A 576,716-nucleotide genomic window follows, 5' to 3' on the forward strand; every position below is an offset into this window, starting at 1 on the left:
TATTTTTTACTGTAAAGATATTTTACAGAATGGTTACAGTTTCATGAGTAAGGTAAAGAGTACATTTCCTATAGAGCATTGTAACCCCCTCCTTTGTTTTTCCCCTACTATCCCTTTCCTCCCCATCTCCCCAACTCCCCCCCACCCCAAAGTTGTAAAGTTCAATTTCAACATAGTGTCTTATATACCTCATTGTTTAAGCATGTGCAACTTTGCATTGGAATCTTTTCTAGATAAATGCCTTAAAATAATGTCTGGAGGAGAGACATGATGGTGCATGTCTATAACCTCATCTATATAGGAGATGGAGATGAGAGGACTCTGGTTCAAAGTGAGAGAGAGAAAAAGATATTTGTGATATTCTATCTACACAAACAAGCTGGATATGGTAGTGTGCACCTATAATTCTAGCCTGGCTACAGTCATAAATAAGAGGATTGCATTCTGACTTTGGTTCTAGGCAAAAACCAATACCACCACCAACATAAAAAACCAACGTCAGACCCTAATGAGTAAGGAACTGAAACATAATCGACTGTGTTAAAATACAAGTCCAACTCATGCCACTAAGGGACAGCTGCTGCTCACTGCCTTCTCTTGGAGGGGACCAAATTCCAGCTTTTTACCCCTATTGTCTATGCCCTTTTACAGCAGGAAAAAGGCTGGAATGTAAGGTCTGCTCTTGGATGGTGAGCAGACTCCACCCTCCTTGCAGCAAAGTCTCCACCCAGCACCTGCATTACCTAGGCAACTGGGACACCTGGAAGAGGTCACATCTGCATCTACTGAGGTCACCTCTGAATTTGATGTGGCCACACCTTTCTCTGCCCATACCCTAGATAAGGCCTAGCCCAGGCCCAGACACCCTTTCTCTGCTCTTTTCTAGCTCTCTCTGCTCTCTGCTCTCTCTGTTCTTTTCTAGCTCTTCTCTCTCTCTTTCCCAGCTCTCCCAGCTCTCTTTCCCAGGCCTTTCCCCACCGCATGGAGGACCAAGATGGCCTGGTGCCAGCCGGAACAATGAATAAACCTACCCCTTACCTGAAAAAAAAAACAAAAAAAAAAAGTCCAAGGCCTTGAGTTCAAACAAAAATGGAAAGAAAAAGAAATGAAAAAGAAAAAAGAACCTGAGTGCAAGGCAGAGTTTGGAGGATTATCAATCATTTCCCTGAAGGGACATAAGGAAAGCATAACATTCAGAAACTAGCAGCATTTGTGTTTTTTTCCACTCAATCAGTATTGGAAGAGTTTAAACAATAATTGCATAATCTAAAAGAGACATATTGACTGAATTTCTCAGCAGTAAAATATAACTGAATTTCTTAATTTATAACAATATAAGCTAATTACTTGCTATATTCAAAATACTTGCATAATCTAAGAGACATATTGACTGAATTTCTCAGCAGTAAAATATAACTGAATTTCTTAATTTATAACAATATAAGCTAATTACTTGCTATATTCAAAACTATTGAGGACACCATTGAATAGATACTGTGTAGCCAGGACACTGAAGATTGTAGCTGTATCGCCATATCATTACCAAAAGCTTTTAGACCTTGACTAGGCTTTATTTATCTTCAACTAATACATCTAGTTACTACTGTTTGTCTGCAAACAGCATTAAAAGAGCACAATAAATTTAGAATTCTGTATCATGCACATAGATACAAATACATACATCTACACATTCATGCATACAAATACATGAAATGTATAGAACATACATACACAATACATAGATACACATGAATACATGAATTTATAAGTAAAATCTGTTTACCAAAACCATCACCAACAACTGCAAGGAAATCCATATTACTGATGGTTTTTAAATTAATCTATGACTCTTCAGTTTGCAAAAGAAGTAATAGTAACCTTAAAGTAGAGTTTACTTTTCCAGTCTTCAAAGTTTTCTATTCTCTGATACAAGTCTTTTGTTATAAACAGATCCATCTCACTGCTGATGCATTGAGATTTGACTTCAGCCTCCACACACGCTGTTTGTAATACTACATGATTCATTCATAATAGCAAAATTTAGAAGCCATACTGAAAGTAGAAATCATTTTTATAATAACAAAACTCAATAATATAGAAAAACCCAATACTTATAAATTCTAGACTGAAATCTTCTTATCCTTTTACTTGAAGTACCCTTTGATATTTCTTTGCCATAACCACATCATGTAGGTTTATATACAAGTGATAATTTCCATAAATGTAAATGTTCTTTTCTCATATTTTTAGTACTTTATATATCTTTGGATCATTCATTGATTCAGAACATTTTCAGAGTGCCCTGATACGTGTTAGCAATACCATGGTAACTTTAATGATGTTGTAAGCAATGACACCTCACATAGCAAAAGGGACTTTGCATATATGTGACTAGGAAAGACTTTGATGTGGGAGACTATTCTGATATATTTAATAGTTTTTCAATGCTATTCCCAAACCACCTCAAATCATCTAGTTATAAAGTCAAAATGTTTATTTTAGCTGACAACGTTAGGCCTTCCATTATATCATGGATTTAATGTGTAGCTTTGGGCCTATGGTAAGGAAGCCCATCATGATGAGAGAGAATGACAGCACAAAACATCTAACCTCATGGTAAAGGGGGGGAAAAAGAACAAGAAGGGGTCAATGACCTGGAAACATTCTGCCAGGCTTCATCTCTTAAAGATCCCCCAACCCTAGATAGGGTTACTCTGAGGACCAATGTTTGAACTCATAGAGACACTAAGGATTCAAGCTGTGTCAGCACGTTGCTTATCTATGTGGCTTATTACAGGAATCCTCTTCACAGAAGAACTTTTCTCAACTGTGTTCAAAGAAATCTGTGATGACTTAGGGAAGCTCAGAGAAAAACAAATTGCCTGGCTTTGAAGATAGAGGAAGGGGATCACAAGCAATGAAATGAGGGCCTCTGAGTGTGCTGAAAATAGCTAGGAAAGTCTCCTTGGAAACAAAGGAATGCGTGTGATACAGATGTCACTGTCATTCTAATCCAGTGAGACTAATGTCAGGTTTCAGACCTTCACTGATAAAGTTAATATCATTATGTTGCTTTTAGCCATACAGTTGCAATGATTTGTTATAATAGCAAGAATACTTATTGTATATGCCTTATCACTTTAAAACAGTGCTTTGTTTTTAAAAGGAGTAGTCTGAAGGTAGAAATCTTATATTTCCTTGCATCATCCAGAATTGTCTTATTTCCATGTTTTTTTATTTAATACTTATTAAAGGAAGTCATGATTATAACAATTGATATAATAAGAAAATTATTTTTTAATACACAATTTGCCCTGATTTGGTTCTGGGGAGACTCTTCTGCTCCCAGTGGCAGAAAGCCCTGCCTTAACTGCTCTGTGAAAGTAACATTTCACAACAGGCTGTTTATTCAAATATTTAGGAGAAAACCCCCAAACTACACTTGATGTGGCAGGAAGATTAGCAAACAATGGCACTATTTTGAAAGACAGAGGTCTGTATCTCTGAAAAGGGAAGTTGCAAAACTGACTTTTCCTTTATCTCTTCAGATTCCTTAGAAAGGAGGATTTTACAACTCGTATTATCCTAGCTAGAGGCTTTTATATGTCTGGCACTCCTCCAGCCCAAGTTTATCTGATACTCTAAAGCTTTCCAGAGGCTCCTCTGGGATATGAATTCAAAATTCTTGTGCAAAATGTAACAGAAAATTGATGTCAAGGAGGGGAGGGGAAACCCCAAATAATTTATTTAAAAGGAGCAGGAAAGTGGTTATAAGAATTGGATAAACTCTTCACATACAGATGGGTTTTAAACCCATCTAGGACCACAGCTCTAGGATCTGTTGGTATAAAATAGGCAATTGAAAGTATTTACTTTTCCTGTTTCCTTACCTGATTGGCCCACTTACTACGCCTCTGAAGCCTTGTTGTGTTTGCACATCTTATTACAAACATAAATCACCTGTTAAAACCCACTCTAACTTTTGCACCTGCCAGGAAATGACACTAATAAGCACTGAGAACCCAATGTACTAATAGATATAAAGTCACTCAAAGAAATAGGAGCCATAGTTCCTCCAAGCTTCCTAGGTGGGCAATATCTCCTCCTTGGTGGACTCTGTAAACCTGAATATAAGGAGTGAATAGCTTAAGTTCTTATGAATTAGGAAAATTCAGTTTATATTTTAGCATTAAAACACTGAGTCAATGAGAATCTTTCTTTTGGACAAAGCAAGTGATATTTAATATCTTCATTGTTGACTAAATGGAACAAAACACAAACATTATTAGTTTGTATATACTGAAGCCACTTTGGGAAAATTATTGTCAGCTCTTTTTACTTCAGCTTTTCACACAACTGTCCTTTTCCTTTTCTCTTAGTTTTTTCTCTTTCTTTTTTTTTGCTTTTCTTTTCATTTACTTTTTACTTTCATCTTCTTTTCTCTTTTTCTTTTCCCATTCTTTATATAATTCAACACAAACAAGGAATTATCTTCTGACAATAATACCCAAACAAAAGTTATAAGAGATTAAGACTATAGAATAAAAATAAGTATATAGAGTTAAACATAATTTATTTTTATGTTCAGTTTTGCATTTCTATTGTATTTCTTGTGATTTTTTTAAAGTGCTGAGCAAGTAGAACTCAATTTATTTATCTTCCTTTCTCCCTTATTTATCCTATTAGTTAAGCTTTCATATGACTATTCAGTATTTATCCTTTTTCATTTACTTAAATTTGAGTTTCCATACTGATTTTGCTATAATTTAAATGAGTTATCTTTGAACCATATTAATATTTTTTGAAATTTCCATTCTAAGTGCATTTTATATCATATGATTTAAACATATATTTTAAAACCTGCATGACAAACATATAGATAGGTACTATTTGTATCCCCACTTAACAGATGAGTACTGAGTTTCGCCACATATAGAGAATATACCTCAAATCTAAGATTGGAACTCAAACCTCCTATTTCTGGGGCCTAAGCTTCTAACCCCTAAAAGAAAAATAATAAGGGTAGCACAACAGCAAGGAGTGGAACACAAACGTTTTCTTCTGCTGTGAACTTTACTCAATGCAGGAAATGGAGAGAATCCATGGATGGGTAATAAATTGGATTTCTCTCCATCAGCTAAGTCATTACTTAGGACTTCCCTACTGTCAGCATACTTCTGTGTCACTTTCTATTTCTTAAACCTCTGTTAATACTTACAATTTCCTTGGATATGGAAATAAAACATTCATGACAGATTCCTGGCTTACCTATTGCCACTAACTACACCTTCAACTAATAGCCAACCACCATCTCTTAATTCTGCAAACACAAGAAATCCATCATTTTTATATCTGTTGTGGAGCTGTTTTAGTTAAAGAAATTATCCCTCACAGGATCTGAAATCTATCACCTTATAATTGCCCTAATATCCTTACTTATTTTTCCTCCCAGAACCAAATAAAAAAAAAAAAACTATTCCCCTCTCTAATGAATGAAGGTGAATACATCTTCATGCAATGCACCTACTGCAGTCTTTATCCATTTGCAGCCCTCACTTGAGTTCAGATGTCTTCTGAAACTACCAGTTCTAGAAGAAAATATGAACACCATAAACATGAATCAGTCCACTAAGGATGGAGTTCTGCTTACTTGTGATGAAAACCAAATAGATATTATTTGGACTCAACCCTTATGATACAGAACTTGCCATCTTTTGACACGCTATTATGTATCCAGAACTGAGAAAGAACTTTATGTAACACCAGATCATTTAATCCACATAACAGGCCCCTGAGGTTGGTACTGTGGAGAGTAAGGTGTACTGTTTCTATCCAGATGCAAGGCTTCCTTCTCTCCATTTTGCTCACTGCGGTCTCTCAGTGACCACTCAATGTCACTTCTTCAGCAGCCTTGTGGAACTCCTTTTTTATACTTCATGGATATTTAAATGCAGTAAAATATAAAATGTGTATAAATGTATTTTATAGCAGTATTAAAGTGATGTAGTAAAACCATTCCCACATAATAAATCCTCATAAATGCAATAATTTTAAAGTATTATTTTCCCTTGTAATCTTTTCTTTAACTCAGGCTTATAAAGTCATGTCAGCTCATATATTTATATCTTATTTGACTATGTAATATTAACAGGTAAACCTTTAATCATAGACATTTTAGCTCTTTTCCCAAAGTGAACTCTAAAATAATACAGAAAAGATACATATCATTATGAGAGAGTTGCTTGGAACGTGAAAACAAAGACAACTATAAAAGAGTACCTATAAATCATAGAGGAAGCCTTTGAAAGTTTGTAAAACAGACATCCTTGTTTTTCATCTGGAATAAAAATTAATTATAATACCATTATGATCAAGAATGACTGTCTAATAATGTGTTTTAAATTAACTAAGTGACACCTTACACTCTCTTCATATGTATTCCAGGAACCCTGATCCTCACAGTTCACAAAAATATAAACACACTTGTCAGACTTCACTAAATTTATTAAGATTTGGCAGAATGCCTAGGCAAAAAAAAATACGATTCACAAAGAAGTTTAAAATGAGTTAGAAAAATAACCTCTTGAAGTCAAGCAGCAGAGCAAAGCAGAGTTACAGTGACTGGTGCAATCATGAGTTCATTCAGCATTTATCAACCATATATCTACCAATTTCACTTTTAACCAAAATCAAAGTTCCCAAACAGACTTTCAGCATCCTGCATTTAGTTCATTCTGGCAGAAACAACCATAAGTCTCACTGAGCTAAAACTGTGTCATTAAAATAAGGGAGAAAGATGAACAGTTTATTAAAAGATGAGGACTCCCTTCCACAGATGCTCCAAATTCAGATCCACCTGTATCTTGGTTTTGTTTTTTCTTTGCTAGAGATCAAATCCAGAGCCGCGTGCGTGCCAGGCATGCTATGTTACCACTGAGCTTTACCCCTAGACTTTACCTGTATCTTGATTTTATGTAATACCTCATAAATCCTCCTCCTAGTATATTGCTTTAGCTAATATTAAACATAAAATATTGGACCATGGTCATGTCCAAATAAATAATAAAGCAAGAGGTAAGAAGTATTTTATAATATTTATGGAAGCATGTGTGCTTCAATCAAGATTTTCAGTTTTCTAATTCTTATGTGCTGTGATTTCATTTACCTATAACACAGTGAGAGAATAGTAATAAAAATGACTTATAAATATACTTTTATGTATTCAAATGTTTAGAAAAATTACAAAAATCCCTTAAAATATAGTTGATAGTTCACTATAATTATCACTAAAGACTCATCTTTCCAAAATTGCAGACTTCGAATTAAAAAGATTTTCAAAAACAAAAATGAAAACTAAAAAATAAAATGGCTGGGTGCTGGTGGCTTGCTCCTGTACTCCTAGCTACTCAGGAGGTTGAGATCTGAGGATTGTAGTTCCCAGCCAGCACTGGCAGGAAAGTCCAGTTCACCCAAGATTAACCTCTAATTAACCACTACCTGAGCGGAGCTGTAATTCAAAGAGCTAGAGTGAGGTTATCCTTGAGTAAAAGACTCAGTGACAGCACCCAGACCCTGAGTTCAAGCCCCACAATTGGAAAGAAAAAAGAAAAAAAAAACTATTTCTGGCAGATTAATATATATCAAAGACAAATGTCTTAAAATGTAATGCCTCAATACATTTGACATAAGAATGAGAAACAGCCCACTCACATACATAATCCTAACTATTCAGTAGGCTGAAATCTGAGGATCTCCAGCAGATCGCAGAATCTCTTTTGAAACCAGCCTGGTTAGCTAAGTCTAAGACAATTTTATCTTTATTTAACCTGCAAAAGAATCTGGAAGTGGTGGTGTGCCTCCAGTGTTAAGATTACCAACCTTGAGTGAAAAAGCCGATCAAGAGTATGAGGACACAATTTCAATCCCTAGTCTCAGAAAAAAAATGCATTTTTTTCTTTCTTTAAAAATAATTTTTTGCTGAAAAATACAAAGTTTATTATATTTTAGCAATTTACATATTTTAAGGTTTTTTTTCTTTTTTCTTTTTTATTGTGAAAATACTGTACAGAGGGGTTACAATTACATGGGCAAGATAATGAGTACATTTCTTATCAAGCATTGTAGCCTCCTCCTTTGTTTACCCTTCCCATCCCTTCCCAGCCTCCCCCCCCACCATCCCACCCATCCTCCCCCTCCCCCACCAAAGTTGTAAAGTTCTTTTTCGACATGACAACTTGTACTTTTCATTGTTGCAATATCTAGTATATGTATGAATCAAGCAGAAAAGGTCAGATAAGGTGATGTTAGGAAAATGAACCCTAAGATATGTATTTAAATGTTTTTTTCATGTATTTGTTTCTAACTCATTTATAAGATTATTTCTTTGTTGCTTTGTATGTCCCTCCCCGACAGTATAACCCCTGCTTTCACTGTATTTGATGTTGGTATAATTTGTGGAGGGGTAGGAGAAAAACAAAATAAAATTAAATAAAAATAATTTTTATTGAGATTAAGTGATCACATAAATTCCACAAATTTCACAGTGTTGTGAGACAGTGATCTTAAAGTCACAAACATAGTTTTTCAATAAAATACAAATTACCCCAAAGTCTTGCCAATATGGTCCATTAGTTGTGTGTGTAATTAACCTACCATCCGATACTAAGGTTAAAAATGTAAAAATGCTATGTGGTTTCTTGTTTTTGTGTGTGTGTTCTTCCCCTTATGGTATATTCCCTGTTGTCACTGTATTTGATTTTGACACCCTGGTATTGTATATACATTTATTTGAATTAGGGAAGGGAACCGGAACAGAACGGTGAGACAAAGGACAAAGGGAGAACCAAAGCAACAGCGATATTCACAAGACAATATGTTGGAAACTATCTGTACAACCTGGGTCAGGGGAGGGAAAGTAGGAGAAAATTGAGGGAAGGGGTAACTAGTTTGACAAGAAATGTACTTATTACCATACTTATGTAACTGTAGCCTTTCTGTACATCAACTTGACAATAAAAAAATTAAAATATGAAAAAATGTAAAAATAGCCATATATTCTAGTCTTGAACTAGGTATGAAATATCTCGGGTAAACTAAGGACACTAGACACTATGTTGAAAATGAATTATACAACTTGTGTGAGGGGATAAATGGGGTGGGAAGGAAAGACTGGGAGAAAATGAGGGAAGGAGTGAAACTGTTCAAAAAGAAGCGTTTTCATTACCTGAGTTATGTAACTGTAACCCCTCTTACGTCACCTTTACAATAACAATAAAGAGAAATGATGTATGTATTATCCTGTAAAAATAATAAAATACAATAAGCAAGGATTATAATGACAATAAATTACTTTAAATAGGCTTTTTCTAATGACTTCTGAACACAATAGTTATGAATTCCCTATTTAACTGTAATTCTTACCATAAAACCAAAAGGAAGCTAAGTTTTTATCTCCCATTGAATATATCCTAAACATAAAATCATTCTACATACACAAAATGGTAATCAAATTTAGAGGCTAAACTACTATATACATAGTTATCTCAAGACTTACAGATTGTTTCACTAAATATAATTTTATTTTCTGGCAAAATAAATATTGTATTTATTCTCACTAAGCCTCTAGCTATGGAACTAACTTTAATGTTGCCATTACTTTAAATATAGCCACTAATTTCAGAAGAAAATCATCAAATAGAATAGACAATATAACTGAGAATTGTTGCTCATACCTGTAATCCTAGTTTCTTGGTAGGAAGATATAGTAAGAGAGATCTAGGCCTGCTCAGACACAAAGTTCAAGAGACCATCATCTCAACCAATCAAAGCAGGGTATGATGGTTTGTGCTTACCATCCCAACTACAAGAGAAGCATGAATAGCTGGATCAGAATCCATCATGGACCAAGCAAAGAATGAAACCTTATCCCCCTCAAAATCTTTAGCAAATAAGGATTGGAAGTGTGGCTTAAGTGATAAACTATAAGCATAGCAAATGGCAGACCCTGAGTTCAAATCTCAATATGGCAATAAATAAGCTTATTTATTTACTAATAAGCCAAATAAGTGTGTTATAATGTAGAGAAATATAACTCCACTTACATGTTCATATGTACTTATGTCATCATATATTTTTCTGTTCTTGTATATCTCATACCACATTAATATGATATAAAAAGATATAATTTGTATTTAAATACTTCAAAATGGAAATGTTTCAAAGATATTTGAGACAACAGCTGAGAAGGCCTCCCTGAATTTTTTTAGTTTCTTAGTTGTTTTTGCATAAGAATAAAAGGCAAAATTAGAATTACCAACTTAGCACCTTAGTAAGAACTATGTTTTTGTTTTTGTTTTAAAATTTATTCTCTAGAGTTAATAAATGGCTGATTTTTTTTTAGCTCTACACTGCTAACATTCATCATGAAGCAGATTTTTCAGTTAGGCTCCATACACTATACTATGGTGCTTTGCGGTGTACTTTCCTATCATTCATCTGGTCATTTTTGTCCCACACTTAGTATTTTAGAGTACTCTCTAGAGATTGGTCTTTTTATTCTTTGGCGCACATACACCTTTTCTCTGAACATAAATCTTTACAAGGTAAAGCTGCTTAATGGTTAATGATATGTTTCAGTAAGTTGTGAATGGCTAGTATTTAGTATTAGAGAACTAATATATATATATATATATAGTCATATATATGACATATATATAGTCATATATATATATATGACAATTGGATATATACAGTCATTCTTTTCCTTTTTTCTATAAGCATTCCTTTATACAAGATAATATAGTAGGGCTAGGCATTAGACAAGTAAATAAAGAGAGAAGAAAGAACAAGATATTTAAGAGAAGAATGTCAAAAAGAATGCTGAAAAATCTAGGACAAGTAATTTCAGGCAGAAGTACCAACAAATAGGATTTGAAATGAATTATCAAATAAGCCTGTTACCTGACTGTCTTCTTGATTTCCTTTGATCCCCTGTGATCATATCAATAAATATTTGATCTCAATGCAGAGTTTAACCTATTATACTAACTTCTTTTTTAAACTTGTTTACCCTTAGTACTTTGTAACATTTTGGGTGGCATTAACAGTAGGTTCTGAATTGTGAATTAGCTGAAACACTGTTCCTTTTTATACTCTCTATCTCTCTCTCACAGACACACAAATATACATGTACATAATTAGTCAATATTCTTTTGACTTATAGAGGATGCCTCTTGTTTCTTTTCACTTCCTTAGATGTGTCAACTTAGACCAATTGCATGACTTCCTTGAAACTTATTTTCTCATTTGAAAAAAGATATCATGTCTACAAGTAAGATTAGTATCTGTAGAAATACCATAAAATAGATATTGAATTTGTGTTATTAATATAGGAAAATAAAATAAATATTGAACAAGGAAAACAGATTAAAAATTTGTCCTGCTACTAATGATCTATGAACTTTAATCTCAGTTTCTGTGACTTGGAAAAGGAAATCTATAAAGCAAAAACTGTATCTTTGTTTTATAAGACTTTTGTAAAGAATGGAGAGGACATACAAAAAGAATCTAATATAAATATTTAATGAAATGAGAATTCAGTAATAACTCTTGTCCATTCTGATTATGGAAGTAAAGACATTCACATATAGGAAAGCAGTTTACTGATAAAGTCAATTATTTCATTACACACTTTTTTTCTTTTTCTTTTCCATATATTCTCATAATTATCACTTGAGTCAATGTGGTAACTTGAATTGACTTTTCCTACTTGATTTTGTTCTTAAAATTTTGAGTGCTGTTAAGATTTGAATATGTCCTTACACAAAATCTGTATACCTAAAGCACAATTCCCAAAGAGGCTGTTTTCAAAGATAGATCTTCAGAGATGGTCATGATCCTGACACTTTTCTGAAGAGGAAGCCTTTTAAAAGAGACCCTGGAGATAATACCCTCATACACACCAGCACTGGTCACACAGAAGGAAAGAGGCCTCTGGATCCAGGAAGCAGGCCCTCATCTCACACCAGACCTGCCATCATTACATCTGAAGAGTTCCAGAAGTATAAAAACTAATTTTTCCTTGTGTATAAACCACTCATTTAAATGCATTTTTTATAACACCCCAAATGGACTAAGCCAATTCCTAAAGGAAGAATTCAGATTCTTTTTTTTCTCATATTGAGTATAATGAAATTGGGACATGAAGGTTTCCGGCCTCATAGTTTTGCCTAGAATAGGTTCTAAGGGCAGTAACTGAGAATACAATCTTGATAGTTGCAGTATTGATTCTTTTCCAATGAACAATCCTTGGGCGATAAATAGCTGAGTCCAATGTCAAGTAGAAGTAAAGCTCCAATCACCCTGCATTGGAAGGAAATGATAATTAAACTGTGGTCTCCTGGTGGTCAAAGCCAGGCCTCTTTTTCCTCAATATCACCAGGTCTTAGCAAACCCTGGAACAGCATACATGCTGTGTGTGTGTGTGTGTGTGTGTGTGTGTGTGTGTATGTGTGTGTGTGTGTGTGTGTGTTCATTTTCACAAAATTCTGATATAGTCCTGAGTAAATTTCCAAGTTAAAGAGGACTATCACTGAATGGGAAACTACCAAAACCACATTACTCTGCCCATGACTGAGTTTCTAAAGGTGCAGAGGTTTACACAGAGAAATCTGTCACCCCTGACACCCAATTGCTTGAATGGCTGGTTCTTCTGAAAAGACTGCCATCATTGAAGCCAATTGGGAGTGGAGTCCTCATCCTGGTCCTGTGTACCCCATACCACCCAGGGTCAGGATACTGGCAGCTTCTTTTATAGACTCTGCCAATAGAGTAGATATAATATCATACAGCAGGTCATAGTCCTCAACCATCACAAAAGGTCTCTTGCATACGATCATTCTCTGTAATGGAAATGCCAGCAGAAAGGGATTTTTGCATCAGCTGCTTTATTTATTTTATTTCTTGAGGTGCTTTTGTAGTTTGTTTTGTTTTTGCTTTTTGCATTTTGTTTTGTTTTCAACCAAGTTCAAGGCCAGAGAAGTTTATCACCCATAAAGTAACCCTAGTACTTCATGCCAGAGGAATTTCTGACAAAATGAATGGTTTCAAATGCAACAGCTTTCTGACCAAGTTCCCAGCATGCAATCTGCCTGGAATCCGTGTCTTGGATTAAACTTCTGCAAAAAACTTCTTGTTCTGATGTCTCTGCCATCCTTGTTGTCTACTCAAATCCTATGAACCCTTTACCCAGGGAGAGCTAATTTGTATGACTAGATGTGTGGTCACACTAAAAAGAAACTATTTTGTTCGATTTCTTCCAAATATACTTTTCTTTTTGAGGAATGTAAGAAGAAAGTAGCAATGCTTCTTTAAAAGCCCAAATTCAAAACACAGCAGAAGGGAACACAGGAAGTTTTACTGAGTAATTGAAGTGATTACATGCAAAGCACTTTCCCATAATCAGTGCTTTTCAAAGGAGGGTAGAAGGTGATTGGCAGTGTTGGCCACCCTTGAAACTACCTCCTGATTGGAGGGAATAATTGCAAACAGTGAGAAAGAGACCCAGTACTCTACATCGCTTTTATTTTCAGATTTCATCTGGGAAAAGATTACAGTAGAAAATAAATTTTGGAAAGCTTAGAAATCTCCAATTTGAAGAACGAAATTCAGTTACGGAGCCCCTTTTCTACTCATTATTATGAGAAGGATCAAAGGATGTGATGTTATGGGAACAAATTATGTGAATATAAACCGATAAACAGTCACTAGGAATACCGACTTTTCAAAATTAATGAAGGCAAAATAGCAAGCTATGATTCCAGATCAAGCATGCTGCCTGTCTCTTGGCCTGTACATCTCCAAACTTACGTGCCACACAGAGTAACGCAGCCATTACAGCAGAAGCAGAGGAGTCACTTAACTCCAAGAATTCCAGAGCTACAAGAAAGCATTGGAAATTGTCTGGACCAACCAAAAGAAAACTGTCATGAACACGATTTTGCTGTTTGTGCTCAGGTCCTTCAGAAAAAGTTGGCTATTTTTATTTGAGATGCTTTTACCTACTGTACTATATTTTGTTCTTCCTCTTCAGTGTCCCTACTTGCAATGCTTGAACCTCTTCACCTTCTTTGAAAGAAGCAAACAAAACCAAAAACCTACCAAATTTCCTGAAAATACCCTATTTCACACTTATCTTTTGATCCTCCTCCCCAGTTGACTCTAGCAATTCCTAAAAATGTACTCCTTAGTCGCATAACACTATTGTGTCACTCATTCTAACATCCTGAGAAACTCATGAGATCAAGAGCCACAATTTTGGGGTGCTATTACAAGAGTTGAAACCCTAGAGCCAGATTTCAAGACAAGACAGGTAGAGAAGCTACTATCATATGTATACTTCATTCTCTGTGACAATAAATTAGCAGATACCCATAGTGTTTGTTTTAAGAGTTAAAGAAAATAATGTAACAAGCACATACTAAGGACTCAATAAATTTCAGCTTAGACTGTTACTATTATCAGCATTATAATTATTTTCTCAGGAGTATCTTACAAAGTGGAAAAGTTAGAATAGGTTTATATTCCACATTCTTTCCCAATAAGAAAAATGGAAAGTTTCCAGAATGTCCACCCATTCTTAAGAATGCATTGCCATAGCCAAATTGAAGGGAACTGGAAAATTCTGAATGGAACTGGCTATGAAGAGAGTATATCAGACTAAACAACATACTGGGTGACACAGGCAAAAAAGGCATTGCTATTAACAGCATTTGTCTTTGAACTTTCTGGTCATCTCTGGTCACGTTGGATGAGCAGAAAGTGATAGGGTCCAGCTGCCTTCCTCCCATCACTCCTCTTCTGGTCCTAAGCGTTTTCACACAATGGTCTTCAGATCAACAGTATTTAGCCTTACCCATAGGACTACTTTTCATTTCTAAGTCAAATCATTTTAGAGGACTTTATTGATAAGTTAGCTGGCAGAATTTAATTGGTCTCAAAACAAGTGCAGCATTTGATTGTTTTTAGGGATTGAAATTGGATTGGACTGGATTACTAGTTTCTTTGTGCGCATTATTATGGTAACAGAGTGATGATGAACTGTGAAACTTCAGGTTGCTACCAAACAGAAAACATTGTGACATTTAGCAAACAAAATACTTCATAGACAGTATGTACACAACATTTGGTCACGTTTAGGTAACTTTTTAATCTTGTATTTTTTTCATTATTCACTAGACTCACCAATGTTGATAACTTAAATGAAAATGTTGACCATAGTCCACACAATATTTTATGTGTGAATATCACTGCTTTTAAAATAAGTGATCTATAATTATTTATCCTCTGTGCAAGATCTGCTATAAGAAAAATATAGAAACAACATTTTGGAATAGGTAATATAATCTACTGGGCTTATTTGTTACCTCAAAAGTGAATAAATTGCCGGGTGCCAGTGGCTCACACCTGTAATCCTGGCTACTCAGGAGGCTGAGATCTCAGGATCATGGTTCAAAGCCAGCCCGGGCAAGAAAGTTCATGAAACTCTTATCTCCAATAAACCACAAGGTGCTGTAGCTGAAGTGGTAGAGCGCTAGCCTTGAGTTGAAGAGTTGAAGGAAAGCGCTCAGGCCCAGAGTTCAAGCCCCACTACTCACACACACACACAAAAAAAGGTGAATAAATTTTCCCAGGCTCAGTATTTACTAAGCAGCAGAACAGAAAAGAAAATTAGATTGTTTTCAGTTAACTTTACTATTCTTAAAAGAAAAAAGGTATTTCTTTTCTTCTGAGCTTGGACAATTGATATATATCTCAGGAGAAAAAAATTGAATAATTATTATGGTGATTGTTCTCAGTTCTTAAACTACTATTGTATTAGTAGTATATTAGAAAAGTGTTGAATTTAAAACTTGATAATTATACATAGTTTGTTAAAAATTATTATTTTTATGATAGGCTCAGCCAACCAGGGTAGAAATATTTCAAAGATTCCCCAGCTCAGCCTTAACTTTTTTTTCTTCATTGTACCAAAATATTTGCCAGGAAGCAAAGCAAATGTTATTTTGTTCACATAACTAATTGAAAAACTGAAGCAGGAAAAAATCTAAGACATTTTGCACATTCCATTGTGCAGGACTTAGAAGAGATCAAAATCCAAATCTTTTATTTCTCTCTAGAAATTCATTCAACAATTGAGTACTACCTGTACACATTAAATATTGTCTAGCATTCTAGAAATAAACCATACTTTTTTTTTGCTGTTCTTGGGGCTTAAACTCTGGGCCTGGATGCTGTCCCTCAGCTCTTCAGTTCAAGGCTAGCACTCTACCACTTTAGCCACAGCGCCACTTCTGGCTTTTTCTGCTTATGTGGTGCTGAGGAATTGAACCCAGGACCTCATGCATACAAGGCACTACCACTGAGCCACCTTAAATAAACCAGCCCCAATAAATCATACTTTACTCCTGGGTTTTAGTGGATGATGATGGGTCTGTTTTCCTCAGTGACCATTCTATCTACCATGTGATTATACTTTCAGTGTCCAGAATCTGTGAATGAATCTTTTGGTGAACTGGGAAGGACCTGGGAATTTGTGTTCTCAGGCAATACAGAGGAGCCAGTTCCCTGACGTACAACATAACATAACTCTCTGCTGGCCCTTGCCTGTCATGGGTACTTTGCTTGGTTCATTCTCCTTCCTTCACTTGATCCTTATGTATTTTGTGTAATAAACCTTTCACGCTGTATTCTATTACAGTTTGGTACAAAGACATATGCCTCTCATTTTATTATTATTGTTGTTGTTGTTGTTGTTGATGATGATGATGATGATATTGCTGTTACAATTGCTCTCTCTGCAATGCCATTAATTACCACTACAGTACTCTCTTACCTTAAGTAACACTTAGAGCTCTGAGTAGATTTATGTTGTTAACTACACAGCACCATCACATGGAGGTTTTGATAGTCCTCAAAGGTTCAGGAAAATTCATTATCTTTTTTACACTGCCTCTCTTTATCTACTTTTGTAGTCAGCATTTCCTTTTATAATTTTTATTTTTAAATTTCTTGCAGTATTGGGGTTTAAACTCAGGGGCACATGCTAGGAAAGTGCTCTATCACTTAGTCTTTTTGCTTTGTTTTTCATATAAAGCCTTGTAATTTTGCCTGGATTGGCCTCAGATTAGGAACCTCTCATTGCCTGCCTTATCCTAGTATCATAGTCATATATTACACTCAGCTTATTGACTGATAGAGGGTCTGGCTAATGTTTTGCCTAGGCTAGCCTAGACCCGTGATCTTTACCTCCTAAGTAATACTTGAGTATACAGGTGTGACGCATTGGACCAGCCCCAACAGAGATTTCCTTATAACCACCAGTTACAACTTTTTCCCTTTTTTCTGCCTTTATATATAAAATGAATCACTAGTACTTTTTGATAAGTTTTTGTTTTACAAATAATTACTGCCTTTTATTACTACACTACTGCTTTAGTTTACATTCTTGTTGGTTCACATGCTACTGAGAGTCTGAATTTTTCTTCTATTCATTATATATCTCCAAGCTTATCCTCTAGGAGAATGATCTTGAAAAATAACTTAATTCTTTGCATGAGGAATTCTCATGGCTTTTCACCATCCGAGACACAACCCCATTCCCAATCCAGCCTTAATCAAAATCTCTAGCTTCATTTCAGGACAAACTTCTCCACTCAAGAAACTTGAGATCTTCATGAGGGCACCTTACACCTACAGTATATGTTCATGGAATGTCACTGTGTCAGGAATTTCTTCTCCCCTTTGAACAATTAATATGTACTAAATGAAAAGAGAGGAGTGAAAGAAATGTATTTATCTTTATAAGAGTATCATTTTTCACTACATCTCAGTTTCATATAATTATATGATCACATATACAGTACAGATAAATGCAGAAATGACTATGTGCATTTTTGTGGGTTTTTTTCAATGCTGAGGGTCAAACCTAGGGCCTATACATGGTAAGAGAGTCCTCTACCACTGAGCTATATCCTGAGCTCTATAAATATTACATATGTATGTACTTAAGTATATATATATATTGCATATTACATATGTATGTATGTAAGTATGCTTATATTGTGCATATGCATGCATATATGTGCATATATTTACATGTGTTAGTGTGTGTATATAAACCCACACAAATACCTTCATAAAATCAAAATACATAAAAGCAATTAAAATTTGTGGACTTACATGCATACATGTTGACAGAAAAAAATTTCTTTTAATAAAATTCTTTAATAGATTTTTGATCTTGAAGAATTCCATGTCTTTGTTACTTAGAAATTAAAAAAACAAAAACCCAAAATTTTCAAATATAATGAAGAATATTCAGTTAAGTTCATAATATTATACAAAGGAAAAGAAATTTTATTTATTACTTTCAATGGGAAGGTAGATAATCAAACACAACAGTAAATAATTTTCCCTTAGAAAATTATGTTTATAATTCTGGAGTTAGTAAAAACAAGTGATAGTCATTTGCTTCCTTGTGTTATAACTTTCTTTTGAAAAGGCTAATAACAGATTTCCATTTATCAGTTGGGATTAAATAAAATCAGCATGCAGAATTTTAAATATATTAAACCAAATTTGCTTAAGACCTTTCCCCTGTAGCAAAACCTGAAACCAACATGTAAATAAAAGATCAAAGTCTTTACACAGCTGCTCAGGGTGGCCCCTCAGTTCACACCAGGCCTCCTGGAGCCGTTAGCAAAACCAGTTTAATAGCTATGCTGAGTGTCAATGTCACCCTGCACAGGGAGTGGATTTGGAGATACAGAGGGGGCATAAAAAGGAGAACAGCTAAAACTGCCAGCAAGATCTCAAGGAACTATTTGCCCAACAGCAAAGAGAAAAAAAAATGACTTTGGCTTTAACATCTACTTCACTCCTGCTTAGTATATCGATTTGCACAAATATTGATTTTCATAAATTAATGCATATTTTGTTTTTTAACAAAATCATGGGACCTTTGAAGTCACTTTAAATAAGATTTGACCCACTATGCACATTAATTCCTCTCTTTCGATCAGGCATGCAAATTTTAAGACACTTGCTAGGGATCAAGAGTGAGTTATGTCTTGCTTATACAAAATTACTTTATGCATGGAATCTTTCTTCATGGAATCATTTCAAAGAATATGATGATAAATATGAATTGAATTCTTCTCGAATGAGATTATTATTCAGAGCAACAGAGGGTGGATCCCATAATTTGAGAAAGAGGTCATCCAACCCCCTCCTTCTCTTTATAATGCTCTTTAAAGTCTGTCTATAATACATCTGGTGTTTGTTCTCCTAGACTGAAAATAACTAGTAGACCACCAGTAATTTAAATTGTACCCTGTTCCAAGGATATTTGACATGTGGTCCCTTTGGAAGAACTAATGCAAAAAGCTGGCTCTAACCCTGAAAATAAGGTTACTATAGGCGAACAGAAGGTTGCAATTAACTAATATCAAGAAGGTTAACCTGCAAATTTCTCTCTCAAATACATACTAATCTCATTTGTAAACCATTTTGTGCAGTTACCCTAGAATGGAATAATAACAGTTATAACATTTAATTTTGTATTTAACTTCTTCCTTACAAAATGAAAAATAAAAATAGGAAATGTCACATTATGTTAATAGTTACCAGTCTACCAAGGAACACACACATGCTGGCTCTATTTAGTGCTTAAGCTATATAGATTGATGATATAGAGTGAAACACATATACATACATAGATAGATAGATTCCTTCTGAAGCCCCAAAATTAAATGAAATTTTATATTTAAGGTTTTTATGATTTCATTTCCCTAGTAGAGTAGGAAAATGATAGATTAAGAAAAATATTAGATGATGAAGGGAGGGCTGGAGAGTATGCTCCTTTTATAACTAAAATATCACTAAACTTGACACACTATGCACAGACAGTTACTCTCAAATGTGAGCTAGCAATCTGGTTTTCTGATTCAAAATCCAGAACATTAAAAAAAATACTGTACTGTCTCCCCCATAAACTAGTATCTATCTCTATAGCTGATAAATCAGGGAATATTTAACTAAGATGTTAAAATAACAGTATATGAAACACCATAACATTTTTCCTTCCTATCAAAGGGTTCCATTTTGGAATACTTTTTTTTTCCTGTCAGTTGTGGGGCTTGAACTGTGGACCTGGGTGCTGTCCCTGAGCTCTTTAGCTCAAAGCTAGCACTCTATCACTTGAGCCACACCATCACTTCCGACTTTCCTGCTGGGGCTGGCTTTGAACTGCAATCCTCAGATCTCAGCTTCCTGAGTAAGCTAGGATTACAAGCGTGAGCCACAGATGCCCGGCTCATTTTGGAATACTTTTAAGTGGAGGAAAGAAGAAAAGAATGGATGCACTAATAAAAAAAAAAGTAATGTTTTCATTTGAAAATAGCAGATCTAATCATGAAGCATTCAACATTTTCCTATTGCATAAATGGTTTAGTATAGCATATTATTAATATTAACAGTTTCCAATTGACAATTTCAATGAAAATGCATAAAACTAGAACAGGAAGGGACATATTATTGTAGATCCTGTAAATTATAGTAATGTACATCATCATATGACCAGACCAATAGAAACAATTGAGACATTTTCTTTTTGGCCTCTGCTACTTGAGACAACAGCAAGTTAAGAAAGCAGTATAAATATTGAACTTGACCTACAGTATTAACTTATGTGACAATAAAAGAAGTAATTTATAAAATAAGAGAGATGAAAATATAATAATACTTAGAATAAGAATAGGGTAATACACTAGTCTGCTGTGACTAGGTTTACTCAAATATCATCTTATTCTGGTTAGCTCTTGAGGGTAGAAAATCATTTATCTTTGGAAAAGTGGACTCTTTATTTATTTTCTTCATATAAATGATAGTAAGACACATTCATATCATTATCAACTCCTAAGACAGTAAGTGCTATTGTATTTAGGTCATGTTTAAATTTTATGTATTCAAAATAAAAATTAACCAAAAAATTGACACACATATATGACGATATGTGTGCAGATCTTTGAAATGGAGGGCAATGAACATTCAAAGGATGTAAAAATTGTCACTAATGATGAAGTTAAGAACCTGCATAAATAAACAGGATCATAAATAATATTCTTAAGAAGGAAAATATTAGAAAAATATAATCAGATAATCTTGAAATACTTGTACAAGTATCAATACTGGAAAATTGTTCTTGACAGGTATCAAAAATCAGGAGGTGGGTAAGCATGGAGGATTGGGTGGGGGGTGGGCGGAGGATGGGAAGGGATGGGAAGGGAAACAAAGGAGGAGGCTACAATGCTTGATAAGAAATGTACTCATTATCTTGCCCATGTAATTGTAACCCCTCTGTACAGTATTTTCACAATAAAAAAAAATAAAAAGCCGGGCGCTGGTGGCTCACGCCTGTAATCCCAGCTACTCAGGAAGCTGAGATCTGAGAATAGTGGTTCAAAGCCAGCCCGGGCAAGAGAGACCGTGAGACTCCTATCTCCAATAAACCACCAGAAAACCGGAAGTGGCGCTGTAGCTGAAGTGGTAGAGAACTAGCCTTGAGCTGAAGAGCTGAGGGACAGCGCCCAGGCCCAGAGTTCAAGCCCCACGACCGACCAAAAAAATAATAAAAATAATAAATAAATAAAATAAAAAAATAAAAAAAATCAGGAGAGAGATGCATTGTACTCATCAATATGCTGAATTGAAACTTTTGTATAACTGCTTAAAGATAGTTAATTAATAAATTAAATATCAAGAGAGAAAATAAGAGTAAAAATGATATCGAGCAATTCATTAATTCATGACAACTTCAGTTTCAATTATAGATCTTGGCTACTGAGGTTTTGGACACAAAGGTCCTGTAAGTGAAATATACCAAAGGATAGCAAGTTTTCTCTTTAAGGTTGGAGCAAAAGTCTCCCAGAAGAAGTAAGGAAGTAGCAATAAAACTAGAGGATGACTTTAAGCATCAACTTCTTGAGCCACACTTTTCTCATCTCAAAAATATGGGAATCAATACATACCTTTCAGAATTATATTGGAGTTTCACAAATGATATATGTAAAATCTGGCATAGAATAATTGATACCTAACATTAATATAACTAAAGGAAACAAGCTCAACAGAATGAGAGACTTAGAGTAAAAAGAAATGAGATATCACAATTTCACTAAGCTTGGCTCATAACATCAACTTGGCAAAAAGAAATGGTTTGTACAATCCATCATTTTTTATGCAAGTCCAAATGTATGATTTATGCACTTTTAAGTATATCTGGCTTTACACATGGTTGGTTATACAAAATAGGATTTTTCCATGGGACTTCTGATCACTGTCTATGTACATAAAGCAAATGATCCAATGGTCACAAAAAACTAAAAAAACAGGAATTTTGGAAATGATATAAGGAAGAGTCTAAAAATCACTGAAGAGTAATTTTCTTAAAGACAGTACCAAAGCTCTAGGTCATACTTTGCTTCTTAAATGGTGCTAATCTACTACAACTATAGTCATTGCATAAGAATATTATTCAAGCAGATGCATAGTGAAAAATGAATATAAAACAGAACCTATAGGTAATGGGTTATTATTTAAAGGTCAATCCCCAAAGCATCGGTGAACATATTTCAAGTTCATTTTTTCAAGTATTTATCTACTACTACCAGCAGCAACATTGATATTAACCCATACTTTTAACTAAGAGTTAATTGTACTTGTAATTTTCTTCATTTCATTTTACTTGTACTTCATTTATTTCATTAACATAAAATCCTTTCCAAGGATGGGGATGGCTTACTCACATGCCTGCTATTTAAGAATGATAAAACTCCATCTTTTCTGATTGAAGCACAGATGGTAACCTGTCAATCTTCCAAAATCCACATTGTTCTACACATCTCATTGCTAATGGTTTTGTGTACCATAATCCGAGTTTGCAATTAACTAGTTTGAAATTTGTATTTTGGCAGTAAAAAAATTCTGATCTGATGGTTCTTTTATGACAATTACTCAAATTTCATTAAGAATATATCTGTCCCTTTAATTATGGAAAAATATATACTAATTCTCCCAATTCACTTATAAATATTTGTTGTGAATATTACAAATCTAAAAATGTTGAACAGCATGAAATTAATAATACTGAGTTTTTAAGCAGCAAAATCTGTTTGAATTACATAGCAGCTGAACTCAGTCTTTAACTTCTCAACTTCAGTCTTAAATATTTAAAGAACATAATGATCTCTACATCACATAAACTCAAAAAAGTGTTCATAATATTTTCAAAATTCACATTCTATTCTGTAGCTTTAATTCCTTGGGATGTAAATTTCAGGAATGAGTTCATATATGAATTTTGTTTAATATTCAAATGCATTGATGATTCTGCATTTTGTTTTTTTGAAAATAAGTGATTTTGAAATAAATCATGAAATATTGTAGAATTTTACACTTGCAATAATAAATAAATGCTTTGGCTACTGAATGTCAATGCAAGATTATTTTACTTTTTTGTTGTTGTTCTTGGACATGGGTCTTGAACTCTGGGTCTGGGCTCTGTCCCTCAACTCTTCAGCTCAAGGCTAGCACTTCTACCACTTGAGCCACAGCAACACTTCCAGTTTTCTGAGCGGTTTATTGGAGATAAGATTTTCACAGACTTTCCTGTCAGGGCTGGCGTTGAACCATGATCCTCAGATCTCAGACTAGTCAGTAGCTAGAATTACAGGTGTGAGCCACCAGTGCCTGGCTGCAAGATCATTTTAAAGGGAACTAAATTTTCATATATAAAACAATAATTCTACCTGACAATTTTACTTCATTTACTAGTGCTGTTGTGGCAATTAGGTTTCATGGGAATCCATTTACTTTTCCAATACTGCTTTGGAATGTTCAATACCATGGGGGAAGGAGATAGTTACCTTGATGGCTTCAGCCAATTATCAAATTTTGGCCAAATCAAATTTGGTGCATCCTAAATATATTTAACATTTATGGGTTCCTTCTTGTTTCCTATATATCTCCTAGTTATAGTTTTTCTTTTATTTGTTTAGTCGACATGATTATCTTTCAGTCTAATGAGTTATCAAGTTAGACTTTGTGTCCTAACCAGGACCTGCTTCCTGTATGTGCAACCTGTGATGTTTTCCAGGCCCTGTTTAGAAGTCTTGGTTTAATATCCTTTTGCAATCACCTTGAAATTTCTAATAATCATTAGACAGTTGGTTCCTTATATCACAGGAGATGCACATTGTGGGTTTGTTCCTTTTCTAAGAATTCTCTATCTTACTGAACCAATTTTATTTTATTCTTCTTATTTTATACCTTCTTCTCTGATTTTGGCATTGCTTCTTTCTGCAACTCTTCACTAATCTTTGTTTCCCTACCAAGATGATGTACCTACATATAAATAGGAGAACAACAAAGGAAGGGGTAACAATGCTGGACAAGAAGTTACTCATTACCTTTCTCATGTAACTGTAACCCCTCTGTACAGCATCTTCACAATAAAATAAAATTTATAAAAGAAATAGTCAGAGAATGAATTATATTTTCATTGTGGTGTCTCTTTCCACATCCTCTGACTCATTGGAGGGGGGTTCTTCATGCCAAAAAAAATCTCATAATTACATATGTATGCATATTATTTTTGTTTTTGTTGTTGTTGTTTTTGGGGTTTTTTTGGTTGTGGGATTTGAACTCTGGGCCTGGGCACTGTCCCTGAGCTCTTCAGCTCAAGGCTAGTGCTCTACCACTTGAGCCACAGCACCACTATGCATATTATTACCTATGTGTATGTCATGCATAAAAACATACATAGATACACACACATATAATTTTTTCAGGAAGGGACAGAAAATTGTAATCCTCTCATAGATCTGAACTTGAGAGATGATTTTTTAAAATTTTGCTCATTTTTTATGAAACTCAGAGTAATAAGCACAACAGAAATTGGAATATAGGAAATGCATATGTTTCTTTAGTTTCTTACCTTGACCACTCATATAATTTTATTATCATAGCCCTGAAAAAATATAAATGACACAAGGTTTAGTGATATCTCTTCTCTTCTTGGTTGTAATTCTGGGCTGAAAGCATTTCAAGAATGTCAAATTATCTGCCTGATCTTATAAAATGAGGATTTAAAAAAAAATTACACATCAAGTTTTCACATCTAGGGAGAGGGACTAGCAGAGTATTTGGGCTTTAGCAACAATAGCCTTTTTGCTTTTTATGTCTCAACATCTGAGTTTCTATAAAAACTTATCAGCAGGACCAGACTTATTTTTTAATGTAAGCAAAATAAAAATTAGGTTATCCTATCTAGGCCAGAAAGGAATATTTATTAAAATTTCCCCCCAAAAGCTGTCTAAACTCTTTTAAAAATTGTTTTCTTTCTCTAAAATGATACTTCTCTTCAATCTTATTTATTAGCTTTTACTTATGAACTTGGATTTAGAGATCATTTAATATGCTTTTATTTTTCTGAGAAACAGCTGTATGTTGCAAGCTTATGCATGTACTGTAAAACATATTGAAGATCTCCATAGAAGGAAGAAGGTGAGGAAAACATTAGATCTTAGTAACCTCACTGACTATGTGACTGATCTTGGTACATTTTAGACAGAATATAATTGCAAGTGAGTGCAGCAACCTTGTGAGGAATAATCAACTCAAATACATGCACACCACAAGCCCTGGATAAATGTCAGGTAAGACAGCTTCTTTCCCTGTTGCTGCTGCCTTTATTAGGCACTGATCTTGTTTGGATCAATTGTACAGAAACCCACCATCCCTTTCTTCACAACCCACTAATTTCCCTTTAGGGAATTACCATTCCCACTTTGCCTAGCAATGGTGGGGTTGTAAATTCAGATGTCTGCTTTTCCACTAGGAAAGGTAGTCATTAGATCCCTGGAAGTGCGGGGAAATCAGAGCCTTCCTCTCACAGCTGAGACTACTTGGGTCCTCTGAGCCCAGCCCACCAATCTGAGAAGTGTAAATTCTGGATATCATGTGAACAGGACCCAGAAAATGTAACTGCAACCCTTCTTTACATCACTTTTGTAATAATAATAATAATAATAGTAATTTAAAAATCCCACATTTTGTTGTTACTCCCAATGGAGTAGCTCTTCTATCTTTTCCTCTCTAAAAGTGAATTTTTTCCTTGCTCTTCCAGTGAGAAGGGACAAAGTCTCATTCTTAGTTGAACTGTTTCCTTTCCTTCTGAAAAAGTCTGTCTGCTGCAAGGAATTGTATTTCCCTCTGATTTAGTTTGGTGTTCCCTCTCCCCTCAGCATAGTTTTCTCAGCCGTATTTTTCTTAGATTTCATGAAGTCTGTATTGGACTGAGGGACAAGAGTGGAGGGGTAGATAATGATGACAAGGGAAGGAAAACAGATCAGTTTCTCAAGTGACTGCCACAGTGAATACTTAACTACAGAAGCCAAGGATTGTAATCAACCCAGTAGCATTAGAGTGCTCATTCCTGAGAGAGACCATCAAACTCTCCTCTATTGAGGCACAAGTCACCTTGATAGAGTTGTAGTGACATAGGCAGCAGGAAATTGAGAGACATGGTGCAGTGCTGTTACCTGGAAAAGGCTGTCATTTATCCCAGCTGAGACTAAAATAACCTGGCTTCTTTTGGATTCACCTGTCTCTTTGACGTATTTGATTCTGTGAGTGATTCCCTTCCTACATTTGCAACACCATGGCTCAAGTTACTCTGAGGTATTTTCTCTTGTTTGAAACTGAAGAGTCTGTGGATCCACTATTTATGGTGTTACTTATGACATACTTCCTGGAAAATTCAGGTAGATTTATTTCCCTAGCATTCTATCACATAAGGTTATTTATTTAATTTTTTTCCCTTCTGCAATTTCTATTTATTTCTTTTGTCTTTTATATTATAAAGTTAAATGTGATTTCTTGGTGACTTGCATAGCTAGTTCCAAGCCAGGATATGGAAGGAAAACAATACACTTCCATAGTAAGTATGCACTTTTTTTTTTAACCATTTCAGTTTTTGCTTCCATATTTGTCTTTTATCCCAAGTTGCTTCCTTTTTGTTGAAATAGATGAATAAAAATCTGAAACTTCAAAAAGCAGAGAAAATAAAAGATAAAAAGAGTTGGTGTACTTTTATTTCAGAGCATTAAATTATTGCTCTATTTTCATTTACTTTTCTGCATGGACTCAAAAGAATTAACAGTGAAAGCATGCAGTTATATTCAATGTAATAAATTAGTTTTAAAATTTCTTGTGTCAGATTTCTTCTAAACCTGATAGATGTATATATTATAGGTATGGAACTTTAATGTCAGTAAGCCAGATTATGAGGAAAATTTACACTTTTTTTTAAACCCTCTGATTTAGCATCATTGGACTCTCCTCTTTATATTTAAAGTCTTCAGTGACACTCACTAATGATTAATGGCCCACTGACTCATGCTGCCTTATAACATGAAAGTTACCGAAATGCCTTTTCCCTGGAGAGTAATTATCCTATGGAACAATATCCCCTACCTGGTACATTGAAGTCCCAAAGGTTGGCTGTTAAACTTGCAGTTGTAATTCCTGAAAAAGTCCAGAATGCCAAGTATTGAACTGTTGGGGATTTTATGCACAGTTTCATTTTACTAGAAACAATTCACTTCTTTTCTTAAGTTTTCTCTTGCAAATGCTTTGAATAAGAAGCAGCTAGGGCTAAACATAGTATTTTCTTTTTTAACTCCAAAGACACTAAACTGGAAGGTCTTTGATTTGTGAAATTACACTGCTAACATGAAAAAAATAATGCAGGGATTCAATTGGTGTGTAATATATTCAGATGTTAATCTATGTTGATGTTTCAGTAAGATAATACACTTAGAAGGAGAGTCCAGGGGCTGGGAAGGTGGCTCAGTGGTAGAGTGCTTGCCTTGCATGCATAAGGCCCTGGGTTCGATTGCTCAGCAACACATAAGAAAAAAGAAAAAAGCCAGAAGTGGTGCTGTGGCTCAAGTGGTAGAGCGCTAGCCTTGAGCTGAAGAGCTGAGGGACAGCACCCAAGCCCAGAGTTCAGGCCCCATGACCTGACCCCCCCGCCAAAAAAAAGGAGAGTCCAGCACAAACTCCAGACCTACATTTTGAAATAGGACCAAATTTTGAGAAACCATTCTCCAACTACATCTGTACTCTTGAAGTAAGGGCTTTTCTATTCATATACATCCCTTGTTTGCAATTTATTCAGAATAATTAGCTCAGAATAAGTATTCATGTAAAGTTAAACTTATCAAACGTTTCTGATTTCTAAAGACTGCAGTAATCTTGAGGAATTTTATACTAAGGAAGGCCTAGCAAACTTTTTTTAATATGTTTATAGAAATGATAATGCCTACTTAGTGAAGCACTCAATTTAAAAAAAATGAACTTTTTGTGCTCACCGCAGTTTTGATCTTACACAATAAGAATTTCTAGTCTTTTTGGTAAGATAAGCATTCATGAGGGCCACAAGGAAGAAGCAGAGCTCTTAATCCTGATGAAAATCACTTGACTTCTGAAAATGGAGAAATCATTAAGAACATGCTCACTCATAGAATGTGGTTGATAACACTTCTCAGCTGGTTCTTAGATCACTCTGAATATCTTTTTAAAGAAAGGAAGGAAGGAAGAAAATATACATTCAAAGCCACGTTTTGAAGAGGAAATGCAGTAACTTTTGTAGGAGAAGGGGTGGCAAATGGTCTCCCCTGAGCCTAGATTGAATACGGGAATATCTTAAGAAGGAGACTAGATTAGAAAGACCCAGACATGCCAGAAGAAGTGTTTGGACTGGCTGGTGGCTCTAAAATTGACAGGACCCTGATGTAGGGCCAGAGTGGAGTATGATGGAGTGTAGGCAAGGGAGCCATCCTGAAGGCTCTCTCCGTAATTTAAGTCGGAGGTGATGAAAGCCTGGAGTAGTGAGGTAGATGTGGGAATGCAGCAGGGGAAAGAGGGAGATGAAGGAATGATAAGTCTTGGAGACAGAACATAATTAGAAGATGAAGGAGTGGAAAGAATAAAAGATGACTCAAATGTTCTAGTCTCATTCATATGACTAAAAGAATAATAGTATGTATGAGAGAGATGATGCAGTTAGACTTGTTAAAAATTTAATGTGATAGAAGGAAGGTTCAGTGGCAGTACCATACAAGCAGCTATAAATTTGACTTAGACATCTGTTGAAAGATCAAGCTGTACCCATACACATGTGCATCTATGTATCAGACAATCACCTAACACATATTTTGTGCACATATGAAATTTACAAACTTCAGAGAAAGAAGTAAACAAGATAGCAGAAGCCCAAAACTAATTTCAATTTTTACCTCAGCAAAATTAAAATACCATCACCAGAAATCTCATGAATTCAAATTGTTATTTTTTTATTTTTTATTGTGAAAATACTGTACAGAGGGGTTACAATTACATGGGCAAGATAATGAGTACATTGCTTATCAAGCATTGTAGCCTCCTCCTTTGTTTCCCCTTCCCATCCCTTCCCATCCTCCCCCCACCCCCCTCAAATTTTTAATATACATCTGAGGAGCCACTTATATGTTTCACAGCCATTTCAGCTATAAGTGGCAATGGTAAGTTTAGCCCTTCTCAACTCAAAGCAAAGTATCAAGACTTAAAAAAAATATAGTTGGAAGTGGTGCTGTGGCTCAAGTGGTAGAGCACTAGTCTTGAGCTGAAGAGCTCAGGAACAGTACCCAGACCTGAATTCAAGCCCCACAGTCAAAACAACAACAACAACAACAATAATAATAATAATATTTGATGTTATAGAAACAATGCATGGCCACTAAATCCACCAATAATGTTTTTAAAGCACAGCATTCTTTTTGTATTTCCATGTTTCAATTATCTCTTAAAAAATAAAGATGATTATATAGCTAAACTTGGCAGTGTCCAAATAACACATACGTTTTCACTTGTTACTTATTGCCAGCAAACTCGAGCCAGCTCTGGGGTCTTCCATCTGTGTTGGTGTAGAATATATCACTAGCCGATTTCTTAACCCATGGACGTCTAATATATTTGTCTTGTCTTGCTTCTTCCCCTTTGGAGGCATTTTACTGGGAGCAGTAGAACATGGTGGCATAGTCAGACTTGTGAGCTCAGACAGGACTGAAAGCAGTACCACAGTACCATCTGGCCATTAGCAGTACCCTCAAATCTGCTACTACAGTGTAGAAGTGAAAAGAAAAAAAGGCAGTTAAGGAGAATAAATCATGGGGATTGGAGAAAGCAGGGACATATCCTTTCATTTTTCATCCTTAAGGAACATTCAAAAGTCCTTCTTTATCATGTCAGCCTGTTATCCTATAGTTTAGCTTTTCATCTCTGCTCCTTGAATCCTATTTTATTTCTTGGATCCTCTATGTAAAAATTTGCTTCAAATAATATTCAGGCAGAGTGCTGAAGAAAGATCCACTAGTCTAGAGAAATTTCTGAACTACTTTGTAAATAAAAGGTAACCAGCATGTAACAGAAAGATAAGAAAGGAGAGGAGGTTTTCTTCTTCTTACCTATGAAATGGACTGCCTGAAAACTGAATGTCATTGTTACAAAGGAATTGATGTCATCAAAATTTTGAACACTTAATTTCCATTTCTTCACTTTTATTATGCCTTGTATGTTACAAAAAACCTTCTAGCATCTTAAAACTTAGAAATTCTACTGTCTTTGTTGTCTCTTGCATAATGTACTTATTATATATTTTAATAATTAGGCTAAGTCCAAGTATTGATATTTTCTGTTTTGTTGAATTTTTTTTCAACTCACTACTTTAAATCCTCTCCTAATTCTGTGTAGAAGAACATTCTGAGCTAAAATAAAAAAATAAAAGTTTATTAATGTGTTAGCTATGCCACAGTGGCCTCAGGCAACCATGCTAATTTTTGATGTTGTGTGTTTTCATGTGTGTGTGTGTGTTTGTGTGTAAATACACATGCACCAATACCAAAACTTGAACACAAGACTTCAAACTCTCTTGGTATGCTTGCTCCTTGCTGACTACCATGCCTCCAGCCTTGTTTGTTTATTTATTTATTTATTTATTTATTTGCTGGTTAGGTTAGTGGGATGTTGAGTCTCCAGGACTGCTCTGTAGGGACTGGCTTAGATCGAGCCTTCTGTGTAGTTAGATTACAGGTGTGAACCATTATCACTCAGCTTTTTTTACCTCTTCAAATACATGCCATCTCTGAATTTCAGTTCCTTCAATGGAAACTATGGAGAATAGTATTTATCTTACTGTATATAATATTTTCCTGCTTCCTTTTTGTGACCATTACCTTGGTCAGTGTGCTCAGAATGCATGGCAACTATTATCATTAGATGACAGTTTTAAAATTTTATCATGATGACATTTAAATAAGAGTCCAAGTGTTTTTGGATATCGAATGCATTAGATAAAACAATGAATTTAAGAAATGTGCCACATTATAAATTGACTATTTTCTCCAGTCCAGAACTCTTCATTTTTCATAGTTAACATTTTTGATAAGACAAAAGTATTTTTAAGATAAACTATAAGTTAAGATACAAAGTAATAAATGTCTAGAGCCTCATACAGACAGACAGGCGTTTCCATCTTTTTGAAGGTGAGGTGGTAATGCCACCACCATCACTATCCTGACACACTGTGTGTGGTCCAAAGGCAGAAATTTCCATTCCTGGTTGCCACATACTGTGCATTTAAACAGTAGCCTAGCCTTATCATTCAGATTGCACCAGGAACCCAGATGCAAATAAGACAATACCTGAGCTCCAGGTTTGTGGATAACTGGATGACTTTTATCACTACAAATAATTGATAACTATTTTTAATAAATTTAACTCTAGTTTTGGTTGATCAATAAAATCACATAGTGATTCACATCTGTAATCCCAATACTCAGGAAGACAAGGCAGGAGAAAGATCACTAATTCAAGGCTAATCTGGGCTTACATAGACCCTTATTCAAATTAAAATTGAAATTTAAAACCTTCAGCTTATAACTTCAGTTTATAAAAAAATCTTTATACTGGAATGTTTTCAAAGAATTACATCTCACATTCATTGATAGATAGATAGATAGATAGATAGATAGATAGATAGATAGATAGATAGATAATTTCTCTTTCTTGTCTATATTTGAGAAATTGTGTCGTACAAAACATAGTTTTGGAACTTGGAGTTTGAAGACAGGTATATGTGTGACAAGCACACATCCACACATACACATAAGTACACAAACAGTCACTGTGACTACCACCACCACCATCATAAACCTTCCATTCCTTTCTTAATGATGAAGCAGGCAAAGGCACTTTCCAAAAAGACATTCATAATTTCCTATAATTCAACCAGAGTTCACTAATATAAACAAAGAGCAGAAGGATGCAAACATCACTAGAATTTAATACATTTTCTCTTTGGACCCCCAAGAGTACTGCACCACTCACAACTCAAGCTGCAAGGCAGGGGCAAAGTTGACTCTCTATGGTTGGCAGCAGAGTATGCCCAGGCATTGTCTCAGATTCCTATCAGCTGTTTTATAACAACCTCCACTCGTGTCTCATTTAGAAGAGAGCACAGATCCAAGGCAAAGTCATTCTATTTGGGACACTTCCCAAAACATATTAAACTGAACATTAGAGAGTTTTTAAAAAGAAATGAAGCTGTAGAAAGCCAGCTTGAATACCTCTGTGCTTTGCTGCTCTGGGGTTTTTGGCAGCCTGCCGGAAGGTACCTTTATACTCACGGGAGAGGCCTTCTTAGACTTTTTAAAAATAGTTTCATCTAGAACTGGAACGAGACAAGACAGGGGTGAAAGTTGACTCCCTCAAAGCATGGATTGGAGGGAAGTGTAGCTTCATATGTTGTCACACTAGAAAATACTGAAGTTAATTTAGGGAACTTAGCATGAGTTCATGACAAAAATATATTTATACTGGCATCATCTTTACATTTTGGTATTTTGTGAAGTTGGTTTTGCCATGCAGAAAATTGTGTAGTCTTAACTAAAACCAGAGAAATGTTTCTTTTTTTCTGGCTTTGTTTTCTTTTCCAGATGAAAGAAGAAGTAAGTGATACTTGACTTAGACTCTTGGATATGGAGGGTGATGTTGTGGTGTGACACGTGTCTGCATGGTCATTGCAAGATGCTGAACTTCACCCAAACAGTCTCCCCAGATCATGTGATCCACCCAGATCCTTGCATCAACACAAGGGTAAGCTTGCTGATGTTGCAGAATTATTTTTAAAAACTATTGAATGGTGTGAATGCCTTGGTGGAACAAATAAAATAGGGAATGATTCTTTTTACCATAAGTATGGCCAGATTTTTCTACAAGTTTCTGAGCAAGTCAACAAGAACACATGCAACAAACCCTCCAGAACACAGTTCCATGCACTTGACTTCCCTGGATTATGCAAGGATAACTTGTAGTCATCAAACTTTTATGTAGGAGAGGTGAAGTGCAAACACATTAATACAGATTAAAGTAAACTCTGGATAAGCCAAAATGATATCAATTTACAACTAGAAATACAGTTCTATTGAACACCAAAAACATTGCCCATGTGAGTGTCAACAACTCATTTGCTTTCTGCTGGATATTGTCATGGAGATCCAGACAGTAATATAAAGTCACAAAGTTAAAAAAGCGAAAATAACCTCCTCAAAATGGCTATCTGAATACTAGGGAGATTGTCAGCCCAATGGCTCATCCAACTGTGCCTGCTGATTCTCTGTACCTGCAGACTCTCAATGGAACATGGAAACTGTATTTTTAAAGCACCCAGACAAACTTCCAATACCATTTTGTATTTATAAATGATTGAAAAAAATTACCCAGTGGACTTGTATCACTAAAGAACAAAGAAATGGGTTCATCTACATATTAAGGTTAGAGTAGCCTCCTGATTTAACTGCTCATATCCATATGTCCCATTCCCGTGCTTCAGTCAATGGAGACTAACAGTGGAATTCATTTTACATGGTTGAGATACTTTTTGTCATAATTTGAACAAATGTCCTTCAAAATACAGAAGCCTTGATCAACAGCCTAAGTGGCTATTAGGAAATGGCAGAACCTTCAGGAAGTAGTGTCTAAGAGGAAATAAAACACTGGGAGTATTATCTTAAAGGAGATACTGAAATTCTGCTGCCTCCTTCTTTATATGCATTCTGGCCATCAGGAAGTAAGCTTGCAGTCTTCCATGACATATGAGCCTTGCCACAGGCCCAAAGTGATCATGGAATGAAACTTCTAAATTGTGAGCTAAAATGAATTTCTTATAAGTTAATTATATTTTCCCTTTTTTGAGGGGGGGGTCCGGTTGTGGGGCCTGAACTCTGGGCCTGGGCACTGTCCCTCAGCTCTTCAGCTCAAGGCTAGCATTCTACCAGTTGAGCCACAGCGCCACTTCCGGCTTTTTTCTTTTTGCTTATGTGGTGCCGAGGAATTGAACCCAGGGCCTCATGCATGCAAGGTAAGCACTCTACCATTGAGCCACCTTCCCAGCCCTGTTTTCCCTTTTGGTATTTCTTTACAGTGACCAAAAACTGACTAACACACATTTTTTTCTAATGTATACTATATTGTTTTTCTATTTTTATGTATGCATGTTTATATGTATGTATGTATGTATGTATGTGTATATATATATTATAATATGACTTATGGAATACCTACTTATTATAAGATTCCAAGGCAAAGGGGTTAATGTCAATTTTCTTCATTTAATCCTGAGTAACTATTTTTATTTTACTAATTAAGTTACAAATTTCAATGACATTAATTGATTTACCCTTTCAAACTGAGAATAAAACAATGAAACAGGAAATCATTTGGGTAATTTTAGTCCCAGTTCTGTAAGTTACAATTTGCAAGGCATATCGCTTTTAATGTTGCTTATAATATTCAAGCCACTTTCTTACAAAAGACATCTAATTCTAAAGACTGGTATGGCCTTCTAGTTTCTCTGTGTCTTCATATACTACCTGTCTAAAGACTTTAAAACACTGATTGCCTAACTCTGCATTTTTCACGTCCAATCAAAGAATTACAAATTTTATTAATTAAATAACGATATTGAAAAAAATGCACAACAATTTTTTTAATTGTGAAAATACCGTACAGAGGGGTTACAATTACATGGGCAAGATCATGAGTACATTTCTTATCAAGCATTGTTGCCTCCTCCTTTGTTTCCCCTTCCCATCACTTCCCATCCTCCCCTTGCCCCCCCCTACCAGATCCCCATCCTCTCCCCCTTCCCCACCAAAGTTGAAAAGTTCGTTTTTGGACATAATGGTTTGTACATCTCATTGCACAACAATTTTTATTAGGACAATATAGATATATGTATGGCAAAACATAAAATTGCATATATTTTGGGAAAATATGCTTTCATCTCATCATAGAGTTCTTTAAATCTTGAAATGTTAGAAATTATTATTTCATTTTTTTGTTCCTTTCCTTTGCTACTCACAGAGGAAATGTAGAATTAGAACTGTCTTTGGGAAGAGCAGGACAATATTTGTTAAGACCAAAGTTTATTTCGCTTTATGATGCTCCAGCAGGAAACATAAAAAAAATTAAAATCTCCTTCCAATGAAAATTAAACCACATACTTGCTGATGGAGAATATTTCCTTCAGTTCCCATTGTTACAAGGACACTTGCTCTAAGGGCCAAATCACAAATTAGGAAACTTGGAAGAGAACTGGAAATAGTTAAGGAAGTCATGGAAAGTAGAAAGAAGACAGTAAGAGACTATAATCAAAAATCTTCAGAGCACTGAGGGATGATTCTAGCTACATTAAAATTTAATTCAGTGGAAAAAGGAAAGAATGTTTGGTACTATTTGATGAACTCTAGATTGCATTATTCTTTGTCATCTAAAATAATCGTTTTCTTTCAAGAAGAAGACTATATTTAAATGTCGTGAAGGATGCTGAAGATATAACTAAGAGACTGGTTTATTTTATCCATGTTTTCTTATAGCATCTAGTAAAACAATGAAAGTAGTATCACTATCCCTCAAAATTTGTCAGATCCATACCTCTTAGCTTTATTTATAAAAAGCATTAGTGGTGCATGGCAAATGATCCACACATTAGTTCTACCTCCTTCCTAATTTCCCACTTGATTTTTATGCTTCTTAATTTGTTTTGAAAATTGCTTATTTTATTTACTCCACATATTGTATTGAATAACAGTTGTGACTCACAGTTACGGCACCCTGATTAAGATTTTTGTCACTTGATAAGTTTATAATTTTAACTCAAGATCTCTACTCCTGTTTTCATATTTTAATAACTTGGCTCCAAATTAAAAATCGATTTTGTATTTTAAAATACAGGCAATGGTTTATGTATCATTCCTTCCTTTATCTTCTTATACTTGTAGAATATTCAACACCACTTCCTTGTGGTCATCCAAGTTTCTATACCAAAGCTACATAATTGTTTTGAAATACTCTAATGAATATACTATCTTTTTCTGGGGGGGGGGGGGTCGGTTGTGAGGCTTGAACTCTGGGCTTGGCCGCTATCCCTGAGCTCTTCAGCTCAAGGCGATCACTCTACCACTTGAGCCACAGCGCCACTTCCGGTTTTCTAGTGGTTTTTATTAGAGGTAAGAGTCTCACGGACTTTCCTGCCGGGCTGGCTTTGAACTGTGATCCTCAGATCTCAGCCTCCTGAGTAGCCAGGATTACAGACATGTACCACCGGAGCCCGGCTGACTATCTTATTTTTGTAACTAACTTCTAGCAAGTTACTTTTCTCATTTTATTCTATGTGATTCAGGTAGAACACACCTCATCTCTCTCTTTTTTGGGCGGAGAAGGGGAGTGTCCCCTATTTAGACTTGAACTTGGGACCTCTCATTATCACTTTGCTCTTACTCTCAAATCAGGTACTGTACCATTTGAAGCACTTTTTGCTGAAGTGCTGCTTCAATTTCCTGCATTTTGCTGGTTAACTGGAGATAAGAATCTTTTGGACTTATCTGCCCAGCTGCCTTTGAACTGCAATCCTCAGATCTGTCTGTCTCCGGAGAAGCTAGGATTACAGATGTGAGTCACTAGTGCCAGGCTTAACCCTCTGTCTGAAAGACAAACAATCCAGATCAAGCACATGCATGATACCTAATTTCTCTAGCTATAAAGAGTAACTCCAAAAGGGCAAATGCTACCAGTGGTAAAAATATTTTATTTTGTAACTGATATGAATATTTGAAACTAAAGGTTCTTTTTTCTGAGATCTCAATTATAAAATATCATGTAAATTTATGGGTCATTTTTATCACTGTTCATGGTACACATGACTCAGAGTGGAGTCATTCAAGGCTAAAGAACAACTTAGAAATCAATAGGTAGAAAATGAGTCCTAAAATATTACTTGAATCTAGCTGTTACTGAAATAATTTGTTTTTAGACATTTTAGATATTCATGCTAATGGATATTATTCTTATTGAGGTAGTTTAAAGACTGAGCTTTCATCATTTGCAACCAGAAGGTCTGGATTCAAACATCATGTTTGTCTCTGTTACTACACTGTGACAAGTGTGTCACTGAAGCAATCTGTCTCTTCTACATAAAAAATAAATCCTTTGTGACAGGACTTTGAGCAAAACGGATAGTCTATTTTATAATTAATGATAGAATGAATGAACATTTGTGTGAATAAATGAATTGATAAATAAATTCAGGAATATTTGGTGGAAAAAAAATGTATGTTTCCTGTAGACCCAGTAAATCAACATTTCAGTGCTCCTTTTTCCAAAGAAATTGTAATCTCTTATGAAGCAAATTATGTAATCATTTTATACTAGACAATACTACACAGAGTAGTTTATGATGCCTCCAAAAAACCATAAGATAACTTTCTTGGTTTGGATGCACTTAGAAAATATCTCAGGAGAGTCAATTTCTTCATTTACATTTTAAAGACCATGTTATATTCTTCAGGTACTAAAGGTATTTTAAACGGCACCCGAGATGGAAGCATTGTCTGGTCCCCCTGGATTTACTTTCATGGACTAATCAGACTCACCCTTAACAATCTTCCCTTGGACAGAACTGAACTAATATAGTGTGATGAGAGAGTGTTGGCCAGTGGCTCAAGCAGCTCTGCAAGTCTGCACATGTGGATTCTATTTTCAAACCTATGATTGATTTACTTTCTAACTATGGTAAACCCACCATTCTGCCACATGATGCTTATCAACAAATGGTGTCTGCTCAACTCATTTATTTAGAAAGGGTAACCATATTTCAGAGATTGAGAATTATTTCCCATGAAAATTTACACACACATACACACACACACACACACACACACACACACACACATGCCTGTATATGTGCACTATACCATAGTAGATCTGAATGTGATCTACAACTAGATCAACATAGTTATGCTGAAGCAGTTATTTAACAGTTTGAGATTCAATAGTCACTATGAGTAAAGATATTGATTTAATTTGATAATTTGATACTTGTCTTATCTCTATTCCTAGTACTTAGAATAATCCTTAATTTTCCAGGTTAATTTTATACTTCTTTTATCTCTATTCCTATTACTTAGAATAATCCTTATTTTCTAGGATGTGTTGCTGTTAAACATCGTCTATTTTTTTCCTATGAATTGTTCATTGTTCAGACAAGGAGAGGGGAATATTAAATGATGATTGATTTTACTTACTGACACTTAAATTTAATACAATACCATCAATTTTTCACATCCACAGAGAGACATATGTTATATATAGTAACATATGTGGATATATGCATAATACTGGCATGTGTTTGTGAATAATCTTCAAATACAAACTATAGAAGAAGAGAGTATTCATTTGAAATTCATTTTTAATGGTATACTACTGTGTTACTTTATAGTAGGAAAATATGGCATGTACCATGTAAACAGTTAAGTGTTTCTAAATTATTACTTTCACTTGCAAGTCAAGAGGTAGGACAGATGAACTTCAGGAACACGTTTGAAAGAATTTTCAATATTTATCATGTAAACATTATTTTATAATTTAATAATTACTTTATTAGTTATTCTTATTAAGGTATAATTGCCATCATTAAGTAAAAACTGATATTAGATCATACAAGAAATTATAAAAGACATGATTATCCATAAGTTCTCTTAAATTTCAAATTTGCCTGTTGATAAGATGTTTGAAGTATTACTATGATTGGGACACATGAAATAATGTCTAAATGTTCTTTCCTTCAGGACTTGAAAACGAAAAGTTACCTGGCCAATCATTTAGTCTGGCATTTTACAAAGCATTTTAATGCAATAAACTATGGCCAATTACATTCATGGCCAAAACTTCATTGTTTCTCTTTATATAAAAAATATTCAATTAGATACTTTGCATTTCTTCTAACTTTGAGTAATCACTTGCATTTTTCCAAAACACCAAAATTATTTTCCAAAACACCAAAATTATTTTAACATATATTTTTATTGTAAAGATACTGTACAGAGGGTTACAGTTACATGATCAAGATAATTATATTAACAAGAGAATAATACTCCATTTTAAGCTTATAACTTAATAAAGTTTTGCTGCTTAATAGACATTTTTGCAAAATAGTATAAATGTTTAGCTAGTGACATGGTTTTACTCATAAATGTATCTATATAGTTAATTGCAGAATATGATTATATCTTTTTGTCTACTTGATTTTTCTTGAGATATAAGACTTCTTTAATGATTTGTGAGATTCTGTACTTCTTGCTTCATTTATTTATTTATTTATTTATTTTTATTTTTATTTTTTTTTTGTCGGTCGTGGGGCTTGAACTCTGGGCTGGGGTGCTGTCCCTCAGCTCTTCAGCTCAAGGCGAGTGCTCTACCACTTGAGCTACAGTGCCACTTCCTCTTGCTTCATTTTTTTGGTTATTTCTATATATTTCATACATAAGGTCTCATTAATAAGAATTTATCCATTCATACATAATGATTCTTTCTCTAAGAATATTAGTTTTTGTGAGATGTATATGAATTCTATGCTCAGTACCTGTCTTTTCCACCATTATTTTCATTTTCAGATACACATAATAATCACTTTCCCCCAATAATCACTTATTAATTCTGTAATGAGATGATTTCAGTTCTTAACTGTTTCCTTACTTCTACAGTCTTTGTATTACTCTTGTTCTATAATTTTATCATTGTTTCATTTTCTGATTGTTTCATTGATTTGGTGTGTATTTCTTAGGCATGAAAATGCATTTGAAAGAAATTGTTAAGAATAAGTTTTTTGCCACCATCAGAAAGAACATCACAAATATATTTTATGCTCTTCAAATTGTGATATCAGTTTTCTTCATGGTTGTTGGGAACTTTTGTCTTTCTCAAAGGTAAAGTGGAATGTTACCTCTGGATATCTGACCAAACATATACTTCATGTAAATTCTCACTTTCATTTATCCTATTGGAGATTCATTTGTGTCCTCAGAGAATCATGTCATTTAGGGCACATATTGCTGGCTTGTATTCTACCTGTGTTTTTGTGAGGGCAATAGATAAAAGCATGAGTTCTCTAATAGTCAGTTGAATGTTCAAATAAACTGGTAGACTTGCTCTCTGATTAAACAACAACAACAACAGCACTTTATGTCAAGTTACAGCTTTCTCCTAGTAATACCTTTATATATAATATCAAGCTCAGTTCGAGAAACCTTCATCTCCTATGGTTACAGTCTAATTTTTTTAATCTTTCCTTAACAGCACTGTTCTCCTGAGTTGCCAGAAAACAGACAAATAGGCAAAGTTTGTAGAGTTCAGACACAAATTTTTGGAAGTCCCTTATTGCACATTTCCACAACCACAAAATTTCTGCATAACATTTTCTCATGTATGTTTCTAACACACAATTTCATCTTTATTGTGTTCTATTCTCTATTGTTTTCTCTCTTTATCATTAATAATGCTTAGGATGGTAATGTTTCCCTCGTGATCTGCTTACACATAGAATTAATTACCTTAGAAGTGATGTATGCCAATTATTTAGCCTGAAACAATCTCATTTTTCCACAACTCAATCAAAATCCTGGGAGGTAAAACTTTTGAAACAAATTTGCAATGATGAAACTGCCAGACTATTCATTTTCATCTGGAAATGCCTATTTCACCTTGCTTTGTTCAAGATGATGATGACACATTCAGATAATACTTTACTTTTCTTATTTTAAAGTGTCTATGGGGTATGATGTCTTCAGAGCTATATGCAGGGCCATTTCTTTAGCTTTTTTTCCATACTAATTTGTCCTGGTCAAGCCCAAATATCATTTCAGTTCATGTGGTATTTAATTGTGAACAGCAATAGCTGGAGGATTTGAAGGGTCACCAGGTCCAGATGTTTGGTCATTAGTCACCACCATATAACCCTCCTTCAATATAATAAATATGGATAAAATAAGGAAACACTTCAGCCGTCAACAAGATTAGTGTCCAAGACTAATCGGAGCCTGATTTCTGCTTTTCACCTTTGTTAACATTTAACCCTTTGAGGGCAGAGGATTTCACTTGAAGTAAATCTCTCCTTAAACACTCTGCTCTTGTTTTCTGAAGTTTATATACTTCATTAATGGCATGTCAATTCACCAAAGAAGTGCAGGCAGGCTTTTAAGTATTTTAATACTTTACATAACACTTCATATCTTTTGCTTAACAACATATTGGAATGTTTAAGAAGGTGTTTTTGTTGGACAGTCAAGTAATTGTCTGATACAGTGACCAATGTCTGTCATTATAGAACAGCCTATTTAAAAGAACACATTGAACTATTGGGCTGGTTTGTAGTCCCTAAACCGTCCACAGATTATTTTTTTAAATTCTTTATGTGTACTTAAATTTTCTACATTTTTGGGTATTTATGTAGAAACAAAAGCAAATTCTCCCAAACCTTTTATCTTTCATGTAGTATTCCTTACCTCAGACAATAAAAATAAGATCTGCAACCATATACTGTAGCTATACCAAGAATCCATAATATAGAAACTAACTACTGAAGTTTTCTGGATTTAATGAGATTATGTGAGCAGTTAGTTGACTAACTTTATTGTCTTAGTTGCATAGATGTTAAACAATACTTTGACATTTTTTTGAAATTAAGTTTGTACTTGAAAATTTAAGTGTATACTTTATATTGAGTTAACACTGTTCAAAAAGAAATGTACTAATTACCTTACTAATATACCTGTACATCCCACTTACAATAAAATAATATTTAAAAACAAAAATTATTCATTTTTATCAATGAACATGTGTATAATTTTAGCAGGAAAACTCATACACATGTCATAAAAATTTATAACAAGTATCCTATAGGAAAAAAGACCTCAGTAAACTGACTTTAGCACTTATCTATGAAATTAGACAAAGTAAAAATTGTGAATACATGACAAAGGACAAAACAAAAAAGACAAAGGAGCCCCATTGGGCTAATGTAGTCATTTGGGTGGAGAAATGACTTGGAAGAGCAGGTTTAGATTAGTATTGCTTTTACCTTTCATTTCTTGCTCTTGATAAGAATGTGACCTTTCTCCTGACATAGGGGTAGCTGCTTTCTTATGGAAGACAGCTCCAGCTTTTAAGAAGAAAGAACAAGTATCGACATAATCTACACAATGCTCAATCAGATTTTTTCATAAAATTATTACATATTCAAACTTAACCTAAATTACTTGTTATTTGCTTACTTATTTAAAACTTCTATTTTGCAAGGCACCTGTGGCTCATCCCTGTAATCCTAGATAGTCAGGAAGCTGAGATTTGAGGAGCACAGGTCAAAACCAGCACAGGTGGAAAAGTCTGTAAGACTCTTATCTCCAATTAACCACCAGGAAATAAAAAATGGTGCTGTAACTCAAGGTGACAGAGCTCTAGCCAAAAACCCCAATTCTTTATTTTCAAAGTCATTTCTCAATAATATATTCAAAATGGTGATGTTTCATGTATGTCCATCTATATAAATACACATATAGGTATGGATCTAATGTTTGTACCATGTATACATTTATGCACATAACTACACAAATTAATATCCAGTCATATTCTTTTGTATGAATGTGAATGTATTCAGAAAAATGCTTGCTAATACCCATATTTATCCTTGTTAAAGCTAGAAATACTGTTGCAGTTATGAAGTTCACTACTTCAAGTATAAGGAGAATACATCTTTTGTTTGATTCAATGCCAACCAAATATGGTTTAAATTTTTATTTCCTCCATCCTTTCTTGCACCCTTTTTGTTAAACTATTAGTATAGTTGTCCAAAATATCAGATTTAAAACCTTCACATGTTTCCTGGGCCCCAAAATGCCCCAGGAGCAAATAGGTATACTACCTATTTCCCTATTACACTCTTTTTTTTTTTTTTTTTTTTTTTTGTCGGTCGTGGGGCTTGAACTCTGGGCCTGGGCGCTGTCCCTCAGCTCTTCAGCTCAAGGCGAGCGCTCTACCACTTGAGCTACAGCGCCACTTCCGGTTTTCTGGTGGTTTATTGGAGATAGAAGTCTCACGGTCTCTCCTGCCCGGGCTGGCTTTGAACCGCGATCCTCAGATCTCAGCCTCCTGAGTAGCTAGGATTACAGGCGTGAGCCACCAGCGCCCGGCTCCCTATTACACTCTTAAAGTAAGATGAACATCCTTTCAATAAAAAGAATATTTTATTTCTCAGAATGTTCATAGAGTTTAAAGGAAGGTCATAACTTTGTGTTATCTCTATGAAAGAGATAGAAATTGATTATTTCACAAAAATGTCATACCATTTCAATGAACAAAAGGTGGTCAATGAAATAATTAAATAAGGCAAGCTTCTATCTAATAAAATGAATTCATGAATGAGGAGAGGTTGAATGATGAAAATAATTGCTGTATCAGTTTCATACAGTAGAAGCATCAACTTAGGTACAGTTCTGTGCTTGGAATATTTGACTGATATTAGCAAACTTGAGCACATACAGTGTTATCCAGCTTTATGTGAGCACACAGATCACTCAGAGCAATATTTATTAATTAAGCAGCAGTGAGGTACAGTGAAATCTGAGACAATCCTCAATCCCTTAAGAAAAGTGTAATGCTTCATCTGTTGCTTTTTACCACATGAGATTTAGAGATTAATTATTTTCTTTAAACTGTGTGATGAATATGTGGGCTTAGAATTGGAAACCACAATTCTAATTAAAATTAAAAGTATGCCAAGAGTTATTGAGGTCTAGTATTAACTCATGAAGAGAATTAAACAAAATATAAATACTTGTATTACATATCTATAATTGTGGGAAGAAGAGACTACATCTGAATGTAAGTTTGTGTTTTGTCTTATAAACATCTTCCTATATTACAAATACCCTTTCCATAATTAAATAAAAGCTTCTATAGATTGGAATCTAGCTTCTGACTTAGTTTATTCAGGTACATGTTGAGCTAATTACACTCAAATAATAATAGTTTCTGTGCAGTGAAAATCAAGAAATTTCACATAAATGACATTTACACAAATTTCACTTTATTTTTAATAACAACATATACATTTAGCTGTGTGCTGATCGCTCATGTCCACTACTACTGCTGAGATCTGAGGATCACAGTTCAAAAACACTCCTGACAATCTGTGAGACTCTTACCTACAGTTCATCACCAGATAACCAGAAATAGCACCACAGCTCAAATAGTAGAACACTAGCCTTGAGCAGAAGAGCTCATGGGCAGTTCCTATTGCCCTGCTGGGGCAACGGTACACATTTGCAATTTCAGGGCTCAGAAGTCTGAGTCAAGAGTATGATGAGTTCTAGGTCAGCCTAGGCTACACAACAAGACTTTGGTTCAATAAAATGTAACAAGAGGCAAAAGTAACTAAAGTAATACTTATATGTGTACATATTTATTATTTGATGGAAATAGCTTGGAAGTCATTCATAGTCAAAAAGAAAAAAAATAGGTGAACAAAATGTGCACTTCTTAGTTCAGACAAAGTACTGAAGTCAGAAGTTAAACTGCTGCCCTAGAAAATGGGAAGATAGGAAGATTCAGATCATCATAGATTACCTGAGCAGAATCATCCATCTCGATTCTCTACCATTAGGAACATATTAAACTGTAATTTATAAATTAGTGATGACAAAATATAAACAAGTCTGAGAGTTAAAAACTCCAAACTGGGCCAATCTTCAAGGAGACATACATTTCTGTAATTTTACTTTCAGGTGCTTGGTCAGAATTACTTTTTGTTTCCATGGAGCAAAACCATACTGAAATATGTCCCAACACCTGATCCCAGGGAAATTATTTTAACACAAGCTAAGTGACTGGGATTTAACCAGACTCTCATCAATATGGAAAATAAAGTATCTAACCCAGGCTCACTAAAATCCTGAGATAGTCCTTGTCATAGGACTATAGAACTCCCAGCTTACCACCATTATCATAGTAATCCTATGGATTCACAGTCATGCAGCTTAAAGAACTATAACATCCAAGCTCTATTTAAGTAGTTTTTAGGAAAGCCTAAAGTCACAGGAGGCAAAAATATGGACACTAAAGGAGATGTTTGGCTCTGTCACCATAGCTGCAACAAACAAATGTAGCCTAGGCCTCAGACAGCAAAATATAACATTACATTGGAAGCATGTCTCTATCAGTTCCTCTTTCCTCATTGTTCTGTCTGAGTGTCAACTAAGTAAATGTCAAAGAAAAAAGAAAAAACCCACACTCTTATTAGGCAGAACAGGCATCAGCACCAAACCAGATATAGCAAAGACTTTAGAATGATCATACTGGGAATTTAATATAACTATGACTGATTGGCTAACACTCTGAGGACAATACAAAAGTAATAAGAAAAAACAGGACTCTGAAAAGAATCAAAACTCATATAAGAAACCCCACTTTTTTAACATTTCACAAAATTTTTATTTTTTATACAGAGGGGTTACAATTACATGGGCTAAGTAATGAGTACATTTCTTATCAAGCATTGTTGCCTCCTCCTTTGTTTCCTGTTCCCATCCTTCCTCCCCCCCCACCAAAGTTGTAAAGCTCATTTTTTGACATAATGTCTTGTACATCTCATTGTTGTAATGGGTCCACCTGTTTCCTTATTTAAACAATTTGTTTTTTCCCTTCCCCTCCACAAAGTATACCAACATCAAATACAGTGAAAGCAGGGGTTATACCATGGGGGAGGGACATACAAAGCAACAAAGAAATTATCTTATAAATATATTAAAAACAATCACAAGAAAGAAAAAAAAATTTGAATCCTTATCTTGGGGTTCATTTCGCCTAACATCAACTATATGACCATTTCTATTTGTCTCAGCCATATACTAGTTATTGCAAATAAGGGAAACTATGGGACCTATGTTTCTTTGGGCCTGGCTTACTTCACTTAATATAATTTTTTCCAAGTCTTTCCATTAGAAACCCCACTTTTTGAAGATTGAAACATGCCTTTGATAGATTCATCAATAGACTGGACACAGTTATGGCATCAGTGAGTGAGCTTGAATAGATGTTGATATAACCTCTAAAATTACAATGCAGAGAGGAAAAAAATGGCAAGAAAGAACAGAACAGCTAATAGCTATGATTGCAGATGAATTTACATTCATAGTCATTTCCAAATGAGAATGCTATAGGAGAGAGAAAAGTGGAGGATTTATTTATTTATTTATTCTGGCAGTACTAAGGTTGAACTTAGGCCTTTGCATATTTTTAGGCATATTACCGCTTGAGCCAATTCCCTAGTTTTTTGTCCGTTTGTTTTGGTTTTGTTTTGTTTTTTTTGGTTATTTTGTTTTTTGGTCAATGGGCTTGACCTCTGGGCCTTGACTCTGTCCCGGTGTTCTCTGGCTCAATGCCAGAGCTCTACCACTTGAACCACAGTGCCACTTCCGGTTTTTTTGAGCAGCTTATTGGAGATAAAAGTCTCAAGGACTTTCCTGTCTGGGCTGGCCTTGTATGAGATCCTCAGATCTCAGCTCAGGTGTGAGCCACTAGTTCCTAGGCTCCTCAGTATTTTAGTTATTTATTTATTTTTGCATTCACACCACTACAAGGCTAATACTTTTATTTTTATTTATTTTTTATTGTGAAAATACTGCACAGAGGGGTTACAATTACATGGGCAAGATAATGAGTACATTTCATATCAAACATTGTAGCCTCCTCCTTTGTTTCCCCTTCCCATCCCATCCTACCCCCACCCCCCTCCCACCCAACCCTCCTCCCTGCCCCCTACCAAAGTTCTAAAGTTCGTTTTCTACATAACGACTTGTACATCTCATTGTTGCAATGGGTCCACCTGTATCCCTATTTAAACGATTTGTTTTTTTCCCTTCCCCTCACAAATTATAACAACATCAAATACAGTGAAAGCAGGGGTTATACCATGGGGAGGGACATACAAAACAACAAAGAAATCATCTTATAAATGTGTTAGAAACAATCACATGAAAGAAAAAAAAATTTGAATACATATCTTAGGGTTCATTTCCCTAACATCAACTTAACTGACCTTTTCTGCTTGACTCAGACATATACTAGTTATTGCAAATAAGGGAAACTATGGGAGCTATGTTTCTTTGAGCCTGGCTTACTTCACTTAGTATAATTTTTTCCAAGTCTTTCCATTTCCTAACAAATGGGGCAATGTCATTCTGTCTGATGAAGGCATAGAATTCCATTGTGTATATATACCACACTTTCTTGATCCATTCATCTACTGAGAGGCATCTGGGTTGGGAGGCTGGTACTTTTAAACCCTTCTGTCAACTTCTGCCAGAAATACAGTGTGCTTCCTATTTGTCAGTTATCTTTGAAAGAAGAATTGAGAAACAAACCCAAAACTGAAGAGTCAAAAATGCAGAGAAAAGGGGCTGGGAAAGTGGCTCAGTGGTAGAGCGCTTGCCTTGCATGCATGAGGCCCTGGGTTCGATTCCTCAGCACTACATAAGCAAAAAGCCAGAAATGGTGCTGTGGCTCACATGGTAGAGCACTAGCCTTGAACTGAAGAGCTGAGGGACAGCACCCAGGCCCAGAGTTCAGGCCCCACGACTGGACCCAAAACAAACAAACAAACAAAAAAGAGTCTCATGGACTTTCCTGTCTGGGCTGGCTTTGAACTGCAGCACATTCAAACTATGAATCCACCAAAGTATAGCCCATTCCTGAAGTGAGAACATTCATGATCAAGTCATATCTCAATGGATGGATTAAACAGCTGGGGATCAAGTTTTCAACGCATAAGCCTTGTTAAGGATACCCTACATCCAAACTGGAACACAGAGTCCACAGTTTGGATAAAATTTGAAGATCCCCAGAGCAAAAGTCTTATGTGTGTTGTAGCAGTCCCTTCTTAACAAGCCACTCTCCAATGTACAATACTTCTTGTCAGTTCCTATTGCATTCAGGGATCTGAAGCAGCCCAGTTGACACTTGTCATTTTTGTCTAGTGTTTCTTTGATTTCTGAATTTTTCTTTCTTTTTTCCTGATCTTTTCTTCTTTTTGTTTTTAAATTTGCGTACCCTCTTTCTCTCACTCCTGTTCTGATTCTTACTCTCACTCTCACTTTTTTTTCTAATTTGGAGTCGGCTTTACTTCTTTGAGTTAAATGCCTGGCACTTACATAATTGGTTTTGCTCCTACATTATATGTAATCATGAATTCATAAAACTTTATGTCCAAAACTAAGTGAAATGCAGTGTATTTTAGACCACCCTCATGGATCTTCATGCTCTAGTCCTATGTACAGATAACTGGATTACATTTTTGGCACCAAAAATAAGTTTATATTGAATTCTTATTCAAGTGAAATTCTCAAGGCTAAAGCTCTGCTCTCCACACAGCTGGAATTCCTTAAAAATTACCTGCAGACTCAACATCTTTCTACAGCCTAGTGGAATATTTGGTGCTTTAGCTAACTGTGAGACTAAACATAAGTCACCCCTGGAGTGACCTGTAGCTATGTTCTAATAACTCATATTTTACCTTCAAAAATTCTTGCTTGAATCTGTATTATGATGATTGGGCCTCTACCTACTTACCTGAGCCAAAGTCCCTCCTTGGTAATTTGCAGTTACAGAACTTGTGCCCTGGTCCTAAGCCGTAGCAGAAAACCTGATGGTATTACTGGGTTTAAACAGCAAGTTCCAGGATTTCAAAGTAAGTTTTGCTGTTGGAATTATCTATTACTCTAACATTGCCTTTGTTAGTGATTGTTCTATTTAATGGATTTGCTAATCCAGCACTGGTATCCCAATGGCACTAGTCCTTTTATTCTCTTGTTATTCTAACACTAATTTTTAATGGTTAGAAAATAGCTAAGAAGTAAATATGATTATGACTTTTAATACTTCAGTTAAAATGCTTTCATCAGTAAAGTCCAAATAGTCCATATAGAAAAGATAAGGCTCTAGTATAAAAGTACCTTTCAATATTTGGGTTACTGATAACTTCATACTATTCTATAAAGTTTCTTGTTTAATTCCATGGGGGCGAAGATAAATGTAAAATGTTTTCAAATCATATAATAAATTCCAATTAAAATTAAGGATCAGAAAATTGTGACACTCACCACAATATTTATTTTCTTCTACAATATAAAATCTAAGATATAAATGATGGATGCAATAATAATTACCTATATATTATTGTTTGTCTAGAGGATTGGGGAAAATGTAGATAATAATATTAAAATGATTGAAAGAATACAGGACATTTTTTTTTTTTTCTGTCAGTTGTGGGGCTTGAACTCTGGGCCTGGGCGCTGTCCCTCAGCTCTTCAGCTCAAGGCAAGCACTCTACCATTTCAGCTACAATGCCACCATCAGTTTTCTAGTGGTTTATTGGATATAAGAGTCTCATAGATTTTCCTGCCCAGGCTAGCTTTGAACTGTGATCCTCAGATCTCAGCCTCCTGAGTAGCTAGGATTACAGGTGTGAGCCACCGGCATCCGGCAGGACATTTTCTAAAAGCAAGACTTTTAAATTAATTTTTAACTTATTTAATCCCAAGAACATTAATCATCAAGAGGTAAAATTGTCGTATTCATATTAATAATAAAAGTGGAAAAGAAGGAAGAAGAGAAAGAAGAAAGGAGGAAGAGGAAGAAGAAGAAAGGCTAGTCCTTTGGGGCTTTACTTTGTTTTGCCATCTATTAGTGTTTCTTTAAGATGGGTGCAGCTGTGCACTCAGGAGATCTGTTTTCTTTGAACCTGTTATTTTCCTTTACTCACCGAGATACCTTATAAAAGTTCAAATGATTTGAAGTTGTTAGAGTAGTTTTATTGCTTTTAACCAAAGAACTAAAATCTGATATACAGAAGATCAAAAGAAGAAAAGACTGATAACAATAAACAAAATAAAAAGGAAAGCCCATGAACAATTGGGATTTATTGTTTCTGAATGAGGAGAATTAATAATTAAATACTCAGGTTTTCTCCCAACATAATAATTTCATGAGAATATATGGTATTACATGAGCTTTATTTCACGATGAGTCTTGAAATGCAATGGTCTTTATTTCTTCAAACTGAATGCCCTTAACTTGTTACCAAAGGGATTTACATTAACTGGGCTTACATTTGATCTTCATTTCACATTGCTTCTTATATTTTATGATTTTCCTTATTTGCATATTATTTTTCTTTATTTCTACATTATAATTCTTATAAATTCAATCATTTTTCTTATTTCCATCACTAGATTCTAAGCAATGTAGGTGGCTATTACAACACTGCAAATTCTTTTCTAAACAGTGTGTTCTTCATATCTACCTTAACAGTTTCAACTTATTGAAGATATGTTGATTTATTATTTTTCATATGTATAGCATATTAATTGAACAATGAAAGAAGTTTCATTGTGTCTTCCATTATGAAAATTACTTACTTGGTTATATTTATGTTCTCTGTTATTCTTAAATATTCTCCTCCTCTTTTGAAATTTTTTTTGCAATTTTTTTTGTCAGTCATGGGGCTTGAACTCTGGGCTTAGTTACTGTCCCTCAGCTCTTCAACTAAGTCTAGCTCTCTACCACTTGAGCCACAGTGCCACTTCCTTTTTTGCAATTTTAAAAATACATTTTATTATGTCCTCCATGTACTTTAGTCATATTTCTCCCTCCACTTATCTGCTCCCACCTCTCACTAATTCTCCCACAAATAGTCTCCTAATTATGTTAGTGTCCATTTTCTTTCTTTAGATTTACCTTTAGTGTATGAGAGAAAACATGGTGTTTTCTTTTTGAATCTGGCTTATTTTCTCTTAGCATGATGGTCTTCAGTTCTATCCATTATCCTATATGGATATGACGAAAGTTCATTATCCTTCTAAGCTATATAGCATTCACTTAGATCAACATTGTGTAATACATACATATATATGCATATATATCACATTTTCTTATCCATTCATTTGTTAAGGGACATCTAGGTTTATTCCTTATTGTGACTATTATGAATAGTGTCAGGATAATTATGGTTAGATAGGGGAATATTTTGTGTAATAGTACATTCCTTGGGTGTATGCCTAAGAGTGGTATACCTTTGGTTTATACTATAGTTTTATTTTTAGTTTTCAGAGTACATCCACAGCTATTCCCTTAGTGGCTGTACCAATTTACAGAAATTTATTTCATGAGGCCCAATATAAACTTCAGTTTGCTAAAATACTGACTCCATTGGGGGAAAAAACTTTTGAAAAGTATAAAATTTACAAATTGGAAACCAACTTTGTAAAATCTTTTAGTAAAATTAGTAGAATATTTTTCTGAAAAATTATTAGATAAATTTTTCTCAGGTTCCAAATATTACTTAAAATTGAAAAATATGATTGCTTTATGCTATGGTTTGGATATGAACTAACCCCAAAAGGTGAGGCACGGGTCATGGGTGGTGGCTCATGTTTATAATCTAGTTACTAAGGAGGCTAAGATCTGACGACCATGATTTGAAGCCAGCTGGGGGAGGAGAGTCCATGAGACACTTATCTCCAATTAACAACCAGATAACCAGAAGTAGAGCTGTGGCTCAGAGTGGTAGAGTGCTAGACTTGAGCAAAAGAGCACAGAGACAGTGCTCAGTTCTTGAGTTCAAGCCCCAAGACTGATAATAAAAACATGGAGGGAATCACAGGTATTAAAGGCTTGCTGTCAAGCAATAGTAACTGGGAAGTAATTGAATCTTGAGGGATCTGACCTAATCAATTAACTAGTTTGCTGATGGATTTGTAATACATTGACATTATTGGGAAAGTGTGCCCTAGATGGAGAAAATAGATCACTTCGAGTGTACCCTATACACATATATCTTGTCCTGGCCACTCTTTATCCTGCTCTGCTTTCTTTCTATTATGAGTTCAGTAGCTTTGCTGTAATACACCTTTTTGCCATGCAGCTCTGTCTCACCCTAGGCCTACATCCAATAAAGCCAGTAGACTGTGGACTTAAACCTTTGAAATCATGAAGCATAACAAATCCTGCTTCCTTATATCGTTGAAGAACACAGCACGTATCTAACTTGAATAGAATTTGATTTTAAGGAGTTCATGTATCTTTACTGATTTCTTGAAACTTCCCAAGTAAATAAGACTTGCAATTATAGAAAGTGGTTGGTTGAATTTTCCCGGTTGGTATTCCACTCAAACAGAAGTATCATTACATAGAGCAGAAGAGCAAAGCTGACCAACTGAAAGATTTTAGTCAAAACTGTTAGGAAGAAAAAAACCATTTGAATACATATCTTAGGGTTCATTTCCCTGACATCACCTTATCTGACCTTTTCTGCTTGACTCAGACATATACTAGTTATTGCAAATAAGGGAAACCATGGGACCTATGTTTCTTTGGGCCTGGCTTACTTCACTTAATATAATTTTTTCCAAGTGTTTCCATTTCCTAACAAATGGAGCAATGTCATTCTTTCTGATGGAGGCATAGACTTCCGTTGTGTATATACACCACATTTTCTTGATCCATTCATCTACTGAGGGGCATCTGGGTTGGTTTCATATCTTAGGTATAGTAAATAATGCTGTAATAAACATAGTTGTGCTGGTAGCTTTAGTGTGGTCTTGTTTATGAACATTTGGGTAAATGCCCAAAAGTGGGATTGCTGGGTCATAGGGGAGCTCTATGTGGAGCTCTATGGAGGAATCTCCATACTGCTTTCCAAAGTGGTTGAACAAGTTTACACTCCCATCAACAATGCAATAAGGTTCCTTATGTCCACATTCCCTCCAGCATCTGTTGTTAATTTTTTTTCTTTTATGCGATTGTTTCTAACACATTTATAAGATTATTTCTTTGTTGCTTTGTATGTCCCTCCCCCACGGTATAACCCCTGTTTTCACTGTATTTGATGTCTGTATAATTTGTGGAGGGGAAAGGAAAAAACAAATCGTTTAAATAGGGATACAGGTGGACCCATTGCAACAATGAGATGTACAAGTTGTTATGTAGAAAACCAACTTTACAGCTTTGGTGGGGGGGGGGTGAGGATGGGAAGGGATGGGAAGGGGAAACAAAGGAAGAGGCTACAATGCTTGATAAAAAAATGTACTCATTATCTTGCCCATGTAATTGTAATCCTTCTGTACAGTATTTTCACAATAAAAAAAACTGTTAGGAAATCAGTTACAAAGCAGCACTGAAAGCATTTTCAGATATGTGTATGTTTTCACCATGAGTACTTCCATAAAGTAGGATCACCTACAATTTCAAATGTGTTTTTTAATGCTTATGTTCTTAGTTAATTGTGAATATGTTCTTTAAATTAAGCTTTTTACCTACAGAAAAATGCAGTAAAAAATCCAAGCTATTTAATCTGTAAAATCCAAGCTATTTAATCTGTAAAAGTGATTCACTTGTACAGCTTGTACAACTTTACAAAGTTAATTATCAATGCATAAGTAATTTTTCTATTTCAAAATTGTTTCAGTAGCTATAGTCAGGTGGTCTTCCTATCCCGCCCGATGTTTTGTTATTACATTTTAAAATAAGGGCCATATTATCTCTTCAACAGATCTAGTGTGGGTTTGATGACATGTTAGCCATGTACAAATACTCATAGTTTAATAACACTTTTAGGTAAATTAAAAAGATGATATTGCTGTATTGTTTTTGCAAAATATGGCAGTTTTTTTTCTTGATTTGATGAATCCTTTGCATTCTCTGGGGAATATTTCTTATTTCTCAGAAAGGCAGTTAAGTAATAATGAAGATAAAATACATTAAAATATGGAAGGTATAAGTTAAACTTTAAGTTCAACAACATTGTCATGTTTTAATTCTTGCATCGTTTTTTGAATTTTATTTTATTGTAAAGATGCTGTACAGAGGGGTTACAGTTACATGAGTAAGGCAATGAGTACATTTCTTGTCTAGCATTGTTACCTGCTCCCTTGTTGTTCTCCCACTATCCCTTCCTTCCCCCACCTTTCTCACCCCCACCCCCCACAAGTTGTAAAGTTCATTTCCAATATACTGTCTTGTGGGTATCATTGTTGCAATGGGTCATCCTGTGTCTTTGTTCTTGCATCTTTTAAAATGTATTCTAGCTTTCGTTCCTTCTCCTTCAGACTAAGTACAATCTCCTCTTAGTTCATCAGATATTGCTCATTTATGTATCCACTTATGTGGCTTAATGAAGAATTTCTTTTTGAGTATTTAACTTCCCAAGTCCATTCTTTCCCACTCCAGATAGAGCACAGTAAGACTCACCATGAGAAATAGAGAGTAACATGAAACATCCATTGCAATCAACAGCAGTGGCTCCCAATACTTATATTTTATCATTTCCACTACTGCTACCAGGGAAACTAGTTAAAAATCAGTTTCCATATGTGTCAAGTTGGCACAGTAATAACATCTCTTTGTGAAAAAGCTTAATATGTAAACTACGGTGTTTAGTAAACTCTATGTATGATATGTAAGTTACTTTTTAATAATATAGAAGTTCAACTCCTCTTTAGACAGCTATTTTTTAAGTCTTAAATAATCTTTAACAGTACCTATATGATAGGAGTCCTTACCTCTTTATCTTTTCTGTGTTAGCTAGAGTGGTCAAATTATATGTAAACCAAATGCTCGTAAACGTTCAAAATAAGAGGATATTTGAGATTTATATGTCTTTCAGACTAATTTGGATTCTTGATGTTTAGTTTCCGCTTTCATTCTGCCTGCAACAAGATGATAACTAAAATGAGATATAAGACATGTTTACAATTTAGTTTATCCTCTCATGTTCTTCATTAACTTGGTGTGGGTGTTATTCTTTCAAAGGTCAAGGTTCATGGCTCTGTTTTTTAATTGGAAATCACTTTTTCTGATTTCTTCCAGGAGCATCAGCTTTATCATTGCTGGTGAGATTTACAGCGCTTCCTTCCATCGTCAGCTTGCTAATAGGCAGTTGTTGAAGTCCCCTGAGTCTCTGCTAGGAAATATGAGCAGTATGTAATTGCTACAGCTGGAGTTGCATTCCACTTCAGAAGCCTCTTAACAGCATTCTCAGATGTGTGAATATCCATTAGTGACCCAAGGGGATTACTCCCTGGCACCGAGTTTACCTTCAGGACCAGCCTGGATGATGAGACCACTCCTCTCCCATAAGCAGAAAGCAAGACAAGGGATTTGGAGTCTGGTGAATTCAAAAAGAAAATGTGTGGGAACCGAGAGAGTTCTTAAAAGAGAAAATTTCAATAAGAAAAAAAAAGCATAAAATTTGGCCTTGGGGTACATAAGTTTAGTATTTATATTGGGTAAATAGCTCACATATTTATCAAAACATCCAAGGGTAATAAGGCTAAGCAACATGATTTGATCTTCCTGTGTTTGTTTATGTGGAGGGTAATTGACAGTAAGCAATACTGAACTTTCACTTCCTGTTCACTGAATCTAGGACAAGACAATATAAGGAGGATGACTCAGTTGCTCCGGCAGCAATTGCCCTTTGAGGAAAAAGGCCTCCTGATTGCACCATGGCTCTTTTAAAATATTTCTACTCTTCCTGCCCACCACCAACTTCTCTTCAGCTTCTCTTTTTGCAGCCATCTCTCTGGCCACTGTCTTCTCAGTGTTGCAATTGCCAAGGCACCCTGCAGCTTTCAGACAAGGAAGAAATGCTTTTATAGCATGCATCTTTTTTTATAGAGGAGGGTCAGAGATTCTCTTTGTATGCCCCATGCCTGCATCTCTGCATTTATACCAGCAGTAGGAAACACTACTCCATGTTAAAGCAAGAGAGAATGAGTCAAATGTATGCTTAAACCATAAGTATTATCTAAATGACGAGCAGGTCAACCAGAAACTGGGACATATCAGCTTCTGAATGTAGCATCCATAATGGCTAGAAGAACTCTTTTGTTTCTATAAACAATATATACAATCTAATATCAATACAGAATATCTAAGATTAAATAATATGTCTTTAAATTACTGTTTTATTAATGACCAGATGAACAAATGAGTATGAGAACCATGTAATTAGAATCAGAAATATCACAGATCAAAAGCAGTGGTTTGTATGGCTCATCAGTAGATGTGTGTTCAGATTTCATCCATTGAATCGTGTTTCACCACCTTGGAAGCACATCAGAATCACCTGGGGAGCTTTAAAAACTGTTGCCTGAGCCCCACCTCCACAGAAGCTGATTTAATTAGACTGTGGTGAGCTTGGATAAAGGTTCTTACTAAAAGCTACCCAGATACTTTTAATAACTAGCCAAGGTCAAGAATCACCACAGTATCATCCTATTGGTAGTTCTTAGAATGACTTACACAATTTACAGGAGTCAATATCTCCTTCTGATCAAGTAGAAAGAAGGTACTATAAAACAGTGGGAAGGAAAAGAAATATGTTTGGATTATAGCACAGTTGGTTATATGTCTTGAATTTTTAGTAGAGGTTACATACTCTTTTGTGTATTGATGTTATAAGTATTGAGCAGCAGACTACTTGAAGAATATAGTCAACTGAGAGGTAATAGGTGTTAATTGAATAAAACAGAAATGCCTATGAATGTATAACTTTGACATCAGCCAGGATATAAAGTTTTATAGGAATTAGGCTCTGTTATATTCCTTAGGATACATGGACTTCCCAGTGAAGTGTTACTTGAACTGACATCCTAATTTTAAGCATGGACAAGAGAGTAAAAAGACATGTCAGAAGAGTGTGTACTAAAGATCAGACCCTTTATGTACTATTTATTGAAAGAAAGTCATCAAGGTTGTTTTACAGAAGTCTAAGGAAAGATTAGCTTGATAGGTACCTAGAGAAATAGCTGAAAGTCAGTTCATGCTGTTGGCCATGTATTACTGGTTTGTGACATACATTTAGGCTTTTCATTATCATTCCAAAAGAGGAAGAAATCAATAAAGGATTTTTAAGTACATTTGGGTGTTATCAGCCTGGATCTGTAATTACCACCTAGTGAAAAGTATTGGGAAGAGATAAGACTAGATAAGAGACACTAATGTGTGAACAATCCCATTATAAGAAGATAGATAAATCTGGCTTAGAGATGAAGTTCAAGTGGAGAGACGTTGGAATCTAATGGGAATATGAAAATGGTAAAGAAGAGGCACATATTTGTAGAGAAGACCATAAATGTTTCTTTTGAGACATTTTGTTACATTTTGAATAACAGTTCATTTTATAACATCCAACTGGAAATAGCAAGCAAACTGTGGGTTTTGTTGGCTCTGCACTCAATGCAGCACTTTTAAACAGCAAATATAAATTTAGAAGCCATTTCAAAGAGTTAATGAATGTCATTGGATGGAATTTTCTTTAAATAAACGTACAAAATTTGAAGAGAAGAGATTCGAGGACCTGATCTCTGAAAAGAGCTCTGATTTTAGCCAGAATAAAACTAATAGAACATGGTCTACCTGCTCTTGAATCTCTTCTGTGCTTTATTTTCCTGTATTCTCAGCATATAGAAATTTCTATGAAGTTGGAATCTGATAAACCATAACATTGTTTCTAAGGTCTCTGCTATTTAATTTCTCAATTCTTAATAATTTGGGAGATAAAAGGTAGATAATAGAGGAAAAACAAAGGAGGGGGTAAATATACTCAATAGGAAACATATTCATTACCTTACTCACATAATTGTAACCCCTCTGTACGGTATATTTACAATTAAAAAAGAAGAAAGATTAATCTGTGGCTAAGGGGTAAGTAAGAATTTAAAATGAAATTGTAAGAATTAGATCCAGAAACCTTCACTGGCCCTCCAGGTGATGAATCTGAGAACGTCACATCTCGGTAATACTATTATGAACTTTTTTAGAGGTACTTGCTAATTTTTAAAGAATTTTCTTCTTAGTTGTTATTCTCATAGCCTTAATTTTAACAAAACCGTAAAACTAACTTTTAGGAATATCAATCTGGTAGCTTTGCTAGATTCAACAAGCAGAAACTGAAGATTTGAAATGATTTGAGATTCTGATTTATGGTGCTAACTGAATGAAGAAAGGCCTAGTCCCATGATAGGAACTGTAGCAACGACAACTTATTGAAAATAAAAGCTAACATACAAGAAAAGATTCAAAATGTTAGATGGTGAAACAATGGCTTCAAAAATCTATTCAGTTTGTTGTTGGGTGTACCTTCTTTTGAATGTACTTACAGCTTAATAAATAGATACCATTTTTATTTGGAGGTTCAGAGCTTTTTCAAACTTATATCCCCTAAAAATTCAGGAAAGTATCTTTGACATAGTAGATAATTCTATTCAATGAAATGAGAAATCTATGTATAGGAATCATCTTAGAAAAATAATAATTAAATCAACATTTACCTTAGCCTGTCAAAACAAAAGAAACACAAGATAAAAATATAAAGAACATGATTATGGAAGTTATTTTTTAACATATTAAGAAAATTTTATATAATAAGAAAGTTTTCTAATCGTTTCAAGATAAATAAGTGTATGCAGGTTTAAATATATTTATTCCACTTAAAATCTAATTTGGAAAATATTATTGGTTAACTTTTTATTGGATTGTTACTGATCTTGCAAACTTTTGTAACTGATTGTGAAGGAGAATGTTTGATTTCTAAAGGATTTTCTTCAGAAGGGAGTATTGTACTTCAACATTACTTTTGAAAGGGACTTCAATAACTGATGTGTTTTAAATTGACTTATTTTTTAAATGTCCTATTGGAGCCTAATATTTTTGGCATTATTTAACAAATACATGACTTCCTGACAAGCAGTTATTGGTAATCAAATATAGATTTGGAGTAAATACGAAGAGTGTAAAGTTGTAGTGCTTTCTTAAATAATTTTCATACATAATGCATCTCAGAAAACCTAGAACATATCAATGTTACTCAAAATGAACAAAATAAAGCTCCTTCACTGGATTCAAAGTATATTATTATTATTGTTGCTGTGATAGTGGTTTAACTCAGTGATCATTTAATGAAAAGAACATAATTTTCTAGTTCATGAATGATGAAATACAAAACTTCTTTCCATTATCCTTAGAAGAATTTATACTAACCCAATATCCAATTCTGATAATCAGAATATTGAAAAGGATATATATATATATATATATATATATACATATATATATATATATTATATGTGGGTAAGCATGTTCTTTAACCTGAATTCATTAATATTTGTGGAAAATTTTGTGGCATTCTTTCTACTCAGTTATTTTTATATAAGCTGATTTATTTGCAAAAATAGTTTCAAGAAACCACTGTCATCATGTTTTATTAATCTCAAATTATTAGTTTATGATACAAAATTTAACATTCACAGCTATTTCTGTCATATGTTAAAGCTAATGATTTATGAAAGTAAATAATATTTCAAGATTAGGTCTGTAGGAAGAAACGGCTTTGGGTTTTACAATTTGCCATTGATTTGCTTCTCAAACACACAGAAGTACCTCATCAGCCCACATGGAATCATTATAGGCCGTTACTTGCCATTAGTGATAACCCCTGACTTTTGTCATACTGTCAAATGGTAGGCTGAGAAAACAAGTAGCCTTTGATTCTGATATGATCACATCCTCTTTTCAGCTGGATTGAGACAGTGTTAGTGTTGAGTTACATCCCATTCATCATGATGACATGAATACAAGTAGAATAGGATCCAACTTCTGAACTTACTGTCATTCTCCTTCCCATGAATACTTTTTGATCTGTACTTTGAATGGAAGGATAACTTCCATTCAAAGCTGAAAGGCTAAACAATCCTGAGAATATTATATACTCAATATCTCAATATTTGTTTTTATGAATCCAAATATTAAATTAAATATTGCACTTATCAGGTTCCATGTGATTCATCCCAATTTTTTTTCCTTTGCATACCAGAATCCACTTTAGTAGAAGCAAGCTGGAAAAAGAAGGAAGAATTGGCAGAAGCCAGCTCTTTTTTTTTTTTTTTTTTTTTAATTTTATTTTATTTTATTTGAGAACATACTGTACAGAGGGGCTACAATTACATGGGCAGGATAATGCGTACATTTCTTACCAAGCATTGCAGCCTCCTCCTTTGTTTACCCTTCACTTCCCTTCCCCGCCTCCCCCCTCCCCCCACCCAATTTTACCCCCCTCCCCCCCCCCACACCGACATTGTAAAGTTGGTTTTGACATGACATTTTGTAAGAAGCCAGCTCTTTATCCTGATTTCATTGTGTGGAAATGTTAAAGGAAATGCAATACAACTGTTTTTATTGAATATAAGCCCCATCAAATTTGGAAGACTTAGCTTCCAAATATTTGCTTCCTACTTGAAAGAAGGCACTGTGAGCACATGATACATCCACTTATGAATTCTAAGTAAACTGGCAAACACAGGGAGGGAAAGAGGGGAAGGAAAAGAGGCGAGGGAGAGAAACACAAGGATTTTTCCTCTTTACTCTTCCATGATTTTATACCTAAAAGACCTAATTTCATTAGGTCTTGAAGAAAACATTGTTGCCATTGATGCAAAATAAAATGTTACTATGAAGTATGCTTTAAAATTTTATTCATACCTGCATCGATATGAGCACACTGAAGAGTCCAGAGGTGTGTTCAATTACCAAAATGCCACTCATAATAGAATTGTCACACGCTTTTCAAAACAATTACCAAAAGCTTTGACTTCTAAATCAGTGTGACAGGGAAATATATTCAATAGCTAGTTCAAGACTCTCATTAGTAATGAGAGTCTTCATATTACTGGAGTTTGTTAAATATTGTTAATTTAGTCCAAGGACTAAATGATATTCACTTTTGATATCTCTTATGACTTATAAGGCAATACATATTGCACTTTTTCATAAACTTTGGAATTTTTCTCCCACCTAGATGATGGATGTTTGGTTAGCTCCTTCCCAAGATGCTTTATAAAATGATTCCATACTTGATTATTTTTTTAATCAAGAATTTAAGAAGGACAGGACTAAGAATCAAATCAAGCTATTTCTTTGCTTCAAAATTGTATAAGAGGGAGAAAAATTAGGGAGGGGTAACAAGTTCAACAAGAAATGTACTCACTACCTTACTTATGTAACTGTAACCCCTTTGTACATCACCTTGATAATAAAATTAAAATAAATAAAAAATAAAAAAATTGCATTGGAGATAATTTTTAGAGCAAAGATTATAAAAGGCCATGTAGTTCTATTGGTAATATGTTATCATTTCTATATTTCTATATTGTGAATTTCTATATTGTCATTTCTATATTGTGGATCCCAGATTTATAGCCCCAAAACATATACCTTCATCTTATCCTGAGAACAAATGAATTTGAATTTACTTTAGAAAATGAAAAAACAAGAGCCTTTATAGCTTTCTTAACTTATCTAAGATGAAAATCTCAAAACCTTCTAGATTACTAAAGTAAGTCCTGAAGATGGTATCAATATGCTTATAGAAAAAGAGAGTATTCAAGTAAAAAGACAGAAATAGACCAGTGAAGCAATGTCAGAAAGGAGAGTCTTGCTGCCATAAACCAAGCACAGCTTGGAACCTCCAGATGCTCTAGATATAAGAAGGATTCTCTTTTAGAGATTAGAGACTGTGAAGGAACTTAGATTTGCCAGCATCTGAATTTCTGACTTCTTGGCTCCAAAACTACAGTCATAAATTATGAAAGCTACCAGCTTTATGGCCAGTTACATAGCAGCTTAGGGAAATAAAATGTGTCTTGTTGCACAAATGAGAAGGGAGACACCTTTTAGTTGTGACCATACACCAGTGGTGAGGCACAAACAAGAGCCTTACTTATTTTGGACAGTATCAAAGACTAAGGCCAGGCTAATAGAAGTTGCCTCGACATATATTGATAAATGGCATACGTCCTTTTTGAAGTGAAAAATCTAAAGGATAGAAAGAAAAGCAAATATTCCATATCTTCTTACATTTAAATGTTATCTTTTTTTAAATTTAATTTTATTTTATTTGTGAACATACTGTACAGAGGAGTTACAATTACATGGGCAGGATAATGCGTACATTTCTTACCAAGCATTGCAGCCTCCTCCTTTGTTTACCCTTCACATCCCTTCCCAGCCTCCCCCCTCCCCCCCAATCCCAATCCTCCTTCCCCCCCTTCCCGCCCCCCCCCCCCCCCGCACCGACGTTGTAAAGCTCGTTTTGGACATGACAACTTGTACTTCTCATTGTTGCAACAGGTCCACCTGTATCCTTAAACAACTGGTTTTTCCCCATCTCCTCCACAAGTTATACTGACATCAAATATAGTGAAAGCAGGGGTTATACTGTGGGGGAGGGACATACAAAGCAACAAAGAGATAATCTTATAAATGCGTTAGAAACACATGCATGAAAGAAAAAAACATTAAAATACACATCTAAGGGTTCATTTTCCTGACATCATAAAATGTTATCTTAACTATGATGATAAAGCAAATTTTCAGTGACTATAATGTTTGAAGTTTCCTGAAAATGTGGAAGCCAACAAACTTGAAAGAGGAACTCAGGTCTACATGTCCAATAAGCATAATTTTGCAATATGTTTATTTTCATGAAAGGAATCTAAATGACCTGAATTTTTTTTTATCACTTGTTTTTGCCATGAAGCAGAAATGAAGTAGTATGACTTTTAAATTGCTTTTGCATGCTATGGCATAAACACAAGGAAAAATTAAACAATTTCTTCTCTATTCTGAAGTGCAGTTGAAGGGCAATCATGAAGCCCCCTTCCATTTATTAAAGAAGGAGAATGTTAAAAATAAGATTGCGATGATCTATGTGGTATTTTTTCCTCTGCATGACCACTCTAACTTGATCAGACTTCTCATACTGAAAAACCAAAATAAAACACAAACCTTCATGTCCTAAAATAGCTATATATTATCTCAGGGTTTATGAGTTCTCTGCCTCATCCAAAAATTAAAGGCTCATAAAGAATGTGCTTGTTAGTACTGCCACTGTATTAATTTATAGCTTCCATGTTCTATACAATATTGGCACTTCGTCCTTGGTAGCTCTCTCTAACTCTTTTGTGGGCCAACACTTGAAATAATTTCAGTTTCCAACTAGAGGTCTTGCCAGCTTCTCTCCTTCTCAGTCTTTCCATCATCTTAGCCTTAGCTTCTTGAAGTGGCTTCAGTTGCCTTTAGTATTACAACTCTGAACTTGGAGTATATGAACCCTTATGATTAGGGCAGCTCTCTGGAAATTTTCAATTGTCTCATTGCTCCTGCTCCTGCTGCATCTGGAAGCCCCAAGGAGCTAGTTTGTTCTTTGTGCTACCAGCTCAAACTACTCCACCTGTAATATAGATGACAAACTTAAGAGAAATTTTGGTGGGCCTAGCATTGCAACACCAGAGGTAGGAAATAGGAGAGAACCCTCTCAGACTAACTTGATAATACTGAGAAATCACCTGTACATATAGCTAGGAAAGGCAGCATAGCAAACTTCCACTCCGCTTGTAATTTGACCGAACACATTCCTGCCTGTTCAGTGCTTATTGTTCCAAATATCACAAGTCTTACTTTAAACAAATCACAAGCCTCACATTACACTGAGAGCCATTGTGGGGGTAGAGGGTGCTTCTCCTCTTGTATGGAATGAGAAATCTGTGGGGTTAGTATGGTCCTCTGGAGTTCATTGATCCTGGTCTTTCCCAGAGGGAAGTCTTATAAATCCAGGGCAACTTGCTTGGAAGGGTAGTGACTGGATCAAGCCTTGCTAAAGCAGGAGTCAGAGATTCAGTGGCAGCCATAGTTGCAGTGATCCTGGAGAGAAATTTACTTGGAGTGATCCTGAGTATTCAACACAACCAGATGTCAGTGTAATTGCCAAAGAAGGGCTACCCATCTACCTTCTCCCTGTTCAAGGTAACCTTGTACAAGGCTCAGGTTCAACTGCTCTCATTTAAGGGGGTTGAACTGTCCTCTCTGAACAGTCTAGGTTATTTAAGGAAAGGGAGAAAAAAAACCCAAAACTAAAATATGCTTACAATTAAGATTTATTATGGAATTAACTTTGTCAACAGTACTTAACAGTGGTTAACCTCTAACCAAATACCCTTAGGGAGAGCTGAATCCCTCCGATCTGTCTCAAAATACACCCAGCATGCCCATTGTACCCTGAGCCAATTAAGTAACAGATACACAGATCAGACAAAGGTCCATATTTTCTCTATTTCTATTAGAATTACATGAATTTTGATTGGCAGAAAAAACTGTGGCTTTCTAGTCCTTCTTCTACAAATGAATTTACCTAATAGAAGGGACAAATGAGAAATAGTAGAGCATACCAGGAAAAACTGATCATAGAAAGAGGAAGCAGGGAAGAAAATATAAGATTTGTGAAAATCACTCCATTCATACAGGAGCACAGACTCTGACCTTACTAATTGTACTTTAGATTATTTTGAGACATGTAACTAATGGACATTTAAAAAGTTAAGTACAAAGTACATCTACAACTTAAATAAATATTTTTTTAGAAAACTTAAAGATCAATGCCTTTACATGACTATCAGATGACTTTAATATAGTAAATTGTTTGTGAAATATTTTAAAGTAAACCATGATAATCTACCAAAGCTTTAATTTCAGATGTGATATTCATTTTTTATTTTTATTTTATTTTTTTTTATTCATTGTGAGGCTTGAACTCTGGGCCTTCAGTTCAACCACTTCTGGTTTTCTGAGTGGTTTATTGGAGATAAGAGTCTCCTGAACATTCCTTCCAGGGAATGAACTGAATCCTCAGATCTCAGCCTCCTGAGTAGCTAGGATTATAGGAGTGAGACTCTGGTGTCAAGCATGATATTCATATATTAAAAGAGGTTTTAGGCAGATGTCGGTGGCTCATGTGTATACTCCTTACTACTCAAAATGATGAGATCTGAGGATCGTGGTTCAAAGTTATCCTGGGTGAGAAAGTCTATGAGAGCCTTATCTCTAATTAATCACTAGAAAAGAAAACCAAACGTGGAGTTGTGGCTCAAGTGGTAGAGCACTAGCCTTGAGCTAAAAAGGAAAGCACCCTGATTCTGAATATAAATCTTAGGACAGGAAAAGAGAGAGAGAGAGACAGAGAAAGACAAAGACAGACAGAGAGAGAGAGAGATTTTTAAAGGTGGCAGAGATTTTTTCTTTTTAATTATGCTCTTTATATTTTGTTTCAAATATTGCCAATGTGTTTTTACATGTGCTGCTTTTACAAATTAGGAAAGTAAATAAATAAAAGTGTTTTAAACCACCTGTTTCTGTCCGCATTCCAGCTGCAATGACCTCTCAACTTTATTCTGATAAACTATATCTGTTTATCTGCTTTTAGTCTTTTATCTTCCTGAATTGTAATTATGTCTTGCCTCAGGCTCTCACAGTCAACATTCTTATTATTTTTCATATCCCACTGAAATAATATTGTACTTTGTGTGATTATAGCCCTGTGGAAGAAAACAGAAACCGATTCTGAAAAACATCTACTTAAAACAAATTAGAATGTTACAAAAATATACCTCAAAATCATGCTGAGAAGTTCTGCTCTTTTGACAGATGTGGCAAAAAAAATCATGTTGATGAAGTGATAAGAATGCAGCCAAAGTAAGAAGGAAAAGAAGCAAGGAAGATCATAAACCATAAGGTGAAAAACCAAGAAGCTGAGATAAATCCAGAATTTCTGGATTCTTTCAATATAAGATAGGTTTTATCTTTGTTTCATGAAAAGTTATAATCTAACAAGCAGTTTCTCTAGACTCATAAAGAAGAACGTTGGTAATATTTTCAAGCATGCACAGTGGGATATAAGGCATAACTAATATCTGGCAAGATTTCCCACAAATTAACTTGACATTCAAGAAAGACATATTGTGATTTAAAAACCCTAGCAGAAGCCTTGTAAATGTTCTTTTCCATCTATAAGGCCATATTCAAGGCAACATTCTTCTCTAAGAGAATGACAAAGGTTAACACATCGTTAATATCTTCAATACTGCAAGCTGTATAATTCCTCTCTCATCTATCAGGAAATAGATTCAGAGTGATGACAGTATACTTTCATAAAGATACTCAGGATCTGGAGCTAATCCCAGCTGTTCTCCTTGATACAATTGGGGAAAATCAGTCCTATATAGCTATTTTAAAAACTCTATCTTCGAATTCTCAACAGTAAAGTTAAGTGAAAACAGTTGATCTATACTGGGAAAGTAGGAGTTACATACATATCATGACATGGTGTCCTTGCAATCACTGAGCAAGATGTTTATTGGTCCTGTGCACTATAATGTGGCATATAAAAAGGTTGACAAAAACCCAAGCTAAGAAAGAAACATATGCTTCTGACTTTTATAAGAATAAGCAAATTATTCCTATTTACCTCTGTTAATGGGCCTTCATCTTTAAATTGATCTGCTTAAAGGTATGTGAACCAATTAATTAAGAATGAATAGATTCTAAGAGTAGGGAATGTCTTGGACAATTGTGATTATTCTCCTACTTCCTTCTTCTTTTTCCACTTTGCATTCTCAGAAGTTTCCCTCCTCAGTGGCTACCTTCAGTCATTCTCTCTGTCTCTGTCTCTGTCTCTCTCTGTCTCACTATCTCTGTTCATCTGTCTGTCTGTCTGTCTGTCTGTCTCTGTCTCTGTCTCTGTCTCTGTCTCTGTCTCTGTCTCTGTCTCTGTCTCTGTCTCTCTCTCTCTCTCTCTCTCTCTCTGTCCTTCAAATTCAGCTAATGAAAGGCCCAGTCAGTAATCATACAATCCAAGAAGAAAGCTACCAAGGTGTTTAATGCCCTTTACTCCTATTGAATTATAATTAGGACCTCTGTCTTTCTATTTTTAATTATAAACTCTATTCTATATACTTTCCCTAGTAAAAATTAGAGTTCTTTACATTCAGGTAATACTTTTATGCATACAGTATAAGGATGATAATATTGATAACTTCCAGGTTACCTTACCATCCTATAGTGTTTCCTTCAGTATGTCCATACTTTTAAACATCCATATTTAATCTCTTTAAATACTTGTTTGAGGTACCAATCATTTTCTGCTACAGTACTAGCAAGCAGAGAAGAAAGAAGAACATTTTGCAAACATATTTCAATGAAAAAGAAAGCCAATGCTAGAAGTACATTGGGAAAGTAAGTTCATAACAAATGTTATGACCGTTGTAAGAGGAAAACATACTACCTTAGTGGAAAAAGTACCATGGAAAAAAATTTGACTACATTGGTGGAATAAGCAAGTCCTAAGAAATAAAGCTGGACAGACTGGTTATGTCACCTCTTCTGTCACTAAAGGTTGCTACTGAATTTTGGGGATTTGCTCTATATAATATGATAATATTCGGGGGTGGTTAAATTCAAAAGTGAAGTTGTTTGATAGTACTGTGTTAAAGTAAACAAGAGAGTCAAGTGGATGAGACAGTTGCAATGAGTTTGCCCTAGTTTAGGCTAAAGATGATCAGAGCTTGGATCCAAATCATATTTGATGAAGGTAACAGATTTTGTAGGTAAAGCCAATAATAATTGCTTCTAGATAGGATAAGTTGGTAGGGTAATGAACGGATTTTTACCATCATTTGAGTTGACCTTTGAATTATTCATATGTGATATATTATTTTATTATTATTTTATAGAAGTTTTACAAATGGCAAAATGACATTTTAAGAGTCCATTTTTTTAATTCTATGAGTTTTTAAACTTTATTTCAGGATATATTATGAGAAGCTATATGGTTGATGAACACTACTCAGTCTTTAGAAAAAAAAAGAAACATTTACAGGATTGGACATGCCAACATGGGTTCTTTTTTGAAGAGCTTAAGAAGAAAATACTATGTGTGGTTAAGTTACTGACGTCAAAACAATAATGTGTCTCACGAGAACAGATGCAAGCTTTCAAATATTTCATAATTTAAACACATTGTTTTCTTAGAATTGTTTCAGATTCTAGTAATTAGATCCCGATGTTCTTTGTAAGCACAATCTGAAACTATTGGTATAAATGGTATTGCAATTTCTCTGTGGTAAAATTAAATATTATCAATGGATTGTGAAGATATTATTTAAAGCTACTTTCTTAAAAGTTAATTGTGAATTCACAAAGAGAACTTTATGAAGTATCTCTGCAGGGACAATGGATCATTAAGTAAATATGATTTTAAAAACACTCCCATTCTCTACACCTGAATGCATAAGTTAAAATCATGAAGTTTGAAAATGCTACCTTTAGGACAGTGGTGTGGCTCAAGTGGTAGAGTCCCAGCCTAGCGAGCACAAAGCTCTGAGTTCAAACTCCAGTGTCATCTTCAAAAAAGCCCATAAACAAAGAAAGCCATGCCTTATGTACCTTTTTATTCATGCTTAGTTTTAGCCCTTTCTGGTTATTATTCCCTTAGAAACATATGTAATGATAGCCAGCTAAGAGACTAATATTTTCTTATAATTCTTTTAGATTGACAAAAGTTGATGAGTGCATGAATGCACAGTGAAAATTACAATGTACATTTCATAATAATGTATAAGATTTAACAAGGGCTTTAGAATATTATTGAAGTTTCATTGAAATGTATCAATTTATATACTCCTTACAATAACTCTATGGAGGCTAATTTAATATGGTTGGTACATTATGACTCAGATTATGAAAATTAATCCTTTAAATCCGTCCCACTTCTTAAATCTTTCTTTATCATACACATTGCTTTCTAACACTGTATAACAATAGCCTTTACCCTGGCCTTATATTGTCTAGCCTCAAATTACTCTGATTCTTAATACTACAAAGTGTTTCTAAAATCTAAACACATTGGCTTAAGCCTCCTCAAGGGTTCCCCTTGCTTCAAAGAAGAAAATCTGATGAGCTTAGTAAAGCTGAAAAATCTTTCATTTCTGGGTTCTGTTATCTTTGCTTCCCATTTACCCTATTCTCTGTAACTCTCCTCCAAGACCTTAAACAATAGAGAATGGGCAACAGTTAATCCTACCATTTAAGATGGTTCAAATCTCTCTAATTCACTGTTAATGTTCTCCCAACACAATGGCCATATCAAAGAAGCCATAGAGATAACAAAAATCAGGTAGGTTTACTTCGTACGTGATCTGACACCCATTACTTTGTTAAACATCACGCCCTTCTTCTGTCCTCCATAGAGATGTTGCAGTTTTCTAAGTGGCAGATCTCTGCTCAGGAACCTTGTATGTATATTTCTCCTTCATCTTCATCTTAATTACTTGCATAACTATCTCTCCTCTTTTGGTCTTGTTCAAGAAATAATATAAAGATTAGCTGTCCTGGACACCTTATCTAAAATATCAGCTCCACAGATATGTCATCACTATCTTCTATGTTGTCTGTGTTCTGACACTGATTTACACATTGATGTATTTATTGATTCCCCCAGCTAGAAATATAAGTTACATGACAGCAAAGAATTCTCTTAGAAATTCTTCAGAGCAGGCACTTGAAGAGGACCTCTCCATGAACAAATATTGAATAACTATTTCTGGAAAAAAAGGAGAAAAATATATTTTAAAGCTTAATATTAAAAAACTATCTTGGTTCCATTTTAAATCAATTGAAAAACTCACTGCAATTGCCATGCACTCAATAGAACTAAACACACAGTTATTGGTCTTTTGATTAGTATAAAAAAGCAGATGGATCAAATGTGAGATTGGTGGTGTATAAATAATCTTGTCAAAATTAGATTTTAATGTATGGTGAAGATACTTTTTATGCTTGAAATTACAATAGTATTCTTCATTATAGACACAGGATGTTTATTAGATCTTCTCCCCATTGTTTACATTTTAACTAAGTTGCCTTTGTGATATTTACTACATAAATATTTGTTGAGAATTGACCATTGCAAGCATCAAGGACAAACCAGAACCCCAGCTGAGTCAATAATGATATTTCATTCTTCCAGCCTTGGTGGCTCAAGTGTTAGTGAGTGAGTGTTCTAATATGGCTTGGGCAGAATCTACTGGAAAGATTTTTAAATAGTAATATTTTTTTTTTCTCTTTAGCTTCAATGGTGGGGAGTTATTGAGTAGAGAACTACAGATGGTTATATCACCCACCATGTGGAGTCCATCTGTGGCCAAAGATAATGTATGTGACTCATACCCAGAGAAAAATAGAATTTGTGATAGACAAAATCCTACAGGCATTTGCTGTGGCAATTTGAAATACTGTGATTTAGGCCCATTCTTCTCTTAGTCCACAGCACTACCTCATTGTATGTTTAATCCATTGTGTGAAATTCTCTTAAAAGCTAAATTTCTCTCTCCAACTAAAAGGGTTCTGACTCATCTAAGGGTATTCATAATACATCTTCTTAACAGAATGCTGCATTTGAAACCCATGGATTTTTATGGGGATAAATTAATGCATTGGAATTTACCTTAATACATCAAAGGAATTAAGTAACTAAGATCACAAGCTACTTTTAGGTTGAGAGGAAGCTATTTATAATACCTCGTACAGGTTTTTGTTGGTTTTAATGAACATTTAATAAGCTTATTGTTTTATTTTAAGTTCAATACAAAACATAATTTTATTGAAACAATAATTCTATTGCTTGAGCACACAAACTAATTACCACTATAGGAGAGGCTGTGGATGACTCATATTTCCAATTGGAGGAGGATCCCCTTAGTCTTAGAATTCAAGCTAATTGGTGTTATCAGATCTCTTTCAGAATAAGATGGAAGGAATCACCTTTCAGTTCAATTGCTTCCCCACAGCAATTCTTCTCCTAATTCTCCTAATGGTAGAGATCCTCACCAAGAAGAGGAACTTAAGTATTCTTATGTCCTTACTTTCTATCACAACATGCATTTGTGCGAAGTCATGTGAGTCCCTCGGGAACACAGGATTTTCAATAAAGTTAGGAATTTCTTGGTATGTTTGTAAATCTAGTCCTTCATATCTTCAGACATCAGTTTCATCCATATAGGGATGCTCTGGAGACAGAACAGAGCTGACTGGGGCAAATCATTCTCTAGATCATGATAGTGATGAGCTGGCAGCAAACACATAGCCCTTAGTTCTTTGGGATAATGTCTCAAACACAAAATCCTTCTGCTTTGGCCCCTGAGTGCTCGTCTTACAGGCATATACAACCACATCAGACTGTATGAATCTATCTATCTATCTATCTATCTATCTATCTATCTATCTATCTATCTATCTATCTATCTATCTATCATCTTTATTTTTGGTGATACTGGGGATTAAACTCAGAACCTCAAACTTGTGAGACAAGCACTCTACTACCAGAGTCATGCTTTAAGTCCTATGTTTTTCAATTAAACAAGAAATACATTTTGCTTAGCATCATCTTATATGGTTATATGTACATATTTATTAAGCTATTCTTAACTCCAAGAAATGCACACAAAAGGTTTTTCTTTGTTGTTGTTGTTGATTTAATGTACTATGTGATTTTTGCTTCTTTTGTATGTTCTTCCCCCTATAATATATCCCCATTTGTCTCTGTATTTGATTTTGGTACTCCGATTTTGTATATACATTTATTTGAATTAGTGAAGGAATGGAAGGAGAATAACAGAATGGTGAGAAAAGGACAAAGTGAAGGAACAATGCAACAGTGATATACACAAGATAATATGTTGGAAATGATCTGTAAAATTGGGGGGGGGGTTGGAGGGAGGGAAAGTAGGAGAAGAATGAGGGAAGGGGTAACAAATCAACAAGAAATGTACTTATTTCCTCATTTATGTAAATGTAATCCCTTGATAATAAAAATATAGCAATTAAAAACCCCACAAAGGTTTACAGTTACAAAAAAGAGAAAAACAGAACTATTTAAAAATTTAAAAAATCAAAGAAGCAAATAATACTGTTTTTTTTTTAATTATAGCAACATAGCAAAAAGAATAAGGACAAGGCTTCATCTGAACTGGTAAATCACGTATGTGTGTATTTGTTAGAAAAAATGTCTTCAAACTGGAGGAGATTGGCAATCTCATTTGAGTTTTTCAGTTTTTTTTCAGAGTTTTTGAGTTTTTGCTATAGACTTCCACACAGAAAACAACTTCAGAGTGGTGAGATGCAATACTAAGGACAAGCCCTTGGTGACCCAAGTTATTTTTACTTATTATGATTATGATTATGATTATGATTACTGTAGGAATCTAGCAACAAGAAACAGGAAGTTTATTGTCAAAAGAAAAGGAACACTAAATCTTCAATTAAAGAGATGAAATGCAAGTTCATACATGGTTTATTTCCCATGAAGGTAAATTTTCACTGGATATTCTTTTTGTTGTTGTCATTGTCTTTTATTTATTTAAAAATGTATAACCTTTAAGTAGTTGTACAAAATGGTTTCAATACAACATGTCAGTTTGTGAGTACAATACATGTTGGTCAATATCTTCTTTGAACAATATTATAGGCAGAAAGCAGGGCTATCAGTTCACCTGCTTTGTGGTTCATCACAACTGAAAACTGGTATTACAGAATTTGATTAGAGTATTAAGTTTAGTCTTAAGGAACTGTGATGCAACTTTCTGACTATCGAATGAGTCTCATGTATAACTCATGATACTTTTCATCATGTCATGCATGATGAAATAGGTGTTGCTTGAACCAATTCCTGATTACATGGTGTCACTTTTACCAAATGAGAAGAAAGTATCATAGGAGCAAGGAACAGGAAGTTCTGAGACATTCTGATATGGGTTTGAGAAGCTGATGGTGCCTCCTATTAAGCTTTAGGACTGAGGCTCAATTTTTCATTTGTTTTATACATGCTTACATAATAAGAGTAGACAATTAATGTGTACCATACATAGTTCTGCTAAATTTAATTGTGAGATATCTGTCACCTAGTAATGTCAGTGGTATGATGATCATTACTTTTTATCCAGTTCAGTCACACTGGAAGATGAGAAATGATGTCAGAATGAGGGCAGAGTGCCTTTCAGCATTTTGTTAGGAACAAAATGAACAAAATTGCTATGAACAATTGGTATGAAGAATTAATTTAAGCTAGACAAGAGAGAAAAATTTATCATTGTTATTATAAGCTGTTTTAAGAGCAGTGTTTACTAAGAATATTAAAGTGACCTCCCTGACAATTCTAGTAGCATTGCAATGGCATCTTTATGGTCACAGTAAAAATTAGCATAAAAAGATCTTGAAATTTCCAAGATGATGTCTCTGAAGGAATTACCTGGAACAGGAAGGCTAAAATACCCATAAATGACCAATTATATATGGTCTTTAAGAATGTACTTAAAGCTTAATTTTCTTATTTTCCTATGTATAAGTTTTTCAGTAACTACCATTAGCTTTTAAGGCTTTTATGAGGATTAAGAATTCCTTTGAGAATGAATTTTTAAGATTAAGGTAATTTACTATTGCTGCAATAGTAAAACTATAAAAGAAATGTTTCTTGGAGAATCAGGAAATTGGACCTCTGACTTCTTTCATGTATTAGCCATAACATAAACCTAACTACATGGGCTGTGTGAATTTCCAACAGTGTCTTATGCATACATAAATAGCACAGCCACCAAAGTATAATTTCCTTGAAGGTCTAGGTCAGGGTATAGTGTCAGTGTTGTAATAGTAACTACTAAAAGACGGGTGAATAGATGACAGGCCTTTAAAAGAAAAATAGAGAAATGAATAAATTTTGTTTTTATTGAAAAATAAGGATAAAATATAAAATGACATAAAAACAATAAGATAATAAGTAAAAATAAGACAAAAGCTGTTTCATTGCTGAAAAAAGAGAAAAAAAGATTAGAATGTTGATAATGAATATATTGGAGTGATAGCATTAGAATGATTATTAATTTCTTCTATAGAATTTCCTGTACAAATTTATAAGGGCATTCATAGAATTTTTATGAACCTTTTTAAAAGTCACATGTTCCTGATTCCAATAAATATTAAAGAAAATAATAAATATATGTATACATGGCAGAGTGACTTGATATGTAATTTCCATATATGTAAAGATGAATGCATACTTTTTGTCTTTTTGTTTCAATTCATATTATATTTTATCACAAAATAAATCTAGACAAAAGAGCTGAGGAAAATTTTTCCATAAATAGCTATCAAATAAACAATAAGTAATTGGCTTATGGGGCTTGGTTATAAGAGAGTTCACTAAAGGAACTCAAATACATGGTACATATTTTTCTTTGATTCTCAAGTATGGCATAATCTTTTTATGAAAATGAAATGTTTGATACTTTGTATGCTTAATGTTAGTACAGATGGAGTAGTATTTAAATATGTAAAACAACATTCAAGAGCCACAGGCAGGGTAGTGTTTCCTGTAATGGAAATGGCACAGAGGAACTCACATGCTATCTTCCTCAAGAACATCCACTTGTCCTCCTGGCTAAAACTGTATTTCTCCAATTTGAAACATGTTAGTGTGACCATCATTGACAGAACAAAACTATGACACTGCCAACCAGCATTAAAATCTTCTCTGTTGTGTTTAAAATATCTTCTCATGCTCATAAATTTCATTGAACCATCTGCATATACACTAACCAGACCCTCTGTTCACAGAACAGGAAGAATTTCCTGTTTATCCATTTATCAGCAAATTGTACCAATAGGACATTTAAATTGTATTTGAAAAGGAAATCACTGCTATCATTTTATACTTGAACATATACCATAATACATGATAAAAAAAAACAAGTGACAGATATGATAGAAAATTTACCATTAATAGCTTACATTAAAAATAAGGGAAAGAAAAGTCTGGGAAGGTAGAGTGTTTACCTAATAAACTAAAGCCCATATTTGAATAATGAGAGAAGACAGTTATGTGTGTGTGTGTATGTGTGTGTGTGTTCTGTGTTTGCATGTGTTTTCTACTCTCATAATGTACAAGTGTACTTCTGATATTGATATCTAATTTATTTAATCTACAAGTTAATGAAGACAAAAAACTAGGGAATATGTATTTTATTACAAAGCTATAATGAATTATTTAGGGAGATTTTAACCACAGAAAAGGAGAAAAATGAATAGTATCAGAGATAGGAATAAAATGAAAAGTATAAAAGTGACCCATCTCTCAAGCTGATATTAATATAATTCACCTGTTTAAAAATTTAAACAGAAAAACATCATGGTCTTCCATACAGTTTATATTCTATTCCTTTCTAAGACTAAGTATAGTGAAAAGTAATAGTTATTCCTCCTCAGGTGTCATAAATACATTTTTCATAAGCATCCTAAAGAGTTGAAGGGAATTATCAGTATATGGCACAATGGGTACTTAATATTTGTTATTATTCTTATTCATTTAAAATATTTATATCAGTTAGAATGGAAAGTCCTATGTGACAAATAATGATGTCAAATTCACCTGCCAAGTCAAACATGAACAAACGTGTTTTAAACAAGAGTGTTTGGAACAGGCAGTGATGTTTTAAGTGTTCTATTCAGCTCTGAAGATTGTCTTTCATGTGGAATTTATAGGTCTTGCACTGTTCTAGTAATGTCATTATGGCTGTCCTCATTTCACTTTCTCCCTAGGTTGAAAGGAAATGTTTACTGCTCTATCTCAACCACAGATATTTCCTTTGCCTTTGGCCATTTTGTGAATTCTTCATCATTACAACTTGCACACAGATGGAGGTTATTGTTTTGTTTTGTTTTGTTTTTTGACAATTTATGCCAATACCAGTGCCTAAAAATAGAAAAATATGGGGTATAATTGATTACTGAAACAATTCCCTCTATTAAAAATCTCCAGATTTATTAAATTAGTAACTATCAGTGCAGCAAAAAGAGGACATGCTTTCCAGCCCCATCATCTTGCAGAAGCTTCCTATGTTCTGCAGCTGTTTTCATAGGTGATTCTACATGCAATTCCACATAGAAAGGTTTCTTTTCTGATTCCAACCATCTATTTCACGTGGCCAAATCTATTGATAGGAAAGCTTATACTGTTGAATCCATCGATCTGATGCTGTGGCTTATCTATAGCTTTGCTCATTCAGACATATCACCCTGTTTATCTTGCAGAAATAACGATTTTAACAGCACAAAATATAGTCCTCATGGCCTCTGATGAGGTAGATATGGTCATGCTTTCTCTGGTTGCCCTCAGGAAGCTTTTCTAGAGTTAGATTTTATGATGTGATTCTTTAGATTTTGTACAGGATTATTTATAGCCATAAGTTTTTTTTTCTGAAATGTCTTCTGTTGTTTATGTCACAAGGAGTTCATGCTAGAATGTAATGTAAACATCCCTGTCCACACAGTATTTACAGCCATGTACATTCATTAGGTTGCCTTTCCAGCTGATATTTTTCAGTGCTCTGTATCATCTTGGCATGCTGGTTCATATAGATATTCCACAGATTCGAGTGTCCTCACTATCATAGTCATGGCTTTCTAAAGCCAGTCCAGAGAAGAGGTCAACAAATATAAAACACAGGTTTGTTTTTGTTTTTGTTTTCACTTCTACAAAGTATATTCAATATTTCAGGCAAAGCTTTGGATAGATTAATAAATATTTTCTTAATAAATAATGTATTCCTGCTTAATTTATAAAAAAGTGGAAATGTAGAAATATTAAGAAATGAGTATAAAAACTGAACTCCAAAAGAAGGGATAACACTGTCATATTTGGCTAGTCTGACTTGCTTTAAAAGACTCTGGACATGATTTTTGAGCTTTTCAACTCAACTGATAGGATTATTCTATGTAGATACTAATCATTGCAAATAAGGGAAACCAAGGGACCTAAATTTCTTTGGGACTGGGTAACTTCACTTCATATGATTTTTTCCAATTCTTTCCATTTCTTAACAAATTGAGCAGTGTTCTTTCTGTTGACCATATAAGCTGATGCTAAGTGAAATGAACCCAAGATATGGACACAAGAGAGCTGTCTTTATTGTTACTGTTTTAAATGTACCATGTGGTTTTATTTTATTTTTTTGTTTCCTTTGTATGTTCTTTCTTCTATGGCATATCCCCTGTTGTCACTGTACTCGATTTTGATACCCTGAATCTTGTATATACATATGTCTAATCTGGGGAGAGGAAGGGGAATAACAAAACACTGAAACAAGGACCTAGGATCCATTGCAACGAGGATACCTACTGGACAGTATATTGGAAATCAGGGACTTTACAACTTAGGGCGGCGAAGCTGGCGAAGGGAGGATAGGAGTATGTGAGCTGAGGAAGGAAAGGGATAGTGGGCAACAACAAGGAAGGGAAGGGGTAACAATGATGGACAAGTAATGTACTCATTGCCTTACTCATGTAACTGAAACCCCTCCGTACAACATCTTAACAATAAGATATTTTTTAAGTCTCTATTTAGTTGTTTTTTCGACATAGCATCTTGTACATCTCATTGTTGCAATGGGTCCACCTGTATCCCTATTTAAACAATTTGTTTTCTCCCCTTCCCCTCCACAAATTATACCAACATCAAATACAGTGAAAACAGGGGTTATACCATGGGAGAGGGACATACAAAGCAACAAAAAATCATCTTATAAATATGTTAGAAACAACTTTGGCGCGGGGGGGGGGGGGATCGGTTGGAAGGGGTTGCTGGGGGGAGGAGGGAGATGGGAAGGGATGGTAAGGGGAAACAAAGGAGGAGGTAATAATGCTTGATAAGGAATGTACTCATTACCTTGCTCATGTAATTGTAACCCCTCTGTACAGTATTTTCACAATAAAAATAAAAAAAGGAAAAAAGGAAAGAAAAAGAAAAAAGTCTCTGTTTGTCTCTATCAATACATCCATAATAACTACGGGAGAGTTTTTCTTTTGTAGCTGATCTCCTGTCTGAGGGTAATGTATCCTAGCACAACTCCCAGCTGAATCTGAATCGAACCTCTCAGTCTTTCTCAAAGGCAGTTGAAACATGGCACAATAGTTTCTAGAGCTGGTAGCTAGTCAAACAGAAAATCAATTTTAGTCTTCAAATTAGGGTGATCGCTCTCATTGAGTTCATCTGTATCCTTGTGGCGTAGCCATAGAATGGGACTTTGGATTAAAACAATTCTAAAATCTTTCCTACACTATAATTTTTTGACGATTACAAATATACATATGACCAGAGAATACCTCCTATAGAAATTTCCAAAATGCATTTGAATTATAATGTGCTTACAATATGAAAGTAGTGTTACTCAGGAACGTACAGTCATGTTGTAACCTTCAAATATTTTTTTTCCTCAGGATGGAAATTTCTCATGCTTGATCAGAGGCTAAAGATAATTTTGTCTTGAAAATCATACATGCCATAACTTTATTCATCTACAAGTCCTGTGTATGAGAAAATGGTGTGGGGGTAGGAATAAAAGAAGAGCCACACACAGTTGAAATAGTCCATGTGTTTGGTCTTTACTGACAAAGATCCCCCTGAGAATTACCGTTTGAAATATGTTTTACAATTTGTATTTTTAATGGAATGTATGTTGTATGAGGTCAGAAGAAATTCTTTGGTTATTTCTTTGAAGTCTAATGTTTTAAAAAATAATGCCAATTCTGATTTAGGAATCTTTCAAAATTACATAACTGTGGTTTAGTTTTGCTTTTTAACCTAGAGGTATAACATTTTTTCCTTCTTTTGAAAGACCCCAGCAAAGCTACACTCTGAGAAATCTCTCTTTCCCCTCTTCTTTCTTTTTATGCCAGATAGGTTCACATGTGTCTAGAGCTGAAAAAGTCTCAGCCATCTCATGGAGTCTTTATGCCTTCAGCCTGCAACCCAGGAAATTACTATGAGTGTGGCAGACCTTATCATGAATATCCATTCAGCTTAATAGAACTGAGGACACAGTATCAGCAACAATAACAGCAACAAGATAGAAAGGAAAAAGAACATCTTATTTCCACCAAAATATTGTTTTTATGTAAGTATAGCTAGAGTTACCAGGAAGAGAAGAGAGATGACATACTTCCTTAAAATGAGAAAAACAAAATCAACCAAAAAATTGAACAATATCATTAATGACATTTACCAATATTTTACAGTAATGAGATTACTAATATGTTTGCTAAGTGGCAAGTCTAAACTAGAATTTACTCATAAAATCATTGCCTCAACCCTATTTGGTTGTATATTATCTATACAGATAAAAAATCTGAGATAGAGAAAAATTTAATAAACTTCTAGAATTCTAGAGATGAATGAATGAATCAGCCTGAGATTTGACTCCTAAAGCAGAGCCTGGTTCATGAACTGCACTCCTGGATAGTGCTGTCTTATTTTAAGGTAGATTTTTGTATAACACGTATTTTCCCAGGGTCTTTATAGCATCATGAACATTATGTGTTGTAATTATTTTTAGTTTTTAGGGCAAGGACATGGCATGCAGGGAAGTCTATGATCTGAGGACTCCTCAGTTCTGCACAGCCATTAGCCCAAAGCAATACTATTTTTAGAACTCCCCTAAATCATTCTTTCTGTGGCAGTCCATGGCTCTCTGTTTCATAATTCAATTGGGTTAGATATGACTAAATTTGCCTCTTACATTGTGTCACCCTTGTGTGTCTAATGAAATGATTTACTATAGTGGATGGTAGGGCAGTGATATGAAATCTGGAATGTCTCTTTCTTAAGTACCCTGCAGTGCCTGAATTATCTGAATGAATACATTGGAAGACACGTTTCCAGGAGAACGAGAGTTGCAGACAGACAAATGCCACTTTGTCACTGAGTGTCATTATTAGTGTTGTCCTCAGAAAACATTCCCTTCCGATTCAGTGTTTTGTTAGATACAAAAATAATAATGGAGGAATGGGAATGTGGCATTATTGAGTGATCCAAACTGACATTTATATATGATCAAGGACACGGTGTAATACTCACAAATACAATATTACCACAGTTCTCAAGGTCAGCGCTTAAAATTTTCATTTCAGTCAAATGTCTGCACTATCACCACTTAACAGTAGTTTCAGAGATGTTTAAAAGTAAATTTGTCTCTCTCAGTAATCTTCAGAATCCCCCCCCCCACTTTTCTAAACATGGAAGATAAAGATGAAGATGTAAGCAATAATACAGGGTACTGAGGGAGAGGGGACACCCATAAGACAGAATTGGAATGTGATCATCCATAATTAGTGCTTATAAATGCTGAGATTAAGGTATTGGCATATCAGAAATAAAGAAAAGGTTAATATATCAAAATTACGGGTTTTAAATGATATGGAATATAATTTAATCCTAAACCAATTTCTATATGAGCAGTGTAAATTGAATTAAGTCTTTTAAAGAAAAAAAAATCTTCTGGCTAGATTCCTTGCAGCTAATCTATATGGGTATGCCATGTGGTTGGGAACAGGAAACACCTGTCTCCCTGCTTGCTCACACTCACTTAACATGATCCCTGGCAAAAGGTTTTTCTGCTCCAGTCCAATTCACCAGAGGTCATTTCAATATGGACTATTTCAACTTGTATTACAAACCGTCAATGTTTAACAGTTTCAAGCACTTTGTGAATATGAATCATTATATGGTCACAAGAGGTTTGAAAACTATTGTCCTGAGATCTTCTGAAAGAGATCGTTTGCAAATTTCAAATTCATTGGGATTGCAATACATAAAATACCTTATTTTTGCATTTTTATTGTCATAGCGAGAATATATCTCACCTTGCAAAATGGAATATGTATTTCTACTTCTTTGTTTTTAAAAGGCATAATAAATAAGATCTATTGTAAGAGTTTTAAATGTCAGTGCAATATATTTGCCTTAAGGCTTTTAGTTTTTTTAACCTTTTATAGTTCTTGAAAACAGAATCCGCATATTTAATATCCTACTCGGGCTTTGAATTTTGCCATGAAAAGTTTGAGAGTTATCAGAAACACAGATGCTCCAGATATGCTAACAAATGCAACTCTGGGGATGAGTATTTAGATATCTTTTTCCATTGTCATAAAATTTGACAGTTTGCTTAAATTAAACAAGGACACAATGAACTTGGACAATTGCTTTCCCATTCTCTTGTTGTGAATAAGCTCATTTCTTAAAGAAGGGGAAAGAAAAATAGACCAGACTTTCTTTTGGAAGGGTTAGGAGGCAAATAATGACTTACAATAGTGAATTGAGGAGTACCTATCACTATATGTAAAGTAATCCACAATGATTATACCACATAATTATTCTGAAGGATGAATTGATTGCTTAAGAAACCACTTTTTACTCCTAATTTTACTGTGCACTAAACAAAATATCTGATATTCCAAATAGGCATACTTTCTTAGTTATTATGACACAAAGTACCTTATTCTTTAAATCATAAACTTCCTGGTTTCAGGTTTTATAACTTGCTCAATTAAAAAGTCATCTTTAAAAACAGCAATATAAAAACATTTACATTGATTAGAGTAAAATATATTTTCACACAGACTGATATTTGGCACTCTACCTGTAATTAATTTGCAGCCCACCATTTTTTGCCTTTGTGAAGGGGTATAGAACTATTACATGTAGATTGAACAGACAGACTATAAAGTAGAGACAAGATTAACATAAAATTAGGGAGGTGAATTTAGACATTTTTACTCCTACTTGCCTCTCTAATGCCAGCTAATGCTGAGACAATTTCCTTATCAACCAAAAATTTACCAGTCACTACTTGGAAATATCTGAGCTAAAGCGAATCATTGAACTATGCTACTCTCCTTGTACATGAAATGAGAAAATGTTCTTGTATATTAAATTTTAATTTTAGAAATATAAGAATAGACAAGTCATTAGGATGACACAATTAGAATTCTTGTAAAATTAGATTTCACTCCTTTTTCTCCAGCCATAGCTTACAAAATGTAGATCTTCTCTTTCAGGAGAGGTTTTGTGACTCTTGTGTTACTGAGCATTCTTCAATCATAGGATGGTTATAAAAGTCACAAATGCAATTACTCTAATAAATAAGTATAAATGTACATATAGCATAAATGTAAAATATGAAACAGGTATACAACATGTATAAAATACATATAAACATATATAAAATAAACACACACATACACACAAACATTAAAGTATGGTGTATGCAGGAGAGGATTTCAGTCGTATAACTCTTTTGAACAACTTACAATCTAGCAAAATGAATACCAAACCCTAGAACTTGAAGTGTCAGGGGGCATAGGGGTCAAGGAGAGGGTGTAGACCATTGAAAGCAACAGGGAGAGTGAATGTAGTCATAATATTCAATGTGTGAAAGCAGACTGAGAAAACTGCAGACATTGTGAGAGTTGGGGGGAGACTGATGAAAGGAATGACTTTGATCAAGAAGCATTGTATTTTTAAGCTGACACGATAACTTGAAACTCTTATACAACTATTGAAAGATAATAAAGAAAAAGAACCAGAAGCGAGTATATACAGTACAACCATTTTCCACAGGATTTAGAGGTGTTTGAGGGTGCAATGCTACTGGCTTACACTACTTTCTAAATAGGAAGTATTGAGGATATTACTTAAAAATGTCCAATTAGAAATTCACCCTCTGACACTTATTTTTTAATTCTATTTTCTTGTAAAGATGCTGTACAGATTATAGTTACGTGAGTAAGGTGATGAGTGCATTTCTTGTCGAACATTGTGACCCCCTCCTTTGTTTTTCTCCTACTATCCAGTCACTTATCTTCTCTAACAATTTCCAATCAAAGTTCACCAGAACTGGAACTTTCTTTAAATAAATACCTGATTTTAATTTTTACTTCACTAAGTACAGTGTTATTAAATATTAGAAATAAACTCAAATCATAATCTGGTTGCTTTTGTAAGAAAAACGAAGAAAGAACATTTCCCCAATGGTTTCCCTAAGGAAAACTGGCAAGATAAACATGCAAATAATTTCAGTGCTTCATATAGTGATTTGATTTGAGATGAAGAACCAAGTCTGCATGGTGACACAGTAGGTACTAGAACTACTGTAGAAAATAGAAGAGTATATTAAATTATATGTTCTGGTCTTTACCTTTAGTATTTAAGGAAGAGATACCAAGACAGACGCATAGGAAAAAACAACACTATAAAGAGAAATAATGCTAGTGTTGTGGTGTGCTCTTGTAATCATAACTATGCAGAGATAGGCTATAAAATCACATATCTGAGACAAGCCTGGTTCAATTTTTGGATATATAGTTTGAACAACATAGATACTTTGTGGTGAATATTTCTGTTAGCCATACATAGAGTTTCTTGAAATATCTAGCGTGTTCTGAAAATCTTCTGAAGAGGAGGAGATTGAAAGATAGGCAGAATATGAACTTTGCCATGTGAGAATACATCTGCATAGGAAGTGGAATGGAATTTCTACCTCAGATTTGCCACAGGCAGGATTCTCAAGTCACGTGGGAAGACTGATGCCCTCATATAAAGATGACTGCTGCTCACAAAATCCTAAAAGTAAAGTGAATTTCTCTTGTACTTGCTTATTACAGAAAGCAGCAATACTGCACACCTTGCCAAAGATGATGTCAGCCAAAAGAAAAGACTGGACATGATTTCAAAGAAATGTCTAGAGAATTCTATGTATCCTTGATGTAAGCCATTCTTATCTGTTGAAGTGGCTGCACAAATTCTATTTATCTGTGTGGTAATGCATACTTTTTTGAGTCTGGTTTCTCTTCCGTCTGATGTCAAATAGAACCCTGGTCAAAATTAATTATCAATAATAACATATCTGTTGTGATGTGAAAGGCTCATCGACAAACTTTTTTTATTTAGGTCTGCAAGAGTCTTTATATTGAAATTTATATTGAGCAGAATTAAACTAACTTTACTTTGCACACCTTGACTTTGCTCTATTCTTAGGTAAAATGACAAAACATTTATAATAATTATATGTTAATTATATTTGTATATATTTATACATTTCATATTATTTTATACATATATTATATATAATATAACACATTATATATTATATTTATATTGTATATTAATATATTAATGTATAATATATAACATATATATTACATTATTATAATATTAATGATATAATCATTATATTAATATATTAAGGCATATTAATTACATAATTATAATTAATACAATATAATTAATATAATATAACTTTAATATAATTATAATTATAATAATAATGAAGGGCAAATTTTGAAATAATTCTGGATCTCTGTTCTTCAAAAACAATAAAATTTTAATGCAGCACAAAGTTTTAAGTATAAAGAAATTTTTAGAGAATTTTTTTTAACGATATTGGTCTGCTGCTTTCTTACTAATCTTCCTGGATGACTTTCCATTTTGGAAAGGGTGTTTTTAAGTTCCTTACTATTTTCATATTCTTTCCCATTGCTTTCTCTATTTCTGGTAACATGTGCTTCATATATTCAGCTGTACCAATGTTTGATGAAGAAATATTTATAAATATTATATCACCGTAGTGAGCTGATCCTTTATAATTACATTTTATCCTTTTAGGCACTTGTGATAGATTTTGTCTGAGAAGCTATTTAGCTTTACATAAATAGAGTCACATCTCAATTTCTTTACTATCTTCATGGAATATCTCAGCCTTTTACCTATAACTTTTATAGAGAAAGCAACATTCTTACAGGCAGTACATTTTTTTATCTTGAAGTTTTTATTTGTTCAACTATTGTATGTAATTTAAATCATTCATTCACAGTCAAAGTAATTTTTGATAGGTGAAAACTATTGTGTTTTTGTCAATTGCTTTCTTCTGTCAATTTTGTTCTTTTTTCCTCTCTTAGTGACACCAGCATGGAAAAAAAATAGTGACAATGAAGTTAAAATAGGTATTCAAGATTGAGGAAAACTGCATGCATACTGTAACAAAGCTATTTTAGACTATACAGTAAAACCATCTTTTCATTTGACTTTGCATGTTGTTTTTATATTTTAGTTGAAAAATATGACTTTCTTAAAATATATCATAAAATAAGCTTAATGATAAATTAACTGTGTTACTCAGAGTGTAAAATGAATGACTTCTCCTAAAAGGAAAATGGATCCACACAATACTCTTGCTTTGTTAATTGAAACATTTTTGAGGTAATTTTTCAAACTGTTGCAGTGACCTGGAGCCAGATTCTGTGCTCCAAGTGAACAAAAACCTATCCATTCTAAACGAACACTATGGACTGGCAGTTTACTTAGAGAACAGAAATGTTTAAAGTATTTTCTTAGCTCTATCAATAATTGGATAAAAATAAAATATAAAAGAACCCTTTTGTGAAGAGTAAGCTTTTCCTCACCCCTCTGTTAAAATAAATGCAGTTCAAATTCAGAGAAAAACAAAAATTTAAGCTAAATTATAGTACCATGTCACATCAGTCTAAAAAGGCTTACTTAGGATTCAACCATATGGTTTAACATCAGAAAAAAATAATGTCAACTAGATGTATGTTTTCAGCAAGAGAAAAAATAACATATATGTTTTTATTTTCTGGCTTAATATATTGCTGTTCTAATGTCTTTTCCTCCAAAGCTCATGAATATCCCATACATCTTAAATAATACCAGTGAATTATTAAATTGTAAATGACTCAGTGCTTGAATACATTAATAGTAAATCGCAAAATATGGAATAAATCCACATAGTACATACTATAGAGTTAACTCTTTACTGCCTAATGTTTTTATAACGATTACAAGGGTTATTTTCTAATGAAAATGTTATACTAGGGTACCAAAATTAGGATTCAAATAAAGTATTTATCACATTAGGTATCTGTGGCTCAAGATTGTAGTTTTAGCTACACAGGAGTCTGAAGCCTGAAGGATCTAGGTTTGGAGCTAGCCCAGGCAGTAGAGATTTTGAGATTTGTGAGATTCCATCCTCCAAACAGGTATTGAAAAGCAAATCTCGGTATCTGGGGGCATGGTTCAGGAAGTAGAACATCACCAGAGCAAGCAAACAAAACAAGACCTTTGGCTCAAACCCCAGCACCAGCACGCATGCGCGGGCACGCGCACGCACGCACGCACGCACGCACGCACGCACGCACGCACGCACGCTCGCGCACACATACACACTAACATCAAGTTTACTAGAGGTAGAGATGGTATTAAGTTTAGGAAGGTAGGAAACTGATTATATCTGTAAAATAGCAAACATTAAAAGCTGTTGTAGTTAAATAGAATGGATGGTATTACCCTTGTTTGTTTTAGAAACGTTGAGAAAGAAATGCTCTATTTGGAAATCTAATGAATGGAAGGAATTAGTCAAAGTAGGACTAGGCTTTGGCTCATGAAAAAGAATGAATTGAGAGTATAGACCAAAGAAGCATTCTATTCTGTTACAAGAAAGTGTAATGCTGTATCTGTGTGAGTTGAGGAAATAAAGAAGTTGAACATAGAAGCTACATATTTGAAATGAATGTCACAGGCTCACTTTATTCCTGGATTCTTAAAAGGGAGTTAGAAAAGTCAAGCGTCAAAAAGTAACCCACATTTCCACTTGTAATGATTCTGTGATGGAATTATTTCTAGTGAATATCGTCATGCAGAAAATAATTACTGTAGAACAAATATTCAATTTTTTTCAATAATCTCCCATTTCTCTCTTACTGTTCTTTCCTACACAACCAAATTATTGTTGGATATTTTATTTATAAACATTAAAGTTAACTTGTTTAACACTTTCAACAATACATTAGTATTTTTGTGTATATTAACTTAAAATTTTATAACAGCTATCTTATTTTCTTTACAAGTAGTTTTTCATTTTTTGTTTCTTAGTATCATTTAAAATTTTTGTTTTCCTATTTCCAAATAATTTTTCCTAGGTATTTCATCTTTTTAAAATCCTTCATATTATCATTCATTGATTTTGATAATTTACTACAAACCATAATCTCCAGGGTTTAACTGGTACCATGTCATCAACAAATAATTTTCCCTTCTCCTTCCCAATTGTTATCCTTCTTTTCTTTTTCCTGTTCTCAATGCACTATTTATATCACATCAGTCAAAGTCATCCTTGAAGGAAGTGTCACAATAACTGTGTTCAATCATTCTTGTCGTTTTTGTGAAAGAGGTAACTTGGGAATGCTTTGGGTCTCGGAGAGCGTAATAAATTAAAGCATAACTATGAATCGGGATAGTTTGAGAGAGCGCTCTGATGGAATGCCAATGACTTCTGTGTGCACTAAGTACTCAAAGGAATGATCTGTTAACTGATTTTTATTGATGGAGTGACCAAGCCAGGCATAACATTGGACTTTTTCTTTTTTTTTTTCCCCCTCAAACATTATTTGGTTTTCTGTTTCTTCCTAACAAGTTTCTGATGTTGAAGTCTGTAATTAAGTTGCTCTGGCCATCAACTCCTACTATTCCACCATCTTCCCTTATTAGTAAGGTTCAAATGTACTCGTCTTCATTAACATACTAACAGTTTAGTATCCACTGTCCGATTGGGTGCCCTTGTCACTCACATTAATCTGGAGTGATGGCTCTCTCTATTCTATAAGATTTTATTATCACTGTAGCTCAGATTTCAGAGCAGGAGTGAGTTCCAACTCAATATCTTCTGAAAAGCCAGCTTAAGGGCTAAACTTTCAAATGGCTAATGTATTCACTACTTCCCATATTCAACTATATATTAAAATTATATGATGAAATATGAAAATTAAACATTGTTTCAACCCAACATGCTTGATTTCATCATTCTAGTATCTGTTCCTGAAAACCACAGATCTTACATGAATCAATGTATCATCTGTCCCTTTACTTGCTTTATCTTCTGGCTGACCTTCTACTCAGACACTTAAGGATGACTGGCTCAAATTACTGTGTTCATCTATTACTATTTATTACTGTGCTATTCTATCTATCTATTGCTCACCTGGTAGATGATCTACTATTACTACTTATTCGAATATTCAACTACCTTCATTAGGTATGCCTGTTTCAGCCTCTTCCACTCTACTAATTTTTACTTTTTGCTTTACCCTAATCGGAGCTGAAAGGAGTAAGGATAATTTACACTTTAGTTACTGGCATGTGACAAAGTGATAAAGACAAGGCCAGAAACCAGGTGCATTGACTTCTAGACATCTGTTCTTTGCATTTTGTCTGACTACTTTTACTTCATTCATTATTTACTTGGCTATATCCTAGAGTTTCCTCCTCTGCCTTTGTGCCTAGTATATTCACTAAATATAGATTTGTGATTATTTATTTATTTTTCCTTTTTTCTCCCTTTGTACCCATATCTCATTTTAGGCCAATGGTGAAAAGCTGATGATTCATTATTCCATGTAGAAGCTCACATCTGGAGTCAATTAAAATTAGACTAATTCATATACCACATGGTATAGAAGCTGGATGATATTTTATTGAAGCAAGACATTGGTAATGTAATATGGAACATATACACACTCTTTATCACATTTCATTTCATAGATCTTGGGACCTTGGTGATATAAGACATGGTCAGATGATGCAATTTTTTTCTTTATATTTAAAAAATAACTATTTTTATTTATGTTCTAAAATTATGTTTTAAGATGAGTCACAAGTTACACAGTATTTCCCATATTTTAAAACAGAAAGGATTTTAAAATAAAAATGTTGTTTGTTAAATTTTCTTATAAGTCATAGTTTAATAAAAAAATTTCCCCCTCATTTTCTCTAAGCAATCACATTATAAGCAGGAGACTTTTCAACCTGTTTGTTGATACTAAAGATTTTCAATTTTAGAAACTATTTACTTAATTAGGAAGGAAGGCTAGTCCAAATGCAAGGGCTTAAGATAATTTCTAAAGATTATATTTTTATAGATTAAGGTAATTAAAAAGATATGTACTTGAAATATTTTAGCTTAAGAGTTTGATCACTCAAAAATCATAAAATAAAATCACATATTTGTCTTGGAACAGATAATTCAAATATGGTAACATTTTGTGTTGTTTTACCTAATATAGATGCACTAGAATATAAACAGTTTTATTATATTATTTATGCCTTAATCTTTAGAAAGTCACACTTTATTGGCATTATAAATGAATCCCAGAGATAGCTTTAGATTTTAAATTAAAAGCAGAGCTTTATTTAATATTAACTAAACTTTTAATTCCACCCTTTCATAGACAATAGCAGTTGTCTGAATTGTAGAAAACAGAATTTTGCTCACTCATGTAATTCAGCAATGGAGTAGAGATCACTGGGATAGAATAAACCTAACAGAAAAATTTCTTCTGGAATGAATTCCTTATAGAATACTGAAATGTTTTTAGAATCCCTTTAGTCTATATACTCAGCCTCTTTTTATATTTACTATGGTGACTGTGTGGTTGCATATTTAATCTGTTTTCTATCACTCATCTTTGAACAACCAAGAGACAATAGCACCATGTCTGGGCACGGCCCTTTGTACATATCATGTGTTCAAGAGCATAGATGCAATTCTGTAGATTCTTGGCTATCAACAATATGGTAAAAACCAGAAAATTCAAGTTGGTGCAAAGGGATGGTGCTTATGGCACCAGTCTAGTGCTGAACATTCACAGTGGAGAGGACAAAGGGAGTCAGTAGTTGAGGTAATAGAAGTATAGTTGAGAGCAAATTAGGAGATGGCTGAGTTTTAGAGCACTTAATTTACACAAATATTAAGGTGAAGTTCAAGTTGACAGGGAGAGGATAACCAAGTTCTCTTTCATTTTCTTCAATGAAAGTAATGGTCATAAGTACATTCTGAGTATATAGTTATATATGCAAGTGAGACAACAGTCAATATCTTGGGCTAGATATTGGAGTCTCTCAAAGGCAGATATTATTTCCTAAGACAGCGCACTCTTAGTTGCTTCTTATTGTTACTCCTTCCTTTTACCAATGAAAGAAGCAAAAGAAGAGAAGAATCCCAAGTATCCACGCTTTAAATCTGAACAACCTGGGAGACCGGGGTTGTTCCAGTACTTATCCTTTATCACCTGGTGCTAATTGACCTGAAAACAGTTTCAGTTAGGAAGATTATAATTGCAAAGAAGCTCATTGTAATTGGTTCCATTTTGGAAATGCAATCATTTAAATAAAGTATGTTAAGCTCGCTCGGTTCATTGCCTTGCTATAGTCTCATATTTGAGGTTATTCTGATAATGTGAAAATTATTATAATCAGCATTAATTTATCATTAACATCCTATCAAGTTGATATCAATAGAATTCAAACTATTTCTAACGTTCAATCATTCATTTTATTCTTGAAAATAAAAGAAGAAAATGTCTTATCCCTACCTTTTAAGCCTTGATAGTTTGGGAGAATTATACACTAAACCCAGTTAAACTTTAGAAACATTAGGGGTTTTTTGTTTGTTTTTGTTTTCTTCATTTATTTCACTTTGCTATCCCTCAATCATAAAATCATATCCTTTTTTCCTATTCTGAATATTTAAAACTTGTTCTATCTTTTTATGCTGTTTTATGACAGTCATATTGATAAGACCTAGTGTGTTTTACTTATTTTCTTGGCTGTAGTGTTTTCCAACTGGCAGGCCATATTTCACCTTGAGTGGTTTTATTGAAATCCAAATATTCGTGGTCCTTTGTCCCTCCAGCTTCCTGCTACCATCCTCTGTCAACTCTCCAGTAGGATTGAGCTCACATGCAGTTTCTTCCGGTACCTTGCATGCATCTCTTACCTTTGACTTGGCTCAACTGTTTGGAACTGTACTTGCTCAACTTAAATTATCGGACTCTTCTCTGCAGAGTTGTCACTTAGCTTCTATTTATTTCCTGCATCATAACACTTCCCTCAACAAGTAATTCTATAAGGAACTGTCCTATTTCCATGTCGTCTAATACTCTACTTCCAACACTTAAGTCAAATGACTCATGTATTAAATGGCAAATTAATAGTGCAGGTAGTTCGAATATTTAGAAAATGATTAGGATGAGAATAAAAAAGATTATGATCATAAAATGCAAAATAATGTGCTGATGCAGTCCTGAGTCTATACCAAGAACATTAATTATATGACATAAATATCATGCTGACTATGTTATAGTTAGTTATTCTATATGGGGTAGAAAATCAAGGTTTGCAAACATAATCTTACTTGCTCATGGTATATAGTGAGTGCAGAAGTCATGATATCAACCTCAACAGTTCATTCTAGTTATTGCTTGGATATACTGCCATACCAATGAATTTTAATTTTAAGATAGTAGCTGATAAATTAGGAATTTTATAGAGTGGTGTAATTGTCAAATGAAAAATGATGGGGAGAGCCAGATATTGGTAGGGTCATGCCTATAATCATAGCTTCTCAGGAGGAGGCTGGGATCTGAGGCTCATCATGCACAGGCAGCCTGAGCAATTAATCATAAAAAGAGAGGGGGGGGAGAAAGGAAGAGAGAAAGAGAGGGAGGAAGGAAGGAAAGAAGAAAAATAGAAAGGACGGAAGGAAGGAAGGAAAGAAAGAAAGAAAGAAAGAAAGAAAGAAAGAAAGAAAGAAAGAAAGAAAGAAAGAAAGAAAGAAAGAAAGAAAGAAAGAAAGAGAAATCTAGAAGTGGAGCTGTGACTCAGTTGGTAGGGCACTAGCCTTGAGCACAAAAGAAAGTTGAGGAATACCACCTAGCACTGAGTTCAAACCCCTTATCAGTGAGCATGTGTGCACACACACCCCCACACACACAAATAAATAAATAGGATGAGGGAAGCAAAGATAATAGCAATGTTTATTAACACTTTTCCTGTTTGAAATAGTTGTTTTCAACTGTATAATATGTTTACAAAGGAGGGTCTTTTGGTAATCAATTTTATTCCAGTCCCTAGATTGTCTCCATATCACTGTGTTGCTGAGTTGATGTCCATCCAAAATGACTGTCATAAAGGAAGTTGGCAAGTGTCAGTCCATCTGGGTTCCCAGTTAAGTTTTAAAAAGGAGCTAATGGCTGTGGAGAATAGTTTCCTTTGGCTGCTTCCTGTAAAATGTAGTTTACATCACAGGGGACCTATGGCTTAGAATCTCTTAACTTTAGAGTTTATGTTGAACAATTTTTTCGTGTTTTTCAGTATAATGAGAAAGTTATTTTTCCCAACCGCATAAGGTTCATGATGAACTTGTTTATATTTTCAATGTTCAATGTTTTTTTAAAAGAAACTAAGAAAATATTTCAAGTGCCCCAGCCCAATGAATTATGATTAATAATTCTGGAGAAAAATCTCCATACCAGAGACAACTCAGAAAATGCTCTACAAGTATAAAGATATATATATATATATACACATATATATATGTACTTAAAATATCTACACACGTATTTTAACCTACTTACTATAATTTATAATCACATATGAGTCAATGTTCACACTTTAAAAGTAGTAGCAAAAAAACTATACTTATTCTTTGGTAAATGCATTGAAAAAGTGTTTTGTTAAGTGTGTTACATTTGACAACCTCAATGATTTTATTGAACTCATTGTAATAACTATGAGCCTACTTTAATGCAACATTAAGTATGACCAGTTACATTGAGTAATTATGACAATAATATTACACTGCCTAAAAATGTTAAAATAGGGCTCATTTAAATAATTTCAAATAAACAATATTGAGTTGTATACTAGTTTGTGTAGATACTTCTCTTTGGGGTGTAGCATTTCCATGACTCAGACATCCCAGACATTCAACTTATTTGGACTTCATACCAGTAATTAGAAACTTTTAGTAACAGTGTCAAATTATACATCACAGGTAATGGGGCTTACATTTGTGAAATTTTAAGTTCCTCTTAACTATACTTCAAAGAGAAAAGACTACTAAAATGTGTCTCTGGATGTATGCATGAATATTCCAATGACAGGTTTATAAATTTAGGATGTGATAGTGGCTAGTGGGCAGTGGTGTATGTTTGCTTGTTCTGTTTGGTTTAAGTATAGATATTCTGAATTAGTTTGCAGGTAGAGGGAACAAAATGGCTACAGACATGTAAGACTGAATGTGCCTGATAAAGATACATCCATAAAGCAAGGCCCCAGGGATTAAGATGATTGATAGAGGAAATGAAGGTCCCAGGGTAGTGGATTGATTGAGGAGATACATTACTTTAGAATGAAGCCAGATGTTCTCAAAACAAAGCTTATCTACCTTGTACATTTAACTAGGGATTTTCCTGTTAACATGCCTTGATCAGACATAGGCCACATTTTCCAGTATTCATCACCATTGATACCTACAGGCTACATTCCATCCATATGGGGATATTTTGCTCTTATCGTGTAGGATTTTCCAGAATGGAAAAACCAAGTAGAGAAATATTTAAATTTGTTATACTAGATTGCACACAACATCAGGCTTAGTACTGAGTGAGCATAAGGAGGAAGATGGTAGCCGGTGTAATTATACAAAGAACCTTACTCGGGACTTCTTTTAGTAGTCTTTACATTTTATATATACTAATGGCTTCCTTTGGGACACATTTCCCAAGATCTTTAAAAAAAATGAAGGTATTATTTCTGCATAGGAAACTTTTAGATAGACTTCTTAATAAATCAAAGTCTGATTTATTAAATTCTTAAAGGCCTTGGTGCAGAGGAAGAAGTTGCAAGTGCTTGTATTTGTGAATTGAGCTTGGTTTTACTAACACATTTTATTTCCACAATCAAAAGTTCTCTCCAGCAGGATTATTCCCATAAAACACATTTCTCAAAGACTTTTCTGCCCCTTTCAACTGGATCATTAAAAAGCCAACAACCCAAACTGCTTGGTGATTTTAAATGATAAACTTTTATTCTGAATATACTGTTTTTGCACAAGATTTAACACAACATTTTCTGGGATTATAAATATTTTTATAACAGTATTATACAAATTTTTACAAAATGTTGTAATCAGGCTAGTAATGTCCACAAAAGGGTCAAGAGAACAATAATAAAGGGGAAAAAAGAGCTCTGGTTCACAAAAGCCACAGGGCTTTTTGCACAGATGAACATTGAGTATTTATTTCATCAGAAGTAATCCTAGAAGCAAGATCTAACAATTGCACAGCGTAACAGAAAGGATGGCATAGCCAGGTCACACTATAAACTCAACTGGCATCTATGTAAGACAGTAGTATCCCATGCGTCTCCGTGGAAATTTCTTTGAGATTATTTCTTTTATGAACTAAAAAGAAGCTAGGTGACCCTACAGGCAAGGGCTATTCAATTCTTCAAAATTCTGAATTTTTGTTTTTCACGCCCAATACTGGTTTTTGTTAGTGACTTGGTCTTTACAATAAATGTTCACTAAATAATAACATTCTGCTATGGCAAATAATGCAAGTTCTAGATAGTATAATATGTGGAATTTGCAAAGTGTGAAAAAAGTCACAAATATCTTTGTCTTGCTAGTTTCAACTGCATTCTGTTAGATATTTGAATCTCCACTAACAAGATCAATGAAACAGCTTCAAAGGTTTAAACTAAGATGTGGAATTTAAACTTTGGTGAAGATAGGACAAATATTTAAATGAGACGTAAAAGACAAGAGAGCATCAAATAAGCAAGTAACACTTGGGTTGCAAAGGTCACTTAAAAGGGATACTGCCTATTTGAACCCCATAAGGCCAGTTTTAAAGTTCATAAAAGGAATATCATATATAGGAAAACTTACAAATGGCAGCAACACTGTTTTTTTTTTAAATTATTTCCTCAAGGTAAGCATTAATGCTTTAAGCTTTAGAAACATGAAATAAAGATCATACTAAAATCTTATAGGCCCAGGACCTAAAAATCTCTTCAATCAAACTTGCTAACTATGTCATGTTAAAAACCTGTTACAAATATGGACCACGACTGGTGTTTGGCAGTAATGCTGGTTGTTCAAATGAAGAAAAGATGAGGCCATTTATGAAAAATTCGTTCTTGCTACTCAAAACCAGTGTAAGATTTATTTTGACTCTATGTGACAAACTGCATTAAGCCACATGAGTATAGCAAAAATTAAATAAGTAAAAACAGGTAAATGCTTTCCAATTGATCTTTTGCACTATCCAGTCTTTAGAAATCAATGTTAATATAACTTAATGTCTTGGTAACACAATTCACAGAACAACAGTAAATTTAACAATTTGATTGGATGACTGTTGTTCTGTTTTAAAACAATATGCTAAAAGCATGAAGATTGGTATTCATCACACAATTTCTACTTGGAGAGCATGGTTTATCAGTTTGTCATCCCATGTGTGGCTGTCGTAAAATACAACTAAAATCAAACAGGGCTTTGCCAGGAGATGCCAAGTTTCACTGTGATAAACACAATAATGTAGTTGTTGAAAACATACTATGTAAATAACATCACCCATGAAATAAAATATCTTAAACACAACCTTAAGGTAGTCTGTTGTATGCTAGAAGCAATTTGATTGTTGTATTGTGTATCATTTATATACACACACTATTGGTCATACATTTGAAGATCTCCTTTCTAACACTTTTATGATTTAAAATAGAATAGGAAAAAGGTTAACAGTAAATTTTAAATCTTTAAACAACATACAACATGATTTTAACATATCATCACTATTTTGCAATCACTTTGGTGTTTTCTAAAATGTCAATACCAGTTATGAATGGACTACAAAATCACAACACATTAGACATGGTACTGATGTCAACTTTTAGAAGAACAGTTGGCAAAGTGATTTCAGTTTCCCTTTCCCCCAATTTAAATTAAAAAAATTCTTAAATTAAGGAAATGTACAGGATTTATTGACAATAGGGAAAAATTACAAATATACGCAAGGCTAAAAAACAATAATTATGCCAAAGAATTGATTATATCTTTGATATGTGAGCATGTTAAAGCATGCTGGATAATATAAATAACTTTGATTTGAAAATGATATATAAGAATATTTCCAGCATATACACACACCATTACTTGGCATGTTTGAAAAAAGAAAAAAATCATTTAACCATAAAAAATATCTGCAACCTTTTAGCTTTTAACATAATTCTTCATTATTCTTACCCTTTCTTCAAATACTGTTTATTCCTGAAAATAAGTTTTCAAAACATAAATAACATTTTCTATCATATTAATCTATAATGAAATACCTGCTTTCCTACACTAATCATTTTCACCAATGAGGCTGTATAAAAACAAATTTTTATTATTCACAATCAAGTGTTCATGTGCATACATATAGATTCAAGGTTTCCTGTTTGTTCTGATTGTTGTAAAACCCTCACCCAATTGTATAGAAATGTTGGCCAAATGATCACACCATTTAAAGTAGAGGGACAAAAGCCACAGCAGCCATTTGTGGATTGTCCATGCTACTGTCAAGATGAACAAAGAGGAAACCAAGGATGAATCTTTATTGAAAACATATATGTACTTTTCAAAAAATAAATGTGTTAGATCTGATTTATGTACTTAAAATATCTGTACATAGGTTTTCCAGGCAAAAGCACAAATCTGTATAAAATCCATTAATTCTCATTTCACCATTTACCTAACCCAGTCATTCAGTATTTATATTGCACAGTATATTCAGAGTAGTTTAACCACATTTTAAAAGATGATTCAAGTGCGTTTACACTGCAAAGTTCAGATTCTTACATGACAATAATGTCACTCATTTAACTTTTCAATGGACTACACTCTACAGTAAGAGAGAAACAAACCAAAAAGTTAAAATAGCAGCAGCATCATGCACAATACCCTTGGTAACCCAAGTTCAATATCACAAGAAAATCACTTCCCTCCCCCCAACAAGCTTTTCTTAGAACATTTTTAAATATCTGGCTAGCACTACATAACTGCACTGGGAACAAAAGAAACATTACATCCAAGCATTTAAGGGCTTACATTTATGAGGAAATATGCCACACATTCAGATTTCACCCTCAAGCACCTTAAGTTTAATAATATCTTGGTGATTATTTTCAAACCATCAATTCATTACCTCACTGAAATTTAATGGTCGATTGTGTTTTATTTTTGGCAGAGAAGTCATTCGTTGTAAGGCATTTTATTCATGGCAATTTCGTTTTTCTGTTAAAAATTAGCCATTAATATTTTAATAGGATTCTTTTCTCCCTTCTTGCTTTCTCTATCTCTCTATTCAGGAAAGATGTTCCAGGTAGGGATTACTTTTGAACAGAAGAGTTAATGAAGGCAAAAGATAACATTCCCCACCTTAGTAGAACTGCAGCAAGTTGAAATTCCAGATCCAAATCAAGACCTTTCTTACGATTCATAATAATTGTATGGGGAGCCCTTGTACATATAATCACCAATGCAACAGCAAACTCCCAACATTTCCAACAGAGCACATATAGAGTTTTGCTTTGATGTTATACATAAATGATGCAGCATTCACACAATTTGGAGGATCTGACATCCTGACATGCAGCCAGTGGGTGCTTATGGATCTGTTCCTTAGAGTTACACCATGGTATAGGTCCAACTAAGGTACTGCTGATTCCACGATTGACCCTAATGTCATCGAGGGCTCATATTTTGTCAGAGTCTGGAGTTGATGCAGATCTGGGGTTTGGGAGGTCACAATAGGAACCATCTGCTGCCAGATACCAGCCAAAGTAGTAGGAACTGGAGTCCAATGAGAGACCACAGGGATGGATTTAACCCAGAAACACCACCACAGTCGGTATAATCTTCCTGTTAGAAAAGAAGGGGGAAGAAAAAAACCTAATGACAAACATTGCGTGAGGCTCCTTTCAGAGGACTCCATATTCTATCCACTTAAAAACTTACCTTAGAAAATTCTTTTGACTAGAATCCAACTAACACTCACCTAGATTTTACTGTTCAGTAATTTGGGTTAAAACCATTTCTTTAGCACCACTTGACAAACTCTTTGACATTTTAGATATAAGTTGATGATTTTGAAATACGAAATAAGAAATGCTAATTTGGGTAATATGCCAATTACTTTCATGGCACTAGAAATCCTATATATTTACAAGCATAAGAAATATAAATAGTATCTAATATTTATTAATTCCCAGTAATTATATTTTTAGCTCCTAAGGAAAAAAAAAGCAATACAATTAAATTTGTTTCTTTTACCCAACATATAGGAGCCTAGGTAGAACATATGCTGCACCTGGATTTTCATAAAGTATTACAGTGTATTGAAAAATCACATCTTTAAAGAGTTAGCAATGAAAGGATATCCTGCAAACACAGATCCAGAGGAAAAACAAAAAACTAAACTAAACTAGAAAGAGAGGTTTGTCTTACTTAGAAATCTATAAAATATTAGCATTAAGTAAATCCACTATGTCCCCCAGGGTGCAGAGCTAGCTCAATTGCCTCCCTACTAATCCAGAGCTATTCTATACCTTTCATCCCTAGGTTCCATATTCTCTTACGTTTTCTATATCCTTTCCTGTCTTTTAATGTAATAGAATCTGTTTTGTAAATTTCCTGACTAATCATTCCTAAAAACATCTTTCACAACTTTACTAATCCTAGGTTCATATTCTCAGAATCAAAACAATCAATTATATAAATGAACAAATGTTTTCTCCCAAGATAATTTTGTAGAATAAGAACATTTCCTCTTTTTTCCTGTTTTTCACCAGAGTTTAAAACAGTGTCTGCCACTTAGATAATAGACAATATTTCTCTCTTAAATTGTTTCTGAAGAGCCTCACTCTTTTCTAGTCGTTCATTGAAGAGAGGATGAACATTAAAAAAAAATCTATAAAGGAAAACTTTAGTAGTCAAAACTACCTCTCAAAGACAAACAGAATTAAAAAAAAAATCTCCCTTATCATATTTGACTTTCCAGGAGCATTTGACAAGCAATGTATAACAGGCTTGTGTTGAAATATTTTTTCCCTAGTCTTTGGCCAACACACTCTTGGTTTCCCTTGATACTCTGTCTGTGGTTAGTCTTACTCTCCTTTAGTTTGACCTTCCTTTCATGTCCTGCAGATGTTAATTTTTTCTAGGTGTGAGTTCTCTCTCCTCATTTCTTCTATATGTATACTTTGTTTGGAGGTGATCTTGTACAGTCCTGTGGCTTTTGAATTTCACCTGCTTTCTGTCAGCCTGAATTCTCCTATAACTTTCACAATGACAGCTCTCCTCTCACAGGTGTTCCTGAGGTGTTCTGTGTTCCTGAGCATGGCACTTCTAGAGTACAAAAAAGTATCATCTGAGGTGCCTCTCTTTCTCTCAAAGGGCATCCATCAGCATGTCCCCTTAATTCTAGCTTCTAAACATATCCTTAAACCACCATTCTTACTGTCTTAGGTACAACTCACTTGAAAAAAGTGCCTCATTTGTCTTCTTAGGTGGCTCCTACCATACTCCTTTGCTATCTCTTTTCCAACAAGCAGTCTTAAAACCATATATCAATTCCTCTGACATCTTGTTTGAAGTATCTCTTCCTTCTCCAAACAAAATCCACATTTGTTACTAAAGCCTACAAAGTCTCATGTATTCTTGAGCTTGGCTGTCTCTCCACTTTCATCTTCCCACATTCCTGTCCTATCTCCCATTACATACTTTGCTACACCAATGCTATTTCTGTGTGAGAGGCCATGTGCTCGCTGAAGATCTTTATACCTTGTATAACCTTGGTTCAGATACTTCGCCCTTCAAGTATGGTAACCAGATAAAAACAGAGCACAGGTTACATTCAAATTTCAGATTAAAAAGCATCATTTAGTGTGCATATATTTATCCCAGATATCTCACAGATACAAGAGAGGTATGATCCACAATGTGTGTATAGCGAGTATTTAATGAATGAATAGCAAATGCTTAACTGAGAAGCACACATGTTAATTGGCTAGAAAGATTACAAGCATAAAGTAATAAGTAAAATGACTAGGCGCTGGGAAGGTGGCTCAGAGGTAGAGTGCTTGCCTTGCATGCATGAGGCCCTGGGTTCAAGTCCTCAGCATCACATAAGCAGAAAAAGCCAGAAATAGCACTGTGGCTCAAGTGGTAGAGAGCTAGCCTTGAGCAGAAGAGAGCTGAGGGACAGCGCCCAGGCCCAGAGTTCAGGCCCCACAACCAGCAAAAACAAGAAAAGAAAAGAAAATGACTAAATATCAGTCAGGAGTATACCCACATTCAGGCTAAGTATCAATATGATGGAATAAAAACCTATGCAGATACAATTCATTCAGGTAATAAAGAATGCATTTTTCAAGGAAATTCTTGTTAATGTGAAATAAGTCTTAATATTGTAGAAACTTATTGTGAAAAGAAAAAAAAATATTCTCTGGCTCTTCATTGTTTTAATGTATTCCCATCACCTCCATGTGATAATGGGATTTGTCTGTTTTAGTCTGGGAGATGGAAATTTAGATAAGTTATTTGGAGTTCCCATGGTTTGTATGTTGATTCACATTGAAAGATCCACCCATCCAGTTTCCTGATCATATTTTCTCACATGTCTCTCACATGGTGAAATCACAGATAATAAAATAGAAATTATGCTGGGAAAGTACATTGTGAGATATACTTTGAACATTTTCAAATTCACAAATGCACAGGTTAGGGGAGAAATCTCAGTATTTTCTGTCTTCCCACTGACTCCATGATCAAACAAGAGTCTGATAATTTTAATGTTTATCAGAGTAGAAAAACAATGGATTATTCCCTCACATTAAAACTGGTAAAGGATGTGATGCTAATATGTTATATATTTAATTTTTAAATACAATTGACTAATTTTACTAGAATTCTTTAAAGCTTTCTCAAAAGATTGTTAATAAAAACATCATTTGAAAATTCTCTATTTCCTTTTCTTCTTTAAAACTTATTAAAGAAAAAGAAACCTAAATTATAGTTCAATTAATTTGGCTTACTCTAAGGTTTACCTTTATGTATAAGTTAAAAACCTCTTCAATTTATTGTTGCTAAATAAGCATTGAAGCCTTCTTTGTCTTTCTTTCAGCAACCAGTACCTGGGAAAACTAATTGCCCAAAGGATACAGTAATTAAAATAACATATAATTTTAGAAACCAATTTTGCCAAATTAAATTCAGCTAGGGAAAGTGTGCCCTATTGTTTCTGAAAATAGTTCATTAATTCCCTTTAAGGAGCAAATCACTCATGAATATTCTTCAAAAATAATTATTAGATATTAGGTTTCGACAAAGCTATATTAAACTCACTCTGGCAGTGCAGCAAAGAAAACCTACATCTATCTATCTATCTATCTATCTTTCTATCTATCTATCTATCTATCTATGAACCCCAAAGATACTTTTATAAATTGGATTTACATAAAATAATGAACTTTTTCAATGAGCACATAGGCTTGCTTTGCTTTCTAGGATTAATTAAAAACCTCTGGCATTTTGTCATCTTTTGGTTTTCCTTTACCACATAAGTATCCATGAAATCCTCATCAAAAGGTATGATTTCAACACCTTTTGTGTTTTAAGATGTTTGTATGGTACTTCATAAACAAATACCTACAATCTATATCCTTTATGGACTTCACAGTATACCTAGCCCTTGCTTTCTATGTTTAAGACTTACATACATATATAGACGGGATTTGTTTGTACACGGCTGCTGCATACTTTAGCTGCATATACAGAGTACAGTCATTCTGCTTGGAAGGCAAGTACATCAAGACACCAAGCAGAGATCAACAATTCATATTGTAGTCATTGAAATTCAGCAATGACATCTCATTTTTATTTTTTATTTTTTCTGGTTATGTAATTTATGCAGAAAAACAGAAACATGCATTATTTTACAAAAGTAGAAAATAAAATCAAAGCCACCATTTCATTAGTAATAAGCTCTCTTAGAACTATGGCTGCATTACAATATATAAAATTAACAAATATGTGTATTTTAATAAGGATGTATGATTTAATTCAGTTTCTTGTGCATCTTATATTATGCTTTTGGGGGGATATTTATAATGCTATATTTTCATAGTTAAAATATGCTCATTAAACTGTGGCAAATTATAAAACAATATTTAGAAATTTATATCTAATTGATAACCTCTAAATATTTTCTAAAATTTGTGTGATGGAGAAGAGTAGTCATTAGAATCAGGTGAAAATATGAGACAGATGCTGGTGGCTCACACCTGTAATCCTAGCTACTGAGGAGGCTGAGATCTGAGGATTGGGGTTCGAAGCCAGTCCAGAAAGGAAAGTCTATGTGACTCTTATCTCCAAATAATCACTAGAAACCTGTAAGGGGAGCTGGTGCTGAAAGTGGTAGAGTGGTAGTGCTAGCCTTGAGCAAAAAGCCTTAGGGACAACGCCCTGGCATTGAGCTCAATCTCCATGACTGACCAAAAAAGAAAAAAGAGAAGATATGTGAATATGTATAGAATAAAATATATTATTAATTTGGTACCCTTGAACTATAGTTGTCTCATTTCTATGATGATCAGATATGATCAGATGATCAGATATGATCAGATGATCAGGGATAATATAGAATCATACAATTCTGTTGTTTTTCCTTATTTAAAAGTTTATTACATATCTCTATATATCCCTCTGCATAATTTACTTAAGGTTTGGATGAAGCTGCATTTTAAACAGCAGCTCATATGCCAATATTAAGGTCCGTATGGAGAGAGATCATGTAATTTTGAGCTTACATTTAGCCACTAAAACTGTCTAGGTTCCTTTTATTTGAAACTTTTTGCTACAAAAACCATTATTTTGTTATTTCAGAAGAAAATTACTTTCTGAAACTTGCTCTGCTACTGTCTCTTCTGGCATCCCCTAGCCCGCTAAATTGGGCACAATGAATACTTGGGAACCAGTAAAGAAAGAGCACAATAACAGTTTCCCTAATAACACAATCATGATGATTCTCAAGCATCAGAAATTAAATTTCAGAACAATAGATCACTGAACACAAATGTCAGGCCCATATCTATTCGGTAATATTGTTTTTTTTTCTTCACATTTGACATCTACTCCTTAAATTTTTTGCTTGAACTAGGAATGAGAAACAGAAATGAGAAACACATACTATGTCAATAACAATGTAAGGTATTTGGGAAATTTACTCCATAATGTTTGATAAAAACATTAATTTTGTCAGCAACTTTGGAAAATTATGCTCCTGACTAGTTCTAGTAGTTGTTACTAAGCATTATCATTAAGAGCTTATAATTATTTTTTTCACACTCATTTAAAGTTTCTATAAACATCCTATGAGAAAATAGTGATTTTTTTTAAAGAAACAAAGAAATGTAATGTATTCGGAATGAGAAACTATCCTTTGAAATCAGTGATTTGCAAAACAATAACAGTACTGGAATTTTAGTAACATTTTTTCTCGGACATTAACTATTATAGAATTAGGGATATGGATTTTCTAAAATATATCAAGCCAAAAAACCAAAAGAAAGAAAAATTAGAGAAAAGTGACTGACCATCCACACCACATGAAAACTTGCAGTAAAATGAAGATAGGAGCTGACATCATGGAACAGGCACGACTCGGTGTGCATATAAGTTGATCCTATTAATAACGGGCAAAGTAGCAAGCACAGGAAAAGGAAAGAAAACACAGAGAAGAAGACATACAAGATGAGATTTCATGCAGTTTGCTGGCAATTAGCAGTTAATGTGAGCCTTCATCCACAGCAGATTCAACAGTGACCATTGCAAATGAGCATTACCAAAGTACTCCACTGCTAAAGAAAACACGACACATTATTAGCACATACAAGCTACTGAGCAAGACCTGTACTTTCACACACAACTTGATATTCAGTTTACAGAAACTCCAATCATTGACAACTTTTGTTCTAGTCTAATATTTTAAATACCTTGAATAACAGCTATAACTTTCTAGGCTGAGAATATTTGAAGTCTAGTTTATTTTAACCATCTTTTGAACTTTCATTTATGAAAGGCAGTAATCGTTAATAAGTAAAGTTCCTCTAATGAATGAAAGTATAAATTGGGCTTAGAGAAAGAAAAAAAAAGCTTTAATTACAATATGTATCTACTTACCCTATAACAAAGGAAAGCACTTTTCACAGAGAAAACTGGGGTTGAGCAGCTAAAAATATTCACAATTTTAGTTCTATTCTCTAATACTGATTTGACTTCTTTGCTTCATTTTTATTACCTAATTTCATAATAAGTATCTATAGCACTACAATGTATTAATTTTGCTGGAATAAAATAGGCAAACCTATTCTAAATAAGAACCTCTAAAATACATATTAATTGGTAGATTTTTGGCTATGTTTCTAAAATAATTTATTATAATGTTCTAGGTTTGGATCTCACTTGTATGTACAAGTCACTTAATAAAAAATAACACTGAAAAACTATAGAGTAGAATAATAATCTATTTTAAGTCAGTTGAAATTGGGACAGATTTCATCAGAAAATATCCTTAATCTTTAGGTAACATTCAATAAGTATTCTTTGTAATATTCAATCAAATTAACATTAAGTAATTAACCTGGCCTGATTTTAAATAACAGAAAGCCAAATTAGCACAATTAAGAGGAATAGTACAAGCTAATATATGACTGAAACAGAACCCATGTAGAAAAAAAACATAGAACCATAATATAGAATAGCTATAGAATAAAATAAGAAGAAACAGAATAAAATGCTAAAAGAAAAGGACTAATATAAGTTTTATAGTAAAAGCAACATACCAGTTTTGAGGACTTGAATTTAACTATTTTAGAATTGGATTATATGTGAATAGACAATAAACATACCTTTAAGTAATATTTACTCCAAGCTACTATTCATTAGAAAGTCTGTGAATTATATTAGTGACCCTAGAGTATCAGCAAATCGATTAGAGTTGTGTTTGAAAGTACAAGGTCTGGGAGAAAGACAAAAGCATCAACTACTCAAGTTTATTCTAATCATAAATACTGAAGTAAAAACAAAAACAAAAACAAAAACTCTACCAGCAAGTACATCAAGTCCACGAGAAGAACTGTGGTTAAGACATTATATTTGAATTAAAATTTCAACTTATCTCCTTAACTTCTTAGAGAAAATGGTCATTAATTTATAGGATTTAATTCCAGAAAAAGAGTAGCCTTACCAGGATGTTGTTGTCAAAGCAGACATCAGGCCCTTTTCGGTATCTGGGCTGCTTAACCATATCGCAAGGGTCTGGACCATCAGCTAAAGAGACTTGTTAAGGAGAACGAAGTTGTTTTCGATATGATCACAGAAATTACAATGAAATACGTCTGATACCAAAAGAGAGCGGGGGATAGCCATATCATCACTCTCCCTGAACATAATCAATTTAAGAACTTGGAGATGTAAGAAATCATAAATTATTCCTTCTCCTCATAATGAACATGTAGCATAATCAGTTTTGACATGCACGCCAAATTTGGGGTGTAAGATCTATTTCTGGCTCTGTGGGGCTGACTCCAGTAATGTAATATTCTTCTCTTTATGAACAGGAATAAAATGACAAGTTTAAAATTCCTTTAGGATGGCTTTCTGTTCCAAACATCTCTAACACCAAAGGATACATGTCTGTTCAGCTTGCATGAGTAGCCGTGTGTCACAGGGACAAGTTCCTTTGCTCTCTACCATTATAAATATTAAGTTGGTATTCATAAGCTTTTCTACATGAAAGATTCTGCAAAATAAATGTTAGTGTATGAGATAAATATTATTTCAGGGAAAGATAAAATATTGCAAAAATCCTCACATATTACAAAAGAATTAATATGAACTACTGGAAAAAAACCATCACCATCATAAATAAAACAGAATGAGATTTTAAGAGAGCATTTTATTAGACAGGTTTCATTTAGAATAGATTTTTTTTGGGGGGGTCCGGTCGTGGGGCCTGAACTCTGGGCCTGGGCGTTGTCCCTCAGCTCTTCAGCTCAAGGCTAGCACTCTACCACTTGAGCCACAGCGCCACTTCTGGCTTTTTTTCTTTTTGCTTATGTGGTGCTGAGGAATCGAACCCAGAGCCTCATACATGCAAGGTAAGCGCTCTACCACTGAGCCACCTTCCCAGCCTAGAATAGATTTTATTAGCATGAACATGTTAAATCTTTTAAATGAACATTAAATTCAAAGGTAATACCTAAAACATCTCATATTGGAAGTTTTGAAGTACTAGTTCTTATCACACAATAATTTAGTTTTTGAAACTTACAAAAAAATATTCATGTCACATGTTCAAAGAAATTTTGACCTTTAAACACTAAAATTATATTAAAATTGCCTTATTTTTACCGATATGAAAGCTAAGACCAGAAAAGTGGCTGAGTATCTTGCCTAAGCTAAGGGCAGAATATAGATTATATCAATGGTGCTCAAAAAACTCTCTGAAAAGATTTGTGCAATATAATAAACATTATTCACATAGTGCCCTTGAGCACAGGTAATAGGACAAGTGTGATTGAGGCCCAAATTTTTAATTGAGTTAATTTCACTGTTAATTTACATAGGCATCTGTGGTTGCTAACTCTTGCAGTGGCTAGCACTGGTAAAGATAAAATCAAGCACTTTAAACTCCATCCTCAGTTTAACTACTTCCGTCTTCCTTTGTGAACCAGGATAAAATGTAAATATATAACTAAAATTTTTCTGTTAGACATTTTTTTAACAAAGGACTTTACTTCCTTTCCTCGCAAATGCAATGAAAGCAAGATGTCATGTAATATCATGGCTATATTTATCTTTACCTTACAGATTAATTTGCCTCTTTACAGACAGCTATCCCTGGAACTCAATTATTGTAAGATCAAAGGATTCTGAAATCATGAATGTATCTAACAAATATGCTCCAATCCCATATGTGGAACCCAGTCTGTTGTGCTCATCTCCAAATGAGAGGGTCTATTTTCTGAGACCATGTTTGACTTCTTCCCTTTCTTCCTGACTTGGACCACCTCGTTGGACATAGTACTTTGTAAAAGTAAATGACAAAATATACTTACTATGTCTATTAAATATTCATGACAGTTTTGGCTAACCATTTTTGTTGGAAAAAAAATGTTTTAACGATTATAGACTACTTTTCCAAATCCCCTAGCAACTGATTATTCCAGCATTTTCATGAGCTCGGATTATCTCACCTGCTCATATTTCTTCTTCTCACTGTTAACATTTTTTCTGGAATAACCTGCCCTGTGTCACTAATACCAGTGTCCAACTCTTCCTAAGCTGCGGTATGCTGTTTGCTTCCCTGATAGCCTGTTACTTAGAGTATCATTCTCTTCTCGAACTTTTGAACATCTCCTTTCTCATTGCCTTTCTTTTTTACCCCATTACAACCAATTAAATTTCCATCTCTTCCAAAATGCTAGAATTAATCCTGATTTTAGGAAAGGATAAATTTTCACAATTTCATCTCAAAATGACATTCAATTTTCCATGTTAGTCAAGAAGTAAAAATAAACAAAGCCACCTTCTTTAGCTATTAGTTTGTAAGTGTTAGAATTAATATAATTTTTAACTTTCTCAGAAAGGATTGTTATTTGTTTGTTTGTTTTCCAAAACTGAGATTTGGATTCTGGGCCTCATGTTGTTGCTTAGCTTTTTCACTCAAGCCTGGACCATCTACTCTTGAGCTACACCTCCAATTCTGGCTTTATGCTGATTGAGTGGATCAATAAGAGTCTCACAGACTTTTCTTTCTGGACTGATATCAAACCATAATATAGCAGACATAAGCCATTAACACTTAAGTAGAAAAATCTTACTATGGTTTATTTTAGTTGAAAGTGCATTAAAATATAACCAAATTTCTCTACATTCTGGCTAAAAAAAAGGGAAGCTCTGACTCCTTTGTCTATCTCCATGATTGTCAGTGATGATTATAGCATAGCAACGAATGCAATTTCCTAGTGACCTAAGACTAATCCAGACAGAAAGGAGAAAAGTACCTGGAGCAGTTTCCACAGTCTAATACACCACTAAGTGATTTGCTGTCATTGTCAAAGAAATACTGTGTTTGTTCAGTAATGCAGCTCTGCTTTGACAGCGAGGCAGAGAAGTCATCATCTTCCATCTCCACTGTGGAAAGAAAGCAAAGGTCACCATCATGAGTACTGTGGTCTGTTACTCTCCCCACCCCATCGTTCACTGGAGCAACTGGCTTGTTTACTGGGTAAATACCTTCACAGACCCTTGTTGATGTCCAATAAGTACCCAAAAGAATAAATTACAAGCCAGTACAAATGAGAAAAGCTTATGAAAAATTAGAACATAGCTGACAAAAATTTCAGCCTACCAGTGTTAGACAGATGATCTCTATCTCTTTGTCTCTCTTTCTAGGTACTCACACACAGGTTCTTTATGTGTAGAATATTCCCAAAGAAAGTGTTCATTGTTATTATGAAAATTAAAATATCTAAATATTTACCTACCTGCTTCAAGGAGCCGTGGAAAGGTCAAACTCAAGAGCAACTGCTGGAGAATAGACCTGAATGTTTAAAATGAGTAATTCATATAAATCTAGGAGTTTTTCTATATATATATATACATTATAATAAAATGAGTTGTTTCACAGAAACATGCCTCTAGAATCACAAGTTTTCTTTCCAACATTTTGGGAAAAATTAAAAGTTTACTAACAGAAAGTTTAGGAGCTGTGTGTGTGTGTGTGTGTGTGTGTGTGTGTGTGTGTGTGTGTGTGTGTGTGTGTGTGTGTGTGTGTGTGTGTGTGTTTGCACGTACAAGGGATTTTACAGTTTAATTTTCAGCTGGCTCTGTGCCATTTAAGCCATGCATCTAGTTTTGGCTTTTTGCAGGTTTATTGGAAATACAAATTTCTCAGACTTGTCTGCCTGAGGTAGCTTTGAAATCTTAATTCTCAGATCTCAACCTCTGAGTAGCTAGAATTATAGATGTGAGTCACAGGCTTCATACTAGGAACATTTTTATACATTATTTCCTAAATTATACAAAACAGTATAATTTTGTTTTAATCTGTAAAACAGTTAAGAAGTAAAAAGTATTTGGGACCAAAGGAGGGACTCCTTTCCCTATTACTAACAAAAGTAAAATGCTAACTTACCAGGCAGCTGCAGTGGCCCACCAGCCAATTTGTAATATGTCTGCTATGGATGGCTGCAAAATATAATAGGAAAGTCAGTCCAGTATATTAGCTATGCTAGAATGTGCTTTTGAGAGGAACTGATGCATCAGGGATTTTACTCACCACATATGCTGAGCGATGGCCTGCTCCTTGCTTTGGTGTAGTAACAGGATTACACACTGACTGATAATCATAAGATTTGTTAAAAGCATAAATTGATATATTAACTAGGTGTCTCATCAAGCTTGGATCAATTTCTCCAAAAAAGCGTCCAATCTGGTCAAAATAAATAAATAAATATATAAATTATGAGAGTTTCAAATTGAAAAAAAATACTAAGAAACCAAGAACCAAAAATAAAAATCATTAGAGCTCAAAAATAAAAGCAAATGATGTACCCTTATATGACAATATGAGAAATGAAAATGGCTCAGGTCTCTATCCTAGCCACTTTGGTTGTAGCATGGCCAGGGAAGATTTCAGCTAAGCCAAAGTTCTCATGACTCCTTCTTAACCAATAGGTCCCATCCCAGGAACATAGATAGTATAATGATGAGGATCATGAAAAAAGGAAAATACTATTCAAAACATAGTGAAAGAAAAATGAGCTGGAGGTGTGGTTCAGGTAATGAAGAACCTGCCTAGCAACTGCAAGGCCTAGAGTTCAATCAATCAAATAAAAATTAGAGCAGATACTCTCATTATTCCTTATGGTATTTGTTTATGAAAGAAATGGACCCAGATCAAGGAGTCACAATAAAATGTGTGTTACATAAGTAGAAAAGGGTTGATTGGCAAATGAAGAGACATAATACAGAAGGTAGCAAGTTGCAGGTATATAATATGATTATGCCTAGGAAATAAGATGGTTAATTCTACTGTACTGCATATTAGAAATTTGTAGAGAGTTCATTGCATGTACTCCTATAAATATAAGAATGAAAATCAAAAGCAAACACAAAAAGCCAAACTATTTTCCAGAATCTGAAACTATCTCCAAACAGGAGAGTGGGTTGAATTAAGTAGAAAAATGAATGAGTATATTATGATGAACTGGAAGAATTTCACTTTAACAAGAAACCAGTACCTATTTCAGTTCTAGCCATAAAAAAACAATATTTATTCAAAAGAAAGCCAGTGTTGAAACCTCTATGATTTTTTTTTAAAGAGAAGTCGGAACTGTAGATCCAAAAATGAACTTAGTTGGCAGCTAAGTTGAAATTTAGTTAAAATCCTGTTGATCACAATATCTTATGTACTGGAACCAGAAACTCAACCAGTCATACATTAAGTTAGATATTATATACTGAAAGATCTTTAATTTGCTATAATTTTATAAACATTTGAAGGAATGAAAATAACCTCATATCATGTTAAAATCCTTGGCTTAACTATTTATATCCAAAAGTAAAATCAAGTAACAAACACAAATAAAAGATTTAACATGCTTTTCTTAGTGGCTTACATTATATACAGCATTTTAAAATTTATTTTGTCATAGAAATAAAGTAACCCATCAACTTCTAAGACGTTTGAAGAGATTTTGTTTTAATGTACATCAGGGTTATATAACTTGGAAAACATACTTCTTGAATGACATTGCCCCATTTGTTAGGAAATGGAAAGACTTGGAAAAAATTATACTAAGTGAAGTAAGCCAGGCCCAAAGAAACATAGGTCCCATGGTTTCCCTTATTTGTAATAACTAGTATATGTCTAAGACAAGCAGAAAAGGTCAGATATGTTGATGTTAGGTGAAATGAACCCCAAGATAAGTATTCAAATGTTTTTTACTTTCATTCAATTGTTTCTAACATATTTATAAGATTATTTTTTTGTTGCTTTGTATGTCCCTCCCCCATGATATAACCCCTGCTTTCACTGTATTTGATGTTGGTATAATTTGTGGAGGGGAAGGGAAAAAACAAATCGTTTAAATAGGGATACAGGTGGACCCATTGCAACAATGAGATGTAAAAGATGCTATGTCGAAAACAAACTTTACAACTTTGGCTGTGGGGGGAGAGGGGAGATGGTTGGATGGGTGGGGTGGGATATGGGAAGGGTTAGGAAGGGGAAACAAAGGAGGAAGCAATGATACTTGATAAGAAATGTACTCATTATCTTGCCCATGTAATTGTAACTCCTCTGTACAGTATTTTCATAATAAAAAAATACTTCTTTCCTCCTTCAGTTACATACCTGATTAGTATAATCATCATGATTTGCCATCAAAAGAAACCCACCATCATCTAGAATCACACAATCCATTACCTGTTAAAATAAAAGTAGATTTTTAGGAAGAATATGGTATCTCATTATGATTAGGTTATCTATCTATCTATTCATATAAGGTATATGTTTAGGGAATTGTTATGAAATAAATTAAGGGCAAGTATCAATGTCAAAACTCCTTATCTTAATAATCTACCAATAGTCATATACTTAGGTTTTCCAATCAGTATGAATAAATCAGCAATAATCTTTTTTACAAGTTCTAAGTAATCTAAATGATCCAGAAAAATAGATAAACCAAAATGTTCAATAATTTACAATTATTTTAATGTTGAACATATGGTTATCATCCAAAACATATAAACATGTTAGTTACCATATTTGATATACTAGAAGAAAAAACAGCATAAAATTAATAACTTCTATATTTATGTATTTGAAACACACTGTTGAATGATAGGCAATTAAAGGCCAAAAAGTAAAACAAAATATGATCTGAAATCTAGAAAAACAAATCACACCCCATTTAAAATATATTACATGTTGGAAGCCAATTCAGTAACTGTTACCAAATAAAATTAAAATTTAAAGCACGCCATTCAAAGTTGGGAACATAATACACTATTTTCCTAAGTTGGAAGTAGTTTGCTTAAACCTTTGCTCTAAAGACAGCTGCCACCTTGCCTATGTAAGATAAGCAAGATATAAAAATTGTACAGGCAACTGGCTTATAATTTTGCCGAAGTGGAAGTAGTAGATGTGACCTGAGTCCATGACCTTCTTTGGAAGTAGCATACAGACACATAAATGGGCTTGAGTAGCTAATTGCATCACACTTTTTCAGTTAATTTATCCAACATTATTGTGATGATGATGCTAAGAATATCTTCAGTTTGTTTAATTTTGAACAAAGTTGGACCACATTTTTTGTTTCCATTTTCTTTTCCAATTTCATAAGCAAAAATAATCTTGTGTGTGTGTATGTGTGTGTGTGTGTGTGTGTGTGTGTGTGTGTGTGTGTGTGTGTGTGTGTGTGTGTGTGTGTGTGTGCACGAGCACGCTAGTACTGGAGCTTGAACTTGGGTACCTGGGAACCTTTCTGAGCATTTTTGCTCAAGGCTAGCATTCTACACTAAGCCACAGCTCCACTTGTGGCCTTTTGGAATTTAATTAAACATGAGTCTCAGATTTTTCCTGCCCAAGCTAGATTCAAACTGCAATCCTCAGATCTCAGACTCCTGAGTAGCTAGGATTACAGGTGTGATCAACCAGTGCCCAGCTCCAAGACAAGGTGATACTCAATACTTTCAAATGAAACTTTGTAATAAACTATGTTATATAAGGGCTCAGTTAAAATTATTTTCCAAAGCTATAGGGTAAACAACTTCAGAGAAAGTGTGAAACAACATAAAGGTAATTTTCACTGGAGACCAATCGGATGCTTTGTTAGAAAGTTCCCATTCAGAAATGGAGTTGGAGATAAATAAAAGAACAAAAGAACTTACTGTGATTGGAACTAAAGACAACATCATTTACATGAATATGACTATTTTTTTACCTTATCAAATGATGACTTATATTTTTTAAAAAGCTATTTGTTTTAGGACTTCAAATTAGATTAACCTCAAATCTATTAATTGGTTTACTTTTCCCTTATTTGAAGTTATAATTCTTAAATCTTTCTAATCATTGAAGGGATTTACCAAGGGATAATAACAAAAGAAAATATTGTAGTTTAATGTGTTTTAAAAGATTTTTCTTACATCACTGTTTCTTTTGCAGTCACATACTGGGCCAGCACACTGAAAAAAATATTATTTCAAAATTAAAGCATGCTAAATTTCAACTCTATTATATTAATTAGTAATACAGTATTCTAAAGCATTTGAAATAATTTATCAAACGTAACAGTGTCTAAGAAAAAAAGATACCAGTTTTGTGTTTAATATAAAAACTATCAACCAATATGTATCTAAACTAGATTGCTCATTTTCAAGTTAAAAATGTAAAATATTCTTCTATGCATTTATTGAATTAATGTTTAAAATAGAAACTTACATTTCAATGTATTAGCATTGCACATTTACCTTTCCAGTGTATAACACCCTTACCTTTTCACTAATTTTGAAGCTACTATGAATAGCATAAGAATTTCAAATATTATCTTACCGGATCCCTGATAGCAGTTTTGGTGAAATTCTCTATCCAGGAATTTACATCAATTTTAATTCCCACAACTAAAAAAAAAATGCAAATTAATTCAAAATCTTATTTTTTGAAATATCATATTTGCTATTAACAGCTTAAGTAATTTACAGAATTGAAAATAAATGTTGGATTGAATTTTTTTTTACAGAAATGTACTGGGGTAGTATTCTTTAAGAAATAATGCAAGTGGGGGGGGGGCGGGGAGGTTGGGTGGGGGGGTGGGGGGAGGATGGAAAGGGATGGGAAGGGGAAACAAAGGAGGAGGCTACAATGCTTGATAAGAAATGTACTCATTATCTTGCCCATGTAATTGTAACCCCTCTGTACAGTATTTTCACAACAAAAAAGATTGATATTAAAAAAATAATGCTAGTAGTACTTAAATTATTATCTAGCCAATTAATTTAAAAAATAGGAATTGATGGAAAAAACAAGGGATATATAATCTGAGTTCATTCTAATTGAGCTTTTAAAGAATTGGGCCAGTGAATCCAGTAAGTGATTAAAAAATGTATATTGAAAGAATAAATAGATCAGTGTGTTAGTTGGTAGGAGATGGGGGCAGATAGGTGCAGACCTGAGAAATAACAGATTAGGTAAATAAGAAATGAGTGATTGAGGGAGTGAAGGCACAAGTGAAAGATGAAGTCAATTCCATGTGTTAGACCACTGCCTTCCAAGGAAACAATCTCTATCTCCTCTTCCATCTGGCTTTCCTAATGACACACTCTTTTCTAAGCTATAAACAATACTGGATTGTATCCTGAAAAAAAATGCCTCATTTCTATCATTTGATTGTGATTGTATTCTCCCACTTTAGCACATATCCAATTCTCATCAATGAATGCTTATATTTTGTTCTGATTTGCTTGATTGATTTATTTTACCAACATTTTCCCCATGTTCTAAATAGCACATTTTTAATGCAACACTACCTAGTTCCCTTTGACACCATTGTGCCTAGTGTATAGATACAACATAATTAACCTTTTCTCTCTGTGATAGAAACTTACCTTTTATGTTAAATTATTACTTTTAGGTTTTCCCTTGGCCCATACTTTTGTGCATATATCTTTGAAAGGGGAAGAGACTTCTAGAGCAGAATGGCTAAGTCAATCCAAGATTTAATTTTTTATATTTAAATATTAAATATTACAGCAAATTGGTGTATATATTTTATCAAGCACATATACACATATACACTTCTTCGAAAAGTCATTAACTTTATAGTATCATTTTGATTTTAGTCCCAATTTCATTGGTAACTCATAATGTTATGTTCTTTTTGCAGACTTGTAAGTCTTTCAAGTTTATTTTGTTCGGAGTATTCTCATAAACTTTCTCATAAAAATGTATAGTCACATTTAATTTTAGTCACAGGTATGATAGCTATGCTTACCTGCAGGTTTAAGAAGCTTGCCTTGGATAGATATTTCTACAGCTTTGCTTACCATAATGCCTGACTCAAAGGGACCAGGCCCGCTTGCTAAAATAAAGAAACACAGATCAAGATCTATCATATTGTTGAACTTCTTTCTTTAGAGATGGTGTTCTGTTCATAAAGAGATGTGTGGCCTCTTCTTTGTCATTTCTTCCTTGTTTTACTAGTCTATTAGAAATGTCTCAGAAATGGTTTTGATTAATTTATTTGTGGGCATGAATTAAACATCATGGTTGCATCTAGTTCCACAATAAAATGTCTGTACATCAAATCTCAGCTCTGTAACCTTTGCTAACACATGGGGGAGGCTGCTAAAGAGAAAAGGGAAGGATGATCTTGGCTTCCTAAAGCTATCTTTACCTTGTATGTCCACAAACAAAGCTCTGAAATTCTCTGAGTTTCAGTTTCTTTATTTGCAAAAAGGAAAAGGAAAAATACCTATGCTCAAGCATGTTGAAAAAGCAAATTGGAAAGTTTAGAGAAAGAAACAGATAATATATTTTAAAATGTTTTTTTAATTTTCATAAATACCAAATTACTGAATTAATACTGAAAAATTCAGTTAATCAATTTGCTATACCTTATTTAATTCATTAAACAATTTTTTAATTTATTAGTTGTGATATGAGGAATTAACTACATATGTTTCTATTTATTATGCATGCCTGTTAGATATGCTAGCTATCCTTGTTGGATGACTTCTGGCTGTGTAACCATTTTAACCTCTTGAACTAAATAAATGTCTTTCCTGTTTTCCTGATATTTTGCATCTACCATATGATTTATAATGAATGACACTTGTGAGCAGTGAACATTAAATGTATTGATTTGGGGAGAGCAAGCAGTAGCAATGATTTGTTTTAAAAAGGAACTGAGAAAATGACTTCTACAGAATGAATACTTACTGTTAAAGATAGGAGCAGTGAACACATAGTTATCATTATCTAAGCTCCTTTTGTAGAAGCTTTCTTCATATGTTTCTGGGTTTTCTTGCCAATTTTCTCCAGCCCTAAGGAGGAAATAGCTCATAATTTGTATTCTTTAAACTATAAGATAACCTACTTTTCTCTTTGTGGACACATTGAGGTTGAGAAATGTGTCTACAACTCCAGTATGTCTAATGGAGTTAATGTTGATTGATAGTGTAAGTGACATGTATTCCTAAGCAATATATCAACATAACATTATATTAAGTATCAGAAAAACCTGACTCCTAGATTTACTGGTATTTTCTAGTCAGAAAATCATGGATAAGTCAGTTAAAAGGCTAATTAATAAAAAATAACCTTTGATGACTACTCTCCTCATTGCAAAGACAGTTCTTACGATAAACATAGAGAAGATGCATGAATAAACAGAGAAAATGGTAAGTGCCTCATTAACATTGTTGTAGATTACAAGCATGCTCACTGAACTCATTTAATTGTGTTTTTGGAGAAGTCATTTAAAACTCTTAAACTTTATAACAAATATATGACTGGCAACATTACCATTGAAAATGTTATTATATCCTGTGGCAAAAAGTGGAATATTGAGCTAATATAAACATTTCAAATGGATTTAATCTATCGACAATGATTGGCTTCTCTGAAGATGGCTTCCTTACATAACAATGTACCGATCCCTCGTACAAATCATTCCTGTGTCCTTTCTTTAATTTCTACATGTACTTTGAACTTACTCTTTGGGATAAACTCTGGTAACCCCACCATCCGTCACTACAAAGCGTGCTTTCACTCCCTTGCTGAAACAGAATACAGAAAGAAATTTTTGCTTGTTTTTTTAAATTAAACTTACGTTACATTACGTTAGGTGCTGGTGATATACCCTCCGTACCTCCCCCCCAAAAAATAAGTTTTTAGAATAATCAAGATAGAAATGCAAACTCATGTACTCAGAGTAAGTACTCAGAGGGAGTGTTCTAAAGGAATGTTATGTCATAGAAAATAAGGAGCTTCATTTTGAAAATCAAGTAGGAGTTAGCAGGAACCACAATGCAAACAAGACATCATTATCTATAGAGTAAAACATATTTATAGGGAGATTAGGGAAGAATACTGGTGTTAGGTGAAAGGAATACACAAGGCATAAGGGGAGAAAGAGGAGAATTTGCCAGGTGCTGGTGGCTCACGCCTATAATCCTAGCAACTCAGGAGGCTGAGATCTGAGGATCATGGGTCAAAGCCAGCCTGGGCAGAAAAGTCTGTGAGACTCTTATCTCCAGTTAACCAGCAGAAAAGCTTGAATTGGCAATGTGTTTCAAGTGGTAGAGTGCTCTCCTTGAGCTGAATAACTGAGGGACAGTGCCCAGGCCCAGAGCTCCACACTGGCCTCTCTTCCTCCCCCCCCCCCCAAAAAAAAGAGGAGAATTTCAAGTTTCAAATACAAGTTTCTAAAGAATGGCCCATTTATGATTGTTGACTTGGAAATCCACACTAGAGTCAGGGTCTAATTATGTAGTCTGCGCTGGCCTGAAATTCAGGATGCTCCTGACAGGGCTCCAAGTGCTAGTACCACACTTAGCTGAGGGTACCATCACTATCTTAAAATGAGTTATGCATTAGAAGATTGTGGCAGGTATGCTTCGCACAGAGAACAGACTGGAAGCAATAAAAACGTAATTACCCTTTTCTGTGATTTCTTAAAATGGGATTTTCAGGTGAAGATTATGAATAAGAAAACATTGTAAGGAGAAATAGCATTTAGTGACTGACTGGAAGAGGGATGGAGAAGAAGATGTCTTCTTAAGAATATGTATGCAAGATGCTACTATAAATCCAAGTAAATATTCAGAGTTTAATTTACTCCCTGTGATGTATAAAGTTGAGTAATGACAGATATTAGTACTGAAATATACTCTTAATTGAAAATGAAAATTGTCAACAATTGTGAAGTCATTTTCCTGAGAAATTATTATTAAAGGGAAATCACAAATTTTACATTTTGAAGCTTATTATCAAAAATTTCCCACAGAACAGCTAAAATGAAATGTACAGCACATATTTTTTAATTAATAGGAACACATACTCACATGTTTTTCTGCTTACTCCAATAATTCTGGACAAGTTCATTTGTAAAGCCTGCATCCAGCAAGACTCTATTAATCAGGTCTGTATTACCTAATACAGAAAGGGGGATATTTCCAGTTTATACTCACATATTTCAAAAATTCGAACAATAATGAAATAAATATCATTGCTGTTTTTAAAAATTAAGGTAGTAGATTACTTTAAACTTTAGTGAGAATTGTAATTTACCAATGGATTGAATACAATTTCTTTTGCAAACCAAAACAAACATGACTGTACTCCTTAAAGTATTTAGATCACAGATTTTATTCAACAATGCCTAGTTTCTACATAGTTTCAAATATTATTTGATTTTAAAAGATAAAAAATAATATGGCAAGAAATCTATAATATTTACCAGTGTCCAAAGCATATAAATGCCTTTTTTTTTTTTTACAGATGTGGGCTGTTTACTACAATTTCTAGTTCTTCACATGACTACATAGTCATCTCAACTGTTTCCTACTAAGTTTAAGGAGAAGCAAAGCACATGGTGAATGAAGGAACAAAACAGGTAAGTATGGATTTGACCTAAAGCACCTTGTTTAAACATATCTACACTTTTTTTAGGAACAAGAGACAGTGTGAAATTGATTGCAATTTCCAATATGTTCTGTAGTTTTATTTTATATGTCATGAGAAATAATTAGGATAAACTTATCTTGGAAAGGAGAATAAAGTTATTTCATAATTTTTATATCCAATTTAATGGAATAGCTAACAAATGGAATAGTTAAACAATTTTATTATTTCATTTGTAATGTTCTTACTTGATTTGCTTCTTTGATTGCAATTTTAAGATACAAAGTTCATTGTGATCAAAGTAGTTCAAACATAAAGATGATTGAATGATATTATGTTTGTTGTCTTTTGCATTACATCCATATAAAACTCATACAAATTGGAAGATATAAATACATTTATAAGATGTATCTGTTTTCTTCTATTTAACTGGAGCAATGTAATAAAAAAATCTTGAAAAGATCATTTAAAATTCAGTTTCCTAAATTTGAGAAGAGCTCTGGTGAGAATATTCTATTTGCATTTAACTTCATTCAAATATTGATTAATTCAAACTTTGAATCTCAATTAAGAATAAATGACATCTTTAAAACATAAAATCAAGGATCAGATGGTTTGAATATTAAAAATGATCAATTGGTTACATCTTACAATTATAATTCACAAAATAAACAAACCAACATACTAGTTTACTAATATGAAAATCATATAATATGAGAAGATCATATGAACAAAGACTTAATGGGTATGGATACAGCCATACAGAGGAAATTATTAAAAATTAACGCATACTTACATGATGGGTTGTTTGGTGTTTTTCTATCAATAAACTCATTGAAATTTAAAAGAAATTCAGTGTTATTGTCTGATAGTTTAAGATCACTGCAGTATTCTCTGGAAAAGAAAAACATATTTTATGAGGTTAGGATGTTTCCAGGGAATGTAGAATATAAGAAGCACTTTTTTTTTGGTTATACATGACCTTGCATGAACTTCTTGCTTATATGAATTTCTTTATCTCTATTAAAGCAGAATAACACTGGGTGCTGGTGGCTCATACCTGTAATCTTAGCTACTCAGGAAGCTGAGATCTGAGGATCACGGTTCAAAGCCAGCCTGGGCAGAAAAGTCTGTGAGACCCTTATCTCTAATTAACCACAAGAAAAACAGAGCTGGCGCTTCTCAAGTGGTAGAGTACTCTCCTTGAGCTGAAGAACTGAGGGACAGAGCCCAGGCCCAGAGTTCAAGCCCCACAACCAATCCCTGACTCCCTTCTCCCTCCCCCCACCCCCCCCCGCCAAAAAAAAAGCAGAATAACATGTCAGGAGTAGGTGAGGTAATTATAGGTAATCTATACTAAATGCCTAACAGCAGGACAGTTAGTGCTCAATACATATTAGGTTGTCTCATACACTTATCAATTATAAAGATTTCATAGTTTCATAAAGAAATTGAAATAAATGTAAAATATTCACTAGAATTTTTTACCCATTATATGTTAACATATTTTATTTTACTGAGATTTCTTTTTACTGGTACCTGGGAGGAGTCCTTTATGACACTGCCACACATGTATGTAATGCAGTCTATTAATCTCATCCCCATCTGTCTCCTTCATCCTCCTTCTCAGAACAGTTAAGCATGTCTCCACGTTCTACTTTCACCCAGACATATAAAGTATATACTCACATATTCTTCTTGAGAATTAGTATGTTTATAACTTGTGGGAGAATGTGGCATAGTTTTACATATTTGCAAAAAGTTTTCATTCCTGACTTGTACAAAATACAGATGAGTTATTCTCTGTATTCAGAGAACTATTTTGTTTTGGGACATTTAGAAAATATGAATCAGAATTCAGAAATTTGCTTATACAGAAATAAGAGTTACTCAGAATTTTATAAGTTCTCCTTAGGTTCTGAACAATGTGAAAAAAACACAAAAGCTTTCAGAAAATAATTTAGCTTAGATAAACAAGAATTACGTTCATTTTAAAACAGACTGACATGTGTTTGGGTCAAATGTTGATGAAATAAATAAAAATAAAGAACACTGAAGTTCTGAAGACTTTCAAATAATTTTAAGAACATGGAAATACGTTAAATACCTGGGCGCTCGTGGCTCACAGCTATAATCCTAGCTACTCAGTAGGCTGAGATTTGATAATCACAGTTCAAAACCAGCCCAGGCAAGACAGTCCCTGAGACTCCTATCTCCAATTAACCACCAGAAAACTGGACATGGCACTGTGGTTCAAATGGTAGAGAGCTTGCCTTGAGCTGAAGAGCTCAGGGATAATGCCCAGGCCCAGAGTTCAAGTACTACGACTAACAAAAAAAAAAAAAAAACAAAAAGGAAATAAGCTAAATATTATATTATCAGTGGAGAAAGGAGATTAAGTGGGAGAAGAATATAACCGAGTAAAAAGATGGTTAATATGTAAAATTTTATGAGACAACAAATTATATTACAATGCATTTTCCACCCAGTGCCACTGGCTCATGCCTGTCATCATAGCTACTCAGGAGTCTGAGCTTTGACAACTGTGGTACAAAGCCAGTCTGGGCAGGAAAGCCTGTGAGACTGTTTTCTTCAATAAACCAACAAAAAAGCTGGAAGTAGAGCTATGGATCAAATGGTGGCCTTAAGCAAAAAAATCTCAGGGAATGTCTCCAGGCCCTGAAATCCAGCCCCAGGACTGGCATAAAAATATCATAAAATAAAATCTATTTTTTCAGAAGGCTAATCTCATTATGAGATTAAACATCAAACATTAATTATGGGATTAAACATTATGAAACCAAATATTCCAGACATCTGTATAAATACACATATGCATACATATATATGATGATACATACTTATCTATGTATACCTGCTTGTACATAGAATATACATATATACATTATATAAGGTACATTTGAATGTGTGTTCACACACAATCAATTGTAAATATAAAAATGTCCTGTATATGTGTGTGCCACAGAAATCAAAGCCTACATCTGTCTTATTTATCATTGCAAAAATGACTTAGCATATTATCTGGAACACAGAGCTCAGCAAATATTAAGATGAATATACAGCCCACTTGTCCTGTTTTAAATTCATCTTCACTTCAATTTTATACTCTGACATAGAACTAGTCAAGGACAGCCTTATCTGAATTGAGAACTTTTTTTGAAAGCTTTACCCAGCAATTCAAGTTTCAACAAAGAACAACAAAATCAAACCAACCTTGGTGCTAAAAATGTGTAGCCAGATTCTTCAAAATTATCTGGCTTCAGGGTTTCTGAGTCTGTGAAGACAATGTTACAGTATTAGATAATCAATACAGAATATATCATCTAAGAGAGAGTCTATGACAATGTGAAAACATTAGAAAGAGTACCTAGTAAGAAAAATTAAAACTAGACTACTTACATCCTAAAGTTGAAACAAACAAACAAACAACAACAACAACAAAAGAACTGTAAAGGTCCTCAATGCTTCCCAATATAATAATAAAATTATACTAAAGATTAACTTCATTATTACAACAGATATAGCTGATAAAACATTTTCCATTTACTAGCCCTACAAATAATTGTTTAGAAAAAGAGATTAATATCTACAAAACATGAGGCATTACATCTAAAATATCCATAGAAAAGAGTATACTAGAATTATAAAGAACATGATTTTAATAAACTTTTGATTGCACTTAATGAATTAATAACATTCTTTATATTAGATTGATAGAATCTTCAATGTGAATTGAGTTGCATATGAAAATACAAGTATATTTTTCCCTCATTTTTGCTGCTTATGTTTGAGTGCTCATGGAGGAAAACCCAGCAAATGAGAAGCACAGAGGGTAAGATCCAATAGGAATGGAAATATCAGTGGAAATGTCAAATGTACTAAACAGAAAGAAATTGAGCAACAAGAAAATACTTGCCCTTCATTTTTCCCTTTTTTGCTGTAAATCCATCAGAAAGAGAAAGCAGGGAAACAAAAAAAAGAGGGTAAAGCGAAGGGGGGTCACAAACAATATTTTATTCAATGCCTTTCTTGAATAAAAATATTGTGCATAGATCAAAGGTTCATTTATGTACAGTTGTAGTCTGGAAAGAAAGACACATAGTTTTGAAGGCTGGGAGGTATGTCTGTCGATTTTACTAGAATACCCTCACTACTAAAGTTATTTCAAATGTCTGTTTGGCAAAGCAGCTAAGGCAGCTAAAATACTAAGGACGTCAACCTATGAACTAACAGAATAACGTACCAATCACCAGAGACTCACTACTCATCCCCTCCTTTACCAAGTAAAGTATTAGCTCATGCAAAATTGCAGCTTGTTAAAGGACCATCATATCTGTTATATGAAAGTACAAATTTAAGTGTATAGCTTATATTGTGATAGGTACAGTAGGTCTGCAAAACAACGACAACAAAAATCCTGACAGAAATGAAGGAAACTAAATTTACTTTGAAGTCGGATATAAAAAAATATCAGATATGGATTTTTAATTTAGTCCTAACAGAAAAATTTTAGACTGTTAATTTTAATATCCTTTTGTTCAAAGGATATGATGGTCATTTTACTTTACTAAATCTAGGTCCCCCAAAACAAAATAAGTATTAACAGCTTGAAATATGCACTAGTGTTTTAATAATTACTCCACATTCCACATGATGCTTAAAAAGAAACTAATCCATTTGAGTTACTGAGACATTAATTTGATTATGGAAAGAAGTTAATTGCCAAGCACAATATCATTCTGGCCAAATGCACAAAGGAAAAAAAAAGAAGAAAAGGAAAGATAAGAAAAGGAAAAGCTTTACTTGCACAGTGCCATGAATAGAAACCATGTTGATAATTAGCATTTAAAACATTTCACACCAGTTAGCACACCCTTAAGATGACAGTGACAGAGGACACAGCATTGCAATGATTCTACAAGCACATCGCAAGGCAGGGAAGGGTGATGGGGACTGCCAGTGAGACTGGAGTACCTGCTTATATTCTATCCATATAGAATATTTCTTGTTCCTTGCATGTTTGGAATGGGTTAGAATCATTGCTGTATATTTGTTAACAGCAGCACCTACTAAAATGTGTAAGCCTTGAGTATTCTAGAATGTAGACGTATTTAAACATCTGAGACTAAGAGATAACAAAGAGACCCTCAAGTTGCTTTCACAGTACTTACATCTGGCCTGAGTTATTGTCTCTTCTATTTTGGCTTTTATATAGTAAAAACTGTAGGTTGGTAATACCAAGGCCAAACTGCAATAGAAACAAGAGAAGCATAAACACAAACAAACAAAAATGAAACATAACTTAAAAAAAAAAAAGACACATCAAGATCATGGGAAAATCCAAAGGTCTTCCTCATAGGAAGGAAAGTAGATACTTCTTTGGCAAGAAAATGCATTCCGCAAATAGAGTACTTAATTAGGTTCTTGCCATGTAGTCATATAGCCCTCTAAAGGGTAGAGGATCAAGAAACATGGAAAATAAGCTACCTACTGCAGTCATAAGTTATCTAAGGAAAGCTTTTGATTCCCTACTATCCTCCTGAATGCTTTACACTATTAATATTGTCAAAAAAGAATACCATTAGCTATACATATATATTTAAGCAAACATGTCATACCACTTTGGATACTCTCTCATTAATATATGGTCTATATTTTTCAAAGAAAAATCATAAATGGAGAAGTATTATTGTTAGTATTTCACTGTTGCATACAGACATTGGGAATGTATTCTTTTGAGGGATTAAATGCCTACTATTTTAAAACTCTGATTCTTAGTCAAGTTCCCTCCTGTCTTCTGACAGGCAAATTCAGATATTTTATAGCATTAGTGTAGGGATTATCTCTGTGTTTCATTGCCTCTTACACAATTGCAAGAATAGTTGTACAAATGATTTAGTGTGCATATCCCATACGATTAAGTAGATTTATTATATACAACAGGAAATATATCTTCAGCTTCATAGTTTACAAAGCCCATGGGGTTAATCTATCTCCAGCTAGATGTCCTAAATAGAAGAGCATTTGAGTGCAAATCTTAGAACAAACTCAGAACAGGTTAGAAAACAAAGATTTCTAAGCATGCCTGTCATTATATCTAACACCTTAATAATTGGTTAAAATAAAAAGCTGCAAAGCAGATAACCTTACTTATTATGAAATGTCTAATTAATAAGACTTGTGATGTTTAGAACTGTTAAACAATCCAGTAGTCCCCTGATAATCCAACTCTATGCTAACCATATGTAATATGTAACATATAAAATGTAATCTTTCACAATGGCTAAAACTCAAAGGAGACACAACTAATGATCCTATATCCTCATTTGCAGTTGCAAATGACCTTTCCTACCCCAAAATTAGAAGAAAGCTACCGTGAAAAAAAAGCTACTGTGTGAAAAATATGACCATAGTTCTAAGATATCCAATGCAATTTCTTACAAAAAGATTCTTGACATTGCCAATTGTGTCACTGGACATTCACTTTCACGATTTCCCGCAAATAGTATTGGCTTGGGGGGAAAGATGTGCATTTGTAGGCATTTTGTTGTTCTAAGACATTTTGTAAATCATTTAGCTCATTCAAACCTCTGTATTCCAAGCTTCGAGGAGAGAAATCTAACATAGAGTCTTATTATATGCTATATAGACATGGACAATATAAACTAAGATAGATTATACATGTTCAGATTTTCCTTTTTAGGACTATAAATGGTAAATGAAAATATAATGATAAGAAAGGCAAGGTTTACTTGTTAAAATTTAATTATGCAGAAAAGATAGCAAAATGAGTCAAGGCTTGTTACCTCCAATTCCCAAAACTTTTACAATCATTAAGTAATTCATAGACTTTCCTTATGGGAAAAGGTCAGGGAAATAAAATGTTATGTAGAGTTAATGAAAATTTCTGCAATTTTTTATCGATAACTTCAAGTGGAAGCAGAAGGAAGAATTAAAATAAGCAATGCAATCAGTCTGAAAGCAAGATGACCTTTCACAATTCACTTGCCATTTATAAAATGGAGAGCAGAATTACTGAGCATTTGAAGACTGTCTCCTACAAATTTCTCTAGGGAAATTAGGGCATTTTTATTGCTCCATTGCCATTTATTGCTAAGAGAAACTTATAGTTAAAACTGATAACATTCTATTGTGTGAATGAGACACTGTCACTATGTGGGTTACATCTCATGGATCACACACACAAAGAAGTTTGGAAGCCCATGAGGAATACAATAGAAGCATTAAGACTGGGATATCAAAATCACATTGTACTGGCCTATATGACTGATGTTATTCATTGCCACAACCATTCAAAAGAAAAACGGCTATACTTATTTTTCAACGAAAGCCTACATTTGTTTCTTTCATATATTACCAAGTAGGACACAGTCTCAGCATATGAAATATTGTCTTTTCTTTCCATATAAAATTAATATATGAAGACTGATTTATTTCCTATTAGAGGCAAGTGTAATAAAGTGGATGGTTAGATGGTTGAGCCCATACAAGGTTTCTGTGACTCACGTAAGTATAGTCAATTAGGTTAAATGGACATAGTCTAATTTTCAACTCCATTATTTATTTCCATCAAAGTAAGCTCTTCATTAAAAGAGAGAAAATATTGAATCAAATGATTTGTTATGGTATTTAAAAATACAGTACCCAAGATTGATCAAGGTTTTAGATGACAGAAACCAGTTGTCTGAAATTTGATATCACCTTCAGTCCAAATGTATTTTTTCCTTGAGGTTAAATATTAAATTTTGTTCCAATTACTATTTGCGAATTTATTTGTGAAGATATTCAAGGAAATAATTATAATGGGACTAGAACTAGTTTAAGGATTTCAAAGCTAGAAACTTGGGAAGGGAAGGTGTGAGGAAAATATATGATGTGAGAAAGGTGAATCTCTTCAGAAAACAGTGAAATATGCATTGACAGAAATACCAGATCTGACAGGGCAGACAGGCGAGGCTAGGAATGTGTGATGTACATATCAGCTTTGGAAGTACTAATTTAATGTCTGCTAATAAGAAGCAATATTAAACTTGAAAAGCCACAACAATCTTGGCAACACTGTGGATATCATTTTGTGCATAAGGTAAAGAGTTTGATAATGTAAATTTTAAGACAATAAAAACACAATAAAATATAATGGAGTAGTTTAAACAGCTCCCAGACAGCCTTATGATGTCAAAAGAATCACCTCACACCTTCCTCATTTTCAAGGTCAAATAATGAAGTGTTTCTAATGCAGATTTTATTTATCTAAGCAACTAAGGCAAGTGCACATATCCACATTGTGCACACAATACTTTTTCTTTGAATTATCAAATCTTTAAAGGCCAAAGGTTTTCAGACTTTCTCTTTTTTCATATGTCATGACAGGTGTATCCAAAAACTGAAAGGTGACAATAATAAAAAAAATACATAAAGGAAGGAGAATAAGACATCCACAAAGATTGCAGAAATATATAGAAATACCTATGTAAAAGTTAGAGCTAGGAATTAATAGATGTTGAATATTTAAAATAGTCCTTCTGGCATTTCTAACTAAATTCTGGAGCTGAAGGAAGTGAAGAACTATCATGTAGAGTAGCATGATGTCAAGACTTTACCATCTCCTCTTGGAGACAAGTTCTGGCATTTCTAATTAAATCCTGGACCTGAAGGAAGTGAAGAACTATTATGTAGAATAGCATGATGTCAAGTCTTTACCATCTCCTCTTGGAGACAAGTCCTGTGGTAACAACAAAGTGCAGGTGTCCCCAACTTTCTAGTCTTCCCCTCTCCCACACCACTACTAAGTTATATGTGTCCAACAGAGTCAGGAGGAAGGAGCAAAAGAAAAAGAACCTATCCATTTCAATAATAGTCATCACATGTAAGCCTAAAACATCTCGGTTCATTGTTGCTGCCAAAGTTTTGGACATCATTGTATAATTTGACAAGATCAAGAAGATTAGAAACTCATTCAATATAAAAATTCTCAAATTCTTCAAATTAAACACTTTCAATTCTATATAGTTTTATATTGATCCTATTGTATGTTAGAAGTTAGTAATTCTTAGAAGCTGGTAATGAAGACATGAATGAAGTAGGGAACATCCCCTGCTCTATTAATAAAAAAAAAAAAGGTAAATAATAGAAATAAATCTCTAAATAGGTGAAGTGTGTTGTGGATAAGGTAAAATGACAAATCGTGGTAGGTGTTATAGAAAATACAAAGTAGAGGAGAGAGACAGGGAATATAGTGAGGTACTTACTATTTGAATGAAATGATTAGAAAAGGCCTTTATAAGGTGACAAAAAGAAGCCAAGCACCCATGGCTCATGCCTGTAATCCTAGATAGTCAGGAGGCTGAAAGCTGAGGATCATGGTTCAAAGCCAGCCCAGGCAGAAAAGTCTGTGAGACTCTTATCTCCAATAAACCACTCAGAAAACCGGAAGTGGCGCTGTGGCTCAAGTGGTAGAGTGGTAGCCTTAAGCTGAAGAGCTGAAGGACGGTGCCCAGGCTCAGAGTTCAAGTCCCACGACTGACCCTTCCCCACTACCCCCCCCCAAAAAAAAGAAAACAAAAAGCACATAAAAGCATGAAAAAGATGAGGATATGAGTATTGGAAATTCATTATAGAGAGAAATGACTTCAGGTTCAGAGATCCTGAGGCTGAGTAGTAGCAGTGTTTATAAAGACTGGAAAAGAGCATGATATAGTTAACCAGAAGGTATCCGTGAAAGATTTGAGGGGCAAAAGTATGAACAACATTGATCAATGTGAATGTAGGAGACTGCAGGGAGAGGGGGAAAAGAGGGAGGAAGAGAAGGAAGACGAGAAGGAAGGAGAGAGAGAGAGAGAGGAGACAGATACAGAGACCATACAAAGACAGCTTATATTCATATGAATCTCAGAGTTTTGAAAAGTCAGAACCACAGGGAAAGCAGTGAGCTTTCTTTATACTCAAGAAAGTAAAGGAGAAGCTCAACAAATTTGAAGAAACAATATTTTGAAGAAAGATTATTGAATATTAGGGCTGTCCAGTTTTCCAAGGCCCAGCCAACGAGAGGGATCAGGACGTCACTGAACAGCTATTTTGTGTGGGTAAATAAATGAGAGCAACTATACATTTTATGTCAAATACCATGTCAAGAAAATACACTTTAACTTTTTGTCAATTTGCAACTCAAATGTAATGTAAGGGAAATGAGTTAAAAGTGACTTAAGCTTAAAAATTTAGTCAGAGGAAGTAGTAAGTTCAAACTATTATAAAGATTTTACAAAATTTTATTACTTAGATAATCATTCAAAGTATGTGGATTTATGTCACATATATTTCTGTTTCTAAATTTTATATTGTTATCTTTTTTTCCCCATCTTTATGTCCTATAAATAACACTCCAGTAATTTTTGAACTCTTGGCCTGGATTGTGCCCCTGAGCTTCTTTGGTTCAAGGCTAGGGCTCTACATTTTGAGCCACAGCAACACTTCAGGTTTTTTGGTAACTAATTTGAGATAAGAGTTTCACAGTCTGTTCTATCCAGGCTGATTTTAACCTCGACCCCCAAGCTCAGCCCCTGAGTAGGATTACAGGCATGAGTCACCAGTACCCCACTAATGTTCTCTAATGAGCATTATATTGAAAACAGGTTATGAAAATACAAAGACAACATCTAACCGTTAAAAATTGTCTACTGAGGATAAGAAGCCAATAAGCTCGTTAATATCATTAATTACCTGTAGTCTGTGCCATTGACTGGTGTCCATGTGTATGTCCTGTTTCCTTTGTCAATATATCTCTAGAAAAAAATAGTTTGGCATAGTTATTAGCACCTTCACATGTATTCATATTTATCTGCATAATTTTCTATGAAGAGTAGAGCTATTTTATAACAGATTATTATTAACAATTTTGTTTCTGGTACAGGGATTTGAACTCAGGGCCCTACACCTTGGCATTTTTGCTCATGTTGGTGCTCTACCACTTAAGCCACACCTCTAGTCTGTAATAACATCTTATAAATCTTGTGATCCATCAGTACTTATACACTACTTATACACAAATAAATGATATATTCTATATACTTATTGTGTTACATATATATATGAAATAAAATTGTAGAACACACTAAGTACACAAATGATGACACTTTCACCCATATTTTCATTTTAATAGCATGACTTAGTTGTAAAGAGGAGTTTCATTTTGTTACATCCATATATGCATACAATGCTCCTTAAACAGACTTGTCCCTCCATCATTCTCCCTTTCCTCCCTTCTGTAAGCAGTTTCAACATGCTTCATCGTTCTATTTTCACAGGTGTGCCTAAAATATTTTGGCTACAATTATCTCCCTTCTCCTTCTCCATTTGTCTCCTCTTTCTACTAATATTCTGCACTCTGACAAGACCTGCTTTATATATGAATCATTCATTTTTTTTGTACACACTAATTGTTCAAAGAAATTTTGATAGTATTCACAAATACATATATAATGTTTGTGAAAGATACACAACTCATCAGGATAAAATCTTAATATTCATTCCAAAAGCTTGAAAGCAACATTTCCTGAAAACATTAATAATGAAATAAGACTATAAAATATGGGACAAGGCTCAAATATTTCCATATTTGCATATATGTAAAAGCAAATGATTATAGCAGCAAATGATTATGATTGGCATATTACTGTTAAACCACTATTGACATTCTGATGACAATTATAACAAGCTAGTTAGTGTCACTGATGGTTAGACAAACATTAGATCTCCTAGGAAAAAGAAGCCCAGAGTTAAAGAACTTCATGAATATAGAACCTTTCTTCTATTTGATAGCAAATAAGATTTTTTTTACATTATCCATATTATCACCCTCACCACTATAACATTACAGAAGTGTTACTCAGAATTAGTCACTTTGTTCAGTACCTTACTGTTATGTCTTATTTATTACAACAGCTAGAGTAGATATTATTTCCCATAACTTGCTGACAAAGAAATAAGCCTTAAAGTAGAGGTAAGGTACTTAAATTTGCAAGGTAAAGAAAAACATACCAAATACACAGAATTTGTTGTTGTTTTGCTTTGGCTTTATGATTTTTATTTGTTGTTGTTGTTTAGACAATGCTGAGGATCAAGTTTTGGGGTTCACAAACACTGGGCAATTACTCTGTTAATAATCCACAATCCAGTTCATTAAATCGATTTTTATGACATAATTTTGCTCCTGTACAACAAATACCTGTATGGCCATGTATGTGATTATGTGCATGCATTTGGGTAAGTGTGTGTTTCTGTGCTGAATTGAAAGGATATAGGCAAATTGATTAAGAGGTTTATGATCTAATAAACAATAAAATTTAAAAGACAATGTTTGTATATTTACTACTATTCATAATAAAACATGACAAACTAGTGTTGTCCAACAGGTTAAAAATACTAAATTTAGAAATAAAATATTAAATAATTTTCTCAATTTTTGTAACAGAAATCATAATCTTTTTTCTGTTTGAGTCATAAGAAAGCAAATAAATAAGTAATTTTAAACATATTTTATACTTAGTTTCTTAAATCCAGAAATTTATTTTTCCATTCTTAGTAAATTTGACAAGATGGCTTTCTGAGGAAATTTTAAATCACAAGCAATTACAGTGCTTTTGTTTTTGTTTTTGGTGCCAGTCTTGGGGCTTGAACTCAGGGCCTGGATGGGGTCTCTAAGTATTTTTGGTTCAAGGCTAGCACTCTATTGCTTAACCACAGATTCATTTCCATCTTTTTTTTTGCGGGGGTAGTTTATTGGAGACAAGAGTTTTGGGGCTGGGAAGGTGGCTCTGGGGCTGGGAAGGTGGCTCAGTGGTAGAGCGCTTGCCTTGAATGCATGAGGCCCTGGGTTTGACTCCTCAGCACCACATAAGCAGAAAAAAAAAAAAAGCCAGAAGTGGCACTGTGGCTCAAGTGGTAGAGTGCTAGCCTTGAGCTGAAGAGCTGAGGGACAGAGGCCAGGCCCAGAGTTCACGCCCCACGACAGGAAACCACCCCCCCCCCCGGAAAAAAAAAAAGTTTCATGGACTTTCCTGCTTGCATTGGCTTCAAACTGTGATTCTTAGATCTCAGCCTCCTCAGTTGTTAAGATTATTGTCATGAGCTAACATTGTGAGGTAGAGGCGATATTTTAATAAAATAATTATGTACATGTTTTTTGTTTTCTGGAAATAGCAGAGGTTATGTTTCCTAGGCCCATCTTAGAGAATGATCTTCTAAAGAGTTAGAGAGGAAAATATATGTCTAAAAAAGTAAAGGATGTTGCTGGGCATTTGTGTCTCACATCTATAATTCTAGCTGCTTAGGAGGCTGGTAATGGGAGGAATGAGTTTGAGGCCAGTCTAGGCCGTAAAGTTCATCAGACTCCTTCTCAATGTGTAGTTGGGCTCAGGGCAAGCACTTGTCTTCCCAGGATGCATGGAATGCTGAGACTGTGTGGATAAAGACTGCAGGCTAGCCCAGGCAGAAAGATCACAAAACTCCATCTCTGTGATCCCAATGATGAAGCAAAGCCTAAAAGTAGGCAGATCATGGCTCAAGTACATGCTGATGAAAAGCAATTCCTACCTCAAAATAATCAATTAACATACACACACACACACACACACACACACACACACACACACACATAGTGGCTCAAGTAGTACAGTTTCAGCTTAAGTAAACATAATACCCTGAGTTCAAATATTTTTACTGCTCTCCACCACAGAAAAAGATTTTAAGACAAAATATATGAATTATGTATAAAAACTTGAACTTCCAGGCACAAAAGTTTGTGAGTTTTCTAGAGTTTTGGACCATTTCAAATAAGCAAATATCTGTTTTGATTTTCTATATGACTGAAGATGGACAGGTATCTGCTCATTTATAAGTATCTCTGGAGTATTGAGCAATGGAAGTTTATTATAGACCTCAGTGGTTATTCAGAGTATGGTTTGGTTGTTCATGAATTTCAGATTTACTAGTAGAATAATACGGTACATTGCTGGATGCTGGTGGCTCATGGCTGTAATCCTAGCTACTTAGAAGGCTGAGATCTGAGGATTGTGATTCAAAGCCAGCCCAGCAGGAAAGTCCCTGAGACTCTAATCTCCAATTAGCCACCAGAAAACTGGAAGTGGTGCTGTGGTTCACGTAGTAGGGTGCTAGCCTTGAGCTGAAGAGTTGAGAGATAGCACCCAGGCCCAGAGTTCAAGAACCACAACCAACAAAAAGAAAAGAAAAGAAAAGAAAAGTAAGGCACATAAACAGTGAAAAGAGATAAATCAAGCCAGAAAAATTAAAACAAAAACCTAAAATGTGGACTATAATAATTAGAATATCTACACATGTGATTCAGCTTAATACAGGTATTAAATGTAACCTTAAATTTTTCATTATTTTGATTGTAATCCAGTCTCTTTTGCATGCTAGACAAGGCACATTTCACTAAGCCACATTCTCAACCCAATGTCTTAAATATGGTTTATAGTCATAAACCATCTAGCTAGGCATAAAACACAGCTTTCAGATATGGTTTTTAAAGAGCATATTGTTAATGCTATAGGAATACATTGAAATGCCTAAACAACTTTATTTCAAAAATGTAAATAGTTAAAAATATCTTGGCCACATATTGATGGCTTATGGGAATAATTCTAACTACTCAGGAGGCTGTGATGCAGAGGATCAAGGTTCAAAGCCAACCACAAAAGAAAAGTCCTTGAAACTTCATCTCCCAAATAAGAAGAAGCAGAGCTGGAAGGCATGGCTCAAATATTAAAAGGTCAGCCAAGGTAGCATCTGACCCAGAGTTAGAGCACAATACCAGAAAATAAAAATCCAAATGAAATCCTCCAGTTAAAGAAGTACCTTGAGAAATAAGGGAATTGTGTTATTAAAGACATCCCTATTTATAAGAAAAGGCTAGAGTAATAGAAAGTTAGATTACCAACATCAACCATTTTTTATACACAATTACAAGAATAAGCCTGAATTAATTCTTACCTCATCTTGAGATTTAACCAGAGTTCTGAAGGTTTTTTCTCCACTCTCCCCATCTATCATCTTATTTCGAATCTAAAGGAGAATGAGTAATTAGTTTAATTCACTAATTTGAAACATTACTATCAAAAGAGTAATCACTTGTCATTTGGCTGGCAATATTTAAGTGAAAGTAGCCACAAAATTGTAACCCCCCTTCTACAGCCAATCAAAATCCAGAAAAATACTCACTGAATTAGAAATAATATGTATTTACAAAACTAACAATATGGCATAGCTCATATGTCTATTTCACTCAAATAACCAAGTTCATGTGAGAAAGTATAATTATTTCTCATTATTTTTACTTATTATAACTAGTACCTCCTAAAAGTATAGGAGACAGAATTTTGAAGACCTATGAAGATTTAATTGATTACAATTCAATTTACTTAGGGCAGTCTCCCAAAACCTTAAAAATGATCAAGTCACATACATTCACAGAATATCCCAGTCCTACTGGGAAATTCTCAGAATTTCCTTTAACTTCTTTTTCATTTTGTATAACATTAATGTTTCATATTGGAGGTTTTGGAGTATACATAAGTGAAAAAATGGTGTGATGAAAGACATCATTTACATTTGAAGAATATTTGATGAATCTACCTTGGTTAAAATATTTCACATCTGAAAGTGAAGAGCAGATAATAAAAGTTCCTTGTGTAAGTTGAATGTCCATTCTGAGTTGCTCAAAAACAACAGAATTTTTTACAAACCAGGCCCTTTTCTAAATTCTTAATGTTATTTTATTCAGTCAATATGTTGCTTGACAGTTGAAAAATGAGACTAGAGGTGCTATTTGGATTATGATGATGACTCAATGGTAGTAAAAGGAAAGACACCAATCTCTTTACCATGGGACTTGATCTCACATCATTATGCCAAATATTTTACAACAAATATTCTTTAATCAACTAAAACACTCCAGTACTCTGCTGATAAAAAAATTAACTCATCTGGCTGTATGATGAAGTAAATGTATAAATCAAGTATAAATGTAAATATGCTGTAATGAGTTATAATAAAAGAAATATGAAGCTGAGTGCCTGTGGCTTATGTAAATAATCCTAGCAACTCAGGAGAATAAGATCTGAGGGCAGTAGCTAGAAGCCAGCCTGGGCAGTAAAGTGCCTGGGAGTCTTATCTTGAATAACCAACCAAAGTTGGAACTGTGGCTCCTAGGGTACTAGCCTTAAGCAACCTAAGGAACGGTACCTAGGCCCTAAGTTCAAGCCTAATAGTGGCACAGAAGAAGAGAAAGCAAAGAAATAGAAATAGGGTAATCTACAAAGGTAAAAGAAACAAATAATCCAGCAGAACAATACTAAAAGTCTGTGATCTAGAAAGTAAAGGCCTGGCTCTGCTGCTTACTCTCTGAGTAGGTATAGATTATTTATCTTCTTTGTGTTTCAAACATGGCCTTTGGACAACCAACATAATATTAATAATGATAATAACATTTCATAGGCCCTTGACATCCATTTAATAAGTTATCTTCATTATTAAAATAATTATTTTTATGATAACTAAAGGTCCTCAGAGGAGATGACATGTAACTATGTCTTCAAAATATAGTAGACATTTGCTTTCAAAGTGTCCTCAGGCATTACAGCTTCTTTCCCAGTTTACTCTCCTGTCACTTGATTGGATGGTTAGATCCCCTCAAACTCCTCTCAAATTCACAGCATCATTAAGCTCTACTTTTTTTTTTATTAAAATGTATTTTTTTGCATTGAAAGAGTTACGCTCTATCTAAAACAGTTAATTTTTATCTTTAAGTAGTTTTCTACAAAGGTTTCAATTCAACATTTCAGTCTGTGAGTAAAAACAAGCGTTACCACTTCCAGCATGTTCTTACATTTCTCCCAACCTAATTGCCCCTCAAGTGACCTTGTTCCATATTCACGTATGTACATGGAATATTATGACTGCATTTGCCTACCCTGCCTCTCTCCATTCATTTCTCTTTCCTCTTCACCTCATCTACCCTTGACAAAACATGTTAAATGAGAAGGAAAAAAAAAAAAAACTAAGGCCACACTCAAATATTCTTTTCTTCTCATGGGGATAATTTTGGGGATGAGGACAGTGGTGCAGGATTTCCATGCTATAGCTATGATCAGGAACTTGTAAAAGGAAGACTCCAGTGTCAGAGTTGAGGTCATATTTCATCCTGAATGCACTCACCTCAACTTTAATATCATTTTCTAACTCTGCATCAAGGAAATCCAGTGTGACTGGCTCCTGAGATTTGGGGTTCTACAGAGAAGACAATAATACTTAAGTAAATATAATATTATAAATTATGCTACCGACAGAGTAATTCAATGAATATTTAAATACAAAATTAATTCTGTTAAAATACTTACCTAAAAGACATTAATAATTATATGAACTTTTCTTCTTTCATATGTATATGTATATAAGTAGCCAAAGATAGAAGTTAGTTTTAAGTGCAGCAGACAAACTGCTAAACATTATCAACTGAAATCTGCTATTTCAACTGAAGCCCAACTAGAAATAAATTCTAGGCTCACTGAGCATATTTTCTACTTTAACATCTACCACCTTTTCCTGGTATATCAATGTTCACTGTGGAAAAAATCAGATTACACACTTGTATAATTGCATCAAATAATACTGCAACCTTGATTCATTTATCTAATATGATATTATCACTTTTAAAATACAAAAATGAGATTATTTGACTATTTAATATGCAAACTGTATGAATCCTCATTGCAATACTTGTTATATAACATGGTGTACTAGAATTTCCAAAGTACTCTAAATAACAAAACCTTAATAGATGCATACAAATTTTATAATTTCAAATTTTAGAAACTGTTACAATAACTATTTTCCATATAGTTAACAATAACTATTTTCCATATAGTTAACAGTTAACTATAAGCCAGCAACAAATGTAGACCTCAAATAGTGTAAAGATACCTGAAATTTTAAGTTTCAGATTTGAAATTTGCTTTAAACACAATTCTAGTATGATAGGCCTCCCAAACAATATCAATAGGTTAAAAATATACTTAAACAAAGGATATCCAATTTAGATATGGAATGACAGAGTACATGAGATAAGATTGTTTCTTCATGATGATAAAATAATTCCTTTAAGAAGTAATTCCAACCAATCAATGTTTGATCTTATGGTTTATGATATATAAAAATTTTGCAAAGTAAAAGTATAATCGTTGGTGTCTTTTGTAATATAAGAAATATTGACTGCTTAGACTAAATCTATTAATAATCAGTGGGTTGTGGAAGTCAAAAAATACATATTTGATTTTTTTTCCAAAGGTGAAAATAGTAAACATTGTTTGGATGGATTGTTTTTGTTTTAAAGCAAATATTCACTTGAAATGTAGCAGAAAACACTAATACTGAAAATACCTCAGTTTGTTTATAAAATTAAATCCTACAATCTTAAATCCTTTTTAACCTTTGGTTATAAAAGTAAATTTACAAAGTCCCTAACAATGGAGATTCTCAATCTAATGTTTTAGAGACACCTCTTTTGTGCCCTGTGAAGTAAACATATTCACACAAACACCATAGCTTTGGAATCAAAATTTCAATAAACTCAATGCAAAACAAAGTAAACATAATGCAAATGATGAAATGAAAACAGAATCTGAATGTTTATCTTACATGCAATGGATAATGCATAGCACAGGCAGACCCACACAGCATGCAGGAAGGAGGCATAATCAGGAGTTGACAATATGCAGGTCATGTCCCAGTCCAACATAGAAAGACACAGAGAGAAATCAAATCATGAAAAAAAAAGATCAAGGCATACTTGTGTTTGGACATGGCAATCTGGCAACCACTTACTTTTCTTAAGACTCATCATAGGCATTGGAAGTGGAAAATTCAAAAGGACTATCTTCTACTATGAAGACATCAAGACATTGAAGAAAGGACCCTTTTAGGTCCTTTGGTCCCTTTATGACCAATATGTTATGTATTTAAAATATGTAATATTTCTCATTTGTGAAATTGGAATAATGACTATACCACTTGTGGATATGAAATAAAAGGTAGGATGCAACAACAAAAATAGGAACTCGAAATAATTAGTAATCAATATTCCTAAATATTATAACACTTAACTATTTCTCTCATCAAGAATTATTATTCTTTTAATTTTTTTTTTTAATCTTTCAGGGGGCTTGAACTCAGGGCATGGGTGCTGTATCTGAGCTTTCTCACTCAAGGCTAGCACTCTAACACTTTGAGCCACAGCACTATTTCCAATTTTATGGTGGTTAATTGGAGATAAGTCTTACCCACTTTCCAGCCTGGACTGGCTTCAATCTGTATTTCTCAGATCTTACCATCCTGAGTAACCAGGCCTGAGCTACAGGTACCCTGCCAATGAGAACTCTTACATGGTTGCTAGTTTCCCATTAGGCTTTTCTTTGCATACAAAGAAAAATAATACAAACCATCATCCGGTTTGTTTATTTTTTAAATTTTACTATAATAGTTGCATGCAGAAGTTGCTACAGAAACAAAAAAAAACTGCTAAAATGTACATCACTGAAAAAAAGTATAACTTAGAATACTATATAAAAGGAAACATGCAAGGAGTATAAATAAACAGAACTTCAAGGACGGTGTACATATACTTTAATCTCTGTGAATAGTAAAACAATTTGAGGACTTTTGTATAGTATCAGTTGAGATTCAGCTAAAAGGGAACTAAATCTTTGATTAGCCCAACATTCCTGAACTTCAGAACAACTTGAGGGCTTTAAAACTACTTAGAGGCAAGTTAAGACAACTCCCTGGAGTTGGGACCTGCCATTAATGCACTTATTTAATTCTGTAGGTAGAATACAGAACAATTATTAGATCAATGCTCTCTTTTTTAGGTTAATGACACTCAAGTCCTCCAGATACTGTTGAAGGATACACAATACACATGACAAAAGTAGAACCAAATTAGGTATCACGTTCTACCTACTCAAATTCTCTTTAGGATATAGGGGCTCACATAGAACATCTACAAGATCAAACTTCTGTTGAAATTCTCTCATTACACTATAAAAATATTCTTTCAGATAATTACTTATATGTAGATATACAGATAGATATTATCCTTTAGTTGTACAAAGGAGTTGTCATTCAACACAGCAATTTATGAGTACAGCATCTCTTGCTCACTTTTAATCTGTCTACAGAAATATGCATACTTTTTTGTTGGTCATAGAGATAAGACTTTGCAATGAGTCTGTGAAGCAATAAAAACTCACACTATTTATTTGCCATTAGGAGTATTTTTAATTAGCTAAAGGGAAATTTCTCTGACTTCTATTGCAAATAATTTTAAGAAACATCTTAAAGTCATTACATAGGAGTTGCATTTTATTCACACTTAAAAATCAGTTTTACAAGCAAATTCTGAAGATCGCCTCAGATTAATATTAATCTCCCAATATCTGATAACAAAATTTCTTGGAAGCCATCCCATTATGATTGCTGATTATTATAATTAAACCATTTGCTTAGCAATTTTTAGTTAGCCAGTGCATCCCCTCTACCATAATAAAGAATAGTTATTGACAAATGCGGCCCATGTCCATCTCATGCTCTGGAAGCTTGATGTCAGGAAAGGCCACTTCCATCATAAGCTTGAAGAGCAGAAGCTCGATCTCAACTCTGATTTAGCAAATTGGAAAGCACCACTAAGACTACCTACAACACAGTTACCTGAACATTGGGTCTTCTCTTTCGTAAATTAATTGTTGGTTTGCCTACACCAATAGGCTGAAGCAACAGAAAAACGGTAATGCATCATCCTATATAGCAATATAAATAAGAGCTCTAACTTGAAATCAAGCTAAGCCAGATATTTCCCTAGTCAGAGACAGGACTATGAACATAATCTGAATTTAAAGTATGTGACATGTACCATGTGATGAGTCAATAAAAAAGGAGAAGGCTGAAAAAGTTTTTACTGATTAAAGATTGCTATTTTAGTAAAAATCAGTTTGAAGCTAATGGGCTTATTTTTAATATTTTCTTGGTTTAAGTAAAAGGGTATAATTTAAAATACACTAGATAGCCAAGTGCCGGTGGCTCATGCCTGTAATCCTAGCTACTCAGGAGGCTGAGATCTGAGGATCATGGTTCAATGCCAGCCTGAGCAAGGAAAGTCCAGGCGACTCTTATCTCCAATAAACCACTAGAAAACAGGAAGTGGCGCTGTGGCTCAAGCAGTACAGCGCTCGCTAAAGAGCTGAGGGATAGTGCCCAAGCCAGAGTTCAAGCCCCACGACCGACCAAAACAAAAAACAAAAAACAAAAAAACAAAAAAATCTACTAGATAGGCATCCCATAATGGTATTGCAAAAATCTCCAACTGCTTAAAGATTTAAAAACTAAAAATTTTAACAATCTCAAAACTTATAGGGATGAGTGTATTAAAAATGTTTTAACATAACATAAAAAGGAAGTATGATAGTTTAATAATATAAAGGAATCTATGATTCTTTCATAAATAATCAGCAGCTGCTTAATATTTGCATCATGATAGATTTTGCATGAAAACAGTTTCAAAATGAGAATTAAAATCATTATGATGTGTAATACTATTTAACAAGCCAAAATAATTTATTATATCTAATGTTTTTTTTACTTAATATCAATGACTATTATTGATTTAAAACATATCTAACAGCTTCATATATATGTGTATATGTAAACACTTGTGTTTCTAATATGTCACTAAAAATAAATATCTATACCTAGGTAAAAGGATATAGTTTCCATAAACCGTCACCATCTAAAGTATGTTCAGAGTTATGTTCAAAGTTAAACAGTATCTTAAAGATACAAAATTGCAATTGTGTAAGATTTTTCTCTAATTTTACTTGTAAATAAATATTTTGAATTTAACACCTCTTTTACGAATTACAAAAGTTGAATGGAGTTAAATGAGATATTTTTAAAATATAGTTTTTATCTTGGTTAAAAAGTTATCAAAGTTAAAAATAAAATAGTTGATTTAAAATATTTTATGATCTAAAAATATTTTCTGTTTCTGAAGGATTGTATCCATTTTCCTTTTTTTATTTACTATCTTTACAAACTTGCCCAAAAGTGAAAACGAATTGTCTGGGAAGTGGAGAGCAGAAGTAACTACCAGAAGAGAAGGCAATGGAAAACATGGCATGGACAGAAATGTAAATTACACTTGTCAAGATCACACCATGCCTGGAACAACCTTTCCTTATAGCCTGAATTAAAGTCATAATTGAGATGTATTAAAATAAGGGCTAAGCAATGACAATGGCTGACTTTGACAGAACGGTATCAGGTGCTTTTTAAATGCTCTTAAAAACATTAATTGTTAATTTTCTGAAACAGTAATCACTCTAAACAAAATACACACATACCTTTGGCTGAAGATTTGGATGTAGTAAAACATAACCATTAGGATCAATTGCAAAATAATAACCATTGGGGCACAGCTGAAAAATAGCAGGATAGGTTAGAAATGTCCGCATCTCAATCTAAACTCTAATTTATTTATTAAGTGCCCATTGTATAGTATACTAAAGAATCACACAATATCTCTACATCTTATTTTAAAGATGCTTTTTAACATTTAGTTCCTTTGTTAAGCTGGCTGTATATAATTTTTGAGAAGTATGTAAGTGCTTTATAGACAAACTAAATTAGTACATAGTTCTAAGATAGGAAAGGTTAAAAAAGAATAAATTTCATCTTACTGTGAAGCGTGGAGTAAGCCTTTTAATGTCTTCCAGAGACACATCAACTCCCATCACACCAAGAATCAGCTGGTTCTATAACAAGACGGAATAAAATGAGTGAGCTTTATACTAGATATTTATATATTTCTACACAAGCACTATACCTCCTTATCTACTTGCTGTGATAATTAATTTTATATTAGCTTAAAGGTACATAATTGTGTGTTTGTGTGTGTGTGCATGCACATGCGTGCACGTTTGTGTGTTTCAACTCAGCATATTGCACTTGCTAGGTGGACACCCTATTTCATTCTTCATAACCTAACTCTACTGGTTATGGAGAATGTAATAGAATAAATGCTCTAGGATGAATTACTTTGGGTTTCAAATTGCATGGGTTTTCATACTTTTTGAATGTTAACAAAATCCTATTACCTAACTTAAGTGAAATCTTGATTTTAGACTAAGTCTAAAATATGGAAGACATACAAAATTTTACTTGACTTCTGGCATTCTTTTTTCCTGATGTTTCCTTATATAGTCAGCAGAGGAAAACATTTGTGTGTGTCTATGTGTTTGTGTGTGTGTATGTATGGGTGTATGCTGACTTTGTTGTATATTACAGGTGTCACATCAATGTCCAGCTTAACGATGGGCCATATAGTAAAAGTAAATAATGGATTTTGAGGAAGGTATTACCTCTGTTTATCATTTTTCAAGTATTTGATGTTATTCTTAATAAAATCCTCAATACATATTTGCTAATTCCTGTTAATAGCTTGTAATCATATCTAAATAACAAGCATTATGGTTTTAGTTTCAAGCCGAGGATGCCATGTGGTGAATTATTATCATCATCACCCACAAGAAACAGAGATGGACAGTGTGCAGAAAATGTGTCTTAAAGGTAAGCGTTTTTACAAAATGCATAAAGTCATTTTCCTGTATCTGAGAAAAATGGAAGGAAGGTCTCTAAATCCAATCCTTAAGTTAGGACTGAAAAATAACTACTTTGAAATTGGAAGAATAAAGACTTAATACACGTATGTATACTTGATACAAACATAACCATGATTTGAGGTTAGATGTCTTATTCTGAAATGCACAAAAACTCAAACATATTTGTAAATGCTCAAATGCGCATAAACATTTTCCATTCCTCATATAATGACTCCCAGTGTACAGCTTCATGTTCTCATCAGGTCAGAGTTAGGTTGAATCTTGACTTTAGGCAACAGAGAGTTTGACCTGTACTTCCTTTTTCCCAGGTGGTTATCACACAGCTGCTGTAGTCACTGACCTCAGTATTCACAAGAGAATCTCACTGTACGTATTCCCTTATCCCAATATCTTATCCACACGGAGCTTTAACGTCACACTGTACCATTTATTATTAAGAACTTTATCAATTAACTTTTAACCTTTAAGTTTGTCTTATTTTCAAACTGGCCAGTTATGTTGAAGACCGGAAGAGTTCCAGTAATGACAAGTCCCAGTTCCTAAAAATAGATGGAGAGAAAAGGCAAATGAACGCAATGATTTAAACTTTGTCTTACTAAATTAGACTTTGATATCTGAGACTTTATTTTATAATTCCTTTACAAAGAGCCACTAAAGTAAGTAACTACTCTTGCAAAGTTAAAAAGCGGGGATATGGGGGTGGGGAGAGAAAGCTGTTCAGGCAACCACTGAAGCTTGTAACATCTAATCGTTGAGATGAGTACTGCAATAATGTTAGTCAAAAAATAAAAAAAAAATCAAGCAACTTAAATTAATGATCCACCTTAAAGGAATGATACTTCACAATTCTTCCCACTCCTATTGTTTTGAATAACTGAACATCAAGTATCAGGAGTCTCCATTAGAACATCAAGTGTCAGGAGTCTCCATTAAATCAAAAGATTATTTTGAATTATTTACTTAAAATAATTTCTGTAGCTTTCGTTAATTTTTTATGCCAAAGCCCTTATCCTATATAAGAAATAGTAGCTGAATGACATGATAGAGTAAACATTCTGCTGATATGGAACTTCCTACATATTCTATTCTAAATAATAACATGCTGACCAAAAGAAGTAATATTACTCCTAAACACCCTTCAAAATAAAACAATATGGAACGACAAAAAGCAAACAGTAAACCAGGAAACACAAAAATTCTATGTCAGGAAGCAATCATTTGGTTTGGCAAAAATAGTGCCATCCCATTAATCAATATGTAGAGAATTTAACATATTAATAAATCCATGAAGATCAGCTCCAGATTCTTTTTTTTTAATTACTGACATTTGAAGGTGTGTGTGTTTGAGTGTATGTGTGTGTGTGTGTGTGTGTGTGTGTGTGTGTCTGTGTGTGTTATGGATTATAAAGTATTCTCATGTGTTTGGGGGGGGGCCTAGATTCTGTTACTGTTTGGGGAGGTCTTGAAAACTTTGAGAAGTGGGGTCTATCTGAAAGAAAAGGTCAGAAAACATAAGTGACAAATACTTGAGAAAACAAAACAAGATTTCTGACTACTGGAATTTAGTTTTTTTTTCTGGAATTCAAAACTTTTTCATCTTTGTTTTGTTTATGTTTTTTGTTTCTCCTAAATTTTATTTTGTTTTTTCTAAATTTTATTATAAAGGTAATATACAGAGAGATTACACTTACAAAATTCCGGTAATAAGTACATTTCTGTTTGAATGTCACACTCTCCCTCATTTTTGCACCCAATTTTCCCCCTACTGACCCCCCACTCACCAAGGTGTATATTTCATTTCAACATAATGTCTAGTGAGTATCACTGCTGAATTGGTTCATCCTTTGTCCTACCATTTCTGTGATTCCCCTTCTCTCTCCAAATCAGATAGACTGATATTCAGATAGACAATATAAGACAATTCAGATAGACAATATAAGACAAAGGGTACAGAAAGGAAAAACAGTGACAATAGGAAATAAACCAAAGGAGTGGAGAGAACTGCAGACTGTACAATAAAACACCTCTTGTTTCCATTTCAAGTTCATTTCAATAAAGATTATTTTATATAATCATATGCATATAGCTTTTGAGTCCCTGTGATATTCTCATAAGAATATCCTCCTTTGTTCTCACTTTGTGAATGCTTAAGGTATTAATTAATCATGCCCAAGTGTAATTATTTCTCTTTTACTACCCATTGGGTTTACTTGTAGATTTATGGGTGCATTCTAATTATTACAAATGAGGGAAACCATGGAGCCTATGTTTCTTTGGTCATGTCTTTTTAAATATTGTTACCTTATGTCCCAAATAAAACAATCCTTCTATAATAGTGTATTACTCTCCTTGCTGTCCTTATTATGTCCAATAATCTCCAAAGTTGTCCATAGTATTGTCTATTTTTTGCTTTTTTTGTTTTTTTAATATAGCCAGTACTTCCAAACTTCATACCCTCTCGTTGTTGCGTGGTTTCATTCTTTTCTACCCATTAGCAAGACCTGACTTATACTCAGGCTCATCTAAAAGGTCACCAATTTTAAGTATGCTCCCTTGTAGCAGCAAATTTATGATTTCTTTCCTTTGAAATGTCAGAGGTCTCCTATATTACCATTATTACATTTGGTCTTGAGATTTTACATCTTTTCCTTCTTCATGAAACTGAGTATTTGACCAGTATATATTCTGAATCTTCAGCATTTAGTGTCTGTATTTGTTTATGTATAAACAAATGGCCAGAAATGCATGATGGATTACTTATTCTTAAGCCATTACAGAAAAAAAAAGTTCTCCACTGATGTCCCAGGGTTTCTTTTCTTTTACATTTACTTTCATCTTTCAAAACAGCATTTTAGAATCAACATTTATTCTAATGTCATGTTCACTATCAGTAAGAATATTACCAGCAATGCAGACTTTCTGGTTAATGAACTTCTGGTCATAGGAAATACAGCAGCATAATTATTGGCCCCTCCTATCACACACTGTCCTGTAATGGAGTTAGAAAAGCAAAATACTTTGGCTCTAACTTTAGATGACCATGTGACCTTCAGTAAATAAGCGATGTCAAGAAGGAACATTGGACAGTAATGTTAGCTAGAACTTGAAGTAAGCAAACTTCATTTTATCTTCCTTAACATGCAAAGCTGCTGCTAATCATGCGGATTTTTCTTCTGACTTCCTGTATTTGTTTATTCTGCAAGACGCAAATGATAACTAGTTTTAAATGGATAGTGTTCTGCCCTTTCGGTTCATCATTGCATTTAGGAAAGTAAGAACATACTATAATTGGATTCCAAGTAGGGAAAAGGGCATTCCTGAATCAGCATCTACTTTTCACAAGTCTCTCCAATATGTTATTTCAGTAAATTAGCAATGCCTGCAATATTAAGCTTTGAATAAACTGATGGTGTTATGATTATTTGTAACTATCATGTTAGCAAAGTAAAAATAACACAAAATTTTTCATTTTTAGTCCTACTGATAATTTAGGCTAGTTATTTTTGCTGTCTTGATGCACTACAGATAGTATTTGTCACTCACTTCCCCAAGATATAAGAAATCAAAAATGTCTGTAGACATTTCAAAGTGACTTATGAAGGCAAAACCATCCACAGTGAAGAACTAATGTTTCAACATAAGATGAAATACTTAGAACATAAGATGGAATACTTCTAAATGGTAACTATGCCATGGACACTTCAACACATGTATTTTATTTCCTAGAAAACTTGATCACCCCTGGGTGTTATTTGTTTTAAAGAAATGTCTCTACTTGAACTTTAAGAAAGAAATTGCATACAAAGAGGATAATAAGTTTGTGATGGTTTCAGTGTAGGATAAGAGTATGGTCTGTCTAAGTGAATGTAGTTCTGAGGTTTGGTGAGTTTGGCTACAATCTTGGAGATTTAATATCTTTCTACCAGCTGACATCTAATTTAAGGATATTTTTATTCAAAATCTGAAGAAATTAATTTTCCATTCATATGACATTCATCAATTTTTATACTAAACATTCAAAATCTTATGAAAATACCCATAACTCCAACATTCTAGGTTAGTAATTTTATATCCTTGGCAGATCAACTAGAACGTAATACTCTACATATGTGGTTCTCTATTACATCCAAATGTACAAATGTAGGATTTTATTTGTACTATCTAGAGCTTAGCCAAGGCATTTGGGATAAAAGGAGTTTTATAAGGGACTTAATGAAGAGGAAAGAAGAAATGTCACCTAGGAAGAACAAAAATCAGCTGAATGCTTTTATTATGATAATTTGGTTGAACATTCTACCCTCTTACCAGTGCATCTAAGTACACGTTTGTCCACTGGACTTGCTTAGCTTTGTCTCCTGCTAAGACCATTGGTCTTCCCAGAACGTCCAGATATTCCTGTTTATATAAAAAAAGTGTGGATGAAAATTAGGATTGTTATCTTTAGGAAAACTCAATCTATATAGGGTAAGGAGAATCTACAGCTGAAAGTACATATGGACTCCATTTCTTCAGACAGAGTGTATACATATTTAATGTCCATCAGTGACACTCCACATTGCCTATCTAACCTAATCTCTGTTATGTGTTTTGAATCAGCCATATTTACCTTATTTGTACAATATATTTCCCCAGTTTTTTTTCTAGTAACTCTCAGACGCTGTTTCTCAAGGTACAGCAAATGATAAGTGAAATACGTTCCTTGTGAATTGTTTCATGTTGATCTAAACTATTTAAGGCTCTATGATTCACTGAGTGGAATTGTACAAATTTGAAGTAATAGAGCAGTCACATACTTGCTTTCATATCATAGATTGTTTGGCTGACATTCAAAAATACATTTAAGCATATCAAAAAATAAATGATACTGTGGCAAATGTAGACATGAGACTCACATGCACTTGCTGTTTTGTTTCAACATTCAATGTGTTAAGTATTCACTTCTGCAAAGGCTAAATTTTTACTTAGTCTGTGTTGCAGATTTTCATTTATGTTTAAAATTGAGTAATTATTTTGAATAATAATGTCTGAACATTTAAAAAGAACATTTAAGGTGGGTGCTAGAGGCTCACACCAGTAATCCTAGCCACTAAGATACTTGATAATCAGGGTTGGAAGCCAACCAGGGCAGAAAAGTCCCCAGAAGACTCAAAATCCAGAAGTAGAGCTGTGGCTTAAAGTGGTAGAGCACTAGTCTTGAGCAAAGAGTTCAGGGACAGTGCTTGGGCCCTGAATTCAATCACTAGGACCAATAAATAAATAAATAGACAGAGAAGTAAAAATAAAATAAACCAAAAAACAAAGAATAAGAACATTTAACTTAGTTGCTTAATTTTACTAAAAGACAAGTTTTGGGGTTGGGGTAAAAGATTGCTCTCTATATCTTTATCTTGAACAGGAAAATAGATAGGCAGAAGTTTTTTGGGAAGTATGGAAGTTCTATCTAGTGCCTGTATATTTTTAAAACCCCAAATAATTGTTTAGTATTCTATGTGTCTCAGAAACTTACGTATATGCTTTGTAATAAGATTACTTCAAATTTAATGCAATACAACTATGAAAAAAATCTGATTTTATTCATTTGGGATGTTTTCAGTATAAAAGAATAACAGCATATTCCTATTTAGGTTAAATTTGATATGAGTTTTAAATGTTTGACAATAGTTGAAACTTTCATGCAATAAAGACCAAGATTTCTGTGACACTCAGTATTTTAATACAAATACCATACTATTGATATTTGTTACTTTTCTTTCTATCTATTTTCCCCATACTGAATATATATAAGCCAGAAAATATTCTTAAACTTCAAAGGAATAATTCATACAAGTTTTAAATAGCCATACCTGAGTATTAATCCTTATAGCTCCAATGGAGGGGATTTCATAATAATAACCTGAAACATACATATTTATACATGAATAAGTAAAGTAATAAAGTGCCACAAAATTAGTTGGTGTCTTTGTTAGACTAAAAAAAGATATTTTTTCTTTTAAAACTGAGAAAACACTTAAATACAAGTGATATATCAGAAAATGTTTAATGGATTTTCACAATAAATATATAGACTGTGAAACTTTTATTAAGTTTATTCGATATTTTGAAGCAATTTTTCTTGAAGCAGCAGGAAACTTGGAATTATTAAAATATATATTTCACTGGATAAATTATTGAAGATACAGATAAATATATGATTATTATTTGTATGAAAGTTAAATGCTAAATTTGATTTTCATAATATATTAAAATTCTATTTGTTGCTATGGTTTCACAGCTTGTTTTCCAAATAAAATCATTTTTCTTGAGCACCAAGGAAGTATCTATTCTCTATATGAACTCTGGATTAATCAGGAAGGTGCAAGACATTTTGCAAACAAATGATAATTTAGGTACTTAGAGGGGAAAAAAATCCACATATATATTGCATATAATTAAATGTCACTCACCATAATGTATCATTTTACTAATTGACGATAGTACATGAGCAGATATCTAAATATTTTAAAATGTAATATTAATGTCACAATGCATTGTGTGTTTTGTTCTGAAAAAAAAAGAAACTTATCCTTCCTTCAGGTTCTATCCAAGCTTGTTATATATAACTTATATGTAAGATAATGTAGATATGACAGCAATTACCAGAACACTTCTGTTTTTGTTGTTTTTTTTTTTAGTTAGACACAGATCTGTTACCTTTATTTGCACAAGCCATCCACTGAATAGGTCCTCTGTCATAATTATGTTGACCAACTGAAAAGGTGAATACACGTACCTGCATGGATCACAAAACAGGTTGTCTTTAGAGTAAGTATAATTGAATTGAATTCAAAATAAGATAGCTAAAGCAAAGACATTTCAGAAGTAGTGGGACAAGGATTGAATAAACGCAGCAGTGACGTTTACTAGACACTAGGTTGAAAATAAACTATAAAACTTGTTGGAGATGGGGGTCAGGAGGGGAAAAATAAAGACGAAAAACCTACAGATATTTTATTATGATAAGAAAAATTGAAGCCAGTAAAAATTTAGGAAGACATCATAGGGAAAACACATAGTCTACTCTCAACATAGACCCCACTGACAGCGGTTGCATGTAAATAGCAGTAGATTGCTCTACACCACAGTCTAGTTCTCAATCTAGAATATGACTGAGGTTTCATTTGTAAGAAGAAAAAATGCATGTTTCAGGCCAAATTCAATCTCACCTCTCCTGTCTTCTTAAAACATGTCACCTACATGTGCAGTTAAAGCAAAAAAAAAAAACAAAAAACCCAAAAACTTCTTTACATGATAGGTATGTTGTGAGGTGTTTTAAGCAAGTAAGCTTAGTAATGTTTTGCTATTTTCACACCATGGGAATACTTACAATACACACATTAGATTGCAATCCTAGTATGGCTGACATAAATATGTATTTTAGGCTACAAGATTTTTCCTTAGTTCACATGGGTTGAGTATTTAAAGAACCTTATCTAATTAGTTAATGTTTTATATTTTGCACATTACTCTAGGATACAAGGCTCAGAAGATTTCTCAATCTATTTATTTTAATGGTTGGGGACACACAAATCATATTGTTCCTAAAAAAATGCTAGAATTTGCTTATTCACTTGTAACACTTATCTAAGCCACTATTGAGTTATTCAGGTTTTACTTAGCTAGAAAAGTAAAAAGACATTTGGTTGATACACATGAATGTTTTGGGTTTATTTCCTGGTTTTTGTTTGTTTGTTTGTTGTGGTTTTTTTGTATTGGTAGTTAGAGAGATTTAGTATTTTTCCCCTCCCCTTCTCTCTGCTCCCTTTCCATCGCTTCTGTCCTCTCCCCTCTCTTTCTCTTCTTTTTCCTTTTCTGGTAGAACATTAATTACTATGTACCCCCAGACCAGTCTCAAACTTGACTGAGATGTGGTTACAATCCTATATCCCCATGGCAACCCTACCCTCTTCCTCTCATTCTGTCTCCGAATTCTCCCTCAAAATGGAATGGTTGCATTTTCTTGATTTTGGTAATTAGATTATTGGGGAACTGTCTGAATATTTCACAGTCACATAGTGACATAGTTGAACATACTTTGGAAGGGAAATATTTTTCTAAGCAGGTTAACCACCCTAACTGATAATTTAATTTAACTGCACTAATCACCGCAAGTGAACTATCAGATGATCCAGAAAGCACCAGTGCCTAGGACCTTCACAGCAAGTGTCAAAAGGCATGCCAGATAGGTTGATCCTAAAACAGAGCTGGCTCCAGTTTTTCCTGTTACTATATGAGTGTTGTAGTAAAGTATTTTCTATAAGATACTTTTCAATGTAAAGGAGCAAGTGAGCAAGACTAAGTGAATTATTGTCTCTATGTCTATACAAGGCAAGCATTCCTCATAATATAGACTACACACTATTGTGTGATTGTTTTGACTGATCTTATCATTTCAATAGTTCAAATAAGCTAACTTAAACTAAAATTTTAAAAAAGCACAGCAATGGTACAAAGGCTCATTGCCTTAATTGTTTTAATACAGAAACTGTACCTAGGTCTGGGAAGGTGGCTCAATGGTAGAGCGCTTGCCTTGCATGCCTGAGGCCCTGGGTTCGATTCCTCAGCACCACATAAGCAAAAAGAAACTGTACCTAACTTCCTTCTGGTTGCTTCCATGAAGCCTTTACTAATCATCAAAATTTAAGAATTTGGGATCAGAACTGAGGGTACAGTGTACATTGTGTCACATTTAATTAGTTTTTAAATCATGCTGTGATTTCCCTCTTGTTACTTTTCGAACATAGATGCTTGGCTATCAAAAATCAAGTTATGTTAACAATGAATTATTTGGATATTATAAATGTTGAATTTGTACCGCTTTTCCCAATTTTTATTTGCCTTGATGCAAATTTTCTTCCAAGTAGTTACAACAATCTTAATTACAAAAACCTTCTTTTCATTATGTTTATAAAATCGAATATACCTAAGATACGTTAAATATCTCAGGTTGTCACATAATCACATAAATGACAAGGACTACTTAGAACTTTCTAAAATTATTTTATGAATCTACACTTATTTGAGAAAAAGTTTAAGTCCCTCAAAACTGAGCTTCTAATGCCTACATTGTTTATATAACACTGAAAAATGAACACAAAAATATTTCATCCGGAGGTACCTAATTCATTTGTCTTTGTTTTATATCTTTGACCTAACTACATAACAATTTTAATTAGATGTAATAGACATTAGCACTATTCACTTTATAGTATTGTTGAAATTTAAGGGTCTGTATGCAGTAATGCAAATTTCATTCTCCTTTTCTTCACTGTATTACTGCCACCCTGTGGATGCCCAATGAACTCTGTCTAAAATGTCAGGTTCCCAAAGTCCACAGAAGTGATTGCTCTTCCCACTCTCTGATAGTTTCTATGTCTTTAAGTTCGTGATTCTTTAACTATGATTTCAGAGAAATGGAAATTCTTGAAATACATTTCTGGAAATACCATAATTTCCAACTCAGAGATGCATATTTTAGTACCATTTTTAGTAGTACATTATCAAATGAAAACAACATTTCAAAACAAGACTACTTAGAAATCATGCACCTGAGTTGAGGGACAATTGTTCTAAATAGTTATGTAACTGAAATTCTTGGTGTGAACTCCTAAGCTTATCACTTAATCCAGACAATGTCAATTTCATGGAATTTTAAATTCCGGTGAAGGAAAACATTTTACTTGTCATATACTCTGGCACCTTTTTAGCAATGTGGTTGATTTATGTAATGAATGCACACTGAAATTTTTCTGTTTGAAACATTCTAAGGACATTAATTATTAACAATTAAGTGAACCATTGTTCCTCAACTAATGTGTGTTTTTAAGTAGGGACTTATTTCAAAATGCTTTTATCTGTAAAAGTTCCATTATAAAGTCATAAGACACACAATCATTAATGGCAGTAACAAATCTTTTTCACAATGTTTGAGTGCAGGTTTTCAATACAAAGAACATGGGACAACAGTGTGAAATAAATATTGGATTTGGGTTTATTCTGTTACAAGATTTGAGAACAGAATGTGCTTAAGTAATTCTATATATTTGTTAAGTGAGTAAAAATGTCATTGTTCTCTGGTCTCCAGTTTTGCTGAATATAAATTGACCCATGAAAATACATGGAGAGAATGTAACCCAAAATAGGACTTGAAGTCACTTTGTACTTTACAATGTGACACCAATGCACTGTATTCATATCTGTATTCATAAACTGCTTCAGTGTATGGCAACTCCTTTGCATAACTACTTAAAGATAGTAAGATTATTTTTAAAATGAAGGATATTTCATAAATTTGTACCACTTATGGGTTGTATTACTCCTAGTGAATACAGAAAAGTTTGTGAAATTCTTGAGTAATGCTTACTTGTTTCAGCATATCCAATAGAATAATAGTGATTCAGAGAGCAGATTTAATAAAAATTAGGCACGAATTAAAACCATTCTATAATTAGCTGTAAAGTTACACAATTTGCCTTCAGTTGTTTTAATATCTATGTTTCTCTTACAAGGATAGTATTATAAACATAATAATTCAGAGTTATATAAGCCTGATCCACTTTTGATTCAAGAAAACGTATTTAACAGCAAATTTTGTTCTTTAAAATATATTTTGTTCTTTATACAATTCTGATTATAAATTGATCATACAGACTGACTTCTGGTAATTTTTGTTTTGTTTTGTCTTGTTTGTAGAATCAGCTTAGAGTCTTCCAAATCCACAGAGTCAACCTTTTAGAAACCATAGAAATGTGTTTCCCAGCAGAACACAGTTACTGGAAACTGTCACCTCTGCAATTATCAGTTATCCAGAGGTCAAGTTTAATTTACAATAGGCAAATCTCCAAAGAGTAATGGAAATGATTCAATGAAGAAAGGAAGCCAATAAAACTAAAAAAAGTAAAAATAAAAACAAACTTCAGCTATCGAAATATATTAAAACAACTGATGCCAGGGATGGGTTTTATTCATCTTCTCTGTGTACTAAGATTTTTGGTATTAAGCCTATCAAAATACAAGTGGACTGAATGTCTTAGGAGAAAATTTTACAGCGTTTTCCATTCATCACAAACATACTTGAATGCAGAATATTTGAACAAATAAAACTTTGTTTTATTTATAGCATTATACAATAGGTGGGTATTAATGGAAGGGAGAGAGTAAATAAGGAGAGTGAAGGAGGGTGAGTATGGTTAAAATACTTCATGTACATTTGTGAAAATGTATCAAAGAAGCTTGTTGAGATTGGTTGGGGAAGGGAAGAGAGGGATGGAGAGTGGTAGAATCATGGAACGTGACTCTGACGAGCCTATATTGAATGTACTTTTACACCGGAGTCCCACTGTACAGAAAAACAATATTTTTGAGTAATCTTTCAAATGAAGTAGAAGCTATTGATTTTATATCATTTATGAATGTCTTATAGTTAACGTTAAGCATATATTTATTACCGGTTTGTTGATATGCTTTACATATGAGCAAACACTTTAAATTTATAATATTTATGGCATCCTGACTCCAAGGAGCTTATGAGAAGAAGGTAGATCCTAGGTAAAATGTCAAGAAATAATCAAAAATGATCATCTGATGGGAGGAATGAGAGGATGGAAGATGTTCTGTGTTAACAGAGAATAAAAGAGGAGATATTTGGCAAAAAGAAAAACCTGAGAAAGGCTCAGCAGGACACACCCCTCTGAGGAACTCTATGCAGTCTTTAATCAGAGAAGGCAGCCACAGAAGCAGCAGGGAAGGCAGTGTTTTATCATAATCTGACAATGCTGAGTCTAAGTAGCACAACTCTGCTTAAATAGATGCTACAATTCTCCCCTAAAATGATTTCGAGTATGCTTTCTCTACTCTTAAAGTTTCTCATATAAAGCATATTGTACTTTCTCCATAATGCAGTCATTGTATTTTTCATGAGATTGTTTTTAGATTTTAGTACTCTGTAAATGCATTCATGAGATTGTTTTTAGAATTTAGTACTCTGTAAATGCATGCATGATGGTAATGTGTGTGTGTGTGTGTGTGTGTGTGTGTGTGTGTGTGTGTGTGTATTTAGAAGACTACTTAGAATAGAGAACATGGTTTCAACATTAATCTTATTCAATGAGAAGTAAATGCTTTCAGAAAGAAGGACCCATGCACGCGCGTGCACGCACACACACACACAGAATATACCTTATAAATTCATAATCTCTTTGTAAGGAAGGGCAGTAATGAATGGCTTGCAACTATCCAGTAGCGCCAGCAGAGACAAATGGTAGTTTTTAATGAATAAAGTGTTTTCTCTTATTCTAAAGCTGAAAATATTAGACACTGCTGAAAGGATAAAAATGTCTGAAAGGTCTTAGAAGCAATGTAATTGCTAAATAGTACTAAATATTTGATAAGTTAAAAGTCCCCCAATATCATGTGTTTAAGCATGCCCTGCAGAGGCAGAGAGATGGAAGGGCTGGCATTGATTCACTGCTGTTGTATTGTTTTTCTTGCTATCTGTTGATGTAAAAGACAATGTACACTTTACCTACAGAAAACACAAATGACAGTCATTTGTAACCTTGTTTACATTTTATAAACCATAGAATACTTCTCTCTACTTGAGATCTGACAGGACTCTAGAGAATACTTTGTGGTTGTGCAAGGCTAATTCTTTAAAATTAGATGGATTACCATAATCCATATTGCCAAATGCTTAAAACATTAGTTGTGCACTCTTTATTTAAAAATTATTCCACACTTATTAAATTCTTATGTCCTTTAGTTTTATGCTCTCAACACACTAGGCATTTTGAAACTTCCTTTTAGTACTTTTGATTGTTTCCCCAATTACTTCTGAAAATTAAGCAGCGTCAGTGACTTCTTAGCAGAGGTGGGAAACTTCAATGTATACTGCTAAGTAATCTGTTCACTATCCTATAGGAAATCAAATATAGTTAACTTTTCTAGTACTGGGAATTATCTTTCAACTGTGTGTCTGGTTTTACTTTCCTTTCTTCATTTGTTTGGACCTTTTGCCGGAGTTTATTTTCATTTTGGCACCAAGTTTGAGGAGGTCTCCTACACGTGGGTGAGCCCTGGGGGAATGGCCCTGGTACAGGTGAGGATGTGAAAGTAAATGTGCTTTAATTTGGAACAGCTGTGCCGGGAGATTAACCTGGATTTGGTTTTTAAGGCCCTACCTATCTACAATCAGGTAGATGAATTGCAGAGAGCAGTACTTTCCTGAAAATAGCCCCAAAGTTTTGTTCTAATGCTCTGCCTTTCAGGCTTCAGCACATCTACCCAGCTGAGGCTGACTCGATTTTCATTGATGTAGAGGAAGAATGCATGCCAGTGAGACACATGACAGACTAGAAGTTGGAAGGAAAAGCATCGTTCACAGAGGAGCTTGGAGATTATTATTTTTAAAGTTATCAAAACTTTGACATGGGAATCTTTTTATAAATTTAACTTTACTGTTATTATAGAGGTGATATACAGTGGGGTTACATTTACGTATGCCAGGCAATTCTTTGCCTTCAGTAGGGTATATTACATGCATATCTGTAGGAGGGTGGGGTGAGGGTGCAAAATCCGAGGAAAAACGGTGGAAAAGGCAGCAGCGGAGCACACTGGACATTGGTAAAAGTGAACCAGGCAACTCGTGGGTGGAGATGGGAGGGAAAGAATGATAGAGAATGAGGAACAGATGATAGTGTATGAAAGGAAATGTACCAATCAACACATAGATTTTTCAATCCTATTTTATGATGTTAAAAATACTTACCAGGAGATCTCCCCTCTTAATGTACTAAGTATACGATGATTATTTTTTACTGCAATTCCAGTAAAAATATACAGGTCTCTGAAGTTTACTCATTTGCTTAAGTGAGACTTTAGGCACACTGATTTGAAGATTCCCAGAACCCTCTCCTCTGACCCCAGCAACTACTACTTCACTCTGATCTAAGAATTGGACTATTTTAGATACCTCGTGAATGTGGTAATTTTTGTCTTTTTGTGAATAGAATAATTCACTTAGCAATAACAATGAGGTTTTTCTATGTGGCTACACATTGCAGAATTTAACACTTGGCTAGGGCTATTATTTCATTGTAAGTACCATATTTGTTGTTGTATATGTCTTTGATAGCAAATATATAAAATTACATATCTCTAATTATCTGTAGTATAGTAACTTTTCTGGAGTACTTAGAAAATTTAAATATTATTCTAAACTTCAACAATTAAATGACACAATAAAACTTTATCCAAGGAAAGCTTAAACTATTCTACATTTCCACTGGCTTCTGTGTTTGCTCTTTATGATCTCTTGTCACTCAGAATATATCCACAGAGTCTAATACTATCATGAGTCTAAACTATTTTATTAATGAAAAATATACTGTATGATATACATTTTATATATAGTATAGTGATATATAACATATGAGTTGCAAAATATTTGGGTAACTCACACAAATATTATATTTCATAATCCATAATTCATGACTTTTGAATTGAGACAAGTTTTTTATTTAAAAAATTCACACTCACTATGATTATGTCTTTAAATCACCTAGTCTTTAAAATTAAAGTATTATAAAATTATACTTACTTTTTTGTCTTTGTTGTACTTGGTAAATATCTCCTGGGCTCTCTCTTCTCCTCCATCAGTGAATAACATGATAATTTTATTGCAGTTGGCTCTGGAAACATTATACTGTTAAAAAAAAAAAAAACAGCTCACTGTATATCAGTCACAGCCAAAGACAAGGAAGAGAATCAAGGAAGAACGTGTGTGGCTTTCAAGTACTGAGTGAAAGAAATGTCTTCTTGGTAGTCTAAGAAGAGCTCCCCGATCAAGCCAGGCCCACCCCTCACTGCCCAGGCAGCCAACATCTGGCTATGTCACTTCTCTCAGACCTCTGATCACAAGCCTTTCTATCTGTGACACCTTCCCTTGACACTGTGCTGTACATTGTAATCTCCCTTCCACATTGCATTTTCCCTCATAGTATTTTTCACTACTCTGTTCCATAGTATCCTGGTAGAAGAGTGGCGAGCACAGAATAGTGTTTATTTACTCATCGGTAATTCATAAGTACAGATTAGTAAAGTCATTTTTGAATGACTAAATGGCTGCGTGGATTTCATGCCTCTCTGATTTTACAGCACAAATTTAAAAATATCATTTTAAAATGTGTATTCTTAGCCGGGCGCTGGTGGCTCACGCCTGTAATCCTAGCTACTCAGGAGGCTGAGATCTGAGGATCGCGGTTCAAAGCCAGCCCGGGCAGGAGAGACCGTGAGACTCCTATCTCCAATAAACCACCAGAAAACCGGAAGTGGCGCTGTAGCTCAAGTGGTAGAGCGCTCGCCTTGAGCTGAAGAGCTGAAGGACAGCGCCCAGGCCCAGAGTTCAAGCCCCACGACCGACAAAAAAAAAAAAAAAAATGTGTATTCTTCATGTAACTTTTCAATCCATTTCCAAATAACTCTGTCTTCCTTCTCTCCTAGGTCATTTTATTCTCTTTATCTTAGGTTTCTACAATGACAGACTCTGAAATGACAGTCCCCTGTACACCGCTCGGCACTTCTTTTGTAAGTGGCGCAATCCTCTGAATACTACAGTGGGAAAGTGTAAAGCAGAAATGAGAAAACATTTACACAGTATGGGAGGTGAGGATCATACTTTCAACTCTACTGCTTCTGGAGACGCACAAACCCAAGTATGGCTCCCATTCTAAGTGGTTCAAAATAAAATGGAAGATATGGGCATCTGAAGAGATGGGTGCACCGTGTGAGAAGTTCCATCACTTGAGGCCCTAGGTTAGCATGCATGCTCACTGAGGACTTCTGGGTGATTCAGGTGAATCCCCATGGAGAAGGCATGCCCACTCTGGGACTTGTCTTTACATTCACTATCATAACTACCCCCTGGAACATTTTTGAACATTTAGGAACAACAAATTTAAAGGACACTAAGTAGACATCTACAATTAAGACACTAAAAGTGACTATCAGCAGGAGAGGAAATGGTGAGTGTAGAGGGTGAGGGTGAATATGGTCAAAGTACTTGACATATCTGAAAAGAAAACAATGGAACCCGTTTGAAATTGTTTTGAGAATCAGGGAAAGGGTAAGGAAGAGTGATAGAAGGGAAGAGATTAATGGTGTACACTATACGCATATATGAAAATGTCATAATGATCCCTCTTATACAAATAATGTATGCTATAAGAATATTAGTAAGGGCTGGGAATGTGGCTCAGTGATAGAGTGCTTGCCTAGCATACACAAAGCCTGGGTTCAATTCCTCAGTACCACATAAACAGTAAAAGCTGGAAGTGGTGCTGTGGCTCAAGTGGTTAGAGCCCTAGCCTTGAGCAAAAAAAACTCAGAGAAAGTGCCCAGGCCCTGAGTTTAAGCCCAAAGACCAGCAAAAGAAAAGAAAAAAAAGAACATTAGTAAAATATTAAAACATTTCTAGTAACCATTTGATGATTGCAAACATATATTGATACAAAAAATTGATTTTCTACCTAGCCATGAATTTTTTCATGTATTATTTAAAATGAAAGCAAAAGCAGGCTTTAAATTATTTCTTCAAGGTATGATAGGAAGAAAATGGGGGAAGGTATCTTCCCTGTGTATTCTTTCTACGTTTGAATTTCAAAATACAAAGAAGTCACAGATTTCTACCAGCTAGACACATCTGTAGCATGAATATATCTGGAATACCGTGTGTGTATGTGTGTGTGTGTGTGTGTGTGTGTGTGTGTGTGTGTGTGTGTGTGTGTGTGTGTGTGTGTGTGTGTGTGTGTGTGTGTGTGTGTGTGTGTGTGTGTTGGTTCCAGGTCTTAAACTCAGGGCCTAGGCTAAGTTCCTAGCTTCTAATTTAAGGCTGGCTCTCACCACTTGAACCACAGCTGTACTTTTGGAAGGCTTTAAATCAAGATCCTCAGATCTCCTATGCAGCTAGGATTACAAGCCTAAATCACTGGCACCTGGTTTATATCTGCTTGCTAAATCAGCACTGAACCTAACCCAGAGAACAGTCACTCACAGAATACAGAAATTAAGACACAACAAATCAATGATAAAAGAAGAAAAGACATATAGCAATGATGCTCACATTAAGAAGTTGTTCAAAGGCAAAACTAAAGCCTTTCTTATAGTCAGTGATTCCCTTGGCTGTGATGTTGTTCACTGCATCCTTCAATACCTTCTTATTTCTCACATTTGCTTGGACGAGGTGTTGGAAGCAGCTCACGTCCTGAGCATTGCTGTTAAACTGCAAAAGAGAAAAGAAAGAAAGAAAAAAATGTAAATGAATATCAAAGCCAATTCTACAATTTCCACGAAACCTGTGTTTTATACATCACAATCCCTTTGCATTGCTTCTTCTTTTGAAAGGAAAAGTGAACATTTATGCTACACGCAAGCACTAAAGAGTCAGCAGCTGTCTCCCTCTAACCCTATCATCCATGCTGAAATCCAGGCCATTCTCCATCCTAGCTCCTGCTTTACTGCCTTGTAAATTGGGATTTGAGATTCACAAGGTCCCTTCTATTTCTCAAATTTGGTAAGTGTATATATATATATATATATATATATATATATATATATATAAGTGTATATATATATATATATAGAGAGAGAGAGAGAGAGAGAGAGAGAGAGAGAGAAACAAAAATGACTGAAAGTGAAATGTGTTCAGATTTCGAAAAGTATATGCCTGCACAGGAAGCAGAGGGGGAGCATTTAAAATGACATGCCATCGGGAAAGGCTAGAGAGCAAGGGCATTGGATGAAAACAACAAATGTTTAAATTTAATGGTGGAGTCTTCTTATGGAGATAAAACCAAAAAGTAATCTTATAAAATTAAGAACAACTTGTATCCTTTCAGAAATACCACCATATGGATTAGATGGAAGAACACAGGTGAATCTTGCAGGAAAGGTGAAGGGCGGGCAGGTGACTCCTGTACACACCATTGATGCGCTAAGCCCAAGTACAGTTGTGGATGTGAGCAATAAGGCTATGTAAGGATAAGAATATTAGCTCCAGGGATACCTGCTCAGAACTGAGTCCTCTGACTTGAAACTCCTTTGTACAATAAAGATAGTAAATTAATGAACAAATAATAAAGGTAAAACATAAAAGAACTGAGCACTCTGTAAAATGCATTCATGCATTTTATTTCCGAAAGGATCTGAGCAAGATAAATACTGTGAGATAGATCTGCCATTCATTAATAAGTTTTGTAAGTTGAGAAAACTCTTCAGACCACAGGGGCTCTAAGTATAACACACATATGAAACAGGAATAAAAACAAACAAATAAAAAACGTACTTACTAGCAGACAGTTGATTGGGGAGATAAAAATGTGAAGGATACTCTGATCAATAATGTATAATGCATCCATCTGCAGTGGCTCAAACCCATAATCCCAGCTATTTGGTAGGCAGTGATCAGGGGATTAAGGTTCAATGATAGAGTCTCCCATTGAAAAATTAGCCAATAACCAGAGAAAATATTCATTCCTCAATTACATTGCAAGCACTTGGCACATTCAGGGTATTTTATAAGTAGTAAGTGAAAAAAAAAAAACATTCTGAGGATGTGCTATTATGTTCTTTGTTCTTGTAAAATAAATATGGTACAAAATTGTGGGGTAAGGCCATTTTGATGCAAAAATGTAGATTTCTAAAATCAGACATTATTGAACTTATTTATAAAAGTTAACTATAATACACAACATGTAATAAACTCTTATTAGATAATTAGCTTAAATTAATGAACAAAAATAGTAAATTTATAAATCAAATTGTACTAACAGATGCTATGGCACATATCTACCACCAGATGGCAGTGCAGGAGAATAAAAGGAAAGTTTTAACTCGTAAAAATCTTGATTATATTTAAGTTGTTATACATGGATCTCTATTAAAACAAAATTTTAAATCTTTTTTTGAATTTTTATAATTTTGATAGGACACCTGACAGTAGACATTATATTAAAAACAAAATAAGTATCCTAAACCCCAGAGAAAGTAGCTGATAGTCTCTATCCATACAACTATGGCTATTTTCAAGAAACTAACATCACATCTGACCACCTTTACTAAAAACCATGAACTGCCTAGCAGTACTTTTAATTATATGTTTAGGACCTGTGTTAAAAAGGAAGAAAAAAAGTACATAAATATATGAATATCTGAGTCACATTTACAAGAAATGAGATGGGAAACGAATGAATAATTCTACCACGAATGAAAAACAAACAAGATGAACTCAAGCACTTCATTGGGGAATGCAGTTTTAACCTGATAGAGATCTAGTTGGTAGAACTCGAGTCTCCCATTCTGTTATTTCTGTTTTAAAAAAATCAAACTTATAAACCTATTCCTGTATTATTTGTTAATTTTTTTAACTTAGCAAAAATGCATCAATCAAATACTCATAACCTCTACTAATGTTTCACGCTGTTTGGATCTTGTTGCTGTGTTTTCAGGTTTGAAATTGAGCTTTGTGCTTACTAGACAATTCGTCTAGCCCTTGGGTCACATCCACTTGCTTAAGTTGGATGGCATATAGTTAATGTTTTTGTCTAGGCTGGGTCAGACAAACTGTGATCCTCCTAACTATGTCCTGTGTAGCTTGGATTAAACATACATACCACCGTGATTATCTTATTGGTTGAGAGTGGGTCTCCCAAATGTGTCTCCCAATCCCCATTTTCTCTGGGCTAGCTTCCAAACATTGTCCATGTGGTCTCTTATCTTTGAAGTAGCATGAATTATAGTATTGCACCATCACATGCCCTATTTTACATTTTGATCTTGGTGGAATTCATTTTCCTAAAAACTATGATATGACAAGCTGTTTTGTTCATATAGCAAATCTCAACTTTTATTAAATAGCTCATAACCTACGGTTCTTTGTAATAACTTGGGACTGTGTATATCTTTTATAACATTAAGTCCTTTATGCCTTCAAATGTCTCATGAACATTCAACTCTTTTAATATTAACAATAAACATTTTAGCTAACAAGATTGACAATCCCAGGAGAACCAGGCTACACACCAGACAAGCATCAGCTAGCTCACTAACCCTTGTCTAACTTTCTGTTATTTTTGAGATGGACCTTAAAAAATGGTTTGAGGAGAAAAATAACTGCTATCGAGCTACATAGAGCAGACCATACATCCCCCATGAGTCAGAACTCAATGATCAACACTCGTGCTGAGCATATCACCAGTGCTGAGCATGGTACCATTGCTGATATATATATTTTATTCATTCCAAAAGAACAAGCCACCCTGCCATGTCATGCTACTTTTCTACATCTGTGTTTCCACTGAAGTTTAGAAGTGTTTTGGCAGATTAAAACTGCATTGACAAGTGGATGCGACAGGCTGTCATTTCCAAAGAACTAACCAGGCATCCCATATTTCAACATTTCTACATATGTCTGATATATTCATGTATTCCTTCTTCTAGTTTCAAGACAGGTCATAAATTCAGCAAATATTGCTAGGCCAGTTAGGACTTTTAGGAATTTTACTGAGATGCGCCATTGTTAGTTTTGTTCCTAGTGTTTATAGAAAGAACACCAGAAGCTGTGGCTTGCGTCCAGTGAAGACACCCTGAGGATCTTCATTAATGTCACTTGCTGCCATCTTCGCTCTGATGTCAGGCCTGTTCCTAATGATAGCTTCCAGCCTGTGGTCTCCATGACCCATTGTGCAAAAGCAGAAACACAGTGATGTAGACTTTTCCACTCTTTAATTTGATTTTTAAAAAGGCAGATCCAGTCTACCCATGCCTTGAATAAGCATCCCAGATACAACTGACTCTCAATTATCTCCTTAGAGCTTTAATTTCCTCCTTTCTGAAATGCTGGACTGGACTAGATCACATGGATAGGCCTTCAATTTCCTACACCTGACAGTTTAACAATCAGAAGAAAATTACATACAGGAGCAATAATAAATCACATATCTATCGATAAACAAAACAGAATCAGCTTGTTATGATTAAAATGTATTTGTTAGATATTACGAATATAAGGACAAATTCATGATTGACTATAAATGCGATCATGCATCCAACATTTTGATATTTCTCTCTTAAAACAAATATTCCATTCAACTTGACTCAAACATACTCAACATTCAGTCTGCTCACCTTTGTTAAAATGTTGAATGGGTTTCTAATAGTTGCAAATATCATTCTTATGTACTGTATTTATATCTGGATATAGAAGTAATCCACAGTTGCTGAATTAATTTAGAAGGTTTTGGAGCAATTGAGATTGTGCTTTTCTTCTAGTTAAGGAACAATGTCTATTTCACTTTGTCACCCATCTCTCCAGGACATCTGAATCCCCACAGTGCACCTGCTGTTTCCCAAGGCCCTGTCCCCTCTGCTGCAGAACTCCAGAGCTACAATCACCTTAACATTACCTATACTACAAATAATGTTTTCCTCAGCGAATTTGAATGTCAGCTCTTGAAGACAAACCTTAATGAAATATGAAAATAACCATACATGCTTTGATCATCACATGGAGGAGCAGCCTTGGTCAATATATTCAGCATTCCTATGATTCCTAAGCTTATTACTTAGAAATTGTTCTCTAGTTGAAAATAACCAGCTAAGCTGGGAGCTGGTGAGTCATGTCTGCAGCTGCTCAGAAGGGCTGAGATGTGAAGACCTCAGTTTGCAACCAGCCCTGGCAAGAAAGTCTACAGGAATTTTATCTCCAATTAACCACTAAAAACTGCAAGTTGAGCTGCAGGTCAAGAGGTAAAGTGCCAACCTTGAGCAAAAAAGCTGAGGGACAGCAACAAGGCTCTGAGTTCAAGCACTACTCCTTACACACACACACACACACACACACACACACACACACACACACACACACACACACACACTATTTATACATGCATGCACACACACATAAACAAAAAAATGGCAAAAAGTTAGAGTGTTCCTGGCTGAGCTTCCACAGAGAATGATAAAAGCTCATGGAATGTGTTCACAAAGCAGAGAGGCAGCCATATTGATGATATGATTGAATGTGTGTGTATAAAGCTATATATATATATATATATATATATATATATATATATAACTATATATAGTTATATATATAGTTATATATATATAATTAATATCAGTAATGGGAATTTGCTAGAAAAGTTTGATATCTACATAGTACATTCTTTTCGGCACACTTATGATTGACAAGGTAATATTGAGAAGGTCATAGGCAAAAGTGAGTCTCAGTGTCAGTGACAGCCTTGTCAACCCCTGCCCTCCCTGCCTGGCTAGTGACAGACAAGATACTAAGAGGCAGACAATAAACTGGCAGCTTCCTTCTCTGTGTGTCTTTAGCATGTCTGTGACATGTGCTGTCACTCTTGGCTCTGTGAACCCCCTTCTTGGAGCTTTTGGGTCCATATCTGCAGAAATCTTGCACAAGTCTGAATAGAGGTCAAAGACCCCATTAACATGCGATTAACTCTGTGGCTTTCCCTATGTGTCACCTTGCAAATAGCAATCTAGTTTAAGATTAGACCTTCTTAGGTAGTCTCATCCCTTAGCCAACCACAGCCCAAGTCATTTTCCTTTCTAACACTCCAAAATAATTAAATGAGTAGAACCTAGAAAAAAAAACACAGGAAAAAAATTCATGGAGTTTTTAGTTTGCAAAGTCCCATGAAATAATCCACTAACTTTTATATTAAAAATAACAAATAATTTCAAGATAAAAGTATGCTTTCTGCCTCACCTTGACTATTAGATTGCTATGTACAACTAATTTCCAAGTACCAAAATCTTGTCCTGTCATATTATTAATAGGAAAATGTTAATGCCTTTCAACACATTTTTATAAACTTTCCTTATATTTATAAAGCAAGTATGCTAGCTTCTGTCATTTCCCTTTTTAAAAAGTATTAAATAACCTTTATTAGTTTATCTAGTTACAATAATCCCTAAATTTGTCCTTGTCTTCAGTTTATTTTTCACAGTGCATACTTTTTTCATATGTCTTTTAAATGAAGATAGTTCTTGAAAGAACCCACTTTTTGTCTTGAAAGCTAAGTATGTAAAAAGAAAGAACATTGACTTACTTTCTTCCTAGTTTTTAAATTTTCTACCCAATAGGCATAGCTGCAAAATAAAAGTGTCCATTATACTAAGGTTTTTTTTGTCTTGTTTGTTGTTTTTGCTTTGGTTTAACTTGTGCTGCTAGAGAACAAACCCAGAGCCCTTAACAAAAATGTAAGTCATGGTATTAGGAAATCCATGAGTTGTAAGATCTTAAAGTCTCAATCAGTGAAAATATGTGCTTCCTATCCCATCAGTCAATATCCCTCCTTAATTTACACAGATTTCCCTGTCCATAATGGACATGAAACTTTACTGAGGTTGCATTTCATTGAAACACTGCATGGGAATGACTCGGCAGGTATGTGTTTAGGGATTGGGAGTGGGTGCTACAGGCTGCTTTTGCTCCTTACATCTGGGATGGAGATTTCTAGCCATTTCTCAATTGAGCCACACCTTCACTTCTGGCTGATTAACTGGAGATTGGCATCTCACGGGCTTTTCTGACCAAGCTGGCTTCAAACTTTGACCATCAGATCTCAGCCTACTGAATAACTAGGATTTCCGGCATGGGTCACTAAGCCACACTTGTCTGTGTGGGCTTCTATTAAGGCTGTTATCAGTCCACTTATTTCCCATTGAAGACATTATTTAAATTAATCTTCCATGCAAATCTCTTATATTTCAGGTAATTTTTTTTTTTTGGCCAGTCCTCAGTCTTGAACTCAGGCCTTGAACCCAGGGCCTGGGCTCTATCCCTAAGCCTCTCTGTGTTCAAGGCTAGCGCTCTACCACTTGAGCCAAAGCAATCTCTTACATTCCAATATTCCAAATTTCAAGCAAACTGCTTTGAATGCTGACACATGAATAAATGTGACAGATTTATGAAGAAATGTCTCCAAGGTTGGTAGAGATTTGAACTGGCAGAACATGAAAGCAAGAATAATAATAATGATTAAAATGCACCTTACATGTGACATTTTCTTTGGTGTTCAGTATTATTCTACTGAGGTAAATATGATCTAGTCCATTTTAAGAGGAGAGAAGTGCAATTGATAACCACAAGTAACTTGTGAAGGTCATACAGTGGTAGTCTCAAAGGTTGTGCCTTACCCATCATCCCTATACAATTCTAACAATCAGGAGAGCAAAGGCCTGTGGTCCGCAGGGGCCATTTCCCCAGAGCCTTCCTAACAACGTTCGTGCAGGAATGACTCAAGGGGTCTGGCCATCGTTTTGCTCTTCACTCACTGAAGACTGACATATACTAGTTCTCTTTTTAAGAATGAAACTTATTGCTGATTTTAAGGTCTTCTATTCAGAGTTTCGGTTTTTGATTTGTTTACTTGGAAACAAAAGCATGGGTTCTTCTTGCTGCCTGGATCCTGGGATCGATGGCCACCTTCTCTTCCCCGTCTCTCGCTTGTCTGTGGCTGCTAACTCTCCTTTTGCACCTGCATTTTGCAGACTTTCATTGATTGGTCTAAGGGAGAGCCTAGCTCTAAAATAAACATCTCTTAGGACTAGAAATCTTGAGGCGATTGATAGGGCTGGGAGAAAAGAGGGAAAATGATGGAAGGGGTGACACTGACCAAAATGCATTGCACTCAGGTTGAATTGAAACTTTTTAGTACAACTACTTAAAGATAACAAAAAGACATAAACAGAAGCAGTGAAGTTTTTCTTAATTAAATAAAATATGTCTCCTACAAACAATATCACATATAAAAGGTATAATGTATAGATAATATTTTTCTGGAAAGAAATTAAATATATAGCATTTTATATAACGAGTACAAATGAGAATTGCTTCCAAGACTAAAACTGGCTCCAAGAACTTTAAGAGTTAGAATGCCTAACATTTACACGAAAGAGCTGAAAAGCTTCCATTGTTAACTTTGGACATGTTATAGTAAACCATCAGCCTAAGTTTGCCTTTTATCTTACATTGGCTTGTAGCATTTTCTCCCATACATTCATAAACAAGTTCCTCCTTGCTGTGTCAACGCTGGAAACTTGGGCCATAAATCAGACCATGCTGTGATTGAATTTCTGTTCCTATCCTCCACCAGTTCTTTTATCAGAGCTCATAACTAGATTAGTGGGAAAGCAGCTACACAGCACTTGCATTTACACTTTGCCTAACAGCCAGGTTCCTTTCTGCAACAAAGAACATCACTGGAGACAGTGGAAGCACTCCAAAACCACACAGCATTAGCCTTGATATCATATACCTGATTTAGGCATAAAAATGACTATTAGTTTTTTTAAAAAAAGAAACCAAGCCATGTAAAACTAAACTTAGAGGCTGCTTGCTTTTTTCCATCTGGTAGGAACTTCCCAGGAACCTTAGGAAAATGTAGGTATATATGGTATGTCTCAGGTCCTGACCACAAGGCTTTAGGAAAAACACCTGTTAAGGTCCCCTAGAGAAACCCTCTCCATGTTCCTACAAGTCTTCTTTATATGTACTGCTAAAGTCACATAAGCAGAAAGATCAATGAAATTTTTCTAGGTTTGCAAAAAATATATACTAGAGAGCAAACGAGGACATACAAATCCACGTACAAATGTGTGCACACACATAGATACCATATGACACTATAAGGGCATCTTGAAGTTTTCTCTTCCCTGAGAATGTCCATGGTATTAAATTATTAAAGTTATATTTGATGAGAAGAGCCATTCTGGTATAAACAAAAAATATAACTTTATTTTTTCTTAGCAAAATGTTACAGAGACAATATCTTTTTAAATTCATCTGTTTCACACAGTTTATACCCCCCCCCCCCAAAAAAAAAACATAAGGCAAATAAGAAGGAAGGATTTCTTAGAAATTGTGAATGCAGGTCATACCAAATATGGGATAAATACAAATATATATAGAGAGATACATATATATCATCCTACCTAGGCAAAACCTGCACTTTATAGTGCTTGCATAATTATCCTCAAGAATAACAATAATCCAACTCAATTATGATTGTTCTTTTGTTTTGGAACTGGGACATGAACTCAAGGTCAGGGCACTGTCCTTTTTTGCATTTTTGTTCAAGGTTGGCACTCTACTGTTAAGTCACAACTCTACTTCCAGATTTTTGAGTTAATTGAAGATAAGTGGGTTATGAAGTTTTCTACTCAAGTTGGCCAGAATCTTGATCCCACATCTCAGTCTCCCGAATAACCAGGATCTCTGTTGTGAGAACTGGTGCTCAATTTTTCAAATATACTTTTGGCTTTTGTTAACCAAAATAACAGAGTTCCTTAAACATTCCTACATAACTCAGAAATCACACTTTTTAATCTAAAATAAAATTATAGTTTTAAATTATTCATCTATTAATTATTTTATAATATTTTATATTATTTTAGAATTTATTGTATCAACTATAACTGTAAAATAAGCATATTTATTTTATATTTCCTTTATAACATTTTCTTTAATGTTAGATAAGTAGGTGAAGATAACTATTCTATAACACTGTTTTCTTCTTTGAAAGTTTCTAGAACTCTATTCCTTATTCATAAAATTAACTTTAGTACTATCATCTACCACACAGATTGTTGTAAAGACTAAGTTATGATGAAATAAAAATATTTTCTGCCAAAATATCAGTCATACACACACAGTATCCCTATTATATAGTTACATGTATTTATATTTGTATGAATAAACATACAGTATATATGCATGTATGTTTGTATGTGTATCTTAAGATATGTGTCTATATACATATTCCATATTTACAATCATCTATCATTTAATTGAAGACAATTACAGTATCTTAACAATAATAATGAAAGTAAAGCAATGACTATCTATGTCGTTCAGATCTCATTTGTACTAACTTTTAAAGGGCAAGTATATGTCTAGAATAATGAGATCACTTAAAATACTTTAGAAAGCTTTCAACCAAAAACACGTAATATTGATTATTCTTAAGTAGTAAAATAAAGGGCAGGGTTAAGAAAGGAATTAAGACTATGCTTGAAAAAATATCCTTCTACTTGTGGTAAGAATTATAAACAACAAAAAAAGCAAAAAATAAAAATAACCAGGACTAAGAAAGCCTGAGAAGAGGTAGGAGCTGAGATGCAAAGACAGGTAATAAATTTCTACAGAAGTAGAGCTAGAAATCACTATGATTTCATCTTTCAAATGTCAACCTGAAATATTTATCTCACAAATTTTATCTTAAAATGACTTGTGCACATTTCAATCACTTTTATTCCCTCTTTTTGAATATACACCTAAGAAATATTCATGATTTTTAACTTGGGGTGTTCAGATGCATTACTTCCTGATGAAATACATCCACAGTACTTTCCGGTGATAATTGGGCCTCATGCTTTCTACTCAGGCTCTTGGCCCCTTTAGCCATGTCAGTAGCTTATCCCCAATTTTTTTCTACAAGCATCACATTCCATTTTCTCATGTGCTTTGATGTCATATAATCAAGCCACACTAGATGAGGACACCCAAGTTAAGATTTACAAAGAGGTGTACATGTATCTGTAAAGTCTGTAGTAAGATGATTCAGAGAAACTGTATGAAACTCTTTAATAGTCATACTCCCTACTAATGATGCTTTTAAGAAGTTATTGAACAATTTTCTTTAAAGAAATACACAGTAAAATGGATTTTTTAGGAGAAGTAATAGCCTTTAAAATTAATCAAACAGTAAGAATCACATGTTCATAACATAAAAGTTCTGTAACTAGGAAGGAACCATTAGTTGCTCATCAAAGGATGAAAGTGCAAAATTTGTCCAAAGGCCACTTAATCAAAAATTCTCTTAAAACATATTTATGAATAGCCTTGCTGAGTTTCTAACTACAGCAAATACTAGCAGTCCTTATTTGCTTTCACTCCAGTGTAACTCATAACTCTCCAAGACTGAAGTCTTGGAGAGCAGCCTCTGTTCTTTCACACTACGTGCTGGGAAGACCCAGGAACTGATGTCTTTTGGCAGCATTCATTAATTTTATATATCCCAGCTCATATTCTCCTTGAAACTATGAGATGTTGTGCATTCCCATTAATGCACTCTAATCTGGTACTCAGATTGAAACTATGAGATGTTGTGCATTCCCATTCATGCACTTTAATCTGGTATTCAGAATCACCCCGGGATAAACTCTACTCACTAAGAACAGCAAATTGCTTAACTATTTATTCATTATTTTCCTCATTTCAAATCCAACATTCCTCTAACAGCATTTCTTACAGTTACTTTCCAAATAAACCATATGGACATAAATTATGCAAGCACTTCTATGTTTGGTGGTAAGTATGAAAGAAGAATTGTAGAGCTATTGTTTAAATAGACACACACACACACACACACACACACACACACACACACACACACACACACACACACACACACACACACACACACACAAATGGATTCTAGGCCTCTGGGCGGAATGGGGTTATTTTCACCAAGCAATCTACCAGTAAGAGTTGATCAAGAGTTGCAGGGGACCTATATTTCTTTCTAGGTCTCATGGTTTTCCTTATTTGCAATAACTAGTATATGTCTAGGACAAGCAGAGAAGGTCAAAAGCTGTGTACATATGCCCATATAAGATGATGCTAAGTGAAATGAACCCCACGATAGGGATACAAGTGGTTTTATCTTTCTTGTTTTTAATGTATTTATAATGTACTATGTGATGTTGTTGTTGTACGTTCTTCCCCCATGGTATATAACTCCTGTTTTCACTGTATTTGATTCCGGTGCCCTACATCTTGTGTGTGTGTGTGTGTGTGTGTGTGTGTGTGTGTGTGTGTGTGTGTGTGTGTGTGTACATATATATATATACACACACACACACTATATATATATATATGTTTTTTTATTTGGGGAGGGGAAGGGAAATAACAAAATGCTTGAATAAGGATACAGGTTGACCCATTGCAACAATGAGATGTACAAGATACTAAGTTGAAAATGAACTTTACAACCTGAGGGCAAGGAGGGAGGGAGGAGTTGGGGAAGTGGGAAGGGAAGGGATGGTAGGAGAAAAAAACAAAGGAGGAAGTATCAATGCTCAACAAGAAATGTACTTATTACCTTACTTATGTAACCTCTGTACAGTAGCTTTACAAAAAATATTAAAGAAAGAGTGAGAGGGGAATGTAGAAATAGTATAAGATAGAAAAGAAAAAAATAAATTATTTTGACTTTAAAAGATTATCCTGAATATGTTGTTTCCTTGTTTGTTAAAAAGTGTGTAATCTCCACTTTTTAAAAAGCTGATTGGATAGACACTCACCACTCCACAGCTAGCATCTACAATGGTTTGTTTCAGTATGCCCTCTTGTAACGAGAGGCTGGGCTGCCTATACCAAGGAAACGATGGCACCCAGTCACCCAGGGTCTTTGGTTTTGAGTAAGGATAATTCTGAAATGATTGTGCTATATTGCTTCCAGTATATCTCATCCATCTTGAGTCCCTTATATTAAATTAAGATTCATTACTTGGCTTTCTCTTTTCTTCTGCCTCGATCCTCTTAATTAGAAACATCTCTTGTGATCACCTCCAAAATTAACTACTTATTTCTGAACCCACAACTGAGGTTTATTTCTGAAGAAGCCACAGAAAGACAGTAGCCATATTTAGTATCTGCTGGCTTTAAATAGACCCTTATAAATCTGCCAAGTTTGTATTTATGTAAAGTGTTTGAGCTCTTCTTGTTCGCTATAACAAAATATTTTAACAGTGACTCCAATGTTCTTTAAGTTAATATAATTATGCACAAATCAAGCTAAATAAGTATCTTCTCTGATCATCATTGCATTTCACTTGTTTGGGTCTAAGTAAGCAGCAAACAAAAAATATAAAATGAGCCTATAAATTCAGACTGACCCAAACCAGAGTCTTTATACAATATCAAGTATTACTAAATAATGTGAAGATCACAGACAGATTAAAAAATGTCTATGGTTCACAGGAAGCAGGGTTCAGAATGAGGAAGAAGCAAAGCGCCCCAGTTCTTTTATTTTCATTTCATCACATTCCTCTGGCCTCTATGAAATCTCACAAAGAGTTCCACTTGACTGCTTGTAAATTTATTTAAATCTTGTGAAGGAAATTATATGGTGTGCAAAACATTATCTAGGGAATATTTTCTATAGGTACATTATGTCCAGGCACATTCTACTAACAGCATCTTAGGGATAAACTCTCTTTCTCTTAATAAATATCATGAATCTTTAGTTGATGTTGGATTGCTCCAGGTTTCCTGCCTCTTCTGCCATGGATAACATCTTTCCATGGGTGTTGCAGATTAACTACTTTGACTTTTTTCTTCCCCAAGTGGTTTGAGAGCCAGATCCAATATGATTCATTCATTTCAAAATGATCTCACCACCAATTCCTGTTTTCCTGCCCATGTCCCCGGAATATGAAATATTTTGTCCAAATTCTATAAATTCGAATGTCACATGGTAACAACCATTTGTGTTTTCTCATTTGCTTCAGATTTCAGTAGTTTTAAAGAATCCTTGAAATATGTATAAAAGACTTGATGGTTCCAAATTATCTGTTTCAATTATCTGTTGGCTGTTGTGTTGGTAAAAGAAATAAACTTGATAAAAATCATGCACTTTGGACATTTGTCCAAGGCAAAAGCAAGCATCACACAGAAGAGAAAATTGCCATCTATTTTTATGTCCAGTATGCTACCTCCTAAAGGGGCTCAAGTTACCATTTTACAATCCTCTGAGTGAAGGAGACTAGGAGGAATGCTATTCACTCAAATTCATTTTATCAGCTGCATCTCTCACAGGTAATTGCTTAGGAAACAAAAAGGGGGGCGAGCATGAAGTATAGGAGAACCAGTGTCTAAGCAAGAACAGATCAGTTAGGAAGCTGGTAGAGCGAGAGGCATACCTCACTTAGCTTAATAGGCAACTAAAGTCACAGCATACTAGGATTTGCAGATACAATTCAGGAAAATGGAGTCATCTCATACTTACGGAAGCCACATTCACAAAATCATCATCTGAGAGAGTTTCTAGCATTTCCGAGACAGATGTTCGTATCAGTTTAAGGGTCAGCCCACTAACACTTCCACTCCTGTGAACACACAAAGGGCTCCGTGTTACTCACCAGCTATGGAAGCAGCAGCACTGTAAGGAAATATACTCTATCTCCATCATGTACTTAATACTCAAGCAATGTGTTTCTTTATAAAATATCAGAAGGAAAACAGATGTTATAGAAATTATAAAGTCTTCCTTTTTTCCTACTAATGTTAGTAGGAATGTATTTTTCATAAAAACTACCCGAATTGCCTATTAAATGATGATTGGAAAAAAAAAAACAACCAAAACCATTTGTTCAGTGAGAGTACAATCACTCATCCAGGAAATATATATGAAACACCATTTCTGTAAGCTGAGTTAGAACTACAGTCCACAGGAGTAAAGAGGCACAGTCGCAGTCAAGGGGCTCTTTGGCTCCCTTAAACCCACCATCATTATTAAGCTTGTAACAGCAGCACTAGTAGATATGTGAACAAAACGTCTTGTTTTCTACCATAAAGCAGATTTTATCTATGATTTAGTCTTTGTAATTTTTCATCTCTACATAGTCTATGATCTTTTGATAACCTCTCTTGTTTGCTAGAGACTGATTCCCACTTGTACATCCCACAGGAAGAATCTGAGATATTTTGCTATGAAACAATGTAACAAGTAAAATGGATATTATATTAACACCTGCATATTTCTCTTGAATATTAATCACATTCCTTTTAAAAGTCTTAGAAATCATTGTACTTATTATAGTTAATATTCTCCTATTTTGTAGCTAAATCCTTAAAAGTTGATCACTTAATGACTAAATGGAAAAAACGATTCCATTTTTTCTGTTCTCATGTGTGCATTTTACTATTGTTCAAAATATTAAAATTAAATATCTAAGCATGAAAACATTTACTGAAAAAATTGTAAACAAATAACAAATTATCCTCCTCAGATTTCAGGACCATGCCATAATCATCCATTTTTAATACAGACATAGAAGATACCACTTTAATTTTTCAATTAAAAAATTAATGTTTGTCTACTGAGGGGCATCTGGGTTGGTTCCATATCTTAGCTATGGTAAATAATGCTGCAATAAACATAGTTGTGCTGGTAGCTTTAGTGTGGTCTTGTTTGTAAACATTTGGGTAAATGCCCAAAAGTGGGATTGCTGGGTCATAGGGGAGTTCTATGTGAAGTCTTTTGTTAGGAAATGGAAAAACTTGGAAAAAATTATATTAAGTGAAGTAAGCCAGGCCCAAAGAAACATAGGTCCCATGGTTTCCCTTATTTGTAATATCTAGTATATGTATGAGTCAAGCGGAAAAGGTCAGATAATGTGATGTCAGGAAAATGAACCCTTAGATGTGTATTTTAATGTTTTTTTCTTTCATGCATGTGTTTCTAACGCATTTATAAGATTATCTCTTTGTTGCTTTGTATGTCCCTCCCCCACAGTATAACCCCTGCTTTCACTATATTTGATGTCAGTATAACTTGTGGAGGAGATGGGGAAAAACCAGTTGTTTAAGGATACAGGTGGACCTGTTGCAACAATGAGAAGTACAAGTTGTCATGTCCAAAACGAGCTTTACAATGTCGGTGCGGGGGGGGGGGGGAAGGGGGGGGAAGGAGAAGGATTGGGATTGGGGGGGAGGGGGGAGGCTGGGAAGGGATGTGAAGGGTAAACAAAGGAGGAGGCTGCAATGCTTGGTAAGAAATGTACGCATTATCCTGCCCATGTAATTGTAACTCCTCTGTACAGTATGTTCACAAATAAAATTAAATTAAATTAAAAAAAAGTAACGTTTGTTATTTTGGTTGTTGCCTCCACATGGCTTCTCTGTGTGGCTATTGATTCTTTTATTTTTTTTTACCTTACTTTTAATTTCTTAAGCTTAGTATATTACTGTGAGCTTCAAACACTCCCACATTTCAGAATATAAGTCTGTAATACTTAATACTCACACATCAACCAGAATTAGCATGTCTTTAGGAGATGCAGCCCCTTGGATATACCTGAAACAAAGAAAACATGATTTTATTTTCCTCTTGTGGCACATCCAACATTGGTATTTGTTGTATGTAAATGGTGGATCTCAAATGTTTAATTTCTGAAAATCACCAAATGAATCAGTTCCAAATGACAATTCCCTAATTTAACCATATCCCTAGGGAACCAAAAACTCTGGGAAAGATTTGTTCAGGGGGCTCCAACATTCAAAAAGCTGAGATGGGCAGGGAGCAGCAAGCTTTCTTCCTCCAAATGGAGAGCTGAACCTGGACTCAACTTTAACTTATCACTGAGGCCCTTGCCCATTACTTTATCAACATTTACCTTCTCAGAACCCTGCCAGATAATGGATCAATTTGTTTTCAGACAACATGCTGCAAAGATGCTGTCTACCCAGGGCTGTGTTGAAAGAGCAGTTAAGAGTTTAGAACCTGTATCAGGATTATATCCTATACAAAGAACACATGGCAGCTTGGTTTGCCTGTAAAAGTAAATATTCCTATAATAAATAATAATATTTCACAGCTAGCATCTTAACACTATTGGCTCTATTGTATTTGTCAATGGGAACAAGAAAGAACACGATAGTATCTGCTTTTCATGATTGGCAGCCTAGCTTCTAAGATTTCTCCTGATACAACCCATTCCTAAACTCAAACTATGTGATAGAACAACCTATGCCTCCATTAAATAATTTGGGGCTCTACAGAGACAGACTGGGGTAATACTGTCAGTAATAATTTTGTGTCTGTTAGTATTAAACTGAGTTGGTGTTTATATAAATTGCTACTGAATACTTAACAGAATATAACAGCTTTAGCCCATAAAAGCTTCAGACATTTTTTGAGTTAACAATTATGCTGCTTTTAGGATTTGTGGGAACCATAGTAAAAGTTAGAAATAAACTAAATAGCCAATAATAGAGGATAACTTAATTACCAAATAGTCTTCTGAATTATCTTAAATTCCCCTATTCATGAATATGTATTCAAAGACATTAATGTGTAAAAGTAGGGAACATCATACAAATATATGTGAACTCATTTAAGAAAAATGTATCTCATCATGTATATTTTAAAAATTCAAATGAAACACAATTAGATTTTTAATTGTTAGTTACTTTCCAGTGAATCTAATGTTATCCGATTATTGATGGTTTTTCAGTTTTTTATTAGGAGAATGAGTTAGTTTTGAGGAACAAATACAGCTTTTCTCAGGAATATAACCTATGCTATGTGAATGTAGCTAGTGGCATTGCATACCTTGAGGCCAATGCTCATTAGTGAACTGCCAGAGGCAAACTATCCCTACACTATGTCATCTCTCTGTTAAAAAATTTCTACTCCAAGCAAATGGAGAAGGTTTCAGTAACAATCCTCACTACCTGAAACAGATCTGGAGTGGAAATTAAACATAAAACTTAAATCAGTCTATTTTAAATGAATTTAATTAATCATCTCAACACTATATTCACTCTCCAATTGAACTAATCACTTTTATTAACTTTTAATTATTTATTTTAAAAACCATCACACTACTTTAGACAAAGAGATACTGTTACTACTCATAATGGAAGACTCTTGTCTTCAATATTCATCTTTAATATATATAATATATATATAATATAATAAACATGTGTTTATATATATATATATGTATATTCTTTTTACTATGTCAATTTAAAGGCTTTTTAAAAATTCATACCATGGTCTTCTGCGAACATCATAAAGGTCAATCTTGTTTGGAGTTCTACTATTATCAACCCATGGTGATGCTTGAAAAAAAGGAAGTAGAAAAAAAAGAAATTAAGCCAAAATATTAGATATGTTCTACAAATATAATGTAAAATTTGAGGGGAAAATGCAATCATAAAATTCAATGCATATCTTACAAATAAGAAAATGAGGGAAAAGGTAGGGTTGAGAGTGATGGAGAGAATAATGTTGGGAAAAGTGACATAAATCAAGATACATTGTATTCATAAATTGTGTCATTGAGTGAGAAATCCTTTGAACAACTACTTAAAGATTTTTTTAAAAACTCACAAAATGCCATAGATACAACAGTCAGATTATTATTAAGACTGTACTTTCAGGAATCATTTCTATAGTTCTTTACAATAGTCTGATTATTGACAAAAATATTCAAATAGGAAGCATGATCTTCGTGCCCTTGATATTTTCCTTATTTAGAGTAGAAAACAACACAGAATATACAAAAGAATATCGGTGCAAGTCAATTCTCTTTCTTCACATTATTCCAGAGGTCTTCTGGTACCAACTTCCATGTATTCCCAATAGACCTTAATACATTTTCTTTCCACTCTTTAAACATAGAATCCACCTTAGTTAAAATTTTATTTGCCCTTAATGGAAATTCTGGTTTCAATTATTTGATCATGACATTTCCATTCAGTGCAATCCTATCTTGTTCTATATAAAACTGTTTCTCTTAGATTACCTTAAGATAGTATAGTTTTTAACTGGCATGTTCATGTTCCGGACAATGGTCAATCAATGTTATAATTATAATTAAAAGATTAAATTATAAGTAAAATAACTCTCCCAAATTTACTTAAATGTCCTAAAGAAATCCAAATAGAGTCAATAATCTTGAGTTAGTTTCACACTTTTTAAAACCATTTTTCAGTCATCAGAAAAAAACCCATCGAATTGTATTCATTTTCAAATGCAATTAATTTACAATTGTCTAATTAAATCTGAACTTACTTTAATTAAAATGTTCTTCAAAGCTCTACTTTGATGTACACCAGACCTCATGGAGGAAAAAAGTGCTGATGAATTGGATGATAATTTGGTAATGGAGAAGTCCTCTCCTTGAACATGTTCAGACATATGACTCTTGAAAAACATATCCTCACTCTACTCACTAAACATTATATTGAAAATGAACTATACAACTTGTGGGTTGGACCAGGAAGGAAAAACTGTGAGATAGTGGGAAGGGGTAACATTGTTCAAAAACTAATGTACTCTATCGGACTCACGTAACTCTAAACCCTGTGAACATAACCTTTACAAACAAGACCATACTAAAGCTACCAGCACAACTACATTTATTGCAGCATTATTTACCATAGCTAAAATATGGAACCAACCCAGATGCCCTTCAGTAGATGAATGGATCAAGAAAATGTGGTATATATACACAATGGAATTCTATGCCTCCATCAGAAAGAATGGCATTGTCCCATTTGTTAGGAAATGGAAAGACTTGGAAAAAATTATATTAAGTGAAGTAAGCCAGGCCCAAAGAAACATAGGTCCCATGGTTTCCCTTATTTGCAATAACTAGTATATGTATGAGTCAAGCAGAAAAGGTCAGATAAGATAGTGTTAAGTGAAATGATGCCCAAGATAAGGACACAAGTGGTTTTTTTTTTTCTTTCTTGCTATTGTTTCTAACATATTTATAAGATACCAGGTGATTTTTTCGTTGCTCTGTATGTACCTCCCGACAGGATAACCCCTGGTTTCACTGTATTTGTTGGTACAATTTGGGGAGCGGAAGGGAGAAACAAATTATTTAAATAGGGATACAGGCTGACCCATTAAAACAATGAGATATACAAGATGCTACGTAAAAAACAAACTTTACATTTAGGCAGGAAGGCAGAGAGTAGGGGAGAATGTAGTTGGGGAGATGGGAGGGAAGGGATGGTAGGGGGAAAACAAAGGAGGTGGCAAAATGCTTGATGAAAAATGTACCCATTACCTTGCTCATGTGATTGTAACCCCTCTGTACAGTATTTTCACAATAAAAAACTTATTTAAAAAACAATAAATAATTTTTAAAAATCCTCACTCATCTGATGTGTGTGTGTGCCATAATCTAATTTTCATTTTCTTTATTGAACAATGATGGAACTTATGGGGAAGTATATTAAGTCAGTTTTATTAGCCAACTAAAATAATTTTGCCCATTAGAATATGCCAAAAATACATAGAACTAAGTCTCTTCTTCACTTACAAATTTTTTTCATTATAAAATCATTTACTCATTTGTAAAGACTAATCATATTTACACAAAAGTGTGAATTCCAACATAGAACTCCCCAAGAACCACTTACTGACACAGTCACTGAAAATGATCTGTTAGACTTACTATTTGTTTAATTAATTAAATTTTCATTTGCAGAAACTGTGTCAGTGATACAAAATACCATTTTGGTAGCCCTAGCATTAACTAGCAGAAGTGCTGGTAGATATACCATTTCATTTTCAGATCTCTTTCTGTAATAGCTGACTCTCCAGGTTAGTGTCCTGGTAATAACGAAAAGTTTAGAGAGACTATCCTAATTTTTTGTGCCATGTTTTCTGAGTCTATATTTGTAGTGCTCCTAAACTCCAAATGCAACTTTTGGTTTGCTCAACAAAAATGGATCTGGGTCTTTTCAATACTTTTCTTTTAGCAGTTGACATGATATGATGCGTCATCAGCAGACAATGTGAAACAACGAATGAATCAAGGCCCTGGGCCTCCAGCTTTTGGTTTGCGATTTCACAGGCTCTAGTGAGAACTGCATGCAGCTTCTCTGGTGCTGATTGGCTCAAAACTGATACTGATTAATGTACAAGCTGCCACAGTGTATACCACAGCAATAGCCATGAATTGAAAGAAGTCAGCTCTGACTTTAAAATTATTTCAGGACATTGTAATATGAAAGTTTTTTTTTAAGTTAGAGCACTAATTTCTTTACAGAGCATATTCATTTAGGATTTGTTTCCACTACTAAGTGAAATTAACTGATATAAATTACTGCCTTCTGTAAAATTTATACATTCTTTAAAGACAGAAAAATTAAAAAGCTATGATTTACATTATGAGCTAGACCATTAAACTTTAATATCATTTATGATCTTAACTGGTTTCTATTTAAAAATATTAATAATCAGATATTAGATGTTTGCTTTTAAGTAATAGCTGTGATTAGACTAAATTAGGATATTTATATTATAGTGATATTGAACAATATAATTTCTTCTTGTGATATTATTAAGACATAAAATCCTATTGTGGTATGTGGTAGAACATTATTTATATAAGCTCAAAAGTATGGAAGATCAAATACTAAGAGAAATAGTGAGCATATATATATATATGTATATATATACATATATATATACATATATATGTATACGTAAAATTTCCCTGAAAAAAAATAGGTTTCATAGTCAATGAAAAAGAAGCTACAAGCCGGGTGCCTGTGGCTCACGCCTGTAATCCTAGCTACTCAGGAGGCTGAGATCTGAGGAACGCAGTTCAAAGCCAGCCCAGGCAGGAAAGTCCGTGAGACTCTTATCTCCAATAAACCACTAGAAAACCGGAAGTGGTGTTGTGTCTCAAGTGGCAGAGTGCTTGCCTTGAGCTGAAGAGTGCAGGGACAGCATCCAAGCCCAGAGTTCAAGCCCCCCGACCGACCAAAAACAAAGAAGCTACATGTCCTGTAAGGAAATCAGAGCAAAAAGAAACGGAAACATTGCTCATTTTATATTTCTTCTAAGGTATCTCATAAGATTTTAGAATGACAGGAGAGAGACAAAAACATCCCATAATGATCATTGATAAGAATAATTTTGACTTGAGGAAAACACTGAACCATGGACGTGCCTTTGGCTAAGTCTACTGGAACATTAACCTATTTCACATGATATAGAAGGTGGGCGAGCAAACCAGTGAGTTATGCAGATGTTTGCCTGTAACTGACTTCATTCTGAAATGTGTGGTAGACCACTATTTTTAAGAAATTGTTGGTTTCAAAGCCATCTTATAATTAATGTAGTTTCAAGATAATAGGAACATTTCTTTCTTTTTAGGTGCTAGGAAATGATAAAGCAAATAGCAATGCATTGAGGACTGATTCTCTTGATAGAAACCCCACTTTAAATGACAGCTAATTGCATTTCCATTTAATAAGTTCAAGTGCCCTTTTCTAACTCTAAGAAGAGGAGGAGGAGGGGGAAGGGGATGGGGGGCAGGGGGAGGAGGAGGAGGAGGGGAGGAGGGGGAGAGGGAAGGGGAGGAGAAGGGAGGGGGAGGAGGCAGTGGCAGTGGCAGTGGCGTCAGAGAAGATTTAATAAGAATGCCCTGAAATATTTCCCCTGGTCCACTTGCCTGGATCTAATTGGTGTATTATAACTCTAGGCATCTCTGAATGACAGGGCCAACAAACTCAATAGATTTTGCTTTCAAGTAAAAATCAATTCATTGATAAATACACTAGATAGCTCACCAAATTTCCAGTAATAGAAAGTGCTGCTACTCATAACTACCATTCCAGGACAGAGTCTCCACAGTTCCTAATAGCTTCCACACCAAGGTCCAGGGTGAATTAGGTTGCTTAAATGACTGTGAATTATGTACTCACATTCGAGGAAAACAAATAACTGACATCTTCAGAATGTATCTTGGACAAGATAAAGAAAGCTTTTTCTGTAGCCACTGGGGTGCCACAAAATGCCTTAAAGTTCAATCTCAGATATTCATGTTTTAGCAATAAAGTTAATTCTCACTCATGTGACTGCTTCGCCAAGCAATTACCAGATATGTAAAGCTGAGGATCGCTTTCACCTTCTTCAGCTTTCATACAAGCAGTGGAAATGGAAGATTCCATAGGAAGGCATGCCCAAATCCTCCCAGACTCGACCTTGAAGCAACACATACTAATTCACTCATCTTCTATTTGGAAAGTATTTCCTATGGTTCTACACAGACACAAAGGGGTCTGGCCAATAAATAGATTGCAAAGCAGTCATTTTCAAAAGAATGTTTACCATGAAATGGGAGGACTGAACTTAACAGTAGCTGACAACCTCCACTCTGTGTTATAGTTTGGATCTACAGTGTCCACTCAAAAGGCCTAGATGTGTGCATCGTTGAGATGTGACTGAGTCCCGAGGGATATGATCTAATCAATAGATTGATCCACTAATGAACTGATCATTAAATAGCATTATTGAGAGGTGGTAAAAATCTTCAGATTTTTGTCCCAGGTCTTCATGTCACAGGGCCATCTTCTTCACCGTGAATCAGATTCTCCATGCTTCTCACCGCAACGTTCTGCCTCTTCATACTTGGGCACTTTAGCAAAGGAATCAAGTGACCACGAGGCTAGACAAACTCTTCTTTCTTTAAGTTTTCTTCTTATGTGTTATATCAAAGTAACAAATTGGCAAGGTGCCCGTGGCTCAGACCTTCAACACTAGCTACTCATGCATGGCTGAGCTCTAAGGGGAATAGTTCAAAGACAGCCAGTGCAGGAAAGTTCATGAGATTTTTATCTCCAGTTAACCAGTTAAAAAAAAAAACAAACTGGAAGTGGAGCTTTGGTTCAAGTGGTCGAGTGCCAGCCTTAATCAAAAAAGCTCAAAGACAGTGTCCAGGCCCTAAGTTCAGGATCTAGGACCAGCCAACGCGCGCGCGCGCGCGCGCGCGCGCACACACACACACACACACACACACACACACACACACACACACACACACACACAGAGTAATAAAACTGGGTAAAATTCAAGAGGAGATGAAATCAAATATCTAGTAATGTCCACCATTGGTTAATTTTGATTAGTTTTCTTTTCTCAGCAGTATCTTCAAAGAAGCCACCTCTGACATGAGAAATGTGAATGGGCTAAATTCTAAGCCTAGTTAATACCTAGAAGATGTCAGACTTAACAATTACTTAAATAAAATTTAGAACTGAGATTACTGACAGAAGAAATTCACTGCAAGAAAATAATAGTAGGAGTTAACCTGGCCTTGATGTTATACTGTGTGTATTAGTAATGAATCCTTAGCTAAATCTGTAGAAGCAATATAACTGTTTGAACCCTAAATCAACTTCAAGCTTTTAGACCTGAACTAGAAACCAATAATCTAAGAAAGCTGCTTAGCCCCAAGCATGCCCCAGCACTTGTGCCCTGAAGGGATTCAGGGACTGTCACAGCGTGATCCCCACAGAACGTACAAGGAACAGTCAGATGGGGTGAAGAACCTGCTTTATGTAAATAAAGACATTTTTATATTTCTTCCCTGACAGAACAGAGGGATCTGTATTTGACATTCCTTACTCTTTCCAACTCTTTGAATTGAAGCTATTCAACAGATTCAGGCATATTTGGGCAGCAACTGGGATGAATATGGTAGAGAAAATATTCAGTATTCTGTCAAAGTAAAAAAATTCATAGTAGGTGCTGAGACTGTTACATATAATCAACAGAGCTTGGATACTGAGTTGTTCATTTTGTTGTGGGGACTTTGGACTATTTTAGGGAATACTTGAGTGTGGTTCACAGGGGGGAAAATATGTAAAGGCACTTGACATGCTAGAGAAAATGAATTATCTGAATTTTCACCATAACACTGAATTATACGTTTCCGGCCTACAATTTTACTTGGATGTTCGGCTTAATTTAATTAATGCCCGTCATGTTGTATATATAGGGCTCTATATCTAGTTACCTTGTAGCCCTCAAGATACAATAAATCACATCCCATACTTACATAAATTGTGATGATTTGAGAAAAAAAAGGTATACTCTAAACAACTTCTGAAAGAAGACAAAATTGGCCATCTGTTGTAACACACACAAAATCAAAGAACAAGAGAATAAGATTGCTCTTGGAAAGCTTCCCCGTAGAAGTAAGTCTAACTGGATAACACAAATAATTAAATACCACAAATAATTAAAGACCAGTGTGTCTTTTAGAACAGTTTTTTGCTACCTACTGGAAAAAAATAAAAACTGGTGATTTTAGGGTTAAGGTAGTTTGTTTTCATAGCGTCAGGGAGGAGAGTCTAGAAGGGCTTTCTGTGTCATCTCATTTCTCTGAAATGTTCTTAATTAGGCCTCTGCCTCACATCCCAGACACCATTATTTGTGGTCTTTCTCAAAAGACAAAGACATGTGCCCTCCTCTATTCCAGGAGAACTTCCCCACAGCCACACAGGACATTTCTTACCTGACATGGGGGAGAATTTACACACCGTGTGGTAACAGATTTTATTTTTAATATGGTCTGAAACCTGGCTGAAAACATATACTGTACTAGCTACAAAGGAGAGATGCTGGGGACAATAACCATCTCTCTGCTTCAGCTATCCAATGACAACTTGTATTTTATAATTTTTTTCTGCCTTCATGAAAATTTTAATCAAAGTATCAGAACTTATATATTGCTGGATCTCAGTTACAATACGGATGAGTAACTGATTAAGTCCACATACATTAGACAGACTGAAGTGATAGATTTCTGATAAAAATTGTGAAAAAGAAGTAGTCATGGACTACAGTCATGGAAGAAGTTTATAAACTATGGATTAAGAATGAAGTGACTGAAGCCAGGCTTACCCCTGTAATCTCAGGAGGCTGAGCTCTGAGGATCAGGAAAGTCTGTGAGACTCTTATCTTCAACTAACCACAAGAAAACTGGAAGTGGCATTGTGGCTCAAGTGGTAGAGCACTAGTCTTGAGGTGAAGAACTGAGGGACAGCGCCAAGGCCCAGAGTTCAAGCCCCATGACCACCACTAACAACAACAAAAACAAAAGAATGAAGTGACTGAAGAAAAAAAAAAGGGCAAAACCTTCCTATGGAAAAAGGAAGTCACAGAGCAAAAGACAAGGCATGAACAGTACTGCAGGAGGCGAGGGACCAGTAATCAGTAATAATGACTTCCAATAGCAAAAGAAATAAGTAAGGCCCACTCAAAAGATGACTTCCATTTTATTCATTTTTTGTTGTTGTTTTGTTTTCATTTTGGGATAAGTCTCTCCATGACCTCAAACTTGAGGCTCTCCTGCCTTAGCCTTTCAAATGTTGGGATTACAGATACAGTTCTACATATCTGGCTTCCAAAGGTTTATGAATGACAGATTATGTGGCTCTGAATAGGAGAATGGTTTGGGATTTATTATATGGATACATCAATACTAACATTGTAGACAATGAAATGCTAGGGTAAGGCAGTGTCTTTCTTATTGGAAGGAGAAAGAGAAACTTGACCACAAGGCATTACTTGGAAAATGGTCAGATATAGAGTTTTAAAACATGAATCAAGGAATAACTATGAATTAAAAAATAAATATTCCATGGAAAATATAAAGATATTAGAGGCTTTACAAAAGAAAAGGGAAAGTGAGTGAAGGAAGAGAAAGAAACCATACCTTTGAAAAAAATATATATTAGTGTTGGTCAGCTAGTTCCAACAGTGGAGAAGTTCATAATACCAACAGACATTTCACAGAAAGTCTTTTCAGTAGATTATGAGGGTGTACGACTTTTTCATGTTTCATTTTTCTTTTAGAAGTTATTCCTGATTTCATCTAAAAACCTTTTATAATAATAAAGAACACTGAGATTTTTAATTTTAATTTTTAGTTTAAAAAGCATAGTCATGTTCATTGAATATGTGTGATCACTGAGAAGCCCTTAGAATTCAACCTGACACAAACACAGAAAGCTATATTTTCCTTTCACTTTAAAATTGTACATGAAAATGGTTATCAGACTTTATGTAATTTCAAGGGATATCATGTCAGGTTTATTATGTGTGCGAAAAGGGTTGCTTTTATTTCATCTTACTTCTTGACATACTTATCTTAACAAATCCAAGTTTGCTCATTCACTGATAAAAGAGAAATAAATTCTTCCATTATAAATTTTTCACATACACCTGGATTCTGCAGAAAACTCTTTCGGGTCAGTTGTAAAGTCTTACCATCTAGTACACTTGAGGGCTTGCTCCATGTTCTTTAGGCAGACCGCATCGTAGCACTGCTCGGGTACCCGCATCAAAACCTTGCTCATGGTTCACCATAACATGGCTTTATCCAAGGAGCAGCCACTTACTACTAAGGTGTTTCAGTGTAATGTGACTTTGACCAAGTTAGCGTTATGGGATGAGGGATATATTGTCATTATAAAAACAGTGTGGCCCAATATCCAAATTGCAAAGTTGGTTAAAAAAAAGGAAGAAAAGAAAAACATAAAGCTTGTACTTCCAATTCCTGTTGATGATTACTGAGTCAGTAAGCACTCACCTGGATAGTAACGAGCCAGGCCGGTGGCACTGCCAAACACCTGCCAGAGCAATGTGGGGTCCTCATCGCGATTTTTTTTGAAAACGTCATCTAAGGCACTGGTCCAATTGAGCTCATTTAACACAATTGTTGCTGAAAAGAAAGGGAGAAAAAAAAGTCAATTCACTCATACTCATATTTTAAAAAATAAGTCTAAACTTACTTACAAAGTAATATACATTTTCATTGCTCTTCATGGTAGTGGCTCAATTAATTTTTCAGCAGACAAAATTCGTAGCTGTCTGATGCCTGTTGAATGTATCTCTAAACATCAAAAATTACATAGCATAGTACCTTTCCCCAGTGGTGCCAGGCAAAATTATATCATGTCTCAGCTTCAAACTACCAAGAGCTATCCAGAGACACAAAACTGAAGGAAGGTGGGGTAATAATCTCCCACTGATTTCTTTGGTCTTGCTGAAGAAACCCACAGATATGCTAGGGTGGAGTCTAAAAATCACTCTTCAACTCTTGAGAATTCGAAACATTTGTAATTGAGCACAGCTTACAAATGGCATATATATTTATGTATATGTGTGTATGAGTATGTGTGTATGTTTAGTCTGAATAAGAACAACCTCATTCAAAGGGTTGAAGATGGGGCTGGGAAGGTGGCTCAGTGGTAGAGCACTTGCCTTGCATGCCTGAGGCCCTGGGTTCGATCCCTCAGCACCACATAAGCAAAAAGAAAAAAGCCGGAAGTGGTGCTGTGGCTCAAGTGGTAGAGCGCTAGCCTTGAGCTGAAGAGCTGAGGGACAGTGCCCAAGCCCAGAGTTCAAGCCTCACGACCTGACTCCCCCCCCCCCGCAAAAAAAGGTTGAAGATAACACTGTTAGAAAAATAGGAACTAGTTAATACGTTAAATATCTCATCAATGAATAAGAGTCTTCATATCTGTTTGTGCTCCCTTGGTTACTTAATTAATATTTAAAATATAGTTCTAATTGGAACAAGGTGATTGATTTTGATATCTATTTGTAACTATTAACAGATTTGGATAAGTATTCTAGATACTTATCTAGAAGTTAAAAAATTGTGATATATTTCTGATATGAGAAAAGATTATATATACTTTATAATTATGAGCCTCCATTTAGCATCCTAACTCTAATGCATTATAAATCAACCTGTTACAGAATACAGTACCCTCTATATTCAATATATAGAGATAATTTCAGGGCATTTTTTTGCATGTAAAGTAATCATCAAGCTTCCAATAGCTGAAAAGATTATTACTAAACTCTGCTTTTGAGACTCTGCTCAAGCCTAATCACCAGAAATGTGCTTTGGATATTGATTGTAGAGACAGTCTTATTTCCCTCTTTTCTCTGACCATAGGGAACAAACCAAACATATCAACCATGATTAAATCACACACAAGCTTTTATAAAGGTAAACAGAAAAGAGTTTCAGTCTAGAAAGATACAAAGCATCTTTTTATTTTTTTCCCTTAGTTGGTATCATTTACAAAAAAATGAAAACAATAGGATTGTTAAAATTGTTCAGGGACAAGCAGCCTGATGCAGTTCTCATTATTGAAGACTAACAAGATTTTCATCTTTATGGATGTGATTACTTTCAGAAAGATCAGTTGTGTGTGCGCGCGCGTGTGTATCTGAATATTCATGAGCTGGGCTAGATCCATAGTGCATCTGAGATACTGGAGAATTCATATTCAAAAGCATGATCCAATGAACTCCAAGTGGTGAGATATATGAAAATTTATATTCAAATAGATAACCTGAACTGATACTCACCATTCATGAATATTTATATTATACATACAGAACATCACAGGAAAAGAGGGACATTGTATTTTTGTTAAACATTCATGGCCTTTATAGTAATACTCATAAATAATGATGTTTATTTATGATCTAGTTACATACAGTTCATTAATACACAATCTCTTCTATCTCTTCAATTTCCTTGACTCTTTAATTCACATCAAGCAACTACTGACATCTAATTATTTTTAATGAACTGTTATTACTTTTCAAGGCTGCTAATTTTTTCTTAATTTTATTTGATACCTTAACTATTACTAGTATAAACTGATAAACCATGAATTATATGATCTTGTACTGGGTTAAAAAAATGAGGTCTGAAGTATTTCTGTAATCAAAGCAGTATAGGTTTTAAATTCTTAGTTTATATGGTAGAAAATTCAAATTTAGATAAGCCATTACTTAGATAAAGTTTTAGAGTATTATTCTCAAAATGCTTTAATCTACAAATAAATAAATTATGAAAAGAAAAAAATAAAAGTACAACCTGGGTGATTGAATTGATTTTTAAGTTAACTCAGCATGCATGTGTGCATGCATCTTATATATATGTATATATTTCATATTAACAAGGCCTAAACATAATAGCAGCAGGTAGCAAAGGGCGAGGATCGAGGATATGGTCACTACATCTGTTATTTATAAGGACTTACTAATGTAATCATTATTTTAGTCTCACTCTTTATTTGAATGTCTAAACCCAGAAATGAAAATACAAGGGATCTGCCCTAGGAATACAGACCTGATACAGCCGCTTTACAAGACAGCTTGACTGAATGTATTAAAAGAGTTCACTGTATTTATCAATTGCTCACTTTGTAATCAGAGAATTTTCAGCACAAGAGCCATGCATTTGATTATGCCACTCAACTTTCCTTTAAAACATTAAAACTAGAGCAAGCCATATAAAATACTGCACTACAATTTTTTCTCAAATTATATTTAAAAGGAGATATATAAAGCCTCAAAGCAAGAAGGTAAGCAAACATGAATATTATTTTAGAATCTTTTCATTTACCTATATTTTATAAACCAAGTTATGAATTATTGTATGAATATATAAGTATATATCATTTTAACAACCTGAAATGAATAGTTTTTTCAATCACAGAAAAGTAAACACTCATTCAGAATTACTAATACCCAACATTTGTCATCTTTAGACTATTAGCATACTCAGGATAAATAAAACTGAAATAATTGGGTACTTTGCAGACAATGTAGTAATAAAATTAAAGCACAATACTAGCCATGCTAAAGGAAGATTGCCCTGGTGAGTTGTACTCCTATCTTTTTATTGTTTTAGCATTTTTATAAACTAAATTCTTGTCACTCTCATTACATTTATTCACATACAATCTTTCTCCCTTTCTCCCTACCTCTTTCTACACCTCATACACTTTTGTGGGTTGAAGTTACATATTTAGAATGATTGTTTGAAGGAATTATGTGGTTACACCAGGGTCAAACATCAAGTATACTAGAAAAGCTGAAAGTTGCTTCTTAGATCCTTAGTTTTATATTACAATAAGTTCAGATAGTTATGGCTTTGCTCTAACCTTAACAAGTATCATTTATTTTCATTTTTTTTGGTTATCTTTAAGTTGCATAAAGGGATTTCAATTCAACAAACCAATATACATGTACAATGCATCCTGATCAATGTCATGCCCCAAATAAGTATCTTTAATCACTCCTATTTTTCTGACATTCTAACCTGTAAAAACTGTGACACAAATTTCTTACATGAAAAAAAAACAAATTTAAAAACAATTCCCTAGAAAATTTCTTATATTCAAAGAATATTACTTTCAATTAAGAAACTACATTATTCACTCAAACAATGACTCTATACTGAAATAACCTGAAGAAACTTGACTTGTTAATGTTTCTTCATTTATAAAGATTTTAAGATGTAATTAATGTTATTCATTAAATCACAGTCTTCACTGGAATATCTAGTATATCAAAATCAAATAATTTTAGCTGAAGAAACATCAACACAAATTGATATTTAAATATTTCAATACCATGTAAGAAAGTAAAACTGTTTTTGTAAAAGAACTTCAAATATGTCAGTCAATAAGAACTTTTATCCCTAGTTGAACAAATATACTTTATTATTGTTAATTACATGTTATATATTTATATGTATCACCTAATATAAATTTAAGTATATATAAATACATAACATGTAATATTATTATATTTTGACCTGCTTTTCATAAATTGTTTAGTATTATTTAAAATTATATAAATATAGCGGGGTGCTGGTGGCTCACGCCTATAATCCTAGCTAGTTAGGAGCCTGAGATCTGAGGATCGCTGTTCAAAGCCAGCCCAGGCAGGAAAATCCATGAAACTCTTATCTCCAATTAACCTCCAGAAAAACTAGAAGTGACACTGTGGCTCAAGAGCCACTCGCCTTGAGCTGAAGAGCTGAGGGACAGCACTCAGGCCCAGAGTTCAAGCCCCACGACCAACCAAAAGAAATCAAAAATAAAAAAATATATATCTATATATACATATAATATATTATATTTACAGATGTCCTCCCCTTCCTCTCAACCCCAAAGAAATAATGTTTTACATACAGACAAATTTCCAATTTGTTGCTTGTATTGACATTAGAAGGATAGGATGTACATTGTCAAAATAAAGACTGACTAATCAATGTCAATCAAGCTTTAAATCCACTGGCAGTTACTACGTATATTAAGTATAGCTAAGTATCTCACTGCTATACTTTAAGAACATAACTAGTTCTCATTTTCTATCTACTTTTATACAACAAAGATCTGTATCTGTTAGAAAATTATATTTTGAAAAAATAGTAATTCTTTTATAGATGTCCAAGGTAAGCCTGCTAAAAGCAGTGAATATGCTGAGAGAAAACCTTGACTCCAGGGCTTTTATTCTGAATGTTATAACCGGATTCAGTGATAATTGATTCAAAATGCTAAGCATACATCTCTATTCTTTATGTACTTAGTTTTCAGAAACATGGCCTTGGTGTTCAGCAATTTTCTCTTTAAGAGTATGCTATTGTTCACTCTGGCTTCTCAAGGGAAGAGAAAAAAATCCAATTTTTAACAGTACAAAAGATGCACCTTACATTTGCTTTAATTCTTTTAAAAATGTGACTATTCTATCCACTTTGGGTTCAAGACATGGGGAATATGGGATCAGTGGCAAGCTCTGAATTCAATTTTTTTCTAAAAACTTCAACCAGAAAATGATGCTCTACTGTGCCCCATTTTAAGTTTTAATTAAGTTTGCATTAAAATCAAATTCTGTTGACTTATTCAGAGTCATGAATAGAGTAAAGGCACTATGTGAATATTTGAGAAACTTCAGCATAATACCAATTACAGCTTTCTAGTTTTGACAGCTTTATTGAGAAATCACAGATATATAAGAATTATATATTAAACTGCAAAATGTTGTTTTGATATATATATATATATATATATATATACAACAAGGTGAAATAATTGCTAGTGAAGTTAATTAATTTATCTATAAACTCTACACTGCTACCAATGTTGAATTGTGCATGTGTGTACGTATGAATATATAGAGACTAAAATTTTTTATTTAGATGTGACAAATATACAGAACAATATTGTTAACTATCCTTACCATGTAATACTTTGGATCTTGAGAAATAGTATTTTGTATAACAAACCCTGTTTTCCTTTAAGAGCCATAGCATTCAAATGAAGCAGATACACACTAGAGAAAGGAGAAGACATGCTTATGACTTACTTAATTTAAAAATACCGTATTAAGTTTTTTACTAGAAATGTACTATAAAAGTTATATAAGGGACTAGATTGCAAAAGTGATTTTTTTTTGCTTAACAGTATTAAATATCATGTGGTAAAATAAGTAAAACATGGGAACTGGCTTTAGTGCTCACTATACTACTTCCACTGTATACTATTTCCACTTAAATAAGAATACCATTCCATTATAATCTTCCACTGAGATTGAAATAGAAATATGTTAAATTATTGTCATTAATAACAAATAGTAATAATTAAGTGCTTACAGAATTCTTATAGTGAAAATTCTATTTTCTGTTCATTATCACATTTCATTTTCAGTGAACTTTTCAATATAATACTAATATTATCTTTCTTTCTAGAGGGCAAAATAAACCCAAAAATCCTATATAAAACCCACACGGTGAAAATTATAGAGTCCCTGATTAAACAAGTATAATTTAGATTAGGAAATTTGTATTCATTGTGGTCTGTTATTTCTAGACATGTATTTTACATGTAAGCTTAGATTACCCAGAAAATAAAATCTGAAACGCTATACTGCCTGTTCCTCTTAGACACCATGTTTCTCAATTGACAGCAATATTTACTCCCAGGGAAGATGTAGCAATGTCTAGAGACATTTTTCATGGCCATAACTAATAGGATACAATGGACACTTAGCTGAGAGGCCAGGCATGTACGAGATTAGACTCTCAAACAAAGTATTAATTATACAGCCTGAACTGTCAGGAGAGCTCAGACTATGAAGCTGCTCAAATACAACTACACATATGAGAAAATTAATTGACTTTGAAAACAAAGTATTATTGCCGAAGAACAGTGTGAATAAAACTTCTATAAAGTGGGACAAACTTCCTAAATAATTTATTTCATATGATTAAATTATCTATTTCAGACTACAAGCTGGCAACTTTTGGGTTGGACAAATTTAGATTTCAAAAGTACTGTGTTCAGCCTGGGTAAGAAAGTTTGTGAGACTCTCATCTACAATTAAGCATCTGAAAACTAGAGATGGACCTGTGGCTCCAATTTGTAGAGTGCTAGCCTTGAGCAAAAAGAAACTCAAAGTTAACAACCAGGCCCTGAATTCAGGCCCCATGACAGACAAAACAAAAAACAAAAAACAAAAAAAAAAAAACAAACACAAAAAACAGTACTACTTTATGCTAATAAAAATGTCATCCCATCCATCACTCTTATTTCTGGAAAACAACAGCGTATCAGAGGATTTTAGGGATTCTGTATTTTAGATCCATCACTAACTGTGTGTATTTTTAACGTGGTCTCATAATATTATCATGCAGAAAATGACCAGTGGATACTTTAGTAAATAAGATAGTCATTAAAAATGTTGCCTTTAAAAAGATGAGCCTAGGTAGAAGTCATTAATGTTATTCATCACCCTTAATCTCTAAAAAGAAAAAAAATGTTAATAAGGAGAATCTCACTGATCCAATTAAGTGCACCAGCAAAAAGAATCCATTTTAAGGACTAGACAGTATGCATAAATATTAAAATGAATGAATCTTTTCAGTGGATTTGGCTAATGGAATCTCATCTAATCCCAGTGTAAATGAAAGATTAATAAGGCACAGGGAGATGGGAATAACAAATCTAATCTCTCTAATCATGTCTTAGGCACGGGAATCCACCTCTCACTGCGGAGGGAAGAACAGAAGGCTCCTGGGCACAGAAGGACCATGATGAGGAGATAAAGCCTTATTCCTACAGTTAATTTGGTCCAAATATTAAAAGGCTCTTGTCCTTGTCAATTCTCTAACCCTTGCATCACTGGGATTTCTGGCTGTGCACTCTATTTCTTTAGCTTCCTGTAGATGGAGCATCTGGCCATAGCTCAGAACCCAGCTGTTCTGCTTTAATGAAATCTGCTAAATTGTGGAGCACAAAAGAGGAGCTCAGAAAGTATCCACTTCATGATTAAAAGCGAGAAGAATAAAGCAAGGGAAATGGAAGACTTTAGGGTCTAAGACCATGTCTATTAATTGAAGGATTTACTACCTATTTAAATAAAATAAAAATTCTCTGTAAGATTTGAGTGAGGAGTGGGGTTTTGTAGAGATTTGTGTACTAATTCCAAAGATTTGGAGACAACGTAAAGACACTGTTTTACCTGTAAGTCTAAAATTTTGTGTTCCTCATGTGAAAAGCAAATACATGATCACTCACCTAGGTTACAGACAGTATGAACCACTGGCATAAGCTGTCCATTAAAACAAATCACTTAAAGAAACTCAAAGAAACTCATTAACACACTAAGAATGCTAGATAGCATATGTGATTGTTATGGGGGTCAAATAAATTTCCGAGTGAAATTTAAACTATTGAACCAATTTTACTGAAGCCCTTCTTTCAGCTGGTTAAAAAACAAAAAGAAAATAAAACAACAACAACAATAAACTATTAAGGTGCATATCCTTTAAATCTCTTGCATTTATTAATGCTTTTTTATTTACCTTTCAGCTATTATTTTCCTGTTGTCAGTTTTATTTTCCTTGACCAAATATACAACTCTTTAATGTTGAGAGATTAGAAAGCAATGCTGTTCATTTTATATAAAATCTCCTTCTTTCCTTCTGTCCCTCTCTTTAAAGTTTTCATGCATGGCATATTCTTCATTAGAATCACATAACTGAAGTAGTTTCATCTCACATTTGGAATCATTAAATAATTAAATAATTTTCATATACATCATAAACTTCAGAGAAATTACCTAAATGACACACAGGACACTTTCTTCCATTGATATTAGTCCTTAAAATGTATTTCACTGGGAAGTTGAATACTGATTAAAAATATAAATTAATCTTCAATCTTTATTTCGGTATATTAGAACAATATTTCAGCAAACACAAGCCTGCCCAATTCTAGGTAAATGAAAATATCTTAAAAGTTCTAAAGATGTTTTATTCAAACTTAAAAAGGGAAATAAAAATATATGAGTTAAAAAGAAATCACCAACTCTGACAGCACAGAAATGAAGTTGGAAGCTAAAAAGGAATGAATATGCAATAGGTAGCAAATTAAAGGACTCCAAATGGAGGGTTTTTTATTTTTATTTTTTACATAGTTTTTTTTTTTTTTTTGCTATTGGTGGTGGTGGTGAAATATTTTTTTCTGTGAATATGTGGTGTTTTCAAAATGAGCATATCAATATATGCAGTGTGAGAAAAGACTATTCTCACTAACTGCTCATTCTCTCCCACACCGCACATACTTCTAGGCCTTTGGAAGCCCTTTGACCCTGGAAAACAGTGTCACCTTCTACAGTTCAGTTTTCTTCTCAGCAGGGTTAGGATAGGTAGAGAGAGAAGAAGAAGCAGTCTGCCTCACAAAGCTGTGTCCAAGATTACACATCATTATCCAATGTATATCCTACAAAATTAAGAAGAGTGAAGGAAGGGGTTGGGAGGGATGGGGGAGAGTATACAAAGGGGTGACACTGATCAAGATACATTGTATTCATAAACTGCCTTGTTAAATGCCAACTCTTTTGTACAACTATATGAAGATAATAAAAATGCTAAAAAAAGATTGCACATTCTTAAAATATAGTTAGACCCTTAGTAACTATGTTGATTTAGTGGTAGTTTCCTATCACTTTCATTCTTCTAAAATCCAATATGTATAAATATAGTAGTAATCTGGCGATAGGATTTGTTGTATATAACTTTTGGAGAGAGGTAATTTTTAATAAGATATTCCCAGAGCTCTGGAAACCTAGTACATTGGTATTCAATATAGCACTCACTAGCTAAATGCCTTGATTGTTATTATTTTCTCTAATTCTTTTCGGATTTATTTTCTGTGGTATTGGGATTTGTACTCAGAGCTGTATGTTTGTTACCCAGGCATTCCACTACTTGAGCCACAGCACCGGATCTTTCTGCTTAGGTGATTTTTCTGATAGAGTATCATGTTTGTGCTCTAATCAGCCTAGTCTTCAACTCTATTTATGTATCCCAGGCAGCTAAGAATGGCAGCTGACAACCAGTAAACCAAATTTTATTTACAGAGACTGAAATCGTGTACATTTTTCACAGGTATTGTCCTCAAAGTTAGATCCTGACTTCAGTCAGCCTTCTGTGTAGCTAGGATAATGTGCATAAACCACTGTGCTCAGCTTATTTTTTATCTCTTTTTTAATCATACATTTTTTATATATCTGTAAGTAGCTGTACAAAGGGGAGAAGATGGTAACAGTAGAGAATCATTGGTGAATGCTGCCATGATATATAGTGCCATATAAAGCTTTAGAGAAACTCTGGCTGAGAAATACTGACTAAATTAGAAATGGAAAATCTCCTGCCTTTGCTCAGAGTCGACCCAATGGCATGAAGAATCAAGTGATCCATATAACTCTAGACTGCTGTGTTCACAAAGAAAGATCAGAAAGAATTTAGAACATGCTAATGAGATAGTTTGAAGAAAGAATAAGAAGGCTCCTGGGGACAAGGGTTATGTTGTCAATGATGCACACATTGCTTCTACTTAAGGGTTTGTGTGAACCAGTTTCAGAAAAAAAGACCTGCCTAGTGATTCTAAGATGGAAAGATCATATGCACTGAAGCATGATTAATAGAAGTCAGCTCTAATCAAGACCAGTAATACTTTAGTTTAAACATGATGTTCAACTTCAGAGTAAGGGAGGGAAAAGTGAAGCACTTTATTTCATAAAATACACATTATTGCATACCTCAGCAAATATCTTAATAATATCAATATAGTGTTCTATCTATTCTAATAAATCTGTATTTAAGAAATTTCAACAATAGTAAATATATTACCAAACTGGAAGCTGAAGTTTTTCAAACATTAAACATAATTTTAAAATATACAAGAAAATTAACACCTAGTTAAAGCAAGTACTCATAACATTTTTTCAGATGCCTTGATGTTATGAAATATAATAAATGTTTCTTTTTTCAGAAAGGTTATGTAATTTCTTGCTTGTATCTGTGTCCGGTTGTCTGTGCATGTGTGTGCTTGTGTATGTGCACACGCGCGCCTCCTCTTTTCCTGCTCCACAAACATACTTGCATAGGTCTTCTGCTATAATCTGCCAGTAGTTTGATCTTCCATTTTCTTTTCTTCTTCCTATTGTTGACATCACATTCTACTTGGCAAACAAATTGCCCAGTTCCACAGCTTCAGCTGTTTTCTATGAAAGCAAGTATTTTATTTCTGGCTTCCCACCATCCTTCCAGCCTCCACTCCTGCCTCTTCCAAACACAGTATTCCCAATTCTTAAGGAAACAATTTTGTCATTCCTGGAGTCTACCATATCATTGCATATACCCTGCCCTTAGGATTGCTTTATCCTCAGATTTACTTCCTAAACTCTCTCACATCTTTGTTCAATAGCACTTTCTTGAGAATGTTTTCTGATTTTCCTCACTCTTCATTCTTTTTATATATAAAAGTAGAAATTCCATGTGCAATCTTCCTATATTTTATGTGCCTGCAAAAATACTTTCCAAGCTAGGTGCTGGTGGCTCAAGCCTGTAATCCTAGCTACTCAGGAGGCTGAGATCTGAACATCATGGTTCAAAGCCAGCCTGGGCAGGAAAGTCCATGAGACTCTTATCTTCAATAAGCCACTAGAAAATCAGAAGTGCTGCTGTGGCTGAAGCCGTAGAGTGCTCGCCTTGAGCTGAAGAGCAGAAGGACAGTGCCAAGGCCCTGAATTCAAGCCCCACAACCAACAACAACAACAACAAAAAAAAAAAAAAAAAAAAAAAAAAAAAACAGAAAAAAAAATGCTTTCCAAGAAGAATGGAGGTTCCTCAAAAGAATAAAAGAGCTCCCCTGTGACCCAGCAATCCCACTTCTGGGCATTTACATAAATGATCACAAACAAGACCACACTAAAGCTACCAGCACAACTATGTTTATCACTGCATTATTCATCATAGTTAAGATATGGAACCAACCCAGATGCCCCTCAGTAATCAATGGATCAAGAAAATGTGATACACACACACACACACACACACACACACACACACACACACACACACACACACACACGGGAATTCTATGCTTCGATCAGAAAAAAATGACACAGTTCCACTTGTTAAGAAATGGAAAGACTTGGAAAAAATTATATTAAGTGAAATAAGACCCAAATATAGGTTCCATGGTTTCCCTCATTTGCAATAATTAATATATGTCTAGGATAATTTTATCTGATGAGCAGAAAAGCTCAAAAGCCATGTACATATGACTATATAAGATGATGCTAAGTGAAATGAACCCCAAGACATGGACACAGAGGTTTTGTTGTTTTTGTTTTTAATGTACTATGTGATTTCATTTGGTTTCCTTTATATGTTTTTCCCCATATGGTATATCCCTTGTTGTCACTGTACTTGATTTTGGTACACTGCATCTTGTATTTGTCTAATTTGGGGAGGGGAAGAGGAATAACAAAATTCTGAAACAAGGACACAGGATGACCCATTGCAACAAGGAAATCCACAAGACTATATTGGAAATGAAGTTTACAACTTTGGGTGGGAGGATTGAGGGAGGTTGGGGAGACAAGAGGTAGTGGGAGAACAACAAGGGAGGGGGTAACAATGTGTGACAAAAAATGTACTCATTGCCTTAAACATGTAACTGTAACCTCTCTGTACAGCATCTTTACAATAAAAAATGATGCTTCCACATATTATATCTGTGTTCATTTGCACTCATTCCAGAATAGCTGAAGGAAAACACCACATGTTATTCTTCTCCATTGTTAAGATAAAAGACAAGGCAAAGTGAGGAATGTCACACACCTGTGTTGAACATATAATTGTACCTTAAGAATACACTTGGAGCCGGTGCAGGTGGCTCATGCCTGTAATCCTAGCTACTCAAGAGGCAGAGATCTGAGGATTGAGGTTCAAAGCCAGCCCAGACAGGAAAATCCGTGAGACTCTTATCTCCAATAAACCACCAGAAAACCAGAAGTGGCGATATGGTTTAAGTGGTAGAGCACTGTCTTGAGTTAAAAAGTTGAGAGCCAGTGCCCAGGCCCAGAGTTTGAGACCCACAACCACCACCACCAACAACAAAAAAATACACTTGGAAATACTTTGAGTTTTCATGGTACAGAAATGTAGAAAACATGATCTGCAAAATCTAATGTTGTTAATACCAAAACATATTATACACTTAAAGCATAAGAGGCATTAAGTGAATATCAATGATTAATGTCTTTAGGTACTCAACAGCTATTTGCTGATGAAGATAATAATATATAGATTGTGACTCATATGTTGTGTAATATTTTTGTAAAGTAGAAGTTAGTTTTAGAAAAGGGTATTCTAGCTTTTTATTCAGCTTTCACTGTGCACACTGTATCTGAGTGGGTATGGGGTTTCCTTCTCATCCTCTCAAACCACAGGGATTAAATAATAATGTAGTCTAAATTGTAAAGGTTTGATAATTCTTGCACAAACTTTAGTGTCCTTTCAAGTTCTGTGATAGATAAACGCCCTTTTAATGAAGCACAACATTTTGAAGAGCTTGGTATAAATACTGTAGCCCAATTTTTAGGATAAAAGCCCTAATCACTAAGTAAGTGTCAGTAGCATTCTATTTAGTGTCTTCCAAGTGTATCTTTCATTTCCTTATGATTGGTATTCTGTCCAACAAATACTTATTGAGTACCTGATAAATGTCAGGAATTCTTTTGAGTAGGAATAAGCAAACTTCTGAAAGTACAGATAATTTTGACACAACTGCTCACTTTGCAGTTGTAGTTAGAAGCACCCATGGGCAACTCAATAAGCACTGTTTGTGAGCTGGGCACTAGTGGTTGATGCCTGTAATCCTAACTACTCAGGATACTGAGACCTGAGAACTGAGATTCAAAGCTGGCCCAGGTGGAAAAGTCTGTGATACTGTTATCTACAATTAACCAGCAATACTCTGGAAGTGGAGGTATAGCTCAAGTAGTCAAGAACTAGCCTTCAGCAAAAAAAAGTAGCCAGAGAGTACAAGACCCTTAATTCAAGCCCCAGTACTGGTAAACACATATAGAATTACAATTTTGTTCCAGTAAATTTTCATTTATAAAATAGATGGTAGACCACAGTTTACAAATTTCTCCTTCAGAACAATGGGATCCCTTAAAACACAGGTCTTCTAATATTCTTGCTGAAGAGAAATACAATTTAGAAATGAACTCATTAGAACTTGTAAGAGCTTCAGAGAAGAGGCAACTTCATTACAGAAGCGCATCACTAAAGAGCTGGGCTACTACATTTATCAATTAGGTGGCTACTTTGTTATCTTAGGAATGCTCCTTAGGAATAGAAGCATGTTAAATTGATATTGGAAAGACAAAGAACTAGTTATTGGAAGATTTAATACACTGCGTTTTATAAACTAATAAACATTGATGATATTGTCAAGTAGAAAATGCCTAAATGTCAATATGGTCGGTATAGCTCTTAGGTGTGGTATTTCAAAGAGAAAATCTTAAACAGTTTTGCTACAATACCAAAGTATGTCCAGAACCAATGGACTCTGTCCCAAAAGTGAACATACAATATTCCAAGAACTGAATCATTCAAGATGGTGGAGTGGAAGAGGACTGTGTGGGCACAACATGGACAGGATGAAAGATATGCTACTATAATAATCTGGAAATGTAAACCACAACATAAGTTTATTTTGAGAATTACATAGAAACAACAAGGTTTGACACAATCACATTTTCTCTTGAAAATCTGTGGAGAAGTCAGCATGCAATAAGACATAATGTGGATTAGAAACCAGTACCTTATAAACAGGAAACGACAAAACAGAGCCCTAATACAATCACAATTATGAGCATACACAGTCAGAACTATAAGTTGGTAATGATTATGTTGAAAAGAAGATCCAAAGAATTTTGAGAAACAAACAGGTAGCGGTCAATAAGGATGAAAATAGGATGAACACCGGCATTTGTGAGTTGGGTGCAGTAAGCAATATATTACTTAATGTCAGAGTTGAATGTGGCAAGTGGTGATCTTGAGCGAAACAGTTTTTTAAAAATGCAATTAGAGTGATGACTTCAGCTGAACTGTTAAGCCTTTACGGATGCTCCAAGATGTGGGTCATTGTTTCAGGGACAGGAAAAAAACTAGCAATATGAATGGGGTTGTACTAAACTGTTTCCCAAGGGCCCATAGATCTGCAGTACTGAAGAACCTTACCTTTTAAAGGCAACCCTTTCTCCTCATTGCTAGCAGGAAACAACATGGGTCCAACTTTCCTCATAACAAGGAATCTGTGCGCCACACACTCAAAAATTTATTGTTTTCATTTAACAATAGGAAATGTGCGTCTCAAATCTGATTTTCACAGCTACTAGAAAATAAATGTACTGATTATAATTTCCACGTGTACGTGCATAACTCAGTCAACCAAGAAGGGATGATACTAAAAGATCTTGAAACCAATAAAACTTATTGTCTTCTAATTCATTTTTTTGAATTTTGTCTTTTCCATAATAGTTATTGACTTAAATCAAATACCCAGGGATATACCACAGAAAATCTTATAAGTGGAGCATTTTGATGAATGTCTGCTATGAACTTGGAAAATAAACCATTTCCCTCTGCCATTGTTAGAATGAGGCAATCCACACCCAGGCTTGATGATTATGCCAATGTAGAAGGCTATAAAATTCTACCACAAGAGTCATAATTATATATTGTATTATAAAACATTTCACATTGCTGGTCATCCTCTCTTCTACACCTTGATGTGGCTCTTGTCTGCAATTCGTGGAGCCTGAGATTTTCTAAAATAACTAAAGCTACATCAAAAACTCTGAACGCATGAATGCCAAATGTTTTCATTCATTAGATGGCAAGGATGGGATTTAATTACTCCAAAACCTGTTTGCATTTTATTCTGAAGAAGGAAATTGCCACTGATTTTGCAATAAAATTACTATCAGAAGAACATTTCATAAAATAGAAAATTAGGTGCACATGAAGTAATGAACTCAATTTAATTTTAAACAAACTGGCACCATCTTCGGTTATGAACATTAATCGCATATGGAGATGGATTTACCATTCCTCCCAGCAGGTATTTGTAATCATATTATCTTCCTTGTGTTCTTACAAGAAGCTTCATTTTCTTGTTTGTTTGGATTCCCTATCAAGCCTATGAAAGCTGGTCTCTTCTGCATCCTTTGGTTTTTCTAAATAAATCTCAGGTAGAAATGGAAAATCTTAAACTTGGTAGTATGAATGATGTGAGAAAGTATGGAGGAGGAGGATGGTAGGGACAATATTGATCAAGAGGCTTTGTTCTAATAAACTGACAGGTTGAATGGCAATCCTTTTGTACAATTGCTTAAAGATAATGAAAGCATAAATAAAAAGAAAGGCTTTTACACTCATTCCTCTGAAGTATCAGTCTCCCGTTTTTTACTCGATTTACTATTCTTATATGGGAAACCTCCATCAATATTTGATAAAACTTAAAAACTTCAATATTTTATTATTGTTCCTGTTATTATTTTTTACAATTTTTTGATCATGAAAGTCATTTAAACAAGTTACCAATAATGTCTTAGACAGGATGGTGTGTGTGTGTATCATTGTGAGTGTCATATCATATTATTTACCCTTTATTATTTACCACAAGCACATGCACTAACCAAATTTAAAGTACTTGATAATGACAGCCTTCTACATACTGCCAAAACTTTGTGTGTGAGAGAATAGAAATAGCTTTCTACACTTTTTCTGAGTGTAATTTATTCTTTAAATCTTTTTACTGTAAAGATGCTGTACAGAGTATTTACAGTTACATGAATAAGGTAATGAGTACATTTCCTATCGATCATTATTACCCCCTCCTTTGTTTTTCCCCTACCATCCCTTCCTTCCCCACTTCCCCAAACCTCACTCCTCCAACCCTCAAAAGTTGTAAGTTCGTTTTCAACAAAGTATCTTGTACATCTCATTATTACAATGGGTCAAATTGTATCATTATTTTAGCATTTTGTTATTTTCCTTCCCCTCTCCAAACTAGAAAAATGTATATACAAGATGCAGGGCATTAGAATCAAATACAGTGACAACAGGGGTTATACCATAGGGGGAAGAACATACAAAAGAAGCCAAAATCACATAGTACATTAAAAACAACAGCAACAGAGAAAAAAAAAAAAAACCTCTTGTGTCCCTATCTTGGGATTCATTTCACTTAGAATTATCTTATATGGTCATATGTACATAGCTTTTGACTTTATGTGCTTGTCTGGTAAAATTATCCTAGACCCTTACTAGTTATTGCAAATAAGGGAAACCATGGGATCTATGTTTCTTTGGGTCAGGCTTACTTCACTCAATATGAATTTTTTCCAAGTCTTTCCATTTCCTAACAAATGGAGTGGTGTCATTCTTTCTGGTGGAGGCACAGAATACACATAAACACACACACACACACACACACACACACACACACACACACACACACACACACACACACACACACACACACACACACACACACACACACACACACACACAAACATTTCTTGATCCAGTCACCTACTGAAGGGCATCTGAGTTGGTTCCATATCTTAGCTGTGGTAACTAATGCTGCAATAAACATGATTGTGCTGGTAGCTTTAGTATGGCCTTGTTTGTGATCCTTTGGGTAAATGCCCAAAAGTAGGATTGCTGGATCATTCTTTAAATGCCTAGAACAAGAATAGAACTCTTTAAATGGCTGTAATGTTGGCAGAGGCCTCTCTAGTAGGCATTCCCAAGATTCACTGCTGCTGATATGTTCTACCACAGGGAACTCATCAGAATAGTCACTTAACAGGAAGATTTCTATTTTAAATTAAATCTAAAAGGCAAGCCTTGTTATTCAGACTTTATGTAAGTTCAAATATAACAAATCTTTCACAAGTATTATTACTGTTTATGTAATAAGATATGCTCATTAGAATGTATATAAAAAGAACTCATTTTCACTATACTTTTACAGATATAGTCAAAAGTGTATATTTGCTGTCTTATGTGTGAAAATCACTAACACACACATACACAACAACATACAACCTTTGGTAAAAAAGTTTTTTTTATATAACCAAATTTCTTTCTGAGATTATCATGCTAATCTTTTTGTGTATCTTAAAAAAATCATTGTACAGGTGATTATGTAGGTGTTACAGTTGCATAAATAAGGTAATGAGTACATTTCTTTATGAACAGTGTTACCCCTAGATAAATTCTTAATGAATTTGACCATTAAACACATGAAATCAATGATGTCTGAAGTATACAATTAGTATACCAAGGAAGACTATTAATATTAACTTAATGGCCCTCAAATTACATGTGGTTTCCCATTTAAATCTTCAAATAATATATTCAAATCTACTTCAAAATCAACTCCTAAACTCATGTTCACAAGGTTCTTATCGTGGTGCAACTAATAGTGCCAAAGGCTCTAAGTAAAGAACCTAATGATGTATGTGTGTCAACCTCATGTCAAAAACTGCTGATGATTAAAAAAAGTTCTTATATATTTTTGGTGTTTATTTTATCTTTGGAATGGAGTGGATTCCATATGTTTCATTATTCTGAAATTTTATAAATGTAATTTCTTGGGTCAAAGGAGATCTGTACTTTAATATGGTAAAATTAAATAAAGAAGACACCTCAAGGATTAAGAATACCATCTTCCTGCAAAATTAATTATTTCAAATAGAAACTATCAGTGTGCCCCTTCTGCAGATTTTTAATTTACACACAGTACCTTATTCATTGCCAATGTATTTTAATATGCTTGCTAATGAATATATATACATATAAAGAACAGTATATATAAAGAACAATTTTGCTATATATGTTTTCTATATTTATGTATAATTGTGTTATATATTGTATAATATTCCATAATAATATATTATATTCAGCATATATTTTATATTATAAATATAGTTTATATAACATTTTATATATCTATATATCTATATCTATATCTATATATATATATATATATATCACAATCTTCATCCACCTGAAGATAGAGTACTGAAACGTTTCTTTAGACAACTCTGGTCTGAGTGAATATAAAAATAAAAAGTCCAGTGTCCCTGGGAGCCTGGGGAAACTTTCTCACAGCTTCTTCTATATAAAACTGAAGTATGATTATCAAAGTATGTGGTAGTACCTAATGGTACTCCATAACTAATGTATCGTTTTTCAAAACCTCATGTATTATTCACTAAATCATGCACATGCATGGATTGGCTCTAAGAGCAATAAACATTGGCTATTTCCCTCTAGCTTCTTGTATATCATATAACCCTACACTTTAAAAAATCTGATCTTAAGACAAAATAATCTTGAAATATTTAGTTTATTTATAGTCTGACTCTTTTTTTGTTCAGCAGGATTTTAGAAATATTTTTGAATGCCTTTTTATCCCTAGGGAGAATAAAGCAAAAATTTTATCCATGAGGTAAAATGCCAAATGATTAAAACATTCTCATCTCAAATACCAGACACACGTTTTCTTTCCAATTGTCAATCCCTTTTTAATTTGCTGTGAACAGTACTGTCAATCTATTTTGAAAGCCATTCTAATTTAAGATTTCATTATCTCTCTTCTTCAACATTTGAATGGCCTGTCACTTGTTATACCCATCATAAAGGGTAGCCAAGTACACTTCTGATTTTTAGCTCTCAATTTATAAAAGCACTGAACTTTGTACATCTCCTTTTTATCAGTTCTTTCCCATCATCCCTTTCAAATTCCTTTTATAGAAAGAAATACTGTGCATATTCACAACTGAATAGTAAGATAAATATAGCAATACCTAGGTATTTTACAAATTATTGAATATTCTGGTTTCAATAATTGTAAAAAATTCTTAATAACACTGAATCTAATAAAGCATGGAAAGCAAATGCAAATTGAGGAATTTTAGCAAATGGACAATATTCCATTCACCTCTTAAAAAGAGGCACTGAAAATATCACTTTTGAATAAATGCTCATGGAAAAATAGGCAATATTCCTCTCTGATTTACGTGTGTACCAGCGGGAGTTATGTGATTTAGTTGATATACCTATTAATGCTATCTTTCTTAAATGGGCAACACAGGCTCAATACAAAGACTAAACCTGTATATTGCCATAAATTCTTAAGCTTTTTACAGTACTATGCACTCACTGAAATTAATTTATTTTCTACAATGTTAGAGATTCTGAATCAATCTGAGCAAAGTATCACATGTGTAGTCTCAGGCACTTGGAAGACTGAGGTGGAAAATCACCCACATCCAAAATATTCCCTCCTTCTATCCTGGGAAACACAGCAAGACTATCAGAAAAATGTAAATAATAAGGCTGAACTAAAGTGCAAATGGCAGGGGAAGGATGGGAAGGGATGGGAAGGGTAAACAAAGGAGGAGGCTATATTGCTTGATAAGAAACGTACTCATTATCTTGCCCATGTAATTGTAACCCCTCTGTACAGTATTTTCACAATAAAAAAAAGAAAAAAAGAAAATTCAAATGTAATAGTGAAATATTTCTGTGCCATATATTGCAAAATAAAGCATGAAACACGCCAAGATAATTTTGTGATAGCTTGTTGTATATTTATTCCTTTAATACTGAGTTTAATCCTGAACCAATATTTCCATGAAAGTAAATCTGTATTTTAACCTTCCCATGTCACCATAATCAGCACTATAGAAGTGATGACTCAAAAACAGAAATTTGTTTTCTTACAACTGGGGACTAACAAGTATGAGAATAAAATGTTATCAACTATTCACAGCTTTTCACTGCTTTCTCCTCAAATATCTGTGTGTTTATGGTGTGTGTGTGTGTGTGTGTGTGTGTGTGTGTGTGAGAGAGAGAGAGAGAGAGAGAGAGAGAGACAGACAGACAGACAGACAGACAGACAGACAGACAGACAGACAGACAGAGAGACAGAGAGACAGAGAGACAGAAACAGAGAGAAGGGAGACAGGGAGACAGAAGAGGCAGACAGACAGACACATAGTCACAGCTGCATATGTAAGGTAATGAGTACAAATACAGAGAGAAAGAGACAGATTTCTTTTCTTAAGTCTCCATCTCCAATTATTGTGACTAGAGGTAAAATTCAGAATAATTTTAATGGGGTATTATCCAGTCCAAAACAATTTGCACAGTCTTTAAGACTTTTAATACTAATTGTTGCATTTTATAATCCAAAAATGAAAAGTTGCAGCTATGTGATTAGAATACTGCATCTTTATATAGCTAGCAAGATCAGTAGAATGCCCACTGATTGGGTAAAGATCTTCACTAGCCATATAAAGGACAAGGGTCTCATATCTAAAATATACCTGGAACTCAAAAAATTAAATCCCCCAACAACAAATCCTCAAAGAAACAACTGCCCAATAAATAAGTGGGCTAAAGACTTAAAGAGAAGCTTCTCTGAAGAAGAAAGAAGGATGGCCAATAAACACATGAAGAAATGCTCAACCTCCCAAGTCATAAAAGAAATGCAAATCAAAACAACATTGAGATACCACCTCACCCCAGTTAGAATGACAAAAATCAAGAACTCTAATAACAATAGATGCTGGAAGGGATGTGGACAGAAGGGAACCTTACTGCATTGTTGGTGGGAGTGTAAACTTGTTCAACCACTTTGGAAAGCAGTATGGAGGTTCCTCAAAAGACTCCACATAGGGCTCCCCTCTGACCCAGCAATCCCAATTTTGGGCATTTACCTAAATAACCACAAATAAGACCATACTAAAGCTATCAGCACAACTATGTTTATTGCAGCATTATTTACCACAGCTAAGATATGGAACCAACCCAGATGCCCCTCAGTAAATGAATGGATCAAGAAAATGTGGTATATATACACAATGGAATTCTATGCCTCCATCAGAAAGAATGACATTGCCCCATTTGTTAGGAAATGGAAAGGCTTGGAAAAAATTATATTAAGTGAAGTAAGCCAGGCCCAAAGAAACATTGGTTCCATGGTTTCCCTTATTTGCAATAACTAGGATATGTCTGAAACAAACAGAACCTGTCAGACAAGTTGATGTTAGACGAAATGAACCCCAAGATAAGGATTCAAATTTTTTTTCTTTCTTGTGATTGTTTCCCACATATTTATAAGATGATTTCTTTGTTGCTTTGTATGTACCTTCCTCAGGGTATAAGCCCTGCTTTCACTGTAGTTGATGTTGATATAATGTGTGGAGGGGAAGGGAAAAAAACTGTTTAAATAGGGTTACTGGTAGACCCATTACAACAATGAGATGTACAAGATGTTATGTTGAAAAATGAACTTTACAACCTTGGTGGGGTTGGGGGTGGGGGGAGTGGGGATGGTGATGGGGGGGGGGTGTTAGGGGGAATGGGGGTGTGGGGTGGAGAGGGGAAGGGATGGGAAGGTGAAACAAAGGAGGAGGCAACAATGCTTGATAAGAAATGTACTCACTATCTTGCCCATGTAATTGTAACCCTTCTGTATGGTATTTTCACACTAATAATAATTTTAAAAAAAGAATACGGTATCTGTGTCATTTGGTTGTGAGAAAATGAACACCACAGTACAATCTGTGACATGCTCCTATTACAAAAACATCAATAGAGAAATAAATGAAAACTTTATCTCAGTATTAGAATTGCTTCTCTTTATGCTAGACTTTTTAACTATGATCAAATTACTATGGATTAAAAAAAATCTATGTTTTGAACCTCAGGCTTCTCCTCAGCCTCTTTCTATGATACCCTTACTATTTTACAGCTCTGCTAATGAGGAGAAATACTAATTATTTAGCTAATCCCTTTATTATAATAGAAGGTCACTTAGTTACAGAAGAAAATGGACTTCTTGAATGCTCTTTCTCAATGCTTAATCAGATTTCTGGTTGCATGATTCAGAATCAAGTCGTTAAAATTTAAATAGCACTTTAAAAAGAAGAAAGAAAAGCTACTCTGCTAATATTAGAGCCACAAAAACCTTTTAATCAAGTTTTTTAATGGCATTCTTATTTTTAGTTATTTTTTAAAAAATTAAAAACCCTAGAGTATAGAATGATTCATCCTGCATATTTGAAACTTACTGATTTATAAAACCACTAGTTTAAAAAAATCATTCAAACAAAAGGTAAGACTGCTCCATGGCTATGATTCATATTCATATTTATGTCTGAATGAAATTGATAACTGAATAATGCCAGCAGGATAGTAGTGGGGGGAATTTTCAGGCTGCCTTCATCAAAACACAGGAGAGATCAAATCTTTCTAGGGATCCTCATTTGGGGGATTCTCAGAAATTCTCTTGAAAATTAGGCCATGTTGGACTAAAAGGTAACTTAAAGAGAAACAAATCACCATCTTGCAAAATTTAGACTAATTGTTCAAAAGCCTGGCATGGATGTCCAATATGCTAATAGTGAGGTGAAGCTATTAAACACTTGGGAATTATTTAATTCTGATAAAGCCTAAATGTGGTGTAGCTTACGTTTGAGTAGCACATTAGTATTTTGGATTGCTGAAGAAACTCCTCCTCCGTATTAGTCTCATAATGGTACTTGAGGATTTAAAAAGAAGAGGGTGGAAGCATTTCTTAGTTCACAGACTTGCTGTAATAGTGTCCCAAGAAAACCAGGTAAACCCAGGGAGGTGTGTTACCTATGTGCAGACATAGAAACTGAACCTAACTCAATGACAAATCCATAATTTGTATTCAGTTTTCTTAGGCTACATTTTTGTACATGGATGGTAGCTGAACTTTGATCAAAATTGATGTCTCTGCCTTGACCCCCCTCCTCCATTCCATATCTCCAACCCTTTGTAGGTTTTATAGGTTCGTTCGTAGTAGTAGTAGTAGTAGTAGTAGTAGTAGTAGTAGTAGTAGTTGTTGTTGTTGTTGTTGTTGTTTGTCTTGTGCTGTCCTGGGACTTGAACCCAGGGCTTGGAGGTTATACTACTTGAACCACAGCTGCTTTTCTGACATTTTGGTGGTAAAATACAGATAAAAATTTCCTGCCAAGGCTAGCTTTGAGCAATGATGCTCAGATCTCAGCCTCCTAAGTAGCAATGGTTACAGGCATGAGCCATCTGTGCCTAGCTAGGGTTATTTTTCAGAGAGAGTCTTGTCTTATATTTGGGCCATTCTGGACTGTAATACTCCTATTTGTGCTTCCCCTGGTTGCTGGTGTGAGAGGTACATGACATTATGCTCAGTCACTGGCTGAAAGAGTCTTGTGAACTTTAAAGCAGTCTTGTCAACTTTATATCAAGGTTGGTCTCCACCTCCCATCTCCACCGCCTAAGTATCAAGGATATCACCCTTGACCACCACACTTGTTATTTTTAACCACAAAATTGTACAACATTTTTGGAATTCTAGTATTATAGAAGTTCAGAGTATATAACATTAAAATAATTTAGATTATGATTAATTTTCAAAACTACAAATTTAGTAGTTTGGTATAGTTAGTATGCTATTTAAAAACTGATGGGCTTAGAATAGCTCAATAAAGTAAAATTAATAGAATTGTGCCTCTTTTTGGAAAGTGCTCCGAAGTATACACTTTATATGCTTTGTTTAGATTCTAAATAATTTACATTTTTTGTAGTTTCTGTAGTTATAGTGAGAGGGCTTTTCTGCTTTTGTTATTTATTTTGTAATTACAATTACAATTATCTTGTAATTACAATTATTTTTCAGGAAAGAAGTCAACTTACTCATATTAATCCTATCGTATTCTCACTAAAATATCTCAATTCCTCAAAAGTTATTCAGTTTTTAACATGAAATTTTATTTATAAAATAATGATTACCTTGAATATATTACAGGGTGTTAGGATAAAATTATCATATGCCTGAAAAATCTACAACACAGTTACATTTATTAAATTTCTTGTTAATGTATATTCTTTGAGAACTATAATTATGAAAAATACCAACATGAATCTCTATTGAAATCGATTATAGAATATTCAATGTGATGTGCTTAAGCTTGAGTCTAAAATGATTTTAAAAACTCATAAATTAAGATGATTAAAAAGTTAAGTCATAACCAGCCCTGGTGGCTTATGCCTGTAATCCTTGCTACTCAGGAGGTTGATATCTGAGGATCATAGTTTGAAGCCAAACTTGGCAAAAAAGTCCCTGTGAGACTTTTGTATCCAATTAACCATTAAAAACCAGAAGTGGTAAAGCATTATCCAATTAACCACTCAAAAACCAGAAGTGCTAGAGCATTAGCCTTGAGCACCAAGATGCTCAAGGGAAGCACCCAGTCCGAGTTCAAGCCCAAAAACAGAATAAAAAAACAATCACAACACTCTATCATTTCTCTTATTCAAATCTATGTTTAATTTCTATACCTACAAAAAATGGAATCTGAAAATTATGTACGGGTTGGATGACCATGAAATTAAAATTAGTAACCAGTGAAATTCTGAAAAATGGACCTTTCTTTATACTTTCATTATGGCTTATCATTACACTATATTGAAACTTTAAATATATAAATAAATATAACTGTTAAATTGAAGCTATTCCATCAAAAAAAATAAAATCACATTTCATTTCAAAAGATTTAAAGAGGAAATCACCTTTGGGAAATTTGAACATTAGATTTCTTCTGAGAATGTAAGAACACAGCTGTCTTTTACCAGACAAACTCATTTCCTGACTGTAAGCCTTCAATTAAAGCATACTTTAATATTCATTAAACCCCAAAACCTAGAACACTCATCTAAATCTAGGATGTTCCTCCAAACTGCCTGAAGAACATCAGCAATTATATAATTTTTCCAGATCTTGTTGACATTTCTGATTTCACTTCTGTCATTTACTCTTGTAGCTCCTAAAGCTGCATATGAATTTTAAAGGAGTACAGGCCACACGAGGTTACAATCTTCCTGATGATATTTCAGCAGAGGGAGATGCCAAGATTAAGAAAAATGAGACTAAATTAATAATTCAAGACAAAGCTTGTCTTTGAAAAAAATCATAACTTACCAAACAGAGCTTTATGATCTTAATACATATACTCAATTATTTCATTATTTATTTGAAACGATTTTTATTCTATTAAATTTATTCTCTGTGGATGCTTACAAACAGCTTATTTAAAATGGAGAGAAAAACACATGTACAGTCACTGTTCTTACAGTATAAAAAATGCATGTCCTATGTGAAAAATTAATATTCTTTAAAAATGTATATTCCAAATGATTTATGTGTTAGATTGCATGCCTGTTCTACGATAAAACATATCAATGCTTTAATTATTAGTATGATATAAAAAATTACAAGAACAAAAATAATATGAAATGAAAGTTCTCCCATGACGTAGCTTCCTACTGATGGAGAACTATCATTACTGAAAATGAAACCATGGGTGAATGACTACAGAAAAACAAATCTCTTGAATACCAATACTAGATGAACAGGGAGCTCTTGTACTGTCACCTTTGGTTCAGTCACAATAGCTTTCCTTTCATTTTAACTTTCTATACATATCTTCTAAATAAATACATATTTTAAGCAAAATATTCCATAGAATAAATCTATGTGAAGAGTAGTTACTGGCTTGGAAATTTTTGGGCATTTTTAGATTACTAGATTTCAGAAAATAAAAGGAGAAAATACTCTGAAACCTCAGACAACAAAATGAACATAATTATAAAAGGCATTTACCAAATTAATAACATTCTAATTGGCAGCAAGTTTCTTCCTTCCACTTACACTGGCCACAACAATCTCAGAAGACGCATGAAGTATTAATGGGAAAAGTTTTGACTTCATACTCTAACGTACAGACATTTCTTCAGTGTGAATGAATAGACAAATAAGAAATAATGAGATTATTATTGTGTTGGCACACCCAACATATAATAGAAAGTTGGAACTATGTAAGACAAAAGATAGTATTCTTTTAAAATCTGAGAAGTGCATCTATGCAACCTACTGTAATCAGAAAAATTGTTACAATAGTTAAAAATAATTTAAAATGCCAAAATAACAAATAACACAAAGATAACATTTAATGGTCAGTGTTAATATATATGCATAAAATATATCTGTATATGTTTATATATATCAGAGAGTGTATGTACTTACAGCCCTCATAGATATCAGTGGGAATGTGGACAGCTGCATGCTGATAGGATATCTGCCGGCCAAAATTCGCATCCTCAATGAAGACAGGTTTAATCCTCTGGCTGCCTGGCTCACTCTCATTTTTTTCAGGCTACAGAAAAAATGATAGATAATAAACAACTTTACAAGTTATGCGAACATAGAGTCACATCCATTAATAAATTTGCTAAAGATACATTCTCGAAAATAGATCTATAGCAATATCTTAAAATATATTTCCATGGTAAAATTGTAAGCACAAATTTTTTTCAGGTGCTAGCATTCACATTTTATCTTTATAATATCATTTGATTGTCAGCAATCTCCTGTTTTCTTCAGTGTTGGGGTTATTCTGCAATTATCCAGTTTTTTCACATAATACATACTAAAACCTTTACAGAACAGAAGAGTCTTTGAATAGGAGCAATCTAAAATTATCCACATTATCCACTTGAAATTAACTCCACAATTGATGTTGCCCCATTGATGTTGGGCAGTCGAGAATAACATGATCGCAAACGGTACCAATAAAAGGTGACTTTCCATCACGTTCTTCTACCTTGTTGTGTTTTCTATGTATGTCAACAACAACAAAAAATCAACAACAAAAAAAATGAAACTAAGCATAGTGCCAAAACCCCAAGTTCCAGCCCCAGTACCTGAAAAAAAGAAAATATATATATATATATATATATATATATATATATATATATATATATATATATTTCTTAATGTGTCTTATTGGTCATTCTTATTTCCTCCTTAGAGAAGTCTCTCTTTAAGTCTTTAGCCCACTTATTAATGGGGTCATTGGTTTTTTTTTGAGGATTTATGTTTTTTTGGTGGGGTTAATTTTTTGAGCTCTAAGTATATTTTAGATAAGAAGCCCTTGTCTGTTCTATTGTTAATGAAGATCTTCTCCCATTCTGTGGGCTTTCTATTTATTTTCTTATCTATGTCATTTGCCACAAAGAAGCTCTGAAGTTTAATCCAGTCCCATTTATCCAATGTTTCTTTGATTTGTTGTGTTTCTGGATCTTTATTGAGAAAGTTTCAACCTGTGACAGGAGCCCTAGTATTTCCACTATTTGTTCTTGTAATATTTTCAGTGTATCTGATTTTACATTGACAGTTTTGATCCATTTGGAGTTGATTCTGGTGCAGGTGATATATTAGGATCCAACTTTACTTTTCTACATGTGTGTAGCCAATTCTGCCAGCACCATTTGTTGAAGTGGCTGTCTTTCTTCCATCCTAACTTTTTGGCTCCCTTATCAAAGATTAGGTAGCTCTAGGTACGTGGGTTCCTTTCTGGGTCTTCAATTCTATTCCATAGGCCCTCAGGCATGTTTATGTGCCAGTACCAAGCTGTTTTTGTAACTATGGCTTTAATGTTCAACATCTTTGGCCATAAAAGGAACATAAATCAAAACAACATTGCGATTCTACCTCAGCACAGTTAAAAGGCCATTATCAAGAAAACAAATAACACATGCCAACAGTGATGTGGCCAAAAAGGGATACTACTACACTATTGGTGGGAATGTAAACTTGTTCAACCAAACTGGAAAGCAGTATGGAGGTTCTCCTCAAAAGGCTAAACACAGAGCTCCCCTATGACCCAGCAATTCCACTCTTGAACATTTACCCAAATGAACACAAACAAGGCTACACTAAAGCTACCAGCACAGACTTGCTCATTGCAGTGTTATTTACCTGGCCAAGACATGGAATCAATCCAGATGCCCCTGAGTGGATGAATGGATCAAGAAAATGTAGTATATATAGACAATGGAATTCTATGCTTCCATCAGAAAGAATGACATTGCCCTATTTGTAAGGAAATGGAAAGACTTGGAAAATATCATATTAAATGAAGCAAGCCAGACCCAAACAAACATAGGCTGCCTGGTTTCTCATTTGTAATAATTAGTACATTTCTAAGATAGTTCTAGCAGAGGATCATAATAGTTCAATAACTACATGTATATGACCTTATAAAATTATGCTAATTGAAATGAGCTACAAGATACAGGAATAAGAGTGTTTATTTTATTGTTTAGGGATTTTTCCCCCTTAGTGTACTGTATACAGTTATTTTTTCCATTTATTTCTTTTTTGTTGTTGTTGTTGTTGTTGTTGTTGGTCGTGGAGCTTGAACTCTGGGCCTGGGTGCTGCCCCTGAGCTCAAGGCTAGCGCTCTACCACTTGAGCCACAGTGCCACTTCCAGTTTTCTGAGTGGTTAACTCTAGATAAGAGTGTCACAGACATTTTGCCCAGGCTGGCTTTGAACCAAAATCATCAGATCTCAGCCTCCTGAGTAGCTAGGATTACAGGTGTGAGCCATGGGTACCAGGCTTTCCTTTCATTTTTTTTTTTCTTTTTTCCACTTTCATTTAACCTGTTGTCATTTTTTTAAAAAAAAAAAATTTGGTACCCTTTGTATTGGATGTAAGTTTATCTGATTTGGGGATGGGAAGGAGAATCACAGAAATGGTGAGACAAAGGACAAAGGGTGAACCAATGCAACAGTGACACTCACAAGACAATATGTTGAAAATGAACTTTACAACTTGGGGTCAGGTCCAGGGGGAGAGGAAAAGAGGGAGAAAATGAGGGAAAGGTAACACTGAAAAGAAATGTACTCATTGCCTTACTTATGTAGCTATAAATACTCTGAACATCACCTTTACAATTAACAAAACACAAAACAAGAAAATTTCCTAAAAGTCTAATTCATTCTGTTTAAAGTATACTTTATTACAGGCACAAGTACTACATGATCTCACTCAACACAGAATCCAAAAATACCTCATAGAAGCTTCGAGTGGATGGTAGAAGTTACTCTCCAGAGACTGGGAGAGTAATAGGGTAGGATGAAAAGGGATTGTCTAGTGGGTACAACATTGCCGGTAGAAAGAAGTATCTTGTTACTGCTCACTAGGGTGACTGAGGTTAACAATAAAGCACATTTCAAAAAGATGTTAAAGGTCTTACTATAAAGAAATGTTTGAAGAAAAAGGTAAGTTCAACCTGATTTAAACATTACATAAAATGAATGCATATTGATACATGACTTGTACCCCATTATTATGCACACATTGATCTTTTCTTTGAAGCAGTTAATGACCAATTAAAACTTTCCAAAAGGAAAATGTTTGTTCATTGAGAATGATCCTGTCCATGTCTTAGACTCTCACATCAGATGTGAGGAATTAACGGTGGTGACTTTGTTTATGTTCTATAATTCCATGTCATGTCGTGCAAAAGTCATTTTTATGCTGTTTAAAGTTACACACATGTTCAACTTCAGCTAAAAGTTTATTTTCAATTTTGAAAACAAAATTGAATTCATATCTATTCCTTCACAGGTTTGTCCTGCCTCTAGAGGGTGGAATTGCACAGTCAGGCCCTACAAGGACTCCTTGCTCCAAGTGGATCAGGACTGCATGGCATACTATTCCCTTCTCTTCTAAGTACCAAGTGTGTGACAGTGCACAAAGGTCCTACATGTACCTATTTATTTGGAAAGTATTAAAATAATAACAACAATATGTTCCACATAGGAGCATTGCAAACTTTAAATGACAGTTTATAAAGCATCTAAGATACAACAAACATATATGTGTTTGTGTTAGCTATTTATCTAGTTCATTATCTAGTATACAACAACATATATATGCATATATATATATATATATATATATATATAGCAGGTACACACACATATCTGCCAGCTATAAAAATTTAATTCAAATGCATTACAACCAACATAACTCAGTCATTTATTTATATGCATCTAAAAAACCCCTCTGTTAAATGTTATGCAGCAATAATTAACATTCTTTCTATCGTGTACTTGAGGATTTTGTATTGAGAGCATCAGAGCCCAGAAAATAAATGGTGCATACTCCAAGAAACCTTAGTTACAATGTAATTTGATTTCTTTGTTGCTTTGTATGTCCCTCCCCCACGGTACAACCCCTGTTTACACTGTATTTGATGTTGGTATAATTTGTGGAGGGGAAAGGAAAAAACAAATGATTTAAATAGGGATTCAAGTGGACCCATTGCAACAATGAGATGTACAAATCCTTATGTCAAAAAAACGAACTTTACAACTTTGGTGGGGGGGTAGGGGGGCAGGGGCAGGGAGATGGGAAGGGATGGTAAGGGGAAATAAAGGAGGAGGCAACAATGCTTGATAAGAAATGTACTCATTATCTTCCCCATGTAATTGTAACCCCTCTGTACAGTATTTTCACACAAAAAAAGTAAAAAAAGAAAACCAAAGTAAGAAAACAAAGACTAAATTCTTTCTTTAGATTTTGAATTTTTTGAAATAATTGTAATTGTTTTTTATCATTGTTTGATGCATGATCCCTTCAGCATATATAGAATGACGTTTATTTCCATAAAATAAAAATCATAAATGACTGGGTTTTTAGAAAGACATTTAGATAGGATGAAGCATTAGAATTAATTTTCAAGTAGACAACACTCGGCTAAGAAGAAAATAAATAGCAACATAAATATGCAAAAAAATTCAGCCAGAGAGCCAACTATCCCATACAGTTCAGATTTTTAGCATGATCAATAAAACTAAATGCAGCCAATAAATCAAGTCAATTTAATGATATGAGGAATTTGGATTGAACTTACTCCATTTGGATTTTAGTTAGAAACATAGATCTTAGAATTAGGTTAATAAGGGTTTGTAATGATCGGATTTCTTTTTGCTTACTTTGGGGAAATTGAGAAAACAGAGCAGCTGGCTGCCACAAGGCCAGCCTTCTGGGAAGTCTGTTTCCCTAACCTTCAGGGAACTGAAAATTTATCAAGCCAGATGTCTCAAAAAAAACCTAACTAAGAACCTAAATAAATTCCAAATCTAAGAAGTCCTTAAATGTGTATTTTCATAGATAATTATTTCATTAGTAACTGTTTTCTTTTTTTTTTTGTAAAATCTGAATACATAAAACCTAAACTAACATCAAGAAAACTGCTGTATGTTGTGTTCATACCCTTTTCAAGCATTCTTGGAAGACTCAACTACAAATTTTGTGCATTGCCTTAAGTTATGCAAATACAATGATATAGTTCATAACAATAAAATGTGAAATATATCAGCCTGTTCTCTTTCACTGTTGTTATGTAGACAAGAACACACCACATGATACAAGTATATCTCATTTCACGGCCAAGAATTGTTGATGTTTTATATGTGTCCATTAATTCAATCTTCACAGTAATTCCATGAGATTTGTGCTATTATCTCCTCCATTTTACAGAACAAATGAATGAAAAGCAGAGCTACTATAGCTGGGATTTATTGCAAACAACAGCAGTCCTTTGAATATTCTTTTATCTATCATGTACCACTGCCCAGTTTAGAACCACGTGAATAAAAACTGTGCACACTTGATTATTTAGAAGAAAACAAGGAACTTATTTAAAAATTTTATGCAAATTACAGATGAAGATGGAAACATTTTCTCTTTTGTGACTACAGTATTTTTCTAAGAAAATAAAAAAGAATGTTATATTGAAATAGCATCTTTGCACTTTTTTTTCCTTTTCCTTTTGGTTTAGTATTTGAACTCAATACTGGCTAGGCAATCACTTGAGCCACATCTACCAGATTTTTCTTGCTCTCATTGGTTTTCTAGTAGTGTCTTGCTTTTTTCCCAAAGCCAGAATGCATGTACTCATTCTATTCAAATTTACTGCTGTACTTAAGAATACAAAACTGAGTCATTATATTCCTCACCTGCTTACTTTAATGATGTAATCTGTTTGGAAAAGATACACCAATCACCCTTCATTTTAGTGATATACAGAACAAGAATTTAATTTTGATGGCATCATACAATATGCCTAGGTTCAAATTTTATCTACAAAGAATCATAAAAACTTAGCTTATGCACCTCAATTTGGAATTGAAAATTCTAATTCATACATTACTTGAAAGCTGCATGTGGAAGTGGAGCTGTGGCTCAAGTGATAGAGCGCTAGCCTTGAGATGAAGGGCTCAGGGACAGCATCCAGGCCCAGAGTTCAGGCCCATGACTGACAAAAAACAAAAAACAAAAAACAAGAAACAAAACAAACAAAAAAACTGCATATGTGTGTGTGTGTGTGTGTGTGTGTGTGTGTGTGTGTGTGTGTGTGTGTGTGTCCTAACTGAGCTATTTATTTCCATATACTACTAGTTAGGGGCATGGAGGAAACTACATTGCCTGTTTCATGGTTGCTGTCACAGATGCGAACAGGTAAGTAAACTCTGTATAAAGACACTCCTAGGCTGGGAGCCAGTCCGACTACATGAGCAAAACGAGACAAAATATTGTCTCAAAAAGCAAGTCATTTGGTAGGCGCTGGTGGTTTATGCCTATAATCCTAGTTACTCAAGAGACTGAGATCTGAGGCTCGAGATTCAAAGCCAGTCTGGGCAGGAAAGTCCTTGAGGCTCTGATCTCCAATGAAACCACCAGAAAACCGACAGTGGCACTTTGGCTCAAGTGGTAGAGCACTTGAAGAGCTCAGCACCAGTGCCCAGGCCCAGAGTTCAAGCTCCACAACCAAAAAACAAAAACAAAAACAAAATCAATTCATTGGGTCTGGCTTAATATGAAGTAACCAGAACCAAAGAAACATAGGTCCCATGATGTCCCTTATTTGCAATAATTAGTAAACATCCAGGATAATCTTGCAGATGAGCAGAATAGCTCAATAGCTATGTACATATGACCATATACGATGATGCTAAGCAAAATGAACTCCAAAACATGGACAGAAGAGGTTTTTCTTTACTGTTATTTTAATGTAATACATGATTTTTTTTTGTTTCTTTTGTATTCTCTTCTCCCTCTGGTATATCCTCTATTGTTACTTTATTTGATTTTGGTACTCTGGTATTGTATATATATTTATTTGAATTAGGGAAGGGAAGGGGAACAGAATGGTGGGACAAAGGACAAGGGAGTAAAATCCAACTGCAATATATACAAGACAATATGTTGGAAATGATCTGTACCACTTGGAGGGTTTGGGGTAAGGGAAAGTAGGAGAAAATTTAGGGAAGGGGTAATAAGAAATATACTCATTACCTTACTTATATAACTGAAACTCCTCTGTACATCACCTTGACATTAAAAAACAAAAACTCAATTCAAATATAGCCCATAGTAGAAGCTAGCAGGCCATTTCTTTACTTTGTTTCAATTGAAACTTTATGGTTTTCTGTATATTGTAAATATTGTAATTATTCACAAAGTAGCATTTTCACACTCATATACATAAAATATTAAAATAACCTTATTCAATTACAGACCCATGTCTGTAATTCTGTGAAGTGAGATAGGGAAGACTATGATTCCAGGCTAGCATAGGCAAAAAATAAAAGTGAGTTCCCAGTTCAACCAAAAAAAAAAGTATGGCCCAGTGGCACAAGCCTGCTACCTTTGCTACAGAAATAAGAGGATTGTGGTCCAGACTGGTCTGGACAATAAAAATAATAATAAAAAAATCTTTCTAGAAAATAATTAATTAAAATGATTAATAAAGGTTAGAACATCACTCAAGTCTAATAAGTGTGATGCCCTATGCACATTTAATGAAAATATAGCCTTAGAAGAATCCTATAAGAAATATTTTAATGAATATATCATATAATATGAACAATCCGTAATGAATAAGATGTCTTAGGTCAAGTTAATAAATTCATAGAGATAAACTACATTGTACAAAATACTGTGGTTATAGCATTACACTATTAAAGCCAAGATGTGTGGTAAGTTGCTTACAATATTAAGAAGTTGATTAGAAACGAAGAAAGCAGTGTTTTCACATTAACTTTTTGTTTTTGCAAGTCCTGGAGCTTGAACTCTGGGACTGGGCTTGTACCTGAGCTTCTTTTGCTCAAGGCTAGTGCACTATCTCTTGAGACATAGCACCATTCCAACTTTTCTGAGTACTTTATTGGAGATAAGAGTCTCATGGACTTTTGCTGCCTGGTTAGCTTTGAATCATGAACCTCAACTCTCAGCCTCCTGAGTAGTTAGGATTACAAGCAAGAGTGGCTGGTATCTGACTGGAACTAGCTTTTAAGGAATACTTAAAATATTAAAAATATTTGTCATTTGGTTAGAAAAATTACAGAATACCATAGTCAGTTAGGTACAGGAGTAAATATATGACCATTAAGTAGGACAGGTTAATAAAAAACAGTAAAGATTATCTTATTCCCAGGAAGGCCTTACATGCTTCCAGGAAAATGGTGGGTCAACAAAGATAAAATTTAGTTACATTTTCTCTCTCTTTAGTTTCAAGAGGAAACATTTAAATACCATACCAAATTATGTAATTGCATATTTTTTAACAAATTATAAAAAGTTCTATAGGGATATTAACTGTATCCCTCATTTTTACTAAATCCAGCTGTCAGTATTTATTTTTTAGCCACAGGTGACTACAAATAGCATTGATGTAAGTGATGTAAGTAGAGAAACACAGATATTACAAAATGCCCTTGAAGAATTATCTTAAGCCAAAGTCCTTGGAAAGCTTTCTGTTGGGCCCCCACCAAGATAACTCAAGTAGAATAAATGGTACTTGTTACATTCTAGGAATTTGGTTACATTTAAATACTTGTTTTCCCTATGCATCATCATACATATATGGGAAGTACTTGTTTTCACCACATATCATGGACAAAATGAATACTTAAAATAAATGGCTCTTTATACACATGTGAAGTTGGTAATACACAGCATAATACAGATAGAACAGTGAGAATCCCTAGATTATAAATTTAATGGTGATTCCCACATGGAATGAACTCATGGCCTTCTTTCTGTGACTTCCTTTTATGATAAAATCTATTTATTCAAACCAAGCTACTTATATTGTATACTCCACACACTTCTTTCTCAAAGATGCACACCTTTCTGTAAATGTGAGAGGTTGAGGAATTCCATCCTATACCATCTTACAGAAGTTTAATTATATTTGTTGTTGTTGTTGTTGTTACTGCTGTTATATAGACTTATGAAGCAAGCTAGGAGTAAAATAACAGGGAACATAGGCATCTTAGAAGCCAGAAAATGTGTCACAAGGAAGAAAGTCAAACTTAGTTTACTTTTTTTTTCAGTTTTTTTTTTGTTTGTTTGATTTGGTTTTTATTTCTTGGTTGTTTTTTGTTTTGTTTTGGGGTGTGTGTGTGTGTGTGTGTGTGTGTGTGTGTGTGTGTGTGTGTGTGTGTGTGTGTGTGTGTGTGTGTGTGTGTGTGTGTGTGTGTGTGTGTGTGTGTGTGTGTGTGTGTGTGTGTGTGTGTGTGGTTGAGACTCAGAGAAAAAGCTATAATTTCATTACTAAACATTCTTTTTTTTTTTTTTTGTCGGTCGTGGGGCTTGAACTCTGGGCTTGGGTGCTGTCCCTGTGCTCTTCAGCTCAAGGCCAGCGCTCTACCACTGGAGCCACAGCGCCACTCCCACATTACGAAACATTCTATCTTCTTCGGTAAATTTGTAGCAAAGTTTCTGTAGGGTTTAAGGACCAAAGTCAAAAACAAAAAAAAAAAAAATTTGACAATTATGCCAATGGAAAATACAGGCATATTATATATTATTGTTACAATCTTGGACCAAGAAAAGTGTCTAAAAATAGCTTTCTAAGCAATAAGCAAACATGACATTCAAATAAAAGTGTTCTATTTCACCTAAAATGTTCTTTATTACTTTACAGAAAAATATAAATTTGCTATACTGATATCATAGCTAGATAATATTTGGAGGACAAAATTTCATAAAAAGTCTTTGTTACAACTTTACAAATAATGCTCAATAAATGTAATTAATGTATCCAAAAGATTGATGATATTTTGGAATATGTTTTAAATGTAATATTTCAAAATACAATTATTCATTAAAAATAAATTTTAATGGTGAAAGTAAACACCTCTCCAAAATGCTATTTATTCTGACACCAATTAATACACTACCTTGTATTAGCTGATAGTTTTACCTTAATTAGTTTCCTACATCATAAAGTGACACAATATTCTTTCCAATGTGACAGATATCACCAACAAACCATCTATGTCTTTGACAAAATATAACAGTCTTAGCTCTTCATCTATGAAAAGAAAAAAATAAAACTTTTTACAGTGTCATTGCCAGCATTGACAATTATGTGAAATGGTGAACAATGTCCTGGAAATTTTAGTGTTCAATTAGATGTGGTATTCATAAATATGGCATAACATATAAGTTGGGGGATTTGAACAAAATATATTAGTTTTTAAAATTTGCTTTGAGTGGCACTATGTTTTGAATTCAGAGTCTCATACTTGCTAGAAAGGTGCTCAATCACTTTAAAAAACTATACCTTAGTACTTTTTTGTTTTTGCAGTGACAGTCTACACACTTGAACTCAGGGCCTCAGTGTTGTCTTTGAGCTATTGTGCTCAAGGTTAGCATTCTGCCACTTGAGCCAATTCTAGCTTTTTGGTAGCTAAGTGGAGATAAGACTCTCAAAAGACAAAGTCTACTGAAGCAGACTTTGAACAGAAATTCTTAGCTCTCAACCTACTGAATGGCTAGGATTATAGGCATGAGCCACTTGCACCCAGCACCCTTTTTTGATTTATTTATTTTTTAAAATAAGTTATTTATTGTAAAAATACTATAGAGGGGTTACAGTTACATGAGCAAGGTAATGAGTACATTTCTTATCAAACATTTTTAACTCCTCCTTTGTTTTTTAGATAGAGTTTTTCCCAGGGTAGGTCTCTTGACACGGATAATTTCACCTCTGCTTCCCTGTATCTGGGATTACAGACATGTACCATCAAAGCCAATCTTTTTTCTTGCAGTTTGAGTCCTCAAAGTGCAATTCTGCTTTTCTCCACCACCCCAATAGTTGGGACTACAGTACTGAGCTATCATGATTGGCTTATTTATCATTTTGGTTTGGTTTTGTAAATGGTGAAGACCAGCACTATTTGATTAATTTTTTAACTTTCCTCTTAAGTGTAATAAAATTCTGTACAATTCCATACAGGAATACTTTCATTAGATAAAAAAATTTCTGGATGATATTTTTTATCATATTCATTGGCCTACTGACCGATATATCACAAGATCCTATATAAATACTTGCAGAGCAGTAGTACTTCAACAAATATAATTTTGGGTAAACAATTGAATCAATATTTTTGTCTACTGAAAATAAAATATGATAAATGTTAAGCCTTAATGATAGCTTTTATCGTTATAATTTTGAAATGTTTACATTGTAAATAAATACCTTCTCAATGTCTAGCCAAAAGTAGAAATAGAATTAGTGACAATAATCCACATTCTTAAATAATTTGAAAATGTGTATTAGTAATATTCATTTTTTAAAAAGTCCTGTGTATGGGTTTGAGATATTGTTCATTGATAGAGCACTTGCTTACTATATACAGGTCTTTGGGTTCTTTCTGGTGTATGCATATTATTAACACTTTCTGAAGGTCTCATTCACACCATAGTTAAAATGAACAGTTGCACAGTTTAACTAAGCAGACATGTGGATGCATAGATTGTAAGAGGTGATCTGGAAAAGCAATTCAAACTTGTTTTTCTTCTATTCCTGGTGCTTGAAATCAGGGCCTGTGGTGCTGTTCCTGAACTTGTTATGCTCAAGGGTTCCATTCTGCCATTTGAACAGCTGTACTTCAGCTTTTTGGTGGTTAATTGATTATAAGAGTCTCAAGGACTTTCCTGACCAGGCTGTTTCTTAACAATGATCCTCAGATCTCAGCCTCCTGAGTACCTAAGACTACAGGTACAAGCCAAAGGCACCCAGCTAAGAAAATTTCTTAAATCACACAGGGACTAAAATCTATCATTATAGTGCTGTGTCTGCATCAAAATTTGTTTGTGCTATCAAATACTTTCTTTAAAACTACATCCACTATTTAATTTGCGCTGTAAAAATAATAAATTACTAAGATTATATTTATTTTAATACTCACATCAAGATCATCCTTAGCATTGTAGTAGACAACTTCATTACTCTAAAAGAAAAAAAAAGAACGCTTTATTGATTAGGGCATAAACTAGATAAAAAATAAAACATTATATATAAATATATATATATATATATACATACATACATAACACATACACACACAGTAGATATGTTTAACTAATAGACCCTTTATTTCATTCCCTTCACAGTATATCCCATGAAAATGTATAAGCATAGGCCCATATTAAGGGTTTATTCGTGGAATTAGAATAGCATATTTTGCATTGGGAAAAAGATCTCAATATGAAATTGAGAGACATTTATCAAGAAAAAAATTAAGTGCAGTGTTTACACGTTAAGTTCATCACTGACATATAGAAAGATCATGAATATATTAAATAATCCACATGATAACATTAAACAGACAAGAAACGGGTGAAATAATGATCTTCCTAACATTGTTAAAACTATATTTAAAAAAATATTATCTTCCCAGTATTGAAATTATTTAATAAAGATGCATCTATGCAAAATTGCCAGATATTTTCTCCTCAGTTTCAAATAAGGGACCAAAAACAATAAATTAAAATCGCAAAATGAATCAGGTTGTCTAACGCAAAAATTCTCATATTCTTGTAAAGTGCTGAATTAGTATTAACTATATAGAAAGAATAAATATAAATGAATATGTCCGGATATTAGTGTTGCTAAAATATACCATAAATATGAATTATGGCTACTATCTATGTTGTTGAAATGCAATAGAAAAACAGACAGCAAATAAAATAACTATGAAAAAAATAAATTACTATTCCTATGTCTCAAACCAAATTCATGACCTGCAAAAACAACCAACTTCTGCTTATTTCCATTTTCTCTCTTCTTGTGAGTTCACTGTAGAAATAACAATTCTTCCAAGTGTAAGTTGTCAACTGAACACTGTGCAAAGATGCATTTTTGTATGACTCTTAAAACATCTACAACATAGATGCTTTAAATTTCATTACAAGCAAACACAATGCACAACGTTTTAAAAAATTACAAGGGAAAATTTATTAAGATTTCTCAAATTATGGTAAAAATCACTAGCTCTGATTTTCAGATATCAATGAAGAAAAAAAACATTCCATAATCATCATGATGTTGAAAGACAAGATTACAATAGTCACTTTTTGGCAGGACAACATAGATTCAGTGAACTAATAAATCTCTAAGAGGGGAAAAATGGTAAGGCTCAAGTGATGGAGCACTGGCTTCAAGCCAAAAACACAAGTATGAACTCAAGGCCTTGATTACAAGCTGCTGCACAGGTACAAGTAACAGTGCTTAGCAGTAGTAGTAGTAGTAGCAGCAGCAGCAGCAGCAGCAGCAGCAGCAGCAGCAGCAGCAGCAGTAGTAGTAGTGATGGTGGTAGTAAATAAAGCTCTAAGAGAAAAATATATTTTGCTTTGTTTCCGAACTTATTCAGATAGAAATTAGTACCATACAGAGCAGTTACAATTACAAGAGCAAGGTAGCATTGTTGCCTCCTCCTTTGTCTCCCCATACCATCCCTGCCCTCCCATCCCCACCTCCCCCGGCAAAGTTGTAAAGTTCGTTTGTCGACATAACATCTTGTACATCTCATTGTTGCAATGAATCCACCTGTATCCCTATTTAAGCAATTTGTTTTTTCCCTTCCCCTCCACAAATTATACCAACATCAAATACAGTGAAAGCAGGGGTTATACTGTGGGGGAGGGACATACAAAGCAACGAAGATATCATCTTATAAATATGTTTAAAACATTTGAGTCCTTATCTTGGGGTTTATTTCGCCTAACCTCAACTTATCTGACCTTTTCTGCTTGTCTCAAACATATACTAGTTATTGCAAATAAGGGAAACCATGGGACCTATGGGGCCTGGCTTACTTCACTTAATATAATTTTTTCCAAGTCTTTCCATTTCCTAACAAATGGGGCAATGCCATTCTTCCTGATGGAAGCATAGAATTCCATTGTGTATATATACCACATTTTCCTGATCCATTCATCTACTGAGAAGCATCAGGGTTGTTCCATATCTTAGCTATGGAAAATAAAAATAATGTGCTGGTAGCTGTAGTATGGTCTTGTTTGTGATCATTCGGGTAAATGCCCAAAAGTGGGATTGCTGGGTCATAGGAGCTCTATGTGGAGTCTTTCTTAAGGCCTTGGTTTTGTAACTGAAATAAAAAACCAAATCAGAACTCAACACATACACAAAGCAATAGAATCTTCTAAACTCACTAGAGACTCGACCTAATTATTGGTTCATTGATCCTACTTGCAGCTCTGTAATTTATACTTAAAGTGAATTCCAGCAAATGCTAAAACGCTGAATAAGTTTACCTTTGTTTTATTCCCTGCCAAACATGAATTTACAGTAAGAAAGAATAAGAAACATAGAAAAATCACATTAAATTCCAAGCAGTTCTGTATCTATATGTGTACATATAGTATGTTGCAACAAGGGAAGCTCAAAATGAGTTAAACCTATCTACTCTGACCTTCAACATCATGGAAAATCATCAGGGCAATTATATAAAACAACCTGTATTTACAGCCTACAATTAGTTTATTGTAATAGAAATGATAAACCAAACTGATTCACATTTTTCGTTTTTATTCTATGGATGGTCATTAATAAAATATTTATTTCTTACATAGTCAAATATAAAATTAATGAAGAACAAATTTTGTTCTATTGAAAGAAAAACAAGGAAACAGTTAAACATATATATATATATCACAAGGAAACAGTTAAATATATATGTGAGCATATGTGAGTGTATATATACGTATATATGTATATGTATATGTATATACATATATACATATACATATACATATACATATGTATATGTATATGTATATGTATATACATATATACATATACATATACATATACATATATACGTATATATACATATATGTACACATATATACACACATATACATATGCTCAATCATTTAACCAGATAAGACAGACCTTATAGGAAGTGAAAAATGTTACAACAAATCGTTTAAGGGTACATTTTTTTAAACTGTATTTTTTTTTGTCTTTTCTTTTTTGGTACTGGGGATCGAACCCAGGATGTTGCACTTGCTAGGCAAGCGCTTTGCCACTGAGCTACATCCCAGCCCTTAAGGGTACATTTTTAAGGGTACATTGATAATAGTTTGGGGTTTGCAACATTGTGTGTGTGTGGGGGAGTACATTGATAATAGTTTGGGGTTTGCAACATTGTGTGTGTGTGTGTGTGTGTGTGTGTGTGTGTGTGTGTGTGTGTGTGTGTGTGTGTGTGTTTACTAGGGCTTGACCTCAGGGCCTACACTCTTGATTAGCTTTTTGTTCAAGGATGCTACTATTTCCACTCAAGCCACACTTTGTCTTCCTGGTTTTTGCTAGTTAACTAGAGTTCAGTCTCAGATTTTCCTCTACAAGCTGACTTCAAACCTCTATCTTCAGATGTCAGCTTCCTGAGAAGCAAGGATAGCAGGTCTGAGCCAGTGGTGCATGGATACATATCTTTATCTCACCTATCATAAATATTTCTTTTTCCATTTTTGGAAAAACCAACATTTCATTGGTTGCATGTACATCTCTTTGTTCCTTTATTATACTAAGTAGAACTGCTTTGTTCATTGTTTCTCAGTTTTTGTTTTGTTTTCTTTTGGAGTTACTAAGATTTGAACTGAGGACTTCATGCAAGAGTCATACCTCCAGTCTCAGTTGGTCAGTTTCATTAGGAGAAATTTGTAGTAAGAATCAGGAGCTGGAGAAACTATGTTTGGGTTGAATTCAGTCAATACAGTCTATCTCTATGGCAAAAATGCCCTAAATCAATGAAAATATTTAATGAGAATTTAATTTTGATCACATAAAATATTTTTGAAGTCCAAGTTCATTATATATTTTACTAAAAATTGCTGTAATTTGTTTGTTTTCTTTAGACAGTTTCAGAATTATTTGCCCCAGGAATGAATTTAAGTTGGAGGAAAATAGTAATTTGGCAAGGCAGTAATTTTCTTTCACATTACAGTCATTTACAGCTCTCTTTTCAGCTACATAAAATACACATATTAAAATTTGTGTAGCAATGTTAGGCTAACTCAATGTTCAGTGAATGATTCATGTCACTGAGTCACAAAAATATTTGCAGAACTGCTGTTAAAATGAATCAGCGAAAGCACCTTTCTCAGAAATAAAGAAAAGTGGTTGGCATGAGGTCAACCAAATTCAAGTTTTGGGTAAAATGCATTCTATTACCAATAACATTTAGGAAAAGAAATTTCCAAATTCAAAAATAAGGCCCAAGAGAGTAGAATTAAAGAAGTAAAAATCTCCCCAGACTTATTTCCCCCTTCCCTCTGTCCCTTACATCCAATTAACTTAGAAAATGAGTGAGATTTTGGGGTTTCAGGGTAAGCACAGAGACCTGTATCCTTTATGCTTAATAACTATTTTGGTAAATATGTCTATAGTAAGTGAGAGAATCAACTGTTAATAAAATTAACACTGTACAGTGGAAAAAAGGTCTCACCTTTCTACTTCTTCATGGTCAAAAATTTAGCATACTTCAGTCGATTATTCTGAGCTACCATACCTGGAAACTTCTTACTATGCTTGGAAGGCGCATACTCATATAAGTCAAAGCCTTCTACTCTAAAATATATATGAGAAGCAAACACTCCCTCTATAAATCAGTGTATGTATGAGAGAACAAAAAGAACAAAAGAAAGAAATTCTTAATCATTATCTATCCTCCCTTAAAATCCCTTCACACTTGTTGTTTTCCAGAGAGCAAAGAGTTATAACATCAATCACTTAAAATGCTCTTCTTGAAACCATGGCATATAAACTAACCACCATAGGCACAGATGGTAGAATTGACTCATCCAGTTTCTTTATTATCCATCTGCCTAAATATTTTAGTCAAAACTATTAAACATCCTCTCAAAAGTATTCCACATTCACATGCAGAGATCTGAGAGCATTCTGTACAATAAGATTGAATACAGTCAGAACTAGCCTCAAACTATATTCACGGATTAAATCCTTAGAGAAATATTTTTCATCATTTAACCACCACCAGATGACAAGAACAAATTATTTTGTTTCTGATTTTTAACCAAGTAGTTTTGTTATTTATTATCTCCTTGAAACAAATTTACCCAAATGGTCCAAGCTAATATAATCCTGTTGTTTACTGAAATGTAAAACATCCCTTAGGAAGTTGAAAGATAAATCACTGTAGACTCTTGATATCTACTGGGAGTCAAAAAATAAACCTGGGCAAAACAGACTGGTCCATCTTAAAAATGTGCATTGTGAGAGAAGGTTCCTTTATGCTGCTTTCTTAAAAAAGTTGGCCTCTGGTGAATAGTTTATGTGAAAGTCTGAAGTAACCATCTCCCATGTGGACCTAAGATGTTGCCAAGAATGACTTAAATATTGGAACTGAAAATCAGATTTGTTATAGTCAACATCTGAAATGTGTAACACAATCAAAATTCAAATAGAGAATAGCTTTCTGTCCAATTAACTAATTTTCTTCTCATAGTGATACCTTTGGCTCAACACATGATCCATGGCATGACACATGTTGGGCAGCTGTTTCTACTCATTACTTACAGAAAAAGGATGGCATCATCATTGTAATTTTTACCACTATGAATTCCAAATATGCACACCATTGGTGGGAAATTATGGATATTAATCATTAAAATGAGTTGCATTAATAGTTCCAAAAAGACATGGTCCATACCAGTTAGCTGAAATCATCTATAAGTCAAATTATTAATACATATTAATAGCACTTTGGCTTAGAACATAAACCACTGCCAATGACTGAGACCAAAACAACTCTAGCACAGGCTATGTGTCAACCATCAGAGCTGTCTGAAGAAAGTGACCTGGAATGTGTATGGCTGTGTGTGTGTGTGTGTGTGTGTGTGTGTGAGAGAGAGAGAGAGAGAGAGAGAGAGAGAGTGAGGGGGGGGAGAGGGAGAGGGAGAGGGAGAGGGAGAGAGAGGGGGGATTTGGCTTGTGCACCAACATGCAAAGGTATACTTCTAAAGTATTTTTCTAGTTATGTTGGTCTGAGGTGGCTCTTATAAGCACGCTGAGAAAGTAATTTAGAAGGAAGTAATTTAGAAGAAAGATGAGCAGAGCTGTATGTAGAGACCAGTATTACCAGATGGCTGTACTCAAGACACCTGCAATCTTACTTCATACCATGTGACAAGAGATTGTAAATGAGACCACTATTGAAAAGAGCTTGCTTTCGTGTATAGGACACACACATCTTGAGAGCTAATATGTCATGTATGTATAAGGTAAAATTGGCAATGAATATACATGCACAGACTCCAAAATCTCATTCACAAAAGTGAATTTTCCAAACATGATTGCTAATGAAAATCCAGAGTGGTAGGTATTATCAATATTAGCTTTGTGTAATGGAAAAGTAGGAATAGCAGTAATAGTCTCTAACATATTTATGTCCAACATCAAGTAATAAACCCTCTCATCGCTCTTGGAATGACCTATTTGTAGATGACTCTAACAAATCTAATTTTCAGTTCCAATATTTAAGTCATCCTTCACAGGATCTTAAGTCCACATGGAAAATTGCTTCTTCAGACTTTTAATTCCTATACTATAATTTAATAAGAAATTTAATAAGAATTTAATAAGAAATTTGCTTAACTTGGAGAAATATTCATTTGTTCTATGTTCCTTTTTTTAAAATCTGGGTTAAAATATAAATTTCATGCTAGTTTCTTTACTTAATAAGTAAACAACAAAATTGAAAAACCGCTTTGACCTATTGTAAGCATATTTCTTTTGTTTTCATTAAACATTAATTTATATATCTTCTTTGGGAATCTCCATTAGGCAACATTCGTTGGTGCTTATAAATTACAAATAGATTAGATTTAGCCAAAGCCATAAAAGAGAAATAGTCACAGCAAAAGACAACAGATCCATGTTTCTTGAACCTGTTTAATTATGTTACTGTCCAAAGGGATTTTAGCCGCAAGCTGTATTATAAAACTATTAACACAATTGGAAATGTCACCTTAGATGAGAAAACTATGTGGAGTATTCACCAAAAAGAAACATTGAGTAAAGAAATTCAAGGTCAGAGAGACAAAGAACATGTCTTCTCTCATATGTGACAGAATTAAGATATAATTCTATGAAAACATAGACAGGGTCATATACATACATACAGACTCTAACTATAGTTTGCACACTCAGGGATAGATTTCTATGGTGGGACTCCATCGATTAAGTAATAGATAGTTTAACAACATGATTACTAAGAAGCTGAAACATGTCTTGTTCGAGGGCAATGTGATTTAAGAGCAAGTGGCAAAGAATGGAGAGAGGAATGATGGGCAAATACAGTCAGAATCCTCAGTGAGTCTATGTGAATATGGAACTAGGAAACTTGAAGGGATAGGTGGGCTTAGGATAGATGATGTGGGGAATGATGAAAGGGGTGACACTGGTCAGGATGCATTGTATTTACAAATTGACATGTAGAATTAAAACTTATTTGCATAACAATTTAAAGATAATGCTATCCAAATGAGTGGAATGTTCTTTTAATTGCTATGGCCCAATAAATGAGGATCACAAGCTATAAGAGATTATTGGAAGCAATATGCCAGTGACTCATGTCTGTAATCCTTAGATACTCAGGAGACTGAGATCTGAGGTTATGGTTCAAAGACATACCAAGCAGGAAATTATGTACAACTCATATCTTCAATTAACCACCGAAAATCTAGAGCTGTAATTCAAATGGTAGAGCACTAACCTTGAGCAAAGAAAGCTCAGTGGCAGTGCCCATGTTCTGAGTTCAAGCCCCAGGACTGGCACAAGCACAATAAAAAGACCTATCACAAACTTATGAGAAATGAAGAAAACAAAATGAATGTGTATTACAATAGAGAAAATATATGCAGATTTTAAACTTCAAGACCATTAAAACAGAACACTTTCATTATTTTTAAGAACTTCCAAATCAACTAAAAACGAAAATTCCAACAATGTTCAACAAGAAATGTACTCACTACCTTACCTATGTAACTGTAACCCCTCTGTACACCAACTTGACAGTAAAATTAAGATAATTCCAAATAGAAATTCTAAATCAACTATAATTTTAGAGTTTTTTGGTTCTTGGACATAAAAAGGATTGATCTTGCAATGAAAATGTATTTCTTTACCTGATAAACGTTGATAGAAACTGACCTGTAAAGCTATTGTTAGAGTGTTGATGAAAATGTTATCATAATGAAATTAAACCATAGGAGAATAGTAAATGTAGAAGATGGGAAGATAAATACATTACTTTCCCCAGACACAAAATCTTCACGAACCTCAGCACAGAATTGAGCAAACACATCCATAAAATTGAGGACCTTGTTTTACTTGCTTTAATTTCCTCTCATCTGAAATTCTAATGAAGTGTTTGGTATCATCATCGAAAGCATTAATATTTAACCCACCAAAATATTTCACTTCTCATGCTCCTTCCTAATGACATAGAAAAACCACAGCTCTTCATGACTCATGATCAAAGTTACTAGCATGGGACTATAATATGTAAGAGCCTGGTAATGAACTCATGTTAATTTGTCCATTTGTATCATTACCAGCTCATTCCCAAAGTCATCATATCAACCTCAGAAAACTACCATACTAAAACAAAATAGAAAAACTTGTATTATGATCAATGAAATACTGAATGTAAAATAATCTCTCCAAATTTAGAACATCAAAGAACAGAAAATTAGTAATTATTAAATCAATTTAACTCATCCCTCACTGCTATAATGAGAGCATGGAAGACAGGAAAGATGAGAGAAGACAAGATACATTTATTATGCATTTATATGTGATAAGCATTTACATTTACTATATCAGTTAACCCTGACAAAATTTACTTTTATAAGTACTTTTTTTTTCCTTCGGTGGGGGAGAAGGAATTAAGCTTAGAAAATACTAACAGAAAAGTATAAAAATAAGACATGGGGATAAATGAATTTGAAGCATGGTTTCTCAAAGACTAGCTTGGGGCTCAATTCCCCTAACAGTCTCTGTCTGTGATAGTATTTAGGCTATCACAAAATCCACATATCCATAGTGAGGAGACTGAATGACATTCCAACAACACATGTTGTCATTTACTGACAGTTTGTCTCCTGTGTTTTATAAACATCTAAGGAAAACTCAAAGGCTAAGACTTACAGACACTTTCAGGAAGAAATTACAGGAGCAGTGGGCCCATGTGTGTTTGTGTGAGCTAAGATGTAGGCAGGGGAAAGAATGAATAATTGTAAGTACGGAGTCTATAACTAACTCAGCAGATGACTTTCAGTACCAGTCAGTGAGCACTGGGGCTGTCTCAGACTTAAATACCCTACTCCCATGAAGATGAATTGGCTAAGAAACATTATCCCTGAAATCCCTGTGTGTTTTGAAGCTTCCACTGAGTAACTGCTTAGCTTCAGATCATAGCAGAAAAAAACCTAGTATCTGGGTTTGTTTGTTTTTAGTGAGCCTTTGATTACTTTGCTTCTCTTCTCATGGGAATTATCCAACAGAACACACAGATCTCTTTGTATTTTGAAAAAACAGTAGCAAAACTTTGCTTTCTGCTATTTGAAATCTCTGACATTTGCTGTAGAAGCACATGACACATTGAGAAGAACCACCTCTTCATCATTAATTTTCTGTTGGTCTTGAAATGTCAAAGGAAAGTATATTCATTTATCCCTGAAAATAGTAACTGTGCATCTTAATTGAGATGTTTAGGATAACTTCCACCAACTAACATCATCAATTTCTTTACAGGCACCAGGAACAATCTTTACTCACTGACTATTCTATATCAACCACTGCTACTTTTCATTAATATAGTAAAATGTTACTAAAGTAGAACTGAGTATGTCTCGAAAAGGTATAGATAACAGTCTATATTTGTGCTACTTGTATATAAAAATAATCTCTAAAGGAATAAGTGCCTCCACAAAAGAAAATAATGGAATAATTCTAATTTTATTTGAATAATATATAATTGCTTTGAATACAAAAAATACTCTTAGTAACCTACATGTCATTAGGCTAGTTCTAATAACTATATTTAATTAAGGTACATTTCAAAGAACCTTTCAAATTCAAATTGTTCACTGATTCAGATATAAATTATCCCTAATTAAATCATGAATGTGTGACTCAAATGATAGAGACCAACCTTGAGCAAGAAAGCAAAGAGAGAATGTTAAACCCTGAGTTTGAGATCCCACCCTCCCTCTCCACCCCCCACCCCACACCATCCACACACATTCACACAGAGAGCATACTTGCAAAGTTAAGCACTTAAAGAAACAATCCAAAAGATCCTCAAGGAGTCTTAAATTCATAACATATTCAAACTTATTTTAAAAGGGGGGAGGGCAAGGAGATAAAAGGGAAAGAAAGTTCCTGCTTCATTTCAATAAATTTATCATTTTAATTTTCATGATGAATTTTTAGAATATATAACTTTATCAAACATTAAATAATATGCATACAACTATAAATGACAAAGAGATCAGCATTCCATTTCTTGAACCAGTTTCTAGCCTGTGGCAGTAAGCAACTGAATTAATCTATCTAATGTTTGCTTTGTCTACTCATCAAAAATTTAGCAAAAAGCTCCAACTTCAAAGGGTTTCCACAATAATTTACTTTAAAATTCTTCTGAAGGAGTTTTCCCAATGTTCAAGAGACCAATCAGTATAAATGTTATCTAAAATTCAAATTATTTTAAGATTTTTATACAGTTATAATCAAGGTTTTAAATACTCAAAATATATTTATTAAAATATATACAAATAGTATAACATAACAGAAGTTTTAAACATCAGATAACAATTCCTAAACTTAAAAAATAACGTGTATTTTAGGTGAGCATAAATAAGGAAATTTAGTTTGGGGAGGTTTATCCCTCCATTTCCCCCTTTTAAAATATTTAATTTATATATTATTATCATTAAGCAATTGCACAAAGAGGTTTCAATTCAGTTTCTGAGTGTTGCCTCTTCATGAGACTCCCCTGTCTCTCCTAAACCAATCCATCAACCCCTCAATTTACCAGTCCCAATTTTTACATATGTACATTGAATATTACAACTATCTTTTCTCACTCTTCCTCTCTCCATTCATTTGCGACCTTGCTGTTCACCTCACTCCCACCACACAGCATGCGGAGTATATGTTCCAGCTTTCTGGTCTTCATTTTGTTAAACTGTAAGTTCATAGCTTAAAAGAGATACAACACTGGAATTTTCCACTGCTTTTGCCATACTTTAATGTGTTTATGTGTGTATATATATATGTATATATGTATATATATACACATACATACATACATATGACTGTGTATACGCTTACCTATAGATAGTCTTTGAATGAAGAAGTTAAGGTCAATAAGGCAATCAGCTAAAGAATATTTCAAAGTTATTTCAAACTTAAGGTGGGTCACTTCAATACAGAAGAGAAATTTTGCTGCGACTCTAGCTAATTATAGAGGCATTTATGTTTTAAACTTTGATTCCAGATGTGTTATTGAACAAAGGAACACATCAACAAACTCAATGTTTGATCATATTGGCACATAAAAAACTCAATATAAAAAATATTTTAAAGAATCAAGCAATTTCAAAGTTGACATCCAGGTGAGCAAAATGAAGAGAATACATTAGCACCAATTAACCTTTATCAACACCATTTCCTCTACGAAATTAGAAGGCTCCATTTCCCCCCTCTAGTATGTTGTATACTTTTTGGCTACTTTAATGGATTATGTTTAGTAAAAATAGAACAGATCTAAAAACACTCAAAGTGATTAAAGGAGCTGACAATAGATCATATGACATTATCTAATTGTGCACCCAGAACCTACGTTTATCAAGTTATACATAGATATAGTGACACAATGATATAAAATATGCCTAATACTGATGAATCAAAGCTGATAAATATTTATGTATGTAATACACTTTGGTTTCACCATAAAGTAATTGAGTATTACTTAGCAACTGCTTAGAGACTACTTAAAAGATAAATCAAATAAATAGTATAGAAAGTTAAATAAAGCCAGTCTGACTTTTCTTTGCATATGAGAATCTTTGCTATTTAAATTGCTTTATTAAGTTGGCAGATAATGTTGTATAAATTTATCACCTACAACATGGGAAATACACACACACACACACACACACACACACACACAGAGTGAATGACAAATTCTAGCTATTGAACATATGACCATATTTTATATCATTTTTGTGGTAATGATATTTAATTTCATCCTTAGCATTTATGGAATTGATGACATTTAGACAAAGATAATAGTGATAATAAAGTTCTGTCAGATAAACACAAGTCAGTCAATTAAATTTGAATTTCAGATAATGAATTTGAGTTAGAAAAAATATCCCCCAAACTTATAAAAAGATAATGTTGTTTATTTGTATTTTAAACATAAAAGACTGGAAATACTTATAAATTAAGGTTATAATATGCAGCATATAAAAGACTATTAATCTTAATTTAAAAGATTATTATATTATTATTATAACACATAGCTATGTATGAGAATCATTAAATGTTAATGTTAGAAGACATTTTTAAGGAGAAGAACATTTTATCACTGATTGCTAGCTTTGAAATTGAAATTGGAACTGTGATTTCAAGAGTGATCTCAAAATTACTACCTTCTCTAGGCTTCAGAAAACTGACCTCTCTAGAAAGACCACTGTGTGTTTACTTGTTTTGCAATGTCAAAAGAACTCTTTACTCATTCAGATCTATTGTATGTTCAATATATGTCAGATATATTATGTTTGATAGGACTTAAAACGTTACATGTAGAACTAGCAGACATGATTCACTTAATTTATTCACACATTGAAATATACTGAACTATTATCAAAACATTTGCATTGATAATTTGGCAGAAGTTTGTAATTTTTGATAATATGAGTTAACACCTGAGAAAGAAAGAGCATTCTAAAATTTGCCATGTAGCAAGTCTCATAGCTGATTTCCATGGCCTAACTAATCAGTTAGTTTCTTGTTCCAACTGTACATTATGTCCTCTACCTAAACTCTCACACCAGGTCTAACAAATACCTTTCCTAGGAAGAGGTCATTCTTGAAATCATTTGGGGATGAAAGAGTGAGACTTGGCAGGTCCTGCATATTAAGAGCTTTCAGTTGCTCCTACACATTTTATTTTGTTTTTAAAGCTGTTTTGTTCAAATGACAAAAAGAATAAATTGCTCAAGGATTAACCAAAGCATTCATGCTATCAATAATAAAATTATCATAATTACCATTTGTAAATTTAAAACAGTAGGCTCATAAACAAAGCAAAACAAACTTCAAAGCCTATGTGATACAGTGTAGAAGATTAAGAAATATATATGGTTGTTTCTTTTCTGATGTTCAATAAACTAGTTATTATTTTACACATTCAAGAGGCAAATTTCAATAACAAGAAGGTAATCGTTCAATTGCACATTTGAGAATTGCTCTCATTTTCTCCAACTTTCATTGAACAATCCTTCTAGAGTGGGATCCAATACTGAAACATTACATGAAAGTTTATGACAGTCTATGTATATATAATATAAATTTGTATACATAAATATATATGTATAATATAAATTTATTGAAGACAAAGCATCATGTTTACAAATTCCAGTGCCAGTTGTGGAGATGAGAGGGAAGGGATGACAAAGGAGGAGGCAACAATGCTCAATAGGAAATGTACTCATTACCTTGCTCATGTAACTGTAACCTTCTGTACAGTATTTTTACAATTAGAAAACACACAAAAACATATTCAGTTGTGGCTTTTATTCTTGTTTGCAAGACTACTTCTTTTTATTTAGTCCACTTTTAACTGCATTTTTAATAGGGGCAGCAAAAAAATCAGTTTTTAAAATTCTGAGTAAAGTCTTTTTAAAATCATCTGTTCATCCTCCAATACTATGAAGCATTCAATACTCTAAAATGTATCATTCCACTCAGAGCAAATTGAAAAAAAAAATCTTTTGAAGAAGACACTTAAATATTTCAACAATAATAATTAAAATGAGAATCTTTAGAAAGAGGAAAAAGATAACTGTTGGGGATCCTATAATCCAGTAATTAAACATAAATTTACCCTTAAGCTTTTTGACAGTTGAGGGAAAAAAGGATATCCAGATCAGTAGCCACTGTCCTTTCTGATGAAAACGTTAAATGAGATTTTTGCCTTGAGCAATAAGCTCCTTCTAACAAAGACTGTAGAATAGTGAAAAGCATCGTGGATGTAGAGTCAAAGATATTTTTCTCATCCCACATAAAAACTCCTTCAAATAGTGCCTTCCTGTCCCTATCTGCCTCTGAGCAATTCCCTTTTACTTCTCAACCTTCTTTCCTTCATTCTTTCTCCTGCTGTATGCATGAGTACAAAATGTAAGTTCTAGCACAAAAATATAAGTGAAAGATGTAATAAGTGTGTAATATTTATTTATGTGTACATGTGTAAAAGACAACAGAGAATTCAAATAAAATAACACTTTTTCCGTAATAGGACAACCTCATAGTACATCCATATCTCTGTCTGTCTGTCTGTCTGTCTGTCTGTCTCTTTCTCTCTCTCTCTCTCTCTGTCTCTCTGTCTCTGTCTTTCTGCCTATTAGTGTATGCCTGTGTGTGCATATCACTATTAAGAAACATGCACATTTAGAAGTACAAAATGTGATCCAAGTAACTAATGCCAATTGACTTTTGTAATCTCTGGTAAACAAACATTTGCAAAGATTATTTATTCATCCAAATAACTAATGATATCAATGTGATTTCCATTTAATAATTACCTACTATGGAAATGTATAGCATTTCATGCAATCCTCATCATAAATATGGAAGACCTGTGAATTATTACAGCTTACAGAAGAAGAAACTGTGGTTCCCAAAGTTAGTAAGCAACCAAACAATAAATATGTTCCTATTCTAGCTGTCATCAAGGTGCAGATGCCTTCCTCTGATGGAAACTAACTTTCCTTTTCATTTACACTACTGTATATAATACATTTTTTAATGCTGGGTATAAACATATTGATAAGCATGATAAGCAACTTAGTAGGGAAATACTGAATCCTTAATGCCCAATTTCTGAATATAATTGTTGTCTCCTCATGAACTCCCCAGATATTCTTTGCCATTGGTAAAAGATGATTGGTACCACAGAGTTAGAATTGGCTCTAAAGTGTTCTTGGTGCTTTTTCAAATCTCCCTGACTGATTATCTTGTCATCCAAGCCAACTATAATGCCAAGGATATAAAAAAGGGAAAAATAAGTAAGAGTGAAAAAGAGATGGAAAAGATCTTGTCAGCATGAAGAAAGAGTATGACTAATTGCTGTCTTTCTTAGAACTATATCCCTGGATAGTGGACTAGAGAAGTTTAGTGGCATAGGTCAGCAGCATACAGCTGAGGTAGAAATGATTTAAGCATAGTGTATTGTGTATTCACTCTGATAGTCTCAATACATTAATACAGTTAGGTATTCCATTCCCCCACTCAACTGACTTATAACTGTTTACTAAAGGATAAAATGAAATTTAATCTGGGCAAATAACTACAAGAGAATTGTTCTATGATTAAACACTCAGAGCTAAATAAATAAATTCTAAAACCCTAATTGCATCCCCAAATGTAATCACAGAGTATCTAATGGGATAATTAAAAAATAATGATTCCTACATAACAACTTGTACATCTCATTGTTGCAATGGGTCTACCTGTATCCCTATTTAAACAATTTGTTTTTTCCCTTCCCCTCCCCAAATTATGCCAATATCAAATACAGTGAAAACAGGGGTTATACAGTGGGGGAGGGTCATACAAAGCAACAAAGAAATAATCTTATAAATATGTTAGAAACAATTACGAGAAAGAAAAAAAAACATTTGAGTCCTTATTTTGGGGTTCATTTCGCCTAACATCAACTTATCTGACCATTTCTGCTTGTCTCAGACATATACTAGTTATTGCAAATAAGGGAAACCATGGGACCTATGTTTCTTTGGGCCTGGCTTACTTCACTTAATATAATTTTTTCAAGTCTTTCCATTTCCTAACAACTTTGGTTGGGAGGGCGGGGCGAGGACGAGGGCGGGGGGTAGATGGGAAGTGATGGGAAGGGAAAATAAAGGAGGAGGCAACAATGCTTGATAAGAAATGTTCTCATTGCCTTGCTCACTTAATTGTAACCCCTCTGTACGGTATTTCCACAAAAATAAATAAATAAACAAAATAAACAAATAATGATTCCAAATATAGCACATTGGCTCACTATATGATCAACTTAATGTTCCACAATTTAGTCTCAATCCAGAAAACCTTAGTTTTAAAAACTTAGGTACAGGCAGTGCCAATAATGCCCACTTAATTACTTGTTTAGTTGATATTTCCTTACTCTGGGATTCTATTTACTTTTGGTACCAGTTTTCCCAGCAGGAAGTCTTTTGGAACCAAACTGCCTAGTCAAAAATAAAACCCCAGGGAAGCCTGAAAGCTGTTAAATTACAGGATGGCTATAGATCAATCAATCTTTTCAAGGAACCGGGTGGAAATCAATTTTTAAGTAAATCAGATCTCAGTTCTCTCTCATTCTCTATGGAGTCAACTTTCACTCTACATTCTCAAGTAATTTCCTTCTTCTCACATGGAAATTATACATCTTTCTAGGTGAATTAATTGCAGATTTTAACAAATATAGAAATAATTAAGAAAGCAAGATCTTTTTGTATAAGAGTACATAAACTAATTTTCCTCTCAAAAAAGATATTGGTAAGCCGGGTGCTGCTGGCTCATGCCTGTAATCCTAGCTACTCAGGAGGCTGAGATCTGAGGATCACGGTTCAAAGCCATCCCAGGCAGGAAAGTCCATGAAACTCTTATCTCCAATAAACCACCAGAAAACCGGAAGTGGCGCTGTAGCTCAAGTGGTAGAGGGCTAGCCTTGAGCTGAAGAGCTGAGGGACCACACTCAGGCCCAGAGTTCAAGGCCCATGACTGACCAAATTTAAAAAGAAAGGATATTGGTATGCATAATTTTAAATAACCACACTATGCATCTAATCACATATTGGTTTTAATAATTTACATATGAAGTAGGACGAGGAACAGATGAAAATGAAAAGCTGAGTCATTTTTTCTTCCCTGATACATTTGGACTTTTGCTCCAAGTATTTTGTTCATAAATGTGTTATCATTTGTTGTTAAAATTGCTTGAGTATTACTAACTTGAGTAGCACTATCATATTTAAGTAGAGCTCCTATCAAACCACACAATAAATGTTTGATATCTCTGAAATCAAATTACTTTGATGAACTTAATTTGCTCAATAATAGGCTTGGGCTACTTTCAGCAGTTGGAAGGCACAACTCTTTGGCAATCTCAGACATAGCTAGGTATTATAGTGCATTGGCTCATGCTCATTCTGAACACACAAAAGTTTCCAACACGGCCAAGGAGTGCTTTTGTACCTAGACTTTGGCTTCTGTTGACACAGATGCTTGTTTTGTGAGTCACAGTTTGACTAAGACAATTTATAATAATCCATAAAACATCCTTGACATTTTGAAAGTGCTGAGAAAGGACACTTCAACAAGCAAGCCATCCAAATGCTTGTCGGAGAGAATGCAGTGTTCAAAACTTCTACGATTCTTTATATACATTCAGATATGAAGATAAACAGTAAGATCAAAGTCAAATGCTATGTGTTGTCATTAATTTCTGAAGGAAAATTACCTATGTCTTCCATCATTGTTCCTTGCTGCCATAAAGAAGTAAACATCTACAGGAAAGAGAAACTTTTGGACCTATTATCTAAGTTATTAAATTAACAAGATACATATATGAATCAGAATTTCACTGAAAGTCTAAAATACAGAAAGTACGGGGATGCCTCAGAATTAATGTCTGTAATATGAAAAGAAGGAAAGCACTGATATTCTCTTTCAGGCTGTTTCATTTCCCCTCAAGCCAAAGAAAGAAGCTTATGTCATGATTTGGTCATTTTCACTCAGCACAAGGATTATAAAGAAAGAATTCAGTGACAGAACCAAACATATTTTTAAGATTTATTACAACTTAGATTCTGTGATCTAATCTCTCTAGAGAGTAACTAATGCTCTTTATTTCAAAACTTAAACCCTTAGAAAATAAGCACCTCAGATTTGTAATCATTGAAGTGTGGAAATGTAAAATGAATTAGAGTTCCCTGATTGTGAACAGTTAGGAAATGATATTCCAATGCACATACTAACATTAAGATGATCAAAAATATTTTCATGACACTTGAAGAGTGCAAACACTTGAACAGAAATACATGCAGACATAAGACAAAAATAGGAGTTAAATTGATAATTTGATCATATGTACATAATATCTTGCTGGCATTCATGCATTCATTTTGGAACTCTCTGAGAATATGTTTCAAGAAGAAAACACCATTTTGTAAGTACAACTGATTACAGCAGACACAAGATATTTGGAGATGAGGGCAGGTTGCTGCATACCTTGCAGGTCTCACTACAAAACATATAGAAGACACGCAAGTCTGGGGCTGGGGAGGTGGCTCAGTGGTAGAGTGCTTGCCTTGCATGCATGAGGCCCTGGGTTCGATTCCTCAGCACCACATAAGCAAAAAGAAAAAATCTAGAAGTGGTGCTGTGGCTCAAGTGGTAGAGTGCTAGCCTTGAGCTGAAGAGCTGAGGGACAGCGCCCAGGCCCAGAGTTCAGGCCCCACGACCGGACCCCCAAAAAAAAGAAACACAAGTCCAATTAAAAAGATAATGGGACCACTAATAAAACTTTACTTAATATTTATTTAGCCATTAGCTTTGGATTGTCATTAGTTTTTAAGGAAGGCAATAATCTTCATACATGACTTAAGCTGGAATCTATACTCAAAGAGCTTACCTGCCTAGCGACAGTAGAGATAGAAGTCTGTCGGTTAAGACAAATATTTCCATTTTATTGATAAGCTTAACTGAAGCATTAATGCTTCAGGAAGCAAAGCTTTCAGGCCACTTCTTCAATTGTTGAAAGAATATTTCTTTCCAGGAGCAATATTGATAATGCCATTAATATATCTCAAACTCTTCTAGACTAAAAGTACTTCAGTATCTGATGCTATTTCTCAATACAAAAGTTAATATATGGGAATAGCTATTGCCCTTGGGCTCAGTTCTGATAGATCTCCTATAAATGGAAATATTCATTAGTCTCTACACACCCCAACTTCTTGGGAGAAAAAATATTTAGCAGAATAGTGTCCCTGTGTTAAAAGAGAAAAACCTTCCAAAATTGAAAACCTTCCAAAATTCTAGGCATATTTATATAAATTACCTCACTTAATTTCAAGACTTTATGGAAATATGTAGCAAAACTCCTCCAATGATGAATCAGAAGTGTGACATATAGATTTTGAGAAAGTACAATATGTAGAACACTTTTTCATGAATACATTTGCTGTAGGTCAACTGATTGTTTCTGAAGATGAGAAGTACATGGAAAAGAGTTGAAAGGCCGCTGGCAAGATAAGGATAAGGTAAGAAAAAAAGCCTCTCAAGGAAAGGCATGTATGTTCCACCAGAAGGAAGAAGTAAACAAATAATTGTATCATTTTCTTCATTTCTTCTTGTGGCACAGGAAATAGGATCATTAAAAACTCTTAAGGTTTAGAATAGAGTCATCCTATGGTCTCACAGGCACACTGTGACTGGAGCTCAAGGAAGTCTCAGCTTGGGAACCCAGGCCAACAAACAGTAGATGGAACTGGCAGGTTCTCACTAGAACAGGACAGTGTCCAGCAAGGGACAAGGCAAAACTATTTGTGATCACCTGAGACAAACTTGAATTTTCTAGAAATATGTTTCCATGGAAGACAAACAGGGCTCACAAAAACTTGAAAAGGCAATTATTAAGCATCCTAGAAAGATAATTATTCTGGTAGAAACCACAGAGCCAACAGATTTTAGATAAAGAACTGGCATTCAGAGAAACAATTAGTTTGCCAAAACTGCATAGCAAGTTATTGACAGGCCCAAAATTTGAAGTAAATTCCCATAACTTGAAGCCCAGCTCTTTGTAACTATGCCACAGCTGTGGATAAATATATTCCAATACATACAAATACAGTTCAAACACATTTTTCATTATCTCTTCAGGAATACTGACAGCGATGTTTACAAGTAAAAGCCCATGTCCCTATCTTAAAAGTAATTTTTTTAAAAGGCTGTACAGGCTGTTCACTGTCATGCAGCACATAAGAATCTCGTTTTATTGGGAGTGCATTCAAACACATTTTCTCCCAGGAAGTTTACATTTATTGATGAAAAGGCAAGGGGAAATTCTTATGCACTGTTGCATATGCCCTTAGCGGAGCATACACATCAGCAAATCCAACTGGTAAGCTAAAGCCTTGAGGAAACAAGCAACGGAGGGAAAAGTTTGCTAGGCAGAAATTATCAAAATGCTTGAGAATGAATAAAAGGATATTGTTTCAGGCAAACAATATTGTTCTTTGTGCTGGATTTAAAGTTCAGGTAAGTGGCCAGGCACTGGTGGCTCATGGCTCATGCCTATAATCCTAGTTACTCAGGAGGCTGAGATCTGAGGACCAGTTCAAAGTCTGATAGGCCGTGAGACTCTTATCTCCAATTAACCACCAGAAAACTGGTAGAGGTTCTTTGTGGCTCAAAGTGGTAGAGAACTAACCTTGACCAAAATTGCTCAAAGACAGAACCCAGGCCCTGTATTCAAGCCCCACAACTGATGAAAAAAAAATTTTTTCAAGTCAGTGGTAGTAGATGCTTAGAAAAGGCTACATCATACTAGGCCTAGTATACCCTGAATTGATAATAAATGACCAACACTGATGACTTTTAAACAAGGAAGTCAAATACCTTATATATAAATTGCAATAATATCCAATGCTTATTTTTTGCTTTCATCTTTGAATTTGTCTTGTGGTCCAGAAATTAATATAAGAAACATTTCTGAGTTTAAAAACAAACAAAAACAAAAACAAAAACTATATTTTGACAATTGTAATTTGGCACCAACTGGCAGCAGTAATTGACTCTAGCTTGAACAGCAATGTAACTATTGGGTGCCCTATACAACTGCTCTTTCTTTTAACGCTGTCAATAATTCCAGAAATCTTCAAATAATTTATGCCTATGTTCATAATCTCAATCCCAGGATATCTGCACAACACATTTGTACTAAATAATACAGTTATCCTTCTTTCAACTTATTTATTTCTTCAGTCAGGAATGGTTGTCCTCGCTTTGAACTTCTTCCTCCCTTCCAAAGTGTGGAGAGAAGAAATGTTCCTACCCCTGTTTATAGCTACATTTTATTTACCACTGGACATGGTATCTATAGTGCCTCTGTGTAGGGGTTTCTATTATACTATCATGCAATGCCCTGTTATGGGCTGTACCTGAACTGATAGAAAAATCCAAAAAGACCAGGAAATATTAAAAGCTATGAAGGGTAAAACTAGTATTTTTGATAAGTGACACATTGTTAAAGATACTTATTCTTATTTCCAGAATGATAAATAAATGATACAGGACACCACTGCAAAAATAACTTAAAGCCCATAGTTGTTATCTTTCACTCTAGTGTGATATAGTCCTTTCTTATCCCATATATTTATATACGTTTACAAAAGCATACTAAACTAACCTGGCTCCTTTCCATTAAATGATTTTTTTAAGAACTTGAAGATAAATTAATTTTGTATTGTGGTTCCATTTAATGTGTCTTAATGATAAAGGCATATTCCTAAAACTGTTACATAGAACTAATAAAATATCCTCACAAGGCAAAAAACGTTACAAAAAATGTATCACTGAGGGGTATAAACTAAAAAAAAAAATCTAGACAAAGTCTAAATCATTTTGGTGGTCTATTATATTTTCTCATTTATTCAATCAGCCAAAATGTATTTACCCAGAAAAATTCCATTATTACATATTTTAAACCCAAACCAAGTTGAAAGGAATTGTTTCCCTTTATACATTATAACTATCATACATTATGATGTTTCTTGTCTCACATATTTGCAATTATTTATCTTCAAGTAACAAAAATAATGCAATTCCATGAAATGAATAAGGACAGATGAAAAAACCATGGAATATAAGCACCTTTTAATTTTACCCAAATACAACAGTTTCTTTCCAAACACAAAGTTTTATATGTGATAATACGAAATCAATGCCTATTTCCAAATATGAGTTGGAAAATTACTTTTTAAAATTATACAATATAGGGTAGGCGCCAGTGGCTCACACCTGTAATCTTAGCTATGCAGGAGGCTGAGATCTGAGGACTGCAGTTCAAAGCCAGCCCGGGCAGGAAAGTTCATGAGACTCATCTTTAATTACTCACCAGAAAACCAGAAGTGGCACTGTGGCTCAAAGTGGTAGAGTGCTTGCCTTGAGCTGAAGAGCTCAGGGACAGTGCCCAGCCACAGAGTTCAAGCCTCATGATCAACAACAACAAAAAAAATTAATCAATCAATCAAAAATAAAAGCTATATTGAAGAATTAAATAAATCTAACATTCAATTTCACTAGAAATGAATTTTACTTTCTAATTTGAATCTGAAGCTAACGAGGACTCTTCACATGTTTTATTTACTGACCAATTTCTACACATCTGTACTGAACCAGCAAAACAACAAGCTGGCACTAATAAACCATACATAAAGATTCAGGTTATTAAAATACAAATACAAATTAGACACCCCTTATGTTTATACATGTGTAAGTACAATTAATATTGCAGGCTTAGTTGAAAACAAAATTACTTTAGTTAACCAACCATTGCAATGCAATCAAATGAGATTTCAAATACAATTGGAAAAGATCTGCTTGGTAGAAATAATAGCAAGTATTTCATGCGGAACAATTAGTTTCCTGAGCTCTTTTTCCCCAATTTCCCCACTTGCCCATAATGAAATAACTTGTCCATCATACGTGACATGAAATGTCACTGTTTCCACCCATAAGTTGCATGGAGACTTGAAAGGCAGATGGTAGGCACCGCTTATTTACAAATATTAGTTTAAACTTGTAAATGCATGACCGCATAAATCTTAATCCACTTAGAGAGTACTCCCTTTGTTATTTCTGTTGTATTTTCCACTGGGAATTAAATGGACTGAGGGAGAGTATGAATTACATGCTTATCAGGGCTTTTCTTTTTGTTCTTGTTGTTTATGAGATTTCTCTACATTACACAGTGGGAAATGTTAATGAACATTTTGCCTAAGTAATATTAATGAAACTTGCCCACTTCTACTTGAAGAAAGAAGCAGAATATTATACTTTTTGAAATGTTAATGCACCTTTTAGGAAACTGTTTCTGACTTCTATATCATCTTAGTGTTGTTATAAAAGGATGGTATAAAAGAACCATTGCACTTGTACAGTTAAATATCTTAAAAGTTAAAAGGACTAGAAAGTTTAAATGGAGGACCTAACAGAATATGCTAATGTTAAACTTCAAATTAAACATTTCAAATGTTTGTTTTGAAATGCTGAAGCCATTTGCAAATGTATGTTCTCACAAAATAAGGGGAGGACTAATGTGGATTATTTATGTTTTCCAAACATTAACTTGAATAATATTCTTGCCTTGAGGGATTCATTTTAGCCTAGCTATATCTATGGACTAGAGCAATAAGGACTTTATCAGGAAAATCTTAAATGGATAATTTTGTCTTACTTTTGTTCTTTTAACTTATTCAAGTCTTAAGTTGGGACAATTTTTACTCAGGTCTGCTCTCCAAGCATCAATGTCACCAGCTCAATGTTCTATTACTTCATAGTATTTCAAAGTAGTGGTGGAGGATATTGTAAAGAGTATATGTATGGCTGGCATGTGAAACCGCAGTTCTCAGTGTACAAACTGCAAGGATATGTACTCTGCAGCAAATATATGAATTCCACGTGAACCACATTCATAGTCCTTCAAGAAAGTAGGCCAGAAAATTGAACTGACAAGGCTTTAAAGAATGCTGAAGCATTTCCCTGGAATGGTCGATTTGTTCAAAGTATTCTCCTTAAACTGTCTGATAAACCCAGGGGCACAGAAAAACAAAACTTGTTTAATGATTCTCTCACAGGGTGATGACTTTACTAAGAACACCTAACATTTACTGGGTAAAATATTTTCTTTTCTGTTTAACCATGTAAGATTGCTGTTGGCACTATGTCATCCTGGGCTTCGCTTAACAGTGATGCTACTTACTTGCACCCTTCTGAAGTAAGGGTTACATTTTAAGATAAATTGTTATCAGATTTTAATATCTCACAAATAAGAATATGCCCTAAAGTATCATAATCTCACTAGCTTCTTTTGGAAATAAGTGTGCAATAAAATGTTGAGGGCTTTAAAATTGATAAGGGTTTAGCATTAATAAAATATGTAATAACTACCATGCACTAACTGGTTGTCACCTAGCACTTCTGTAAAGACAGAAAAGCTCTTTCTAAAGGTATGATTTATGTGCTACTGAGTCCTGTATTTAAAAAATTACAGTATTATAGTTTCCTAAGTACAGGAAACTATACTTAGAAAGCAATATGTAACTATATAAAATATTAATTATATGAAAATCTAGAACTAATCTATTTCCAAGTTACTTTTTTCTTATGACTTTAAAATATTAAATGATATTTGTAAAAAGAAGGACTTTTAAAAAAAACAAAAAGTGTATACCTTATATACATACCACAGAGGCTGATCTTAATGTTACATAAGATGTTGCCTTTATGATTCTGTGAATTCTAGTAATGAATATAAGAAGATCCAAACTAAACTAGTAAAAGTTGCACTGTACCAATACTAGTAGCCAGCTGAGTAGATCTAGCTTTCTATTATATTTTATATTGCTTTTATCATGACATTTTCATATGAAAGGGAAGGAAAAACATATCCCAATCAATGAGTAAATCAAAGGATATTTATTTGGACATATTATTTTTGCTCCTTTTTGTCTGTTTGAGAAATAAAGTTACAAGTTTATTTTCCTTTTATCTATGCAATAGCAACCAATTCCCTTTCATTGAATGAATTAACAATTTGTCCTCAATATGCAAGGACTTTGTAATTTTTTTAACTAATTTTTATACAACATGGATGGCAATTTGGCACTAACAAACAATTTGGATAAAGCCAGAACCTTTCTGACACCAATAACTCATGTAATGTGACCAATTTACTGAGAAAATCAAACAAAATGGTAGTGGTCAAATAGAGTAGTTAGTAAACTAATACACATGCATCAAGCACAGAAAGTTAGTTAACTAGTGTAAAGGAATGTTAATTAAAGTTTTTATATTTTACTTTGGTATGAAATATAGTCTATCAATCACAAAGTGAAAGTGTTAATTCCTAAACCTCAGTTTAGTGTTCTATTGAACCCCATGATTTGGAATTGTAATTTAACACTGGGTTGTATAAGATACTGAAAAGTAGAATCAAGCTGTCACCCACTTTCTGATTGTTTTAATAATGAACTTTGGGCATGGCTGCATCTCCAAAATGTGTTGTCTGGAATGTTTTAGTGATTAGAAACTCATTTCCATCCTAATTAAATAATCCAATTATGTAACAAAACTATTTCAGCAATTAAGGATACACTTTTTCACTGTGCTTTTGGCTGCAAGGAGGCGGACAGAAAATTAAAAAAAAATTGTCCCAGATGAATTTATGTTGTGAATATATTTAAGCCAGTACCTCTTGGAACACATAGATTAGCAAAGGAAACTTGTGTAATGCTGCCATTGCTAAGTCTGCTGGCCAGAGCAGAATGTATACAGTCAAATGAAGCAAATTAAACCTTGAGAGGTTGGGTACATTCAATCCCACTTTCAATAAACTGCCCACCATCAAGGTGATTTTTGGTTTTATCCTGCTTTTCCAAACACAAGAAACTTAAATGTAACCTAGTGTTTTCATATTATCAAACTATTCCCATTGCAATCTGATGTTCTTTAAATGTATTTTATAAATATGTTTGCACATGAGACTGTCTTAAGGAGGACTTTTTTCTTGTGTACATAAAACATTTCAACTAATTTAATTGGCCCTGGTTTTATGAGGCATAAACAAAAACAAAAACAAAAAACAGAACATACAAAACACGGGCTATATTTTGGGTTCCGTAGCACCAACAAATTCCATCATTCAAAAGTTATGTTATTGTGATCATAACTTTCCAAACTTAGCTACCAATCAGCTTAAATCAAGTAGTAAAAGGTTCTTACTGCAAAATCTTCCCTCCATTGGTGAGCTGCTTGAACCTTCTCTGCCTCCAAAGCCAGGCGCTGAAAAATCAACAGTAAATCTCAGTTAGAACTGAATGATCCCAGGAATGTGAAATTTTCCATAAAACTCTTGGATTTTCTTATCAATTAATAGAAGATGAAAAACAAAGAGATTTCATTTTTATTATTCATAAATTAGAAATCATTTAGTAATCTACTTACTAATAAAATAGTAAACATGTTTTTACTGATTTTTTCTAATTTTTGGTGCCAGTAATTTTTGTGTAGCCTTTTCTGTACAAAGCTGATACTTGAGTCATACCTTCAATTCTAGATTTGTGTTTCTTGACTAGAATTAAGAGTCCCTTGGATTTGTCTGTCCAGAATAGCTTCAATCCTTCATCATCTCAGTGTCCGGAGTACCTACAATTACAGGCACGAACCACCTGAGCCCAGCTGCAAGTATTTACTAATTAGTAGCACATAACAGACTACTCTTAAATATCATTGAACTACTACCACTGCTGACATCTTCAGTAGTGTTCTCTCTGAACCCTATTACTGATGACAGTAATATTTTTGTTTTTTAGGGGGTGAAAGGTTAAGCAAGAAAATATATTAGTTTTGTTAGAATTTTCTTTTAGTAAATACCACTCACTCTAGTTTATATTTCTTAAGTAGAAAATAACTGTCATTTGGGATATTAATAAGCTCATTCTGAGAACAGTAGCCACCTTTGAAATTGTGCAAAAAATCCACAGAACACGATGACTTTCTGTTGGCTGAGGACATTGTGAGTGGCTTTTGCAGGGACTATGTGTGAGGAAAATGACTGCTTCAACTTAGCTTTAGCATTCTCAAGTAGTTACAAAATGAAAAGGGAGAATGGGGAAGTAAACAAGAACACACATTTTAACCAAATTCTGAATTCATTTTTCATATAGGATAGTGTAATAAGAATTAAACTCTAACGTGGTACAAATAACAAGCTTCACATAAATTTAAATGAGATACCAGATATGCTTCTTCTGTTCAAGTTGTTTAAAAATATTAGCACTCTGATGATTTTATATCCTGGAGAAGCATAGTAAATCCTTTCCTGAGAACACCCAGAAAGTGGATACTTCTGTGGCAAAGAAAACCCAATGTGGACATTACATTGTGCAGCTTTCAAATAGCCCCTGGTAACACTACCAAGTGCTTTACGACTCTAGGAAGAGTGCACACAACTATTGCATGTGCTGTTTAAATATAATCTATGCTGACCAAGCAGAGGAAAATCATCACCACAGTTAAGTTTTCTCATGGAAAGAGAACAATGGCCACAAACAATAATCTATTTCTCCAGAGGGAAGAGAGGTTAAATCAGCTTTTAATCAACCATGTGTGCATATGCATGTGTGTGGGATATAAACACATGATATGTATGAATGTTATAAAGTAAAAGATATGTATTGAACAACCCTAAGAAATTTTACCAACTTAAAAGACTAGGAGCTATGTATACAAGAAAAATATGGATTATGGAAAGGTTGGCTGAAAACAAAACTGTAGCTAAATTTTATACCTCTATCTTGGCTATCTAAAATAAAATAGTCATAAAATGCACTGATTATCATCTGTGTTCAAAAAGAGGTAAGCAATTTGTATTACTTAGAATTTTTACAGAAAGCCATAGTACTAAATTTTAGATACTCAGCCTATCCCAGGACTACTGCAGGCATTCAGGTGGTTCTTTCCTGTGGCAAAAGACCAGCTGGTTATTACTTAAAGAAAATTAGCATGTCTGCTAGACAAGTCGTACCGCTAATTAACTTCTATTCAAGTCTAGTGACATTTCTAAAGCCAATAATCTACCGGAAAGGCCAGAGGCATATTATGTTGAGACTAATAAAATCCTCTCACAAAATGCAGGTATTTTCTTGGTAAAGTGTACCTACTTCAATCTCTCTCTCTCTCACACACTGTCTCCTTGTCTCTGTCTCTCTCTGCCTCTCTGTCTCTCAGCCTCTCTGTCTCTCTCTATACATAGAGAGAGATAGAGATAGAGATACAGATACAGATTTATCTTGTAATAACAACTTACTTCAGAAGGAAGAAACTATTTTTTTAGTTTAGTCTGTAGCAAAGTACAAATCGATATCAATATTAAGGTGACACAGAACATGAGAACAGAAACAGAATCTAGCCTTGCATGAATACCTATGGGGAAATTTTTGAAAGCTAATTCTGCTCAGGTAGGATGAAAAGGTCATTAAATAGTTTAATTATAAATATAAAAATCTTATAGATATGAAATGAAAATTTGCCTGGATTGTGATAAGATTGCTAATAACCTACGCATCTCTGCGTATCTATTGATTTTCACATTTAAAATTAGGAGATCACATTTAAAGACTATTTTAAGGACTCAGTGATAACAAAACAGACTACAACCTAAATCTCTCACTCAAAAGCTTATTTTGGAAAGTTGAAGAGCTACTCTCTACTTTCTCTTGCATTCACAGTAAAAAGAGAAAACAAAACAACACAACACAAAAAACAAATCACCAACAGAAAATATCAGGAAGTATGTTGGCTTGAAAACTGTCTTTACAATGGTAATGTTTTCAAATCCACTGATTATCACTACTCAAAGTAAAAGCTTTTGTTATGCAATGGTCTGCAAGAAAAAGGAAAAAGAGGAAGACAGAGAGAGACAGAGAGACAGAGAGACAGAGAGAGACAGAGAGAGAGATGAACAGAAAGAATAGAAAGCTACTTATCAGATAAGGAAAGATCAGCTCCCTTGAAGGCCTATTCATTCACAGCCTTCACTTTCTGTCATATCTACATCTTTTGCACTAGCAGTGAATTCTGTCAAGTGACATGAACATATAATAAAAGCAATGAAATCACACAGTGTATACAAATACAATTCTAACATTCCAACAATTATACCCAAACTTTCTCTTAGAAAAAGTGTTTCTCTAAATAATATGCTACCAAGATTTTAAATTAGTCACAAATTAAGGATTTTTTTTAAATTTCTAAAACTCACAATTATAATTTTCTCTTCAGAGCTTTGAAAGAAAACCATCTGGATCACAAGATAGTTTACTGAGACTAATTTCTGCATCTAGCACTGATTTAGGGACACCATTTAAATAAATCCCAAAACAATTTCTTCTACTAATGTGCCTCAAGAATTTTCTCTTTCAATAAAAAGGGTAATAGGACCAACAGATTAATTCAAATGAAACATGCATGTGCTATGTGATTAATGTTCAAACAATTCACACCTAATAAGGATTAGCAAATAACTGTACTATGCCTATGATGACAATCCAATTATCACTCTAAATGAGTTTTACCAATCTTCATCAAAATGTCTTTAACATATCAAAAGGATCAGAATACTCAGTTGAATAGCCTAGTAATACTGACTGCAATAGCAGCTAAGGCTGAATCAATGGACATCCGTATTTTGAAGAAAAGTGCACACTAACAGCAATTACTTTACAGCTATGGTATATTAGCTATGCATTTTTTAAGCAGTCAGATCTGTTTCTAATTATTTCATTTATTTTCATTAACTACCGGACTTTGTACAATTATTTTCATTAACTACAGGACTTTGTACAATGATTTTAACTCTTCTCAGCAAAGCTTTTCCAATTTCAGTTTGGTAGGCTGACTATACTGGACATTATAAATTGTGGAAACTTTGGTTTCTATTTCAGTGTTACAAACTTCATAGAACAGGCTGTTGGAATTATAATCACTAATGACCACTCTTCAGTCATTGCTTAATTCAAATTCTATTCAAAGTATTCAAAATCTCGTATCTGCAGAACCAGATGGCAGGTTAAAACACATGCAATTTGGGGCTGATTTAATATAACAATCAACAAAACTCCTACTTTATTTTATTCTACTTTTACTTTAAAGAAAATCAAAAGGAGAGCAAATCATTGTGTACTGCTTTCTCATCTTGTTTCCTAGAGGTGGGCTGAGAGGTAAGATAGTGGAGTATGACATTTCCACAGCATTTCTGATGCTGACAAGAGCTCTTGAAGAAATCAATAGGCTGGACAACACAAAGGCTCTATGAATATTCAGTGGTATCTCACTATATCTCAAAGAAAATGTTCTTTTCAACCACCACACAAAATCAATTGGTTTAAATTAATATGTCTGTACACATGTGTATATACACATAAAGTGGAATTTTTTATAACCCGTTCATCAATTTATTATATTCTAATTAATAGGGCTTTAAAATTAAAACCTTGAATGTATAGCAAATTACTCTACATTTTTAAATCAGAATTGTTATGCTTGTTGTATATTACCTAAAATATTTCTGTTAAAAAATACTGGTACTTCACAAAACTTGGATTGGTTCAAGAAGCCAGATGGAAACTGGGACTAAAATAGTTATGAAATGAGCAGAGACTGACTAAATGGGCTACCTTAGGTACATTTCAATATTACAAGCTGGACTCAGTAATAGGTAAATAAATACATATCCTGACAGGGAGGAAAAGTTACTTAACAAGAAATAAAGTACCATCTGAAATACCACTTGAAGAGTGAGGCTTGAGAATTTGAAGTTTGAGATTAGCCTGAAAAGGATAGAGAAGTCCTGTCATCAAAAGAATGTGTGTGTGTGTGTGTGTGTGTGTGTGTGTGTGTATGTGTGTGTATACTGATATACAACTACTATATATGTATATATATGCATGCACATATCTATATATCTATCTATATATCTATGTATATATCTATACTTGTGTATTTATCTATACATACATCTATATATGCATATATATCCACACACAACTTTTTGTGCTTATATTCAATTAACACTTGCTAATGTGAATGTATTAAAGAGTAAATTATAGGGAATAGTTCCTTCTTATAAAGAAAATATATGCAATAGTATAATACACACACATACACACACACATCTGTGGTCAGTATTTGATACATTCTGAATAGTTACAAGATACATGCTTTTTGAGCATTGCTTTATTTCAGTGGCTCTCCACAGAAAATAAGTTTTTTGTTGTTGTTGTTTTTTTTTTGGTCCAGTTGTGGGGCCTGAACTCTGGGCCTGGGCACTGTCCCTCAGCTCTTCAGCTCAAGGCTAGCGCTCTACCACTTGAGCCACAGCGCCACTTCCAGCTTTTTCCTTTTTGCTTATGTTGTGCTGAGGAATCGAACCCAGGGCCTCATGCATGCAAGGCAAGCGCTCTACCACTGAGCCACTTTCCCAGCAATAAGTTTTTTGTTAAAGCACTGCTTTTATGAAGAGTGTAATAATTTCAAAATGAAAAAAACAGAAAGGATTCTAAAATTCTAATTGTACTGTACAATAACAAGGTTCAACACAGGTTTTCTTTGATTTAAAATCAGTTTTGGAAATCTGAAACCTACCACTCAGAATTTACCTTTATCCTTCCTCATTATTTGGTTTAGAACTCGTTATGACACAAGTAATTTATGATAAATAACTTCAAGTTCATCTGAGTTTTACTTACGAAGACCAGTTTGCCAATTGAGAGCAACCAGTGTAAGAGGGCAATGTGTATTCTTTGACATTGTTGGGAGGTTTTTTTTTCTAATATGTAAATGTTAGCCTATATTAATATGGTTGATTCATTTTCCTGGTGGGCTGTATGCAGAATGAATGTCAAAGAGTAATTCTGACAGCTTTGTGAGGGAAATGATTTATCAAAGGAGATTGAAGAAGCCAAACAGTTCAGGCTAGGATTTCAAGGAAAGGTAGGTAGGCCTAGGGTTTTGGAGAGTAAAGATAATGCCTGGCGGAGAACAGCACTCCTCAGGGAGGCTAACTCAGAGGAACCTTTAGCACTCAAGGTTTATGCCTCCATAGGTGTTGCTATCAACAAAGCTTAATTGCAAAGACAGACCATATATTCCCTTTCCTCATCACAAGACCATAATTCTCTGTGCAGACATAACTCATGCAGGTTAGGAATACCCAATGATCACTTAAACCAGGGAATTTCAACTGACAGATCAGCCCCTCTCTTGATGGTGTTAGCAGTATCACAGTCTTACCATTGTGAACACACCTAGACACTGTTACTACATCTATATTATGTTTTTGCAACCCCTAGTTTTGCTTAGAGGATGAAACATAAATACATAATTATAATTATTTTTAATTCCCCATTTTATCTGAGCAAAAAAAACCAAACTGAATCTGGGGCATAAAAAATGTTTTAATGTCATCTAATATTAATTAATAAAGCTATATTTCCATATTTGGAAACTTTTGCCACTTGATAAAATAGTTTAGCATCAACCTTCTTACTCAAGTTTATGGACAAAAGAAAACATGAAACTTGTCTTCTTGACTACTGTTTCTCAAGAAAAATTAAATCACCATATGCAGTCCAGTTATGTATGTCTGTCTACTTCTAAAAATAATTGAATATGACACAATATTATCAAAATTAATGATAAAATATTAATTTGTGATTACATTAAGCCAAAGCACAAATGTATTAAACTGTGTAAGATACAATATAAGGACACAGTTTATTTTTTCCTGATGGACTATCATTTCATGTCAAGGGAAATAAAAGTCTCATAGTGCAACCAATATTTTTCTGTCTACTGTAACCTCGTAGAAGCATAATATATGCAAAACATATAAATGAACTCTGCTGAAATCAAGCCAGTCATCATTTATTTTTCTATTTGTGAGCATGTGAAAAACAAAAACTTTTAGAACGTGAATTCTGGATTTTGTTGCATAGATTTCAGCCTGGATCAGTTATACTCAGTAGATGCTTTTGAAATTCACTGCAAAGCTTTAAGTCCAATATTCACAGTTGTAAAAAGCTTTAAAACAATTGACAGAGTCTTAGAGTACACATACAAGGGTAAAAGAGATATGTAATCAGAACATAAAACCACCTCTTAAGTATGCATGCAAGTAATAAACAACAGATTATTGTCATTACCTTTCCATCTACAGCACAAAACAAGAAAATATTGTTGAAGTGAATAAAATTTCCACCTAAACTCTATACTTGGCCACCTATGAAAAAGTCACATGAAGCAAGGTGTTGATGGCTCACATCTGTTATCTTAGCACTCAGGACGCTTAGATTTGAGAATTGAAGTTCAAAGTCAGTCCAGGCAAGAAAGTCCATCCAAGTAATCAGAAAAAAATGTACTATATATATATATATATATATTTTTTTTTTGTTTCCTTTGTATGTTCTTCCCTGATGGTATAACCCCTATTGTCACTGTATTTGATTCCGGTGCATGCATCTTGAAAATATAATTTTCTAATTTGGGAATGGGAAGGGAAAAAACAAAATGCTGAAGCTGAAACAAGGATACAGGTTGACCCTTTGTAACAATGACACATACAAGACTCTATGTTAAAAATGAACTTTACAACTGTGGGGGAGGAGTTGGGGAGGTAGAGAGGGAAGGGATAGTAGGGAAAAAACAAAGGAGGGGCTAACAATGCTCGATAGGAAATGTACTCATTACCTTACTTATATAACTGTAACCCCTCTGTACTATATCTTAACAATAAAAAACATTTTTTCAAAGCCAGAAATGGAGCTGTAGCTCAGGTGGCAGAGTGTTAGCCTTGAGCAAAAACAGCTCAGGAACCATCCATGTTCAGGCTCTGAGTTGAAAATCCAGGACAAACAAAAGAGGAAAAAGAAAATATCACGTGATACATTTGTTTAACACACCTGGGCCTCATAAAAGTCTTTTAAATCTACCACCATCCAAATATTTGAATTGTCCATAGTTGGGGTCATTCATACAGAATGCCTGTTCTCCTTGGACAATCCCAGTCTTCAAGAGAGCCATGTTTAGAGATATTAGGCATATGAACTTAGTGACATTGGTAAACATTGCCCCAGATACAATACAGTTTGACAGAGGCCAATGAATATAGCCTACTTCCTTAAGAGGTGACACAGTCTTAAACTAGCATGACACCCACCAGGCTGTATGTAATCACTTCCCTTTCTCCCTCTATATGAGAATTCTTTCAGTGCATGAACTTCTTCCTAGTCTGGACACCTTCAATATTTATCTGACAAAATGTATAGCAGGCTCACAATGAATTCAGAAATGATTTCCAGGGCCTCTTAAGGTTGCATTATGATTCATGACGAGGTTCACAAAATCATCATTATTCATTACCATAACACTACTCCTGCCACTGACAGGAGTAGTACCAATTCAGAAATTTGATCACAATTAAGATTCTTACATTTACTTTTATAATTTGATATATTTTTGTTTCTAAAACAATTTTAATTTGGAAACTAAAATAAAACAAGGAAAAAAATGTTTCCCAACATAGAGGACAACAACATCATGTTGCAATCAGGATCTATATTGGAAGCTTTTAAATCTTCAATATTCTGAAGCATAGAAACTGGTATTAATAACAGTACAAAAAACAAAAACCCTGCAAGAAACAAGCAACACTGATTTTTTTTCTTCCACATATGAATATATTTATGTTTATATTTGATAAAGAAACCTAAAAAAGTTGTAATCAGGAAAGATCATTTTAAAAGTTTATCAAATTTATTTTGGTATCTATGGTGAAACTAATTTCAATGTATTATTGTATTAGTAAAATACCATTTCTTTTCTCATATAACAACTTTCAGCACTTTATAATCAACAAAGTATTTCTAACTATATTACTGACACACTAATTCAACAGTTTTATTTTTTTAATTTTTTTATGTTTTGGGTCCAGTTGTGGGGCCTGAACTCTGGGCCTGGGCGCTGTCCCTCAGCTCTTCAGGTCAATGCTAGTGCTCTACCACTTGAGCCACAGTGCCACTTCCGGCTTTTTTCTTTTTGCTTTTGTGGTGCTGAGGAATCGAACCCAGAGCCTCATGCATGCAAAGCAAGCACTCTACCACTGAGCCACCTTCCCAGCCCTAATTCAACAGTTTTAAAGCATCTGAACTCAACTACCATATCTGCTTTTAAAGAGATATTTGAGGTGGCTAGCTATTAAACTGAATCATAAAATAGAATAATGCAATGGCCTTTCCATAGTAAAAGATGATTTTAAAATATCACTAATTTTCATTCAGCAATTCTGAATTTAATTCACAAGTTGGTTTTTAGTTTTCATTATAGTTTTACGTAGGGCTTGACCAATAAGGAACTCAGGAAATCAAAAAGTTTATAGAGATTTGGGAATATTATGGATAATAAAAAGCTGCTATTTCTTCATTTTCTTCTATAAAACAGAGAACCAATTGCTATGTCACCATTTTTAAAACAAAATTAATGATATTGTCCACAAAATGGGCAGAGCAGTGCCATCTGTATTCAGCAATGGGTACTGTGAAGAAGAAGAGGAAACTTTTTTTTTTTTTTTTTTTTTTTGTGAAAATACTGTAGAGAAGGGTTACTTACATGGGCAAGATAATGAGTACATTTCTTATCAAGTATTGTAGCCTCCTCCTTTGTTTCCCCTTCCCATCCCTTCCCAACCTCCCCCCCACAATCCTTCCCCCACCCCCCAACAAAGTTGTAAAGTTCATTTTTCACGATGTTGATCTTTCCAATCCAAGAGCATGGGAGTTTTTGCCACTTTCTATGTTCTGTTTTGATGTCCTTTTTCAAATTTTTAAGGTTTTCAACATAGAGGTCCTTCACTTCTTTGGTTAAGTTAATTCCTAGGTATTTTATTTTTTGTGGGGCTATTACAAATGGAGTTGCTTTCCTAATTTCAGCCACACTTTTCTCATTGTTGGCATACAAAAAAGCCCTCAAAAATCAATGGAAACTTCCTTTTTTATAATCTATCAGGAATAGGTAGACGTACATGAGAGTTCTCCTAAGACTGCCAGGGTTGAAAATTTTATAATGGTTTGTCATCTCCATACCTATTCCTTCCACAGTCCACCATCAGAACTCTCCTTATGTCAAAGGGGATTTGTTTCTATCACCTCAGGCTATTTGTTACTGACAGTAAGCCATTTATCATTCCTGCCTTGTTATCTTAATTCCTCTTTATTTTTAAATAATTTACCTTGAAATTTAATTAACTCATTCTGGTTGCCAGTGGCCTGTCTTTATAGAAGAAAGTCTGATCTTAGACAATAGGTAGATTTTCTGTTTTCTTTTTTTCCATGTTGCTATGGAAACTCGTTTTCTCTCTTTTTGTTAATAGATGAGCAATGAATCATATCTCCCTCTGTGGTATGAATCTGTCCTCCAAGGAGCTGAAAAATTATGATGTGTAAATCCGCCAAACTTGTAAAACATGGAATTTACTAGGTTTTTAAATATCAGAAACGTAACTTAATGAGTTAAAAAATGTCATTCTTGCTTTCCCTTTTATAGATATACAGTGTGTATGTGTGTGTGTGTGTGTGTGTGTGTGTGTGTGTGTGTGTGTGTGTGTGTGTGTGTGTGTGTGTGTGTGTGTGCATGTATGCTTGAACTCAAAGCCAGGGGCTATTTCTAAGCATTTCTGTTCAAGGCTACTGCTCTACCTCTTGAACCACAACTCCACTTCCAGCTTTTGATGTTTAATTGGAGATAAGTGTCTCAAGGACTTTCCTGACAGAGCTTACTTCAATCCTCAAACCTCAGATCTTTGCCTCCTGAGTAGCTAGGATTTCAGGCATAAGCTTCAGGTGCCCTCCTGATACACTTGTTTGTTTGTTTTTTAATGGAAAATATTCATCAGCTATTTAGCCTTTATTTTTACTTAAGTAATACTATTGTTTTTCCATTGTTTTCAATGAAACTTAAAAATCTCAGTATCTGGCATTATGAAAGGACTCTTAGTGATCCTCATACTATTATCATACAAATTTTTCTCACAGTTCTTAGATATAAAGAAACATTTCATGTTCTTGGTTCTCTAAATCAAAAGTCAGACTTTTTTTTTCATCTGCAGGAAAAATTCAAATTATATTTCCATTAAACAATATACCCAGATGTTAACATTAATGATGGTCAAAATAATTTGATGGTTAAAACTATAATGATGGTCTTCACAGTTTGTGGAATTTCTTTTACATGTGGTATTTCAGTTATACATGATAATGAGACAAAAAAAAAAAAGCGCTGAGCTCTTTTCAATATTAAGCTTTCACCAAGAGCTTCTCAGGAATCATCCCATCCACTTTCCTTGCAAGTTTTGAAGATACTATCATTTGTTCAGTGAGTAAACATGCTAGAATATAATATCCCCTAAATTACAGGCTGTGAATTGGTAGAAGTGTTCTTTGAGCAGTGATTATTAAAGCCCTTGTCCTTACTGTAGTTGATGAAACAGGTATACAATTCATTCTCAGTATCAATTTAGTAGAAGACCAACTATGAAGAGGAATTTTTTTAAGTATTTACCTATTTTTTATTGTAAAGGTGATGTACCAGAAGAGTTACAGTAACATAAGTCAGGTAATAAGTACATTTCCATTCCAACAGTGTCACCCTCCCCAATTTTCTCCCATCCCAACATTTCTACCCTCAAGGTTGTAAATTTCATTTCTAACATAGTGTCTAGTGAGTATCACTGATGAATTAGTTCAAGCTTTAACTCACCATATCTGTGCTTTCTCTACCCTCATTCCATTTATCTCTAGAGAGATATCAAATTACCAATAAGGTAATTGGGGGAAAAAATCCCTTCAACCTTTGTTCAATTTTGTCTTGGTTTCCTAAATCAGTATTCTTTTATTTTAAATTAGAGTTGGCCTTTTGCATCTGTGGTTACATATCTAAGACCATCCATGAATTTTTGGTCCATGAATTATTATCCATAAATACCAAGAAAAAAAAAGACTCTATTTTGAGCTCCTTTCCTCCACATTGTTCTCTATTACTTAGCTGCAGCATTCATTGTCTGGGACACTGGGCCAAAGAAGTAAAACTGTAGCCGAAAAGTTAGATACACGGAATTCGATGTAATAGCTTGATCTGATGACAGCCATCTTAAATTACCACTGCTACAATTTCCCCAAAAAAATCTAAGGTATTTTCTCTGAAGTTTTAGCATAATGAATTTAAAACAAAATCCTGAAACCATTCTGGATTAGAAAAATTCATTTTTGTCTTGAACATTAAAAAAACAGTCTCTTCCTCTTACCACTGACTCAAATTAGAAGGAATTCACTGGTTTTGTTACCACCTTGACCACATTTTTGTCAGATGTCCCCAATAATTTGCTGTATGTACAACAGTGGATCCTCTCATCTCTTTTGTCTCATCCAAATTTATTGGTTACTTTTTTTTTTTTCATTTTTCTTGTTTTGCCATTTGTGGGGCTTGAACTCTGGGGGGCCTGGGCATTCTTCCTCAGCGCTTCAGCTCAAGGGGAACACTCTACCACTTGAGCCATAGCACCACTTCCAGTTTACTGAGTGGTTTATTGGAGATAAGTGTCTCATGGACTTTCGTGCCTGGGCTGGCTCTGAACCACGATCCTCAGATCTCATCCCCCTGAGTAGCTAGGAATATAGGCACACGGTTGGTTAGGTATTTTATACCAGATTTTTCCAGAGGAAAATAATATACCTGTTGTAGAGTTTGCAATTGTTAGAAATTAGCATTGTTGAACTGTTTAGTGAAAGGTTTTGAACAATCAGTTAAAAAAAAAAATTGTAATTGAAAGTTAACAATCTAACTGGTTAAAAATGGCATAGTTATTGATCTCCTCAGAAAATTATCTCCAAGGAAAGACACAGTATTGCTTTTGTTCTATGCATGAAAAATTCAGTTTATCAATTTAGTTTTTCTTTCTCCTAAATATGAGCCATATTTAATTGCTTCATATCCATAATTATATTAACTATGAATAAATTGTTCTAGAAAAAAATCTTTTTGTTGGCTCAAAGGAGATTAATTACTAAAAGAAAAAACAAGCCTTTGCTATCAATCAAACACACAGAAAAGCATGGCCATTTAATGAGGATTCGGCTTCATTAACTTTCTTCAAATCTCATTTGTAGCACACCACCACAACATATTAAATTCCCAGAAAGATAAGTTTCATCAACCCCATGATCTAACTGTAATCTCATATTCTCTTCAAACCTTATTAATATCATAGTAAATATTCTCTTACAGAGATTCAGGTCATTCAATAAAAAAAATCAATATTCATTCAATAAAGTTAAATCCATCGCTATCCACTCGGTATTATGGGAAAAAATATATAGGATCTTACATGGCTAGAAATTGAAAGGGATTTTAGTGGTCATTAGTTCTCTCCCCCTCTTGTTTTACACAATGGCAGATACATTACATGAATTCCTGAAGTGAACAAAGCATATTTAGTAACTATATTGTTACTGGGACATGATTAAAACTGTGGTTATAAGGGAGAAAAAGTCATTATGTACAATTCTAATAAATCTATAACCTCTAACTATTTCCTCTTCTCTTTCCAATCTCCACATAATCCTTTATTATGCAATTCTTTACCAGAGATTTATAAAAAGAAATCTACAGTCAAACACTGATAAAAATTATTTTGCCTTAACAATTATTAGAAAATACTTTCCTATAATACAGTCATTGGGTTTGTTTTATATATTTTAGGGTATATGGTGGCACCTGTGCAATGTAAATAGTGCTGTGTGTATATTTATTTAAATAGTTATAATTTATTTCCAGGTGGAAAAACAAATTTTTTCAGAAGCTATTAGTATAAAAGACTTTTGCAGTATTAGCTTTCTGATAAAAGCTTTGAGAGCTTCCCGAAGAAATCTGGATTTATCAAGCTGCTTTTCAGCAAAAAGGTGTTTAATTAGGTTGTCTCACACTTCTTGAATCTGAAAACCTAATCACCACCTTCAAACTCAAAGAACACAGCCAGTTGCTTTGAATATTATCCTGTGCAAAACCTTTAGTTTTCCCTTCCATTCATTTCCATTTCCTATCAGGCAAAACTCTTAACTCTAAATGTGCTTTAATCAAAGAAAAATAAAGTCAAAGTCACATAAAGAAGAAACCCAACAAATTATTCTCCTTCTGTTGTTAGTGATACACACGTGGGCATGTGTGTGTCAGTGTGTGTGTGTGTGTGTGTGTGTGTGTGTGTGTGTGTGTGTGTGTGTGTGTATGGGTTACAAATTTCAAGCACAAATGGATGTTGAGGAGAAGATAAAAAATGAATAAAGAGCTATAGAGAAGGGAAAATTACAGCATTAATGGATACATTCCAAAGTTAATCAGATATACTTTCCTCTCAATTATGACTTAGGTTCATCTTAAAAATGCAAAGAATGAATATCATTATCTGCTGTGACTGCAATTAACCTGCCTTATACAAAATACAATGCACTTGCTACAAGGAAGTTGGTCATGTTTTCATAAATTGATATATTTAAGATAAATTTGAGACATCTCTATCCCTCTCCTTGGTGCTATCAGGAATGTAACTTTAGTTCCTGCAGAAATTTATAATGTAGTTTTGGGAAACAAGGGAAAAAGTTAAATTGAATGTGCTATAAAATTATTTAATAATCAATGAGATACCAAAGAAGAAAATAAGGGTAACAAGACATTTCATCACTTAAAACAGTCATATAATTCACAATCTTCCTAGTAGTACTAGTTGCAACACCATATTAAAGAAGTAGAAGTTTTCACAGCAAGCCCCAAATCACTTACCTAATGAAAAATAAAACCAATTTATGTACATAAATCTCAGAATAAATTCATCTCTAATGATGTCAAAAGTCTAAACACTAAAGTATGAGTGGTATATGCCTCAGGGAGAAGAAAGTCTGATACAGAGTCAGTTTCCATTTTTAATCTAAGCAGAAATTAGAGATTGAAAAGAGAAGAGACAGAATATGGAGAACAAGGACAAATTAAAATAATCCCTCCACTGTGACTTCATTCTAAGGAACGTGAATCCAGGTAAGCTCCCTTTGCAGAAAGGGAAATAAAAGTATAACTTATTCTCGTCCCTGCAATTATATTTTGTAATAATCTCTTCATAACCCACCTTGAACAAGGTGGCATGTAGAAGTAGAATCGATGAAATAAGGGACCAATGAAAATTTCTCAATTCATAGATAGTTGGTTTCATTTTTTTAAGAAAAAAATAAGTATGTTTGATTATTGTGGCAGAGATTAAAAAATTTCTTCTACTTTGCTCTAGAGCTTTGGTATTGATGCCCATGAGCATTTGGGAAAAAATGAATACACATATGTAGCTTATTTGATTAAAAAAGTAAGAATGAAAGCACTAATGTAGTCTACAATTTCTACACAAAAAATACTGTTATATAGATTTTAAAGCTATAAAATGTTGGGGAAGACATTAGGAGAGAAATAATGAATGCTGAGTTTGAGATTTCAGGCACATATTGAATCTGGCAATTTGATTAGAGATTTCAATATTTGGGAACAGAGAACTAGAGTTTGAAATGAAGATATTGATTTTATATTTATCTTTTTATAGGTGAAAATTTTAATGTGGCCAAGAAAAGAAAATATAGTGAAATAATAGAATTAAGGATTTTTTGAAGCATCTGTTTGTATGATAAATCAGTAGAACTGAGCTGGTCATGGTGGCTCTAATCTATAATCCTAGCAGTTCAGGACAATCTAGTCATAAAACAAAATAAACAATGCAAGAAAGGGCTAGTAGAATGGCTCAAGTGATAATAAGCGTGTTAACCTCATAAGCATGTGGCCATGAATTAAAAAGAAATCAACAGACACACAGGCACACACACACACACACACACACACACACACACACACACACACAAACACACACACACACACACACACACACACACACACACACCATACATTTGATCTCCACCTTTCAGTGTGGCAAGAAAGCATTGTTCAATGGGAGCTCCCCAGAAAAATTAGTTGGATAATTGTACTGCAGTCATTTTCTTTGAAACAAAAAGTAATCAGCTAAATCCAAACTCAATCTCCTTTGTTTTCATTCCTAATTCTTTTTATCTGACATATTTTGATTTGACTATATTGATGACAATCTCAAATAGATATATTCTTTTTTTTCATTTTTTTTAAATTTTATTTTATTTTATTTGAGAACATACTGTACAGAGAGGCTACAATTACATGGGCAGGATAATGCATACATTTCTTACCAAGCATTGCAGCCTCCTCCTTTGTTTACCCTTCACCTCCCTTCCCAGCCTCCCCCCTCCCCCCACCCAATTATACCCCCCTCCCCCCCCACACCAACATTGTAAAGCTGGTTTTGACATGACATTTTGTACTTCTTATTGTTGCAACAGGTCCACCTGAATCCTTAAACGACTTGTTTGTCCCCATCTCCTCCACATGTTATACTGACATCAAATATAGTGAAAGCGGGGGTTACACTGTGGGGGAGGGATATACAAAGCAACAAAGAAATAATCTTATAAATGCGTTAGAAACACATGCATGAAAGAAATGAAAACATTAAAATACATATTTAAGGGTTCATTTTCCTAACATCACATTATCTGACCTTTTCCGCTTGACTCATACCTATACTAGATATTGCAAATAAGGGAAACCATGGGACCTATGCTTCTTTGGGCCTGGCTTACTTCACTTAATATAATTTTTTCCAAACCTTTCCATTTCCTAACAAATGGGGAAATGTCATTCTTTCTGATGGAGGCATAGAATTCCATTGTGTATATATACCACATTTTCTTGATCCATTCATCTACTGAGGGGCATCTGGGTTGGTTCCATATCTTAGCTATGGTAAATAATGCTGCAATAAACATAGTTGTGCTGGTAGCTTTAGTGTGGTCTTGTTTGTAAACATTTGGGTAAATGCCCAAAAGTGGGATGGCTGGATCATAGGGGAGTTCTATGTGAAGTCTTTTGAGGAACCTCCATACTGCTTTCCAAAGTGGTTGAACAAGTTTACATTCCCACCAACAATGAAGTAAGGTTCCTTTCTGTCCACATCCTCTCCAGCATCTGTTGTTGTTAGAGTTCTTGATTTTTGCTGTTCTAACTGGAGTGAGGTGATATCTCAATGTTGTTTTGATTTGCATTTCTTTTATGTCTAGGGATGTTGAACATTTCTTCATGTGTCTATTAGCCATCCTTCTTTCTTCTTCAGAGAAGGTTCTCTTTAAGTCTTTCGCCCACTTATTTATTGGGCAGTTGTTTAAATCCTCAAATAGATATATTCATCTAGATTTAGAGTTGTGTTTGAACAGAGTTGTATTGGCTTTAAGTTTTAACCCCTCAAAATTCAAAATTGTAAAAAAAAAAAAAAAAAAAGAAAGAAAGAAAGAAATGCAAGAAATGCTGAACTGTTAATATTAGAAACCAATGAAAGTTTCTGAGGTAGCATCAACCAACACACATTTCTACATTAGCTACTTCTTTAACACAATATCCATATGACAACAGAAAATTAATCTCTTCAACCATGTGTCCAAAATAGTCCTGGGAAAACTGACAAATATCTGGGATATTTTAGCAGTTCTGGAAATTAACAATAATTGCTCTCATTGTATTTTGCCAAATCTTTTCAAATGTGTGGGTTCACAAGAATATTTTTGAGTCTAAAATGATTTACCACGAACTAAAATAAAATGTCTAATTAACATAGTAGGTATAAAAAGAGTCAACACACAACATTTATAACACTTCAATGCATCATTGTCTAAGGATACTCATGCTACAGTAATGATTCTAGTATAAAAAAACATGCAGGTGACCCATTGAAACAATGAGATGTACTAGACATTATGTTGAAATACGAACTTTACAATTTTGGTTGGGGGGGGCGGGGAAGATGGGAAGGGATGGGAAGGGGAAACGAAGGAGGAGGCAACAATGCTTGATAAGAAATGTACTCATTACTTTGCCCATGTAATTGTAACCCCTCTGTATGGTATTTTCACAATAAAGAAAAAATTATCCTACCTTAAAAAAAATGCGATTCTTCATAGCATTTTTCTGAATCATTTTCTAATGTTCTGGAAACCTTATAAACCAAAACTTAAACGTTCTTATCTTCCCCCCAACTCCACACAATTTTTCCCCACTTGGGAACACTATGCTTTACTCTGAATAACATGCTACCTGGTAATACTGAAAGTCTTTTTAACTTTTGTCTTTTACAGTTAGAACATAGGTTTGATCTCAGGGTCTCCTGTTTGCTTTTTGTATGTTATTTTTCAGATGTTTAGCTGAGGCCAGCCTCTGGCCTTAATTTTACACTTAGACTTTTTACATATCTGGCATTATAAGTAAGTGCCAACACATCTGGCTTTAATTTTACCCTTGATTAGCTACTTTACTTCTTATGTGTATTTTATCAATTCTATCTCATGAGATCATTTTTAGAAAATGATCCTGTTTTTGTAATGGCTTCCGTAGAATACGGAAACTTCACTATAATGATGGTATCAAAATTATAAGCTATTAATGTTATGTAACTTTTTCTTTTGTCAGTACAGTACTGGGATTTGGATTTATGGTCTTCTTGCTAGGTAGAAGCTCTATTACTGAGTCACATATCTCGCTCTTTTTTGTTGTTTTTGAGATAATGTTTTCTTTTTCCCCATACATGTTTCGGGACTACTATTCTCTTGTTTTTCTGTTCCATTGTATCTGAGATGACAGGTGTGTAACACCATGCCCTGCTTCCTGTTGAGATGGTTTCTCTTGGGCTTTTCTGCCTAGAACTTCTCTGCTCCTGGTCTCATCCACCCACATTGCTACTGAAATGAGACAGAGAGAAGCAAAGTTACTGTGCCCAGCTATTGAGAAGGAGTCTTCAAATGTTTTCTTTCCAGGCTAGCCTGGGAATCACATTCCACCTGATCTAAGCCTCCCAAGCAGCTAAGATTGCAGATGTGAGCCATGGGTACTTAGCTTACATCAAAATACAAACTTAAAGTAACAAATACAACTAAGTTGGATAGATTGTGTAGAATTAAATTTCTAAACTTATACAACTTTAACAGTTGCTAGAAGCCACATATATGTTCACATGAGTTGTAGGGGTCAGTGGAAGAGTCTGAATCTTTCTTCCATGAGCTGTTCCACAGAACTGAGCTCTAAGTGACTACCGCTGCAGAAGGGATTTTGATGGTCAAGTCATGGCACAGAAGGACAGTAGGTTCTCATTTCTGCCTTGAAAATAGCTAACTTCATCTGCACTTCATTTTGCACTAAAGTACAAAAAAATAAATGAATAAATGTCTATGAGTATATACAGGTTGGGAAAATAAGTCTTCACAAACTGAACAGCTTCCCTTAATGACTATTTTTTGGACTTTATTTTTATAAGTTTTTTTATTGTGAAAATACTGTATAGAGGAGTTACAGTTACATGAGCAAGGTAATGAGTATATTTCTTATCAAGCATCGTTGTCTCCTCCTTTGTTTTCCTCTATAATCCCTTCCCTCCCACTTCCACAACTACACTCCTCTCCCACCACCGCCTACCCCCCTACCTCTTCTCACCCCCACCTAAATTGTAAAGTTTGTTTTTCAACATAGTGTCTTGTAATTCTCATTGTTGCAATGAGTCAACCTGTATCCCTATTTAAACATTTTGTTTTTTCCCTTTCCCTCCCCAAATTATACCGACATCAAATACAGTGAAAACAGAGGTTATACTGTAGGGGAGGCATATAGAAAGCAACAACAACAACAAAAAATCACATGATATTACTATTTCTTTAGACTCACCTTCCTTTACTTTTTCAGACCTATATTTCTTTAAGTGAGCTTTTTCTTTTTTAAACGAATCCTAGCTAATAGGCTAAAATCTATGCAGAAACTCTTAAATTCTTAATAAATGAAAGGTAAATACTATTTAATCATAAGTCTAGTTTATGTGTGTGTGTGTGAATATATACATATGATCTTTTGAGGGTTGGGATGAGGGTCTGAACTTGGGGCTTCATATTTGCTAGAAGGGTGTTCTCCCTGAAGATTTCAATGAACTCTTTCTAAGAAGAAGGTCAAGAGTGACCTTCATAAGATAGAGATTTTTGAAGCATAGTCACTGAACTGTGACAGTAGGCAGACAATCCTAAACCAAACTTGTGGCATTACACATGGTTATGTGGGAAGAGGAATAAAGAATGAAAGAAGTGATATGATTTAGGCATAGAGATCATGCAGCATTCTTTCTTTTGTTTCATAGTTCATCCTTGTAGTTTTGTTGTTGGGTTTTTTTTTTTGCTTTTAAAGAGAGAAACAAAGGAAACCTGAATAGTTGATGGAGAAGAGGAAAGTCATTAAAAACAAGTCTGAAAAGAGATTGAACAAAGAGATTTCTAAACTTGAAAAAAATTATATCCAATTTACCTGAGTCTCAAACAAAGAGATGGAAAGGGACAGTTCAGGATGAGAGACAGTTAGGGAAAGAAATTGAGGCTGTTCTAACATAGTACTATGAATTGTGCATCTGAGTAAAGTTGTTTTAAAAAGAACATGTGGAACTGTAACCCCCTGTATAGCATCTTTACAAGAAAAAAAAAAAAAGAAAAGAACATGTGGAAGGGTGCAGGAAAACAATACAGGTTTGAAGTAATACATATTTGGAGAACTGAATGATATCATGCAGCATTAAATACATTTCACAAACCTTGATAATTTGGGAAGGAAAATATACTTGTATGAACTGTTTTAGATCAGATATTTTTCCATGCCAAATCAGTGAAAATATGTGTTTAGTATAATCACATAACTAATGAATGGTTTGACATTTTAAGGTGGAGAATAAAGTAAGCTATTTCTTGAGGAATAAAGAGGTTATGAAAAAGGTTCTTTATTCAGAATCATTTCATTCAAAGCATGGTGGCAGAATACTATCTAAGGCTTAAGGATAATTTGTTAGGTGATTAGGATAATTTTTTACCTCATCACTGCTTTCTGAATAATATTTCTGATGTTTTACTTTTTAAATGATTTATTTTTCTAATTCAAAACTTTACGAAAGGTTAACAATCGCGTAAGTTCTACAACTTTGTAAACAAGAAATCACAACATAAATCTTAGCATTATTTTTCAAATAACTGAATATCATTTTCTAATACAAGGATTAAAATAATGTGCCAAAGGTCAAATTTACTTTTAATCCTGGTAATGTGCTAGAACCTTTTAGGGAACTAAGATTTCGTTTAGCATGGTCATACTTCACAAATCTGCCCTGTGCAATTGCCAAAAGGAAAAACACAGAAAAATAAGAAACAATATTTCAGACAATTTCAACTATAATTATTTGTAATATGATATATGAAAATAGGAAAAAGTTAAAATTATGAAAAAAATCAAAAAGTATATATTTAATATCACTTTTAATTTGTGTTAACATATATAAAACTATAGTTGAACTTCCTTTGTTATCCTGTTACTGATTTTTTACAAATATACTTGATATTTTATATATGCATCCACATACCCATACATATACATGTGTCTGAAATAAAGAAATATGTATAGAAGTTTGGAAAAATATATTATGCACTTATGTGTGTATATATGCATGATACACATTTATGTGTATATGTGTGTACATATTATATATATGTGCATATATAGATATATTTACAGGTATATATACATATATACATATACATATATACATACATATATGCATGTACATGTTTTTAAATGGAATGAGCGATAAGGCTGTTTTTTCCCCAACATTAAAATACTGGAATTAAATGTTATGGTCTGTGCTTAACACGGGGCAAAGATAGAATAATTTCAGTCCCTGTTCCCCAATGAGGTGATGGCCCCTGTGTCAACTTATTAATTTCTGTATTTCCCGTCAACAATAACAAAACGGGTATGGTTTTCTGTAAACTATGCACTGTGATAAGCACCCCAAATTATAATCTTATTAGACTCGCAACATTGCATTTCCAGTAGGTATCACTATAGATCCCATTTTTTACTTCGTATTCCCATAAGTAGATGCACTCTATCCATTATGAAAATTTGGCTTTGCAAGGAATTTCATTTCATGCACCCAGTTGGGAGAGAGGGATATTCTGATTCCTCCCATTTATAATGAAGGAGTTAGATTCCTCATCCCTCTATTGTTAAAGGAGAGCCGGTATGCACACAGCTCCTCTCTAAGACTTGCAAATCTGGGTTATACTTGTGAAAACCACAAGCACTGTGTCCCATCTTCCTATCAGCTTGTCCAAAGGATGTGTCACTACTCATTTATTTTTGTCATTTTTTCATGAGCAAACAGTACTTTAGTTCATTTTCAGCCATCTTCAGATTACATTCCTAAGCATTTGGTATACACAAGACAAGAATGAGGAGCATGAAACAAAGGAAAGTATTGTATAGGTACTTTAAAATAACTTTTGGTGCCACAAATTACCTAAAAGCAGGAGAAACACCTGGCACCCGTGCTGGCACTTTATGTCTTTTATTGTTCTATGCCACCATGTCTCCCGTCACTCTACAATCACCATAGTGATTCATAGTGTCTCATAAAGGATTAAGACTACCCCTAAAAACAGCAGATCTTTGCAAGATAGAATCCTCATCCCCCAAATGAAGATAATTACAGGGCATGATCAGGATGCATTCTGGAGCCAGAATCATCTCATTGGAAGGAAATTGGTCCCCTCAGGTGATGACAACTTCTCTAAACCCAGGAGAACCAGAACTGAAGAGAGCTAGCCATGTCACCTATAACCAGGACTTCTATGCTGTGCATTCTTTGTTCTGTGTCCCTAATTCTTGTTCTGTGTAAACTAAATGCTTAGGACTGTTCTCTGAAGATGCCTTCTTCTGAGATTATGTGCCATGTAATTCCTTTCTCTGTCATAGTTCTTTCCTAATGAACTTGCATTTCTGTTTATTTATTTACAATCGGTTTATGTATTGCATGCTTTCTTCTCATGCTGGATTCAAGGATTAAAGCTGACTAGCTGCAATGAATTTCCAGTAACATTTCCAATGTCATTTTTCAGATCAAAATAGTTACAGACCAATTAGTTGGTCTTCTATGGTAGAAAAAGACAGTTCAATTTTTCTGGAGAGTATGCCACTCCAAGATATTTACCTTTGGCAATTACTTTAAGAGGATTCACCCACATAAAAATTCAACAGCTGGGCTCCAGTGGTTCATACCTATAATCCTAGCTACTCAGGAGGCTAAGATCTGAGGATCATGGTTCAAAACCAGCCCACGCAGGAAAGTCCGTGAGATTCATACGTCCAATTAATTGCCAGAAAACCAGAAGTGGCACTGTGGCTCAAGTGGTGGAGTGCTTGCTTTGAGTTGAAGAGTGTAGGGATAGTGTTCAGGCCCAAAGTTCAAGCCCAAGACCGAAAAAAAAAGAAAAGAAAAGAGAAGAGAAGAAAAGGCAAGGAAGGAAGGAAGGAAGGAAGGAAGGAAGGAAGGAAGGAAGGAAGGAAGGAAGGAAGGAAGGAAGGAAGGAAGGAAGGAAGGAAGGAAGGAAGGATGAAAATTGAAAAAGCATGCTGTATGAGCAATCATTGACTCAATAAGATACGGGAATTACATGAGAATTGCATTCTCATAAAAGACTAAAGCAAGTCAATTGATTTTCTCCACTAGTTTTCATTGTATTTTATCTATGTATGACTTTTTTAATATTTTCATTGGATATAAGTATCATCTTTAAATTCTTTATTAAAAAGTTCTAGGTACTAATGGTTTACACCTGTAATCAGAGCTATTAAGGAGGCTGAGATCTGAGAAGCACGGTTTGAAACTAGTCCAGTCAGGAAAATCTACCTGACTTTTATGTCCAGTAAACAAATAAACATTTAGAAGTGGGGCTGTGGCTCCCTGTGGCTGAAGAGGCAGAGCACTATCTTTGAGCAAGAAAAGCTTAGGGACAGTGCCCAGGCCCTGAGTTCAAGTTCCAACAGAGCACAGGGGATTTAGGTGGGGAAATTCTCAGCTAATTAAAATCTGAAGAAAAATCCCACAGAATGTGATTTTTTTTCCCTGAAATTTCTCTCTAATATCTAAAGATATACTTGTTTTTGAGGTTTATAGTACCTATCGTAATGTTTTTAAAACTCACACTTAATGAAATTAGACATCATTGGGAATTTTATATGTTTTGCCAAATGATTATATTAAATCCAGATCTTGTATTACCAAAATCATATTTACTAGTTTAATGTAAATACACTTACTGCACATAGAGTCCCTATGTATAATTTTTCAGATGAGAGAGTTGTGGATGTATGAAGACAGCGTGTATGTATATGGAGAGAGAGAAAGCTGTTTTTCTTACATGGGAAGACCATTAAAAATAACCAAATATGAAAATTCTCTTCCATAAATAAGGCAGGTAGAAGAGCTAAATTAGTGGGCAGTAACCCTGTGATCAAAGCTTTACTTTACCTTGATTTTTTGTTACCTTAATTATAGTAACCCTTAACCTGTAACTATGTGTAGTTCATTTTGTAATCTACAACAATACTACTAAAATGAATACATTAAATAAACCAAATTAGATATGTGGATATTTAGAAAATAAAGTGACTAGCTCAATTCAAATCAAATATTAAAAATATCCCATAAAAGATGCAAGCTTAATTGCAAAAAAAAAATTAAAAGAACAATTTCCAATATGATTCCTCAAGTAAAGCTCCCAGGCTTATTTTCTCTTTCTGAGTCTCAAGATAGCAGAAGGTAACCAATACAGTTGTCAATAAGATTTAATAACAATAGCACAAATTTTTAAAGGGTTAAATATCATTACAAATATGACATTGCTAACTTGGGAGAATAGATTACAGAGCTTATTAAAATATATAGAAACACTACTTAAAAACTATTAAATCTTTTTATTTTCTTTAAAAGCCAAGAGAAATGCAAGAAAATAAAACTAGAGCAAATTAATGCAGACTTAGGTTTCCTTGCACTTATTAATTTTAATCTCTTTGTTCTTAGTACTTCATGTTTTAGTCCTTGTGTTCTGATAATGCATATTCTTTCTAATATTGACAGGGAAAGATTCAAAGAGAACTTCATTACTATATATGTAGAGTCTAATATATCAGATGCATGATATCTGGTAGGAATATATGCAAGTAATATGGAAGAAATATACACTGAAAATGATCAAACTCAACCTGATGACAACATCCTGATTTCCAGAACTGATGTTAATTTGCTTATTTTTTTGTTTTTAAGACAGGTTCTGATCTCAAGCTATAGATACATTTTTATATGTATACTTAAAAAATAAATCATTATCCTTTATGTAATTGTCACTAGGTTTATTTGTAATATTCTTTAATATCTGTTTATATGACATCTATGTGTGTATAGTTATTGTTATTGCCCGAGTAATGGTACAAAGAAGCATCAATTCAACATATCAGTTTATGAGTATAATGCATCTTAATTGATATCATTATTCTTGCCCATCTCTCCCAATCACACTCTTGAGAGAATGCTTTCAATCATACATCCTTGGACTTGTTTATTTCAAAAACAAAAAGAATTAGATATACGGGATGAAATTTAAGTATTTATAAAATTCAAAAATCTTCTCATGCTGTGAGAGTGATTGGAAATGTTCTCATTAAAGGCAATGTTATATTTTTAGGCAGGAGGAATCCTGGTTGTTTGGGTTTATCCCTGGTCTCAAACACTACTGCCAGTAACTAGTCAGTCAATGCCCAGGGTGGGAATGGAGGGAGAGGAAGGCTGTTTTATCTGCTTTTGAGTCAGAAAAGGGTCAGTTGTAGAATTCTGTAGTCTGAGATCAGTCAACCCGGTGTGTTCTGTGATCTTAAGAAAATTATCATTCTCTCTGGGGCTCAGTTTATTATTTTTCTTTATTCTTTTTTGGTGTGTGTGTGTGCGTGTGTGTGTGTGTGTGTGTGTGTGTGTGTGTGTGTGTGTGTGTGTGTGTGTGTGTGTGTGTGTGTGTGTGTGTGTGTGTGTGTGTGTGTGTGTGTGTGTGTGTGTGTGTGTGTGTGTAGGGGGCTAAACTCTGGGCCTCAGTGCTGTGTCTCAGATTTTTTTCAGCTCAAGGCTAGCACCCTACTACTTGAGCCACAGTGCCACTTCCAGTTTTTTTTCTTCTGATTATGTGGTGTTGAGGAATCAAACTCAGGTCCTCATGCATGCGAGCGAGCGCTCTACCACTGAGCCAGCTTCCCAGCCCAGTTTATTCTTCTTTAATGTGTTTAGTCAAAAATTTCAGATGTCAAATGAGTCAATCAACAATGAAAAGATTTATAAAGTAACAAGTGCTATTTTGTGTTATTTAATAGCAATCCTACTTTGTAAGATTATTAATTTCAATAGTAAGAGATGCCAGATGCCAGTGGCTCATGCCTGTGATCCTAGCTACTGAGGAGTCTGAGATCTGAGGATCATGGTTCAAAGCCAGCCCGGGCAGGAAAGTTCATGAGATTGCTATCTCCAATAAACCACTAGAAAACCAGAAGTGGTGCTGTGGCTCAAAGTGGTAGAGCATTAGCCTTGAGCACCCAGACCCAGCGTTCTAGCCCGAAGACCAGGGGCGGGGGAAAAAAAGTAAGAAATGATTTGAGATTTTTTAACAAATTATATGTACTAGTATTTGATTTGGGCACTAGTTTACTAATTTGGAGATGCTGGGTTTTCATTGCTCAGGCCAGAAACAGTTTTAGACCATCACCTATCAATAGCTCTAGAGGTTAAGAAACGCATCTGGCACTTAGTAGGAATGCAATAACCTCTATAAGGTTTTTCTGAAGACTCTAGACTTCTATAATAATGGAAACATTATGCTCTTTTGGTTTACTTTGTTAGACCTAGGAAATCAAATTTTTCCAACCCTGAATGGTTTCTAGTATTTGCACTCTAAACAAACTCATGATACATGATACATGATACAAAACCCTACCCTTTTTTTCATTAATTAAGTCTGGAGATCATTCTGTACCCTCCTAAGAGGCTTATAAAGCCATCTAATTTCTAACAGCAACATGTCACACTCTGACTTGCTGTGAACTTGTGCCAGCATATACCTTAGGGGCTAGAAAAGGTGGCTGTCACTTTACACAAAGAACGGTGCTTCCGTATTAGAGTGACATAATTCGCAGTCCATGTATAATGATGTAAGAGTTCATAAAATTGTCTCAATATTAAATTTGATCCTTAAAATTATCTCTTAACCTTTAAATGTTTAATAAATATGCATTACATATGAACAAATAAATATATACATAAACATAGTATACACAAAGGTTATTTAGATCTATTTTTACATGTATGCTAATTGTATACCATTATGGCTAGACATCATTTAAAACCTTTGTAAACTATAGAATTTACATTAAATTAAAAAGGGCTAGTTATCCAGCTTACAACATTTATTTTTTGCTATTTCTGTCACATGCAAGTTATCACCAAAAAACTTAGATTCAACTATTAATTATAATTAGATTGACATCTATGCAGACAACTTTATGAAGTTTCTCAGTAAAAATTTTGAATAAAAATTAATTTTATACAAGTCACCTAGTCAGCTGAATTCACAAACTATTAGTTTGCTTCTGTAACTGTTATTTTAATAAAAGCTGCTGTACATAATTTTGAGACCTCTATATTTTATCAGCATTAGTACTACTCATTCTCATTATCTATTTTATCAGTCCCTCATTTATCCAATGCATACAAGTTCAATTAGGTAAGAAGAGTAAGTTCAAAATATCTGTTGTATAAAGTAGTGACTATAGTTAAAAATAATGTAGTATATTCAAAATTCCTAAGGGAGTAGATTCTGAGTGTTTTCACTACAAAAAAAATGATTAAGAATGTGTGGTAGCACACACTTTTTAAAGTTTCATTTAGCCATTCCATAATATGCACATGTTTTAAAAGAATATATGAAAACATAATTTATTTTGTCATTTAAAATGGATTGTTAAAAAAACCTTAATTTATTAAAAATAGATCCAATTATTCATATAAGACTTCATATTCATGTTGATATATAGATGTACATGAATGCACACTACATACATGAATATAGTCTCTCCTGTAGGTACACTCATGCTAGCCACACTCATGCTAGCCACACTCATGCATTCATGCATACATACATACATACATGCATGCATGCATGCATGCATACATGCATATATACATAGAAAGGAACTTTAAAGCAAAACCTGTAGAGTACATCTAAATCAAATATATCTGGGGACAGTGAAACTAGGAAGGGGAGGCCAGTCCTGGGTTCTCAGAACACTAGTAAAAGCTGTGTGCTGCTGCCACTTTTCATTCTTTGAAAGCTGTCATAAATCTTTGTCCACTGATCCACTTGCATTTGGCATCAGGGATGGTAGATTATTTATCGAAGTGATTTCTGTCAGACTGGGATTAAGATGTCCTAAAAACTCCCAAGTGGGCAATTTATCACAACACAATTTAGAGAGTGAAAAGAGAGCCACAATGGACCTTGGTAGCAAAGTGAAAGTGAGTGATAGGTGAACGAAAACCCCCAGCTCCATCTAAAGAAAGCAGACAACATATACCAAGACTGTCAATCAAACTGCCTCATAAGCAGCCTCATGAATATGAAATAGGGAACAGACAGATTGGTTTTTCTCTCCTCATTCTCAACCGTTATAAGAAGATGGATTTCAGCACTAATGAGCTTGTTTCTGTATATATGCGAGTAAGCTATATATGCCAGGGAAGTTCTGTCTCTACTTCTCTCTTATGGTCAAAGCAACAAAACAGCATTGTTTCTGAAATAACTGAGGGTGTGAAATGTTTTAACTGTTGCCAAATTGCTCTCTATATAGCACTGCTACGTTTACACACTGTGAATCAAGTAAGTCTTGCCTCTGTTTCTAAAAACTGACAAAGTATATTTTTGTACTTTCAGACCAGCATGTACAACATAACCTAAAACAATCCTTAGTGTAAGTGTGAATTTAAAAAAAAAGAATTAAGAAGAGCTGCTAACCATAAACAAATGGCATTATGCACCAGAATTCTTTTTGGACATTTGTAGTCCTTAAATTAACCAAAATTATGACTTTACCTTTTTTTAAAATATCAATTTTCTTCACAGATGTTACTGTAAATAAAACTATGTCCCCCCCCCCTCAGAATGGTGCTTAAAAATCAGTATGTCTTCATAAAGGTTTGTTGACTGAAAAGACCAAGAAAGTAAGTAATAGTAGATATATTCTTTGTTGTTCAAATAGTTCTCTTTCACACTAAGCAAAGGGCCTGGGGATATAGCTCAATAGTCTAGCTCTGGCCTTGTATACATAAAACCTTGAGTTCAGCCCCCAACATAGAAAATATACACATACTGCATGTTTAATAGTTTAGAACTGTAATCTAACAAACTTATTGCAAGTATTCCTCATATACCTCATTGTTGCTTGTATTATGTTACAGATATGTTGGAAGAATCATCATAGAAGGAATAAATAGGTTTGGAAATGGTGATATCACTCTGTTTTCATGTATCCTGAGCAGAACTTTTCCTATATGAATGTGAGTTGAGACACTTATCCCAGGCCAGAGTACACAAACAGCAAATTTTAACCCTGACCTGTGATTTCTGCATTAAGGCACGCTGAGAGTTAGGAGTTAGAATTTAGATTATAAAATGCAGCTCAGAAAGAAATTACTAAAAATACAGTGGCATCTGTGAATAGGAGACAGTTATCTAGCCAATGGTCTCCTATGGATTTCTGCATAACTATTAGAATGCTCAGCCTAAGTATAAAGGATTTCAAAGGACCACTCTCTCTGAGCTTGGAAATTCTGTATCTAGAAATTAATCCTATTGGATAAGGGGAAATTCATGCATCAAGATATTAACAATATTCCACTGTTTCTTTCCATTTTTCCTATTTAAAATTTAAATGGAAAAATCTGAAATAGAGGTGTGTTCAATGTTTAATTAATCGGGCATATACTTATGCATCAAAATTAGGAAAATGAAAGTAGTGCAAATAGAAGGAAAAATTACTGAGGTTTTCTCAGTAATTATCATAATTTCAGTAATTTCTCAGTGATTTCTCTGGGCTAAGAGCTTACAAAGCTCTTAATTTTAAAGACTTAAAAAGTATTTTTAACATATGATATAATCTTTATGGGAGGTCTTTTGGTAGATACTATTTATATAAGAGAATTTTTGTTTGCATGTTTGTTTGTATAGCATGTCTTCTCAGATAATATTAAAATAATTTTTGCTATAAGGACCCTTCTAGATGTCCTTTTCTCAATCATCAAGAAGAATCAGCAAATAAAATAGAAGGCTTCTGCCTTATTTAAATTCAGATATACAAGTCATTGTTAATATAAATACACTTTATGCAATGTTTAGATCCTACTTTAAAAAGATTGATTACTTATCTGAAAATCTGATGTGTAATGGGCACACTCAATTTGATCTGGAAATCCTACAGAGACCAATAAGATGACTCGATCTAGGACTGATATTGCAATGTTGAATGAGAAGTAATGTTATTTTCCCAGGCAACTTATACATTTGTAGAATATAAGCCAAGAACTGCTGAATTTCCTGTTTTGTTCAATAATGGAAATAAATACCTCACAGAAAATAGAAGCAACAAGATCCTAGTGGCTGGTGGAACTCCAGTAGCCAGTCATATCTGAAACTAGTGGACCTTCAAATTTTGTTTGAATAAGCACTACTCATTGTAATCATCCGAATATGCAACTTTTAATGAAACATAATTTTTGTGTGTGATCTTATACTGAAAGAGGCTAAGCTAACTAGTCATTATTAGTCTTATAAAGAAAGAAAAATGTATGAATTGGATAGATTTGAAGTTTCATAAAAAGCATGTAATAGATTCAGGATTTAAAACAAAAGTCTGGGAATCATATTTTAGTGTTTCAAATGTATTCTAGACTGCTTTCTAAAGACAAGCATGCGTCATCATATCTTCAAACAGCATAGAAGAATCTCAGCTCACGTTTCTCATGTGTTTGTACTTCTATAAAACCTCTTTTTCTTGCTCCAAATTATCTAGTAGATTTGAAATGCAAGCTCAACAAAACTCAGAGAACAGAACTTGTTTTCCCTAAACCAGCTTTCAGTTAAAATTACAGATAAGTAGTATCTGAAATGTGCATGTGGTCATGCTATTTTCCTATGGATAGGCAGGAATTGTTTTCTATGATGTGGTTTAAGAATTTTAATTTCCTGGCCATTGTATACTTTTATTTCTTCATCTTATATTCGTTCCTGCTTGTTTTTGTTGAGCTGTCTGCTAAAATTCTGAAAGCTGTGTACATGAGCCTGTATTGACTTGTGTTTGTTGCTCTCTTGCTTCCTCTGTCTCTCTTTCGCTCTCTGGGTCTCTGTCTGTATGTCTATCTTGCTCTGTCTTTTTCTCTGTCTCTGTCTCTCTCTGACTTAAAATAACCTATGTTTTTATATCCCAGAAATACTTGTTCATATTCAAGTTATGATAGTCTTCTCAGGCTACAATAACATATCATAAACTAGACATCTATTAAAGATAGAAATTTTTCTCTCATAGCTATGTGGTAGGAAGTCCATGATCAAGGCATGGCTAGGTTCAGTGCCTGGTGAGGAATTGCTTTTCTGGTGTCAGAGCGATGCTACTTTGGAGTCTTCCCATGTTAGAAAGGAATGGTTAGCTTTCTGGCATTTGCTTTTTCAGGGCCACTAATCCCAGTGATGTGAATTCTACCCTTATGACCTAATCCCTCTCCAACAGCCACCTACTAATACTGTCACCCTGAGGGCTAGCATATTGATATATTAATTTGCACAACACATAAACATTGAGTCACCTGCAACTCTGGAATACTTCTTACTCACTTGGAGATTTCTCTGAGAGTCTTGATCGGATCCCAACCACTCTATCTTTGTAAATAATGCTCTTTTGTTTTAAGAGAATTCAATCTATAAAAGGCCCTCCTTGTCACATTAGCTAGTCTTTGAAAAAGGTGGTCATAAAAAAGGGTCAAGACCTTTTACAAAGTGGTGTGTTTGTTTTGTTTTGTTTTGTTTTGGGTTTTGTTTTTTGTTTTTTTGTGGGTTTTTTTTTTGGCAAGAGGACCATTTATTACCAAGATTTAACAGCATGGAGAGAAGGCATCTAAGTCCTAAAAGAAATCCAGGGAGAAAAGATAGCATTCAGTGGCTAATCAGGAAGTTATGAGTCGGCAACGAAGCCATATCATCAGATAGCACACAAAATAATCTACAATCAGTAAGTGAGGATATTACAATAAAAGCTCTATATGTTTGTATCAAATGTTTGTTGCCACAAGATTCTGTTCTTACTGTGTCAGAATTATGCCTTGTATACCAAGAAAAATTTAATTATAATTTCAATTTCTTAATAACATTCTTTCGGACCTAAAGCATTTATACACATCCAAGGGTTTTGCTATTAGGAAACAGTCTAAAGAATATATTAAAAGTCTCAGCTTTATTAAGTCTGCATTACTACCCTTAAGTCAGCATTCCAAAGAACAATTAAAATGTTTAATAAAAGCTGTGTCCATATCAACAAGCATGACATGTGAGAATTTTACTCCAAATGTGTTAAGATTTTGACCTACATTTACATTTCTTTGTCCTTGAAAGAATAGACTACAATCCTAAGAAGATGCAACATGGTTTGCCATAAAATTATATAATACATGATATAATTAAATAACTTTGTAATTTATATGAGTACTTTTATAGCTATTTTTAAAATTTCCCCATTAAGGCTTTTCTTTTATTTATTAGGTCTTGATATGCTAGGTATTTAAAGTAATTCTCATGAATACTTCTTCACAGTCTAATACTACAGTCTTTGAAGTGCATGTATATTTTTGAGCACTTCAACTTTTGTGTCTAATTATCCTTAATGGTAATCACAATCTAAAAGTAAAATTTTCAGGATTGATTTGTCTATCTAAAAAAGAGTGAGTCTATATTTTTTTGTATTTTCTTCTTACAGTTAGATGCACTTGCTTTAATTGTGTCATACAAATGTTATGGAAGGTAAACAAAAAGGACTCACTCAGAAAATGTGAACAGTGACTTTTCAGAGTTAGAGTAATTTTCCTTAACCAAAACTTTCCCACAAATGGGAGTTTTTCTTCTGTGTAAAACTTTATTTTTTCTATTTGTTTACAAAAAGTTACATGTATCTTGGATCCATTGGATAGTATAGATGGCCCAGTCTAAAGTAACCTTTTGCAAATTGAGAAGAGAAAAATAATTTCATTTTCCTCTATGCTTTTAGAAGACTTAAGAAAATTCTTACCCTATGAGAGTTCAACAATTTACAATTTAGGGAAGTGTCCAAGAATTCTGAAATGAATCTAAATTTCTTTGATCTGAAAATGTAAAGAGACTGTCCATGAACTTTTTTTTTTAATTTGGAAAGATGAGTTGAGATAGATATCTTCACAGAACTATTTTGTTGTTAATCTTATTATTGCTTTTGTTTGTATTAGACTGTATTTTGATACTTTTAGCTTGTGGTTTGGATAGATTCCATGAAATAAGAAGACGTATGTATTTATTTTTATATCTTAGTGTTGAATCAAGCAGAGTATTTGGAACTTCAAAACCCAATTAGTGTTTAAACACCTTTGGAAATCTGAATTCATATTTTCACTGAGTGTAAATGGCTAACTCTCTCAAATCTACTTACCTACTGTTTTATTTGATAAATGTTAAAAGAATTTTTAAAAAATGATGATAGGAAAAAATGAGACCATGAACTTTAACTTCCATTTAGAAAATAATTCAGCTAGTCAAACTTCTAATTTACCTCAAATTGGTAGATTTCTGTTTGTCTACTTTTTCACTTTATGACAGATCCACTGCTATATTGTGTAATTACAAAAAATACTGTTTTTTCTTTACTATATGTTATTTTCACATGAAGAGAAACACTCAGCAGATCTTCAATAAGAAGACTTATTTATCTTAGAGTTATTCAAGCTCAATCCACTTTAATTATACAATATACAGTGACTAGGAAATAGGCATCTTTTTAAAAGTATATCAACCTCCCCCACGGTATAACCCCTGCTTTCACTGTATTTGATGTTGGTATAATTTGTGGAGGGGAAAGGAAAAAACAAATCATTTAAATAGGGAGACAGGTGGACCCATTGCAACAATGAGATGTACAATTCGTTATGTCGAAAACAAACTTTACAACTTTGGGGGGGGGAGGGGAGGAGTATTGAGTGGGGGGGGGGTGAGGAAGGATGGGAAGGGAAAACAAAGGAGGAGGCTACAATGCTTGATAAGAAATGTACTCATTATCTTGCCCATGTAATTGTAACCCCTCTGTACAGTATTTTCACAATAAAAATAAATAAAAAAACTACAAATATCTCAAATGAATTGTGTGGTTTAAAAAAAAGTTCATAACATTCAGGATACATTTGAGGGAAAATGTTCAAGCATACTACAATCCAAGAGAGGTCATAAGAAAACCATAATGAGAATTCACCAAAAAAAAACCAAAAAACTATTTTCTTGTCTTGAACAAACGTTCGTCTTAACCAAGCACTGCTTGTAGTTCTTCTTTCTGTCTTCTATCCTTTCACATTCCCTCCGCTTTATTTATTTTCAAACATTCCTTATATTTTTGAAATTTCTTACCCCACAAAACAAATCATTCAACAGTAATAACAAAGAATATAAAGCGATTTACCAAAATCAATTTGAATTGCTACATATTCATGAGATAATTCATTTTAAATACTCTAACCCTCTTCCTCCCACCCCATCAAACTGCTAATTTATTCTTTTCTCATATGAAACATCCCAGGCCGGGCTTAAAGTCTCAAATTTATGACAATGTCCTCCTAGCAATGGCTTATTTCTATTAAATAGTCAGCTATCTAAAGACCAGATTCCTAGAAAAATCAAGTAAGAATAACCTAATGAATCCAGAAGCAAAAGGGACAAAAGAGAGAACATTTTCAAGAGACCAGTGAAACTTGCAAAAATACACAAATTAAAAAACAGGCCTGATAAGCAAAGAATACAACTATAAGCTTAGTTCTTTCCACCTTTTTCTTTATTCCTCCTCTTTTACTTCTTATTCCTTCCCCTCTTCCTCCTTTCTTTTAAGCACCCCCTAAGCAATAGTCTCAACCTCTTAAGATCCAGTTTCAATAAGCTTAAATGAGATTAAAAGAATATTAAGAAAAGAAATAGATAAACATAACACTTCCAATTATTGTATTTTCTACAATGGTGATGATGATATTATTAAATAGAGCTTGTCATATTCACTACTTAATAATCTTCCATTCCCTCTCTTTTCATATTTTTATTTCCACAAACAGCAGCAGTTCAGGCAGGATCTTTTGTCATTTCATATGTCTGACTAACCTCGCTTGTGACTAGAATTTTTTTAATCTGTTTCTTTCAACCAAAAATAATAAATTTTGAATTAATGAGAAGTATTATACATACATACTGATATTTCCATATACCTGTAAACTACAAAATCTAACATACATAGGTAATGAGAATAAGTAGAAACCAAGAATTTTATTGAATGGCACACTAATACTTGTTTCATCTAGAGGTTGTATTGTGCCTCGTGGTGTTTTGTTTCATTTGCTGTGGTTGTTTTGTTTATTATTGTTTTCCAGTACTGAATATTGAACTTAGGGCCTTGAGCCCTCTGTGGTAGTGCTCACAGCTAGCTCTCTCTTTTACAAGCGCAGGAATAGCCAAGTTTTGCCCTAATGTTTCTCATGGGACCTTTCATTTCGGAACAGTGTCTCTATTTCTTAGATGCAATTAATAATTGTTTTTATTTATTTATTTTTTATTTTTTTGTCAGTCGTGGGGCCTGAACTCTGGACCTGGGCGCTGTCCCTCAGTTCTTCAGCTCAAGGCTCATGCTCTGCCACTTGAGCCACAGCACCACTTCTGGCTTTGTCTGCTTATGTGGTGCTGAGTAATCGAACCCAAAGCCTCATGCATGCAAGGCAAGCACTCTACCACTGAGCCACCTTCCCAGCCTGGCAAATAATAATTTTAAAGCATAAACATTTCTCAAAAAGATGTCACTCAAAAAGATTGTATTTGCTTGAAAAAAATGACAGTGAGATAGCATAAGGAATTTAAAATTGTCTTTGGAAGTTAGCTAGTAAATATTCATCTAATAAAATACTACAAGTGCTTTGGAATTCTGAAGTGGTAAACAAATATTGCCATTATTTATATGGATAAAACTAGTTCAAGGCCATGTTTTATGATTTAGTAAAAACTAATTTGTCACTTTATTATTGAAAAGTGTAAAAGACTAGTATAAGTTATTTTTCCTACAGTTATTTTAATTTGAAAATTAGCATAAATAATTTTATATTTAATTATTGGTTCAATTTCTATATCTCAAATATGGGTGTCAGTATTCTTTCCAACTATGCAATTATCTGATGCCAATATTAAGTGAGAATCATACATTTAAGCTGTTCAATGTTTTTGCAGCTTACATTATGACCTATAATATATAACAACTAAAAGATAATCCAGGAGGCATTGTATTTATTTTGAAACAAAGAGTGGTAGTTGTCAGTTTAGGTGACAATCACTTATTTTAAAACATTTTTCATAGGCAATATATACTTTCTTAAAGCCTGATTTCAGTTTTCCCATGGAAGAGTTTATAAGTGAGAAAATTTCCAAAAAGATAAATGAAATAAAAATATGTGTATATAATTAAATAGAAATTAAAAGTTTGAACTCTATAGTTCAACTACAAATTACACAATAGCTAGGTAATTTTCTCACTAATGATATTTGATTTAATTTTATCTTATTTTGATGATAACATGTAAGTATCAGAAATTAATAGAATCTCCAAAAATGCTCTTTTCATGTAAAAATGTTTTAAAAATAGAAAAATGTCTACAGTTTTTAATGGATTTTTATGTGTAGAATCTTCATGAAACTATTATTTCATGTAAAGGATAATTGAGCTTTCTTAATTGGTAGTTGTGTTTGATTTGTTTTGGGTTTTTTTCCCCCTTACACCTTTTGAGAGTAACAGAAGTCACAGTGACCAGTGGAAAGGTTGTAAAAGATAAGGAATAGCCATATGTTGTTTCCACTTACAAAATGACACACACAGCATATTATTAATTCTGTCAATATCTGTTGACACATGGAGAAGTTCCAGGCATCATTGTTGATCAATACCAAGAAAAGCCTGAAAGTAAAATACTTTTCAGAACTTCATTATCCAAGTCTGATGGAAATCAATAGAAGAGTCAGTCTTTTCTAAGGCCACTAGATGCAGATTTTGTAATTAACTGTTTGTGTTAATTTTATCTTAAAACATTGGCTGCCTGCTTGCAGATGAATGTTTATTGCTTTTGGTAGAAATCAGTGCACATCTTAATCTTAGAAACAATTCTGATACACCAACATATTTCAAATGGTCTGCTCTAATGATTTGCTTACCAGCTTAAAAGATTATAGGAAGTTCAGAGATCTTTGACTTACATATATTAATTATACTAGGCTTTTAATATTTGTATTATCTATAAGTAATTGCACAAAGGGCTTTCAATACCATATAATATAATGCATCACTCATCAATGTCACCCTTAACACTAAACTTCATACTGAGAAAAATTTTAATTAGTGTCCACTGATTTTTTAATAAAAAGAATTAAAGGATATGACTAATAAATAGATAGCCTTTGTAGATAATTGCGCATAATTTTGTGTGGGTTCTACCCTAAAACTCAACAAAAGGAAATCTCTAGTTTTCTAAAGTTTAGTATACTGTGGAATTAGAAACCCTAGTAAAGCACTGTCTTTGTTACTTTAAAACTCAATGGAGAACCTGGGTATGATGGTGTATGATAAATGATTCTGGCACTGAGAAGGTTGAAACAAAAGAATCCTGAGCTCAGGTACAAAGGAAGGTAAGATTTATGCTGTACAGATCCTTTGGGAAGGTTTGGGGACTCCCAGATGTCCCTGGACCACAACAATTTGTTACAAGTGCTATAGTTTCAATGTGTTAGTTTGTAAAACATTAAAAAATTTAAAAAAAAAAAGAATTAGAAAGTATTATATAACTTTTCCTTCATTCCCCTCAACCTGCCCTCCTTACAATTTTTCTCCCACATTATAGTACATGTCATTTTAAAAATGAAAAAAAAAAAAAAGAAAGAAATTTTCTTTTCTATTTTGCTTTTGGTAAATAAGAAGGGAAAAAGAAATAGAAACCAGAGAGAGCATGACTTGTACTTCTGGAGCTTATCCTTTGGCAAATAGCTCTAAAGAGTGATAACATGCTTTAGCCTGTTATGTGCATTATAAAAGATTCATGAGAAGTATCTGCTTTGTGGTTCAGAATAGCATCAGGCCTTTCATTTGGTATTGTTTTGTTTTTCACTTTTATCAGTCCTGGCTGGTCTAAGACCCCCTAATTTCCAAACCACTGCAATAGCTTCTAACAGATCTCCCTCTTTCCATATTGTTACCCCATGCTCCACCCAGTAGTAGTTGTTGTTGTTTGTATTGGGAATTGGGATTGAATGAAGAGCATGCTCCACCATGAGCCACACCCAGTTCTGATTGCTTTTGGTTTATTTCCAGATGGTATCTCACTAAGTTTGCCTGGGGTGGCCTCAGACTGTGAGCCTATTTCTTCCTCCCAAATAGCTGAGATTACAGAAGTGTATCACCATGCATAGCCCTCATTCTCAAAATGTATAAAGCTGTGCCAATGTACTTACAATTTATCCAATGGCTTGTTTGACTCCCCTTATGATAGGACCAGATATGTACATTTCCTACCACAAGTTCATCACCAGTTATCACCACTTGACTGGTCTGCTTGTGGCTCCCTGAACATGCCAACTGGGCTTTCCTCTGGGGCTGAGTGCAGCTGAAAACCTATTGTTAGAACACTCTTCCCCTCATTCCCTCTACTTTATTTGAAGTCACAGCACAAATACTCCCTTAACAGCCCATCCTAGCAATTACTCTGTCTTAACCTCTCACTCTTTCTCCTTCAGTGAGAATTTTCCCAAATCCAGAGCACTGCCTGTTGTTACATGGTATACCCTCAAAAATACATCTTGAGTGATGAAATAAACATCTTACTGATAAAAATCCCTACAAATCTCAGGAAACTGCCGAATTGTAAGATCAAAGGAAAAACAACATTCATTACTTCAAATGAAAAAAATAAGAACACCTAATATATGTTGTCTACATTCTGTACAATCAGTAAATGGTTCTTCAAAGCAAATATGTAATACAGGTGTAATCACTGTGCCTATCTGGCAGTTAGAAAGTTGAGATTCAGCAAAGTAACCTAAGTAATCCAAGGTAATATAACTAATGATCTATATTATTGCAGAATTCCAATGCTCCACTTCCAGGGTCTGTCTAAGACAACACACAACTTTCATAAAATAAGAACAAAAACAACAAACACTTCACAACTCAAACAACTCCCATCTCTTCACAACATTTGTTCTCATGTAGGGTCGTAGAATCCTTTTGATCTTCTGTTACCACGTGTCAAATGATTTGTTATGATTTGAAGAGCATTTCTCCCTGTCATGTTAGGAAGGATAAGAAATGAGACAGGAGCAATTTCTCAGTCAGCCCACATTTGATAGCTCATATAGGTCTGGGAATATGTAGCTCTGGTCTCCACAGAATCCATGAACTGTTCCTGTCCATCAATCAGAGTGACTGTATCCTCAACCCCAGGCCACATTTCTCTCCTCATAGCACTTCTGCCTTCCCCTTGGCAAAGCTAAACTGTAGCCTGACAGATAAAATTTCTGCTCCTATGTGGATGTGAAATACAAACCTAAGTTATAATGTAACACAATAAGTAAACAAGTTTAGATAGTTAATTCTACATAAGTTTCACATTTGGCTAGTTTAATCAATAATCTTGAAACACACCAACTCTTCATTGCTTAAAACATACAGGTAATAGTCAAAATTACACAAACAATTGGTTTCTTTCCACTTATTTATGTGTTAAGCTTTAGACTGGTGATCCTACTACTTTTTGAGCAAAGGGCTGAATGTAAAATTTAAAATAAACTAACAGCTATATCAGGAGAAACGCACATAACAATAAAACTTACGAATTCACACATGTAAGCTTTGCTAATAATGGAAGTATAAATTAACCAGATTCTGCATGCAAGTAAGCATATAAAACAGGAAAAGAAGGAATTAAAACCTAGTTTTCAAAGGACAAAGAGGGATCCAATGTAACAGTGATATTCACAAGACAATAGGTTGGAGATGATCTGTACAACTTGCGGGGGGGGGGGGGGATTGTGGAGAGGGAAAGTGAGAGAAAAATGAGGGAAGGGGAAACAAGTTCGACAAGAAATGTACACACTACCTTACTTATGTAACTGTAACCCCTACCTACATCACCTTGACAATAAAATGAAAATTTAAATTAAAAAAAACAAAACTTTAAAAATCATCTAGTTTTATTACCCAACAAAACTAGCTTGATGGCTTAACATTTTTGTATTTCAGAAGACTCATTATAAAAGTAATCTAACCACTTTTATTTGCCCTTCTAACTTGGTTTATTGCCCTGTGGTATTAAATCTAAAACTCTAAGCACACCTACCAGAATATGACTCAAGAATTCCACCAACTTCTAGGAGCTGCACATAAGAATTCTGTAGAAAATTAATATTAATGAATATTAATCCATTGGGGGAAAAGTCATTTTCTTATATAAAATTCTCAAATCAAGCCATGAAGAAAATGAAGAAAATCCCATTCAGTAGAAATACTGAATTTGTTACTTCTGTATTGTTTAACACAGAATTAAATGGAAGCAAGGTTTTAAAGACACAGGTCTAAATTGTTTCTTTTTGAGATGCAGTCATACTACTTCATAAAGTAATAGCTATTCATCTGTTTCCAAAAGGCAGTCTTAAAATTGTTAGCTTGGGACATATTTGGAATGGTGAGAGGTATTGTTTCTTATTTTCTTTTAAAATAAGGACACTTCTAAAATCATGTCAATGGTATATTTAATCGAGTATCAATGCTGATTGGTTTGTCTTTCAATGTGAATGTGGGCACAAGGTAAAGCAAAAACCCATAGCGAAACAAGAGGCTGTGATGTTTGTAGTAATCTATTAATTATCCAAAATAAACCCAATTCAAAAACTGTAGAGTCTATGTTAAAAAAAATAACAATGACATAACTCTAGTTAAAGGTTTTTGGTTTTTTTGCTTTTTGTTTTTCCATTGCTGGGGCTTGAACTCAAGACCTAGGTGCTGTCCCTGAGCCTCTTTGTACTCAAGCTAGCTCTCTACCATTTAAGCCACCAATGCCACTTTCAGTTTTTTCTCAGTAGTTTTTGGAGTTATGAGTCCCATGGACTTTCCTGTCCAGTCTGGATTAGAATCATGATCCTTAGATCTCAGCCTTCTGAGTTGCTAGGATTACAGGCCTGAGCCACTGTCACCCAGATAATAGAAATTATTTTTTTGAATATCAATGTATTTTCAAATTTATCTTCTATAAAGCATTGTATGATTTCCTATGAAATCTGTTTTAATTTTTCACAGGGATTTTTTTTCTTAGGTTTTGTTTTTTTTTCCCCCCTGAAGGTTGTCAGTGTTTCTTAGTGGTCTATTTGTGGCAAAGTAATTAAGCCAAAAACCCAGTGATTTCATTGACTCACAAAAATACTAGCAACTCACAAACTCCTACCACCACCACCCACAGCTGCCTCAATAGTTCCACACACACCCTCCCCCTATCTTTCAAGTGCTGACTTTATCTCTGCTGGACATTTCACACATACTGCTCATCTGTCCTTACCACAACCCTTCAAAAGAAAGATTGAATTGAAGCTGCATTTTAGATGAGAAGAGCAATTATTACCTAGGCCTCCTTTCTGAGATGAACACTTTTCCCATTACCCATCCTGTTCAGAGAGAGGACAGAACTGATTTAACTTCTCAGGCAGGTGTTCAGGCTTTGAGACATTCTGTTGTTCTGCTAGCATATTAGCTCTTCAGGGGATCGATTAAAAAGCAATTGAGCTATATGACCATCAGAAGGGGCTTCCTGAATATGAAAGATGAAGGAGCTTGTTCAGTCATCCATTATATTTAGAAATTAGAAAAGATGTATACATGAAATAAACATTGCAATCTAAATTTAAAAAATCAATTATATTATGGGATTTCGAAGAGACATTGTGCAGTGTTAGACCTAGAAAACATCTTAGTTAGCTGACAGCTAATTGTGAGGGGAACACCCTTAATTAGAAGCCAAATTATATATTTCCATGCTTTATTTTATGCGAGATATTTCCAACATTTCCTTTTAAAAGCAGTATTAGTTGAATCAGGTGCAACTTTGAGTTGCAACTATTTTGGGAGGCTTTCCTCTTGCATTATATAAAAATACACAAGATATTAGAAACCTCATTTGCACAAGAACAGTAAACAAATTTTTGCCACTTTGGTAGTTGTTACTTCTCCAAAGTCATGTTTATGATTTAAAGTCATGTTTATGATTTAAAATAATTTCTTTATAATATTGAGTCCAAATTACCAAACCAAACCTGGAAAGGGTCATAAGATGACAATACAGATGATAGAAAAGAAATAGTTGAAAAACACTGAAAGTGTTTTACTGTTCTCAGTATTTTTTAGATAGGATCTCCCATTTCTGACCAACTTTTCTCCCACTTGAGGACAACTTCACACCATGGGCCTCTCATATAACTGGGAGCAAAGGTATGTACTACTATTCCATATTTATATATATATGTGTGTGTGTATTTTTATATTTACATATATACAAAAAAATCCCTGATAGACTAGCTCAATAGGAAAAGACATAGATTAGTGTTGTTGATTGTTTCTTGTCATTTAAGTGCTCTTAAGAGAAGTGACAAATCATAGGGATAGCCCTGACTCCAAATACAAAAGACAAACCCTTAGATATAACCCACTATACCAACCCCATTTCCACCTCATTCCTACAGTGATGAGAATGGAGACACAAGTACACTACAAGCAGACCACAGCTAAGAGCAAGACTCATAGGTACATTCTCTGAAGCAACCAACCTGTGAAACTGGTACTAGGAATAATCACTTTCTAATGTGTTTCTCTTGGCAGTTCACAATTTTCTGCCAGAAATGAACTGCAGCATTATGTATGTGTGTGCAATGCATCTTGAAAGATACAAAAATGTCTATGTCATTAAAGAAAAAAACATGAGATCATGTATTGGTATTCAACTGAAAGTAAAGAAGAAATTTTGTGGCCAAATAGGCATAAACAAAATCTTGTATTTTCTGGTTTGTGAATTCTATTTTTAAAAATTTCATTAAAATTTTATTCTATAATAAAACCTACTTCAGATATTATGCCAGCCTTATTATTTCTAGAAACATAGAAACTAGTTCATGTAAAATGCAATTTACATCTACTGAAAATATATCTGCATGTATCTGAGAAAGCCAGTTTAATCAAATCAACTTAGACTTTCTCTTTACATAGTATAAAAAGAAAAAGAGGAATCTGGCATTTTAGGAAGGCTTAATCCAGGCAAGACAAGTTCCTCCCTTATATAAGCTGTAGAAAGCAGAAGTCAAGTCAAAATCAGTTATATATTCTTGCATCTATACCTTACATACAGGGCAGGCTCTGCCCAACTGGTTATAAAAGATTCTCAAAAAAACTTCTCAGCAAATGTTCCTGGAATGTTCTTTGCCAATGCTTAAACTCATGGACTGCTTTCTTGCTTGGCTTTTTTCACCACCTAAGCCACAATTCCACCTCTGGCTTTTTGTTGATTAACTGAAGATAACTTTCCTGTCTGGGCTAGTTTTAAACTTCAAATATCAGATCTCAGCCTCCTGAACAGCTAGAGTAACTGGTGCCTCGTTTTTAAATATTTTTTTACTGAGGTAGTAAGACTTTTGAAAAATTAATTTAGTCACGCATTCTAACACTTGTTTTGTTGAATAAGATTCTGGCTCTGAAATTCATCACTTTCTATTTTGGCCTTCCAGGCCAGAAAGAGTTAAACCAAAACTTCTGCTCTGGTATAAAGATCAATGAAGTTTTGCTTTGTATGTCCCTCACCCTTGGTATAACCCCTGTTTTCACTGTATTTGATGTTGGTATATTTTGGGGAGGGGAGGGGAAAAAACAAATTGTTTAAATAGGAATACAGGTAGACCCATTGCAACAATGAGATGTATAAGACCTTATGTCGAAAAAACAAACTTTACAACTTGGGGGGCTGGGGAAGAATGGGAAGAGATTAAAAAAAAATCAGTGAAGTGAAGTATAGGAAGAAACAACAAGAAACACAGGTAAGGCATCAAACCTGAAAGGCTCCAAAGATGTCAGTACACTTATATCTGCTGCTACATTGACTTTTCTTACCAAGTAACTCTAATTTCATTTATTTTTTCTTTTTATTCTCTTTCTCTTTCTCGTTCTCCTTCCTTACTTCTGGAATTGAAACAAAAAGGTAGAAGGAGGTGAACTCAAATTCTTGCTTAGCTTTATTTATTGTTCAGGTTTGGTGCTCTACCACTTGAGCCATGCCTCCATAGTTTTTTGCTGAATAACTGGAAATGGAATCTGCCAAGGTTGGCTCCAAATTTTGATTTACCATATCTGAATATTCTGAGTACCAAGAATATGTGTGTAAACCACTGGTACCTGGCTCTTTGTTTATTTTATAAAACAGACTACTTTCCTAAATAGTTTTGTCAGATTTATGAAATTTAATTCTTAGGATATTAAGATTTCAAATCAAATACTACCTAACATTAGATAGTTATTACCGTCATTTGGCCCATACCTAGATTATTGTGTGTGTGTGTGTGTGTGTGTGTGTGTGTGTGTGTGTGTGTGTGTGTGTGTGTGTGTGTGTGTGTGTGTGTGTGTGTGTTATGCACAAGATTAAAGCTGGGCATTGATAGCTCACACCTGTCATTAGCTATTTAGGAGGCCAGTCTGGAAAAGAAAGGTGATGAGACTTTATCTCTAATAAGTCACAGAGGGACCCGGAAGTGGCACTGTGGCTCAAGTGGTAGAGGGCCAGCCTTGAGCAAAAGGAGTTTGGTGACAGCACCCAAGCCCAGACAAGGGCAATGCTTCATGACAAGAAGGAACAATAAAATTTGTCCAAAATACATCATTTGCCATACCTGTATTTTCACTTTTCTCATGTCATGTGAGTTAATGCTACAAAGTACAGTAATTGTCCCTATTTCTATAAAGTAACAAAAAAGGTTGGGATTTACCCATGGTCACAAAATTCAGAGTAAAAGATAATCCATATCTGAACCTCATAAGATTTTAAGTACACACACACATACACACACACACACACACACACACACACACACACACACACACACATACACACACGCACACACACACACACACTAATCCGAATGAACTAATCATACAGATAATTCAGAGTTCATTTCCACATATTTAAAATCAGGCAGCTATTTTTTATGTTAGAATTAAATAATTGGTTATTTAAGAGACAAACACTTTCCAACACTCATTTTAGATGGAAGAATTAAGTATAAAGTGACTTCTAGATAGAATTTTAGATAAAACAAAAATTATATTTTTGACATATGAGCACTTCTATAATATCTGTTGCTGTTGACAAAATAAGTAGTAAAACAGTGCATGTATGTACAGAAGTGAATATCAATAATAATAATGAATTTTAGCAAGGCCAAAATATTCACATGATATTCTCACGTCAATAATGCTTTCATTACCAGTATCTGATAGCCCCGAGTGTCTTGTCTAACACCAGAGATTAGTTTTGAGTTCCCAGATATATAATTTTTATGTAGAAAATCTCTGATAAATTCTTTGTGACCTTTACTGAAGTATTCATTTAATTTCTTCTGGCTTTCCCCATATTTTCCTGAAGATAGAAGCTTATCCCTTGAGATCAACAGAAGTAGACCTGATGAAAATTGTAATATCAGGTTGGTGCTGGTCAAAACAGCTGCCAAATTCATATCATCAACACAGGCCCTACAAAAAGACTTTCTTCTTTTTCCCACTCTTGCAAATACAACCCAAACCAAAAATGTCCACTGAAATTCACAGATAGTAGTCATATTTGCATAACAGAATTTATTTCTGCATAGTTCACTACCATCTGTATTCATTTTTCAATTAGAATAATTTATACATTAAAAAACCTTACATAACTCTTCCCTGACTATAATGGAGAGTAACTAACCAAAATGACGACTGTCTAACTGAATTAAGGGTATTTCAGTGAGGTAAGATACGAACACTCAAATGCATTACTTTTTCCAGTGTAATTGATTTAGTATCTTATCATAGCTAATAACTGACAGAAATGATTACTGGTTCCATTTATACTAAATTTTACAATTTGTTTTTAAACTAAAGTTATTTTAGCTGGTATTTAAAATAAAAATTTTAAAAATCATATTTACTATGTGAAAATTATATTTAGTAAGAAATAGCTGAAGATATGTCTATCTAAACAACTAGATGACAATTTCAATGAAAATATTTAATATTTAACTGCCAGAAAACATACATAATTCATTACATTTCACATTTTCCTGAGGATTTTCAAAAAATAATTAGAATATAAATAATTCAACACTCTAAAACATATTTCTTTAGTATCTTACTAATTTTTCTGCCTTAAACTGTTACAGGTGGATGAGTGCTGATGTAATTATCTGGATTATTCACGTAGCCTGAACAGTTATTTACACAAACTATTATATGGTTGACTCCTATATTAATGAAATAAACAACTGACATCATTGCTACCTATCAGACTATTTTCTATTAAGGAAGCCATTCCCTCAGAATTTTCAGGAGTATGATTTCAGGAAGGGGGGGGGGGGGATGATAGCTTTTCGTTATTTGGCCACAAGAGGGCCATAACTATCTTTCATTTTATTTTTAGGAAAGCTTGGTCTCACAGAAAACAAAAAAATATAATCAGCTCTTGAAAATTAAGTGATTAACATAAGTTAGTAACATTTATGAGCAGAAAAACATTGATTTTTAAAACACAAAATAGATATCTATTTATTTATTGTGACAAGTTACACATTTAAAAATACATTTTTTTCCTGCTTCTGTCTAGTAAAAAGGCATATATGTTTTACTGTCAACAGAAGTAGTAACTAATAAGATGGCGAGGGAAAGGTACTATTAAACTATTATTTTCAAAGTTCTGCAACTTATCACTTGGCAAATAATAAAAGCGTCTCTATGCTGTTAGACTAATGGAGGGACCCAAGGTGAAGCTTGAGAACAAATGAAGTCACAAAACAGGTTCCCCAAACTAACCAAACAAATTATACCATGAAAACAATATCTAATTTAGGGGGCAGTTAAATTCTGTTCCTTTTTATAAATTAAAATTACAAACCAATAGAATGGTAATCTACATAAAGCAACTAAACATTCTGCACAAATATACACTGTGGTACAATCGGCAAAAGCAACCAAGTACTCCAGATAAAAGTTCTATAATGTAGTGGGGCGCTAGTGGCTCACACCTGTAATCCTAGCTACCCAGATGGCTAAGATCTGAGGATCATGGTTCTAAGCCACCTGGGGCAGGAAAATCCATGAGCCTCTAATCCCAATAAGCCACTAGAAAACCGGAAGTGGTGCTGTGGCTCAAGCAGTAGAGTGCTCACCTTTAGCTGAAGAGCTGAGGGACAGCACCCAAGCCCAAAGTGCAAGCCCCTAGACCGACCAAAAAAAAACAAAAAAAAACAAAAAAAACACATAAGGTTCTATAACATGCTAGATGCAAGAGGTTCTCCTCCAAAATCCTAGCCAGGAAGTAATCCAATTTAAGAGGTGGACATCTGAGGCTCTCGGTTTAACTCCAGCCCAAGGAGAAATGTCTGAGACTCTTATCTCCAATTAATTAACAGAAAAGCTGGAAGTAGAGCTGTATTTAAGACAGTAGAATACGAGCCTTGAATGAAAAAGCTAAAGGACAGCACTCAAGAATCATACATATAGACAAAAATGTGTTGTCTCCTGAGAGAAACATTCCGTAAAAGTGAAATAACTGTCCCAATTTTGGCTTCTTGTAATACTTTATTATGAAACTGCCCTTTAGTACACAAACCACAGGCTAGAAGACTCTCACTGATGGGAGTAACATGAATTCCCTGTCCCTAACGACCTACCTGTCAGGCCACATTATCAGTAATCCATTCTACACTTACATATCAATTGAAACTTTAACAAAGAAGTGAAGAGCAAACTAATGATATTAAAAAGCTAGAATGAGGGAAATAAATATCCATAAAAGTTACCAATTATTTTTATCTGGCAGTACCAGAGCACGAGCTCAGGGTCTTGTGCTTACTCAGCTTACTTGCTTGGGCTATTGCTCCACCACTTGAGCCATGCCTCCAGTTTAGTTTTTTGTTTTGTTTTTGTTTTGCTGAACATTTTGAAGATGGAGTCTCGGGGACATTTCTATCAGGACTGGCTTCAAACCCTGAACTTCTAGATCTTACTGTCCTAATAAGCTATAATTATAAACAAGAGCCAGTTGTACCTGATGATGACATTTAATTTATATTTTTCATATCAGATCTTTTGTGTTGACTTGCCTCAACTCATAAGGTCTACATTTTGCTTACTTGTGTTCCAGAGTTCACCTCAATGTCAAGCAGTACTATCTCACTACTTTGATGATTGGAACTGTCGGTTTCAAGAAAGTGTTTGAAAAATTCAGCAGACAGTCTGTAAAGGCTCAAGAATGGCCTAGGTGTGCCCCAGTAATGTTTGCGTACTGAGGAAGGGGGCATTTCTATGACTATTTCCTCTCATCTGTCACGGGAAACCGCACTCATCACCTGCCATATATACTGATGACCGAGCTAGGAACTGGAAGACCTTGGTGTGACTTAAACATCTTAAGAAATGAACAGAAATGAGACTAATATTCTCTGTCATCCTCTGTCACTCACCACCCGGCCAAGGATATTTGTGTGCAAAAAGAAATTGACATGAGAAGAAAAGAAAAAAGAAAAAGAAAAAAAGTACATGCACACAACATCAAGGAGAGAAAAGGCCTGTCTCAAAACTTGTTACAAGTTACCAAGATATAGCAAATTACATACAGAATGTGGGAAAAACAAGTTCCTTAGGCCAAAAAAAAAAAAAGAAAGAAAGCTGTTTTCTACATAGATTTTAAGATGCCTTGGATCCATTATCTCGTGAGAGTGGAAAGCTCAATGCTTCCAACAGAAAACAGAGATGAGGCAGTCCCAGGAGTCAGCCTGCCCTGAAAACCGGGAAAATCAATACAATACCATGGCTTCTCTCCTCCAGGCTGGGGGGTGCCCTGGTTTGCAACCTCTTTCCTACTTGTTTTTCAAAAGACCTTCTACAAGTTGCACTTGACATTCACAAAAGAGCACATTCTCTGTGATATGCTCTTTCTCTCTTTATTTTAAATTAAATGTGACATTCATAATTTAATCTCTTCAGTAACTAATTGTGTAACAAAAAAAAGAGTCTTAGAGTTAAGATTTTCTTCACTGAGTCAAATTGGAATCGGAATTCAATTAAAGCTGTAAAAAGCTTATTTTTTTTGCTGTTCTTTTTTCTTTCTTTCTTTTTGGTTTTAGCACTGTTATAATGTTGGGCTTTTTCTGAAAGTAACCACATGAGTGACATAACAACAATAGAAAAACCAATATTTTAAAAATATATTGGATGATATATTCTAAAAATGTATATTTTTCATGTCATAAAAATATTTTCTTCTGTACAGCATCATTACAATAAAATAAATTTTTAAAAAACACTAATTTACCATCTATTACAGACAAAGGCAATATTCCTAAACACTAATTTTCTACATTAAAGAGAAAAATAAAATAAAGTATCCAATTTGTACAAGCCTGTTAAAGAAATTGTTTCTCCTCAGTACTGGCTGAACAGTCGGCATTTTCTGAGATATCAATATAAATAGAAATGTTCATTAGTGACTCCTTCCACTTAAATCATACTATTTCTGGTTTAAAAAAATTAAAAAATATGGCAATAACTATATGATGTGCTTTGAAGAGCATATTTCAAAGTGTGTTTTGTAATATGTAGATACTTTACCCAGCACATGAAATTTCATGTAAAAGCACTGAACTAAGAAATTATGCGTTCTAAAATCTAAAACAGGTATAATCTAATGCATTTCTTACTTTTAAAAACAAGTTTAAAATACTAATACTCATGAAAATTCTTCCCTTCTAAATTTTTCAATTGTGGTCAGAAGATAAAGGGACACTCTCATAACAAACACTTTTGAATATAAATCAATGAATTTTTACCAACTACTAGATACCAATACTGCATTGTGCTATTGCCAAAATATGCTGATATACCAAATGTAGGTATGCACACCTCTCTCTTACCTAATCTCTGTTAGAGAAACAGTATTGTTTCATGAATAATATTGTGACAAGGAAAAAGAATACTGATGATGATATTGCTAGTAAAAAGCTAGATCTTACTGCTCTGAAATAACAATAACAATTTCACTTTAAAACTCTCAAATATGATAAATTTGTAGCACTGTCTAAATTCATAATATTTTAACTACTGCTATAAAAAAATGATCAAATCTGAAACAAGGCAGTGTAGGGAATTAGAGTTTCAGCTGAACATATTCAGTATTCCATCAACTAGTTCTCTTTAATACTCAGTAGCCCCAACTCCCCCACCTTCGCCGAAAAAAAATACGCCCTCAAAAAATCACATTCCTTATTTCCTCAGAGTTTCTCCTTATTAGTAATAATAGCAGTAGTTGCTAAAATTAATTATGTTATGTTATTGCAAATTTATTATTCTCTTTAAGGAATAATTATGCAGCCCCCAAAGCTTTTCATTAAGGATACAAAATGTAACAGTCCCAACATTCCCCATAAAAATATCAAAGCCCATATTATACAAGTTGATGGCAAAGCTTTCCATAGTAACAACAGAGGTAAGAACCCTAAATTACTATATAGTTTAAATGGTCTCTTTTTTCTTCATTATAATGTATTAGGAGCCAATTATATTTTTCTCACTAGTAAATTACTACCTAAAAGGCAGGGAGGCCCCACTGGAGGTAATTAGTTTATCTGCAGGATTTACTAGAACCTGCCTATGTGCATTTACTGTGTATACACACTCTATAATCACCCTACCACAGTAAGATTACTTTCCAGTACCTTTCCACATTTATAAGATCTTCTCCCCTCTACACATGCTCTTTCTATGGCCCATGTTAAGAAGGAAAGGCAGCAAGAAGAATGAAATTAATCACTAATGCAAGCATTATTTGATTAGCTACGAACTGATATATTAGAAATAAGCATTGTACTGAAAATGGTTGGGTGGAAAAATTCACATAATTTATTTCAAGGCCCTCAAGGACACTGATGACATAATTAAAAAGAAAAAGGAAAAAGAAAAGATCCTTAGAGTCTTACAGACTAGCATTTAAATCTCCTTTGTGGCATTCACTCACCAAGTGTACCACTCAGGCAAAATAAAGAATGCATATGAGCTGTAGTTTCCTCATCCATTAACCTATAATTCCATTGACCTCCTAAATTTGCTTAGATTATTAAAACAAATGGAATATCTAAAAGCAACAGTCCCTGTCAATCTGTTATATCTATTCCTCTTCTTTATTGTTCTTGTTTGCTATTTTAGGAGGACTTGAATTTCATCTGGAGGCAAATCTATATTTGAGTTTAGGAAAACCCACTCTTCTTTCTGAAGACCACAGAATATAGAATGAGTTTCAAAATAACGAAGTTTAGTTGAGGCAAGAGACAAGTTCACGTGGACTGGTAGAATAATTGTACTAAAGAATCTTTAAAATCCGTATCTTATTTTCTTTTTTTGCTAATGCCAGTTTTTCATCAATTTATTCTATTAAATTCTTAAAGCATTCTTCCATTATATTTTACTTTTAAAGGTAACAATATTTTACTTTAAAAGTGTTTTAAAGTACAATTATGAACTATTTTAATATCTAAATTGAAATGATAATACACCAATCAAATCATCTAAATTAGTGCTTAAAACATCTTTTAGTCAATCTTAACACTTAGTCAACAGTTACCAGTTGTGTATTAAAACAGTATTTAATTCACACATGGCAACTCTGAGTAGTTACGATACCAAAATTGATCAAAACATTTCAGGAGTGTTCATTCCTATTTCTTGCATAAAAAACAGGAAAATTTGACTTCCTGATTTTTATTTATTTATTTTCATTTCTAAGCAAAATCTTTGCTAAAACTTCAAAAAATATGCTGCCATGATATTTTGCTTTATAAAGAAATCAAGTCATTGAAGAGAATGTATGAGACGAAATGCTTAAATACATGCTTTAAAGCTTTCCGCTTCATCCTACCCAGCCCTCCAGTTTGTATTTATTTATTTTAATTTTATTTTATTGTAAAGATGCTGTACAGGAGTTATAGTTACATGAGTAAAGTAATGAGTACATTTCTTGTGAGCATTGTTATCCCCTCCTTTGATTTTTCTCCTACCATCCCTTCCCTCCTTCACTTTCCCCACTCCCTACCCCCAAGCTGTAAAGTTTATTTCCAGCATAGTGTCTTGTGAATCTCATTGTTGAAATGGGTCATCCTGTGTCCTTGTTTCAGCATTTTGTTATCCCCTTTCATCCCCAAATTAGATAAATGTATATACAAGATGCAAGGTACCAAAGACAAATACAGGGATATACTGTAGGCACAAGAACATAAAAAAGAAACAAAAAAAAATCACATAGTACATTATAAACAACAATAACAAAGAAAAATCTCTTGTGCCCATATTTTGGGGTTCATTTCAGTTAGCATCCTCTTACTTGGTCATATGTACATAGATCTTGAGCTTTTCTGCTTATCTGATAAGATTATCCTAGACATATACTAATTATTGCAAATAAGGAAAACCAAGAGACCTATGTTTCTTTGGGTCTGGCTTACTCCACTTAATACCATTTTTGCCAAGTCTTTCTATTTCCTACCAAATGGGGCATATCATTGTTTCTGATGGAAGCATAGAATTCTTGATCCATTCATCTACTGAGGAGCATCTGTTTTGGTTCCATATCTTAGCTATGGTGAATAATGCTACGATAAACATAGTTGTGTTGGTAGCTTTAGTATCATCTCTGTGGTTGATAGGACAGTCAAAATTCCCCCACCCCTGCCCCTGCCCTCTGTCATGGGGCTTGAACTCTGGGCTTTGTTGCTGTCAGTGTGCTCTTCAGCTCCAGGCTAGCACTCTACCACTTGAGCCACAGTGCCACTTCTGGTTTTCTGGTGCTAATTGGAGATAAGGGTCTCATGGACTTTCCTGCCTGGGCTGGGTTTGAACCACGATCCTTAGATCTCCGCCTCCTGAGTGGTTAGGATTACTGGTGTGAGCCACTGGTACCCAGATCCAGTCAGAATTTAGGACTGTTTCCATGATATAATTCATGCACTGGAGATATCTCCAAAGGTACTTTTTGTATGATTGAGCGATACTTTTTCTTAGAATAGGAAAACAACATCATTAGAAGAATGACTTTTTTATTGTCAGGGTACAGCTGATCTCGTACAGGGTCCCCAAATCTTACCCATTAATGTAGTAAGAAGCAAACCCACATATTTACTAAAACACCTATTCACCATATTCTTTCATATTGATTCAAATAGCACAATCACAGAATTGTTTACCTTAGCTCTAACTTTTGGATTTTAAGAAAATGTCTGGTGGTTCTAGTATTTAAAAGTCAAAATTTACATTTTCAAAGGTGACCAGAAGCCTCAAATTGGCTTTTATAAAGGAGACTGAATAAAAACTTTGAACAATTTTTTACACTGAGCTCATTGTCTCTTTATCGGACTGATTTAGAGGTAAAAGTACTTTGAAACTTCATTTTAACTGTATCTATATAAAAAGAGAAAGATTTAATTCATTAATTAATGTGCACATTAATGAGATCATTTGTGGGTTTTATTGTTTTCTTCAAAGGTACTGAGCTTCTCAAAGGAAAGGTTTTCAAAGAAAAGTGTGCAATTGCCATTTTTAACTTAATGGGTAAATACTACTTCAAATGCACATTCATTTATTAGAATTTTAATCAGATTTATGTTCGAATTTTTCATGACACTAAAATACAAAATAAATAAAAATATGCACAAATCTTTTTATCTGTCAGAGAGGTTTATATAATTCCATTTCACAAAAGGAAGAAAAGCAACCATGAGTAAAAGAAGAAAACTAAAGTACTAATCTCTTTTTTTCTTTTTCTTTTTTTTCGTTCGTGGGGCTTGAACTGTGGTCCTGGGTACTATCCCTCTGCTCTTCAGCTCAAGGCAAGTGCTTTACCACTTGAGACACCGTGCCACTTCTGGTGTTCTGAGAGATTATTGGAGATAAGAGTCTCATGGACTTTCCTGCCTGGGCTGGTTTTGAACTGCAATCCTCAGTTCTCAGCCTCCTGAGTAGCTAGGATTACAGGCATGAGCCACCGATGCCTGGCCTAAAGTATTAATCTTAATTGCATTTAAATTTTCTACTATATGCATGTATGAAAAACTCACAAAAATCAATTTAATTTAAGCAATTAAATTTAAATGGTAAAATATGAAAGAATGAAAAAGGAGTGATGGATAGAAGAAAGGAAAAGATATAGGGAAGACAAAATTTCTTTATAGGAATGTTGTTACTTATGTACTAATTCAGTGTTCAGTTTGATTTTTTACTTTTCTAGAGGAAAGCAAATAACTCTAACCTGTGTTAAATCAGGTAATACATTTTGTTTTGTTTTCTTTTTCTTTTCAAATGACACTGGATATTTAAAATCCAGGGCTCTGACCTTGCTAGGAAAGCGCCCTGTCACTTTACAACCTTTCTTGTTCATTTGCTTGCTTTACGGATACGTCTTATACTTTTGCTGTCCCCTGCTTTGGCAGGGATCATTCTACTCATGCCTCCCACCTAGCTGGAATTTCAAGTGTGTACCAAAACTACTGGAGACTATTTCTATGCATCACATATATAACTACATATACTGGCAAAAACATATGATGCAAAGTGCCTACAGGTCAGGAGGTCACCAGGAAGGATCAGTGTGACTCAATGGGTAGAGCATCTGCTTTGAGTTCAAGCCCCAGTACCAGCAGATCAGGTTACTACAGTCACTGAAAAATCTACTCCCAAAATCTTTTCCTGATACTCCCAACTTTCCCAATTATAGTATGCACATAAACATAAAGAATAATATTAATCTGAAATATAAATTTTTAACTTAAGTTCTCCTTCTGTGGATGGTTGTGATGTGCTGTCTATCAAAATCATATGAATTATACATGGAGGAAATCTTTGATCATTACTACCTCCCACACTTGGAGAAAGTGACAGAAAACAGAAAATGTAGCAGAGACTCTGAATTAATTTTTCAACACAGCATAAACTATCCTTCAATATGTCCATTAAAACATACAGCCTGGCACCAATTCCAAACCAGAATTATAGCATGTGGCCTTCCTAGCAGTTGAATGGTAAACCTTATACTAGCCATGGATATAAAGGTTTTCCAGTATCAATGATTACTGTCTTGCTCGAATCACAAGTCAGGCACAATTATCTGAGTCCCCTTGGGCTTCCAGCCTGCTCAGCTCTGACCTGATACATAATTTGTTTTTGTCTTGAATAAACCCCTGGATAATTCTGTACTCTTGTGGAAACCTCCACCACATATTTGAAATTCACCTTTAATGGCTTCCAAAGGGAGCAGAAACCTTTGGTGTGGTGTTTCCAAAGATACAAAACCTCTAGTAACAAAATAAATAAGCACTCATTTTAGGAATCAAAATGGAACTCCAAAATTTGGGAAACTACAAATATTCTTACATTTTCACTTATTCAAAATATTGCAAATATATGTGCAAAAAAATTCTTAGTTGTGTAAAACTCATTTTAAAGGTAAGGTGGTGAGGTTTCAGCTTTCACTGATAAACTGGTATTCACAATGGCAACTCCTTTGAACAGCTACTTTCAGATATTTTTGTTTGTTTGTTTGTGCTCTACCACTTGAGCCACAGTGCCACTTTCAGCTTTTTCTGCTTATGTGGTGCTGAGGAATCAAACCCAGGGCCTCAGGCATGCAAAGGCAAGCTACTACTGAGCCACCTTCCCAGCATCTTAAAAATAATTTTTTTAAAGAAAAAAAAAGAGTAAGATGCATGTGAGTTTAGAGTTATTTTCTTGGTTATCTGCAAGGTAGATGTCTTCCTTTACGCCCACACTGTATTGGACCCTGATCTTCCTAATTAAGGACCATGTTGCTGGGGACAGATGACAAGTGTGTGCTACTGTAGCCAGACATTGTGCTTTCTCTTTAGTTGGGATAACAGAAGAACAGTACCACATCCAGCCACTGGTTGAGATGAAGCCTAGGGACTTTATGTCTGGCCTGCTCTGGAACCATGAAAACCCAATTTCCACATCCCCAGTAGCTAGGATTATAGGCTTTAACCACTACACCTAGAGAAGAGTTTTTAATAAAAATCTTGATGGCTTATTTTCTGGAATGGCATAGTTTATTTATAGTTTAAAATATTCTCCATGGTAGTTTGAGGTTTATTCAAAGTGTTATTGTTTAAATGCAATATATACACTTATTGGTTCACCTTATTGAAGGTCAGGTATTATATTGTCTGTGTGTATCCAATCACTTGTATTCAATACCCCATCGCAGTTCAAACCTCTACATCCAAAAACCCTCTTGTGGTAGGTTTTAAAAACAGCATCAAAAAAAACATTCCTTTATTTCCTTAGTACTTCATGATCACTGTACAAAAACTAGAAAATACCAATAACCAAATCAGGCAACTGTTCTACATAACAAGTTCCTTCCATATTTTATGCATCTATTGATACAGAAACTAACAATTAATAATTATTTAATCACATTTGCAGTATTTTTTGACTTATGGAATTGTAATCCCTCTGTACAAGTACTAAATAATGACAATGAAATTTTATTTAAAGATATATACTTGTGTGGTTGAGAGCAATGATAAATTGCTTGTTTAACATATTCAAATCCATATACCACAGTATAAAAATATGGAAAACACTCATGTTACTGTAACCTTTTGTACAGCATCTTTACAATAAAAATAGATTATATCAATAAAAAATAAAGAAAAATTTGTGTCATTTGTCCTTTCTCACATGACAAATGTGTCTTTATGTAAATTAAAAATCTATATCATAAACATGCCTTTCATTTAATTGCCACTGTTATTATTTAATAACAAAATATCTAAGAAATAATGTTCATAGTACTGAATGAGAAGCATATCCTTACTAACTTATTTTATGAGGTAAGTGGGCCTGAAGGGGTGTGTGTGTGTGTGTGTGTGTGTGTGTGTGTGTGTGTGTGTGTGTGTGAGAGAGAGAGAGAGAGAGAGAGAGAGAGAGAGACAGAGACAGAGACAGAGAGAGACAGAGACAGAGAAAGACAGACAGACAGAGACAGAAAGAAAGACAGAAAGACAGAGACAGAGACAGAGGCAGAGAAGCAGAGAGACAGAGATATAAAAAGAAACGGACAGAGAGTGAGCTCAGATTACGAGTGGTAGATTTACTTGCAATAATCTGTAATGAGGTTTTAAGTTTCCTGAGGAAATGGTCAGATAAGGGTGCACTTTAATGAAAAGGACAAACCATCTTTGTTTGGTGATACAAAAAAACAGTGAATCTTTAAGTGAGGTAAACATGGGAGCCTTTTGGTTTAATTCTGTCAGTCTTACAATTCTATCAATTTTTTTCTATAGTCTATCAGTTATATATCTATATACTTTCACTCTTCACTATGACCTATCTAATTACAACCATCCCACCAATTCACACTCACACACATACACTTGGAGCAGCAGAAGCTTGGTGAAGGCTCACCATATCTGGTGGCCTCCACTTTTCACAGTCTGTTGCTCACCCACCCAGGCTGCCATCTTAAGAAGCAGAGCAAGTCAGCTACTCTAGACAGAGTATCAGGGCTGTTTGGCATATCAGCTTGTTTTCTCTTCTATTGAGGCCTGTAAGTTGCTGCAGGTCACAACTATGTAATATAATAATAATAATAATAATAATAATAATAATAATAATAATAATAATAATAATAATAATAGACAATGACAATTAACCAAGATGACAATGATAAACTACTTCAAACGCAAGAGTAATGATACCCACTCAGCAGCCAGGCATTCACTTGGATTGTTTTTCTAAACTGTTGGCAGATTTCCATGGGTCCTCCCACATGTCCCATGAGAACTATCTTCCCTATTGGCCCTCCTTTTGGAAGACTGATCTCCTTTTGGGAGAGGGTAGAGTAGAGGCACTTATGGTGACCTGAGAGGAAAGAGACATATACGGATCCATACAGTAATTAAACCTCTGCTGACCTTTCTTGAATTCTGCTGTTTATTTTCACATGACTTTGTCTCTCATAGTTATTTAAAATAAGATGCTAATAAATTTGAAAACATGCCAGGAAATATTAGTTTTCTTTTTGGTAGCTAACACTGTGAATAATGAAGTAATACTGAGAACCTAGATTAGTAATGCATTTTTTATACTTGATGCATTTGAAGTGTCTTTGTCAGTTTCTTACATGAGAAGCAATAGTAGATTATCACTACACCTAAAAAAAAGTTTTAAAGCAATAAAAATACAAAAATGAGCCGGGCATCATTGGCTCATGCATGTAATCCTAGATACTAAGGAGGCTGCAATCTAAGTATCGCAGTTCAAAGCCAGCCTGGGCAGGAATACCTATGAGATTCTTATTGTCAATAAACCACGAGAAAACCAGAAGTGGCACTGTGGCTTACGTGGTAGAGCGTAGCCTGGAGCTGAAGAGCTGAGGGACAGCACCCAGGCCCAGAATTCAAGCCCCACAACTGACAAGAAAACAAAAACAAAAATAAAATAAAATATAAACATTTAAAACAGTAGTATAAAAACCAAACATATAGGATGTGGTATATCAACTGCTATAGTAGTATTAGTTGATTCTTTGTACTCAGTAGAGAACAAATAACCTATCCCAAAGATGCTCGAGTGAGAGATAGCCCTCCAAAAATCTCGACTTAAAATTCAATATAGAAAGAGGCTTTCCCAAGCTGTCATGGGAAACAGAGGAGAGACACTGTAGAAGCAAGCGCCTTTGGGTCAAAGATACTAGGTAATACTTTAAAGAGACAGGTCACCCTAGAAGGGAATTAGAAATAAAAATGTATAAGATGGTCTTAGAAGTCTCCACAGAATTGTGTGGCCTTATTAAAGAGCAAATGCGGAGAATAGGCCAGAGATGACACAGAAAGGTAAGCAAAGGACAGATCATGCTTTAACTTTGCAAAGAGAAGTTGTTTCCATGCACGACCTCCCCCATCTGTTGACACATATTATTTTCATCCTTGCTAACTTCATAATTACAAAATTGATGGAAACAGAGCTGACTTTACCCTTGTTTGTCATCCAGTAGCAATGTCATATTCTCAAAACCATCACTATTCCTTAATCCCACCATTAGAACATCTTTAATGCAATCTCTATAACCAGGCACAATTCTTGTGCTGACAGGTTGAAATGGATTTTACCTGAATTATGAAACAAATGTGCTTAGAATAATGAGAACCCATCCCTGAATCTGAGCTAGCATCAGTCTTTAATCCACCTAAATCTCACTACTTTTACAATATGAGAGCTTTGAAATGGGCAAAAGTGGAAAAAATCAACTAAGAAAATACTTCTATCCTTATCCTGCAGTTGCTTTTCATCTCCCTATCTTTGTTGTGACTCTTGGTAGTAGTGGTAGTCGTTCTGGCAGTACTGAGATTTGAACTCAGAACATTGAGTTTTTGAGTTAATCACTCTATCATGATTCCAGATATAGTTTCTTTTCATTTTAGAGAAACCACATAACACTATGAACAGATAGAAATACAAAAGACAGAAGTGACCCTATAAAAATGAATTCTCCTTGTGGAACAATACTTTGTTTTCTGTATAAAATGTAAGAAAGAACATACACAAATCTGTACTTCCATATCCTGAAGATAACTCTCCTTTGTACTTCACCATGTAACTTGGTATACAAAAGCAGTCTCTAGGAATGCACAGTCAGTGGCATTAGTTATATCAGTAGGTACACCACTACACCATAAAGATGCTAAACATCGTGTTAATTCATAAGTAACAATTTTCTATTTTTGAAAACTAAGATTTGTAATTAACAACTTTTAACTCACTATTAAACAGTATGATACTTTATATATTTATTAAAATTTAATATTCTCTTTGTAGTATCCAGCACTTTTTCTAAGAAATTAAATATTGACATCAGTTGGGTTAGGTCCTTCCTTTGGCTTGCTGGTAATTTTACACAACTGTAATTAGAAATAATTTTTGTGTAACTCTCATTTCTTCCAAAGACTGTCAGAAAAAAAGAATCACTTATACCTTACCACAAGAACACATTAGGTTTGATTTGTATATTTTCAATAACATTTACCAAACTATTTTAAAAATTCAGGGATACAAGTATATAAGAAACATACTCATTACCCCATTCATGTAACTGTAACCCCTCTATAGTATCTTTACAATTACACATATGTAAAAAATTAAAATTTAAAAAATTTAAAAACATTAAACAAACTAGAAACCATGTCACTTGAATAATTTCCCCAATTTTTAAAAGGCTTGCATAATTACCAGCTCATTAGCACCTAAAATAGATTGCTACTGTACTATCACAAAAGAAAAGCATTTAAATCCTGCTCTAACACAAGGTAAAATGCTATCGGTTACCTTGTTGTATTTATCAGAATCTATAGACCTTACATATAAGATTTGTACCTTGTAGGGTATTGGGCAGTAAATTAAATCTATATATCTATCTGTCTGTCTGTCTGTCTGCCTCTCTATATATCATGCATTATAGTGCATTATCCTTGTGTTGCTGCAACTAGATCCTTATAAAGCAATCACTTCATGGTCCCAATAGGGGTTGAGCTGTAATGTGTTTTCCATTTTCCTTCTAGGTCATGTAATTTGTTCCTGCTATGCTCTCTATTTTTTAATTTTCAGAACTACACATTGAAAACATTTTCCATCTTTTTGTCATATATTAGATTGATTAAAAGAGTTCCCAATTAGAAAATGTAGGCCGTTATTGTTTATACCACTTAAAAGGAGAAAGAGATGGGATGCAAACATTGACTTGTCAGATGCCAAATATCCAGCTTCCTGACTGTGACCTTTAAGAATCATTTGTCAATAAACAGTTAATCATAGAACTACAGATATGGGAGATAAAAGCCTAGTGAATCATCACTGTACTCTTGTATGATTCATATACTTTCCATTACCTGATTCTGGGTATCCTCTATTCTTTATCTTTAATTTACTATATTTTACTTATTAAACGGTAGAGCAATGACTATTTTCCAAGTCCATCTTATCCTATGCTTATTAGTAGTAAAATGAAAATGTAAGGACTTTGAAAGCAGCAAAATAGATAAGAACTTCAATAAGTCTCCCCTTTACAAAAATAATATCAGGTAATGTTTATTTGATCAGCTATAGCAAACACTTTGGGAAATATTTTATATAGTTCTTACCACTGTAACTGAATTATTTTTGTGGCACTCATATTCTCCTATCAGAAAATGAAACAAAGAGAAGTTAAGTTACTAGCTATTGGTAGTGAACAGATATGTAATAGAGCCAAGATTTGAAAAAGCCTTCTCACAATGCCATGACCTGTTACTCCCTGTCTTCATTAAACATGTATTCACTGGTCATTCATTAGGCATGCAAACGTATACATGTCCACGGTACTAATCAGGAGAGATAGAGAGCTACTGATATCACAATTACAAAATGGTAGATGTTTCAGCTCTAGAACATGACATTGGGGTATGACAAGAACTAAACACAAAGAAGAACTGCTTAAACCAAATGCAAACTGTAATAGTTGTAGGAAGGCACAAGACCTTGAAGGGAAACTAAAATCTAGGAAGGTTGTATGAAGAAACCCTAATTTTAAAGAAGATAATTGTGCAAGAAAACTGTGTTCAAAGTCAGACACAGTGGGATCTACCGAGACAGAGCAGATGGCAGGTGAGGGATGGCTAGAGAAAGCAAATGCAGCAATGTAGACTCTGACTTGCAGAATTATTTGGATTTCAAAATAAATAAACAATAATGGAATTTGAGGTGGAGAAATGAATTGCTTTGAATGTAGAAAAGATGACTAGAAGTAGTGTGAATAATGAACTGAATCAAATGTCAGCGAGACTTCAGTTAGACACTTAGGTCAGAAATGAGAAGAGCATGAGCTGAGACAGGAATGAAAGCCACAGTGAGAGAAAGAAACCTGTCGTTGTTACATCACACAGAACTTGACACTCTACAATGTTGGTTGAGGGCAGACTGATACAAAATATTGGCTCTGGAGCATGGTGTCATATCAACAAGAAAATCTAAAAGCTGTATGTCTGTGTGTATGATTTATTTATGGTGGTATTGGTTTTGTGTTTGCTAGGCAAGAGCTCTACCAGTAGAGAAACATCTCTAGTCATTTTTTCTGTCCTTAATAGGATCTTGAACAGTTCCCGTGTCAACTTGGACCACAATTCTTCTACCCTATGCCTCCTACATAACTGATATATCTGGCATGCGACCATATGTCCACATTAAAAAAAAGGTCTCATTTAATGGTTTACCCAGACTGGTCAGTCTCCACCTCCTGAGTAGTGAGAATTACAGGCCAATACAACACTGCCCAGCCTCCAATAAATATCTTGATACACAAATCAGAGAAAACACAAAAGAATCTAAAAAGATACAAAATATGGGCATAAAAATGATGTACATTAAATTTATTTCTAAAGCTTCATATAAATGATAATGTATACCACTATTCATTTCACTAATTTCACAGTCTTAAATGATGTATTTTTACTACATGATTTTTTACTAGAAATAAAATAAGCTTGGTATTTATTACCCAGAAACTTACAAGGTTTTGGAGGAGATTCCCTAAAGAAATTGAACCTGGAATTTAGCTTGTTCCTATATGGCTAAGAAACATGAGGTCAAATATTTTGAAGTGGCAGATTTTTTTGGAAAGCAGTTTCCTTTTCCATAACAACTCATGCTGATGAGTAGATTAATTCGTCGCTTGAATGTGTTCTTAAGAAGTCTTTCTATTTTTATTTAAAATCAAAACATCAATACTTAATAGCGGCAACTGATTATTCACTTAAACTTTCTCCTAATTTATTAACAAGGACATTTAAAATATATTTTTATTTTACTACCAACTAGGGGGCCATTTTTCAGTGCATTATATCCATAAAGTTCAAAACTATCATATCTGGTCTTACTCTGAGTCTAATTTCACCTATGTGATTTAATTTTGTTGCTTCTTATTTACTGCCAGAAGTGACTATGAGACAAGTGAACAACACAACATTCAGTATAAATCCCTCAGATGTCATGTTTTTCACAGAAATATTCTTACAAAAATATTAATCATATTATTTGTAAGAAGAGTAAAAAATAGATATGAAAGTTTGCTTATTTTCATATACCTATTATTTTGCTTGCTTTATAGAGATATAGTTGAAAAATATAACTTACATATACTCAAGGTGCACGAATTTCAAACTTTAAAAAACTTGTCAGAAATATCTGCTGAGATTTGATTACAGAAGGTATCAATGAAGAAATTAGTACCAACGAAACTAATCTGACTTATTACAACATGGAAAGTCTTTGTTAGTCCTAATACTATTCAGATAATACTATATTATTGTTCCATTTGCATGTGTGTCAAGTTCTAATATTTTTTCTTTCTAAGGAAGACTACTGTTTTTGTGAGTTTCAATCAAGAAAATAATTCATTTTTCCCTCTCTTATGGCACTCAGGATAGTGGCTTACATAAGGCATTTCAGGGGAATTTCAGGGGAAATCAGTCTGCTCCTGGAAAGGAACTGGCACACAACAGGAGACAGGATCCTGGCCTCAAGCCCGTAGCAGTCTATATTTTCAACACCATCATATACATTACCTCTGTCTTGACACTAAAAACACATTCAGTGCCAGTCACCTATTTTTAGGGAAAACGCATATGCATCTTGATTTCCATTTACAACTAGCAATTCTATCTACTGAATTAAATCACACTCCTTGTTTTGATTCAAAGCCAATATGGTAATGCCCAAAATGTGAGTGCAGGCACACTAACTAGGGTGAGACAGTGACATCACAGTGTAAAAAAAAAAAGGATTCGATAAGAGTGAGAATTCAACACTCCAACCATAAAACAGGTTATCAGAGCAGGATAATGGAAATGTCTACCCTTCCTCCATTTATGGTTTTGAATCATCCTCTCTTAGATGATATTAAGTTGATGAGGTATAGTAACTTATTAATCTGGACTGGCTTCATATTTAAAAACAACATTCTGACCTACAAAATCAGTAAATCTGGGGATTTCTAATTTAAGTCTGACTTGAAGTGAGATGGCAAAACAAGAATATAGAATAAAAGGACATTTATTTTGTTTGTAACTTTGTCTTATGAAGATGGGAAAAATAGAACACTCACAAGCTCTTAAGCTTTAAGGCAGGAACTCACAAAATATGAGACTGAAAATAAAATAAAGCAATAAGGAGACACCACTGTTGAAAGAGAGGATGGGAAAAGCTTTTGAAAGCAGGTAAAGCCATTAGCTTCCAACAAAAGAAAGGATGCTTTTTCTGAGACTGAGGAAAAGAGGTATAAGCAGATACACAGATAAAGTCTGACAGTACTAGAGTTGAAAGAAAAGAGAATTCAGCACTCCATTCTTATGACTGAAATAAATCAAATACTCTTCATTCGAAGGCACAGATACTGCCAAAGTCCTTTCCTTCTCCAAAATTTCAGAGAGGACAGTCCTCTTTCACTCACTCCCTTCTATGAGTTTCAACCAAAGAAAGTTACTTACCAGCTTAAAAACATTTTTGTCCAGTTGATTTGTAAACTACACTGTTTAGACACACTGTTTTGTTTTTTAGGTATAATTTCTGGTTCCCCCATAGAACCTGCTGTAGGACAAGCGTGATTGGATCAGAAGAGCTTTTGGAATTAAAGCTTTCTCTTCAGTACTAATGCTCTGACAAAATAGGAATTTGTAGTTTAAACCCTGTAGTGTCACTAAATAGGCACAGATGCGCAGTGAAAGGGTTTTTCAAGGTAGAGAATTATTAACTACACCCCTGCCTTCCAAAGATAATGAATGTTCTTTCTTTCACTTGTCATTCAACTAACCTAAGAAAGAAATACATAAACTGAAACTTTTGAAATATTGCTGTTACTCATTAAGAGTTTTGTTTATACTTATAATGTTGAAAATAAAGTTCTTTCACTTGTCATTCAACTGAACTAAGAAAGAAATGCATAAACCAATACTTTTGAAAGTACTGTTTTTACTCATTGTTTTGTTTCTACTTAGAATATTAAAAATGTGTTACATGAATAAAAAGGAGCATAGACAGGGATAGACAGATGATACATAAAAGAGCTGATGAATGTATCAGGTAGGTAGGTGTATCGTTAAGTAGAAATACAGATGCACTGACGAAGAGAGAGACATAGTCAATTAAAGTTAGAGTAAAACAGCTGTTTTTGGTATTGTCATCTTCTAGTCTAGCAGGTACCATTAATATATGGCTTAATTAAAAGAGCTGTTTTTGATGAAAGGGTAAGATTTATTTTTTAATTCTTTTTACTTATAGCCATCTAGTAAAATTAATATGACACTCAATGCTTCAACTATTACTGAGCAACCAAAACCTATAGTTTTTCTATGAATACACATTTGAATTGTTACAGGTATAAATCTAATTTGGATATGAACTGCCCATGCCCTAAGTCTAGCTTAAGGCACCTTTTGTAACTCACTACAGATGTCTTCCAGTCCCCCAAGTTGGAGACCACTATGTCCTGTTCTTCATGAATCGGAATCATCAGGAGCTAAACCCACAACATTTTACAATTGAGAGTCCAAATTGCCTGTCAATCATCTAAATGAATAACATCTAAATAAACATTTAAAGTGTTTCCAGAACTTTTCACAGGATAAGATATAAAGCTAGCTCTTCTCCACAAAGGCCTGCTGAAAAACAACATCACTGGGAGCAGAACATCACTGAGAATCACTCATCCATTAACTGGTTCAAAACTATACAGTTTCTGAAGGCATGGTATTTGGGTTGTTAGTAATAAATACTGAAATGATTATCAGATACACTTATTAAGAATGCATTTAGTACATGGGAACTTCGATGTTAAGAGCTACCAGGGTTATAAAGTCAGTTGAAAGATAAAAATTGTCACCACACAGGAATGTGGATTTTGAAATGATAAAGAATTGAAACATCAGGCCTGGCTCTTGGTCACATGCTAACACAGGTGGGAAGGGAACAGACCTTTCCCCAAAACATCTTGTCACATACACTGCAATGGTTAAGGAACAGACCTACAGCCATCCTGCTTATGTTTAGTTTGATTCCTGATTGCACCACTTACTATGGGACCTTCAGTAATTGACTTAATATTTCTCTTCTTTTTTAATAATTTTATGTGCATAAAATTAAAATGATTGTAATAGGTATGCTATAGTGCTATGATCTCACAGCCAGCAAGTGCTCAGCAAATCCTCCAATGCTTACTGACATTCCCAGTAATACTTAACATTTTTCAATAAGTAATGTAAATAAACCTAGATGGAAGAACAAGTACTGGTTAGAGGGACCTAAAGAATTCCTGAGAAGGGGCTGGGAAGGTGGCTCAGTGGTAGAGCACTTGCCTTGCATGCATGAGGCCCTGGGTTCGATTCCTCAGCACCACATAAGCAGGAAAAAAAAAAAAGAATTCCTGAGGAAAAATGCTATACAATGAACTAAGAAGAAGATAATTCAAGTAAAATCCAACTGCAAATGGTAAGTCTTCAGCAAACTTAGGAAATACATTTTTACAACATTCACCTCTTAGTGTGGTATCCAATGATCATATGTTAAAGCTTTAACTAAGAGTTTTGTATGTAGACAGTGTTTTATCCTTAATACAAATAAATGGGTGCATAGTTTACCCAGACACTGGTGGCTCATGCCTGTAATCCTGGCTACTCAGGAGGCTGAGATCTGAGGATCACGATTCAAAGCCAGTCAGGGCAAGAAAGTCCGTGAAACACTTATCTCCAATAAACCACAGGAAAACCGGAAGTGGCACTGTGGCTCAAGTGGCTAGCCTTGAGCTGAAGAGCTAAGGGACAGCGCCCAGGCCCAGAGGTCAAGCCCCATGACCAACCAAAAAAAAACAAAAACAAAAACCTTTGCACAGTTTACAGCTCAAAAACTGTGCTTAGGAAAGTTAAAAAAACTTGCCTGCTGTTTTCAACAGAGCAGTGATGTATCCTGTTAAAATATATTTTGAAATATACAATGAAGGTATGGGCATATTTAACTTTTCTGTTTGTTTTAGTTTTGACAGTAGAACTATTACCAAAGACTCTTGGTCATTTTTCTCAGGGAGGAAAAATAACAAAGGCCAATAAGAATGGGATTTCTTTCTAAACGGCATGACTACATCTTACCTGGGTAAGGCAAGCAAAATAAAACATAAAAATAAAAAAAGCCTTAGTCTGTGCAAAATAAAGATGCACAGTATGCCAGCTCCCCGCCCCCACAACAGGATAAAACTATAAATAAACACATAAGCTAAGATTTTTTTCTTCTGAAAATGTGGAGAACAGTCTAGTTTTAACATTGTTATGGAGGCTCTCACTGTTCTCAAAAATTTTATTAAGCCTATCAACTCATTCTAATTGGCAGATTTAAACAATGGTGTTTATGTTTACAGAGTCTAATGCTTTTGAGAAAACAAACACCCATTTCTATTTCTTTTGCTTCCCAACACATCCTGGTGGTGGCAGATGTTTCTGTACTCTTTCAATGTCCCTCTCCAAATAAAAAATGCACACTTAATGATACCCATGTGTATATATTTATAGTCCTAGTCATACCAGTATATTGCAAAAAAGTGATTCCTCTTGGTAATTACATTTCTATTCAATATTAATGAATTATTGGCAGAAAACATCACATATATGTATATATGCGCTGCGCGCGAATGCGCGCGCACACGCGCGCACACACACACACACACACCTGCGTTCATTCATTATCATCATGATTATAGAGACATAGGGTGGCTTGCACACAAATGGTTATAATGTTTTATATAATTTCCTTTAAAATCTCTATTTCCACATATGTATTTTCAAGGCATATAGTCAAGGTATCGTTTATTGTGGGAGAGTAAAAGAATTGCAGATTAGTGTCAGCTCTGCTGTCTTTGACTAATCTGAAAGCCACCCACTGTAATGGCTCTTCATAAATAATTCACATTTTAATTATGCTGCCAGCCTCTGACCTGAAGTGAAATGAAGAAAAAAACATGAAAAGAATGGGCCATGGACAGTACATCAGTTAAATCAAATGATGCCTCCAGTGAATGACTTAGTGTTCAAAGCTCCACTTTCCTACTTAAGATACACCTGCTCCTTTATCTACAGTTTAAGAAAATTAGTGTCATCCAAATATATCACTGATAATGAAATGTTTACTGTAAAAAATAGACATTTTGCCTTTATGTTAAAGAGCCCAGTTTTTCATATTCATATTTAGACATATCACTTATAGATAAAAATATATACCTAGATTAAAGCAAAATCTCCCAAGTAAAACTGTGTGCATTGCATCTAATTTAAAACTCTATTTTCCTTGTGAAAAAGGTAGTGTTACCCCTCCTCCTATCAGGAATATTTGTATCATTACAATCACATATCAGATTTCTGTTATATTACAAGAAAACGGGCCTCTTTTTTTTTTTTTCTTCCAAATCCAGGTCTTATAAGTTATTGTTGGAGGAAATGTTGCCAAATTAATGACTGGCTGAATAGACTTAGGAAAAGCTAACAGCATCTGTCATGCAGAAAGCTGGCCAAGGTAGATCTGACAGGCAATACATGGCTGAACGATCTCCTCCCACCTAAAAACATCTTTTAATTGCATCAGGTCTCTCAATCAACAGTTGAGCATCTGCTCATTAGAACCAAAGCAGTATTTCTCAAATTGAAATGCTAAACCTCACTTTATGATTTTTTTTGTAAATATTGCCTTACAAGTTTCCTAAAATAACGTAAACTCATCATATTTGATTTAAGATCTCTAGGGCCAAACTTAACCCATGCATAATAATGATTTATCTCTATTTGTTGGTGATAGTAGTTTTTGTCTCTCTAATGAAGAATGCATCTGAATTTTATTCCAGAAATTTCCAAATTTCATTGACAATATGTTTCAAAAAAATCTATACACACATATACACACATATTGATATTCTTATGTTTGAGTATACACATATATATGAATATATATGTGTTTCTTTTTTACTTTTTTTAAACTGTAAACAATTATGTAAGATTTAGAGAATCTATTGGACTCTATGCAAAATATTCTGTATCCCTCTCAAAGATTAATTTATCTAAAAACTGTCTCTTATTTTAAAACCACCAGTCATGATTTGCAACTTATACTCCATTTTATTATAGTTTACCTTATTAATTAATTAATTTAGTTTTGTGCCAGTACCAAGACTTGAACTTAGGGCCTAAGCACTGCCCCTTAACTTTTTCATTCAAGAGTGAAACTATCACTTGAGCCACAGCTCTACTCTGGCTTTTTTGTGTTACTTGGAGATTAGTTTCATGGAATTTCCTGTCTAGGCTGATTTCAAACCATGATCACCAGATCTCAGGCTCCTGAGTTGCTAGGATTACGGGCAAAAGCCACTGGCACACAGCTTTCTTCAATTTTAAACTTCTTCAATTTTAAAATCATTCTCCTTTTAATTTTATTATTTTATTTTCCAGGGTTTGATTCTCAGTAGAGAAAGGGTTGCAGGATCTTAGAGCTATATATTTAGTAATTTATTTTAGTGTTGCTAACTTTGTCTAGATGATGCTAAAGCAGAAAAAAATATATTCAAGCTCATTAAATATTTGATCAACAATGACATATTTATTTGTATGTGGATATCTAATGCACCATTCCTTATAAAATTATATACTGAGACAGTCTTACAGGAGCCATTCAATTACCTTACAAAAAGCCACAAAAGCGTTTCTATTCAATAAACCAATTTGGAAAATGAAAGAGATATTGTCTGGCATTTAGATAACAATGACGCAATGTCCTTTGTTTATTTGAAATCTAGGGTATTATTTAAAATATACAATGAAGGGAGTTCACGTCAGTGAACAGATGTCTTCCCATAAGTCACAGCTGCTACATTACACCTGTATTTCTTCCTATTTTAATAAGTGCATGATTCTCCTCATACTTGTTAGGTTGGATTTTGTGGAAGTGTAGGAAGTTGTTGTGATTTACATGTAAAGTTAATCATAACAGGTGTATTTTGTTAGACCTGATAGCACTGGACAGTTATTTAAAAAATTATATCAAAAACCTACTAATAGAAAAATCTTCAAGTAATCCTTTACTAAAATAGGTTTGACTTGTTCATGTCTCAAATAAACTGTAAGAAGAACCATATTACTTGATCAAAGACTGGGTCTACAGAGTATTTTGTTTATATTACATGTACATTGAAATCATAAACTACTTCTGAACTATAATTTTATCAACAAATTTGTCTAGATGTCACCAACAAATACAGAATTTAGTCTCCTTAAAAATTGACAAACTGCTTTAAACACAAATATATTTGAGGCAAATAATCAATATGCTCAAAATAATATTTTATTTAAAAATTTTTTTATTTTAAGGACAAAAGTTACTTGTGAGAAGGGCTCCATCAAGGTTTTGACTTGAATTTTTCAAAAAGAGGGTAATGTGTTTTTGTTATCTTTTAGATCTAGAATCTTTCAAAGTCTCCCATGATTAAGGCTTGGTTCCAGTATTGGAAGCAATAATCAGAGGTGAGGCTTTGTGGAGGGGAGTCGATCATAAAGGCTCTCATATCCTCAGTAGAGTAATCCTTTGAAACAGTAATAATTTTATATCCTTGTAAGAGGTAAGGGAAACTTGAGTTAGGGCCTAGTTGAATGAAGTGGATCCTTAAGCTAGGATCTTGCCATCGGACCATCACCTGCTTCACCTCCCTCTCCCCTCCTTTTCCCTTCTGCCTCTTGTTCCTCTTTCCTTTTCTTCCACCTTCCTCCCTTCTTCCCTCTCTCCTCCTTTCTGTCTTACTTCTCCTTCCATCCCTCACTCTACAACTTGCCATCTTTCTCTACTGAGATGAGCAAGCTTTGGTTCACTTTAAGACCAAAGCAACCATGGACTGAAACATTTGAAAACTAATGTTTGGAAATGTTTACTGGCATTTGTGTTTAAATATTTATATTTAAACATTTCTGCAGTGTGTGTGCATGACTACTCAAAATGCCTCTTCTTGTACTTTGCCTATTCCTCTTCAGATGGTTAATCTTTTGATTATTGATCTGTACGTCTGACTTTTTAAGAGCTCTGAAACAGTGCTGATTATGACAGTTATTTATGTTTCTGCACCAAAAGAAATTAAATCCAAGTCAGGAATGCAACTAAAAATAATTTGTTTGCTAACAATTCATCTAAAGACATTGAATTATAGTACAGAAACATATAGTATAGTGTTACTATGCAAAGTAACTGGATACTTGTATTTTTCTCACATTAGCCCATAATTTCTTAGATTACAGGCTTAGGAAACAGTGATTTCTTGTATAAACATCATTTCACACTTTTTCTCATATGTAGTATCAATATATTATTGTTCTGTGTTATAAAAACTAAACTTTTATAGTTGATTTTGTCAATCCTATAGCCTCTACATGTTTCCCCTTTAGAGTAAAAAAAAAAAAACTAAAATAAAAGAATTAATTTATGACCTCAGATAGATTAAGAAACAGTTATTTTTATATAACCAGAGTCAAATTTACTTTTTGTCATGAAGTTTTGTTTCTTATGTTTTAAAATAATGCCTTTGTAGACAAGAGGCATTTGGGAAGATTAACACTGATCCAAGGAAATATAATGTTACAATTACTCCAAAGGAAAAAAAAATGACTTCTAAAAGAAAAACCATGCTATATAGTTAAGGTTTAATGTCTCAGAAAGTGGCTGCATAAATATTAACTAGTTTAACAGAAAATCTTAGAAGATATTAGATGTGACAGAAACTTCTATAAATTATTTTAAGTAAATAGATGAAAATACAAAGACTTGACACATGCCTTAAGTGGTAGCATTCCTACCCAGAAAGCACATATAAGAAGCCCTGAGTTCAAACCTCAGTAATGTAATTAATAATAATAATAATAATAATAATAATAATAATAACAGTAATACAGAAGGAACTAGAAATGTTATTTTGTAGTTATTTAATTACAACAGGTATTAGCATAACTAATTTATTCATTCTCCCTCCAACCTTTCCCTCTTTATTATTCAAGCAAAATCAGAAAATCCTCCCCAGAAGAGTTAATTACTAGAACTGTGTGGACAGGATGGAACCAAATGAATGAACCTGAAGCTGGTACCTTGTGTAATGATAGAAAGCCTGGAACTCTAAAACGCATGTTGTTACAGAAAAACAGAAGTGAAAAGACAACTCCAGAGACATAGCCGATATAAAGAAGAGGACATGATTAAGGATGGTGAATAGAAAGCAATCAGAGACATTCCAAGACCGTAAATATAAAAGGTATGCCTAAGACAGGAAAAAGACTAAAAAGAAAAGGGTGTTCAGGAAGCTCTAATCCAGAGCTGCTGATCTATAAGGAGACTGGTGAAAGGAAATTGGAAAGACAGGAGTCCTTTCAGCCAGAGGCAGAACACCAGACAAAATGGTATGGAAAACTGCCAGGGAACACAGCAGTTTGAAACAGAATGTGGGCGCCCTGTGGCTCACTCTTTCTTGGTAAAAAGGCCAGAGTCCACTGCATTACCCAAATCTGAACTTAAATAACTTCTCCTCTAGGCCCACAGGATCTTCCTGTGAGATTACAGTCCTCCTCTTTTTGTCCATGTGACACTTTCTAGCTAAGCTGCCTTGCCTTCCCCATACTTCTTCAAGTTTCCTCCTCAGTGTCTTCTTCCATCAAGTGTGGAAGCCCTGGGTCATGCAACCCATCTCAGAGCCGCCAATGTTTATTACAATACCAGCTGTTCAACTCTCTTTCAAACTAACAGCAGCTTCCTCATCACGCCAGGGTCACCTTCAGTAGAACAATGATCAGGATGGTTAGACAGACATTGCTTTCCCATTTTACAGACAAGTGCATAGACTCTCTGGCTGTTGTGTGGCTTTGTTTTTCTTTTTCTTTTTTAAATTTAATTTTATTGTCAAGGTAAGGTAGTGAGTAGATTTCTTTCTTGTTAAACTTGTTATCCCCTCCCTCATTTTTCTCCCACTTTCCCCTCCCATGCCCCAAGTTGTACAGTTCATTTCTAACATGCTATCTTGTGAGCATCACTGTTCCATTGGTTGGCCCTTTGTCCTGTCTCACAATTTAAGTCACGAAATTTAAATGCAGACAGAGAGGTAGCTCAGGGCACATGCTACGAAAAACCCTTAAATTACAGACTTTTTTAGACATTACCAGCCTCATAGTCCACCATTCCTTTCATACACTGCAGCTTGGTATATGCATCATGTGAAATTTCTTAGGCCTTCTCTTCATCTCAGGATATTGAGACCTTTTTCATATCTTACCTCAGTACTTTATCTACATGTAAGAATTGTACAATCTTCCCAAGTGGACAATAAAGACATCTTGTATCTAAAGTCGACATCCTTTGTACCTTGCTCATTGACTACATTAGCGTGTTTATGTGTGTATATACGTATTTATGTGTGTGTGTGTGTGTGTGTGTGTATATATATATGTTCACAGGATTTATTGTAGTACTTCTAAAAACTTAGAACTCTTCTAAATTAGACATAAATATGTTATCTACATGATATTACATTGAAAAACTATCTAGTGGATCACTAATATTTGGTAATATATTATTATATACTTATATATTAGGTAAGTTTTAATTTCATTTGATTTTCAGATTTATGACTAGAAAACATTCTCAATACAGTAAGTGCAAAATAATTGACTCTACATATGTGAAATTGAAATTATTTGCAACTTAAAAAGTTGTATCTCCATGCATACACAAGTAAACACATGTACTCAGGTCTACTTGTATATGCTCAAGAAAAAATGAGACTAGACAGAATTGCAAATAAAATATCACAATGGTAATAATACATATATCTGATTAAATTTCCACTCGCCAATATTATGACTTGAAAATGCAGTTTGCTAGTGAAGAAAATGATTATCATTAAACCATTGTGTTTCATGGCAGTTTTCCATATCATTTTGCCTGGTGCTATGTTTCTGGCTATAGGAACTACTTCTTTTCCACAATACCCACCCTACCTGGCAATTTCCCCTCCTATATTTCTAATCAGTTCTGTTATCCTAACTTTTGTGCAACAAAAAGTAAATGAGGTGAGGACATGATATATACTGAGAAGTAATGGACAAGAACCATACACATGCAATATATTACCACACAGAGACTACTAGAAGCCAAACTCCATGTGGGAGGCAAGTATTTGCTGTACGTTGCTGCAAGCCTGCAAATCGGTATCTTATATACATTAGGCACTCAATACATAAATAATTGCTGAATACATGTACTTAGGAATGATTGAGTGCCGAAATAGTCGATATATTTTGTTCATGCATCCATAAAAATGATATAGCTTAAGGGAATGGAAAAGAAAGATGTAATTCTGTGCAAGGCCACACACTGTGACCTAAAACATGTAGCAATAAAAATACATGGAATGAAAATCACTTGTTCATGAACCAATCTCACAAGCAAGCATTAAGTAAATTTGATGTGAAATATACACACAGCTGCACAATATGCAGTATTTTCCATCAAGCAGTCAACTCTGTGGTACTGCCAATTAAGCCGCAGTGTACATTTATGACTTCAATTAAGCATCAAAATTTACTTAGACTCTACAGCAAGATTCTAGACTGGGTCACGTAATTCTCAGAAAAGAACGGGAATAAATGTCACACTGAACTGTCTTCCCAAGTTATCAAAATCATCTTTTACAACATCTTTAAATTCAAATCCACGTCAGAGCATGTCACCAGCAGTCTCTGCAAATTATTTAACACTTTCATTTAACTTCTCTGGTCTTTTTGAATAGATAACACAGCTGCTTACCCAAGGTGACGCAGAAACCCCCATCAGGTTGCTCTTTGATTCCATCAGTCCTGAAAGCAGCTCTATCATTATCACTGGAAGGGGGTCTTTCTGCACAGAGCCCACAGTTTGTCTATGTACACTTTTCAAACACATTCCAATAGGACAAATACCATCTAGCTGGCTCTACACTGTCATTTCCATTGAAAACCAGTGATTATTTTCCACAAGCAACACTTTTTCCTGCCAAGCTGATTAAAGATGATACACACTGAAAGGCAGAGAGCTTCGATACTGGGATATCAACATTGTTTATCTGATAAGCAACAGAGCAATGTCATGCTCACAGTAAGCACTAAATACTTGCTGTAGATATTATGCTTGCTCTGACACATAATACTAACGATTTTAGTGTGAAGGATAATAGCTTTTCAAAGAGCAAGTGGAGCAAAGCAAGATGAATATCTACTACCATTTATTTAAAGTATTCTATCAGGAATGATGTAGCATTCCAGGGTCTCCACTCTCTCTTTCACTCTCGCATTTACATTAATATCAATAATGCAATTTCTGAACTGTTCACATTTTTTGACAGAAAAAAAATCAAACAGGTATAATCTATCTACTAAGTTGAATCTATTTACCCTTGTTAATCTGATTCTGGAAGAAGAGTATTGAGAGATAGCATCATCAAAAAGTACACTTTATAATGGACATCTGTGATAGCGTTAACTTATTTTTTGATGGACATTTAAACATCTAGGTTTACAGAGTTTCCCAAGGAATAGTTACATTGAGAAGCACTAATCATATGCCAGTATAGAAATCACAAGTTCATTTTGGTCTGCTTCCTTTGTACCTTCTTTAGCCAGTCACCTTGACTCAGCCTGTTTGACTCTGCCTGTTTGGGAGTTTGTGGAAGTCTTGCTATGTAGCATAAACTGTTCTCCAACTCGACATCTGACTTCCTCAGCCTCCTCCTTCCCCTGGAATGGCTGTGTGTCTGTGTGTGAAATATATGTGTGGACTTATGTGACTTATATATATAAGCAAGCACCAATTATATACAGTAATTATACGTACATATACATATATACAAATATATTGAGAGTATAATATTGAAGACAGTTTCAACAAAATGTATAATTGAAGTTTTGTAACTTTTAACTCACTAACAAATATATTTTAAGTTTAAAATAAGCATTCCTGGCAGCAAAACCAGCAAGATTAAGTTGTTGTTGTTAACAGTTTCAAAGGTCTCAAGAGACTAAGAAAAATTACCTAACTTCCAACTTTTGTCATCCTAAAAGTCTTAGTCACTAATCTCAGTCCCAAAATAGCCACACACACCCCGCCTCTTGTTGCACTGTATCTTATGAGTCAATCACATGATCAATATTTGGAGAAAATTCTCATCTTAAGATATGTCCCTTATAAATGACAGGCTTACCTAATTCGGGGAGTACATAAATTTTAGAAAAGGAACAAAAACTGAAATGAATGTATGAGTGAGTACCTGTATTTTCAGAGACGCGTAAAAACCAGAAATTAATATTTTCTGGAAAAATAGGTGAGCAGAGGATCTTTTCTCCTTCCTTTTTTCATTCATAGCTACAAAGTACCCATTTCTAGCAGTAACAATTCCCAGTGGGACAAATCACTTTGAAGCTTCCAATCTTAACTCTGGGAAAATACATAATCCACAGATTAGTAGGCCATATATGAAGCAACCAGGTTTGGTTTACAATCAAACAGGTTTGGTTTCTTAGAAACAAAATGACAGACCAATAATAATTTTAAGATGTTTTATTGTCATTAGTCACTATCATTCTAAATCTCAGGTTGCATAACTGCCCAGAGATACAACTTCTTCCCCAAGCCTATATTCTTCACTGAGACAGATCAATCTCCTTCAGGAAGGAGCATGCTACAGTAGTGCCTACAATCTTCGGTTTTCAATAGCTAGCTTTTAAAAATGGATTTTTTTAGACCTGGAAATACTGTGTTCTATGAATAAAAATTATATAAAGTACATTGTAGCTTTCAAATTAACTAGAATAAGTCTTGCTTAGTTAGATGTGCCTTTTGACAAAGCTAAATGTAGTCTATTCAATTTTAATACAATGGTCTCTGTTCACAGCTTCAGTAATCACAAGTAAATTTAGATACATGTAAAAACACAAGAATGTATAATGGTCACACCATTTTCTACATCTTCACTTCAAAACAAAATTTAAAAAGCCTTAGTGATTGAAGCACAAATAAAAGAGGAATATATAGAGCGTATTGCAATAGAACAAAAGAATTTATTTAAAAATTGATAAAATAAGCAATGCATCTTATTAGTTATTTAAGACTCTAAAAAGCATTTTAAGTTATTCTTCCTCACTTTCATAATGTTATAAATATCAAGAAAAGCAAACAAGTAAATGTCATATGACAAAAATGAATGTGAGGCAGACACAGGAGGATCACAATTTGAGGCAGCCCAGGTAAGTGTTGGTGAGACTTCATCTCAAAAAACAAGCCAGGCATGCTCGGCTGCACCTGTGGTTCTGGCCACTTAGGAGGTGAAAACAGTATGCTTCACCCAAGGCCTGTTCAGGAAAAAGCATAAGACTTTATCTGAAAAACAAGCTCAAAGCGAAGAGGTATGGGATATGGTTCAAGTGGTACAGTGCTTGCCTACTGAATGCAAGACCCTAAATTTAATCCCTACTACCTTAAAAAAAAAAAAAAAAAAAGGAAAAGTAATTGTAATTTGTCATCCTAATTTGGTTCAGGTCCACTAATGTTCTAGGAAAACTGGGAAATACCTGGACCAACATTTACCTGTCTTATATCTGTCCATCCATCTATATCAGGCTCCAGTAAGTGGTGAATGGAAAATTCCCTTGCATTAAAGAAAAGTGTTATAAATAAAATTGCACAATAGGAGAAAACGCACAGAGGGTTATCTGTGAGAATATCCGAATGATAAAAAATATTCTAAAGTAAGAACATATTATTCACATTTTATCTGACTTTTTAAAAACTTTTCATTCACAACTATTTTTATGTGTATGCATGGAGATACCACAGACTCAAAACTGTAAATCACCGACTATGAAAACTGTATCAGGCTGAGAGTGTCACTCAGGTTTAGAGCATGTATTTAATGCCAAGGGTTCAATTCCTCACATCAGGTGGGGGGAAAAAAAAGAATTCAGTCTAATTGTCACTGCCAAGCAGCATGATGATAACTGGGTATGCAGATTTTTTTTTGAGTGCCTCTAACTTTAAGAAAATCTTAATTTCGACATCTGAGAGATTTTCTCTCCCACACTCTTACAAAACATTGCAGAAAATGTGCTCCGACAATTGTATTTTAACAATATTAAACATTCCCTGAAGAGCTTGAATCTATTTTGTTAAAAAAAAAAAAAACTAAAGTTAGAAAATTTTCATTTCAGAAAACAAATGAATCGTTTTCCAATCTTTTCTATACTATGTTCCAGAATTCAACATGACCTTCTTCAAATTGTTTCATATTTTATAATACATTTTCAAAGTTCTCTTTCTTGAAGCATTCAATAGTAGAAGAGAATGATTCCTTTTTTTTAACACACAAAACTGGGCATAATGAACAAAGGAGGAGGCAACAATGCTTGATAAGAAATGTACTGATTACCTTAACCATGTAATTGTAACCCCTCTGTACAGTATTTTCACAATAAAAAAACTGGGCAGATTGAATAATTAAAAGATAATGTAGACTGGATCAAGGATTTATATAGTTTATTGAATTGAATATTATTCAACTGAATATGGGAATGAAATCATTAATGAGTCTTAAAAAGAATAATCTCTGAAAATGGAGAGCAAGCTAATAAGGAATTAAGAGTCTAAATGACATGCTTTGGGTTAATAGGATAACAGAAAGATTCTGACAAAACTTTAATAATTATTACCAAGAAAAAATAGTTATTGTTAAAATAAGGTTTCCCTTTCAGATATTAGATTTCACAAAAAGGAAAAATAACAAGGAATATTAATGATATAATAATGCACACCATAATAGAACAGAACTAAAAGCACAGACATGTAATAACTCTTACTCAATAGGAACAAGATTCTAGAATAGTTAACTACTTCAAAAAGAAAATCACAGCCAAAATAAAAACCATTTAAGGCCAAAAAATTGTATTCATAAACTACATAAATGGCAAAAAAGACTGATTATAGCAATGATGCAAGTTTATTTTCCACAAAAAAAGGAAAAAGCTAAATGAAAAGAAAAGATGTCCAATTAACTGTCTTTCTAAGCAAAACAACAAAGGCAGAAACTACAAATTGATTAAACTGTATGACTAAAACAGAAAGACACAGCCAAGAGTAGTAAATGCAAACACCATGCATGACAGTCTATAACACCCCAGGGGTAGGGACAAAGAGGCTTGTGTAGAGACTATTTTAGAGTGTTAACTGATAAATGTAAAGTTACTGGGATTTGTCTGTGTATTTGCCATTTCCTGTCTTTTTATGAATGGTAATACAATTGTTTTATCTTGTTCTGGCTGCTTTAATAAAATACCTCAGACTGGACAACAGAAACTTATTTCTTACGGATCTGGAGGCGGGAAGTATAAGATCAAGGAGGCAGGAGGCTCTGGCTAGTAGGCATCTGTCTGGCAGCAGGTGCTCTGGCTGTACATGGCAGAATGGGTTGACAATTGGAGAGAAGACAGTGAACACACTCCCGAGAGCCTTTTCATAAGGGCTCTAATTCTATGCACAAGGAAAAGTCCTCATGACCTAATTACCTGCCAAGGGCCATACCTCATAATATTATCACCTTGAAGAAAAATTCCAATACACAAATTTAAGAAAAACTTCAACATTTACTCTATAGCAGTAGTATGTAAAATGCTTATATTTATTTTTGTAACCCATCAGAACTAGACAGTTCCAACCTTCTATTAACTAAGTTTGATCTTGTATATATTATTTTTAAACATAGCCCCTCCCACCAGGCACTGCTGGCTCACTCCTATAACCTTCTAAGGAAGCTGAGATCTACAGATCACAGTTTGAAGCCACCTTGGGCAGAAAAACCTGTGAGCTTTTCATCTCTAATCAGCTACTAAAAAGCCAAAAGTGGAGCTATAGCTCAAGTTATGGCTCAAGAAAAGAGCTCAGGAAAAGTGGTCAGATCCTAAGTTTAAGCCCCAGAAATGGTGTACACAAACACACACACACACACACACACACACACACACACACACACACACACACACACACACACACACACACACACACACACACACACACACACACACACGGAAATAGGCCTTCTAACACACAATTTTTCTTTTAAGGAGCACATGAAGGTGTCTAATGTGCTAGAACACCAGTCTAACATGTTCCCCTGAATTAAAACTACAGCAAAATAGATTTATAGCCACTTAGGGCCTGCCTCTTTTGCACCCAAATCCATCTCACATCCCCATGTACAAGCAATGGATAAAAAGAGCTATGAGAACACAAGACCACAATGCCATCCAGAGTTCTTTGATTCAGAGACTCCCACCATGGCACAGGGCAGCACTCCCCTGGAGACCTCTTTCCTCCACCGTTCTGGAAGCCTTTCCCTTCTTTCTTCCTTTCTCCTTGGTATAAGAGATTCAAACTCTGATGCCCTCGCCAAATATAGCCCATCAAGGCATGACTGTGCAGCTTACTGAGTAACTGTCTCTGAGGTTCTATCTTTCTTCTTGATCAGGCCTTAAATCTCTTGAAATCCCTACAATGTTGAGTCATCTTGCACACTTTCCACACAGCAAAAAATGTCATAATCTTTTCTCCAGGAAGGTCATCCCTTTATGTAAAACATGAAATATTTATTATCCTATATAATCATTGCAAGCAAATTTAAATGTGTATAGGAAGATAAAGTACCAAAGACAGGACTATGGATATCAGTTTTGACTTGTATAATATTGACTGTATGGTATATGATTACTAAACCATATAATAAATTGCTTAAATACACCCCTTGCAAACTAAAACTGAGTGGCATGCAAATCCTAGATTTTCACTGGCAAAGTGAAACATAATGCAGAGTCATAGACTGGTCTACAGACCCCTCTCTGAAGAATATAGCATAGATAGACCCTTTCTCTCTTGCTGATGGAATGGATGACATACAGAGCACAGGCAAAGATGATGAACTACAATTAGAAGTATTTACTGCATTTATAGTAGAGTCTACATTTTTTTAAGATTTTAGAATAAAAAGCCATACATGAATTCCACTAAATTATTCCTTAGGAGATGATAAATATCTAAGACTATTCATTTTCCTGTTACCCCTCATCCTTTGTATTCCAACATCATTTCCACTTGCTTTGCTCTTTTCTGTTTCTCTGCTGTGTCTACTTATATAGTTTTCTTCTGTCTGTTAACAGTTTTCATGGATATTACTTGCCACACATAGGTAAGGTTACCCAAATAAGAACGGACTTTCAGCAACTTAAAAATAACCGCTTTGGGGATGTCACCATTTTTTCAGTCTTTCTCTGCCTCTGTTTTGGCTGTGTTTCTTCTCTTCATTATTATAATTTTTATCTTTTTTTTGTACTCTGAAAAGTTTTATAGCCCCTCACAAGAAACATTAATACTCAAACATATAATAACACACAAATACACATACACATTCTGTTTATCAAAAAAAAAACTAAATAATTCACAGAAATGGAAATCAACTCTTCTACCTAGGAAAAGTAGAGGGGGGAGGGGAAGGGAGGAAGGGAGAAGGGATGGAGAGAGAAAGATGCAAATATCTTGAAGTTCTTAGAATCCAAGCAAAATAAAAGGTTACAGAAACTTCCCCAAAGTAACTCTATCAAAGACTTCATTTTCTGGTTCTTTGTATGTTTTACTTTCTCCATTTTCATATTCTGAGTCATTGACTGTGAGTATTTATGTATGTAGTGTGGTCTGTTGGGGAAAAACAGATTAGATCATATCTCCATATTTTATTTGGCCTTAAAAGGCTCTCTTGATAAAAAAAATGAATGACAGCAAAAAGAAAAAAAAATTTTTTTAATTCCCAACTGCTTGACAGTTCCTCAGCAAGTTACTTTCCTTGCGTATTATCTATATAAGTGGGAAGGATCTGGCAGGAAAAAGAGTCAATCCAAAACAAAGAAACTGACTTCACAGGCTGCTTGGTACTATTTTAATTATTTATCCAGTACAAAATCACATGTCGCCAGCATGCAAAAGACGGGCAAGTACTCTCCTCTCTGTATCCTGTTTTTGTACCTTTATTTTGTTGTTGTTATTTTTCCAAAATTGATGTTTGAACTAGAGTCTCACTTCCTTGGATTGCTTGCTGGCTGGTCTCTATCCCTTGAGCCACTCTTTGAGTCTGGCTTGTGTGTGTGTGGTGTATGTGTTGTATGTGTGTGTGTGTGTGTGTGTGTGTGTGTGTGTGTGTGTGTGTGTGTGTGTGTGTGTGTGTGTGTGTGTGTGTGTGTGTACGCACACACACACTCATGTCATACCCATCCTGGGGATTGAACTCGTGTTCTTGCGCTCTTGCTTGATATTTTAACTCTCGGTGGTACTCTGCCACTGAGTCACACCTTTAGTTTCAGTTTTTGCTGGTTAACTGGAAATAATAATCTCTTGGATTATTCTGCCTGTGCTGGTTTTGAAAAGAGATACCGAGATCTCAGCATCTTTAGTAGTAGGGATTATGGTTGAAAGCCACTGGTGCCTCTCAGCCCAGTTTTCTCTGGTTATTTTGGAGATAGAGTCTCACAGACTGTTCTGCCTGGGCTGGCATCAAATGGAAATCCACCAGGTCTCAGCCTTCGGAGTAGCTAGGATTACAGACATGAGCCATGGGGTCATGGGTACTCAGTGAATCCTAAACCTTTTAACAAGCACACTGATTAAAAAAGTAAATTCCTCTTTTCCTAACCACCTACTGATCTAATTTACTGTTAATTTACTATTCATTATTACTGTTCTTTTAAACACTCTTTTTAACACATGTCTTCAACCTTGGGCAGTGACAATTAGCACCAATGTTTCTCTTTCTCTTTCTTCTTAGTAGATTTCCAGAAAACATTTTCAAGATTGATTACCCAGTCACTGACATACAAATCAATTAACATAGGGTAAATTCAGCCCGATTTGCTAGTGGAATTCTTGTGTATTTCCAAATAATTTTTATTAACTTAATTGTTCTGATATTTTGAGTCATTTAACATTCCCTCCTAGTTGCCTCCCATTGCATGGTTGCATTTGTGATCAATATGTTTTCTGTCCTATATGCAGTGTCTGTTCTATATGCTCGACTGCACTCTTTTCAGTAAAGAAAATGCAGCTGAGAAAAAAGATGAATCTCAAATTCAGAGCTCCCAGGAGAGCTGACCCAAATTCTCAAATGATAACATTAAAATGCATTTTATTCTCAGATCTAGGATAACATCACTTGATTTCCTTACTGATTCAAATATGTATTTTGGCCAGCTATCATTGACAGGCCTTTAAGAAGTGATGCAGACAATTAAAATAATGAGAAAACAAACTCTTGACTATCTAATGACAAACAGAAAAGGCAAAAAGTCTAAGAGTCAGAGGAGTGAAAATAGAATTTGTTTACATTCCCACTTTCACGCTGGTTATAAGCTTTCAAACTGTAATGCTTTCCTCAACATCCTGAGACTGTGAATTGTATAATAGGCACTCCCTGGTTGTTTCTATGAAATGTCAGGAGTGTGTTGAGCCCAGTTTTCCCAAGATTTTTCTAATAGGTCGTCAACTGCCAGAGTCAAGATTCCTGCAGTCGTCTCCTGACATTCATTCCAGTAGCAAAACTTGTTAATGTTTGTTATTCAATAAGAAATTGATTCCCCTTTGTTCAACCTTTAAAAAGATATCTTTGTTTTAAGATATTGACCCCTTCTGTCCAATTCTTATACTATAAAAGTTACTACTCTTTGTGATTTTAAAGAAATTGACGCAATCTTTGGGGGAATTGAGGGACCTGGGAAGAGGAGATTGAAAAACACACTAAAAACTAACAAATACCAACATTTACACACACACACACACACACACACACACACACACACACACACACACGTACAAACACATACTTGAATGTTTAGCTTTCTTATTAAGTTATTGAATTGATATATTGAGTAGTCTAGACAGATTAGACATTATTCCTGCTTAAATATTTGTGTCTCACAAATACACACTTGTCTTTCACAGACATCAAGTTAATATTCCATATCTGTAAGGAATCTGATGCTAATTGAGAAGATTTTCCTCCAGTATAAATTTTAATTATTTAGAGCAGCAGGAAGCTCTTCGTAATTTCCCACCTGACAACTGAGACCCAAAAGAACAGCTGCCTAAGGTTTCATGCTCTTATGAACACAGTGGATATCACAGAGTCAATAAGCTTAGGCATGAATCCTCTGTGTGCTCCATTGAGGTTATGGAAATAAACCCTTTTGGAGGAGTTCTGAGGGAAACTGCAACTGAGAATGATGTCCAAGCCACTGTGCAAAGTATTATGACAGTCGTAGATCTCAAAGGAGCTGCAGGAAGGGAGGCTCCCTGCTGCAATGAACACAGCCTACAGTTAAATAATAAATCACAGTCATGTAGTCTGCCTGCAAGAGCCATACCTATCAGAAAGTCACTATGACCACTGAGTGCAAATATTTAGTTCTACACAGTTGTGTATCGCAATGGGAGCCAACTGAAGTAGTATTCTACTTGTCCTTTCTATAGCAGAAGATGAATGCTATTTGTTTATGATGAATTGAAAGTCAAAATGATGTGATTTGAATTTATCAAATGCAAAAAAGGACAAGAAAACCTCATAATAATTCCTCCATATAAACATATCCCCTGGCATGACTGTAAGTATCAAGGACCCAACATATACATAATTTAACACAAACATCTTTGACTCTTCACATCTTCTTCTTGTTGTTGTTGTTCTTTTGCAAAAGAAAAAGAACAAAAGGCTTTTTGTATGAACATGAAATATCATATTTGCTCTCAGATATGCCAATTCAAGATACAATGAACTACATGAATTATTCATTTTGAAATTGCATTTGTTTGTGGATAAATTTTATAGAAGCTCAGAATAAAAAGGTAAGTAAAACTGGGACTAGAAATAGACAAAGAAATTAAAGCAAAATTGCAAACAAAGAAAAGGTGTAACCAATCATACAATTTTCTAACTTTGACGTACATCAAAGCTGATGTACGTTCATGAAATAAACTACATAGTAAACACACTAAATTGATGCAAAAAGGGAAAAAGAGTCACCATTTCGCCCAACACAGTTGTAATGCAGGTCATTTTATCAAAGAATAGTCTGCCAGCTCTAGCTGTAAACTTGAACCTATCTCTGTGAAAACTTTAATATTACTGGCTTTTTATTAATATGACTTTAAAAGGGAAATTTTATATCTTTGCAGTTAACAGAGTTGCTAGCACATATCAGTGGTCAGCAAACACACTAGGGAATGACCTTATCCATGGCAATAGGTTTAGAGATGTAATGATCCTTGTCCAAGAGAATTGTTCTCTACTGAACAGATTTTGCCTCAATTTGCTCTTACCTTTTCCTTCTTTGTCAAATAGGTAACTTATCTCATTGGTTTGATTTCTGAAATTAAACTGCAAGCAGTTCAGAATCAGTTAAAGCAGAGATGCTTGATGTTGAAGTACCATTTAGACTGGGCTCTAGCTACAGTCCTCCAGGCTCCTGAGTAGCTAGGATTACAGGCATGAACCATAAGCAGCCTGCTTACCTTTGTTTATATGAGATGATACATTTACTTTTTAAAATCTGAACAATGATAAAAGTTAAATCTTTCCAAAACACATTAACTATAGATTACTAGTACACAAAGACCTATAGTTTTATCTTGTTATTTTTTTATTAACAGACAGAAAAACAGAAAAGCAGAAACTTCCCATTAAATTATGAGTTGTACAGAATCTTTCAGAAAACTTGAGAGATTAGTTTGGGGAAAAACACCTATTTCTAACTGTTTATTTTGTCCATCTCCTCAGTAACTTTATAGAAGTAAAGGAAACTTAAACTTTTAATTTAACATAAAATGTCTCTTCTTGCAGTAAAGTAACAAATACAAGAGCATAAAGGATTTGTTTATTAAATCTCAGTTTCAATTATGGAGATGTTGGTCAGAATGAAGATTTCAGTCACACAGGAAGAATCAGTACAGAAGATCTATGGTACAATAGTAATAACATCTTATTGTAGTTATGAGAATTTATGAGAGTAGATTTTTAAGTGTCCACACCACAAATAAATGGTAAGCATGTAAGCTAATGAGTATGGTAGTTAGCTGGGGTTAACCCTGCCACAATGTGGACACATTTCAAAACAACACATTGTACCCCATAAATACATGCAATTTCTATTTATCAACTAAAAAACACAAATATGAGATGAATAAAAAGTGAAAGAAAAAATGCAAAGAGAGCATGGAACTCACTTGTTGCTTAATTATCTCCCAACTGTACTCTGCCTCAGATATGTTACTTGGGGAGGGAGCAGGAAAAAAAACGGAAGGTGGGAATAAGTTTCAAATTTTACAGGACAGATGGTTTAAGGATTTACTATGTATGAACATCTATGAGTCACTATTGCTATGTTCCATTGTGACAGCAAAGGGGACTTAAGGGTAGAATAAATGTGTGAAGGCTACATGATTAACATGTACATATTGAACAGGAAAAGCTGTGGGACTGAGTGACCCTTTGTAAATGGGGTTAACATCTCAGAGTGTTTCTGACATCTGAATCAGTTAGCTCAGTGTGTCAGGCTAAAATTTTACAGCCTTAAGCACCATCTCTGGTACAAGAAAGTGAAGCATTATGTTACCACAATTAATTAGCAGCAAGGCACATAATGAGAAACCTTCCTCAAGTAGCAGGGTGGATTTGGGTGCAGTTAGAGAAATTTAGAACTAACTGACTCTAATTGCACATTGTATTTTTACAAGCACGTATCTGTTTTAAGCTATCTGTCAAACTCCTGCTCAATTCACTACGGTATTCATTTACAATGTACCTACAGAGTTATGTGACCTGCCCCATCCCCCCACCCAGGAAGAATAAATCATTTTTCTCCTATGCACTACCAGGGTACCTTGTAAGTTCCTCATGATTTCACTTGTTATACATTATTCTAATCAGCCACGTGTGTGTGTATGTATATATATATATATATATGGATATATATATATATATATATATATATATATATATGAGTTCTTGCATTTCCAACATGTATGCAGCTTATAGCAACATGTACTGGCTTATAGTCAGTATTCAAGAAATGCATTGATTCTGTAATACTTGATTTTAAAGTGGTTTAAGAACAAGGTTGGTTGGTGACTGCATATGTATCTCCTGAAATTCTTTGTAATCTTTTTTTGTAAGATCTAAGGACCTAAGGTGATATGATTTTTCACTGGAAAAGAAAAAGGTCAGATGAAAATGAATTACCCCATTCAATATGAAAATGAGAACCCTGATAATTGATAAGTGGTATAAATGCCTTCTGACAGCTAATGTTAAATAAAATCATTCTCTCCTTGACTTATTTGAGGGAATGGGAAGTGTTGAGAGTGATGAAAGTCAATCTACCACTTGCTTTCTCTAATCCAATCTAAATCCAATCTAATTAGAAGTATACTTTTTCTACTCTCACTGTAAATTCTAGAGCACAATAGAAGGAATTAGAAAATTTTGTAGAATAATAAACTACAGGAAAGGTCAGAATCCCCTTTGAAAAGAAATTTGTTAAGGTTTCATTGTGATTATGGAACAAAGAAGGACTCTACGGAATGATTACACAAATAAATAAGCAAAGATTCCTAGGATACAGTAGCTAAGTTAACTTTCAAGAGTTTTAGTCTTTTTCTAATGGTATTGTTCAGCTTATTTACATAGTAATCATCTCTGGAATGTATTATAGTTAAGGGGTTAGAGACAAATACAACAAATAGTCTTCAAACAGCCTAGTATTTCATATTTTTGTGCTAGTACTGGGGCTGGGTGCTATCCCTTATCTTTATCACTCTAATACTTGAGCCACATCTCATACTTTCATGCCTTGTCTGGATTTGAACCTTTATCCTCAAAACTCAGCTAGGAGGACAGGCATGACCCACTAATATCTGATATTGTTTCAGATATTCATAAACTTGTTTCTATATATTTACAAAATACAAATAAAAATAACTGTGCATTCATCTTACTTCCTAAACAAACTTATTTACCAAATAAGAATAAACCATAGTTTTCCATAATTACTCTTGTGGATATGAATACATGAGAAGCATAGTTTATTGCCAACAAGTAGTTCTAATTAGAATCAAGTAAGGTTCCACAGAGGTTTTTTAAAATATGAAAAGGAAAAAAAAACTCCCCATTAAATATACAAAAACAAAAACACTATGAAATACATCACCAGTTAGGTCATAAGCTTTCCACAAACTGAAAGTCTATGGACACAGGTACCTGCTTCTAAACATTAAAATCTCCTCAAGTTTTGAATTTACTAACAGATGTTGAAAAAGATGGCTTCAATTTGCCCTAAGAACAGAGGGACATTATAATACAAAGTCTTTTTTTATTTCTAAACATACATTTTTCAGAAAGTGATAATACAGATTTTCTATTCTTTTCTGTAATACTGTTAACATAAATGACTGTATACATTCTCTTTGAAATTTCAAATTAAAGTTAATTTTTCAACATAGTATCTTGTGCATCTCATTGTTACAAGGGGTCAACCTATATCCCTATTTAAGCGTTTTTTTTTCTTTTCCCCTCCCCAAATTAGAGAAGTGTATATACAAGATGCATGGCACCAACATCAAATACAGTGAAAACAGAGGTTATACCATTGAGGAGGATCATACAAAGAAACAAAAAAATCACATGGTACATTATAAATACGGTAGAAACAATAGCAAGAAGGAAAAAAAACACTTGTGTCCCTTTCTTGGGGTTCATTTCACTTAACAGCATCTTATCTGGTCATATGTACATAGTTTTTGACCTTTTCTGCTTGTCCCAGACATACTTCGCCTGGGGGGCAGGGGAAGTATAGTTGTGGAGATGGGAGGAAAAGGATGGTAGGGGAAAAACAAAGGAGGAGGTAACAATGCTTGATAGACAGGAAATGTACTCATTACCTTGCTCATGTAACTGTAACCCCTCTGGTACAGTATTTTTACAATAAAAATTTATTTAATTTTTTTAAACAAAGATATCTACAGAGATAGACTGCAAGTGGTCTTTTCCTAAGGTTAGAGAACCCCACGTGGCAGATGGACAAATGTGAATTAATGCAAGGAGGGACTTTTATTAATTAATACAGGGAGGGGCTTCAAAAGCGGGTAAGAAATATACTAGGGAGAGGCTTTTCTGAAAACCTGACTGCCGTTCTGAGGAGACTTTCATTCTCTAAATAAGTGAAATGTACTATGTACAAGAAAAGAATTTGCTCTAAAAAATGCAAATTAAGCCAGGTGCTAGTGGCTCATGCCTGTAATCCTCGCTACTTAAGAGGCTGAGATCTGAGGATAGTATTTTGAAGCCAGCCCAAGCAGGAAATAACTTGAAACTCTTATCTCCAATTCGACAGTAAAAAGCGATAAGTGGAGCTGTGGCTCAAAGGGTTAGAGCACTAGCCTTGACCAAAAAACAGCTGTACCTAGGCTCTGAGTTCAAGCAAGCAAAGAAAAATAATAATAATAATAATGATAATAATAAATTAGAGATTAAACAGATTAAGTAGCTTTATTTTAAATTTCATTGAAGTAAAGTATCTTTTACAATATTAAAAGTTAAAGGACACGAAATTAAATTAATAAATACAAGTTTATTAATTAACTTTAACAAATCATTTTGTCTGACTTGAATTAGAAAAGACTAAACTTCCTCCAGTTGTTCTATAAACATGTTCATAGTACATAGATGCTACATGTTAAGTGTACCATTTTCAATGTGTTAGGTAGGGTTGACTGCAAAAGGGTAAGCTGGAGTGGGGGCATTCATTTCTCAATACTAATGTGTGTGTATGCATGTCTGCAAGTATTGTGCTCAAAGAAAATCCACAAAATGAGAAGACTGCTCCCCTCTAAAACATGAGTGAACAGCTATATAAATTTAAAGTGCCTTCACTATTATTTCAGTCAAGAAAATAAAAAGTAAAGAAAATAAAACACATGATAAAGATTCATAAGGAAATAAAACAATTTACAGGCCATTTATACCTGTTGATTTGAAAATGTCTGTTCAGTACCAATGCTTATCTATTGATTGACTTACTTTTTCTAAGTAATATTTTGAGTTTTTACATATTCCAGATAGTAATCTTCTATCAGATGTATATCTGGCAGTGATTTTCTGCCATTCAATATGTAGTCTCTTCACTCTAGAGGATCTAAAGGAATACTTAACAATTTAGGAAAACATCAGAGGTAGTGAGTGACATGGTACATAAATGCCTAATATAATTTTTACAGGCAAGGTATTATCAATTTCAAACCATCATGAAAAAACAATTTAATATTATGATAATCCGAAACAAGCTTAATATATCTGTTTTCCTAATAACTGCTATTTAAATTAACTGGGAAGTTAACAGTCAATGCATTTGAATTTAAGCAATGCATTTGTGACATATATCCATGTATATACATGTTTACACATAAGCTAGCAAGACTGACTTTTTAATATATGTATACAAATTGAATGATATACACCAAAAATGTAAAGGTAATAAAATTTAAAATATATTTCATATTGCCTATGTTGAATACTTTATAATTTTTAAAATATTATTTTAAATTAGAAATAAAATATAAATATAAATAGAGTATCAATTGTATCAGCTTCTATCTACTTGCTTATGTACATATACTTTAAAACAAACTATTTCTTTGGGATTGCATAAAGTTGCAGAGCTTCTGCAGGGCAAATGACATAGCTAGCAAGATCAATAGAAAACCCACGGATTGGGAGAAGATCTTTACTAGCCATACAACGGACAAGGGTCTCATATCTAAAATATACTTGGAACTCAAAAAATTAAACCCCCCAACAACAAATCCTCAAAGAAATAACTGCCCAATAAATAAGTGGGTGAAAGACTTAAAGAGAAACTTCTCTGAAGAAGAAAGAAGGATGGCCAATAGACACATGAAGAAATGTTCAACATCCCTAGCCATAAAAGAAATGCAAATCAAAACAACATTGAGATATCACCTCACTCCAGTTAGAATGGCAAAAATCAAGAACTCTAACAACAACAGATGCTGGAGGGGATGTGGACAGAAAGGAACTTTACTTCATTGTTGGTGGGAATGTAAACTTGTTCAACCACTTTGGAAAGCAGTATGGAGGTTCCTCAAAAGACTTCACATAGAACTCCCCTATGACCCAGCAATCCCACTTTTGGGCATTTACCCAAATGTTTACAAACAAGACCACACTAAAGCTACCAGCACAACTATGTTTATTGCAGCATTATTTACCATAGCTAATATATGGAACCAACCCAGATGCCCCTCAGTAGATGAATGGATCAAGAAAATGTGGTATATATACACAATGGAATTCTATGCCTCCATCAGAAAGAATGACATTGCCCCATTTGTTAAGAAATGGAAAAACTTGGAAAAAATTATATTAAGTGAAGTAAGCCAGGCCCAAAGAAACATAGGTCCCATGGTTTCCCTTATTTGTAATATCTAGTATATGTATGAGTCAAGCGGAAAAGGTCAGATAATGTGATGTCAGGAAAATGACCCCTTAGATGTGTATTTTAATGTTTTTTTCTTTCATGCATGTGTCTCTAACGCATTTATAAGATTATCTCTTTGTTGCTTTGTATGTCCCTCCCCCACAGTATAACCCCTGCTTTCACTATATTTGATGTCAGTATAACTAGTGGAGGAGATGGGGAAAAACCAGTTATATAAGGATACAGGTGAACCTGTAGCAACAATGAGAAGCACAAGTTGTCATGTCCAAAACGAGCTTTACAATGTCGGTGCGGTGGGGGGGTGGGGAAGGAATAGGATTGGGATGGGGGGTAGGGGGGAGGCTGGGAAGGGATGTGAAGGGTAAACAAAGGAGGAGGCTGCAATGCTTGGTAAGAAATGTACGCATTATCCTGCCCATGTAATTGTAACTCCTCTGTACAGTATGTTCACAAATAAAATTAAATTAAATTAAAAAAAAAAAAGAACAAGACACAATCTGTCATGATTTCAAAGATGGAAATAGAGAAGACAGAAAACTTGTAAGCAGTCTGAGCACTGCCTCTCTAGTTTGTTAAAAATAGGCATTTTTGATATGTAAAATATTAACATATTCTAGCTCCAGTGTGCAAAAATAGGCAGCTAATGAATTACAATGCAAAAATAATTCTGACATTAATAAACTAAAATGAAAACAAAAAAAAAACTATTTCTTTTGCTTATATCCTGATACTTCTATTAAAGAGCACATATATTTATAAACAAATAAAACCAAAATATAATGCCTAGTCCATTAACTTTTTTTTGGATTTCACAGTGTTCAGGTGTCTTCCGTATCTGAATCTCAAAAAATGAAGGATTACCTGAAAAGTTTGTTTGCCTGATTTTCTTTTCTCGGTTTGCTATACTTGACACCTTAGTTCAGTTGAAAATTGAAGAGAAAAAATTTATATTTGTCTTCATTAATTTTTTATAGACACTACAAGAACTATATTTGTGCTGAAAATGCTAAATGCATTCATTCAACCAGTCAGCTATATGTGCTGGTCATTAAAAAAATGTAAAAAGCCTGAGAAAATGATCTTTGTTCAGTTTTTACAAACACCAGGATAATGAGACTTCTGGATTGTTATTTTGCTACTGTATCCAGCATACCAATTAAATACAATGAATATCAATGATAGAACAAATAGCAAGAAAAAATAAACTAGTAGGTATGCGAATTTTATTTTAGCAACCTTACATCTCCTGAATTACTGTGCTCTAATTGTGCATGTTACTTTTCTTTTTGAGGAAATGGAGGGCCAAATGCTACTCACTAGATACTATGTTGAAAATAAAATTTCTGGGTGAGGATGGAAGGAAAAAACTGGGAGACAGTGAGAGGAGTAACATTGTCCAAAAAGAAATGTACTCTTTACCTGACTTATATAAATGTAATTCCTCCAAATAACACCTTTATAATAACAATAAGAATTAAATAAAAAGAATATTAGAAACTCATATAAGATTTTTTTCATATCTTGGTAAGAAATAGCAATTTTAATTTATGATCTTCAAATAGTGGCTCTTCTCTCTTGATTCAAAAAAGAATATCTAATCACTCTAACAACAAAGGTAACATTTTAATGTGTCAGAGAAATTAATGAGACAACCATACTCATCACAGTACCAATGAGAATGTGATGCTACAAAGAAAAGACAACAGATGTTAGCAATAGCTTCTGTAACTATTGTTTGGTCCAATCATAATTCCCCAAAAGGGTGGTCAAGTGGTAGGGTACCTTCTAGCATACTTGATACCTTAAATTCAAATCCTAATACAGTGCCATCAAAAATTACGTAAGTCAACACTAAAAAATAAATAATTTTATAAAGTTTACCTTTCTAAATTTAATGTATATTAATTTAACAAAGCAAAGAGGTTCACTATGGCCATTTCCATACATGTGTCTACTATATTTTGATCATATGCACCCTCTTACCCCTCTATTACCTTTGGTTATCTCCACATCCCTGAGAGTCTCCCTTTTAAAATTCACCTATTTGATTAAAAATAAAATATTATCTCATAAACAAAGGAGGAGGGAGGCTAAAATGCTTGATAAGAAATGTACTCATTATCTTGTCATGTAATTGTAACTACTCTGTACAGTATTTTCACAATAAAAAATAAAAAAAAATTATCTCATGAAGGAGAGGAAATTAAGATTCTAGAAAATTAAGTCCTGAAAAATCAGATAAGATATATATGCTAATTCCACAAATATTAGAATTAATCAAAACATAAAGTTATTTTCATGACATTGTAATTACTAGTTGTGTTTTGCAAATGCCAGGTAGAAATTTTGATTACTTCATTAGGTCAATGTCACAAAGTGAAAGACATATGTTTTAAGAATATATTGCTTAGTTGTATGGGAAACACGGGTTTCAAAATGTTGAACAAGAGTCAACTATTAGCCAGGCACTGGTGGCTCACACCTGTAATCCCAGCTACTCAAGAGGCTGAGATCTGAGGATTATGGTTCAAAGCCAACCCCGGCAGTAAAGTCCTTGAGACTCATCTCCAATTAACCACCAGAAAATCGGAAGTGGCGCTGTGGCTCAAGCAGCAGAGTGTTTGCCTTGAGCTGAAGAGCCCAGGGACAGTGCCCAAACCCAGAGTTCAAGCCCGAGGACCGGCCAAAAAAAAAAAAAAAAAAAGTCAACTATTGCCTTTGCCAATGAATTTACTTTGTTTTAAAAACTACAATATACATTTTGATTAGAAGCACTAAGAATTGCTTTGTAAATACACAATAAATATGATGGCATTAAATTATTTAATAACAATTATTTCATTTAAACTTGAAATAATTGTCAGCAATATTTAACATAATGTTCTAATCACTTGCAAGGCAGAATTGTCCCTTAACTAGTGTCTCTCACTAAGCATTATTTTAGGGAAGTACTTAGTAGTGTTTGGCTATATGGCTATTTTAACTCATTTACTCCTGTTCAATATTGATTACTGCCAGAAACACTAATCCTACTTTTCTCTGATTAAAATGTGAGCGGGGGGAGGGAGTGAGGAATCAAAGACTTTAACTATGGCTGGTTACAATTCCAATTTCCCTTCCTCTCACCCACTGCTAATCTCTCTCTCTCTCTCTCTCTCTCTCTCTCTCTCTCTCTCTCTCTCTCTCTCTCTCTCTCTCTCTCTCTCTCTCTCTCTCTCTCTCTCTCTCTCTCTGTCACATACACACACACACACACACACACACACACACACACACACACACACACATGATCCTTCTTTAAAAAAACATGTTGATGGAATTCCCAGTCTGATAAGGAGAACCAAATACAATGGAATGCATTCTATTGTAACAAAAAAGATGAACTACAGCAATACCTGTTAATACAACAAGCAAAAAGATCCAGAAATACTTACATTCTTAATCCTACAAATTGACTATCAATAGGATATTTCATTGTCATGAAGCACAGTGCCATCTCATTGGTTAATGCAAACTGAATATTGTCCAATTTTTAAAGAATAACTCTACCATATATGTAATTCTGTTTTTACACAAACCACCAAGAATACCCACAAGACTTTGGGGACTCAGTGCTTCAAATTGCGCACATTATTTTCCTTTTTAAAGGCTGTCGCTAAATAGAGAAGTGGAAAATTACTATTGTCACACAAACAACACAAAAGTGTTCACTGCCAGCTCCCTCTGTAATGGACGCCTACTTCTGTGGCAATAAAACACAAGCAGATCCTAGGGATAATTCCCTGCATGTGTGTAGCTGAGAAGAAAAGTATGGCCTGCCCTGACAGGAACTGCTTTTAAGTCTTTAAACTGTCCTCCTTCCAGTATTTATTCAGTGTGCCTTCTGTGCAGCTGAGAAATGTTGTTTCAAATCAGTGAGCCTGTCTAAAATACTTAAGGGAGAGCAGCTGAGAATCTGTGCAGTAACTAAAACACAGTAACTTTTTCAGGGCAGGCATTAGATGCCACTTGCTGCTTAATATGCTGATTTAGCTTCCAACAGTGATAGGGCAAAGGGTGTGAAATGTCAGCTAAGAACTTTGTGATGGCCAGTTAGAAGAGAAATTTGATCGTGGAAGCACAGTAACATTAAGCAGCCCTGATTTTCCTGGCCTGATGAGATGAAGGCATTCATCACTGGAATTAAAGAAAGAGCAATTGCCAAGAGAAAGCATCATTTGTAAAAGTATGGAGCTCCAGTGAACAATTATTTGGGGCAAAGAGAATGGCATTGAATACATTAAAAATCTATTACGGGAATCTTAGAACAAGCTTCCTGGTTCTTGGTGCTGCTTAGATAGCAGTCTCATGTTTCTCCTGCCCCACTCCTATGATGCCTCTCTCTTTACCCCTTAATGGAACAAGAGGTCTTCTCTTTTAACCACGTACTTGCCCTGCTTTCTCTTTATACTTAAAAGTTGGTTAATTGTACCTTATGCTTAGGACTGCAAATTACTTATTACATTTTCACATTTTTCCTTATAAGTGACAACTTAGAAGATAGTAAGATCTACTTCTTAAGATATCAACTAACCAAGAAGCATAATACAAGAAGAGTTGTTCATCTCATTGATTATAATAAGAGTAAATGTATACACAATATCCAAGCTCAAGTTTGGAATAAAAAACATTTCATTAATTTGTGTGTGTGTGTGTGTGTGTGTCTGTCTGTCTGTCTGTCTGTCTGTGTGTGTGTATTTGTGTTTATGGCAGGTCCTGGGGCTTGAACTCAGGGTCTGCACACTGTCTAATGCTAACACTCTACCACTTGAGGTACAGCTCAGCTTCTGGTCTTTTGGTGGTTAATTGAAGATAAGAATCTCAGAGTCTTACATTTGAACTGCAATCCTCAGATCTCTACTTCCTCAGATCTCTATTTGGTGAGCCACCAGCACTTGCCTCATTTAATTAATTTTTACTTTTATATAATAATTATATAAACTGTAATATCTTACCAGAGTTACACTAAAATGCTCCACTTACTAATGGGTTATAAGGGCTCCAGCAGTGGGTGGCATGTAGATATCTAAATAAAAGTGTTAAGTGTCCACAGATAAACCAAAGTTACTACTCAGAATTATGTACAAATCTGCAGGCTCTGCAATCTTTCTCCATGGTCAGATAAATCAATCAGGAATATTAATATACTTAATTCATTTAAGAAAGTCTATAGAACAGAAAGGCTACATCCTCTTTTCTTTGTTCTCTCCATCCCTTCTCTGTAAATTATTTCCAAATATACTTGCTTTTAATTAAATTGAAATTAAATATCATTACTACTGTTTTATGCAGTACATCTAATATAAAACAAACTGTCTTCTGATCTTAGTCTGAAACTAAAATAACAGCATAGAACCTCGTAGACCTTGGCTAATCTACCTAAAACTTTCTAATTCTCTACTTATTTCACACTATCTTTGGTTATACAATAAGAAAGAGGAAGGGGAAGAAGCAGAGGGATGAGAAAAACTAATTAATAAAGAGTTAAATACCATCAATAGGTCCAACATTCAACAGAATGCCTGACACATAATAAATGTAAGGTAGTATATAGCTAAGTGCTATCATAAACCTTGGGAAATAAATGAATCTGGATACAAGTCATTGGCCTAAATACTTCTACAAATAGAGACAATGGTAGATAAGTGGTAATAATTAAATAAGTAAATGCAAATAAAGTCCCAACACAATGTCTAGGATATAATTAAGCTATTTTTTTTTCTTTTTGTCAGTTGTGGGGCTTGAACTCTGTGCCTGGCACTGTCCTTGTGCTCTTCAGCTCAAGGCGAATGCTCTACCGCTGAGCCACAGCACCACTTCCGGTTTTCTAGTGGTTTTCATTGGAGATAAGAGTCTCTCAGACTTTTCTGCCCCGGTTGGCTTTGAACCGTGATCTTCAGATCTCAGCCTTCTGAGTATCTAGGATTACTGGCGTAAGCCACCGGTGCTCGGCTATAGTTAAGCATTTAATAATTCTAATTATCTTTTTATTTTAAGGATTATATGTTTAATATTTTAAAGTATTTGAAATTTAAACTAATAATGTCATCATTTTTCAAGAAAACATGAAGATTCATTTCATTCCAATGGATATGATTACTGAGACAGAACATAGGTGCTAAAAAAAAACACCAGAAATTACACACTGTACTAACATATTTTAATATCCTAACTTAAAAAAAATGCCCATTTGGAACATAAGAGCTAATGTAGGTTAAGAACTTTGATGGAAAAAATGAACATTTCTGTAGAAGTTACAGCTGTTAGGATGAACTTTAAGTAAAGAAATCTATTTAAACATGAACATTCCAATGAAATTATCTGAACACACTAATATCAGAGTACATAATTTATTTAATTATTTTCCTGTTTGAGAGGCCACTTTATGTTGATGTGGTTGAAAAAAATGGCATAGGCAGTAATATATACGACAATCAATTCTCTCTAAACTCTCCTGTATAAATGAGTCATTATTATTTATTACTGGACCTTTATATCAAGCCAACTTCAAATTTATCAGAAGAGGCAATGTCAACAGTCAGGGGTGATGGTTTCACAAAAGACCAACATTTATAGGAGCAGCAGTAATTGGGGAGTAATGAGTCCTGGGACTAAATGAATACATTAAGCTGAGAAGGAGTATAGAATCTTTCGTAACTAAACGCCTCTGCTGTCAAGACACAACTTGATTTTTGCTCTCAACTGGGTCTTGATGGTGTCATTTCCCCAAGAATATAAGGAGCGCAGACCATGGGGTCACCCTGGCATGGTGCAGCACGCTGGCCTGCTGCCCGTGGCTGGGATAAATGCCTGAGAGACAGGGCATAAGTGCTCCGATCTGTAATCAGCATCTGCAAGTCTGTGGCTGATTTTATTTTTTTAATGAATCTGGAAGACAGATGTTTGCCCCAACCAGGCTGTTAATTCTGAACTGATTATGCTGCCAACAACAAAGGCACTGATCTGCTGAGAAGAGTATGAGTTTTTGACATTATTATAATGCTTAAAAATATAGCGTTTAATATTAAGCCCTACTTATAGAACTGTATTTAACGTATATTGATCACCCTTGAGTAAGTCTATCAGGAATCTTGTATGGCAAAATGAGAAAAGAAAAGTGAGAGAAGAAATTTATGAAAGGATTAATGATTTGATTTCTATTTCATTAAATAATACCTCATCTGCTTTTGGACTCAATCATTTAACTTCCATGGGCTAAAGTCTAATGAAGCAATCAAAAGGTTTCCCACATATACGGGAACAGTACTATTATTACCAATATAAAATAAAAGCACACCAAATTTCTACTAATAGGAGAATATGCAGAACCAACATACTCATTTAATGGAATACCACAAAGTGATAAAGATTATTCAAATTAATAACAAAAAATCCTGAAAATTATCTATAAAATACCAGTAAGTCTGCGCTTCTCCCTCCTCCTTTTCTTCTATCCTCCCTCTTTCCATTTCTTTTTTTTCATCAAAATCAATATGATTTTCTTTTCTTTTTTTTTATTGTGAAAATACCGTACAGAGGGGTTACAATTACATGGGAAGATAATGAGTACATTTCTTATCAAGCATTGTTGTCTCCTCCTTTGTTTCCCCTTCCCATCCCTTCCCATCTCTTCCCCCCCTTTCCAATTCTTCATCTCTCTTCCCTTCTCTCTCTTTTGAACACTCCCCCTCCCTCTTCCCCCCTCTCTCTCACACACACTCACACACACACACACACACACACACACACACACACACACACACACACACACACAATAAGTTCCTAAAGGGTAGTCAATAAACTTTAAGGCAGTTTTTCTCTGAAAAAACACTTTCAAAAGTGTTTTTTTTATCTTACACTGTGAGTCTATGTGTGGTGTGTGTGTGCACACGCACATGCGTGCGCAAGCTGAGGATCAAACCCAGAGGCCTTGCATATGTCATTAAATCACACTATCACTGAGAGACACCTTGAATGCTCATTTTATTGTTTGAATTCTTGGTTATAATATATAGGTGTACAGGAAGCTAGGATTCTTTTTCATGTGGAATTCTCATGTATTTTAGAAAATGTAAACTCCCTGTAGGAGAGTTTGAAGCCGGGTGAACAGAATCAGAGCAGGAGCATTGTAAAGATTTAAATATGATCACTTAAACTGGCAGCATCTGGTGGGCATGCAATGTGTATTTATTGAACAATGAGTGGTGAAATTATTTTATATGTCATCTTGATGAGAAATATGGATTCAGGTGATATTGCATAGAGAATACCACTACCAATGGTTAAAGATTATGCTAAATTAGATTATCGCAAAGTATTTATCTAAACAAATTGAATGTACTGAATCAACAGAAAGAAGACAGTTCTTGGTGTAAACAATGTTGTATTCCTTATAGTAGTATCCCAGGGCAAAAGGACAATAAAAAAGATGAAAGGCTATAGATAGATAGATAGATAGATAGATAGATAGATAGATAGATAGATAGATAGATAAATAAATAGATAGATAGATATAGATAGAGATATATGATTTTATCCTTGTATATCTATAACGTAAATATAAAATACATCACAGCCACCTAATTTGCAACTCAGAAGAATAAATTACTTTTGTTGTCACTAAGTGAAATAATACTAACTTTTAATTTACTATGTGATACTTTCTCATAAAAGTATAATGATTTCTCCTTTGTTATATGCTGAAACAAGGATACAGGTTGATCTATTGTAACAATGACATGTACAAAACACTATGTTGAAAACGAACTTCACAACTTGAGGTTGGGGAGGTGTGGAGAGAGAAGGTGGGGAGGTGGGGATGGAAGGGATGGTAGGGAAAAAACAAAGGAGGAAGTAACAATGCTTGATAGGAAATGTACTCATTACCTTACTCATGTAACTGTAACCCCTCTGTATACTATTTTTACAATTAAAAAAAAGTACAATGATTGATCCTGGCCTCTACTGGACAAGAAAAATGGACAATAAATATTGGATAATTTCCAGAAAATAAGATGAAAACAAAATAAAATAGATCTATATAGGAAAACGTAACAAAATAACCAAGGTTCATGAGGTTATAGAAGTACTGCACATAGTTGAGAAGCATGAAAAGAAAGAGGTGATACCTGACTGTCCACCTCCACTGCCTGACACTTGTGATTTGGATATGCAACAGAAGATTAGATTGTAAGACAAGTGTAGGTGATCATCAGACACAGTAAAGTTGTGCTAAAGTCTAAATCTGATGATGTGTATAAAGCATGCAACAAAATGTCTGGCAATAATGATTGCTTAGCTGCTTAGATTATCATTACTTGCCAAGATCTCTAAGCTCTGATGAACTGTTGATCGCTCTTACCCTACTCAACACACACTCACATCATACACACAACCAAACACAAAATGAGATGATAATCAAAGAAGATGTAAATTTAAGTCAACATAAGATATAAATTATATAGGTGTAAATTAGTCAAAAATAATGCTAGGCAACAGTAGCTGGATTTTATAATTGTGAAAATTTAATCATTAATTTAGGATTTGGAAATGAGCAGCCGACCCCTCCTTATCCATGGTGATGTACAGATTTTCCAAACTCAAAGAAAGGGCTTCAAAATGAAATCCCAAAATTCATTGAAGATTTATGATTCCACCACACTTTAATTAACAGATCATTCCATCATGCTAATAGTAAATAGTGTCAAGTATGCAGAGGAAACTTATTTTTGCAAACACAGTTCTTGATTTCACAAGCTGTGAAAAAATGACAGAGTACAGGTAGGAAATAATTCCTATGGATACATGGAAGGCCAGGATGATATTTAGCGTCTCATAAAGGGTTTCCTCCTTCACAACACTCAGTAATAAATCACAGAGGAAGGTGTTAGCTTATGTAATACTTTGGAAATATAATAAAGGGTCAGGGGAAAAAGAGAAAAGTAAATACCACTGGATAAGAAAATAAAGTGAGCAACGTCTGGGCAGTGGAACAGCAGTTTAAGTTCAACTGTGTAAGTGCACAAATAATGCTTAATGTTAGCAAATATCACTTGATCCGATTATTTCTACATTTGTGGGATGCCATGGAGTTCAATTTATAGACTCCATTATGTGAACCAGAAAAAGTGGCCTTAAAGTATCAATTTATTCTTACACAACACACTATTGATTACCATATTTAGAGCAGAACTTTTTTGAGACAGTTTGTAGTTTTGTGAAAACGGAAGTAGAATGATACATAGGTTATTTTCTTTCACTTTGGGATTAGCTCTCAATTTGCATAGATTTCATAAAGTCACTAAAGTTTTCATATAAACTTTCATGGCTATCATCATATATTAAATAATAACAATGAATTTTAAACCTCAGCTTTACATTTATGTATGTGCACATGCATACACACGTGCATACATCAGTACTTAGGACATCTTACTCTTGCTCAGCCTACTTATTAGTCTTGCTTCTTGATGGCTGGTTTTCTACTACATGAGCATTCATTCCTCCATCCTTGCTTTTTGCTGGTTATTTTGAAATGCAGTCTTTTGGAAGATTCTATTTGAGCTGGCTTCAAATCATGGTCCTCTGATTACAGACTAAGTACCTAGGATTATATGTCAGCACATTTGTATTTTCTACTAATCCTTACAAATTTATGTAGTTCATTTTAATTTATTCCTGCCTCTTAGAGTCTTGGAAGCCATTTCACCTAATTTTTTTTTCTTCAATGTGATCAATAAATTCATTTTTCCTTTTCCCCTTAATTTTTGCAAGTGTAGTCATCAGAATACATACTATATCTGTCAATTTGTTGATGAGCTGATATTATTTTCTTATTCTAAAGCCATCTCAAGACAGTGAAAATATTTCCAAAAGAGATTTCTCTTAACAGAAACCCTACCTTTTCTGAGTTTTCTATTAAAGACTTTGTACTATACCATTAATTGTGATTTCTATCTTGATGGTAAGTTTTACAACCACCATTTCTTTAAAAACGCCTTTGTTTAAAGTCCTTTTAATATTGACACTATTTCATGGAAAGAGAAGGGAGAATGTCTTTCTTGCCGAGCCATTTACAACAGAAAGTGTTGTTTAAAAATACTTCACTGCTATCTTTTAAATAATATATTAATCAGTAGAAAATGTAAAAGTTGAAAAGCTAAGTATGGCAGAGACCAGGGAAGTCCAGTTCCAAGCACTGGGATTTGTTTGCTTTTACTGTAATTCATGATCCTAAACACAGCACTTAAGTGATTCAACATCTCCTCCGTTTGCCCCCAAATTCCCATCATTATAATCACTTTGGATTTTAAAATCTATAAAGATGCAGCTAAAGTGTGTATCTGAAGAGAGAAAAATGTGATGTGTCTGGAGCCTTCTTTCTGTTTCACACATTAATTAACAGTATCAAGAAATCTAGACAAGTTCTATTTAAGTGCAAAATCTACTTCAGACAAAGTTCTGAGCAGGATTTTAATAAGCCATTGAATATTACTTCAAATGAACATATGTATATGGCATACAAGTATAATATATATGTATATAATTTAAATAAATCCAACTCCCCAACTAACTCTATATTCTAAGTCAAATAGTAAAATATAAAGCTATCCAATGCCATTATGTACTAACAAATTTGATAAACGGGTTTCAGAGTGTGAAGTCTTACAGACATCATATTCTGATCTAAAAATGAATAGGACTATTTGCAAACAAGTATTTGTAGAACTTGCTTGGCCTTTCAATACTAGTAGAAAACATGCGCATCTCTAGCCTACAAAGTATTGTCTCCTAATTCTGATGTCTTAATAATTGTTTCCTTCACTCTGACAAAATACCCTTAAAAATTAGAGAAAAGAACCATGAGCTCATAGCTTAAAAGATTTCTGTCACATCTGATTGAATCCATTGTCTTTAGACTATGATGAAGTCCAGCATGATGGCCTAAGAGTACATGGTAGAACAAAGCTGCCCACTTTATGGAGTGTAGCAAGCAGAGAGAGTGAGGGGGAGGGGGGAGTCTCATATTTTTTTAATATCAAATTATATTCTTCAAAAGTAACTTTAGGGGAAAATTTGCTTCAACCAGACCCCACCTTCTAATAGTCCATTAAGATATAAATTCATCAATAGATTAATTTAGTTACTCTCAGGATCCAATCATCTCTCCAAAACTTATCAGTTAGCAATCAAGTTTTAAGACATGAGCCTTTGGGAGCCATTTCCAGTTTTAAACCATAACAATAATTGTATTTAAAATGTATTCAAAGATTTTGCACGTGTGACATATTGCTACAATACTGAGTTTGAATGTAAAACAGACCAAAGAATAAAAACATAATTGAGAGCTCTGTCTAGTCTCAGAAAACTTCCAGTCTTGCCCATTTAAGTAACTAGCTCATTCATTCATGCCTCTGTCTTATCCAGAACACTTAATGTCTCAAATTTATGTCCTTTACCATAACTTTTTATTTCTTTACTGTTCCCTATAAAACTTCTTTGTCCATACCTTAAAAAAAAAAAAAAAGTATATACTCTCTTGAGCTCTTCAATCAAGACTGATATCAGGTCCTACCTACCAGGGTTCTGAATTTTGGTATCCCTCATGTTACAAAAGTTACTCTCCCAGTCTTTTTTTTTTTTTAAAGGTCTGAGACCTGGACTTAAACTCATTCCCTCATTGTCTAGAGTTCTACCAAATGCCTTGAACCCATACTCTGCCACTCTTCAGTCCTAGAAGAATTCAACAGTCTTTTTTTCTATATAGTTAATATTTACCAAACCTTGGTAGAGAAAGTTGATTTGTCATAATTATAACAAAACTTAGGAACACACACACAGCAATGCTTTCTTTTTATCTTTCCTTAAAAATATCTTTTCTTTAGAATCTACTTCCCATAACTCACATTAAGAATGGGGAAAGTCTTCGTATAAGCACAAGTTGCTTTAATGTGTGCTTTGAATTTATACAGGATAGTAGTATTGGTCCAGCTAAATGCTACCCTTCCCTCTTTGCCTGCAGAGATGGAGACAGTACTGGAATAGGCCTTCTTTTCAAATACTTTAAGGCAATCTGATTTGTTTTAATCTATGGGAAAGTGAAGGAAGGGATTAAAATGGATTGGAAAACATTCTTCCTTGGCCCCTTTTCCTATTTCTTTAGACTTAATTTTTCTAGTATCTTCTCATATTTCTATATTAAAACCTCATAGGATGATTAGAAATCCACAGTTTCAGTTGCTTCTAATAGCACTGTGGTCACAAAATATTTAAGACTACTGGCCAAGTAACTGAAAAAAATAGGGAATTCTGTGTTTAAATAATAATAATCTAATCTTTTCTAAAAACAAAAAAAATCTACTTTAACAGTCCTTTGAAATCATTTGTCATTCTCCTCTTTTTATTATCTAATCATAACTTGAATCAAGGTTGAATTCAGAATTAGGGCACATTACAGTATTTAAAACTTCATAATAGAATGGAACAGTGTTAATTAAAGTTACTAGAACAACCAGAGGGAGATGGGATATGCTACAATGGGGAAATGTCACTAGAAAAAAATGTTTATCATAACTTTGATCCTATTTTTCTCTGAACAAAATGACTAGATTGAGGAGATCCCTTGGGGAGTCTAGATGGTAGACAATAAGATGACAGATTTTATTTAACTCAGTTTCTCAGGAGGCACCCCTGAAGGTTGGATTGTTTTGTTGAAAAGGTCTCTTCTGTGAAATATTCAGTCACACTTGCTGACAGTTCAACCTACTTTAGGATAAAGCAAATGCTAATAGCAATTTCAAATAACTGTTTCTTCTTTTGATTCTATACATTAAAATTTTTTAATGAATAATCCAACAACATTAGCAAGATCATCATCATACGGAGTAGTTTCTAAAATATAGATATAGCAAGCGTGAGAACATTGTTGTTTAATAGATATATAAGAAGACAGAAATCATTACTCTAGTGTGCATTTATAGAAGGTGGACGAGAACTGGATTTGTACGCTAAAGTCTTAAAATTGATGAAACCACTGCTTCCATGCTACCATATTTTGGGGCAAAAAGTGTGGTCCTCTGAACATAATCACTTAAAACAAAAGAATAAATAAATATACCAACTTGATAGGATTTCTGTAAGAACCAAATGCAAAACTAAAAAGACTTAAAACACAACATGATTTCATATCATGTTATATTTTACATCACTCCATACATAACAAGCACAGAAGTCTGTTTTACTATCAGGGCAAAAATAACAAATTATTTTGCAACTATTTCTCCTTTATCTCTTTCTAAGTCTTGTTGATGGAGCAGAACAAAAGACCATAACAGCATAAAAAGCCAAAATAAAATCTGAGAAGAAAATATTAAAGGAAAAAGTTTGATGTCAAACATTTCAAAAGTTCACAAGCTAAAGTATAAAGCAATGTGTTATAGGTAAGATTTCAATCAACAAGCTAAAATTAATGTTTAAATATAAAATTTGCATGAATAAACAATAATAAAACCACAAATTGTTTGAACCTCCAAAAACGGAAATTCTTTCAGCATTCAATATTTTAGTCACAGAATTACCTTACGGGAAATAATTAATCATTATATGATTCAGTGAAAATTCATAACATTTCAGAATATCTTATGAACTGGAAGATCACATTCTTTTTTGCTTTGCTTATTTTTTTGGAACCAGGTGGCAAGCTTCTTTTTCACAGTTTTCTATAAGCATAAATTAAATAGTGATAAAAGAGTGTTTCATTCTGATATGTCTATATATCTGTAGTGAAAGCACCTTAATCAAACTCAGCCATTCCGTTACTCTGTTATCTTCCTCCTCTTTCACAAACCATTCAAAATAAGCTTAATTGTTCTTTTCAGACACATGTCTCTAAAGTACGCTCCTTCCTCCTCTCCTCTCCCATTAACGATGAGACCTGTTTTATCATTTATCCTCAGTTATTTTTTTCTGTATGTAATGATTTAAAGGTTTTCACCATGTTATTTCATACACATATATACAGTATATTAATCATATTGGCCCCCTAAATTACTCTAACTTTTCCTATTCCCCCTACCCTCTATTATTCAATAGCTTTTAGTGAGTTCCATTTTGCCACTTTCATTCATGGATGTAAACGCATTTTGATATTGATAATATTCTAGCATTCTTTTGCTTTCCTTTCCAAGTGCCCTCAAACAGTCTCACGGCTACAAACACGTTCAGCTCTATGTGCACATCTGTACCTATTTATGATCCTCTGTGTGCTTAAATATGAACATATGATAAAAAATGTGATCACTGTCCTGAAATTAATTGATTTCACATCACATGACAAACTTCAGGAAATGTCCAATTCTTAATCACTTTGAAGAACACTTGGTTTCAGAATACCTGGTGATCATTGCTATTGCTCCTCTGTAATGATTATACCCTTATACTCATAAAAGGATATATTTGTATCTAATAATGAGATTTTGAATTTGAATCCTCTTACATTCTTGCTGCTCACTCTTGCTAATTTTTGCACAAAGTACATGTATGAACACCGCCTGGAGCTTACTAGATGCCTTCTCTGGCTCAATCCATTGAACAAACAGTCATTTTAACTAGAGCCACAAATGATCAATATGCATGTTAAAATCTCAGAAGCACTAGCATACATATTAGATAGATTTCTTTTGGCAAATTTCAAGAACCTTCAAAGACCCAGTTTCCTCATTGAAAAATAGGACCAATAATGCTTACTAAACCACAGTATTAGAAGGAATAACTAAATAATGTTACATAGTAATAAACACTCAATAAAGTCTACCTGGTATTAAGTTCTATCATCTACCTGTGATTTACCCATTCACGACTTTTGTCCCATATTTTGTATAAAATTACATTGGTACAATACTCAGATAAATCAAAGCTCCTTTAATCCAGGTTCCTTACTGAATACAAGCCTACAGCAAAAATAGACATGAATTAATAATACCATCTTGCTTGCATTCATTTACAACAAAATGTGGCACCTGTTTTACAATTAAACATATTTCTCTACTAAATAATGTGGTTTCTATTTTTTTGTAGAATCAAAGAAGTTCAATAAAGAATTTGGTATGAAAACAAACATAAGTGTGTCTTGTAGATATAAAATCTAAATAATGGGGCTGGGAAGGTGGCTCAGTGGTAGAGCTCTTGTCTTGCATGCATGAGGCCCTGGGTTCGATTCCTCAGCACCACATAAGCAGAAGAAAAAAAAAAAGCCAGAAGTGGCACTGTGGCTCAAGTGGTAGAGTGCTAGCCTTGAGCTGAAGAGCTGAGGGACAGCGCCCAGGCCCAGAGTTCAGGCCCCACGACCGGACTCCCCCCCCAAAAAAAAATCTAAATAATGCTATACTAATTAGCCCTATGCCTTCTATATTCTGGGAACATGTACTTAGATGGTCACCAATGCACACAGGACTCAAATAATATACCAAGTTCCAGATCTGAAACTATAAAGGAGTCATAGGAGTTTCAAAAGGCTTCTATTTTAACCTAATTCAGTTAATATACATAGTTTCCTTCTACCATCTTTGCCATGGCACTTTGATAGTTGGATTATCTGTTACTATATCTACAGAAATAAAAAACAGTTAAGAAAAGCCACTATATATAGAAACATTTTTCAGCTGCCACCAAATATTACTCACTTAAATATAAAGTACCTGAGTTTTACTAGGCAACTCTTTGTTGCAAACATTTACATGACTAAATCTTTCACAGCATATAATCCCTAAAATCAAAGATAATAATGTTTTGAATTCTTCATTCATGACACTTTATCTTATAATGGATTACTGCTATACATGATACATGTTTAAATTAAATACTTCAGCTGCTATCCACATGGAATACTATTTCCTAGACACTCTTGTCGTATATGCAATATCCTATAACCTTAAGAATCATGGCAAAATGAGTTATAAGTGCCTGATATGTGCCTAAGAAAGCATGAAAAATGTTGAGGATCAAAGTAATATAAAGCTAATGATCTGAACCATAAGGAATGAATAAACAGAAAATAATGAGTGATCTTGGGATAAGTATCTATTAGCAGTTAAGAAATCTATAGAAAGAAAAGACCTCAAGCTAATCTCTTATATTATTTCTAAGGAAACATCCATAAAAGTAGCAAAAATATAGTTTAAAATATAATTTAAAAATAGAAGGACAAAATCCGGGCGCTGGTGGCTCACGCCTATAATCCTAGCTACTCAGGAGGCTGAGATCTGAGGATCTCGGTTCAAAGCCAGCCTACGCAGGAAAATCCATTAGACTCTTGTGTCCAATAAACCACTCAGAAAACCATAAATGGCGCAGTGGCTCAAGTGGTAGAATGCTAGCCTTGAGCTGAAGAGCTGAGAGACAGCGTTCAGGCCCAGAGTTCAAGCCCCATGACCAAAAAAAAAAAAGAAGGACAAATCACACTAATTACTAATTGTTCCAATTTAGCTTTAGTCAGTAAATCCTCATCCTTTTGGAGATTTTCTTAGATAAATACACTAAATCTATAAATTAGGCTTAAAAACTAATGGTTCAAGAATACTCGAGATTCTTCAGACCAAAAGCATGATGTGACACTTTGCTTTTTATATACCCAGCTTGATAAAGATCAGTTTTTTACATAGTTTACTTTTCCCCAGTGATCTCTGGGGAGAAGATGGTCATGGCCGATCAGTAGAAAAAAGTTAATTTGAATTATAGCCTAAAATAACAAACTAGCATTACTTTCAAGTGTATTAAGTATTTAAATATGAAAAATGTAAGTACTTAAATTTTTTTTAATGTGTGCATATAACATTGAGGTAAGGAAAGACTTACTAAACAGTACACCCAAAATAGTAATAATTAAAGGAAAACCTGACATTGCCTGTATATAATTAAGACTTTATTAAAACACATGATAAAGATGACGGGCAAGCAACAAAACAGAAAATAAAGAATATTTACATAAACTAACACCATGTGTAAATTCAATTAATTACCTTTGCTTTTAGTACCATCAATATCAACAGAAAATTCAGAAAATAATAATCCATAAATTATCATTTGTATGGCATTCTGGATAACATGGTAAAATCTTGTTTCTGTGTAGGATTTGAATCATTTTTTGTCCACTATATCCACACTGTATGCTTCCTCCTTCCTGATAGCTATTTAGTGGAATAGCCATCCTGGTTATTAAATCAGCAGTCAAAGTACAGTAATGCTTATGTTTACATAAGCTTTATGAAGTAGCCTAATGTCACATCACAGTCCCTACAACATTCACTTTCCTTCATTCATCGGGTAATAATCATAGCACAGCATCTTACAACTTTCCAAAAAGAGACAGTACAGTAAAATAAAATATTTGGAGAAAAATAATGAATACATCTCTATAAGTTCTATTACAGTAGATAGTTATCAGTGTCTTATTATTAGCTATTATTGTTAATCATATTTTTTAATTTATAAACTAAGCTTTATTGTAGCTATGTGAAAACAGGAAAATATAGCAGTGTTGGAACTATTTTTCCCTCTAAGTTTTTCACTGAACAATGCAACCAACCACTGATCAAAACTAATAAAAAAAAAAAAAAGAAAGGAAGATTTCTTTATAATGAATATGTACCATATAGATTTGTTTCCTATTATTCCTTAACCTGTATAGTAAAAATAGTTACATGGCTTTTTTTATTGTATTAGCTATTACAAGTAATATAGAGATGATTTAAAGTATACAAGAGAATGTATTGGATTATCCAGAAATACTACATTAGTTAGTACAAGGAGCTTGTGCATCTGTACATAGGAGGTTCCAAATCTACAGTGAGACAATCCCCCATTGATACTAACAAACATTATATGGGTTCCAGTACTGTTCGGTTTCAGACACTCACTGCAATTTTGGAACATCCTCCCAGTGGATAAGTCAATATAAATAATAGAAACATAGTACTGGAGAAAAAAAGGGTCTTTGAAGACTATGCACAAAATACAATGTGAATAAAGCTCAAAATAGGCAAAATAAACAGTATCTTGTTCAGCAAAAGTTATATAATAACCTATTTAGATGTAAGCAAAAAAGTAATAATTTATTATTTAACATGGTACCCACCTTTTGTAGAAAGGTGGATTGATAAAATGAAAATACTATTGCTGAGCTACTTGAGTGGGAGATATCAAAAAGTCAAGGCCAATCTAGGCAAATGTTAGTGAGATTTCACCTCAACATACAAACTCTATATATGTTTTATATCTGTAATCCCAGTTGCATAGGAAGATGGGATAGGAGAATCTAGTCGGTAGCTGCACTTGAGCAAAAAGTGTAAGATTCTATCTGAACAATGACCTAAAGCAAAAAAATGTGGCTCAATTGGTAGAGTGATTATCTAGCAAGTACAGGGCCCAAGTTCAAATCCAAATACTACCAAGAAAGAAAAAAATAATGAGCAACACAGTTTAAAGGTGCTAGTAATATTCATGGGTTTTATGTGAATAGATTTAAGCATTCATTTACTATTATGTATAATGGGTTGCAAATATAACCATTAAATAGATTGCAAAAATGTAATAGTAATATAAAAGCAAAATAGCATTTTGTGAAAAGCTATCTGATTACTTGCGATACCTCAAGAATGGTATCTGATTCTATTATGAACAAAGTTATCAAGGTGAAGAAAAGGCATTAAACAAAGTATTCAAATAAAACAAATTTTAAAACATAAGTAATAAAGCAAAGACAAATGATAGAAAATAGGCCCACAAAACTCACCACGAGGGCTTTCGATCTGTTGCTGAGAAGTTTCTCTATGTCTCTAGCTGCAATTTCTACCAGCTGCCGTGCATTGTTTGGTTCCACAGTATACATATCTTGATATTTTTCATAAATCTGTTTAAGTGGAGAAGAAAATGAATAAGAACAATTATTTAAGACATAAATTCCTATTAGGATGTATTTAAAACAATGTAGAAATTTGATGTAACTATAACCCTACAGTACATCACCTTTACAATAAAATTTAAATTAAAAAAAAAAAGAAATTTGAAAGAGTCACCCTTTTCTTTCTACATTTTCAAATTTGAATGTACCACTAAGGGAATATAAGTTAGTATACATTTGCTGCAATACTATTAGCTTGCTAAAATAGTAGTAAAAGGGGCTGGGAAGGTGGCTAAATGGTAGGATGCTTGCCTTGCATGAATGAGTTTGATTCCTCAGCAGCACATAAGCAGAAAAAGTAGAAGTGGTGTTGTGGCTCAAGTGGTAGAGCCCTAGTCTTGAGGTGAAGACCTGAGGGACAGTGCCCGCACCCAGAGTTCAGGCCCCACAGCCTAGTGGTTTATTGGAGATAAAAGTCTCACGGACTTTCCTGCCCAGGCTGGCTTTGAACTGCGATCCTCAGATTCCAGCCTCTTGAGTAGCCAGTATTATAAGCGTGAACCACCAGCACCCAGCTTGTGATAGGGAAGGTTTTACTCTAGAGAGCCTTTCCATTGTTCTCCCTTTGTGAGAGAGGGATGGATGGATGGATGGATGGATGGATGGATGGATGGATGGATGGATGGATGGATGGATGGATGGATGGATGGGTGGATAATTTGATAGAGACAAATATAACGGAAAGATGATAGAAACATGAATATGAGATTTAAGTCCTGCCAAGTTTCATCAAGGCACCCCCAGAGAGCTCCCAACTCACTTCACACAAAGAGAAGTTAAAGATTATTGAATGTGATTGACGTCTACATTGAGTTTTGGTTAGAAGTATGATGGTGCATTTCTTTTTTTTTTATCAACTTACATGGTCACTGTATGTGTACATCTTATTTAGTCACTAAGTCATACCACATCAAAATTAAACTAGATGGTAAAATTAAATTCAGCTTCATTTCTGACTCACATTGGCATCTGACTATGCCTTCTCTAGTGGTGTCAGATGCGCCTGGTTTCCATGGTTAGTAAAATCCCATCAGGAACAGGAGAATTAAAGTGAGGATGAAGGCAGGGCGCAGTGGCAGTGTTTGTGACTGGAGGATTGAGCTGCAAAGGAAATCCCTTCTGCATGGAGCAGATGGGGTGCACATGCATGACCACACCATGTTTAAAAGCCAGTAACTGGCAGGTTTTGATAGTCTTTTGAGAAGTGAATCCAGGCACACATTTGAAACCTAATAAACCATGCATTTCTTTGGCACAACTCCAGCACTCTTCTCTACTACCAACAGGTTCCCCGCCTGGTCCCAGCTAAGCACTGGTTACTAGAGAACACATATGTTAACATTTACGTATCACAAAGTATTTTAGTTTTACAATTACTTGTAGCTTTTAAGAAAGTAATACATTAATGGATTTACATCCATTAAGAGTATTTCAGTCTTAAAATTGATCCATTCAAACTATTTAAACAGTGACTTGGTCTATTTTCATTTCAACTAACCAAGTCATATTAAGTGAAATAAAAACCCCAGATATCATTTCCTCCAGCATTTCTATATATCACTGGATGGCTAATGTTTTCATAGGGCAGATCATGGAGTCTGGTTTTAAACATAAAGTTATCTATGAAGAATTCTAATCAATACTAAGCGCTCTCATTTCAGCCTGAGATGGAATTCTGGAACATCAGTTCTGGAATAGATTAATTGATCTAGGTTACAAATAGATTAACCTCAACATCACATTAATTGATCCAGTATATGTAGCACTTTGCAGTAAAACTAATAGAGCTAATTGGTGGGACACATAGCTGTGCTTTGCACCATTACTGTTCTGTGCATTTGTCTGCAAAGTCTTAAGAGTCAACCTTCTGGGTTGGGAAGGTGGCTCAGTAGTAGAGTGCTTTCCTTTCATGTATGAGGCCCTGGGTTCAATTCCTCAGCACCACCTAAGCAGAAAAAGCTGGAAGTGACTCTGTGGCTCAAGTGGTAGAACGCTAGCCTTGAGCTGAAAAGCTGAGGGACAGTGCCCAGGCCCAGAGTTCAGGCCCACGACTGGCAAATTTTAAAAAAAGAAAAAGAAAAAGAGTCAACCCTCTTTTGTACAGTACAGGAAGTAAAAGATGAACATTGTTGATGGCAATTCATTCACTTATACAAGTGTACTTCACAGTATACTACATAGAATATGTCAATTTATTCAACCACACATCCAAACATATAACTACGTGTGTTAAAAGAACCAATGTATTATAAATCAATATACTTTGTAAGTACCTACCCTCTCAAATGTATGAAGAATATTATCGCATGTTTTCATTCTGTTATAACTTTTAAATGCTTAAGAAATAATAGGTTTGGGAGGCTGAATGTCTCCAAAGTTTGTGTGTTAAAAAGTTGGTCCTAGGGAGGTAGTGCAACTTTTGGGAGGCAAAGTCACTACGTCACTAGAGATAGTGCTTTGAGAGAGGCATCTCTTTCCTTTCTTCCTTCTGCTTCCTGGTCATGAGGAGAGCAGGTCTGCTCTTCCATTCACTGCTGTCATTAGGAGGTACCTCACCACACACACAAAACTAAGAACCAATTGATTATGGACTGGAACTTCCAAACTTTAGTACAAAGGAACTTATTTTATTTATGTGAATTATCTCAACTATTTCACTGCAACAGAAAAGAACTATAAATCCTATGGATACAAATAAGATGACTCACAGTATATGTGAAATAGATAAAGTCAAGGAAATATAAGTCCAGTATAGACCCCAATATAAATATCTAGTTACACTGTTTTATACAGAAATCAAAATTAGACTGTATTCTTTATTAATAAAAATGGAGTCAAGGGGCTGGGAAGGTGGCTCAGTGGTAGAGGGCTTGCCTTGCATGCATGAGACCCTGGGTTCGATTCCTCAGTACCACATAAGCAGACAAAGCTGGAAGTGGCTCTGTGGCTCAAGAGGTAGAGCGCTAGCCTTGAGCTGAAGAGCTGAGGGACAGTGCCCAGGCCCAGAGTTCAGGCCCCACAGCCAAAAAAAAAAAAAAATGGAGTCAACATTACATTAACCAGCCTACCTAAAGAATTAGCTTTTTCCCCCTAGTTCTACAAACACAATAGTCTTTGTTACTGTGAAAGTTTATTTTAGAACTCTCAAATATTTCCTGATATGTTTGATAAACAAATATGGGTGTATAGTTTCATGTATATGTTTAAGATTGCATGATACATCTTTATAACATTAAACCCACTTTTCTTACTATCACTAAAAAAATTATATCACAATATTTAATATATTGGTGTGTTAATATATAAAACACAGTCTAAACTATTTTTCTTCTTAATTTTGTTTCTTGTTTTAATGAATATCTGATTTGTCACTTTATCCAGTTCCTTTTCTGAAAGAAATAACAGCATGGTGGAAATAAAATATAAGTTTTTATTGTGAGAATACCATACAGAGGAGTTACTATTACATGGGCAAGATGAGTACTCTGTATGATATTTTCACAATAAAAAAAAATAATAATATTTATCAAAATGGAAAAAATGATTGGAAAATTCAGCAAATGTCATAGTCATTCTAAGAGAAAGGGATAAGTTGCAGGGCTCTTGAACACATTACATGGAAAATAAGATGCAAGTATTTCTCAGTTTTTTTTAAACAGTATCTACAAACTTATGACAGAAGCAGCTATAAGTGAACCTGTGATTCCGATGACAATAAAGACAACAAAGAACACACTCAAACCCACCTCAAAAAAAACATACATATATACACACACATACATACATACATACCTATATAAGTTTTTGGCACCAAATAGAGCTCCATTCAAATCCTGTCAATGTTCAACATGCTATGTGATATTGGGTTCATTTTTTTACTACTAGAAAGAATACAGTGTAGAGACAGAGTTGAAGACAGAATGTTCCCCCTCCTGACTAATTCTATGAACTTTTTCTTCTCCACAGTTCAACTCTTCCTACTGCCACCAATCACACAGCCTCAATAAGAAGAGTACTTGTCACCTGCACATCCATTCTTCTTAGAATCTTAGTTCCTGTTAATGTTTTTCACTGCTTCCATGACCAGTCCTCACTACGATAACATTCATTAGAACTTTCTTGCCTTGTTCATTGGAATTTTATTGCAAATCTCACTACATCAAGTTCACAGCTCCAAGATAATTTTCAAAATAATACATTTAAAATCACCACAAATGTAAAATGTCACAACTCATTGACTTAATTGTTTAAAAGTTCCTAAAAAGGTTCGTAAAGAAATATTTTGGTAATTATAATACTAGACATTATACTAGAAATTATTCCATGGAATGCAATAAGTACAGAAATATAAAGTATGTCTCCAAGTATTTGATGGCCCATAAAATTATTTGTAGTTGGTCTTAGGAAGCTTTCTTATATAATATATCCTATATCTTACATTATATATATATATATAACCATATACATGTATATATATATATATATGCACTATTTATTCACTGTAAGAAACCTCAAAATTACTCTTATAACCATGTATGAGGTTAGCTGAGGTTTTTGAATATCAGAGTGAGGGAAATTGAGTCCCATTTCATCGTAGGAGAGCAAATCACTATCCACAGCTTCAGTAGATGAAAGGCAACCTGATTAGTGAAATGAAGACTGCTTAGCCTCTCTGCACTTGACTTTGCCTTGGATTCAGCAGCATGGAAGAATCCAGAAAGTGAGAATGGAGCTGAGGGTTATAGATCATCACATCTGAGACACAGACAGTGCAGCAACAATGGTGAAAAGTTAAGAATGGAGAATATCTACATGAAAGCAACAAAAGAAAACAGAAATATGCCCATACATCTCATCCCTTACAACTATATGCTGAAAAGCAAATTTAAGAATATTAGTAAATAATGAGTTTAAGAGGGAATTTTGATATACTAAATGCTTTATTGATCACAGTAGATTGTTTTAACCTGAAATGCTCAAGTGGTCATATTAATTACTCCTTCACTTCCTTAAAGAGAAGTGTTCAAACAGCTAATAAGTAACTTAAGTTGGTTCATGAGAAACACAACTTTCTTCATAAACTTCATAAACTTTTAAAAGTTATTTTAGATATATAAACACTAATAAGGGCTGGGAAGGTGGCTCAGTGGTAGAGCGCTTGCCTTGCATGCCTGAGGCCCTGGGTTCGATTCCTCAGCACCATAAAAGCAAAAAGAAAAAGGCCGGAAGTGGCACTGTGCTTCAAGTGGTAGAGCGCTAGCCTTGAGCTGAAGAGCTGAGGGACAGCGCCTAGGCCCAGAGTTCAGGCCCCACAACTGGCCCCCCCCAAAAAAACAACACTAATAAGACTTTCTTCTAATAATGATACCTTCACATTCCACCCTTGGCGATTATCTTGGGCAAACAAACTTTCTCATAAGGTTAGTTTCCCCTTTGAGTGTTCTCATAAAATGTAAGTGTCTTTACAAATACATGGCAGTATTCTAACATTAAAAATTGTTGCAGAATACTGGGTGCTGGGGCTCACTCCTATAATCCTAGCTAACTCAGGAGGCTGAGATCTGAGAATAACAGTTCAAAGCCAGTCTGGGCAATCAATCACAGAAAAAGCTGGAAGTGGTGATGTAGCTCTAGTGGAAGAGTGTTAGCAAAAAGCAAAAAGGAGTTCAAGGGCAGCATCGTGTCCCAGAATTCAAGCCCCAGGCCCAGAAGGGGGAAAAACAAGGAAGGAAGGAAGGAAGGAAGGAAGGAAGGAAGGAAGGAAGGAAGGAAGGAAGGAAGGAAGGAAGGAAGGAAGGAAGGAAGGAAGGGGAGGGTGGGAGGGGAGGGTGGGAGGGTGGGAGGGAGGGGAAGAAAAGAGAAGAGAAGAGAAGAGAAGAGAAGAGAAGAGAAGAGAAGAGAAGAGAAGAGAAGAGAAGAGAAGAGAAGAGAAGAGAAGAGAAGAGGTGTATCAGAAGATGGCTGCTGAGTCAATAGCATGGTAGAAACAAAAAAAATCTCTATGAACATTGACACAGCACTGAGTCAATCAGATCATTTTTCTGAAGGCTGACAGCTATATATATAGTGTGTGGCCCAAGGATATAAGCCAGGGAAAAGGCTATTTGGAGGAAAACAGTATTCAGACATATTAATGGCTAAAAAGGATGGTTGTGATAGGCAGAATAACAGCTTCCCAAAGATAACCACAGCCTGGGCAGGGGACACTACCAGGCATCCTGGGGCCTAAGTGGTAGAGCACTTGCCTAGCATAGTAGGATCTAATCCAGACACACACACACACACACACACACACACACACACACACACACACACACACACACACACACACACACACACACATCATCATCATCATCATCATCATCATCATCATCATCATCATCATCATCATCACATCTTAATCTCCAGAACCTACAGTCTGTTCTTACATAGGAAAGGCACACCTAGATCCTTAAAAGTAGAATAGCAAGATGTAACTAAGGAAGAGAAAATCAGAAAGGGCAGCATAAGAGGAAATCAGATATACCTTGCTGGCTTTGAAGATAGAGGAAGAAGAAATGAACCAAGGAAAATATATCTGAGCTAAAGAACTATAATATTATGACTGCATTGTTTTAAGCCAATAAACTGATGATAATTATAGTTGTCATAATTTTTTAATGAGGTAGTAGTTGTTCTGAGCTCTTTGCTGAGAATCAACCATAATAACCTTAGTCTCTGGGACTCCGGATCATCCTTCCATTAGCCATACTATCTTCTAAGTGCCATAATGCTTAAATCAGCTCCTCAGAATTCCCTTAAATTTGTTACCTTTTGTTGAAGTAGCCCTACTATAAACTTCCTTAACGATTCGCTTTCCTAAATTCTAAGAAAAGCTCCATGTTTGTGATTCTTAATTATAGCTGCACATTCACATCTTTCCTTGCTAGGATCTGACGAAGATGAAAAGTTGAACTTTCCTGTCAGAAATGTCTGTTTTCCAGTAGCTTACAGGCAGTAATGAAATTAGTTCAAGGACACTATTTATTATCTTCACTAATGTGTGAATTTCTAAGAAAAAGACGAAAGAAAAATGTATACGGAAAAGCTAAAAACAGCCAAATGGACATACATGCATTGAAAGCACAGGTGAATTAGATAAACTATGGTCCCAGCGTATAAAAATGAAGATAGAATTGAGAGAAAACGTTTTGATCTCTCTCGCCATCATTCTTCCTTCAGTGTGTTTGCTAGCTAGCAGTGGCAAACACAGAAATCAGCAATACCAACAGGTAGAAAAATAAGTTTCATTGTCTCAACTCCTCTAGATACCACAAAATCAATTTAATTATTTTCAGTTGAATTTTATAACCTAGGATGCTTTGTATGTGGATTCTGATACGGTTGTACATATTTGTATCTTTCAGAATTGGACTTTTTGGACTATTGTTCCTTACCCACAGACAACATCTTGTTTCAAAGAGGTGCATTAAAAGCAACAACAAGAATAACACAATAATCTTCCTTGATCATTTTCAAAGATCAAAGTTCCCTTGACTAAATTTTAACATGGTCCACAAGTAGAAAAAAAATCTATTCATTTATCCTAGGTCTCATAACCTTCTACGACACCCAACATGGCAAAAGATGAAGTTCCCTTGGCTAAAATAAAGAATGACTTCAGATGTCAATTGATGTTTGAGTATACTTTACCCACAGTCACAAAATTAAAATGTGCTTTTCTCCCATGAATATTAGCTGAATTTTTTAAATATGCGCTATTTTCTAACTCTTAGTTCTCTTAAACCATGTTCCCTTTCAATTAACATAGTAAATGACACAACCTCTGAAACAACAGGTTTGACAGTCTTCCCATGTAGAATTCTTCAGCATAGCCTCACGAGTTCATCTCCACTGGGTTAAGGACAAAGACAAATGCACCCAGAAGAATATATTAACCCAGTGTAGTCTGTGTATAGGTACAAAGCTTTATGTACTTGTCTACAAGATACCTGACATGCTATGGAGGCCATTTCCAGAATCCTATTTCATTCACTAAATCTTCATTTCAAATATATTAGAGCCCTTTTATCTCTAGCCTACCTTGAAATTTTCTGTGAGTTAGGGTATCGATGTTGCAACCTTTAAACATATGCAAACATAGAAAAATGATGTAAGAATCAATTTCACTGAGTAATTTTTATTTCCCTTAACCAGAGTGTAAGTTTCAAGAAGGGAAAAGAATTCTGTGTTTTGATGACTATGGTGTGCCCAGCAAACAAGCAAAGTGCATGAACAGTAAACAATGACCTTGAATTAGGGAATGGATTCTGATGAAGGCATGTCAGGCTTTGGTGGGATTATAAGTGATGATTTATGACTAGTTTTTCTCTATGTGTTATTTTATTATTTGTACAACAGCATTCGCATTATTCACTAGAGCCAAAAGTGGCAAAAACTTCAAATATCTGTTGACAGATAATGACTGAATACACAAAATGTCATATCCATACATATGCCAGAAGATTATTCAGCCCTGAAAAAGAGTACATGGGTGAACCTTGAAATCATTGTCGTAACAAAAGAAGCCAGATTTTGCCTTATTTAAAAGTGAGAATGAATTTAGAAAAGAACAATTCTAAATAAGGTGCTATGCAGTTAATGCAGGAACAAAATGCATCAATCCAAGAATTTTAAATAATGGAGCAAATACAAAAAAAGTAATGACAAATATAAGAAAGAATATTAGTGTTGTAATAAAATGATAGAAATGTACACTCTCAGAATTCAGAGAAAAGCAAAAATTAAAGAAGAAATAAAAATTAAAGAAAAAAAGAGGGGTCCACAGTTATGCAGTATTTCACCAAGTGATAAGTATGTGTATACTAGAATTATTGGAAAATACAAAAGGAAAGGTAAATTAGAGTATAATGGTAGAAGGGCATAAAAATTAGTAAGCTGGTTTAAATCTTTTGTTAATTCCAAACTGCTTTAAATTAATAATATCCAGCTCAGAATTCTACTTGCTATCACAACAATTTGTACCTAGGGGAAAAGAATCAAAAATATAAATTTATTTACTATAAATTCCATGTGAATAAACAAAAATTATTCAGATGCAGATACGCAGATACCTAAGTATAAATATGTAATTTGGTTATATCCTCAAGTATATAGTGCATGCTTTGTGAATGGTGGCAACATCATATTGATACTTCCTAAGCCATTCTGTTTTTCAAGTTTGTTATGATGAACCTTCTTTTCTGGGACTATGCCACTACATTTCAAATGGGACATTATCTTCAGAAAAGATTTTTAGGAAGAATGAAGTCAGTGCTGGTGAACTTCCTACAGCACACACTCTTACTTGCCCCAGTTCCTATTAATAGGAATGTGATGGTAACACTGCTGAGCCTCAGATTAAAGACAGAAGGAAATGAAGAAATGACCATCATTAACACGACTTAAATTTTCTACCCACTCTATATTTGAATATATTTAACCAGAAATGCAGATTGCTCCCAGAATACAGAAAATAAACTATAATAGACTAAGATAAATGTAAAATGCATTCATAGCAACAATGTTTCAGTAAGATTTTTCAGTAATTTTTGTAAGATAGAGACATGTCACATTTACAGTAAATTATAGCTTCATCTCTAAGAACAAGAAGATTCAACACAAGAAAAACATGAAGATGAATGTTTCTTTCCTTTTCTATATCTGAATCTACATACCAGTTATGCAATGAGTATATATTTTACCCACAAAATTCACATGAAATTCAAAGTGGGAGAGATCATAGTAGATTCTATTAAAACTAAATTAAAATATAATTAACCATAAGCTGAGTGAGATGCCGATTTAATGTCTCTAACCTCAAATGACCTAAATTCATTCCTCTACCAATGAAAGAATTTTAATTTTTAATTTGCCCTCAACTGTCTATACTATTCACCTATGACTTTTCTAAAGCAAAACTGCTAATTACACATGTGGATACTCAGTTTTACAAACTTACATTAACTTTAAGAATTTCACATACTTTTCCTTCAGTCCTCCTAGAACAATTTTTCAATTTGAGCACTACTATCCTTTGTTAGCCAGATAATGCTTTGCTGTCAGCGAAAATGTCCTTCATATTGTAGGACATTCAATTATGCCTCACCGATGCCAATGGTGACAACCCCTACCCCCAAACTGGAATTAGGATCAGCACAAAACCTTCCCAGATGTCTTTTGTGAACTAAATCCTCCCTGGCCAGGAACCACTGGGACAGGTATATATTTGGAAAAACACTAAATAATAATTTACCTCTCAGCTACCAGCATAACTTAAGAAAATGTTATTCAGTGTCTGATGCTAGAACAGAATGGTAGAATGGCAAAGGCAAAAATATGACTCAAAATATGAAAGTGTAAGAGTCACTCTAATAGTGACTCCAAAAGTATAAATCCCCATAGAATATATTGTTTGTCTTTGCAGATTAAAGTAATTAACCACTGTTAAAAAAAAATAGCATCTGGGCTGAGATCTGAGGATCTGACTTGGAAGCTAGCCTGGGCAGCTAAGTCCATGAGACCTTCATATCCAAAAAGGTGAAAGTGGCTAAGCACAGATGGCTCATCCAGTAATCCTAGCTATTCAGCAGGTGAAGATCTGAGGATCATGGTTCAAAGCCAGCCCAGGCAGGAAAGTAGGTGAGGCTCTTATCTCCAATAAAATACAGAAGCTGGAAGTGGCACTGTGGCTCAAGTGGTACGTCACTTATTTTGAGCAAAAAAACAAAGAAGTTCAGGGACGGAGATCAAGCTTTAGAACTGGCAAAAACAAACAAAGAAAAAATAACCTGAAAGTGGCATTGTAACTACAGTGGAGAAGGAGGAGGAGGAAGAGGAGGAGGAGTTAGATAATCCTAAATTGCCCACAAATTAAAGCTAGTGACTCTTCACTGCTGAGAAAAGTAAACAAACAAACCCAAATATGAAATAATAATAAGCAGCTATAATTATTTATTAAAAGTAGAAATTCCACCAGGATACCATAAAGACACCTGCACATCCATATTTCTTGCTGTACTAGTCACAATAGCCAGGGTATGGAAACAGCCCAGATGTCCTACAATAGATGAGTGAATCCAAAAACTATGGTTTCTATACACAATGGAATTTTATGCAGCCACCAAAAGAAATACTATTATGTCATTTGCAGGGAAATGGATGGACCTAGAGCAAACCATGTTTAGTGAGATAAGCTTAGCTCAGACACACAAATAGCACATATTTTCTCTCATACGCAGAAGCTAGACATAAAATATACCAGAGCATGATAAATTATACAGGATGTTAGGCATTTACCTACAATAAGGAGGGTACTTATAGGAGAGGAACACAAAGGTGCAATGCCTGTGTGTATCTCATCATATAAAATAATATTTATCAAAATGGACTCCAGAAAATGGAGCTACTACTTTTGTTTTCTTATATTTTCATCTTGTTCATTTATCTTTCTTTGTGAGTAAGGGGGGGGTACACAGAAATGAAGTGATAAAGGGTGTACGAATGGTACTCAATTAGTGGTACTCACTGGTTGAAAAGAACTGTACAACTTATGGGTGAAAACAGGAGGGGAAATTGAGAGAGTACAAGAAAGGGTAACATTGTCCAAAAAGTAATGTATTGTTTACCTGAGTTATATAACTGAACCCTGCTGTATATCACCTTTATAATAACAATAAAATTTTCTTTAAGAAAGAGCAAAAACAGAAGAGGTAACAATGTTTGATAGGAAATGCACTCATTACCTTGCTCATGTAACTGTAACCCCTGTGTATACAATTTTTACAATAAAAAACATATTTAAAAAAAGAAAAACAAAAAGTAGTTCCTTTACTATTACCTTTAGTCCTTCCTTTTCTGTGAGGAAGGAGGGATTGTTATTACTCCCACTTGATCAGAGGTAGAATTCTAATACCACACAGCCACTTTGCAGGACTCACAGGACTAGGAAGTTCCCAATCCCTCTTGTTCCCTGAGCTCATTCTGGGGTCAGAAGCACCAATTATGATCTACTCTTAAGTAATTTTTTTTACATATTAATGTGCTGAGCTCTCTACAAGCAGAAAATGAACGTTGTTTTACATAAGATGACATGACCACAATGTCAAAGAAAAAGCCTCATTGAATTTGTAATGAAAACAAATTATTCACTCAGAACACTTACACAAATAATAATTAGAGAATACTGATGTTTAATATTTAGACACATCTCATACTAATACCTTTAAATAGCAGTAAATTAAACATAACAGTAAATTAAAAGGCAAGAAGTTCTAGTAGAGTGCCATTGCAGAATAATTCTACCTTTAAAAATAGCCTTTAGGATCCAGGACCAGTGACTCACACCTCTAATCCTAGCAACTCAGGAGACGGAGACCTGAGGATCACAGTTCACAGCCAGCCAGGGCAGAAAAGCCTCTTATCTCCAATAAACTACTCAGAAAAAAAACAGAACCATACCTACTCAACTCAAGAGGCAGAGTTCTGAGGACCATAGTTCATGTTGACGTAGGCAGGAAAAAAAAAAAAACTACCTGAGACTTTTACCTTCTATTAACCACCAAAAAATCTGGAAGTGGAGTTGTGAGTAGAAAAAGCTAAATGACAGCACGTAGGCCCAGAGATCAAGCCACCTTACTGTCTTTAAAAAAATGAAAATAAGATGAGATGAGATAAATTAAGATGAAAAATAATATATTAACATTAGAAGAATATGCATGCCATAGCAATGTAAATATTCTTGATGTTTTACAAGCCATGAGGAAAAGCAAGAAAGGAGAGTAGCTGAAAATTGAATAGAAACAGCAGAGAAGGAAAACGTAGAGGCCTGGGATTGGTGTGAAGAAGGATAATTGCAAATCTCCATGCCTCCCGCCTTCCCGCAATGAAGCTTACAGGGTTGCCTACACTGTCTAGACCCCAGAGCTAGGGCCATGATGAGCAAGGGAGGTGCAACAGGCACACAATCCCTTCAAATATGCAAAAAGCCTGATCCCACCCATTCTTTGACCTAATTTTTTTCCATTTTATTTATTGTGAAAATACTATACAGAGGGGTTACAATTACATAGGCAAGATAATGAGTACATTTCTTATCAAGCATTGTTGCCTCCTCCTTTATTTCCCCTTCCCATCCCTTTCCATTACCCCTTGCCCCCCCCACTAGCTCCTCCCCCTCCCCCACCAAATTTGTAATGTTCATTTTCGACATAACGACTTGTACATCTCATTGTTGCAATGGGTCCACCTGTATCGCTATTTTAATTATTTGTTTTTTCCCTTCCCCTCCACAAACTATACCAACATCAAATACAGTGAAAGCAGGGGTTATACCGTGGGGGAGGGACATACAAAGCAACAAAGAAATCATCTTATAAATGTGTTAGAAACAATCGCATGAAAGAAAACAAACATTTGAATTCTTATCTTGGGGATAATTTCCCTAACATCAACTTATCTGACCTTTTCTGCTTGACTCAGATATACACTGGTTATTGCAAATAAGGGAAAACATGGGACCTATGTTTCTTTGGGCCTGGCTTACTTCACTTAATATAATTTTTTCCAAGTCTTTCCCTTTCCTAACAAATGGGTCAATGTCATTCTTTCTGATGGAGGCATAGAATTCCATTGTGTATATATACCACATTTTCTTGATACATTCATCTACTGAGGTGCATCTGGGTTGGTTCCATATCTTAGCTATGGTAAATAATGCTGCAATAAATATAGTAGCTGGTAGCTTTAGTGTGGTCTTGTTTGTGATCATTTGGGTAAATGCCCAAAAGTGGGATTGCTGGGTCATAGGGCTCTATGTGGAGTCTTTTGAGGAACCTCCATACTGCTTTTCAAAGTGGTTGAACAAGTTTACACTCCCACCAACAATGTAGTAAGGTTCCCTTCTGTCCACATCTCCTCAAGCATCTGTTGTATTGAGCCTCTTCAGTAAATGGTGCTGGCAAAATTGGTTAATTACTTGTAGAAAACTAAAGCTAGATCCTTATATATCACCCTGCACCAGAATCAACTCCAAATGGATCCAAAGACCTCAGAGTCAAAGCAGACACTCTGAAAACATTACAGGATGGAATAGGAGAAATCCTAGGTCTCCTTGGCACAGGCCCAGATTTTCTTAATAGAGACCCAGAAACACAAAAAGTCAAAGAAAGGTTGGACAAATGGGATTGCATAAAATTGCAGAGCTTCTGCACGGCAAAGGACATAGCTAGCAAGATCAATAGAAAGCCCACGGATTGGGAGAAGGTCTTTACTAGCCATACAACAGACAAGGGTCTCATATCTAAAATACACCTGGAACTCAAAAATTAAATCCCCCAACAACAAATCTTCAAAGAAACAACTGCCCAGTAAATAAATGGGCTAAAGACTTAAAGAGAAACTTCTCTGAAGAGGAAAGAAGGATGGCCAATAGACACATGAAGAAATGCTCAACCTCTCTAGCCATAAAAGAAATGCAAATCAAAACAACCTTGAGATACCACCTCATCCCAGTTAGAATGGCTATAATCTTTGACCTAATTGAAAGTTGTAAAGTTGTAAAGTTTGTTTTTTGACATAAATTTAAAGCATGGTTATTGAACTTAAAAACATTTGCCTAGTTATGCAGAAAGCTGAGACCCAGAGGGTCGTGGTTCAAAGCCAACTTAAGTAGCGAAAGTCTATGAGACTCCATCTCCAGATATTCACCTGAAAGGTTGTCTGGAGGCATGACTCAAAAACATCAGCAGAAAGCTGAGCTTGAAGCCTTGAGTTCAAACAGTGATACAGAAATAAACAACAACAAAAAAACATGATTTCAATAATATTCCATATACATCAATTTTTAAAATTCTGTTTATGAATATGACATCAGATCCTCATTGTGACTATTGTGCATGGAAAGATGTGTGTGTGTGTGTGTGTGTGTGTGTGCATGCGCACGTGCAGAACTGATAACATATACTAAAAAATTCTGTAATTCATATTGATCCAAATGTATGTTTTTCATAATCTTGGGATTCTTTTCAAATTACTTCAAGAAGAAATCCTCTTAAGTAGGTAATTGGTGGTGGTATAGCTTTGGCTTCTTATTATATCTTCTTTTAAAAGAGCTATAGTATATTCAGATATGCTAACCTTGTGCTAAATTGGGAATGTGCTGGAAACATAGGAAATATTAAACTATAAAATATTAACAACTACTTTAAAACACATAGAATTCTTTTCACTTCAAAGTTGTATCCAACTTAATAGCTACATGGTACTGAACAAAATTTTAACCTCAGAAACAATTGCTTCATGCATAGTGAAGGTGATGTTCACTGGACAATGTTGACCTGAGGTGCAACGAAGTAATGTACTCACTTAGGGTACTTAGGAGAGACCCTACATGCATGTGGAGAAAAACCCTTTCCATTGAATATTAAAAAGTTCTAATGGATTAAAAGTTCACTGTGAAATATTAAAAGTACAATTTATTTCCTATATTTTTATTTCTTTGAATTATTTGATATGCTTTGTGTGGTGTGTGCACATATGGATTTATGTACCTGTAAGTGATTAAGTAATGGAATAATTCAAGGATAATGATAGTATACCTGAGCTCTTCCACTCTTGATCTTTAACAAAAGATTGGCAAGTAACCTGGACCAAATGGCTCATCTGTAAAGAGGTGAATTTTCAACTGTCCCAAGATGATGTTTAATGGTCCCTTTAAGAAATCTTCATAAAATTGCCAATTTAAATTAGCTTAGTAATATGGCTGTTTTATTTAGTTTTGGGGGCCTTGTTAAGGTAGATGTATTTTTGAACTAGTAAAAATAGTATGAGAAGAATTATCATTTCTACGATGTTGACTTTCAATGTAAGAAAACACACCACTCCATTTTGTTTTCAACTTCTGGTCCACACTATAATTCAATATACCAATCTATATGGCTCAGTGGTAGCGAGTAGCCTACATGAGGCCCTGAGTTGGAGCCACAGCACTGCACAAAATCCAACAATAAACAAACAAAAAATCCCTCCACAGCAATGCTCCAATCCTAGCTAAAATTTAGCTCTCAACTCTCATATCCTACAGCCAATGTTAGCTTAAGTAAGTCACATCGTGGACCTTCTCTGTAGGAAAGAAATAGGCCTACAAAGGTATTTATCTTGTACAAAGACACCGTCAAACATGAATTATTCCCAATACTGAATTCTGCACTATCTCTACAAATACACACATGTGCATGTGTGTGTGCGCGTACACACACACACACATACACACACACACACACACACAGAAATTACATAACAAATAATTCTTATAATTTTTCCGTCATAGAGTTGAGGTATGTAGCCCATAAACAACAAAATTAGTATACCTTTAGTGAAGTACATTATCTTTTTCATTCTATTTTGTTATCTTAATTCAGACAGGGTAATTTGTTCACCAATATTTACAGCAGTAATCTATACTTCACAAAGCAGAATGGAAACTAGGTGAGATTTTTTTTTTGTTTAATTTATTGCAAAAAGCAAATCCAACAAGCGAAATTTCCCATTTTCACACCAAAAACATGGAGATCAGCCAAGCAAGTAGTTTTCAAAGCTAGAGAATCTTTGAAGGAGTTGGAAAATAAAATGAAATAAAATAAAAAGATCCATATAATTTAAAACCAGAATCTGTCAGCTGTCACTGTTTTTTCATTGTGGTTCACCCTCAGTCACTGTAAATGCTATTTAAATAAGAATTAACAAATAAATTTTACTGACATCTCCACAAATTCCATCACTTTTTACAGAGGTTCCCTGACTGCCCAACAGACTTGCATATTCCACCAACTTTCCTAAGAAAGTCAATGCAGATCTGAAGTATCACCTTAGGGGTTAGGGCTTAGACATCTCTACTCTGGCAATGGAGGGTTTTGTTTTTGTTTTCCTTTTTCAGTTAGCATAGATTGATTGTACACGGGATGGGGATTAATTGTGGTGTTTTTACACATGCATCCAGGGTCACCTGCATAAATTTCTCCTTCATCTCGTTCTCCTATCATAAAACAATTTCAACAGGCAACATTCTTCTCTTTTCATGCATACGCATAAAGTATTCTGATATTGTTCACCCTCCTGCACACCCTCCCCCTTCCATGGGTATCCAACCCCCAATAGTGCCTCTTAATTTGTACAAGGAGTTTGGTCGATGGAGATTTTTTATTAGTCCAGTGTCAGTTGTGTGAGGAGAGAAGCTGTGTCACTTTGTCTACCCTTGATAGACTACAGGGTGCCTGGGATACATTATGTCCTTTGTAAATGCTGACCAGAATTAAATCAGACCATTGGTATTCACAAGAAATGCCTTTCATGTGCCTTGCTTTGCAGATACTGGTTGAGTATCCATTCTCTAACCACCTTGGGAATGAAAGTGCTTCACAGGTCAGGTGTCTTGAGATGTTGATAGATTTGCATAGAAATAATGAGATATGTTGAGGAGGAACACTAAGTCTAAACATGAAATTCCTTTTTATTTCTTATACACCTATATACATCATCAGAAGGTAAGTCCTAACCGTATATTTAGTGCAACACTTTGGATTGAAACCCATCAGACTTAAGGCATCAGATCATCACTAAAAAAATTCTGAACTTGGGCTGGGAAGATGGCTCAGTGGTAGAGTGCTTGCCTTGCATGCATGAGGCCCTGGGTTCGATTCATCAGCACCACAGAAGCAGAAAAAAAGCCAGAAGTGGCGCTGTGGCTCAAGTGGTAGAGCACTAGCCTTGAGCTGAAGAGCTGAGGGACAGCGCCCAGGCCCTGAGTTCAGGCCCATGACTGGACCCCCCAAAAAAAATTTCTGAACTACTAAGCATTTTAGATAATTTAGGATTTTCAGAAAAATATATTGCTAAGCTAAATTAAAATTTGGTAAGGGTCATTCTTAATAGCTATAATTGCCTTCTAATAAAATTCAGAAAGCATGTGCGTATGTGTGTGTGCAAGCACTGTGACTTGAATCCAGGGGCGCTGTGCTCCTGCTTGGTTTTTTTTTTGTTGTTGTTGTTGTTGTTCAATGCTGGTGTTCTACCACTTGAGCCACAGCTCTATTTCTGGCTTTTTGCTGGTTAATTGGAGATGAGGCTCCATTCACGCTAGCTTCAAATTTAAGTCCTTCGATGTCAGCCTCCTGAACAGCTAGAATTACAAGCACAAGTGACCAGCGCCCAACTCACATTAACTTTTAAGTATTTGATTAACATGATTTTTTACAAACTTGTATTAATATATAAATTAACTATGTATTCCAGGTTTTCCCAGAGAGAAATATTCATATGTAAGTTGACCATCTATAATGTGAAATCCCAAATCCTTCAAAATCTGAAACATTTTTGAGCACCCAACATGATAGTTAAAGGTAGAAAATTCCAAACTTCAAATGATGGGTCAAGGTTAAAACACAAATGTTTCTCATATTGTCTAAAATCTTGTTCAAGTTTGGTATATAAGGTATATATAAAACACCAATAAAATCTGGATTTAGATTTCAGTCCCCATTCTAAGTTTTTATGCACATACAAATATTCCAAAATTCAAAAACAGCCAAAATCCAAAGTACTTCTTATCGAAAGTGATTATTCATAGCTCATAACTGCAACTCTTTTTACACTATCTCACTGAATAAAGCCACAGTATTTTTTGATATAGTAGATATAATATTGATATAGTAGATATAATATTGCATAATTAAAATACAGAATGAGAGTACTTTCTAATTATTGCATTATTTGCACTGTTACAAAACTAAGGAGGCCTAAACAAATGAAATTTAATTTTTAGCAATTCTAATAAAGTAGATACAGAAATGTTCTTACAAAAAGAATCTAATCAGTTTAAGATGCCACACAAGATATATTAGTTGATCCCTGTCATTTTCAAAAATTATTGGAGTGACTGTGACAGTCAGTTTAGAAATCATTAAAAAAAAAAAAAACAACACTTTCCTAGTGTCTCCATTTCTTATATCAAAAGCTTCATCTCTGGGTGTATATTAACACCTCACAACTTATTTTTACAAATAAAATCTTTAGCCAGAAGTAGAACTATTACTTAAGTGGTAGAGAGCTAACCGTACACAAACAAAAATCAGGGACAGTGCCCAGGCCTTGAGTTCAATACCCAGGACTGGTACAATAATAAAAATAAAGATGTGTTCCCACGAAGATGCTCAGAAAATTCATCATTGGACTTGAAGACAGTATCACAAAACAAATTCTCAAGTATATACTGCAAAATGAAAATGCTGTGGTAATATGTGCATGCCAGCTAAATTTGAAAAGGATAGGGACACACACATCTAAAGAACAGAGCTATGTGGAAGCCATTAGGTGTGAGGGCAGGTGTCATTGAGGACTCAGAACCAGTGACATCCTTGCTCATAGTGACCAGGGGTACCCAGGCCCTCTTTCAGTACTTCACTGCCAGCTCCAACCTGGGAAGTCTGTCCCCACTTGCAATAGAGACACACAGTTTCCTGGCAGATAGGACTTCACTGTAATAGGCACTAGATTAAGAGGAATCTGTGAAGGGTCTTACTCACATCAACAAGCTGATTGACTCCACTTGCCGTCTTTGCCAGTGTTACAAGGTCCTCCTGCATCTTGTCCACCCATGACTTGATCCTGCAGAGATCAGACAGAAAAATGCTCTCTCAGAGGCTGCCAAACACATTCAGATCCTGGCATGTGCATCCATGCTTCCCATAACTCCTTAAAATTGCCTTTGAATATTCCTTCTTCTGGCTGGTTCTCAGGGTGTGCACCCTCTCATTCCACCTTCAAATAGAAAGTCACCAAACCTTCATGCAGAACCTCTTAAGATGCCAAAATAAATCAAGAACTCTAACAACAACAGATGCTGGAGGGGATGTGGACAGAAAGGAACCTTACTTCATTGTTGGTGGGAATGGAAACTTGTTCAACCACTTTGGAAAGCAGTATGAAGGTTCCTCAAAAGACTTCACATAGAACTCCCCTATGACCCAGCAATCCCACTTTTGGGCATTTACCCAAATGTTTACAAACAAGACCACACTAAAGCTACTAGCACAACTATGTTTATTGCAGCATTATTTACCATAGCTAAGATATGGAACCAACCCAGATGCCCCTCAGTAGATGAATGGATCAAGAAAATGTGATATATATACACAATGGAATTCTATGCCTCCATCAGAAAGAATGACATTGCCCCATTTGTTAGGAAAAGGAAAAACTTGGAAAAAATTGTATTAAGTGAAGTAAGCCAGGCCCAAAGAAACATAGGTCCCATGGTTTCCCTTATTTGAATATCTAGGATATGTGAGTCAAGCGGAAAAGGTCAGATAATGTGATGTCAGGAAAATGAACCCTTAGATGTGTATTTTAATGTTTTTTTCTTTCATGCATGTGTTTCTAATGCATTTATAAGATTATCTCTTTGTTGCTTTGTATGTCCCTCCCCCACAGTATAACCCCTGCTTTCACTATATTTGATGTCAGTATAACTTGTGGAGGAGATGGGGAAAAACCAGTTGTTTAAGGATACAGGTGGACCTGTTGCAACAATGAGAAGTACAAGTTGTCATGTCCAAAAGGAGCTTTACAAATTCGGTGCGGGGGGGGGGGGGGGAAGGGGGGGAAGGAGAAGGATTGGGATTGGGGGGAGGGGGGAGGCTGGGAAGGGAGGTGAAGGGTAAACACAGGAGGAGGCTGCAATGCTTGGTAAGAAATGTACGCATTATCCTGCCCATGTAATTGTAACTCCTCTGTACAGTATGTTCACAAATAAAATTAAATTAAATTAAAAAAAAAAGATGCCAAAATACTCCCAAAGCAAAGAAAGGAAAGTTCCATGAGTATCTTAGAAAATGGGAAGATAAATCTTGCTTTTTAAAACATAATTCCATAAAATAGTTACTAAACACAGCAACAAACTGTGTATTTTTGCTTATACATATGCCAACTGAAAATAACTTCAGACTATTTGAAAAGCCAACAATCACACTATTCTGACGTAACCTCTATCTATTTAATGTTATGTTCCATAATCGCGTAGTAAAAATGCTCCATGAAGTTGAAACCATCATTTATCTACTAAAAACAACTTATTTTCTTATGCCATGATACTTTCACATGTCATTACAAATGCCTTGAAATATTTCTTTTTTATCGCCACTTAATATTCCCTTAGTTCTAGATTATATAATATACTTGGTGGTTCTTATTTTTCTTGACAGAATCTCATCAGCTTTAACCAACAAACATTACATTGCAGCAAATATAATACATAAGTAAATAAAACATTATGTCCAAATATCTCAGGACATCAGCTTTAAAAGCATTTTGTTTCACCACTTGAATTCTTAGATTTGGAATTAATGGATCAAAGCTTTAATTTTAAAGCTAACACATGTTTGCATAATTGATTATTAAAATTTTACCTTTTCAGGTATAATCTTTAGAACAGTGCATGTACACCTAAAATTACATTCTGTAGATATCAGGACATTTTTACAAAAACCTCAAACCCATATAATATCTTCATTTTGTCTTAGCATTAGGAAAATTGCCAAATATCATCCATTCAAAACTATTTAACTGAATTTTCAACTCCTTCATATATTTTATTTATTCATTCTTTTCTTGCACATCATGTTTTTGTTTTCTCTAAAATTAATATAAGAAAACATTAATAAACCCAGAAGAATTTAAGTTTATATCTGAATTTGAACTCTTCTCCATGTCTATTATTTAAATAGTGGAAACCTAACTGTGTCTTCTGTTCCCTAGAGGAAAATTTATAGTTTATCAGTCACTAAAGATTTTTTTAGATAAGACTCCACATAGAGCTATGCTATGACCCAATAATCCCACTTTTGGACATTTACCCAAATGATCACAAACAAGACCACACTAAAGCTACCAGCACAACTATGTTTATTGCAGCATTATTTACCATAGCTAAGATATGGAACCAACCCAGATGCTCCTCAGTAGATGAATGGATCAAGAAAATGTGGTATATATACACAATGGAATTCTATGCCTCCATCAGAAAGAATGACATTGGCCCATTTGTTAGGAAATGGAAAGACTTGGAAAAAATTATATTAAGTGAAGTAAGCCAGGCCCAAAGAAACATAGGTCCCATGGTTTCCCTTATTTGCAATTACTAGTATATGTCTGAGACAAGGAGAAACGGTCAGATAAGTTGATGTTAGGGAAATGAACCCCAAGATAAGGATTCAAATTTTTTTCTTGCGATTGTTTTAACATATTTATAAGATGATTTCTTTGTTGCTTTGTATGTCCCTCCCCCACGGTATAACTCCTGCTTTCACGGTATTTGATGCTGGTATAATCTGTGGAGGAGAAGGGAAAAAGCAAATTGTTTAAATAGGGATACATGTGGACCCACTGCAACAATGAGATGTACAAGTCGTTATGTCAAAAAATGAACTTTACGGGGCAGGGGGTGGGTGAGAGGATGGGAAGAGATGGGAAGGGGAAACAAAGAAGGAGGCAACGAGAAATGTACTCATTACCTTGCCCATATAATTGTAACCCCTCTGTATGGTATTTTCACAAGCAAAAAAAAAAGATTTTTTAGATAAATTGAAAGGTAATAGAATAAAGAAATTCATGTGGAATAAAACCTTACATTCAAGGGGATTTGAATGAGGCTTAGGAAAACAAGCAAAAAAAGCAATGAGCTGACAAACTAAAGAGAAAGAAGGAAAACTGAGTCATTAAAAAAGAAGATGTATTACCTTAGCGAAAATCACAGAGGTATGACTTAAATGTGACACAAACAGTAAACAAAATGTATTAAAACTTTAGCAGAAATAAAAACAGAATGTTTACTTAGACATTCTATGTAAATAGACAGAAAAGGGTAAATGAATATCAAAAATAAAATAGATAAAATTATAGAACCATAAAAATGAGTGGTGCATGTGTTACAATAATATTACAGTTTGTACTACTTATATGCAAGTACATAGCTCTGAAAAATACATAAGTACTAATCAGTATTCTTAGCATTGCTCTTAGATACCATCATGACCCATTTTTAAAAGAAGAAAAGAAAACAGGCTCCTGTTAAGAACCTAATACCATCAAGTAGTAAGGTAAGTTACACAACCCTTCAACTGAGAATGGACCTATGCATTCACCATACATAGACATGGAAAGAAAGGAACTTAGTTCATGCCTGAATTCTGATTTATACTAAGCTTATCCCAAACATCCATCCTCCTTGACACCTTGACGTACTGTCACTACTAATGTTCACAGAGGTGAGCCACTGGGGGGCTAAAAAGTAATTCAAGATCTGTCCAGTCTTATCAGCTCCTCTGACAAGCTGTCAGGTACACTGTATAGGAGCAAGGATTATTCTTCTTTTCATATATAGATATAGATATAGATATAGATATAGATATAGATATAGATATAGATATAGATATAGATATACGTATGTTACATGATTTTCCTAAAATATTCAATAAGCATTATGCCTTTTAAAATTGAAGGGCTGCAGTGGCTAGGAAATAAAGGACACAAAAGTGAAAAATGATGTTTAAATAAACATGCAAATCTTTATCATTCTCTCTTAGTAAACTGTCAACACACATATCAAATCACTAATCAGTATTTTGTTATATGTATCCAGAGGTATTATAAAATTGGGGGGAAATTATGAAGGGTACAGGATTTTCATGTAGTACAAAAGCGACAAAGCAGTCTCCTAGGACCAGTGTGTTACTTGTTCTTTGTTAACCCATTCAGCAAGTACTAGAATCTGCCAGGGAAGGGAAGGCACTGAAAGATGGAAAAGCAAGTTGGGGTTAACAAAAAACACCAAGAATATAGTGAGATATGTTTCAGGAACTTAGCCTATTAAGTGGGGAGACTGATAGAAGAGGACAAGAGATACCATCTCCCAACCATTTTGTAAAGGTGATGTACAGAGTGGTTCAGTTACATAAGTTGGGTAATTTGTACATTTCTTTTTGAACAGTGTTACTCTCCTTCATTTTCTCCCACTTTTTCCCTTCCTGACCTCCCTTTCCCCAAGTTTGTAAAGTTCATTTCCAATGTAATGTATAATATTAGAGTATCATTACTGAATGGCAGTAATTTCTCTTTTTTTATTTTAGTTTTGTACCCGTTGACTTGTATATATGTTGGTCTATTTTCAGGAGGAGAAGGGGAATCGCAGAAGTGGTAGGACAAAGGGTGAAATAATTCAATAGTGATCTCCTCCAATTAATATGAGAACTGACTAATAACAGAATATTACTAATATTTAATTAATGTTACATGTACCTGGAAATATTGACAAAAAAGTGAAATCCAAAGAACTTAGCAAAGAATGATGTTTATATATTTTTCAGACAAAACACAGTTACGGTGTGAAGGGCTAAGACAAATGAGTATCTTGACGTTGGTAGTAAATTCTAGGAGTATTACCAAGAGACATATAGAGTAAAAACTCATGGAAGACTAGGATTACTTAAGAATGTATTCAGCTTCATTGCAGCCCAGTTGCTTATTTCTGGTACACTAAGGCTTTATTCTTGGTTTTGGTATCTAAAAGACTCCCTTCCAGAAGAATCTGCACAGATTGTTGCATATATGAAAATGCAGAACACATTGCCCTTGCTGTAGTTCCAGTACCTCAAGGGAATAAAAACCATGGTAAATTTTGCAATTTCAAGACATTTGTATGGCTAGAGTCCAAGCTTGGTTCAGTAAACACTATGACAAGAATGTTGGTAAAATTTTTAGTCAGAACAAGAATAATAGTATTCTGAAGCATGTAGCGTGTGTTTTCCAAATAATGAAGAGATCTTTGACAATGAGAGGACAAAGAATTATAAGATCGCGTAAGTGGATATGAGTGCTATGAAATAAGTTTCCCTAGTATCATGCAGGTTGTGATTGGAAGGGAGAAACAAAAGTGAGAAAATAGAGGTAGCAGAGAAGTGAAAAAGGAGGCAGCCCGAGAACTCTCAGCAGTAGTTAAAGAGAAAAAGGAAAGGGGAAGGAAGGAAGGGGAAGCAACTAGCTCAAGAGAAATCCTCATGTGCACATGATTTCACATACCGACGGGAATAGCAACTGAATGGCAGAGAGACTTGACAGGTGAGTCTGAGAGGTTCTCAGTTTGGCAAGACTAGAAGACAGGATATATAGAAAGGACACTGGAAGAACAGGATGGAGAGACATTGATGACTTGTGGTTTCAGTTTAGCTTTTATTTTTGATTCCTAGCTAGAGGTTAAAACCAGGGCCTCACACATGATGGACAAGAGCATGACCACTCAACAGCAGCCCAACCCAAATCAATTTTTTAAATTGATTCAATTAGAAACATTTTGAGAGATTCAAGTATAGGAATACAATAGACAATCAAACTGACACATGTGCATAGCCATCACAAGCAAGGACTGCATAACATTCAAAGATTGGTTGCCAAAGTACATAGCAAAGGCAGAAGCAAATCAAGGTACATCTCTAAATGACAGTTCATAGAGGGAAGGAAGATGAGGAGGGGGAGCAGGGGAACCGGCATTTCGGGCTCTAGAAAATAATATTTAAATAATGTTAGAATCAGAACAGTAGAAAGAGAAGGGAATCTAAGTACTGTGGTCAGGCAGAAGGCATAGGAGGGATCATTCTCATAGTGGAGCTAAGGCCATCAGAAATGTAAGTCCACTTGAACTGTGAGGCGAAAGACAGAAAGAGAGGCAACAGAAAATAGATAATGGAGAAGTTGAGGCTCCGTATTTATTTATTTGCCCATCCTGAGGTTGAACTCGGAGCCTGGGCACTGTCCCTGAACTTTACCAGCTCCAGGCTCGTGTTTACTCCCTGAGCCACAGCTCTGCTCCCAGCTTTTTGGTAGTGATTTATTGAAGGTAAGTCTCATGGACTTTACTGCAGGAGGTGACTTTGAACTGTGATCCTCACATCTCCCCCTCCTGAGTCACTATGATTATCAGCATTAGCTACCAGTGTGTAGACATTTTATTTTTTAACATGATAGATAGGGTAACATTTCAATGCAAAAGGAGAAAAACAAGTAGGGAAGTAGTTATCAAAGATGCAAGAAGGGCTGAGTATGGTGGCACATACCTATAATTATAGCAATCAGAAGCCAAAGGCAGAAGTTTCAGGAATTCCAGGCCAACCTGGGCTACATAGTGAGATTTTATCTCAAAACATATTTAAAAATGAAAATCAAATTCAAGAGAGAATATATAATTTATTGATAGGGCTCGGGAGTAGAAAACGTTGCTTCAAAACAGGGTACTTCATCATTTCATAAAACAGCAGGCAAAAAAATGACCTTTTGTCAGATAATGTGATGTCAGGAAAATGAACCCTTAGATGTGTATTTTAATGTTTTTTTCTTTCATGCATGTGTTTCTAACTCATTTATAAGATTATCTCTTTGTTGCTTTGTATGTCCCTCCCCCACAGTATAACCCCTGCTTTCACTATATTTGATGTCAGTATAACTTGTGGAGGAGATGGGGAAAAACCAGTTGTTTAAGGATACAGGTGGACCTGTTGCAACAATGAGAAGTACAAGTTGTCATGTCCAAAACGAGCTTTACAACGTCGGTGGGGGGGGGGGGGCGGAGGGGTGGGAAGGAGAAGGATTGGGATGGGGGGAGGGGGGAGGCTGGGAAGGGATGTGAAGGGTAAACAAAGGAGGAGGCTGCAATGCTTGGTAAGAAATGTACGCATTATCCTGCCCATGTAATTGTAACTCCTCTGTACAGTATGTTCACAAATAAAAAATTAAATTAAATTTTAAAAAATGACCTTTTCCCTCTCTTCTCCAAAGATTCTCATATGACAGCTATCCCATCATTTCCATAGGGTAGAAATGTCACAGAGAAACACCAGGAGGAATCTGAACAAACAGCCCTGCTAGGGTCCCTAGGTTGTTACCATTAGGGCATATAAGACTGTCCCGCAATCATACTGCCTGAAATCCAGCTGCTCCACCTAAGTCATGGAGCTCTCCTTTCCTTATAAATTTTATTATGGTCAATAAATGTATATGTTCTTCTTCTGCTAATCTATACACTTCAACAGGAGTCTCAGCCATGAATATTTGAGCAATATGTGAGCAAAGAAATTCTTTTCTCCCCTACAATACAGCAAGGTATGTTTTTTATGCACTTAAATCTCTAAGAACATGCTTTAAAAACCCAAATCATTTAAGTGTTACATTGTATGATATAGAAAGTAATTTAAGCTCTATTACTCCCCAAGTCTATGTGATAACTCATTACAGATTCAACCAGTATGTTTACAACTACTTGATGCTGTGCATAAATTCTTTGTAATCTGAAGCATTCACTAAACTAACTAGAATAAAAGAGCCAAATGTTATTGAATAATTGAAATAATCTTGTATGCTCTAAATTTCACTTTAGTGCATGGATACAGTGAAGATTCTAAATGCAAACATAAAAATGTTCACATTTTCATGAAGTTTAAAAAGAAAAAACTACTTGTCATTCAATTAGCATTGTTCCCTTTAAAGCTGGATTTGTCTGTAATGTGGTTTTCTAAAGAGTTAATGCATAGATCAGACAACTCTTTTTTTAAAAAAGGGAAAACGGTAATCCATTTCATTTTGTATGCAGTTGAGGAACATGAAATTCTACAAAGCACAAATTATGCCCTGCTTACTTAATCTATTCTAATGTGTAACCGTTGAGTATGAAGTGTCAAATCTTTGCAGTTACCATTTAATTGTTTTTTGTTTTGGTTTGTTTGGGGTTTTGTTTTGTTTTTTGTTTTTTGTTTTTTTGCCAGTCATGGGTCTTTAACTCTGGGCCTGGGTGCTGACCCTCAGTTCTTCTGCTCAAGGCTAGTGCTCTATCACTTATGCCTCAGTGCCATTTCCAATTTTCCAATTAACTGGAGTTAAGAGTCTCATGGATGTTCCTGCCCATGCTAGCTTTGAACTGAAATCTTTGGATCTCAGCCTCTTAAGCTTGGGACAATGGGAAAAGAGAGATAGCCAGACATGGGTGGCTCATACCTGTAAGCCTCGCTACTCAGGAAGTTGAGATCTGTGGATTGTGGTTCAAAGCCAGCCTAAGCAGGAAAAGTCCATGAAACTCTCCAATAAACCACCAGAAAACCAGAAATGGCGCTGTGGCTCAAGTGGTAGATCGCTTGCCTTGAGCTGAAGAGCTAGGGACAGCAACCAGGCCCAGAGTTCAAACCCCATGACCGACCAAAAAAGAAAAAAGAGTGATAGGTAAGCATTATTATACTTGTTCCTACCTAAGACTAAGGTGACCTTTCCTATACTCGATGTGGGCTAAATCCTGGGGGGAGGGGAAAAAGGAGGTTAATGTGTGTACAACTAGTGCTATCCATAAGGAAGGAACACTAAAACAGACATCTTTCTACCCATCCATACCCCACTAGAAATTATCATAGAGACAATGGAAGAATGGGAAATTCACTATGGAGAAAAGGAAAGAGGAGGATTCTTACAGTAAGGGATTACAGGAAGTTACTGAAAATGAGAAATCTGTAACACTTGGGGCCTGTGCTAAAGCAGTTCTCTGCCTCTGTCACTATTTTTAGCCAGTAATTGTATTTTTAACTCAAGGAGCCTGGTAGAGCCAGGGGGAAAAATTTAAATATCAAAAGATCTAGAAAACTGACCCTTGCAATTGTGCTATTATATAAATAGCTTATTCATAAACTTGAAGGCATAAGATCATACATTTCAACAGTCAAGTGTTCCATTTGCTATAAATATCCTACCAATGTGAAACTGCTTCTAGTTTTGTTATATAATAAACCACCCACAGTGTCCCCGTGGTTGAGTAAAAATAACATAAGTAAGCCAGAGATTTGGATAACATGAACATGTAAATTTGTTAAATATTCATTTCATAGCCAAGCACCAGTGGCTCAAGCCTGTAATCCAAGTTATTCAGGAGGTTGAGATCTCAGGATCACAGTTTGAAATCAGCCAAAGCTGGCTCCAATTAAGCACCAAAAACAAAAGGTTGGAAGTGAAGCTATAGCTAGGGTGTTAGAGCACTAGTCTTGGGCAAAAGCCCTCAGGGACAGTACCCAGGCTCTGAGTTCAAGCCCCAGGATGCACACACACACACACACACACACACACACACACACACACACTTTTATAAGCTCTCTCTCTCTCTCTCTCTATATATATATATATACACAATATATATATATAATATATATGTATGTGTTTTTCTTATAATATGGATAAATATATATTGCAATACTGTTTCAGGTAAAGCAGTTGCCTGATGTCTACATTAAATCCGAGGATTATTTGGGACCTGAATGTTGTACTAGGAGTCTGAGCTCCTAAACTCATTCTCAGTTTAGACCATTTTCAAGAATACCGCTATTCTGTATTTAGAAAACTATTTCAACATGTCAAGGGCTTTTGCATTCTTCTTATTTTGGTCTAGAGTAATGTGGGGAAATGCAGGAGATGGAATCAGGCTAATCAATTTGGAAAGGTAAAGAATTTGAGAGCAAAAAGAAAATGTTGAAACATTAAAAACTGTTACTCAGCTCATGTTTCTCTGCTTTCATTTTCTGCTGGCCTCTGTGTGTGTGTGTGTGTGTGTGTGTGTGTGTGTGTGTGTGTGTGTTGTGCTCCTAACCCAATATACCAATAACAATATTCATAATTATTCACAGTTCTTAAAGGAAAGGCCAAGAATCTTCATATGATATCCTTTTCCCCACCATTCTGAAGTGATTTTTGTTTTATTTAACCTCCCACTTTTTGTTAAATGCTTTGTTAATATTTTCTGCTTGGCTAATATTTTCTGCCTCAGCTGCAGCATTTTGCTTCTAGCTTCCAAACAGATAAGAAGCAGAGTTTAGGGCTGATATTAAAGTGGCTTCACAGATTGGCTGGGGGGTGGGGTGTCTCATATGTGCTATTTGTTCCCCTAGGCCTCAAGACCTTTGCTTTTATCCTTTCACATCACTGTTAGTTACAACCTCCAGCACGGTCCCTGTGCAGCTCCGTGCCAACTGGGGTGTCCCACATGGCCACACAATCTGCTGCTGGTGTTTCTATGAACTAAATGAGCTGAATTTCTAATTACTCATTACAAAATCTCCATTCATCTTACTGAAAACCTTCCCTTCCATTGTTCATCTGTGCTTCCTCCCCCCCACTCTTGCAGATTATTCACAAAGTTTATTTTAGCCTAATTCAAGCATGTAAACATTATTTAAGTAATGTCGTGATTTTTTTTAATCTTTAGTTCTTTTTTTCTCAATTATGTGAGCAATCATAATAGTTCCCAAACTACAATATCCTCCAATGATGACTACACTGGGATTCTGATCTAATAAAGTCCAATCCAGTACCCTACATGGATTAATATCTCCAGTCAAGCTAGTGTAGACATTTCCCAAACATGTCAGTTTTCTCTGATAGCTTTAAGTCATATGTCTTAAGCTTCTTTAACTTCCCAAAATCACCCTTCAAGTTTAAACTTCAGGTCCTTCTTCTGTTCAATAAAGTGGGCAAAATCTCATTAATCTTTCTTTTATCTAATTTTCTAAGATATGTATCGCCTGTCCTACAAAGTGTAACATATTGATATAATGTCTTATGTTAGTGTCATTTTCCCAACAGCATTCAATTTGTTAAATAGATGAACCACAATTAAGGATTTTGTGTTGGCAGCACTTGCAAATTTTAAATATACAAACGAGGCTTAAAAAACAACAGATAATAACTTTTGACCATATGTATGCCAAAAGCTGTTCTGAACAAGTTCCATATAAAAACCCCTTAATTCTTGAGAAAATAGAGAGAGAGATTCTATTATAAGGCTACTTTACATATGAGGAAACTGAGGCATAACTTAAATGCCTAAAATCACACTAGATAACAAAGCAGTTTTGACTTGAATAAATATAAATAAAACTAAAATATAAAAATATAAAAAATAAAATAAAATATAACTCCTTAATGAATATTAAATAGTGCAGTATAATTAACATTCCACACTCTTCTCATAACTTTGAAACAATTCCTGTTTTCTACTTTATTCAATTTGATAGCCCTGGGCTCAAAGCCTGTTTCCTAGATGTAAAGAGACAAAAAATGGCATGTACAGAAGTCTTATATTTTCATGGCAAGGGAAAAGTCTATAGTAGTTAGAAAACAAATATTTCAATATTGAGAAAAACCAGGTATTTAAAGAATCTGTCTCTGTGGAGCTTGGAACAAGGTTCTAAATGTGACAATTTTTCATCAGAGTAAAATTCAAGATTTCCTCAGGGCTACCAAATAAAGCAAGCACTACTTATTTACAAGCAGAAAATGTAATGCTTTCATCAACGTAATGTGACATTTTGCAGATAGCTAATGACTCCCATATTATTCCCAGCATGCCCACAGATTTGACAGGAAATAGCAGGTTAAATGTAGAGTCAGATTCTAAGAAGAGCATTAAATGCTTCAACATGAAGGGATATGCATGACTACTTCTGCCGGACTTCACTGTTTTCATGATTCAGGTTCAAATATACAAACAAATGTATGAGTATAAAAAAATCAGGATCCAGATTGACACTTGAGCTCTTTTTTTAAATACAGCCCATTTTGTAATTTGTCTACCAGCTGTTCCAAGACAGACTTTACTTAACAATCAAAAGCTGTCAAACCAAACATATTAACTTGCAAATCCGAAAGACAATAACTGTCCCTCTGAAGACCATCAAAAAGAAAATGTGCCAGGTTAGCTTCCCTTCAATATTTTAATCTTATTTTATTTTTCATTAAATACAGGGGTCTTCAGAAATAAACATGAAGGGTATTTCAGACAAGATCGGGCGCGTTCAGGGTGGTATGGCCGTAGTCTATATGAAGGGTATTTCAAACATGAGATGAAAAATATCTTTCCAGTTCAGAAAATATATTGCAATGTGATTGCTTTCAACCTTTTGCCCCCTGAGAACATGGTTGTCTTTGACCCTTTTACCTGAACTGTATACACCCCCTGCTACTGAGTTCCCTCTGGTAGTCTGCACGTGGTGAACATTCTAAGTAGAGTCTCTTGGATAGAAGAAATAGAACCAGGTTCCATTTCTCACCTCCTCAGTATAAACACAACCTAACTATATTTTTCCATCCTGTTTCCCAACTAACACAACAAAATAAAAAAAACAAGAGTTGTGTTTTAAAATCAAATTATATTTTTTTACAAAAAGATTAAACACAGAAACAACAGAACATCTATTACATGGTGGGGAGGAGGAAATGTGAAGATAGAGGTCAAAGTCTCCAAAATGACAGATGTTTAAGATGAACAAGTTTAGAGATCTAAATTTGAGGACTAAAGTTAAGAAGAACATTATATTTCACTAGAAATTTTGTTAAATAAATAGATTTCAGCTGCTCTTGTCACAACCAAATCAGTAACAATGTGCAATCATAGATATAAATCTGCTTTGATGCAGTATTCATTGTACTATATCTATACTTACACGTACCTTATTATATTATATTTAAGCTCCATATATATATATATGTAATAATATTCACTTTCAAATTGATCAAGTGGCAGAAAAACTTTACCTTAGCACTATTAAATAATCCCTTTCAAAAAGTATAAATCAGGGGCTGGGAAGTTGGCTCAGTGGTAGAGCGCTTGCCTTGCATGCCTGAGGCCCTGGGTTCGATTCCTCAGCACCACATAAGCAAAAAGAAAAAAGCCGGAAGTGGCGCTGTGGCTCAAGTGGTAGAGCACTGGCCTTGAGCTGAAGAGCTGAGGGACAGTGCTCAGGCCCAGAGTTCAGGCCCCACAACCGGACCAAAAAAAAAAAAAAAAAAAAAAAAAGTATAAATCATTGGTGATAGATTATATATGTATACATATATGTATATACATATATATGTATACATACATTTATACATATATCATTTGCAATGTCTTGTTCACAATTTCTTTGTTGACAGTGTTTAATTTGCAAATTATAGAATATTTGCTAATGTTTAAATGATATGTTACTATAAACTTTTATGCATTATATGTTGAAAAGAAGGTTAAAACAGGTCATAAATATATATATATTATAAATATGCTTTTCATATACATATGATAAAGCATTTTATATAGCTAAACCCAAATAAAGCTTCTCCATTATTTTCTATATTATCAATATGTTATAAGACATAACATGTATGTAAAGTTACTAAGGTCTTAGCACATCTAAGCTAAAATGTTGTTTTTCAAGTTAGACCTCAAGTATCATCTGATAATTCACTATTACAGAAAAAAATTATATAGAAGAAATTGGTATGTAAGAAATGTACTCATTATCTTGCCCATGTAATTGTAACCCCTCTGTACAGTATGTTCACAAAAAATAAAAATTAAAAATTAAAATTTAAAAAAAAGAAATTGATATGGTGTATAGTTCCTGCAATTAGAAGTAAATGAGAACATACAAACTAAATTTTAATCAAAAATATAAAATGAACCATTTAAAATTTAGTCACTTGTCTTCTCAAAGCTCTCATTTATGTGGCAGCATTGAATAATTATTCAGTGATTAGGAACAAAGACCTAGAAACAGTGTAGCACTGAATCATCACAGAAACAGGTTGAAATCATTTAACAGGCCTTGGTTCAGACAGGTCCCTGCTATAAGATGGCACACTCATGAAATTCATCTTTATGAAATATGAATCATGAAGCAGCCATGAATTAAACATCAACATGCCGACTGAATTGTCGCAGTCTTCTAATTGTGTGTATGTGTGTCTGTGTCTGTGTCTGTGTGTATGTGTGATTAGTCAGTCTATCACTGTTTGTAAGGTTTCAGTTAGAGCACATTGCAATGAGGATTTCAACAAGCAATTTTAAAATGGATCACCCTGTATTGTAATATTAAAGTCTCCAGATTTCTGAAGCTAGATCTGTGAGTCATATATGACTCAGCAGCCTCACACAAGCCTGACAAGCCTTCTCTTCTCTTTCAGAATGCTTCTGCTGTAGAATAGTGGCTCAATGGACTGCTTATCAGTAGCTGCAGGATGCAAATGGACTTGAGCATATGTAGTAATAAGAGATAAAGAACCATCAACTATCACATTTCTTGCTTTGCTACCTGCAGAATTGTCAGGGACATGGTAAACTCATAAGCATTTACATGACCCTAGCTCATTTGAAGATTGAATCCTCTAACTAAAGTAACTTTCTCCAAATAATGCAAGTAATAAACATTATCTTCAGATCTAGAAATTACACAAGAAAGTATCTTATCTTTATGTTCTAATACAATTTGTATTAAAGAAAGCATTCTTTACAGTGTTTATGAAACCTATCATATCCACTTTTCTTCTAGAGTACTCTTTGTGATAGGCATTCATGTAAACACAAATAGCCTTTTCTTTGGGAACAAAGTTATACAAAATCTCTGCCAGACACAATAGAAATTTTGGCATATTTATTTTATGAATTATTACACAACAAAAAGTAAATATTTTTTTTTACAAACTGTTCTTTTTTCCTGATTTTTATAGTGGTTATTACCACTTGGAATTCCCATGTAAAGTTATAAAAACCTCAGAAGAAACCTAAAATGCCTTTGCACACCCAAATCCTAATGGCAACTAAAATCTCACATAAAGTATATATGTTATAATGTATTCATGTGAGTATTTCACATGTCAAGAGAAAACTTTATCCTGCCAGTAAAAGGAAAACAACATCAGAAACGGGAAAATTCTTAGTAATGATTAATAAACATCACCTGAATGTTCCAGAGAAATATTTTCTAATCAAATGACGGTCAAGTAGCTTGACACACCTAGTAAATTATAGGGGTTAGGATTGGACTTTGGAGGTGGAATAGGTATGGCTCCTCCAGCCTGGTTGTTGAGACTATGGATCGAAAAATGAACAAGAGGCCGTATCCACAAAATGTGAAAGCCAGAAACCAGAAATGCTGTTCACAGAAATTATGTTCAAACACAGCATAGTGAAACACATGAAAACTACTTAAAATGGGGGAAGGGAAGGGGGGAGAAATAATAACAGAAAGGATAGATTTGAGGCAAATATACTGTATGCCTGCATGAATATGTCACAGTGAAACTCCTTCTTAAAAATAATTTATGTTATTTTCTTTTAAAGTGAAGCTAGGTGCTGGTGATTCACACTTGTAATTCCAGCTACTCAATAGACTGAGATCTAAGAACTGGGGTCCAATCAAGCCTGGGTCCATCACAATGTCTGTCCTGTTCATTGAAGACATCTTGGGACCACATGGAGCTGGGAGACCCAGGGGAAATAACATGTTCCTGATTAACCAGCTCTCCCTGAACTTGTAACACAGCCACCTGCTAATAAATTTGACTAAAAGGAAGAAAATAAAATTGAAATAACTGAAAGAGATTCAGAGAACCCAAAGGAAATGAATTCAAGAGAATACGTGAGGAAAGGGATAGAAAAAATTGGGAGAAGCAAAAGGAAACTAAAACCAGAAAAATGTGGAGTTTGCTATACAAGTTAAAAAAACAGCCTAGTATGTTAGCACACTCCTGTAATCCTAGCTCAAAACAAGCTTTAGCTATGTAAAAATACTTTGTCTCAAAAAGGTGGAGGTGGGCTGGGAAGGTGGCTCAGTGGTAGAGCACTTGCCTTGCATGCATGAGGCCCTGGGTTCGATTCCTCAGCACCACATAAGCAAAAAGGAAAAAAGCCGGAAGTGGTGCTGTGGCTCAAGTGGTAAAGCGCTAACCTTGAACTGAAGAGCTGAGGGACAGCGCCCAGGCCCAGAGTTCAGGCCCCATGACCGGACCCAAAACAAAAAAAAAGGTGGGGGGTGGGGCACTTGAAGTCTTACATTTGAACATTTTAAAGAAATGAGCTTTTTTCACCCAAAACTGTAAATAATATACAATTTAATGAACCACTATTTAATGAATTTAAGTATCTATTGGAACTTCTATTGGATTCAAGTTATAGTCCTAAATATGATGACCCATGTTTACTTTCGAGTTTTACTTGCTAGCTTGTGGGTTTGTTGTTATTGTTGTACACTGGCAAGAAATCAGGGTCTCGGTCATGCCAGGCAACTGTTCCACCAATGAGCCATACTACCAACATTATTTGGGTTTATTTTTCATGAAATTGTACCACAATTCTCTAAAATAATTTGTATTTATTATTTTAAAACCTACATTGTTTATATTCAATTTAATGTTATAAAGTTAATGTCCATTAATCTTTATCACTCAATATTATATCCTTAGACAGACCTATAATCCTAACTACTCAGGAGGCTGAAACCTGAGGATTATGGTTCAAAGTCAGCCTGGAAAAGAAAGTTAATGACTCCTATTTCCAATTAACCACCAGAAAGCTGGAAAGGGAACTGTGACTCAAGTGGTAGAGCACCAGCCTTAAGTCAAAAGAGTTATAGGACAGTGCCCAGGCACACAGACACAGACACACACACACACACACACACACACACACACACACACACACACACACTCTTTCATCCTATGGTATGGACAAAGGATTAAAATAACCTTGAATTTGAATTAAGTTGTGCTAATCAATGACAGATCAATAAGCAAATGTTAATTTGTTTTTGGCAGGCCTTAGGTTGACTCCCTACAGATCAATGGACTTCATATTTGTACAGGGCTACATTTCCAATATATTCATATTTGAGCATGTATATGAATGTAATTTTATTGTTTAATTGGTGTGCACATACAAACCCTGCAGGCACACGCTACCACTCATGGTCAGTCATTGCTCACATTCTACAGAAGAGTTCTAGGTGAGCATAAGGGGAGCCCAAAAAAAGGATTAGTTCCCCTCTTGCAGGGATTGCATAATCACATCAGTTCTTTTGTCTTTAATACAGTGGATTGAGGGTGGGGATTGGGGACTTTTAACTAAGATTACTATCTTAGCTAGTGAATTAGCTAACTTAGCCTTTAGATTCTCATAAAGGAAAAATGGTCTGAATAGGAAACAACCTCCTGAGCTAACCCTCTCCTTAGACTACCATTGCTACAACAGAAGAGAGGCTCAAGTACATGAATTATCATTTGGAGGAAAGAAGGAGATTCAGCTTTTGAACTTGCCATCCAATGTAGATGTTTCCTCTGCCTATGATGCTTCCCTTTGAGAACTTCACATCTCCTCCCTTCCTCTAGCCTTCGGTTACCTGCTGCAATCTCACAGAGGCATTCATGACCATGCTTGCCAAACTTTTAACTCTGTCCCACTTTCTGTCATCAGTTTCAGGCTCCACTCATTTCTTCAAAACACTCACAACCTTGAAAGTATTGTATTTTATTTGCTTCTTTACCTTTCAGTCTCTTTCCTCCAGAATGTAAACAGTCCCAAAGAAAATGTTATTTGAAATCAAGAGCATGTAGTATTGTATTAGGATAAAATAGTTGTCCAAAAAGAATAGTCAAACTGGCATATCAGCATTGTATGATACTTTTTTAAAAAGATGGAAAGAAATCCAGTAACTCTCTCTTTCCCCCTCCCCTCTCTCTCTGAAAAGTGGAATTATTAAAAATAATCTGTCAACAAAAGGACCATAAACATCTCTTAAATCACATGTAAAGGATATTTCTATTTCAACTGAGTTTTTAAATTTTATTTTACTGTGACGGTGGTATATGGAGGGTTACAGTTACATAAATAAGGTAATAAGTACATTTCTTGTCAAACAGTCTTACCCCCTCCTTTGTTTTCTCCAGCTCTCCCTCTCCCCCAACTCCCCTCCCCCCAACTAATGAAGTTCATTTCCGACATAGAGTCTAGTGAGTACTGCTGTTGCATTAGTTCACCCTTTGTCCCACCATTTCTGTGGTTCCCCTTCCCTTCCCCAAATCAGATAAACTTAAACAAGATCATATTGGCAAAATTATTTCAGGACTTTCTAGAGAAAAAGGAGGAGGAGGAGGGAGGAGAAGGAAGAAGACGAGGGAGGAGAAGGAGGAGGAGGAGGAGGATTACTCTATCTCCTGAGGTAATACTATAAAATCCAGCAGTGATGTAGACATTGGATAAGCAACTTCAGTGTAATCAGAGAATTATAGTATCTACATGACACCACCACCACCCCCCCACCTCCCGCCACCTGCATGAGCTATGATTGAACTTTTGCTTATGGGGCTCACTGGGCAGATTACTAATCAGCTCAGCTTCCAATGGTTCTAAATGCCAACATGCACTTTGGTGCTGCAAATGCTCCTATCAATTGCAGAACCTTGAATTCAAAGCTTATAGGTGTATTTCACCATAAAAGGGAAGTATTGGCAAAGTCAGGCAAATGTTTAGATTCTTGAGAGAATATCAGCCAAACAAATTGTGTGGAAATACAGAGTACTATTTAACATTGTGTATCATTGCCAATTGCTAAAATTACTTTTGAAAGCTCATTAAATTCTCTGAAGCAAGGAATTAATGAGACCACAGCAGATTTCTCATTCAAAGTCATAACAAAATTTGAAATTAAAGTAGAAAAATATTGCCTGCATTCTTAAGCTTCAAGTCAATCAATATGCCATTTTATTTTACTTCACATTCTTAAACTGTTACTTCCATGGAACATGTAGCTTTGTTTTCTTTTTTTGGTTTTTTTTTTTTTTTTTTTGCATAGTTTTACAGATCCTTTAACCTAGGTTTGGTCTAATTGTAGGTAGTTGGTAAGGGCTTGGCATTCTTACTATTATTGGAGAAAATAATACATGCATAAAGCCTGAAGAATTTTGTAATAATCACTAGAGCCTATCTCTATTCACAAAATAGCTCATTTAAGAAAGTTCTGAGGGACTTATATAAAAAACAAATAAAAGGAAATAATGTAAATATTTGTCTAAGAAGACCTCTAATTTGTAATATATCAATTCCACAAATAATGCAGAAATGAAAAGATGGAATGGAGAACAAATGAGTGGAAAAACTAATGAATGGAAAGATATTATGTTGTCATAATAATACACAGAGGATGAACTTCTCCATGTGTATATGTAAAAATTAACTATTTGGTTCTAAGTACATTCACACAAGGAATTACAGACCATGACCACTAATGAAAAAGCACACATAGTTAATGCCAAAGTAAGTCCAGGAAGTGATAAAGGAAGTGTCTCACGAGTTGTACAGTGTGTTTTCTTTAGTTTATTTTCCATAAAATATGCTCGAATATTGTACAACACAATGCCTTATAAAGCAGGAGGAAAACAGACATTTGGAAGACTAATGGATATCTGTTCTTAGAAAGAAATAGTCTAACAACATGGATTTTGTATATTTCCCTTCTTGTTAGTAGCATTGTAAAAATTACTGGTTACCTTCTTATGCTCTGGGCCATAAAAATTCAGAATATCATTCGGGTTTGGCTGTGTATGATATGATATAATGACTTTGTCATTTAAAAATGTCAAGTAGTAGCTTATAACTAATAGATGTCTTGTGAGAACACAATAGGTCTCACAGATATAGTACTTACAACAATATCTAACAGAATAAATCTCATTGTTCTGTGGAATCACACAAATCAAATACAGTACTAAAGTCTGTAACCTTCATATGTTCCTTCTTTAAAAATAAAGAACAATTAATCCATTAGAATGCCCTTACCCTTGATATGGAATGCCATGAAAAATTATTGCTCTATATAAGTTTAAAAAATAACTTTAATGAATTCCTATGACGTGTTTAGGAGGCAATTTTATTACAATACTACACTAGGGGATATTGTGCAATTGTTTCTCTTTTTGATGCTTTTATTAAAATTTCTCTTAGTATTTTTCCGTATTTATAACAATTGGCATTATTAGAAAAAAGTCAAGTGATCTTCAAGTGCATATAGTGAACAAATTCATAAAAAATTGTTAAAAGTAGATATTATATTGACTTTTATTTTATATAATACAAAATATACAACCAAGAACATCAATAATTAACCTATATATAACTGCTGTCCCAAGATGATATTCTCAAGAATAAAAGTACAGCAAGTAAATATTCATACAAATCAAAACTGTGAACTCTAAGATAAATGGACTTCACTACTGCATTTCCTAAATTACTGGGTAGTACAAGTATAATTATTCCTCCAAAAATCTGTGCAATCTTCTGAAAAGCAGTGTGAGATTCACCACTGTATGTAAAGCATAAAGAAGATAGAAATAAATTCAGTGAGGCAAAAATGTCATCTGTATAAACTCAACACAATTGTATAGGAAGGCTAAATCAAAGTTCAACAAAATAAATGCCAGGAAATGGCTACTAACTTAAATTTTCTTATAATTTACAAGGGTAATATAATATATTAAAGGCACAATATAAAATTTAGAAAAGATTTTAGAATTGTCATAATCTTTACTAGACTGTGGTATAATTCCTTTCTTATTGGAAAGAGGCTTGCAATTGGAAATTTCTAGAATCAAAAACACTTCCTTTGCTTTCCAGGATCATATTAATATGCTTAGTCTCCTGTGTTAATAAAATCACATAATCTACCCAATATTCCATGTACTTTTCAGATTAGGTGATTGCACAAGATTTCTTTTTTTAAGAAAGTCTCAACCATTGTGATTCATATTTATGAACTTAATTTTCGGTGCCATCAATCCCCATTTTTAATTGTTACAGTCTCATACATAATGCATAATTTTATTAAAACATGTTATTGTGCTCTGTGACAGAGCATGTGTTGTAGAGTAAAATGTAATAATCTTTGACCTTAGCCCACCCAATGACATCAATAAAAGATGGAAATTATGCCTCCAAGCTGGCCTGGCTAAAAGGGCTTTTAGACTTAAGGCACTGGCAACTCCATAGCTACATAAAGAACATCTCCCTCTTTAGATAATCTCCAGTCTATTACAAGTCTTCCCTAGTTTCCAAGGGTGAAATTATAGTCACTGTTATTCACAAATAAGCCTGTGTAGTCAAATGATTGACATTCTATAGATAAGTTCAATGTGCTTATACAGTTTATGTATGTGTGTTTGTGTGTGTGTGTGTGTGTGTGTGTGTGTGTATGCAAGCTGATGTTCCACTTGCTTGGAAAAATAATATGTAATTTTAAATAACATAGATTCAATTTTAACCAGGGCCACGTTTTCTAGAAAAACTTTCCCAAAGAAAAGAAGGCTATTTAACATTATCCATTGGACACCATCCTTCTGTTCCTATCTGAAGGCTGTCAAGGGTCACTTCACACATAACTGGACATAAGTGACATTCAAGGCAAACCAGTTCCAATACAACCCATATCCCAGTAAACACAGCACTTCTTCCGCAAGACAATGTAAATATTTTACTGTCAGAAGAACATAACACCTGTCAAAGTGTTTCATGTATGTTAAAAAGACAAGTAATTTAGGGACAGTCTCTGACATTTAAAAGGCAATCATGCTTCCAAGGTCTCCCCTCCTCCAACCTGACACCTAATTAAGCATCAATACAAAACAATATAATTGAACAGATGTACTAGTCATTAACAGGAATTACCCATTCTCCTATCAAATCAGAGAGTACAGAGAGGGCTCTATTTGTAATAGGTTCACTTAATTGCCTGAGAATTCCCTGGAGAAATGTACAAATGGATCAAGACATCTCACACGTGCGCACACACCCCACAGAGAAACCCTGGCACTCCTGAGCTTTGATTCAAGCTTCTGTCACTAGAACATTCATTTGTGCAAATGAGAATTTATGGCGGTTACAGCTGGCACTAGAAGATCAAATAACTGGATGAAAGAATAAATAAAGCTAAATGAAAGGTAGCAGAATGCAGAGTTAGCAACATCCTAATAAAAATTTTCTATAGAGCAATGCTTTTCATGGTGTAGTTGTTTATATATTGTAAAAACCAAGCAAAATAAACAAAACCAAAACAGTCTAAAATGTGCATGCACATATACAACAGTAACAACAACAAGAATACTGAAGAATTTAAACCTTATGTGTGGCAATTCACTTGTAAAACATTAGTTGCATCAAAAGGATGTGATTCCTGATTATTGTAATTGTGTTTAGTAGGTTGATTAAATTAGCCTACAACTATGGTTAGAGGAAGCTCAGACCTCTTGCAATGTGTCAGCTAATTCTCTTCAGATCATTTGTAAGGCAGAGTATCCAGAAAGATGCAATAATATATCAATCTATTCCTTTGATTAACACCCATTCCTGGTAGGCTCATAGGATCTATTGACTGACTGATTGGTGCTTAGCTTATCCATCTGACAACCAGTCTCATCAAAGTAATTTACAAGACAGAAAAATGAAAGATTCCTGCAAAAGGTTGCTAAGCATGTAACTGGATTTAGAAGAGTTCAACTTTCTAATCCTCAATAGCTAAGGGCATAATACAAAAGAACCTCAGAGACTTACCAAGAATATTATATTGGATCCAAATTTCTAGGAATAATGACAATGAAAAGTGGGCAATCCTATCTGGAATCAGAGATAGACAAGAATAAACAAGAAGTAGAAAATATATAGAAATCGTTTTTAAACTGAATGTTCCCAACACACACACACACACACACACACACACACACACACACACACACACACACACACACAGAAGCGCACACACATACATCTGGAACACTGTTTTCCCACCCCATCACAAACCAAGGGTCTGAGGACAGTACAGTAAAGCCTCCCTTTAGGACTCTGTCTCACTAAGCCATAATTAGGACCACTGGAGAATGCATGTAGCTGCCTCAGGTTGTAGAGATAATGGTATCAGACATCATTCCTCAGCAGTTTCCATGACCGTGGAGATTTCCCCGCCACACAGTAAAATTTCTCCTACCAGAAGTGCAGTGCCCAGGTAAAATCCTCAGCTATTACAGAAACAAGAGTAAGAGAAGGGGAGGGGTGGGATGTGACCCTGCATCACTCTCCTCCTATACAAAATGTATCCAGCCAATGGGCCAGCCCTAGAGCTCACCACCTTCCCTATGTCTTTATAAAACATTGTCTAGAGCTGGGAATGTGGCTTAGTGGTAGAGTACTTGCCTAGCATGCATGAAGCCCTAGGTCTGATTCCTCATAAACAGAAAACAGCAGAAGTGGTCCTGTGGCTCAAGTGGTAGAGTGCTAGCTTTGAGCAAAAGAAGCTCAGAGACAGTGCCCAGGCTCTGAGTTCAAGCCCAGGACTGGCAAAAACAACATTGTCTACACCACGAACTGGACTGCCAAAACAGGTGTTGCTTTCAACATTTATCACAGTTCTGTTATGTCTCCCTTTTTTAAAAAAAAGTTATCATTATAGTGTTTAGGAGCTTTCCCTGTTAATTTTCTTGTCCACAAAGACACATATTTTGGGTGGGCAGAGCCAATACAGTATTTAGCACAGTGCTTAGAAAACACACTCACTGCCCTCCCAATGTTATTTATTACACTGTAGACTCTCTTAATTGCCTACAGTCCTAAACAGCATGTCTGCCAGGTCTCTGGGGTGCAAATCAGTTACTGGTGATGGCCTGAGGCTCCCCAGGCTCCAGGAGGAAACTTAATGACTAAAAACACAACCGGCTGCCTGTCAGTGGGATGAGACAGCATGCCATTGTGTTTCTGTGAGCTAGTGGGACAGAAAATACTCTCACAAAGGAAACCTTTGGGGCTCTGGCACACTACCTCTTGTGAAATACAAGATAGCTGTGCTTTTCTCAAGAAAAAGAAATCTGATGGGTTTTGTGCAATTTATCCGGGTTAGGAGGTTAGAAATGTTGTTAGATCCCAAATTACTAAGTGTAGTTTTAAACTATTTCTATATATATTTGTAAGTGTTTTTTTTTAAGTCACTAGAGGCTTCTAGTGGGTATTTTCTCATCTTGCTATGTCTTATGTAGCTCAATAAATAACTGTCACTCACACCCTAGTAATGGAAGATTTAATGCACACAATAGCGCTTTTTACATGATTGTTACACAATCTGACCACACTCCAGCTTTTCAGGAGATAGTGTCCTTATGTTACTTCTTCAGTACAAGGCTGGTTTTCTCTTCATAGAGAAACAACCAAAAGGTTAAAATATAACCTCTGAGTACAAGCTGTATATTCTTCTCACAGGGAGCAAACATTACTCTAAAACACCAGACATCCTATTAATTCAGTAAGATTAGCAATAGCTAATTTCTTCTCATCCAAACAAAACAGTTTTGTTTTTGCTTTATACATACATGTATGTGTGTATATATAAGTGTGTGTATATGTACATATGTATATATGTATGCATATATGCATGTATATTCATGTTTACATGTGTATACATATATGTGTGTTATATATGTATACACGCATATAGAGTCCCAGAACCTAGTTTATAAGAGTCTGTACAGACTGGAATCACAAGCCTGTAGATGCAAGCTGATTTCTCTTAGATTTTTAACTTGCCATCACCTTCTCAGACACTAACAAGTAAAATATTTGGCTTTCAACAGCATTTCAGCTCATAGTTGATGAAAGTAAAATATACTGAGAAATGCTAGCTTCAGCTCTTAGGAAAACCTCTCAGGCAAGAGAGGAAAGCAGAAACAAAACCACTACAACATTAGAAAGGAAGGTTGAACAATGAAATGAATGGTTATTAATTCTGTACCACTTGAAGACTGCCTCTCACCCTTTGGGTTGCTGTGATAATTATATACACACAACACTGTATCATACATACTGCTTGCCTACTTCAAAAGTGTTCTGTAATGCAAATATTATTGATTGAAGCTTCATGTGCATCAATGATAAAGTCACAAAATAAAATTAACTAATTTCCACCAGAGCTAATCCATTACTCAAACTTTGTCAAGGAAATTCAGGATGAGTTGTACAAAACTGACAGGTTCCATTCCTAATAAAAATTGATTCTTTTTTATTGGGGTCATATACTCAGCTTTTAAAATCTAACACCTTATCTACTGCCAAAAAATTTAACATTCCAGTTATTGATTAAAGCTTCAGACTTGCTTAGGAAGGTATTAGATTCTCCTTTCTTTTTAGATCAGGGTTGTTATAGTGGATCAATGAAATTGTAGCCATCTGTTGGATTCAGCTCACCAGGTTATCATGCCGTGGCCCCTATTTTATCCTCAGAAATATTGTTTGTAATTTAAGGCAAACCATCAAAAATAGAGGCACAAAATTCCCATGAGATGGTAATAGAGGGATGATTTTGCCTTTCTTTGTGTATCTGAAAAATGAGTCTCTTTCTTGATGGAAACTTACCCTCCACTTTGCTCTACTAAAGGAGAATAAAGTAATCTCAAGGGTTCACAGTCAAACTATTGATAGCCCATAAATAGTAATAAGTAGGTGGTGTCATGATCTAGGTCAGGAACCTTTTAAGAGAGAAAGTAACTTTTCTTACAATTTCTGTTTCTATTGCCACAGGATAATTCGCTTTTAGACTAAAGTGGTCATACTCTCCTTTTCTTTCTGTTCCTAAGAAGATAGATGGAAAAGGAAGCCCAAAACCACTTGTATATTCTTTGTGTTTCTGTCTTGCTTTATTTCTCCATTTCCACAAATAACTCAGCTTTCTAAACTCCAAATTTTAACTCATATGATACTGTTTGCAAAAAATAAATCTGTTTCCTCCAAACACCACACAGGGTACTGGTACTTGCAGAGCTCCTATGAAATCAGCACTTAATTTTCTGATCTATGTACCTGCATAGGTAACTTCTTTAAAATGAGAGCAATACTTGAGAAAGATCCACACATTTCTGATCCTTTTTTCTAACTACAAAATACTTTAAACTCCAGGAAAAAAAATCAGAAGTCCACTTAACAGGAAATGAAATTGGCCTTCTCCTACCGTATCATTAAATGTATAGTCATTGCTAAGTCACGACCATCTATATCAATGTAAGTTTGGGGGAAATCATTAAGACCTCCCAAAGAAAATCTAATGAAACTCTCATCGGAAGTATGAGTGTAAATGTTAAACAGTGACTGGACATTCTTTCTTCAGAGCTCAAGGTGTGAAATCAGTGCACTGTTCTTGAACCACTCATTTGAAAAACTCATTGGGATTGTAGATTGTCACAAGTGAAATTAGCTAGTGTCACAAAGACAAATATGTTTTCTTGCTTCTGTGGGATTTTAGTAAAAACAAAGTGAAGGAGAACTGAAGAAAACCTCAAGACCATTATAGTAAGTTTACTAGAGAGAGAAAGGAAAGAGAGAAGAGGGATGAAAAGAAACAGCAATACTTCAATATTTACGTTATGCCAGAATTTAAATATAAAGGGTAAACAGTTCAAAAGTGTTGAATATCTTTGTGAATCTGAAGAATTGACCATTCAATTTTTCATCTGTTAAAAGTACCTGTGGCTTGTGTCTGTAATCCTAACTATGCAAGAGGCTAAGATTTGAAGATCATGGGTCAACGCCAACCCAGGCAGGAAAGTCCACAAAACTCTTAACTCCAATTAACTTTCAAAGAAAGGTAGACCACCAAAAACAGGCAGAAGTAGAGCTGAGGCACAAGTGGTAAAGTACTAGCCTTGAGCAAAAAAAGCTCAAGGACAGCACCCAGACCCTGAGTTCAAGCTCCAGGACTGGCATCAAATAAATAAAAGACCTAGAACTGTTACATAAAGAGAAGCCTACACCACCTCTAGACACTATTTTAGCACACATTTAAAAAAAAAAAAAGACAGGAGGTTACTTGGAGGAAATAACATCTATTTAATAAGCATTTTAATAAGACTTCCATTTTCCCAAACACATCACACCAATGGTGCATTTATTGCTAATGCATGTAAATATTTTCCTTATAAGCAACAAAAGCTATGTGAACTCCAGAGTTCTAGCCAGAATATAGTCTCAATTTATTTATAACTACATTTGTCATTAGCCTAGTGAAGGAAATCAGTATTTTTAAGAGTTTATATATCCCTCTAGAATTCAAATTTTATGCAGATCAACACCGTCTTCTTAAACTTAAATGTCTTAAAACTCTGCAGAATTATTTTTATCGTTTCAGTTTGTTATGTTGTCTAATCCTTCTATAACTCATGAATTAAAAACTCAGGGAAAACTTTACTTCTAGCCTAAGGAGAGAGGACTTGAGCTCATTGACCAATTATTTAACTTGATCCATATAAAAATTTCATGCCAAACTTGTTTCTCTTCTTCTTTTGGCTCAAGAACATAATTAGAAGGTTGCTTTTTAATAACTTTACAATATCCTATGGGTTTTTTTATCCACATTCAAGGTACCTGGCTCTTTAATTTCTATTTTTCCTTTCCCTGTCTTTAATTCTGTGATTTTTTTCTATCATATTGCTCACAGAAATACTGTTTCTTGACATATTTTATTCATATCACATATGAGATAATTTTTTAAAAAAACACACCTGCACAATGAGGAGAGGAATAAAGCTTTCTGACTTGCAGAAAACATCCTTAAAAAAGAAAATTGTGAATTTGGAAGTAATACAAATAAGGAGTGAAGGCAGGTTACGGACACAGGGTTCTGGTGAGAAAAGAAAATACGTATGATGGGGAACTGCAGAAAGCAATTCTTGGGAATTGAAAGAAATTTTCCTGACTTTATGATACTCAGTTTGTCCTTCTCTTCTAACATTCACTAGAATGAAACCCAAAGTAACCAGGCCTTCCTTGGCTTTGCATCCCAGAGCCCTCCTCTGTCAAGTGGGGATGTGTCTAGGACTCTAAAGTGTCCTTTGTTTCCTTTGTCTAAAGTCATTTCCAGATTAGTTTATGCCTTGTTTGAGTGTGTTTCCCAGCAGTAGTCCTGGGCTGTCCCATTCACTTTTGACCGGCACCTGCTCTTTTCAAGTGTGGCACCAAGTGGGGCTGAGCTGCAACAGAGGCATGCTGGCCCATTCACACAGACCATTCAAAGAAGCCTTAGGGGAGGGGCGGTGGGCGGGATGGCGGCCCTCCAGAGAAGAAAAGAAAGTGACCCCTTAAATCAGAAAATGACCTTTTATTTGTTATCAGTTGTCTAAGTAAGTGTAAGGGGACCACCTCCTCCATAATACGCTTTGTGAGACCTTAAATGTTACAAGGACTGAAATGGTGCTGCTGAAAAGATTAGATGAATTATTGGCATTTAAGACTAATTAAGTGACATGTTTAGATATCTAGAAAGAGTGTAAAATGTATTCTATGGCTGCTGTCCCTAAATATTTACTCTGTCCCCAAAAGGACAAGGATAAATAACCATGGAGATAGTTCTGCATGAAGATACAGCATGGCAGCGGAGGATTTCCTGATGACTTAGAATTCTCTCTCTGGGACCTGACATTCAACCGTTTCACTACTTTCAAGGAAGTGACTCTGGTTCCTTATAAGTCACTAGTTCCATAGCAGTAAAAAGGACTCACACTGTTACATTATTTAGTAATCTAAAAGTCAGCAGAAGTTGTAAAATAAACCACTAGAAATATTTATACATATACCCATGAAAACACAACCCTGATCAGAAATGCATCATAATTCACACTGGGTATTTTCCTCCAGCAAAAATGTTCACAAAAATAGTGCTTCTGCTTGTTTTATTGAGATGGGGGCGGGAGAGGGGACCGATCTACTCCAAATGAGAAAAAACGGGTCCTTGGGCTAAACTTACCATCCCATGGATGCTCTCCAGCAGTGCTACCAGCTTTACCCTACCTATCGACTCTGAAGTAAGAACTACTCTCTATTCAATTATTCATACTCAGCCCTTCCTGGGAGGAAAAAGGACTGAAAAGAAGTAGAGCAGCAAATATACAAACCAACAAGGAAAAGGATTTTTAATAGTGACAAGGAAGGAAGGAAGGAAGGAAGGAAGGAAGGAAGGAAGGAAGGAAGGAAGGAAGGAAGGAAGGAAGGAAGGTGAAAGAGAAGGAAGGAAGGAAGGAAGGAAGGAAGGAAGGAAGGAAGGAAGGAAGGAAGGAAGAAAGGAAGGAAGGAAGGGGGGAGGGAAAATGTAAGACTCACAGAAGAACGCTGAGATTGAAAAACAGGTAATGTCCTCAGGAGCTCTAATAAATACATACAGCATATTTGGTCTTTGTGCAAAATAAATTAGAAGAAAATTAGTCTGAAAAGACATGCAATTCAATGAAAGAGCTGAGGCTTTCAGAATAGGCTCAAGTATGATATTTTTACTGCTTTTGTTTTCCTGTCACTTACTACCTGAGTTCTCTGTCCAATGACACAAACAAATCTTTCACCAATTTGCTTAAATTTCCCTATTACAGATTAATTGTATTTGATGTTAATATTACATAATTAATATTGCAAAATAATTGATAATACATAATAATACATGGTTGCTGTTAGTAAAAATTATAATGTCTAGTGAGAACTTTAATAAATATGTAAACCGTATCTATTACAGTAAGGCAATTTGAAAAGTAAGCCATCTGAATAAACCAATGATTGTGTGTGTGTGTGTGTGTGTGTGTGTGTGTGTGTGTGTGTGTGTGTGTGTGTGTGTGTGTGTGTGTGTGTGTGTGTGTGTGTGTGTGTGTGTGTGTGTGTGTGTGTGTGTGTGTGTGTGGCGCGCCAGTCCTAGGGCTTAAATTTAGGGCCAGGTTACTCTCCCTGAACTTTTGTGTTCAATGCTCTATCACTTGAGCCATAGCTCCACTTCCAACTTTAAAAAAATATTTAGCATAAAACAAAGCAGCCTCTGCAAAAATATATATAAGTTTATACATCTACAGTCAGTGAGTGTTAAAAATATGACTAGCGAATGATACAGGAAACTAAGCTTCTTTTCAATTATACTATGCCGGTAAATCCCTAATTTATGCAGAATAATCTAACTAAAACCCTAGAGAATTAATGTTATAACTGATGATGGTTCCAAAGCTCCTTTATTTTGATTTGAATAATGCTATCAATCAATGCAATCAATTGAATTATGACCACCTCACCACCAGTTCATGTGCTGAAGCCCTAACCCCAGTGTGATTATATTTGGAGAGTGTTTGGAAAGTAATTAAGGTTACATAAGGTTATGAAGATGAGGCCTTCATTAGAGATTTTGTGATTATATAAGAGCAGGAGATAAACAACTCTCCACTTCAAGAGAATGCAATGTAGAGGCTGTCACCCACAAGAAGAAAGACAGGATCTACATCCTCACCTTGATCAGACACTTTCAGCCTCCAGAACTAGGAGAAACTAACATTTGCTGTTTGTTTTTCTTGTGTAACAACTATCAAAATTTATTTTTCAGGGAAGGCTACCCCATATTTGCTGTTGACAATACCCACTTTATGATGCTATATTGTCGTCACTTTTAGTTTATACTCTTAGCACTTAATACAATTGGGATATAAAATATTTCATACTAAAACAAAATATAGATGACTTCTGGTTAAATGAAGAAGAAGAAAATATTTTTTCATGAAATAATTTGTTTTTCAATAGGAAATAAATACTGCATTAAAGTACTACAGATACAGAAGTTTACAGCTTATTCGTTTACCTTGTATATGACTGACAAAACTGGGTGATTAAAGGAAATATAGTTTCCTCTTAACTTTAAAGCAAATGAGGCAGAAATCAACAGAAAATGCATTTCCCTGACAAAAATAGAAGGGATGGGGCTCTTTTTCAGTGAATGTTGATGCAAGACACAAGGGAAAAGTTCAAGGCCTGATGTAAGAATCAATTAATGCATGTAGACCAAGCATAAATCACAGTAATGTACTGAAATGCTCCTGCACACTCTTGCCTCTGCTAAAATAGCGATCCTGCACAAATGCTTTCTCCTTTGTATGCATTAATGGTTCCTGTTCATCCTTCAGCATCCTATATACAACTTCATTATTGCACATGACACAGAATCGAAGACTTGTTCATCTTTATGCTAGATTGCAAGCACGCTGAGAGCAGGATCATACTTTGCTCACTTTGTGCTTTGTTTACCAGTGCAGTTTCTGTTACTTTCTGGCTAAAAGAGTTGGGGCCTTCACTCCTACTGTTGTTAAAAAGAGCTACAATTCTTAAATGGGAACTAAATGTAACTGACTTATGGAAGAAGTGATGAGCTGTTCAAAGGAAGCTGTTTTTTTTGTACATCCTTCTGTTTACACACCTTTATCCTCTAGCCCTGGTACCTACAAATTGATAGTGTAAAATGGATAACCATGCATGAAAATCCAAAGATCAACAGCACTGGTACAGTTCCATTGTAATGCTCTATAGTTACAGTGTGAATTTATCAACAAGTCTAGGACTTGTTGTTTTCATGATAAAATATGCTGATGCTTTTCAAAGAACTCACATACAATATAATTTTGGAACATGATAGCAAGACTGTGCAGACAAAACACATAATCCAATCCTGCATTTAAATCTTTTAAGCAGTGAGCATTAATGAAACCTGGCATTACTGTTCAGGCTAAGAGTTATAAGCACATTACAAGAAACTAAATGTTTTCAGGTAATTAAAAAAATTGCTTCAAGGAAAGTCTATACATTCTTAGAATCTTTTACAAAACCCCCTGGAGGAACCCAGCTACCATTAGGTAAGTAGCAGCTTTTGCCTAAGCAAAAGACAATAACCGCTGCAATAAGAGCACTCAGCAAGGGGAAAGCAGAGCAAAACCCCACAGCACTGCTCATCTTTCCCAGTTAATCAACCAACTCCTCAATCCTTTCTCTGTGCTTCATTCTCCTGTGGCAACTTTTATACCAATGCAATTGCACGTCATTAGAAAGTGCAAAATACATAATGCTCTGGAGACACACTTACACATGAGATTATGGGAAGAAATTAGTTCTCCTTGCAAATTACATTTTAGCATAGTGATTATGTTAATGGGGGGGCACTGAGAACCAAAACTGCAGAAATACACAAGGCACAATGAAGAGCGAAAGAAAATACAATTGTACATTGTATCAAACATCAAACATTGCATGCAAAGATATCAAACTTATTTTGTTGTAAAAATATACTGTAACATATGATCATTTTAACAGTAATTAACTGTTCATTGCATCTTAACAAAAATATCTTTTACATATAAATAACTTCTCCATATTACTAACTGATAGCAAGTTAAAATGTTGCTTATAATGTGGCTAATATTTAAAGCATTGTTGGCTACAATTTCAATTTTCATTCACATTTTTAAGATGTCTTATTAAATATTATTATATATGTGAAATTTAAGATCACTATTGGATCAATGAGGATCAGGACTGAGTTAAACAACATACACTTTGAGCAATATTTCTTCACACTTCCAAATCTAATAGTCTTTCCTTTAACTTTTTTCTTTTGAATCAGCACACATTAATATGAGGGAGGGGCTATGATAATTCCATAGATTTGTCTAATCAACAGTTTGCTTTAATTCCAAATGACTAATCATGCTGAAAGGTGCCATCTATGAGATCATAGATTACAGAAATGTTCCCACAGAGAAAGGTTCCATAAAAATACTAGATTTCACACTTGTAAATGAGCCCTGGATTTCCAAAGATGTTCAAATTATCCAAAGGAGGACCTTTGTTTAAAATTTGCTCTCTTACACTATGACACTTGTTTTACCATTCAAAACACCTGGGGGAAAAATGCAGAAAGAGAATTGTTATTTTAGCAAGATGTAAATGCAAAGGAAATGAAAATCCACCATCATAGCATGCTTTGTTCAGGTTCCTCAATTCCAATGTAAATCTGAGCTAATCTCTCCACTACAATTTTCCATGGGCAGAACTGCCTTCTTTTTTACCTGCCAACAGGAAAGTATGGCCTTTCTACTCATAAATTTGCTCTCACCTTACAAATTAGAAGGCATTCTAGAAATTTCATTAGACTTCCAATCAAAGGAGGCCAGGGTTTGTTTGGGCTTTGCTTAGCTACTTTGCTAGTGGATCAGTGGTGGATAAATATATCTAATTAGAAAATAAAATCCAGATGTCCTTTCTTTCTGAAACTAGACCTTTTTTTCTGAAAGCAAAGAACACAGCACTGTGAAAAATCAATTGAGGTTGATATTCTATTTTTCATGGCATTTTCCATTTTGCGTAAGATTCATGAAAGTCAAGGTAATCTCTGTGCTTACCATCTACAGGGAACCCAGAGAGGAGAAGAATGTTGTGTTTATGACTATCAGGCCCACCAAGCACAATTCAGATGCACCAAAGAGCAGGAAGCTTGCAGCTACCCTTATTCAAAGCAGGCATTTTCTTCTCAAGGAAGGAAGTAGTAAGCAACTGGCTGAAAATTCATATGAGGTCCTGCACAGGACTCACCCTGTGCAGATAGTACTGAAATATATATAAAGTTCCTCTAACAGTAGTATGCTTAAGTCTTTCCTCCTAACATGACCCACTAATAAGGTTCTGATGTTCCACAGTACATTGTAGAGCTCCAACAGGAAGGCAGGGGTTAGAATATACTCAACCATAAAAAAAGACAGGAAGTTTAAGGTGAAGGTATCCCTCACCTCATGAACCTGTTTAGGTCATTACCTAATTTTTACAAGAATCAAAACATCATGTTGTGTCTCATAAAATTACTAATACACTCAAGAAGGTAAGCTTAAATAAAATAAGAAGTTTACTTAGAAAGGCAAAGTCAAAATATGCGCACACATTCGCATGTATACGTGCACACACAAAATATGTGGCCCTCCTTCTAAGCTTTTGTTCCTATTAAAATAAAAGAAAAACTGTACAACTGAAAAAAAGTATACTAGAATCAAAAGAATATTTTTAATTCCTTTTGTTTCTCAGAAGTTCCCTACCGGTCTATGGCCACACCACTCTGAACCGAGCACACAGGATCTCCTCTGACTTGAAGATTCTCCCTTTTCTCAGGTAATTAAGCAAAGCTAGGGTTGAAATAAAACCTGTACTAGAGAGTCCCAAAGGCAAACCACAATAAGTACTAGATCAGAAACAAGAAATTGCTTTAGCTTAGACCCTAACACAAACTGTACAGCAAATATATAAAATGCTATTTCTAACAGCAGTTTACTGAGCAAATACAGGATGAGTAACACATCTTCTTTGAGGTGTTTAGAATTAGTGATTGGACAGCACCTCCCGAACAGTCACATAAAAATACATGAAAGTGTCTAATACAGAAAACACTAATTCATAAAAGGATTAACACTATTAGAAAAATGAAATAATCTTTTTTAAATGGTCATCATAGAAAGTATATCATGTTAAAAGAACTATTCATATTCATGCTTAGTAGCTCCATTTACTATGGATGCTTCCATTTGAGGCTGAAACTGTCTTACATTTTTCTATTTTTCCCCATAAAGAAATATAAAGGAACCTCTGAATTTTTTTCCTACTAACAACCACAGTATGGAAACATAGTTGAGAGAGGGGAGAAGGAGAGGAAGGGCTAAATTATGCCAAAAAGCAGTACATCTAAGCAAGGGAACTGGCTCATTAAAGGATGTCTCCATCAATGCCTCCCCATCTGCTATTTGTACTGCGCTTGTCAATATTGAGCATCACTCACAGTTCATCTAACCACACTCAAAGGTGCCAGGTGACATAAAGCTCTTTCAGAGATGGTGAACATCTGAGAACAGACTAGTGACAACACAAAGATGGAAACAAGATGCATGCTTTGCCCATTTTATATTTCAGAAGAATTCCTCATCATTTCCAATAGCAGACAGATTGGGACTGGCAAATTATGCCATTTCTTTCCCTTGCTGATTGACTTTTTGCAGACCAATCTAATTCTGAAGCCATATATTGCCCAGATTCTGATGCTTAAATTCCAAACAGTAAGTGATTTTCTGTGATACAGAGGTATCAACTTTATGGCACAACGAGAGAGGGTATATATTATATTTGACTTTAAATACTTTAAAATTCTTCTGACAAAAGGTTTTGTACCTCTCCTTCTTTGTTAGGTTACTTTGCAACAACTGAAAACAAGGCTTAAAAAGTTATTGCAGAGGGAGGGGGAGACTGAAAAGATGAAACCTTCTTCCCAGCTTTAATGGTCATTCTTTGTATCATATAAACTTTTCTCTTTCCTTCACATGTCTTTTATGAGACAGTAGCCCTGTGAACGCATTATGTTAATCACTGAAAGCTTAGAATGAATACATTTATTTATGTTCTTAAGAGAATAAAGAAAAATGTTCAAACTTTAAATGCCTTGGGAAAAATAATTACTAAGTCCTTTCCTATATCAATACATCAATTCTAATTAGCAATGTTTCCATGTTCAGATATCCCTATGGTTCATCAGGAAACAAAAGCTCAACTAGGAAGCCATTTTATTAGCCCTACCCTTGAAAGATGATCTCTCCTTTCCTAATAAATATTCTGGACTTATCAACTATTTCCATCAGTCTTACCATGAAATTACAGGTAATTTATCTTGCAGTTCAGTATTGAAAGATTCAAATATAGAAGGAAGGAAGGAAAGAAGGAAGGAAGGAAGGAAGGAAAGGAGGGAGGGAGGGAGGCAGGGCAGGGGAGGGAGGGAGTACATGGCATAGAAAGTTACACTTGTGTGTAACTTTTAAAATCTATGCTTTGACATTAATGGCTTTCATGAAGTGAAAGAAATGAATGCCATATTGCAACAAAAAAATCTGATTTCTTACACAAAGAATAGCACTGTATTCTGAATAAAATGAGTATATGATCCATACTGAATGCTGTGGAAATGTGAGCATACTATTCCATGGCTCCAAGTATACTGCTGTATCTATGGTATAATAAAAAAAAAATACAAATAAAAAGAGGAGCTAATACAATATAAATAGAACTTGAGGAGATGAGTGGGGTTGGGAAAGATGGGGCAGATCCACAGAAGGGTTGACATTGATCAAGATGCATTGAACTAATAAATACATATGTTCAGTTGAAATCCTTTTGTACAACTACTTAGATTATATTTTCAATTTTTTAATATATAAATGAAAAAGAATGTATAGTTTGAAATAAAATTTAAGCCCTTGGCTATTTCATTTCAATGTAATAGCAAACATAAAAGATGCAATATCTGCATATTCCTATAATTATTTTGATGTAATTCACACTAAGACTGAAAAATATTCCCAGTAGTTAAAATGCATTTATTGTCCAAATATCTGCCCCTGTCAGTGATTGAACTCTTGAGTGGAGCTACCCAATGATGGACTGTATTTACAAAAAAGCTCAAATTTGCATACTTATCATATAAAAAAAGGGGGACTAAGAAAAATGACTGTGAAGAAAGGTCTACTCAAGCAGGACATAGTGGCATACTGTTAATCCCAGCACTCAAGAAATGAAGTCAGGAAAATTCAAGGCCAATCTGGGCTATAAAAGGAGACAATCGTCTTAAAAATGAAATAACATTAAAGCCTATAAGAATCTATTGAGGGGCTGGGAAGGTGGCTCTGTGGTACAGTGCTTGCCTTGCATGCCTGAGGCCCTGGGTTCGATTCCTCAGCACCACATAAGCAAAAAGAAAAAGAAAAAAGCCGGAAGTGGCGCTGTGCCTCAAGTGGTAGAGAGCTAGCCTTGAGCTGAAGAGCTGAGGGACAGCGCCCAGGCCCAGAGTTCAGGCCCCACAACCGGACCCAAAAAAAAAAAAAAAGAATCTATTGATGTTCTGGGAGGTAAACTTAAGAGTAAGAGAATAAATGGAGACTTGAAGCCATTTCAAGCTCATATAATGAAAAAAAAAATACATAAAGCTTTAGCTTTCCTCTCTCTTGATTTCAATGAATCAGTCCTTATATACTAAGAAACTTGGCCACATGAAGAATCTATCTCCAGTTCTTTTTCCAGCACCCTTCTCGTTTTATTGCTCTTTCAACTTTAGTCAGAATAATAGGTACTAAGAATGACAATTACAAAGAAGCACCTAAAATTTCCTGTATTTTTTCCCTTGCTGCTATTTTCTGTATTTGCTAGGATTTATGGTAAGGAGTCTACTTTCAAAAATCATCCTATATAACCATTTCAGATTTATCAGAAAATGTCTATTGAGTGTCTATTATTTTAATATATGTGAGTTTCATAAATATTTCTTTGGTATTCTTAATACTGATTTCCTAATTACATTTATCTATCTTATATGTGTAATTATGAAAATGTTTCTGTGACAAGTGTTTATCGTTAATGAACTGGCTATTTGAAAATTATTATTAATAGAACTGGCTATTTGAAAATGCAGAAGTTTACACTGAGAGTGCACTCACTAGTGGAGGAACACAATACAAAATCAGTGATTCCAATATACGCAGTAAGGGTGTAGTGAAGTATTTGAAAAAAAAAAAAAGGGTAGCAGTGTAAAGAATGTGCTGAGTACTGTTGCTCTATTAGTGAATGTGGTCAGTACACAGGATCCCACTGAGTTTAGGCATTTGTATAGAGGAGACACAGACCACTTTAAAAGAAAAAAAAATAGAAAAATCAGTAACCAACTAAACACAGTGGTAGAATCAAGATTCATAGTGCTTGAAATGTAAGACTTTCTGGGTCCTCATAGGAAAAAAAAATGACTTTTACTAGATGATAAATGGGAAAAGGGGAAGCCAGGTGTTACAAATAAAATGACCAACAGTCAATAGCCTTGAATTTATTAAGGAGCTGGTGAGAGGCACTCATGGAATAGGATTAGACAAATGGAGGCAGTAGCCAAGGACAAAGATTTACAAGAGGCTGTGTCCAGTTATATTTTTATCTAAATATCTAGAGATGAAGTCACTCCTTAAAACATATCAACTGTACCAGACAAGGTTAAGCCACCACAGCTACTTAAGGACAAAAAGTCATTTGCTAGCCGAGAGCCCAATCCTAGTAGAAAAGCCTTCACAAGAGTGAGAAAGAAAGAACGCAGCTGGAAGAAAAAGGATCCCAATCTTTGTGATTTTTACCGCAGAAAATCAGCTAATTTGCTATTGCTATAATTTCACTGTCTTTGCCACAGTAAAGACAAACATCATTACATTTAGAAAAGCTTCCTTTAACCAAACTGTTTTCAGTCAGAGAAAGAATGAGTTGTATTTTTTGATGTGGATGTGTTGAGTAATACGAGTGACATATTTATGTTCATATATACAGAGAAATGAAATGCTGTTATTAGACACAAAAAACTAAATACATATTTACAGATGGCTCCACTCATTTCTGAGCTTACTCAGACCATTGAACTATTTTTTCTCCCCTTTTTCCTCTTTCCTTCTACCTTCTTTTTCTTTAATTATATATATATATATATATATTATTGTAAAAATACTGTACAGAGTGGTTACAGTTACATGAGTAAGATAATGAGAACATTTCCTATAGAGCCTTGTTACTTCCTCCATTGTTTTTCCCCTACCATCCCTTCTTTCCCTCCCCAACTCGTCCCTCCCCTCCCCCAAGTTGTAAAGTTCATTCTCAGCATAATGTCTTGTACATCTCATTTTTACAATGGGTCAACATGTATCCTTATATAAGCATTTTCTTATTTCTCTTCCTCTCCCCAAATTATAAAAATGTATATACAAATGCAATCAGTCTACCCTCTTTTCCTTACTTCTTTCTCTCCTTTCAGTCTTCCGTTCTTTATTCCTCTCATTTTCTTTCTTTTTTTCTTTCTTAATTTCTTTTTGTTTCAGTGTGACAGTACTTGGGCTTCAATTCTGGTCTCATGCTCTCACTTGGCTTTTCCATTCACTCTCACATTTAAGTCATACCTCTATTTACAGCTTTCTGTGGTTAAAGAAACAAGAGTCTTACAGACCTTTATGCTTGGACTGGCTTCAAACCACAATCCTCAGATCTCAGCCTCCTGAATAACAAGGATTATAAGTATAGACTTTATTCCTTTAATAACATACTGAGTTATTTTGACAATAGTACAGAAAAACGTGTACATTTTAGTGAGTAGTGCCAATCTGAGGAGGCTACAGTTCAATATCTGACTTGTTCGTTGTTATTATGTGATGAAGTTTTTAGTTTGGTACCAAAAAAAAAGTAAAACAAAAACATAACCAACTTGCTAGCAGAACTAAATTCAGAAATCATTAATTTATCTCTATTGTGAGTTTTCAAGAGCTATGAAGAAATTGAACTAACCTCACAAGACAGAAAATTAACTTGAAGAAAAAATACTCTTTACAAGTTCAGAACACATGCGGATGTAAACGCATAGACAGGGAGACCTGGTGGCCTTCATCTCTCTTTCCACTTTCTTACATTTTAATATTATACCAGTCATTACACAAAAGAAGGGAAAAGCTGAAAGTGAGGCTCTTGGCAGACAACCTTATAACTGAACCTTACCCTCACTGAATTAATAGAACCTACATTGCAAGAAAAATTTTTACACTGAAATCACCAATTCAAGATCTTCAAGATTTCTGGTTTGTAGCTTCATTAATTCATGTAGTCAGCCAATGTGTGTTTTAGTACCCACCATATGCCAGCTACTGCATCAAGCATTGAAAATTTAAAAAAAAAAAAGATATTAGAGATGTTCATTCATGCTCTCAGTATGCAGACAGAGCACACAGCAGAAAAAGAGAGAGAAAGAGAGAGAGAAAGACCAAAAGTTAAGCTAAAACTATTGTTAAATATTTGTAAGTGCCAGAGAAAAATAAAATGTGCAAATGAGATAAGATGTATAGGTACAGAGAACTGTAATTTTAAATAGTTAGACAGTATTCCTTTCCTGTTTTCATGGGACACAGTAGAAAAGACATGCTATTTAGAAATGAAACTAGGGACATAAAATGTGGTAAAAGCTACTAAGCAGTTACTTACCAAGAAAAAAAAAAACAAAGATTAACAGATCATTAACAGATGATACTGGAGGAATAAAAGGAAAGGAACCAGCTAGATTATGAAAAGGCCAGCCTAAGAAGAGTATAAAGTCACAGAAGAAGTATTTAGATAATATTGCTCTTGTTCCTGTTCCAGACTCTTCCCCATATTGACAATGAATCTATGTGTTTATTACTATCACTGCCATTTGTTAAGATGAAAAGGTAAAAACAGTTTGTTTTGTTTTTTAAGTAGGTTGTAGCTAAAAATAATGACTAATAGCAGACAAACAGTAAGTCCAATGATAGTTTTTATACTTGCTTTTTAAGATATGAGAAACCAAAATGGAGAACAGAAAATTTGCATTGAAATGTAAAAAGTTAACAGATTATTATTATAAGAAAACACCACAATTTGGCTCAGAAGTGACTGAGTCTTGGCCTAAACCAATAGCTCTGGGAACAGAAAGTAGGGCAAATAATAATAATAATAATAATAATAATAATAATAATAATATGTGGCAGACAATTGTACATAGAAGGGAGATAGGAATGTATAAAATGGGAAGGGGGCTGGGATGTAGCTCAGTGGCAAAGCACTTGCCTAGCAAGTGCAACGTCCTGGGTTCGATCCCCAGTACCAAAAAAGAAAAGACAAAAAAAATACAGTTAAAAAAAAACCCAAACATAAAATGGGAAGGTACTTAATTATGTTTAAATTTCTTATCTTAGATCACCCACAGAGTACCACTATTAGCAAGAATAAACTCAGTAAACTAAGGAAGCAAAAAGATAAAAGGAGAAGAGAGACAAAAAGGGCTAAGACAGTGTCAATCAGAGAAAGATGCTGGGATTTATATATTTGAGAATTTTTTAGCCAACCAATATATCCTTACATTTGTTAGAATGGTTTTGGTGGCAAGAGACAAAACATGCAAGTTGCTTACACAATCAATGGTATTAGCTGAAGACTATTTGTAGAAATCTCTACAAGGCAGGTAGATTGTAGTCTCCAATTCTATTTCTTCAAGAATAATCACAAAGGTCTCATCTACTAGGGGTTTATGAAAATACATTTAAAATATTTAAGAGTGAATAGTTTTGTAAAATATGAAGTGATAAAACTGAGTTCAATTAGTTCAAATTGTGCTTGCCCTCCACTCCGAATCACTGCAATTGAATTAGCAGCCGAAGGGAGACATGGAGGAATGCTGACAGTCACCTTCTCAGAAGGATTTCTACATGAATTCTGGGAACTCTGACCAAAAGAGAGACAGGGACGACAACGTCATTCTTTCTGATGGAGGCATAGAATTCTATTGTACATATATATATATATATATATATATATATATATATATATATATATATATATATATGACATCTTCTTGATCCATTCATCTACTGAGGGGCATCTGGGTTGGTTCCATGTCTTAGCTATGGTAAATAATACTACAATAAACATAGTTGTGCTGGTAACTTTAGTATTGTCTTGTTTGTGATCATTTGGGTAAATGCCCAAAAGTGGGATTGCTGGGTCATAAGGAAGCTCTACATGGAGTCTTTTGAGGAATCTCCATACTGCTAGGAAATGGAAAGACTTGGAAAAAATTATATTAAGTGAAGTAAGTCAGGCCCAAAGAACTATAAGTCCTATGGTTTCCCTTATTTCCAATAACTAGCATATGTCTGGGACAAGCAGAAAAGGTAAAAAGCTATGTACATATGACCAGATAAGATGATGTTAAGCAAAATGAACCCCAAGATTGGGATACAAGTGTTTGTTTTTTTTCTTTCATGCTATTGTTTCTAACATATTTATAAGGTACCATGTGATTTTTTTTTGTTGCTTTGTATGCTCCTCCTCCACAGTATAATCCCTGTTATCACTGTATTTGATGTCGGTATAATTTGGGGAGTGTAAGAAAAAAAGAAAATGTTTAAATATGGATACAGATTGACCCATTATAACAATGAGATGTACAAGACACTGTTGAACATAGAACTTTACAATTTAGGTAGGGGGAGTATAGTTGTGGAGGTGGGAGGGAAGGGATGGTAGGGGAAAAACAAAGGAGAAGGCAACAATACTTGATAAGAAATGTACTCATTACCTTGCTCATGTAACTGTAACCCCTCTGTACAGAGGGGTTCACAATAAAAAAACTTATTAAGAGAGAGAGAGAAAAAAGGAGGGAGGGAGGGAGAGAGAGAGAGAGAGAAAGAGAGAGACAGGTAGACAGACAGAGAGGGACATAGCTGATGGAGGTGAGTGACCTGAAGGAACCTTTCGTCGGAGGGAGGAGGACACAACGTGACATGTGCATCCAAGAGGTCATGACAGAAACATAGATACTTACAGAACTTCAGTAGGGACAAAGGCCAGAAAAGACTGCTCCATTTCAAAGACTATGTTCTGAGCTCTTAATTACAAGCCTGGAATTGGCTAAACCTTCCCAAGACCTCACCTCACTCACCACTCTTGGTTTAAATGGGTTAGAGAAGAATCCTTACCTTGGTTGACCTTTTAATGAGGGCTCAAGATTAAAAGGCAGTTCAACTGCAGGAGAAAAAAAATGTAAGTTTCATATGTCTGTTTTTGCATATTTTATAAAATTATACTTAAAACAAAACTCTAATTCTGCACTTGGCATACTTCGATACAATTGGAAACTAGCTCATCTCATATCCTAGGTCATAATGACTAGTTTTACCATCTCAGAAAAGAAAAGTATGGGGCCATGCCCTGTGTCTCAGGCAGTGTCATTCTGTAGTCCACAGGAAAGGCATCTGTTAGGTCAGTCAGTCAGTCAGAGCAGTGATTTGCCATGTATAACTCAGCATAACTCATCAGGGCACGGGGGATTTAGGGTTAGGTTTCAGCACTTGTTGCTGTCATTCAAGTGCTAAATCTAAATTCATTTGAGACAGTGAGGAGAAGCTTTAGTTAAAGACCCACAGCAGTTAAGTTGCTATACTTTCCTGACCATTGCTTACTTGAGCCACTTTCCCTTCTCTTTTTGCTTTATTTTTCTGATGAGGTCTTCTGTGCTTTTTGTTTATTTGCTGTTTTATTGTTTTGTTTCATTTTGTTTGCCAAGATTGGCCTCAGGCCACAATCCTACTACCTATGCTTCTCACATAATTGAGGTGACAGAAACATACCACCACACCCCACTTGTTGGTTGAGATGGTGTCTCTCTAACATTTTGTCCATGATGTCCTCAAAATATGATCCTCCCAATCTAGGCCTGCCAAATAGCTGGTATTGCAAGCATATACTACCATTCATGGCCACACTCTTTATCTTGCTAAATATTTTCCTACTTCTGTTCACATGATGGAAAATTCAGCTTATTAATTTTTCACCTGCATCTTGTCAGTTCTATACCGTCAGATCAGATAAATAAAATGACCTTGTTTTAGATAGGTGTCATGTTCAAAAAGTTCTAAGCATGGGTGACCTCCTATTTAAAGATTATCTCAAGACATTATGATTGAATGAAGAACATTTATGTTAAGGGAGAAAGCCAGAGAGGTACTTTCAGACTAAAAAAGAACAACTATAAGAGAAAAGCTATGGTGGAACATTGCAAGCATCAACCTGGTAAGCTTTGCTAATACAACCAGAGAGCTGTGGTGCTTTGTGACCACCAGAGCCCAGAGTTAATCCATCTCTGTACTCACGAGATGTTACTGCACACTGCTAAGAGACACAATTGTCTTGGAATGCTAATTATTTCTTTAGTTAGGTCTATTAGTTCTGCAGACAGTAATTCCTTGAGAATGAATTAGAAGGTCCAATTTCTTGGTTATTAAATTAATGCCTTCTACATGGTAGGTATTCAATAAATATTTGAATGACTATTATGTACATATTATTAGATCATGAAAGTCCTGTGGCTTAATACTGATATATTTTTATGCAGGATGTTCCAAAAGCCAGGCACCAAATATAATTGCATGCAGATGATTCTGAATGGAATTTACATAGATCCACATTTCTCAGAAGATGGCATTCCTGTTAAGAGACTCTGAGTATAGGACACTAAATATAAAGAAAGGCGAAGTTTGTAGTACCCAAGAAGATGCAGGTATAAATGATGGAAGATCTCTAACTGTAAAAACTAAACTAGTTGGCTGGGCACTTGTGGCCCACACCTGTAATCCTAGCTACTCAGAAGGCTGAGATATGAGGATTGTGTTCAAAGCCCATCGGGGCAGGAAAGTCCATGGACTTTTATCTCCAATTAAACACTGGAAAACCAGAAGTGGTGCTGTGGCTCAGTGGTAGAGCACTTGCCTTGAACTGAAGAGCTCAGGGACAGCGCCCAAGCCCAGAGTTCAACTGACCAAAAACAAAACAAAACAAAACAAACCAGTTGCAAGTAAAAACTAAACTACCATTACTATTGTCTTCTCTAAGTCAATGGGTCTGAACCTTAACTTTGCAATAAAATAACCAAAGGAGATTTTTTTTTTATTCCAATGACAGACCTGTTACTCAAATTCTCTATCATGGGGGTAAATCACTGATAATCTTAGAAATCCTCCAGGTGAAATGTATAGCTACAATTGAAAAAAAAAAGTTCTGCAATCTCCTAATTTCAGTGACCATGAATATATTGCTGAGAATCTCTGAGAATGTTATGGTATAGAGTCTTTTCTGCTCACTGCTGTCTCCTGAATTTTACTATGTAAGCATCTGAAACTGTGATTGTTCATAATGTCTTTGATATTGCTACACTTTTCTCCTGAGTAAATAGCATGTTCTGAACACATCTCAAGAGATTCCTCTGATTTCCTCAGAAAAATAAACGAAGAGGCAAAACTTTAAGAATAAAAAACCCACATTTTGAGTTTATCAAATTTAATTAATTAGTGCTACGATTTTGTGGCTTGAGACTTTTGTAATCCTAGCTTGAGTTATAAAAAAAGGAAGCACTAAAATAAACCTTTTCAGGTTTTCCTAATGCGTCAGTTCTTTACAACAGCTTATCTAATGCATTCTTTATACACACTTGGCAAGGGCTCTTTCACTGAGCTCCATCTCTAGCCCCAATCCATTCATTATTAAATATTTTTAGAATTCCTGTATCATTACCTATCTACCACCATTTCATGACACATGGCTTAGCCTTAAAACATGTCAACAAGCAATAGAAAAATGACCTGGCTTAGGAGCTCAGTATTCTGCAGCCAGATGAGAGATTTGCATTATTGAGGAGCTCCAGAATCTGTCCAAGAAGACAGAGACTGAAGAGAGAAGGTGAGTCTGACTGAGTAGACACATTGGACAAACAATGCTCCCAACTGCTGTTGGCAGAGCTCTAAAAATAAAGCTACAAAAGCACCGGGAAAGTAGAATGAATTCTTAACTCTTGTACTCTGCTATTTTAGTCTGCTATGAAGCAGGTGACCTCAACACCAAGTGACAAATCTTTTTAACTTTCTTTATCCCTCACTTTCAGAAATGTCTTCATGACTGAATCCATTCCAGCTGCTCCAAATTCATAATCATAAAGAGAATCTGTTTTAATCTTGCAAGATGGTTCTATCTCTCACAGGATTATGTTTTCTCCTTTGATCTTTATTTTCCTACTTTGAAGATTTTTTTTCACATGTATTATTCTGATGGGCGGGGGCAGGGGAGGAGGCAGACTTGTTTATTCCATTAATACTTGATGTATTTCAAGGGGAAATCACAGCTGAGAAAAAACTGTTTAAAGCCATTCCTTTATCAAGAGAGATAGTAACCCAAATGCCCTCTACTTAAATATCACTGGTATAGAGAAAGAAACTACAGATTTGTTAACAACGTGTTTAATGTTGTTCCAGATATGGTCACCCCTTACTTCAAATGCTAATTTAAATGCTCAAAAGGCAAGTCAACAGAAGAGTTGAGGGCAAATATGGACCAAGAGCTGATTTGTATGTCTGCCTGTTATTATCTCTATGTAATCCAGGACATTTTATTTAACCATTGAACTCTTCAGCTTCACCATGCGTGGCAAAGAGAAACAATTGCCTCTCCTGTTTTATAGGTATACAGTCATAACTAAATAAGCGTATAACCAAAACACGAGCATACTGGAAACACTCAATAGATGCCACTAATTACTATTATTGTCATCAATACATAATTATCTAGGAAGACAGTTCATGATTTAAAAGTTCAACAAGTAGTATGTATAAAATATGTAGTAGATATTATTACACAAACATGTAAGACTTGCCACTGAGTATTGTAGCTACTCAGGAGCCCCAGATCTGAGGATCAAAGCTAGCCCAGGATGGAAAGAAAGTCTGTGAGACTCTTATTTCTAATCCATCACCAAAAAAGTCAGAAGCGGAGCTGTAGCTCAAGTGGTAGAGCACTAACCTTGAGCAAACCAAAGCTCATGGACAGCACCAAGGCCCTAAGTTTAAGCCATAGGACCAGCACCAAAAAATGTTTGTTTGTTTTACTAAAATTGTGACAACCATATCTCAAGTACTTTAAATGTTTATACACCATTTACAGAGACACTAAGTAGTTCACTAAAAGTGAAGCATTAAGCTTGCTAAATTTTATCATTACAGATAAAATTTTATCTTAAAATCTAGGGAATACTGTATATGAGTTACCTTCATATCTATCTGTATAGATTTGAGCAAACTTCTATAGGTGATGTTACTATACCTTGAGTATAAAATCATCATAAATTAGACACTTTTAGTCAATAACACTCATCTTTTTATGATTTGATTCTTGCACCACTTTTACAGCTGACCAAAAGGAAACTGGACTGACAGTCATTCCTCTCACTGATACCTAACATTTGCCCAACAGAAAATGGGGCATCAGCAGGTTTCTTTCTACTAATGCCTTGGTTTTGTTTGTTTGTTTGTTTGCCATAAAAGTGGCACATCTGCATTTCTGGCCTGCACTGTGAAGGGACTCTTTTGAGGTCTCTCCTGGGCCTGGCTCCTCGTGTCTCTGAGGAGCAAATCCCCCTGAGGACACTAGGACCAGTGCTTATATTATTCTCTAAGGAATTACATGGTGTTTGCTCTATGACTTCTGTTTTATCAGAAAACGTATTAGAGCTACTATTATTCTTCCTGAAATGGCTTATTTTTTGTTTTCTTTTTTTTTCTTTTTCTGTTGTTGTTTTCAATTCTAGGATTTGATCGCTCGTTTCTGTATTCCTAGCTATTTAGGAAGCTGTGAACAGGAGGATCACAGTTCAAGACCAGCCCAGGCACAAAAGTTTTCTAGAACATATGCCCAAAATTACCAGAGAAAAATAGGATTGGATGTGTAGTTCAAGTGGGAGAGGACCAACCGAGCATGGATAAGGCTCTAAGTTCACTTTTAAAAAATTTGAATTATACTCAAAATATTTAAATTTTTGTATTTGTTTTAATATGGCAGATATGAATACTTAAGCACTGATAATTACTGTAGTGACTACTCTATAGCTTTATCAAGGTACAATCTTGTCTTGGTTTCACTTCAGGGCCATCAAACTGCCTCATGTGGATGGAAATACATATTACATTTTATTAATGAGAATATATATATTTAAACATAATCTGTGTATTTATAATTTATACACACATGTATTCACTCAGTACTTGTGAATGCATATAAAAATATGTACTCATAGAGCTAAAGGGTGTAAATCAGCAGTAGTATACCTGCTCAGCATGTACACATCATGGAATTTGATATCTGGTACTAAATGTGACAATATACACATATACATACATATTCTTTAATATCATATGCACATAAAAGTGAAATTACACATTGAAAACTTCCTTGATATATTTTAATAACATGAACAACATTATAACTACTCTACGTCTTCCAAAATTTTAACCAATGATTTATTAGAGAAATGAACCAAGATGAAATAATATAGTCAGTCAATTGGTGGGAGGGTATTGACCTAGGAAGCAGATTATTCCATGTGATATCTGGTGGCTAAACTAGCAGATGACTAAGCTACATTTTTTCCAATATAAGGTAAGCCCAGCAATCTCTGAAATGAAACCTATCTACCTATTCTATTTATCTGTGTGTGTGTGTGTGTGTGTGTGTGTGTGTGTGTGTGTGTCTGTGTGTGTGTGTGTGTGCGTGCGCTGTTCCTGGGACTTGAACTCAGGGCCTGTGTCTTTCCCTGACATTCTTTTTGTTCAAAGCTAGTGCTCCTACTACTTGAGCCAGAACTCTACTTTGGCTTTTTGGATAGTTTAGTAGAGATAAGAGTATCTCAGACTTTCCTGCTCAAGCTGGCTTTAAACCATGACCCTCAGATTTCAGTCTCCTGAGTAGCTAGGAGTGTGAGCCACCAGCAACCAGCTTTTTATTCAGTTATCTTAAAAAGCAAGTTACAAAAGTTCAGTACTATGGCTTGTGAAGACGAATTTTTAATTATCACAATCAAACATTGTGTGCTACCATCTTATAAGTATCCCATACACACTGCTTTGGATGTCACAACACATGGGGCTATGTTAGACAGTAATTTAAATGTATTTTACTGAAGAGGAAATGGGGATTCAGATATTTAGTGCTATCTCCAAGGACTCATGACAAGGTAAGCATTTGCTTAACAGGTATAAGGTTATGAATTTAATCACTAGTACAAAAGAAGGAAGAAGGAAAGAAGAAGGAAGGAAGGAAGGAAGAAAGGAAGGAAGGAAGGAAGGAAGGAAGGAAGGAAGGAAGGAAGGAAGGAAGGAAGGAAGGAAGGAAGGAAGGAAAGGAATACAGGGAGTATTATTGCAGCTTGTAACTCTCAGTCATTCTAGATCGATCGATTGATATAGATAGATAGATAGATAGATAGATAGATAGATAGATAGATAGATAGATAGATAGACGATAGATAGACTAAAAAAGGCTTTCTTCGAACTCTTGCAAGTAAGTACTAACACCACCATCAATTCAAAGTGTTCCTGCTTGTGATTCTACATGATCAGCCCCACTTGGGGTGTATAACTGCAAAATTCAGAGTCTGAAACACTGGTTATAGCTATGCAGTTATATTTATAATCATGTCATTATCATTTTCAAATGCACACACATATTAACAAATTCAAGACTGGCCTAATTTAAAATGTCCTGAAATAAAGATGCTTATTATCACATTGCCTTGCTTTACAAGAATAAGGAAAATTATGTTGCCAATAGTAGACTTTCTGTTAAGCAAATTTGGAGGGCGAGCAGTTATCAGAGTTTGAACTCAGTACTTCAGACTTACTAGACAAGTACTTTGTCACTTTAGACACACTTCCAGTACTTCTTGTTCTGGTTAATTTTTTCAACAATATTTTTGCTTTTTGCCTGGGGTAGTGATCTGCAATCCTCCTTGTTATGGTACTTGCTAGAATGACACATACACAACACGAGGGCCAGCTTTTCATGTGAACTTTTATATTTTGTTGAGGCTGATCTTAGCTTTCCGCATATCTGGGATGACCAAAGTATTGGTTGCGATAGCATTCCAGAAACTTTTTAAAGCCGCAATTACAAGCATGAGCCACCAGCACTAGCTTCATTTAAAATAAGTAAATAAATAAAAAATAAAAATAAAAATAAAACTCTAAACTAAGAATATTCTTTGTTTCTTCAGAATTCTGACAACAAAAATCATGTTTTTCATCAATCATATGTTTTCAAAACCTGTAACATATCTACTGGAAGTTGCACAAGACAGAAATACAATAAGGCACATCAGACACAAAGCTTCTTTTTTAATGAGAATGCTAGAAAATGCTCACTACATATGAAGTCAGCTTGTTGCATGAGTTACCTGACTTGTAGAGCTTGTGGGACTGAAAACAAAGTGGTACTGTGCATTTATTCTGGTCAGGTCACACATGAGCCCAATATAACTGAACTATCTATGTGGGATTATGCCACTTTATATTTCAAATTGTGGCTCTCACTTAAATTTACTACATCTTATTTTTAGAAAAATCAGCCTTATTATAGTTAGACTTCTTTAAGAGAAAAAACTTCCCTAAAAGGGATAGTAGGGGAAAAAAAAGGAGGGGGTAACAATGTTCAAAAGAAATGTACTCATTACTCATGTAATCATAACCCTTCTGTACAGCATCTTTACAATAAAATAAAATATTAAAAATAAATTAAATTTTTTAAAAACTTCCCTAAAATGTAAGATGTCAGAGTTTATATGTAAATAAACATTCACATACCCAGGAAAAGATAGTCTTTGGGAATTTGAACCTGAGAAATATACTCATTACCTGACTTATGTAACTATTACCCATCTGTACATCACCTCTACAATAATAAAATATATTAAGAAAGAGAAACATTCATTTCTCTATAGTTCCAGGGGATTATTTTACTAATATATCATTCAAAATGAAACTGCTGCAGTAGTTGTTGAATATGATGATGCAAGTCCGATTCACCCGGTCAGACATAAAAACAAAAAACTAAATGTGAAGCCACTACTGTCTGCATAGCATCTCTAGAAAGGTGGTGGTGTCTGCATCATGTTTCCAAAGCTACTATTCACAAATGACTAGGAATGGTGTGAGTTCCGGGACTAGAAGTCTGAGGAGAAGCTGTCAGTACAGCTGTGTTCCTGCTGACATCTGTTGGGAAGGTCTCCCTCAAGGTCTTTCTTACCTTCTGGCCGTTCCATGGTTTGCAGCACTATATGGAATTGTCTTTCATATGTGTGTTTGGGGGAGGGGGTGCGTATGGGTCCATATTTTCCCTCCTTAAAAGGCCATGTATCCTGCTGAATCACATGGCTCACTCTATGTGATCCTACTAATTCTATTTGCAAAGACTCTCTTTGCAAGCAAAATTGCTTTCTGAAGTAATAGAGCACAAAAAAATTCAACATAAAATTTTTGAGAGACATTTGTCACCCCATAACAGTTTTCCCAGCCAGAACTCAACACCAATCTCACAAGATAATGTCCAAGTTAGGATGGATTCTTCTTTTTTTTTTTATTGTGAAAATACTGTACAGAAGGTTACAATTACATGGGCAAGATAATGAGTACATTTCTTTTCAAGCATTGTAGCCTCCTCCTTTGTTTCCTCTTCCCATCCCTTCCCATCCTCCCCCCCCCCCGCCGTCCCCCCACCCAATCCTCCTCCCCCCCACCACCAAAGTTGTAAAGTTCGTTTTTCCACATAACAACTTGTACATCTCATTGTTGCAATGGATCCACCTATATACCTATTTAAACGATTTGTTTTTTTCCCAGATTATTCTTCTTATTAACTTCATACTGTGTTTGTGAAACTTGGCAACTCACAGCTGCTTAGGGATCCTAATCTCCTGAATAATATGAGAGATAACGTCTCTCTCTCTCTCTTCTCTCTCTCTCTCTCTCTCTCTCTCTCTCTCTCTCTCTCTCTCTCTCTCTCTCTCTCTCTCTCTCTGTCTCTCTCTCACACACTCTCTCACTCTCTTGTCAGTTGTGAGGCTTGAACTCTGGGCTTGGGCACTGTCCCTGGGCTCTTCAGCTCAAGGTGAGAGCTCTACCACTTGAGCCACAGTTCCACTTCCAGTTTTCAAGTGGTTTATTGGATATTAAGAGTCTCACAGACTTTCCTGCCCGGGCTGGCTTTGAAACAGAATCCTCAGATCTCAGCCTCCTGAGTAGCTAGGATTACAGGTATGAGCCACCAGGGCCTGGCACCATTTATCTCATTTCTTAATGCATGTAAAGCAAATACCATCTTCAGAGAACCAAAATGGGGAAGTGTTTCTCAGTCACTGTGGCTATTAGAGTTAATATTACTATAACAGAGACATGTACGTAAATTTCATCAGTATGTATTTCTACTTTGTGTTGCACATATCATCAAACATAAGATCTATTTGATATATAGATGCCACATTACAATAGAGTACAAAGTACAGCCTATACTGATGAAGCTAGGCACTGATGACACACACCTGTCATCCTAGTTACTCAAGAAGCTCAGATCCAAAAGATTGCAGTTCAAAGACAACTCGAGCAGAAGAGTCCAAGAGAGAGATTCTATCTTCAAAATAACCATCAAATGGTAGGCTGGAGGCATGGCTCAAGTAGTGGAGTACCAGCTAAACAAGCAAGCCAAGCATATATGTGTCCAAAATCCCATCACTAGCAAAATGAAACAAATGAACAAATAAAAAATATCTACACTGAGACAACCTCAACATTGGTACCATAGAATGTGTTTTCTGAACCTGGAGAAGATTACTAGATACAGGTCTTACTGAAAAGTAGGCTTGACACTAGAAACCAAGAAGGTCTTGGGTACATCCTAGACAAGGAGAAGAAATGAAAGACAAGGACTGAAGGAAGTGCTACTGGCAGAGGTCGACTTGACGACTTGACTTTGCCTGGAGAAAGGATGGGAAAGGTCACTCTGATCTTACATGCACATTTAGCACCTGAAAAGGAAAAATGTTTATACTAGATTTTGTATATATTGGGGATGTGATATTTTGCAAATAAACTGATATGTGTAACAGTGTGTCAAGGAGAAGAACAAGACTTAAAGAAGGTACTAGACAGAAAAGATGGATCTTTTCAGCCTCTCTTGAGTCAGAGTAGAATGCATTTGGATACTCTGAATCCCAGGAAGCCTAATCAACCAGTAAGGAGACACTTCACTTTAATTCTCTGAAGGTAGAAGAAAGAGAGGTAGAGGAATTACCTTGTGCTAGAACAAAGCAAAATGATTTTCTTAGAACTCAAAGTCTGGGTTTCTGTTTTCTCTCATGCTAACCAATATAGACAGTCCTGGCTGGGACAATCCTGTGTCTATACTACACTGCTTTGTGTTGTATTCCTGTCTCCCTGTCCCAAAAACCAACAAATGTTCTCCATTTATAGAAAAAGCAGATGAGCAGAAACACCTGGCATTCTTTTCATATCACCAAGATATTTTGGGGCATCCATTCAGGACAGCTCTCTCAAATTTCAAAGCCACATAAAAACAGAACACTATGCAACTACACAGAAAACTTCATAGTGCCCTAGTTTGTCCCAGTAGTGTTCTTACTGCTTTGGGGTCCCTCTATTCGTTTCCCTCTGAAACAATGGGGTTCTTGAAGCCAAGGAAATCTTTATTAGTTTGCTGTGTCATTTTCCCAGGTGAAACAAAACCCTTAGCAAGAGTGTGTGTCCATGTTAATTACAATTTGCCCACAGGCCACCTTGGCAACCATCCAACCTTCCTGGTATCTACAAAACCTTTTATGCAGAATGCATAAGAGCATCATAGACCATCTCACTTTCGTTCCAAACCCAGCAGGGGAAAAAAAAAAGACACCAGTACCCTTCTGCTAACGGCATATTTCCCTGCAAAATTTTCCCCTTCTGGAAATTCATAGAACTCCAGGAACAGGAGAATTTTATCCTTGCACACTAGACTGTATGTTACATAATTAGACTTGCTGCTTCACTAAACACTAAATTTAACAGTCGCAATCTAGAAAATATTTTGAACTAAACCAATTTACCTGTTTTTAATCAGCATACTTGTTATAGGGAAATAATGAATAAAACACACAGAGGTAACAAAACGTTAGCCAAATGCAAACACCACATCAGGATTGTGGGAGTGAGCCAGAAATAGACACCCCTGGCAACAAGAACACATATCATGAGTCAATTTATTGTGCACAGCCAACTGTACGCCTGTATTAAAGTAAAACCTTAGATCAATTATTCTCTATCAGGGATGACTTTGCCCACTGCCCTGCCCCACATTACAGAAGAAAATACAGATGTTTGATGATCCTCACTTGAGGAGGGGTTGTTATTGGCATTTACTGTGTAGAGGGAATTTGGCTGCTAAACAGCTAAACAGTGTGTACAGCAGTCCATTGCTTTAAAGAATCGTCTAATTCACAATGTCAATAAGGCTGCGTTTGAAACAAAAAACTGCCTTAGGTTGTATGGAAAAATTAGTGGTTTTGTATGAATCCCATATGGTAGTACTATCTCTCCTAGGTGAATTTTTAGAGTTATTTTTAGTCAAGTTTCTGAACATATTATTTTCCTGGCTTGTAAAAATTGTAATTGTGAATTTGTTACTCAATACCATATACAAGTATTAAGAATAAACACATATTATAAAATTAAAATTAAATATTCTACAGTCATCCTGCTCTGAATTTATGAGTGACCAATGATTGCTCAGAAATGTGAATAACCAGCTCTTCTGGAATCTTCAAGATACCCAAATGCAAAACTAAATCTCACGTGCTATTAGCGAAGAGTTCCAAAACCTTAATTTCCAGTTTCCACTGTCCCTCCACCCATGGTTTTAGTATTTTATTATCTTTAATCGTACAAAGGAGTTATCATTCAACCATCAATTTATGAATACAGTACCTATTAATCAATGTCACCCTTTTCAACATTCTCACCCACCCCTCTCAACCCACTCTTTCCCTTATTTATCTTAAGTTACGTATTGACATTTTTTGGCATTTAACAAAGCAGTTTATGTGTACAATCCATGTTCATCTGTGTCACCACTTCTACGTCCTCACCCCTCTTCAACCCACCCTTTCCCTTGTTTCTCAGTTTTGTGGTATATACAATTAATTCTCCTTCCTTCCTTCTTCATTTTTCCACCCCCCTCTCCTTGGTCCATGCTCCTCTCTTGCAAATATCTATTTCCCAATACTTATTTTGTTGGGTTTTGATTTAGTCTTTTTAGAGAATTATACTATTTCCATTCTCCACTGAGTTTTCATTGTGTTAAATCATTTGTAACCCCTTGTTTACCACCCGGTATGTTTACTTGTAGATTTACAGGCACATCCTAGCTACCATGCAACCTATGTTTCTCTGGGTCTGGTTTACTCTGCTTCATGTAATTTTTTCCCCCAGTCTTTCCATTTCCTTACAAATGGTACAATATCATTCTTTCTGATGGGTGAACAGAATTCCTTGTATATGTGTAAGTACCACCTTTTTTGATCCATTCATTCATAGAGGGGTATTTGGGATGATTCCATATGTTGGCAACAATAAAATAAAATGCTGCAATGGATGTGGTTGTGCTAGTAACTTTACCAACTGGTGATTTTTCTCTCCTCTATAAGGGAGTATTCACAGTGCTTTTAATCTAGCACATCATAAAGGTCAGAAATGCAGTCATTCTCATTGTTAGATAAAACCATGAGAAGGGACTCAGAAATGTACTCAACTAGGTATGAGGTAGAAACCCCAGTGTCTCTTTTAATATGCTGTAATACCTCTCCTCTGATATACTTTAAGCAAGAATTGCTTTGAGTCTTTGAAGTCCTTGTCTCATTATTTATAAACAATACCAAATTTTTAGAGCACTTGCCTTTGATAGATTTGGAGTATCTTTTTATGTGGAGCTCATTTTTTACCTTCAATTAACAATGACACAAATGGAAAATATCATAGAAAGTAAAAACAGCAAGCTGAGCTTTCCCCTAATACTGGTTCTTTTAAGTACATCATTTAGCCTTGCCATGGGCTTCTTCATGTGCATGTCCTTCAGAACATCTTTGCCTTCCTTTCCCACTGCCCTGTCTCTCGTTTCTTTCCTGGCAGCACTGAGGACCTACTACCCCAGAACCTACTAATACTTGCTTTATTTCTTTTAAATAGGGTCTTGCATTTAAACCCAGCATAGCTCCAACTATGACAGAGCTGGGATGACAGGCATCTGCCTGCACACTCAGCATTGTCTTATTTTAGATGGGGATCTCTCCAGCTTTTCTGTCCAAGCTGGCCTCACTCTGCAGCCCTCCTGACCTCTAATTCCAAAGTAGCTAGGATTATAGGCATAAGCCACTGTAGTTAGTCCCTTTTAATCTAACTTACAGGAATTTGGCTATCTATAATTTGTAAACTGCCACTTAACTATATTATTTTAAAATACTATAGAGCAGTTCTTTACTATGCATGTTTAGCACTGTTATCACCACTTTATTGTTCACCACTGATAATTATGTAAAGCGATGACTCTGAAAACAGATTCTGATATAAGGGGAAACCCCTAAGAAATCATTTTTGAGAACTTGCTCCATGACTCTATGCCAACCCACGTACCTTTCAGAAGCAGACATCCCAGAAGCTTCTCTTCTGATGTGGTTAGCAACTTCAGTCACAATTCAGAACAGCAAAATACTCTCAATATATTGTCTGCATTTAAATAATCTACACATAAAAGATATATTAGCCTAATAAACTTACTTTAAAACATCAAGAAAGATTGTGCTTTTCAATGGCTGGGAAAATTAAGAGTAATGTGATTTGGAAAGCAGTTGGTTATTCAAATCATGAGGGAACATAAATAAGCAGGGATGGAGGGTCAGAGAACATGATCAACCAATGGAATGTTCACAACCACGTGATACCCCAGGAAAGGAGCAAACAGTGCTCAGAGGAGCTCACAGCGCCTCTACAGTGCTTATCTGAATGTAAGACTAGCTCAAAACTAACCACAGCTTGAATAAACCTAAAATATTATTTGACACTGTTCCTAAGGAAATGGACATTACCTGAATCATGTAACTGTAACCCTTCTGCCTATCACCTTTACAATAATTTTTAATGATTGAAAATGAGATTTGAGTTAAAAAAGATTAACTTAGAAAAGTTTGCTTCAAGACTAAAGTCAACAGCACAATCTTGTAACTATCTTGCTTCAAACTTTCCTTGGTTCAGCAAAAGATTTGGTGACTGCATCTACGTACATCTTTAAGCATACTTTCTATTTCCTATGCTCCCTGCAGTCCTACAAAAGGCCTAAACAAGACCAAACCAAAGCTAATAAGACAGACAATACTTACAAACTCTTAGGTGTTAAGATTTTTGTGAAGCAATGTCATGTGGCTCTACATATCCGAGTCACATTTTCTTTGCCCGACTATTTAAAATCAAATATTCGTGTATGAGTCAGCTTGTCAAGACACTGTAAGTGGTATACACATAACAATGTAAGAATTAACATTGTACTGCAGTAATTAAATAAGTGGCAACCAAGGCATTGCAGTTTCCATAACTAAGATTTTAGCAAACTTCTCTTAGGTTTGTGTCCCTTAAAACATTCTAAGCTGTCCATCTCTTTCTTAGAGAAGGTATTTTTTTTCATTTTTGTTTTTTGTTTTTTTAAATTGAAAAAGTGATGAGTTGGGGGGGGTTGTTTCAATTACATAAGTAAGGCAATAAGTACATTTGATTTTAATCATTGTTACCCCATCATTCTTCATCTTTCATTTACCCCTCCCTAACCCCTCCCCCAGCTGTAATGTTCATATGCAAAAGTGAGTATCATGTTGCTATGGTTCATCCAGTGTTCTGCTGCTTCTGTGATTCCTTCCCCTTTCACATACTGCATTATCTATTATGTAAAACATGAGGTACAAAGAACTAAGAAATGAAGAAAGAAAAAAAAACAATAGAGAAAAAAGAACGAATTATATACAGGATCCAATGAGAACCATAATTTGGAGTTCATATTAATATGCTTCATTTTTTATATAGTCCTATGTACTAAGCACTTGAGTTATTGAGAGCCCCTGTTAAGAACAGCATATACATATTCTAGTTCTTACAAATGAGAGAGATCATGTGACCTGATTTTCTTTGGTGTGGCTTGCTTCACTTAATATAATTTTTTCCAAGTTTTTCCACTTCCTTATGAATGGAACAATGTTGTTCTTTCTAATGGAAGCATAGAATTCCATTGTGTATATGTACCACATTTTCTTGATCCATTTATCTACTGAGGGGCATCTGGGTGGGCTCCATATCTTAGCTATGGTAAATAATGCTGCTATGAACATCGTCATACTGGTGGCTTTAGTGTAGCCCTGTTGGTGGTCATTTTGGGTAGATTCCCAGAAGTGGGATTGCTGGGTCATCTGGGAGCTCTATGTGTAGTCTTTTAAGGGACCTCATACTGTTTTCCAGAGTGGTTGAACAAGTTTGCACTCCCACCAACAGTGCAGTTCCCCTTTGGTCACATCCCTGTCAGCATTTGTTGTTGTTAGATTTATTGATTATGGACATTCTAACTGGTGTAAAGTGCAAAACCAATGTTGTTTTGATTTGCATTTCTTTTACAGCCAGAGATGTTGAGCAATTCTTCATGTGGCTCTTGGCTTGGAGAAGATTTTGAGACCACATAGAAACAGCTATAATTTTCTCTATGTGAGATCCACAATGTTATGCTATAATGGAATTTACCAACAAAGCATATTTGTAAGCCTATCTTGAAAAATCACTTAGAAGAGAATAGCTACTCTGGGAAGTTTAGCAAGAGTCCATCTGCTAATATTTGTATACTTCTTGACCCAACATCCTAACTATTATCTGGGCGAAGCAGCGTCCTTCTAAAAAGGTACAGTTTAATTCAATTATGATTAAGTGATCCATGTAAGAGCAGATAAGAACCCCTGAAGAGAGACTTAAAACATCTAACTCAGATTTTCTAGGAAGATAGTTTAGCTCAACAGTCTGGAAAAAGTCTATGAGAAGTACTTGAGACAATTGAGCAGGAGTAAGTGTATAGTCACAGATACAATTTAGAGAACAGTACATGAAAGATTTAAAAATAAAAAAGCAGATCCTCTTGTACTATTCTACTTTTATAACATGCCTCAGTTTCTTCAGGAAACATCCAAGATAAAACATAAAAATGCCTTTGGAGGGCTGGGGTATAGCTCAGTGGCAAAGTGCTTGCCTAGCAAGTGCAACGTCCTGGGTTCGATCCCCAGTACCAAAAAAGAAAAGACAAAAAAAAAAGTTAAAAAAAATGCCTTTGGAAATAGGCTTAGAGTACACTCTTTATTTGATCAAGTACAAAGTAAGAAAAATATACTGAGTTAAAAAAAAAAACAAGCGATTTTTTTCCATACATATGTTTCAATTCCGATGTGCACAGATACCTGGGAAGAACTAAGGTCCACACAGTAAAGAATTCTGAAGTTTTCGACATTTGATAAATGAACATTTGAACCAAAGAAAAATGACATTTCCTAATTTCCAATTATTTTTGAAAACTTTTGAGTTTTTATTTGAAAAAATATAACATTTGATTCTGAGTATGTTTCAACCCAGTGAAAATACTGTATACTTTGGGAGACACTCCAGAATCAGACACCCCATGATCTGAGCTATCAGGGTAACCTCAGCCCCACAAGCCAAATATACTTTTATAGACCTGTTTCTTATCTATCAAAAACTGTTTAGAAGAAATGTGGCCTGTCATAGGTTATGTTTTAAGATAATATTTCTTGATGACTAGATGTAACTTCATTGCAGAATAACTTTGTATTCATCTACATTTCAATTATATAGAAATTATCTAGGACATGGTTAAGAGAATCACCTTAGTTGATTTACTACATATCACTTTAAAAAGTACACAGCTTATCTCTTTATTGCAATGCCAAAATAACTACTTTGCTGACAGTAACTTTATGGACTCACTGCAAAAAGTAACATAAAATTCTGGTGAGGACCTGCAGTATACAGCAATCACATAGGTGGCTTCTTCCAACTAAATGACTATGATTATTTCAAGAAAAAGTCTGCTGCTCATTGTTGTACAGGCATATAATTCTAGATACTTGGGAGACCGAGACAGAATGATTTTAAGTTTGTAAACAGCTTAGGCAATTTAGTAAGAGCCTGTCTCAAAACTTAAAACAATCAAAAGCGATAGGTATGTATCGAACTCACTAGTAGAAAATTTGCCTAAAAAGAACAAGGCCTTAGGTACAAAATCTGCCACTACAAAATAAAAGAAAACAGAGGAAATGGGGTAAGGTGAAGAAGTGGGCTGGAAGAAAGGAGGGGAGAGGATGCAAGAGGAAAAGGGAAAGACGAAAAGAAATAAGGCATGAGAAGGCAAGTATTAAAGTGGAACCTATAATTTTAACATAGGCAAAGTGAATGCGAAAATCTTTTATTTTACTTTTTAAATTCCATTTTCAAGCTCAAAGCAGCCATTTAATGATCTTGAATACCCGAATCACTTAAGCTAGAGCTGCCCACACTATGTTCTGCAGACCACGCTGGTCTGCGAACTGCTGCTATCAGCTCACAAGGAAAGTAGAGAAACCAAGAGTGTTTAGACATTGTGAGAACAGTGTGAAGAAGTAATTTAAAGGTTGTTAAATCCAACAATTTGAAAGCAAAATTTAGATGTGGTATAGCTTTTTCTTTTTTTTAAATTGTAAAAATATTGTACAGAGGGGTTACAGTTACATGAGTAAGGTAATGAGTATATTGCCTATCAAACATTTCTACCTCCTCCTTTGTTTTCCCCCTACAATCCCTTCCCTTCCCACCTCCAGAACCCTCCCCCCCCACCAAAGTTATGAAGTTTGTTTTCAACATAGTGTCTTGGGAGGGGGGGGATGGAAGGGAGATAGGAAGGGATGGGGAAGGGGAAACAAAGGAAGAGGCAACAATGCTTGATAAGAAATGTACTCATTACCTTACCCATGTAATTGTAACCCCTCTTACAGTATTTTCACAATAATAAAAAGCAAAAAAATAAAAAAACATAGTGTCTTATAGATGTGATATAGCTTTTTAAATTTCATTTTTCCATTGATTTTTCATTGCATATCAAAAAATGCACATTTTAATGGATGTGAAATTGACATAAATAAATGAATAATAAATTAATAAGTAATAAACCTTGCTCTTATAGTACAGTTAGTATGAACATATGAACACTACTGAATTAGACAATTACCAATTACTCTGGTCAGAGTCACCTGGTATTAGCAAATTATTTAGTGCTAAAGTTACAAATCAGAGCATCAGCAAATCAGACAGCCAGGAGTATTATAAAAACAGTACCTAAGTATGCTCAGGGCAGAGAATCACCTGTTGAGGTTAGTACACTGGATCCCTGTTTAGGTTAGAATTACTAAGCACCTATTACTTTAGTTCTGTGAGAAACTTTTTTTTAAGTCATGCCCATACATTTTTGTTCTTTTTTTCTTTCCTTGACAGTATAGGGGCTTAAACTCAGGGGCCTCACACTCACTAAGCCATCTTGCTCAATCGTGAAATCTACCACTTGAGCCATGCCCCATCTCTGTTTATTTGTGGTTGCTTAAAGATGGAGACTTGCAGATATTTCTACCCTGGTTAGCTTCAATCCTTGATCCACCAGGTCTCAGCCTCCTGAATAGGTAAGATTTCATCTATGAGACACTGGCACTCAGATTATTTATCTATTTCCCTTCAACAAAGGTGAGACTCTTAATACTTTAAAAAGAAGGACATTAAGGGGCTGGGAAGGTGGCTCAGTGGTAGAGCACTTGGCTTGCATGCATGAGGCCCTGCCTTTGATTCCTCAGCACCACATAAGCAGAAAAAGCAGGAAGTGGCACTTTGGCTCAAGTGGTAGGGTGCTAGCCTTGAGCTGAAGAGCTGAGGAACAGCGCCCAGGCCCAGAGTTCAGGCCCCATGACTGGCAAAAAAAAAAAGGACATTAAAGAATCATATGCCACAGAGAAACATATAAATGTAAAAATAGATGCTGATTAGTATTTTTAGACCAGTGTCTATTTACATGTGAGAAAGACCCACATATAAACCTTAATTTGGGAATATCTGTCTTTTACATTTCACAAGAATTAATTTACAGTTGTCCTACACATTTCTTGACAATGACAGTATAAATGGGCCTAAGCTCTGTGTTCTGCCACAGAGTATTCTTCCTTATAGAAGTTTTCAGCTAACTCATTATGAGTTAGTAGTTAATGAGATACTGGAATTTACTCTTGTCCAGGAAGGATCTGAACCAATGTGACAAAACTGGAGGCAAAAGGATGGCATGTCATAGGATGCTTGTGGATGTGTCCCAAGATTAGGAACATCTAAGGTAGGAAAGAAATGAATAGTTCACTTCCTAGGTTTTATTTTGATGTATTTACAATGCTTGTCTAATTCTAAAACCTGTGGTGAGCATAATCTATGATAGTTTTCCTGGTCCTCATCTCCTGATAGCCCACCTTAATCACAGGGTGAGCCTGTGATTCAGCAGGGAGATGTCTGATTATGATTGGACTACATATTATAGGACAATGCTGAAGGGATTTTGTAAATGTAATTAATATCCCAAATCCATTGGATTTTTAATTCATCAAGGGAGAAAGTATCATACTCAGCATAGCTTAATCAGTGGACATCCCAAAAGAGAGATTGGGAAATAAACTCCCTGCTGTAAAAGGACCTTTATTAGAGCCTGAACACTATAAATTTGAAAGAGGAGAAAGGTAGCCCCATAAAGGAATGGAAGCCAGTCAGCTCCTACTGCAGCCTAGACGACCTGAATACAGTCCCATCATGACTGGTTACCATAAAAATTATGAGATAATTCGTGCATGCCTGAGTTTATATAATATAGTACATACCATTAAAAATGCCAAACACAAGCAAATAAATCAATAAATTTATATTACCGCTTTTAAATTAAGCTCAGTTTCCCTTTCTATTCTCAAATAAAATTGCTTCTTGAGAATTTTATCTGGTTCACTCACAGCCACTGAACTTTAAATTACTGGTCAACCTTTTATTTCCTTTGACTCATACAAGCATGTATGTATAAGAATGGTAAGGGCTGAACAGCTTTTCTAGTAATTCTGCTTTAATCCCTAGAAGGAAAATTGACACAGGACACAGGCACACCTAAAGAATTATGCACACACACATGCACACGCACATGCACACATAGACCTACTCTAAATTTCACAGTGACTCATGAGCTGTACTATAGATTGCTCCTGAAAAAAAATCAGAATTTTCTTCAAAACACCATAAATAAGTTATACTGTAAAACATTAATACTGAAAATTAAAGAAAAATTAAATTAATTTACTTCTCAATGAAAAATGTTTGTTGTTTACCTTAGAAGAGAAAAGAAAAATAAAGACTGATTCTTTGTTAGACATAGTACAGCAGCTATTGCTTGCATAGTTGCAAAGTTCCCATTTGCAGTCTCCAACAATCACTAGATAAAATGTTTTCCAGTGAGAACACCTGGAGCCTATTTTAACAGAACCAAAACCAGCAGGTGACCACAGGCCACACATATCATTTTACTGCAAACAAACAAAAAAAGCAAGGTTAATAATTTCATTCTATATAGCTTAATATACAAAAAGATGCTTTGTATGTATAATATGCATTAGTACAATTTGGTGGTAGCACTGTTTAAAAACAAAACACACAACTTTGTACAATGTTTGTTTTCATAAAGACTAGGAAAGAGGAAGCTGAAATATGGGTGGAGAGATAACCTTTTTAATAGCATCCCCAGAATATTCAAGTACCAAGAAAGAGCTAATCTATGGTTAACAGATTTATGAATGACAGTTACATAATAATTAAGCCCAAATTTTAAAGAAGAGTGGAACTATGAGCAACTAGGTGTCAGAAGGTACTAAAGCCATGGATTCTTCCTTACATGATATGACCAATGAATAGGTCTCACCTTTATTTTGTGTGGGAAGCTAACAAGATCAGGTCATCTGACTCCGCTAAATGCTACTGCTTCTATTCAAATTATACTTGTTCAGTGCTTTCTAGGTGCCAGCCTTTTACATGAATTAACATTTTTAATCCTCATAAGAACTCTTGGAAGCTTTACCAGTAAGAAAGTAAACTTCAAGTCACACAGCTAATAGATTGCAGATGTGGGCTTTGATTCTATACTTTTCATGAACCAGCCAAATTCTGTGACAGAATCAACTCCTCATATCCAGTATCACCCACTTTTTAAGGATTTAACTTCTTCTCTATGCCTGTAGAGTAACACATGTTGTATACCTTTCAAAAAAGAAATTTTAAAAAAATATTCAATTCCCCATGTGTGCTGTGGTTCAGATGAGGAACAAATAGCAAACACATGTGATCATGTTGTAGTCAATACTAGAGACAAGAATGGAAGTCTGATGATATTCACAAAGATCTGACATCTAGGGTCACTGAAAATTTAGTAAACCTTCAAGTCTTAGCAGGAATCTGCTCTAATTTGGTAAACAGCATGGTAAGGTAACCAAATATTAGATAATGCAGGTTGCCACTGATTCTAGTAATGTACAACCCAGCTTCAGAAAAAAGACATGCCTTACAACATGGAAAGTCTGAATGCAAGCAACTAGCAGCTGTATTTTAATTTTGACTTGATCAACCCCTTCTCTTGTCCATTCCAGGGAAGAGCACCCCCACCCATGAGCCCTACTCTGCTTAATACTAAAGGCATAGGAGAAAATAATCCATAGTAATCGCCACAGATTCCTCCCAGAGTGAATTAGAACCAGGGGAAAAAAATCACTAGGTCTTGGGCTGGGAAGGTGGCTCAGTGTTAGAGTGCTTGCCTTGCATGCCTGAGGCCCTGGGTTCGATTCCTCAGCACCACATTAAGCAAAAAGAAAAAAGCCGGAAGTGGCGCTGTGGCTCAAGTGGTAGAGCGCTAGCCTTGAGCTGAAGAGCTGAGGGACAGCGCCCAGGCCCAGAGTTCAGGCCCCACGACCGGAAAAAAAAAAAAAATCACTAGGTCAAACAGGTCTCATGTATATGTAAATGATGTATAGCTATACAGATATATATTTATTTATATAAGTATATGATCTATATTCACATAGGATAAGTATGTGATATATACATAAATGTCACATATATATCATACAAATACATATCACATACTTATCCTATGTGAATATATTATTAACTATATATTATATGTAAATAAAGTTACATAACCTATAATTCATATATCTATGATTAACCTATAGATAATTATATAGTGAGAGATTATTATAAATGTATGTATATTTGTTTATAGATTTACATATATTTATAGATAGATAACTAAGTGTTTCTCTGAACTTAGGCTAGGGTACAGAGTCAACAAAAGGAGAAGATAAATCAGCAAGCCTAGGCAGCATGAATACCCGACTTAGAACCCATATATTACATCAGAATAAAATGTAAGAGACAATCTACACTACTTGTGGAAAAACTCAGATGGAGTAGGTCAAATCTAAGGCTGACAGCGCTAAAATGGCCTCTCTGTCATGGTCATTTACACCCAGGGACTCAGCTGGCTTTTAGACACCACACAGACAGGCTATGTCACATTTGATAATTTAAAGAGATGAATGATCTCATCTAATTATCATGCATGGTTTACTTTGTGATGAGTTACCATTCCCCTATGTTTATTTATTACCATTGAGGATTACTATAAATTTTAAACAATTACTCACCAGTAGACCTTTATACCCATGTATCAATCCCTTGGGGACCATGCTGCACATGCACAATGCAACACTGCCTCATGAAAACTAATTCTGATTTCTACATTGATTTGGACAAGAAAATCGTGGGGGGGGGCATGCACACGTTTAATTTATAACAATCTGTACAGCACCATCCTGAGGCTCACATGGATCACTTCTTCAAGTCTCCCAGCATTTTTTTTTTTTTTGGTCCGGTTGTGGGGCCTGAACTCTGTCTGGGCGCTGTCCCTCAGCTCTTCAGCTCAAGGCAAGCACTCTACCACTTGAGCCACAACGCCACTTCTGGCTTTTTTCTTTTTGCTTATATGGTGCTGATGAATTGAACCCAGGGCCTCAGGCATGCTAGGCAAGCACTCTACCACTGAGCCACCTTCCCAGCCCACTCTCCCAGCATTTTGGCAGATACAAATGTGAGTCAATTCTAATATAATGTCATATCAAAGGAGAGTTGGTATTTCTGAAGTGGAAAACATCATAGGAATTTTACACTTTCTGTGGCAAATGTCAAAATGAGTGCCAGAAATAGGTGAGGCTCTGGTTCTTGAAAACTTGTTCCTTTAAGGTTAGCATCACATTGTATTCTGAGCCACTTACTAATGCATACCTTCCTCTAAATTGTCTCTTTCTTCTCAAAATTGATTTAAAGTTTGGGGCAGTACTCTTAGATGTTTCATTTCTATCTATTAGTATGTAGGGTCTGTGAAAGGCTCAACAAATGTCTGCTAGGCAGTGAAAGGATGGGCTAATCTGAGAAAGACTAATCATCTGTTAGACGCAGCATTAAAACTGGCCATTTGGAGGACGGGGAATGTGGCTTAGTGGTAGAATTCTTGCCTGGCATGTATGAAGCCCTGGGTTCAATTCTTCAGTACCCCATAAACAAAAAAGCCAGAAGTGGCACTGTGGCTCAAGTGGTAGAGTGCTAGCCTAGAGCAAAAAGAAGCTCAGGGAGAGTGCCCAGGTCCTGAGTTCAAGCACCGGGACTGGCAAAAATAAAAATAAAAATAAAATTGGCCATTTGGGATCTGCCTTTTGCTGATTTCTTTGTTGTTTGACAAAAAAAGGCAACTGGCCACATCTTTGCTATTCTGTACTTGTTCAATGTGTAGAGTTGTCTGGAATGATTTCTATAAACATCACAAACACATTGCTTTCTTAACTTTCAAATAATCTGCTTGACACTTCAAACTCATATCTTTGACACTGACAGGCTATCAGTGGCAAAGTTATGACTTTCAAAAATACAATCCATCTCTTGTGGCACACTACACATCCAACAGGTGCTGGCTGAAATATCAAGATTAAACATATTTTCTTCCAGGTCCCTCTTGGACCATCAGCTGTGTCCTTGACCTAGAGATGGACCACATCACCTGCTGCTCTCATGTGCTCTACCTTCCATTGTATCTGACTTCCTTTTTATGATGGGAGATGACACATGCATTAGGGAGAGACATTTTAAGCCTGGCTAAGCATTTGTTCATTTTTTTCATTCATTTCCATTTGTTCCCTCATGGTCCAAGTGATATATTAGCACAATAATGTAACTCAGTAAGCCACAATCAGCAATTCATGATCTCTTAAAGGCTGAAAAATTACATGTAGTACAAACAATAAAGTATAGCCATTAAATAGTCCTTCATTTGATCTTCATAGAAACACTGATGCAGGATACATTAATATTATCCTTACTCTAACAGACAGGGAAGTTGAAATGTAGTTCTGATCTTCCTTATACTGATCTCTTCTTTTCTCAATCTCATTGACATAGTAAGTAGCCAGCTGATCTAATGAGACTGCAAACAGCTACAAAGTACATCAGAGCAGTACAGGACTCTAGACTCAACTGCTTATTATTCAGTTTTAGCTTCTAACAAAATTCATGAAAGTCCGTTAGACTCTAAATGTTTCCTCATCTATGAAATAGACATAGTAATAAAACTTGCATTAGAGAATTTGCTTGATGGTGATAGGGATTTAAAAATATAAAAGGTATTCATTCACAGCGCTTGATATTTAGAAAGTGCTCCCCAATATCAGGTTGTACTATTATTAATAACTGAAAAACATGTATTAGCTATTACTAATATTCAGAGAATGCAGACACAGACACCAAAATTAGCTCACACATACTGGGAATACTATGGCAGGGAGAAAACAAAGCAGTCACAAAAGGAAATAAATAGCCCACTCTAACTCTTTTCATTTCTTGCCACAAACCACAAGGGTGGTTTTTTCCACACTGCAATGGTACCATGAGATCAAGATTGATTCCCAGATCTGCTGGCATTTGTGATCCTGACCATTCATTCATTCATCTTGGAAACTCAAAGAACTGCTGTGATGGCGGCTGCCAGTAGTTTCCAAACCTTCAGGAGAACTGAGGTGCCTCAGTAAGGGTTGCTCAGAGACATGCTCGGCAGGAATATTTTACCTGTCAGTGGTTTGTGTTTTCAGGCTCTATATTGTGTTTTCTTGACAAGAATCAGTTCAAATTCCAACTACTGAGAACTGAACATGATAAAGGCAATAAATTGCCATTGGTTGCCCAAAAGTAGATGTGTGTGTGTGTGTGTGTGTGTGTGTGTGTGTGTGTGTGTGGTGTAAAACTGACAAAATCAGAAAAAAATTTATATCTTTGTTTGGTTTTTTGGATGTTTTACTGTAACATCTTCCATCCACAAGTATACACACTTAATAAATTTAATGAGATTCTAGACAGCTACGTGTATCTTCAAGGTGGTATCTCTCCTGGGAAAGAAATGAAGGGAAAATTTACAAAACAGAATCAAATATTGATTTGTCCAAAGCAAAAGTAGTAGTTAAAAAAAATTCTACACCATGCATCTCAAAATTCAAATATTAGTAATGTGTGCATGTTACATTATGAATCATGTCATTCTTCTTGAGAATGGAATATGTAGCTTCCAACATTGCTACAAAACATCTTCAGTAAATTGAAATTGTATCTAAACTACGTTCCAACCATCTGCTTTAATTCTCAGGGCTCTTTCATATTTCAAAACTTACTTTGTTAGACATTGTTTTTATCCTTGATCTCTTCCTCACTTGCCTCTATCAGAACATCCACCCATCAATCATGACCTTTCTTGTTGCTTTTATCTCTGCCACTTGGCCTGCTTCCTCTGATGTCTTCCAATCTGCCCTCTGGTAACAGTTTTTGTCTGTGCAATCTTGTACCTAAAGTGCCTTCTGAGAAACACCTCTTTCTCTATCCAAGATAAAATAGCCACTGCTCTTAAACAGTGTAACATTTAATGAGATTAAATCAGTTATGTTGAAATAGCCTAAGCTCAGTCAACCAGAATTCCTTTTCTAAATCCTATCAGCAAATCACAACTGCCAGGAGGATAGATGGCCATTTGGCCCATCTTCAGACTGTCAAACTTTCTTCCTTAATAGTCTACCTTTTAGATTGAGACATTAGACTCAACCAGTTTCAAAGATGAAATGGAAAATACACAATCCCTCAATATCATTAGCACTAGAAAGAAGATAAAGCTAATTTTCATAGAAAAAGGAACAAAGTGGCCACCCAAAGAAAAGCTAAAGCACAGATATGATCCTGATGACAATCTTAACCCTTCTCTGCACTTGCCATATACTAGACCTTAATCCCCATGACTGATCTTGCCTGCAGCTTCAACAGCACTTTAATTTTTTTTTTTTTTTTTGCTTAAGATACTACTTTGAATCCCAGATGGCTTAATACAACTCCTCTTCCTCCTGCTCCTCTTCCTCTTCTTTTTCCTTGTTTTTTAATAGTAGTAGGGTTTAAGCTCAGGGCTATGCATCACTAAGTAGGTACTCTACCACTTTAGCCACACCTCAGTTACTTTAGGTTGTTATTCTTCATACAGGTTTTCTCACATTAGCCCAACCGCGCAGCCTCCAACCAAGTCTCCTACCTACAGCCTCCCACATAGTTGCTGCTTTAACACCATGCCTGGTTAATTGATGAAGTAGAGTCCATCATAACATTCTGTCCATAGATCATCTTGGTCTCTGCCCCCCAAATAGCTGGGATATAAAAGTTAGCCACTGCAATCAGCCAACTCCTCTTTTAAAACTAAAAAATATCAAAGTCCTTCTCCTGTTATTGTTGGAATTTAGTCTGGATTTCTCACTTTCCCCATACTGCCAGATTCCTTGAAAGAATGATCTGAACTTGTCTCCATATTCCCTGTCTCTGACTTCCACTCAAGCCACTGTAACCATACTGCATCTACACCATTACCAATGTCCTCCTCAATGGGGTCATCACGTTCAGGCTCTGCAAAATGAAACTGTAGATGAAGACTCATCTTGGGAAACTCAGTGTCTATCATAGTGAATATTAAATAAATGTTAGCTGAAGAATGAGTCAATCCTCCTTCTGGCTTTACAGACACTGCTCTCTGATGTTTCCTCCAAATCACTTTCAGATACATATTTCTAAGAACCTAACAGACACTGCAAACTCAAAATACCCAAAAGGTGCAACTCTTGCCCCATTTCCAACACCAATGTTGCATTCTTCTTGTGTTCTCAGTCTATAAAGCTTAATTGCTACCTGTGAGAGAGCTTAGTGTCACCTCCAACTCCTCTCTTTCTGATACCCTAACTTTCAATAACCACCCAGGATTTTAATTCTACATTATTTCATATGCACTTCACTTATCACTCCAGCCATTCTTTTCAGCCCTTGAACTTCTCTCCTTCAGTGCAGACTAAAATACTCCACTGCTGCTCTTCATGTCTGCCATAGATACTGGCCAGCTTGAATCCATCACAGATGAACTACGATTCAAAATCTTCTACTTTTTATTTACAAATTGTAGAGGCAGCAAAGGACGTGGTCTAAACATGCTCTGGTACAGATAAGGGCTCTACCAATTGTTCTTGAGGGGTGAACATTGTCTACCCTCCACTGGGTCATGATACAGAAATTTATGAGCTAGACTCAAGCCACCAGTCCTACTGGCACTTCTTTCTTTTAGGCATGAGGTCCATATCTACCACACAACATACTATGCTTCTTTAGACCAGGCTTATGCAACATGCAGTATGCTTTCTGCCTGCTCAGACTTCTAAGCAGTCCAAGGCTTCATACTTGACTAGGAGTAGTGAATGTCCCCCAGGCACATTCACCACTTCAATTTGTAGTCTCAGCTTGTGGCTCTGTGCAGTACATAATTTGCACTGAATAATAATATTACACTAATTGCCAGATTCAATTATATTTGATGTTAGAAATATTTGAAGCAAGAGACATTAAAAGAGGCAGTGTAAATTAAAACTTTTTTTATTGAGATGTACTGTTTACTCAGAGATCTAAATACTCTTTAAAAAAAACACTCCTCAAAACCCGCCCATCTGTAACTTATTTCATTTCTTACAATCTAGTGGAAAAAATTTACTAATAAAATTTTGTTCTTGATAATTAACACTTAAGCTTTTAGTAAAATGTTATACTAATATTTCTTATCCAATGAACAATTTCCTCAGGGTATTAATAAAAGCATTTTAATGTCTTTAGTCCCTCGGATGAATTTCCATATCTGAATATTTAAGTCTTTAAAAATGACTATTATGCTTAGTGAATAGCATTACAAGTACAACTAAGCTCACACAGGAAATGAGGGGAAGTATTTATGGGAAATGACCAGTTGTTACCTTTAGCATCTCTAATCTTGAACTTTCTAAATCTGGGGGACTCCTTTCTCTGCCCCTCTCCTCACATCCCTCCTTATACTATTTAACCATAAGCCCCCGTTGATCACTTTTTAAAAGCAATAGCTTCTCCCAGTGTCCCTGACCCCATTTATTTTATTGAGCTATTCCTCTTTTAACTATCAAGGTAAGGCATTATTGTTTAACCATCCCTTCATACAACCTGACAGTAAGTACTCTGGAAAAGAACAATTTTATTAGCTATTTCCCATCTTTTCTCTAATTAACCCCCAAAGTATATGGGCAAATGCCAAAAGAAACAATTGTCTAGACACTTTGACATTTTTGATGGAAGTATCAATTATGAGATATCTGTGTATCAAAATCCCTCAACAATTTTCCTTAGAAGAAAAATGCCTACTGGTAGGAGGAAGGCTTCTTAAACACTGAGTGTAGATTTAATGAGAGAGACTAAATCTAAGATTATAGGTAACTGGGGAAAACAAACCCAAAATTCCCCATTTGATTTGATGTTCTATGCAAATAACAAATGATGATTAAAACTAAGTTTATATTTGTGTGTACATTGGGTGAATATACAGAGAGAAAAATAAAAATGAGCTATGAGAATATAAGCATAAAGAAACTGTTTTGGGTTTTTTTTTTTTTTTCCAACACGTTCTGGGAGATCACCACAGTAAAATTTTTAGTTAGATGGCAAAATGAACTTAAAGTTGGCAGTAAGGTTATCCCCAAGACTAAAGAATTTAAAACACCCAACACCATCGTTTTTGACAGCCATCATTTCTAGTTTAAGTTCTTCCCCCACTTATGATATAGAATTTTAACTAATTTTTTAATCCACTGAGCATATGGTTTTAAAAAAAAATCAGCAGAAGCAAATGTTAAAATAACATCCAGTCAGAAATATCCCACATTCATATTCAAAAAGAACTTCAAATACTGCTTTATATATAACAACCTGATTCTGAAATTTTGGAATTAAAAATAAAAGTGTGCTAGTATGTTGAGGCCAGAAGGTCAAGCTTTCCCATGTTTGCAATGTTGTTGAATCTGTGCAAATAAATGACAAAATTTGAAAGTGGTGATTTTAAGTTGCTAGTAGTCATTGATTCTTGTATACTGAATTACTTACCGTAAGAGAGACGTAAGGTCTAGTAAGGGTTACCTGCATGTTTATATTATGCACATATCTTTCATTCCCAAAATATCATCCCACAAAAATATATTTAACAAATTTCAAATAGTATGAAATGTGAATGCAAAAATAAAATTGCTTAGTCAACAAAGCACTTAACAGGGGCCCAAGATTTTAAGTACAGTGGTTTCTTTGTTGTAATTGTTTGGTTTCAAAGACTGGCATGAAATCCTGAAAGTCTTCTTTGGTTGCTCATCCATGTTAACAAGGTCTGTAACCGACTTAAGATTTTCACATTGCTTTCGTGTATAGTTTCTCCTCCGCATTCAACAAACTGCTCTTAAGTGTTAGCATTAGATAAACACATTGAGAGTGATATAAGCCTGGAAGACCATCGTAGATTGATAGAAATCTTGTAGCATACTGTCTATGAATAAACTTACCTTACAAAGGTCTTATTTTTTTTTTTACCCTAGTAAACCATTTGGAGTTTTTGAAAATACATATATACATTTACATGTGTGTATTTACTTGAACTAAATATTACCTAAGTAAAAGACTATAATTATATAAACAAGACAAAAAAATTTAACTGCAATAGCATTCTTGTGGGCACTCAGAAAAAGTGGCTAATGGGTCGTGTTTACTACTTTTCACTCCAAAGTGCTATCAGCTTTTCGGAATTGACACTGAAGTCAATCACCTTTTTCTTTCAACACTATAAGCAATCTGAGAGCACCATTTGCATGTTAGAGCACACACAAACATAAATCTATAAGATAACATTGTAGCCGCTAAGGCCCAGTTCTAGTAATTGGGAGGGCATCTTGATGACCTGGGAGCAGTTGTCACTTTGCTGTGGGCAGTCCATAAAAGAAAAGATTGGTTGACAGTGACATAACACCCATGCAAACTCAAGCTTTTTGTACTTCAGAGCGGGTACAATAAAATAGAGTTAGTTCTCCATTGTAAACAGCTAATGTGGTTTGTGAATATAACCTCAGATCATTATTTTAACATTAATGATGGAAGGCTGTTACTTTAAAATAATTAAATGTTACTCTTTAAACTACAGAGAAATTCGGATTCTTCTCAAAATGTTCACATTAGAAAGAGCATAGAACTACACAGCTAAAACACTGAAGTAAATCAATGAGTTGTGTAATTTGCGAAAATTTATCTCATTCTATACACTTAAATTTCCAGCTTAAAATTGCAAATAAATTTGACAATACCTAGTAGGAAACAGATTAAGAATAAAAAATTACTTTCATGGAAATTTTCATATACATTAAAACCTAAGGATAAGAAGACAAAAGTATATATTTTATAAAATGATACTTATATTAAATATAAAACATATATATGAAATAATGTACTTTGTTGTAAGCACAATTCTAAAAATTACTCTTATGAATTGTCATTTCTTGTTAATATATACTCAGTAAAGCAAACACTAAACTTGAATACAACACATAATTTGCATGTTTTTATATTCTTGAAAAAATAATGTGAAAGCCCAGGACATTTTCAATGCTGAGAAATGATGAAGAGATGTCTATATAGCCAGGCTTCTCTGAAGAAAGATAGTGGGTTTTAACTGTTTGCAAAATGAACCACCTGCTTTATATTCTTGATTTATGTGTTATTAAATTACAATTAGTGGAGACAATGGGGAAAAAAGAGATAATGGAGGTATATTTTATCTCCTCTTGAAGTACCAAAGCAGCTTAGCTTCTTCATTCTTTCTGGAATGTCTTTTTGGATTCTACCAATGCTAGCAATGCAAATATCTACATCCACATTGAGGTATAACAATGTTAAATTTAACATTATGTATCTATTTATATGAAAAACACAAATTTACACTTGCTTATTTTAAGCATACACCTACAGAATAATAAATGTCACATGGTTAAGCTGATGAAAACAAAGTAAAAAAAGATCTGAACAATGGAATAATATTTGGTGTTAAGTATTTTACTTTCTACTTAATACTTTATCTTGTATTTTACCACAGGGCATATTTCCTAGTTTATATAAATGTACCAGAAATTCCTAAGCTTGTGAAGATAACCATACCACTTTCAAATAATGGAATAGAGAGAGATATCCATGCCAATGTCAGAACACACAGAGACTTAGTCTACAATAGAAATAATAATAGAAAAAAGTATATAGTAAGTATTCTTCAAAATTCTGTTCTGATAGTTTGTACTGATTTCTTGCATGTAATTATAAATCTTAGTTATATATTTACACTATTATAAGTTTATATTAAATTCCATATATATTTAATGAATCTTTCAGTCAGCTATTGTGGACTGATTGGCTTTTTCATGTCACTGATTAAAAAGTTTAATATGAAAAATAAACCTGCAATGCTTAAAAAAAAGCCTAGACTTAAGAATAGATTCTAAAATTAAAAACAAATTAACATTAACATACTGGTTATCATATGTGTATTCCTTAATTTCAAATGTGATATATTTAACATATGTGTCAACAAGTGATTTCTAGAACAAGAGAGCTGCCCTTTTGAAGCTGTTTGTAAATATGACATATAGACTATAATACAGAACTGACATATCTTGCATTTAAAAATAAAACAATAAGCATGAGAGGAAGATAGTTGCCACCATACCCTGTATTTCTTTCACACCTTTCTGTGACAAATATTTTTATAAGAAACATCTAACTGAGAGAAAGAATTATATCAAAAGTCCTTTGTCTGAAAAAAAAATCCTGTTATATTAGTATTAATTCTTAGAATAGTTTAATTTCTATTTCAATCCAAAAGAATATGCTAAATCAGAATGTGTATTAAACTAGAGAGAACAAAAGATTAAGTATTTAGAAAGATACATTACTTTAAAAAAAAAACAAGATCATACTACCCTTTACTGGAGGGGAAAAAAAGTACTTTTATTAGTATTTGTAATTCAGATCCAACTCCAAGTAGAACCTATTTGATCTATGTTTGTGGTATGTTCTTCCTCTTCTGCTAATAAAATTCCTCACATTACTTTTTCTCTGAAAAGTAAAATTGCAAAGAAAAAGGTGGGGGGGCCTTACTAATGTTTTCTAAGGAAACCTATGTATAGAAGCATAATTTGCCTTTAGTCAGTGGCACAATCCACTAAGTTTTTATAAATTTGATTTTTTTCCAGAATGCATGAGATTTATCCCAATAAACAATGCCTATGAAATGTTTTCATGAAATTTTTTTTAAAAATGCAACATCTTGGTACACTTAATGCCATATTTATTTAAAATTTCACTAATTTTACTTCAAAATCTACAAAAATTAATTTATCATTTCTCATCTCTTCAGCAGATTAGGTTAATAACTTTCCAACAAATAAATTCAGATATAGTATTCTTCTAAATGTATGATAAATATTGCCCACCAGACACTGGCCTATGCCAAAAAAATCCATCAAATTCTTTTTAGTAAATTAATGAATGGATCATGTAATTTGGGGGGGGGGGAAACAAACAATTCTATAACTTAAAAAAAATCAAGTCCTTTCAAAGAAAACAAATTGTGAAACTGTGGTGTCCTAATTCCTCTTTTAGGGCACTAAATGTATTCCCTTTCTAGACCTTAGTAAGTTTCTGATCATGGAAATTGAGTAACTTTGATTGGGAAAGGCTTTCATTACACACAGGTCTTTACAATATAAATTTTAACATTAATATTTAACCATAATATATACAGGGATAATAAGCTTCATTTTGTTCTGTTTGAAAGGTCATAGTTTTCCCTGATGATACATTGTCCCCAAATGACAGGAATAATGGCAAACTGTCAGTCGCAAACAATTTCAAAATGCGTACTCCGAACACATCTAGAATGTGACCGATTTAAAAGCCACTACTCATTTGACACAAAACGCAAGCGACTCCCCGAGTTCTCACTTAACAGGCCAGACTACTGGATGACTAAACACTATCAATCAATAAAAGTGTAATTGCTTAATAACTGCTTTTGAAGCATCTTAAGGAATTTCTTAACACTTTGTATGCTTAAAAATAACCCGTTGGAACATCTTCCCAATTAAAAGAGGATCTACAGATGGCATTTACCCTTCCTTTCACAACAGAAAAAGATCTGCAATCATTTTTATGGAAGATTATCTAAAGAGAGGAATTACTATAAATCAATGTATATATATATATATATATATTCTATACTCTCCAGGTGAAACCATGCAGTTCTAGACTCTTGCACTGACACCTGAGGTAATAAATATTTTAAACTGAATCTCAACAGCTTCTGGTTTCAGACTGTAAGGACGTTCTGTTAGGAAACATCCCCCCTCCCCCCCCAAAAAAAAAGAAAAGAAAAGAAAAGAAGCCTCCAGTTTACTACATTCAGTCAACAAAGGAGAGCGGATAATTCCCAGCAGGGAAAATACCGGGAAGGCTACCTTAGGCTTTGTTTTTGTTATGTAAAATGCATTAAAGTGACTCATCCATTTAGGATTATCCACTCTCAGAAGCTTTAAAGTACCTTCAAGAACCAAACTAAAGGTTTTCCCAGAATGCCTGATGAGCTATTCCGTGCATTAAAAAAAAAAAAAAAAAAAGTATACATTTATGTGTGCCACTGACTCTGCTACCTTATTGCAGCCTAGGAAAGGATAGGATTGTACTGTTTCTTTCCCTTCTTGCGTGTGACTGACTACAGCTACCTTTCAACACTCTATTTCCAGAATAGCAACGAGGGTTGTTTTTAATTTTAAAAGTTATTTTAGAGGTGTTAAAAATAAGGGGGAAATGACAGCGGACGGTAGAAACAGTCCTTTCCTCAAAGAATAGGGGTTCTACTCATTCTCAGAGTAGGTAGCTCGTTTGGTAGGCACTTAAAAGCTTTAAGAACAAAAAGGTTAAGAGAGGTACAGCTGGGCGGCCCCAGGACCTGCGAGCCCGGGTGGACAGCACGCTCAGCTGCGCGAAGCCACCTCGCCTCTAACCTGAAAGGATGTCCAAGGCGCCCAGCAATTGGGGATCTAAGAGAGTTTGGCCACTCCAGCAATTAGCTAGCATCCTAGAGGCCAAGTGCACAAGAAGTCCACTCTGCACGGGCAAGCCTGAAATGAACTACGGTTGGTCCAACACCCGACTAAAGCACAACTTTTATTAAACTAGGTGAGCCAAGGAAACTTTCCCCCTCACCCCCTCCAAGTCCAGTTAAAACTCGTGAGCTTGGAGAATCCTGTTAGGGACCCGATGGGTTGAGAAAGCCATGAGGGGGTCGACGGACGTTTCGCGGGACAGCCCGGACTCGGCGCCCGGCTCCGCGGAGGCTCCGACACGCCGCTTCCGAGCGCGTTCCAGCCGCGAGCCGCGCGCAGCGCTCAACCCGCTCCTCCCCGGCGGCCCGGGCTCCCAGCCCGGCTCTCCGGCCGCTAGCTCCCCACCCCCAAGGCAAGAACCACCCCCGCCAACTCCCGGAGCCGATCCCCGCCTGCGACTCCCCGGGCATCCCTCGCCGTCCCTCGGCCCGCGCTCCCCGCCCAGCCCGGCCAGACCCGGCCCTCCGACTTACGTGACGGGCGAAGGGAAGGGCTCCTCGGACGAGGGGCCGATCAGCGAAGATTGGAAAAGTGTCAGAGTCAAGGCCAGCAGGCAGCCAGCAGCCATGTTCGCGATCGAAGCTCAATTCCCCTCCTTCGCCGATCGGGGGGGACCGGCGCGGGGCTGGGACCCGAGCGGCGGCAGCGGGTGGAGGACCCCGGAGCGCTCGGTGCCCGGAGATCGCCGGCGTCCGGAGCGCTGTCTGGCGCGCGGGGGGCCGAGGCGTGGAGGGGCGCGGGGTGTGGGCGGGGAGCGGCGTGGGCGAACCGCGGAGACCCGGCAGGGGCGGTGGCGGGCGGACCCTCTAAAGCGTCTCGGCTCCTCCTCTCCACGGCTGCCTCGCCTGCCTCGCCTCGGCCGCCATCAAGGGCGACTTTGGAAACGGACCTCGGCGAGGCTGCCGGCGATCGTGCGCCCTCGCTCTCCCTCCCCGGTTTCCTCCCTGATTTATTCCCCTGATCGCCGAAGCGAAGGAGGAGGCGGGCGCGGGGGCGGAGGAGGGGTGACGGCGCTGGGAGGGGAGGGGGGGGGAGATGCAGGAATGGGGAACGGCTGGGAGCGAGACTTGTGGCAGCGAGAGAGAAAGAGAGAGGGGAAGGCTCCGTTTGGCTTCTCCCGGCCAGTCGGAGGGAGGTGGCTGGGGGTGGGCAGCGGGAGGGCTGGGCGTCAGCGCGGTCGGGCGGGGACGGGCCGGGAACAACCCTCCATACAAGGCAGAAAGGAACTCCCAAAGTCGGCGTGGGTTTGCTCCCGCCGCCCCGCGTGCGGAGGGGGAGCTGACCCGGCCCCGCCTGGCTCCCCGGGGGTACAAGCAGCCGCCCGGAGGGCGTCCGCAGGCTGCACTGGCTCTAGCTGAGTACTTGGCTGGAGTCGAGGGGGGGGGCAGACAGAGGGGGAGGGGGTCTGGGGGGAGGGAAGGGGGCATTCTTGCACAACTAGGAAACAGCGTTTCCCCCAACAGCCTCCTCTCAGAAGCAGAATCCACCGCCTGCCTAGGACTCATAAAATGATCTGATAAGGCATGCAGGAGTGGTTTGTGTTGCATTTTAAACCGCTCATGACTCTGCCAGGTGGCACTATTTTCCTGGGTGAGCCAGAGGTTAGAACCTTTGGCAGGACTGGGTACTAATGATGCCAGCGGCCCCACGCCCAGGTACGACTTGATTCGGTTACCTGGCAAGAATAGAGCCTCAGGGACTGGGCTGGAGACAGAGAAGGAACTGATGCTTGTCCTGCCATTAGGTAAAATCGAAGGGTGGAGGATCGAATTCTTTATCTAGGATACCCATTATAGTGGGTCTCCCTCCAAAACGCTCCAGTCGCCCTGCCTTGGCTACTGGGCTGCTTTCCCTGACAAGATTGTCGCACAATGAATTGACTTTGCTAATGGGAAGGCAGATAAAGGGTAAGCATTAAAACAGGTGGCACTCCGAGAACTGTGGAGGAAGGAGGAGGAGGAGGAGGTCGTGAGGAATAGTCCCTGAGGGTTGCATTTACCTCCAACCGCAGGAGAAGCAGGGACTAGGCGCGTGCAGGCCTTCCAAAAAGGAAAAGAGGGGTTTTTAGGCCCTTTGCCCGGTACTAGCGGCCTCCGCAGAGGGCCTGGTGGGTCTCCCTTCGCACTTTACATCCTTAGGCGAGCATTTGAGAACCCATGAAGTGCAGGTTACATAATTCATGATGGGGAGGGAGGGAGACGGGGCGGGGGGAGGTCCTCACATGAAAATACGAAACCTAAAATCAGTAATTATTGGTGTGACTGTACGATTTTTAATTAGCCCTTCCTCAGTTCCAGGAAAAGCTTATAAAGGATAAAATCCCTTATTAATTAGGAATTGATTTTCCCCCAGCTCTCTAAAGGCAACTTCCCATAACAAAGACTGATGTGGATAACGGCGTGGAGGATTTATGTTTGGCCTAGCAGGTCCTCCTCCTCCTCTTCCTCTTCCTCTTCCTCCTCCTCCCCCTCCCCATCCTCTCCCTCCTTCTCCTCCTTCTCCACCTCCTTCTCTCTCTCTCCCTCTCTCTCTCCCCCTCTTCCCTCTCTCCCCGCTCTGCCCTCTCCTCCCTCTCCTCCCTCTCCTCCCCTCTCTGTTTTTTCAGATCTTATTTGTTTTCTTTGTGCCCTCAGCCTCTCTGTCTTGCTCTTTGTTTCTTTCTTCCTGCTCTGAATGGCCTCACAAAGACACCCCAGCGCGACTTAACTTAGTTTGTTTTGTGCTGGACAGTGAGAACGTGGCTGGAGGGCCGCACAGATGAGGGATGAAGTGGGATGTAATGGGATTGAAGCTAGAGCTGGGGAGGATGCTTTCCTACGGCTGCAGATAGCTTTCCACTCTAAAATTAGACAACTAAATAGGCAAGTCCATCATTTTCTCAATTTTTAATGATTCAAAGGCAGATTTTCTTCCCCAGCATGAGGATTAGAAGAGAATTAGAGGCCCATTATTGTCTACGTGATATGTTGGTATCATAATTGGCTCCCCGCATAAAAATATCATTATAATGTATTCTATCAATTATTTCATTAATGACTGCAGACTTCTTATGGTATACTATGTCTCATTTTACATCTTTGGTACAAAAGGCTTAAAGAATAAAAGAATGTAATAAACTTCTTGAGAAGGTAAGTCAGACTTTATTATTAACTTTGTTGGCCTTTGAGCCAAATCTCAATTCCTATGGATCACTCTGATGAAGTAGTGTGCTCTCTAATATCTGAGGCCTTGGATGAAAGATATTGCTTCCTCAAGTCTCACCAAAGGGGATGGTTATCAACCAAAAACCGAAATCTCTGTTCAATATTCTCTCATGGGGTGAGTTGTTAGCTAATAATTCATTTTCTCAACCTAAGTTTTTTTAATGAAGATATTCAAAATGTAGTTTCTGTTTCTGGTGCATACATATGACAGTTGAAACAAAGCCGTCCCAGCCCCTGGTGTCTTGTTTCTACTGGATTAACTGCATCATTCTAAAGTGATTCTTCCTCTTCAGTTGTGTTATTTGGGAATTTCCATTAAAACCAAATCATATCCCATTACACTTAGTAAAACTTTGAAGAATAACCAAAGTTTGTCATATGGTATGAATACATATCATAAACTGTAGTGAAAAAATGGCTGTATTCTGAGCGGCAAATTAACAAGATCACAAATCAATACCTACTATTCATTCAACAAAAGGTATTTTAATTAGAATGCAAATTGATAAACATAGTGAAGGATATTTTTGCATGTAATAATGTTAGGAAAAATTAAATTATTTAAGCCAATATCTCCTGTCTAGCTAACCATTATTGTTTTATATAAGTGAAAGCCAGATTTAAAAACAAATGGATAGCAAACCTGAACTGTCTTTGTCCTTGTGGAATACTTTCAGGAGGTGGGAATTAAAAAGAAAATAATCCAAAATATCAACTCGCTTGAGAATGGTAAAAGGGAAATACAGTGATTTATCCAAATTCATTTTCATTTTTTAAAGTAAAGCATCATAGAGAGCCCTTTGTTTAAAAATGGAAAAGAAACTAGTCTACCAACACATAAGACAGTTATTTAGCAGGAAAATTTGCATGGCCCAAGTAATATCTATTGCTATATATGACATTAACTTTTGAACTAAATGAACACAAAGCAATTTAAATAATCATTCGTTTAAATTTAGGATTTTTACCCCCAAGAATCTTATACTGGCAAATTTATTCTAGCTCCGGTATTTCAGAAACATATCATCGACCAACCAAGCAATCACTTTTATGTTATTCTATTTCCTATCATTGCTACTTGTAGAATTTTTTATTCAATTTTTAGTTTTTGCTTTATTTTTCCTTTTTCTTGGTTCCATTTCTCAAATATAGTCTAGAAACAAGAAATGGAGGCCTATAACATGACTTCTTACATTTTAAAATCTATTTGACTCTAAAATCTAGCTTTATAATAAGATCCATCATTCTATAAATTGACCTAAATTTCTTCTTTTTCAAAAAATGTTTCTTTCCCTTCTGGAAAATCACAGAACAAACTATAGACAATACACTCAATTAGGACTACATCAACAAAAAATAATAGAAAATTCAGTTATTTGTCCACATCATTAGCAACAAACGTGCAAAGGAAAGCTGTTAATAAGGATAGATAATGGAAACTGAAATGGCGCAGACCATTGACTCCTGGGGCCCTTTCACAATTCTAGACTTTATGGCTGTTCCATGAGAGAGGAAGACAGGCCACCTATTTGTTGGTATTGGTCATCTGTTGCTAGGAGTTTCACACTCTTTAAACACCATAAAACACCATTATAACCCACCATCTTCCTGAGCAATTTGGATATCTTGTGGATCAAATTCACCCTCTGAATAACTTCTTACCAGAGGCTACAGAAAACAGTTCATGTCTCAGATGCATGCCAACAGAAGCACAACAAAACAGTGTGGCTGGAGATTTCCCCTTCTTCATGAAAGACCCCCAAGAGGGAAAATAAGAGAATAAGAGTTTTAATTTTCTTGTCACATATTTTACATTTATGTGACAGAATGCCTTTCTTTCATATTTAGAAAGAACCATCTGAGCATATAGGGAACTTAGTTAAAACTCTATATTCCAGTGACAGATGAGTAAAATAGAGAGCATGTTTTTGTAGTTTATCAGAAATACAGATGTTTACTTTTATATTTGGTGTTTGGAAAGATTTGGAAATCAGCTTAGGCTAAATACTACCCAGTGGTAGATTTTATTCAAGGTATATAAGGTGATAGGATATGCCTCTTACCAGTTCCTGATAACTTAGCCAAAGAATAATTCTGACTAAGCAAATGAAGTACATTGTTGTACATTATCTAATGCTCTACAAAAAATGATTTTGTATGTCTTACAACCTTATATAAACCTTTACATCTTTTATACCTACCTTTAAAACTAAGGACAGGAGTTAAACAATTCTATTCTAAAATAGCCATCCTGTCTACACCTGGAATTTACATACATTGATTTTCTTATTTCTATGTCATAAATGTCCCACTAGGGCAACCCCATCTTTAAGCATGTCATTCTCTCAGAATGCCTTTTGCTCATTAGAAGATGACTTAATCAGTTTTCCAAGCTGCATTAAGATGGTCCAAAATATTCCAGAAAAGTTACAAATTTAGTGCATTATTTATTATTTGGATATTACACCAAAAGTCTCTCTGTCACACAGAGATTAATGGGCCTTTTGCCAAAATGCCATTCATCTTTGTGACTACATTTAGTACTGTTAGGATATTTGCAGGGTAACTTAAGCTTAAATGAAATACCAAACGCACAATATTTATTAATTCCAAAATGAAAAATTTTCTGTTCATTATATTCTAACAACACTTAATAATTTACCTGCCCTAGTAATGTTTATTTTCATTTAACCACACCACGCAACATATTTTTTGAAACTAGTAAAAAGTATGTTCTTGATTGGGAGAACTGTGTGTGTGTATATGTATTTCTATGTCTTTGTAAGTATCTGAAAGTTCCTTATATTCCAGACTTGATTCTTTTGAAAAGATTATTAAAGTACTTTGGAGTTCCTTATATACTTGTATTCAAGACACATTTTCTTTAAACCTCACTTTTTTCTCAGATAAGTAAAACTTTTTTTCCCTATCAACTAGGGTAACAAATTACTTGCCAAAGATAAACTGTCACCATAAACCTAGTTACAACATTGTATCTCACATCATTGTAGGAGTTTCATCTCCAACAGCTAGAGTTGAGTGTCTTTAATATAATGCCCAAAGAGGCTTTTTTTTCACATAGTGATGAGGAGAAAAGGAAGTAAAAAAATTAGGGAAAGCTAAGATAAATTATCCAGAGGAGAAAAAAATGGAAATGTAAAGGAGCAACATAAAAGTATAACAGAGTTATTCCCAAATAAAACTGCTAGGATAATGGGACAAAAGAATGGAGCAACCCTGTTTCCTCCAATATTCAATGAAATAAAAATATTACTGTAGATATAAACTACATATTTATCTCTCAATTTTCCTAATTTAAATGTAGAACAGTATGTATGATGTCAATATTTAAATTATAAAAGCAAATGATATTCAAAGTTTTATCCTAAATAAACTAGTATAACACGCATTTGCAACTTGTGTGTGCATTTGATATAACTACAGGCAACAAATTTGACCATTTGACCTGTTTTAAACGAGGTTTTAACCCTAGGTTAAATATTATAAACAATTTCATATAGAATATTTTACTTATGAGCAACAATTTGAACGTGAATGAGCTCATTTTCAATCTTCAGAACACTTCTTTTTCCCCGTACCATTTTTCAGAAAAACTCACAAACTACAAACCAGTAGGTGTAAATGGGCTCAGGGAAAAAGGCAGCAGAGGCTTGGCTCCATCAACAACTCTGTTCTCACCTGGAAAATTGTTTACATTTAAAAAATGTACAGAAGTCCTGAAGTGTCAGCTGTTGTACACTCCATATTTTACTTTGATTTTCTTTTTTGGATAGAAAAGCCTAAACTCATTAGAATATTAATTTTCTATCATATACTCAGGTTATTGACCCTAGATATTCGGGGTTTTATTTGCTTATTTTTTGGTCAGTCGTAAGGCTTGAATTCTGGGCCTGGGCGCTATCCCTGAGGTTTTCAGCTCAAGGCAAGCGTTCTACCACTTGAGCCACAGCGCCACTTCCAGTTTTCTGTGGTTTATTGGAGATGAGAGTATCATAGACTTTCCTGCACAGGCTGGCTTTGAACTGCATTCCTCAGATCTCAGCCTCCTGCGTAGCTAAGATTACAGTGTGACCACCTGTGCCAATATTTTGATTGTCACAGTCATTGGAAACTCCTCCCCACTGTGATAAATATTCTGACATGCCATGGCATAAATAAATATAATTACAGAACTCAGACTTGGCATTTATAAAGAACAGAGCTAGGAGGCTAGGAAGGTGGCTCAGTGGTAGAGTGCTTGTCTTGCATGCATGAGGCCCTGGGTTCAATTCCTCAGCACTACACAAACAGAAAAAAGCTAGAAGTGGCACTGTGGCTTAAGTGGTAGAGCACTAGCCTTCAGCTGAAGAGCTGAGAGACAGTGTCCAGGCCCAGAGTGCAGGCCCCATGACCGGCCAAAACAAAACAAGAACAAAAACTTTTTTAACCAGGCACTAGTGGCTCATGCCTGTAATCCTACTCAGGAGGCTGAGATCTGAGGATCTCGGTTCAAAGCCAGCCTGGGCAGGAAAGTCTGTGAGACTCTTATCTCCAATAAACCACTAAAAACCAGAAATGGCACTGTGGCTCAAGAGATAGAGTGTTAGCCTTGAGCTGAAGAGCTGAGGGACAGTGCTCAGGCCCAGAGTTCAAGCCCCAGAACTGACCAAAAAAAAAAAAAAAAAACCAGAGCTAGGATTTGAACTATAGCAATCTCTCTTGAGAACCCTGGATATTTGGTCTTCCTAAGCCTTCGTTGTTTTTGTTTTTTGAGCTTTGAAATATTTAGTATAATGCTGTGAATATTAAAGGATATAGCTTTACTTTTTCATTCTCCATAACTATGCCTGCAATTGGGATGTCCAGGACAGCAGTGTGTAGTTGTGTGTAGTAAGGAAATCTTCCATTTCTATAGACTTCAAAGTTGAAATCTGTGTATGACATGTTACTGTAAACAAGACTAAATGATTATAGGTAAGCATACCTGTAATCCTAGCTACTTAGAAAGCCGAGGTCAGGATGATTTTGGTTTGAAACCGACCCTGCCAGAAAAACCTTTGAGAGTCCATCTTCAACTAACCAGCAAAAGCCTGGACTGCAGCTTTGGCTCAAGTGGTATATCACCAGCATGAGCAAGAAAGTTAAATGAGAGCAAAAGACCCTACATTCCAGTAGATACTGCCAAAAATAAATTTTTAAATAAAGAAGAACAATTAATCAATATGCATTTATTGTATAAATTTAATGACTTCAACAAATGTTATGATGTACAAAGAGTTTTTCTCAGTTCTTTGAAACTTGCAACTAGGATAGGGAAAATCCACCCTGTGGGCCATGTCATTTGGTACATGAACTCATTTGGTACATGATGTGACAGTTACGTATGCTCCTTGTCAGCTGCCTGCAGCGGACTGATGATTTTGTATGGCCCTTGAATGATGTTATAAATAGTCAAATGGCCCTTGGCAGAGAAACGTTTCCTTATCTCTGCTAGACTATACATAACATATTAATATACCAATGATCAACAAGGGCAGAGATGATTAGAGGATACAACAGAGAAAATGAGGATAAAGCATTTACAGAGCTCATTTTTATATAGGGAAACATAACTGGATGACAGCTATATAGAATATAAAGCTTCTTCCCACTTTGTAATTTTAGCAGCTTTATTGATATATAACTTGTGACATTACAATTCATCCAAAGTATATGTTTCCTAAAACTGTTTTTCATCTAAAATATCTCCAGGAAAGTTAGGGCCTACAATTACTCCCAGCTACTTGATAAGCAAAGACTTGAAGAATGTGAGTTCTAGGCCAGCATGAGCAACATAGGAGGCACTGTCTGAAAAAAAAAATAAACTAATGACCTATTGCATGTTTAAATTACAACAGCATTTAAGACTGACATGTATTGGCTTCATAGCCAGATAGCAAATATCAGTTCAACTTGACATGAATGTTAGACAGTGTCTAATGATGTTAGCACTTAAGTCATACTAATTCCCAGTGACAAGGATTTTTCTACATATAAAACTTGAGCATCACTCCTTCATAGTCTGTCTTAAGCAATTAATCACTATAAAAAGAATGTATTTAAACATATGAAAAAAATCAACATTTGGGTTCTGTGTGACAGATTCATATGAGAACAACAAAATCATAATTCAGATTGTCACATACACCTAATTCTTTATTTGTATCACTTATGTATATATGGAGTTTATTTTATGTTGTCATCTCTTTACTTGTACAATGAGAATAGTATTTATGATATTCAAGTATGTGGGGATGTAAATGGAATTTGCATTTATCAAATGCATCAATTCTGCTTCTACATTTAATGTTTGGCTAGAGATATTTATTACCTCATGTATGGTTCTTCCATAAACAATACCTTAATAGAAAACTCATATTAGTGATGACTTTTCCCTTTCAGTGGACATAAAAGAAGAAAAAAACACAAAACAAAACCCAGAAACACATAGAAATAAAAAAGTCTCACCCTGACCAAAGAATAAGGAGCTTTAACTAAGTTATTTTGGAAATACTGAAAAAAAGTCCTATCAGCAAAGTCTACATTTAAAATCATTTTACCTTGATATTTTTATTCCACTATCAAATGCACAGCTTTGCAAAGGAGCTATTCTTTTATTTCTCAATGATATACTAAAACAACTAGTTGACTTTAGTGTTTTGTCTTAAGAGAATGTTTAAAAATGTAACCAGATCTGGTGGATACTGTAATCTCAGCACGTTGGAGGCTAAGGCAAGAGGATGAGAAGTTTGAGGGCAATGTTGGATACAAAATCTTCTGTCAAGAAACTAAGGGCCATGGCTTTGGATCAGTGGTACAGCAAGTCCCTGGCATGTGCAAGGCCATGGGCTTTATCCTCAGAGGCAATAGGTAGTTAGGTAGGTAGACAGACAGACAGACAGACAGACAGACGACAGATAGATAACTTTCCTATCCTAATAGTAACAGTAAGAAAAGTACAGGTAATCATCTACTAATGGACTTATGTTCCAAATTACTATTTTTATACTAGTGTTTTGTCAAATAGTCTGCATTTTTCTTATAGAAAGAATATGGAGATCTTAATGTTGAACTTGATTGTATAACTCAAATTACTACCTACCTCCAATTGATCAATTTAAAATCACTATTTTTAGTAAAAAAAAATCTACTAGACTTCATAATATTTATTTATTTTTCTTGTTATTGTAAAGGTGAGATACACAGGGCTTACAGTTACATCAGTCAGGTAAAGAGTATATTTCTTTCTGGACAATGTTACTGCTTCATAATATTTAAATTAAAACCTTGGAATATTAATTGTTTCATGAGGTTGGATGGTTATCATTCAATTTCATTAATAGCACTAATAGTGATTTATTCTGTTTTATTAAAAAAGGATAAGTTCTAAGAAAGAAAGAGTGAAGAAATAAAGAAGAAAGAAATGAAGGAAAGGAAGGAAGGACGGAAGGACGGAAGGACGGAAGGACGGAAGGAAGGAAGGAAGGAAGGAAGGAAGGAAGGAAGGAAGGAAGAAGGGAGGAAAGGAGGGAAGGAGGGAGGGAGGGAGGGAGAGAGGAAGGGAAGGAGGGAAGGAGGGAGGGAGGGAGGGAGGGAAGGAAGGAGGGAGAGCTTCCAAACTTCTGAAAAACCTATGTGAAATGTTTACAGAAGTGGTATTCCTAGTAATAAATAACAAACAAAATGAAATACTGTATCTCAAACCTGATGAATGGATAAACATGATATGGTCTATCCATTCAATAGAATAGTATTTCACAATGAAAATAAAGAAATAATGCATGCCCATAGTATGATGAAGTCTAGTTCTGCTCATACAGAATGTCAAGTAGTTGAGATACAGAGAGAAAATAATCTATTGTGTGCCTTTACTTGGGGGGAGTGTTGAAGGCAACTAAGGGGTGCTTGTCATGGTTTTGTGTTACTTCTGGAGTAATATATTCTAAGATTCTGGCTACAATGGCTCCAAATGTAAATATTCTAAAAATGACTAAGTCATACAATTTAAATATCTGGTGTAATTGCTAGGTTGTGAATATTGTAAAAAATGTTGTCTTTAGTCAAACATCTAGACTATAATAGGTATTTAGTAAACTCTAAACAAAAGAAGAAAAGAAGGTAAATAACTTTTTAAGAAAGTATTATATACAGGAAAAAATCAAAATTTGGTACTCTACCAAGGTTAGAGCAAAACCAATATTATTGAAATGAACTCCAATTACTCTTCAAAGGCAAAAACTAGTTTTTAGGAGGAACTTGTCCTAAACTAAGCAATTACAAAGCTAGTGCTCCATACCAGGAAAATGAAAGAGATGTTGATTGGTTAAAAAAAAGAAAAGTGATGGCTGAAGACTATAGCTGTAGCTTCTTCAGTACCAGACAAGTATGTTTGTGCTTCTCTGGACTCAGCTTCTGAAAGACCCAGTAAATACAGGCTACTAGTCCCCAAGAGCCCCAGGAGTAGATTCTGGAGGACTCAAGAATGTATGTGTCTTTAAAAAAGGATATTCATAGGATCACGAAGGCTCAATAGCTACGTGCTTACGATCATACAAAATAATATTCTTTAACATGAACACAAAAATGGAAATACTTTTGTTGCTGCTGCTGCTGTTGTTATTTTTCCCCTTTGTCTTGTTTGTTAGCTTATTTGTCTTTATTTATCTTTATCCTTTGGGAGGGTAAGGGGGAACACTGAAAAGGTGAGACAAGGGGTGAACAAATGCTGCAGTAATACTGGACAGTATATGGAAAATGAGCTATACAACTTGTGGTTGGGGACAGGAGGGAAAAAATTGGGTGTGAGGGAAAGGGTGACATGGTTCTAACTTATGTAACTGTAACCCCTCTGAGCTACATCACCTTTACAGTAACAATAAAATAGAATCTTAAAAAGTCGATATTTCTTAACTAATTTGCAGGTAAAACTTATTTTGCTGGCCAAGGACCACAATTTCATACCCACTTTTTTGGTGTATCCTACTCATAAAGTGGATATTTATGATGCACTAGGAAAAAGGAAAGCTATCACAGAAAAGACACACGGAATGTGAATTTAGAAGGCAACATACAAGCTAAGAGCAAAGCTTTTAACCTAGTGGATTAGTATATGGTGGAACTGGTTCATTGAGGTGAGTTTTACTATCATGTAGTACTGTTAGCACCAATTCTCGAGTTAAATTGCCTGTCATACCTAATGCTCCACTTCACGTGTCAAGGTCAGGGAAACCTGCATATAGCACAAACAACTCCAGCAACATATGACTCCAACTTGGAAGTCTGCTTTTCAGCATAGACAGTGTCAGGACCTCATTCTTCCTCGAACATTAGTTATCTATCTTTCAAGGTCCTCTTCTCCCACATAGTTTAAAACATAGTATCAGTCATTACATTAGCTTGGTTAAGAAGTACTTTCAAATGCACAAACATCTCTCCCATATGCATATATCAATTTGCTATTACCAGGCTCTATGAAAAGTTGTTTTGGTTTGGTAAGGAAACAGTTATGAATTTGGTTCAATGTAACTAGTTCAGTCTGAAACTGAGTAATTAAATTATCATGAAATTAAAACTATCATGAAATAAATTAACAAGAATAACAGTCAACAAGAAATATTGTTAATAAGAGTACCCATAATCTTAGATGCTTTTCAACTTTATGTGACATTGCAGAAAAATCCATTTATTCTTACTATTCCCAATAAACCTACCTTCACCTTTGTAACAGAATCCTTTGAAAATGCAAGGGAAAAATTTTAAAAATCTTGTTTGGGTTAAAAATAGGAATTAGTTTCAGTGCCTTGGACACTAAAACAATTTAAGTTCCCTAAAGAAAATGTACAGAAAAATTCAGTAGGACAAAAAAATAGAATTGGTGCCAGGTGATGATGGCTCATGCCTGTAATTCTAGCTACTCGAGAGGCTGCGATCTGAGGATCAAGGTTCAAAACCAGCCAGGGCAGAAAAGTTCATCTCTAATAAACCACTCAGAAAACCGGGAGTGGTGCTGTGGCTCAAGTGGTAGAGTGCTAGTCTTGAGGTGAAGAGCTAAGGGACAGTGCCCAGGCCCAGAGTTCAAGCCCTGCAGCCAACAACAACAACAACAAAAAAGAATTGGAATAGAGCCTTCCTCTTCAATAAAATATCTGTGTTTCCCAAGGAAATCTTGTCATTTGTAGGTAGTTGCTTCTGTCCTTTATTTCTACTAGTCAACTAATATAGATAGGAACACCAGTGTAGAGATGAACCATTGGTAAGTATATGAGTTGGCTTAATGATCAGATATGTAAGTTTAAGCAAACAGAAATAAAAATGATTTTTGAAAATGATTTTTGAAAATGATTTTCAAAGTCAAAACAAATATTTTACTTATCAAAATAAAATCATTTTACTTCTTCATATTAAATAATTCACCATTCTGTTTACAATCAAGTTGTATAAACTGGCCAAACTAGATATAAAACGTAAGTATTATTAAGCTTCATTGGTGTTGTAAAGTAATTTGCATCCTTGACATGATAAGGCTGCTTTAGAAATAAGTTAGAAAGAAAAATAGATTTATTCTTGTCATCATATGCTCACTATTTTCAAGTATTATCACCCATAAATTTTTGACATGCCACTAATTGTATAAAATAATACAACTATTACAAATAGTAAATACAAAATTTCATCCTTATAGTTGCTTTGTTAAGACTGTACTCACACATACCTTAATATAAACAAAATTCTTAAGACCATGCTGAATTACATTATACAATGTGTTTTTTCATTTCATAGCGGCTTTATTTTTTTTTTTTTGTTGGTCCTGAGGCTTGAACTCTGGGCCTGGGCGCTATCCCTCAGCTCTTCAGCTCAAGGCTAGCGCTCTACCGCTTGAGCCCCACTTGCGGTTTTCTAGTGGTTGATTGGAGAAAGGAATCTCACTGACTTTCCTGCCCCTGCTGGCTTTGAACCATGTTCCTCAGATCTCACTCTCCTGAGTAGCTAGGATTATAGGTGTGAGCCACTGGCGCCCGGCACATCTTTACTTCTTGAAGGAAGTAAAGTAGAAACCCTAGGTACAAATTTTAGCACTACTTAATATAGTCTCAGAACCAAATATTTAAGTACTATGATTTAAATAACTTTTAATATTATTGGAAAGACAAAAATTCTAAAACAATTTTGAATTTTATAAAATTGTGGATATTTTCAGAGTATACAGGTCATTTGCTTTAGGTTTACCTTAATTCTTGTGACAAATATTAATGATATAGCAAAGAAAGACTTGTTAGTCTATCTCAGGCTTGTTCTTCACTAGAGTACTACTACTGATAATTGAAGGAACCACGCTGTTTGTTTTACTGGCTCCTTGGTCAGGTAGAGGCCTGGAGTTTGACTCTATCTATACAAAGGAGAAAGGGACTGAAACATGAGCTTTTTACTCTCATTCCTCTGAACTAAACTAATCATATGTCCCTAACTAGATTCAGGTAGAGGTTGATGGTTGAGGGAGTTAACTTAAAATTTGGTATCAAGTCAGCTGCCTTTGCAACACAAATTATTCTCTATCAAATATCTGTGAATTTTCCCACACAAAAAATTTCCTTTCAAACTACATTCTTGTCCAATTATTTTATCCAGTTTCCTGTCAACCACAAGCTACATAATGCATGACTCTCCCTACCTCATGTAAACATGGCTCTCTCTGATTGAGTGACCTTGGAATCATACTTTTTCAGACTCTTTCCTTGTTTCACATCTATACTCTGAAGACGGAACACTGAATAGATTCCAGCAACAATTCTCATTAGCTCAAAAAATACAAGCGTGTAGCTTGTTCTCAACAGTGACAAAATCTTCCTGAGCAAATATGGGAAGAATACTTACTCTAGAACTTATGTAAGCCCCCAATTTCTAAGACGACTTCCATATCAATTATTTTTGTTGACTGCCGGTTTCAGGTTTGGGAGCCCATCATTTATACTTAATGATTATTTCTGAACTGGATAATTGGGCAAAAGTCCCATTGAGGTAGACAGTCTTAAAGCCAGATCCAGGGAAGCTGTGTGCTTCACAGCAAGAGAGAATTAAGGTTGTAGATGGATGAAGTTTGAGATTGGGAGGGACTGGAGATTATCTGAGCCGGCTCAGTGTAATCAGAGGGATGCAACAAGGAAGGCAGGAGAGTCAGTGTGAAAAGGCTGGCCTGGCCTTTGCTGACTTTTAAGATGAAAAAGGCCACCAAGGGGCCATGAGCTAAGGGATACAATAGTCTCTAGATGGTGGAAAATATGAAGAAACAGACTGAACCCCAGAGCCTTTACAAGGTATGCAACATTTTTATTTTTATTTCTACTGACATTTTTATTTCAGATTAGAAAGACCTATTTTGAATTTCTGACCTCTAGAATTGGAATCTAATACAATTGTATTCTCTTAAACCACAACAATTTTAGTTATTTGTTGCAGAAGCCACAAAAAAAACTAAAGCACCTTCCTTGAGCTTCACAAATGTTGGTTCACAGTCCCTTGTATCTAAGTTTTGAGGAACATTTCTTAGGCCAACATCTTGTTTTGTTCCTTTTTTTCTTTTTGTCAGCCGTGGGGCCTGAACTCTGGGGCTAGGCGCTGTCCCTCAGCTCTTCAGCTCAAGGCTATACCCACTTGAGCCACAGTGCCACTTCGGTTTTTTTCTGCTTATGTGGTGCTGAGGAATCGAACCCAGGGCCTCATGCATGTGAGACAAGCACTCTACCACTGAACCACCTTCCCAGCCTCTTGTTCTTTAACAATAGAATTCTCCTAAAGTTGAGTGACTACTTAGCTTCCTTTTTAAATTTATTTTTTATTGTTAAGGTAATGTAAAAAGGGGCTACAGTTATGCAAGTAAGGTAATGAATAATGACTTTTATTACTACCAAGTTTCAATAACCACACTTCAAGTTGTTTCTTGGGCATAATTCTCAGTTGGCTTTAGCTTATTCTTTCTTACTGTTATCTTTTGTTTCCACTCTCTTTCTACCAGCCCTGTTGCTATTAAATGCAATAAACTCACTTTGGAATGAGTTAGTCTTAAAACACTATTTAGAAGTGGCACTGTGGCTCAGGTGGTAAGAGCACTAGCCTTGAGCACAAAGAAGCTCAAGGACCGAGCCCAGGCCCAGAATTCAAGCCCCTCCCCCACTCTGCTCCCAACAACAACAACAAAAAGAACTAAAGTTAAAACAATATTTTCCAGGAAACCAAACTCTTCATCTTGTTTTTTTCATGAGCCCTTACCTTGTAAATATTCAGTAAATCAATTGAAAAAGGTAAACTCATACTATCTTCATTACAAATTTTTTTTCCCATTTGTTTCTTTAGGTAGAGTTATGGTTCTGGTAGAAACACCATTTGCTTAAAAGTTCTGCTTTTAACAGTTTGAACAAATATACTGTATAACATGGACTTCTATTTTTCTAGTTTGTTATATCACTTTTTCTTTTTGCATACTTTGTCCCAGTCAGAAAATCAATTTCTATATTAACTTGACAATGTAAATGGGTGCACAAATATATCCATATGTTTTAGTGGCTCAGTAAAATATGCATTTATTCCTTACTGTATTAACAGGTAATTATCATGTATTATCAGGAAAACTAGTTCCATAAATATTGTAGCCCAAAGTTCTTCAAATTTCAGAATGACTTGCGGAAGGGGACAGGGAAATAGCATACTATCTTTTTAAGTGATTTCACATAAAACATCTTCCAAAGTTGATGCTCACATGTTAATGGGACAAACTAACCTAACCCAAACTAAACATCAGTCCTGTCTAGCTGCATAATCTCAGAAAGTTAATGATGCAGGAGGAAGGATATGCATGTTGTCAGACAGTTACTTTTCCTTGCTACTAAATCTATTCATTATACACGGAGTGTTCTAAATGTCTCATCTTTATAAAGATTTTACCCACTATGCCCTGTATCATCAATCAGGACAGGAAACCAGTGTTTGTCTGATATTACCTCCTAAAAGGCAAAATATAGAGGACAAGATTTTGATTGGTTAGAGAACTCAGTATTTCTATCAGTGACAAAGATGAAATCAAGAACAAACACTTATCATCTGCCAAGGTCTGTAATAAGGACAGGACTACACAGAAACAGACACAGATACAGACAACAGACAGACACATACATGTGTGTGTGAGCCAGCCTGTATGTACGCACATACACACATCAGTATAATAGTCCCCATCCTCTCAGACCTTACATTTTGGTTTGGTAAAGCAAAAATAAATAAATTTAAGTTTTAATTATAGAAATTGAGATATGCTAAAATGAAAGAATAAGGCACTTTGCAGGCATTCAAAAACAAAAATCTCACATTAATTGATGAGTTAGTAAATAGTTTCACAGAGAAAGACACATAAACGAGAAATGTTTATCCAGGAAAAGAGTGGATTATTTTTTATAAAAGAATCTATTCGAATAAAATTGAAGCCAGGTGAAGTAGATTTTTTTTTCATGGAATGAGGTAGCTTATAGAAATCCTTTTTTTTTTTTTTTTTAGAAGAACAAGAAAAGTCACATCAAATATTCAAAAGCTTCAAAGTTCTGTTAAACTAACCAAAGTTAAGAGGCTGGAAGTCTGGAGTGTAGGGAAGTAGACTAACATTCCTCAGCTAATGCCTGAAAATATAGTCTTGGCCAGAGCAAAAGGTTATTAACTGAGGGATGGGGAGATCAGAAGCGATTATAGTGGTCTTACACTGCTGAAATGGGAGGGAGATCAAAGGAGGAGGGAACAGAGACAGGGATCTGAGTGGCAAGCTCATGATAAGAAGAGAGATTGGAGAACCGTACTTGATATATGACCAGAAGGCATATTGACTCAGAAGAAAGTTTCTGAAAAGCACAGCAAAAATTTTAATAGTTTCACTGTGCTGAAAAGACATGTTTTAGAGTTCTGGACCTTTCAGAATAAAGGGCTAAGATACATTAGAATCTCTAGAGTATATGCCCTAAGCAAAGGATAAAATTAGAAATATAAAAAATATTATACAAACCTCAAATTATAAATTACTATTTACTAAGGAGTTCAGCATTGATATATCTTCCAAGACAGAAAGGAGAGGTTATATAATTTATTATCTCTGTAAATTTTTGATGCCTAATGTCCAACATTTAGTCATACACTCTAAATGCATTAAAAGATAGAATTATAATTGAACATTGTGTAAGCATAAGAAAAAGGAAACTGACATACAGCAATCCAAATAATGGTGACAAGTAGACAAAGGCATTCAACATGACTGAAGATTCAACAGTAAGGAGAATAACATAAAGAGAAAAGGCAAAGACAAAAAATTCTGTCAAAGAAGAGAATGTCATATAAGAAAAACAGAAATTTTAAAACAAAAAAAAAGGTATATTTATCACTAGACTGGACGTACTGGTAGAGTGCTTGCCTCGCCTGAATGAGGCCCTGGGTTCGATTCCTCAGCACCACATAAGCAGACAAAGCCGGAAGTGATTCCTGTGGTTCGAGTGGTAGAGCACTAGCCTTGAGCTGAAGAGCTGAGGGACAGCTCCAGGGACCAGAATTCAGGCCTCATGACCAAAAAAAAAAAAAAAAAAAAAAAAAGTACAGAAAAATATGTAATATACCTGTGAGTCCAGAAGAAGCTGAATACTCATGTAATTATTTTCTCTAGAGAAGATAAGGGAAAGGAGAGACAAGACAGAGAGAATGGTTAGGTTTTCAAAACTGATCAAAGATATCAGACAGGTTTTAAGAACTGTGAACTAAATCCACATAAGTAAAAAAAATTAAGTGTTGTATTAAAAACCATTAACTGACAAAATTTTAAAAACTGCTCTGTGAAGCAAAAGAGTCAGAAGCAGCTAATGGTTTGCTATACTCAAGTAAATTTTTTAAAAAAATCAAATATTGTTAAACTTCCATTCAAATAATTATAAAATAACTTTAAAATATGGTTAGATGTCAGTTAAAAATAATAAAAAGAAAAAGGTTTCTGGGTTCCAGTGGCTCACACCTATAATCTTAGGTGCTCAGTAAGAAGAGATATGGACAATTGAAGTTTAAAGCTAGTCTAGGCACAACAAAATAATCAACAAAACTTGTATTAGAGGTGTGGCTCAGGTTGAAGAACATCAGTCAAATGTGCAAGCAAGCCAGACAGGCAAATAAGCTTGAGGTTTCTTAGTTCAAACTTCAGCACTGGCAAAACAAACAAACAAAAAACTGGGGAGGGGTTAGGAGGCAGGAACGAGTGATCCTAAATGAGACCACAGAAAGAATTACTCAGTCATATAGAATCTTTGGATAAGTAAAGGTTGTCACTGTGAAGGCCTAGGTAATTTGATACTGCTCGTATGTATTGAAATAACATTTTCCATTATTTTCTTTTTTATTTGTATAACGTTAAAGATAAAGCTATATGTAGTCAGAACAGATATAAAAAGAACCCCAAATGGGCTTATTGGAAGCTAAAGAAATGAACAATTATCCAGCACTGTCTTCTGTATGTAAATTCATCTTTGAATTGTCACAGCGTTCTCCTATAGAGGCCTTACTTCTCTTATGCAGGTGTTGGAACTAAAACTAATTTGCTGAGAATGAAACAGATGAAGAATCTTGGTTAGGAAGGATAGGTACTCAGTGCAGCTAAAGTGAAAATTGGATCTTGTCTTTGACGTTTGTGATGTTTCCATTATATTCTGTTCTGGAAAATTCTTTAGATCTCTTTCAAATTCGTATTCTTTTTTTTTTTTTTTTTGTCGGTCGTGGGGCTTGAACTCTGGGCCTGGGCGCTGTCCCTCAGCTCTTCAGCTCAAGGCGAGCGCTCTACCACTTGAGCTACAGCGCCACTTCCGGTTTTCTGGTGGTTTATTGGAGATAGGAGTCTCATGGTCTCTCCTGCCCGGGCTGGCTTTGAACCGCGATCCTCAGATCTCAGCCTCCTGAATAGCTAGGATTACAGGCGTGAGCCACCAGTGCCCGGCTTCATCAAATTCGTATTCTTATTTGTCATTAAGATTGGAGTTGGAAAAGGAACTTAGATTCTATGAAAATATATGCAGGAAAGGATGTAACCAGTGCTGGATATTACGAAGAAGGTGACTCAGTTCTAATCATCATTCTGATGACTTTATTACAACTTGATGAGTCATCTATATATTTTGTGATCATATCTATTAACTACAATGATTAAATATTAATAAGTTTATACTGTTGTGTATAATAAGCTCATCATATTAATGTAGGAAATAAGATGAAATATGATATATAGTGACATTTGGGAAAATATGGAACCTTCTGCTTTTTCTTTGTTTATAATTGTCTTTCTGTTAAAAAAAAATCCAAACTTGGCATTGCCTCCAGTGAATTTACAATTAAAGACAGGGTGTAAATAGGGATGAAAGTATTATCTAATCTTACTTTGTAATGATATATTATTTAGTGCATGTGAAATCCAAAGACTTATTATTTAGGAAGAAAATAAAGGAAATGAAATACACTAATGCAGGAAATGTATTTTTAAAAGTGACTCTGATACTGATTCCAAACTCCATTTTCTGTGAAGAATGATTTGTCTAGAGGAGAAGCAGGAAACTGTAATTTCCTAAAAGGTGCAAATTAAGGCTTAAATATACTTCTAATTTGATGTTTTTACATGGAATTTCTATTCCATGAAATAGAATAAAATCTTCCATAGATTGCATAGATGTAGGTAAAAATGGAAGGGGTTTGAATGATACTTTACCAGATAGGCTTGACAACATCAATTACTCTTTAACATGGCACTATGACTCTTTATTCTGTAGATAATATGGTGTCAAGAAATTAGATTGCAATGGGATTCATTTCCCTACTCTGTCAAGTAGCAAAGGTGTAATCTCAAGTTCACTAAGACATTTGTCTATTGTTTAAATGAGTTAATAAAAATAAGCTGAAGACAATATATAGAAAATAACAACCAAACACTTTATTAATATTAGATATCTTATCATCATCAACATCATTATCACCACCTCCACCACCCTTATCATCACCTTATCATTATTGTTAATATATCAACATGACCAACATTTCTGTTTTCTGTACCTTACACATTTTGCTCAGACTGCTTAAGCCTTGTATTCTTAATTTCTCAGTCATTATTTCCTACCTAATATTTTTCATGTTCCCTTTCTTTCTCCCTCTCCACTCTTTACTCTTCAATTTTAACTCATTTTATTTTAATGTTTATGCACACAAATACTACTTGTTATGTTTTTGTAAGATGTATTATTATCATAAACCAAATACTGCCATACCAAGCACCAGGTTAGGAAATAGAACACTGCCAGGATTCTTGGTCTTGAAATATAGGACATAAGGATCTATAGTATTTTTCTGAAGTTCCTATGGACATGTGTAGCTACTCAGGAGGCTGAGATCTGAGGACCACTTATCTCCACTTAACTACCCCCAAACCAGGAGTGGAACTGTGGTCCAAACTGGTAGAGCATTAGCCTTGAGCAAAAAGAGCTCAGGGACAGCACCCTGTGGGTCTTGAGTTCAAACCCCACAACTGACAAAAAAGTAACTAAATAAACATAAATAAAACTTTTGTAGATGAAGTTTTTGAAAGTTTAATAGTAGTTTATCAAAACTAAAATTTCAGTTACATAGTTGGCAATCCCATGGTTAAGCCCCCCTACCAACAAAAAATAATATAATGTAGTGGTTTCTTATAGCTAGGCAATCAAAAACATGTCATTGAAAATTGTAGATTATTCTGTGATAATGTTGACAAGCTGGATGACTTATGGAAAGGTGTGGGAGCAAGGGCATGGTGAATAAACTTCTATACCTTGACTTTTTGGAAATGGTACATTGGATTTTTCTAGCATAGGGTGGTGTGGGCTGATATGTCTCAAGGCAGTTTTATTCTATGGCTCTGAAATTCTAATTATAATAGCTGAAAATAAACACATTAAAATTTATTTTTTCTATTAAAACTATATGCATATAATATATTTGTGCTGAGTGCCCGTGGCTAATGCCTATAATCCTAGCTAGTAAAGAGGCTGAGATCTGAGGATCATGGTTCTAAACCAGCCAGGGCAGGAAAGCCCATGAGACTCTTATCTCCAATAAAGTACCAGAAAGCCAGAAGAGGCACTGTGGTTCAAGTGGTAGAGCACTAGCCTTGAGCTGAAGAGCACAGGGACAGCACCCAGGCTCAGAGTTCAAGCCCTACGACCAACAAAAAAACAAACAAAATATATATCTATATATAGAGATATAAATTTGTAAATATATATCTATATATTTGTAATAATTAAATGTGTAATAAAACATATATTATTGCATTTAAAATATCTTTAAATAAAAATTTTCAAATTTCCTTTAAAAATGTTTAAGTTTTGGCCCAATAAGTAGTATTTGTACATGTATGTGTCTATATATAATAATATAAATATACCCAATGTATATTTTCTGTGTGTGTGTGTGTGTGTGCGTGTGCACACACACATGTGGTAATGGTAGGTGTAAGTAAGTGAAGATTGCTTGGGAAACTAGAAGTCTTGCAAAAATTGTTAGACCCACAGAATTCCATTTGGGCTGCCAAATTTGCATTAGTCCCACCCACAGTTTGAAATGTCACCCCACCCTCTCTTTGCCATCTGCACCACCACCTACTGATTCCTAAGTCTCTAGTCCCAGAGAACAGAAGCATCTGCCTATGACAGGCACATTTTGTGTTGCCCCCCAACAAAGATTCAAATGAAAAGTTAAAAAAAATTAAAGTAGTCAGAATATATAGTAAAGGCAGAACTTTCCCATATTACTGTTCACAGAGTGATTCTCCCTTCACTCCCCTTTTTGTTCACTTTATAAGCATACAAAGTGACTTTGATCAATTTTATGATATATCCAAAGTCACGTTGATGAATTAATCACAGACAATTTGTGTAAATTTCACTTGTTGCTTATCAATAGGTTGCTGTTTTTCTAGTAATCACTTGCCATGGTTTTTTTAAAATTCAACTTATATTTTTGAGGATATATTATGATAATGAGACTCAAAAATATCTTCTCTATTCCTGAAGAGCATGACCTCATGGAATGATATCTAATAGAAATATTGTGTGGCACATATTGCCTACAACAAAGGAACAACATAGAAGGATGGGATGTATGTAGTTTAGTGGTAGATTGCCTAGTATGTGTGGCTTCCTGGGAGCACTTAAAAATAAAGCAAACAGAAAAAAACACCACAGAATTTCTCTTAATAATATACTTAACTTCAGCATATCCGTGGTATTAACTTTTCATCATGTAATGAATATAAGATGCATCAGTAGAATACTTTATAGTTTTCTTGGTACATTTGTGGAAATCCTGTGAATATTTTATAGTTACAATGCATCTTATTTAAGATGAGCTACATTATAAGTGCCTATTAGCCATCTGTGCTAGTGGTACTGTGTTGGACAGACAGCTGTGGTCAAGTGAATAGATAATACTATCTCACTATTTCAGAGTGAAGAAAGTAATAAATAAACAGATCAAAGTGTGAGGCTAGGTGTGTATAGATTAGACTAGCTAATCTTACGCCAGAGAAGCATCAGGAGAGTTTTCCAATCCAAGCAAATAATGCCTGCCTCTTTTAGAGTCTGCAGTAAGTACATTATGGGGAAGCATTGGCAGTATATGGTAGTCAATTACCGAACATGGATAAGTGTTCAGGGTGTAATGTGGATATGGGAAATAAACTAACTCTGTGGTAGAAAAGAAGGTAAGATTTTAGAACTTGAGTGAGTAGGAGCATGTGGAATGGGTGAGTAGTACTGGAAAGAATATTGATTTTGTCAGACACAGTTGGGAAAGAGCAGAACTTGGGACATTTGATGTAGATCCCTCAGACTGAAGATCAGTTTGTGTGTGGTAGCAGTAGGAAATTAAAACAACATTTAAAGAAATAATAAAGAGTAATAACACTGAGCAGGATCACTGGTATGAATAGCATTTCAGAGATGATGAACTAATTTTGGAAAGCATGGTTCCCTCCCTGCTCATTGGAGATGCACTGTAAGAGGGCAGCAAGGCTGTAGGCAGATATGCTGTTTAAAAGGCCCAGCATCCTCATACCATATAGGTAGGTCAGGAATCAGCATATAAACTTGGGAGTGAAATTCAATCTATAGCTTATCCTATAAACACTACAACACAGAGCCTCCATCTCTGGTCTAGACCACCTTAGATCCTAAAACAACCCTATTCCTGGGAAAAAGTAATGTGGGAAAAATTCCCAAACTCGGGATTATCAGCCTTAAAACACTTGTACATCTAAATTTTCTCTTAATGATCTGACATACTCTATTAAAAATTATTTACGAGGCTCTCAGATGATAGACCTCACACTTCTGCAAATCAAAGAAAATTCTTGTTTGTTCCTTGATCCCTGTATTCAAACTAGAAGAGTAGTTTGGTAATCCAAGGACTCTCGCCTTGTCTTTTTTTTAACCTTACCATTCCTATGTAAACCTGTCTTCTGATAATAGAATCGAGTCCCTTAGAAAATGGACATATGATAGTTTTCTCATCCTGTTTGCCATCAGTTCCATTGCTTGTGTCTAACTGGCTTTCAGATTTTGCCTGAGACCAGATAAACCACATGCATTTGTCAAAGTCCATCTTACATGTTATCTTCTAATAAAGCTTCTTCTGATTTATATTCACTGGAAATGACTTATCTCACCTATTTCCTTTGAATTTTATCATAATTCTTTGTCTCTTTTTTTTTAGTATGTGATTTCCTAGTCCAAAAGTATCCTATCTTTTTAGTAACAGGGTTTACATGTTTATTTATATTTGCATATTGTAGCCTGATTGTATGGTGATCAGGAATTAAAAATAAAGTTGGGCTTTGGAATATAGTAAAGATATACATTTGTTTCCTTTAACTGCAGTCATAAAGAAGCTTATTGATGAGAGGACATTTGATGAAAGGTCCTAATAAAGTTAAGGAGCAAGCTGCAGGTGATTACTGGCCAAAGAGTTCTATAGGAAGATTTCTGAGGCCTAGATATTGTCTGTGCTTCCTGTGGCAAAGGCCGGTGTGATTGTAGAGGATGAATAAGATAGATTAATTGGCATGTAAATAAAATAAGTGCTTAGGATTTAGGTAAGTGAAGCTTCCAGGACAGAATGGGAAGTTTAGAATATTTTGACTCTGTAAGGTTTAATCATCAGCAAACCATGACTCTTATCTTGTCTCATATTGACAGGTGTGTGCATGTGTGTGTGTATATACATGTGCTCATGCATGTGTGTGTATACAGAATGGGCATAGGCTAGGCAAAACTAGAACCAAGAAGAGAATCAATGTCCAGACCGGACATGAGAATGGCTTGTAGTGGTTATATTGGAGTGGCTAGAAAGCAATCAGATTGTGCCTGCATTCAAACTTGCTGAAATTGATCAGCAATCTAAGAATGAGCTGAACCAGTAGGTAAAAATGGACATATATTGAGTTTGACAAAGGCAAAGGAGGAGGAAGTAAATAAACAATAGAACAAAATTTCTGTTTTGGAATGCTAGTCATGGAGAAGTATGCAAATTTAAAAATTTTAAGTTGTCATCCAAGTTGAATGCTGAACAACCTATTAGATATATTTATTAGACATCAGAGGTGTGGTCTGGATTAGAGATATGCATTTCAATCCTAAAGGTAGAGTACATTTCAGGTTGACATGTTTGTCTCTGGGTCCTGGTTATTATGCTTGAGTTTTACCAAGTTATTTGATGCTCTATGTGGCATCCTGCTAACATGTAAAGCTCTTCATTTCAGTATTGTGAAAATATTTAATTATATTCACTTGACACCATTTTTGAGTTGTTCTGAGGTTCTAGTTTGGTGCTTGGAAGGAACACATGACAAGCCTTTCCTTTTCCTCCTCCTCCTCCTCCTCCTCCTCTTCCTTCTTCTTCTTTTGTGGGCCATACGGCTTGAATTTAGGAGCTAGGTGCTATCCCTGAGCTGTTCTATTCAAGGATAGCACTCTACCACATTGAAACACAGCACCCCTTCCAGTTTTTTGGTGGTCAATTGGAGATAAAAGTGTCATGAACTTTCCCTGGGCTGGCTTTGAACCATGCTCCTCATATCTCAGCCTTCTGAGTAGCTAGGATTGCAGGCATGAGCCACCAGTGCCCAGCTAAGGCTTACTTTCTTAATCTTTGATTCAGACCTGGGAACCAGGTAAGAGTTTAGCATGGTAATTAAAGTTTGAGGAATTTATAAGGCCCTTTTCTTTTTTGAAATTGCCTTGAAGTTTAGATGACTGACTTGCAAGACACTAAAGCAAGCAAGCAAACAAATAACAAAAATCCCCCCAAAAGCTAAATAGTTAACTTATTTTGCTTTCTTTAATAGCTGAAATCTTCTACAAAGAAAAATTCTAGGTTGGGGGAAGATTATATAAAATAGAAAGATGAAAAATTCAGCTATTGCATGTCTGAAGGTGCATGAAAATATTTTAAATTCCTTTTAATATATTATAGAAGCTCGTTAGTCCATTGAATTTTTTCCTTACTCATTTACTAATTAATAGAACAATGTCTTTTGACCTGCGAAGCCCAATGCACTACTCCAGTTTCCATAGATACAAGGATGTACAACACAGTCAACATCTCTGACCTCACTAAGGAAATTCTTGGGAAAAATAGGGCAATGCGATAATGGATATAAGGTGAAGCTTCTTTGTACTTCAACTTATAGGAAAAAACTAGATTAAGATATTTACTATTTCACATCACATGAAGTAAGATGCTGAAAATGTTCTTTGCATAAAAACTAATTTGGGTCTAAGGAAATCAAACAAAAAAAATAGAAATATAACCTGGAGTCTCTGAATTCTAAGTTTCTTTGCAGAAGGAGTGTAAATTGCCATTATCAGGGAGGTGGGGGTAGGGAGGGAGAGGATGCCCTAGTTGTTTCAAAAAATGCCTCAGAATGATAAATTCAAGAGCACATCTACCTATTCACTTACAGATTTTATTTTTGCCATTTTTAGCATATTGATGTCAGTCTTTTTGGCCTGGAAATTATAAGGACTCCAAAATAGCCTAGAAAGACAATAATATACTGGGTTAGTATATACTAGGTGCATGTGCATATGTTCATATGTGCATGTGTGCATGTGTACGTGTGTGTGCATGCGTGCACACGCTCATGTCCTGTAGCTTGAATTTAGGATCTATATACTGTCTCAGCTTCTTTGTTCAAGGTTAGCATTCTATCACTCAAGGCACAGCTCTATTTCTGGATTTTATTTTATTTGGTAGATAATTGGAGATACGAGACTCACAGACTTTCCTGCCCCAGAAGGCTCCAAACTGTGATCCTCAGATCTCAGCTTCCTGAATAGTTAGGATTACAGACATGAGCCACTGGTGTCTGGCCAAAGTAGGTGTTCTTTTTAAGAGTTATGAGTGATCTACCATTTTCTGTTCCCTGATCTCTATCCCCATTAAACCTTGTCAGTTGTGTGGAAAACTTATGCCTAACCTAATCAGTAGAAAATGATCTGAACTAATCTTGCCTACTGTAAAACAATCAGGGGTCATTCTTTGGGAGCTGGGAAGGGTCCAGCCTCCCTTGGAAATGTGTGTTCTGCTTGGAATATGACTAATACCCAGATCTGTATTCAAAGAACAATGACTGTAGAATATGCAACTTAAAGTGTGTGCTACAGTGAGTGACTGGTTTGGAAGATGTGAGGAATCTGAGAAATTTCTGAGATAAAACTAAACTTATACCAAACTAGTAAAAAGGATGCAATCATACAGAAATCTGGGAGAACATTCCAGACAAGTTAAAGAGCAATCAAAATGGATCCAACATGGGAGAGAAAGTTCAGAGAGCATCAGAGGTTGAACAAAAGAAAAAGTAAAAAGTAAAAAATGAGTACTTGCTAATGTAAAAGGACTTGTAGGCCACTCTAAGAAGCTAGATCTTATTTTATTGAAAATTGGAAGCCAATGGAAGTTTTTTTAAGTGTATAAAAGTATTTTAAGTAATTTAAAATTGGTCCTGCTTGTTGCCATAGAAGAATGAACTACAAAGGAAAAACAGGAAAAACATTTAAGAAGCTAATGTAGAGGAATATGCCAAAAACATGAGCAGCTAAAAGTAATATTTCTAAAAGAATGAGATGCCAGGTATGTGTTGGAATAATATCAATATAAATGGGCTGTTTTTCCAAAGTTAGGAAAAAACAAGGAAACAAAATATAACTTCTAAGCTTGTAGGCTTGAAGCAATTGGGTTAATTGTGTCATGAAGTGAAATAAACTTTTGAGGAGAAACTCTTGTTCCGCTGGCGGAAAGCAATGGTTTCTTGTGGACATGTTGAGTTTGACATTGTGATTACACCCTATTAAAATCTGAATAGAGAAATAGTGACAAATAGCTTAGAGTTCTGGAAAGGCTCTCAAACAAAAAAATTTGGGCAAGTATAGCATGATTTAGATTTTAATTTGTGGGCATGAATGACATCACTTAGAAAAAAAGCAAGATGGAGAAGAGGGCTGAAAACATTGTCTGCCATTCTCAGCATTTCTTCAGTAATGTAGGGCTGGTCTATATCACCCATTCGCACAAAGTTAGAATAACATTATATAACCAGAAGAACTTCAGAGAATATAATATCTGACTTGTGCATCTACATTTGAAGAAAAACGAAGACATACAAAGGAATTTACTTTTGCTTGTTAATACATTCTTTGGAAATTTCATTGCTGTGGAAAACAATTGCAGCAGTTTAAAGATGGAAATATTTTCTTTGCCTGTTTCAGAGGTTACAGTCTAGGGTCAGCTGCTTCTACTGCCAGAAGGGCGTGGTACTGCAGAGATTCTCTCCTTGTGGTAGCCATGAGAAAGGGAGGATGGAAGAGAAGTGGGGGTGGAAACAGGTTTAGGAGACGATTCATCCTTCTGCAGTGACCTGTTTCCTGCCATCAGGACCCATGTCTAGTTCCTACCATCTTCAGTGATGTTATCAAATTGTGAGTCCATCAGTGGATTAATCATTGATTATGTCAGAGTCCTCATGATTCACTCACTTCCAAAAGCTTCCATTAGTTGTCAACAAAGTGTTTCATGCTAAGCTTCTGGAGGGCATTGTAGATTCAAACCATAACAGTTACATCACCAGGACTGAATTCAAAATTCTGATTATTAGATAATTTTTGAATTTACAATGCACAATTTTCCCTCTCCTTTGTTAATGCCTTAGGGCCAAGAAGAAGTGATATTCTAAAAAATAATGAATAGAGAGGTAAATCATGTGTCAGGCATGAGAGAAAGAAGGACAAGTTTATAGCTGAAGCTCCTAGTCTGCTAGGTCTGCTATGGTCTGCTATTGCCAGCAAGTTCTATTAAAAACAAACAAGTATTTTATAGAATTGCATTGATCAGGAATTTAGAGAAACTGTTAGCAGTAAGTCAACAGCAATTTATGGATGTTGGTCATAGTTACCACCATAGTAATACCTGTTTTGACATTAGTTTCATGAAAAAGAGAGAATAAATCAATTGAGCTATTTGTCATGTAGGACAAAAGCTCAGTTGCTTTATTACTTTATTATTTTTGTGATAGGGTTTCACTATGTACCAAAATGGCCTTGAACTCACTCCTCTTTCCTCAGCCTCAAAGTACTAGGAAAACAGGTATGAGCTGCCACATTGGCTTTACAACATGTTGTTTGGAATGGAGATAGTCACAGAATAAAAATAAGAAACCATTCGCAATAAGATATGTAACAATACAATGAATTACTAAGCAATTTAGATAGTTTGTGTTTGTGTTTAATTGTTCCCAACAAGAAGGTCCAAATTGAAATCTCATATTTACCATCTATGTCTATCAGAAATCTTTTTATTTAATGTTATAAAGTTGGCTTTATTTCTTCCTTTGAGTTCATTAGAAAATGCAGACAGAAGCTTCAAAATTAACCTTTCCTTCTGTGCAGAAACTTCTTTACCTCTCTGTTGAGATAATGTAACTTTGAGTGATTGGTTTCTATTGCCAGACAACCTTGAGAATTTTGCTTTACATCAACTTTGATGACCTTCAAATCAGAAAAAATAAAAAATCTTAATTAAAGACCAAAGTTATCATGAGTAATTGGCAACAGAAATGCCATCTAGCAAGTTCTTGATACTTGGCTGGTAACAGGGAAGTTTATCTACTGCCATCTAAACAGAACTATTTTTACAAGCATCAGTCATTTTCTATGTTTAAGTGAGAAGCAACAGGGTAGAGAGACTAAGCACAGCAGGCTACAGCTGTTAACTAAGACATTCTTTTTTTCTTTTAGTGTCCACATTATGTTTCATTACCAGTTAAGCCCACTTCTGGTGTATTATTTTTTAGGGTCAGAGGCCTTAAAAACATATTTTAACTTGTTGTGTTAGGAATCTGCCGGTAAACAGACAATTTTCCTTATTGAAACCAATATACAGTATGCTTAAACTCACACTAATTCACATAGGCAGCTGATCTTTTAATATATGCAGAATAAATTGTCATATTGCACCTACCAGAGATTGCGTACATTAACAAGTTTATTCCTAAATGTGCCAATAGATGCCAGTTATTATTTAATATGTGGGATTCAGTTTCATTGCATAGCTAAATTTAGATGTAGTCTCATTAGTCATAAAGAGACAAACCAGAATGATTTTTCACAAAGCAGTAGCCCGTTAAAGTGAATTTCTTTAAGCATACCAATATGAACTTTACATCTTGAAAGCTATTAAAAAGCGTTTTTTTTTAACCTCATGTGGTCACTGTGAGTTTAATTCAAAGTCTTGTTCATTCTGGCTTGTTGGTCTTAAGATATCTCTTGTTCCATTATAGTTTGATGATGGTCCAAGTACAGCTTTGCCTGAATATCACTTTGTTACTTTGTGCAAATATCTTATTGTTCATTTTCTAGTTTGGAGCACTGCTTTAGTTACTTTTGTTTCTAAATAGTTTCAAATAATCTCTTTTACTGTTTCCATTTTTATGCCATAGGACCCTTTTCAGCCACTGTCATTCATTTGTGCTAGTTATATTCCATAAGGGTACCAGTAAAACACTATCCATATCATTTCCCATAATGATTAAGCTTTTAAACTTGCATATTTATATTTTAGAATTTGTTTGTATTGCTGGCCACTGTGAGAATTAAATCAGTTCAGTAAGAGTTTAATCAATATTCAATTTTCAAATACATTTAGTCATATTCCTAAAATGCTGGTAAATGCATCAATATGTAACACTTAATTGTGATTCACCAATGTGAATTTATGTAAGTACTTTTTCAAAACTAAATGATCAAAGGTGGGAATTCAGAAGTCATTTTAGCAAAACTGTTTACATTTTAGAGGATTTTTTAAGACAACTTGCTTTGTGAACTTAGCTTATTTTGAGAAACTAAAATCAAAACAATATACATATTTACCTATTTTGCTTAAATTTTCTTTCAGTAGATTTATGAATGCTAGGAAGAATTAGTTTCATCTTAAAATTGAATCTTGTAAACACAGTTATAAAATTAATCTTTTAAAGTTGTGTATCTTGTTATATTTGGACACAAAACATCCAATAATCCAATTTCCTCTTAAATCAAGGACAAATACTTTAGGCAGACATTCCAAACCATTTACAGTCTGGACGACATCTTTACATCAGTCCTAAGTCCTCTTTATATTCTCACATGATTGTAACATTTAGCAGCACTACACTCTGTGGTATTTATTCAGGGGATGTTTTAAAAAAATGCATTTGACTATTTTAATTAGGATTCATCTTGCTCAAAAAGCAATTCATAAATTTTGGATTGTGCTATTTTTTCAGGTTGTCATATATTCCTTTTAAGACTCCTTACACACATATTTTGTTATGCAACTTTGAAGTAACACTAATCATAGTTATCAATAGTGAGCACTCTACTGCATTTCACAATTTACTAAACATCATCTATTATATTCCCACTATTGATTTTCAGAAAATTTCTTTGATATAGTTACCATATGTATGTATGTATGTATGTATGTATGTATGTATGTATGTATGTATGTATGTACCTATCTATATCTATCTATCTATCTATCTATCTGTCTGTCTGTCTGTCTGGCTGGCTATCTATCTGGCTATCTATGTATCATCCTCCTATATATCTATTTGCTTTATAGTGTGGGGTGGGGGTTGAAGTTCTGAGCTTTTGCACACCAGACAAATGCTCTGTCACTGAGCTATTTTCATTGTTTACTATTTAAGGAAAGAAATTACAACCTAGATAGTTGTCACTTGTTTCATAGCACATAGGTGGCAGCACCAGAAATAAAATCTTAAGTCTAGACATTCAAACATTGAGACCAAAGGAGGATGGATATTCATAGGGGCAGTTCCCAAAGGCTCAACAGCTATGATCATATAAAATAATATTTTATAAAATGAACTCCAAGAAAAGAAAGCAAGAGATTTTTTTTATTGTTGTTGTTGCTGCTAATTTTTTCCTTTTGTCTTGCTTGTTAGCTTGTCTTTGGGAGGGTAAGGGGAGCACAGTAAAGGAGGGGCAAAGGGTGAACAAATGCAGCAGTGATATCTACTAGATACTATGCAGGAGATGAACTTGTGGGTGGAGATGGAAGGGAAAAAGTGGGAGAGAGCCAGGGAAGGAGTGACACATTCAAACAGATATGTACTTATTGACTAACCTATGTAACTGTATCCCCTCTATATGTCATCTTTACAACAACAATACAATATATTTTAAAAAAACAACAACAAAAGTCAAAAACCTGTATCTTTACTATTTAGACCACTGGAATTTTGGTTTCATTCTGTAAAATTTTGTTCATATCATGGCATCATAGAAGCATTTATTCAGTAAAATCAATATCAATATTGTTACATAAAATAGAAAAGTAGCAAAAGTTAATCAAAATATAATACAAAGCAAATACTAAATATTTTAATGTATTATGGTATGATTATAAAATCATAAAATATTTATAAAATATTATAAATTATATAATTATAAAATAGTAATATGCTTTTACAGACTAGTAAAATCAAATATGGAGATTGATGTTTTTGAAATCCTACTTTTTTCAAATTGGTAACATCATTTTATATACCATTTATATTTATTTATTTATAGATTTATTATACACACACATATATATATATATATATATATATATATATACATGATTTCATGTTAATAGATGAGAGCTTGAAAACCTTTAGCCATCTATTTTCAGGTAGTAGAATTTGATCACTACTAAAATAATCAGTTATAAGCATGAGATCTTGAGCAAGACATTACATATTTTTGTTTCTAGTTTCTTTATCTGTAGAATTGAGATAAAATAGAAGCTGCCTCATAGGTTTGCTTTGTAAATTAGATGATTCAATTCAGTTTACATACAAATTTATTCTGGATACATTTAATGAGTTAATTTGGGCTATATGATCTGGATAGTGTGGGTTCAATAATATTAGCAGTTATGGTAATAATGTTCATAGTAAAACAAGATAGCAAAAAAACTATACAAAGAAAACATTGTAAAGGATTCGTAAGTACAGAAACAAATGTAATTTCTAACAGAGTTTTAAGTTAGAAATAAAAGTACTAAATGATGTCACCGTACATGGCTTCAATCACATTGGATTCAAATAAATTCATTTTTTATCTAAAATGAGGACACAAAAATAGTTGCTTACCCTCTGTAACAATTTCAAAAGGGAACACTGAATTTATTGTGAAGAGTAACCAACTACAAAACTACACATTTTTCCTAATTTGCTAGATTTTTTTGGTATATTCAGTGTGGTTATACTTGAATAGCAGACAACATGCATTTGAAGTAAGTCTTGGTTTGTTTGGTCACATTAATTCTATTGGATTTATTTAAGTGATAAAAAGTCATAATGACTGAAACTTAGGGTAGTTGCAGCTTTTTGTATGTTTTCAAATAAATTGTCTTGAAAGTGGATAGTTAAAATGTTTCACAGTATAATAGAGGAGATATAGTTTCTGGTTAGGTGGCTCAAATAGAACCATCAACTTGTCTCAGTTTATAAATTATTTCAATGTGTAAATATAGATTTTAAAATAATTAACTTACACGAGATGAATAATTATTTAAATATAATTATTTTATGTAAATTGATTATATGGAAAATTTTGTTGCTGAAATAGTTTCATGTGAATGATGGCTTTTTAAAAATTCACCCTCTAGTGGACTTATGCAATATTACATTTCCCATTTATCAGTCCTTTTTCTACTTTCTTGGTCAATCTTCTTTTTATAGTCCAATGCTTTCTTTAAAATGATGCATAGATATTCTCAGTCTACACATATGGGTTGTTTTGCCATCTAGAGAATACTCATAGTCTTAAGTTACATTTTTTTGCCATTGGTTATTTTCTATTAAAAATTATTCTCCTGATTGTTTTATATGCCCAAAATATATCCTAAAGATCATTATGAAGGGAAAAGGTGATTAACATTACTCTAAATGTGAATGTTAATTCAATTTTAAATCCAACAGTATAGTAACAGGGTATATACTTGGCAAAAATGGCCATGTATTAGTATTACCTGGAAGCTTGAAAATACTTAGTTTTCTGTAAAATAGATAAAGGAAAATCCAGTTATTGATTTTAAAGTTTGCTCTAATATGTAATTATCTATGTCAGTATGGTTCATTTTTTTTTGGCCAAAATATGAAGTAAGCCAATGAAAAGTAGACTTACCAGAATGATCAGATCACAGATAATGGCATGGTACATTTGGTACACTTGAACTATACTTGTACAGTATTTGCAACATCATCCCAAGTTACTTTTTATTTATTTAATTAATTTATTTTTTGCCAGTCCTGGAGCTTGAACTCGGGTCTGAACACTGTCCGTGAGCTTCTTTTGTGCATGGCTAGTGCTCTACTACTTGATACTTTGTGGCTTTTTCTGCATAGTTTATTGGAGATAAGAGTCTCTTGGACTTTCCTGTCTGGGCTGGTTTTGAATTGTGATTCTCAGATCTCAGCTTCTTTATTAGCTAGAATTGCAGGCATTAACCACTGGCACCTAGCTCCCAAGTTACTTTTTATTAAGACTTAGTAAAGAAAGTATTACAATATGTGGGATGGGGTTTTTTTTGTTTCAAAATAGCACATCTTTTCCTCAATAATTTTTGGGATATTCAGAAATTAAATATTTATTTGCTAATACTATTTGTAACAATATTTTCAGATCTACTAAGTTATATGTCTTCATATAGTGTATGCTTTTAGTACTATACTATCCATTTTTGGTTGCTCCAATAACATTAAAGTTGCTTAGCTTTTAATTATCAGATGCTAAAGAATAGCTTTGAGTAACTGTTCCAATTTCTCATGGTATTTATTTGCTATTCTGATTAAAGGATAATTAAGTTTCACCCACAAATTGTGCAGTTGTGTTATACAATAATAATACATAGAAACTGCATATGTTTTTCAAAGTGATGTTAATATTACCGAGTACACTACTTCATTTTCACTTACATACCCTTAGTATAAAATCATTATATATATATATATATATATATATATATTACCCTAAAAGATATAGCTTTGAAGATAAGTCTTTCATTAATTTGCAAGAACATGTAATGAGTTAAAACAGAGAAGATCTTATATCTTCCAGAAAGTATAAAATAAACATTCATACAAATAAATATATGATTACAAATAAGTACAGTAAAGGAAAATCAAGATAAAAGAAGAGTAAGTTAGGTACATTAAAACTGAAAAACTGTCAAGTTTTGCAAATACCTAAAATGGAGTGAAATAGCAAAGGATAATAGTCAAAAAAATTGCTAATGTCCACCAAGTACTGTTAAGTGGACTGAAGACATATCCTACAAAAGGTTTCAACAGACACGAATGATGCCAAAGAGTAAAATGACATAGATATGCACATACAGACCAATAGCAAGTCATCTTGTGCATGGCACAGTGGCTCATGCCTATAATCCTAAGTACTCAGGAGCTAAAATCTGAGCATCATGGTATGAATCCAACCTGGACAGGAAAGTCTGTGAAACTCTTATCTCCAATTAACAACCAAACAGCTGGAATTGGAGTGGAGTGGTAGAGCACTAACTTTGAGCATAAAAAGCTCAGGGACAATACCCAGGCCCAGAGTACAAGCTCAACACCCAGTTCCTGAGTTCAAGCCCCAGGACTGGCACAAATAAACGAGGGGGGGGGGCGAGAGGGAGGAGAGGCAGAAGGGCTGGGTGTTGTAATCCTAGCTACTAAGGAGGCTGAGATCTGAGGATTGTTCAAAGCCAGTCCAGGCAGCAAAGTCTGTGAGACTCTTATCTCCAATTAACCACTAGAAAAACAGAATTGGAAATCCTCTTGTAAAACATTTGTTTCATTCTTATGACCAAAATGAAGCCACATCATCATTTTTAACCGGTAGTTTAAATGTTTTGCACCATTCTTGTTTTGTAAAATCTCCCTTCAGGGGACTGGAAAGGTGGCTCAGTGGTAGAGTGCTTGCCTTGCATGTATGAGGCCCTGGGTTTGATTCCTCAGTAACACATAAGCAGAAAAAGCCAGAAGTGGTGCTATGGCTCAAGTGGTAATGTGCTAGTCTTGAACTGAAGACCCAGGGACAGTTTCCAGCCAGAGCTCAGGCCTCAAAACCAACAACAACAACAAAAAAACTCCCTTCAGGTAAGAAAAGACTGATAACAAACAACAACTACTGTTTTCAGGTAAACAAGTTTGTCACTTTTTACTTGCTACAGATCTTAAATTGATGCTTTGATTTTACACATCTAGTGGCTTAAGAAGCAAATTAAAATATTAAAACAATGTTGAGGTCTGTGTCAGTACTTAGAGTTTAATATTCTACACAGCCAAATTTAATCCTATTTTTATAGCTCTAGCATACATATTAAAATATTCTGGGCTATATATTCACCTCATTTTTAAAAATCCTTTCCCTTTGTCAAATCTGCTTCCTGCTTGCCATATTCAAATAGGACAGATTCTTTCAAGTGTCAGATCAATTTATGCTTAGGGTGAATAACTTAATGTGGCTCTCATAGTCCAAAGATATCTTATATTGTAACACTCCCTGGTAATTGCAATCTTGCATAAGCTATATCTCATATAAATATGTCTATACTTCCTATAATATAAATTTCTTAATAGGCAGATACTATCTCTAATAATTTTTTAATATTCACAGTAGTGTTCCTTGACATTTATGGATTGAATACAAGTTTAGGTTGCAATGACCAACTTCTACAGATAAACCTAAATAATTGTGATGCTCTCCTGCTTTTTAAAGATATATCTTCAAAATAAACTTCTTACAATGTTTATTTGAGTAAGTTTCCACACCTTTTAAATAACACTTAGATCTTACCCACTTAGGACAATTAGCTCATATCTATTTACAGATTCAGAGTGTGTGTCCTCTTGCATGACTTCAGGTGACATAATCCAATATCCTTTTATGACCTGAAAAGCAGAGAGATAATAATTTTAAAAACAATGAATTTTTAAATATCATACATTTGAATAATTTAATTAATGTTAATATTTAAATTAAACACATGAAAAAATGCATTCCTTTAGCTCCTTTATATTAAATTAAGTTTTTATACTGCTCCTCATTTGATGACAAATTATCTGGGTTTTGGCTGATTTTTAATAAGTCTTTGAAATAATTTGGAAAAACATACAGATGCAATAAAAACTTCCTTTAGTAAAAACATGTTACTTCCAGAAGTTTATGTCTATAATTATTGTCCTGTTTCAGAAATTTTGATAAAGTATGGCACAATATTTGATTCTTACTATAGCTGTCAGTTGTGAGAGCCCTCTTACACATGGAAAATTATTTTATTCAACATGCACACACATTTGGAAAATTTAAGATAACTGTGTGTTTACATGTGTATTATAGGTTAAGGTATTTCTGCTATTAATTGATGAGTGTAAACGTTTACAGGAATAACTTTGAAATGACATTGAAAGTTACATAACTGTTTATGATTACCTACTAGTCTTGTTCATCCAAGCCATTCCATGCCTTCAAGAATTTTACAGTTGAAATTTTGAAGTGTTCAATTTTCCCATCCACAATGAGTTATGTAGAATCTTTGAAGCTGTGTGGGCTTATTTGAACGTCTAGTCTAACCAGTCACTTCATATAAGAACAGTGTTTTCTGATTTGACATATACACATGAAACTGCTTAAAGTTCTGGCATTGTCAGGTCACGGTACACACAGTTCTTTGAGTATAAATGACAATGTAGTTATTGAAAAGCATAGTGTTCATTTAATCTATGAAATCATATACATATGTTTTTAAAGTCCAATGCACTATAATGTCCAGATATGTGACCAAGATCCCACTTCCACTACCCTGGTATATATTAAGTATAAATATTGGTAGGTTTACATTATAGAAGCCTTCCATAGCCTAACAAGTATTAGAGATAATTGTGCTTGTTTTATGTTCATAACTAACAATGTAGCCTTGCTTTGAAAGAAAAGACCTCATAATATAAAAAATAAATATGACTCTCCACACACAACACCTTTAATAAGCCACCTGAAATATTAGCCAAGTGGCATTTGTCCCCTCCTCCTGATATCTCTACACACATCTCTGTGATTGTACAATTGAATAGTTGCATCGCTACAGTAAGAGCAAATAATGGATTAAATAAGTATGTACCAGAAAGTTTCCTCCTAGTCAAAACCAGCAAAACAATGTCTAAGTGCACTTTTACTTTCACTGGCATTAAAAGTAGAGGTTACTAAAACAAACATCAGAGTCAGAATGGCTGAAGCAACAGAAATTCCTTTTCTCGGTTTTGGATATTGACATTTTTTAATTTTAACCTAAGCCTCTTTCATTGGCTTATAGATGAGCTACCTTCTCTGTGTCCTCCAATATGTATGTTTTTCCTGTTTTTTTTTTATAAATGTCTTAATTTCTTCTGTAAGCACACCAGTAATATTGGATTAGTGCCCACACCCTCATTCAGTGAATAAACTCAATCTTAACCATCCCTTTGGAGGTTCAATTCTTAATAACCCATTTAAAAGTCCATGTCTAGTTACTTTTTTGAGGATCTAGGACTTCGACAGAGGAATTTCAAGATTTCAAAATTCACTGCACAATACACTTATTCACAAGAGTGGACAAGAAAACAAAAATGAGTTATTTTGAAATATCACACTCATGTGAAATTTTCTGCTATATGCTGTCTGAAATTGATGCAGACTTTTATAGCTGGGCACTGGTGGCTCATGCCTACAATCCTAGCTATTCAGATCTGAGGATCACTGTTCAAAGCCAGCCCAGGCAGGAAAGTCCATGAGACTATCTCCAATAAACCTTCAGAAAACTGGAAGTGGTGCTGGGGCTCAAGTGGTAGAGGGCTAGCCTTGAGCTAAAAAGCTGAGCGACAGCACCCAGGCCCAGAGTTCAAGCCCCATGACTGACAAAAAAAGAAAAAGATACAGACTTTATAATATATGTATAATATATACTTGAGGCAGGGTAGTCACAGGGAAAATAGGCTAAGACCAGCTCCCTCTCCTAGTTCTGTTCTGGAAATCACCCAACAGTCCTGTCTTTTCTGAAGAACTTCCCATGGCCATCCCTCTTGGCAATAATTAGTTTAGGGGTAGGACATCACCCTCTGGGCCAGTCTAAGCAATTTGAGGCACTATGCAGTAAAACCCCTTGTGTCTTTAGCCTGACATTTGCACAGCAAATTCCTGCTTAAAGCTTCATGCATGTTCATTGCTTCTCATACATATACTTAAAAACCATCGAATGACAGACAACCTAAAACCATGAGACACTAACCTAGTACATTTGCAGATCCCTTCCAGAATTCTGTCAAGTCATCATCCCTCAGTCCCTAAAATCAGCCAACTATAACCACCATAAACTCCTCCCAAACTCTCCAAATCTTAGCACATTGAAAATTTTTAACCATATTCTTGCTCCTGAGCTACCTAGCTCCACTCACCCTTTCACTCTTTCCTTAATGGTGTATTTTCTCTCTATATTAAACTCATTCTTTTGTTCTTTACTTGTGTGTGTGGTAGGGGGTGTAGTATGTGTATGTGTATGTGTGTTTATTCAGTTTTCTTCTTAAAGAAAGCAAGAATCTGAAGAGTCATTCTCCAGAGACATGTTCAGTCTAATGCTTCCTAAATAATTTAAAACAAAATAGGCTTTCTCATATAATTCCAGGCTACCATCTTGTAGACCTATTCGTCAGCCTCCTCCTGGCAGATTCCTCTTGCTCTCAGCGCCCAGTTGTTCCAGGAGCACCATCAACAAGCACAGTGATTGTCAGACTGTTTGTGAGGACTCTGGGGGACTCACAAACTCTTTATGTATATTCCAGTGGGAGTGCATTTTCACTTGCATATAAATGAATTGCAGATCAAATAAAATTACATTCAGCCTAACTGGAATACCATTGGAAACCAATTGCATTTCATAGGTGCTGTCATATTAGTTGATGTTTATGGGGACCCTGTAACGACATTTCACCTCTCATCTCTATGCCAAAAGTTGGATTTTTGAAGAAAAAAATGATAGTGCAGAATCCTGAGAAAACAAAGGTCTTAAAAGGGATTATAGGAGAAAAACAAAGAAGGGAGTAACAATGCTCAACGAGAAATGTACTCATTACCTTACTCATGTAACGGTAACCTCTCTGTACAGCATCTTTACAACAAAAAAATTAAAAACCGCTCAGATATTAGACACTTTACTAATGGAAAATCCCATTTAGTGGTACAATTCACACCAGGCAAGTTGTGGGTATGTGTATCCAGGGTGTGTTTTTATAATAGCACTCCCTGTGTTTAACAAATGAGTGCTCACATCTTTCCTGATTTGATATGTTGGTTAGTTGTAGTGTTAATCGTCATGTAGGGAGAATTCTCATCTGACATGTTTGCTCACTTTTCCTTCTGATTTGACAAATCCTAAATCCTTTCAGCCTTCTGGAATGAGTGTTCATTTTAATTATTTAAAAAACAGCAGGAGTCTCAGCCTCTTATATTTTGACTAGTGTCCCAGTATTTGGGCAAAAGTGGGCAGGAATCGTGTTACCTTACAGCTCAGTTTTGTGCTTGCCTTCTGCACCTTCTCCATCCCTCTGTGCCCTTCCACCCTTTCCTGCCCTCTTTGCCCCAGGTTGAATTCTAACAGTTCCTTATTTTCCCCAAAGTATTGCCTAAAGTTTTTTGGTGTTAATAATCTTACTGAATTTTGTTCACTGGCAATTAGAAACCACTTTGGTATATGAACATACAAAAAAACAAAAACTCTAAATAAAGGCTAGATTTCATTGTTTCTCAACAAGTAATTAGCCAAGTCCATGGTAAAATTCCTGGCCTCGGACCTCTGTTCCCCACGCTTGCTTGTGTGCCTGAGGCTTCCTCTGCTATTTCCCTCATAGCTCTGCTTTCCTTCCATTTCAAGGGTTCTCAGCACTTTACCTTCAGTCCCTAGAGGCATAATTAAACAATTTCTCTTACATCTTGGACAGAAAAATAGCTCACTCTTTACTTCATTCCTTCTCCAAATAGTGTTGGTGGGTTTCAGCTAAAAGCCAGAGAGGTTCTCTTGTTTATATAGTACATAGAAATATTCCCTAGTGTAAGATATGCCAGTGCTTTATACAATAGAAAGACCTTGTCTTCTGCTTCATATAAACAGAGTACTGTGCTTTTGTATTTTTATTGTCAATATTCTTTGGTAATATAAACATTTTCAGTCAAGTTGAAAACATACTATTTGATAAGAATAGGGAAAGCTGAGATTGCAAATTAAAAGCAACTAAATGAGTTTAAATTGTTAGTCTACCAGGTTTCAATAAATGGACTTTGCAACCTTTAGCTTTTCAATTGAGATCACATTTATTATTAGGTACTTATTATTTTCCTTAATCAACAGTATTAAATGCATTAGAGAAAAATTGAAAACATTTTCTCACCAGTTTGTGAATATTTCAATAGACAAGGACTCAATTATTGACTAAAATATCAAATTATTTTAAAATTTCTAAATAACATGTCTCCATTTACTCAACTTTAAATTTACCTGGCATATGAGTTTCATGTGATAGTTAGGCAAAACACTTTAAGCTGATTGAGAAATACATTTTGTAAAGGGGATGATATTGAATATTATCAGCTTTGTGGGCCATATAATTTCTGTCACATAGTGTCACTGAACTGCAACTGTTGTTACAAATAACTTGTAAATAATAGACTCCTACCATCACATAATCCTCATTTTATACTCATTCATTTGTTTTCTTTTGTTTTAGGTCTAGTTTCCATATATGAATGCTATTTATATATTCATATATTCCATATATGAAATGCTATTTATTTTTCTGATCTGACATAATGATGTCCAGCTTCATCCCTGAAAATGTCCTAATTTCTTCTTCTTTATTGTACAATAGTACTCAATTACATATATAGTATATTTATACATAGTATTTAATTATATACAAGTATATATATGAGTATATATGTAAGTATATATGTATATATATGAGTACATAATTGAATACTATCATGTCTAAGTACCCAATTCTATTTACATATATATATATAATATGTAATATTATATATGTAATATGTAATAGTATGTTTTATATGTATATCATGTTTTCTTTTTTGTTGTTGTTGCTGCCAGTCCTGGGGCTTGATCTCAGGGCCTAGGCACTGTCTCTGAGCTTCTTTTGCTCAAGGCTAGCACTCTAGCACTCTAGCTTTTTCTGTTTATGTGGTACTGAGGAATTGAACCTAGCACTCCACCATTAAGCCACATTCCCAGCCCAATATATCATATTTTCTTTATCCATTCATCACTATGTGGGCAGTTAGGTCGACTTTCAGTTTGATCATTTTGAAAAGTGCTTCTATAAACATGAGTATGCATGAATCTCTAGTATTTGTTCATTTAAATTCCTTTTGATATTCCCTGGATTTTTGTTGGTGTCATATATCCTAGATGAGATACTGGAGAAGCAGCCATCAAGAATAGTGAGTGGAGGCAGACTACTATCTTTTTGTTTGTTTGTTTTTGTTTTTGGTCGGTTGTGGGGCTTGAACTCTGGGCCTGGGTGCTGTCCCTCAGCTCTCCAGCTCAAGGCTAGTGCCCTACCACTTGAGCCACAGCACCACTTCTGGCTTTTTCTCTGCTTACATGGAACTGAGGAATCGAACCCAGGGCCTCATGCTTGCGAGGCAAGCACTCTACCACTGAGCCAACTTCCCCAACCCTCAGACTACTATCTTAACAAAGGCTTGCAGTGGGCAGCTTAACCGCAGAGAAACATTTGGACAAGAAATAACTGCTCTACTCCAGCCACAGAACAGAGAAGTAATTGTAACCCTGATACGGCTTCCTTGACAGCAAAGGCTAGGGAATGGGTCTGTACTTCTAGCCTCCCAGCTTATAAAAAGTGCCCAGCCCATCTTCCCAGATGCCAGAGGCTAAGTACGGAGTTAGAAATTCCATCCTTTTCCATTCAGAAACAAGCATCCCATCATTCAGTATCAGTGGAGATCATGTGGTACCAAGGTCTTTGCTTAGTATGACTGCACCCTCCAAAGTTTATATGCTGGAAAGTTAATCCCTTATGTAGCTCTGTTGACATGTGGTACCTTCTGATGTGAGTCGGTCATCAGGACTCTGACCCTCAGCCATAGCTAATTCTAATATTGTAGGAATCATTTCCTGATAAAAACATAAGCTCAACCACGTTCACTGACCACACTTCCCTCTTACTCTTTCTCTTAGGTGCAGATCTTCACCCTTCTGCCTTCTACTATGGGCTAATACAAGATCTTGCCAGATGTATGTCCCTTGACTTTGGACTTCCCAGGCTTTGCTACTGTAAGAAAATATATTCTTCATTCTTTATAAATTATTCAGTCTCAGATATGCTATTATAGCTGCACAAGTAGGCTAAGATAGTTTTCCTGCTACCACTGCTGCACTGCAGTAATTAGGTGTACTTGCTCCTCTTCGGTAAGGCAACATCAGAGAAGCAAAAGTGAGGATCCGAAATTGTTTCCCATACTACTAACAGCGAGTCTACTCTTTCTTCTCTACTGTCAGCAGTAAGGAGCCCTCCTTCTCTTCCCTTTTTTTTTTCTATCAGCAGACACCTAAAAAGGAGCTTGAATCCACACCTACCCAGCCAGAACAAGGAGCTGCTCCTTCCCTGCTTCAGTGGAGACTAAGTGGGAGCTGCAATTCTCCCCTGCCCAGAAGTAACAATTTGGCAGCCTTCACTTCCTTGCTGCAGCTGTAAAAGACAACTGTGAAATCCAGAGTCTCATAAAATAATACCCAAATACCCAGTTAAAGGAAAAAAAAACAAACATATCAGACTAAGGAGTACAAAAGTCCATTTGGGTGAAAAAAAAAAACTTGTCAGTACAAATACTGAGATGACAAATATGTTAGAGATACTTGCCAAAGATTTCAAAGCAGAAATTAAACTTCTGTGAGCATTACAAACATGTGTGAAACAAGTGCAAGTAGGAAGTTTCAGAATTTTTTTTCTTAATTCACAGTAGGAAAACAGAAGAAAAGAGAAGAACCAAATGGGACGTTTAGAACTGAGGCATGCAATAACTGAAATAAAAACAAACAATCCAAGGATAGCCAGCTAGAGGTTCTTCACACCTGTAATCAGTCCTACCTACTTAGGAGGCTGACATCAGAGGCCTGAGATTTAAGCCTACCTGGGCAGAAAGCCCTCAAGATTCCATCTCCAATTAAACAGCAAAATGTCAGGTTGGAGGTGCAGCTCAAGTGGACGAGCACCAGCCATGAGAAACAAAAACCAGTGAGATGGAGCCCCTGAGGTCAGCCAGGGTACCACAAAACAAAGAAAACTGACAGTCATACAACAACTCAAGGATAGATTCCATAATGGAACATTGAGCATAGAGGAAAAGAATCCCTGAAATGCAAGATAGAACAATAGAAATTATACATTTGAGCCACAGAAAGAAAATAGATTTAAAAGCAAACAGAATCTTGAAGACTCATGGGAAAGCACAAGTTTGAACATTCAATTGGTCACTAAAAGACTCAAAAGCTCAAATGAGTAGAAACTGTGTGTCCAGCGATAAAGAACTTTGAACAGCCCACAACACAAATGCAAGTTGAAAAGGAACCAAACCTATGAAGACTAAATTAAGGTGAACTTCAGGAAATTTAAAGCTCCAACTCTGTTGAGAGTAAGCATGACCGTAAACCATTAATAACTCTTTTCATTCATTCTAGATATTTGGAGTTTGTTCAGCTTATAGAAAAGTTGTCAAACACACCTCTATAAGGCAACTAATAAAAAACAAACAAACCAGTGCCTGTCTAGTTTTTTGCACATCAGTTACTTTTGTTAAAAGTACATCTATTGGTTTGCTCCCCCTGCCCACACCCCCTTTTGTCCCAAAACTTTTCCTTGCAGATGGTTGTATTTATTTTATATGAGTCAATGACAATAGCAGTACAAACAGTGATTCTAGATGCTACATTTTGATAGACCTTACTGAGGAAAAATGTAATGTAAAATATTTATTTTGTACATGAACTTCCAGGTTTCATGATATAATTCGGGCTTTATATATCAATCTATCAGTGTAAATGTAAACTACTGCTAATGACTGTGTGAGTGGATAATCTTTATTAGTAATGTTTCATTGACATAGATTTCTTTAGTCAAGTTCAGCTATATTTCTTATTTCTACTGACAGCTTGGTGTATAGCAACTTTAATAAGAGTCTGTGGGGGATAAGTAGTTGAATTTTATGGCATTTATACACCAAGCTAAATAATTCTACAAAGCTTCTCAGAAATATGTTCTCAAGATTAGATTACCACATATGGTTGCTTAGAATCCAACTTTAAACAAAAATTTAGTTAATAAACATGTGGATGGTGTTTCTTTATAATAAATGGTTTAAGTTTGAAAAAGCCAATTTGTACACGAACAAAGTGTAAGTTCTAAAAAAGATAATCACTGTCTCTTATTCATTTTTACATCACCCTTAGGGCTACTCAGAGTACATTCTACCTCCTAGAGAATGTATTTGTCAAATGAATGCATGAAGATAAATAATGTTTGTATTCTTTGAAATGTTTCTCCCAGGCTCAGCAATCGTTTTTAAGGACTATATTCTGCCTTAATATTTATCATTGGCATGAAAACTTGCTACTCTTTTGAGTCTTGATTTAAAAAAAAAAAACACGCACACACAAAAAATAAAACAACCCGTGGCATCTTAAAACTGGTCTGTAACTTACTGGGAAGCTTCAGGGCTATCAGAAGCTGCCCTGATGCTCGCAGCTTGGCTCTTTTGCTGTCCTACTGAACACAGACTTTCTCAAGGAATGTCCGTACCAGACAATCTGAGATAATCTGAGATCATAGTGAAATAAGACAAAGCAAGACACTTCAAACTTTCAGACAAAAACAAAGTCACTGTGTCTCCTGCAAACTATCAGCAACTTCATTTCCAGTAAATGTTAAAATAAGCAAACAAACTAACAAAAAACCCAGACAACTTTTTGTCCATTTCAGTCAGCTCTGTCTATAGATAAGATTTATGGAGCAATCCTCTTAATCACCTCCAACAAATAACCTCTAAATGAGTTGCATAATGTATCTGTTATCAACTCTAAAGAGTTAAGTGGCCTTCCTCCTTTTTCACCTCTTCCCTTCCCATATTCTTGTAGTCTTGGCAAATACTCTTCCACTCACTGACTTATATCCCCAGCCCTTGAAGCTTTTAAACCTATAGAATAGTTGAAAAAATATAGATTAGAAAACAACTGTAAACTCTCCATCTGGATTCAATTGTTAACCATTTTTTGCTATATTTATCACACATAAAACATATTTATGCCAAGCACTGGTGGCTCACACCTGTAATCCTAGGTACTCTGCAGGGTGAGATCTTAGGGTAGCAGTTCAAAGCCAGCCTGGGTGGAAAAGTTGCCATGAGACTCATCTCCAGTTAACCACCAGATAACAGGAAGTGGAGCTGTGGTTCAGAGTGGTAGAATGCTAGCTGAGCAAAAGAGTTCAAGGACAGTGCCCAGACCCTAAGTTCAAGCCCCATGACTGGCAAAAAAAGAAAGAGCTCACTTATTTATATATTTAGGATACAAATACACTCATAATACTAAACATATTTCTTTTAAGAATAGAAATAACTTTCTGAATAGCTACAGGATCTTTGAGATGGGTAGAATCACTGATTTCCCCAATATTCCAGGACAAAATACAGAGGACATGGGGATAGTAAACCTGGTAATCTTAGAAAGAAAATCTGATGTATGTGATTAAATGAAGACCTTGAGTTGAGAAAGGTACCCTGAGCTATCATGTGAGCAGAATGTAATTACACAGATGTTTGAAAGGAGATGATTGAAGGAGGAAATGAGTGTGGGATGAATTTAGGCAACAGATAAGGAGGGTCCCAGAACTAAGAACGTTAGTAACTTCTAAAAGATGGAGGAGGTAAGGAAATGAACTCTCTCTGAGACCTTCCTGAAAAGAACATAGAGTCAGTGATTTTAGTGCAGTGAGATACAAGTTAGATTTCTAAGTTCCATAAGCAAAAAATAATAAATTTGTGTTGTTCTGAACCTGATGTGAGATAAGTTGTTACAATACTAATAAAAGACAATCCATTTTATCAATAAGGGGATGAGAAATAATTCTATATAGTCAACATATATAGCCCGTATGAAAATCCCATCTCCAAAATGTCTTCCGTGTATACACTCCCCACCTTCTCAAATCTGGATCCAATGAAAGCTAACACACTGTATTTGGTTCTTGTCTCTTTTGTGTCTTTCAATCTAGATTTTGCCTTTGTTTTTCTATGACATAGACTGTTTTATTGAACAGTCTGGGCTACCTGTCAAATATAAGTGTTTCTCTTAATGGGGACTGGTCTTACCGTGTTTCACATGATTAGATTCGTTAGGTAATTTCTTGACTAAACACTGTTGTAAACTATTGTTTCAAAGCTTGAAGTATATAATGTCAGGTTGTTCAGCTTTTGGGCAGGCTAAATTTGACCACTTGTTTGACATAGTCAATGTTTTATTACTTCACTATAAAAAGCTATACCTTTGTAACTGGTAAGTCACCAATGGGCTAATATTTTGAGAGTTGTCAATGACTTGTTCCCCACCAACTTGACATTGATGGATGATTCTCTCCTTCACTAGAGATTACACTGTGGGTTGCAAAGTAGCTTATTTTTCTCATTTTATGATATCTCCTATATTTATGAAGAGACATATTTCTATAGGTTAAGCATTCCTGCTGCCCTGTTATATTTTCCCTCTTTGCATCTTTGCTTCTCATCAATGAAGTTAGATTTTTATTGTTCAATGTTTTGAATCCATAAACCTTAACATTTACACTGTACCCTTCAGAATCCCATTAAATTTAGAGGATCTACTTTCAGGCCAACTAAGGTATCCCAGATTCTTCTTCTATATTTTTCTGTCCAGAATTTAGAATCAAGTACTTAAAAATGATTTCCCATGTATTTTTTTATATGAAACATTTCACTATCACTGTTTAAAATATTTTCTGAATTTCAATTTTGGTGACTTTTCCTAAAACATATATTTTGGGTGTGCTTGGAGTTTTTTTTTAAGAATATGATTACTTCTAAATCTATGGAGATTTTCTGATATTCTTTTACAGAATATTGCTTGGTCCAGCATATAGTCATTTGAAAAGTATGTGATTTCTGTAATTTAGATGCAATGTTGATTAGATCAATTACGCCAATCATGTCAGTCATCTTATTTAAATCTCCTCTCTACTTATCAAGTGTTAGTATCCAATGCTGTGATTATATTAGTTTTGCACATTTTTGTTGAATGTCTTGAGACAACCGTATTAGGTATATAAAAGTCTAGAATTGTTACAACTTTAGTTACCAAATGCCCACTATGTTGGTAGTAATGCTTATATAGCCACGTTAATATTGCTATGTAAATATTTTTTTTCTGGTTATATGGTGCTAAGGAATCCAACTCAGAGCCTCATGCATGCAAGGCAAGCGCTCTACCACTGAGCCATCTTTCCAGCCCCTATGTAAATATTTTGAAGTCACTATTGGCATAGTTTTTCTTCATCATTTGTATTCAATTTCTTCTTTCTTTTTTTGTGGAGGAAGGTATTGGGCCATGTGTATTGTTGGTTATCAACCTGTATTTTAGGACTGTTAGGCAAGTTATCACAGAGCTTCGGCCCTACTTCTAATCCTTAAAATGAATTGTTTAAAATATTTCTTGAAAACAGATTAGGCTTTTTTTTTGTTTTATAATCTGGTCTGGTAATCTTTGTTAATTGGAGTTTAGACTATTCACATTTACTATACCTACTACTATATTTGAGCTTGAATCAACATTACTCTCTAAATTCTATTTCTCTTCTTCTTTTGTGTGTTCCTTTCCTCCTTTCTTGTCAATTTTTACATTGTTTTCTTTTCTTTTGTTTTGTATTTGTGTGTGTGTGTGTTGTTGTTGTTGTTGTTTTAGATCCTTTTTTCTTTGAGGGTCTGGTGTATTATTTTAGAGACAGTGTATTGCTACATAGCCTCGGCTGGCCTCCACTATTAATTTCTCATGCCTCTTCATCCCAAGTATTATTATTTATGCTTTTTGTCTATGTGAAAGATAACTATAATGTTTTTATTATTCTCTTCATGGTTCCTGTAATGATTAGATCACTAAATTTATTAAAGATAGTATGAGTTAATATGGTCAGCACTTCCCAGACAATGAAAAGACTCTGGGATATATTACCTCCATGTATGCCATTTTTGCTTTGTGTGTCATCATTAACAAGCAATCAAGCTTTGTAAGATATGTTTTATTTTATTTTATTTTATTTTTTATCAGCCATAGGGCTTGAACTCAAGGGTTGGGAGCTGTCCCTGGTCTCTTTTGCTCAAGGCTAGTGCTCTACCATGTAGAGCCTCAGTACCACTTCTAGTTTTCTGGTGGTTAATTGGAGATAAGAATCTCATAGACTGGGGCTGTGAAGGTGGTTTAGTGGTAGAGTGCTTGCCTTGCATGCCCGAGGCTCTGGGTTCGATTACTCAGCACCACATAAGCAGGAAAAAAAAAGCCGGAAGTGGCGCTGTGGCTTAAGTGGTAGAGCGCTAGCCTTGAGTTGAAGAGCTGAGGGACAGCGCCCAGGCCCAGAGTTCAGGCCCACAACCGGATCCAAAAAAAAAAAAAAAAGAATCTCATAGACTTTCCTGCCTCATCAGGCTTCCAACCATGATCCTCAGATCTCAGCTTCCTGAGTAGCTATGATTACAGGTATGAACCACCAGAGCCTGGCTAAGATAAGTTTTTCTTATTTTATATAATCATTGTTTACACAGATTTATCCTTATCTTTAATCTTTTCATTGTCTTTTCATACTGCCTCTAAATTGCCTTGTTTAGGTTTTATGCCAGTAGGTTTGTGGAGCAGTAGTTGTTAGAGTAGCAGTCTAAACTAATTCAGAGACCAAGATAACTTATGATAGGCATCAAACTTGACCTACTCACTCTTTGACCAATATCTTCATTCTCTGCTAAAGTTATCTGATTAGAGATATTAAGAAACTGCTAATTACCAACAAATTTTCTTTTGCATTACAATGAGGAAATTTATCTACCTCCAATCCCAACATTGTTATTAATTAGAAAATATTTTACGACTGTAAATCATTAGGAAGCAGATGCTGAAAACAGTAAAGTATTTGGAATAATTCAGAAAAAAATTAAGATCCCATTTTTGTGTTAACAAGGATTCATTTCTTTTTTTCTTGTTCTTAGCAAAAGAATCATGATCTCTTGCCACTCATTAAATCATTCGGTTCAACTCTCGAACTTTCAAGTTTCTAAATGTCAAGCAGTTCTAATATGATATTAGTTTGTGTGTATGTGTATATTTTGGGAAAGGTATTCTGGATAATAAATTGAAGACATCATGGCTGCGTTTATATGGCACATAACCTTAGTGCTGAGAGTTTATTGTCATGGTTACCTACAAAGCAGCAGGATGTATGTGGGTGAAAGACAAAGTTCAAACAGTTTATGAATAGGCTCTTTAACAGAAACCAAACATTATGGACCAGAAGAAGAAGGTGGAGAAAGGTAGGAGGAAGTGTGAGCAAGCCAGTGTCAAATTGGTTTTAAAATAAATCAATGGCTAAATAATGGTATTTTTGTAGTCATGGATATGATAATTAGTAATTCTACTGGCTTTATCTCAGATACTGGCTTCTTTAGGGAACTAACACCATTACAAACTTAAGAGTAAAAATGTGTTAAGAAATGAGATCATTAGTTAAGGATGATCACTTGGACATAATATCAGCCCCTTACTTTGGGCATTTTGAGAATATTAATGTTCTACCTTGTTCATTTTCTGAACAATTTCTTCATTTGGGTTTAAAGTATGAAGCAATTATACTTTGTTGTCTGTAAGCCTTTCCCTAAATCACAAAATTTCTTTCTATGATTATATCCTAAGAATGTTTAGATTTGTCAAAATATAGCTTGGTTTCACTTAGGGGGGGACAACGAAATTTGTATCATTGTTTTCATTTTTCACTACTTTCTTTAAACAGTAGTACTCTCTTTTTTATTGACCTTTGTGAAGATAAAAGAAAGAGAAAATAAGAATTTCCTTTAAAAGAATCAAATTAAAATATAAATTATATATACATTCCATGTAGCTGTTGACATGGATAGATATAGAACTTAGATACAGTAGAGCAATAAGAACTAGCAGGATATGACAAGAATTGGTGTTTAGTTTTTTCCTAAACTTATTACATTAAAAGAAAACATAAAACTAGGAACTTATGTTACCCAGAGTAAGCAACACTACCTTCTTGAAAAATGTAGATCTCTTCTATCTTATGATCTTGTATTAAATGCCTACTCATGTGAACAATCTCAGGTTAATATTTTATAATTGGAAGTTATTTTTCTTCTCTTCCCATAGACCTAAAGTTACTTAAAAAATATTGGATATTTCATATCAAGACAGATTAAAATACTCAGCAAAATGAAAACAAATTTGCTGAAAACGACACAACTTTATGAAATAGAATCAGATTTCTAAAGATACTAGTTTCCAAAAAGTATTTTAGTATAATCATTTCTGCAGTGTTAATGAGTGCTAAAGATGTATAGAAATGAAAGTGGTAAGCCAAGGAGCCAGGATTTTCTGGTTCCCAAAAGAGAATCTGTAAGCAGCAGGCCACATTTTCTTCAGAGCCCAATTATAACAGCACCAATTATACTTTGAGATTTGCTCATGCCTTACACAATTCTACATGCCCACAGACTAGAACTCCACATATGTATGTGGCATACTTTACTGATATGTATTCCAATATTGCTTCCTTGATCCACTGCACTTTATATCCCCAGGGGAACTGGAAGCTAATTTGTGTTTTGTTCATTTTCAAATGACATCAAACTTACAGACATGGTAGAAAGCATGCTCTGGCCTCAAATTAAACCAGAGTTTTTGAAGTAAGAACTGATGAAGGTAAGTAATGGTTCAATTTTCTCTTAAAAATTATAAACTACCTCTCTGTCCCTCTCTTCCCTTAGTGCAAAAAGAAAGAAGGAATGAAAGGAAAATAGAGAAGAAGCCTTTGAAGAGTAGGATTCTAAGATCTCATTTGCAGCCTACTGACCCAAAGATCTCTAGCTTGTTGTTAACATGCTGTGAACAAAAGAAAACAGATCACTGAAAAACTATACACTCTCTGGTTCTCCTAATTAGAAAAAGATTCACAGAGCAAGATGAACATTTGCAAAGGAGAAAATCTTTTCTTGGGAGTTTTTGTTATGACTTCTTTTAAAGTGAATTGAGCTGTCAGTCTTTTCTCCTATAAATAAAAACCTACTGTTAATTCCAGCTGGTTTTGCTCCATGAGAATACAATTTATAATGGGAAGATAATTCTGTTTTTGAAGAACAAGGTTCCTTTCTTCCTTGTTTAATAACACTAAACCTTCTAATTTTTGCTTTGCATCTTGAGACCATACAGCCAAATAACATCCTCGAACCACCAGAAAAATATTTAAATTCATTAATAACATGTTGTAACAGATTTAACCGTCATTTTAGAGGGGAAACCCTCCATTTTTAATGTGTTGTGTCTAAGGCCTGCACAAGTTCACTGGTTGAGATTTCCTGTGAGAGTCAGAAATGACAAAGACTGAGATCTCCCAATGGGTTTCTCTTTCTTATTAGTGGTGGTAAAGCATTTCAATAAAATATTTGATAACATAATATTTGATAGCACATTAGTAATTTGGGGTCCATAGAGTCAACTAAAAAGCTTATACTCTCCACCCTCCTAAACCACATTACAATAATAGTGACAGACTTCTTAACAATGAACCTAGGTATGGCAGTTCACACCCATAATCCAAGCATTCAAGAGGCTATAGAAGGAGGACGGTGGGTTCAAAACCAGCAGCAGCTACACAGTAAGATCCTGTCTCCACAAACAGACAGAAAGCTAAACAAAAGCAACACTAGAATTACCCACAAAATTAATACACTTTCTGAGAAACAGAATATGAAGACAGGATGTCAGCAGGCAAGAAGCCACTTCAAATTTGTGGAAGACAGGGCTGGGAAGGTGGCTCAGTGGTAGAGCGCTTGCCTTGCATGCATGAGGCCCTGGGTTTGATTCCGTAGCACCACATAAGCAGAAAAAGCCAGAAGTAGTTCTGTGGCTCAAGTGGTAGAGCTTTAGCTTTGAGCTGTAGAGCTGAGAGACAGTGTCCAGACCCAGAGTTCAGACCCCACGACCGATCCCCCCCCCAAAAAAATGTGGAAGACAGAAAGTAGACCAAGAATGCAAACAGAGAAGGCTGTGGGAGTCTATTGTAGATTTCTCACAGAAGAAATGAAGAGGAGGGAGTGCAGACTTCAACATGGAAATGTCATGTATTATTGAATACTTGGCACTTAACACCCCCTCCTCAAGCCTCCACATGCAGATCAGCCTGTGAAATCTCCAGCAGAGCACAATTCTCTAAATAACTCAATAGAACTCTGGTAAGAAATAAAGGAGCTAATTCCAATGTTGGTTTCTCCAAGTAAATCTTTTCTAATTCTGGAATTTAAAGAGTCCCTTGCTTAAAAGTCAGGTGCCTGACTCATTACCCCCAAAGAGCCAGCCAACACGTTATATTCATACAAAGAAATGCAGTCTTTTCACTTCTGGTTCTTATAATTCAATAACCAAAGTATTACTCATATTATCTTTATGATACTGACAATCAAGGTATTGAAATTAAAGGACTAATATAAAAATGAAATGGCTATCCCAAGTAAAAACCAAGATAATTTCCAGAATACAAGATGACATTTACCAAATTGTATCTTTAGATGCAAAAACAATTATATGTTATGTAAAAGTAGTAATTAAAATGCAGAAAAGGCTATTGGATATAAAATATATAATTTATAAGCATAAATACTGTATAAAGTTTGGATTATAGAAATGTATAAAGTTTGGATTATAAAAATGAAATGGCTGTCCCAAGTAAAAACCAAGATAATTTCCAGAATACAAGATGACATTTACAAAATTGCATCTTTAGATGCAAAAACAATGATATGTTATGTAAAAGTAATAATTAAAATGCAGAAAAGGCTATTGGATATAAAATATATAATTTATAAGCATAAATACTGTATAAAGTTTGGATTATGGAGAAAATAAATCTAGAATGGAGATAAAAAGAGTACAAAGAAGGAAATATATCAAAGAAAAATTGCAGTGACATGATTAATCTAAGAGTCTCTACATTTGACTAAATACAGTTCAAATAGTCAAGTAAAGAAAATAGAAGAAGTAGGAATAAGAGGAATTATCAAAAACTACATATCCAAAAGGAAAAACAGGTGTTCAGCTTAAAAACCATAAAGGCCCCATGCAGTACATTAGAAAGACCTAAAGATGGGGGGGTACATACAAGTGTGAGGAAAATTAATATACATGTAATTTGAGAAAATGATGGATTAGCTTAGAGTGATTATGACATTGTATCCAGCAAAGGGTCAATTTCATCTAAAATAGAAATAAACAGAAGTCTCAAGGTGATATCTATACATAGAACTACAGATTAATCTGTCTAACTTGGAAAATAGCAAGTTTCTGGGAGTTATTGGTTAGAAAAAATAAGTTAAAATGATCATAAAATCAAATAAATAAAGAATGTGAGGATAATAGTAGTCAATTTAGGGAAAGAAAAACATGGTAATAGAGTATGTATAAATGAGTTTATAGTTTGAATATTAGTTTAAAACTATGTTTTGAAATTAGAACAGACAGAATTTTACTAAATAATGTTTAATGTGATAAAAAAGAAAAGTTATAACACTATAATACTACAAGGTATCATAAGATCTTCACTTTAGAAACTTGAATGAAAGATTAAGTTAATGAAAGATTAAGTAAAATACTTGTAAAACAATGTGTGATTCACATATGCATATATCAATTTAAATTAGATTAAGAATACTGAGGCCTTAAGAAAAGTAAATGAAGAAATAAGAAAGGATAAATATTAAAAATACTGAAAATAATGTGACAAGAAAACACAGCTTTCCTTCTGAGATAGAGAGAATGACATATATAGGGAGACAGAGGGAGAGAGAGACACAGACAGAAAGGCAGAGAAAAATGTCATAAACTCCACAAAAATCCACTAAGCAGCCAAACTATATATATGTTGATCTGAATACAAAGCTTCATCATTTATACATGCTCTATTAATCCATTTATACAACAACAAGCAGCTACTCATCACGAACTATCTTTTATAAACATCTTGAAGTGGAAGAGGAGATAGATGATGCACAAATAGGAGACATATGGTATAATATAAGTAAAAACATTGTAGTAAACACAAGTAGAGTGGAGAAGCACATATTTTCAAGTGATGGTCAAGGGTCTTCCTCGAGGAAATGAGATTTAAGCATAGATGTGAATTAAGTAAGGAAAGAGTCAGTGAGCCTGATACTAAGTAACTGATCAAGAAATGCAAGGGTCTGAATGAGTACTGGGCATTACTATCAAGGAAGCAAGCATGACTGGAATGAGTGAAAGGAAGTGAGTGGGTGGCATAAAGTTAATCATTTAGTGATAAACTATATTATCAATGATCCAGCATCTATTTTTTTTCAGCTGCGACATTTTTTTGCGACATTTCTCAAGCATGGGTTGTTCTCATGGTGCAAGTATTGCATCATGTCCTCTATAGGAAAAGAAGAGGACCACCCTCCTCCATAAATGGGACTATTACTTTACACCAGTAATAAATAATAATTAATTAAAGAATTCCTAGAAGCACTACTTGTAGGCTTTGGGACAATGATTGCCAGATGCTAGATATCCAGATCTGTAGCATATGCATTGCCTCTAAGGACTAAAGACAAAAGCTTGAGGATATATCAGCTCAACCACTAAATTGTGTTGGTGTTAAGTATTACTTTGCACTTCATCCATGTTACATGGTTTTTTTGTTGTTAATTTTGTGAATGTATTGTTTTCTTTCAGATTTATCTTGAACAGATCTACACAGCATCTGTAATTTTTTTATTATCATTAGTTTTTATGTGAAAACCTCTGTATAGAAGACTTCTGGCTCTGGATAGAGTAATAAGGACAGGATTTATTACTTCATCTGAAACAATACAATCAATGCAAATTTTATTCAGCAATGATATGCTCACATTCAACATCAGGAAGCATAGAATGGGGACACCTGAGAGAGAGGAGGTCTTGTGGCAAAATGGTTCCTAAGCAAGAGCATAGCACAGCTGCTAGCTTGATTTGTCACATTTCCATACATTGTGCCAGAAAGGAGTCAATGAGCCAAAATGGACTTAGATACTTACAGCAATAGTAGACTGGTGTCCAATTTTCAACCCTTACTTTCACATGGCCAAGTGGTTGCCTTTCTAGACAATAAATGTACATTTCAGGACAGCTACCCCAAGCTCAGACTAAGCTTCTTAATCTTAGTGAACTACTTGCAAGGTTAGCCAACATTTTTGCTGGATGAAGAAAGTTATACTTATGATTCTGATCAGGAAGCAAGATTACATTTGATCCCAGAAGGAAACAGTATCTCTTTGTTTCTGCCTATTGTGTAAGCATCCTTGAAAAGACAGTCCAGGACAAAAAAGTCTCATCAGACATGTAGAAATGCTATGGAGAATTACTTCTCAACAGGAAGATGCATAAACCCTACTATTGTCACAGCATACTGCCCAGGGAGGAACAGTTCAAAGAGAACCAGTCCAGGAACAACCTGGAGTTAAAGAGCACAGTTTTGATTAAGGGTAGTGAGTGCAGACATTTTACACTGACTTCAGATCTCAGCAGCGGTGTGATAGCCAAAATCTAGGTATTATGCAAATGCTCACAAAAACATAGCTACATTTTTGTAAACAGATACCATGACTTATTATGCATCAAAAAGGATGAATTATTATTATTAATTTTAAATATATTTTATTCTCCTTAAGTAATTGTATAAAGGAGTTGCCAAAAGCAGTTTGGAGTTCCCCAAAGCAGTTTATGCATATAGCGTATGTTCCATCAATGTCATCCTTTCAACATTCCCCCGTATCCCTCCTATGCCTCCCCCTTGCCTCAATTTTCTTAATTTTGTAGAAAATACATGGAGTTTTATGACTGCATTCTTCCCTACTTCCTCTCTTTGTCCATTTACCTCACCTCCACTTATTCTACTCATCAAAAGGAAATACAGATGTAGAAAGGAAGAAAATTACAATTAATCATGTGATGTTGAATTGGAACTGGCTGTACTATTAGTCTGAACTACAAGTTTCCAATTCATGGATATTTAAAGCAATAAATCGTGTAAATTGTGCACGCATGCGTGTGGCCACATACATATACATAGTATGGTTCTGTTCTCAAGGCATGAAGAGCATGTAACAAAAGAATATAAGAGCTCCTGTGACCAATGGTTCCCACTGGTCATATCACGGAAAGCATGAATTAGATAATAGTGATCAGAATAGACCATACCTCATGAAATAGAATGGGAAGCCATGAATCTATGTCAAAGTAAATAACACAAAACTACCTAGAAGTGAATTCAAACGAATTCATTTGTTTATTCAAACGAGTGAACATATAATATGGGTTAGGATATTCTAACAGCTTCAAACTTAAAAGCTCCACACAAAACATATTCTAATTACAGAAAGAAAAGAGATATCCTCAGCACCACAAAAATAGAATAACTTCACAATGGACAGTCATGTCAGAGACTTTTTAATCATATAGTCAAAGTGAATCATCTGTAGTTATGGGAAAAATTGAAATTGTCACCTGAAGGATAGAAAGAGGAAGAAGCCAACATTTCTAAAATATTAGTGCCAATGATATGCCAGATATAGAGAGAAATTCAACAAAATAATTTCAACTTCAGCAATGCCATATTCACTGTCAAGGAAAAACTAAGAGAGCCAGACTATGAGAAGTAAAGCTACTAATTATAAACTAAATCATGTAGCAGAAAGTCTTTATAAAAAATGATATTTGAGCCAAACAATGGTGGTTCACACTATAATTGTAACTACTCAGGAGGCTGAGATATGATGATCATGGTTTGAAGCCATCCTGATCAGGGAAAGTTGATGAGCCTTTTATAGTCAATCAACCACCCAAAGCTGAAAGTAGAGCTGTGGCTCAACTGGTACAGTGCTCTTTTTTTTCCTTTTTTTTTTTTTTTTGTCAGTCATGGGGCCTGAACTCTGGGCCTGGACACTGTCCCTCAGCTCTTCAGCTCAAGGCTAGAACAGCTCAAGGCTAGAACTCTAACACTTGAGCCACAGCACCACGTCTGGCTTTTTCTGTTTGTGTGGTGCTGAGGAATTGAACCCAGTGCCTCATGCATGCAAGGGAAGCACTCTACCACTGAGCTACCTTCCCAGTCCTAAAGCGCTCATTTTGAGCACAAAGATCAGGGAAATGATGTAAGCCCAGCACTGGCAAAAAAATGAATGAAAATAAAAGAAAAAGAAAAAAGGAAGGAAAGAAGGAAGGAAGGGGGGAGGGAGGGAGGAAGGGAGGGAAGGAGGGAGGGAAGGAAGGAAGGAAGGAATAGGGAAGAAAGAAACATGAAAGAAAGGAAATTTAATGATATATGAAAATAAGATGAAAAAGACATTTTTAAGCTCTGATTTTGATGGTTGTATTGTAGTTATATAGGAAAACTACTTGTTTATTGGAATTACAACATAAAGTATTAGATGGCAAACTAGCTTCCAAATCTTCCTTAATTATTTTTTCCTTAGCTGGGTACTGGTGGCTTACACCTATAGTCCTAGCTACTCAGGAGGCTCCTAGCTACTCAGGAGGCTGAGATCTGTGGATTGCAGTACAAAGCCAGCCCAGGCAGGAAAGTCTATGAGACCCTTATCTCCAATAAACCACCAGAAAACTGGAAGTGGTGCTGTGGCTCAAGTGTAGAGTGCTAGCCTTGAGCTGAAGAATTCAGGGACAGCACCCAGACCCAGAGTTCAAGCCCCATGACAGACAAAACAAAACAAAACAAAGCAACAACAACAAAAGACGAAAAAATCTTCCTTGTCTGTAAAATCATGATTATTTTAAAGATATATGTATACAGGAGAGGCTCAAAATATTCTCAAAATAGTTATGAAGTCAGATTTTTTTTTCAGACTGACAAATTTTTATTGTCTAGAAATATATTTATATATGTATATATAAAAGATCCCACAAGTGGCTATTCTCTCATTTCCCCATCTTCTTCTTCTTCAACAACTCTGATATAAAGGACATTGTTACATCTCATTAAAACTTCATCCAGATGCCCAGACAATGCCCCATCTACGTATTCTTCTGTATTTGCAAGCTGCATATTCATATAGCCATCTACAGATACCAGGTAGCATTTGTATTCCATCCCCCACTTAAGTTTCACCATCACTGGCTTTCCTGTTAGTCCATTGAGGAAAGGTTTGGGATTGAGAGGTAAACTCATAGAGAATATGGGTGGATACCGCAGGCTCCCTGCCTTGGACCAGAGCTGCTGCTGTGAGCATGAACCCGTGAGCGAAGAGGAAATGGCCCCAGATGGTTTAACTTCATACTTTCAAGATAAGTTATTTCATATTTTATAAGAATATATGATCTTCACCTTATAAGTTCGTACAGAATCTAGACAAAGAAGAATAACATTTCAATTTGGTTTATGAAGCTATCATCATTTTAATACTCAAATGCCAAAATATAGTATATATAGTGTAGAGCAATCACTTCTACAAATATAATTGAAACTCTAAATAAAATATCACTGCTCCTAAATATATAGTAAATCATGAATATTTAGGGTTGAGTCCAGGAATAGAGGCATTTAAAATGAAATGATTAAAAGCATAGGTACTGATATAAAACTACATGTTGTCTTGAATCTTCAAGCTGTTACTTCTCAGATGGGTGAACTTTCTTCCTTAATAGTTTCATGGAGTCTGGAAAAATAATAAAATATGCATTATCAAAAACAGAAGATATACCAGTAATTATTTAGCTAGTTGGAAAAACTAGAGTGGCTTCTTGTGACACTAAAAGAGCACTTAAAATTAGAATTCCTCATCCAGAAAAATATTCACACCCATATCCACACATGTGCTTTTTCTTTAACAGAATAAAGAATATAAATATGTATAAGCCATGTATAATAAATTATGCTACAGTTAACATATTGGTTGAGCCGAAGACTCAGGCTGATGGCTTAACTGGGGCTCAAGTCTCTCTTTCCATTTTTTGGAAAGAGCTGCATGACTATGAAGATGAGACCAGCTGGTGGAGGAAGGCCTCCATGTGAGCTCCTCTCCCAATTTGTTTTTGTATCTTCAAAATATGCTTCCTGGATTCTGCTAAATAGTGTGCGATTCAGAGGAAGGCAGGACTACAGTACCCTTTCATCTGATTCCATCATTTCCTAAATATTAGCATGGAACACACACGTTTCTCTGTGTGAGAGCATCCTACAGGTTATGCATAGCAAGAATCAAGGATCTTTAGGTGACATCATGGTATCTGGCTTTCACATGATCCTAAACCCATAACCAAATGCTTCATTTGTAAAGAATAAAGGGAACCATTCATTAATCATTACATACATAGTCTTTCCGATAAATCTTCCTTTTCAGGTTCATCCACATGTCACAAATCCAACTGGAGAATCAAATATCTCCAAGTTTTAGAACCTGGATCAAAAATTCTTAACATTGTTATGTAATTCATGAAGGCAGGCAATGTCTCTTTGCGTTCCAGATTTACTAGAGCACAAGAGTTTTCCATATAAATCCGGATCATCTATCATAAGAATGTATTGTGATGCCAGGCACTGGTGGCTCCTGCCTGTAATGCTAGTTACACAGGAGGCTGAGATCTGAGTATCACAGTTCAAAGCCAGCCCCAGCAGGAAATTCCTCGTGAGACTCTTATCTCCAATAAACCACCAGAAAACCAGAAATGTGGCTCAAATGGTAGAGCGCTTGCCTTGAGCTGAAGAGCTCAGGGACAGCACCCAGGTCCAAAGTTCAAGCCCCACAGTGGACTAAAAAAAAATGTATTATGAACTCTCAGAAGCGATTTCTAGTGTCACTTCATAACCTACATGTGAAATGAATCAACATACAAAAGGAATAGGGGAGAACTGATAAGAGAATATGTGCCACCGGTTATGGCTCAGTCATTCACCTCTTAGTTGTATCTATTTTTTTTTCTTTAAAATTCCTAGCAGATTTGTTTCCTTTGGGGCAGAGATGTGCTATTCCTGACTTGTGGAGGAAGCTATGTACTCAAGGCAGAAGTGATAATCACACTCTTTTGTCTGCACATAGCTATGGCTTGAGGCCTTGGATGCATGGTGAATATTTGTTTTGGTGCAACCTTTGTTTTTAAGTATATTTTCCCTTTCCTTAAAGGGAATGAGCTATTCTTGGGTCCATAGGCTATCGTTTTGGGATCAGGATTAGGTTAAAGTAGGTACTGAGGAAAGCACAAAGAAAGAGAGAACATCTTTCCATTGTGGTTATTTTTATAGGAAATATTACATCCCTCTGGACTTCTTAGTTATATGAGCCACTAAAGTGCTTTCATTTTAGTTTTGTCTTTTTTTGAAGAGCAGAGGCATTTTTATTTTGCAATTGTAAGAATGTAAGAAGACTTTTATTTTCTCCACATTTTCCTGGGCAGAATTAACAATAATTTCCAGAAATTTGGATGTAGCCTAACATGAGAATATTTTTAGTGCTGGTAAGATTTTCACATTTATTTACAGGGCTTCTTGTTTCTCATGTAGCTTAAAAGAGAAGGCCTCTAATTATCCAGGCTTCACCCACAATGGGGCTACTTTTCTTCCTATATAATCATTAGCTCAACAAAAATTCTTTGCTCTTTTCTTCTGATGGCTCAAAATAGTTTCAATTCATGAGCATATTCAATGTAAGATGTTTTTTGGTCTGTTTGTGGGTTTTTCTCTTCAAACAGAATTGTTCTGATTATTGAAAGAATATTGCAAAGATCACTAATAAATATTGCAGTGAGATTGAGCAGTTGTTAATGTTTTGCCACATGTATCCTCTTCCTACTTCCATGTGTGTGAATGCACATACATACAGATAGGATCACATACAGATGCTTGTCTACTGCTGGGACTTGTATGACCCCTTAAATCTAGAGATCTTAAATATATTTCATGATCTTTCCTGGTTGTGTGGGCTGACTGGAACCAGTTGGGTTATTGGACCTTCGTGTGTTTTACATTACATAGCATGTGTTGATCTTATAGACTTAAAATCTAATAGCTCTTATAGACATGGTTAAGGAGTTAAATCATTTGATTTCAGCTGATGAAGGGAGAAAATTGTGAATGGGTCTGACTTAATCAGAATAGTCTTGGAAGAGGGACTGGGCCCTCCCTCAACTGACAGACTCCGGTTGCTTATTTGAACTGGTAAATTTGGAGGAGACCATTTGGAAAGACATTGCAAGCAGAATCTTGGAAGCTCAAGTAGGTAGCTCTATCATTTCAAGCAATAATAGCAATCAGCCAGCCAGCAAAACATCTATGGCCATTATAGTCACAATGAAACAAAGGCTGCCCCAACCCTGATTGAGCTTGAAAGTCTATTTTTCCTTTGTCAAGCCTCCAGATGCAAACATGGTTCAGGCAACTTACTGCAGTGTGATGAGATTCTTCATAGGGATTCCGATTCAGTCACACTTGAACTCTTGAGCCATAGATACCATGAGATGTATTTTATTATCACAATAATAGAAAACAAAAGTACTTAATGAAACATAATAACATAGTAATTCAAATAAAGCAGTCATTATAATATTATTTCATTAAATCAATGTATAGTCAGAGGATAAAAAGATTGAAAGAAGTAAGGAAGTGAAAAAACCTCCCATGCTCCTGGATTGGAAGGATCAACAAATCGAGAAAATGGCAATACTTCCCAAGGCTATCTACAAATTCAATTCAATACCTATCAATATTCCAACCTCATTCTTCAATGAAATAGAAGAAGCAATCCAAAAATTCATATGGAACAATAAAAGACCCTGAATAGCAAAAACAATCCTTAGCAGAAAGAACGGTGCTGGAGGAATATCAATACCAAACTTCAAACTCTACTACAAAGCCATAGTAATCAAAAGAGCTTGGTACTGGCACATGAACAGACCTGAGGACCAATGGAATATAAGGGAATATAAGGGAACCCACAGCCACCTAAATGAACCTATAGCCAACCAATCTTCAATAAGGGAGCTAAAAAATAGAATGGAAGAAACACAGCCTTTTCAGTAAATGGGACTGGCAAAATTGGTTAAACACCTGTAGAAAACTAAAATTAAATCCTTAAATATCACAGTGTACCAGAATGAACCCCAAATGGATCAAAGACCTTGAAGTTAAAGATCCTTAAATATCACAGTGCACCAGAATGAACTCCAAATGCATCAAAGACCTCGAAGTTAAAGCAAACACCCTGAAAACATTACAGGAAGGAATAGGAGAAAACTCTTGGGCTCCTTGGCACAGGCCGAACTTTTCTTAATAAAAACCCAGAAATACAACAAATCAAAGAAAGGTTGAACAAATAAGATTGCATGAAACTGCAGATCTTCTGCATGGCAAAGGACAGAGCTAGTAAGAGCAATAGAAAGCCCATGATCTGGGAGAAGATCTTCACTAGCTATACAACAGACAAGGGCCTCATATCTAAAATATATTTAGAACTCTTTTTTTTTTTTTTTTGCTTTTTAAGTCTTTTTGTTTGAGGATCATATAGAGCAAAGATTTCAGGCAGAAACATGTAAATATTTAAACCAGTCCAAGTTTCTGTGAACATTTCAGAAATGCTGAGTTCACTAGAAACTGTTCCTATGCAGGGTAAGTATTTTACACTGTACTCAAAATCTTCTTCCTTTTAAGTGTAGGGCCTGAAATTTTATGTTAAATTGGAGGAAGGGCAAAAGCAAAATCTGGAGGTTTATATGACACTCAAAAAGCAGGTCACTAAAATAATATATGTAACATCCATATAAAAATGTGATTTCAAAGTTTTGAATCATCTTGAGTAATTTGGGAATGGAGTCCATGGGATTCTTTAAAAACAAGATCATCTCATCTGCAAAGAGGGAGAGTTTTACTTCATCTTTCCCTATTTGGATCCCCTTTATGTTTGCATCTTGTCTTATTGCTGTAGCGAGGCATTCTAATATTAAATTGAAGAGAAGTAGAGAGAGTGGACATCCTTGTCTTGTTCCTGAGTTAAGACGAAACGGCTTTAGTTTTTCACCATTAAGCGTAATGCTGGCTGTAGGTTTGTCGTATACAGCCTTTATTGTATTGAGGACATTCCCTGGATTCCTAATTTTTCTAGAACCTTCATCATAAAGGGGTATTGGATCTTGTCAAATGCTTTTTCTGCATCTATTGAGATAACCATGTGGTTCTTATCCTTGCTCCTTTTGATGTGATGAATTATATTAATTGATTTGTGTATATTGAACCAGCTTTGCATCCCTGAAATGAATCCTGTTTGATGGTGGTGTATGATTTTTTGGATGAATTGTTGAAGTCGATTTGCCAAAATGTTGTTGAGAAGTTTTGCATCAATGTTCATCAAAGATGATGAGTCCCTGCCTGGTTTTGGGATGAGGGTTATGATGCTTCATAGAATGAGTTCGGTAGTGAACTTCCTCTTTCAATTTCATTGAAGAGTTGGAGGAGTACTGGTGTGAGCTCTGCTGTGGGCAGAAGGGAGCCTTACTGCATTGTTGGTGGGAGTGTAAACTTGTCCAACCAATTTGGAAAGCAGTATGGAGGTTCCTCAAAAGACTCCACATAGAGCTCCCCTATGACCCAGCAATCTCACTTTTGGGCATTTACCCGAATGATCACAAACAAGACCATACTAAAGCTACCACCACAACTATGCTTATTGCAGCATTATTTACTATAGCTAAGATATGGAACCAACCCAGATGCCCTCAGTAGATGAATGATCAAGAAAATGTGGTATATATACACAATGGAATTCTATGCCTCCATCAGAAAGAATGACATTTCCCCATTTGTTAGGAAATGGAAAGACTTGGAAAAAATTATATTGAGTGAAGTAAGCCAGGCCCAAAGAAACATAGGTCCCATGGTTTCCCTTATTTGCAATAACTAGCATATGTCTGAGACAAACAGAAACTGTCAGACAAGTTGATGTTAGGTGAAATGAACCCCAAGATAAGGATTCAAATGTTTTTTTCTTTCTTGTGATTGTTTCCAACATATTTATAAGATGATTTCTTTGTTGCTTTGTATGTACCTCTCCCAGGGTATAAGCCCTGTTTTCACTGTATTTGATGTTGTTATAATTTGTGGAGGGGAAGGGAAAAACCAAACTGTTTAAATAGGGTTACAGGTGGACTCATTACAACAATGAGATATACAAGACTTTATATGGAAAAATGAACTTTACAACTTTGGTGGGGTGGAAGGGTGGGGAGGTGGAGTGTTATGGGGGGGATGGGGGGTGGAGAGGGGAAGGAATGGTATGGGGAAACAAAGGAGGAGGCAACAATGCTTGATAAGAAATGTACTCACTGTCTTGCCCATATAATTGTAACCCCTCTGTATGATATTTTCACAATAAAAAAGGGTAAAATTAAAAAATGTGATCTCACTGGAGATCTCATTAGTCTACTGTGTCACAAAATAAGCAAGAATGAAACTGAAGGTTTTTAATCATTCAACTTTCACAGCAGTTTATCAGCATGAATTTATTTAGCATAACCACTTGCATTATTTTGACATGTTAGGAAAAATGTTGGTCTGGCTAATTGGTCTTCAGATTCCCCCTTCCATCAGAAAGATGTGTTCATCTATTATTCCTTCACATGGTATATACTTTTGCAACCCCCAGGCCTAGTTTCAGATCTGCCAACAAAGTTTCATTGTACCATCCACATATCCCTTTAATCATTTCTATTCTTTCTTCTGCAGTGATTATAAAACTATACCTCTTAGACAAAGAAAGCAATGACTAATATTCAAACTACTTTTAAAAATAAAGTTTTATTGAAATACAAAATGCACTTTTTTCCTTTTCTCGGTTGTGGGGCCTGAACTCTGGGTCTGGGCGCTATCCCTCAACTCTTCAGCTCAAGGCTAGTGCTCTACCACTTGAGTTACAGCACCACTTCCAGCTTGCTTATCTGGTGCTTAGGAATTGAACCCAGGGCCTCATGCATGCAAGGCGAGCACTCTACCACTGAACCACCTTCCCAGCCCTCAATGCTACTTTTAAAGTAGCATTCTCTATAGCAGTTCATGGGGAGTCATGCTAAAGAGCTGAGCAGACTTTTGAAGTCTGACATAAAAAGCTCAGGTATGCCACACATGTCTAGTAATCTTGTTTCCTTCACTTTGTGATCTGTAAATAGATTTATTAATGTTTATCACTAAGAATGGTCTACCACCTAGATTCTTGCAAGTTAGAATAAAATAAAATGTTTTTTTCTTTAGAAAAAAATTCAAGAAACATGACACCTCCTTACAGTCACATGATGGTCTTTACTTACCTATAAGTAGCTGCATCTATTGATGCTTGTTACAATAAAAATAAAATAGTGTTTTCAAGGACTCTTTCATAGGTCTCTTTTATTTCCAGCTGTTTTTTATTCACTTACTCTTTCTTCAATCTTCTTCTTTTGCCTTCCATGTGATTTATCAAATGAGAACCAGGTGTTGAGGGATTCAAACCTCACTCTGAGGAAGAATATACCTTCATCTACCCACAGACACCAATCTTGCTTGCCACTGTGGTAGAGGAGTCTCTGCTTTTACCTGAATCTCGCTTTACCTTCTCTGCTTGATTTCTGGGCCCCATTCCTTCAAGCAATATTGTTCTTACAGTTGTTCTCTTCTCTTTATCATAGGTATCTTCCTGCTTGGCTATTTCCATCAACACTCAGATAATTTAGTATCACTAAAAAATAGACAGCCTCTCTATCCCTCATCCTTTCCAACTGCCTCACCTTTACTTCTGTTCTCTTCATAAGAAATAACTTGCAACAGATGCCCTGATTACTGTCTCCACACTATTTGTCAACATTTGTTATAGGAATCTTGCTTTTCTTGCATATAATTTTACTCGATGATTTTCTTTTTTTCAAAACAAATCTTAGACATCAAACTTGTTTGCTCATAATCTTTTAGCCTGAATGCAATAGATAAAACAATTTAAAATAAATGGTCTATTACAACACTTAACGAAATAAGTGCAATCCTGAATGATCTGATATCTACTTACTGCTCAAATGTTCCAATTTGTCTTAAAAATACGATGGTACCCTGACTTTTTATTGAGTTGGGCACAGTGATATCTACCTGAAGTTCCAGCTACTTAGAAAGCTGAGACAAGAGGTTGACTTGAACTCAGGCATTTAAAGCTAGCCTGAGTAACATAAGGAACCACTGACTCAAACAAACTAAAGGTAAAATGACAGTTATTTATTGCAGAAACAGAATCATTTATCTAATGGAATGTGGTTGGTTACATCTTTTTCTAATTATTTAAATAGTGTACAAAGGAGTTTCAATTCAACATGTCAATTTATAAGTACAAGGTATCTTGGTCAATGTTACTCCTTCAACTGATACCCTCTGTGTTACTTTAAAATGAAAATATTAAAATGAAGCCTCTTACTCACCTGTCAATGAATTAAGACCAACCTCCAAAACATTAGAATCTTTGTTGAAATTCTCACCACCTCCTTTTTCAAGGAAGTTGTTTTAATTTTTTTCTTTCCTAATTCTAACGCTTCACTTTTATTTTGCTATGGTTTGAATGTGTGCCACAGTTCTTACGTGTTGGAATTTAATCTCAAATTACCTATTAGTGGCTTTTGAGGTGTAGGATCTTTGTGAGATGGGACCTGTGGAATTGAGACATTTCAGAGGTGACCCAGAGCTCTCATGAACAGACTAATTTGAGACTGATTTTCAAAAAGCAAGTTCTCTGGCAAACTTGCTCTGACTTATCCAGTGATGTCTTATCTCACATTATGATACAGAAAAAGGCTCTCAGCAAGTATCATGCTATTGAACTTCCAGTGTCCAGAATTGTAAGCCACAATAACCCTCCATTCTTTATAAAGAGATAGTCTCAAGTATTTTGTTACAGCAACAAAAACAGACTACCTCTTATCCCATTAACACTGGAAGATGTTGAAGAGCCCTCTTTTATTATATCAGCCTTTTGTAGCTATCTCTTTTGTCTTGATTCATACCAAAATATGTTGAAAGGGACCTATATATTTTAAGCATGAATTAATTCTTAACCACCCACTCACTCATACCCAATTGCAATCTGGTCTCTTTCTACCAACAATTACATTGAAATTGCAGTTGCCAAGGCAATTGGCAATTTCAGTATCCCTAAATCAAATGAGCACTTCCCAGTTTTTAATCTTGGTTTAGTGCCTAGAAATATTTTTCATTCTCACAATTCTTCCTTTCTTGAAAACTTTCTCTGTTTTCTTAGAATATAAGATAATCTTTGCATACCTAAAAGCAAACAAACCCCAGTGCTCTCAGTTTCTTAGGAGCTACCTCAAAATGAGTGGCTTTTTTTTCCCCTTTGGCCAACTGCCATTTTATTTTATTGCCACAGTTACCATGAGAAGATTTCTAAGTTGACAGTTCTAAAACAAATATGATTATAGGTTCTATATTTTGTCTTGTGTGTGATAATTTCAACTTTCATTATAAAACTAATTTCTAACACCTATTTACTTCATAGAATGCCAGTTAAATAATTAATTGCTTAGAAAGAGTTCCTATTGCTTAAAATAAGAATATAGTTTGGAAAACATCTTTTCTTTGAGCAAACAAGAGCTTAAAATTTCTTCTGTTGAAAGGTAGTTCATTAAAATGCTAGTCATGACAGCACAACCATGAAATCTTAAGATCCTAGAGGCAAGGGATGAAGGATCATGAGTTTGAGGCCAGGCAAGGTTACATAGCAAGACTCTGTCTCCAAGAAATTTAAAAAGAAAACTAGCTAATTAGAATGTTGAGTGGAGTCTGAAAATAGAATTTGTGACCATAATTTCTAAGGAAAGTTTATACAGTAGAAATATTAGTATAATTTTTTGAAAAGTTCTTGAGCCCCAAGGAATTAATTAGAAGTGAATTCAAATAACACCAGGGGTAGATAGGTCTTGTTATACAAGACATTCTTATATTAAAATAATTAGCTACCCTCCAATAATTCTGTTATATACATCAGAGTATCGTGATTCTCAATGCTCATTTGTAAGTAAAACATTTTCTAACCAAATTAAGTCATTAATTCATTGAAATTTCTTACTGAATAAAAATTTTAAATAAAAATACTCTAAAGAAATAGTATTACTGTAAAGAAAAAGCCAACATAATTATAATTACATTTTTGATACTGATTTAGCATCTTTGTGAAGTTTGTTAGGTGGCCACTTTGGTCTTAGCTTTCTAGAAATAAAGAAAATCTTATCTTCTAATCTTCTAATCTCCTAAGCCTTCACAAAACAAGAACTTTTGCTATTACAGTTTGTGATATAACTATCAACCCTTCCACACTGAAAAATTAATGTATATTAATCAAAATGTGAAAAAGATATATTTGTAAGAATGAGACATTCATTTATTTTGAATAGAGGCAGTCTAGGTTTTGACAACAGAAAACAGCTGCTCTTTTCACAACTTCATACATAATAATACAACGATAAGGGTAAAAATCTCACTATTCAGTTAATTTTATCTGGTTGATGTCACGGGAAGTTTGGTAAGAACAAGGTAAATATTATTGCGACTAATAGTAATGTTGATTCTGCTGTATTTGTGCATAAATTAACAAAGCATTTGCTTTTGAACTGTTTGGATTTTCTAATGAGTTTTTATTAAGTTGCATTTAAAATTAAGATGAATACTTTTGTAGTACTACTTTCAAAATTGGAAAAGTATTGTCATTACCTATTAAATTACATTGCTGAATATGCTAGTGTTAATTTCTATCTTGGAAACCAACTTAGGTTTAGTTATACTGTTATATTTGGATGAAAACAGTGTAATGGTTATATATAGTATGCATAATATATATAATATAAAACTCTAACTTGATAGCAAGAATTCTAGAGTTCTTGAGAGCTTCTTTTTCTTCTTTCTCTTCCTCCTCCTCTTCCTCCTTTTCTCCAGTCCTAGGTCTTGAGCTCAGGGTCTGGGCACTGTCCATGAGTTTCTTTGCTCAAGGTTAGTGCTCTACTATTTGAGCCTCTGGGCCATATCCAGCCTTTTCTGAGTAGTTTATTGGAGATCAGAGTCTCATGGACTTTCCTGCCCAGGCCCCCTTTGAACCATGATCCTCAGATCTCAGCCTCCTGAGTAGTTAGAATTATAGGTGTGAGCCACTGGCACCTGGCTGAAATTTCTTTATATAAGATACAAATTTCAAACTTTCCATAAAGAAATAGAGAAAGTAAACTTTCTTGTTCCTTTCCCTCCCATTTTTCTGTGCTGAGCATTGAACCCATGCCCTGGCATATGCTAGGCAAGGACTCTACACTTGAGCTCTAATCCCGGTCTTCATTCTTTACTTTTTAATAGAGGAAGAAATATCAGTTTTGTAAGGCTGTTGCAAAGTGAAATGAAATCATTTTATTTGTAATTGATAATAATACCCTTTTTAAATTTATTATCAATAGGCATAGATACTTCAGATATTTCTGTTGATGCTTCAATGGGTACAGTTTTGTTTCCCAAAGTACTACACAATGAAGAATCTATTTGAATTAGAAAACATATTTATTTATTTAAAAGAATATATGGATACTAAGGCCAGCTTATAGGAGGAAAAATTTTGGTGGTTCAGGGGTTGAACGCATGGCCTTTTCATTGCTAAATGGGTGCTGTGTTGCCGAGCCATCCTCTAGCTCTGTTTTGACTGCTTGTTTATGAGTTAGGATATCGTTTTTTTTCCTGGGTGCATGTATGGACTGCAATTGTCCTATTTTTCACTTTCCACTGTAACTAAAATGATAGGCACTCACCAATACATCCAGCTTTTTCTGTTTAGATAGTCTACCAGACTTTTCTGTCCAGGCTGGCACTGAACCATGATCTTCCTGATCTTAGCTTCAGCCTTTCAGATAGTCAGGATCCAAACTATAAGCCACAAATATCTTGTTTTAAGACATTAAAAAATACTTCATTTTAGCAGCTTACAGTGCACTGTGTGTGTGTGTGTGTGTGTGTGTGTGTGTGTGTGTGTGTGTGTGTGTGTGTTTTTAAATCCTCATTTGTGTGAAAACTAGGACTTAGAACTTTAGAGGTCCATTTCAGGAAGACAAATATTGTATATTCTCTCTCATATGTGGATACTTTCTTCTGTCTTCTTAGTCCCGCAGGCTCCTCATAATAATAATAAAAAAATAGGTTCAATAATAGTTCAATAAATTTTTTTAAAATTATATTTTAAATTTCTTTAACTAGCTGTACAAGGCAGTTACCATTGTACAACATCGTACAAGTCAGTTTATGAGTACAATGCATCTTGAATGATGTCAACTCTTACCATTCACTCCCATCCCTCCAAACCAAACCCCTCCCTCGAAAAAAGTTCATCTGTGTGTTGAAAAGTGATTATTAAGGTCTGAGAAATGGGAAGGAAGGTAGGAAGGGAGTGTAGATAATAGGAACTCAAACCTATTTTGATAAAAGAAATAAGTTGTGTTCTGCAGAAACAGTGAGTAACTGGCATTTGCAATGACCTATTACATTTTTGATGAATAACTTGAAGAAGCTAAAAGCCTCCAAACAGAAAGCAATAATAAAAAAATAGAAATATTAACTACCCTGCTTTGATCAGAATATGTTTTACATACACATTGCAAGATGATATTATGTGCCATAAATGTGTATAATCGCATTTTAACCAAAATCTCAAGGAAGTGTTTAAGGCTGTGCAACTGTTTATCTGCCTTAATCTAATCATTACCATTGTATTCACACATCAAACTACTGCACTCTGCTCTACAAATCTGTGTGGTTACAATATAACTTCATAAAACAATAAAGAAAAACAAATTGGGGGATGTACTTAGTAACATTCAAGTTCCTTTATGTGTGATGTTCTGTATTAGGGGTGTTTCTTTTTAACTATTCCCTATGAGGTACATTGATACCACTTAGATTCTTTTCTTATTTTTCAAATATTACATAATAAAAATTGAAGAAAACAACTGAAAAGAGTCTACTTCTACATTTTATCCAATAGCTTTGCTCCCTGTTTTACCGTCTACTTCTTTAAACAATAACAATACATATAATACTTTTAATTACATTCTTCTGGATAGTCTTTTTTATCCTTTAATGAGAAAAATTATTTATGATTATTTGTTTTCTGTGCCTCTGTTGTCTAAAATTTCATTAATTTAAAAAAATATAATTGCTCATTATAACTACAAATCTCACACCATGCACCTTTCTCTGGTAAAAAGGGTTAGTTTGTTTTTACTGAGCTCTGCAGCCTAGGCCAGTGCTACTCTGCAGAATGTTCTCTGATGTTGAATGTGTTCTATATATGCACTGCCCATATGGAAGCTGCTAGACATATGTAGCTTCTGAGCCTTTGAAATGTGGTAAGACTGAGTCAGTAAAATTTTAATTTTATTTATATTTAATTTATTTAATTTAAATCCCTATTGGATAAGCATCTATTCCTGTCTCTGACAGTGCTGTTCCAGGCAATAGCACTTAACATTAAGTTGACCTCAACATATATATCTGTATATATACCTGAAAATAAAAACTAAATAAAGCATATAAATATTCAAATAATTGTACCTACCAAGCATTTGCTTTTCTTTTTTCTTTTTCTTACAAAATTGAAGATTTTTGTCATTAGACTGCATAATCAGTGATACTGGATTCGTATTTTGTAATCACTTTGAAAAGATGTAACATTAATCGCCAAGTTATTTCTCTTGATGGTGCCTTATTTTCTTGGAATATAAAATTAAAGTTATAAAATCTCATTTGACTATATTTTAATGAATATGCATAGTATTACATTCCAAAAAACCACCCAATGTACCATAAGAGTAGCTCCTTACCTAAAAGAACAAATAGCAAGTAATTGATGTATTTCAATGTTGTAAATATATGTATTTTCTTGCTTGTAAATGGTAGAAACTTTAAATCAAACTGACTTGAGCAAAGGATTCGCTTGTCTTCATAACTAAAATGTTTGCAGGTAAGATTGAAGGCGATAAGCTAACTTGTATCTAGGTCTTGGCATAGTCTCCTCATAGTGGGTTGAGGATGCAGGCCTACAGTCATTTCTGATCTCTTTTACTTAATACCCCAGTCTTATGAATGAGATAATATTTTTCCTGTTGAAATAAGTCTTTAGTTTTACTCCAATCTTATTGTTAGGTCAGCTACTTATCAAATTAATCCATTGTACCAGTGGAATACTTCCCTGCAAAGTCAGGGAAGTAAATTTGCTCCTTTTGGAGACATATGGACAGAGATCAATCAAGCTGCAGTTACCATAGACAGAATTGCTAAAAATATAATGAGTTTCCAAAAAAACCTTTAAATGCCCATTCGAGAATTACTCTATATCAAGTGAGCTTTTCCTTTGTTTTGAAAGTTAAGATTTAGAAACCTTTTTCAAAAGCAAGAGCTTGTCATATATTTTACTTTCATTCAGTGATCAAAATAAAAATATCGTGAGTTGCCCTTGAAGAAATTTCTGTCTAGAGCAGTATCCTTGACAACTTTATTACTGATATAACACTTTTCCAAGAGCATTGATACTTTTCTTCTTTTTAGTGGTATTAAGTTGTACCCTATGTTTCAATAGATCATATTTGTTACAAATAAAATCATTGCCACCCAAACTCTTGAGCTCTGGGATGAGTTTGAGAATACTATCATTATATAACTGGTCTGTTTTCTAGGAGTAGAACTGGAATTAGATGGAGGCTAAATGGCTGTTCAACATCATTTAGGGTTCAAATTGAAAATGAAGAATTCACCTCCAATAAAAATACACTTCTAGAATTTCTAAATAGGTGATGCCTTACATGTATTTCTGGGAAATTTTTATTTTATGAAAATCTTTATGATATATAGTATTATATATAGTGGGAATAAGAAATAGATTAAATACAAATAAAGGCATCAAGAAGTAGAATGTGTAAGTCTGCAAATTCATAAAAGTTCCAGTATTTGAAATTTAAAGTGAATTACATGTCACATGAAAGTAGGTAACAGATTCAAATGACAGACCAGTATACTTCCTATTCTAATGGATGGGCATAATAATAATAACTAAGCAAGTAAAATTGTGAGTCATGTGTTACTCTGAATTTTAAACCTACTACCAATAGCAAATCGAATGAAGGCCATAAAATTGAACATGCTTTTTTTATTGATTTTTTGTTAGATACACAATAACATATGGTGAAGGGTGATTTTTATATTACCTTATTCATGTTTACTTACCCTGAGGTCTCTTTACAGTACAGATTTTTGTTAGAAACACATTTCTCAGAGCTATTTGTGTAAATACACTTTATATCATTCTGGAAAAGACATTCTTCCAGTTTTCTCTTTGAGGCTCTTTCTTTTCTTTGAGGTATTTGTTTCTGGTAAATATCAAGGGAGATACTCAAAATCAATTCTCATCCCTTACAGGAAACACACATGAAACAACAATAAAAAAAGTATTTTAGAACGATTTGAGGATGCAAGTGTTCCTTAGCATGAAATAAGTCCATTTTTTTCTTCTAGCCTTGTACAAATTCAGGCTCATACCCCATGCCTCATTTATATATTTTGTGGTTGAGTCACACAGAACTACTATTGTCATGAATCAAGTAGTTTTTTGCTAAGTACAGGTATGCCTAGCACTGTAAAAACTACAGGATAAAGCTTTACAATTATGTGGCAGAGATATTACTATATAAATCTGATTTTTACTATAGAGAAATGGAACCTTAGGTAAAGTATGCCAAGGTTGTAAGGTCAGCAAAAGAGTTCAACCTCCCCTCAGTTGCAAGCTACCGGTCTTATACTTAGGCTATATGTAATGTCTCCTATTCATTTCTCATAAGCCACATTTAATGTCTCCATGTCTGCAGAAAAGACACAAAAGAAAGGGATTTATGATATATACTCACAAGCACATTGTACCTCTCTTCCACTGACCCTATTGTGTAAAGAATACTTGGCACACTTCATACTAACATACATGTATCTTGTTAGTTCAACAAGCACATAAGAAAATGTCAAGGAATGCAAAATCAGGTCTTCGGCTTGTTTTCTTTTCCTTTCCTTCATTTAGAACTTTAGGTGCAAAATTTATAATTCAACTCTTATCCACTCTGCAGTGTGGAAGAGATTTGAAACTAACTTTTCTAAGATATCAAACTGGTCCCTGCTGAAAAGTGAGCTTGCAAAGGGTTGAGACCATGCTCTGTTGTGCTCTCTCTCTCTCTCTCTCTCTCTCTCTCTCTCTCTCTTTCTCTCTCTCCCTGTCTCTGTCTGTCTCTCTGTCTGTGTGTGTGTGTGTGTGTGTGTGTGTCTGTCTGTCTGTCTGTCTGTCTGTCTCTCTCTCTCTCTTTCTGTCTCTCTCTGTCTCTCTCTCTGTCTCTGTTGCCTTCTCTCCAATTCTTCAGCCTATAAATCTCCTAACAGCCTAACTTCAGCTTGGTTTGACAATAAATCACAACCTGATCCTGTTCTTTAGGAAGAATGACAAAGAATCAGGGACTCTGGGCTGTGGCTCCTGGGGGTCAAGTCTGGAGTAATGGGGCAGGCCTAAGGTTTTTAGGATTCCAGGAACCACATGAAAATTAAAATTATACCTTTCACACTAGGAAGATTAGTCTCTTGTTAATATATATTTTATAAGCTATGTGAAAAGAGTATACATATCTTGTCAATACCTTACACAAGGATACCTTCATAGAGTAAGTTAGTATGCCAGACTCCAGAATGTAGAAGGTTAGGCTAGGTGATAACAAAGTACCCATCTAGTCACCATTACAAAATATCAATTATTGCTATATCATATCTCTTTCTTCAAAGATTGGCAAACCTGGTTGCTTGTCAGAACCACTATGAAAATTTCTTTTGGCAACCAAATATTTGTGACCTTAAACTTTTATAATCATATATTTGTGTCCTTAAACTTTTATATAAATAGTTTCCCCATATTCTGGTTATTTTGTTGGTTTGGGGATTACTGCACTGAAAATAGTTAAACCATTATCAGTGTATCCCATTTCCCACTTTTATCCCTCTGTATTTATATTCATCTATACCTATTTAATTATTTATTACAAGGTTTAATACGTCACAAATTACTTTAGCAATAGGGGTGCAATGTGAGCCTAGATAACTAAAAAGAAGGCACTAAAGGGGATGAGACTGTTTCAGTTAGCCTTGTATCTATAAGGACATTAGTTGGTTAACAAGTGCAGTACTGAGTACCATTTCACTAATAAATCTTAAGTGCTGTGACAGCACTAAAGAACTAGGAACAAGAAGACTGCTAGGAGACAATTATAATTATTTGGTAATAATAGACAGATGTTAATTAGGACATAGTAAATGTTTTTTTTTTCTACAAATACTATCTGTGGGATAAATGCAATGGGGAATAATTGCAGTTGTTTTCTGGAATAACTATCAAGCTGTTATTTTGATGGTTGTGCAATAGAAACAACCTTATGTAGCAAGTTAGATAGAGATTTAGAGTTTCTATTTGATAATTTTAGATTTGTGGTGCATCTACATTACCCAAGACAATTTGGCTAGGAGAAATACAGGTTATGGAAAAAATATAGTTTATACAGAACCATGACATTTCCAGACATTAAAAAAAATGTAGTCTCCTTATCTTTTCTTTATTTCTCCTTCCTATTAGAACTTTTCCTCTCTTTGTCCCCAAATTATCAAATCTTTCTTGTTATGTTTGAATATTTGTCCTCACAAAAACATCTATCAGTTTTTCCATCAAAATCCCTGACTTTTAAAAATTCAATGAATCAAGACATGCAGACACAAATATAGGCACTAGATTGAAGGGATCAAACACAATGAAGCAGTCATGATGCTGACCAATGAGATGATTGATACTTAAATAGGATTTGCAGAACGTACAGTTATAAGTAAATATTTTGCTGCAAAAAATAATAAATTCAAGATGTTGATATAAGGACAATCTTTTTGCATTTAATTATACTTTATGTTTAAGTTTAAAAGAAAAATCTATTAAAATGTCAGGATTTATTTTCAGCTATAAATTATTAATCTGGATTGGAAACATTCTGGTATAGGTTAAAAAATGACTTCTGAGCCACCAAAATACATCCGACATGTGGTATTGCCTTAGAAGGAAAAACAATAAAAAGAAGAAAAGGCAAGAAGCCCTGTCAGTGGGCATGCCCTAGAAAAATGAGGGTAACTCCTGATGTTAGCAAACCTACAAATAAACAGCTACTGCTGCAAATGCTACTAGAAAATCAAATCAAGACTGGATCTGGTAAATCTATAGTACATCCTTATGTGAAATTTGTGTTAGAAGTAGATATAGATATGATGTCATTTCAATGTTATTTGGTTATGAGACATCTATTAAGATTAAATGGTGTTTATAATCAAAAGAAATGCCATCAGTCTCAATGACCAGGAAAATATAAGTATGGCACAAACAAATAGCAAACATTAAATTTAGTCTCATAGTTGTTTACCTGAGTAAAGATGTGAATTACATTAAACCAGAAAGAGCATGTGTATGTCAATAGAGTGTGTTTCATAGTTTAATTGCTGTTTTAACTCTAAAACCTTTAAGACAATTTGAAATCAGACATACCCATAAGCAATTTTATTGTAAAATTATACTTTATGACATTCAATTTTTCACTATTTATATTTTATTAATCCCTTTACTGAAGACAAGATCCCTTTATGCAAGTGATTTATACATCACTCAAAGAGAAATAATTCTAGATTTAAAAATACTAATTTATGCTTGATATAACAACGAGTTCCCAGTAAGGAGCTTTTTTGACTTTAATAGTTGCCATCCAAATTAGGAAGGGATACCGCAGTTACTGGAATCCCAATTTGAAGTCTTTTCCCCCAAGATATTAAAATAAAACTGTCATGCATTAGCAACCATGGCCTTTTATTGTTTTCCCTTGAGAATGTTGTGAGATCAAGCCGCTCTTCAGAGAAAAGAGGAAATCTGGAAGTCATTGGAAGGACAGGTTTCTGTTGACATGTGTGTAGGGCATCCTCCTAATATTAAAACAATGCCCATGATGTATATTATTTCATGACAGTTTTACTTCTAACATCATCCAGTTGATATTAAAGAGCCACTGTCAATTCTTAAAACGGAGAGAGCAGAATGGAAATCCAAAAGTGGTATAACCTAACAGAGTGGGCTCTAAGATACCTGAAACATTAAATTTATTTTCTTAATTGAGATGAAATAACAAAGTAATTTAAACTATGTAAACATTGTCTTTCCAAAATCCTGATGAATAGTATATCTATTATATATAATATATATATTTAATCCCCCTTTTTTGCTGCACACAAAATTGCAATATTGTCTTGCTAGGAGCTCTTTTGTTGATGAGACATTTTATTTTGAGCACATTTTATTATGTGAAGTGATGTTCCTAACAGATTGCCTTTCAGTATCCCTGATATGCAAATAGAATTCATCTCTACTTTTTGCAAAGTCATTCAGAGTAATTAGGGGTGGTCAGAGACACCTTTGGGCTTGCAAGGAATAGTCAATGAAACAAGATGGGCAGGTCATTTAATATAGTTGTGATCGATTGCTGCTGTTGCTTTTCCGGCCAAGCTGCTGTGCAGGAAGAGATTTTTAATTAAATAAATAGCAGGGTCGGCAGGCAGGTGTGCCTGGGCAAGCAACCTGCCCGGGGATTTGGTTTGCAGCAGTTGCTTGGCAACACAACACAGACAGCCTCTGAACAACAGCTGCACCCTCTGTTAGCAGCTAGCAGATGCTCACACCTCAGAGAATGGCGTTAGAAAGAATGATTTGTGAATAATAGTTCATGGAGCTCTTTAATAAAGAGAAAAAATAAAGAAAGCATGAGTGATAAAGGTCAGAGATATGCCAGCCTGTATTTGGCTGAATGTAAATTCGCATCCAGTAAAATTACTAGCAAAAGACAATGAACACAATATATTACTGCTATATGCTAAGAAAATTAAAAAGAGGAAAGACATGCATTATGAATGAAGGAAAGTGAGAGGCTTTTGTATACATTACCTCATTTAATTTTTCCTATATATTTCCAAGATAAACAATGCCATGTTTACTTCAGCAGGCAAAGTACTAAGTTCAGTGAATTTCAATAACAAATATAAATGGGAAATTTTGTAATAATTTGTGTGAAAATAAATGTGTGTGTAAAATAGAAACAAAGATGGATTGTTTACCATGTTATAGATTAGATATGTGCCATGTAATAACTGTTACTCTTAGCAACTAGTCACTGTATCAGTTTAAAGCTGCATTCTTCAAACTGTGCCTAAAGGATCACGCTATATTTCAGATAATAAAAAAATTATAGGTTAGTTTACTGAAACTAATGAAAATGTGGGACTGGATTTTCTCAATCTCTGAACTCCTAGGAATATTTAATTAAGTTTTGACAAACCAGAGCTTCCTACTATTTTATTCTTATCGGATTATCCCAAGGCATGAGCATATGGTCCAAATTTTAATGCTCTTTTGGCAGTTGAATAAAATCATTAAAGTATTTACTATCTGCATCCTGGTCAAATAAAAGAATTGCTTGGCTCAGTGGCTGAGGGTTTGCCTTGCATGCGTGAGGCCCTGGATTCGATTCCTCAGCATCACATAAGCAGAAAAAAGCCGGAAGTGGTGCTATGACTCAAGTGGTAGAGCACTATCCTTGTGCTGCATTGCTGAGGGACAGAGCCCCAGCCCAGAGTTCAGGCCCTATGACCGGAAAAAAAAAGAAAAAAAGAAAAAAGAAAAGAATTGCTTGGAAATTTTTTTTAAATTTGTTATTTTCAAGAGGCTGCAGGAATGCTAAACCAGTCTATATACAAGGTTTCAAGCCTCCATGATCCATGGTATATGAGAGTTCAAGTACAGGAACAGATGACACAAGCACATAAATAAGTCTATGTCCTCTCTCACAACCACACATACATGCTTTGTTAACAATGTGTCCTTTTTCTTAATTTGTAATAAAAACTGAATAATAAGAGGCAGCTCTGCTATTCAAATTCAAGAAGCACAGTCTTTCATTTTGATTACAATTTTTCTTTAGGAAAAAAAGGTACATTTTCTATCAATGTTTAAGTATAAAAACACATCTCGGATATCCATCATCCTATTTACCCCATTATACTATTTTCTATGATTCTTTCAATGAAATATACAAACCTTTCCTTTTAAAAGATTTGAAAATTAGTTAGCCCCAGGGCTGGGAATGTACCCCCCCCAAAACAAAAACAAAACAAAACAAAACAAAAAAACAAAAAAAGCCTGAAGTAGTGTTGTGGCTCAAGGGCTAGAGTGCTAGCCTTTAGCAAAAGGAGCTTAAGGAGAGTAGCCAGGCCCTGAGTTCCAGCCCCAGGATTGGAAAAAAAAAATTAGTTAGCCTAATAGTCTCTTATAAATTACACACCTTTTGAACAGATAATTTTTTATTAAAAAGCTATAACTAAGAAAAAAACCCTCTAACCCAACAACTAAATATATAATTGAGTTAATGTTCAATATCTAACTAAATCAATCAACAAATAAATATAGACATAACCTAATATTATCTTTCATATGCATCTCAAGATGAAAAAATCCAATATATAATGATCCAATACATAAATAATTGGATCATTAAAAGATTTTCAAAAGTAAATACCTAGAGAGAAATCCTTCCCCCTCCCCCTCCTCCCCCTCCTTCTCCTCCTCCCCCTCCTCCCCCTCCTCCCCCTCCCCCTTCCTCCCCCTCCCCCCTTCCTCCCCCTCCTCCTCCTCCTCCTCCTCCCCCTCCCCCTCCCCCTCCTCCCCTTCCCCTCCTCCCCCTCCTCCTCCTCCTCCTCCCCCTCCCCCTCCTCTCCCTTCCCCTCCTCCCCCTCCTCCTCCTCCTCCTCCCCCTCCCCCTCCTCTCCCTTCCCCTCCTCCCCCTCCTCCTCCTCCTCCTCCTCCTCCTCCCCCTCCTCCTCTCCTCCTCCTACTCCTCTTCTTCTTCTTCTTCTTCTTCTTCTTCTTCTTCTTCTTCTTCTTCTTCTTCTTCTTCTTCTTCTTCTTCTTCTTCCTCTCTCCTCCTCCTCCTCCTCCTCCTCCTCCTCCTCCTCCTCCTCCTCCTCCTCCTCCTCCTCCTCCTCCTCCTCCTCCTCCTCCTCCTTCTTCTTCTTCTTCTTCTTCTTCTTCTTCTTCTTCTCTTCCTCCTCCTCCTTCTCTTCCTCCTCCTCCTCCTCCTTCTTCTTCCTCTTCTTCTTCCTATTATTATTTCACTGAGTTTTGAATTCAAGGAGTTGCACATGTACAATGATATAGGTAACCATTCTACCACTGAGCTGTATCCACAGCCTAAAACATTCTTTTTTTCAAGAGAACTAAGGTTGTTGATTAGGTATATTACTGAATTTTAGGAAAATATCTCCACTGTGATTTAGCCTTAAGACAAAAAAATCTAAATGCTACAAAAGATTTCAAGTACTATTTTAAAGGAAAACGTTTCAATTATTGACTCATTACAGTCCTGTATGTATAAGGACGGGTGTAGGAAATGCCCTTCTTAACTACTTGTTTAGGCAAAAACTTCAAAAAAGTAGACCATGTAAACATGTACAGGACTCTCAGGACAAAATAAGGAAAAAAATTGCCTTTGTAGTACAACAGAATTCTGTTCATGTATCCTAATATGACCAATGCTTACTTCTATAGTATTACTAATACAAATAAGTAGCCCAGTTTAATCATCTAAAATATCTAACAGCTGAATTTCGGAGGTAATCTGTGAAATAACTTGCCAGCAGTAGTCAAAGTGTCAATATCTTAAAAAACAACAACTCTAGAATAGAGATAGTAACATATATTCAACTTTTTTATGGATCTTGGAGCAGGATAAATGTCAATGTTTAGAGATTTGGGATATGCAATATTTTTTGGAAAATATATATATGCAAAATTTTGCATATCTAAATAATATAAAAATAAAATAAAACAGGCAATAAATTGAATTTTTTCTATGGAATCAAGTCATTGATCAATGAAAGAAAATACTAAGGAATAGTTTGTATTATCTTATTTCTTCTATCAACATCATTTTCTGTGGAGGTAAAGGAGATAATTAAAAACAAGAGAAAAGCCGGGCGCTGGTGGCTCACGCCTGTAATCCTAGCTACTCAGGAGGCTGAGATCTGAGGATCGCGGTTCAAAGCCAGCCCGGGCAAGAAAGACCGTGAGACTCCTATCTCCAATAAACCACCAGAAAAACCGGAAGTGGCATTGTAGCTCAAGTGGTAGAGCGCTCTCCTTGAGCTGAAGAGCTGAGGGACAACGCCCAGGCCCAGAGTTCAAGCCCCACGACCGACAAAAAAAAAAAAAAAAAAAAAACAAGAGAAAAGACCCATATATAGATATAGATACAGATATAGGTAACTCTGTGTGTGTGTGTGTGTGTGTGTGTGTGTGTGTGTGTGTGTGTGTGTGTGTCTGCCCATACAGATTTCTTGAGAGTAAAATTAAAAGGTGTAAGTATTGTCACAACAGTAGTAAACAGCTTCTGTTCAGGGGAGGCTTGGTTTTATGACCACTCTATTTAGAGAAGCACTATCTGCGCTTACAAAGGAACAGACTATAACAAAATTTATTCATTGATCTTTGTGTCCCAGCTCCTTAGCACAGTGCCTGGCATACAGTGAAAATCTAATACATACATAAACCGCAATAGAAGCTGGTGAAGGGGTCAGGTTCTTATGAAGAAAAATAGAATATTTCACCTACTTCACAGTTTAATCAGAGACTGGTTAGTTCACTCAATAAAGACACTTTATACAGAGCTATTTATCACACACACACACACACACACACACACACACACACACACACACATGAATAGGATCTTAGGATGTTTTGAAGAAATGCTGGAAATTTCCCAGTACCAAAGTGAATATCATATTTCTTTAGAGAAAATAGAAGAAATAAATCTGTATTGAATAGAGAAACTGCTTTGCAGAAGGCAATCTGACTGTTATGTATGTCCCTTGTGGTACAAATCAGAAAAATCATGAAATACTACTAGCTTCCAAATTCTGCTTCATCATGCATCAACAACACAACCTATTAATAATCAATCAAGACACTCATTCAGCATCCAGTACTGTGTCAATAGGATCGCTAAATGCTACTTTATTTCCTGCATTATCCTTTAGTGAATAAGAATATAGATTTTTCTGTTTTCCTCTTAGTTGAAAACATGTTAATATATACCTGTTGTCTTTCACTGGTCAATGTTACCAACAATAATTCAGTTGCTTTAGACTGGTGAAGAAAACTAAGTTTATTCTTCAGTCTTAACTTTAACACTCTAGTGTTAATTAAATATAGTGAATATTATTTTACTTCCTGAAATCCTTTCTAAAATGAGAAAAAATTGATTCTAGACTCTGGTGGTTCACATTTGTAATTCTAGATACTCAGGAGGCTGAGATGTGAGGATCCTGGTTCAAAGCCAGCCCGGGCAGAAAAGTCCTTGAGACTCTTAGCTCCAAATAACCACCAGAAAACTGGAAGTGGTGCTGTGGTTCAAAGTGGTAGAGTGTTAGTCTTGAGCAAAAGAGCTCAGGGACAGCACCCAGGCTCTGAGTTCAAGCCCCATGAGTGACCAAATAATAAAAAAAATAAAAATTGGTAAACTCTATGTTCTTTCAAAGTTTATGTGATGAAAATATTTTATTTTCCATGTTCATTTTTAAGCTCAATATAATTTCTGGAAATGTTGAGAAATGTGTGGGGTAGTCAGAAGGAAGTCTCAGAGAACTTAGAAAAATTTTATAAGAACTTGTTCATTTTATTAAGGGGAAAATCTTTAACTTTTTATAATATAAAACATACACATATAAAATAAAAATACATTGAAAGCAAATGGAAACTTTAGGATATTAGGATTATATTTATCAGATATATGAATAACAATATAGATCACATATTAATTCTTATTGATTAAATGATATTTTGGTATTTCCAGAAAATGGTTTTCTATTTTCTCCAGGAAAGGGAAACTAAAAATCCAACAAGTTTAATATATAATATATATGATATATATAATATATTTATTTATTTATTTTGGTTGGTCATGGGGCTTAAACTCTGGGCTTGAGCGCTATCCTTGTGCTCTTCAGCTCAAGGCAAGTGCTCTACTGCTTGAGCCACTTCTGATTTTCTATTGGTTTATTGGAGAGGAGTCTCATGGACTTTCCTGCCAGGACTGACTTTGAACCGTGATCCTCAGAACTCAGCTTCCTGAGTAGCTAGGATTACAGGTGTGATTCATTGGAGCCTGGCTTAATATTCATATTCTTAGCAGGCACCTGGGGCTGCTTAGAAGGCTGCTTAGCTACTCAGGAGGCTGAGAGCTGAGAATAGTGGTTCAAAGTCAGCCCAGGCAGGAAAATCCATGAGACTCTTATCTCCAATTAACTATTCACAAAAAAAACTAGAAGTGGGTGCTGTGGTTCAAATGGTAGAGCACTAGCCTTGAACTCAAAGAAGCTCAAAGACAGTGATCAGGCTCTGAGTTCAATCCCTAGCATACAGACCTCTGAATTATATTTAGCTGGAATAGAAGGAAGAGTATAGGTTATTAACTTATAGTACCCAAATAGTTCAAGATTTGAAGGACACTAACTCATCAAAAGCAATAACTGCAGAACTTTTAAGTAAAATATTTCCCCCATAAATTATAAGATGGCACCACAGCTTTACTTCTATCTTTTAGCTACATATATCTCTATAAGCATAACAGAACTATGATCCCTAAAACATGTCAATAATACCATGAATGAACATGGTAACAAGGAGTAGGAGGCAAAGGACAAGTTAGACAATCTTTCTATGTTGTAGAGTCTAGACACAAAGGAGGAAGTAAAGTTTAAGGTCGTTTATATTCCCTTAAGACAAAAGAACACTTTTACTGTCTGGGCCAAATACAAGTTATAGATGAAAAATATTGCCATTTTGCCCTTAATTTAGCAAGAAATAAAGATATAATATTGGGCCATTTGTAGTTATCTAAACTTAAATACTGTTGCTTATATTATCATTCACTTCTCAGATTTGGTTCATTCATAGTTTTGTGACCCATGATGCTAGATGCAGTCTTAGCAAATATCATCCACAGCAGAAATATATTAAAATTAATTGTCATAATAAATCAATGAAAGTATTAATTATTTTCAACTGACAAAAAATGAATGTCCAAGAGGTTTTGGAAAGAGTTGTCTTTTGGAAACTCAAATGTAGGTCAAGACAATTGCTGATCTTTTATGTGAGTAGGTGTTCCTTTTCTTTTCTTCCAATATGAATTATATATTAGAACCATCTATAAAGTTTTAAAATTAATGTTCAGGCTTTCTTAGGTTGAATCTCTAGAAATGATCATCTTTCTCCTCTCTGGATGCTTGATTATATTATACCAAACCAGAGTTAAAAAATAATGATGTAATCTTGAGCCTTAAACAAAAATTAGGCCTTTCAGTAATAGAAACTGTGCCTTTTTTTCCCCTGTCCTCTCTTCACACTAGCTTTGTGATCTCAGCCAGATTTCCTTACTGAAAACAGAAAACCATCCCTATAGTATTACTAACTGAATTAAATGAATTAACATTGTATTATTTCAGGAAATGGTAATGATGGCATAAATGTCTGGTAAGGAAATATACAAAAATAAATCAGGTTTTAGAGTAAAGGGGAAGAAATTTAGGAAGAGTAATGGAGTCTGTTATAGGAGTTTGAAATCTTGAGATCTCTCAGTGCAGCTGGAATATATTTTAAAGTTTAGCTTGGATTTGATAGAGAAATCCAATTAAATAGACATTGTTGGAATATTTTATAGTTTGTTTAGTTGTAAAAGATCCAACTAAACCTGACTAATACTTTTGGATGAACATAATTGAAAACATCAGTGTGGTTCAAATTAGATTTGGTGGTGTGGGAAAAATCTCTTTCTTTTGTAACTCTGCTTTTCTTCTTAAGTTATATTCTCAGGCCTTTCTCTTCCAGGAAGTGGACCATCTTGCCTGTATTCCCCTCAGGGGTTCAAGGAAGAACTTTCTGCTCCTCCAGTTCATGTGAAATCCCTAGGTTTTCATTGGCTCCTGCTTGTCCTGCCCACATGGTATTAATGTGTCTTTGTGTGTATGATACCATACTCTGATATCACTGAGTTCAGGAAAATTTTATATTAAAATTAATTAGATCAAATTCATATGCTCAAAGACTAGAGTTAACCCTATGTAGACCACACAGATCTAATTAGAAATAGGAGGTTGCTTGCCGTTAGGAGAGAGAAATGGATATGGGGTATGCTAACAGGAACAAATGACCCTACAGTCAAGAATAGTCATTTTATGCCTCTTCTAAATTATTATTATTATTTTTTTTTTTTGCTGCAAAAAGCTTTATTTTCATTTGGTCCAAGGCTTGGGAAGGGCTCCAGGATGGTTAGTTAGGAATTTTCCCAGTGGCTAGAGGCAGAAGCTCGGGCGGAAACCCTGATATCTGGTGAGGCAGAGATGGCCCCTCAAAGGCTGCTGGACTCTGGAATTTCCTAGTCGTGTTTGAGGATGAGGCGTTCGAAAAGATACTCGCCCAGCTGGGCCTGAGGGGCCGCCCCCAGCCTGCGAAGGTTGGTTAAGTGGTCGCCCATCTTCTTGATGAGCTTCACCTCTTCATCCAGGAAGTGGTTCTCTAGGAAGTCACAGAGATGGGGGTCTGTGCGAGCAGAACGCAAGGCATGAAGATCCAAAATGGCTTGGTTCAGGTTCTTCTCCAGGGCCAGTGCAGCTTCCATGGCTTCCACGGTTTTACCCCACTCATCCTGAGAAGGTTTCTGCACATCCTGGAACAGCGCGCGGCCGCCGCGCTGGTTCTGCATCTTCAGGAGGCGCTGGGTGCCCTCACGCTTCTCCTCCGCCAACTCGCGGAAGAAATGGCCCACGCCCTCCAGAGCCACATCGTCGCGATCGAAATAGTAGCCCAGAGAGAGGTAGGTGTAGGAGGCCCGCAGGTGCAAGTTGACCAGGCGGTTGACGGCAGCCTCCACCTCGGTGGAATAATTCTGACGAATCTGGGAGGTCATGGCTGGTCGTCGATACAGAGCTAACCACAGAAAAAAAAACCGGCGTTGGTTGGTCCTGGAAGCAGGCGACGGGCGAGAAGATAAGGGTCAGAGGTGGTGAGTGGAGAGGCAGTTGGTGGTGGAAAGGAGGAGTCCCCGGGTCTGTTCCGTCCAAACACTGTTGAAGCAAGACACAGATCCGCGGGACTGGCGCGCGCTTCTGCTCTCTAAATTTTTTTTTTTTTGGTCTGGTTGTGGGGCCTGAACTCTGGGCCTGAGCACTGTCCCTCAGCTCTTCAGCTCAAGGCTAGTGCTCTACCACTTGAATCACAGTGCCACTTCCGGCTTTTTTCTTTTTGCTTATGTGGTGCTGAGGAATCGAACCCAGGGCCTCAGGCATGCAAGACAAGCGCTCTACCACTGAGCCAACTTCCCAGCCCCCCTCTTCTAAATTTCTTTAGTGAACTCATGTTTAGCTAGATTTGGAATATAGAGCAAATTCTAAGGGTCTGCGAAGTATCTTCTCTCATTGTACAAACTTGTCCGAATTGCTACTTTTTAAAGAAAGGACACCACATTTATGTTAATAATTAATATATAAATAACTCTGGGCAAGAAAACACTTTTACCTAAACTCAAATTAAGAAATAATTGAGCCAGGTGCTGGTAGCTCACTCTTGTAATCCTAGCTACTCAGGAGGCTTAGATCTGAGGACTGCAGTTCAAAGCCAGCCTGGGCAGGAGAGTCCATGAGACTCTTACCTACAATTGAACACCAGAAAACCAGTAGTGGCACTGTGGCTCAAGTGGTAGAGAACTCGAGATGAAGAGCTTGAGATGAAGAGCTCAGGGACAGTGCTAAAGCCCAGAGTTCAAGCCCTACAACTGACAAAAAAAAAAAAGAAAAAGAAAAAGAAAAAAGAAAAAAAAAAGAAATAATTAAATGGCATGAAATTTTGACTCAAGAAATAACTGTTTTGATGAGAGGTAGAAAAGACAGAGCCAAAACACAAGCAATGAGCACAGAAAGGTACAGGTCACTCTGGGCAAATAGTCTGGCCCACACAGCTGCCAAGGACCTCATCAGAGCTCTGAAATACTGGCTTCCAGGCATATTTCATTCTGGCATAGGATAGCACTAAATGGAGCTCACAATTTCCCAATTTGCCAAAAGTACCTTTGAATCAAAATCAATTCTTTGGGTGGTTATGGATTGGATGGATGGTGGATGCCAAAACAATCCCTCACTTCAATGAAAGGCTTGATTGTTTGACATTATGTGGATTAAATATTGTGGTTATAGACTAATTTCTTTCACATTTAAAGATGCTGCTGAGGTATCATATAGACATGCCAGGTTTTGCTCAAGCTCTTGCCAAAAAAAAAAAAGGAAAGAAATATTTTATGCCCTGAAGACTTAGACACTTATATCTTGGAATTCTTCATCAATAGAAGACTGAAAGCTTTTGTCTTTCCAGGTAATATTTTCAGATATGTATCTGCTTCTCCTTTGGTTTGGCTTGCATCCCTTATCACATTAACTCCTAATGAACAAATGCTGACTGAATTATCTGTCTACCACAGGACTCCATCAGGTTGTTGTTGTTGTTGTGCCTGTCCAGGGGCTTGAACTCAGGGTCTGGACACTGTCCTTGAGCTTCTTTGGCTCAAGGCTATGAAGTAAGGATGTCAGGTCTGGCCAGCACCATATTGGCCACATGGTTGGATGGTAGAGTCTGGCATGTTCATGTTGGGAGAAGGAAAACCCCTGCCCAGCACCTGCCTCCCAAGTAGTTGGCAAGGCCATTAATGTGCAGAGAATTTGTTGTAGTGCAGTAGTTAGTTCTTTAATAACATATGATTGGATCATGTGATATGGAAATGGAGGTCTAAGGACCATTTTCACAGTGAAGAAGAGAGGCATAAGCCAGGCTCCAGTGGTTCACACCTGTAATCCTAGCTATTCAGGAGGCTGAGATCTGAAGATTGTGGTTCAAAGCCAGCCCTGGTAGGAAACTTCATGAGACTCTTATCTCCAACTAACTACCAGAAAACCGGAAGTGGTTCTGTCGCTCAGGTGGCAGAGCGCTGACCTTGAGCTGAAGAGATGAGAGACAGCGCCCAGGGCCAGAGTTCAAGCTCCACGACTGACAAAAAAAAAAAAAAAAAAAAAAAAAGGCGTGAGTAAGTTGAAGAAGGAACTTTGGCAAACTAGAGAATTCCCATGTTATGAAAAAAAAGGCGCACTAATGTAATTCTGGGCAGTAAAGGGCCGCAAGAGGGAAATTAACAGTTCACAGAAAATTAGCAAGTAGGAGACAATGGAAACTCAATCTTCTGAGATTTCTCAGCTACCTCAAAGGTCCCAGGGAAGATTTTTTTTTTTTTAAGTCAGGTGCTGGTGGTTTACCCCTAGCTACTTAAGAGGCTGAGATCTGAGAATTACTGTTCAAAGCTAGCCTGGGCTGGAAGTGGTGCTGTGGTAGAACTCTAGCTATTGTAAGGCGAATCATCCCAAAGGCCTGCAGCCCCCAAATACACAAAACACAGCTAGGAAACATGCTACAGAGGAAAGAAAGAACAAAAACAATACCAGCAGTACCCCAACAATCCAGTTCAGCTCCAATAGAAAGCTGAATTGGGATGCCATGATGACTGGAGACACGCCAGGAGACAGGAGACTATCACATGGCATGGCCTCACGGCATTTGGGCTGGTCAGGGCCTAAATAGGGTCAGCACATGGGGCAGATCCACAGGAAATTCCCAGTCTCAGGCATTGGGCTGACAGATTCAGCAACCTATTAGCCAAGTGCCCACCCCTGGTGGAGCAAAAGATAAATACCATTCAGTTTTAGCTCTACCTCCCAGCTCAGTACCTTGAGTTGAAAATAATTGTTTTACTTTGAATGTGAGACATTCTGCCTGAACCGAACAGGGAAGGGCTGACCACTCCCTGGCCCTGTGACCTTGACATAGACTTGAAAACGTGGTGCAGCAATTCAGCACACTAGGCAGAATGCGATGGTGCTCCACTTCCAGTCAGGGGAATAACTCTTTGACCTCTACCACCGGGTAGAGGTCAACTTGGAAACCAATGTCCCAAGAGGAGATATACATATAAATGTTTAACTTAACTCACAATTAGAATTTAGACAGTACCTTTTCACAGGTGTTGAAAGCATTTCAATTCAACACAGATTCTGATATTGCCTAAAACAAAGTAATTAGAGATTGGAGATCTTAAGAAACTTTGTGAAATAATAACTGTTGTTGAATCAAGGACCCCACATTAATGTATACAACTGCTTAGTTACCATCTCCATTCAGAATCATGAGACTGTACCACTGAAATTCAGGTTGAAAAACGAAACAATCAATTTCTACACTTTCTACAAAGCTATTTTTGTAAATGGAAAGTTCTGTCTTCTGATTATTCACACACAAAATCTGAAGTCACCCTTGGCTGTAGATTTTCAGCAATGCTAATTTCATTATATATATATGTAAATCTTAAGATATTTTTATTTCTTTGGTTCATTTTGATTTCAATTATTTTGTTGAATTTCTTTTTTTTAATTGTCAAGGTGATGCACAGATGGGTTAGAGTTATATAAGTAAGGTAATAAGTACATTTCTTGTTGCCCCTTCCCTCATTTTTCTCCTACTTTCCCTACTCCCACCCCATCATTTCCAACATCCCTTCCCATCTTCTCTTCCCCCCTTGCCAAAGTTGTAAAGTTCATTTTTCGACATAATGACTTGTATATCTCATTGTTGCAATTTAAACGATTTGTTTTTTCCCTTCCCCTCCACAAATTATACCAACATCAAATACAGTGAAAGCAGGGGTTATGCCAAGGGGGAGGGACATACAAAGCAACAAAGAAATCATCTTATAAATATGTTAGAAACAATGCAATGTTAATTTCTAATTCACCAATACATGTTTTGTTGTTGTTGTTGTTGTTTTGTGTTATACTTTAGGTGATTCTGGGGCTTGAACTATGGGACTGGATGTTGTATCTGAACTTTTTAGTTCAAGGCTAACACTCTACCACTTCAACTTCAGTTCAACTTCCAGCATTTTGATGATTAATTGGAGTTCCCTGCCTGAACTTGGTTTGAACCACAATCTTAATATCTCAGCCTCCTGAATAGCTGGGATTATAGGCATGAGCCACCAGTACCTGAAGCCAACACATTTTAGCTACAATTTTAAATTATAACCAGATCAAAATACATTTCCTCATTCTACTGCCCTCCCATGGAGCTAAGTTACCAGCATTATTAGACTTCTGACTAGTTATCTTTTTCTTTTTAATTCCTGGTCTTGGGGCTTGAACTCTGAGCCTGGGCTCTGTCCCTGAGCCTCTTTGTGCTTAAAGCTAATACTCTACCATTTGAGCCACAGTGCCACTTTCAGCTTTCTCTGAGTCTCTTAGACATTCCTGCCCTGGCTTGAAACAGCAGTCCTCAGATCTCAGCCTCCTGAGTGGCTAGGATTACAGGCATGAGCCATTGAAACCCAGCTTGGTAATACTATTTTAACCTACTCTTTCTTTATATCCATTTACTCCAGTTATACTACCCACTTCAATATTCCTAGAACACCCTAGGCACATTTCCAATGCAGGTTGTTTGCACATACTTTTTTTCTCTGCCTTGAATATTGTTCCCTGTGTTAGCCATATGGTCTATTCTCTCTTTCTTTCTAAACCTTCATAGACATATAGAACAAAGTATGAAAGATTATATAGCAAAATGTTATCTTCAAATTTGCAAAATGTACACAGATATAATTGGCTCTCTACAGATGGTGGAATTTAAGATGACTTTTACGTTTTTATTTGAATGCTTAAATATTTTTGTAGTTTACTCTAATGAACTAATGAAATGCTAATTCAAGGCATTCTTCAAATGGTGATAAATAATCCTATGACTCATACATTTACTGGTTGTTCGTCCTTATTGATGTAACTAGTCTGCAGTGCATGTTATTTTCAATCCTCCCTTACTCTTCAATCCTCCCTTACTCTTCTCTCAACCATTATGCAATTTTATTTTGTAGACCTTACTGAGAATTTAAATCTCAAATACTTGAGGTCTGCAATTGCATTTTAAGATTTTTGTATTCACTTTTGACAGATAGGATAGTTCAGTTAAGTTCCAGTTGGAATGACACTAAAACAAACATTTCTAAGACAGCTGGGAGAGCAACGCCAATGACAATAACTATCACCACGCAAAGCTCCCCAGCAGTAGACTCATCCCGTTCCAGCTCACACCACACAAGAAAGAGCCACTATTATTGTCCCCCATTTAAATAAGGTAAACTGTCTTACAGAGCGATTCAGTAAGAGATTAAGTCATCTAAGGTTGCATAACAAACCAGGAAGCTTAAATTAAAATGCAGTCAATTTCAATGGAATTGGTATGGGTCACTTATGCTTTTCTGACAATAAAACAGTTATCTCCCATAATACAGCCTCCAAAAGATGGAAATTAGGTTAATCTCAGTCCAGAATAGGCCACAAGTAAACCCATCAGGAGGATTCTTTGTACCTGACACCAGAACCTAACTTGTAAAACTCCTAAAATCTATTAAAATGAGTTGCTGAACTGATGATTAAATTCATAAGCATCAGTAGATATAAACACACATTCTTTTCAAACCTTCTTTCTATATACCAGATTTCTCATTTTAAAAAAATGTGTTTCTGATTTATTCTTCTTTGAGGTCACCTCAAGCCCAGTATTTCAAAAGTTGTTTGTTTTTGTCGGTCACGGGGCTTGAACTCTGGGCTTGGGCGCTGTCCCTCAGCTCTTCAGCTCAAGGCGAGTGCTCTACCACTTGAGGTACAGTGCCACTTCCATTTTTCTGGTGGTTTATTGGAGATAGGAGTCTCACAGTCTCTCCTGCCTGGGCTGGCTTTGAACTGCGATCCTCAGATCTCAGCCTCCTGAGTAGCTAGGATTACAGGCGTGAGCCACCAGCGCCTGGCTCAAAAGTTATTTTTATCAATGTTTGCTTAAAATGCATTAAAACACACAAATTCTGAATTGCAGTTAGAGTCTCAGAAATCAATTTTAAGATTACATACTGAAATACGGAAGACTGGTTAATACATTTTGGATTGCTATCATGTCCACATGATGACCATCGCTGACTGCAGCATTTGAGTGCAAGGGCAGAACTTTTTGTATTGTCCATGGATATGGCTTAAGCAAGAGCTTAGAAAAGGAGGACTTAATCTTTGGCCATGTATTTTTCATGTAGACAAACCTCCAAGAAGCAGTTTGCTAAATGTCTGTGAAGAGAAAGCTGATTGTTACTGGATTTTTTTAAATTAAAAATAAAAAAACATGAACAGAATAGGGAACTGCCTTCATTAAGCCACTAAATTCAGGAAGAAGCTTAAAATATGAATAGTGAAGATTCAAAAGTAGTATTTGGAAGCCTTACTAGAAAAGGCATTTTAAGATGTTTTTGCAGTTGTTAGTACTGGGGACAAGTTCTTGTTATGCTACTAAAACTGGCCTTGAACTACACATCCTCCTGCTCTGCCTTCTAAATACTGGGATTAAGGACCCATGCTTCCACACTTGGAAATGTCTGTGTAAAAATAATGAGGAAAAGGAGAACTTCTTCTAACCACAGGGAAAAAGAAAACTGTAAAGATCCAAAAGTGTGTCTTCAAAAAACAATTGCATAGAAAAGAGATTGTTCTTTGTCCAGGTTATTAAGTGCTCAGGATTAACACTGCAGTGACTGACTGCAGGATCTCAAGCCATCTTTTCCAGTCTCTGCTATACTTTGGGCGCCACCTGGTGGAATGTAGTTTCTGGGATAAAAACGAAGGAGTTGATTCTGGCTGCATAAGACTAGCAGGATAACAATAGCAGTGTTTTAAACCAACAAGACAGTCTAACCTGTGAAAATATTAGAGATTAGGGGATTTATTGCCCCTTTCTTCCACTTTTCCAGTCTAAAATAGAAGAGCCAATCTTCAATCACATATTTCAATCCATGATATGATAGCCCTGCCTTTTGCTGCATTTGTATCCATCCTTCAAGTTTTGTTTGAATCTTGATCCTGGTGGCTAGAACCAGAGTCATCTACCTCTGCTAAGCATATATATATATATATATATATATATATATATATATATATATAAATATATACATATATATGTATATATACACACATATATACATACATATATTCTTTTTAACTATTTTCACGCTATTAAGGACTATTAGGCTCATTATCAAGGCTTGATTCCCAGATGGTGGGCTATTTAGGAAGGTTGTAGAAACTTTTAGTGAGACATAGCTGCAGGATGTAGGTTACTAGGTGGGTTAGGGTCATTGTGGATAGCTTATCTCTGGTCCTTTCCAGTTCTGCTCTCTCTATCCCTAGCTGCCATGATCCTAACTGCTGAGCTGCACATGCTCCCCCTGCCTGGATGGGCTGAAATCTCTGAGACTGATTCAAAATAAATGCAAGGATTACTATCTTAGGCAGCATGGGGTATACTCATATTTAATGTACTAGAAAATAATGATACATAGGAGAGTTGCTTGTGTCTTTTTTCACCTATCTTTAGATCCTATATTTACTTCAAGTCTTTGTCTTATTTTACTTTCTATGTCTTGTTTTCTCATCTGTAAATTATAACATTGAATGTTTCTGTGTTATGTCTGAAGACAAACACAATAGTTGTTATATCATTATAGTCACTATGGTCTGATACAGAGATCAGGTACTTCTGTGTGTGTGTGTGTGTGTGTGTGTGTGTGTGTGTGTGTGTGTGTGTGTGTGTGTGTGTGTGTGTGTTACATAGAACATACTACACAAATTAAGACCACTCTGATTTCACTGGGTGATGTCGTACTATGGTGACATCATTGCATCCTCACAGCCTGTTGTAGATTCCCATGTAATGGTGCACACTATTAGCACAGTGTTTTAGCATTGTGATGTAAGTATCATGGAGCCAGGCAAGCAAAAACTTGCAATTAAACATTTTCCATTTTCTCTTAGTCAAGAAGTTTAGCTTCAAATAATTTGGCCAAATGAGAAAAATTGCATGGTGATACAGCAAAGTCTGCAACCCAGGATCTATGATTCCAATTTTCATGGTCTCTCTGCCACACCACAGAACTATTTTTTCCCCCATTGGTCTCTGATTTCATGGGTTCTTTTATTTCAGTCTATTCTTTCTGACATGACACAACATGAATTTAACACATGAAAAGTCTTCACTACTCTGCTTTTCCCACAACCTTTCTTTGAAAGTGAAGTTTCTGAATTATAGAAGAAGTCCAAGGTCACTATTAAAGAGGGGCTATAAAAGGTTGGCAATGATTTCTACATTCCAACACAATTCAGGCAACACTAAAGATGGTGGCTCACAACTATAATCCTAGCTACTTAAGAGGTCTGAGATCTGAGGATTAAGATTCAAAATTAGCCCAGGCAGAAAAGTTTATTAGACTCCATCTTCAAAATAACCACCAAAAGCTGGCCTGGAAGTGTGGCTCAAGTGGTAGAATGCTCAAAGCAAGCAAGCCAAGGAAGTGCAAGGACCTGAGTCCAAATCACACTAGTGGAAAATAGGGGGAACCAACTAATAGGCATTAAGAGGGTGAATTTTGTGACTAGAATGGATGTGGATTTTGAAATATATTGAACCCAAGTTCAAGATCATTTGACCCTGAACAATCATACTTAACTTTGTTCACTTGATTAATCATACTTAATTTTTTTCACCTCTTACTGCGTAGGTCTTCTCAAAATACCAACTGTACGAGCCTGGCAACAGTCCTTTTTCAGGAGGCTGAGATCTGAGGATTGTGATTTAAAGCCAACCTAGGCAAGGAAGTCCCTGAAACTCTTATCTCCAATTAACCACAAAAAGCTAAAAGTAGAGGTTTGGCTCAAGTGGTAGAACATTAACCTTAAATCCAAAAGCTTAGGGACAGTGCTAAGCAAGAGTTCAAGCCCTAGGACCAGCAAATAACAACACAAATAAATAAACAAACAAATAAATAAATAATCACTACCATATGAACAATGGGTAAAGGGGGCTGGAAAGATATTAATGTATGAAACACCTAATTTGGTGTCCAAAATATTGATGGTATCCAATAACATTATATTTCATCATGCACATCATCTAGAGTGCTATAATTCAACTGAAACTGAACAATGAAATCTCTGTATCTACTAATTATTCTGGACATTGAAAGACAGTCTGGGCTATGAGTTTTAAAATGCTTTAGTACACTAATGCAGTGATGTAAATAGTATCCAACTTTAGGACTTTGATTCAAAATGTGTATGTTTGCATTCTCCATTCTCCAATTCCATCCCTTCAATGCATGTTTTGAACAACACTAAATCTCAATACTTGGGAACAAGACAAGTTTTTATCTCAACCCTCATGGAGCTTCTATTTTATTAATACTTCCACATAGTTGTTTAAATGAAGAGTAAATGCACGTTTTAGACTTGCCATTGATAAGTAAAAAATTTTGCCTTTAACTTTAGTAGAAACTTCGCTCGACAAGACTAACTTCTGCAAGCAGAATGAGGCAATAGATATATTTGGCAGAGCAACTATTTATGTCCTGTCTTCTGTGTTGCCAGGGTGATGGTAGCAATATTGAAAACATTGGAGGTGGTTGTTATTGGCAAGGATCCTGAATTTCCTTTCCAAGTGGAAGGACTGCAAAAAGCGGAATGTAGGCTGGGACGTGGGTAGTAGACTGGCTATGGTTATATATAAGCTGGGTGAATGGATTATTGGTGATTAACCAAAGGTGCGCTATTCTTGGAAATGTAATACTCAGGCAATATCTCCTTAATGATACTTAAATTTTAATGAAATTGTGGTGGTTACATCAAATATTTAGTTTTGATGGAAAAGAGAAAATATTATCATTGCATGCTTTCAAAAGTTGAGAGTTCCCCCCCTCCCCCACACAACATTCTTTTCTTCTTCCCCATTTTTTTTCTTTTGATAGAAAAACATTTTCTAAAGGCATACCACGCTTTGGTCCCTCTATGAAATGAGAATTGAAATGTTGCCATGGTGTAAGTTCAGCTTCTAAAGGATTTTTAAAAACACATTGATCATGTACTTTAAAGGGAATATATGATTACATACTCACCTGGATAGAAAAAGCGATCTGTGAGGTCTGCTGAATTTTTTGTCTTATTTGATTTTTTAAAAATTATTTTGGGGTCCAGTCGTGGGGCCTGAGCTCTGGGCCTGGGCACTGTCCCTCAGCTCTTCAGCTCAAGGCTAACGCTCTACCACTTGAGCCACAGCACCACTTCTGGCTTTTTTCTTATGTGGTGCTGAGGAATTGAACCCAGGGCCTCAGGCATGTAAGGCAAGCACTCTACCACTGAGCCACCTTCCCTTATTTGAAAAGATGACATTAGTTCAGCCATAAACCAGGGGACATATAATTGGTGACATTTTTGCCTTCACAACTTGGTTCAGTCTTTGGCTTTATATCAACTAGCACATCTCTGAATTAATTAAAACAATGATGATAACAACAACAAAAGCCCTTGAGTCATAGTCATAACTATGTCCTCCTCCCTTAAATGTAATGTCCTTTTGCTGAGAAGGTGGGGGGGGAGGAGAAGAGAGAGAGGGAAGGAGGGAAGGAAGTAAGAAAAGGAGGGAGGGGGGAAGGAAATGCAGAAGAGAGGAGGGAAGTGCAGAAGGAGGAAGAGGAAAGAGAGGAGGAGCAGGAGGAGGAGGAGGAGGAGGAGGAGGAAGAAGAAGAAGAAGAAGAAGAAGAAGAAGAAGAAGAAGGAGAAGGAGAAGGAGAAGGAGAAGGAGAAGGAGAAGGAGAAGGAGAAGGAGAAGGAGAAGGAGAAGGAGAAGGAGAAGGAGGAGAAGGAGAAGGAGGAGGAGAAGAAGAAGAAGAAGAGGAGGAGGAGGAGGAGGAGGAGGAGGAGGAGGAGGAGGAGGAAGAGGAGGAGGAAGAGGAGGAGGAGGAGGGAGGAGGAGGAGGAGGAGGCAGGAGGTAAGTAGAAGAGGTAAGTTTCTTAGATTTCTTTGCTGTGGACTTTATCCCAATTAGATCATGTAAGCTGTAGATGGCTCCCATCTGTAATGCTACATACTCAGGAGGCTGAGATGTGATGATCGTGGTTCAAAGACAGCCCAAGCAAGAAAGTTTTTGAGACACAAACCAGAGTGGAGTTGTGGTTCAAGTGATGAAGTATTAGCCTTAGCAATGGAACCCAAGGTCAGTGCTGAGGCACTGAGTTAAAACCCCGGGACTATGCCAGGCACTGGTGGCTCACACCTGTAATCCGAGCTACTTAGGAGGCTAAGATCTGAGGATCATCGTTCAATGGCCTGGTAGGAAAGTCCATGAGACTCTTATTTCTAATAAACCGCTAGAAAACCAGAAGTGGTGCTCCTCTTGAACTAAAGAGCTGAGGGACAGCGCCCAGGCCCAGAGTTCAAGCCCCATGACCGACCAAACAACAACAACAACAATCCAGGACTGGCACACACACATACACACACACACACACACACACACACACACACACACACACACAAAGTATATGTGAATAATGTTTTGTTTGTTACTGCCAATAATCAAAGATATGCTGATGTGAAGATTTTTTGCAGGAGAGTCTTACTATCTATGTTCCCGCTTCTGGGGTTTTGAGAAGCATTTCATAATCATCTCTGGAGGTCCAGCCTAGAGTTCATTTCTCCAAGTGCTGCAACAATTTTTAATTACTTAATCTTTTGTTAAATCACTTTATGCTCAAACCCAAAGCATTTTTCCTTTCCTGTATTGGATTTTATCTGATATACATCCCATGTCCTTTTGTCCTCACAAACCGCAATCTTGAACTAGTCATTGTGAAAAATTATTCCCATAATCAACACCACATTTATCTTTTTAATGGGAAATATTTTACAATTATAGATATATTTATTTTTCCAAATAAAGGATTTGTCTTTGAAATAATTTTTTAAGCCAGGCACTGGTGTCTCATACCTATAATCCTAGCTACTCAGGAGGCTGAGACCTGAGGATTGAGGTTCAAAGTCAGCCCATGCAGAAAAGTCCATGAGACACTTATCTCCAATTAACCACCAGAAAACTGAAAGTGGTGCTATGACTTAAGTGGTAGAGCACTTGCCTTGAGCTGAAGCGTTCAGGGACAGCTCCCAGGCCCAGAGTTCAAGTCCCATGACTGACTAAACAAATAAAGAAAGAAACAAATAAATAATTTTTCAGACTTTTCTGCCTCTCTGTCTCTCTGACAGTCTCTCTGGCAATACTGAGGATTGAATTCAAATACTGTTAAGCAGTCACTCTCATTTATACAACATTTCTTAGTACTGTATACTAAGTACAACTCCTCTCTTTTAATTTTAACTTTTTATGATCATAAATGTGATGTACAGAGAGTTTAGTTACACTAGTCAGATGAGTGCATTTCTTTTTGGACAATGTCACTTCTTCCCTCACTCTGTCCCAGTTTTTCTCTCCCATCCCCACCCACAAGTTGTATAGTTCATTTCAACTTAGTGTCTAGTGAGTGCCATGGCTGTATTTGTTCACCTGTTGTCCCTCCATTTCTGTGCCTCTCCTTACCCACCCTTGACAGATAAATGAACAAACAAAACAAAAAGGGAGAAAAGCAAAAAAAGCACCCAAAAAACCCTCGTTTCTATTTTCTGGAGTTCATTTTGATAAGCATTATTGTATATGATTAGATGTACATAGGTATTGAGCCTTTGTTTTCCTCTCCTAAGAATATCTTCCTTTGGTCTCACTGTGTGTGAGTGTCTAGAGTCCCACGTAAGTTATCATGTTCCAGTGTGTATTAGAGAAAACATGTGCTATTTGTGGCTCTGAGCTTGGCTTGCCTCCCTTAACATGATTTGTTCTAGATCCATCCATTTCCCTGCAAATGACCTAATATTATTCTTTCAAATGGCTGTGTAAAATTCCATTGTATGTAGGGCATCTGGGCTGTTTCCATAGCTTGACTACTGTGAATAGTACAGTAATGAATATGGGTGTCCAAGTGTCTTATGGTATCCTGGTTTGTGGTGTTCTGGGTAGATTCCCAGGATACTTATAACTCTTATAAACATTATTTTAACATTATTATTATTATTACTATTATTTCCATTATACTGACAAGATGAAAATAAGAGAAAACAACTAACCTAGCTATCATTTTTATAACTAGTATAACCAGAACAGAATTTGAATGACATTATTGTAGAGGATTTGTCTTATGAGCCACTCTGTTTTAGGGCTAGTTCTGATCCTGCTTTATAAATTCTACAAGATTCTGGCCCTATTTTGAAGGTGTCTCTTTAGAAAATGAATTCTTAGTACCTCTTTGTCCAACTAATTTTGGAATAACATGAAAATTTATACCCATCGTTCTGTTACATATGAGATATTTCTGCTGTCACTAGAGTAATGTATACTGATAGCCACATATAACTTAATAATAAAAATAACTAAAATAACCCAGGCACCACTGGTGAGTGCCTGAAATTCGTGCTACTCAGGAGACTAACATCTGAGAATCTTGGTTCAAAGCCAGCCCTGACAGATAAATCTTTTAAGGTTATCTCCAAATAATCAGCAAAAAAACAAACAACAAAAAAAACCAGAAGTACAGCTGTAGTTCAAATGATAGTTCACCAGCCATGAACATAAAAGCCAACCTAGAGTGCAAGGCCCAGAGTTCAAGGCCCAGTACTGAAAAAACCAAAGCCAACCAAACAAACACTAAAATATAATTATGTGTACCCTATGAATAACTAATTAGTTGGAATGACCCACACTATCAATATCTTCCATTTGTTTGTATGGTGAATATTAACTGAACTATAGTAAAAGGTTAATACATGAGTACTCATCAAGAACAAGAAAATATTTTGGGATTTTTCTGTCCAGAAAACTAGTATTAGGAACTATTTGTCTGTTCTTGACACATTCTTACAAATTCCTTTGCTGTTTATAAACAAAATGTAGAAGTAAGATTTTAAACAGACTCCTTAAACTTTAGGAACTTTTGTGGTAATGGGCGTGGAGTACTAGACTGTCAGCAAACACCCCAAAACTCTAGCAAAATTTGTATTTACTTGTGCTCCAAAAACTGTATTGCTTTTGCCATGTTCCTGTATGTTGTGTTTTCTAAAAAGGCTAAGAAATGCTGATGTTACATATAATTATAGTTACCAACAACCTACATGAGTAAGGAAATATTCTCTATTATAAGAAAGACATCAATCATCCTCTGCAAATTAGAAAAAAGTATGGTCTAAAAAGGCAGGGAATAAAAAGAATTAAAGTAAGCATTTACATATTTCTGCTTTGAATAAAATCAAGATGAACCTTAGGCAATTGATTCCAACGATCTGATTCCTGGGGATAAACTTACCTCTGTATCATATATATATATACATACACACACACACACACACACACATATATATATATACACACACACACACACACACACACACATATATATATATGAGCTGAGCTAATGATACATATATAGATGTATATATCCTTTTATTCGAGGTGGTTAGAAAAAAATCAAAAGTGTAAGAAAAATATTTTGTAAGAATGTTTTCTTTTATTATCTTTAAATAATTGTATAAAGGAATTAAGAAAGCAGTTTATCTAGTGTATGTCTAGGACAAGCAGAAAAGGTCAAAAGCTATGTACATATAATGCTAAGCGAAATGAACCACAAGATAGGGACACAAATGGTTTTTTCTTCCTTGCTATTGTTTTTGATGTATTTATAATATCCTATGTGATTTTTTTGTTTATTTGTTATGTTCCTCCCCATAGTATAACCCCTGTTTTCACTGTATTTGATGTCTGGGTCCTATATCTTGTATATACAAGGAGAAGAAAAATAACAAAATGCTGAAATAAGGATACAGGATGATCCATTGTAACAATGAGATGTACAAGACACTATTTTGAAAACAAACTTTGCAACTTTGTGGGGGGTGGGAGGTAGGGGGAGCAGAGGAAGGAGTTAGGGAGGGGGAGAGGGAAGGGATGGTAGGAGAAAGGAGGGGGTAGCAGATATGAAATGTCCTCATTACCTTACTCATGTAACTGTAACCCCTCTGTACAGTATCTGTACAATAAAAATATATTTTAAAAAGAAAGCAGTTTATGAATACCATTCATTTTGATCAGTGTTACGCCTGTAAGAATTTTTTGGTGCATTGGGTTTGAACACAGGGATAGGGAGGTGTTCTACCACTTGAACCAGTCCCAGGCCTTTTTGTTTTTGTTGTTTTTCAAATAAGATTAGCCATAGCAGACCTAGACTATGATCCTCTAATTTACACTTATTGAATAGCTGGGAAAAGAGATGAATGGCACCATACCCAGCTTGTCATTGATCTTGCTTATATTTTGCCTGAGATGGCCTTGACTCAAATGTCTCCTGATTTCACCCTCCCCAGTAGCTACAATTATCACAGGTATAAGCCTTCATGCTGGGCTCAGGAATAATTTGCATGCAGAACTAAAGAATATTTGCTATCTTTATGTAGTAAAATATTTGTGTAAATATTAAAATGTGCAAAGCCCACGCTAAAAGAAAATTAAGTAGAGTATATTGTTCTAGGAGATGCAAAATGTAATAGTTAACAGAGCACATGGAATAGTTCCAAAGTTGTGACAATGTCACAGATATCATTCTTAATGAAATTCTCTTTAGCAATCTCAATGAACAGCAAAGATAGGGTGATTAGGCAGCCAATATATGCCTATAAGAAATAACTAGATTAAAAATATATATAAATAAATGAAAAGTGCTAAGAAAATCTATATGTTGACTTCTAAATCTCTATAAATATGTATATGCAAAATATAAATTCCTTTTGAGCATGAGTTTGTGTACAAGTCAATATTTTAAAATATTTTAATTAACATATTAGCCATTATGTTAATTAACATATTAATAATCATCAGATTATTAATAATAACATGATTAATTAACATATTAATAAACCAGCAAAAAACTCAACAAATCTGTCAATAAATGTCAAGACTTAAAGAAAGACCTCTCAGAGAAAGAAGTTTGAATGCCCAACATCTCTGGCCATAAAAGAATGCAAATCAAAACAACATTGAGATTCCAATTCATTCCAGTTAGAATGGCTGTTATCAAGAAAACTTACAATAACAAATGCTGGCAGGGTGGCAAAGGGAACTCACTACAGTGTTGGGGAATGTAAACTTGTTCAACCACTCTGGAAAGCAGAATGGAGGTTCTTCAAAAGACTAAACACCGAGCTTCCCTATGACCTAGCAATCCCACTCCTGGACATTGATCCAAGAGACCACAATCATGGCCCCACTTCAGCTACCAGCACAATCATGTTCACTGAAGCACTGTTTACCATAGCCAAGATAAGGAATCAGCCCACACAATGTGGTATATATACACAATGGAAATCTATTCATCCATCAGAAAGAATGATATTGTACCATTCATAAGGAAATGAAGACTTGGAAAAAATTATATTAAGTGAAGTTGTCACTATATTTGATTTTAGTACCTTGGTATTGTGTACATGTTTATTTGAATTAGGGGAGAGAACGGGGAACAGCAGAATGGTGAGATAAAGGACAAGGAGGGAACCAATGCAACAGCTACATGCACAAGACAACATGTTGGAAATGATCTGTACAACAAGGGGGGAGGGAAAGGGGGAGAAAAATGAGGGAAGGGGTAACAAGTTTGACAAGAAATGTACTTATTACCTTCTTATGTAACTATAACCTCTCTGTACATCACCTTGACAACAAAAATCTATAAGTAAACACACTGAATGGTTATATATGTATATATGTACACACACACACACACACACACACACACACACACACACACACACACACACACACACACTGGAACATGATAAATTATATAGGTCTCAAGACAATCACACATTGAGGCCAAAAGAGGCTATGCATAGGAGCATATCATAAAGGCTAAATAGCTATGTGCAAATGATCATATAAAATAATATTATGAAATGAACTCCAAGAAAAGGCAACGTGAGACTTCTTTTAGTTGCTGGCTTTGTTTTCTTTTCCTTTTATCTTGTTTGTTAGTTTGTCTTTGTAAGGGTAAGGGGACACAGAAAAGAGTGAACAAATATGTTAGTGGTAATCATTAGACACCTTGTAGAAAATGAACTGTACATTTTGTGGGTGGGGACAGGAAGAGAAAACTGGGAGAGAGGGAGAGAAGGAGAGACATGGTTCAAAATAATTGAACTAATTACTGACTCATATACCTGTAACCCCTCTGTATATCACCTCTACAATAACAATAACATATTTTACAAAAGAAGAGGAGCCCCCAATAAAAATAAAAATGTTAATTAACAGATTAATTAACATCTTAATCATATTAAAAATTAACATAGATAATGCACACATTTGAAAAGACAGCTAATTTAAGATGTATCAAATAGCAAAACTCATTCCTTTGAGGAGTATTTGAATTAGAGTCATTTCAACATCTTACTGAGAAAAAAAGTTTAATATTTAAATGCTGAAATTGAGACTTTTTATTGTGAAAATACCAGACAGAGGGGTTACAATTACATAAACAAGCTAGTAAGTATATTTCTTATCAAGCATTGTTGCCTCCTCCTTTGTTTCCCCTTACCATTCCCCTCCACACATGCGCCAAAGTTGAAAAGTTCATTTTTCGACATAACGTCTTGTACATCTCATTGTTGCAATGGGTCCACCTATATCCCTATTTAAACAATTTTTTCCCTTCCCCTCCCCAAATTATACCAACATCAAATACAGTGAAAATAGAGGTTATACCGTAGGGGAGGGACATACAAAGCAACAAAGAAATCATCTTATAAATATGTTAGAAACAATAGCAAGAAAGAGAAAACAACTGCCCAATAAGTAAGTGGGCTAAAGATTTAAACAGAAACTTCTCTGAAGAGGAAATAAGAATGGCCAATAGACACATGAAGAAATGCTCAACCCCTCTAGCCATAAAAGAAATGCAAATCAAAACAACATTGAGATACCACCTCACCCCAGTTAGAATGGCTAGAATCAAGAACTCTAATAACAACAAATGCTGGAGGGGATGTGGACAGAAGGGAACCCTACTGCATTGTTGGTGGGAGTGTAAACTTGTTCAACCACTTTAGAAAGCAGTATGGAGCTTCCTCAAGAGACTCCACATAGAACTCCCCTATGACCCAGCAATCCCTCTTTTGGGCATTTACCCAAATGATCACAAACAAGACCATACTAAAGCTACCAGCACAAATATGTTTATTGCAGCATTATTTACTATAGCTAAGATATGGAACCAACCCAGATGCCCCTTAGTAGATGAATGGATCAAGAAAATGTAGTATATTATACACAATGGAATTCTATGCCTCCATCAGAAAGAATGATATTGCCCCATTTGTTAGGAAATGGAAAGATTTGGAAAAAATTATATTAAGTGATGTAAGCCAGGACCAAAGAAACATAGGTCCCATGGTTTCCCTTATTTGAAATAACTAGTATATGTCTGAGACAAGCAGAAAAGGTCAGATAAGGTGATGTTAGGTGAAATTGAGACTTTTTTATCATGCAATTTTTCAACAGGCTTTCAAAGTATTTCTACTCTCCTTTTGTTTCATCTCATTTAAATACATTTTCTTGATCATTACTGATTTTTAATTTTTGTCTTGTGTCAAGGAAATCTGTGTTCTTACATATGGGTTTGTTTGTTTTCTCAGGTTACAGTCTTCCACCATGGATTCCAACTTATGTCCAGAATAAAGCACAGCATGAGAAATATTAGTCTGTAATAGAGCTACATAGCAATGTCTCAGCTGAATCTACCTTGCAGTGGAATCAGAGGCCTTCGCTGAGAGCTAAAGGTTATATTTACTCACAAGCTACATATGTTCTCTACAACCTTCAGTCCTTTCAATAGAAAATGATTTCTATATACCTCAGTGCAGAAAGGCATTTCCTATATGTGCAAGGTGCTTTAATAAGAAGTTTCTTTCTAACAGGACTGTTGAGTCATGGTATGCTAAGGTAGGTGCAAAGATCCTAAATATTTCTGCCTTATATTCTACAGGCACATTGTCTTACTTCAAAATTTTAAAAATGGCAGTTGGAACCTAGGTATTTTTGTCTTCTTTTTATTTATTTCCAGTGGTACTGAAGTCTGAACTCAGCCTTATGCTAACTAGGCAGGTGCTATACCACTTGAGCGATGCTCCTAGCCCATTTAAGTATAGTTATTTTTCAGATAGAGTCTTGTTGTATTGCCCAAGACTAGCTTTGGACCACCACTCATTTAACTCTACCTCCTGTGTAGCTGGAATTACAGATAAGTACTCTCATGTCTGGCTTTTCTTTCTTTTTTTTTGGAGACACAATCTTATTAACATTTTTTTTTTGCCATACTGCAGTTTGATTACAGGATTGCATGCTTGCTGCACTGGCTATATGCCACTGAATCACACTGCCAGCCCTGTTTTTCAGGATAGGGTGTTACTTACCACTCAAGCACACATCTGGGCCACAGGCACTCACTTTTAGGATTGCATCTTTGCTGGATGACAGATGTTCACCACTGCATTAGATTTCCTTCCATGGAAATGGAGCCTGGGCTCGCCTGAAATTGCTATCCTTCTCTTCTTAGGTCCTAGGTACCTTAGGATACCAGCCATAAACCACGGTACCCAGGTGTGAGCTGAGAAAGGGTCTTGTGAACTTTTCTGCCCAGGCTGGCTTCGAACTGCGATCCTCTCATGGTCAGCCTCCCTTGTAAAGTGAGAGAAGGATTTCAAACATGAGGAGGTAAAATCTGACTCAATGTGTCTAGTTTAGAGCTGGCTGGCTAAACATGAGCTATTTAGAGATTAAAGATGGAACCGTACATCTCTCAAGGAGATGCTGTTAATGATTTGTGAGAAAGGAAACTAAATAAAATGGTTTCCATTCTCCTGTGTTCTTATGTTGTGCATAGAGAAAGCCCCTGTTTCAAAACCAAAGCAGTGTTTGTCCTTGAGGAAACTAGCTATAGGGCTTGTATCGACTCGTGAAATAAACAGTGTTGCAAACAAAGGGCAAGGAGCAGCCACTGCCCAGCAACAAGACAGGAGGTGGCCGGCAGTGCTTGGTGCTTCCATTCTCCGAACGGCAGGTACAGAAGTTACCAAGTTGCCACTGGCTCCCACACACATACAGCATTCACTCTCCGGACCCCGGGGAGCCCCCATTTCCCAGCACCTTCAGGATCACACTTCCTGCCAACCCATCTGGGTTATTTTTAGGTATGAAGAGCAAGGGAACTAGGTGGAAAAGCACAGACTAAAGGCTCAGCCCATGGGAGTTCTCAAATTCAGCCGCCAGAAACTCTCTCAATAGAGGCAATGATGTACGTCCCCTAAATTTATTTTAATTACGAGTGTGTGAAGTTTGATTAAAGACAGAATATGCTTTTGGAATAATTTTGTATGTAGGAAAAGAAAGGAGAGAAAGGTAGACAGCAGTGACAAAAAATCAAAGCACTGTGGTGGATCTTCAGACTCTTGTAGATCAGATTTAATATTATATCTGAGGAGGAATTCAGACAATTCTGACAGGGGTGCATACACTGTTCTTGGCCTTAGACCATTTTCTTCTATGTGTTTACAATTTGATTTTCGTTGATTTCTCACAGGGATATCTCCAGATGAATAATTAATTGGAGTCCATGTCAATTTTTCATGGTCATTGAGTTCTGTGGAAACCTTCCTCGAATAAATCTTTTTGATTTGTAAGAAGTGAATTGTAACACATTCTGGTTTCCTTGGATTTTAAGGTTGTCAATATCCATAAGACAGTTGGCATTAGAAACTCAATTAACATTACATTGGAATCCCTCACCCTTTCCTGTTTTCCCTCTACTTTTTTAGCCCTTCAATACTACCCTGAAAACTTTCATAGGAGCTTGAATGACTTGAAATTCATTTTATTTTATTTTATTTTATTTTATTTTTTGTCAGTTGTGGGGCTTGATCTCCAGACCTGGGCACTGTCCCTGGGCTCTTCAGCTCAAGGCAAGAATGCTACCACTTGAGCCACAGTGACACATCTGTTTTTCTGGTGGTTAATTGGAGATAGAGTCTCATGGACTCTCCTGGCTGGGCTGGCTTTGAACCACAACCCTCACATCTCAGCCTGCTGAGTAGCTAGGATTACAAGCTTGAGCCACCAGCTAGGATTACAATCATGAGCCACCAGCACCCAGACAATTTTATTAATTTTTAATCATGATTTGGAAACCACTTAGCCACATGGTAGAACATAAATGTGTGTAGACTTCGTTTGCTTGTGTAATCTTAAATTTTTTTATTGGATGGAAACAGCCACAGAATTTATTTACTAAGGGAGAGCAAATAAATAAAAGATTATAGAAGTAACACAATTACATTATTAGAGGTTAGCCTGACCTAAGAAAGCATAAACTCCATCTTTGATTCTGATCTTTGTCAACCATCTAAGGTTTCAAAATTGTGCTTGTATAAGGAACTGGGGCCAACTGATTCTAGATATAGCATACTTTCTAATCCCTTTAATACTTCTCTTATAGATTTGTTTTGTGTGCCATTCTTGGGGCTTGAACACAGGGTTTGGGCAATATGTGTATTAGGTAAAACAATTTGACATTCTTTCATTCAGTAGACAAATTCTGAGCACCTGTTAGTGTCTGACCCTTTCCTAAAGCGTGAAGTAGCCCTGAATAAATGCAAACTAAATTTCTATGTCTTAAGGAATCTTATACGCTAGTGAGTGGGACAGAACATGAGCAAAATAAACACCAAATTATGAACTATACTAAATACGGAAAGAACATCTCATTGCCAGCTAGCACTTATGTCCTCATTGCCTTGTGACCCTAGTGTGCTATGTTAGTACAGAATCTTAGTTACTGAGCAGTGCTAAGAGTTTCAGGTCCTGATGGGCTGGGAGCTCTGCAAAGGTTTCCTAACTCTCCAGCAAGCTCTCCTTTGGGAACACAGTCATTATATAACACAGCATGGACTCTACCCTCTGCACTGGACACAGATCACTTGCAGGGCAGCCTTCTTCAGGCAGTTAAGATCTCATCACAACCGCTTCAAATGGCCATTTCTCATAGCGTTCCTTTGTGTCCTCCACATTGCTTCAGTGAAAATTAATATACACACCAGGGACCCCAGAAAGCAGTAAAATCTACTAGCCCCCCCTGTGTTTTTCTCTCTATTTATCTAATGGCCCTACTGTCCATTGGGATAGGGTAACAGGAAATGAAAAGCTATTTGTAACTTTTCTTTGTGCTCCTGGTCTTTCCTTTCTTCTCCTCAGCACAGAATGCAGGGCACAGTCTTTTCCATTCCCTGGAAGAGTGACTTTCATGTCAGAACAATGGGCTTTGGGTCCAGTGGGCTTTGAGTTGAGAGAGCACCAAGAAACATTATATCATCATGGGTCTTCCTACTTAGCAAAGGCCTTTATCAAAACCTAAAGCTTAAAATTCCCACCTTTGGAAAGAAAATGTAGTTTGGCCGATTCCCTCCCAGTCCCCTAACTCCTTGCTGATAATCCTCAAGGTGTGGCTGCAGAGGTGAGAGGCTGAGAACAGAACCTGGATAAAGAAGGAAAATCACCACACCTTGGTTAGTATGTGTAATAGATTAGTCCTGGTAGGGACTACTACCTATACTCAGAAAAATTTGTGGTTTTTTGTATTATTAATTAACTATTGTTATTACAGATGTGATGTATGGAGGGATTACAATTACATGAGTCAGGTAATGAGTACATTTCCTTTGGTACATTGTCCTCTGTTCCTTCACTCTCTCCTCCTCCAGTCTCCACCTACAAGTTGGGTGGACACATTCATCAGTGTCCAGTGAGCACCACTGCTGCACTGTTTCCTTCAAGTTCTATACCCTCACCCCCAAACCCTTCCAAATACACCATATATAAGGTAAAGAAGACAGAGTTGTCAAAAACTATGAGCAAGGAAAAAAGAAAGAAAGAGAGAGAGGACAAAAGAAAGAAAAGGAAAGGAAGAAAGGAAGAAGGAAAGAAAGAAAGAAAGAAAGAAAGAAAGAAAGAAAGAAAGAAAGAAAGAAAGAAAGAAAGAAAGAGAAAGAAAGAAAGAAAGAAAGAAAGAAAGAAAGAAAGAAAGAAAGAAAGGAAGGAAGGAAGAAAGGAAGGAAGAAAGAAAGGAAAAAAGGAAGGAAGGATAGAAAGAGGCCTCTTATTTCCATATCTTAGAGTTCATTTCAATATGTATATTATTTTATTTAGATATGAAGAGAAACTTAAGCATTGAGCCATTGTGTTTCTCTCCCAAGAATATCTTCTTTTGGTCTCACTATGTGTGAGTCTCTAGAATCCTGTATGATTTATCATATCCCAATGTATTTTAGATCTAACTTCAAATTAAGCCCAAGAAGTCCCATTGAAGAGAATATTATTCAGTAAGAAATTATTCCTGCAACAAAAGACTGAGAATAATCAAAGCAATTCTAAGCCAAAAAAGTAATGTGAGTAGTATCACAATACTAGACCTCAAACTCTAATACAGAGCTATAATAACAAAAACAGCCTAGTTGGCACAAGTGTAGACATGAAGATTTGTCTCTCTGAGCTTGGCTTACCTCACTGAACATGATTTGTTCTAATTCCATCCATTTCCCTGCAAATGACATTAATTTATTCTTGCTAATGCCTGTGTAAAATAACATTGTATATAGATACCACTTTTTGGGGGGTCCGCTCATCTATTGTGGAGCATCTATGTTGTTTCCATATTTTGGCTATTGTGAATAGTGTGGCAATGAACATGGATGTGCAAGTGTCTTTATCATATCCTGGCTCATGATGTTCAGGGTAGATGCTCAGGAGTGGTATGGCTGATAAGGAATTGGTAAGGAAGATCTATGTTTAGATTTTGAGGAACCTCCAGTCTGCTACAACTCCAGAGTGGTTGTACTAGTTTACATTCCCACCAACAGTAGAGTAGGGGTTCTTTTTCCCCACCTCCCTGACAACATTTCTTGCTTGAATTCACAACGTTGGCCAATCTAAGTAGGGTGAGACGGGATCTCAGAGTTGTTTTGATTTGCATTTCATTTATGGCCAGGGATGATGAGCATTTCCTCATGTGTTTATTTACCATTCTTATGTCTTTTTAGCTCCCTTGCCTATTTAGTGATTGGTTTATTAGGTTTGGGAGGGATTGGTTTCTTGAGCTCCTTGTATATATTGAATATTAGGCCTTTGTCTAATATATTGATGGTAAAGATCTTCTCCCAGTTTGTTGGCTGTCTTTCTAGTTTAACAACTCTGTCCTTAGCTGTGCAGAAACTTTCATTTTGATGTAGTACACTTGTCGAGTCTCCCTCCTATCTGTTGTACCCTTTGGACTCTTTTCAAGAAGTTTTTACCTATGCCTATAAGTCCTAATGTTTCTCCTACTCTATTTTGCAGTAGTTTCAAAGTTTCAGGTCTGACATTGAGATCTTTGATATACTTCGAACTGATATTAGTGCAAGGTGACAAGCCGGGATTAACTTTTAGTTTTCTGCATATAGATGCCCAGCTTTCCTAACAATGATTATTGAAGAGGCTATTTTTTCCACTGTCTATCTTTCTCTTTCTTATGTCTAGGTCTTCATTGATAGGTGTTCATTGATCTTTGGGTCTACTTTTGTGTGAACCAAGCCATTTTTGTTATTATAGCTCTGTATTAGAGTTTGAGGTCTAGTATTGTGATACCACTCCTAGTCCCTTTTTTTTTTCTTGGCCTAGGACTGCTTTGACTATTCTAGGTCTTTTGTTGTAGGAAAAATTTCTTATTGAATAATCTTCTCTTCAGTGGGACTTCTTGAGCTTGATTTGATTGCTCATTTTTATCCAGGAGATAATTTTCCTAATTAAATATAACCTGTACAAGAATCTTTCTCTTTGGCACAGTTTCGCCAAGGCTTAGTTATCATGCACGACTTTAAGACAAACCATATGTTAAATATTTGTAAAAATCAATAGTTACTTAAACATTTGCCTATTTCCCTATCAGATTCCAAATGTTTCATGAAAGGCCAGCATGTATAACTGAGAATAAAGGAAGCTGGAATCTTTGACTGGCCAGTTTTTGTTTCTAGTTTTACATAACCTGTAATACTGCAGCCATTCCCCAGGCAGAGTGTTGATGTGCAAAATAGACTTACCACATATTTTCTACAGATTTTCATTCCAGCCACAGTATTTTTTTTTTACTCCAGTGCAATGTTAATCCCTATGTCCATCATCACTTGTTTATTGAATTTAAACTCCATGTGAATACACATGAGGGAATAGTGAAACACACACACACACACACACACACACACACACACACACACACACACACACACTCCTCCCCCTTTCCCCACACAGAAGTTTGGGAAAGTGGGTGGTAGAACTTGTATGCTAATATTTTAGATAAAAGAAACAACAGTACTGAATGACTTGTGGGAAAAGGGGCACTTTTTCCATGTGACATTAACTTCATGGGCTTTGGAAATAGACTGCTGACTTCAAAGGCCATCTCTACAATTACCAGCTATGTGACTTGTCACAAAATATTCTCTCTCTTACAGTTAAGATGATTTCTTTGTGGATAATGTCCCTGTAAATGTCACTCCTCATGATTGGTCAGACCAGGCCATTTGTGTTCAGAGTTTTGAAAAACAGTTAAACCTTAATAACTTCTGTGAACATCTACCTTGAATATAGACTTTTCGTTCTTTGATTTCTCTGCACCTCTGCTGTTTCACTTATAAAAGGGAAAAGATGCTATCTGCTTTACTGGGTTTTAGAAAGATAAAGGAATCAATATTTGTAAAGCACTTTGAAGAGTCCCTGGCCTGTTTTATGTACAGTAATAAAAATCAATGTATATCAAGAAGCAAGTGAATTCTTATCAAAACCCAATATTATGCAAAACACTTGTTACTCTCATAGAAGAAAAGCAGAGCAAAGTTTGCAGAGTTGAAAATCACACAAAGAACACACACAATGGATTTCCTTGATAATAAACAGATACAGAAAGCTTGACTTAAATCCTAGTAGTGTGCAGGCCTTTGTATAGCTAGAGATAGAGCAGACAAGCATATAAAGTCTAGACTGCAAGAAATTGTCTGTACAATGACAGTAAATGCCATAGTATAGAAAAGCAGCCAGTCTGATGTAGACAGAGAAGGATCTGATAATTTTTCTCAGACTTAGAAGAGGCAAGTAGGTAATGCAGAGCTGGAAGAATAGAGATTGAAATTTGAGTAACAGTAGCTTCCGGGGCTATGTTTCTTATAGAACCATTAGTGAAAAAACTCACAGAAGTCTACAGAAAACCACACTATAATGTATTTCTGTTTCCTTCTTGTATGAATACACACATACACACAATTACACATTTACATTAGCTGCTTCAGAGACTGCTTTTCATTTTATACAGGCCTTCATTAATTTTAGTAAGCCTGCTTTAAATAATCAACATTTAAG

At 35.0% G+C, this 576,716-nt stretch overlaps 1 protein-coding gene and 3 pseudogenes across 7 annotated transcripts; 1 reads left to right on the top strand and 3 right to left on the bottom strand.

Annotated features, from left to right (window-relative positions):
• Nucleotides 1–94,272: 94,272 nt before the first annotated feature.
• On the bottom strand, nt 94,273–462,730 carry Cacna2d1 (calcium voltage-gated channel auxiliary subunit alpha2delta 1). 6 transcript variants are annotated; one of them, XM_069996361.1, is made up of 40 exons: nt 462,114–462,730; nt 384,205–384,286; nt 364,421–364,537; nt 252,296–252,355; nt 225,855–225,896; nt 213,817–213,946; nt 187,050–187,181; nt 177,693–177,762; nt 175,943–175,993; nt 173,924–174,023; nt 159,946–160,104; nt 157,426–157,530; nt 149,484–149,562; nt 148,637–148,686; nt 147,099–147,188; nt 143,255–143,332; nt 141,852–141,926; nt 141,516–141,590; nt 139,828–139,884; nt 136,282–136,353; nt 134,059–134,130; nt 129,769–129,830; nt 124,203–124,279; nt 122,948–122,968; nt 122,245–122,305; nt 119,807–119,904; nt 118,452–118,539; nt 117,102–117,164; nt 116,326–116,429; nt 115,379–115,465; nt 113,941–114,008; nt 113,535–113,573; nt 111,739–111,810; nt 109,660–109,812; nt 109,516–109,568; nt 108,866–108,921; nt 108,383–108,512; nt 106,007–106,116; nt 105,562–105,644; nt 94,273–98,177 (listed from the first exon to the last, which is right to left on the bottom strand). In XM_069996361.1, exons 1-40 carry the CDS (start codon nt 462,206–462,208, stop codon nt 98,061–98,063), a joined length of 3,333 nt encoding a protein of 1,110 aa, XP_069852462.1. In that variant the 5' UTR covers nt 462,209–462,730; the 3' UTR covers nt 94,273–98,060. The 6 variants fall into 6 exon arrangements, with proteins under 6 accessions (XP_069852462.1, XP_069852463.1, XP_069852459.1 ...); XM_069996362.1 differs by lacking the exon at nt 122,948–122,968; XM_069996358.1 differs by lacking the exon at nt 139,828–139,884 and having other exon boundaries at nt 136,282–136,338; nt 462,114–462,729.
• LOC138810286 (small nucleolar RNA U3) lies at nt 178,068–178,159 on the top strand (annotated as a pseudogene).
• A 59,141-nt stretch (nt 462,731–521,871) lies between the features above and the next one.
• Nucleotides 521,872–522,129, bottom strand: LOC138810083 (small nuclear ribonucleoprotein F pseudogene; annotated as a pseudogene).
• Nucleotides 522,130–549,408: 27,279 nt separating this feature from the next.
• On the bottom strand, nt 549,409–550,288 carry LOC138809626 (ferritin light chain pseudogene; annotated as a pseudogene). The gene has a single exon (XR_011366907.1). The product of XR_011366907.1 is annotated as a ferritin light chain pseudogene (transcript).
• Nucleotides 550,289–576,716: the final 26,428 nt, after the last annotated feature.

This window comes from Dipodomys merriami, unplaced genomic scaffold, assembly GCF_024711535.1.
Source record: "Dipodomys merriami isolate MVZ:Mamm:240054 unplaced genomic scaffold, mDipMer1.0.p SCAF_5, whole genome shotgun sequence".
NCBI lineage: Eukaryota > Metazoa > Chordata > Mammalia > Rodentia > Heteromyidae > Dipodomys > Dipodomys merriami.

Bases quoted from the DNA above. Each gene is read 5' to 3' on its own strand.
- Cacna2d1 (XM_069996361.1), bottom strand. From the start codon at position 462,208: ATGGCTGCTGGCTGCCTGCTGGCCTTGACTCTGACACTTTTCCAATCT. The intron at 122,969-124,202 runs GTAAGTACTGTG...ATGGATTTACAG, and splicing joins GACAATAACTCAGGCCAGAT to CAAAAAAGGGAAAAATGAAG. The intron at 119,905-122,244 runs GTTGGTTTGATT...TTTCTTTTCCAG, and splicing joins TACACATTTTTAGCACCAAG to AGAATACTGCAGTGATCTTA.